Source organism: Lactuca virosa, chromosome 4, assembly GCF_052849685.1.
Source record: "Lactuca virosa cultivar CGN04683 chromosome 4, Lactuca_virosa_CGN04683_v6, whole genome shotgun sequence".
Lineage (NCBI taxonomy): Eukaryota > Viridiplantae > Streptophyta > Magnoliopsida > Asterales > Asteraceae > Lactuca > Lactuca virosa.
The window spans coordinates 207317299-207894014 of record NC_136429.1 but is presented as its reverse complement, the minus strand read 5'-3'; the positions used below and the strand labels follow the sequence as shown (position 1 = coordinate 207894014).

At 38.5% G+C, this 576716-nt stretch overlaps 2 protein-coding genes across 2 annotated transcripts; one reads left to right on the top strand and one right to left on the bottom strand.

The window, feature by feature from the left end:
* The first annotated feature begins 26115 nt into the window (after positions 1 to 26115).
* Positions 26116 to 30561, top strand: LOC145168706 (serine/threonine-protein kinase RIPK-like). Its single transcript, XM_079087437.1, has 4 exons — positions 26116 to 26634; positions 26732 to 26867; positions 29563 to 29699; positions 29787 to 30561. The coding sequence occupies exons 1-4, from the start codon at positions 26254 to 26256 to the stop codon at positions 30375 to 30377; spliced, it is 1245 nt and encodes a 414-aa protein (XP_078943563.1). The 5' UTR covers positions 26116 to 26253; the 3' UTR covers positions 30378 to 30561.
* A 493807-nt stretch (positions 30562 to 524368) lies between these two features.
* On the bottom strand, positions 524369 to 525364 carry LOC145105535 (uncharacterized). The gene has a single exon (XM_079042620.1). The coding sequence runs from the start codon at positions 525362 to 525364 to the stop codon at positions 524369 to 524371; it is 996 nt and encodes a 331-aa protein (XP_078898746.1).
* Positions 525365 to 576716: the final 51352 nt, after the last annotated feature.

Here is a 576716-nt window from a genome sequence, read left to right as displayed (position 1 = left end):
TTTCATTAACTTGCAAACTGATACATCCAATACAACTTGCAAACTGATATTCTCCGATACAACTAAAAGGTAAACGTATCTGATAACTTATCCTACACTTTGTACACTAGAATTGACACAAACAAAAACCAAGTAATAACTAGATACAACTTCAGTTTCAGATTTTGTTGTTCAAGCTTCATCCAAATGTTCATACAAGCACATTTATGATCCTCCACCACCCAACTAATGAACTTGCAACCACGAGCATGCAAATTAAGTATAGAAACATTAAACAATGCTAAAATTTATAGAAAATAGGATATTAGGTTATATTTATCAAGAAATCGAAATTAACAGGGTTAGAACAAGCATAGTAACGTTTTCCAGGGTTGTTCTTGCTTTATGAGGTACGAATCACAGCTACAGCTCCACAATTGCATCTAATGGCCATTTTTGTTGGTTGGAGAAGGCTAATCGAAGAACAAAAGGGGGAAAACATAATGGGGAAGTGTAACATCCAAAAATTTTACGCCAAATTTAAACTTTTTCAATCATAAATAAAACTCAATAGTATTGTTTACAAAAATGTTTTCAAATCATTATTCAATCAGAGTGTCCCAAAAGCCAGATCATAAGGATGAGGAGCGGTACGGTCACGCCTTCGCCTTGCCATGATCTCCTGAAGTACCTGAAACAATAAACTGAAAACTGTAAGCCCGAGGGCTTAGTGAGCTACCCCCAAAATACCAATACCACACAGATAATCCCATATCCGTAATAATCAATCAATCAACACGCATACTGGGCCATCGGCCTGACTGGACCGCCCTACAGGGCGTACAGTCTAACTGAATGTATACCGAGCCTTCGGCATGACTGGACCGCCACGTGGGCCTACAGTCTCCCCAGACCGCTCATAGGGTGTGTTGGCCTTCAGCACAAAGCAGGACCGCCTCAACCCAAGCAATAAGCAAATAACCATGTGCGCATAACTAACATATATTGGCATATACAAACATCAAACATATCTATCTCACTGATCACCAAACATAGCAATCTCTCATAACTAGAGCACTGACCTAACATGTCACTAACATATCAATCCCTACGGATCATAAGAGCATAACATACTGTCTATCCTGATTCCGATCTAACAGACCACGACCACATGTAGCATACCATACAATAACAACTAAAGGGCCGACCTTGGTGCCTTAGACCCTATCGATATAGTGAGGATAACTCACCTTGCAGATGTCGACTCGGTAGATAAACTTCAACCCTCGGATCACTGCCACAAATTCTACCACCTGTTACCATAGTATAAACATACCCATAAGTCCCCAACCTTTCAAGGTACCCCGTAAGACAACTAATCAAACTCTGGTTAAAGTCAAAGTTATCAGTCAAGGTCAACAATCCATGTTGACCTTGACTCGCCGAGTACCCTCGGCTACTCGCCGAGTTCCTTGAAGTACTAACCCACTCGCCGAGTCACCTGAGTGACTCGTCGAGTTCCTTCGGTTTACGATCGGGACCCTAAGGCCACTCGTCGAGTTTCCTTCTTGCAACTCGACGGTTTCACGCGCATACATAACTTGGGAAATCCTCATCCGACTCGCCGAGTTGTTCATACAACTCGTCGAGTCTATGGCAATCTCCAACGGCCTCGCCGAGTTGTTCTTCCAACTCGCCGAGTTCATGCCTATCTTCATATGACTCGCCGAGTCGACTATGCGACTCGCCGAGCCTCTTCAGCCCTTTTTCCATGCAGACACTTTCTAAGCCATGCCAAGGCCTCAAATTGTAGATCCAACTTCCTTAGGCATGCTTATCACGTAAAGTTGCAAACTTTACGTGCATGTAAGGCTTTAAGACCCTAAGATGGCACATCTAAGCTTGCAATGAAGTCGCATCCTTGAGAGAAGGCTCATACTAGACAAGGCTGATGGCTTTATGAATCTAGAAGCCAAGGAGAGTCCAGATCTGAGGTTACAACTTCAGATCTTGGCTTAGACACAAGAATCCTTTCCTAAACTTATGCACAAAAGGGTTTAGGAGAAAATTAGACAAGGGAGAAACGATTTAATACCTTCCAAAGAGCCCTTTCTGATGCAGAACTTGAAACCCACCAACTATTGCTTCAACTAGCTTGCTTCCCAAGAGATTCCCTCACCAACAATCTTCCTCCAAGCTAAAGATTTCCAAAGAAAACACACACACTCGAGTTAGGGTTCTTCTGGACTCTCAATGGAATGCAAAGAGGCCAAAGGAGGCTTATGCTTCTTTAAATAGGGTGCAAAAACCCGGGATTTAGGGTTTCATCTGCTAGCTCCTACTCGTCGAGTCCCTTCATGGACTCGGCGAGTACGCCACTAAATACGCGTCCCCAACCCGCTGCTACTCGACGAGTAGAACAACCAACTCGTCGAGTAGACCTCAAAATTAAAGAAATTCATAATTAAACAATACCTGAGAATCGGGGCGTTACAATTCTCCCCCACTTGAACTAGACTTCGCCCTCGAAGTCTGCTGGAATAAAAAACGTCGGGTAATGCTCCCGCATTTCCGCCTCCGGCTCCCACGTCCACTCGGATCCTCTCCGATGCTCCCACTACACTTTTACCAAAGGTATTTCTTTATTCCGCAAAATCTTCTTCTTCCTTTCCAAGATGGCTACAGGCCTCTCCACGTAATTCAGACGCTCATCGACCTGAATATCATCCAGCGATACTACTGCCTCCTGATCCATAATACACTTTTGCAATTGCGAAACATGGAACGTGCTATGAATTCGGCTGAGCTCCTCAGGTAGCTCTAGCCTATAAGCCACTCTGCCAACCTTGGCAATGATCCTGAATGGCCCAATATAGCGGGGACCCAATTTTCCCCTCTTCCTGAAGAGGATCACACCCTTCCAGGGCGAGACCTTCAGAAGTACCATGTCATCAACCTGAAACTCTAAATCCGATCGTCGTCTATCAGCGTAACTCTTTTGCCGACTCTGAGCGGTCTGCAGCCGCTGTCTGATCTGTTGGATCTTTTCGGTAGTCTGCAAGACTACCTCCGTCCGACCCATCACTCTGTGTCCAACCTCACCCCAACAGACCGGGGTTCTACATCTCCAACCATACAACAGCTCCAAAGGCGCGACGCCAATACTGGAATGATAGCTGTTATTGTAGGCGAACTCTGCAAGCGGTAGATGGGAATCCCAACTCCCACCAAAGTCAATGATGCACGCCCTCAACATATCTTCGAGGGTCTGAATGGTTCGCTCACTCTGTCCATCGGTCTGCGGATGGAACGTTGTACTAAAGTGCAGCCGCGTACCCAGTTCCTCATGGAACTTCTGCCAAAAACGGGAAGTAAACCTAACATCCCGATCGGAAACAATGGAGACTAGAACCCCATGGCGAGAGACAATCTCGCTGACGTACATATCGGCCAATCTCTCGGCCGACGAACTCTCCTGAATGGCCAAGAAATGGGCACTCTTGGTCAACCGATCCATGATGACCCATATAGCATCAAACCCCTTCGTCGTTCTCGGCAACTTGGTAATGAAGTCCATCGTGATCTATTCCCATTTCCACATGGGAATCTCCAGGGGCTGCAGCTTACCATGCGGCCTCTGGTGCTCGGCCTTGACCATCCTACAGGTCAAGCACCTCTCGACGTACCAAGCGATTTCTCGCTTCATGCACGGCCACCAGTAGCTCAAACTCAAATCCCGGTACATTTTGGTGGCCCTCGGGTGTATAGAAAAGTGAGACTTATGAGCCTCCTCCATCACTGTCTGCCGGACCCCTCCGGACATCGGAACCCAAACCCATCTGAGTCGGGTCAATAATCTGCGGCTATCCTGAACAAACTGGGCGCTCTCACCCTTAATCCGCTCTAACTTCCAGTTCTCTGGTCTCATGCCCTCAACCTGAGCATCCCTAATCAAACTCACAAGCGGGGAATCCACCGCTATCCTCATACACCTTGTTGGGGTAGTAGACCCAGCTGACTTGCGGCTCAAAGCGTCCGCAACCACATTCGCTTTACCAGGATGGTAAAGGATCTCGCAATCATAGTCCTTGACTACATCCAGCCACCTGCGCTGCCTCATATTCAGGTTCGGCTGATCCATGATGTGCCTCAAACTCTTGTGGTCCGTGTATATAGTACATCGGACCCCGTACAGATAATGCCTCCAAATCTTGAGAGCGAATACCACCGCTCCCAACTCAAGATCGTGCGTAGGGTATCTCGTCTTATGCGGCTTCAGCTGCCGCGATGCATAGGCTATCACCCATCCCCTCTGCATGAGGATCGTCCCTAGACCTGTGATGGACGCATCACAAAATACTACGAAATCCTCGACTCCCTCGGGGAGCGTCAACACTGGCGCCTCACATAAACATCGCCGGAGGGTCTCAAATGCCCTCTGATGCTCAGGGCCCCACCAGAAATCCACCCCCTTCCTCGTTAGACGAGTGAGGGGTACTGCAATCTTGGAAAAATCTCGAATGAATCTCCGGTAGTACCCTGCTAATCCCAAGAAACTCCTGATGTCTGAGGGAGATTTCGGAATCTCCCACTGCATAACCGCCTCGACTTTGGCCGGGTCGACCAAAATCCCCTCCTGGTTAACGAGATGTCCGAGAAACTGGACCTCTCGTAACCAAAACTCACACTTCGAGAACTTGGCATACAACCGTTCTCGTCGCAGAATCTCCAGCAGCTCCCTGAGGTGCTCCTCGTGCTGCTCTCGGGTCTTGGAATACACCAAGATATCATCTATGAACACAATGACCGAGCGATCGAGCATCGGTCTGCAGACCCGATTCAACAAATCCATGAACACTGCCGGCGCGTTGGTGAGCCCAAACGGCATCCCCACGAACTCGTAATGACCATAACGAGTCCGAAACGCGGTCTTCTCCACGTCTTCCTCCCTCACCCTGACCTGGTGATACCCGGATCTCAAGTCGATCTTGGAAAACCAAGATGCACCCTGCAGCTGATCGAAAAGATCATCTATCCTTGGGAATGGATAACGGTTCTTCACCGTTAGCTTGTTCAACTCCCTGTAGTCGATGCACATCATGTGCGAACCGTCCTTCTTCCCGATGAAGATGATCGGTGCTCCCCATGGGGAACTACTCGGACGAATAAACTGCTTACCCAGCAGCTCGAGCAACTGAGATGATAACTCCTGCATCTTTGGCGGTGCCAGTCGGTACGGCGCCATAGCGATAGGGGCCGCACCCAGCACCAGATCAATCCTAAACTCCACCTGCCTCTCCGGAGGCACTCCAGGTAACTCCTCTGGAAACACGTCAGCAAACTCTCTAACCACCGGGACCTCTGAAACTGAAGTCTGATCCCTGACCCGCGTGTCCACCACACACGCTAAATAACCTGTACATCCGTGATGAATATACTGCCGAGCCCTGGCGGCCGAACAAAACCCTGATCCTACTCTGGTGCCCTCACCATATACCACCAGTTATCCCCCACTTGGGGTTCGAACTACTACTATCTGCCCCTCACAGTCGATCATGACGCCAACCCGGCTGAGCCAGTCCATCCCTACGATCACACATACTTCCCCCATGGGAATAGGAATCAAATCTATCGGGAATGATACCTCGAAAATCTCCAGCTCGCATCCCCGGTAAACCGAAGAAGCAGAAATCCCGTGCTCGTTGGCGATCGAAACTCGCAATGGACACTCAGGCTCATCTACCGACACACTGAACTCTCTACTGAAAGTCTGAGATACAAACGACCGACTCGCCCCCGAGTCGAATAAAACCAGTGCACGCAAAGAGTTTACTAAAAACGTACCTAAACACAGGTACCAACGATAAGCACAACATAGATAAAATAACTGAAACAGAAAATAGAAACATACCAGCAACCACATCCGGTGCTGCCTTGGCCTCCTCGGCCGTGAGCTGGAAGGCGCGCCCCTGAGCCTTTGGAGGCTCCACCTTGACTGGCCTCTCATCCCCAATCCTCAAAGTAGCTGGTGCGGATCCCTGCGCCGGCTTGGCGGCGAGCTGCGGGCAGTTGGTCTTCACGTGACCAACCTGATGACAATGATAACAAATCCTCATATCTGCTGGAAGGGCGGACTGGCGACAGTCTTTGGCATAGTGCCCCTCCTTGCCACATTTGTGGCAACCACCTCCTGCTCGACAAATCCCAGAATGACCCCTGCCACACTTTCCACAAGTGCGGCTCTGTTGACCCCCGGTCCGAGTATCAGCGGTCTTGGACCGCTTAGGTGTCGGTTGAGACTGTGCCAGAACCTGACGCAGCTCCTTCAACTGCAGCTCTATCTCCAACTCGCGCCGCCTCGCGGCTTCCTGAAGATCCAAAAGAGTCTCACAACGTTGCGTAGCAACAAACTGTCGAATATCAGTCTTGAGCATACTCAGATAACGAGTCATCTAAGACTGCTCTGAAGCAAACTCCGGGCAGAACATAGCCCTCTCCGTGAACATACGAGTGATCTCCATCACTGACTCCCCACCCTGTCTCAATGTCAAAAACTCCTGAGCAAGCCGCTCCCGCTCAACGCGTGGAACGTAGCGGGTGCGGAACATATCCCCGAACTGCTCCCAAGTAACAGCAGCTCACTGATCATCAGTGTACGACCCTGTCGTCAAACTCCACCAGTCCTTTTCCCCAATCCTCAGTAGGTTCAGGGCACACCTGACCTTCTGGTCAGCAGGACATGAACACGTGAAGAAACATCCCTCCACGTCAGATAACCACCTCATAGCCCTGATCGCATCCTGTGTACCATCAAACGTCGGGGGCTTCGTGTTATCGAAGTCCCAGTACTGGAAAGCCCTGCCGGCTCCTCCTCCAACCCTACCGCGGTTACAGCCGATGTGGCTGCAGCGGCAACTGTCTCTGCTAGAGCTGCATATCGCTCATCAAAGTACTCAACCATCGCGGTCTTAATCGACCCAAACATCTCTAGCAGCTGCGCTCGGAACGCTGCAGCAATCTCATCGTGCAGAATCTCCTGGATCTTGGCATCCAACTCCTCTGTCCCTATCTGCACCACGGGCTCAGGTGCTACCGGCACCTCCGACCCTCCGTCTCCCGACCCTGCCCCTGATCCGGATCCGGATCTTGATCCGGATCCGGATCTTGATCCGGACCCAGCAGCAAAACGTCTCGTCACCACCATACTGAAAAATGTACTCAAGTCATCAGATAAATAACATAATATCGGGAGATCAAAACCCACAAACCCTAGGGGTTGTGACTTCCTTGCTATGCGTATGGGTCATGTGCTTTCAGTAGTACGGGCCCATACTACCTTCCACACCTACCCATATTTGTCTCAAGTATCACCACAACACCCTAACACTATCATCAACATAATATGCACTCAACCCTTACTCCTAGGGAACATCGCCTATCTCACAACTGATCTCACAGCTCCTCATAACCCACACATCCATGAAACTTTCATCAACCCCTGCAGTGCTAGTGCAGGCTAGTCGCACATAACACTGGACCCAATGGACTTTCGAATATCCAATCCTATCTGAAGACTGAATCAAACATTCTCAGGCTATAAGATCTTGATTACGCGCAACCGTGATGCCTATACTGACGACTACAGTAATGATGTCAATTCCATATACAAGAAACCCTAGGCTAGTAGGCATCATATAATCAGGCAAGTCTATCATGCGATTCCTGAAGATCCCTAGCCTAGCACAAGCATACTGTACTAACATATCATAATATCAATAACTGTATGGTATTTTGGGGTTTACTTACAGGCTCCGACTGATCGTACCCTCTGCATCCTCCATCCTTTATTTTTGAAAACCATTTTAGAATTTATTCCGAAAAGTTCCTTGATTTGAGACTGGGTTCACACGTGTGTTTCCCCCAATTCACTCAAACCAAGGCTCTGATACCAACTTGTAACATCCAAAAATTTTACGCCAAATTTGAACTTTTTCAATCATAAATAAAACCCAATAGTATTGTTTACAAAAATGTTTTCAAATCATTATTCAATCAGAGTGTCCCAAAAGCCAGATCATAAGGATGAGGAGCGGTACGGTCACGCCTTCGCCTTGCCATGATCTCCTGAAGTACCTGAAACAATAAACTGAAAACTGTAAGCCCGAGGGCTTAGTGAGCTGCCCCCAAAATACCAATACCACACAGATAATCCCATATCCGTAATAATCAATCAATCAACACGCATACTTGGCCATCGTCCTGACTGGACCGCCCTACAGGGCCTACAGTCTAACTGAATCTATACCGAGCCTTCGGCATGACTGGACCGCCATGTGGGCCTACAGTCTCCCCGGACCGCTCATAGGGTGTGTTGGCCTTCAGCACAAAGCAGGACCGCCTCAACCCAAGCGATAAGCAAATAACCATGTGCGCATAACTAACATATATTGGCATATACAAACATCAAACATATCTATCTCACTGATCACCAAACATAGCAATCTCTCATAACTAGAGCACTGACCTAACATGTCACTAACATATCAATCCCTACGGATCATAAGAGCATAACATACTGTCTATCCTGATTCCGATCTAACAGACCACGACCACATGTAGCATACCATACAATAACAACTAAAGGGTCGGCCTTGGTGCCTTAGACCCTATCGATATAGTGAGGATAACTCACCTTGCAGATGTCGACTCGGTAGATAAACTTCAACCCTCGGATCACTGCCACAAATTCCACCACCTGTTACCATAGTATAAACATACCCATAAGTCCCCAACCTTTCAAGGTACCCCGTAAGACAACTAATCAAACTCTGGTTAAAGTCAAAGTTATCAGTCAAGGTCAACAGTCCATGTTGACCTTGACTCGCCGAGTACCCTCGGCTACTCGCCGAGTTCCTTGAAGTACTAACCCACTCGCCGAGTCACCTGAGTGACTCGTCGAGTTCCTTCGGTTTACGATCGGGACCCTAAGGCCACTCGTCGAGTTTCCTTCTTACAACATTACGGTTACACGCCCATACGTAACTTGGGAAATCCTCATCCGACTCGCCGAGTTGTTCATACAACTCGTCGAGTCTATGGCAATCTCCAACGGCCTCGCCGAGTTGTTCTTCCAACTCGCCGAGTTCATGCCTATCTTCATATGACTCGCCGAGTCGACTATGCGACTCGCCGAGCCTCTTCAACCTTTTTTCCATGCAGACACTTTCTAAGCCATGCCAAGGCCCCAAATTGCAGATCCAACTTCCTTAGGCATGCTTATCATGTAAAGTTGCAAACTTTACGTGCATGTAAGGCTTTAAGACCCTAAGATGGCACATCTAAGCTTGCAATGAAGTCACATCCTTGAGAGAAGGCTCATACTAGACAAGGTTGATGGCTTTATGAATCTAGAAGCCAAGGAGAGTCCAGATCTGAGGTTACAACTTCAGATCTTGGCTTAGACACAAGAATCATGTCCTAAACTTATGCACAGAAGGGTTTAGGAGAAAATGAGCCAAGGGAGAAACGATTTAATACCTTCCAAAGAGCCCTTTCTGATGCAGAACTTGAAACCCACCAGCTATTGCTTCAACTAGCTTGATTCCCAAGAGATTCCCTCACCAACAATCTTCCTCCAAGCTAAAGATTTCCAAAGAAAACACACACACTCGAGTTAGGGTTCTTCTGGACTCTCAATGGACTGCAAAGAGGCCAAAGGAGGCTTATGCTTCTTTAAATAGGGTGCAAAACCCCGGGATTTAGGGTTTCATTTGCCAGCTCCTACTCATCGAGTCCCTTCATGGACTCGGCGAGTAGGCCACTAAATACGCGTCCCCAACCCGCTGCTACTCGGCGAGTAGAACAACCAACTCGTCGAGTAGACCTCAAAGTTAAAGAAATTCATAATTAAACAATACCTGAGAATCAGGGCGTTACAGGAAGAAGAACAACGAAGATAAATGAAAGCATGGGAGGGGAAACGACTCTAATAGGGGCACACGACATGAAATGACAAAAATACCCCGGCGTGGAAGGCACGTGGGGCACCCAAACAGAGAAAACTAACATTTAACGACAATAGAGACTGGGCGGGGGTAATAAGAAGAAGGGGCACCTCCAAGGGTAATAAAGGAAAGCAATTAAATAAAAAGTGGACATGGCAATTGGATTCGAACATGGATCTGGGCGGATAATATTTAAATACATGAGAGACTGTTCGAGTTAATTTTTAAAAATAGGGACTGAACGTGCAATTTGACACGTGGACCAGCGACCATTCATGCAATTTACTCAAAGTATCCAAGGGTAATAAAGGAAAGGAATCTTTATATATATATATATATATATATATATATATATATATATATATATATATTAAAACAGAAACCTGATGATGTCACCTTCAACAATCAGGACCATTTATTGGGTTTCCTTGATTGATTTCAACCCTTGGATCGTTCTCCATATTTCTGATGATGTCATCATAACAAAACAATTCACTATTGATTGAACGTATTACAAATTCGATTGATTACAAAACGTTCGTCTGTAATGAACACTTTCCATGCTGAAAGTGATAAATCAGCCACCTAATTAGCGTTTTTTGATAAGTCGATGATGATGATTGCAATATATTTGATTGAAATCCTTTCTGAATCGCTTCCTCAAGGTCAGCTATTACGCCCTTACATTGTCTGTTGATTAGGGTTCTATATTGTTAATCATCTTTTCATTCTGATTGAATTTCACCATGATTAATCTTAACCAACAGAGTTATCGGTTGATTCTAATAATGTTCTCTCTCAAACACGGGAACTTAATAAGCATTTGTTATATGTAGGTGCTTGAAGACGATTACGAAGATAGAGTTCTGATTACTTATTCATCGATTCAGTCGGTACTGTAAGAATGTTATTACAGGTAATATATTTTCAAAATTCAAAATCCTTCCCAAATTTGAATTCACTGATTTTTATCTTTGCTGCTATTGGATTCGATGAAGATGGTGTGTGCTTTCTCTTTTTTTCGCTCTCTACTACATACACACTCATCTTTAAAACATGTTCTTACTTAAAGATTATGCTGGTAATTGAAAGCTTTTGAGAAAGAATGGAATATCAATTATTGAATGCCATAAATGTGTTTGATGTAATGTCTACATCAGGTTCTACCTATGATTGTATTATGTTTCGGTCGCCATGTGATTGGTTATTATTCATGACTATTAGCAATCCAGAAAGTGCCAAAATAATGTAAAATTTTGCATCATATTTATTACAGTTGAAACCGCTAATGAGACGCTGAAAGATACAAGTGTTATGTACCTCATATTTCCGGACCCTTTCTATCGAGGTAAAATTTAAATCGTAATTCTAATTTCATAAATGCGATTGATACATATTCATGGATATTCATTCTTTTTTCTTATAAAAGATGATAACATCGGTTTGATATCTGAAGTTCTATATCATCCAGAATCCAACCAAAATATGATATTTCCTAATATGCCCTTCCTTCTCTGCTTGGTATCTTTAATGTCATTTACTAACTTTTGAAGGTGTGTTTGGGTTTCGTTCCTAGAATCTTTGTTGGCTTATTACAAAAACCTAAGATTTGGTGATGGAAAACTTGAATTTGATGTTGCACTCTATGTATTTGATAAAATGCCCATGAGAAGCTCTTTTTCATATCAAACACTGTTACACAATATTTTTTACTTGCTTTGCTCCTTCATAACTTATTCCAAAAAAATCAATGAGTTAGTATTTCTTTGTCTATTAATCTTGAATGTAAGTGACTAATATCCAAAATTCAAATGTAGAGAAAATAACTCAGTAATTATCATTGTAGGTAGACAGTGAAGACATTAGGATGTTGGAAGATTGAAGAGTTTGAACACCATGTCAAAGTTCTAGGCATGGATGTTTAAAGAGTATTAATTGCTTCCTTAGAGCTTTGTGTTTGTAAGTTTAAACTCTCTAATCAAAAGGCGACATTTTTTAAGTAATTTTGACTATTTGATCACTCAATTATATCTCAACTCTTAAAAATATTATTATTTTTATTTAATTTTAAGGGTGTTTTTCTCAAAATCATGCCATTTTCTCTATTTATATATAAACTGAATCTAACATCAATGAACGAGTACAAATTCCTTAATCAAAGTGGGTGCATGATTTTGATGATGCTATTTTTTTTAAATGATGGTAAATTTTAATATTATTATGTAGTGCACACTAAATTTATTCATTTTTAACAAGGATTTATTATATGTTGGCCTTTATGTTCCTAATTATATGTTATGGGGTTTAATACATGTATTGGTTTTTCTTGGAATGCTATATTTCTACTTCAAATGGTTAAAATAGTTCAATATATTATTTCAAATAGTTTTTGCCCAATATTTAAGTGTTATATCAATCTTCAAATCAAGTGGTTATAAGTTATAATGAATCTTTTTGTTGTTTTTTATTTAAATTAATATGTTTGATACTCTGCATATAACCATGTGATTGAGGTTTAACTCGAATTCAAGTTAGATCCAAGTTTGTATACGTGTGAATTTTGATATGTTCAAGATTTTATTTGAAATACTTAAGTTGATTCTGAGCTATAATCCCCCAGACAGTTCATTGTTAAATGAGGTTAAAGCTGCAATCCCAATGAGTTTACCTTTTTGCATATCACCATTATTATAAAGTAAATTTCAATTCTTTATAAATTAAAGAATATAATGTAAGCAATTTTGTCTGGTTAATATTTTGTAACCAAACATATGAGGAGTAGAAAAGTCTTAATTGCCCTTTTCTTAGATTTGAATATAGGATGTTATTTCTTTCATTTAGCATTTTTTAAATGAATGAAAGTTGTCTCTCTATGTTCTATATTCAATTAATTTCCTGTTTTGATCATTCCAACATTTCTGTATTTTCATGTTTGTAATTGATAGGATAGTACACAATTTATAAAACAAAGTAATAAGGTTTATAAAATGATGGGGGAAGAAACAGACTTTGCAAAGACAAAGGTAAATTATTAATTTATGCCTGTTTTTATACATATTATTTTGGCTAGGAATTATTAGATAGATAAAAGGGTACTTTTAAATAAAACAATGTTATCTTCATGATTGGTTGTCTATGTTTTTTTTAGTTTTTTAAATGTTATCTTTCGTTGTACAACATGATCATTTTTTGATTAATCTAGACATCAAGAGATGTTGTCACGTGAAACATAGAAAATCAAATAGAAAGGAAAAGAGATCACTTTCATAAGTATGCCCCTAGCAAATCGACGCCTTCATTAAGACTTTCAACTTAAATGTTTTTAGTATTAATGTAAGATTACTTGTGCTTTGCAAGATTTTTGTTTTTTATGCAACCTTAACTATTAAAAGTTGCACTTTGGGATATCATATATTCAATAATAGAGGGATGTGAAACTTTAGTGACTTTTGGTATTGTTGTGAATTTAGTGACCCCTTTGACTGGAACTATACATTTTGGAGGTTTTATTGTTGAAACTTTTCTTGGTCGGTAATTACTTAAGCAAATTAAGCTGCTGACTTCTTAAATAAAAGTTAGTTTAAATGTAATTTGTCATATTTTATATTATCGATGTTTTTACAGGTACCTCATCATTGTCATATTGTTGCAGTTCAAGGGTGTGATATTCTTAACCATCTCAACGGCCATCCCTAGGCTAATAACAACGAAAACTATGTTAAGGCTAGGTATGTCTTTCTACCTTGCACTCTAGCTAACTGCTCAGGCCTATGGAACTGGTGGACTCAAATCCACTATTTTAGGTTTGGGTCAGACAAATTTGATGAGCCTTACATAGAGGAAAATACCAAATCAATCATTTTCTTAATAAAAATAAATAAAGGGACAAGATGGTCATTTGCAAATAAAAAAATGGTTTTATTTTGTAAAATATGTCCTTTTTTAAAAGAGCCTTAATTTGTTTTATAATATTGATTTTGTGTTAGTTTAATAGCTATTTAGTCTACTTATTTCCATTTATTGTAAAATATATTAAAAGAAACAATTGGAAGTAGAATGCTAATATTAAGCAAGTAAATGGAACACATAAGTATGAATGTAAACTACAATTAAAGAGAATTAGTTTAACAAAATATATCATGTAGTCTGTTTTAAGGGTTAACTCTTCATTCATGAACATGTGTATGGATATCATTCTAATCATTTTTGAGCTCATATTAATGTGATTTTTTTATTTTTAAAAGTACATGTATGATGAAATTAATCATATGCTACCATATGTGAAACAAAAAAATGCATTTCGATCGTTATGACAATCTGATCATTTAAGTCTATTTTTGTCATTTTTGTCACAATGACGATTTTGATCATTTCTATCAGTTTCAATAGAAAAAACAATGTGATTTGGTCATTTTAAACATGGCATTACGAATACAAAAAAACATAATGTAACCGTTTTGATCATTTTGACCATTTAAGTCTATTTTTGACATTTTGGTCATTTGTCTCATTTCAATCAGGTAAAAGATAAAGAAATTAATATTTTGGTCATTTTAAATTTGGAATTGCAGGTATAAAAGAACAGTTGATCCTTTTTCAAATTGAACATTTAAGGTTATTTTTATCATTTTCGTCAAAATTCCCATTTTGCTCATTTCAATCGGTCAAAAAGGTTAAAATTAGTATTTTGGTTATTTTAAACTTTACATTATACGAACAAAAACAACACATTTAGATTGTTATGCTCATTTTGACTACTTAAGTCTATTTTTGTCATTTTGGTCAAATTTACCAATTTAGTCATTTCGGTCCTTTCAATCGGGTTAAAAAGAAGATAAGTCGTATTTTGGTCATTTTAAATGTCGATTACAGGTACAAAAGAATGCATTTTGGACCATTTTGTATATTTTAACCAAGTAAGTCTATTTTTGTCAAAATGACCATTTGGGTCATTTTGCTCATTTCAACCATGAAAAACATATATTCTGGTCATTTTAAACTCATCTTCACCATACGAAATAATGTATTTGGACCGTTTTTGTCATTTTTACCATTCAAGTCAACTTTTGTCATTTTGGTCAAAATTATCATTTTGGTCATTTCATTCAGTCAAAACAGTTGGAGGTTAGAAAATATATTGCTATTTTTTTACATTTAGCCCAACTATGGGGTAGATAAAATAAATAAAACATACTTTATTATTTATTTATTAAACCATTGTACTTAAAAAAAACCGATATAAAAAGCCAGCCAAGGCACCAGAAGTGGCAGCATTCATATACAACCCAAAACGGTACCAAGGGCAGAAAGGTCAATGTTTGCCACCAGGCTTGAAAGCACCAGCAAAGCAATAACGGATATTGAAATATTTTATCGTATGCCATCTTTTTTAAATGCAATAAATAACAACTTACTTTCATGTATTTATTTATATATTATTCTACTTTCATTTCTTCCTGTGACAACAATTTTGTAACAGATATAAATGATTTGTTCAAGTAATATTTTAGAATATGATAAGTTTCTTTGTTTCTTTAAACAACTTTTCGGTTTTATTTTTTAAGGACGGCTCCAAAGCAATATGTTCGCCTTATATATTTCTCATTAACGCCTTCAGTACTATTTTGTTATTTAGTATGCTTTTAATAAAAAAAATTGCATTGCTAATATGTCTTCCTGTTATAAAGCAAAATGCAATTTTATTTTTCTTATTAAGATACCTACCAATATTCTTGACAATCGTGTCGTGTTCGGGTTGGCGTGTCGCGGGTTGGCGGGTCAAAATATGCCAACCCAAACACGACTCATTTAAATATACAAGTCACGGGTTGGCGGGTCACGGGTTAGCGGGTTTGAAACATAAACCCATATATGACTCGCCAACCCATTTATTTATAAGGGTTCACAGGTTGGCGGGTTCGTGGGTCAGAGTTGGGTTCGTGGGTCCGAATTTTAGACATTTAAGTCTTAAACATCCAAATGAAAATTAAAAACATTCATAGAAACATGTTACTGTTGGATTAGTGTCTAAGTTCATAACTATTTTGGTATGTACTTGACCCGATGGTGCATGGTCCTTTTGGGTTGCCTTCACCAAAGCAACTTGATAGGATGAATTATGGAGAGAGAGGATTAATTATGATTTATTAATATATTATATGAATAATATATTAAAGGAGAAATCATATTGTTTAATTAATATTGGTCAATAATTAATTAAGAATTAATTTTGTGGCTAAAAGATATTAATTAAACTTAGGGGACTAGAACTATCAATTGTGTGATAGTTGAATATTGGGCTAATAGACTTCTTATTAGAGGGGTGGACGAATTCTATGGGGAAACCCATTAGAAATCGTCCAAGGCCTCTAAAGGAGGAGTCCATGGGTTGCTTAGGGCCTAAGCAGTCAAATTAGGGTTTCCTTGTTAGATAACCCTAATAGCATCACTATTTAAGCACCCCTAGGGCACCAAAAACGTGGCCATCTGATTCCTTAGGGTTTCTAGACGTTTTTGAGTATCTCTCCTCTTCTCCTTCTTCATCCTCTTGCTCTTGGTGTTTGTGAGCCATTAGAGGAGTGACATTTGTGACTCTAAGCTTTTAGAAGCCAATTACTAGAAGGAATAGATTGTTATTACTACATAACAATCAAGGTATGATCTAAACCCTATTCTTATGTTAATATTGATTATCACATGCTAGATCTAGGGTTTATGGCTTTGGATGATTATTGCATGTTCATTAGACAAACTAGATCCAAAGCTTTAGGGTTTGCATGTACACCATAGGAATGTTGTAGTGCTCATAACCCAACACTGGTATCAGAGCCTAGGCTGTTTGTATGATGAATTGATGCTTAATTGTTCATTGCTTGCTTAAAAAATCGATTTTTCTGGGTTCTGACTGCCAGACTCGCCGAGTCCATGAATGGACTCGACGAGTAGGTCCTACTCGACGAGTTCCATTGTGGACTCGACGAGTCCAAGGGTCTGTCAGCTTAATTTCGCGATTTTCTTGCCTTTTTGGCTTGGGATAATTACCATAAACGTTTTTAATTAGTAAAATCCGTTTTTTATTGATTTTGGGTGAATATCCTTTCCAAAATAGTAGATAATTGCCAATTAATCAAATATTTGCTGCCTTATATGATAATGTATAATTATTTTAGTTATTTGGTGAATTGTCTTGCAAGTAATTGGAATAGGTCAAAATTAGATAACCAAATTAATTGTTAATTGCCTTATTTGAATTGTTGATCTAGAATGTTCTTGATAAAATTTGAAAAGTTTCAATTTTCTCCCTTTAGGTTTCATAGTTTTAAATTTCAACTTTAAAAGTTTTAGTTTTGAAATTTAAATAGTTAAACCCTAATATTTTGAAATGTTTCAAAACTTGCCCTCAAGTTTTGGAATTTAAATTTTGATTAAAAGTTTGATTTTAAAATGTTAAATTCTAAAACCCTAGTTTTGAAAAAGTTCAAATTACACCCTTATGGTTTTATTAAGTTAATTAAAGGTATAATTAAAAGAAAGTTAATAAATCCATTTTGACATGGTTTATGTTTAATTAAATTAAAAGGTATAATTTATTTAATTAACACATCTAGTATTTTAAAAAGTGTAAAATACACCCTATACTATATATAACATTAAAGGTCTAATATTATATATGTATAACTTAAACTGCTAGTCTTACCGTTAGTAGGCCTCATTCACGAAGCTGGTCTATAAGGGGTGTTTAAGGAAATTGCCTATAAAATGGCGATTGAATGGGTATCCACTCTTACCCACCGCGCTCTTGACTAGTGGAGGGTCGTTAGCCGAAAGGGTAGGATAGGGCGAACCCTCTCATCATTACAAGTATAATGAATAAAGTAACTAAATGTTTTATAAAATTCCCAAATCTTAGTTACTTTAGGAAAAAGTGAAATCGATGCAATTCCATGGAATTACACTTTATACCCTTGTCGAGACAATTAGTGGAGCGTGTGTGGTTAACCGGCACACTAAGTTGGGTTTGGCATTGGTAGCGAAGGATGACTCGATGTTTGTCATAGATCGATGGAGCGTGTGTGGTTAACCGGCACGTCGATTAGGTGACTGTAACATTGAGGGCACCACGTACATTCGCATGGTTATTCACACCTTATCGCATGGTTATTCACACCTTATTTGTGATCCTCGGCATCCTAGTCACAAATGAAGGGCATAATCGAGATTAAACATGACATTGAAAAGTTCAATGAATCTCAACAGATCTAGGAGTTTCAATTCATTTAAAACTTAACCTTCTTTTCGTTTTTCATGGTGAAAATTGGTAAATCGTCATTTACCTACCTTCAAATGTTCTGCAAGTTGGATTACGGCATCCCTCTTCCAACTTGTAGGATATTGTGTTGGGTCCTAGCCTTAATATCTCATTTGGGTGTTTTATTAAGGACTCAATCAACTAAACTTGAATTTTCTCCCGTTTCATAGATGTCAAAGTCTGACAACTATGGTCTTCCTAAATCCGTTGGAAAAAGTTTTCCACATGAAGATGATGTTCCACGATTGGATTGTGGAAAGAGAAATCATGCTTATCTTCCTCCACCTCCTCCAATAATTCTCCCTGACCCACGTGTTCGAAGACTTGAAAAGTTCAAGGTCACTCAAACCCTATTAGCAAAAGACATGAAAATGGAAAGTCTATATGTGCTCATGTCTTGAATAAAAGGTAACATATTGATAGTTTGGGAATGTTAGGTGTCAATGTCTCAAGGAAGTTGGTTGTTGACTTGGTTCTTCAGTCACTTCCTGAATCATATGTAAGTTCGTTAGAGAGTAGTATATGATGAACCACAACATGACCCTTATTGATTTGACTTATTTGCTTATTTGCTGCTAAATCAGGAATGATTTGGCGCACTGGTCGGCAAACTTGTCTGGTAAATCAATATCCCAACCCTCTATGGGAAATGGTAACATTGGAAGTCCAGAAAAGTTTTCTCTACGCAAGAGAAAGGTTGAATCTGAGATAGTCTCGTGTACCATTCCAAGAAGAATCCATATGTTTAAACTGCCAAAAGAGGGGGCATTGGCTATGAAGCTGCCCTGACTACCTGAGAGATCTAAGAGATGGGAGAGTCAAAATGTATGACTCTACATCAGGTAAAATCCACTATCTAACTCTATTAAGTTCTTTTTAGATTCTTAATACATGATGGATAAGATTACATTTGGTGTTTTGTAGAATCAAAGAAGAAGGAAGCTTAAAAGGAAAGAAGTGAGCTAAATCTGGTCATGAAGAAATGGATCTTAATCGCATGACTCAAAGATCGGATTGTTTGAGCTACTACTTTTGAGTTAGGATAGATTGCTAAGTAATATTTACATAGTTTTCATTTGTAATCGCATTGTAAGGACAATATTTTTCCGCAATAAAATAAATTTTGATTTATCTTGTTTATATTTCCTTGCGATGAATTTTATGAAAATTGGTATTTGAATAGTTCTATTGTTAGCAATATTGTGAATAGATTTGATTCTTAGTTACGTTATTTGTGGTAATGTCAGAAGTTTACCAAATGAGGAAAGTTTCTCATCACCCAAGTTTCAATTGGACAGAAACTTGGAATCATACAACTGGTATTGTGTGATGAATGAAAACCTTCGTATTTGGGAAATTGAAACTAATTCTTTGTTCACATAAGTATGTGAGTCAAGTGAAGGACTAGGAGATCTGGTACACAATGTTGTGCACTGGTCAAAGAACGATAAGTTTATTCGTCATGATTTACTAAAAGTCTAGTAAACGTGATTATGCTTACAAGATTAAGTGTAATTCTGAATCATTGAAAAGTTTCAATGAATAGCAGAACGAATAAGAAGAATCAATTAGGCAGAAAGATAAAAGTTTCTCCAATCTAAGAAGAAGGGAGAGTACTTTTGTATCGTGTTTTATGATCGTCTTGGTTATTGTAGGAACCATATTACAATCCATCCTCTAAGGATACCTTAGTGCACTAGTTTGGCTAAGAAGAGGAATGGTGAATTGTAGAAATGGTTAAGTCAATAAGGTGTATCGTACTTCGTTCCAATATCAAGTCTTAGAGTCATACTCCAAGACTGTGAATTGAGTAACATAATCTTAAGTAGGAATTTTCTACATTTGCACATTTTGGTAAGTTGTGATGTCTTGGATAAGACAAAGACCAGCTAATACCAAATTATGTGTAGGTTTGTCTTGATAAAGACATACACTGACTCTTGAATATTTGTTATGTCAAGAAATGTTTCTCGACAAGAGAATCTTATATGTCGAGAGGTCAGTGGGAGTCTAAAGATCTTGGAAAGTTTCAAGAACAAATCAAGAAGTAAACCTATTAAACACTAGCACACGACTTGAGGATTGTAACCTATCGTGTTGATAAATTTTTTTTATTTCTGTGCCAATCCAGTTGAGTGATTATGCATATGAGTTCTACGAGTTCTCAATTGAATGCATAAGGGCAAACACCTTGATCAATGAAAGTACATTGACTGGCATAGGTGAGCTGCTAAATAACTTGGAAGCAATGGTGGGACCCTTGATGGCAAGAAATTAAGAATGAACAAGTTCTGTCCATAAGAGGTTGAATTTGTCACAAACATTATCTTACGATTATGCTTATGACAAATTTGCATGGATAGGAACACATGCACCATAAAATATAAGTGTCATAAGGTTTCTCTCCTTCATGAAAATGATTGTGAGGAAACGCTTTCACTAAGAGAGATTTTAAGGAGATAGCGATTATGTAAATTGCATTCTCAAATTCGATTATGATTACGGCATCCCTTTTCATAGTTCGAATTGTGAGATTTGGCAATTAGTTTGAACAATCGAGACTTATTGCTATAAGTTCTGGAATTGGTTAGACACACATGTGAGTTGTCTAAAGTAAGGTGTATGAGTTTGAGATGCTTAGATAAAAGCTTATCAAAGCATAACTTATTGGAAATATGAACTTTGGAAAGTCGATAAGTATTGTCTTTTAGAAGTCCAACTGTTTTCTGAATACGTGTCAAAGCTAGTGGGAGTATAAATGTTATACTAGTATGGATATAATCATCATGTTAGTGGGAGCATGATTATTATTGCAAGATAGCAATATTAATTATAGAAAACAAAAGTTTCACTTTGCAAAGTTGCATAGGTTGAAAAGTTGTTTTGCTATAATTAAGGGAGATAATGTTATACTTCGTTTCAAATCTAAAGGTTTAGATCGAGAAATTTTAATCAAATTTAGTCAAAAAGATATATGAATGTTATGTTTAAAGGATTCAACGTTAGAGAATTCTATATATATATATATATATATATATATATATATATATATATATATATATGGAAATATTTGTTGCGTTCTCACACTCGATTATGATTACGGCATCCCTTTTCATAGTTCGAATCGTGAGAACATGGCAAATAAAAATATTATAGCAAAAGACTGGTAAAGTATCATGTCGTAGTAACATTCGACCGTTCTAAAATTTTCCAATTGCCTAGGGCATTAAGAAGGAAAGAGGACTAGAATCGGATTTGACTGAATTAGTTAAACAACTGTCAAGGATAATCTAAGGTTCGCCAAGGATTCGCTTGTGAAAAATTGGAAGTATAGTAATGGAAGGACCATATTGACATTATTATTATTAGATATGATTCTATTAATAATGAGTTGTCATATGGCAAATATGGAAATGTTTCCTTATTGGGAGTTGGACGTTAAGGATCTATGTCTAGATTAGAAACTTTTATGCAAGAAGGATATTCAAAGGAATGTACTTTCAATGTGAGACTTCATGACTATGGAATTGTCTTGCAACAATCTCCAATAGAAGACTTTGTAATTTCATTGGCCGAGTCTTGGTGATTTTTGTGCCATGACATTACGAAAGGACCATTGCATAAAGTGTTAGAATCTAACATATTCTATAAGTGGCAAGAATTTGGTATTCTTACACTTGCGGTTAGGATTGGGAATTGTAAAATAAGTGTGATTGAAAATGTTATTCAATTATACTATTTCACATAGTAAGGACCATAAGTAAACATAGTGTGCATGCTAAGAGCATGGGACAATTGTCGTTATAATTCAAGTAAGAAGTTGATTAACCGAAACAACAAATAACGAGTAATCAATATGGTGATTAAATAAAAGGTGTTTTATTTATACTCAAAGGTTTGGGCCATATAAGATTAGTATTATTCTTGTGTTTCAATTTGCATGTTTTGACTTCCTAAATAATTGAGTTATTTGAGAATAATCGAATTATTTGAATGTTCCACAGTCGCTCATACTTTAGGAGTAGGTATGAAAGAAGATTGTCATGAATTGGTGTGTAGACCGTCTAAAGTGTATTAGACATAGCAAAGGTTTGCTACAACGTTCATGAGTGCTTACGAATATGATTTGAGCATTGGATTAAACCCACGCTCACTTAGATCACTTCATGGATTTTATCACGAGTGATTGGTGAGACGATAATATCTTATATTCTTGAAACCAAGATGTGTGAGTTGTATCTTGCGAGTAGGTTATACATTGATAATATGTAAACGCACCAGTAACTTGGTGTTATAAAACGTATTGTTGTGTGTGATTCGGTGAGTAAGTACAAGCGAGCATTGAGTCGAAGTTTATCCATTCCTTTTACCCAATGTGGGATAAAAGCGGTATCTGTGGGCCCCTCTATGATTTAGTGATAACAAAGGAAAGTGCTCGGCCGGGCCAGGGCTTATTTGATTTGTTCAATTAGTCAGTCGTCGTAAATCAGAAATTGGGAAACAGCACATAGACTGAGAGAATGATTTCAATCCATGTCTCACGTCTATATGATATCTAGAACGGAGGAATATATGATTCCTTATCTAAAGGACGCGTATCTGATAAGATTAGAGTTGACAACGGCTTTTGAAAGCTACGATTGCGGATCAGGATCTGAAGTCATACGCAGAATAGTTATTAGACTTATCCAAGTGGGAGACTGTTGGATTAGTGTCTAAGTTCATAACTATTTTGGTATGTACTTGACCCAATGGTGCATGGTCCTTTTGGGTTGCCTTCACCAAAGCAACTTGATAGGATGAATTATGGAGAGAGAGGATTAATTATGATTTATTAATATATTATATGAATAATATATTAAAGGAGAAATCATATTGTTTAATTAATATTGGTCAATAATTAATTAAGAATTAATTTTGTGGCTAAAAGATATTAATTAAACTTAGGGGACTAGAACTATCAATTGTGTGATAGTTGAATATTGGGCTAATAGACTTCTTATTAGAGGGGTGGACGAATTCTATGGGGAAACCCATTAGAAATCGTCCAAGGCCTCTAAAGGAGGAGTCCATGGGTTGCTTAGGGCCTAAGCAGTCAAATTAGGGTTTCCTTGTTAGATAACCCTAATAGCCTCACTATTTAAGCACCCCTAGGGCACCAAAAACGTGGCCATCTGATTCCTTAGGGTTTCTAGACGTTTTTGAGTATCTCTCCTCTTCTCCTTCTTCATCCTCTTGCTCTTGGTGTTTGTGAGCCATTAGAGGAGTGACATTTGTGACTCTAAGCTTTTAGAAGCCAATTACTAGAAGGAATAGATTGTTATTACTACATAACAATCAAGGTATGATCTAAACCCTATTCTTATGTTAATATTGATTATCACATGCTAGATCTAGGGTTTATGGCTTTGGATGATTATTGCATGTTCATTAGACAAACTAGATCCAAAGCTTTAGGGTTTGCATGTACACCATAGGAATGTTGTAGTGCTCATAACCCAACAATTACAAACTTAGCCTTATAGGTTACAACTTACGACCTTAGACCATCCACCACGAATCAAAATGTCAAAATAGTCATATGGTCTATGAATCAATGGTATATATTATATAATACTTATTAAATATTAATACTTGATACATAAATACATTTAAAAATAAAATAATTTTTTTTATTAAGGATATAAACGGGTTGGCGGGTCAACCCATTTATTTTTTGAGAAACCCATATATGACCCGTTTAATAAACGGGTTGGCGGGTTAGCAGGTTGGCGGGTTGAAAAACTCAACCCAAACCCATTTATTTCGTGTCGTGTCGCGGGTCGTGTCGAGAATTGTCAGCCCTACCTACCAAGTACATTGAAATATCTTCATAGGATATATCTATTAATCACATTATGAATGGTAAACTTTTTAACTTGCTACATTAATACTGTCTTGATTGAGAAACTTAGAACTTGCTTGCAATGTAAGAAATAACAACGTATTTTAATTTTACATCATTATAATTTCACTATTTTCCTATTAAGGAATTATACTTTAACAAATATTCAATTTAAAAATTTACCTATATAAAAATTTCAAAGTATGTTGCTATTTTTGCATCCAATTCATAGTAAAAATGATAGGTGGTTTGAAATGTTGGTATTGCTTCTTGATTAGTTTAGCATAAGTCAACGCTTTGAGCTTCTTCCTTAATTGCTTCATACTTATATGAGAACAAATTAAAGAATGATGTTATAGAGAAAATAAAATCAATGTATTGTTTTTAGTTTAAGGCTTATTCGCAGTGGTGATTCTTCAACAAGATTACTTATATACCTTGCATGAAGTTAACTCCGCCTGATAAAATAATCCTCTTTTATTTTCAACAGAGGCAATCCTCATAGTTGTTTGTTTTGCTATGACCATTAACAAAAATCAAGAACAATCATTATCAAATGTTGGATTATACTTGCGTAGACCCATCTTCACTAATGGTCAATTATATGTCGCTATTTCTCGCATTATAAGTTATAAAGGCTTGAGGTACTCATATGTGATGAGGAAGACGACCCAACTAATAAAACAAAAAATGTAGTTTACAAAGAGGTCCATCAACAATTATAGATATTCAAGCATTCATTGTACTTTGTTAGATATTTCATTGTTACCAATAACGCAAAGTGTGTTTTCGTTACATTATCTTTTTTCTTTTATTGTTCCAATATTTTATACTTGTATATGTATTTTTTTATACGTTCCCTCGCATTTTACGCGTGTCATAATCTAGTAAAATAAAAAAGTGGACATGGCAACTAGATTCGAACATTGATCTGGTTGGGTTTTTATTTAAATACATAAGAGACGGTCCGAGTTAATTTTTTAAAATATGAACTGAACGTACAATTTGATATTTGGATTAGGGACGATTCATGTAATTTACTCAAAGTATTATAAGAAGAAGGGGCACCCCCAAGGATAATAAAGGAAAGCAATTAAATAAAAAGTTGACATTGAAACTATTTTCGAACACGGATTTGTCTAAATTAGATTGCTTGCCATCTGCTTGTTTTAACCAATCAACTACTGATTACTTTTATAAATCTCTTAACAAATCCTTTCTAATAAATGAAAATCATTTTGACACATGTCATTCTCCCATGCATCATGCCACATGTCATTTTATCATAATTTTGAGATATTTATTTTCCACTTGTCATTTACTTCATTTTTCTTTTTCCAATATATCATTAATTTATTTTTTATAAATTAAATATAGTAATTTCAAATTTCAAATTTCAAACTTCAATTTTAATTTTAAATAAATTTATAGTTTAAACTTTCGTATTTAAGATTTTGTTATAATTAACACGTTTAGTACACGGATCTGACAACTAAACAAATAACTTTAATCTATTTTTTTGCATGTTTTTTTTTAAATTTTTTTCTGATAATTTTACTTATTTCAATTTTCAAATTTATATAAGCTTTCCGTTTAATCATTCGTATTTAACTTAATCAACCCGTATAATATACGGGTCTAACAACTAGTATTATATATATTTAGATATCAAAATTAATTCTAGGACACCAAACCATATCGAGGCCCGCAGCCTAACTTGCCTCCTATATTGGGCCGGGCCTGTTTCTGATCATTATTTCAAACCTCAAACGTTGGAACTTATACGGCCCAAAGTTTAGGTCTCTGCAAGCAATTAAGACTTATACCTTATGCTTCAAAGGTTGGACGCTACACTGGATTTCGCTCTCATCTGTGAAGTAAAAGATCCTTGGACTTTTGTTCCAAGAATTTTCTAAGCCAAAACCCTGTCGCCACAAACCTCTGTCCTCCCTTTTTCAAATCATTTTATTTGTTCTGTTGACCTTCAAAATTGTCGAAATTAACCCCTAACATGAACTGGGTTCGCACCTACTTATACTCATACCCTTCAACCATCATTGCTACAACATTTTTCTTTCATGGCTCCAACAAAACTCATCTCATGGAAAACCGCTCTACTTGGTTGTTTCACAAGCCAAAAGGTTCTCTTAGACCCGCAGGCTCTTGTGTCAAAATCGCGTAAGTCACAGAGATTATGTATGTCTGATGTTAGCTCATCACTTTTCATCATCAATGGTGTTTCGAATTCTATGGCTGTGTGGGACCTTCACGAATTCGCTCTCGCGGAACTTACGATGATTACACATGATTTCGCATCTAGTAGTTATCTCGGTGAAGGTGGGTTCGGAACGGTTCACAAGGGTTTTGTAGATGATGAACTTAGACCGGGTTTAGAGGCTCAACCGGTTGCAGTCAAGCTCTTGGATTTAGATGGTGGTCAAGGTCACAAAGAATGGCTGGTATGCATGAATAAATAAAATAATAAATAAAACTATTTTCTTTCATATTTTATGGGAAGTTGTTACTGATTTTGGGGTTTTTGTAATAAATTTATAGACTGAAGTGACGTTGTTGGGGCAATTGAGGCATCCGCATCTTGTGAGGTTGATTGGTTATTGTTGTGAAGAGAAGAATAGGCTTCTCGTTTATGAATATATGCCAAGGGGCAATTTAGAGAGACAATTATTCACAAGTAATTTTCTTAGTCTCTTGAGAGTTTAATCTTTTCACATGAGAAAAAGACATAGACAGCGAAAACTCTTACTATTTTTCAAAAAAATAATTCAAAATTTGAAAAAAAAATGTTTATGGCAATATAGGCACTAGTTTTGGAGTATCCGTTGAAAAGTGCTCAAAACGAAATGGTTTTGAGGATATTTTGCAATTTGTTTTGAACATTTTGAGTGTCTTATCCGATTTTTAGTGAGTCTTGCTGTACGCTATCCCCGTCTTCTTTTATATTTTGACATTTAAATACCCCTAGAATGGAAACTTCGACCAATTAAGGGTAAGGCGCCCTAAACCACCAAATGAAAGTAACATTTTTTATGAGAATCGAATAAAAATACATCAACCTTGATAGGTGAAGTCAAATGTTGTTGTTTTAATTAAATAAATCCGTTGTCAAATATATCGTAAACCATATATGTACTTTTAAATATAAATATTTATTTTATATTTATTATTATGTATAATTTTATTTAAAACGTATTTTTACAAATAGATATGTAAATTTTTCTTAAAATAACATTTTTTACATTTAAATATATGGTTTTTTAGTATATATATATAAAAGACCATATGGGTCATAAAATACAGAGCCGACGTGGCATGGCCTCAACGACGTTAAAGGTCAACGAACACCGCCCTGCTTCTCAATGTATTAAGCCTGATTGCCTGCTCAACGTCATTTTCTTTTCTTATTCCACTTTTCTTTCCTTTGCTTTTCTTGCCTCAGAACAGCGTGCTCATGGGCGAATACAATCGCCACAACGGCGTTAGGGCTCGATCCCGATGTGGTAGGGTGGTTTCGGGGTACTTTACCCAACAACCATACATATAGGTTTATAGTACCTATTGGTACGTAGTTTTATGAACAAATGGTTATTATATATATATATATATATATATATATATATATATATATATATATATGGAAAAGTTCAATAAAGAACCATAATTATTGTTTCTTCAAGGAAACAAATCTTTTTTTTTCAATTTCTAGAGCTTATTCTTTATCGAAAAAAAAATCTAAAAATATCTAAATTCATATATTAACATTGTGAATGTGAAAAATATTTTTCGGATTCACCGTGTGAATCCGGATTCACATTGTGAATTTTCAAAGATTCACATTGTGAATTTGACGTAAAAAAAAATCGAATTTGATTTCATTGGAAAATGATAAAAAGTTATGAATTTCTGTATTTTTAGTTTTTTTTTTTTTTGATAAAAAATAAGTTCTAAAAGTTGAGAAAAAGATTGGTTCCTTGGTTTCTTGGTTAATTATGGTTCTCTATTGAACCTCACCCTATATATATATATATATATATATATATATATATATATATATATATATATATATATATATATATATATATATATATATATAAAGGTTAAGTAATTGTGAAAATTTAAACATTTTCGAGAACTCGTGAATTCTTAACATATTTCAAAACGAACACCACGAGTGGACTAGTAGAGCCATGTCTAAGCCAGATCTAAGCTAAAAAAAAAGATTTGAAGAACATATTTTTAAATGTGTGTTCATGCACATTTTCTATTTTCTTCAAAACTTTTCAAAACAACTAGAACAAAGAGATTCTAATATCATCGTTTAAGAAAATCGGAATTTGAAAACGTCAAATAAACACAAAAAATTATAAATGTGCATGCATGTATGTTCAAATGTTCTACATGCACATTTAAAAAAAAGTTCATCAAATCTTTTTTTTATAGTCTCAATCTGATTTAGATACAGATCTACGAATCCAATGGTGGTGTCGGTTTCAAAACATATTTGGCGTATTAAAATTTCTTTGAGTTTTTGTAAATTTTAAATTTAAAAAAGCTCTCCTTCTCTCTCTCTGTTACAGATCTACGAGTCCAATGGTGGTGTCGGTTTCAAAACACACACATATATATATATATATATATATATATATATATATATATATATATATTAAAATTCCATCGAGTTTAGAAAATAAATGCAAAATTACTATATTTATTTGTAAAAAGTTTATTTATTTTTGAAAAAATTTGTGTTATAATAATAATAAGATAATATATATTAAAATTCCACACATATGTGAAAATACATATAATATGCATCTCGTTTACAATATATTTAGAAAGGACGGAGTTATTAAAAAATACAATAATAGGCCTAGTGGTAATGATTTCAACTAGTATGGATGAATTTTTGGTTTGATTCTAGATAAGTCCGTTTTTTCATTTTCTCTCTTAATTTTCAACGTATATATCATAGAATATATTTCATTAGAAAGCTTCAAGTATAAAACTATTTTCTGGTTTAGCGACTATGGCGTTTTCTTGTAAATTAAGTTAAAGATTCTATTCCGAGATTAATATTAATATAATATACGTTGGTTTAGTAGCATCTATAGACTACATAGACACAAGACTAACCATCCAACCAAACATGAGATTAATTTTAATTCCCGGAAAAAAGAACACAACACATATTTAGTTCGCAGTCCCAATGTGAATTGTGAAATTGGCAAGGACTGCAAAAATGGTATATACGTCTTTTTCGTAGTTTTGAGTAATTTTTTTGGAAAGAGTTTAAGAGTTGAGGCTATATTTTTCTTTTTCTCTAATTTTGTAAAATATTAATCAAGACTTTCTTCTTTTTATAAATTCAGGGTATTCAAGTTCATTGTCATGGTTAATCAGGATTCAGATAGCACTTGGTACTGCAAAAGGTCTCGCCTTTCTTCATTGCCAGGACAGACCTGTCATTTATCGCGACTTCAAAACTTCGAATATTTTATTGGCATCGGTATTTCTCTTTGTTTCTCTATCTTTATAATTTTATTATATACATATACATATACATATATATAATAAAATTCTAATATGTTAACAGGATTATACTGCTAAACTATCGGATTTTGGGCTAGCGAAAGATGGGCCTGAAGGTGATGAGACGCATGTGAGTACACGTGTCATGGGGACACAAGGATATGCGGCGCCAGAGTATCTTATGACAGGCCATTTGACCACCATGAGTGATGTGTATAGTTTTGGGGTGGTTTTGTTAGAGCTGCTAACGGGCAAAAGATCGGTGGATAAAAAACGACCAAATCGTGAGCAGTGTTTGGTGGTATGGGGAAGGCCGCTTTTGAAAGATTCTAATAATCTTCATAGAATTATGGATTCTAAACTCGATGGTAATTTTCCAGTGGAAGGGGCAAAGAAGGCGGCAGCACTGGCTAGTCGATGTCTGAGCCACCGCCCAAAATGTCGTCCTACTATGACGGAAGTTGTCAAGACTTTGGAACATATATTGGAATTAGGCGATTTCCAAGTTGATTGGTTTGTGTATATTACTCATGAAGGAGAAAAAAGCGAACAAAGAGAGAAAAAGGAAGATAAGGGTGTTATTGGTAGCGGTAGTTCCGGTGATGAGGAGAAGGTGGTGGTGGTTGTTAAAAAGAAAGATGATGAATGTTACTAATTCAACCCCTAAATAGTTGTTTTATGTGTATTAGTAGGGCCATATGTGAGTGTAGTCCATACAAATAAATAACCACTCCCATACCCCCAACCCAAATAAAGCGTGGAATTGTTAAATTGTTAACTTTTTACTTTTAGGTAGTTTTTAAAGTCGTTATTTATTGTGTACCAATTAAAAAAAGTTAATTTGTTACTACTAAATTCGTATGATACGTAACAAACATAAAAATAATAATAAGACTGTAGGGAGTGGTAACAGTCAACCCATCAAAAAAATGTTGTTATCTCCGCGTCAGCTTCACCACCAACCTACTAGACATTGTAAATGATTATCACTACACAATATTCCTTTTTTTATAGCATTATATTAAATAAAAAATATAATTTATAACATAAATAAATTTTTTGAAAACACAAAAAAATAAAACCCCATTTCATTAATTAAAAACATGGAGTTTTAAAACCTAAATTACTAAAATAAATATAAAACATAACAAATAAAACATTACACTATTTAAAAAACATAAAAAATTAAAACATAAAAAAGCATAGCCATTTTTTTGTTGAATGTGTTTGTTTCTTTTGAAAGAGTTTTTGTGTTTGTTATGAAAAAAGTGTATAATATAATAATATATATATATATATATATATATATATATATATATATATATATATATATATATATATAGAGAGAGAGAGAGAGAGAGAGAAAAGAGAGAGAGAGAGTTAATTAAAGTAAATGATTTATTTATTTATAAATTTTCAATGGTCAAATGTGTCCACCTCCCAAAAACGGTCAAAAACAATTTCAACCAATCAAAGCTTCCGTCTCTTTCCGTCACCCCACCCACACCACAACCAGAGCACCAACCCTTAGGGCGGTGTTCACGCGTCTTAGGCTGTGCCACCTCAGCTTCACTTGTCTCCTCCTCCCCCTTCCCGGTCAGCCTAAGTGTCGTTTCCAAAAGCAATAACATGTTAGGTCAATTGATAACCTTTTTTTCCCTCTCATTGTCTAGTATTTGTATCAAAGGTTAGAGTCAAAGTTTGAGAACAAGTCTTTTTATATTTTTTTGGAAAAAGTTGAAATACTACAAGCAACTATTGCTCGCATTTGATCCCTCGCCTACCAAGAACCTTATCCTAATCCTCTTTCCTCTTGAACATGAGAGTTTGACATGCAGACGAGTCACGACAAGTGACATCCCTAACCTTTGGTGGTTCTCGTTGATCATAATGATCAATTCTTCCTTGAGCATTGCAATGACGCTCGATATTATATCGAATAAGACCTGCAAGACTTCTAAAGAAATCAACAAACACAAATCATCATCGCGACCGATCCATCTTGGCTACTAGAGTCGGACCGTGAATTGCTCTCTTCTTGCTTGGTTATCACTAACTGAAGACAAAAACAAGAAATGATTATAACCATGCACAATGTAACGTCCCCAAAATATCGACATAAAATTTCGTTTATTTATAGAAGAAGAATCATCAATTACTTGTTTAAATAAAACCGATACATTATAGTCAGAGTATAAATCCCAGAACAAGTCAAATGCGGAACATAAGGTGTGAGTGTCATGCAGTGTCTAAAATAAACTAGTGCTCGTGTCTAAAATATAAAAGCATTTTAGGCAACTTTCCTAAAATAAACTAGTGCTCGTGTCTAAAATATAACAGACACTATCTCAAAATCTTCACTTAGCATTCTAAGTTTAAGTCTAGAAATCCTACAAATTCCTAGTTCGCTTAAACTAATGCTCTGATACCAACTGTGACATCCCCAAAATCACGGCCAGAAAAGACCGTTTTAATTTATGCTTTTAAAATAATTTCAGAGTAAATCCATTGATTTAAAAGAGCTGCGGAATTTGTTCCAAAACAAAATATGATAAAATAAAGTTTATCAAAGCATTTCATCAAGAGATGCATTTTCTTATAACAATATTCGGGATGTCATGTTCCGATAAACAGACCAAAAGCATAAACAACAAAAGATAGACCATACAACAGTTACATATAACAACTGGTCTAATATCAAAAGATCTTGATAAGTCATCAAACTTATGCTCTCGCACCACTACCTGTAATACAACAAAACTGAGTGGGTCAGGCTTGGGAGCCTGGTGAGCATATAGAGTTTTCAACCCACAATAAATAATTATATTTAATTTCACCAACCAACAATAACCCGATTACCCATTCCCGTTATCCTCACTTTACGTCCCTAAAACAACATCTATCTCAAGGGACCTAATCTAGGAATTTCATCGGGATGGACTTTACCGCGAGGGGTTTCCTCAGCAATAAAAGTCCTAAGGCAACCATGAGGGGGACAGAGTACACCGGTGAACACATCGTTCACAACACCTACAGGTTATGAGCCTGCTAGCGTTCCACAGGACTGTCTAGAAAGTGTCCGTGGTCATTATCCATACTCCGCTGGATAACTAGATCAACAACAACAACATCGAGGCCTCTCATCTGTTTATCACACATCAACTATCTACCCATGTTCTACCCAACATATTAGTAGATAAAAATATATATTTTTATACATAGTTTAAAACCTGTATAACATTCTCATTCAATACATATTCCAAACAACAGATGAGACACATACACATAACACGTATTTCATAGAGAATAAATCATATCTATGAGATAGAAGAAAGTGAATATACATTCACACATATAAACATATACACATAACACGTATTTCGTATCAAATACTTCAAATTATGTGTTAGAAGAAAGTAACTACACACTCACTTGATCAGAAGATGATCGGACAGCACTACGGCTTGTAGAAGTAGTATTCTTCGGTAGATCTGGAAGATTTTCACAAAAATTAGCTTCTCGCTGGCAGAGCTTCGGCTCGGGAATTGCACTTCTCGGGATCTTCGGGGCTTCGGGACTTGCTTCGGGTCTCGGGATGATACCGGGGCTTCGGGGGGTTAAAATAGGGCTTAGAGAGAGTATCGGGAGTGAGAGAGAAGAGATAGAGCAACCAAAATCGGCTGACCCTTGATTTCTATTTATATGGCCATTTTTCAGCTCTCACGTCGTGAATTTTAAGTTCTCACGTCGTGAACTTAGTCGTCACTGCATGCGTCATCACAGGTTTCGTATGACAGGATCTGAAAGGTCAAATCACTGAGTTCACGTCGTGAACACTGTATTCACGTCGTGAACTCTGACACGGTATCGGGGTTCGCACCCCGAACTTCATAAATTCCTAATGTTCGCATACGAGCTCCGTTTTCGACGTTCTTTATATTGACGCGTAGGTGAGACTATGCTCTACAACTCTCGTTTAGACTCCGTCGGCTAATTTTGACTTTATTTTTATTATATTATTTTTAGTAGGCCGGGACAGGAAAACTCCGTTATAAATTCATAACTCCTTCATCCGAAGTCCGTTTTCGTCTGTCTTTTCACCGTTGGATTACTATCGATGAGATCTTCAATTCTCATTTAGAAAGTTTCGGCTAGAAACCACTCGATCTCAAATTCGAGTATTCAGACAGCATACCGCTAAGTCGAAACTTCGAAAAATCATAACTTCCTCATACGAAGTCAGATTTAGACGTTCTTTTTATGCACGCTCTCGGTTTAAGGAACTCTACGACTTTCGTTTAGATTACTAAGGCTAAATATTGCTTTATCTTAAATTCATATTTTACGTCATTCAACGTCGTGTCGGTTCTGTTGCGAAACTTCGACAGGTCATAACTTCTTCGTTATAACTCAGATTTCAGCATTCTTTATATAATCGGAAAACTCGTCACGACCACTACCACATCCTTCATATATATATCAGGTTTATCTAACATTTCATTTTGACGCTTATTCTTAACCTTAATTAAATTAAGACACACAATTAAGCACAAAACACACAATACTCAAATAATACACTTCTATTATTTCATAATGGGTTACAAAGGTTAACCTAGACTATTACATCAACATTAATGCCTAGCCCAGAAACACGGGCGTTACAATTCTCTCCACCTTAGAATGATTCCGTCCTCGGAATCACACATCAACAAACAAATACGGATAGCGACTCATCATGCCGCTCTCTGTCTTGCAGGTGAGATTTGGCCCATTCGTATGTTTCCAACGGACAAACACTAACTCGACCATCTTGCGTCGTAACTTCTTAGTCTTTCGGTCAACGATTGCCTCTGGTTCTTCAATTAACCTTTTGTTCTCATCAATTCTTAACTCAGAAATTGGAATTATATCGGGAACTTCCCCCATGAACTTCCTCAAATAACACACATGGAAAGTGTTATGAATTCCATTCAGTTCTTCTGGTAATTCCAGCTTGTAAGCTTGGTTCCCAATCCTCTGAAGAACTTTAAACGGTCCAATAAACCTTGGACTTAACTTTCCCCTTTTACCAAACCTTATAAGTCCCTTCCACGGTGAGACTTTAAGCAAAACCGAATCTCCAACTTCAAAAGTCATCGGTCTTCTTTTCTTGTCAGCATAGATTTTCTGACGATCCTGAGCTGCTAACATTCTTTCCCTGATTATTTTCAGCTTTTCAGCAGTTTGATGGACTATCTCCGGTCCCATAAACTGCTTTTCCCGAGCCTCAAGCCAACAAGATGGCGTACGACACTTCTGTCCGTACAAAGCTTGATAAGGTGCCATCTTTATGCTCAAGTGGAAACTATTATTGTAGGAAAATTCTACCAAAGGTAAGTGTTCGTCCCAGTTACCTTGGAATTCCAAGGTACATGCTCTCAGAATATCTTCAAGTGTTTGTATTGTTCGTTCACTCTGACCATCAGTCTGTGGATGGTAAGCTGTACTTAAACACAACTTGGTACCCAATTCCTCTTGTAGACTTTTCCAAAATCTTGAGGTGAAACGGCTGTCACGATCCGATACAATCGTTAACGGAACACCGTGAAGCCTCACTATTTCCTTCACGTAAGAATTCGCAAGCTTATCCATAGACCATTTCTCATTGGCTGCTATGAAGTGCGCACTCTTAGTGAAGCGATCAACGACCACCCAAATCATGTCGTGACCATTCTTCGTTCTGGGCAGTTTAGTGACAAAATCCATAGCAATGTCTTCCCATTTACCCATCGGCACAGGTAAAGGTTCTAAACTCCCGTATGGTTTCTGATGTTGCGCCTTGACTCTCGCACAGGTCACACACTCCGCCACATACTTCGCAATGTCGAGCTTCATCGTCGGCCACCAGTAATAGGGTTTCAGGTCCCTATACATTTTAGTGCTGCCAGGATGAATTGAGTACATGGTTTTGTGAGCTTCTTCCATCAGAAGATCTCTTATTCCTCCTGACTTAGGTACCCAAATACGATCTTGGAATACCTTCAGTCCATGACCGTTTGTACCAAACACTAACGTTTTGCCCAAACGTTCCTCCTTCCGGTCATTCTTCTCAGAAGCTTCCTCTTGAGCTTTCTTTATACTCTCCACAATTGTCGAGACAACTTCTATTCTCAACGCTCTTGGCCTTTTTCTCTCAAGATTGACTTTCCGACTGAGAGCATCAGCGACAACATTTGCTTTACCGGGGTGGTAAAGTATCTCACAGTCGTAGTCCTTAAGTAATTCTAGCCAGCGTCGCTGCCTCATATTCAATTCCTTCTGACTAAAGAGATATTGGAGACTCTTATGATCAGTGAAAAGTTTGCACTTCGTGCCATAGAGGTAATGCCTCCATATCTTTAGAGCAAAAACTACCGCTGCCAACTCCAAATCATGAGTGGGGTAGTTCTTTTCATGCTCTTTCAGCTGTCGAGACGCATATGCTATCACCTTTTCTCTTTGGGTCAAAACACAACCCAACCCAACACCAGACGCATCGCTATAGACAACGAAGTCTTCAACTCCATTGGGTAGAGATAAAATCGGTGCCTCACATAGCTTCTTCTTTAACAACTCGAATGCTTCTCTATGCTTATCACTCCAAGCATAAGCAGCTCCTTTGTGGGTCAAAGCTGTTAATGGACTAGCGATCGAAGAAAAGCCTTGGATAAACCTTCGGTAATATCCGGCTAATCCCAAAAAGCTTCGAATCTCCGTGGGACTTTTCGGTTGTTCCCACTTCATTACAACTTCAATCTTTGCTGGATCAACCATTATCCCTTCTTGGTTGACCACGTGACCCAAGAATTGGACTTCTCGAATCCAAAAATCACATTTGGAGAACTTAGCATACAACTTCTCCTTCTTAAAGACTTCTAACACTTCTAGCAAGTGTCTGCCATGCTCTTCTTGGCTTTTTGAATAAATCAGAATGTCATCTATGAACACTATCACAGATTTATCAAGGAACGGATTACAAACCCTGTTCATTAAATCCATGAATGCTGTTGGAGCATTGGTTAGTCCAAACGACATAACCAAAAACTCGTAGTGTCCATATCGTGTTCTGAATGCAGTCTTTTCTATATCCTGCTCTCTTACTTTCAGCTGATGATATCCTGACCTCAGGTCGATCTTTGAAAAATAACTTGAACCTTGTAGTTGATCGAACAGGTCGTCAATCCTCGGCAATGGATATCTATTCTTTATTGTTGCCTTGTTCAGCTCTCTATAATCGATGTACATTCTCATACTTCCATCTTTCTTCTTTACGAATAACACTGGAGCTCCACAGGGTGATGAACTAGGTCTAATGAAACCTTTGTCCAATAACTCCTGAAGTTGCATCATCAGCTCCTTCATCTCCGTCGGTGCTAGTCGGTAAGGTGCTTTTGCTATTGGCGTCGTCCTTGGTAACAAGTCTATTCTGAACTCCACTTGTCTATCAAGCGGTAATCCGGGAAGATCTTCGGGAAATACTTCCGGATAATCACACACGACAGGAATGCTCTGCATCTCCTTTTTCTCCTTCTTAGCATCGATCACGAATGCCAAATATGATGTACATCCTTTGGCCAAACACTTTCTGGCTTTCATTAGCGAAATGATTCCAGAATTTACTCTGCGTTTGTCCCCATACACCATAAATGACTCTTTCCCTGGCGGATTTACTTTTACTATCTTCTTCTTGCATAAAATCTCGGCATCGTTGGCGCTAAGCCAATCCATCCCCAACACGATGTCGAAACCGTTTAGCTCAATAGGCAATAATTCCTCGTGGAACTCATTCCCATTCAAATCAATTAAGATGTTTTTCATACGATGGCTAACAGGTACAAACTTGCCACTAGCAACTTCGACTAATAAAGCATTATCTAGTCTATCGACAGGCAAAGCTAGTTTTCTACCAAATTCATGCGAAATAAAGGAGTAGTTGGCTTCAGAATCAAATAAAATTTGGGCAGGCAATTCGTTTACGAGAAAGGTACCTGAAGCGACATCAACTTCTTCCTTGGCAGCTTCCAGTGTTATCTGAAAGGCTCCCGCTTTCAGCTTTGGAGGAATGTTGGGTCTTGCTGCCTCCTTCTTTTTCGGGCAGTCCCTAGACATGTGTCCCTCCTCACCACAACCATAGAAAACTTTCTTGGTGAGAGTGCATTCATTGGCATAGTGCCCTAGCTTTCCACATTTAAAACATGTGACCACTACCTCAAATTTTCCATGATGCTTCTTCTTACATTTGTCGCACCATTTCGCTTCGCCTCCTCCTCCTCTCGAACCAGATTTCGAGAATTTACTTTTCTTGTTGGACCCTGAAGGTCCATCGAACTTCCTTTTCTCACCAACCTCTATTCTTTCCAGACCCTTTTCCTTCTGCTGGGCCTCCACATTCTTAGCTGCTCGAACAACTATTTTCAGAGTGGCTGCCATCTTGACTGTCGGGCCAAAGTCGGCAGGCAGTCCATTAGCAAACCTCTCAATCTTGGAGAGTTCCGTTGGCACTAGGTACGGAAATAACTTCATTTTCTCAGTGAATGCAGTAGCATAGTCGTCTATGCTCATTCTCCCCTTCTTCAAGTTTTGGAACTCATTGTTCAGATCAATCAGATCTATCTCTGAACAATACTGCACCCTTAGCTGTTCCAAGAACTCCTCCCATGACATTTTCAGGGCTTCTCCTCGTGGCATAGTATCTTCCAACAACTTCCACCAACTCAAGACTCCGGTCTTCAGTTGTCTAACTGCAAAGACAGTCTTCTGTTTGTTGCTACAGTCGCAACTTTCAAATACCATCTCCATTTCGGAGATCCAATCCATAATTTCAATAGGCTTTGGGCTTCCAGAAAGACTTGGCGGCTTGGCGCCCAAGAAATTCTCTCACAATGCGACTATTGTTCCCTTCCTCTGATCGCTCGGGAATCAGTTCGGGTTCCTCAATGGGTATGATAGGTTCGTCCCTATTTCCATGCAACATCTGTCGCATTTCTTCCCTTTATTCGGCTAACATAGCCCGAATCATGGTTTGCACTCCAGCCATGGTGATTGGTTCTGGTGCAGCAGCTACAACAGGTGCTTGCTCAATCACTGGTGGTTGAGGCTGTTGATTCCTATTTTCGTTCGCTTTTCCAACTCCGCTTCTTGTTCTTGCCATACTTGATCTATACACCGAATAAGGTGAATTTAGATCCTCATCCATGATAGATAATTAAATCAGCATTATTACTCCGAAATGTTTACATGCTAGTTCTAATACCGTAGTCCTACGCTTAGAACCCAAAACACATAAAGTTTCCAGATCCGGTTGGCAACAAACCATAGATCCGAACAAATAATATCATATATGGCAAACATATAACATTTAGCATATAAAAGCATTTTAGGCAACTTTCCTAAAATAAACTAGTGCTCGTGTCTAAAATATAACAGACACTGTCTCAAAATCTTCACTTAGCATTCTAAGTTTAAGTCTAGAAATCCTACAAATTCCTAGTTCGCTTAAACTAATGCTCTGATACCAACTGTGACATCCCCAAAATCACGGCCAGAAAATACCGTTTTAATTTATGCTTTTAAAATAATTTCAAAGTAAATCCATTGATTTAAAAGAGCTGCGGAATTTGTTCCAAAACAAAATATGATAAAATAAAGTTTATCAAAGCATTTCATCAAGAGATGCATTTTCTTATAACAATATTCGGGATGTCATGTTCCGATAAACAGACCAAAAGCATAAACAACAAAAGATAGACCATACAACAGTTACATATAACAACTGGTCTAATATCAAAAGATCTTGATAAGTCATCAAACTTATGCTCTCGCGCCACTACCTGTAATACAACAAAACTGAGTGGGTCAGGCTTGGGAGCCTGGTGAGCATATAGGGTTTTCAACCCATAATAAATAATTATATTTAATTTCACCAACCAACAATAACCCGATTACCCATTCCCGTTATCCTCACTTTACGTCCCTAAAACAACATCTATCTCAAGGGACCTAATCTAGGAATTTCATCGGGATGGACTTTACCGCGAGGGGTTTCCTCAGTAATAAAAGTCCTAAGGCAACCATGAGGGGGACAGAGTACACCGGTGAACACATCGTTCACAACACCTACAGGTTATGAGCCTGCTAGCGTTCCACATGACTGTCTAGAAAGTGTTCGTGGTCATTATCCATACTCCGCTGGATAACTAGATCAACAACAACAACATCGAGGCCTCTCATCTGTTTATCACACATCAACTATCTACCAATGTTCTACCCAACATATTAGTAGATAAAAATATATATTTTTATACATAGTTTAAAACCTGTATAGCATTCTCATTCAATACATATTCCAAACAACAGATGAGACACATACACATAACACGTATTTCATAGAGAATAAATCATATCTATGAGATAGAAGAAAGTGAATATACATTCACACATATAAACATATACACATAACACGTATTTCGTATCAAATACTTCAAATTATGTGTTAGAAGAAAGTAACTACACACTCACTTGATCAGAAGATGATCGGACAGCACTACGGCTTGTAGAAGTAGTATTCTTCGGTAGATCTGGAAGATTTTCACAAAAATTAGCTTCTCGCTGGCAGAGCTTCGGCTCGGGAATTGCACTTCTCGGGATCTTCGGGGCTTCGGGACTTGCTTCGGGTCTCGGGATGATACCGGGGCTTCGGGGGGTTAAAATAGGGCTTAGAGAGAGTATCGGGAGTGAGAGAGAAGAGATAGAGCAACCAAAATCGGCTGACCCTTGATTTCTATTTATATGGCCATTTTTCAGCTCTCACGTCGTGAATTTTAAGTTCTCACGTCGTGAACTTAGTCGTCACTGCATGCGTCATCACAGGTTTCGTATGACAGGATCTGAAAGGTCAAATCACTGAGTTCACGTCGTGAACACTGTATTCACGTCGTGAACTCTGACACGGTATCGGGGTTCGCACCCCGAACTTCATAAATTCATAATGTTCGCATACGAGCTCCGTTTTCGACGTTCTTTATATCGACGCGTAGGTGAGACTATGCTCTACAACTCTCGTTTGGACTCCGTCGGCTAATTTTGACTTTATTTTTATTATATTATTATTATATTATTTTTAGTAGGCCGGGACAGGAAAACTCCATTATAAATTCATAACTCCTTCATCCGAAGTCCGTTTTCGTCTGTCTTTTCACCGTTGGACTACTATCGATGAGATCTTCAATTCTCATTTAGAAAGTTTCAGCTAGAAACCACTCGATCTCAAATTCGAGTATTCGGGCTGCATACCGCTAAGTCGAAACTTCGAAAAATTATAACTTCCTCATACGGAGTCAGATTTAGACGTTCTTTTTATGCACGCTCTCAGTTTAACGAACTCTACGACTTTCGTTTAGATTACTAAGGCTAAATATCACTTTATCTTAAATTCATATTTTACGTCATTCAGCGTCGTGCCGGTTCTGTCGCGAAACTTCGACAGGTCATAACTTCTTCGTTATAACTCAGATTTCAGCATTCTTTATATATTCGGAAAACTCGTCACGACTACTACCACATCCTTCATAGATATCAGGTTTATCTAACATTTCACTTTGACGCTTATTCTTAACCTTAATTAAATTAAGACACACAATTAAGCACAAAACACACAATACTCAAATAATACACTTCTATTATTTCATAATGGGTTATAAAGGTTAACCTAGAGTATTACATCAACATTAATGCCTAGCCCAGAAACACGGGCGTTACACGGGCCCCGCCCGACATCGAGCCTCGCTCGGATTACAGATATGTTATTCTCAGGCCTCGCGTGTCACCGGGCCTCGCCCACCAGACACATAAAAAATATCACATAATCATGCTAATGTTGGGTTTTATTTAAAAAAACTAGTTTCAAAAACTAAAAATAATGGCAAACGGAAGACTTGAGTTTTATAAAATAACATAAACATTTTATCACCCACCAAGGATCATCTTGCAAGTAAGGAAAAACTTTGAGTCCTGTAGGGGAGGCTTGGAAGTTGATGGAGTGAGGATGAATCCTTGAGACACCAACAATGTGCCAACTTGATATAATGCTAGTTACAACTTTTATGCTTTTAAGCCAAAACAAGATTATGACTTAAAGACAGAATGCAAGCAACAAAATCTTCAAAGTTCAAGACTTTAGAGAGAAGATGGAGAAGAAGAAGAAAGAGCTCTTGGCCAAGGAGAGAGGAGTGAAGAAAAATGAGAACACTCACCTCTTATTATAATGGAATTATGGTCCAAGAGTCATTAACCATTAAGTACTTTAGACAACTTTTTCCCCTATGTCATGAACATATCACCTTATATTTGATTCTTTTACATTATACCAATGCAAAGGTCTTTTCTCTTCATCTCATGTTTCCAAGAAGGAAAAGACAAGTCAAAAGTTTATATTTTATAAACTCAAAGTTTATAAGATATAAACTTTGTCTTTTGCTAAAAGACAAAAGGCTTATTAGGTCCAAAAAGATGTACATGACATATTATATTCATACCATATGAAATAATTTGTTACTTGTATTGTAAAATAATTATTTCCTTGAAATAAATATTTTCCCAATTATTATAAGAGTTTATGAATATTTATTAAAATCAATTTCTAATAAATAATCATTTGTATCAAGTTGTTGTTAGGGTGACCCTTAGGATCACATGTTTTGTAGCAATATCATTTTAATATGACTCTTGAACATACTAGATCTTTCAGCTAACACATAAAATGATCATAAACACTAGCATATGTTCCAGTCATTGGGCCTCGCCTGTCATCAACCCTCGCCCGATACACACATTACCATATAACCATATAATCATAAAGACATATATCCATACTAGCACATGCAATAATCACAAAGACTATAGCACACCATACAGTCATCAGGCCCCGCCCGACATCTGGCCTCGCACTGGTAAGCATAAATCAGATACTAATAACTAGCATACAATCTACTCATCAGGCCCCACCTAGTATCGGGCCTCGCCCGGTAAGCATATCATCATACAACACATGCAAGAGTCATGAAAACATCTTGCATCCTAACATATAAATCATGGGCCGGAATTAGTGCCTTCGACCCACTAAACCCAATGAGGAGACTCACCTCGCACTGCCGAATCACACAGACGATCCCTGGCTGCTGGCTGACAGATCCCCGAACTGTTGATTATCAAAACAATACCCAATTAACAATTGGGCTTCAAGGCATAACCATAAGTCCATACTTGGGGTAAAAAGACCATTTTACCCCTAACCTAGCTTGGTCCAAGGCCAAGGCCCAAACACACACTCTGAAGGCCCAAAAGCCAAATAATCAACCAAGGCACAATTAGGAAAATTGGGCCCAAACCCCTTACATGGGCCTTACCCTAAAGCCCATCCAAAAATCCTAGTCCATACACTTGTTCTCAGATGGCCCACAAGAATCCAAACACCTAAGCCCAAAAGAAAGGCCTAACTCAAAGCCTAAACATAATTAGGGGTTTCACATAAAATGACGATTAAGGTTAAGTAAAAACACTTAACCCATTAAGGACTTAATCCATCAAGTCCATCACTCTACTAGGCCAATCATACGATGTGGTTGGGCATAATTCATAACTCCAATCCAAAGGTTCCAAACGCGGTCCCGACAAGTCCCAACTAAAGTATCCAAGATTAGGGTTTTCTATGAATGATATGTATGGCTCCCGGTTATGTATGGCATGTATGGATCATTTGATATGTATGGTATGTGGTATTTGGGGAACTCACTAAGCTTTGTGCTTACGGTTTTCAGTTTATGTTTCAGGTACTCCGGTTTTCAAATGAAGAGCTCGGGACGATCGCAGTGTATACACCCGTGTTTTCTGCAATATGTGATATTTGGGATTGAACTCTGATAATTGTGTTAATTGAATACTTTTTAATGTTTAGAAAAAAAGCTACAATAGTGTTTTGATTATAATAAAAATGAAATTTTTAACCTTGATTTTTGGGATGTTACACCTAGTGAATGCATAATCGTACATAATCAAGGATAAAATAAACATTAGAATAAATGTCTCGACCCTAAGGTTTGTATCATACAAGAACATACAATAAGGCCGAATCAAGAATTATAAAGCTATCGAACCCTAGTTTCATACAACCATATAATATCCACCTAACAACCTATCAATATTAACATAGATTTTAAGTAGCGCAAAGAAAATAACACATTAGGCAAATAAGACATCTCTCATAATCAGATAATTTCAACATGCCATTTCTTGAAAAGATACTAGTCTACATACTAGCATGCATTTATATTTAACAGATATCTAATCATTATAATGCTTGCTACAACAATCTTATGTAAAATTTATACCATCTCATTAACATATTATCGACATCATATATTGATTTATAATAAAATACACATACACAAAATATAACTTGTAGAGAAGTGAGACTTATCTTTGTCGAACTTCAACTGACTATTCATCATGTATTTTCTCTTCTTTTAAAAATAAGTTAAGTTAAAGAACAATGTTCCAAATCCGACTACAACATCAGAAAAGAACATGGAGTGGGATGAAGTCCATGTTACTAATCCGAATACTTTTCTTTCAAAAATATTTTGAAAACCTAGAAAATTCTGAATAAGTTGAAGACTTTGAGAATTTTGAACACTTTGAAAATGTCAAAAACTTTGAGATTTTTCAACATTTTCAAAGTTTTGAACACTTTGAAAATTTTAAACATGGGTTTAAGTTCACACACACACACACAGATGTATGTCCAAATCCCTTAAACTAAGGCTCTGATACCAACTTGTAACACCCTGATTCTCTTCACAATAAAACTTAAAATATCTCATTTGGTCCCAATAAAGAGATAATTAAAAGCTAATAATAAACCATCATTCATAAATTCATAATTCTAGTGTTACATAAAACATTGTCATTGAGAGTAAATATCAGAATACTTATATTATCAAAGTAGTTTCAAAATTGCAATGTGGATGTTGCTACAATTAAGATGGGTTCTTCTTTTATAATCCTAAAAACATTAATAAAAAATGGGTAAGAAAAACGCTTAGTGAGCTCTACACAACATTCACCTAGTATATTAACCATATACTTCCAAATAGCTCATAGATTCACATAATTACACAACATATGGATCCTAATACATATTAGACACTTTAACACCCGTTTTAGGAATACTTCTTTTGACATTTGATAATTCCAGACTCTCAAAATGCAGGAATTTTTGGTGACCACGACGTGGGGGGAGGAGCACCATAGCATGGTCATAGTTGATGAGAAAATGCGCATCTTTGAGGTACCATAACGTGGCAAAGGCATGACCATGACTTGGAAAGCGCTGGAGTGTAAAAGCCTAATTTTTGAGCCTAGAGCCCTATTTAATGGATGTGATGGCTAGGGTTTGCTCACCCTATCCTCCACCACTCCCTTAAGCCTTTATTCAAACCCTAGCCTTCTTGTGTCCATCTTGAAGCTTATTATGGTGATTTGTGACCTTGAAGAAGGAAAAAAGGAGCTCCAAGTGTAAGGATTCATCAAGAAAAGTTCTTCACCACCTTATTATGCATAACTTGGACCTTTGTAAGTCCATAAGTTCTTATCTTTTTGTCTCAAGTCTTATAGATCTAGGTTTTAAGGCATATTCTTCATGTTTATGTTGATTTGAGTTGATGGATCCCATAAAGTTGGCAACTTTATGGATCCTTGAGATCTCTATATGGCTATATGTTCCAGATCTGAAATCCTATGAATTTTTGGTTCCATGCATGAGTTTTTGACCTATTTCTTCTTAGTTTGACCTAACTTGAGTATATGACATGCATTGAACATGCATGTCCGTAAAGCAACGGTTTTTATGATGGTTATGGGTGTAGAGAAGCCTTCTGGAAAGGATGGGCATGAGGCTTAATGGATTAAGGGCTTAATCCATTAAGAGGTACATAACACATTCGACGACATGGTGGTGTGCTCACCATGACATGGCGGAGAGGGTCTCCACTGTTGGGGGTTAGAAATGGCATCGACCAAGTCCTCGCACGATGGCCTGGAGTGCCGCAATCGAATGCCTGGTCCTGGAGGGCTGAATGCGCTATATGGGTAAGGTTGCGCCATTTCTAACACCAATTGGTTTTAGATCAACCGGTAGCGCTGATGCTCAACAAGTGGTATCAGAGCCAATAGTGAGGGTTCGATTCTCTCAGGGAGCAATTTCTGAGGGGGGGAGGGGGATTGTTGGGGGTCAGAAATGGCATCGACCAAGTCCTCGCACGATGGTCTGGAGTACCGCAATCGAATGCCTGGTCCTGGAGGGCTGAATGCGCTATATGGGTAAGGTTACGCCCTTTCTAACACCAATTGTTTTTAGATCAACCGGTAGCGCTGATGCTCAACATCCACAAATATTTTGTCGTGATAATACCACAACGTGGCCTATGCTTGGCCACGATGTGGTGGCCAGCTGAGTTGACTTTGACTTTGACTGTTGACCATTGACTTTTAACCCAGTTGAGTTTTTGGTCAAATTAAGGGTTTTAGGCTGTAGATTGAGGATTTGCCACTAATCGTTGTATAAGTCGGTTGTAGTACCAGTCTGAACTCTCGCGTGAGCTGTGTGTAACACCTGTTTTCTGTACTAGATCAGTTGAAGACTTAGAGGGATCAAATGTAAAGTTTTGGGGAAAAACTCTTATACCACAATGTGGTGTATAGAGTACCACAACGTGTCATCTCAATTACAAGGAACACATATCCTGATGGACACAATGATGTGCCCAGAGGGATGCCACGACGTGGCGACTGTTGTAGCCCAAGCCCAAAATTTTTAGGTTTCTCTATATTTAAGGGTTTAAACTCAAGGATCGATTAGGGTATCATCTTCAGTCTCTAACCCTTCAATATGAAACCCTAGCCTCCATGCATGATTGATAGCTTGTTTGCTTGATTTTGGACTTGTTCTTTAGAATTTGGTGAAGCTTAAGGACAGGGGGAATCCATTTTCAAGCAAGAAAACAAGGAACAAGTGTGGGTCCATCACCTCCTTCATATTTTTGAGCTATTTGAGGTATAAAATTCATTCATTGACATTACTTCTTCTAGATTCAAGTTTGGGATCATTTTGGGTGGTTTTGGTCCCTTTCATTGATCCTCTTGGAGTTTGAGGAACTCCAGAGATTGTTATGGTTATCTAATGGCCCTAAGCTTCTGATGATTGAGAAAAGAATCATATTTGGAGTCACCTTGTGTCCAAGCATAAGTTTTGGTCACATTAAGGACTTAATGAACTTAGGGTTGTTGATCTAGCCTTATGACGAAGGCCAAATGGATAATGTTGGAAACCTTATCCATTAAGTCATTCAAAAGGACCAGATTTGAAGTTATGGGTTTATATCTATAAGAATTAAGCACTTAATGAAGAATATGGCATTCTGCTTGGAACCACGACATGGCCAAGGGCTTGCCACGAGGTGGTAGTGTCCTTAATGTTGGCTATTTTGTCCTGACATGCCTACGAAGTGGCTAAGAGATCTCCACATCGTGGTGAGCGTTGACTTGATTAACTAGTTTGACTTTGGGTCAAACTTAAAGCACTTGGGTTATTGATTAAGGAGTTATCTTTGTTTGGTTCTAGTCGGTTTGCGGGAGTAATCAGTGCAGGGAGTGAGGGTGTTATTGTGATTCCTTGGATCTTCGATTCAGGCGAGTTTCCTCATCATACTATATGTTATAGTGTATATCCTTGTATGATAGGATATAGGAGTTGTGGTATGCTTGTAGAGTACCAATTGATTGGTAATCGTCTACGGGAGTACCCTAAGGGTTGTATGTAGTCATGTAGGATAGCTTGAGAACTCTTGATCTAGGCTTTCTTTCCTATTCCTTGTTTAGTTGTGGCTCTAGAGTGGGATCTGTTAGTACATGAAAGTGACCCTTAGTTAATCAAATATGATGTGTCTTTTCGAGATGTATGTGATTTCGAGATGAATGAGTTTACGAGATGACTAGATTTCTGAGATGTTTCACACATTGACATTCCGTCTGACTCTAGACGTCCGATAACCCCTCGCGACCACTCTTCCGAAGTACCCTTCGGAGTTTCAAAAACACAGGCACACACCCACGGGGAGTATCTGATGGCTTTTGAGTATAACAACATTCCTATGTGTTCATGCAAACCTAATTGCTGTGGATCTAAGTTTTTCTCTAGTTATACATACACATAGATCTTCCAAAGCAATAACCCTAATACTAGCATATAATTCCAAAAATCAATAAGAAGCTAGGGTTAGAATGTTATCTTTCTTGTTATCTCGTAATAAAAGGGATTCCATAGATGATCTTGACTCTTAAAAGCTTGAGTGCCCCAAGTGTTGCACCTCTAATGGAGTCACCAACACCAAAAGCAAAGGATGAGTGAGAGAGAGAGAGAGAGAGCAAACTTCGGCTAGGGTTTCTCTTGGAAGCAGGTGGCCAAAATTTGGAGGTTAGGGGGTCCTTAAATAGCTGTGGCTACTAGTGTTTTCAGGTGGAAACCCGAATCCTTGCTTAGGCTCCAAGCAGTCCTTGAACCCACCTTTTAGAAGGCCATGGACGAATTCTATAGGGCCTCCTATAGATTTCGTCCAACCCCTTCAAAAGGAGTCCATCAACCCAATACTGCAACTATCAATGATTTGCAATATCAGTCCCCACACTTTTAATCAGTTCCTTTAATCCCAAAATTAATATCAACTTAATTTCTGATTAAATATTAATTAAATAATATGATTTCTAATTAATATATTATTCTTATAATATATTAATAAATCATTAAATAACCCCTCTCTCCAAAAGTTATCTTGTCAAGTTGATATGGTGAAGGCAACCCAAAAGGACCATGCTACTATCTGATCAAGTACATATCAATTATAGTTATGGGCTTAGAAACCTAATCCAACAGTCTCCCACTTGGATAAGTCTAATAACTATAACTGCAAGTATGAGTTCAGAATCTGATTAACAATTGTAACTTTCAAAATCCGCTGTCGAACTCTAACCTAGTCAACGACGCGTTCTTTAGATAAAGGATCATATAATCCTCCATTCTTCAAGACATCGTGTGGACAAAGACATGGAACAAAATCATTCTCAATGTCCAACGGTTTGTTTCCTGATTTCCGATTTGTATGACATAGAACTTAATTGAACACATCAATTCAGTCCTGACGGGGCCCGACACATAAGTCAACACAAAATCATCAAGGGGCCCAAGATATCGTTTTTACCCCTAGGGATAAAAGGAACATATAAACTTTGACTTATATGCTTGTACTATTTACTCATCAAATCATACACAACAATACATTTTATAACACCAAGTTACTGATGCGTTTACGCATTATCAGTGCACAACCAACTCGTAAACCACAACTCATATATCTCGGTTTAAAGATTATACGATATTATCGTCTCACAATCACTCATGATGAATTCCATGAAGTGATTCAAATGAGAATGAGTTTAATCCAATACTGAAATCCTATTTCAGGAGTACTCATGAATGTTGCAACAAAACTTTGCTATGTCTAAGCACGTAGACAATCTACAAGCCAATTCATGACAACCTTACTTCATAACTTACTTCCAAAGTATGAACGACTGTGGATAATTTGAACAATCCAATTATTCAGGAAGTAAAACATGAAAAAGTGAAACACAAAATAAACAATTGACAAAAGATAGTAAACTTTACTCATAAATAAATCTTCCATTAATTAATCATCAAATGTCAATTGCATTCATATTGTTACAAGTTTCTAACTATCTATCTAATCGCTAAAACTAATATCGTCCTTCAGACCAATGCTCCTCGCATGCTGAATGTGCTTAATCCTACTCAGACCCTTCATAAGGGGATCTGCATGATTCTCTTCTGACGATACCCTCTTGACCACGAGGAGTCCTTCTTCTACACGATGTTTGATGAAATGATATTTTCTGTCGATATGTCGGGATTTGCCATGATCCCTTGGTTCCTTGGTTAAGGAAACCGCTCCTTCGTTATTATAGAAAATTTCCATAGGCTCCTTTATGGCTGTCACAACTCCAAGATCTCCAATGAAGTTCTTTAACCATATAGCCTCCTTTGATGCTTTGCTCGCAACTATGTACTCTGATTCGCACGTTGAATCAACCACGATCTCCTGCTTGGAACTCTTCCAAGTCACTGCTCCTCCATTTAGGATAAACACCCAACCTGACTGAGAATGGAAGTTGTCTCGGTCGGTCTGAAAGCTGGCGTCACTATACCCTGTCACTCTCAAGTTATCACTTCCACCAAGTACAAGGACCCATGTGACAACCCAAAATTTTCTATCTTGTAAGTCAATCAAATCAATCAAAAGTTCAGACTTGTTTCTGTTATCTTTTACTGAGTTAAGGGTTATACTATGAGTTCTAGGCCTAGTACACTTAAGGGATTGTGTATTAGGAAGTGTTAGCAAGAGATCAATGGACTGCATTCGAGTCGGAAACACCTTCAAAAGAGGTTCGTGGCCGCAAACTAGGTTCATGGTCGTGAACCCATCCTTGGGCCGTGAACTACCCTCCCCCTATATATGGGTGTTAGCCATTTTTCTCTTCATTCCTTATCTTCCAGCCGTGAACTCTTCCTTTCTCTCTCAAAATCATCCACAAAAGGGTCTCCTTTCATCTCAAAAACGTAAGTATCACACCCTTTCCTTTTTATTCCTTGGAAACCATTTGCTTTTGTGTAATGATCCTTCACTTTTCATCAAAGTCTTCAAGATCTTCAAAGTGTTCTGGCCGTGAACCCTTCATCTTGGCCGTGAACCCTTCAAAGATTCATCATTTGGGCCGTGAACACTTCAAGTGTTCTTGGCCGTGAACCCTTCAAAGGGCCGTGAACTCCTATTGTGTGGCCGTGATCATCTTTCAGCCCTTCTTTTTCGGTTCTAACACTTCATTGTAAGTGTTTCCTAGTTCCTAAGGTTGTTCCCTTTACATATTAGCTGTTATAGGCCCTAATTTCAGACATATATATGTTAATATATGCTAAATAGGATCCATTTGTACTCGGGACTTCACTTGGCATACCAAGTATCCTATATCGAACTTTCTTTCAAATCACTCACATCAGGTGAGTTCATACCCCTACAAATACACTTTTAAAATGCTTTTAAATGCTTTTAGGGGGAGAATACAAGTAAAACACAATACAAATGTGTTAACCATTTACGTGTGAAAACAGCAAACAAAAGGATTTCTTATACTAAAAAACTTGTTAAAACTCTTTTAAATTATTTTAGACTTCTTTTATATAAAAATCATATTCGTCTATTTATTTACGTATAAATATGCTTTAACGGACTTCGGACTACTGCTAAATACCTTGACTCCTGTTCCTTGTTTAGTTGTGGGCTTAGGGTAGGATCACTAGTTCGACTGTCGGGTAAATCATAGTTATGCTCATTAAAAACATATATGAATATTAAACCCATTTTTAAGGATCATACTTAACTTAGTTGCTTATGGTGAGTAATTGAGTCTTTTCTACAAATCAGAAACAGTCAAACAATCATGCTAGTAAACTATAATAGGTATAGTTTAGAGGATTCTACTCACTATTTCTAGATTAGTGAAACATACATGAGTCAGTTCATACATACTATAACTAGAACAGGAAGGAACATACATACTATAACTAGAACAGGAAGGAACATACATACTATAACAAGAACAGAAAAGAACATACATACTATAATAAGAACAGAACAACTAGAATGTGAAACACAATTTCATGGCATAGCAATATACTTGTTGTGTCACGTTTTGTAACCAGAGTCTCCTGGAGGGAGAACGTGAGTTTATGTATAGATCTATACGGGATTGACCATCATACACCTTGCTGCTAGCTACAGTGGGACCTGCAGGTCTACGGGTGACAAATGTCATACCATTTTTGACGTCTGAAGAACGTCGTGTTTTATGCTAGTCAATCAAGCATGGTTATATCCTAATCACATTTTTAACCTTAATTAACAATTTGGTTTTAAGGTAGTTAGTGCTTCAGTAGTGTATTTTTGCACCGCCCTACTGTACATCTTCATTTTCCATTCATTCAATAGTGATATCCTCATATTGAGAAACACAAACTATTTTTCTAGTAAAGATAGTCATAAACTTAGAAAAACATACATTTTACGAGAGAACAAGCATACAAAACAGTTGAGTCTTGGTAGAAGACTACTTTTCATTTAAGTAGAAAATATAGGATTTTCTAGAAAGATACAAACCTTTTTACTTACATATACAAACATTTTCATGAAACTAATGCTAAAATTTGTCACAAAAATACTTATGCACTCACTCAACTTTCATGTTGATACTCTCTTTCAAAATAACTTGTATTCTCAGGTCACCAGTAGACAGGTACAGATGACCAGGTTTTTGAAAAGACGGAGCATATTCAAGACTCGTCTTTATTTTGTTGATTACATATTTTTGGTGTCCTACAACTTTACACAGAACACACTTGTATTAACTACATTATTAATGTAGTGGATGATGTTGTTGCTTGTTTTACTATTGTGCATTGTTATGATACTGTACATGACGTCCTCCACCCCCGAACGTTTCCGCCGTTCTGGTTTGGGGGTGTGAAAACCCAGTCCTTAGTCCTTCGCAGATACTTAAGAATGTTCTTAACTGCTGTCCAGTGAGCTTTACCCGGGTTCCCTTGATATCGACTTACCATGCTCAACGCAAAAGCCACATCAGGGCGAGTACATGTCATAGCGTACATGATCGAGCCATCGGCGGAAGCATATGGCACTCGACTCATTTCTGCTATCTCAGCATCGGTACTTGGACTCTGAGTCTTACTCAGCTTGGTATTGCTCTGGATTGGTAACTCCCCTTTTTTGGAATTCTCCATGCTAAAAAGTTTTAGCACTTTGTCCAAGTAAGCACTTTGACTAAGTCCTATATGTCTTTTACTCAAATTTTTCAAGATCCTTATCCCTAGAATATAAGCATCTTCCCTAGATCCTTCATAGCGAAGCACTTTCCAAGCCACGACTTAACTTCCTGCAAGGTCGGAACGTCGTATCCTATGAGCAGTATGTCATCGACATATAAAACTAGAAATCTAACTATACTCCCACTAGCTTTGACATACACACAAGACTCATCCTCACTTCTAGAGAAACCAAACTCTTTGACTTTCTCATCGAAGCAAAGATTCCATCTGCGCGACGCTTGTTTCAATCCATAAATGGATTTCTCAAGCTTGCACACTCTATTGGGGTATTTATCATCCACAAAACCTTCTGGATGACACATGTAAACATCTTCAGCCAACTTCCCATTAAGGAAAGCGGTTGTGACATCCATCTGCTAGATTTCATAATCATGAAACGCAACGATTACCAACATAACCCTAATAGACTTGATCGTGGCCACTGGTGAGAAGGTCTCATCATAGTCAACCCCTGGGGTTTGAGTAAAGCCCTTTGCAACCAACCATTCCTTGAATGTATGCACCTTTCCATCCATGTCGGTCTTCTTCTTGATGATCCATTTGCACCCAACTGTCTTTCGACCTGGTACATTGTCAACCAAGTTCCAAACTTGATTGCCATACATGGACTGGATCTTGCTGTCCATTGCCTCTTTCTATTTAGCAGACTCAGGGCCCGTCATTGCTTCCTTGTAGTTAGTAGGCTCATCCAAATTTACCAGTGTACTATCATTGATAAACGTATCACCTTCTATAGTTATATGAAAACCATAAAACTCCGGTGCCATTCTAACTCGAGTGGAACATCTAAGAGGTAACTGATGGGTTTTGAGCATTCTAACACTCCTATGGTGTGCATGCAACCCTATGTGCCCTGGATCTATGTTTTCACTATTATACATGCAAATATACAAAATTCCAAAGCATCACCTAACTAGCATATTATGGAGCAACTATACTACAAGAGTCCAGTTAGATGACATACCTTTTGATGGAGCTTGAAGTCTTGAACCTTTAAAAGCTTAGACCCAATAGTGTGGAAGCCTCAAATGGAATCACAAATCACCAAAACAACTTGGAAAGCTTGAGAGAATAGTATACACTTGTTCAAAATCGGCTATGCCCTCTTTCTTCATACACTAATGCCAATTTCAAGTGCCAAGGACCTCTTTATATAGTATGGTGGATTAGGGTTACATCCATGTAAACCCTAATACCTATGACCTTTCATTTACATAGGATCCATGGGTTCAAAGCTCCATGGACTATCCACACAAGCTTAGCCCATCATAAATAATTATTGTCCCATTCTCTCTCTCTCTCTCTCTCTCTCTCTTTCTATATATATATATATATATATATATATATATATATATATATATATATATATATATATATATATATATATATATATATATATATATATATATATATATATATATATAAGAGTCCATATTTAATTAGTCTCCTTTTGATCATAGAATTAATTCCAAATTAGTTCTTGACCAATACTAATTAAATAATATGATTTCATATTAATATAGTATAACTTATAATATATTAATAAACCATAGACATACTATTCTTAAAAGACTATCCATACAAATTGTTCCGGTGAAGTACAACCCAAATGGACCATGCTACTCTCGGGTCGAGTACATACCAATAATAGTTATGGGCTTAGAAATCTAATCCAATAGTCTCCCACTTGGATAAGTCTAAAACTATTATTGTGTATGACTCCAAGATCCCGACTAGCAATCATAGCTCTTAAAGCCGCTGTCGAACTCTGACCTAGTCAAATGACATGTCCATTAGATAAGGGATCATATATTCCTCTATTCTAGATATCATATGGACCGAGACATGGATTATATTCATTCTCTCTCTCCATTTGTTGTTTCCCGATTTCCGATTTATGGCGACTGACTAATTGAACAAATTAAATCAGTCCAGGATTGACCAAACACTTAGGGGTGTCATCACTAAATCATCGAGAGGCCCACATATATCGCTTTTATCCCTCCAAGGGTAAAAGGAATGGATAAACTTTGACTCATATGCTTGTACTAACTACTTGTTGAATCATACACAAAGGCACGTTTTATAACACCAAGTTACTGATGTATTTTCGTATAATCAATGTATAACCAACTCATATCTCTAGGTTTGAAGAATATAAGATATTATCGTCTCATGATAACTCGTGATAAATCCATGAAGTGATTCAAATGAGTGTGGGTTTAATCCAATACTCGAATCTCATTTCAGGACCACTCATGAATGTTGCAGCAACTTTTGCTATGTCTAAACACTTTAGACATCTACAAGCCCAATTCATGACAGTCTTGATTCATACCTACTTCCAAAGTATGATTGATTGTGGAGAGTTTGAATAACCTAGTTATTTGGGAAGTCAAAACATGCAAAGTGAAACACAAGAACAATCGAATCCAATATGGTCTCAGCACTTATGAATATAAATAAAACACCTTTTATTTATCACCATATTGATTACACATTATTCATTGCATAATGTTTCAATTTATAAACTTAACACTTAAATTAAAAACAATGGTTGTCCCATGCTCCAAGCATGCACACTATGTTTTCTAAACAATAGTTATGCCATACTCCAAGTATGCACACTATGTTTGTCTATGATCCTTACTTTGTGAAATAGATCAATTGAACATGATTCCAATGATTCTCATTTCAGAATCCCAAATCCTTACCGTAAATGTAAGAATATCAAATTCTTGTCATTTATTGTAATCTGTTAGATTTTAAACTCATATGCATTGGTCCTCTTGTAATGACTATGCACAAAAGTCACTAAGACTTGGAAACAAACATTACAAAGTATTCCAATGGAGATCAATTCCATGGAAACGAAGTCTCATATTCAAAGTACATTCCTTTGAACATCCTTCTTGCATTAAGTTTTCTAATCTTACACAGATTGAATAACTTCCACCTATGGAGACATTTCCATAATCCCATTTTGAATATCACTTCTGAATAAGAGTTGCCTCTTTTCAGAATATGTCAATATGGTCCTTCCAAAAATTTACACATACTTCCAATTGTCCATGAGCAACCAATCTTTGGTAATCCCCAGATTGTCCTCGACAATTGCTTAATCATTTCAGTCATATCCGGTTCTCTTCCTTTTTCCCTCTTAATGCCCTAGGCATTTGGAAAATTTAGAACAGATAAGTATTACAGCACATGTAATCGATCCTATATCCGAAGCATACAAGAAACGATTCATGATGTCTCACATAAAGACATGATACTTGACTAGTCTTTTGCTACAATATTTCTTATAATTTGCCATGTTCTCATAATTCGAATTATGAAAAGGGATGCCGTAATCATAATCGAATTTTAGAACGCAAATAATGTAGTCATGAATAAATTTGATTAAAATCTCACAATCTAAGCTTTTAGATTTGAAATGAAGTATGAATTCCTCTCCCTTAGTTATAGCAAAACAACTTTTCAACCCCCGCAACTTCACGAATTGAAACCCTTTTGTTTTCTATAATTAACATTGCTAACTTAAACATAATAATCATGCTCCCACTAACATGATAATTATTATTAGCATAACACTTATGCTCCCACTAGCTTTGACATGTATTCAGAAATCAGCTGGACTTCTAGAAATCAATACTTTATTGACTTTCTTACCAAAGTTCAGATTTCTGATACGAGATGCTTTGATAAGACTTTATCAAAATCATACATCTTTTCTTAGATATCTCACATGTGTGTCTAACAAATTTTAGAACTATGAAAAAAGATGCCGTAATCATAGTCTCAATTGTTTAGACCTTTGACATTTCTCACAAGTCCATGTTAGTGTGCCGGTTAACCACACACGCTCCACTAACGACTTTGAGAATGCAAATATCAGAATTACTATCTACTTAAAATCTATTTAGCGAACGCGTTTCCTCACCATCATTTTCATGAATCGGAGAGAAACCTTATGACACTTAGATTTTATGGTGTATGTGTTCCTATCCATGTGAATATGTCAAAACCATAATCACAAGACAAGGTTAGTGACAAATTCAAACTCATATGGACTGAACTTGTTCAATCTTAATTTCTGGCCACGTGGCAGCACAAGGGCCTACCATGTCTTCCAAGTTGTTATGCAAGCAACCGAGAACTCATAGAACTCACATGTTAGTCAACTTTAACCGAAATGGGCATAGAAACAAGAATTATGTCAGTACGATAGGTTATAAACCTCAAGTCGTGTGCTAGTGATAAACTACAGGTTTTATTCTTGATTAGTTCTTGAAACTCTTTCAGGATCTTTAAGACTCCTACTGTCCTCTTGAAATATAAGACTCTCTTGCCAAGAACCATTCCTTGACAAACACATATTCAAGAGATAGTGCATATTCTTATCAAGACAAACACTTCACACAATTGGCCTTAGTTGGTCTTTGTTTTATCCAAAACATCACAACTTACCAATTTCAAATGTACAAGAGTAGAAAACATTTTACTCTACATTTGACAAGTGTTATAAACCTTCTTTAAGATATGTCACTTAAGTTACAATCTTTGAGTATGACTCTAAGAATTTTTGTGGAACGAAGTATGAATCATCTTCTTGATTTAACCATTTCAACAATTCATGATTCCTGTTCTTAGCCATAGGAATTCACTAAGATGTCCTTAGAGGATCAATTGTGATATGGTTTCTTAATCATTAAGATGATCATAAAACATGATGCTAAAGTACTCTCCCATCTTTTCAGATTTGATAAACTTTTATCTTTCTGCCTAATTTGATTCTTCTCATTCGTTCTGCCATACATTGAAACTTTTCCAATGTTTCAGAATTATACTTAAACTTGTAAGTATAACCATATTTACTAAAATCTAGTAAATCATGACGAATAGTCTTATCGATCTTTGTGGTGGACTTGACCAGTGCACAAGAATGTGTACTCGATTCCTTAGTCCTTCACTTGACTCACATTTACATGTGAACAAGGAATTAGTCTTAATTTTCCAAAGATGAAAATTCTCATTCATCATATAATACAACTTGCATGATTCCAAGTTTCGGTCCAATTGAAACTTGGGTGATGAGAATCTTTCCTTATTTGGTAAATTTAAACACTACCACAAATGAAAGAATCAAATTCATATTTCCAATATTGCTAGAAACATACAAACATCAATTTTTTCATAAATGCCATTGCAAGGAGATATAAAACAAAACAAAATTTTATTTATTTATAAAATGCAGAAAAAACTTTTCCTTACAATGCAATTACAAGTAAAAAACTATGCTATTACATATTTCCTAGCAATCTATCATAACTCTAAGCAGCAGCTCAAAAATCCAATCTTCGAACCATGTGATTGAAATCCATCTTCGCAATCAGAGTCAACATACTCTTCCTTTAAGCTTCCTTCCCTTTGCATGATCCTACAAAACATCAAAATGCAACCCTGTCACATCATGTATTAAGAATCAACAATCAGGAACTTAATAGAGTTAGACAATAGACTTACCTGAAGCAGAACCATACAATCTGATTAAACTTCTCAGGTAGTCTGGGCAGCTTCGATTCCAATGTCCCTGTCTTTAGCAATCAAAACACATAGGCTCACATGGAGCAGTCTCAGATTTGGCCTTTCTCTTGTGATCAAAACTTTTGACCATGCCCAATTCCTTTCCTTTAAGAGAAGGAATCTTTTCTGGGATGTCCATGTCACCTTGGGATGTAGACCTTCCAATCAGATTTGCTTAACCATTGCGCCAAATCATTGCTGATTCGGCAACAATTAGCAAATAGGTAAGATCAATTAGGGTCATGTCGCGATCTGTCATGTAGTAGTCTTTAACGAACTAAATATATGACTCAGGAAGTGACTGAAGGACCTAGTCAATAGCCAACTTCCTTGGGAAGACGACACCCAACATCCTTAGCCTGTCAATATGCAACTTTATGTCCAAGACATGAGCACATATAGGCTTTCCATCTTTGTGTGTACTATCCAATAGGGATTGAGTGATCCTGAACTTTTCAAGTCTTCGAGCTTGTGGGTGAGGGAGAATTATTGGAGGAGGTGGAGGAAGAGAAGTATGATGTCCATGATCCAATCACGGGACATCATCTTCATTAGGAAAGCTTTTTCCAGGGGATTTGAGAAGACCATAGTTGTCTGATCTAGACATCTACAATGGGAGAAATTCAAGTTAGTTGATTTAAGTCCTTAATATAACACCAATCTGAAACATGAAGGCTAGGACCCAACACAATATTTTATAACTTGGAAGAGGGATGCCTAATCCAAGCTATACAATATTTAAAGGTAGACGAATGACGGTTCACCAATTTTCACCATGAAAAACGAAATAGGTATTAGGTCTTAATTGGATTGAAACTCCTAGATCTTTTGAGATTCATTGAACTTTTCAATTGCATGTTTAAATCTCGATTGTGCCCTCTCAAATTTTGTGACTAGGATGCCGAGGATCACAAACAAGGTGTGAATAACCATGCAAATTAACTTGGTACCCTTAGTCTTTATCACCTAATCAATGTGCCGGTTACCTACACGCGCTCCACCAATCTATGATAAACATTAAGTCACCCTTTGCCACTCTTACTAGTCCATGTTAGTGTGACGGTTACCCACACACGCTCCACCAATTACTTGGTAAGGTACAAAGTGTAATTTCATGGGTTAGCACCAATTTCACATTTTCCTAAAGTAACTAAGATTGGGAATTTATAAAAGGTTTAGTTACTTTATATTCATCATTATACTTTTAATGACAATTATAGTCCTTGTCCTACCCGTTCGGCTAACGACCCTCCACCAGTCAAGGAAGCGGTGGGTGAGAGTGGACACCTATTAAGCTGCCATTTTATAGGCAACAACCTTATACCCCCCTTATAGACCAACTTCGTGAATGAGGCCTACTAACGGTAAGATTGACTTTTACTCTTATACATATATATATATATATATATATATATATATATATATATGAAAACTATAATATTATAATAGTATAAGGGTTGAATTTTAAACTATTTAAAATCTAGGGTATGGAAATAAAGTATTCAAAAATGTAACTTTACAAATTCCAAAACTTGAGGGCAAGTTTTGAAAAATTAAAAAAAAAACTTTGGAATCTATAACATATGAGTTTAATATGGCTTTTAATGGCAAGACTCTTGGAAATCCATAACTTGAGGACAAGTTATGGAAGTCATAAAACAATTTATGGGAAAAAACTCTTCAAAACCATAACTCATGACTTTTAAAGACTCATTAACAAGAAAGAATTTTGGTTTCCATAAATTGAGGACAAGTTATGGAATCCATTAAAGGCCATTTAGATCATCTAATAAACAAACACACATGTCAAGAAAAACTATGATCTAGATTAAACTCATATGAACAAGACAATTCAAATCAAACAATTTTCATGCAATTAGCCTAACCATTAAACTAATACAAAACATGAAACTATTGACAATTATCTTTTGAATTGGATTAGAATGATCATCACCACATTAAAAACAGGTTTATAAGTTCAAAAACAGCTTAGGGCAATGATTCTAGTCCAATTCCAGCCTTAAAAGTTGAAAATCTACACTCTGGGCCTCCTAGTCGTCGAGTGTATGAACCTACTAGACGAGTAGGATGAATTTCCTCTTGGACTCGGCGAGTCCCCCAGTGGACTCGGTGAGTCCACTGTCCAGAAGGCCAGATTTTCGATTTTTTCAGCAATTGCATCAAGTATAACTGAAAACCAAGCCTAGGCTCTGATACCACAAACAACTCGTCAATCGGTTCAACAGGAATATATTCCTCAAGTTGAGCGCTATTGTTAGAGGTTCCTTCATCGCTTGACTCTTGAAGCTCTTCAAGATCAATTTGCCTCCCATTGTCCTCTTGGAATATGAGTTCTCTCTCGCGGAAAATCCCTCTCCTTGCTATGAAGACCACGTTATCACTAGGTCTGTAGAAAAGATATCCAAATGATTTCTGTGGGTAGCCGATGAAAATACACCACTCGCTTCGAGGTTCAAGCTTGTCATGAGTGTCTCGTATTACGAAAGCTTCACAACCCCAAAACTTGATATGTGCCAATGAGGGAACTTTCCCTGTCCATATTTCGTGAGGTGTTTTGGCAACCTTCTTTGTCGGGACTAGATTAAGGATATGGGCGGCAGTCTCTATGGTATACCCCCATAATGATATCGGAAGCGAAGCTCGACTCATCATGGAACTAACCATGTCCAACAAGGTTTTATTGCGCCTCTCAGCCACACCATTCAGCTGCGGTGTCCTAGGAGTTGTCAATTGTGAAACAATTCCACATTCCTTAAGATAGTCTTGGAACTCGATACTAAGATACTCACCACCCCTATCGGATCTGAACATCTTGATCTTCCTGCCCAATTGATTCTCCACTTCTTACTTAAACTCTTTGAACTTTTCAAAAGTTTCTGACTTATGCTTGATTAAGTAGATATATCCATATCTGCTATAATCATCGGGAAAAGTCACATAGAAGCGGTTTGCATCCCTTGTGGTGGATCTGAAGGGCCCACACACATCTGTGTGTATGAGATCCAACAATCCCTCACTTCTTTCACAAGTACCAGTGAAAGGTGATTTAGTCATCTTTCCAAGTAAACAAGATTCGCACGTGTCATCCGACTTTAGGTCAAATGACTCCAACACTCCATCCTTTTGGAGTTAGGCTATGCGCTTCTTGTTGACATGTCCAAGACGACAATGCCACAAGCATGCCTTGTCTAGACCATTAGACGAGTCAATATGCAACACATTATTTCCTAAGTTATCTACAACCATCACAGTTTCATATACACCATTACAAGGCAATGCTTCAAAATAAAATAAACCATTATAATAAGCATTAATAGAACCAATATAATTATTAAATGAAAATCTAAAACCTTGTCTGTACAAACCATGAAAAGAAATAATATTCCTCGTCATGTCTGACGAGTAGCAACAATCATTCAAATCTAATCCTAACCCACTACTAAGCACTAAAGAATAAACTCCAATCTTGGTGACAGGCGATGATTTCCTATTCCCCATTATCAGGTTCATCTTCCCATGCTCCACATCCCTACTTCTTCTTAGTCCCTGCAAATCAGAACAAATGTGAAAACCACACCCTGTATCAAGGTCCCAAGAACTAGCATGTGATGAGTTTTTAGATACAATAGTATAAATACCTACGAAGGTGGGCTTTATCTTCCCATTCTTGATGTCTTGCAAGTACTTCGGGCAACTTCTCTTTCAATGCCCCTTGCCTTAGCAATAGAAACACGTTGCTTCCTGCGGATCGGAAGAGGGAGGAGCAGAACCAAACTTTGCTTTGGATCCACTAGAGGATCCTTCATGCGACTTCCCCTTCCTGCTTGATTTAGAGGGAGCTTTCCTCTTCTTCCCCTTTCCTTGGGTAATGGCCAAGACATGAGTGGCAACAGTAGGAGTGGGAACGACATTTTTCCCTTTCAGACCACTTTCAGCAGCTCTCAGCAGACCTTGAAGTTTGCTCAAAGTGACTTCGTCCTTTCTCAAATGATAAGTCATCTTGAACTGATCATAGTAGGGAGGCAAAGAGTGTAGTATTATGTCAATATCCAACTCTTCATCAAAGTTCACGTTCAGCTTGAGCAGATGTTCCACATACCTCTGGATACGTTGCAGGTGGGTCATGATGGACTCTCCATCCTTCATCTTGGTTGTGATGAATTGTGTGACTATCTCGTACCTCTATTGACACGCTCTTTGATGGTACTTTTCCATCAAGTGCTGGCACATCTCGTAAGGCCAATAGTCTTCATAAAACCGCTGCAATTTGGGAGTCATAGTGGCAACCATGATGCACGACACCTTTGTCGCATCTTTGACATGTGCCTTATACTCAACGATTTCTTTGGGAGTTGACTTGGACCCATCAATCTTGTTCAGCTACTTACCGAGGACATACTCTTTGTCTTCGAATCGCAAAGGCCATTCGAATGTTGCAGATCAAATCATTGAAATTGGACCCATCGAATGTCACATTCGCACAAATGATTAAGAGCGAGAATGAGTTGGAGGAGTTGTTGTTTGAGGAGCCGGAAACGTTGTTTGAAGAAGACATCTGCAAAAGAAGAAGGACAAGTTTTTGATTAGATAAGGAAATCCTCAATATAACACCCAAATGGAATATCAAGGCAAGGACCCAACACAATAATTCATTATTCGGAAGAGGGATGCTGTAATCCAATTGTAAATTATTTGAAGGTAGGTAAATGACGATTTACCAATTCCACCTTGAAAACGAAATTTAAACAAATTAGGTTTTATTAAATGAAATTCCCAGATCTTTTGAGATTCATTGAACTTTTCAATGGCAAATTTAATCTCGATTATGCCCTTCAAGTTTGTGACTGGGATACCGACAAGGTTGCAGAACTCGCTACTCGGTACCCGCTCGGCCAACTACCGAGTAGCGAGTACTCGGGAGTACTCGGATTCGGTAATTCGTATAGAAATATTTTTAAGAAAATTTTATATGTCAAAATCATAAATTAAAATCATAATTTGATTGAAATATATAACAAAATTAGATACATGTGAATACATAAAACCTGAAATACACACAATTGTCTCAATTCGTGAATAATTACTGAAAATTTAAGATATATATATATATATATATATATATATATATATATATATATATATATATATAGTAATAATCACATGTGTGTGTTAAATAATAAATCATTAAGTGTATTATACATATTAATCTTGAAATTCTTGATTTTTTTTTCTCTTTTCATGACAATTTTGACCCTTTGATCAAGTTTGACCGAGTTGGCCGAGTTTGACCGAGTAGGTCCGAGTTAAAGAGATATTGACCGAGTTTTGACCGAGGTTGACCGATTTTTGACCGAGTTTGAATTAATCCGAGTTTTTTTTCCGAGTTCACAAAACTCACCTCGGTGGAGGGCCGATTCCGAGTACTCGGCCGAGTAAACCGATTTTTACAACACTGGATACCGAGCATCACAAACAAGGTGTGAATAACCATGCAAATTAGCTTGGTACTCTTATTGTTATTTACCACCTAATCAATGTGTCGGTTAACCACACACGCTCCATTGATCAATGATAATTTACGAGCTACCCATTACCACGATTTGCTAGTCCAAGTTAGTGTGCCGGTTAACCACACACGCTCCACTAACGACTTGACAAATTGCAATGTGCAATTTCATGGATTAGCATCAAATTCACATTTTCCTAAAGTAACTAAGATTGAGAATTTATAAAAACATTTAGTTACTTTATATTTATCATTATACTTATTAATGAGAGAATTAATGTCCTATCCTACCCGTTCGGCTAACGTCCCTCCAATAGTCAAGAGTGCGGTGGGTAAGAGTGGATACCCAATGTCGGTCATTTTATAGGCCGCTTCCTTAAATACCCCTTATAGACCAGCTTCGTGAATGAGACATACTAATGGTAATACTGACTTATCTTATATATATATATATATATATATATATATATATATATATATATATAATTTAAACTTTTAATATTATAATAGTATAATGGTGTATTTTAGACTTTTAAAATACTAGGGTTTTATAATTTCATATTTCAAAATTAAACTTTTAATTAAAATTTAAATTCCAAAATTTAAAGGGTGCAATTTGAAACTTTTCAAAATTACTAGTTCAAATTTTAAATAATTAATTAATCATATAATTAGACATTATCTTAAAATTTGACCTAATCCATCTATTTTGATAAGGAAATCAGATTACCATTCAATAAAATCAATTTATGGTAATTATCCTAATCCAAAATAGATCAAAAATTCGGAGAATCAGCCAATACACGAGTCAACTCGTCGAGTCAGGGCATGGACTCGTCGAGTTCATCCAACTCGTCGAGTTCATCAGGAAGATTGCGATTCTGCTTGATTTTTCGATTTGGACAGATCACTATTGCATCAAATATAACAGAAAAACATCCTAGACTTTGATACCACTGATGGGTTTTGAGCATAACAACATTCCTATGTGTTCATGTAACCCTAATTGCTTTGGATCTAAGTTTTTATCAAGTTATACATACAAATAGATCTTCCAAAGCAATAACCCTAATACTAGCATATAATTCCAAAAATCAATAAGAAACTAGGGCTAGAATGTTACCTTTCTTGTTATCTCGTAATAACAAGGATTCCACGGATGATCTTGACTCTTGAAAGCTTGAGTGCCCCAAGTGTTGCACCTCTAACGGATTCACAAACACCAAAAGCAAAGGATGAGTGAGAGAGAGAGAGAGAGAGCAAAATTTCGGCTAGGGTTTATCTTGGAAGCAGGTGGCCGAAATTTGGAGGTCAGGGGGTCCTTAAATAGCTGTGGCTGCTAGGGTTTTCAGGTGGAAACCCTAATCCTTGCTTAGGCTCCAAGCAGTCCATGAACCCACCTTCTATAAGGCCATGGAAGAATTCTATAGGGCCTCCTATAGATTTCGTCCAACCCTTCAAAGGGAGTCCATCAGCCCAATACTGTAACTATCAATGGTTTGCAATATCGGTCCCTGCACTTTTAATCAGTTCCTTTAATCCCAAAACTAATACCAAAATAATTTTTGATTAAATACTAATTAAATAATATGATTTCTAATTAATATATTATTCTTATAATATATTAATAAATCATTAAATAGCCTCTCTCTCCAAAAGTCATCCTGTCAAGTTGCTATGGTGAAGGTAACCCAAAAGGATCATGCTACTATCAGATCAAGTATATATCAATTATAGTTATGGGTTTAGACACCTAATCCAACTGTCTCCACATAATCCACCACCATCTTCCCAAAAAGATGGTGCAGGTGTTGAACAAAGTTCCTTGAAGCCCCCTAGAACAAACCCATGTGTCTCTTCGTAAAACCCTATTCCTTCTACATACGCACAATCTGGGGCCCCAGCCTCAGATTCTAAGCTTTCGGAAGCTGGAGTTGACCCTCCGACTTTAAGAGCCCTAACTGGTCTGATACCTGGTTCAGGTAAAGGACGACCAGGTACTACTGACGATAAATGGAATGATTTTGTTGACATAGCACATACTAGTCATCCGGAGCTGACAAGAGCTCAAGTGGAGTCCACTCTTCTATCCATGCGTCGAAGGGCCATTTAGAGCAACCTTCTATTCACTGCTCCCACTAATGAAGAAACAAACCAAGAGTTCTCCTCTTCGGATCTAGCCCAGACCACTAGAGAAGCTCATGATACAAAAATCATCTCGGATGATCCTCCACAGTCTCCACTTGGTGAAGCTTTCCAGCCACCCTCGGATGAAGAACACTCCACATAATTCATGTTCGATGATGATAATGATTATGTTGGTGCTCTTCCACTATTCTCAACTTTCAAGTCTCTGCAAAAACCATCCTCTTCAAAACCAGTTTACGACTTCGGACTTTTGTCATCCTCCGCGAAACATATAGACAAAGAAATTCAGATTGATGACAAAGTCCAAGCAACTCAAGGAAATGAAACAGAAACAAACCCCCCTCAAGGTAATCAAACCGAGACTATTCCCTCTCTTTCCGAACCACATGAAGACAAAGGTGGTGATAACAATGATGATAAGTCTGAGAGTTCCACCTCAGACACCGGCTCCTCGGATGAGAACATCGCCAATCCATTTGCCCTCCTGGAACTCCGAGATAATATGGCAACTGTTGTCTCCAAGGTTGACTCTCTCGACAAAATCATGGCTCAAACAGACTCATAGATTGATTAGAAAGTCTCCAGCCTCGACTCCAAACTTGATATCATTCTTCAATATCTTTCCGAGATTAAACAAGCTGGCCCCTCAGAATTCGAAAGAGTAAATCAACTGGATCAGCTTATCTCTCTCAGATTCAAGCACACCTTGGAGGAAGTAGAACATAAGTATAATGACAGCCTTGATCACCATATCTCCACCACCATTATCATGCTAAAGATCCACGACGATATGATCAAAGCAACCAACGAGTTGATTCATCAAACTCATGTGCGTCGTGAAAAACAGATCCGATGGTTGGAGAAGGAGATAAAGAAGAAGGATGAACTCAACTTAATCATGCAACAGGTCCTGATCAAATTGCTCCGAGCTTGCTGGAATATTGTACTGTCGATGTTTCGAACAACAAGTCCGATGAAATGATTTCAATTTTTGGTACTCTCTTTGATCACCTCAAAGCCCAAGCCCCCACTGATAAAGCATACGATGCTCTCTCTAAACAAATCAACATGAGTTTTCAGAGAGTATTCGAAAGATTATCTGAAGTTCAAGCAACTGCTCGACTTGGCTCGGATGTTGGGCCTTCCGATGCAAGAGGGGAGAAGGACCTAGTTGTAGGGCTCGAACAATTCAATGGAAACCTGCCTCAGAATTTACTCTCCGAGATGAATCCGATGATGAAGACTTGATCCAGGTTGAATCCATGGACCCTCCTGCTGATGATGAAGAAGAAGAAGAAAATGATGACCAAATCAAGAACGTTGTTGTAGGACGTCAAGCTCCTAGGAAATATCCGGAAAAGGTTCTTTTGGAAGAAGAAAGAAGGATATGGTCTGCTGTTACGTGGTCATCATCCTTGGCAGATGTGCTCCAAAGAAGCCGTGACATGGCTAAAATCAAGATGAAGCTCACTGTTGATACCTCCCGAGCTACACAATCAATGTTGCCTCCAATCCCATCTTTGAGAATCATCCCAATTGTTGAAGGTTCTCCTACTCGGAAACCAGATGATATCCCAGAAGAGCCCCTGATCACTCCTCCTCTAGAGTTCCTTATTTCAGAAACGACACAACAAATCATCTCTGACTTAAACAAACCTCCACAAGACAAAGTAAAGAAAATTGCCTCGGAACCAAGCAGCCCTAATAGGACCTTCAGAAAGTCCGAAGGCTGGTCTCAAGAGCAGATAGATCAAGCAATTGAAGAAAGCATCCGGATTTAAGCGTTGAAAGATAATCCGAATCCGATGCTTGGCATATCCCCACTCTTCCGAGAAGGGTTCATTCATGATCAAGATATGGTGCTCTTCAAGTACTTCGATCTTCCCACTCAAGACTCTGACAAGATCAATCTTCCAATCTCTCCATTCGGAAAATACTACATCAAGTTTGCTCATCTTCATCCAAATGATGATCCACTGACTATCAAGAAAGGTTGAAAATATTTTATTCCATTAATGCACGTCCTCAGAAAGAAGTGTGGTCTCGGAAGCGGATCACAAAGATTACTGGTTTTGAAAACAAGGTTCAAAGAAAATTCGACCTAAATTGCATGTTTTACAAATATCACATCTCTCGGAACAAAGAAGCCACTATCACTATCATGGACACATATTTTCCATCTATCAACCCTAATGATATTCTCACAATCACTGCTCATTTCCGAAATTGTTAAACCTATCAATTGAGCATCAGAGCATATAGTGCTACAATTAACTTCTTGAAGGACTATGTAGCTGAATTCTGCAGATCCGACATCGAGTTTGCAAACCTGTTCAGAACAGAAAAAGTGTTGGCAAAGATAAATTATGAACTGCCTGAAGCTCAAATCTTGGCAGAAGGTCCGGTTAAAGAACATGGGCACAGATACATCTATCTAAGAAAGAAGACCAATAGAAAAGAATTTTTCCGAGTCCTTGATAAGAATCTCGTTCCTTCAACCATTCTACAAAAGTTCATCGCCAATGCTACTAAGAGTGATGCTCCTGAGCATGTGAAGAATAAGTTCATCAATCATCTCAAATAGTATTTAGAAGTCCGAAGCTGGCTCTATAGTACTTACCTTTTCATATCTGAAGATGCCAACTAAGTTGAGTGATTGCTAAGTTCACTTAGGGGGAGATTGTTAATGCATAAGAAGTGAACCTCTAGCAATCCGAACCAATCAAGATCTGAAGTCAACTTGTGTCCGAGATGTGAAGAGTTCCGAAGCTAGATTGAATCCAAGATGAAGATATTCAGAAGTCAGAGTCTGTACAAAGCATTTAATGCTTTTTGTCTTTTTGTTGATGTAACAGTTCGTATGACAAAATCGTGTGAATCTTTTAAGTATCAGATTGTCAAACAGTTAGTTGTAACCAATCCTTAGAATGTATTATCGTTTTGTACTATGTCTCTCCTTCCCTATATAATGAGTAGATGTTTCATGAGTCATGTACCAAGAATAGTAAGAAATAAATCTGTTCTCTTCACATCAATATCTCTTACAAGTCAAACTTATTTCATTTACATTCTACTTAGTTTAAATTGTCTTTGCATTGATTATACTTAATCTTACTTTGTTTATTACTTGAATACTTTGTTGATTATTAATCTCCAAGTCTTCACTGGTTTACAAGACTTGACTGGACCATCTAATTAGAAGAAGACATTGATTTTAAAGATTAACTCAAGGTTTGAGTTTTCAAACCTTTTCCTCGCATTGATTCTTGTTCTCACACATTTCTGATTAATAAAATCATTAACACGAATCCGATAATTAAGGCTTCCTTTATTGTACAGATATATATTCCAACAATATAATTTCCGATAATAATACCTATATACTTTTGAAATTTATATTCAGATTTAAATGAAACATAAAAATCATTAATTTTATTCCTATATTTAAGGCATTTTAATTAATACAGTCCAATAATTACTTTGTAAAACAAGAACATGTCTACAGTGATTCCATAACCAGTCAATTTTCTTAAAATCAGAAGATAATTTATTCGGATGTCATATTTTCAAATATTAATATACTACTATTAGTATTTAGTATTTTTATAATAAATCTCAACCGAATGTCATCTTTTATGTTTTACTGCTTATAAATAACATCATTATATAAAAAATAAATAAATAAATAAATAAAATTCTCGCCTTTACCCGAATTCCAACTGTCACGTTTCTAGAGAATATCTAATCACAATTCTGCAGAACACAACGTCGATACATCATATTAGACTCTTAACTTCTTCAATGTTATTCTTTTCATTCTCCATTTTCTTAAATTTTATGACTTTTTTGGTGTTATGAGTAAAAAGTATGTAAACTAATGCTTAATTGCTATTTGTGTATGATGTGATTTACATGTTTGTATGATCGATGTGTGTATATGTTTTTAATTTTTGTTCCCGTTTACTTCAAAATACACAAAATACATTGGTTTTTTGAGTGCTAAATTCCAGAAATACCAATATACTTTGTATATACCAATGTACTTTTGTATAAATCATAAGTTATATTTGAGACTTTTTGTGTGGCTTATGAATTTTTTTTTCTGGTTTTTGTCCCTTTACTATATATATATATATATATATATATATATATATATATATATATATATATATATATATATATATAGTCGAATAAAATACAACTATTGAGGTTTCTTCTGATTGGTCACTAATCAAACATATGATAAAATTCACTATTTTTCCTAGCAATGAAATATTTTATTGCACACATTCAATAACAACATAACACAATAATCTCTATGTTGATGGTTACACTTAAATAAGTGCCTCTATGTTAAGTATATGTTTTTTTTCTTACTTATTAAATACTTAATAAAATTTTTAAAAATATACATTTATACCATTCATGATGTATTTGAAAGTTATGATATTTTTTATTGGACAAACAAAATTATGTTTATATTTTTCAAAATCTATATATTTTTACTTTACCAGCCATTGTTTTCAGGGGTTTAAACTCATGTTATCTTAACAAGAGGACAAAAAGTAAGGTGCAAAAATTGCATGGGAAATCATAGAAAAAACAAAGTGAAACTTTTGCTATGACGATTACTTCTGATCAATTTTTATTTACACTCTTATAATTTTTTTATTAATAATTTTATTTAAAAAATAATATTGTTTCCGTTAAACAAGATTTTTTTTTCTTCACATAGTGGATGCATAAACTTTTAGCGACCAAAATGAGAAAAAGGGAAATAAAAATGATCACTTACCCAATCTTGGGTTTAACTCTAATTTCAACTTATTTTCTATAATGGGAATCCAAGAAGTCAGTTCAATTTGAAAGCAGTATGGTTTGAAATAAAATTTACATATATTAAGTAAGACCAATAATATTTTACTATGAGAAATTAAATATCCTCCTACATTTTATTTCTACCCATCCTCCTACAATATCAAATGTTGACATGTGTCATATTTAATGACACATTTAATGAAATTAATACTAATTTAATCCACTTGTCATCATTTGATATATCATTTCATATGGTAGGAGGATGAGTAGTAATAAAATATAGAGTAAATTACATGAATGATCCCTAGGGTTTGGGATAATTTGCGCGTTTGGTCCCTAACTTATTTTTTTTAACCCGGAAGGTCCTTGATGTTTGTTTTTGTTATGCTTTTGGCCCCTACTGTTTGTTTTTATTATGCGTTTGATCCCTGTCTTACCTAAAAAGATTATTATTTAAATAGGGAAAAACTGTGTGGTAGGTAAAGTAAGGTTAGGGCAGGTGGGGTTGGGGTGTGTTTATTTAAATAAACTAAAAAATCAAGGGAAAAATAGTATTTTTAGGTAAGACAGGGACCAAGCGCCTTCCGAGTTAAAAAAATAAGTTAGGGACCAAACGTGCAAATTACCGTAAACCATAGGGACCATTCGTGTAATTTACTCTAAAATATAGAAGGATATTTAATTTCTCTTTTACTATTTAGTGAGTATTTCCATTAATTATGATCTATATAATATTACCTCAGTACAGAATTTAATGGTGGGTGGTAGAAACTTAGGCATTGGAATCATGGCATTGAATTCTTCTAATTATAAAAAAAATATTACCAACAAACTTACTTACATTAATATTGAAGTCACTTTTCCAAAAAAACACCTAAAGATGCGCATGACAAAAGTCAACAATGAAATGTCAACCTGAGGTCTGAACTGGAAGTTGTAAAAGGTTTTCTTAAAATACTATGATGACTTTAACAAAAAGAATTATAATAACACATTCCTCATATACATGTAGTTACAAATAAATTAGATAATTGATACGAGAAAAAATGAAGTATGATGTAATAATTATATGTAGAAAAGAATTAAATAAGTGTTTATTAAAATAAAATGGCATATAAAGATTCCTAAGAAATGAGAATGTAAGATAATCACATTTTAACAACTCCAGTTGAAAGTGGTGAGAAGTTTTAGTTTAATAGATAGACAAACTACATATTTTTTATAACTTTTGGAATATACATAACCACCGGGCTTGCTGAAGAAGTCCTCAATCCTCATCAGTTCATTCACTTGAAGAATGAAAAGGAACCAAAATGGAAGGGGTATTATTGAGTATCCAAATTTTCACAAATATCATAGAATAATAAGGTTTTTCGGAAAAAAAAAGGTCTTCTGTGAAATTACTTTACTCAATGAAATACTGTCCACCACAAACACGTTTCATTTTTTTTTTCTGTGTAAAAATCTCGAGTGCAAACTTCATTTGGTGGCGCGCCACTATTGTGGCAATGAACCATACTTTTTTAATAAAAACTGACTTTTGACTTAGATGTGGCACTGAATGGACTGTGATAAAAATGACATATTTCTTCCTACCTAAAAAAATAACTTGAGAACCTTCAATTATGCGATAGCTAAATACCTTCCGTTGGCACCGCCTTGAGCCCATTAGTCAGCCGCTCTATACATCCTTCATCCTTAGGGCTTAGGCTTGGTAATTGGCATGTTTTTGGCCCACAACCCATTATAATTTTCATATATAATATTGTATAACGAAAAAGAAGGAATCAATGAAAATATTTGTTATCTAATACATGTCTCACAAACAAAATAAATAGTTGTCATAATATTTAATACAATGGACAAAAAATGTTTTTCCACCACAACCCAACCGACTTGTTTTGGCGTATATTAAAAGAAGTGTCGGTCTTAGAAATTAAATATTTTTAAAAGCTTCCAACTAAAAAAATTATAAATTTTTACTTTTAAATAAAAAAATATATATAATATATAATAATAAAAAAAAATTAGACCATATCACCTGCCTAATTTCCCCCTCAACACCCATGATTAAAAGTTTCCATTTACCATAAATCTTGACATCTTGACTTAATCCATTTTGCCCCATGGTAGGATATTATACTGTGATTAGTTAGCCCTTACGAATTTGCCTCGACTTTTAAGTTGTTTTTTTTTCTTTAGTTTAATTTAATTTTATTTGTATGTTAGTTTGACTATGAGTAAATTATACGAATGGTCCTTATGGTTTCGGATAATTTGCGTGTTTGGTCCCTAATTTATTTTTTTAACTCAAAAGGTCCTTACTATTTGTTTTTGTTGCGCACCTAGTCCCTGTCTTATCTAAAAAGACTATTTTTCCTTTGATTTTTTAATTTATTTAAATAAACACACCCTCAATCTCATCCCCTCACATTACCTTACCTACCCCATCATTTTTCCCTATTTAAATAATAGTCCTTTTAGGTAACATAGAGATCAAACGCTTAACAAAAACAAACAGAAGAGACCAAGCGCGTAACAAAAACAAATAGTAGGGACCTTCCGAGTTAAAAAAATAAGTTAGAGACCAAACACGCAAATTATGCCAAACCGGTCATTCGTGTAATTTACTCTTAGACTATAGAGCGTGGTTAACTATTTAGGTTTTACTTATTACTTCGTATTGATATTGATACCTGGATCTGTTACCTACAATGTCACAACTCTTATGCTATGGTCATTTAGAGCCGATCCAAGTTGACAACTGATCTTCAAATCTAGTTTTAAATGATTTTCTACGACTTCGTTGTCAAAAGCTTTTTGCAAATTCATTTGTACAAGTTTTTAGATAGCTTTTTTTCAACTTCATTTTTAATTACATGCTTATTAGAATGAACAAAGTCACAAGTTTGGGTGGTGGTTTATGGGTGGTATCGCGGATGTATTCGCTTCAAGCAAGACGTTGTACCGCCGAAGTGTATGGTCACTAGTTTCATAACTCGTTAAGACTTTCTTTACTAAAATATTTGTATTGTATGCATAAAAACTTGTATTAAAATTGTTATGTATGTTTTTTAATTAGTTCGTATATTAGTTTTGTATGTTGTTAATATCATGTGAATTGATTTTAATTAAATTGTATTTACTTTAAATAAAATATGTGAATGGGTTAGAAAAAAAATATATAAGTTTTCATGTGTTTAAGAAGAGAGATGTGTGTAAGATGAGAGGGATAGAAAAAAAAAAGATTTTGACAAAACGGATATGCTAGTCTAATAAAACAATACATTTTTGCCACGTGACATTCATTGAGCATCCCCCTTTGATTATTCCCCCTCAAATCACTACGTCAAATCCCGGAATTGCCCCTCACGACTCAGCTCCATTAAACTGCAGGTCAGAAAATTCCGGAACTGTTATCTCTGCATTTGAAAACCATTGCATGTTTGAAAACCAAAAAATCAGAGTCATTAAATCAAGATTGTGTTATCCTTTGACTACCTTTTCAAATTCTTGAAAATTAGGAATTTAAAAAAGACACCTTATAATATCCGGTCCATTCTATATTTGAATTGCAGTAATATATGACAAAAAATCAGGTTTAGTATCTTATCTTAATATTTATTCACAACGTCGACCCAATTTGAATGTTTTATATACAACCACTATTCCTTTGGTTTATCATTGTTCAAGGATTGGTATAGTAGCAGAAACAGAAGTTCTCTCTTTGATTCCATTTTCTTCAGCGAAATTTGTCTTAATTTCATCCATCAAGTAATTTCTAAACATCGTATTTCAGACCTTGCATCAAAATCAAAAACCTACTCTTTGTTTATGTCTTTCTCTTTCTCTCACATTTCAATTTTACAATCAATTTTACAGTCACCATCTGTTGTGGATCATAAACTTTGTGGTTAACCCACAAAGTTCATTGTTGGTGGTGAATAATGTTGTTTTCTGAGATCTTTTGTTCAATCTCTTCATATTTTTTGTTCTATCAATAACGAATCAACAACCTACTATCTCTTTCTCGCTTTCTCTTTCTCTCAGATTGCAATTTTATAGTCACTGCCCTCTGTTTGAAAACTTATGAAAACGAAAATAAACATCTTAAAAATATAAATCAATTCCGGAGTAAATCAGGTACTCATGTCTTCAAATTACATATTTGCCAATATTACAAGGGCAAAATGGTCATATTTATGTAATTTTCTTATTTAAGCCATACTTTTGATAGAAAATTTTCTGTTTTACTAATTTATTTCTTATTTTAACATTGTACTTTCAAAGTACAATGATATAATTCATAAAAAACATATGCATATGTATGTGTGCATGTCTGTATGTGTGTGTATTTGTATCTGTATGTGTTTGTATGTGTTTACTTTCTGAATTTTCGAAATTGCCCTTACATTCCTTACTACCATTTGTTTATATAAAGTATACATTAAGGACAACTGTTGTGTTTTAATTCTAATTAATTTTAATGTTTTATATGTTATTTTAATTATGTTAAATATATATTATAAAATTACTTTAAAATAAGATAAAATAAGTCATCTAATAATGTAACATCCCAATTTTCAAGACCAAAATTTTTGTTTTAATTAAGTAACTTATAAAACAGTTTACTGAAAAACATCTTAGATTCATATCATTTCATAAAACATAGCCACGTGTCTCAAACCATATCATAAAATAGTAAGAATGTCAGAGTACAATCCCAAGAATCTCAAAGGCGGAAATCCTGTGTGTGTGAGTGATGCGCTGCTACCGTGCCGACTCCTTCGCATTCGATGAAGAGGTTCCTGAAACAAAACTGAAAACTGTAAGCACGAAGCTTAGTGAGTTCCCCCATCATACCACATACCATACAACATACATACTGTTGGGCAATTCTAGGGTGCCCGACCTACCAATGTCAAGCAGTTCTGGGGTGCTTGACCTACCCTGCCAGGCAATTCTGGGGTGCCCGAGCTACCCTCAGGTCCTTACGACCGTGTCACGGGGACTATTCCACCTACATCTACTATCACATATCATCATATCATGCTAGCACATAAAACATATCAGGTAGTAGCAACCTAGATAATTATCACAAATACAATCATCTAACATACAACTCCTACTAGTGGACCGACATTGTGGCCGTAGACCCACCGCTACTGGAAGGTAACGCACCTTAATGTCGTGAAGTGTCTGAACTTCCCTCGACACCGGGATCAACTCCTCTCAACTCCTCAACTCCTACACATAACAACCTTCCTTAATTACCATTGCATACTCCTAACCCTAATCAAGGGTCAACTCAGGTCAATGGTCAAGGTCAAGGTCAACATCATGGTCAAAGTCAACTTCTGGTTGACTCAACTCGCCGAGTTGGTCCACCAACTCGTCGAGTTCCATAACTCAGAGAATCTCAGCTTCGCGATCTAACTCGTCGAGTTTCTCCTTATGACAGAATCGAGACTTTCCATTTGAACTCGTCGAGTCCTTCCTTGGACTCGTCGAGTTCATCTTCATATCAATCGAGACATTGCCTTGAACTCGCCGAGTTCATCGTTGAACTCGTCGATTCCTTTGATCTTCAAGTCCATATTCACATTCATCTTGTTGAGTCCTCTTCTAGACTCAACCAGATTCCTCAGAAATAGAAAGGTTGGGGAACCATTTCCCGACTCGCCGAGCTCTAAGAACAAATCAACGAGTCCCCCAAAGTCCATGTCCATACAATCGATTTCAGTTGAGCTCATTGCATCCAAAGTGTAGATCTGACCTCCTAGGGTTGATATAACACGTAAAGTCACAAACTTTATGTCCATGCATGGGTCTTCAAGCTCAAAAGGCCCAAAAATGAAGTCTACAAGATGCATGGGGCTCTCATGGCCATAAAGTTGGCACCTTTATGCCATGAGGACCCTCCAAGGTTCAAGATCTGAAGTCATCACTCTATTATACACTCTACACCCGAAAGTGACTTAGAAATGCCCCAAAAATGACAAGATTCAAGCCCTAAAGAAGATCTAACAAATGGGAAGTCAAGGTTGAAGCTTTTTACCTCAAACAAGCTGGAAATGCAACCAAGACTCTGGATCTACCATCTTCTTCTTGAACTTCCAAGCCTTTCCTTCCTTCTCCAAGCTTCAAATCACAAAAATGGCACCAAAATAGCTCAAGAACACTCACAACTGATTAGGGTTTTGAGAATGGGGTCTGAGGGTGATGGAGGCTGGAGTGGAGGCCACTTAATGTGTTTAAATAGGGTGCAAACCCTCAAATTTAGGGTTTCATCCAGACAGGTCTACTCGTCGAGTCGGGGCTTCCGACTCGGCGAGTAGACTCTTCCACCCGTGTCCCAAAACTCACATCTACTTGACGAGTTGGGCCTCCAACTCATCGAGTCCCAGAGTAAAATGCAAAAAATTAAATTAAAATACGTACCGGGAACTGGGCATTACAAATAAGCTAATTTTTATTCCATTTAACGAAGCATATAAATGTTTGATGGTTAAATTCAAAACCAATAAAATATTTTATCTTCTTTATTTGAAATTTCTATTTTTTTTAATATGACTTACCTTTATGAATAATGATTTATTCATGTATGAACATGGGGAATTTAGACATACCATTTCTTTCTTTTATCATTCTTAAAATCTGCTTTCAATCGTTTGCAGGAAATGAATATAGGTAATAAAGTATACCTCAAAAACATTGAACATATTGATGATGATTCCCATATCAAAATGCGGGTGGTAAAGATGTGGAACTTTATAAAGAATAATGTGGTTTTAGCAATTGAAATGATTCTAATTGATGAGGAGGTTTGTTGTACTATTTTTTTAATATCCCACTCAATATTACATATGTTTGAAGCAATAAAATAATTGTTATTTATTTGATTTAATAGGGTTCAAAATACCATTCTCGTGTTTTCAATCAATTTTTTTTCTAGATTTGGTGATCTTTTAAAGGAAGGTCAAACTTATATCATTATAAAACCCAACATGGCAGCTGTGAACAATGGTTTTAGTGCTACGGGTCACAAAAAAACCATAACTTTGAATTGGAGAAGTATTCTAAAAAAATGTGAGGATTTTTCATCCTCTACAGAAATTTCACTCATGTCACTTTCATCAAATTCAGAAACGTTTTCGGAATCAAAAGTATTTTCTGACTTTAATTTCTTACATAACGAGTCATATTTTTGAATAGTACTGAATTTGATTTGTTCTTTATCTTTTTCATTTAGCATTTCTTTCAACTTATTTTTATGGTCTTTGGACTGTATGTATTCCTCGATTTCCTCAAGTCCAACCCTGCATGAACCAGAAACGTCATCTGATGAAACAATAGATCCACATTTATAGCAATCAACATCGATTTCATTCTCTTTCAATTCAAGAAAGGGCAAAATCATTTTATGCAGACCTTTCCCTATTTCATAATCCAAATGCAATTGAGTAATATTGAAATATAAACGCTTAGCAATTAAATAAAACATATTCCACTGTTTCAAAAGTGCAAGACTGTCTCTTTTAAGATAAATAACATCATCACGTGATCTAATAAGCTCTAATTCCAAAGCCTCTATTCTTAATCTTCTCTCTTCACTTTTAAATGTTACCCTGTTAAGTTGATCAGTTGGATTAGAATTACTGAGACGAGTTCGTTTTAAACTATCACAAAAATTAGAAATAGTATATTTTAAATCGTCTAGTTTATAATCATAACGAGAGACAGGAATGTTAAGAGATTTGAGTATAGAATGTACCTTATCGACCGCCTTCTCGCATTCTTTCACTTGCTCCGAAACTGTCTTCACAACAGAAAAACTTTCGGAAGCTTGACCACGGTCAGTAGCATACCCTCTTTGTTCCAAAGCTCCATTCTGAACCATTAAACACCTGCCTTCATAACCCAACATTTCTGACTTTACCACAAAGCACCTGCCATGTGTGGGTTTCCTGACCTCATCATCCTCCGAGTCTGTAGACCACACCTCGACTCGTCCATCATCATCACTTCCTTCCTGTATGCTCTACGCCGACTTTGCACTTGATGCATTCTTTTTGCTAAGATCCTCTATCTTCTGAACATAATAGGCTTCATATTTTTCTTTTTCACTCTTCTCATTTTGCTTCCTTAACATACACTCCATCACAAAGTGATTATTTCCATGACAGTAATTACAATCATAAACTGAATCACCCAACAACTTCCTTTCCTTCTTCTCGTCATCGTTCCCAAAGTTCTTAAAAATCTCATCACTAGGGTTTTCTGAACTAGAATTACCCTGCCTGAACTTGTTTCTGTAAAGGGAAAAATTCTTCTTATAGAACTTCTTTGGATTGGACACCAGAAGAGCCTTGTCTTTTTTTTTTTTTTGAGATTTCGCTTGCCGAAAGGTCTGATTCAGAATCTTCTTCTGCTGACTTCTTTCCTTTCGCAACCAATGCTAAGGACCCAACGCTGGAAACAAGCTTCACTTCCCTAGAGACTTCTTCTTCGTGAGATCTCAAAATGCCTACGAGTTTGGCCAAAGAATAGCTTTTAAATTGTTCATGTGCCTTCACATTTGACACAATAGCTTTACATTCTGACCTAAGTCCATTCATAAACGTGACTTTTTATTCAGTTACTTCATGCTTAAGATTGTTCTTGAGCATCATGCTTAACAAATGATTGAAGCGATTGAACGTCTGATCTAGCTTCTCATCAGGATTTTGTACAAACGCTCCAAACTCTGATTAGAGAAATGTTTGCATGGAATGTTCCAAATCAACATCACTTGAATATAACTCCTTTAACCTATCCTAAATACCTCTAGCAGTATCACATGAACTCACAAGATGAAAAGCGTCTGGAGGAAGAGCAAATCAAATGATTCTCATTGCTTTTATATTATTCATCAGTTTATTCTTCTCATCTTGTGGAACGGTGTGTTCAACAATAAGTGTATTGTAGTCAGCAAGAGTTTTGATTTCCTTTTTGGTATCCGTATGAGTGTACGTCTCTTGAGTAATCGCATGCCATATAGTGGAACCATGTTCTCCTATTCCGAGAACATAATCTTCAAAGTGGAGTGCCTAACCTTTATAATCGTTTGGAAAGAGAATTGGAATCCTTGTCGTGGATCCAATACTGCTTGGGAGATTGAACAAAAGAGAGTGAGGATCTTCGTTAGCCATATTATCAAGTATTCACTAAAACAAATATATAGAACCAGATGTGTAGTACGTGAATCGAGTTCAAGGGTAAAACTTGAGATCTAGATATGGAATCTACAATCAATTGAGACGATTGAGACAACAAGAACAGATCTAAGTAAAACGTAAAACCCTAGCAAAACTCGACAGAAGAATAGCGCTGCATCCCGCTTTGATACCAATTGTGAGTAGGGATGAAAGTGGGTCCAAAACCGGACCAGATGGACCCGGACCCGGACCCGAAAAACCCGGAACCGGTTAACGAGATTTTGTAGAACCGGAAACCGGACCGGTATATAGGAACCGGTTCCGGTTCGGTTCCGGGTATGGTTCCGGGTAAAGTGGGTCTAGAACCGAAAAACCCGGAAACATCAAAGTGGGTAGGTTGGAACCGGATAAAATGGGTTTAGAACCGGAAAAACCGGAATTTTTTGGTAATTACTTACTACTTAGTGAGTTGAACTTTGAAAATTTTCATACTGATATCCCGACTTTGGGGGACTATAACTCATTGAATATAAAACCAAAATTAACAAAATTATAGTCTAAAATCATGTACAAGCTCTAAAATACACTCTGGAAAAAACCGCATGTCAATTCGACTTTAAACGAATGAGATATGCATGTGTTAACATTTTCACATAATACACAGTACAAAAACAAATAGCTGAAAAGTTGAAAATTTTCAGTTTTGATATCCCGACTTTGTAGGACTGTAAATCATTGAATGTTAAACCAAAAATGACAAAATTATAGTCTAAACTCATGTACAAACTGTAAACTACATATTAGAAAAAACCACATGTCAATCCGACTTCAAATGAATTAGATATGCATGTTTTAAAACTTTCACCGAATACAAAAAAACTGAAACACTAAAAATTTCCAGCTTTGATATCTCGACTTTCGGGGATTGTAAATCAATGAATATAAAACTAAAAATAGCAAATTTATAGTCTAAAATCATGTACAAACTCTAAACTACATGTTGGAAAAAGCCGCATGTCAATCGGAGTTGAAACGAATGAAATATACATCTTTTAAACGTTTCACAAAAACCGGTTCCGGTCTTAAAAGTGGTTCCGGTTCCAAACACCGGTTTCGGTTTTTAGACCCGGTTTACCCGGATCCGATGGACCCAAACCCGGATTACCCGGAACCCAGATGAAACCATTTTTTAAACCCGGAACCGGAACCGGTTCTATATATTCCGGTTCCGGTCCGGTTTTCCGGTTCTAAATCTCATCCCTAATTGTGAGAACAATAATTAAGATCGATAGATTCTATAATGAAGAACATGAAATAAATGACAAGAAAACAAAGATCAAAAGTGTGACGAATACTTTGATTACAATAGCTCTAGAATAGTCCACAATGAAAGAACTTCTCTGTGAAAGCTAGGTAGGGCGACTAAAAACTTTAACCCTAATGATACATGCATGCAATATATATAGGTTGGACTAGAAGCTAATCCATGAATGGACAGGCCCAAACCAAAATAAAATAAACTATTATATGCATATATTTGACACAATACTATTAAACCCAACAAGCAAGAATACGAAAAATGCGATCCCAGAATGGGAAAATGCGCTCGCATTTTGCCTCAATTTTCCCGAATTGCCGTTTAATGAAGTACGATGCTATTTCTAGCTTATTTTGAACCTCGACACAAAATACTATCATTTCTATGATCGCAATTTTCAAAAAAATTCCTAGATCATATTTTTCGACGCAAACAATCTTCGACCACTTTAGACAATCCCAGAAGTCAAAAATACGATCGCATTTTTGGATTTTCGACATGTTTTGGTCACGATTCTTGAGTTTAAGTAAAAACGAAAGTCATCTGAAATTGTGTCTAGTTTCCATAACGTTATTAATCTCTTCAATCGGAATTACGAGTCATGAGATATGGTCAAAATACTGACAAGGGATCAAAGCTACCAGCAACATCCTTTAGGCTTTAGAATGTAGCAATCTATATTCATAGGATTAATTCGATCGAATTTTTCCTGACCAAAAAAACTTCCAAGTATTCATCAGAATCCTTCATAAGTTCCATGCTCCAATTAACTCCAATTCTTCATTAAATGCATCCAAAGCTGCTCCAAAAGTACTGCTCCACTCAAATTATTTGAAAATGACATAAAAACGCTAGCAGTATAAGAATTCTAACGAATGACATGAGCTTAACATTATTTAAACTAATGAAATGCAAATGTGTAAAATATGATGATAAATGCTAATAAAAAGTACCCTAAAGCATGCATAAAATGCCATCTATCATGCCCCACATGGAGTTACAGATTCGTTTATGTAATACCAATGCACAACATACTTGCAAACTATAACTTATGTATCTCCATTTGAAGAATATAAGATATTATCGTCTTAGAATTACTCGTGATTGAATCCATGAAGTAATCTCTATTCACCCGGATGCGATAAAGATGTACAGGGATCTGAGACTTGATTACTGGTGGCATTTCATGAAGGGAGATGTGGCTTGATACGTGGAGAGGTTCTTGACCTGTTGGAAGGTCAAGGCCGACGATCAAAGGCCTTATGTCATGTTGTAGATGTTAGATATTCCCATGTGGAAATGGGATTAGATTACCATGGATGTCATCCCCAAGCTATCGAGGGCAACGCATGCGGTTGACTCGATTTGGGTGATTGGTAACAGGTTGACCAAGAGCGCTCATTCCATTCCCATTCAGGAGAGTTCTTCCATCAAGAAGCTAGCAAATATTTACATCATAGAAGTGGTTGCATGGCATGGGGTTCCAGTTTATATGGTTACCGATCATGACGTTCGTTTCACTTCCATATTTTGGAAGAAGTTTCATGAGGAGTTAGGTACTAAGTTGCATTTCGGTACTGCTTACCATGCTCAGGCTGACAAACAAAGTGAGCGTACCATTTAAATGCTTGAGAATATGCTTAGAGCATGTGTGTTGGATTTTGGTGGGAGTTGGGATACCTACCGTCCTTTGGTTGAGTCCTCCTACAACAACAACTATCATGCCAACATTGATAGACCTCCATTTGAGATGCTCTATGGGTGGAAGTGTTGGATGCCAATTTGTTGGGGTGAGGTTGGTCAACGAGTCATGGGGAGCACTAAGGTCTTCCTAAAGACCACCGAGTCGATATAACAGGTGTGTGGGAGGCTACAACCCACACAAAACCATTCGAAAATTTATGTCAATCACCATCATTCTGATCTTGAGTTTTAGGTGGGAGACTACATGCTACTGAAGGTGTCACCCTGTAAAGGTATCATCTGGTGCAGGAAGCGGGGTAAATTAGGCCCCATATACATCGGGCCATTCAGAGTTATTTCTTGGGTGGGCAAGGGTGCTTATTGGTTGGATCTTCCTGCAGAGCTTAGCTAAATCCACAATAAATTCACTTTTCCTAGTTGTGGAAGTGCCTAGCTGATGATTTTACAGTGTTACCTTCGAAGGAAATTCAGATTGATTAGCTTCTAAATTATATGGAAAGACCAGTTTCTATCCTAGACTGGAAGACGAAGGCCTCGCATAACAAGTTGGTAGATTTGGTGAAGGTGCAATGGTAGCACCGCAAGGGTTTCGAATGGACTTGGGAACCCAAGGAGTAGATGAGGGAACATTACCCCAAGTTATTTACGACAACAAATTTCGAGGACCAAATCTGATTCAAGTGGGGGAGAGTTATAACATTTGTATTTTAGGTACTATATTCTATGTTTATTAAATTAAAGTGGGTGAGTATTTTTCCCTACCATGCCATAGAGTACTTTTTACCACGTCGTGGTGCTGCTGTGTACACAAAACCCTAAGATTTGGGTTTTGAGCCGTATATAAGGAATATATGGGCTAGATTTTCTACCACCTTTAACCTCCATCACCTACATAAGTTAATCTCTCAAACCCTATCCTCTCCTCTTGTCTTTTGAGCTCTTTGTTGGTGTTTTGGTCATTTGAAGGTTGAAGGAAGTCCTTGTTGAGAAAAGGATTAGCTAGCAAACATATCTCCATCTCTTGGTGCAGCTTCTGGACTTTTGTAAGTCTCAAAGTTCTCACCTTTATGGTTCACCCATTATAGATATAGGTTTTGATCTCATTTTCTTCATGTCATGTTAATATGAATGGTTGGTTTTGATAAAGTTATCACTCCTTGAGGTCCCTAGGTCATCATATGTTTAAGATCTAGACTTTCGTGTTGATTAAGTGCCATGCGTGGAGTTTTGACTCCATTTCTTACCATTTTGAACTAATTTTGGGTGAGATATGCATTGGACACGCATGTCCGTAAAGTTAGGATTTTTATGGTTCATTTAGAGGAAAGGAAACCACAACATAGACAAGGCCTTATCACGGCATGGCAGGCTTTTCCATTGTGTTTTTCTGATGAAGAAGACAACAACGTGGCAATGGTCTTGCCACGACATGGTGTTGAGTTGATTTTGATTCTTGACTGTTGACTTTGAATTTTTGACCTAGTTGACTTTTTTTAAAATTTTTAATGTTACTTAGTAGACTAAGGTTGGTTCTTCGCAAATACTTTAGAATGTTCTTAACTGCTGTCCAATCGACTCTGTCTGGATTATCCTAAATACAACTTACCATGCTGAAAGAAAAATACACATCAGGACGAGTACAAGTCATAACATACATGATCAATCTTATAGATGAAGCATATGAGACTCGACTCATATCATCTATTTCTTTATCACTACTGGTACATTGAGCCTTACTCAATTTAACAAAATGATGAATGGGAAAATCCCATTTCTTGGGATATTCCATACTAAAGCATTTCAATATTTTATCCGATTATGCACTTTGACTAAGTCTAATTAGACGTTTCTTTATCTCCTTTTAAATCCTTATTGCTCGAATATATGTTGCCTCTCCTAGATCCTTCATAGGAGAACATTTGCTTAGCCAAGACTTAGCCTGTTGCAAAGTTGGAATATCGATTCCTATAAGGAGTATGTCATCAACATACAAGACTAGGAAGGTTACAACACTCCCACTAGCTTTGACAAACATGCAAGACTCATCTTCAATTCTACAAATTCCAAACTCTTTGACCTTATCATGGAAGCAAAGATTCCAACTATGAGATGATTGTTTCAGTCCATAGATGGACTTATAAAGCTTGTACACCATATTAGGATATTTGGCAAGTTCAAAACCTTATGGATGAGACATGTAAACTTCCCCAGTAAATTTTCTATCTATGAAAGTGGTTGTAACATCCATATTCCATATCTCATAATTATAGAAGGCATATGGCAAGCATTATCCAAATTAACTTGATCTTAGCTACTGGTGAGAAGGTCTCATCATAGTCAACCCCTTGGGTTTGAGTAAATCCCTTCACAATCAACCTAGCTTTAAACATGTGTACATTCCCATCCATGTCGCTCTTCTTCTTGAAGATCCATTTGCAACCCACCGTATTTCGACCGGGTACAGGATCAACCAAGTTCCACACTTTCTTATCATAGATGGACTGAATCTTGCTGTCCATTGCCTCTTTCCATTTTGGAGCCTCAGGGCCTGCCATTACTTCCTGGTTTCTACCTAGTTCATCCAAATTTACTAGTGTTCTATCGCTAATAAACGTGTCGTCATCCACAATTATATAAAATCCATAAAAGTCGAGTGACGCGCTAACACTCCTGGATCGACGAAAATGTAACAAATTGTTAATTGGCATTTGGCACAACATGTATGTAACGCCCGCATCTTCGGGATAGACAAAATAAACAATAATAATAACTTAAATCCTCAATTAGGAATCTCATTAGTCATATGCGTTGCAGACTACGCATTATAAAGACATTTTAGTGATTTATCGATAAACTATGAAATGGAAATCATGATAGAAGATTATTTAGGATGAAGAATCTTTACGGAAAATGTTTGAGGTGTGATATGAATCCTGTACAAACACACTCAAATCCGAATTCGTATGAAGAAGTCATGGACTTTCGAAGTTTCATGATCAATTAGTGTATCGTAAATAGTGAATCAGAGATAGGTTTCTTATTAGCCTAAGTAACCTAAACAAATGTTATAGTAGTCATTAAACTGAGAGGGTGCATATAGAGAACGTTCAAATGGGACTTCGTAAGAGGAAATTATGATTCTTCTAAGTTCTAGTGTAACAATGTGCAACACTGGTATCGATTTTTAGATCGGTTGATTTTTAGCTGAAACAATGTAAACGAGAATCGAAGATATCGTGAATAGAAACGCGAAAATATATAGACAGTTGACAACGGACGTTGGACGAGAGAGTTATAAACTTGTAATATACATTAACAGTCTAAGCCTACTAAAAATATAACTTTAAAAATAAAGGAAAAATTAGCCGAGGGACTGTAAATGAAAGTTATAGATCTCGTCGATAACTATGCGTGAATATAAAACCCGGTGAAAACAGAGCTCGTATGAAGAAGATATGAATTTTCTTAGAATCAGAAATTCTTCGCATGCGCTCGCATGTAACAACAGAGTGTCTCGCACTCACCGCCACACCACCTAGAATGCGACACACGACACCATGCAGATAGCGACACTCACTACTTATGCGCGATACACACTCCAATTTAGCCTATATAAACCTTCAAAAATGAATTCTTTCCTCACACCATTCTTCCAGATTCCTTCTAGAACACCTTCCACCCTTATTCCATTTTGATCCCAAGTTTAAGGAACCTTTAGTGAAGCCCTGTGGTGTCAGGTAGCCGGTGAATAGAAGCTCCCTGGTCAAAGTTCTTCCTGTGTAATTCCCGGTTTTCGCTAGATTACTCTGTAAGTTAAGCTACCCTTATTATATTTAAGTGTAAGTTTTAGTTATATTTATAAGTCATTACTATGAACCTATAATTAAGATTTGTTAGTAATTCCAAGTCATTATACTTATTGATCAACTTATGGGAGTGATGTCTAGGTTGGATTTAGTGAGGTGTTTAATGTGGGATTACCAAATAGTATACTTTGTATACCAAATGGACCCTACCTCCGATATGATGGTACCTAGTTATTTCTTACTTGATAGATCTTGATTTAGACATTGGGGTTATTGAGGAATCTAGATTATCATTAAATAGTCGTTAGGATTATGAAACTCTACGACTTAGTGCTTCATACATCTAAGTCTCTTTGGAAGTACAAAGTGAAGCGCTGCAGAAATCGTCAGTCACCCATTTTTTCAAATGAGTGCATAGTCCCTTTCATGAAAATGATTCAATACAAGTCTTAATTAAAGTATTAAATACTTGTTAGAAGTCATTTGTGAACTATATTCTTATTGCCTGGATTATATGATAAGATATATGTGTGTGTGCATGAGTGTGTGTGTGTGTGTGTATATATATATATATATATATATATATATATATATATATATATATATATATATATATACCGTGCTATGTGTGAACTGGATATCGTTCTATTTTATATTAGGATAAATAGATAATACTATATAATAATATTAGAAGTGACATTGTTGAGAAGACAAACGAATAATAATACCTAACACTGTGTATGGAATATATATATATATATATATATATATATATATATATATATATATATATATATATATATATATATATATATATATATATATATATATATGCACTAAAGATAGGTTAGTGTCACCCAATAATAGAGTTGGTTCACTAAAGATAGGTTAGTGTCACCCAAGAATAGAGTTGGTTTTAGAAGTGGGTTACAGGCATCATAATCTAGTTTAGGGATACACTTATACTTATGGAAGATACCTAGTTCACTTAAGTTTGATATTGAGTAGTTTCATTAGTAGAATGTGTGTAAGATTGGAATAGAGAGTGAAGTTTTGTTCCGTGAGACTTTAAGGTATCGTTGTATAGTAGCTCTGTACTGGAGTATATTGTAGTATTCCCCTTGGATAACCATAAATGGTAGCTCCTATTCAGACAACTATAGTGGTATGTCTAGTCACCTCCAAGAGTAGGTGACAACACTTGATCATTCTAGATAGTCTTGTAAGTTATGTTGGTGGTGTGAGCTCATTACTCACAAACGTAGATGCAATAGGATACCATATTCGTCAAATAGCATTATGAACTATATGCCTTTATGAATGCATCGACCAAGGATATGTCACACCCCAAACCAGAAAGGCGGAACGTTCGGGGGCGGAGGACGTCATGTACATTATAATAACAATGCACAATAGTAAAAGAAGCAACAACATCCATTGCATTAATAGAATAGTTAATACATGTGTGTTCTGTGTATAGTTGTAAGACACCAAAAATATAATATCAAAATAAAAGACGAGTCTTGAACATGCTCCGTCTTCTCAAAACCTTTCCAGTGCACCTGACTACTGGTTCCCTGAGAATACAAGTTCTTTTGAAAGAGAGTATCAACATTTTAGTTGGTGAATTCATAAGTGTTTTAGTGTCAAATGTTTGTAGTTGTTTCATGAAATTGTTTGTATTTGTATAGTGAAATGTTTGTATACTTCCCAGAAAATCCTATATTTTTTTCTAAAAATGAAATGTAGTCTTCTACCCAAGACCTGACTGTTTTGTATGTTTGTTCTCTTGTAATAGTGTAAAATGTATGTTTGTACTTGAAATAGTATAAAATGTATGTTTTCCATATTTGTAAACCATTTTTACTTGAAAAATAGTATGCATTTTTCATGAGAGAAAAATCACTGTATAAATGTAATGGAAAATGAAGGTTTACAGTAGTATTGTATGAAATACACTACTGATGCATTAACTACCTTGTAACCAAACTGGTTAAATTAAGGTTAAAATGTGATAAGGTTATAACCATGCTTGATTGACTAGTATGAAACACGATGTTCTTCAGGCGTCGAAAAAGTTATGATATTTGTCACCCGTAGACCTGCAGGTCCCACTGTAGCTAGCAGCGAGGTGTAGGATTGTCAATCCAGTATAGATCTATACACAAACTCACGCTCTCCCTCTAGGAGACTCTGGTTATAAAAATGTGACATAGCAAGAATATTGCCATGTCCTGAAAAATTATCATCACATTTTAGTTATCTTGTTCATGAATAGTATGAAAGTTCTTTTCTGTTCTTGTAAAAGAATAGTATACTTTGTATGAATAGAAATAATATGTATGTATTGTTTCATGTATTGTTCCTCTGTTCTAGAAAATAGTATGTATTGATCCTCTAAACTATACCTATTATAGTTTACCAGTATATTTGTTTGAACTGTATCTGATTTGGAGAAAAGACTCATTTGCCCAATGTATGCAACTGAGTTAAGTAAGTACTTTAAAATTGGAGTTTAATATTCATGTATATATATATATATATATATATATATATATATATATATATATATATAGAGGCAGAGTTTGCGGTCCAAGAGGGTTCACGGCCGAAGGCTCGTTTGCGGTCCGAGGGAGGTTCACGGCCGAAGGCTCGTTTGGGGTCCGAACTGTTTGCGGCTGCGAGGGTTTGCGGCTCATGCGAAGGTCATGGGTCCTAATTGCTTCCCTCATTTAACATACAACACCTTTGAATATATGGTCTATACACTTATAACTCATTTAACTAACCTTAATAGGATAATTAAAGAAATAAGTTTGACTTTCGTTTGATATGTTTGACTTTAGTTGACCAAATTTGACTTTTACAAGATAGAAATTACGGGTTGTCACATCATCCCTCCGTTAAAGGGATTTTCGTCCCGAAATTAAGACTAAGTAATACACATGGACTAAGGGAAAAGATGAGATTACTTATGTTTCATTTGATCCTCCCGCTCCCAGGTGAATTTAGGTCCCCGTTTTTCATTCCAGCGAACCTTCACTATTGGGATACGACTTTGTTTCGTTTGCTTGACCTCCCTATCCGTGATTTCTACTGGTTCTTCCACGAAGTTGAGGCTCTCATTGATCTCGATTTCATCGAGTGGGATAACAAGAGTCTCATCGGATAGACACTTCTTTAGGTTCGATACGTGGAAGGTAGGGTGTACGTTACTAAGTTCTTGAGGTAGTCTGTCATACCCATAAAATTCGAGCCAATTTAAAACTTTTTAAATCATTTGAAACCATTCAGTTATTACAATTTGTTTTCAAAATAGTTTATACATCAGAGTTCCCAGAAATCATAATCATTAATCGACGAAGTGTACGGTCACGCCTTCGCCTCCCCACGACCATCCGCTGAACCTGAAACAATAAATTGAAACAGTAAGCCCAAAAGCTTAGTGAGTTGCCCCCAAAATACCAACCTCATATAACCATAATCATATCATATCAACGAATACAGAACAACATGCATACTGAACCCTCAACTTGACTGGACTGCCTTGCAAGGCCTACAGTCTATCTGGACCGCTCGTCGAGTATGTTGGCCTCAACCGCACGAAGCAGGACCCCGCCTCAACCTACCCATCAACAATAACCATGTGCACATAAATAACATATATTGGCATATATATAACAGTCATACCAATCTAACAGATCATCAATCATAGCAACATCCTATAACCAGGATACCGACCTAACCAGGTCACTAACATAGCATCATACTATATACCAGGATACCAATCTAACAGATCATAATAGCATAGCAACATCCTAAACAGGATACTGACCTAACCGGTCACTAACATAGCATCATCCTATATACTAGGATAGCAATCTAACAGATCATAATAGCATAGCAACATCCTAAACAGGATACTGACCTAACCGGTCACTAACATAACATCATCCTATATACCAGGATACCAATCTAACAGACCAATAACTATATCATGCGAATACCCAAATACAAATCCGATAAAGGGTCGGCCTTGGTGCCGTAGACCCTGTTGATATAGTGAGGATAACTCACCTTGCAACTGCCGAACCGAAACACGAAAACACTGGCCCGAAGCACTGCTCCAAACTCTAACACCTGATGCCATCAATGAACCATGACATAAATATCCAAAATACCATAACACCCCTGAAGGTCAAACAGGTCAAAGTCAAAGTCTTAGCCAAAGTCAACCTTCCTGATTGACTCTACTCGCCGAGTCAACCCGTCGACTCGCCGAGTTCCCAACTTCAGAAAACTCTTATATCACAACTCGACTCACCGAGTCACTCCATGACTCGTCGAGTTTAACGATCTCTGAGTCCTATCATGTCCAACTCACTGAGTCACCACTCAACTCACTGATTTGAGTCTTAACCAGAAGCGGTTGGGGTTTTGCGTTCTGACTCGCCGAGTCCAAGAACAGACTCGTCGAGTCCACGACAATCTTCAACAGACTCGCCGAGTTGTTCCTCCAACTCGTCGAGTTCATGCCTATCTTCAACAGACTCGCCGAGTCTCTTCAGTCCTTTATACATGCAGAGGCTTTTCGAGTCTTGCAGGGGCTCCAAACTGTAGATCCACTCTTCTAGGGCATGACTCTCACGTAAAGTTGCAAGCTTTACGTGGAAACAAGGAGTTATAATCCCAAATCACTCTAGGGCTAAGGTTTAAGACAATGATGCTTCACCAACAAGCCAAGGGCTGATACTTTGTGAGGTTCTGGACCAAGACAAGTCTAGATCTGAAGTAGCAACCTCAGATCTAGACCCCTAACCCGAATTAGATCCTTAACATGCCAAAATGGCCCCAAATATCATTCTAGAATAGATATAAATGCAATAGAGTCAAGGTAACAGCTTGTTACCTCTAAAATATGCCCAAGCTGAAGTAGATTCTAGATCTACACAAATCCGTTGATGCTCTACACTTTGATTTACAAGCCTTCTTTGCTAGAATATCCTTCCAAAGCTTCCAAGTTCACTCCATAGGCTCACACACGATTCTAGGGTTTTCTGACTCTCAAGGGGTGACAAAGAGGCTGAGGTGAGGACTTAAGGTCCTTTAAATAGGGTGCAAGCCATGAGATTAGCGTTTTCTCTTCCCAGCACCAACTCGTCGAGTCCAGCTTCAGACTCGGCGAGTTGGTCACTTAATTCGCGACCAAATCCCGATCCGACTCGACGAGTACTCGCACCTACTCGTCGAGTAGCTTCCTCAATGTACACTTTAAGCCCTTATATCATATTTATGAAATTTGGGATGTTACAACTCTCCCCCACTTACATTAGGCTTCGTCCCCGAAGCCTACTGCAGTATACGCTTCCGAACAACTTACTCGCACTACAGACTCCGATTTCCCAATTATCTCAGGTCCTCCCAGACCCGACCACTACACCCCCTTTAACGTATATCCTACTCGCGAGGCACCCTTGCCAACACTCCAAGCCGACCATCGGCCTTTTCTTCTTGCGGACAACACATAATAGCCAAGTATCACCTGATGATACTATTCCTTCCTGTCAGGAACACACTTCCGTGACTTGCAACTACTAGGTACCACCATGACCCACTGGGTCCTCCCACAGTGTCAAACTACCCTTCCCTTTCCAAACTAGAGATAGCCTGAGTAACTCACAATGTTGGCACCCAATCCATCCTCTTCTTGAATCCATTCTCTCTCGTGCTGACAGGATACTGAATCCTTCAGCTTCTAGAAATTCCCATGAATTAACCAGCTATATCTCATAACCACTCGCACCTGACCCAATCAGCCTCGGGCTGGAATACCAGGCACACCTATAACGGGTCCAGTCATCCCTAGGGTGGAATACTCACTCATTCCCATGCATGTTTGGCCCAATCAACCCTCGGGTTGGAATACCAAACGCGCCGGGTCCAATCAATCATAGGGTCCGGTCATCCTCATGATGGAATACCCTATATTGGAATACCAATACTCACATAATCCATGCCTACAACCATACTTGAAGCCCAAGGATCCCAACCTTGCAGCTCCCTCTATCTACTCTGACTTGACACAACCGAGTACAACTTACCCAAATCTGAACAATACGCTTACCTCAAACTTGCTACAGCAGGGAATATAACTATCACGATCTCTACGCCCACGACCTATGACTGGAATACCCTTACGTGGTCCTTAGCATAAGTCTGGATTGCTTTTGAGCCCACATCACGAGTCTGGTATGCCCTCCCCGGCCCTCAGCTCATGACTGGAATGCTCCCGATGACCGATCGACACTACTGTCGTCACTTTCCTTTCCTAACACTTCGACCCTACAGATATCCACTTTCCTCCGCCACTCGAAGGGCCTAAACGACGCTCCTCACATCAACGCACAACATACGATGCGAAAATTACTACCACACATGAATCACAATGGCTCAAATCAACAACAACACACCTACCACTACCGGCCAACCAGCACGGCGCTCATACCTAACCCATACCGCTTCCTTCGGGTTAGCATACCAACATGCCTAATCATTCCAACTATCGAGTCGAAAACTCTCAGGGTTTGCTGGCCTACCGCCTCAACCCTACTGCTTCCTTCGAGCCTCCGTGCCTACGACTTACAGTCGGCCCGCACCGTGTATCTTGGCCTACTGCGTAGAGCAGGACCGCCTCAACCCTATCCAAATGCCATAGACAATCATGAGAAAGATCTAACCCGGTTCCCAGAACCGGAATGACTAGATATTCTAATTCCAAACCTTCCCAAAACTGACGAATACCCATTCAGATCCACTCTCCGTCTCCAACTGGAGTATCACCCGATCCAAGATGATGAAACCTCGGAGACACTCCGAACTGATGAGATCACCAAGATCCTTTAAACTCCGTCTGACCACTAATAACACTTCCGATCAACCAAAACACACCGGAATCCTCAGCCTACTCCAACCGCAGGTTCAAAATTTGGAACAAACCCATTGATTGCTATAGCATAGCAGCCTACTCAATACCCGAACATAGATCTACTAACATATACAGAGTCTTCAGCATGACTGGACCGCCCTACCAGGCCTTCAGTCTATCTGGACCACTCTCAGAACCTTCAGCATGTCTGGACCGCCTCTCTGGGCCTTCAGCGTGTCTGGACCGTTCTCCGAGCCTTCGGTCTGACTGGTACGCTCCATTGGCCTTCAGTCTATTTGGACCGCTCTAAACTGTTGAGCATCTCCCTAGACCACCCCTCTTGATGCTCTTTCTCATGCATGCTGTTCTCACCCACTTGGGGCTTCGAACTTCTGATCTACCCTGTGGACTATATCCCCAGCCCAACCCTAGGCCTCATGTCGATTGTCCACCCTCTCGGAAATCCGTGGTCTGTTCCCTAACCCGCGTGTCTACTACACACGCTAAATAACCCGCACTCCTGTGATGAGTGTATTGTCGAGCCCTGGCAGCTAACAAAACCCTCAATCTATCAATCCAAAAACCCTCAGAGTCGAGTACACCCTCGACCGAATACTCGAACTGAACTCAAACCATGATCAAAACTCCAACCTGATTTCCACGAATTCTATTATCTATCACCGAGAAGACGTGATACACATGCTGGGGAGTTTTACCAGACTCCCAACTCATACATTCCTCCAACCAAACAACCACTTGGTTTGTCTTCCTTCCTGCCAACGATACGAGACTTATCCCATTTTCAACACTGCTCTTGCTTCTGTATCCCGGGACGATTCTCCCCCACTTAGATTCGACTAAGTCTTCACAATACATGGACATTGGGGAAATTCCCAACCCTTCTCACTTTCCCACAATTGATCCGATGACGACCAACTCTTTCCCAATTTATCACACACTTCTAATAACCAGATGGACACTTACTGCATCCCAGTGCAACCGACAGTCACTAATGCTTGAATGGCCCCACCCTCATGTCCTGGAGACCAAAAGATAAATTCTGCCAATAATACCCCAGCCACGAACCACTTCCCTTGTCGCTTTCCTCCGCCAATCAATAATGCTTACTAAAACCACTGAATCCTGACAATGATGAATAACCATCTTGTGGGACCCTGTCCACAGACCTCCCACATAATACCCTTCTTCCCAAAGCATTCCAACAATCCTCCCGCTTTCGACTCTAGAACTCATCATTCGGGGCCTCACACCCTGACTCACTCACCAGCTCAATCATCCACCGCTGAACTGCAGTAGCTGAAACAACCTTTGCCCTAAACCAGGCTACAATCACTTCCAAGACGTAGTCTACAATCCCGAAAGTGCAATAGATCGCACCAACAATCCTTAGCGTCTGATACAAGAGATCCAAGGCGAAATGGACCTCCAAAAATACTTATGCTACATCGACCCACCTGCGCTTACCAGGGCTTAACCATTGTCACCAATCCCGGCGACCAACTAACCCCGAGTTAGAATACAACCTGATCTTGGGGTCACAAGCCTGCTTAATTCTTCGAGCTCGTAAACTGAAAGGGCACAATCCTTGCCCTAGAAAATAAACCATTTTAATTCCAGTTGCATAACTCCAGCTGAACATAATCATTACTCCTTTCCGGAGTCCCCGCGACTCACATTCCGGCCTCGAACAAAACCCTCGAAGCCTCAATCAAGAATCGCATGTTCTAGACTCTCCCGCTTAACCCACAGACTGTAACAAGTACACAACACCTCACTGATCCCAAGTAGCTGCAACCCTCTGCTCCTCAGAATACGTCCCAATAACAAGTCCCCACCAATTCTTCGCCCCGGACCTTAGCAGGTTCCGAGCGTGCCTGACCTTCTGGTCAGTAGAACATGAATATGTGAAGCAACATCCCTTCACGTCATATGGTACCTCATGGCTATGACCGGGTCCCGAACCCTATCAAAAGTCGGGGCTTCGCATCATCGAAGTCCTGATACTAGAAAGCCTAACTGGCTCCTCCCCCTGCCGTTGTTACAGCTGCTATAGCTGCCACGACAATCGTCTCGACACTAGCTGCATAGCGCTCGTCGAAATACTCGACCATAACGGTCTTGATAGACCCAAACATCTCCGCCAACTGTCCCCGAACAATCTCAATCACCTCCTCCCGGATGATCTCACTGACACGATCCTCTAACAATGAAGGCCTATCCTAGCTGCCAACTCCTGACCCTAACCTGGGTCCGGTCTCAAGACGTCTCGTAACCACCATTCTGGTAAGACACCAGAAAGATCTCTGATAATGCATAATATAACAGGGGACCAACTCCTTACCCAACCCTAGGGGTTGTGACTTCCTTGCTACGCGTATGGGTCCTGTGCTTTCAGTAGTACGAGCCCATACTACCTTCCACACCTACCCATATTTGTCTCAAGTATCACCACAACAACCTACTAATACAGATAGAAAGTGCTCAATCCTCACCCCTAGAGGAATGCTAAATATCTCATAACTGGCCTCCTGGCCTCACACAACCCATCCATCCATGAAACTTCCACTAACCCCTGCAGCACTAGTGTATGCTAGCCATACATAACGCTAGACCCTATAGACTTTCGAATATCCAATCCTACCCTATACCCTAATCAATAAGAACAGAACATAAGGCCAGGTCAAACATTCTCAGGCTATAAGATCTTAATTATATACAGCTGTGATGCATACACAAGACAACTACAGTAATGATGTCAATTTCACATAAGGGAAACCCTAGGCTAGCAGGCATCATGTAATCAGGAAATTCTATCATGCAATTCCTGAAGATCCCTAGCCTAGTACTAGCATGCTGTTCTAACATATCACAATATCAAATAACTGTATAGTATTTTGGGGTCTACTTACTGGCTCCGGCTGATCGTACACTTTACATCCTCCTTTACTTATTTTGAAAACCATTTTAAAAATCATTTAAAAATCATTTCCTTGATTTGAGACTGGATTCACACGAGTGTTCCTCCAATTCACTCAAACCAAGGCTCTGATACCAACTTGTCACACCCATAACATTCGAGCCAATTTAAAACTTTTTAAATCATTTGAAACCATTCAGTTATTACAATTTGTTTTCAAAATAGTTTATACATCAGAGTTCCCAGAAATCATAATCATTAATCGAGGAAGTGTACGGTCACGCCTTCGCCTCCCCGCGACCATCCGCTGAACCTGAAACAATAAACTGAAACTGTAAGCCCAAAAGCTTAGTGAGTTGCCCCCAAAATACCAACCTCATATAACCATAATCATATCATATCAATGAATACAAAACAACATGCATACTGAACCCTCAGCTTGACTGGACCTCCTTGCAAGGCCAACAGTCTACCTGGATCTATCTCGAGCCTTCGGTATGACTGGACCGTCATGCAGGTTCACAGTCTATCCAGACCGCTCGTCGAGTATGTTGGCCTCAACCGCACGAAGCAGGACCCCGCCTCAACCCACCCATCAACAATAACCATGTGCACATAAATAACATATACTGGCATATATATAACAGTCATACCGATCTAACAGATCATCAATCATAGCAACATCCTATAACCAGGATACCGACCTAACCAGGTCACTAACATAGCATCATACTATATACCAGGATACCAATCTAACAGATCATAATAGCATAGCAACATCCTGAACAGGATACTGACCTAACCGGTCACTAACATAGCATCATCCTATATACCAGGATACCAATCTAACAGATCATAATAGCATAGCAACATCCTAAACAGGATACTGACCTAACCGGTCACTAACATAACATCATCCTATATACCAGGATACCAATCTAACAGACCAATAAGTATATCGTGCGAATACCCGAATACAAATCCGATAAAGGGCCGGCCTTGGTGCCGTAGACCCTGTTGATATAGTGAGGATAACTCACCTTGCAACTGCCGAACCGAAACACGAAAACACTGGCCCGAAGCACTGCTCCAAACTCCAACACCTGATGCCATCAATGAACCATGACATAAATATCCAAAATACCATAACACCCCTGAAGGTCAAACTGGTCAAAGTCAAAGTCTTAGCCAAAGTCAACCTTCCTGATTGACTCTACTCGCCGAGTCAACCCGTCGACTCGCCGAGTTCCCAACTTCAGAAAACTCTTATATCACAACTCGACTCACCAAGTCACTTCATGACTCGTCGAGTTTAACGATCTCTGAGTCCTATCATGTCCAACTCACTGAGTCACCACTCAACTCACTGATTTGAGTCTTAAACATAAGCGGTTGGGGTTTTGCGTTCTGACTCGTCGAGTCCAAGAACAGACTCGCCGAGTCCACGACAATCTTCAACAGACTCGCCGAGTTGTTCCTCCAACTCGTCGAGTTCATGCCTATCTTCAACAGACTCGCCGAGTCCAAGAACAGACTCGCCGAGTCTCTTCAGTCCTTTATACATGCAGAGGCTTTTCGAGTCTTGCAGGGGCTCCAAACTGTAGATCCACTCTTCTAGGGCATGACTCTCACGTAAAGTTGCAAGCTTTTCGTGGAAACAAGGAGTTATAAGCCCAAATCACTCTAGGGCTAAGGTTTAAGACAATGATGCTTCACCAACAAGCCAAGGGCTGATACTTTGTGAGGTTCTGGACCAAAACAAGTCTAGATCTGAAGTAGCAACCTCAGATCTAGACCCCTAACCCGAATTAGATCCTTAACATGCCAAAATGGCCCCAAATATCATTCTAGAATAGATATAAATGCAATAGAGTCAAGGTAACAGCTTGTTACCTCTAAAATATGCCCAAGCTGAAGTAGATTCTGGATCTACACAAATCCGTTGATGCTCTACACTTTGATTTACAAGCCTTCTTTGCTAGAATCTCCTTCCAAAGCTTCCAAGTTCACTCCATAGGCTCACACACGATTCTAGGATTTTCTGACTCTCAAGGGGTGACAAAGAGGCTGAGGTGACGACTTAAGGTCCTTTAAATAGGGTGCAAGCCCTGAGATTAGGGTTTTCTCTTCCCAGCACCAACTCGTCGAGTACAGATTCCGACTCGGTGAGTTGGTCACTTAATTCGCGACCAAATCCCGATCCGACTCGACGAGTACTCGCACCTACTCGTCGAGTAGCTTCCTCAATGTACACTTTAAGCCCTTATATCATATTTCTGAAATTTGGGATGTTACATAGTCGGAGTTTGTAAGCTACAGGGCCGATTCTAGCGAGAATCTCGAAAGGCCCAATGTACCTTGGATTGAGCTTACCACGCTTTCCGAAGCATATCAAGCCCTTCCAGGGTGAGAGCTTCAATAGAACGAGGTCACCAACCTGAAATTACAAAGGTTTTCGTCTTTTGTCAGTGTAGGTTTTCTATCGGTCTCTAGAGGCTTTTAACCATTCACGAATCTGAACAATCTTCTCTGTCATTTCCCGAATGATTTCCGGACCAGTGAGAGTGTTGTCAAGAACCTGGCCTTTAGGTAGTTGCGTGTCACCCACCTCAGCCCAGCACAGAGGGGATCTGCACTTCTGGCTATAGAGGGCTTCAAATGGAGCAACTTCGATACTAGAATGGTAGCTGTTGTTGTATGAAAACTCAACCAATGGCAAATTGATATCCCATGCTTTACCAAAGTCGATCACACAAGCTCTCAGCATGTCTTCCAACATTTGTATCATCCTCTCACTCTGTCCATCAGTTTGTGGGTGGTAGGCTGTACTCATATCCAGCCTAGTTCCGAGGGACTTTTGTAGAGACTGCCAGAATCTTGAAGTGAATCTACTGTCTCTATCATAGATGATAGATATGGGAACAACATGCAGTCGTACAATCTCCCTAATTTATGTTCTTGTCAGTTTATCCATCTTGTCGGTTTCTTTGATTGGTAGGAAGTGTGCGGACGTGGTTAATCTATCGACGATCACCCAAATGGTATCAAGTCCACCCGTTGTCTTGGGTAACTTGGTTATGAAGTCCATTGTAATCCACTCCCACTTCCACTCAGGTATCTCTGGTTGTTGTAGTAAACATGAGGGCTTTTGATATTCTACTTTAACTTTGGCGCTAGTTAGACACTTGCATACAAAGGTAGCAATATCAGCTTTCATGTTAGGCCACCAATATAACTTTTTGAGATCCAGATACATCTTATCAGAACCTGGATGAACGGAGTATCGAGTATTGTGTGCTTTGTTCATGACAACGTCTTTGAAGCCACCAAAATTCGATGTGCAGATCCGATTCATGAGGTATAAGACTCCGTCACCCTTGACTTCTAAGTTCTTATCCATCCCTCTTAGGGTTTCACCTGCCATATTTCCAGGTTTCAAGGCTTCCTGTTGAGCCTCCTTAATTTTTGTGGACAGTTGTGAATGGATTGTCATAGTCAATGCCTTGACTCTACGACCTGAGTATTCTTTCTGACTTAGGGCGTCAGCTGCTACGTTGGCTTTACCGGGATGATAACGAATTTCACATTCATAGTCATTGAGTAGCTCGACCCACCGTCGTTGTCTCATGTTGAGCTCCTTCTGGTCGAATATATGTTGGAGGCTTTTGTGGTCTGTAAAGATAGTGCTTTTCGTACCATACAGGTAGTGTCTCCAGATCTTCAGAGTAAATAACATGGCTCCTAACTCAAGATTATGTGTAGTGTAGTTGACCTCGTGTGTCTTAAGCTGTCTTGAGGCATAGGCGATGATCTTTCCTCGTTGTATAAGAACACAACCAAGCCCTTGGTTGGATGCATCACAGTAAACCACGAAATCTTCTATCCCTGCTGGGAGGGATAATATCGGCGCTGCATAAGGCTTGCTTAAGCGTTTGGAACACCTTTTCTTGTTTCTCTTCCCAGTCAAAGGCTACGCCTTTCTGGGTCAATGTGGTAAGGGGTTTAGCAATCTTTGAAAAGTTCTGAATGAACCTTTGATAGTAGCCAGCGAGGCCTAGAAATTGACGAATTTCTGTAGACGTCTTTGGTGCTGACCAGTTCTCAATGGCCTTGATTTTGGAAGGGTCCACGTGCATTCCCTCTTCGCTAACCACGTGACCCAAAAATTTGACTCTTCGAATCCAAAATCCGCATTTAGAGAACTTCGCATAAAGCTTCTCTGCTCGTAGTGTTTCTAAGATCTGTCGTAGGTGTCGACTATGTTCCTCCTTACTGCGTGAGTAGACGAGTATGTCGTCAATGAATACGATCACAAACTTATCTAAGTAAGGACGACACACCCGATTCATTAAGTCCATGAACACCACGGCGCATTGGTTATTCCGAAAGGCATCACTACAAACTCGTAGTGACCATAACGAGTTCGGAAGGCTGTTTTTGGAACATCTTCCTCTAAAACTCGTAACTGGTGATACCCAGATCTTAAGTCAATCTTTGAAAAGTAGCTCCCTCCTTGAAGTTGGTCGAACAAGTCGTCTATCCGAGGTAGAGGGTATCAGTTCTTAACGGTAAGTTTTTTTAGCTCGTGATAATCGATACACATACGTAACGATCCATCCTTCTTCTTCACGAACAAGACCGGTGCTCCCCAGGGTGAGAAGCTTGGTTTAATGAATCCCTTGTTTATCAGTTCGTTCAGTTGACTGGATAGTTCCTGCATCTCAGCTGGTGCTAGTCGATAAGGCGATTTGGCTATAGGAGTGGCTCCTGGAATTAAGTCGATTCTGAACTCGACTTGACGTTGTGGTGGTAACCCTGGAAGTTCTTCAGGAAAAATGTCGGGAAAGTCGCGTACTTCTGGGATGTTCTTTATGTCTTTCACCTCTTGGTTCATATCAACCACGTGAGCAAGGAATGCATGATATTCCTTCCGTAAGTACTTCTGGGCTTGTATACTAGAGATGATTTGAAGGCTCGTGCCTGGTTGGTCACCATAGATAACTAGGGCTTCGCTATTCGGTAGATTATGACGAATGGCTTTCTCAAAACACATGATGTCAACACGATGAAGACTTAACCAATCCATGCCAATAATGACGTCGAAACTTTTAATTGAGACAGACATGAGGTCGATTTGAAATGAATAGTTATCTAAAGAGAGGGTGCATCCTACGTATATATCGTTAGTGCTCTCAGTATTCCCGTTAGCCATTTCTACAATGAACGTTTCTTTTAGTGCTCGTAGTTGTTGTTTAAGTAAGTGTGCAAATTTTTGGTTCACGAAACTCCTCTCCGCTCCACTATCAAATAGTATGCATGCATAAGAGTTATCGAGGAGAAACATACCTGTGACCACCGTAGGGTCTGCCACAGCTTCCTCATGGCCTAGCGCCAACACTCTCCCTACTCCACCCATATTCCTTGCTTTCGGGCAGTTCATTTTGTAGTGACCAACCTCACCACACCCGTAGCATGCCTGGCTTACTCCAATGCCTGGGACCTGGGTGATTGGTCTTGTCGGAGCTTTGCAGAGATGGGCAGTATGCCATTTCCTGTTGCAGTTAGCACACTGCATCTCCCGTCAGGGTCCGATGTGGAGGAAGTTGCACTTGTTGCACTTCGGCAAGCTCCCACCGTATTGTTTCGCTGGTGCAGGGACAACAAGAGTTGTTGCTGCATGAACAACCACAATCTGCTGTTTCTTGGCAGATTTCTGCGCCGATTTGTTCCTGTTTCTGTCCCAAGACTTCCTCTTGTTGTCGGTCGTTTTGGCTGGCTCTGAGACAGGGGTTGTTACCGGCGCACGGATTCCATGGTCAATGAGTTGCTGTGCCAATCTTTTGGCACTGTCGAATGTAGCGGGGTTTGAAGATAAAACGTTTCCCTGATATGGAGGTACCAGTCCCCATATGTACCTCTCAATCTTCTTGCCCTCAATAGGGACCATCCCTGGACATAAAGCCACTAGATCACTAAACCTAGTTGTGTAGGCTACTATGTCAGAGCCTTTCATGGTCAGGCTCCAAAGTTCCTGTTCGAGCTTCTGAACTTCTCACCGCGGGCAGTATTCTCCTACCATTAGGTCCTTCGGTGTATCCCAGCCCATCGAGTTAGCCAGTATCAGAGTAAGTGACTTAACATGGCCATTCCACCATGTGAGGGCTCTGTCTGAGAAGGTGCAGGCAGTAAATATTACCTTGATTCCTTTCGGGCAGGAGCAAATCTCGAAGATAGACTCCGTTTTCTCAAACCATTGCGACAGAGCAATGATTCCCCGAGTACCATTAAAGGATTTGGGTTTGCAGTTGGTGAAGTCTTTGTATGAACACTCCCTAGGGTGCCTGTGACTATCACCTTGGGTAAAGTTAACACCAGTTCCACCTCCGCTAGTACCGCTAGCGTTAATCTGAGTTATGGCTGCCGTCACAGCCGCGGTCACTGCAGCTTGAAAAACTACAGGATCAAATTGAGGAGGAGGTGGTGGTTGATTTGGAGTTATTGGTGGATTGCGTCTGCCTGATCTACGAGGAGGCATCTTCCAACTATAAGTTTACAAAGATGAAGACAATCGTAAGTATTCAATAGAGAGAATAACGAGAGTGTTCCTTGAACTAACACACCATAGTTCAACGTGTAATTGGAGAAGTGTTTGCAATTAAGTTCTATCAAATTGAAAGATGAAAGGATTTGGATAAGGATTGGATGCCTGTCAATATCATTGGTATTATAGATGTATAGAGTTCATGAAAATCTGACCTTGTAATAGGTCTACAAATACCAAAACAGAGAAAACTTGACAGCATAACGACCTAACGAACTGAAAGTTCAAGGTCTAGGTACTTACAGGAAAATAATACTAGAGTCTAAAAGTAGACCTAATCTATATCCAAAAGAGTGAGTAGAGTAAGCTCTACTTGCGAGGAGTGTTGTTCTGGTTGGTACTAGATTCTGCCCTGGACTCGGCCATCTGGTGTTCTGTTTCCCACACACTCCTTTCCAATGCCACTTGACTCTGTTGAAGTTCCCTAACTTCGGATCGAGTGGCATTCAGTTCTATCTATAGTGCGTCATTGTGAGTCCTGGTTAACTCCTGGTCATCGGTCAAATGGCAGAGACGAACTGTGTTGACTCCTGAGTTAGCCCTGATCTCCATGACTTGGTCGATGGTTGCTCTTCCTTGTTCATCATTGCGAGCAACACGACGAACCAAAATAGGAAGGACTCTGTCTGCTGAGCGTCCCTCATTCAAGTTGTAGAAGCTTCGGTCTCCATGTTAAGGAGGTGGTTGTCCCTGTTCATGGCTCCACTTTCCCAAGTTCACTGCCCAAAGAGGCGCCGGGCCTTGAAAATCCTGATGAGGGTTAGGATTTTGAGCAACTTGAGGTGGATTATAGACCTCGAGTTTTGAGTCAGAGTCTTCCTGCTCATCCTCTTCGTTCTCTTCCTCAGAACTCTCCTCGGGGTCTTCTTCTACTGGGACCACTGGGTTTTCTTCTTCGGGTTCAATTTCAAGCCATCCACTGTTCCCTTGATCGGGAAAGTACGGGTCACCAGGTAGATGGAATCCAACCATGTTATCTAAGTGAGAAAAGGGGTGTAAGAGACATATAATAGATGTATCACTATAGATAATTTTAGGATGATCCTTACTAGTTACTTCAATACTTGCGTAGTGCATACCAGTTATATATAACCAAGATAGAATAGACCTTCGAATAAGTGACCCAACTCTAAGACCACAACCAAACAAGGAACATGAAGTAAAGCGAAGATCACAGATTCTAAGTCTATAACATCTTAGTCACATATAACCTTAGCATATCCACTCAGCAACTATTGACATACTAGTAAAGAACTTTTTAGTTTTCACATAAGTAATTATAGTACAACAAATAATCCTATAGTATTTTAAGTTTATGTTCTGTTCTAGGGTTTCATTGTAGTAGAGTTGGTAAGTTTTAGACTTGTTGCAATACCACAACCATTCCCAGGTACATGCTAATCACTTCTCGGATAGATATAGTTGATCAGGCTATATCAATCCCATACTTGATTATATGTCCCCAAGCCTACTTGTGCTGTTCAACAATCGCGATACTTTTGTTCTGTTCTAGTATGACACTGATCTTAGTATGAATGCATGTATGTATAGTTTAGTAAAATATTTTATTATTTAAAAGTATCAACTCTTGGTCAGAGTGTTTTAATCCCGATGTGTTTATATGTATATATATTTTATGAGCTGATATACCCAGTTCATTATCAACAAAGCTCTGATACCAATCTATCACACCCCCAAACCAGAACGGCGGAAATGTTCGGGGATGGAGGACGTCATGTACAGTATCATAACAATGCACAATAGTAAAACAAGCAACAACATCCATTGCATTAATAGAATAGTTAATACATGTGTGTTCTGTGTATAGTTGTAAGACACCAAAAATATAATATCAAAATAAAAGACAAGTCTAGAACATGCTCCGTATTCTCAAAACCTTTCCTGTGCACCTGACTACTGGTTCCCTGAGAATACAAGTTCTTTTGAAAGAGAGTATCAACATTTTAGTTGGTGAATTCATAAGTGTTTTAGTGTCAAATGTTTGTAGTTGTTTCATGAAAATGTTTGTATTTGTATAGTGAATTTTTGTATGCTTCCCAGAAAATCCTATATTTTCTTCTAAAGATGAAATGTAGTCTTCTACCCAAGACCCGACTGTTTTGTATGTTTGTTCTCTTGTAATAGTGTAAAATGTATGTTTGTACTTGAAATAGTATAAAATGTATGTTTTCCATATTTGTAAACCATTTAGACTAGAAAAATAGTATGCATTTCTCATGAGAGAAAAATCAATGTATGAATGTAATGGAAAATGAAGGTTTACAGTAGTATTGTATGAAATACACTACTGATGCATTAACTACCTTGTAACCAAACTGGTTAAATTAAGGTTAAAATGTGATAAGGTTATAACCATGCTTGATTGACTAGTGTGAAACACGACGTTCTTCAGGCGTCGAAAAAGTTATGACATTTGTCACCCGTAGACCTGTAGGTCCCACTGTAGCTAGCAGCGAGGTGTAGGATTGTCAATCTAGTATAGATCTATACACAACTCACGCTCTCCCTCCAGGAGACTCTGGTTATAAAAATGTGACATAGCAAGAATAGTGCTATGTCCTAAAAAAGTATCATCACATTTTAGTTATCTTGTTCATGAATAGTATGAAAGTTCTTTTCTGTTCTTGTAAAAGAATAGTATACTTTGTATGAATAGAAATAATATGTATGTATTGTTTCATGTATTGTTCCTCTGTTCTAGAAAATAGTATGTGTTGATCCTCTAAACTATACCTATTATAGTTTACCAGTATGTTTGTTTGAACTGTATCTGATTTGGAGAAAAGACTCATTTGCCCAATGTATGCAACTGAGTTAAGTAAGTACTTTAAAATTGGAGTTTAATATTCATGTATATATTTAGCAAGTATAACTATGATTTAGCCGACAGTCGGACTAGTGATCCAACCCTAAGCCCACAACCAAACAAGGAACAGGAGTCAATGTATTTAGCAATAGTCCTAAGTCCGTTAAAGCATACTTATATATAAATATATAAAAGAATACGATTTTGATAATAACAGCAGTCTAAAATAGTTTAAAATAGTTTTTGAAATGATTTTAACAACTTATAAAAGCATAAGAAATCCTTTGTTTGTTTGTTTTCACATGTAAATGTTAACTCAATTCTATTGTGTTCTACTTGTATCCCCCCTAAAAGCATTTAAAAAGGTAAATTGTAGGGGCATGAACTCACCTTGTGGGAGTGATTCGATTGGAGGTTCGATTTAGGATCATTGTTTCCACAAGTTAGATCCCGAGACAAAACAAGTCCTATAATGCATTTCACGCGATATATAGGCATGAAATTAGTGAGTATAACCTCAAAGGTGTAAAGGAAACAACCTACGATGTAAGGAACACTTACCAAAGAAGTGTTAGAACTGAAATCAAGCACCTGCTTGGAGTTGACGGCTGGCTTCGGTGTTCACGGCCAACCTTCGGTGTTCACGGCCGCAAAGGGTTTTCAGCCCTTGAAGATTCAAGTGTTTTCGGCTGGAACTCATTGTGTGTTCTTGGTGTTTCTTGGTGAAATGAAGGAGATGTAGGTGTTTATGGCCGTAAACTCAAGAATGAAAGATGATTGATTTCGAAGAGAAGAACACTAGATGTTCTTAAATGAGATCCGGAGGTGGATTAGATGATCTTCAGATGCTAGATGAGAGAAAACTTGAGTTTTCGGTTGAAGACTTTGAGAGAAAATGACTTGAGTTTGCGGCTAGAGGTGAGGATAAAATCAGTCAAACTCATATATATATATATATATATATATATATATATATATATATATATATATATATATATATATATATATATATATATATATATATATATATATAGGTAGAGTTTTCGGTCCGAGAGGGTTCACGACAGAAGGCTCGTTTTGCGTTCCGAGGGAGGTTCACGGCCGAAGGCTCGTTTGCGGTCCGAACTGTTTGCGGCTGCAAGGGTTTGCGGATCATGCGAAGGTCCTCGGTCCTAATTGCTTCCCTCATTTAACACACAATACCTTTGAATATATGGTCTATACACCTATAACTCATTAAACTTACTTTAATAGTATAATTAAAGAAATAAGATTGACTTTCTTTTGATATGTTTGACATTAGTTGACCAAATTTGACTTTTAGAAGATAGAAATTACGGGTTGTCACAGGATACCCCTAGCTAAGTAGTCAAGCTTTTTAACTGTTCATCAGGAGAGATAATTTATCCTTGATAATCTGTGAGGATCAATAGGAATGGATATGTGGGAATTTAAGCCTATATGGATATTGTATGGTAACAGTTGATTTTGCAAGTCTGGTAATTAACGAATATTATCATAAAAATATTATGGGATTGAAATCCCTGTGCTTCTCATGAGGTTTCCCAACTTGACCCAATCAGTTTACAAGCATTATAGGTATCAAGACTTAAGCTACTGGAACTTCATTAGGATGCTAAGTGATTAAGAGACAGCCTACAATAGAGTTCAGGACCATTAGGTCTTTACGTTGTAACTTATATTTCTATATCAATTATGACATCATTAGGGTTTTATTAAATTAAGACGATCACTTGTACTCAAAAGGTTTTAAAAGTACTGGGAAATTCCGCATCAATGATAATATAAGTGTGAGGAAAAGTTTTAATTGGTTCTGAAAATTAGAGGATGTCACATTTGGTATCAGAGAATTAGTTTAAGCGAACTAGGAATAAGAATTTATTTCTAGACTTAAACTTAAAATGATAAGAGATGATGGTGAGATTGGTGTCTAGAACATCTTAGGTTATATATCTATATAGACACAAGCACTAGAATATTTTAGGGTAGATGCCTTAAATAATATTAGGTGTTAAATAAGAAATTATATATTGCATAATTTAAGTTGAATACCTTACTTGCTATAATATGCCCTAGCATACTTTAGGAAGTAATGCCTTATATGCTAACTGGTATGTAACAGAGCATGACTTAGGTGCTTACCTAGATTGCTATTAACATAAATTTAAGGTGTATTGCTGACCATGAAGGCAAGAAAGGAAATTTTATGTGTTCAGGCTTCTAAACAATACTTACTATATTAGAACTAGCATGTAACGTTTCGGTGAAATAAGGAGAATCTACACGTCTAAAAAATTATAAAATCCTCTCCATCATAATAAAATCGCCTCTCAGTAAACTGAACACCTGTTTTGGTGTACAGAACGTCATGGTAAGAACACATAGCGGATTGGACAATGATAATTGAAACCAACAGATTGAACCTCGTGTGATCGAGTGGGCACCTACAGTCGTGCCAATAGTTGAATCCGTCATAATGGCAGGATTTTAAGCAATGATTCGGAAAATACTAGTAGAAGGAACCAGGCAGCTGCTCCAAGGAGATAAGAGAGATATCACTGCACCGGTTATTAAACCCATGATAAATGGAGATCAGGCCGAAAAAGGGTTTGACAAAAATGGATGCAGTTATGAGGAATTCATAGCATCCTGACCCCCAGGTATTTCTGGAGAACCAATGCGAGTGATAATTATGGAATGGATCCATGAATAGGAAAAGGTGCTTGAGAGTTGCGGTTGTAGCAACAAACGAAAAATGATCAACGCAACCAGACAACTAAAAACCAGAGTGTTAAGATGGTGGAAACGAATGGCCAGTACCATGAGAAAAGGTGAAGTAGGAAGGATGTCATGGGAAGACTTCCTTGTGCAGTTGAAAAATGAATACTACTTGGAAGAGCCCTTCTGGAAATAAGTAATGAATTCTAAAACCTGAAGAAAGGAGAAATGAGCGTCAACCACCACATGACAGTCTTTCTGGAAAAGATGGAGCTAGTTCCTTACCTAACTCCTACTAAACTCTCTAAGGTAGAGAAATTTGCTAATGGACTACCAGCGGGTTTCGGTCCAATGATAAAACTTACAACTACCTTAGAAACAACCATCTGAGTTCCCAAATCCTCGGAAGAAACAACTAAGGGGATGACCACCAACAACACATATGTTGGAAGAAAGAGGAAGAATAAAGAATCATCGAAATCCAATAAAAAGAATAGGTTGGTAAAACATTGCTCCAACAGCAAGAAGCATGGGAAAATAATAAGGTGAAATGGTGTAAAGAATGCAGGAAGAAGCATTTCGAACAATGCAAGGAAAAAGTTACATGATACAAGTGTGGAAGAAATGGTCACTGTTCCAACAACTGTATGTACAACAATATGATATGTTACGCATGTAGAGGTAATGGGCATATTTCAGAGGATTTACCACAAAAGAAAGATACCACACAAGCATTGTAGATGAATCTTAGGACAGTAAAGGAGGAAGCAGACATCGCTTTGGGGATTCAATATAAGGAAGCTGCTTATCCAGAAAGTTGGAGACATAGAGTGGTCCTTCCACTTAGATAATATTGTAGTATCTAGAGTATAATAAACTTAGAATATGAATGTAATCATTCCGTAAGTTATAAAAATTTCTAATTATGTTATATACTTAATGTTTTAAATTGCTATGTGATTTCGTGCTTGTATGGTGACTTGGAAAACTATGAGACAACACTTGGGACGAGTATGAGTAGGTGTAAAAGGTAGTAAAGGCCTATAGTACCTGAAACATAGGACTCACACTTGGATCAAGAAAAGTCGCAAGGTTACTTGTAACATCCCACAAATCACAAATAAATTTTTCATTTTTAATTAGAGAAAAATTATTGTTTCCAATAAAAACCCAAGTCATAAGAAACCAATATCAAGTACAAACACTCCAAAATGAAAGTATCATAGCAACTCCCAAACATGTCACCAAAGGATGTGTACACTCATGTCTTCGCCTTGCCCCGATAATCAGAACTACCTGAAAAATAACACTTAAATTGTAAGCCAATGCTTAGTGAGTTCCCCTAAAATACCACCACACAAATATATAATAACATGCATACTGTGTTCACAACCATCGGGCTGGATTACCCCTAAGCCTACAACATGTGTCTGGCTTGCCTTTCTGTCCCATAGCTCATGCCTGGATTGCTCCCGAGCCCATATCATAAGTCTGGCTTCCCTTTCTGGCCCACAACTTATGTATGGCTGGCTTCTGGGTTTGTTGGCTTCTGCATATAGTAGTATTGCCTCAATGCAACCGCACTATGTCGATATATGCAACAGATAAACATATAATGTCAAATAGATAAACATGCATATCTTAACAGATCACTACATCATAACAACATCGTAATCTAGGATACATAATCTATTTGGCTGGCATTGGTGCCTTCGACCGACAAGTAAAGTGGGGAAACTCAACTCATAATCTGAAATGTAGCTGAACATATCATAGCTCCAACTACTGACTCTACAGGTCAACTATACAACAAACATTGTCCTAACCTCAAACTACTGATCAAAATACCCCTAAGTCATACTTGGTAAAAGATTCCATCTAGACTGAGTACACCTTGCATACTCCCCTATACGCCCAATGTAGAGGGTGCCTCTCAACTAACGACTTCTAAACCTGGTACGCGCAGCATACCTCCAGGTAGGCCCAGCGTACCAGACCCATATCTCCAATTCATCATTAAGTCCTTAATTTGTTAAGCCAAATCACCAAACTCTAGATCTATGTAAAAAGGTATGAATTAATGGATAAAGTCTCCGACTTTATCCACTTGCATGCATACATGAGGGTAAAAACTCAAACCCTTGGTCCAGATGTCATCCAAAGTACCAAAACTCTTGCATGGATTATTGTGAATGTCAAAGCTCTCATTTTTATGAAGCCCATGAGCTCAAAACTACAGAAAATTTCACTTCAAGAACATGGAGTAGCTCATACTCCACTAGACCAAACTATAGGACAAAAAGTGTAAACAAACTCTAGACAAGCATGATCTAAGAAAATAACCCATCAAAATCCAAACTTTATACGTCCAAATGATGTTTGAGGTTGAGATACTTTTCAATCTAGGTGGTCTTAAGCCTCCAAGATGATTCCATAATCTTATCCTTCCTTCAATAACAGAAAAATACACACTCTCAAGCTCAAAATGCTCATACAATGGATTAGGGTTTGCAAGGGGCGATTTGGGAGATGAAGGCTGATGGGGGAAAGGGTTTTGGAGGGTTAAGGATGTTAAATAGTGCTCAAACCCTAAAAATTATGGTTTTCTCACTGGCTATGTACGCCCAGCATACTCGTGTGTACGCCCAACGTACTCACATGCTTGCGCGATCTGAGGAAATGGACTATGCCATGCGTACGCCCCAAGTATGCATGGTGTAAGGACTTATCTCACAATAATTTATTCACATAAGATCAAAATGGAAGTTTACCTGAACCGATGTTTTATAATTCTCCCTCACTTGAATCAGACTTTGTCCTCGAAGTCTGACTGCAAATAACTCAGGTTAATGCTCTCGCATCTTTGCCTTGGGTTCCCAAGTCCACTTGGAACCCTTCTGATGCTGCCACTGAACATTGACCAATGGAACCACCTTGTTGCGCAAGGCCTTTGTTTTCTTATCCAAAATCGCTACTGACCTCTCATCGTAGTTCAAGCGATCATCAACCTGGATATAATCCAAATGGACCACTTTTGAATCATCAGCTACACACTTCCGTAGCTGAGAAACATGAAAGGTGATGTAAATACGGTGAAGCTCCACAAGTAGATCCAATCGATAGTCTATTTTGCCTAGCTTGGGGATCAGTCGGAACGGTGGAATAAATTGGGGTCCCAATTTTCCCTTCTTCCTGAAGCGTATTACACCCTTCCAGGGTGATACCTTTATCAAAACCATGTCGCCGACCTAAAACTGCAACTTGGATGGACGTCTGTCAGCATAACTCCTCTTCTAACTCTAACTTGTCTGCAACCTTTTCCTGATCTGCTAAATAAGATCTATCATCTGAAGAACTACCTCGGACTTTCCCATGACCCTATGGCCAACCACCCCCAAAAGACTGGGGTACGACACTTCCTCCCATAAAGAAGCTCAAATGGCGGCTCACCGATACTGGAGTGGTAGTTGTTGTAAGAAAACTAAGCCAGAGGTTGTGACAACCCGAAATTTTTTGCCTTGTAAGTTCATCAATTCAACTTAACTGAGTGTCAGACTCGTTTCTGCTACCTTCTAGCATCGTTTAGAGTCAATCTGAGTGTTCCAAGCCTAGTATCTTCAAAGTTAGGGTTTAGAATTGGGTTCCATAAGTTCAACACTTCCCAAAATGGCCAAACACTCCAACATGAGGAGTGTACGGCCGCACTCCCCTTCCTGGCAGCACACTCTCCCCTATAAATGAAAGTCTTAGCCTTCATTTAGCTCTTTTCACCCTCCTTAGCCAATAACTCATTCTCTCTCAACTATCATCCGATTTTTCATCCTAGATCTTCAAGATTGTAAGTGTTCTTCCCTTGATTTGTTGATTCCTTTCACTATCTAGTAAAGGTCATTGATTTCATCCATGAAATCACTTCATTTTAGTAGATCTTCAAGTGTTCTTCAGTTTCACCAAGAACACCAATAAAACACACTTGTTCTTGGTGATTATGATCCTTCTTGAGCCTCCAGATCGTAAGTACTCCTTCCCTACTCTTAGTACTTGATAGGAACACTAGTTTAACACCTTAAAAATGTCTAGAACTCAAGAACATAAGGTGTGTGCGGCCGCACACCCAGGTGTGGCCGTACACCCCTCAAAACACCCCTAAAGGACCTTCAAAGTGCAAAACCTAGCTTCAACACTTGATGAGCAATTGTCCCACAAGCTTCCCTATCATTCAAGCAAACTTTTGTGCACTTTTTACCATGAGTGTGCAGCCGCACACTCCATGGTCGTACACCCATGGCCGTACACTCCTCAAAGTGGCCATACACTCCCCTTAGATGAATCACATGTGATTCTAACACTTAGTCCAAGTGTTTCCTAGTCCCGGAGGGTGTTTTCTTGCATGTAGTTGCTTCTAAACCTTATATTCATGTCAATATATGCCATTATATGTCATTTAGGATTCGTTTGTGTCTCGGGACTTCATTCGTGGAACTTCTCATCCTTACGTGAAGCTGCAAGTGAATCACCCACATAAGGTGAGTTCATACCCCTATAATCAATCTTTCAACTGTTTTAAATACTTTTAAGGGGGGGGGGGAATACAAGTTGAACACAATGATAATTGTGTAAATGTTTTGTGATAAACATCATTTTAAGGATTGCTTATGTATTATTAAGCGATCACTTCATTGCAAAAACTGTTTTAAAAGTTATGTTACCTTATGGTTTATAAAACTTCATTTTAAAGTGAAATCATAACTTAGTAGATAAATGAGTCTTTATTTCAAAGTAGTAACAATTCAAACAAACATACTAGTAAACTATAATAGGTATAGTTTAGGGGTTCAGTTCATACTATAACTAGTGCAGAGAAGAACATACTATAACTAGTACCGGGAAGAACATACTCTAACTATAACAGAAGAGCAAATCATGAATTACACACTTATACTAGGAAGAGATTGTATCTTTAACTCATTACTTTTAACAAATTAAGGTAATACATCACGCCGGGTTTGTACTAAGATAGGTACAAATACAACATACTAGGGTTAGCAAACACGATGCCGGGTTTGTACTAACAAAGGTACAAATACAACGTACCAGGGTTAGCAAACACGAGGTAATACATCATACCAGGTTTACACTAACAAAGGTACAAATACAACGTACCAGGGTTAGCAAACACGAAGTATGATACAAAAAATACATAAATACAAAATACACCATATCGGGTTTGTACTAACAAAGGTATAAATACAACGTACCAGGGTTAGCAAACACGAGTATGATACTGGATTTATTTATAAAGGGTACATCTACAAAGTATCGGACAATAATAAATAAATCACATAAATATATACTAAACTCATAGCAGTATCGACTGAGGCGTTAAGAGTACATAATTTCATTACTTCTAGTAATTTTCCAAATATTAGAACAACGCCACATAACTGATGGGTTTTGCGCATTCTAACACTCCTAAGTGTACATGCAACCCTAAATACCTTGGATCTATGTTTTTCTCTATTATACATACAATTATGAACATCCAAGGTATTATCCTAATCTAGCATACAAAATAATAAATATAACAAGATAGAATACATACCTCTTTGATGTAGAATGTCTTCATGAAGCTTGAGTGCCTCGTGCCCCAAGTGTGACACCTCAAATGGTTCACACAACACCAAATACACTTGGAATAACTTGAGAGAAACTTGAACACTCCTTAATTATCGTCTAGCCCTCACACTCACACATTAGTGCACGATTTCTTGAGCCATGGGATTCTTTTATATGGTGGCTATTAGGGTTACACCATGTAACTCATAACTTTACCCATTCCTTATGCTCCATGGATTTTAACCTCCATGGAGTATTTATGGGTCACCCCATGGACTTAGCAACATAAGAAATCTTGGATCACAAGCCCACATATATAAGAATGAATGATTTACACAATCAACCCATATATTTAATTAGTCTCCTTTTGATCACTTAATTAATTCCAAATTAATTCTTGATCAATACTAATTAAATAACCTTATTAATATATTAGAACTTATAATATATTAACCAACCTTAAGTGTTATTTCTCTCATTATAGTCTATCCAAATGCATGATGCCATGCAACCCAAATGGACCATGTCGGGTCGGGTCAAGTCTTACCAATTATAGTTATGGACTTAGACATTAATCCAACAGTCTCCCACTTGGAATAGTCTAAAACTATTATTGCGTATGACTTCAGGAACCGATCAGCAATCGTAGCTCTCAAAAGCTTCTGTCGAACTCTGACCTTGTCGATGAACTCTGACCTTTGTCAATGACTTGTCCATTAGATAAGGGATCATATATTCCTCCATTCTAGATATCATATGGACTGAGACATGGATTATCAATCATTCTCTCTGTCCATTTGTTGTTTCCCGATTTCCGATTCATGATGACTGACTGATTGAACAAATCAAATCAGTCCTGGCTTGGCCAAGCACTCACATGTATCATCTTTAAATCATCGAGGGGCCCACAAATATCGCTTTTATCCCGAAGGTAAAAGGAATGGATAAACTTCGACTCATATGGCTTGTTCTACTACTTGTTGAATCATACACAAAGGCACGTTTTATAACATCGAGTTACCAAATGCGTTTTCGTGCATTCAATGTACAACCAACTCATAGTAACAACTCATATCTCTAGGTTTGAAGAATATAAGATATTATCGTCTCATGATCACTCGTGATAAAATCCATGAAGTGATTCAAATGAGCGCGGGTTGAATCCAATACTCAGAACTTATGAGCACTCATGAGTGTTGTAGCACCACTTTGTCCACCAACTTGGACCTCTACAAACCAACCCATGACAGTCTTGATTCATATCTACTTCCAACATATGACCGACTGTAGATGGTTTGAATAACTTAATCATTCAGGAAGAGCGACTTAGTTATTCTGGAAGTCAAAACATGCAAAGTGAAACACAAGAATAAATAAATCAAATATGGTATCAAACCCTCTGAATATAAATAAACACTTTTATTTATCACCATACTGATTACTCATTATTCATTGTTTCGGTTTTATCAACTTTATACTTGAATTTAAAACAATAGTTGTCCCATGCTCCAAGCATGTACACTATGTTTTCTAAACACTAGTCATGCCTTACACCAATTGATCAATTGAACATCACTCCAATGATCCTATTTTCACAGTCCCAAATCCTTACTACAAATGCAAGAATTCCAAATTCATGCCATTTACTGAAATCTGTTAGATTCTAAACTTATATGCATTGATCCTCTTAATGATTATGCACGAAGTCAGAAAGACTTGACAACAATCATTACAGAGCATTCCAAAGGAGATCAGCTCCTTGGAAACATCCTTCTTTCATTATGTTTCCTAATCTTACACAGATTGAATAATTTCTAACTTTGAAACATTTCCATATTCCATTTTGACTATCACTTCTGAACAAGAGTTGCCTCCTTAGAGATTATGTCAATATGGTCCTTCCAGAATTAACATTATACTTCCAACTGTACTTGAGCAACCAATCTTTGGTAAACCTTAGATTGTCCTCGACAATTGCTTAATCATTTTAGTCATATCCAATTCTAGACCTTTTCCCTTCATAATGCCCCAGGCATTTGGAAAATTTTAGAAAGGATGAATATAGCACATGTAATCGATCCTATATCCGAAGCATATGGGACACGATTCATGATGTCTCACATAAAGACTAAACCAGTCTTTTGCTATAATATTTCCATTTCAATTTGCCAAGTTCTCAAAATTCAGATTATGAAAAGGGATGCCGTAATCATAATCGAATTTTAGAACGCAAATAATGGACCCATATATAGAATTTCCTTATGTTGAGCCATTCCAACATGAAATTCATATATATATCCTTGATTAAATACGATTAAAATCTCAATCTAAGCTTTTATAATTGAAATGAAGTATAATTTCCTCTCCCTTAATTATAGCAAAACAACTTTTTCAACCCCTGCAACCTCACGAATTGAAACTTTTGTTTTCTATAATTAACATTGCTAACTTGCAACCTTTGTCATAATTATCATGCTCCCACTAACATGATGATTATTAGCATAACACTTATGCTCCCACTAGCTTTGACATGTACTCAGAAATCAGCTGACTTTCTTACCAAAGTTCAGATTTCTGATACTAGATTGTTTTGATAAAACTTTATCAAAATCATACACCTCTCTTAGATAGCTCACATGTGTGTCTAAACAATTTTAGAACTATGAAAAGGGATGCCGTAATCATAGTCTCAATTGTTTAGACCTTTGCCACTTCTCACAAGTCCATGTTAGTGTGCCGGTAAACCACACACGCTCCACTAACGACTTTGAGAATGCAAATATCACAATTGCTATCTAGCTAAAATCTACTTAGTGAAAGTGTTTCCTCACCATCATTTTCATGAATCGGAGAGAAACCTTATGACACTTAGATTTAATAGTGTATGTGTTCTTATCCATGTGAATTTGTCAAAACCATAATCACAAGACAAGGTTAGTGACAAATCCAAACTCATATTGATTAAACTTGTGCAATCTTAAATTCTTGCCATTTAGCAGCTCAGGTGCCTGCCATTGCTTCCAAGTAGTTGTGCAACCAATTGAGAACTCTCAGAACTCCTATGCAAAGCCAACTTGAATAGGCACAAAAATTTCAACACGATAGGTTATAAACCTCAAGTCGTGTGCTAGTGAAGGACTTTAGGTTTTATTCTTGATTAAGTCTTGAAACTTTCAAGAGCTTTAAGACTCCCACTGTCCTCTTGACATATAAGACTCCCTTGTCAAATATTCAAGAGAGAGTGCGGATTCTTTATCAAGACTAACACTTTACACAATTGGCCTAAGTTGGTCTCTGTTTTATCCAAAACATCACAACTTACCAATTTCAAATGTACAAGAGTAGATAACCTTTTACTCTTACATTTGACTAGTGTTAACAAACCCTCTTTAAGATATGTCACTCAAGTTACAATCTTGGAGTATGACTCTAAGAATTGTTTTGGAACGAAGTATGACTCATCTTCCTGATCTAACCATTTCAACAATTCATGACTCCTATTCTTAGTCATAAGAATGCACTAAGATGACCTTTAGAGGACTAATTGTGATATGATTTCTAAATCATTAAGATGATCACAAACATGATACTAAAGTACTCTCCCATCTTTTCAGATTTGAGAAACTTTTATCTTTCTGCCTAATTTGATTCTTCCCATTCGTTCTGCCATACATTGAGACTTTTCCAATGTTTCAGAATTATACTTAAACTTGTAAGTATAACCATATTTACTAAACTTTAGTAAATCAAATAGTCTTAACGAGCTTTGTGGTGGACATGACCAGTGCACAAGAATGTGTACTCGATCCCTTTAGTCCTTCACTTGACTCACACATCCATGTGAACAAGTAATTAGTCTTGATTTTCCAATGCTTGAAAGTTCTCATTCATCATACTATTCAACTTGCATGATTCCAAGTTTCGGTCCAATTGAAACTTGGATGATGAGGAACTTTCATGATTTGGTAAATTTAGACACTACCACAAATGAAAGAATCAAATCCATTTTCCAATATTGCTGTCAGTGGAATCATATAAGCAACAATTTTCCACAAATGCCATTGTAAGGATACTTCAAATAAATAAAATTAAACAATTTTCTTTTATTTTAAAACTTTGCGGAAAAACTTATCGTTACAATCCACATGGAAAATTGTTGTTATCTATTCCTTAGCAATATATCATAACTTCTTAAGCAACTACTCAAAATTCTGATGCGATCGAAATCCACCTTCGTTATCAGAATCAGCATATACTTCCTTTAAGATTTCTCTCTATTCTTTGATTCTTAAAACATCAACATGTGACCCAGTCACATCATGTAATGAGGATCTCAGAATAGAACTTAATAGAGTTAGATAATGGGCTCTACCTGATGTAGAGTCAAACTTATTGACTTTAACATCCTTAGGTAAATTTGGCAGCTTTGCAATCAACGCCCCTTCCTTTGGAAAAATAAACATATGGACCCTTTGGTAATGGGACTATCTCAGACTTAGCCTTTCTCTTTACCATTTGGTCAACCGGGTTGACTATGGCCAATCCCTTTCCATTGGGAAGAGAATGCTTTTTCTGGATTTCCAGTGTCACCATTGTCACTGTCCATAAATTTTTTTGGAAGTTGATCTTCTAATCAAATTTGCTTTACTATCGTTCCAAATCATTGCTGATTCAGCAGCACCAAGCAAATAGATATGATCATTAAGGTTCATGTCATAGTCTGTTTCATAGTAGTCCCAAAGGAACTCACTATGTGACTTAGAAAGTGATTGAACATCCAACTTTCTCAAGACTTTGACACCCAACTCTCCCGTCTTGTCAATATGTGACTTCATCTCTAAGATGTGATCACACATAGACCTTACTTGCCATTAGGGCTTGAGTGACCTTGAACTTGTGGGTTAGGGAGAATAATTGGAGGAGGTGGAGGAAGAGAAGTATGACTTCCATGAGCCAAACTCGGGAAGTCATATTCATTAGGAAATCTTGGTTTGGGAAGATCATTGTTGTCTAAACCATACATCAACAATGGGAGAAATTCACGTAAAGTTGATTTAAGTCCTTAATATAACACCCAATATGATATATTAAGGCTAGGACCCAACAAACTATTTTATAACTTGGAAGAGGGATGCCGTAATCCAAGCTATAAAATATTTGAAGGTAGGCGAATGACGATTCACCAATTTCCACCAAGATAAACGAAATGTATTATTAGGTTTTAATTGGTTTTGAAACTCCTAGATTCTTTTGAGATTCATTGAACTTTTCAATGGCATGTTTCAATCTCGAGTGTGCCCTTCAGGTTTTGTGACTGGGATGCCGAGGATCACAAAACAAGGTGTGAAGTAACCATGCAAATATACTTGGTACCCTTAATATTTACCCCGCAATCGATGTGCCGGTTGACCACACACGCTCCAACGATACTATGATAAACATTAAGTTACCCTTTGCCTACCTTGTTAAGTCCAGGTTAGTGTGCCGGTTAACCACACACGCTCCACTAACAGCTTAAACAAAGTGCAAAGTGTAATTTCATGGATTAGCACCTTATTCACATTTTCCTAAGTAACTAAGATTGAGAATTTATAAAAAGTTTAGTTACTTAGTATTTATCATTAATACTTTTAATGAAGGGAGAATTATAGTCCTTGTCCTACCCGTTCGGCTAACGACCCTCCACCAGTCAAGGAAGCGGTGGGTGAGAGTGGACACCCATTAAACTGCCATTTTATAGGCAGTAACCTTATACCCCCCTTTTAGACCGGCTTCGTGAATGAGGCCTACTAACGGTAAGACTGTCTTGCTCTTATACATATATTTATTATTAACTTATAATACTATAAAGTATAAGGGTTGAATTTTAACTTTTAAAATTCTAAGGGCTAACTTGGAATTAAAGTATTCATGGGGAAAACTTTACAAATTCCAAAACTTGAGGGCAAGTTTTGAAAATATTTAAAACTAATTAATTCCATAACTTATGTGTTTAAAGTAGTTTTAATTAAAAAAAAAAAAACTCTTCAAGTTCCATAACTTGAGGACAAGTTATGGAAGACTTTAAACTAATAAAAGAATGTAACTTTTCTTTATTTTTGTAACTTATGGAACTAATTAAGGTTACACATTTTATCATTTAATGAAGTGACTCTTGAACCTCCATAACTTGAGGACAAGTTATGGAGTCATAAAACCATTTAATGAGGACAAGACTCTTCATTTTTGTAACCATTGCCAACTTTTTATGAGTTTTATGAAACTTAAATGTGACTTTTCATATAACTTGAGGACAAGTTACAAAAACACATTTTAGAATCAACTCTTAGATTAAAATGGATTGAAAACACATAATCAATTAACTTTTCTATTAATATAATAAACTCATATGAACAAAGATAATTCACATCAAATTTTTTTCAAGTAATTAGCATAACTTTTAAACTAATACAATTCGATTTTTCAGCTAATTTTGCAAGTATAACAAGAAGACAAGCCTTGGCTCTGACACCACTGATGGCTTTTGCGCATTCTAACACTCCTAAGTGTACATGCAACCCTAAATACCTTGGATCTATGTTTTCTCTATTATACATACAATTATGAACATCCAAGGTATTATCCTAATCTAGCATACAAAATAATAAATATAACAAGATAGAATACATACCTCTTTGATGTAGAATGTCTTCATGAAGCTTGAGTGCCTAATGCCCCAAGTGTGACACCTCAAATGGTTCACACAACACCAAATACACTTGGAATAACTTGAGAGAAACTTGAACACTCCTTAATTATCGTCTAGCCCTCACACTCACACATTAGTGCACGATTTCTTGAGCCATGAGATTCTTTTATATGGTGGCTATTAGGGTTACACCATGTAACTCATAACTTTACCCATTCCTTATGCTCCATGGATTTTAACCTCCATGGAGTATCCATGGGTCACCCCATGGACTTAGTCCAACATAAGAAATCTTGGATCACAAGCCCACATATATAAGAATGAATGATTTACACAATCAACCCATATATTTAATTAGTCTCCTTTTGATCACTTAATTAATTCCAAATTAATTCTTGATCAATACTAATTAAATAACCTTATTAATATATTAGAACTTATAATATATTAACCAACCTTAAGTGTTATTTCTCTCATTATAGTATATCCAAATGCATGATGCCATGCAACCCAAATGGACCATGCCGGGTCGGGTCAAGTCTTACCAAGTATAGTTATGGACTTAGACATTAATCCAACAATAACTTACTCGTAACATGAATATTCAGTTAGAAGGGGGCCTATAATGCTAACTTTATGATTCCTCGGTAGATACATCAGGGATATATATTAATCGAGTCCAGCAGATAGTAGGATGTGTGCCTTCCGCTTCATTTCCTGTTCCTTGTTTGGTTGTGGGCTTAGAGCAGATGCACCCAATCTACTATCTATTCGATCTTAACTATATATATATATATATATATATATATATATATATATATATATATATATATATATATTTCGTATACACCAAGTAATCATAAGGAGTACCAAGTATAGTTCAGGTCATAATATACAAAATTCAATACATCGTTTTCTAGTATAAAAACATCCTTTCAATTAGAACATTGAGTAAACAAAACTAGAAACATACTAGTGAAAGGTTTAATCCACTTTTATTAAACCAATACAACTTAAAGGACCTTAAGTGGTTAATTCTATAAAACCTTAGTTTATACATCAAGGTTATATATAACTAATATCCGATAGGTAGTTAGGTGTGTGATTTCCGCTTTACTTCCTGTTCCTTGTTTGGTTGTGGGCTTAGGGCAGATTCACACAATTAACTATCCATTTGATATTAGATTATATATAGCTTGTATAAACTAAGTGATTATAGAAGGAACTACTATAGTTATCATTTTTACTAAAAGAAATAAGAGTTAATCTTAAAGAATGTTTTCTTCAAATATAAAGGAACTATTACAGTTAACTCCGTGAGTACCAAATGAATACACCAGGGTTATATACAGTAAAGATCTAACAAACAATGGGATGTGTGACTTCCGCCTCGTTCCATGTTCCTTGTTTGGTTGTGGGCTTAAGGCAGATTCACACAATTGATTGTTTGTTTGATCTGAACTCTATATAATTTGTATCCATTTAGCATTCATAGAAATAATGGTAGAGTCATTTATACTTATCTTTTATCAAATCAGAAGGTATAGGATCTTCTGAGGAACAGACGAACTTTTCTAAAAGAGCTTTCAACTTACTAATACATCACTTAAATAATTATGAACTCACCAGCTTAAATGCTGATCTACTCTTTCAAAATAACTTGTATTCTCAGGTAACTAGTAGACAGGTACACGTGCCGAGATTCAGAAGATGGAGCATAGTAGCTTCATGTCTTGTTTTGTCATTTACTTGTGTAATCTATCTTATGTGAAACACATACTTTGTAAACACTTTCTTCTAATGAAATGCTTGTTTATTACTTTGATTACTATGATGCATGTCTTGTGATACTAAAGATGACGTCCTCCGCCCCCGAACGTTTCCGCCGTTCCGGTTTGGGGGTGTGACAGATTGGTATCAGAGCATTGTTTATAGTGAACTAAGTATATCAACCTATAAAAGATATACAACTATAAATACAATGGGGCCGAAGTGCTCTGGATAATAATATATTTTAAAGGTATAACAATACCTTATAAAAGTATACATACATGCTTATACATACTAGAACAAGTATCACAAGAAGAACAGAATAGAAGTATTTAAAGGTTGAACACTAAGGTCAAACCTGGACAGTTATGTAATCTCATCTGGAATCAATATATCCTGATCAACTATATTCATTTGAGATGTGACCGACATGTGTTTGGGAGTGATGTGGTGTTGCAACAGCCTTAAAACTTACCTAACTCTATTCAAGGGATTTCTAGACCAGTACACAAAGTTAGAATACTATGGGAGAATTTTATACTATAAGGCAACAACAAATTTAAAACATACCAAGTTCAATACATTAAAATACTATAGGAATATTTTAGGCACTACAAATAACTTATGTGAGAACTTAAATGACCCTTCTGGTAGGTCTATGATTCCGGAGTGTATACTTCCAAGGTTTTATATAATTGAGATTTTATAGACTTAGAATTTGTGATCTATGCTTCACTACCTGTTCCTTGTTTGGTTGTGGTTTTGAAGAAGGATCACTTATTCGAAGGTCTGTTTAATCTTAAATTATATACAACCTGTATACATTGTGCAATTATAGGAGAACCTGGAAAGGATCACCCCATAATGTACACCTAAACTCATAAGTTCTTTAGACATTTCCATTCTCGCACGATAAACCCAGATGGATGTAACCACTTCCTCATAGCGGTCAGTAGAAGAGTCAAGGAGGAACAAGAAACATATTTATGAGAAGTTTTCAGAGAAGGATCATCCAGAGAAACTAAAACATCCTATGTGTCACACTAATAAATAATAACTTTAATTGACTTAGTGAGTTAGTGAATACACTACTCACACTATGTGTTAAGATTATTACTTTTCTTACAGCCAGTAACAGATATTTAGTTTACAGAAATTCATTCGAGGATAACCACTTCTGATTCATAAAGTTTATTTATGTATATATTCTCTTTATGAATCAATTTCTAGAACTCTATGAAGGTCAGAAACATATACACTAGGAAACAAGGATAACTTAGTTCAAATATCACTCGTACAATACCCACTTCTACTTACTATCATGGACATATCTCAGAAATGTTGACAGAAACATTGAGAGTAGTACAGCAAAGCATGAAATTGTTTAGTACATTTAAGTTGATGGAATACGACTAGTGATAACCATCATTACTCACGAGATCATTCTTCGCCATGCAACAGAATCATGTCTTCACAAGGAGGAAACCAACCAACAGGCGAGGCACCAATTCTGCAGATAGACTTTGCTACTTTTCAGGCTGCGGTCATAGCTGCTGTGACAGCCTTCATGGCATATTTTGATGCTATTAACGTCAGCGAAAGTGGAAGTGGTGCCAGCTATGCTAATCGTGGTAACAATCAAGGGAAACAACGAGTGTCGGTTGACAAGGACACTCCAGACCATAAACCTAAGAACAAGAAATGAAAGAAAAAGGGGAAAAAGTCGGTTCAAGGTTCTAACAATATACGACAGCCTCTGACTACCCCTGCGGTCACAGTAAAAGTCACAACATCTGGCACTTCATCTGCCACTACAACCCCCGCAAACGATATGCTGGAAACCTCCCAAAGTGCAACAAATGCAACTACCACCACAACAGAGCTTGCTGAGAAATGCAATGTACCAATTACAGCAGGAAGGGGCACACTGCCCGTTTCTGCAGAGCGTCGACAAAACCAATCTCCCAAGTAAAACAGGTTTGTTTCAAGTGCGGCGAATCTGGACACTTCAAGAAAGACTGCCCAACGGAAAGAAATGGCTAAGGAGTTCGCTTATGCAGAACTCCGACTCAACATATCACTTCAACCACCGATGCTAGTATAGTTCAGGTATTCCATGCATGTGGTGAAATGGGACATGCCAAGAAAGACTTCCCAACAGAGAAAGGTGACGGAGGAGAAGGAGGAATCTAACGACTTGACTTAAAGGATTATCGAAGGACCCCTCTTTTGAAATTTTGGTACGTCTCCTAAATAGAATTACTTTAAAAATTTCATCTATATTTATATAAGATTAAAACTAGGGGAAAACATTTAAAAGTAGTTATAATAACTCGCTCGTCTGAACAAGTCACAACATTCACAAAAGAACTAAAGATCCGTTCAGGGAAGCTATGATGGCTTAGTATATACATTAGGGTTGTGCATAACTAATATTTTGTAGACTTAGAGTGAGTAATTCCGCCTTAATTCCTGTTCCTTGTCTGGTTGTGGATTTAGGGCAAAGTTACTCAGTCGACAGTCTTATTCATCTTAATTATTCATAACTTGTATATGCCAGGCGATCATAGTGGTACCGAGGAGAATCATAGTATAAAGTATCGACATTAGTTATCAAAACACTTGCACTATTAGTACCCGCTCATCGCGGTACAATTTGTGGCAGTGATAATATCAAGGAGAAAACAGAAAGCACTAGAACGTTTACACAGAGTACCTTGTCGAACACACTCGGGATACACCATTGAATAACAAATGTTTCTTTCAAATCGGCTTAACATTTATTCAGTAAAGAGTCCGTTACTATCATTCGTCATGAATTGGAGTGGTCCTCACCATGCTAAGTTCATAAGTTTCCATCGCCTTGATCGTCAAATTCATGAAACCTTCGTCATTCGTAACGACAGTCCGATCCAGACCTCAGAATCGTCTACCTCGTATTCTAAAACCCGAAGTACTCATGCAAAAAGTACTTTGCCCTCCGAAACCTTGCCCCGTACGTTTAACAGACTTTCCTAAAATACCACTCGTTCAACAGATCAAGTTCAAGCATAGATGCTAAGGACGAATACAACCCACCTATCACTAATAAGTGTATATGCGAGGGTGGTATATAATTAAGATTATGCAGACTTAGTATGTGTATTTCCACCCTATCTCCTGTTCCTTGTCTGGTTATGGACCTGGCGCAAAGTCGCACATCCGACCGTCTAACTAATCTGAATTATATACGACTTGTATACACGAGGTAATGATAGATGGATCAGGTATGAATCCTATCATTGACATTAGGGCAAAGTTTCCCAGGTCTACGAGTGAGTATTCTACCAATAAGAGAAGCACAACCCCAGTAGTGCTGCTAAGAATGCTAATTTCAGGACGAAATTCCATTTTACGGGGGGATAATGCGACAACCCGAAATTTTTTGCCTTGTAAGTTCAGCAATTCAACTTAACTGAGTATCAGACTCATTTTTGCTACCTTCTAACATCGTTTAGAGTCAATTTGAGTGTTCCAAGCCTAGTATCTTCAAAGTTAGGGTTTAGAATTGGGTTCCATAAGTTTAACACTTCCCAAAATGGCCAAACACTCCAACATGAGGAGTGTACGCCGTACACTTGGGTGTGCGGCCGCACACCCCTTCCTGGCAGCACACTCTCCCCTATAAATGAAAGTCTTAGCCTTCATTTAGCTCTTTTCACCCTCCCAAGCCAATAACTCATTCTCTCTCAACTATCATCCGATTTTTCATCCTATATCTTCAAGATTGTAAGTGTTCTTCCCTTGATTTGTTGATTCCTTTCACTATCTAGTAAAGGTCATTGATTTCATCCATGAAATCACTTCATTTTAGTAGATCTTCAAGTGTTCTTCAGTTTCACCAAGAACACCAACACCAATAACGAAGTCTCAAATCCCGATACATCTTGGTGGCTCAACAGTGTATCGAAAGTCTAGATTTATGTGCCTCCTCCAACACAGTCTGCCTGATCCCACCAAAATTTGGCACCCAAACCCAACCGCACTGGGTCAACAATCCATGGCTATCGGTAGAAAACCTGACATGCTCACCCCTAATTCGCTCATGCTTCCAATTTCCTTCTTGACTCCCTTGGCCTGAGCCTCCCTAATCAAATCTAGAAGCGACGAGTCTTACATAAGTTCCCAATAGAAGAATTAACCGACTTACGACTCAAAACATCAGCGACTAAATTCGCTTTCCCCAGGTAATTAAGAATCTTGCATTCATAATCCTTGACAACATCAAGCCATCTACGCTATGTCATATTCAGATTCGGATGATCCATGAGATACCTAAAACTCTTGTGATCCATGTAGATTGTACACACGGACCTACATATATAATGTTGCCAAATCTTTAGGGTAAACACTACTGCCACCAGCTCCAGATCATGCGTCACATACCGAACCTCATGCGGTTTTAGCTGCCTAGAAGCATATGCAATAACCCTCCCACATTGCATAAGTACTGTCCCCCAAACCGGTGACAAAAGCATCACAATAAACGACAAAATCTTCCACACCCTTCGGAAGGGTCAAGACCGGCGCCTCACATAATTTTTGTCTCAATGTATTAAATGCAGCCTGCTGCTTAGGCCCCCAACGAAAATCCACGCCCTTCCTCATCAGACAAGTGAGGGTACAACAACCTTGGAGAAATCCTGAATGAACCTCCGATAATACCCTGCTAATCCTAAGAAACTCCTGATCTTTGAAGGAGACTTTGGGACCTCCCATTGCATGACTGTTTCAATCTTGGTCGAGTCAACCAAAATCCTGTTCTGGTTAATGAGGTGTCCCAAGAATTGGACCCCCCATAATAAAAACTCACACTTCAAGAACTTGGCATAAAGCCTCACACGCCTCAAAACTCTCAGAAGCTCTCGAAGGTGGTCCACTTGCTGCTCCCTATTCCAAGAATAAACTAGGATATCATCGATAAAAACAATGACCAAACAATCAAGCATCGACCTGCACACTCGATTCATCAAATCCATAAATGCCACCGGTGCATACCCCAAATGGCATCACTACGAACTTGTAATGACCATAACGAGTTCGAAATGTTGTCTTCTCCACGTCCTCCTCTCTAACCCTCATCTGGTGATACCCTGACCTCAATTCGATCTTGGAGAACCAAGATGCACCATGCAGCTGATCAAAAAGATCATCAATAAGTGGAAGTGGGTAACGGTTCTTTACTGTCAACTTGTTCAACTCCTGGTAATCGATGCACATCCAGTGACACCCATCCTTCTTCTTCACAAACAAGATCGATGCTCCCCAAAGAGAACTGCTCGGTCTGATAAACGACTTGCCCAACAGTTCCTGAAACTGAGAGGATAACTCCTTCATCTCTAGTTGTGCTAATCGGTACGACGCCTTGGCAGTTGTCGCTGCACCATGGATCAGATCGATCCTAAACTCCACATGCCTCAAGGGAGGCACACTGGGTAATTCCTCCGGAAATACATCAGGGAATTGTCTGACTATGGGCACATCCAAAGTTGAAACACGCTTACCTATCTAATTGTCAATCGCATTAACAAGGTAACCCATACACCCATGCTGCATATACTGCCTAGCACTGGCAACAGAACAAAAGGTTGATCCAACCTTGGTACCTTCTCCATAAATGATTAGTTCTCCTCCACTTGGAGTTCGAACTACAACTCGCTGCCCCTCACAATCTGTCATGGCAGCAAATCTACTCATCCAGTCCATTCCCCATATCACACATAAATGCCTCATATGGGTAGGGATCAAATCGATCGGGTAAGACACCCTGAAATTCTTAAAAACACAATCCCAAAAAACTCTCGAAGTAGAAACCCCATGCTCATTGGGGATGGAAACTAGCAATGGCCACTCTAACTCTCCAAGAGACATATAAAAACTCCTACTGAAGGACTGAGACACAGGATTGAATGACTTACCATAAGCGTGGCCCTTCTAACCTCCTGATCATGAATCGGTGGGCTTGAACCACTTTCCTACAGGCTGGGACAGAACCGAAGCATGACGTTGCTCCCTCGTCTGGGTCTTTATCTCAATCTCTCTCCCGTCGCGACATCCTAAAGCTTAATGAAGGTACTGTAACGTTGGTTAGATACAAACTGCCGAGTATCAATCTTAAGCATGCTCAAGTATCACATAATCTGGCCTGAACCGTAGCAGCATACTCAAGAAAGTAAACAGCCCTATCAATAAACATCTTAGTGATCTTTGTCACTGTCTCTGTCGTCTGCCTCAAATACAAATACTCCTAAGCCAAACTCTCACTCTCTACCAAGGGAACATACCTCGTACAAAACATCTCTAAGAACTGCTCCCATGTAACATTTGTCCTCTTCTTAGGAGTTTAGGAACCGGTCACCAGGTTCCACCAGTCCTTCGTGCCTAATCGAAGATGGCTCATGGAGCACTTGACCTCCGAGTCCTATCGACAGGAACAGGTGAAGAAGCAACCCTCCACATAAGAAATCCATCTCATAGCCGTAATCGGGTCTTTGACCCTGTCAAACTCTGGGGGATTTGTGTTACTGAAGTCCCGATACTAGAATGATCCTCCCCCCAGCCTCCCGTAATAGCGACGGTTATGTGGCTACATCAGTAGCAATATCAGTGCGAGAAGACTAGCGATCATCAAACAACTCAATCAGCACGGTCTTGATCGAACCAACCAGCTCCGAAATAGAACCCCGGACAACAGTAGCCACCTCAGCAGTAGCTATCTCCCAAATCTATTCATAAGTCATCCCTGGCCTATCCTCGCCACCATCTATAGAACCAGATCCTATCGTGAACACCATACCGAAAATAAACCAAAATATATCAAAAATTCCATAATTAATACTATTACAACCATCACATAGGGACAAAACCCTCAGGATTTATGAATTCATTGCTACGCGTATGGGTACTGTGCTTTCAGAATTACAAGCCCATACTACCTTCCAAACCTTCCCATATTTGTCTTAATGGATCATCATAAACTACCCGAAAACAATCCCACCAACTAGGATAAGCATACATCCAGTCCTCGCTCTATCGAGGGTGGCTAAACATTCTTTAGTTGGCCTACTACACACATTCACTCATAAAACTTCCACCACCCCGTAGCCGCTCGGGTATGATATCATACATAGCGCTAGATCCCATAGACAGTCGAATACTTGATTCTACCCTAAGCCCACAACCGCACAAAGAACAGGAAATAAGGCTAAATCAAACATTCTCAAGCTACTGAATCTTATTTATGCACGACTATGATTCACACACTAAGCAACTACAATAATGATGTCAATTCGATCTAGCATACAAGAGATTCTCCTAGCCTATCAGGCATCGTAACTCAGACAAATCTAACATGTAATTCCTAAAGATCCTTAGCCTATAAAACTAGCATAGAGTTCTATCAAAATTGTCATAAGCAAATAATAGCATGGGTATCTTAGGGTATACTTTGTTACTCTGGATGATCGTACACATCTCATCCTTCTCGGTCATCCTTGAAAATAATTTGGAAAACAATCTTAAAATAAATTTTGAAAACAATTTTTGAAATTATTTTGGAAATTTTTTTTGCAGATGCATATTTTAAGTCTGGATTCATACGAATGCTCATCCAATTCACTCAATCCATGACTCTAATACCAACTTGTAACATCCTAAAAATCAAAAATAAAATTTTCATTTTTAATTAGAGAAAAATCATTGTTTCCAATCAAAATACAAGTCATAAGAAACCAATATCAAGTACAAATTCTCCAAAATCAATGTATCATAGCAACTCGAAAACATATCACTAAAGTATGTGTACGATCACGCCTTCGCGTTGCCCTGAACATCAAAACTACCTAAAACATAACACTTAAACTGTAAACCAAAGCTTAGTGAGTTCCCCCATAATACCACCACACAAACATATAATAACATGCATAATGGGTCCACAACCATCGGCCTAGACTACCCTTGAGCCCACAACATAAGTCTGACTTGCCTTTCTGCCCCACAACTCATGTATGGATTGCTCCAGAGCCCACAACATAAGTCTGGTTTCCCTTTATGGCCCACAACTTATCTCTGGCTTGTTCCCGGGTTTGTTGGCTTCCGCACAGAGCAATATTGCCTTAACCCAACCTCACTATGTCGACATATGCAGCAGATAAACATATAACATCAAACAGATAAACATGCGGATCTTAACATATCACTATATCATAGCAACATCCTAATACATGATATATAATCTACTGGGCCAACATTGGTTCCATCGACCCAAAAGTAAAGTGAGGAAACTCACGTCACAATTTAAAATGTAGTTGAATAGATCACAACTCCAATTACAAAAAAACAGTAACCTAACCTTAAACTACCGCTCAAAATACCTAAATAACCCCTAGGTCAAACTTGGTAAACATTTTGGTCAAGCATTCCATCTAGCCTGAGTATGCCCTACGTACTCCCCTCCACGCCCAATGTAGAGGGTGCTTCGCAAGTCTCAGGTTTCAAACCTGGTATGAATAGTGTACTTCTAGGTATGCCTAGCGTACATCCAGGTACGCCGAACGTGCGGGGAGCTAAATCTCCAATTAACCATTAAGTCCTTATTTCATTAAGCCAAAGCACCAAACTTCAGATCAAGGTAAAAAGGGACGTCCTAATGGATAACGTCATTGACTTTATCCATTTTCATGCATACAAGAGGGTAAAAACTCAAACCCTTAGTTTAAAAGTCATTCAAAGTCCCAAAACTCATGCATGGCTAAATGAGAATGTCAAAGCTATCACATTTATGAATCCATGAGCTCAAAACTATAGAAAACTACAATTTAATGAGCTGGAGTAGCTCATACTCCACTAGACCAAACTATGGGACCAAAAGTGTACACAAACTCTATACTAGCAAGTTCTAAGCAAATAACTAATCAAGATTTTAACTTTATAAATCCAAATGATGCTTGAGGGTGAGGTACTTTTGGATCTAGGTGGTCTTGAGCTTCCAAGATGATTCCACAATCTTCTCCTTCCTTCAATAACACCAAAATACACACTCTCAAGCTCAAAATGCTCACATAATGGATTAGGGTTTGCAAGGGGCGATTTGTGTTGGGTACAAAGTTATCCATGTATGACTTTGTAAATGGGTTGACTTTTGTAGACCCACTTGCATGTGGTGCATTAGCCTTGTGACATGAGAGATAGAGAGTAAGAGAGAGACATGTAAACACCTCTATATAAGGTGGGTTTATTCCACATGTAGAGGTGTGCTTGAGAGATCTAAAATTGAGTGTGTAAGTGTGTGTTATTTATGTAGATTTAGATCTAGATCCCTTTTTGTAACACCAATACATAATCGAATGCATCTCTTAAACACCGAAATCACCATGTTCATTGTGTGTTCTTTAATTCCGCAAGCCAAACCAAAGCTCATAATTCTCATCAATTGGTATCAGTGCGGGTCTTCGAAGATCAACATGATTTTTTGAAGAAACGATTCTCGGTTTGGCTAAATTTGTCACAATTGGAGCATTTATGGTGAGTCTCTCTCTATGATCTCTCTTAATCTCATTGAATTCGTGCATTGCGTTCTTGATTGTTTGATCGTTTTGTCTCAATGGATCAAAATTCGTTTTCACCCCATTGATTGATCCATTTATTGTTGCTTAGATCAAAAGTTCATAAATAAAATAAAATTCCAAAATTTTTCGAAGTTACTGTTCATCAGATTGAATTTCAAGCCCAAAGACAAATTCAAAAACGAATCCATTTTGTTTATTCAAAGATCCAATCCAATTACTTGAGTTTGTTACTGTTCATCGATGGAGCCCAAAGTTTGTTTTAATCTGATATCGTTAATTGAGCCCATTGATTCTTCAAAATCAATTTGATATATCTGCTTGCGTTAATTTTTTTTTCGTAAGCTTTGATCGGTTGTACATCTGTTCAACATACGGAGTATCCAAGTTCATGTGTATCGATTTATTCTTGTCATCCTTGCAAATCGATTAATTTTGTTTGTGATTCTAAACTTGTGAATCAGTTTTATTTTATGTGATTCAAAACCGATAATGATCAAGACATGACTAAGAAATCGATTTTGTTCAAACCGTGTCTGGAAGTCGACAACTGAGTCTTTGACTTTGAAGAAATTGATCAAGAAATCTCAAATTCTTGTCAAGAACATGTGTAGAACAGGTCTTTGAACACGTTTTGATATGGAATTTGGTGGAGAAATCCTCGATTTCGTGTTTATTAATCCATGATTTCGAAAAGTCAATCACAGAAAAGGTCAAACACGATTTCTATGGGTTGATTCATTGAATTGAAAGTTGAAATCGTTTGTTTGAGTTGAATACTAGATATGAATGTCGAAATCTTGATTGATTTTGGGTTCAATTTCGAATATTGTTGGGTATATGTTTCTGATGCCGAAAATATGAGGCTGAGAACGAAGAACCAAATGAAAAGTTTTGGAATCGAATTTGGAGTCAAATGTGTGTATGACTGTTTGCATAAGGGACAAACACGTTTGATTGGGAAGTTTGATCAAATTTCGAAGAATTGGGTTTATATTGGTTCTTGGATTAGTCAACGTTGATGATTTACGAAGCACTGTAGTCGATGTTTTGGATATCGATTTGGTTTCAATCAAAAAGCGAAGGCTTGGAGTTACGATTTTGATTTTGAAGAAATCGATTTTGGTATCGTGAATGGATTTGATGTCGATGACTGAAAAATCAATTTTGACGGGTCAATTTTGCTAGAGCAGCGAAGTGGTGAAATCGAGTGTTTTGATTTCGAAGCCTATATGCAAGATTGATTTGGAGTCGATTGTTTTTAATGTCGATGGATGTTGGATTCGCTTTCAAAGGTCCTTGTGTTGATAGCGAAGGTTCTTGGACCTGTTGATATCGATGATTTTGGGAAGGCCTGTATTAGCGAAATGTCGATTCAGTGAGTAAATGTAAATCGTTCAGATGAGATTCAGAGGCTTCGCATGCCTTCGTTTTCGTTAAAATGATGCTGAAAAACTTTCGTTAAAATGGTACAGTGAAATTTTTTTCGTTAAAACGGTACAGAGAAAATTTTTCGTTAATATGGTGATGTTTCGCTATCTGAGTATTTTCGTTAGATTTGGGGAAGAAGAAACCAAAAGTTTCGAAAATGGTCCCTGCATTTTAACGAAGTGGCACATTTTAATCAATTTCGACATTTGGAGTTACTTTCGATAGTTTGGAAGAAAGGACGAAGAATTTTCGAAAACAGTCCCTGAAATTTCGACAGTTTGGCACAACATAACCAACTTCGACATTTAGGTTAATTTTCGACATTTTGGACAAAAGGCTGAAATTTCGAAATCAGTCCCTGGAGTTTCGAAAATTTGGCTGTTAATACCCAATTTCGAAATTGGACTGATTTTGCTGAGAAATTGAAGAATATGCATTTCACGCCCTTGCAGTTAATTCGAATTGTCACTTTCTACCCAGTTTTGAAAAAGGGGGAGAGCTTCGCATTTTTGGCTGGTTTGGGCGCACCGGTCACTGCAGAATTTTGAAATTGACAATTTCTACCCGTTTTTGAGAAATTTTGTCAAAGGCGGTCCGTGAACGAAGCTAAAAATTGAAGATTTTTCGGATTTTCCGGATTGAAGCACAAATTTTATGCCACATGTTAATGGGGAGTTTTGACACGAAAAATTCCAAATAGAGCACATTCTCTTTCCTTGATGGTTTTATAATCAAATTTCGATTATAAAAAGGGGGAGAAATTTATATGGAAATTCGAAGTTGAATTTTTCATATTACGCGAACTTGAAGACCGAAGTGACCTTGAATTTTTGAAGTTTATGAAAAGATGCGATTGGAGATTCGGAAGTGATTTCGGTTTGAGATGGGTTTGGAATTATTGAAGATTTTTTGGGGTGTGTTTTATGCTCAAATTTTGGGTGATTATTTGGAGTTTGAGAAGCTCTTGATCATTCGTTGATTCTCGGTTCGTATGGTCTCACATCCTAGAACCCAAATTGAAGAATCATGGAAGAATTGAAGATTTGAAGTTCATCTCAACATGTGTCACGCTTGAGGCTCGGATCGCGTAGTTGTTCGCTTTTGGAAGTTTTGAAGTGGGTCATCCATTCCTAACGTTGAGGGGGAGAATGTTGGGTACAAAGTTATCCATGTATGACTTTGTAAATAGGTTGACTTTTATAGACCCACTTGCATGTGGTGCATTAGCCTTGTGACATGAGAGATAGAGAGTGAGAGAGAGAGAGACATGTAAACAGCTCTATATAAGGTGGGTTTATTCCACATGTAGAGGTGTGCTTGAGAGATGTAAATTTGAGTGTGTAAGTGTGTGTTATTTATGTAGATTTAGATCTAGATCCCTTTTTGTAACACCATACATAATCGAATGCATCTCTTAAACACCAAAATCACCATGTTCATTGTGTGTTCTTTAATTCCGCAAGCCAAACCAAAGCTCATAATTCTCATCAATTTGGGAGATGGAGGTTGATAGGGGAATGGGTTTTGGATAGTTAAGAATGTTTAATTAGTGCTCAAACCCTAAAAATTAGGGTTTTCTCACTGGACACGTATGCCCATCGTACTGTGAGTATGCCCAACGTACTACCATGCTTGCATGATCTCATTAAACGGACTACGCCATGCGTACGTGTAACAACCCGTTATTTCAAGTCAATAAAAGTCTAACTCTTAATCATGTATAGGTGAAACCACATTGAAAACAATACTTATATAAGTTATAGTTACTTATATTGAAAACCATGCAAATATATGCTTATATACGATGTTATGAGTCAACATAAGTCAAAAAGAGAAGTTAAAATCCAAATTTTACACCTTATATATGACATTTCGGTCATGGGAATTATAAGACAATTGTGATTTCGGTCATAAAGTTCTAGAAACAAAGGGTTCATGGTTTGGAGCATCTTTGAAATAACTTTATGATTTCGGTTTTGGTTTTCTCTCTATGACCGAAATCAACTTTTAAGGGTGTACATAAGATGATTTCGGTCATGCTTAGACCGAAATCATACTCTTTATGACCGAAAACCTCTTAAATATCTAAATATCTTATCTTAATTAACCTCCCAAGATGATATGATATAGTTACCCACGAAAACCTCACCTCAACCTCTTGACTTTCCTTCATGTTTAAGATACAAAATGGGATCATATTCACAATTGATTTACAGTTAATAAACTTTCGAACTCTCACCATTCTCTCTCAAATATCAAACATATTCTTTTCATCCTTAAAGATCAACATCTCCTGGAGTTTTTCTTCAAGTCATTTCCATTTGGAAATCATAGTAAGTTCTTATAATTTAATAATATGCAAACATGATTATGATTAGTTCATATTATTCACACATTATTATGTGTTTAAAGCAATTAGGACACGATTAGCTTCCCGTATACTAGCTCGAAGTCACCGTTTTAGCTCGATCATCTAAACCGCGACCATACATAAGGTGAGTTCATACCCCTACGTTTTCATGATTTTTAAATTGTTTTAGGGGGGGGGGGAATACAAGCAAAACACAAGAAATATTGTGTTTAAAAATATAAATTTCTTATTATGTTTTATTACCGTTAATAAGAAATTAAACGTGAAATTTACTAAATACGCAAAATAACGTTACTATTAAATTTACAAATGATTTACAAAACATGTTAAGACACAACGGTTTTCACACCAACACGGAAACAAACATACAAACTATGATAGGTATGGTTTATGGAACAAATGAACTATTTTACAAAGTACAGGCTAACATATAAACAAAAAGGGTTTTCAGTTATTACTCGTAAAAACATTGAAGCAATTTGTGAGACGTCTTCGTGTACTTATCTAAGTACGGGTAAAAGTCCCGCCTTATAACCAGAATCTCTTGTAGAGAGAGCGATGTATTTGTGTATAGATCTATTTAGGACTGACAATCCCACATCCCGACTGTTAGCTATAGTCAGGTCGGCAGGCCTGGGGTGACAAACGTCGTTAACATTCCGATGCCTAAAAAACGTCGCGATCAGGCCGACTGGGTTAGTATGTTTATAAGAACTCACAAGGAGAAAACAACGACATATTTACAGATAATATATTATCAAATAATCTTATTTTATTATTAACCTTACATTCGGATTTCAGGGCAAATATACTTTCAAGGGTTTTATTTAAATAATAAAACTATATTACATTATTTGTAAGTACTAAATTTCTAGATTTACACACAGTTACACGAAAAGTAAAACGTTATATTATTTACTAATATGGTACAAACAGAAGTTCAGAAAACATATATCGAGTATTCTTTTTACTAAAGTCTATGATTACTTATTTTATACGTTAGGATTATATATAATAAAGATCCGATAGGCAGTGGAATGTGTGATTTCCGCCTTTCTTCCTGTTCCTTGTTTGGATGTGGGCTTAGGGCAGAATCACCCAATTGACTGTCTGTTCGATTTTGATTATATACAATTTGTATACACTAAGTAATCATAGGACGTAACAGTACGGGTCATACCAATTACATGAATCAGAACCTCGAATCACAGGTTCTAAACATAAGAAACTTATACTTTTTAGTCTCAAAATACTAAGACTACGATTTATTTACTAAGAAAATATTGGATTTTCTGGAAGAACACATTAACGTTTTCAATAACAAAGAACATATCTTTTCCACTTGTATTCTCAGGAAAGTTAGGAGACAGGTACCCTCTCAGGCGTTACGAAGACGGAGCATAGTAGCATTACGTCTTATCTTTTGCTATAGTTTAATGTTAAACAAGTAATGTTTTGAACCAAATGTAAATACTATGTTATTAATACAATGGTTGTTGTTGCCTTGTGTTGGGTCTAAAATTATGGTTTATAATTTGCTTTTCTAGGCAATTGTATTTTTCTGTAATGTTTTATGAGTTTACGGCTGTGTTTACGGCCGTGAACAGGTTTACAGCCGTGAACCTGTTCACGGCCCATGTCTCATATATATATATATATATATATATATATATATATATATATATATATATATATATATATATATATATACATATATATATGGTGAGGAGTGCATGTGGGTGAATAGTTGAGAGGAGCTTAAGTGTGTGTATTCTAAGGTGTGAGAGAATATAGAGAGAAGAGCTAGTGTGTGAACTATGTGTATGGAGCATCATTCTATTCATTGAATAAATCATAGATTCATCATCTTCTTCTCCTCCTCCTTCTTCTTTTGATCTGGCATCATCCGTTTGATTGGGATTCCGCACCATCAAATGGATCTGATTGATACACAAGGAGATCAGGGACTTACAAGTGGTATCAGAGCTTGGTTGTATCAATCGATTTTTTTCAGAGATGGAGCTTAATTGATCTTATTTTTGAAGAATTCCTGCGTTTTTGGATAGATCTTGGCAAAATAAGGGGGGTTTGTTCTTCGTGTTTTGATAAAAACAAGTTTTTGAATGAGTTTTGGAGCAAAAATGGTGAAAAACGTCGTTTTTTCCGCGATCTGAAGCAGTGTTTACGGTCTTCGGAGTTTACAACCAGAATTTACGGTCGCCGGTTTACGACGGCGGTTGCGGCTCGGAAGTTTACGGTCGGCGGTTTGTGGCCGGAGTTTACGGCCGGCGGTTGCGACTCGGACGTTTACGGCTCAGCAGTTTGCGGCTCGGTCTCGCACGTGTAGGTTCAGCGTTTGCGGCCTAGCACCTCGCTCGTTCAACAGTCTCGTTCGGCAAGCTTCGCAGCAGTCTTCGCAAGCAGCATCCTCGCACAGCAGCGTCACATATAAAAAATTGGAAACAGACTTGGGGGTGCCGGGGATCGAACCTTGATCTCCTCCCAACTCACCCAGCGCCTTAACCAACTCCTCTAGCTAGCTGGATGATAAATTCCTTCGTTTCTTAATTCAAATATCGTATGTGCGCACCTAATTTCGCCAATTTGACATTTTTAGCCCAAAATCAAATTTCTTTTAATTTTAAATTACATTTTCAACCCAAAATTTTAGATTTTAATTTTTGACTTTTAATTTTGACTTTTTACTTAAATCTTGACTTTGACTTTTAAAGTTTGAACTTTGACTTTAAACTTTGACTTTTTCGTGTAACCTTTAAATTTTCAAATTTAGCTTTTCGGTTTGACTTTTAAGTTTGACTTTTTTAATTTTGACTTTTAACTTTGACTTTTTAAAATTTGAATTTTAAGGTTGACTTTTGAGTTTTTAGTCAAAGGACATATTTTTAGAACAAATGAGTTCTTCAAACACCAAAGTCAATGAAATTTGTTGTTCTCAAACATGCATTGATAATGTCAAAAATTTATTTAAGCATATAGAATTATTACGTAGAGAAGTCGAGGACCTAAAATACGAAGGATATCAACTTAGGAAAGGACAGAAATCCCTGAAGGCTGAACTAGAAGCAAAAACCAAAGACTTTAGAAAACTTCAGGAGGAGTATAGTATTAAAAGTACACATTATAGATATGTAACTGTACAACTCGCTGAGGTAACTGCTGAGCTTGACACATTGAAAAACAAATTTGAAAATGCAGATTTTACTTTTAGAAAATTTGATGTGTCAAGTGAAGTAGTTGCATCAATGATAGAAACCAATTTGAAATTCAAAGAGAATCAGTCAAAGAGTTTAGGGTATGATAAAGTGCCTCCTCCTTATAATCATAATTATCACTTTAAGCTATTGTCTAAAGAAGAGATTGACAGAGAACCATTTCTTAAATATGGATTTGTGTCAGGAGGTAGTATTAATGTTGAAAATACTAATGTTTCTACTTCCCATGCAGATCAATCTTTAAGTCAATCAAAGCAAGCAGCTGAAGAAAGTGTGCCTGATAATAAAATTGTGTCAAAGTCTGAAGACTTAACTTTTTTCGATATATTTGATGATATCTTTGATAATTCTGCTGTGGATGTGCCAGAAAGTGTTGAGCTGAACGATTCTAATGCTTCTACTTCTTGTGCAGGTAAAGTAACGGAAGATGAGAACAAGGAGAAAATTGTTGAACAAACCAATGTCTCCTTGAACTCTGAATCAGTTGCTTCGAACTCAGTTGCTTCTGATCAACCTGTTGTTGAGAAGTACAGGCCACCAAATCAAGTTAAACAGAATGCCTGCTGCAGCTGTGCTTGTGGGAACAATAAGAGACAAGGCGTGGACACGCCACCAGGGGTAGGAAGAAACAACACATGCGTGAAGAAAAAGACTTGCTTTCACTGTGGAACACGTGGACACATTGCCAGAAATTGTCCAAATCGCGCATACGTTCCCTACTACGCACAAGGGTGGCAGAACGTGCCAAGAGGGAGATTTCCAAAAGAAACCCCTTAAGGTCACGTTCAGACAATGGTGACTGGAACGCGCAGAAGGCCAAGAATCAAAATCCCAAAGTCAAGAAGGGTATGCCGACCAAGAAGCAGAATCCAAGAGATGCTCAAATGAAGCCAAGACCGGTTATGTCAAAGCCATCTAGGCAGCCGGTTTCAAGTTCAAAAGCAAGTGTCGAGGCACCCATCGGATCGAAAAAGAAATGGGTTAAACCCAACTACAGATGGGTACCAAAGGTTCAATCTCCCAAATCACTCAATGACTCTAATATTTCTTCATCTTCTGTTTGTGATAAACAGGATATGTCATGGAAGAGAGTACCGTGCAAGGATGAAAAAGGTCAACCCAGTTTCAAAATGGACTGGGTTCAAAAGACCAACTGATCCCGCTCTGTGTCGGAGCAGCTATGGAGGCATATCATCAGACTTTAGTTTGTTGATAGTGGCTGTTCCAGACACATGATAGGAGGCATCTCTCAACTGTACAACACTCAGAACATTGTTTGAAAGTGTGTTTCCTTTGCGGGAAAGAAAGAAAGGAGGGGATCACACATGGGTTTTGTGCTTAATGACTTGAAGAATTTTCGGATCTGTTATGAGATTATGCGTGCTGTTCTCAGACCTTCTGGATGCAAATTCAATCGGTGACTTACAATTTGAGTTTTCTTCTCTATATTCCTGAGCTTATCTTACATTGTTTCATTTCAAATACATATTTCTTTATTTTCCGTATATGTCTTTCTTTAGTAGGTTGTTTTGGGAAGTGATATGAAGTATAGTGCTAAAGGGCATTTTATGATGCGTGTAATGCACTAAAGCCGAATTGTCTAGACTCTGTATTCAATGTGCTGGTAGGCACAAAGGATTCAAAAGGACTAGACATTGATTGACCATGAAAGGACTAGAAAATATAGACTTAGATAGTTTCATTTGGACTCACCATACGACGCTCGGGTAGATTGAGCAGTGAGATAAACACGGGAACCCACGAGATAAACAAAATTAATATGCATCTAGAACTGTGGATTAACTCTTCCTTGATGTACAGATTTATGTCCTTAATTCTGGTTATGATAGGGCAACTGGGGGGTTCTGATAAAGTAGGTCTGTAGGAAATTATCTTGCTTTCTATCTGTCAGTCATATGTTGTTTGCTTTGCGTGATTGGAACATATCCGACCTGGATTGCAACATATGCAACTCTAATTCTACGCACCTCCTTATCTATGAAATTCTTTCTATCTGTTAGCCATATGCTGTCCCCTCTGCGTGATCGGAAGATCCAACCTGGGACACACCATATGCAACATTCTACCTCTCAATCCCTCTATCTATGTTAGTCATATGTTGTTCCCTCTGTGTGATTGGAAGATATCCGACCTGGGATACAACATATGCACTTCTATATCTGACTTCTTTCTTAATGATTGAATACTCACCTAAAGTAAGGAGTTCTTTGGAAGTTCTCGATTACCGAGGTATATCAGGAAGTGGGAAACACGGTCTAGTACATCTAAAAATTGAACCATTTAATAGGTTGTTTGTAGATCTTGCTGCTTAATTTAAGTGGACAACAATATCCTTGGTCGTCGTCAGCTAAATGTCCATTTAGGAATATATATATCACAATGACTTGTCACCTATAATCTGTCCAAATTGTCAAAATCCTTTGTGTTTAAGTGGACCACAATACCGGTGATTGACCAGATCTAGACATGCAGGCGTGTGCTGATAAACGATATTGGATTGCTTGACAACTTTGATCCCAAATATTTTTGTTTTTGTTAAATTTGTTCATAGTTTTCCTCTATGCACAAATTTAGGGGGAGAATTAAAAATATAAAAAATCAAACAAAAATCAGAAAATTCAAAAATCAAACAAAAATCAGAAAATTAAAAATCCAAAAATATTTTTGTTTCTGTTTTATTTCTTTTTCAGAAAAACCAAAAAATCAAAAAATATTTTCTTTTAGTTTTATTGTCTTGAAAAGTGAATTCAGTTGTAGATGAGACTCATGGAGACTGAATCGAAAATTTCCAAGCCAAGACTTCATCCGTGAGTCTCGAAGAATTTTCATTCAAAGGAGCAAGAAATGAAGATTATTCTTTCAACATTCAATCCTTCAACCCCAGATGCAAGGTCAAGCTGTAATTGAAGATTATGTGACAGATTGCATTGAAGCCTCCTCAATCAATTTGCTGCTATCTTGTACCTACTGAAGTTATCCAGAAGATTAGTTCTCTCTGATAGTCTCTCTGAAGATTCTCATGCTGAAAGCGTTATCTTTCAAGAATCTTTTCAAAAAGCCTCCTCACCCACCGTGCGTTCAAAGCCAAATTCTGAAGAAATGCCCAACTGCTCAAGATGAAGTCATTCATAGAAGATTCATATGTTCATCTTGATGCTGTGAAGAAAATTGAAGATTAATGCTGAAGCCAAGCTCCCGATAAAGATTGAAAAGAAAAGCCAACTACTTTTTAGGGGGAGTTTGTTGGGTCAATTAGAAAAGAAAGCTATAAACCAAGGGGGAGATTGTTGGGTCTAAAATTATGGTTTATACTTTGCTTTTCTAGGCAATTGTATTATTATGTAATGTTTTAAGTGTTTACGGTTGTGTTTACGGCCGTGAACCTGTTCACGGCCCATGTCTCATATATATATGGTGAGTAGTGCATGTGGGTAAAAGGTTGAGAGGAGCTTAACTGTGTGTATTCTAAGGTGTCAGAGAATATAGAGAGAAGAGCTAGTGTGTGAACTATGTGTATGGAACATCATTCTATTCATTGAATACATCATAGATTCATCATCTTCTTCTCCTGCTTCTTCTTCTTTTGATCTGGCATCATCCGTTTGATTGGGATTCCGCACCATCAAACGGATCTGATTGATACACAAGTAGATCAGGGACTTACAATTAAAAATATCAAAAATCAAACAAAAATCAGAAAATTCAAAAAATTAAACGAAAATCAGAAAATTGAAAAATGAAACAAAAATCAGAAAATTAAAAATCCAAAAATAGTTTTTTTTTTGTTTTTTTTCTTGTTCAGAAAAATCAAAAATCCAAAAATATTTTTGTTTCCGTTTTGTGTGCTAAGTTTTCTTTTAGTTTTGTTTTGTGTTGAAAAGTGAATTCAGATGTAGATGAGACTCATGGAGACTGAATTGAAAATTTCTAAGCCAAGGCTTCATCTGTGAGCATCGAAGAATTCTCATTCAAAGGAGCAAGAAATGAAGATTATTCTTTCAACACTCAATTCTTCAACCCCAGATGCAAGGTTAAGCTGTAATTGAAGATTATGTGACAGATTGCATTGAAGCCTCCTCAATCAATTTGCTGCTATCTTGTACCTGCTGAAGTGATCCAGAAGATTAGTTCTCTTTGATAGTCTCTCTGAAGATTCTCAAGCTAAAAGCGCTATCTTTCAAGAATCTTTTCAAAAAGCCTCCTCACCCACCGTGCGTTCAAAGCCAAATTCTGAAGAAAAACCCAACTGCTCAAGATGAAGTCATTCATAGAAGATTCATATGTTCATCTTGATGTTGTGAAGAATATTAAAGATTAATGCTGAAGCCAAGCTCCCGATGAAGATTGAAAAGAAAAGCCAGCTACTTTTTACGGGGAGTTTGTTGGGTCAATTAGAAAAGAAAGCTATAAACCAAGGGGGAGATTGTTGGGTCTAAAATTATGGTTTATACTTTGCTTTTCTAGGCAATTTTATTTTTCTGTAATGTTTTATGAGTTTACAGCTGTGTTTACGGCCGTGAACCTGTTTACGGCCCATGTCTCATATATATATATATATATATATATATATATATATATATATATATATATATATATATATATATATATATATATGGTGAGGAGTGCATGTGGGTGAATAGTTGAGAGGAGCTTAAGTGTGTGTATTCTAAGGTGTGAGGGAATATAGAGAGAAGAGCTAGTGTGTGAACTATGTGTATGGAGCATCATTCTATTCATTTAATACATCATAGATTTATCTTCTTCTTCTCCTTCTTCTTCTTTTGATCTGGAATCATCCTTTTGATTGGGATTCCGCACCATCAAACGGATCTGATTGATACACAAGCAGATCAGGGACTTACAAGCGGTATCAGAGCTTGGTTGTATCAATCGATTTTTTCAGATCTGGAGCTTAATTGATCGAATTTTTGAAGAATTCCTGCGTTTTTGGATAGATCTTGGCAAAATAAGGGGGGTTTGTTCTTCGTGTTTTTGATAAAAACGAGTTTTTGATCGAGTTTTGGAGCAAAAATGGTGAAAAACTTCGTTTTTTTCGCGATCTGAAGCAGTGTTTATGGTCGTCGATGTTTACAGCCGGAGTTTATGGTCGCCGGTTGAGGTTCGGAAGTTTACGGTCGGCGGTTTGCGGCCGGAGTTTACGGCCGGCGGTTTACGGCGGCGGTTGCGGCTCGGACGTTTGCGGCCGGCGGTTTGCGGCCGGAGTTTACGGCTCAGCAGTTTGCGGCTCGGTCTCGCACGTGTAGGGTCAGAGTTTGCGGTCTCGCACCTCGGTCGTTCAGCAGTCTCGTTCGGCAAGCTTCGCAGCAGTCTTCGCAAGCAGCATCCTCGCAGAGCAGCGTCACATATAAAAAATTGGATAGATCTTGGCAAAATAAGGGGGGGTTTGTTCTTCGTGTTTTTGATAAAAAGGAGTTTTTGATCGAGTTTTGGAGCAAAAATGGTGAAAAACGTCGTTTTTTTCGCGATCTGAAGCAGTGTTTACGGTCGTCGATGTTTACAGCCGGAGTTTACGGTCGCCGGTTTACGGCGGCGGTTGCGGCTCGGAAGTTTATGGTCGGCGGTTTGCGGCCGGAGTTTACGGCCGACGGTTTACGGCGGCGGTTACGGCTCGGACATTTGCGGCCGACGGTTTGCGGCCGGAGTTTACGGCTCAGCAGTTTGCAGCTCGGTCTCGCACGTGTAGGGTCAGAGTTTGCGGCCTCTCACCTCGATCGTTCAGCAGTCTCGTTCGGCAAGCTTCGCAGCAGTCTTCGCAAGCAGCATCCTAGCACAGCAGCGTCACATATAAAAAATTGGAAACGGACTTGGGGGTGTCGGGGATCGAACCTTGATCTCCTCCCAACTCACCCAGCGCCTTAACCAACTTCTATAGCTAGCTGGATGATAAATTTCTTCGCTTCTTTATTCAAATATCGTATCTGCGCACCTAATTTCGCCAATTTGACATTTTTAGCCTAAAATCAATTATCTTTTAATTTTAAATTACATTTTCAACCCAAAATTTTAGATTTTAATTTTGACTTTTTACTTAAAATTTTGACTTTGACTTTTAAAGTTTGACCTTTGACTTTAAACTTTGACTTTTTCGTTTAACCTTGAATTTTTCAAATTTAGCTTTTCGGTTTGACTTTTAAGTTTGACTTTTTAAATTAGACTTTTAAGGTTGACTTTTGAGTTTTTAGTCAAAGGACATATTTTTAGAACAATGAGTTCTTCAAACACCAAAGTCAATGAAATTTGTTGTTCTCAAGCATGCATTGATAATGTCAAAAATTTACTTGAGCATATAGAATTATTACGTGGAGAAGTCAAGGACCTAAAATACGAAGGATATCAACTTAGGCAAGGACAGAAACCCCTGAAGGCTGAATTAGAAGCAAAAACCAAAGACTTTAGAAAACTTTAGGAGGAGTATAGTATTAAGAGTACATATTATAGATATGTAACTGAACAACTCGCTGAGGTAACTGCTGAGCTTGACACATTGGAAAACAAATTTGAAAATACAAATTTTACTTTTAGAAAATTTGATGTGTCAAGTGAAGTAGTTGCATCAATGATAGAAACCAATTTGAAATTCAAAGAGAATCAGTCAAAGGGTTTAGGGTATGATAAAGTGCCTCCTCCTTATAATCATAATTATCAGTTTAAGCCATTGTCTAAAGAAGAGATTGACAGAGAACCATTTCTTAAATATGGATTTGTGTCAGGAGGTAGTATTAATGTTGAAAATACTAATGTTTCTACTTCCCATGCAGATCAATCTTTAAGTCAATCAAAGCAAGAAACTGAAGAAAGTGTGTCTGATAATAAAATTGTGTCAAAGTCTGAAGGCTTAAATTTTTTCGATATATATGATGATATCTTTGATAATTCTGCTGTGGATGTGCCAGAAAGTGTTGAGCTGAACGATTCTAATGCTTCTACTTCTTGTGCAGGTAAAGTAACGGAAGATGAGAACAAGGAGAAAATTGTTGAACAAACCAATGTCTCCTTGAACTCTGAATCTGTTGCTTCGAACTCAGTTGCTTCTGATCAACCTGTTGTTGAGAAGTACAGGCCACCAAATCAAGTTAAACAGAATGCCTGCTGCAGCTGTGCTTGTGGGAACAATAAGAGACAAGGCATGGACACGCCACCAGGGGCAAGAAGAAACAACACTCGCGTGAAGAAAAAGACTTGCTTTCACTGTGGAACACCTGGACACATTGCCAGAAATTGTCCAAATCGCGCATACGTTCCCTACTACGCACAAGGGTGGCAGAACGTGCCAAGAGGGAGATTTTCCAAAAGAAACCCCTCAAGGTCACGTTCAGACAATGGTGACTGGAACGCGCAGAAGGCCAAGAATCAAAATCCCAAAGTCAAGAAGGGTACGCCGACCAAGAAGCAGAATCCAAGAGATGCTCAAATGAAGCCAAGACCGGTTATGTCAAAGCCATCTAGGCAGTCGGTTTCAAGTTCAAAAGCAAGTGTCGAGGCACCCATCGGATCGAAAAAGAAATGGGTTAAACCCAACTACAGATGGGTACCAAAGGTTCAATCTCCCAAATCACCCAATGACTCTAATATTTCTTCATCTTCTGTTTGTGATAAACAGAATATGTCATGGGAGAGAGTACCGTGCAAGGATGAAAAAGGTCAACCCAGTTTCAAAATGGACTGGGTTCCAAAGACCAACTGATCCCGCTCTGTGTCGGAGCAGCTATGGAGGCATATCATCAGACTTCAGTTTGTTGATAGTGGCTGTTCCAGACACATGATAGGAGGCATCTCTCAACTGTACAACACTCAGAACATTGTTTGAGAGTATGTTTCCTTTGCGGGAAAGAAAGAAAGGAGGGGATCACACATGGGTTTTGTGCTTAATGACTTGAAGAATTTTCGGATCTGTTCTGAGATTATGCGTGCTGTTCTCAGACCTTCTGGATGAAAATTCAATCGGTGACTTACGGTTTGAGTTTTCTTCTCTATACTCCTGAGCTTATCTTACATTGTTTCATTTCAAAGACATGTTTCTTTAATTTCCGTATATGTCTTTCTTTAGTAGGTTGTTTTGGGAAGTGATATGAAGTATAGTGCTAATGGGCATTTTATGATGCGTGTAATGCACTAAAGCCGGATTGTCTAGACTCTGTATTCAGTGTGCTGGTAGGCACAAAGGATTCAAAAGGACTAGACATTGATTGACCATGAAAGGAATAGACAATATAGGCTTAGATAGTTTCATTTGGACTCACCATACGACGCTCGGGTAGATTGACCAGTGAGATAAACATGGGAACCCACGAGATAAACTAAATTAATATGCAATTAGAACCGTGGCTTAACTCTTCCTTGATGTACAGACTTATGTCCTTAATTCTGGTTCTGATAGGGCAACTGGGGGGTTCTGATAAAGTAGGTCTGTAGGAAATTATTTTCTTGCTTTCTATCTGTCAGTCATATGTTGCTTCCGTTGCGTGATTGGAACATATCCGACCTGGATTGCAACGTATGCAACTCTAATTCTACGCACCTCCTTATCTATGAAATTCTTTCTATCTGTTAGCCATATGCTGTCCCCTCTGCGTGATCGGAAGATCCAACCTGGGACACACCATATGCAACATTCTACCTCTCAATCCCTCTATCTATGTTAGTCATATGTTGTTCCCTCTGTGTGATTGGAAGATATCCGACCTGGGATACAACATATGCACTTCTATATCTGACTTCTTTCTTAATGATTGAATACTCACCTAAAGTAAGGAGTTCTTTGGAAGTTCTCGATTACCGGGGTATATCAGGAAGTGGGAAACACGGTCTAGTACATCTAAAAATTGAACCATTTAATAGGTTGTCTGTAGATCTTGCTGCTTAATTTAAGTGGACAACAATATCCTTGGTCGTTGTCAGCTAAATGTCCATTTAGGAATATATATCACAATGACTTGTCACCTATAATCTGTCCAAATTGTCAAAATCCTTTGTGTTTAAGTGGACCACAATACCGGTGATTGACCAGATCTAGACATGCAGGCGTGTGCTGATAAACGATATTGGATTGCTTGACAACTTTGATCCCAAATATTTTTGTTTTTGTTAAATTTGTTCATAGTTTTCCTCTATGCACAAATTTAGGGGGATAATTAAAAATATAAAAAATCAAACAAAAATCAGAAAATTCAAAAATCAAACAAAAATCAGAAAATTAAAAATCCAAAAATAGTTTTGTTTCTGTTTTATTTCTTGTTCAGAAAAATCAAAAAATCAAAAAATATTTTCTTTTAGTTTTGTTGTCTTGAAAAGTGAATTCAGTTGTAGATGAGACTCATGGAGACTGAATCGAAAATTTCAAAGCCAAGACTGCATCCGTGAGTGTCGTAGAATTTTCATTCAAAGGAGCAAGAAATGAAGATTATTCTTTCAACATTCAATCCTTCAACCCCAGATGCAAGGTCAAGCTGTAATTGAAGATTATGTGACAGATTGCATTGAAACCTCCTCAATCAATTTGCTGCTATCTTGTACCTGCTGAAGTGATCCAGAAGATTAGTTCTCTCTGATAGTCTCTCTGAAGATTCTCAAGCTGAAAGCGTTATCTTTCAAGAATCTTTTCAAAAAGCCTCCTCACCCACCGTGCGTTCAAAGCCAAATTCTGAAGAAATGCCCAACTGCTGAAGATGAAGTCATTCATAGAAGATTCATATGTTCATCTTGATGCTGTGAAGAAAATTGAAGATTAATGCTGAAGCCAAGCTCCCGATGAAGATTGAAAAGAAAAGCCAACTACTTTTTAGGGGGAGTTTGTTGGGTCAATTAGAAAAGAAAGCTATAAACCAAGGGGGGGATTTTTGGGTCTAAAATTATGGTTTATACTTTGCTTTTTCTAGGCAATTGTATTATTATGTAATGTTTTAAGTGTTTACGGTTGTGTTTACGGCTGTGAACCTGTTCACGGCCCATGTCTCATATATATATATGGTGAGGAGTGCATGTGGCTAAAAGGTTGAGAGGCGCTTAAGTGTGTGTGATCTAAGGTGTCAGAGAATATAGAGAGAAGAGCTAGTGTGTGAACTATGTGTATGGAGCATCATTCTATTCATTGAATACATCATAGATTCATCATCTTCTTCTCCTTCTTCTTCTTCTTTTGATCTGGCATCATCCGTTTGATTGGGATTCCGCACCATCAAACGGATCTGATTGATACACAAGTAGATCAGGGACTTACAATTAAAAATATCAAAAATCAAACAAAAATCAAAAAATTCAAAAAATAAAAAAAAATCAGAAAATTCAAAAATGAAACAAAAATCAGAAAATTAAAAATCCAAAAATAGTTTTTTTTTGTTTTATTTCTTGTTCAGAAAAATCAAAAATCCAAAAATATTTTTGTTTCCGTTTTGTGTGCTAAGTTTTCTTTAAGTTTTGTTTTGTCTGGAAAAGTGAATTCAGATGTAGATGAGACTCATGGAGACTGAATTGAAAATTTCTGAGCCAAGGCTTCATCTGTGAGCATCGAAGAATTCTCATTTAAAGAAGCAAGGAATGAAGATTATTCTTTCAACATTCAATCCTTCAACCGCAGATGCAAGGTCAAGCTGTAATTGAAGATTATGTGACAGATTGCATTGAAGCCTCCTCAATCAGTTTGTTGCTATCTTGTACCTGCTGAAGTGATCCAGAAGATTAGTTCTCTCTGATAGTCTCTCTATAGATTCTCAAGCTGAAAGCGCTATCTTTCAAGAATCTTTTCAAAAAGCCTCCTCACCCACCGTGCGTTCAAAGCAAATTCTGAAGAAAAGCCCAACTGCTCAAGATGAAGTCATTCATAGAAGATTCATATGTTCATATTGATGCTGTGAAGAAAATTGAAGATTAATGTTGAAGCCAAGCTCCCGATGAAGATTGAAAAGAAAAGCCAGCTACTTTTTAGGGGGAGTTTGTTGGGTCGATTAGAAAAGAAAGCTATAAACCAAGGGGAGATTGTTGGGTCTAAAATTATGGTTTATAATTTGCTTTTCTAGGCAATTGTATTTTTCTGTAATGTTTTATGAGTTTACGGCTGTGTTTACGGCCGTGAACCTGTTCACGGCCCATGTCTCATATATATATGGTGAGGAGTGCATGTGGGTGAATAGTTGAGAGGAGCTTAAGGGTGTGTATTCTAAGGTGTGAGAGAATATAGAGAGAAGAGCTAGTGTGTGAACTATGTGTATGGAGCATCATTCTATTCATTGACTACATCATAGATTCATCATCTTCTTCTCCTCCTTCTTCTTTTGATCTGGCATCATCCGTTTGATTGGGATTCCGCACCATCAAATGGATCTGATTGATACACAAGCAGATCAGGGACTTACACCTTGATTAGTATTATGCGATTGTTGTCATACTATACATGACGTCCTCCGCCCCCGAACATTTCCGCCGTTCCGGTTTAGGGGTGTGAGAGTACGCCCCAAGTACGCATGGCGTAAGGACTTATCTTGAACTAATTTATTCATTTAAGCTTGAAAAGGAAGTTTACCTGAACCGGGGTGTTACATTACTAAGAAACTGGTATCTGATTCAATTTTTGTTTATTTCTATCATTACCTTCGTTTCGGTAATGACTGAGAAGAAAATGTCATTCCGACCCTAGTAGTCTTTACAAATCGTGCCTGGTTAAGGGTGAATATGAGAAATATGTTACTCGGTTTTGAGAACCTTGTTCGACGTAGTGTCCGCCTTTAGTTGTAAGATTGAAGAAGAAAGGATCGAGACAATCGACAGATATATTGCAGCCGTCATTAAAACTAAGTTCCTAGTAGCTAGAAATGTTACTTGTTATAATGTGGTTGCACCACATAAGAACATGGAGGAAGTTATCCATAGTATTAGGAAGTTGACTCTAAGAGGCATGAGTCCAATCCAACATGTATCAATTGCACCATGTAATAGAAGGTCATTAGAATGTGACCGTTCTGTATATTACTATAGCTGGAGTAAAGACCTCATCTTAGGATGAGTCTGTAGAAAAATTCAAGAGGGATCAAGAGCCTCCAATAAAGATTAAATTTTTGACACGAAGATTTGGACTGAAGGTCAAATAGAAAAATTAATATAAGAACGCAAGCTAAGCACCGCCTGTAAAAGTCCAAGAGTTTGATACTCGTCGGGCAAGTTACAAAGGTTATGAATATTGTAGAAGGGCTACGGATAAGGATGGTAGTAGTACATTGGTAAGCCATTATCTTAATTATGATTAGGAAGAGTAAGACAAGGTTAATCATCTTAGAAAAGAGGAAGAGAAAATATTGAGTTCAACAACTGTAGTTGCTACTAATATTGTGACCCTCATCTGTCATCAGGTCTATGAGTATGTTGGTAGAACGATTTAAGCTCTTTTCATGATCTTGACCGGATTGCATTGTATCTTACAAGAAGATCACTTGTAGTAAGCACAAGTAGCAATACTATATCAAAAGTGTTAAAGTCATCATGACAATCAGGTGTTTCTTTCAAGAAGAAAGAAAACTACGAATCGTAGAGACAAAGCCAGCTTAGGCTTGGATTGGTTGATTTTAACGAGAAAGAGAGGGTTCAAACCCAAGTGGGGGAAACCAAAATTTTGAAAGGCAACTCGATTTCAGATTCCATGTCAAGATCCGAGGAAGTTGCAACACTAGAAGCTAAGAAAAAGAGTTATTCGCTTCAATACCTGTTTGAATTGACATTTTGGTTGGAAATGAAACAACATCATGAGGGAACCTGAAACCTTTATCTACGCCTATAGGTAAATGGAAAAATCTAACCTTAGATCTTAATACCAAGTGTCCATGGTTGTGTAGAATCACGATATAATGTAGTTCAGAATCGATCGAGCGAAAAAAGATACCTTCCTAGGTATCGTATATGTAAGGAATTGGTCCAAGAAGGACATTTTGATAGACTCGTTATCAAAGAATAACTTGAGGTATTTGGATATGAGACCATTCGCAGATCTCCCTAATAGTTATGTTAATGACAACGTAAGAACCGTCGAAATCCGCCAAAGGTTGAACCCTAAAATGTAACATCCTCTTTTGAGAAATTTCTTATTTTGGGATTGTGGAAATTAAATGGATCATTTAAAGGCCTTGGGCATTGAAGGAATAGGGCTGAGACCCTATTGGATGATGATAATTGTTAGGGTGTTTGATGTATTATGTCAATATTGTTTTGTACTATAATAGTCCATAATGTAATGGACTGGCCCTGTCCACCCGAGTATTAACGTTTTTAGGGTTATCAATTGTATTGCCCTACATCACCTTTACAGAGAAGTTCACACATAACTCTTCTAAGGCTTTGATAATAGAATCATTCGACTTGTTTTAATAAATTGTTCTTCTTGTTTTGATTCACCTTTTTGTTAAAGAATTTATCAATCTTAAGTTTATTGTCTTCAATAATTGATATCAGAGCAGGAGATTGTGTAATTCATAAGCATATCTTCTGTCTAGCTTATAAGGGTTTTAAGTTTCTATAAGATCTATACTTGTCGTCTTCATCGTTCTCATCGATTGTAGATGATAGATCTGGTTTCTTTTTGAGCCCTAAACTCGATTATTATATTACACATCTGATTCTTAACATGTTTTTGTGAATCAACATCATGCAACTAGAAGATCCACACACTATTTCCTTCAATCTATCCAGCAACATCGAATCTACAACCAAAATTCCTATTCTTTTTCCACAAGATTACGAAGTATGGGCATTGCACTTCAAAGACTACGTGCTTGGTCTTAAAGATCATGGTTCCTTGATCTGGGAGTCAATAAACCAATAGACGTTTTCTCACACTGCTACAAGGAAAGTCATCAAAACTCAAGCCGAATACAACGCTCTTCTCGTTGAAAAACGAACATTCCACAAGATGAAAAAGAGAAGTTAATGAGTAACGTCAAGGCAGTGAGGATAATCAGGTTCACTCTTCCTACAAAAACGTTTCGTTTGGTGAGTTCTTGTGAAACAGCAAAGGAGATATGGGATAGGTTGAAAGAAATCTATTCAAGCGATGCATATCTTGACCATTCAGTTCAAACACTACTTCTTTCGGTGTTTGGTGCTTTTTCTCAAAAGCCAGATGAGAAACTTGATCAAACATTTAATCTTAATCATCTTTTAAGCAGGATGTTAAAACATAAAATCAGGTGTGAACCGATAGAGTAAAATGTGACGTTCATGAACGGTTTGAGATCAAAATGGAAAGCAGTAGTGTCAACTGTAAAAGCTCATGAACAGTTTAAGAGCTATACTTTGTCGAATCTGGTGGGAATTATTAGATCCCACGAAGATGAAGTGACGAAATATGTTACGCTTGTTTCCAGTATGGGTTCGTTAGCCCTAGTTGCGAAGGGCAAAAAGGTAGCAGAAGAAAATTCGGAGTCTGATCTCTCTGATTGTGAGCTTAAAAAAAGAATACGCTCTGATGGTGTCAAATCCCAGAAAAGTTTGCTAAAAAGAAGTTTGGATGCCTCAAAAACAGGAACTGGCAAGGGAACTACAATTCTAACAAAGCAAAGGATGAGAGCCTTAACAACTCGCAAAAGGATGAGGTGAAGAAAGAAAGAAGCTGATGGGAGATTCTAGATATGATTGCAACTATCGTCATGGCAAGAATCATTTAGCCAAGGAGTGTATGTTAAGAAAAATGAGCAAGAAGAAGGATGAAGAAGATGATGAAGCTTACTATCTTAGAAAGATAGAAGAGATTAGAAAGAAAAAGAGTGCTGATAGTCCTAATCCTACTTTGATTGTGCAGGAGGATGATGATGAGTTTGGATGTGTTGAAGTCTGGCCAATAGATTCGGAAGACGAGGATGTTCGGAAGCCCTTGCATGGTGGATGCTTCGTAGTGAAGTATGGAGTCCCTGAGTACGAGGGAAGATGCTTGATGGTCCGTGGTATGTTTCGGAGTAGAGAGGATACACCACTGACAATGCGCATGTATCTGATAGTTGTATTGCCACAAGACCTGTTTCGGAACAGGTCAGTGAATGTGAGAGAGTCATCAGTAAGCTACAATCTGTTCTCCAGTCTCTTTATATTCCGGTCACTCGTTACGAATCTGAATTAGATGATTTGAATTTTACTGTCTCTAGTTTTAGTGATAGGTTAAAAAGAACACATCTAAGCAATTCTAACCTAACTGATCAAATCACCAGGATAATAAACAATAGTGAAGAGAGACGGATGTGGATATAGAAGTTGGAGTTAGAGCTGAATAGGTCTAGGGATGATGTTATTTATTTGAAAAGAGACAATTTATCGCTTTTAAAACAAAGAAATATTTTATGTTTGAGTGCTAAGAGGTTATATTTTAACATTACCCAACTGCATCTTGACTGTGAAATAGGGAAAAAGGTACACAAAATGATTTTACCCTTTCTTCAATTGAAAGAGGATGAAATCGATGCAGAGTCATATAAGTGCGAATCCATTGTGTCCTTGGATGATGTATCTGAATCTTACAAAATTGGACTTGATAAAATTGAAGCTTATATCCAGTCCAAAGAACATAAGAGCATGTTAAAACAAATGTTGGATGAAAATGATAAAGAGCAAACTAAATCTGATACTGTGCAAAAATTTGACTCTTTATGCACAAAATTGAGTTCGCAAAATACTTTCGATGCTGAAAATGTTTCTGAATTTGATGAAAGTGACATGAGTGATATTTTTGTAGAGGATCACATCGATTGTTCAGCTTTTGTACAAAATCAGGATGTCCCAAAAAAGAAGTTGATTTCCGAAAACTCAGTTGAATATGTTCGTATTGTTGAAAATAAGGGTTTGGAGGTTTTAAAAGCAAAAACTACAATGTTTCCTAAAGTTCAAACCATCACTAATCAAGTTTTTGTAAAAACCAGACTGGACAAAAATCAAACTTCCGAACTAACGTCCTTAGTAGATGATGATAATGCAGATGGCTGCGATGAATTCTTTTGGCTAGGACCAATTGATAACTTTGATGAAACCAAAGGTCTTTCCGAAATGACCTCTTAGAAAACCAAAGGGAGATATGTCACAGAACCATTGTACTGTGTTAACTCTTGTTTTGATAAAGCTGGTCCGAGTGGCACTAAAGATGTCCCAAATGAAACATCTTCCGAACAGACTGACTTGCCTGTTAGAAAATAGAAACCTAGAGCCAAAATTTATAAGTCAGCTGAGGAACATATTGCCAAGAAGAGACAACTAAATGCTAGATATCAGAAAAATCTAAAAGAAAGAAAGCGATTCTAGAAATCTAAAAACTCCAATTCTGTTAATCCAGAAAGCTCCGGAAATCAAAATGCGAAATTCTCTCCAAATCCGAAACCTAATTCGTCTTCAAAGGCACAATCTTCAACTCCGTAGGTTTCAAAAACAAAAGTTTTTCCGAAATCATCATTTTCAAAACAAACGAAACCTTTGGAAAAGACAAAACCTTATTTTTCTCCAAAAACAAATGTTTCAAAAATAGTCAACACATCGAAAGATGTTAAGGGCAAAGGAAAAGTTGTTTCGGAACCTGAAATTTCACTTAAGGAATCCGAAGCAAACTTGCAAAAGGAGGAAAAGAAGTTTATGAAGAAGGTAGATAGGCAACAAATTGAAGCTAAACGAAAACAAAATTCTTTTAAAGAAAAGAATTCCAAAGATAATAGAATTGTTGTTTTCAAAATCACAAAAGGAGAGAATTCCACTTTGATAAAAAGATCTTATTTGGTTGATGTAGATATAACCTTTCATGTTCTTAAGAAAACCTTACGAGGACCCAAAGAACTTTGGGGTCCTAAATCTCTCTGAATTTTGTAGGTGATTCATGACAAACAGTACGACCCATAATGGTATATTGACAGTGGTTGTTCATGTCACATGACTAGAAGGAGAGAAGAGCTGAGGGAATTCCGATCACTGAAGGACGGAGGCAAAGTGAAGTATGGAAGTAATGCCACGGGAGAAATCAAAGCATATGGCATAATCACAAGTGGCGAATCCTCCATTTGCAAGTGTAACATACACGTTCGGTTATCGTGTTATGTAATTTTAAAAGTGAATAATATTATGAAATATTATATAATTATGAGTATTGAGTTCTAACATATAGTTTTTACTAGAAATGAAGTAAATCTATGTTTAGAATCAACCGGAAAATGTTGGAAGTTTTATGAGATTTCAATCAAAAGACAAATATCGAAATTTAACGAAAATATAAAATTTGGAATAAGTAAAATTTTATTACTGAAAGCTGTAAAGAATCTCGTTAGAAACATTTAGGCGAAAACCTCATCGAAATCCGTGTTATAACGAAGAAGTTATGACCAATAGAAGATCCGCGACAAAACCGACACGACACCGAATGACGTAAAAAGTGAGTTTTTGATAAACTACTTTTCAGCCTTGATGATCTAAACTAAAGTCGTAGTATTTGTCAAACCGAGAATTTTGATAAAAAGAACGCCCAAATCTGACTTCGTTTGAGGAAGTTATGATTTTTCTAAGTTTCAGCTTAGCAGTAGACAGCTAAAAACTCGAATTTTAGATCGAGTAATTTTTAGCCAACACAACCTAAATGAGAATCGAAGTTCTCATCATTAGCAGTACAACGGAAAAAAGACTGACGAAAACGGACGTCGGATGAAGAAGTTATGAATTTTTAACGGATTTTCCTGTCCCGGTCAGTTAAAAATAATAATATTAAAAATAATTCAAAATTAGCCAACAGAGTTTAAACGAAAGTTGTAGAGCATAATTTTACCTACGCGTGCATATAAAGAACGTCAAAAACGGAGCTCGTATACGAAGTTTATGAATTTCGGAAGTTTTTGGCACAAAAACCGAAAAATCTCGCATGGATAAGGTCAGATTTCGGACACGTCACCCGGATTCTCGCAGCTTGCCCCGTGTCCGATCCGCGTGTCGCGTTCTTCTCGAGTCCGAGGTTAGTTCCAATCAGATGTTGACGCGTGTGGCCTTGGTGGCGAGCCCTCACATCCGAAGTGTGGCCCAATCCGAGACCGACGCGTGTCTCTGTCCGAAGCGCGCCAGCTGCCTCCCCTCCGGATCCGAGCTTCGCATCTGCTTCCGCGTGGAGCTTTCTCAGCCATCGATCTTCGGTCTCGCACCCTATAAAAGGGGGGGGTTGCGAGATCTCCCGGCTAGATTTAGAAATTTGGCATTTTTCACCCCTAAACTCACATTTTCACTATTTCGACTTCCCCCGAAGCCCCGAGATCATTTCCAACACCCGAAACACGCCCCGAAGTGCCCGAGAAGCCCGAGAAATTTATATTTTCGGTTTGAAGCCCAACCCTCGCAAGGCCTGGTTATCAAGAAAACTCCCGGTTTTCAACGAAGAAAGCTAATTATAGTAACGAAGTGCTGCCCAAATTACTATTTTAACCCCTGGTTATTTCACAATGAGTTCAATATATAGGAACAATTGTATGTTATGTGTTATATGTGCTATGTGCTTTTCAGTGTTATTATGCTGGGTTATTTTCCCGTGTTATTTTTATTTCTGTTGTTTATGATAGTAAAGCTATACCTTTGACCATGTGATCAGTGAAAGGACTTAGATTCACGGTGATACTGGTACGTAGCCTCTGGCCATGTAGAGCATGTCTCCGTAAGAGAATGACTTCTATTCTATGACATTGGCAGATGGTTAGACAGGGCTATAAGCCTGAAATCTACCGAAATGTTTAAATCATAAAGTGTATGTCTTCCGTGCCATTTGGGCCGAAGCTTTATTCATCGTATATCTTCGTATCAAATCATTGATTGATATGGAAAGTTTTTCACATGATTCACATATGCCTTTGTTGTTTCTTGTTCCTCTTTGCTTCTGCCATATTGAAGTATATATATATATATATATATATATATATATATATATATATATATATATGGCATAACGTTATATTGTATCTATTGTTGAACTCACTAAGTGTCACCGCTTACCCCTCTCAGTGTTTAACAATTGCAGGTAATAAGAATCCAGTATAGTCATATACTGTTGGAAGATTTAGAATAGTTTATACTATTACTTTTGTACTTGGGTTTACGTATGTACAAAAGCTTAAATATCATGGGTAGTTATGTAATATACTAAAACTTAGTCGGTTTGTATCCAGTATTTTGTAATCAAATTATCAATGTAAAAATATTGTTTTTATGAATATGCATGTAACATGTTTTGAAGTAACAATTGTCAAGTATGAAAGTTTGGGTCTTTCAGAAATATGAAAGTTTAGAAAGGGGTTCTTTCAATCATGGTATTAGAGCACTACTTTAAGCGAACTAAATATCACGGATTGGTATTTAGACTTAAACTGTGTAACGTTCAATATATGAACATAGTCATTTGTAAGTATATGGATACAAACCATAGGAAAGACTTAAGTGGGGTATTGGGTAGTGATAAACCCTAGTATTCTAAAATATTAAGTTACTTTAAAATTTTTCAGAGAATTAGTTTAAGTGAACTAGGAATTTTGAGAATTTCCAGACTTAAACATAGATTGTTAAGGGACGATGATATGATGTGTATCTAGTATACTTTAGGTTGAATACCTAAATGGACAAGAACTAGAATATTAGAGGAGAAATGCCTTATATTCTAATATGTGCTAAATAATAAATGGATATAGCATGCCTTAGGTTGCTTACTTATATTGCTATTACATGAGAAAGTTTAAGGTCTGTTGCTGACCTTGGTCTGGAAGTGAAATTCCTTTCGAATTAGGAGAAATATTAGGATATGCTAGATCAAGCTTATACATAAAACAATTCTAGAAGATGAATTTAGGAAATCCAATATATGTTTGATAAGAAACGCAAAATCCCCAGTTGAGTCTAGGAGAAATTCTCGTATGTACTTGTTTGAACACATTCATGTGTGATAAGTTCCTTTGTAAAAATTCTTGATATGGTGACTTGGGAACTGCGAGACAATACTTGGGACGAGTATGAGTAGGTGTGAATGGTAGTAGAGGCCTATACTACCGGAAGCACATGACTCACACTTGGATCAGGGAAACTCACAAGGTTACCAAGAAACTAGAAATTGATTCCGTTTTTGTTCGAGTATGTCATTACCTTCGTTTCGGTGATGACTAAGAAGATGATTTTCGTTCAGACCTTAATGGTCGTAAAGAATCGAGTCCGACTAAAATAGATCTGCGAAGTGAGGTGATCGGTTCAGAGATCCATGTCTCGTGTAGTGACGAAATTTCAGTCAGAGAATTGAAGATGGAAATGGTCAGACGGAGAGAACAACACAAACAGTAGAAAATATGCTTTGTGCATATGTCTTGGAGTTGGTGCGCGTCAAGTGGAAACACCATCGAGAACCAAATTATAAAATTAGGGAAAATAAGAATGAGATAAGAGCGAAATATTCCCAGTCATTTATATCGTTATGATTTCGGGGACGAAATCCTCAAAAGGAGGAGGTATTTGTAACATACACGTTCGGTTATCGTGTTATGTAATTTTAAAAGTGAATAATATTATGAAATATTATATAATTACGAGTATTGAGTTCTAACAGATAGTTTTTACTAGAAATGAAGTAAATCTATGTTTAGAATCAATCGGAAAATATTGGAAGTCTTATGAGATTCCAATCAAAAGACAAATATCAAAATTTAACGAAAATATAAAATTTGGAATAAGTAAAATTTTATTACTGAAAGTTGTAAAGAATCTCGTTAGAAACATTTAGGCGAAAACCTCATCGAAATCCGTGTTATAACGAAGAAGTTATGACCAATAGAAGATCCGCGACAAAACCGACACGGCACCGAATGACGTAAAAAGTGAGTTTTTGATAAACTACTTTTTAGGCTTGGTGATCTAAACAAAAGTCGTAGTATTTTTCAAACCGAGAATTTTGATAAAAAGAACGCCCAAATCCGACTTCGTATGAGGAAGTTATGATTTTTCTAAGTTTCAGCTTAGCAGTAGACAGCTAAAAACTCGAATTTTAGATCGAGTGATTTTTAGCCAACACAACCTAAACGAGAATCGAAGGTCTTGTCATTAGCAGTACAACGGTAAACGACTGACGAAAACGGACGTCGGATGAAGAAGTTATGAATTTTTAACGGATTTTCCTGTCCTGGTCTGTTAAAAATAATAATATTAAAAATAAATTCAAAATTAACCGACGGAGTCTAAACGAAAGTTGTAGAGCATAATTTTACCTACGCGTGCATATAAAGAACGTCAAAAACGGAGCTCATATACGAAAGTTATGAATTTCGGAAGTTTTTGGCACAAAAACCGAGAAATCTCGCATGGATAAGGTCAGATTTCAGACACGTCACCCGGATTCTCGCAGCTTGCCCCGTGTCCGACCCGCGTGTCGCGTTCTTCTCGAGTCCGAGGTTCGGTCCAATCAGATGTTGACGCGTGTGGCCTCGGTGGCGAGCCCTCGCATCCGAAGCGTGGCCCAATCCGAGACCGACGCGTGTCTCTGTCCGAAGCACGCCAGCTGCCTCCCCTCCGGATTCGAGCTTCGCATCTGCTGCCGCGTGGAGCTTTCTCAGCCATCGATCTTCGGTCTCGCACCCTATAAAAGGGGGGGGGGGGGTTGCGAGATCTCCCGACTAGATTTAGAAATTTGGCATTTTTCACCCCTAAACTCATATTTTCACTATTTCGACTTCCCCCGAAGCCCCGAGATCATTTCCAACACCCGAAACACGCCCCGAAGTGCCCGAGAAGCCCCAAAAATTTATCTTTACAGTTTGAATCCCAACCCTCGCAAGGCCCGGTTATCAAGAAAACTCCCGGTTTTCAACGAAGAAAGCTAATTATAGTAACGAAGTGCTGCCCAAATTACTATTTTAACCCCCGGTTATTTCACAGTGAGTTCAATATATCGGAAAAATTGTATGTTATGTGTTATATGTGCTATGTGCTTTTCAGTGTTATTATTCCGGGTTATTTTCCCGTGTTATTTTTATTTCTGTTGTTTATGATAGCAAAGCTATACCTTTGACCATGTGATCAGTGAAAGGACTTAGATTCATGGTGGTACTGGTACGTAGCCTCTGGCCATGTAGAGCATGTCTCCGTAAGAGAATGACTTCTATTCTATGGCATTGGCAGATGGTTAGACAGGGCTATAAGCTTGAAATCTACCGAAATGTTTAAATCAGAAAGTGTATGTCTTCCGTGCCATTTGGGCCGAAGCTTTATTGATCGTATATCTTCGTATCAAATCATTGATTGATATGGAAAGTTTGTCACATGATTCACATATGCCTTTGTTGTTTCTTGTTCCTCTTTGCTTCTGCCATATTGAAGTATATATATATATATATATATATATATATATATATATATATATGTCATAACGTTATATTGTATCTATTGTTGAACTCAATAAGCGTCACCGCTTACCCCTCTCAGTGTTTAACAATTGCAGGTAATAAGAATCCAGTATAGTCATATACTGTTGGAAGATTTAGAATAGTTTATACTATTACTTTTGTACTTGGGTTTACGAATGTATAAAAGCTTAAATATCCTGGGTAGTTATGTAATATACTAAAACTTAGTCGGTTTGTATCCAGTCTTTTGTAATCAAATTATCAATGTAAAAATATTGTTTTTATGAATATGCATGTAGCATGTTTTGAAGTAACATTTGTCAAGTATGAAAGTTTGGGTCTTTCAGAAATATGAAAGTTTAGAAAGGGGTTCTTTCAGCAAGGTAGCATATGTGGAAGGCCTGCAACATAACCTGATAAGTGTTTCTCAATTGGTTGTAGGTACAGGGCTGAAAGTATCATTCGATGATGAGGGATCTGAAATTATAAAGAAGAAAACAAAGGTAGTACTTCTGAAATCCAAAAGAAAGGGAGAGATGTTTCCGTTGGATATAAAGCCGATCACCTGAAAGCCTTCAATATGCCTTCTTACGAAAGCATCTTTGGATGATAGTTGGTTATGGCACCGAAGGCTCTTGCATCTCAAATTGAAGGACATCAACAAACTCGTACTTGGTGATCATGTGAGAGGACTTCCTATTCTGAAGTTTAAGAAGGAACATCTCTATGCTGCTTGCGAGCTGGGAAAGCAAAGTCGGAAGAGTCATTCGACCATCATCAACACTAAAGTGATCGAGCCACTTGAACTATTACATATAAATCTTTGCGGTCCTTCTTCCATTGAGAGTATTGGTGGTAACAAATACATTCTAGTCATTGTTGATGACTTCTACAAATTTACTTGGGTTTATTTTCTTAAACATAAATCAGAAGCGTCTTCCAAGCTTAAGGACTTTATCAAGCAGATCGAGCTTCAATTGCGAAAGCTAGTTCGGAACATTCGCAGATCGAGCTTCAAGTGTTTGAAGAATTTCTGACTAAAAAAGGAATTGCTCAAAACTTCTCTGCTCCTTACACTCCTCAGCAGAATGGAGTTGTTGAAAGACAAAACCGGTCTCTGTGTGAAGCTGCGAGGACTATGTTACATTTTGCGAACTTGCCACTCTACTTCTGGGCTGAGGCTATCGGAACTGCTTGTTTCAATCATAATCGATCTCTCATCAATAAAGGATTTTCAATCACTCCTTCTGAGATTCTAAATAAACGAAAACCTAATGTCAAGTTCTTTCATGTCTTTGGTTCTAGGTGTTTTATCTTAAATTCTAAAGAGCAATGGAATAAGTTCAATGTGAAAGAAGACGAAGGGATCTTTTTGAGGTACTGTAACACTACTAAAATATGGTCCCAAAAATTTTGTTTTTAAATATTAAATAAAAATCATTTGTCGACACATCCAATCATAAACACGAGTTACTGTATCCATATCAACAAAATCAGAGTAAAATCATCCCAGCCGAAAACATAATGGTGTGTGCAATGCAGTCATTTCGAACTCTTCCCTTTGCTACCAGAAGTACCTGAAAGCAAAACTGAAAACCGTAAGCACGGAGCTTAGTGAATTTACCCCAAGCTACCTCATACCACACATATCATGCAAATAGGAGATACATGCCCCACCCACACTCGGATAACGGGCCCCACCCAATGAGATACGGGCCCCGCCCACACTTGGTGAGATACGAGCCCCGCCCCCACTCAACTAATTATGAGATATGGGCCCCGCCATACTCAAATAACAAACAAGCACATACAAGTATCACACATACAACAAGTATAACCAAACATATAATAATCATCGAGTATCGCCCGACATCGCACATAACATATACATGGGCCGGCATTGGTGCCTTCGACCCGTTCAATCCCGGAGGGAAACTCACCTCGCAGAGCTGAATGATACGGATAATCCCCGACTGCTGGTCCTATGATTCCCCGAGCTATCAATTATCAAATAAAAGCTAATTAAGTTCGAGATCTAAATCACTTAACCACCAGTTCTCACTGGGGTAAAAGATCCTTTTACCCCTAACATACCCTTGTCCAAAATGATACTCTAGATCATAACCAATGACCCAAAAGAGATAATTAATCCCACAAGGCCCAGCATATGGCCCAATTTCCAATTGGGCGCAATCCCTTCACATGGCCCTAAGCCAAGGCCTAAATGCGTTTTCCTAACCCAAAAAGTTGATTCCAGATGGCCCACTGAGGCCCAATGCACAATTCTAAGGAAACAGCCCAAACCAAGGCCCAAAAGACGCCAGCCCAAATCCAGTGAGTACGCGGGGCGTACTCAGCTGTATGCTTAGTGTGCAGGCTGCATGGCGTGTACACTGCGCGTACGGGCTTGTACGCCCAGTGTACTCTCCTGTTAAGCCATAATCTCAAAAAGAGCTTAATCCATTAAGATCTGAAGCTCCAAACACAGATCTGAGTGCATTGAAGGGTCTTAAACCATAAATTCGATTACTTGGCGGCTTGCATGCCCCCAAATGGACCCAAACTAGAAATATAACAACCTACTTCCTTAAAAATGAACAAAACTCATGCATGGATGCAAAAAGACTTCTAAGATGGCAACTTTCTGACTTAGGGACTCTCATAACACCAAGGGTGGCAACCATAAGCTTAGGAAACGACTTTAAACAATAAAGCTTCATTCTTTGGACCAATAAGGTCCAAAAGCTCAACTCAAGAGAACTAAGCATTTGTAAGGCAAGTTCAAGACTTTATACCTTGAAAAGGTCTGAAATGAAGCAACAATCCCAGATCTACACCTTCTCCTTTGAACCACCACCTTGCTTCAACCTTCACTTCCTTGGAGAATGGATCAAAACACCCAGAATGCTCTCAAGAGGCCTTCCAAACAAAAGAACACACAATATATAAATTAGGGTTTCATGGGAGTTGCTTAAGGGTGAGAGGGAGGATGGTCCTAAAGATATAATGTTCTTTATATAGAGCTTAACCCTAAAATTTAGGGTTTTGAGGACTGCACACGTACGCTGTGCGTATTCTTTAGTATGCAGCGCGTACGTGCATGGCATGCACGATAATATTTTACTAGTACGTTGCGCGTACATAGGGTGGTACGCCCCGCATACGGCACCCTTAAGACCAATTAATAGGGATCCAATGGATCCAAGCCCAAATCAATACAAATAATTAACATGAAAAAATAAATAATACCTTGGAAAAAATATCGAGCGTTACAGGTACTCTATTACTTCGAAGGCATATAAGATTCTGAATAAAAAGTCCAAAAAGATAGAAGAAACCTATTATATCACGTTTGATGATAACTATATGAAAAGTATCGGAAAACTGATTATCAATCTGAGGAGATTTTTCCATCGACAAATCCGATGACGATTCCTCTTTCAAGTCTCTACGAGGAATTCATGAATCTGTTTGATGAGACAGAAAATGCGATTTCTTCTCAATCAAAAGCAATGGATAATAAGGAAGATTAACTAAAGAAGATCATTGATGATGCTGCCAAAGAACCTGAAAAAGAACCTCAAATTCCGAAGACCTCTGAGATTCCACCTTCACCACGAGCTACAAATGCACCTGTTTAGGGGGAGGGTTCTAGTTCAACCTTAACATCTGATTCACCTGTTCAGGGGGAGAATGCAAATCCCAAAGTCAACCTTGACACTCCAATCCAGGGGGAGAACTTGATTTCGAATATTGAGCCAAATGCACCATTCCACGGGGAGAATGAAGGTGAAAATAATGACTAAGATGCTCAGTCGGAATTCAAAGATGTAAATGCCGAATTGGATCCATCCTATCATCCGAACTACCCTCTTTTGGCAAAGTGGACCAAATATTATCCTAAATCGCAAGTGATTGGTTTAACTTCTTCCGGTGTTCTCACTAGAGCTCAGCAAAAAGCGAATCAAACTGCATTATTTTCCAAAATGGAATTTTGCATGTTTAATTCGTTCATTTCCAAGATTGAGCCAAAAACCGTTAAGATTGCTCTCCATCATTCTGATTGGGTGTAAGTAATGCAGGAAGAGATCAATGAGTTTGAGTGCAATAATGTTTGGAGGTCGATTCCAACTCCGAAGGATGCATTAGTTGTAGGTTTGAAATATGTATTTCGCAATAAGCTTGACAAAGAAGGCAACATAATTAGAAAAAAAGCACAATTAGTTGTGAAAGGATACTGTCAAGAGGAAGGCATAGATTATGAAGAAACTTTCGCACCAGTAGCAATGCTAGAATCTGTTCGGAGTTCCCTTGCCTACGCGGCTCACAAGAATTTCGTAGTCTATCAAATGGACGTGAAGTGTGCGTTTCTTAATGGTGAATTAGAAGAAAATGTCTACGTGGAGCAGCCACCGGGTTTCGTAAATGAGAAGTATCAAAATCACTACTATATTTTGGATAAGACTGTGTACGGTTTTTAACAAGCACCACGAGCATGGTATGAAACCCTTACCCGTTTCTTAAAGAAATCTAAGTTTAAACAAGGCTCGGTCGACTCAACCTTCATTCGTAAGAAAGATGGTGACCATCTAATGATTGTCCAAATTTATGTTGACGATATCATTTTCGGATCTACTAATCCTAGATTAACTGTTGAATTCCGAAAATTGATGGAAACTAAATTTAAGATGAGCTCAATGGGTCCAATAAACTTTTTCCTTGGTTTAAATATTAGACAGAGTCAAGAGGTATACATATCAACCAGGAGGCTTACACAAAGTCCTTACTCGCGAAATTCAGAATGGTGAGGGATTCAAAGGTTAAAGTTCCTATAGCATTCAAAACAAATCTTACACCTTCCTTGGACAAGCCAGCAGCTGGCATGACTCTCTATCGACAAATGATAGGTTCTTTAATGTATCTAACAGCCAGTTGTCCGAACATTATGTTTTATGTTTGCTATTGTGCCAGGTTTCAGGAAAATCCTCGCGAACCCCATATTATTGCAGCAAAGAACATCTTCCGATACTTAAAAAGAAAAACTTCTCTCGGAATTTGGTACCCTTCAAACTCAGGTTTCTTTGTTCAAGCGTTCTCTGATGCTGATCTTGGCGGTTGCGGTCTTGATCACAAAAGTACAACTAGAGGATGTCAATTTCTAGACGGAAAACTCGTAAGTTGGCAATCAAAAAAGCAAACATACGTCTCCTTATACCGTGATTCCGAAAGTGCAATTCGCATTTGCCACAACCCAGTGCAACATTCCAAGACTAAGCATATAACACTGAGGTATCATTTCATAAAAGATCACGTGGAGGATGGCAATGTTGAAATACACTTTGTAAGATCTGTTGATCAACTGACTGATATCTTTATGAAACCCTTAGCTGAACTATCCTTTAATCGAATCTAGAAGGCTTAGGAATGATAGAAGCAGATTTTGTTCTGAAATCAGCATTATAAGTAAAGCAGTTTTCTTTCTCTGAACCGCTCCGAGCCCTCAAAACAATTCAGAATCTTTACTTCATGTTCTGAATGGTTGTGAGCCCTCAGAACGCCTCGTAGTCCACTGTTCATTTGAAGGTTCGAAAATTTTGTACCCTTTGTATATTAAGTCTCTTCCGACTAAATCGAAACTTACTGTACATTTCTGTTTTTAAGTTTATTTTTTTTTTCAGAAAACTCCAAAATTACAAAAATATTTTCTTTATTTCTGTTTTATCTTTGTCAGAAAAACCCAAAATTACCAAAAATATTTTTCTTTATTTTGTGTGTTATTTTCAAAATGTCTTTTAGAAGCAGGTACGTTTTCATCATGTTCTCAATTCCAAACGATGGGGAAGGTTTTCAACTCTGAATCTTTGTACTAGTTAATTGTCCCTAGAAGCATGCTGTTGCATGTCGACTGAAGCCTTTGAGATTCTATGTTTGAAGCCTTAATGATTCGATATTACCAATCGTTTCTTCCCAAATAGGATATGCATTCACATAAGTCATTGAGCTACCTTACTCTTCTCACAATGAGTTAAGAGTTCACTGCTTGGTTAGTATTATATAGCAGAGGTACATTCTATCTTCAGAACCACCTCCAACATTTCTCCATCATTTTCTCTTCCACAAATGTTGTTGGATTAGTGTCTAAGTCCATAACTATATTTGGTATGTACTTGACCCAGTTGTAGCATGGTCCTTTTGGGTTGCCTTCACTAGAGCAACTTGAGTGGATGCTAAATGGAGAAAGAGATTATTATGATTTATTAATATATTATATGAATAATATGTTAAAGGAGAAATCATATTTGTTTAGTTAATATTGGTCAAGAATTAATTAAGAATTAATTTTGTGAACAAAAGAGCTTAATCAAACTTTGGGGACTGAAGTTGTAATTATTGGATAGTTTCAAAGTAGGTTGAGAAACCCTAGGGATAGGGTGGACGAAATCCTTATGGATAGCCCATAAGATTTCGTCCAAGGTAGGGATCCAGAAGATTCTTATGGGCTGCTTGGTGGCTAAGTAACCGGATAAGGACTCTAACTGAAACCCTAATCTCACACCTATATAAAGGACCCCCTATGCTTCATATTTCGGCTACCACCTGAACCCTAGAGATCCAAGAGTCGATTTTGAGCCTTTCCCCTCTCTGCAAGATCTTCCAACTTGATTTGGTGTTTTTGATTCATTAGAGGCATCACATTTGAGGTGCTAGGTTCTCATAAGCTAAAGATCTTCAAGAAACAATCAAAGGTAACATTCTTACTAGTTTATTTATGTTGATTTAAAGTTTTGCTGTATGCTAGACTAGGGTTTGCAAGTCTTGGACAATATTGCATGTACAAATAGAAAAACTACATCCAAGCAATTAGGGTTTGCATGAACACCATACGAATGTTGTTTTGCTCATAACCAATAAGTGGTATCAGAGCCTAGATCGTTTCTCTTTTGTATTTGATGCATAGATAACTTGTTCAAGCTCAAAAATCGAAAAATTATGCTTCTAACTGAGGGACTCGTCGAGTCACCTGGTGAACTCGACGAGTCAGGGCTACTCGACGAGTCCAATTCTGTGACTCGGCGAGTCGGCTCGTCTAGTGGCTGATTTTTCGGGATTTTGACTAAAATTGAGTTGGGATAATTACCAAAAACGATTTTAACTGATAAAAGTCAATTTTTTCAATATGGTATTGATTATCCAAATTCAATTGAAGGATCAATGTCAAAAATAAGATAATTACTTGTTTTATAAGATAAATATGATTATTTGTATTTTTTGATTTGAATTATCTTGTTAAGGAAAAGATTAGGTCAAATTATGTGATAAATATTAATAATAAGATTAATTAATAATTTTCAAATTTGATCTAAAAGATGTTTTGAAAAGTTTCAAAACTTGCCCTCAAGTTTTGGAATTTAAATTTTTAATTAAAAGGTTTAATTTTGAAATATTTAAATTCTAAACCCTAGAATTTTACAAGTTTAAAATTCAACCTTATACTATTATAATATTATCAGATAATATATATATATATATATATATATATATATATATATATATATATATATATATATATATATATATGTATAAGACTAAGCTAGTCTTACCGTTAGTAGGCCTCATTCACGAAGCCGATCCATAAGGGAGGTATAAGGTTGATGCCTATAAAATGACAGTTTAATGGGTGTCCACTCTCACTCACCGCTTCCTTGATTGGCGGAGGGTCGTTAGCCGAACGGGTAGCATAGGGAAACTAATTCCTCATTAAAAGTATAATGATTATATAAAGTAACTAAATGCTTCTTTTATAAAATTCCCATTCTTAGTTAGTTTAGGAAAAATGTGAAATGATGCTATTCCATGAAATTACACTTTGTACCCTTGCCAAGTCGTTAGTGGAGCGTGCGTGGATAACCGGCACACTAATATGGAGTAGCAATGGTGGCAAAGGGTGACTCGATGTTTATCATAGATCAATGGAGCATGTGTGGTTAACCGGCACATTGATTAGGTGATTTGTAACATCGAGAGTGCCAAGTAATTTGCATGGTTATTCACACCTTGTTTGTGATCCTCGGTATCCCAGTCATAAACTGGAAGGGCATATAGAGATTTAAACATGCCATTGAAAAGTTCAATGAATCTCAAAAGATCTAGGAGTTTCAATACATTTAAAACTTAATTTCTTTTTCATTTTTCATGGTGGAAATTAGTGAATCGTCATTCACTTACCTTCAAATTATTTACTATTTAGATTACAACATCCCTCTTTTAAATTGTGAATAATGTTGTTGGATCCTAGCCCTAATTTCTCATTTGGGTGTTTAATTGGGGACTCTTATCTAATCAAACTTTGTCTCTTTTCTATTTCAGATGTCTGCTTCAAACAACAACAACGCTTCAGGCTCGACCTCTTCCGACTCATTCTCACTCATGAATTTGTGTGGGAGGGTGATTTTTGAAGGGACCAACTTCAATGATTGGATCCACAATATCCAAATGGTCACCCTTTACGAGGACAAGGAGTATGTTCTCGACAAGGAGCTGAAAGAAGTCAACGTCAACACTGCTACTCCCGAGCATATCGCTGCTCACGAGGCTCACGAGCGAGATGCTACGAAGGTTCATTGCATCATGCTCGCGACTATCATTGCCGAACTCCAAAAGTCCTACGAGGACTACTATCCCTATGAGATGCATCAAGATTTGATGGATAGGTACCATCAAAGCGCGAGGCAGGAGAGGTATGAGATCATCGCTTCGATGTGATGGGTTTTGTACATAACAAACAATCATATGTGTGCATGCAACCCTAAGGTGAGGATCTATGTTTTCACTATTAGACATACAAGCATTGAACACGAAAACTAGAAACCCTAGGAGGCACATGTAATTTTCGAAATTAACATATAATTAGGGTTAGGATACATACCTTGATTGTTATATTGTAATAACAATCAAATCCTTGAAGATCTTGAACTTTGGTAGCAAGCGCCACAAGTGTCGCGCCTCTAATGGCTCACAAACAAACCTAGCAACGAAGGATTACTATGGAGAGAGAGAAGTAGAGTAGAATTTCAGCCCTTAGCCTTTCTTGGAGTGCCTTCGACGAAATCCAATCCTATAGGGGTTTATATAGGTGATAAGGAAGGTTTAGGATAAGGCAGGTGTATCTTAGATAACCTTAATCCCTTAACTTCCTCCCTAAGGCTTCCAAGGTACCCTTAGAGCCCAAGGAAACCCTAGGACACTCTAGATTTCGTTCCCCACCTCTAAGGGAGGTTCTAGAATGCTCAATGCACAACTTTTGAACATTGTCACCTTTAGTCCCTGCAGTTTCAATTAATTCCTTTAATCCCAAAATTAATTCCAAATTAATTTCTGATTAAATATTAATTAAACAATATGATTTCTAATTAATATATTATATCCATAATACATTAATGAATCATTTATCTTGATTATTAATTTATTAACCAAGCAATAAATTAATAAATCATTCTTCTCTCTCCAACAATTATCCTATTCAATTGCCAGGTTTGAAGGTAACCCACAAGGACATTGCTAGTATCAATTCAAGTACATAACAATTATAGTTATGGGCTTAGACACCTAATCCAACAGTCTCCCACTTGGATAAGTCTAATAACTATAATTGCAAGTATCACTTCAAAAATTGACTAGCAAATTTTAGCTACCAAAAGCCGTTGTCAAACTCTGACCTAGTCAGTGACGTGTCATTAGATAAGGGATCATATATTCCTCCATTATAGATATCGTATAGACACGAGACATGGATTTTAATCATTCTCTCTGTCTATGTTCTGTTTCCCGATTTCCGATTTATGACGACTGACTAATTGAACAAATCAAATCAGTCCCTGCTTGGCCAAGCACTTTATGGTGTCATCACTAAATCATCGAGGGGCCCACATATATCGCTTTTATCCAACTTTGGGTAAAAGGAATGGATAAACATCGACTCATATGCTTGCTCTATTTACTCATCAAATCACACACAACAGTACGTTTTATATCACCAAGTTACTGGTGCGTTTACGTATTATCAATGTGCAACCGATTTGCAAACTGTAACTCATATCTCTTTGTTTCAAGAATATAAGATATTATCGTCTCACAATCACTCGTGATAAAATCCATGAAATGATTCAAGTGGGCGTGGGTTTAATCCAATACTCTAATCGTATTAAAGCACTCATGAACTCTGCAACAAACTTTTGCTATGTCTAAACACTTTAGACAATGTACAGACGGACTCATGACAGTCTTGCTTCATACCTACTCCCAATGTATGAGCGACTGTGGATGTTTGAATAACCTAGTTATTCTGGAAGTCAAAACATGCAAAGTGAAACACAATAATAACACTTAATCCTGGAAGTCAAAACATGCAAAGTGAAACACAATAATAACACTTAATCCTATATGACCCCAAAACTTTTGAGTATAAATAAAACACCTTTTATTTAGTCACCATATTGATTACTCATTATTCATTGTATACTGTTTCAGATAATCAACTTAACACTTGAATTATAACAACAGTTGTCCCATGCACCTAGCATGCACACTATGTTTACCTATCATCCTTTCTTTGTGAAATAGAGCAATTGGAAAACATTTCCAATGAAACTCATTTCACAATCCCCAAAACTCATTGTTAGTGTAAGAATATAAAATTCTTGCCACTCTTAGAATATGTTAGATTCTAACATTTTATGCAACGATCCTTTCGTAATGTCACTGCACAAAAGTCACCAAGACTCAGCCAATGAAATTACAAACTTCTCTATCAGAGATTGTTTCAAGACAATTCCATAGACGTGAAGTCTCACATTCAAAGTACATTCCTTTGAACATCCTTCTTGCATAAAAGTTCCTAATCTCGACATAGATTCTTAATATCCAACTCCCATTTATGGAAACATTCCATATTTGCCATATGACAACTCATGCTAAATAGAATCTTATCTATTCATAATAATGTCGATATGGTCCATCCAATACTATACTTCCAACTACTCACAAGCGACAAATTCTTAGGAAATCTTAGATCATCCTTTGACAGTTGTTTAATCATTTTAGTCAAATCCGGTGCTAGTCGCTTTTCCGTCTTAATGCTCTAGGCATTTGGAAAATTTTAGAACGGTCAAATATTATAGCATATGCAATCGATCCTATACCCGAAGCGTATGGGACACGATTCATAATGTCTCACATAAAGACGTGATACTAGACTAGTCCTCTGCTATAATATTTCTAATTGCCATGTTCTCAAATTTTTGATTATGAAAAGGGATGCCGTAATCATAACCAAATTTTGAGAATACAATTATCCTTTCCATATAGAGAATTTCCTTATGTTGAACCATTCCAACATAATATTCATATATATTTGACTAAATTTGACTAAAAACTCACAATTTAAGCTTTTAGATTTGAAATGAAGTATAATATTCTCTTCCTTAATTATAGCAAAACAACTCTTCATCCCTTGCAACTTTGCAAATTGAAATTCTTGTTTTCTATAATTATTATTGTTAACTCGCAAATCATAATAATCATGCTCCCACTAACATGATAATTATCTTCTTACCAGCATAACACTTATGCTCCCACTAGCTTTGACATGTATTCATAAATCAGTTGGACTTCTAGAAATCAATACTTATTGACTTTCTTACCGAAGTTCATATTTCTGATACGAGATGCTTCGATAAGCTTGTATCTAAGCTCATACACCTTTTAGAAAGCTGACATGTGTGTCTAAACTAATTCAGAACTTATATTACTAAGTCCCAAATGTTCAGACTAATTTCCAAATCTCACAATTCGAACTATGAAGAGGGATGCCGTAATCATAATCGAATTTGAGAATGCAATTTACATAATCGCCATCTCCTTAAAATCTCTCTTAGTGAAAGCGTTTCCTCACAATCATTTTCATGAAGGAGAGAAACCTTATGACACTTAGATTTTATGGTGCATGTGTTCTATCCATGTGATTTTGTCATAACCACAATCATAAGATAATGTTTGTGACAAATCCAAACTCTTATGGATAGAACTTGTTCATTATTAATTTCTTGCCATCAAGGGTCCCACCATTACTTCCCAGTTATTTAGCAGCTCACCTATGCCAGTCAATGTACTTTCATTGATCAAGGTGTTTGCCCTTATGCATTCAATTGAGAACTCGTAGAACTCATATGCATAATCACTCAACTGGATTGGCACATAAATACAATTTTGTCAACACGATAAGTTATAATCCTCAAGTCGTGTGCTAGCGTTTAATAGGTTTATTTCTTGATTTGTTCTTGAAACTATTCAGGATCTTTAGACTCCCACTGAGCTCTTGACATATTAGATTCTCTTATCAAGAAACATTTCTTGACAAAACAAATATCCAAGAGTTAGTGTGTGTCTATATCAAGACAAAACTACGCGCAATTTGGTACTAGTTGGTCTATGTCTTATTCAAGACATCACAACTTACCAAAATGTGCAAATGTAAGAACATTCCTACTTAAGATTATGTCACTCAAGTCATAATCTTGGAGTTTGACTCTAAGACTTGATTTTGGAACGAAGTACGATTCATCCTATTGTCTTAACCATTTTGACAATTCTCGACTCCTCTTCTTAGCCATACTAGTGCACTAAGGTGTCCTTAGAGGATGAATTGTAATATGGTTCTTAAGACGAACATAAACACGATACAAAAGTACTCTCCCTTCTTCTTAGATTGGAGAAACTTTTATTTTTCTTGCCTAATTGGTTCTTCTATTTCGTTCTGCCATTCATTGAAACCTTTCAATGATTCAGAATCATACTTAATCTTTTAAGTATAATCATATTTACTAATCTTTTAGCAAATCATGACGAACATTTTATCGATCTTTGTGGTGGACTTGACTAGCGCACAACATTGTGTACCAGATCTCATTATCCTTCACTTGACTCACATACTTATGTGAACAAGGAATTAGTCTCAATTTCCATATACGAAGGTTCTCATTCGTCACACAATACCAGTTGCATGATTCCAAGTTTCTGTCCAATTGAAACTTGGGCGATGAGAATCTTTCCTCATTTGGTAAATTTCTGACATTTCCACAAATAACATAACTAAGAATCGAATCCATTCACAATATTGCTAACAATAGAACCATTCAAACACCAATTTTCATAAAATCCATCGCAAGGAAACATAAATAAGATAAATCAAAATTTATTTTATTGCGGAAAAATATTGTCCTTACAATGCGATTACTAATGAAAACTATGTAAATATTACTTAGCAATCTATCCTAACTCTAAAGTAGTAGCTTAAATATCTGATCCTTGAATCATGCGATCGAAATCCATTTCTTCGCAATCAGACTCAGCTTGCTCCTTCCTTTAAGCTTCATTTCCTTTCTTCGATTCTTCAAAACATCGAAATGTAATCTTATTACATCATGTATTAAGAATCTCCAAATAGGAACTTAATAAAGTTAGATAGTGGATTTTTACCTGAAGCAAAGTCATACATCTTGACTCTCCCATCTCTTAGATCTCTCAGGTAGTCAGGGCAGCTTCGTAACCAATGCCCTTTCTTTTTGGCAGTAGAACTTATGGACTATCTGGAATGACACACGAGACTATCTCAGACTCAGCCTTTCTCTTGCATAGAGAAAACTTTTCTGGACTTCCAATGTTACCATTGCCCATAGAGGGTTGGGATATTGATTTACTAGACAAATTTGCTAACCAGTGCGCCAAATCATTTCTGATTCAGCGGCAATAAGCAAATAAGTCAAATCAATAAGGGTCATGTCGTGGTCCATCATATAGTACTCTCTAACGAACTTACCATATGATTCGGGAAGTGACTGAAGAACCAAGTCAACAGCCAACTTTCTTTAAACATCGACACCCAACAATCCTAATTTATCAATATGTAACCTTTTATCCAAGATATGAGCACATATAGACTTTCCATTTTCGTGTCTTTTGCCAATAGGGCTTGAGTGACCTTGAACTTTTCAAGTCTTCGAACATGTGGGTCAGGGAGAATTACTGGAGGAGGTGGAGGAAATGAAGCATGATTTCTATTTCCACAATACAATCGTGGAACATCATCTTCACGTGGAAAACTTTTTCCAACGGATTTAGGAAGACCATAGTTGTCAGACTTTGACATCTATAAAACGGGAGAAAATTCAAGTTAGTTGATTGAGTCCTTAATAAAACACCCAAATGAGATATTAAGGCTAGTATCCAACACAATATTCTACAATTTGGAAGAGGGATGCCGTAATCCAACTTGCAGAACATTTGAAGGTAAGTGAATGACGATTCACTAATTTTCCACCATGAAAAACGAAAAGGAGATTAAGTTTTAAATGTATTGAAAACTCCTAGATCTTTTGAGATTCATTGAACTTTTCAATGGCATGTTTAAATCTCGATATGCCCCTCGATTTGTTACTGGGATGCCGAGGATCACAAAACAGGGTGTGAATAACCATGCAAACTTACATGGTGCCCCGAATGTTACAGTCACCTATTCGATGTGCCGGTTAACCACACACGCTCCATCGAACTATGAAAAACACCGAGTCACCCTTCGCTACCTTTGCTTAGAACCCATTTAGTGTGCCGGTTAACCACACACGCTCCACTAACGTCTCAACAAGGGTACAAAGTGTAATTCCATGGAATTGCATCGATTTCACTTTTTCCTAAAGTAACTAAGATTGGGAATTTGGTAAAAACATTTAGTTACTTTATTCATTATACTTTTAATGAGGAGAGGGTTTGCCCTATCCTACCCGTTCGGCTAACAACCTTCCACCAATCAAGGAAGCGGTGGATGAGAGTGGACACCCATTAAACGACCATTTTATAGGCCATAACCTTATACCCCCCTTATAGATTGACTTCGTGAATGAGGCCTACTAACGGTAAGACTAGCAGTTTAAGTTATACATATATAATATTAGACTTTTAATTATATATATATATATATATATATATATATATATATATATATATATATAAGGGTGTATTTTACACTTTTAAAATACTAGGTGGTTTTATTAATTTTCTCTTTTAATTAAACTTTTAATTAACTTAATAAAACCATAAGGGTGTAATTTGAACTATTTTAATAATTATTCAAAAATTAAACAATTAATTAAATTATTAAATCAAATAAGGATTACCAATTTAAATTAAATATATTAACTTAATTTAATCCTATATCCATGGATTTCGAAATTTAGGCAGGGATATCTTTAATCATCCAATTAAACAATTAAAAGGATAATTACCAAAAATAACAACCTACTAACAGATTCCTTAGATTTCGAAATCTTCTGCTTGGAGTGAAAGGCAAGGCTTTCAAACTTGCCTAAAAAACAAAAACCCTAGGGTTAGGAAACCCTCGATTTCGACTCCAAGGTGGCCAAAGGAAAGGGTTTGAAAACCCTTAGGGATTTTCGAAAAATAGGGTTCTTAAACCCTAATTTGCGAAAATTTAAAGGCCTTAGGGTTTAATAGCCATAAACCCTAATTTTGTCTAGTTCAATCAATTGTACCAAATCTAATTGAAAACAAAAACCATATGCTCTGATACCACTGATGGGTTTTGTACATAACAATAATCCTATGTGTGTATGCAACCCTAAGGTGAGGATCTATGTTTTCACTATTAGACATACAAGCATTGAACACAAAAGCTAGAAACCCTAGGAGGCACATGTAATTTTCGAAATTAACATATAATTAGGGTTAGGATACATACCTTGATTGTTATATTGTAATAACAATCAAATCCTTGAAGATCTTGAACTTTGGTAGCAAGCGCCACAAGTGTCGCGCCTCTAATGGCTCACAAACAAACCTAGCAACCAAGATTACTATGGAGAGAGAGAAGTAGAGTAGAATTTCGGCCCTTAGCCTTTCTTGGAGTGCCTTCGACGAAATCCAACCCTATAGGGGTTTATATAGGTGATAAGGAAGGTTTAGGATAAGGCAGGTGTATCTTAGATAACCTTAGTCCCTTAACTTCCTCCCTAAGGCTTCCAAGGTACCCTTAGAGCTCAAGGAAACCCTAGGACACTCTAGATTTCGTTCCCCCACCTCTAAGGGAGGTTCTAGAATGCTCAATGCATAACTTTTGAACATTGTCACCTTTAGTCCCTGCAGTTTCAATTAATTCCTTTAATCCCAAAATTAATTCCAAATTAATTTCTGATTAAATATTAATTAAACAATATGATTTCTAATTAATATATTATATCCATAATACATTAATAAATCATTTATCTTGATTATTAATTTATTAACCAAGCAATAAATTAATAAATCATTCTTCTCTCTCCAACAATTAGCCTATTCAATTGCCAGGTTTGAAGGCAACTCAAAAGGATATTGCTACTATCAATTCAAGCACATAACAATTATAGTTATGGGCTTAGACACCTAATCCAACACGATGATCACTACCAAAATGAAGGACGGAGAGTCTGTCACGGCCCACCTGCAGAAAATGCAGAGGTATGTGGACCGCTTGCTGAAGTTAAATGTTATTCGATGAAGAGCTGGGCATAGATATCATTCTAGACTCCTTACCTCCTTGCTACGACCAGTTTCGTATGACCTACCACATGAACAAGGAGGAGGTCACTCAAAGCAAGCTTCAAGGCCTGATAAGGACTGCTGAGAGTAGTCTGAAGTGAAAATCCGTTGCATCAACTCCTACTGCTGCCCCCGTCATGGCTATTGTGCAAGGGAAGGGTAACAAGAGGAAGGCTCCTTCTAAGAGCCACCATAAGGGAAAGTCCCAAGATGACACCTCTTCTAGTGGAACCAAGGCTGGTCACGCTGCACCCTCCTCGAACCCGAAGGATGCTAATTGCTTCAACTGCCACGACAAAGGGCATTGGAAACAAAGCTGCCCGAAGTACTTGCAAGATATCAAGGATGGAAAGATCAAACCGTCCTTCGCAGGTATTTATACTATTTATTCAAATAACTCATCACATGATATGTCTTGGGTCCTCGATACAGGATGTTGTTTTCACATTTGTTCTGATTTGCAGGGTCTAAGAAGAAGTAGGGATGTGGAGCATGGGAAGATAAACTTGATCATGGGGAATTGGAAAGCGTCGCCTGTCACCAAGATTGGAGTTTACTCTTTAGTGCTTAGTAGTGGGTTAGGTTTAGTTTTGAATAATTGTTGTTATTCGTCATAAATGACACGAAACATTATTTTTTTTCATGGTTTGTATTAACAAGGTTTTAGATTTTCGTTTGATAATGAAAAGGGTTATATTAATGCTTTCTTTAATGATACTTTATATTTTGAAAAATTGCCTTGTAATAGAATATATGAAACTGTGATGGTTGTAGACAACTTAGGAAATGATGTATTGTATATCGATTCTTCCAATGATCTGGATAAAGCATGCTTGTGGCATTGTCGTCTTGGACATGTCAACAAGAAACGCATAGCCCAACTCCAAAAGGATGGAGTGTTGGAGTCATTCGACGTTAGGGACGATGATGTGTGCGTGTCGTGTTTACTTGGAAAGATGACCAAGTCACCCTTCACTGGTACTTGTGAAAGGGGTGAGGGTTTATTGGATCTCATACACACCGATGTTTGTGGGCCCTTTAGATCCAACACAAGGGATACGAGCCGCTTCTATGTGACTTTCACCGATGATTATAGAAGATATGGATATGTCTACTTAATCAAACACAAGTCAGAAACCTTTGAAAAGTTCAAAGAGTTAAAGCAGGAAGTGGAGAATCAGCTAGGCAGGAAAATTAAGATGCTCTGATCCGATCGAGGTGGTGAGTACCTTAGTCTTGAATTCCACGACTATCTCAAGAAATGCGGAATTGTTTCACAATTGACGCCACCTAGGACACCGCAACTGAATGGTGTGGCTGAGAGGCGTAATCGAACCTTATTGGACATGGTTCGTTCCATGATGAGTCGTGCTTCATTACCTATCTCATTTTAGGGGTATGCCTTAGAGACTGCCGCCCATATCCTTAACTTAGTCCCTACAAAGAAGGTTGCCAAAACACCTCACAAGATGTGGACCGGAAAAGCTCCCTCGTTGGCACATATCAAGGTTTGGGGTTGCGAGGCTTTCGTAAGACGAGAGACTCACGGCAAGCTCGAACCTTGTAGTGAGCGGTGTATTTTCATCGACTCTCCACAGAAATCCTTTGGATATCTCTGATGGGTTTTGAGCATTCTAACACTCCTATGGTGTACATGCAACCCTATAAACCTTGGATCTATGTTTTCTCTATTATACATGCAAATATTCAATTTTCCAAGGTTTCATCCTAACTAGCATAATATGAAGCAACTATACTACAAAAGCCTAGTTAGATGACATACCTTTTGATGTAGCTTGAAGTCCTGAACCTTTAAGATCTTAGCCCCAATAGCGTGAAGCCTCAAGTGGAATCACAAATCACCAAAACACCTTGGAAAACTTGAGAGAATAGTAAGCACACTAGAAATTGGCCCACTCTTGTATCCTCACACCCTAGTCCATTTCATGTGCCAAAGACCTCTTTATATAGTATAGAGGATTAGGGTTTCATCCATGTAAACCCTAATACCCATGACCGTTCATTTCCATAGGATCCATGGGTTAAAAACTCAATGGACTATCCATGCAAGCTTAGCCCAACCTAAATGAACTTAGCCCATACTATATATAAGAGTCCATATTTAATTAGTTCCTTTTGATCACTAAATTAATTCTTGATCAATACTAATTAAATAATATGATTCCATATAAATATATTAGAACTTATAATATATTAATATAAATCATAAACATACTATTCTCAAAAGACTATCCATATAAATTGTTTCGGTGAAGTGCAACCCAAATGGACCATGCCAAATCGGGTCAAGTACATACCAATTGTAGTTATGGACTTAGACACTAATCCAACAGTCTCCCACTTGGATAAGCCTAAAACTATTATCCCGTATGACTCTGCAACTCGACAATCAACCATAGCTCTTAAAAGCCGCTGTCGAACTCTGAACAAATCAATGACACGTCCATTAGATAAGGGATCATATATTCCTCCATTCTAGATATCATATGGACCGAGACATGGATTATAATCATTCTCTCTGTCCATTTGTTGTTTCCTGATTTCTGATTTATGACGACCGACTAATTGAACAAATCAAATCAGTCCAGGCTTGGCCAAGCACTTCGAGGTGTCATCACTAAATCATCGAGGGGCCCACAGATATCGCTTTTACCCCTTTAAGGGTAAAAGGAATGGATAAACTTCGACTCATATGCTTGTTCTACTACTTGTTGAATCATAAACAAAGGCACGTTTTATAACATCGATTGAACATAATTCCAATGATTCTCATTTCACAATCCCATATCCTTACCGCAAATGCAAGAATTCCAAATTCCTGCCATTTACCGAAATCTTGTTAGATTTTAAACATATATGCATTGATCCTCTTGTAATGATTATGCACAAAGTCACAAAGACTTGTCAACAGTCATTACAGAGTATTCCAATGGAGATCATTCCATGGAAACGAAGTCTCAAATTCAAAGTACATTTCTTTGAACATCCTTCTTGCATTAAGTTTCCTAATCTTACACTGATTTAATGAATAACTTGCACCTATGGGAATATTTCCATATTCTCATTTTGACTATCACTTCTGAACAAGAGTTGCCTCTTTTTAGAATATGTCAATATGCTCCTCTCCAAAAATTCACACCATACTTCCAACTGTCCATGAGCAACCAATCTTTGGTAAACCTTAGATTGTCCTCGACAATTGCTTAATCAAATTAGTCATATCTAGTTCTAGTACTTTTTCCCTATTAATGCTCTAGGCATTTGGAAAAATTTAGAACAAATGAATATTATAGCACATGCAATCGACCCTATATCCGAGGCATATGGGACATGATTCATGATGTCTCACATAAAGACATGATACTAGACCAGTCTTTTGCTATAATATTTCTATTTCTATTTGCCATATTCTCATGATTCTGATTATGAAAAGGGATGCCGTAATCATAATCGAATTTTTGAACGCAAATAATGTTCCCATATATAGAATTTCCTTATGTTGAACCATTCCAACATAAAATTAATATATACACTTGACTAAATTTGATTAAAATCTCACGATCTAAGCTTTTAGAATTAAAATGAAGTATAATTTCCTCTCCTTTAATTATAGCAAAACAACTTTTTCCCAATTGAAACTTTTTGTTTTCTATAATTAACATTTCTAACTCGCAACACTTATTATAATTATCATGCTCCCACTAACATGATGATTATTAACATAATACTTATGCTCCCACTAGCTTTGACATGTACTCAGAAATCAGCTGGACTTCTAGAAATCAATACTTTATTGACTTTCTTACAAAAGTTCAAATTTCTGATACGAGATGCTTTGATAAAACTTTATCAAAGTCATACACCTTTCCTTAGATAGCACACATGTGTGTCTAAACAATTTCAGAACTATGAAAAGGGATGCCGTAATCATAGTCTCAATTGTTTAGACCTTTGCCATTCCTTACAAGTCCATGTTAGTGTGCCGGTTAACCACACACGCTCCACTAACGACTTTGAGAATGAAAATATCACAATTGCTATCTACTTAAAACCACTTAGTGAAAGCGTTTCCTCACCATCATTTTCATGAATCGGAGAGAAACCTTATGACACTTAGATTTTATGGTGTATGTGTTCCTATCAATGTGAATTTGTCAAAACCATAATCACAAGACAAGGTTAGTGACAAATCCAAGCTCATATGGACTGAACTTGGGCAACCTTAACTTCTTTCCACCTGGCAGCACAAGGGCCTGCCATTACTTCCAAGTTGTTATGCAACCAATTGAGAACTCTCAGTTTTCATATGAAAAGCCAAATTTAACTAGAATGCGCACAGAAATAGGAATATGTCAACACGATAGGTTATAAACCTCAAGTCGTGTGCTAGTGATAAACTACAAGTTTTATTCTTGATTAGACTCTTTCAATATCTTTTAGACTCCCACTGTCCTCTTGACATATAAGACTCTCTTTCCAAGACCTATTCCTTGACAAAAAAATATTCAAGAGATAGTGCAGATTCTTTTCAAGACAAACACTTCACACAATTGGCCTAGTTGGTCTCTGTTTTATCCAAAACATCACAACTTACCAATTTCAAATGTACAAGAGTAGGACACATTTTACTCTTACATTTGACAAGTGTTAATAATCCTTCTTTAGGATGTGTCACTCAAATTACAATCTTGGAGTATGACTCTAAGACTTGTTTTGGACCCAAGTATGTATCACCTTCTTGATTTAACCATTTCAATAATTCATGACTCCTCTTCTTAGCCATAAGAATGCACTAAGATGTCCCTAGAGGATGAATTGTGATATGGTCTCACAATCATTAAGATGATCATAAAACATGATACTAAAGTACTCTCCCATCTTTCCAGATTTGAGAAACTTTTATCTTTCTGCCTAATTTGATTCTTCTCATTCGTTCTGCCATACATCGAAACTTTCCCAATGTTTCAGAATTATACTTAAACTTGTAAGTATAACCATATTTACTAAACTTTAGTAAATCATGACAAATAGTCTTATCGATCTTTTGTGGTGGACTTGACCAGTGCACAAGAATGTGTACTCGATCCCTTAGTCCTTCACTTGACTCACATATACATGTGAATAAGGAATTAGTCTTAATTTTCCAAAGATGAAAATTCTCATTCATCATACTATACAACTTGCATGATTCCAAGTTTCGGTCCAATTGAAACTTGGGTGATGAGAATCTTTCCTTATTTGGTAAATTTAGACACTACCACAAATGAAAGAATCAAATTCACATTTCCACTATTGCTAGAAACATACAAACATCAATTTTACATAAATGTCATTGCAAGGAGATATAAAATAAAACAAAATTTTATTTATTTATTAAAAATGCGGAAAAAACTTTTTCCTTACAATGCAAATTTAAATGAAAACTATGCTATTACATATTTTTTAGCAATCTATCATAACTCCTAAGTAGTAGCTCAAGAATCCGATCTTCGAGCCATGCGATTGCAATCCATCTTCGTAATCAGATTCAACATACTCTTTCTTTAAGTTTCATTTCCTTCGCTTGATCCTGCCAAACATCAAAATGTAACCGAGTCACATTTTGTATTAAGAATCATCAATAAGGAACTTAACAAAGTTATATAGTGGACTTACCCGAAGCAGAGTCAATCTTTTTGACTTGACCTTCTCTCAGATCTTTCAGGTAGTTAGGGAAGCTTCGTAACCAATGCCCCTTCCTTTGGCAATAGAACCATATGGACTCTTTGGTAATGGTACATGGGACTATCTCAGACTTAGCCTTTCTCTTTACCATTTGGTCAACCGAGTTGACTATGGCCGGTCCCTTTCCATTGGGAAGAGAAGGCTTTTATGGATATCCAATGTTACCATTGTCAATGTCCATGGAGGTTTGGGAAGTTGATATTCTAATCAAATTTGCTTTACCAGTCCTCCAAATCATTGCTGATTCAGCAGCACCAGGCAAATAGATAAGATCATTAAGGGTCATGTCATAGTCTGTTTCATAGTAGTCCCAAAGGAAACTCACTATGTGACTTATAAAGTGATTGAACAACCAAATTTCTCAAGACTTTGACACCCAACTCTCCCGGCATGTAAATATGTGACTTCATCTCCAAGATGTGAGCACACATAGACCTTGCTTGCCAATAGGGCTTGAGTGACCTTGAACTATTCAAGAACTTGTGGGTTAGGGAGAATAATTGGAGGATGTGGAGGAAGTGAAGTATGATTTCCATGCTTCAATCGCGTGACATCATCTTCATTAGGAAAACTTGTTCCAAGAGATTTGGGAAGATCATAATTGTCTGAACCAGACATCTACAATGGGAGAAATTCAAGTTAGTTGATTTAAGTCCTTAATATAACACCCAATATGAAATAGTAGGGTTAGGACCCAACACAATATTTTATAACTTGGAAGAGGGATGTCGTAATCCAAGTTACAAAATATTTGAAGGTAGGCGAATGACGATTCACCAATTTCCACCATGAAAAACGAAATAATTTATTAGGTTTTAATTGGATTTGAAATTCCTAGATCTTTTGATATTCATTGAACTTTTCAATGGCATGTTTCAATCTCGATTGTGCCCTCTCAAGTTTTATGACTGGGATGCCGAGGATCACAAAACAAGGTGTGAATAACCATGCAAATATACTTGGTACCCTTAATATTTATCACTTAATTGATGTGCCGATTAACCGCACGCGCTCCACCGATCCTATGATAAATATTAAGTTACCCTTTTCCTACCTTGTTAAATCCAGGTTAGTGTTCCGGTTAACTACACACGCTCCACTAACGACTTAAGCAAAGTGCAAAGTGTAATTTCATGGGTTAGCACCAAATTCACATTTTCCTAAAGTAACTAAGATTGGGAATTTATAAAAGGTTTAGTTACTTTATATTTATCATTATACTTATAATGAAAAATTATAGTCCTTGTCTTACCCGTTTGGCTAACGACCCTCCACCAGTCAAGGAAGTGGTGGGTGAGAGTGGACACCCATTAAACTGCCATTTTATAGGCGGTAACCTTATACCCCCCCCCCCCTTATGGACCGACGTCATGAATGAGGCCTACTAACGGTAAGACTGACTTTGTTATTATACATACATAAATTATTAACATATAATACTATAAAGTATAAGGGTTGAATTTTAACTTTTAAAACACTAGGGTTTGGAATTAAAGTGTGTGTGAGACTTTACAAATTCCAAAACTTGAGGGAAAGTTTTGAACTATTCAAAAACTTTTGGATTTTCATAACTTATGAGTTTAATTAAGGTTTTAAAAACTTTAATGAAGAGACTCTTCAACATCCATAACTTGAGGACAAGTTATGGAGTTCTTAAGACAAAAAGACTCTTCAATTGTGTAACCTATGCATTTTAATGAATCTTTAAAAGAAATGACTTTTGGTAATCCATGAGGACAAATTATGGACTCCATTAAAATACATTTAGATCAAGAATTAACTAACAAACAATTTTGCAAATAATTCCTATGATTTACCAAAACTCATAGGTGTATGAACAATCATATCAACAATTTCAAGAATTACATAAACACACATAAAACTTGAAATTTTGATAACAACTTTGAAATTGGTTTACCATAATCATTACCACATCAAAAACAGGTTTTATAGGTCCAAAATAGTTTAAGGTAATGATTCTAGACCAATTCCAGCCTTAAAACTCGAAAATCTGCAAACTGGAAGACCAACTCGTCGAGTTCTATAAGGAACTCGTCGAGTTCATGCCTTAACTCATGAACTCGTCGAGTTTTTGGCCAGAAATCGTAGAGTTTTTAGTCTGGACAGTTTCTTGATTTTGAAAAATAAGTTGCATCAAGTATAATTGAAAACAAGCCTAGTCTCTGATACCACTGATGGGTTTTGAGCATTCTAACACTCCTATGGTGTACATGAAACCCTATAAACGTTGGATCTATGTTTTCTCTATTATACATGCAAATATTCAATATTCCAAGGTTTCATCCTAACTAGCATAATATGAAGCAACTATACTACAAAAGCCTAGTTAGATGACATACCTTTTGATGTAGCTTGAAGTCTTGAACCTTTAAGAGCTTAGCCCCAATAGTCTGGAAGCCTCAAGTGGAATCACAAATCACCAAAACACCTTGGAAAACTTGAGAGAATAGTAAGCACACTAGAAATTAGCCCACTCTTGTATCCTCACACCCTAGTCCATTTCATGTGCCAAAGACGTCTTAATATAGTATGGAGGATTAGGGTTTCATCCATGTAAACCCTAATACCCATGACCTTTCATTTCCATAGGATCCGTGGGTTAAAAACTCCATGGACTATCCATGCAACCTTAGCCCAACCTAAATGAACTTGGCCCATACTATATATAAGAGTCCATATTTAATTAGTTCCTTTTGATCACTATTTAATTCTAAATTAATTCTTGATCAATACAAATTAAATAATATGATTCCATATTAATATATTAGAACTTATAATATATTAATATAAATCATAAACATACTATTCTAAAAAGACTATCCATATAAATTGTTCCGGTGAAGTGCAACCCAAATGGACCATGCCAAATCGGGTCAAGTACATATCAATTATAGTTATGGACTTAGACACTAATCCAACAATCTCTTATATAGACCGAGTGACAATGTTGTCATCGTTGCGAGGAGAGAGGTTTTCTGAGAGTGAGAACTCATAAGCCAAGGTGATAGTGGGAGGCAAATTGATCTTGAAGAGCTTCAAGAATCATGATGAAGGAACTTCTAACACTAGCACTCAACCCGAGGAGGAAACTCCTATTTAACCGATTGACGAGTCCTTACCTCTTAGATATTCCAGTAGAGTTAGTGTTCCACCTGTGTTATATGGTTTTCATATAACAAGTGAGGGTGATACGTTTATTAGTGATAGTACACTAGTAAATTTGGATGAACCTTACAGCTAAAAGGAAGCCATAGCAGGCCTGGAATCTGCGAAGTGGAAAAAGGCTATGGACAACGAGCTTCAGTCCATGTATGACAATCAAGTTTGGAACTTGGTTGACAATGTACGGGGTCGTAAGACGATCGGGTGCAAATTGATCTTCAAGAAGAAGACCGACATGGATGGGAAAGTACACGCTTATAAAGCGCGATTGGTTGCAACATTTGTTTTTGTGTTTTCTTGAAAGCAAATAGAAACAATGTTAAATCAGACAGGTCAGAAATTAAGTCATTGAAAGAATTCCAAGATCTATAATCAATTTTTTAGAGTCTTCTAGTCCAATACCTTGGTGAAAATGTTAGCTAACTAATCAGTGGAAGGAATGTAGAACAACTCCACTTTTCCTTTTTTGAACGAAGTCCCTAATGAAGTGTTGACAGATATCAATGTGCTTGGACTTTGAATGTTGTACTAGATATTTTATCACCTGAATGGAACCGGTGTTGAAACAACAGATGGGAGTCTTTGAGAAGTTTAGGCCATAATCTAAGAGCTGATTATGAATCCATAGAATCTGAGCACAACATCTTCCAGCAACTACGTATTCAGCTTCAGCGGTAGAAGAAGTGACTGATGTTTTTTTCTTACGAGACCAACTTATAAGTCTATCTCCAATCATTTGAGCTCCTCCTGAAGTACTTTTACAATCGATGCCACATCCACCATGATCGGAGACAGTGTATCCCACCAGCTTGAACTCAAAATCACGAGGATACTATAACCTAAGATGGGTGTATGCTTTAAGTAGCGAAAAATCCTTTTTACAGCTAGAAGATGAGATTCCATAGGACTGGCTTGATAACGAGCACATAATATAGTATCAAACATAATATCCGGGCAACTGGCAGTAAGATAGAGCAGAGAGCCAATCAATCCTTGATAGAGAGTTGTATTCACATCAGCGCCATTTGGACCAACTCCAATATACACTAATGAGGACATTGGAGTCTTGGTCGGCTTGCAATAAGAGAATCCAAATTTCTTCAACATATCTTTAATGTATTTAGCTTGACAAATAAAAATGCCATTAGTTAGTTGTTTAACTTGCAGACCTAAAAAGAAAGTTAATTCACCCATCATGCTCATCTGAAACTTCTTAGACATGATTTCAGCAAATTCTAAACATAGATTCTTATCTATGGATCCAAAGATGATGTCATCAACATACACTAAAGGAAGAATGATATGAGATTCTAAGTGTTTGATTAACAAAGTATTGTCAATATTTCCTCTTTTGTATATACTTTCAAGAAGATAGCTCGCCAATGTGTCTTACCATGCTCCAGGTGCCTGTTTAAACCATATACAAGTTTATCAAGACGATAATCATGATTTGGAAACTCCTCATTTTCAAACCGTGGAGGTTTCTTTAGAAAAACATTTTCTTGAAGATCTCCATGTAAGAAGGTAGTCTGGACATCCATTTGATAAACTTTGAATTTGTTGAATGAAGAAAAGGAAAGAAACATTTGAATTGCTTCAAGTCTAGCAAAAGGAGAAAATGTTTCATCATAAACTAACCCTTCCAGTTGACAAAAACCTTGAGCGACAAGCCTTGATTTGTTTCTAATGATGATCCCATCTTCATCCATCTTGTTTCTGAAAACCCAACGAGTGCCAATAATAGTTTTTTCTTGAGGTTTGGGAAAAAGAGTCCATACACGATGACGTTCAAATTCATTCAGCTCACCCTACGTAGCCTTGATCCAATCAACTTATTTGAGGGCGTCAGCGACATTCTTTGGTTCAATCATTGAGACAAAATTCACAAACATGCAGAAGTTGTTTCTAACTCTACTACGAGTGATAATCCCAGAATTTACATCCCCAAAGATTTGGGATTCAGGATGATCTCGAAGAATACTTGGATAAGAACTTTGATTGGTATTACTTTGAGAAGAATCTTCCTGATTAGATTGCTCAACTTCTTCAGAGAGGACATGATGGTCTTCAGAGATAGGTTGTGAGCTAAAGATTTGACCAACATTGGGAACAACAGGCTCAATGTCATTTGGCAAGAAATCAGGAACATGGTCTAAAGGACAGAAGATAAGTTCATTTAGAATTGATGAGGGATGATCAGTCTGATCATGAATGAACGAGTCTTCATCGAAAGTGACATGAGTTGTTTCCTCAATAGTTTTCTGTGAAAGAATTAATACCCTAAAAGCCTTGGATACACTAGAATAACCTAGAAACACTCCTTCGTCAGCTTTAGCTTCAAACTTCGAGTGCTGATCTTTTTGATTCAGGATGTAACAAACACACCCAAAACATGAAAATAAGAGATGTCTGGTTTCTTTCCCTTAAGTATCTCATAGGTAGTTTCCCCATGACGCATTACAATGGTTGACCGGTTTGGGTATAACACGCTGTGTTGATAGCTTTAGCCCAAAAAGCCAGAGGAAGACCAGCTTCAACTACCATAGCTCTTCCAGCTTCGATGAGTGTTCTTTTCCTTCTTTTAGCAATTCCATTCTGTTGATGGGTTCTAACAACATAGAAATTTTGAGAAATTCCAGAGTTTGAGCAGAAGTTTTCCAGAGAGGAGTTTCTAATTTAGTTCCATGATCACTACGTAACTGCCTAACTTTGTTATCATAGAGAACTTCCCATTGCTTGATAAGAGAAATGATTTCATCAGCGACATAACTCTTCTTTCTTAAAAAGACTACCTAGAAAAATCTTGAAAATTCATCCATAATAACGAGAGTATACTTCTTCCCAACTCTTGACTTAACCTGGACTGGTCCAAAAAAGATCCATGTGGAGAAGATGAAGAGGTTTGATAATGGAAGAGCATAACTTTGGCTTGAAGGAAGACTTGGTTTTCTTTCCCTTTTCACATGCCGAGCACATCTTTTTTTTGACTAACTGCATCTTAGGAATTCCTCTTACAAGTTGATTACTTGAGATCTTTGAAATGTTCTTGAAATTTAAGTGAGATAACCTCTTGTGCCACAACCAATTTAGATGAGACTGAGCACGAGAGAAGAAACAGCGACAAAGAGAGTTTTCAGCAGAAAACATGTCCAAAACATAAATGCCATTCTATCGATTTGCAGTGAGAACAGTTGCATTCATTTGATCAACCACCTTTCATTCTCTTTTATTGAAGATAACTTCATACCCATAGTCACACAGTTTGCTAATTGAAATGAGATTATGCTGAAGACCCTTCACATAAGAAACGTTCTTGAACATAACTGAGTTGCACTTGATGGATCCATATCCCATTATAGCCCCCTTTCCATTATCTCCATATGTAACAGTAGGACCATCCTTCTTCATGAAATCTTCTAGAAGAAACTTGAATCCAATCATATGTCTTGAGCAACTGCTATCTAAATACAAAATATGTTTTTACCCTGAAACTAAAATATATAGTTAATATACACTGACAAATCTTGCAATATGTCACTTAAGAAAAGATATAATAACAATCATCAGGGAAACAGTGCCATGAGTTTCCCTTTTTGATCGATTTATCATTACAAATTATGATATTATCAGTGTGAATGGAGTTCTTTTCCAAAGTACACTCATTGACTTTGTGAGAAGCATCACCACATCAATAACATACTTTGATTCCAGAATTCGTTCCTTTAACATTAGATTTTGACTTGTTTTCAACTGCAGTGTCCAAAGAACTTTGACTCCTTAATTTAAGAGTTCTTGTTTTAGTTCTGGAAAAAGGAATGTCATTGATGGTGTGCTCAGATGATACCTTGTCATGTGACTTGTGATACATTGAAGAGTCAACTAAAGCAGAAGATATTAACTGATCTTCAGAACCAAAGTTGCTAATAGAGCACTGAGAAAAGATGCTAAGAATTTCGTTTATAGAATGTACTTTACCATTTCATATAGGAAATTATAGCAAAATCTTAATGGAGGGAAAAACATACTCACGATGAGAAGGTTGGTGGGAAGGATCAAGAACAGGTAATTAGGTAACACATTTGGTAATGCCTTTAGAATAAGTTGAACAATGAGTGTTAATTAAAGTTTGATTTATAAAATATAAACTCACAAATCTATTCTTAAAGTCTTTTCCTAAACAGTTAGCTTTATAGAAGATTTGTTTAGACTCAACAGTTTTGATTAAAGAAATAGCACCTTCTATATCTCCTCGAAGAATTTTCTCACACTGATATTGAATCTGGGCATTAATAATTTTTGTGAAATTAATGTGAGAAGAAGCCCAATTTTTTAAAAATAAGTTGAATGCGACTAGCATGATCAACAACCTTTTGCTTTTCAGAGTGAAGAAAATTATTGGTCAGTGAGATACAATATTTTCCTTTTCAAAAGAAGATGATAGTATGATCATCATCTCTTAAGCAGTTGAGCATTTTTGAACTAAACGAAAGACAGAGTATGTGAGAGAGTCTCCAATCGCAACTATCGCCTTTACATCGATATTCAACACTCTTTTCTCTTCCTTGTTATATCCAGGAATAGATTTTCCTTTCAGCTTACTATCAGATGCACCAATATTAGATGTTTGATGCATAATAGCTACAGGACCTTTGTTGCTGATGTTAAGCATGTCAAAGTCCATAAACTCGAGTGCTTCCATGTCCTTCGATTTCCAGCTAGAGAAGTTGAGTTCATCAAACAGAGGGATCTTGTTCCAAGCGATTGATTTTGGATTGTAAGAAGTCGACATGATTACTTCAATGTTTCAAAAACCTACTTTGATACCAATTGAAGGTTTTTATCAATCGGATACACTTCAAGTATAAATAACAAAATTAAACTAATTTAAACAAATAAAGAGTAGAAAGTAAAGAACACAAGATATTCTTTAATTATCTTTCACCAAGAAAGAGTTTGTTTTCACCAAGAAAACCAGTTTGTCACAAGGACAGTCACAAAGACGATCAACGATGCCAAACCGTTCATGGGACACACACATTAGGGTTTCACCTTAATGTTGAATATATACTAATCTATAAAAGTATATCCCTTGATTGAAGGTATTGTATCTTATCTATACTAAGAACCGATCCTTATCATAAGGTAATCAGATCTGCTCTCTATTCCATACTTATCTATATCATTTCCAAATATACAAAAGATTACGTAGAATAAATTATCTGCACACTGACGCTGATAGACTTTATGCACTGGTGTTGATGGTGAGATGTATACGTTGATGCTGACAGATAGCATGTAGAGTTTGACACATCAGATCATAAGGTGTGACCTTACTGGTGGTGAGACTATAGGAGGTCTATAATAATCATCAAATTGAGAAAGGTTTTAGGCCGACTTGGGGTCAGGGGTGATGTAGACTATGGTTGGGCAAGTATCATTCATCTAGTGTGAAGTGGACTAGCTAATGTTCATGTGATGGCGGGTGATGTCGTCCTAGGTTCAATCAGGAGGGCATTTGGAGCCGTGATGGCAAGCAAGTGAGGATAGCCTTGGTCAGTTAGAATCTTAGTGGAAGTCATGGTGCGGATGTGTGTGAGGATATCAGCTTCCCCAACCAGTCAGAAATTCGGTACATCAGTTGATTGGTAGGTCAGTTGAAACCACAAAGGTCTCGGTTACATCAAAAATGCAAATTTTTGGTCAACAGGATGTGATGTATATGTTAGTTTGACATCACTGGTTGGTACTTGTGGCAGAAGTCACCTTGTGTTAAGGTTCAAAACTATTGGCATCAGTGAATGGTTAGAATATATGTGGTCCAGTTACCTGTATGGTAATTTAGGGTTGGAGGAACTCATTCGGTTTGGATAGAAGAGTGGAGTTTTATGGAAGTAATATGAGATGGTTTTGGTCATTTGGAGGCCAGAAATGGTTTTAGGGTTTTCAGTTTTTCGGGTAGAAGGGTTGGATTTTCCTTGGTTGGTAGAGGGCAGAGAATTAAGGTTCGATTTCTCACCATGATTTGTGATATCTGCTAATTTTAAGGCTTGGATAGCATTGTTACAAGGAAATCTTCGGTATGAGGGGTACTTCTCAGTTCTAACTGGTACTCAGGAAGTTTGGCAGGGTCATCGGTATGGCAGAGTAAGTTGTAAGAAACGATTTCGAGGACAAAATCTAATTTAAGTGGGGGAGAGTTGTAACATCCTTTTTCGAGAAGCTTCTTATTTTGGGATTGTGGATATTAAATGAATCAATTAAAGGCCTTCGGCAGCAAGGGAATAGGTTTTAGACCCTATTGGATGATGATAATATTCGTTATGTTATCTAAGCCATTGGGTTGTGCTTTGGAGCCAAAGGATAAAATGGGAAAAGTGATATGTTAGGCTTCTTTCATGGATATTGGCTTTTATTTAGACATGTGTTAATCCAAAATTAACTCGATATAAGTGTGGGGCTCACCAATATCTTTCTGTGGATATAAAGATCACTGAAAATGGAGTTGAAATGAAAAAGTTATGACTGTTTGAAGTTAGAGTGAAATTGGATGAAAGTCTATCCTCATGGGGTTAGAGATATGTGTCACGACGTGAGAGGAGCCTATTCTCATGAGGTGAGAATATATTTTCACGACGTGAGAACTGTGCAGCCCAAAGCTTATAAATTTTTTAGGGTTTTAAAGGTAAGGATTCATGTTTTAGGGTATTTTCTTTGCCTCCATCATATCTAGAACCTCTTAGGAGAAACCCTAGCCTACATTTTCAAGATTTAAGTCGCCCCTCTCCTCTCTCATCCATTTTTTGGTGGTTCTGGAACAATGTTTTCATGCAAGATTGATCCTTGAAGCTTAGGAATTGAAGATCTCAACTTTCATCTACCTTCTAGATCTTTGTAAGTTATAAAGTTCCAAGCTTTATTGCATTTCATTTTTGGATCTAAGTGTATTTGGTGTTTTGGTCCATTTTAATGAGTTTTGAGTGAGAGTTGGGAATAAAGTTTGCAACTTTATTAGTCTCCTTGGTCTCAAGAATATTCTATGTGATCTATACTCAAACACCGTTTGATTAGAATGTTTTCTTGGACCTCATGGACTAGGAAAGTTTTGATATTTTGCCTTCCCTTTCAGCCATGCAAGTTATTTAAGTCATTTTGGATATTTTGGTGTATTAAAGTTTAGAGCTTGAAAGCTTGAGACATTCTTAGGGATATATTTGGAAACTTTATCCATCTAAACATCATTTTGTTTCAGATATGAAGGTTGGAGACTTGGACTTAATGGATTTAGCTGAGAAATATGCATTCTTGGTCCCTTTGAGACTTAAAGACTACTTCTTGGTTGTTTGGACTATCCTAATGGATAAATTTGGAAACTTTATCCATTGTGAAGTTATTTAGGAACCGGATTTGAGGTTATGGGACATGTTCTATAGAGATTAAGAACTTTATAAATATTTTGGCCTTCTGACCAGAAGTCACGACGTGACATAGGATGTGTTACGATGTAATGGTGTCCATAATCGCGATTGTTTTGTTATTGCATTCTCACGACGTGACGTTGAATTTGACTAAGTTGATCATTGAATTTCTGACCAGTTTGACTCTTGGTCAAACTTGGGTAGAATTGAGTATTGGACTTAGGATTGGCCCCAGTTTGGTTTTAGGAAGTTTGGGTTGGCTGTTCTATTGTTGAGGTAGTTGTTGGGCTTCTGTTGAGTACTTAAGGTGAGTCTCTTCATTGTACTCATGGGTCGAAGGCACCAATGCCGACCCACTAGATTATGTTGAAGGTTAGTAGTTGTCTTTGAGACACTTTTTGATATGATTGTATGTTTATGTATGTGGGGTTGATACGGACCTGAGTGTTAATACGAACCGGACACAACTATGTGTTGTTATATAGAGTTATTATGGAATCGATGTTGATATAGACTCGTGGGTTGTTATGGACTCGACATAGCTATGTGTTGTCGTATATTTGTATGGTATGTGTTATGTTAGGAAACTCACTAAGCTTTGTGTTTATGGTTTTGTGTTTAAATGTTTTCATGTACTTTTGGTTCAAAACAGAAGGGCCCGACTTGATTGCACTGCATCCCCTGAATATTTATTTTGCAATGGTTGTCTATGATTTACTCTGATGTTTTGAGAAGACTTTTACTCTGATCGTCTTTTGGGATAATGGATTAATGGTTTTGACTTATTTAAAATGAAAAATTTTACTCACTATTTTTGGGACGTTACATTAAAGATACATAGAATGGTTAAGTTCATGAACCCTTTTATCCTTGGAGAAGGAATAATAGTTATGAGAAGTTACTTAAGTAAAGGTGTTAAGGGAATTAGGTTGACAGGCTGATGAGTGGTAATGAAAAGAACCTAACGCGTCATTTCACGTTTAAATACGAAAATCAGCTCTTTCCTCACACCATTCTCCTAGATTCTCTCTTGAACACCTTACATCCATAGTCACTTTGAGTCCCAAGTTTCCAGCCCCTTTGGCGAAGCCCTACACTGTCAGATAGCTGGCGAATACAAGCTCCCAGGTCAGAGTTCTGCCCGTGTAATTCCCAATTTTCACTAGATTACTCTATAAGTTAAGCCACGCTTGTTATATTTTACTGTTACTTTTAATTATAGTTATATGTCAATATTATGAACCGATAATTAATATATTTTAATGATTCCAAGTTATTATACTAATTGATTTACTTAGGGGAGTGATGTCTAGGTTGGATTCATCGAGATGTTTAAAGGTATATTTCCAAACAGAATACTTTGTGTACCAAACGAACCCTACTTCCGATATGATCCTACCTGGTTATTCCTAACTCAATAGATCTTCATGTAGATATCGAGATTATTGAGGAATGTAGAGTATAAGTAAATAGTCATAAGGATTATGAAACTAGACTAAGGCTTCATACTTTATACATCTAGGTGTTTTCAGAAGTGCGAAGCGAAGCACTGCCGAAATCATCACTTACCCATTTTATCAAGTGAGTGCATAGTCCCTTTCATGAACATGATGTAATACAAGTATTAATTAAAGTATTAAATATTTGTTGGAAGTCGTATGTGAACTATATGCTTATTGCCTGGATTATATATTAAGACATGTGTGTGTATATATGTATATATATATATATATATATATATATATATACACACACACACACACCGTGCTATATATGAATTGGATATGGTTCCATTTTATATTCGGATAAATAGATAATACTATATAATAATATTAGAAGTATTAGTAGTAAGAAGACAGATGAATAATAATACCTAACACTTTTTATGGAAAATATATGCACTAAAGAAAGGTTAGTGTCACCCAAGAATAGATTTGGTATTAGAAGTGGGTTACATGCATTGTAATCCAGTCCAGGGATAAAATTAGACTTACGGAAGATACCTAGTTCATTTAGGTTTAATATTGGGTAGTTTCATTAGGAGAATGTGTGTATGCTAGGAACGGGGAGTAATGTTCTGTTCCATGACACTCTCAGGTGTCGATGTACGATACCTCTGTACTAGAGTACATTGTAGTATTCCCCTTGGATAACCAGAAATGGTAGGTCCTATTCAAAAAGTTGTAGTGGTATGTTGTCTCACGTCCAAGATTAGGTGACAACACTTGATCATTCTAGATATTCTTGTGATTTTTGTTGGTGGTGTGAGCTCCTTACTCACAGACGTAGATGAATTGGGATACAATATTCATCAAATACTCTAATGACCCATATGTCTTTATGACTACACCGGCCAAGGAATCCCATAGATGAGTATTCAAGCTTTTTAAATGTTCACCAGGAGAGATAATTTATCCTTGATAATCTTTGAGGATAGATAGGAATGGATATGTGGGAATGTAAGCCTATATGGATATTGTATGGTAACAATTGATTTTTTTGGTATGATAATCAACGAATATTATCATAACAATATTGTGGGATTCAAATACCAATACATCTCACCAGGTTTCCCAACCTGACCCGCTCAGTTTACATGCATCACATGTTTCAAGACTTACGCAACTAGAACTTGATTCGGATGCTGAGTGATTAAGAGACAGCCTACAATAGAGTTTAGGACCATTAGGTCTTTATACTGTAACTTTCATTTCTGTATCGATTATGACATCCTTAGGGTATTATTAAATAGAGAGAATTACTTGTACTCCAAAATTTTCAAATGTATTGGGAATTCCACATCAATGATAATGTAAGCGTAAATAAAAATTTTAATTGGTTATGAAAATTAGAGGATGTCACAATATATTTAATGCCCAGGTTGAGCGTTAGTGTCAACTAAAGTCTTCTCATTTGTTGACTTTTTAATTTCATCAAGATCAATTGCATTCCCACTGTCCTCTTTGAATACGAGCTCTATTTCAAGAAAGACTCCCCTTCGATCTACAAAAACCATGTTCTCATTTGGTTTGTCGAACAAGTATACATAGGAATTTTGTGGATAACCAATGAATATACACTTCTCGGCTATGGTTTCCAGTTTATCTTGGGTCTCGCGCAAAGCGAGAACCACACAACCCCAGACCTTGATATGTATGAGTGAGGGAGGTTTCCCACTCCACATCTCATGAGTTTTCTTGGATACTTTCTTGGTTTGAACAAGATTTAGGATATGGGCGGTTGTCACTAAGGCATACCCCTAAAATCATATTCTAAGCAACACTAGATTCATCATGGAACAAACCATATCTAACAAGGTTCAATTTATCCTCTTAGCTACAACATTGAGTTGTTGTGTCCTTGAAGGGGTTAATTATGAAACTTATCCATATTCCATGATGTAGTAATTGAACTTGATACTAAGTGTAACGTCCCAAACATATCAAGTAAAAAAAACTTCTAATTTTAACCACCAAAACCATAAAATCATTTGTTCAAACCAACCAATGTATATAAAAAGTCTCAAAACATCAAAGTATATCAAACATATAATATACAAATAAACTTCAGGGGATGCAGTGCGTTCAAGCTGGGCCCTTCACTTTCGAACCAAAAGTACCTGAAATATTTAAAAACCAAAATCGTAAGCGCAAATCTTACTGAGTTTCCCAAAATACCACATACCATACATAACATTGGACCTTGCCCATATAACAGGACCCACCCAACATATCAGGTCCCATCCATGTAATGGTCCCCGCCAAGCATAATAGGCCCCGCCCAACATAATGGGCCCCACACAACACACATGCAAGAGTCACAAAGACAATCTAGCACCCTACATAGTTTAGTGTGAAAAAACTCACCTCACACTCGAACTAAATCAACTATAGCTCGAAATAACATGAAACTGGTGCTACAACCCACCTATTAAAATATTCAAGATTAGACCTTCGTCTACCCTATAAACTACCCATTTGACCAAAAGTCAACCAGGTCAAATTTCAATGGTCAAAGTCACCCAAGGCGATTTCCACATCATGGCCACCTATTGGACACGTCATGGCGGCCTTGCGACAAAATTGTCGCGACCAAGCTAGCCACCACGTCGAGGAAAGCTTGTTACCATGTCGTGGAAACTAAACAGAAACAACTTAATGGATTACGATATTATCCCCTTACCCTAAAGGGATCCAAAGCTCAGATATGAATCTCCCTAAGGTCTTAATGGATAAAGTTTCCAAATTTATCCATTAAGAAATTCCAGTAAGTCAAGATCTCAAATCCTAAGTTCTTAATCGTTATACAAAATGAATGGAAACTAAACTAAGTCATGCAAAACCACTTTCCAACCAACACCGTGGTTTAGCAGCTGGATAATGTACTCAAAGCCTCTGGAGTTCACTCAAACTCCAAAGATAAGAAGATTGGCACTAAAAACTCATAAAATGACCTCAAACAATATCTAAAGATACAATTAGCAATGTCGATACTTTATACCTCCACAAGGCCAGGAATGAGATGAAGATGCTAGATCCAAGCCAAAACCATGATCACAAACCACAAGATAAACTCCTTCTTTTAAGCTTCAAAAAAATCACTTCACACTCTCAAAACAGACAGAAAGAATAGGGTTTGGGTGGGGATCATTGTCAGAGGATGGAGGTTGCCAAATGAGGCAGCCCTAGGAGTAAATGCCTTTAAATAGAACACTAATATTGGAATTCGGGGTTTTCAACTCTAGCCGCCGCCACATCGTGGTGGTTCACGGATGCACGTTTCCTGAAGTAGGTTTCCACGTCGTGATCATTCCATCACCACATTGTGGCCTAGTCAAAATCCCAAAACTTAATTAATGAAATTAAATTCAGAAGAACCATACCAGGAAACACGTGTTACAACTTTCCCACACTTGAATAAGATTTATTCCTCGAAATCCGCTACTGCAAATAACTCTGGATAATGCTCCCTCATCTCATCTTTGGGTTCCCAACTCCATTTGGAACCCTTCCGGTGCTGCCATTGCACCTTCACCAAACCCACATCCTTGTTGTGCAAGGTATTCATCTTCTGGTCAATAACCGCAACAGGTCTCTCCACATAATTCAAGCATTCATCGATCTCAATGTCATTAAAAGGAACCATTGTGCAATTATCGCCTAAACACTTCCACAGCTGAGAGACATGAAAAGTATTATGGATCTGGCTAAGCTCAGTGGGTAGATCCAAACGATACACAACCTTGCCCACCCGGGCGACAACCCTAAAAGGTCCAATGAATCTGAGGCCCAAGTTTCCCTACTTCCGAAATCAGATGACACCTTTCCAATATGAAACGTTCAATAGCACATTATCCCCCACCTAAAACTCAAGGTCAGAACAACATCGATCGACATAACTCTTCTGTCGAATCTATGTGGTCCAAAGCCTACCACTTACATACTGAATCAGCTTCATAGTATTGAACACTACCTCAGTTCTCCCCATCACTCGCTGGCCAACTTCACCCCCAACAAATTTGGGTCCGAAATCTCCTCCTATACAGTAGTTCAAAGGGAGGCATACCATTGCTAGCGTGATAAATATTGTTGTAGGAGCATTCAACTAAAAAAGGATAAGTATCCTAGCTCCTATCAAAGTCTGATACACATACACACAACATATCCCTTAGTGTCTATATGGTCTGTTAACACTGACCATCGGTCTTTTGTGGTTAGAGGTACTGAAAAGCAATCGAGTACCCAGCCCCTCATGAAACTTCCTTAAAAACGTAGAAGTGAAAAGAACGTGTCACACCCTCAAACCGGAACGGCGGAAACGTTCGGGGGCGGATGACTTCATGCGTAGTATCACAATAATTGTATCATATCAAGCATAGTAAACACAACCAGACATTGAATACATATATGAAAAAGGTTTACATTGTTTAATACATTGTTTTGTTCATATCAAAAGTATAATGGAAAGACGTGACTATAATGCTCCGACTTCTGCCAACTCCTAGAAGTACCCGGCTACTAATTCCCTGAGAATACAAGCAGTTTTGAAAGAGTATCAGCATAAAGCTGGTGAGTTCATAAGCATTTAGTTTTGGTGGAAAAATGTTCTTTGATTCTTTTGAAAAGTGTTCCTCAAGAAAATCATATATTTTCTTATGAAAAGCATGTTTGAAAACCCATTCTTTCCATGACTTCCCGGTTCGTACCAAGTACGCACAATCCAAGGAGTCATGGAATGAATACGAACATTCATTAGTAGAAAATAAACCATCAGTTTTAGAAATGCAGTGTTATCCTGGGAAAATCCTATATTTTCCCTAAAAATAGGTTGTCCGTCCTAGAGGTAGTGATGCAAGTTTAGCAATCCATGATTACTATCAGCATATATAAAAATAGTTTTATTACTCAAAATAAAACAAATGAAGAATAGAGTCCGTAAACCAAAGTTTGTTTATACTTATTTGCGAGTCATATAACCATACTTGATATGACCTAGAGACCTTTATAACGTTCTTCAGACGTTAAGCTAAATGACATTTGTTCAGCTCAGGCATGCCTGCGTAACTGTAGCTAGCAGTTCAGGTGTGGGATTGTCAGTCCCGAATAGATCTATTCACAAATCTCACGCTCTCCCTCCAGGAGACTCTGGTTATACTAAAAGGATTTATCCCTGTACACCTAAGGGTACAGTATTGAAGTAGAGCCTTACAATTCTGTATAATCTAGTTTACGCGCTAGAAACAGTATAAAACAATAAAATAATTGTATTTTATACTCCTGAGAAAATATATAACATAAACTAAATCTATCATAGTTTATATATATTCATTCATGAAATCTGATTTGGTAAAAACTACCTAGAGGGTTATCCCAAACTATACCCATTATAGTTTATTAGAGTTGATATGGAAAAATGTTTTGTAAAAACCTTTCTGAAATCATGAAGTTAGATTTCCAAAATAAAAGCTTCCCTTATGCTCAACTTAATACAAAAGGGGTAAAATATCAGAATATTTTATTGAACGTGGAAATCATTGAACTGTATTAATAAGTTTACAACTTAATAAAACACATTGAGTTTGGCTTGTATTCCCCCCTGAAAACATTAAAAACACGGAAAATGTAGGGGTGTGAACTCACCTCAGGCAAGTGGTTGAATGAGGGATCGATACGGAATTCTGGATGTTCAAGTGAGGCGTTGAACACGATTTGATCCTGATTAACACGTAATAACACATAAAGGAGTCAAATGAAGGTATTTCACCATTAAATGTGATGAAGAACCACTCTAGGGACTTGGAACTACTTGCACTAAGTGTTAGAACCTTAAAGGATTGCATGAGGGAGGTGTATGGCCACCTTTAAGGTGTGTACGGCCATGGGTGTGCGGCCCAATGGGTGTGCAGCCGTACACTCATGTTGTCAAGTGTCTTTGAGATGTTTTCAAGGTCCATACTTGCATCCATGAAGTGTTCTAGGTCCATACTTGGTTGTAGTACCAGTTTAGGGTCTTAGAAATGGGTTTGTGGTCTTAGAATGTGTGTGTGTGGTCGCACACGGGAGTGTGCTGCCGCACACAGGAGTGTGTGGTCGTACACCCTTCAAGTTTTGTGTCCAAAATGCTATTTCCAAGGTGTAGCAAGGCTATGGTCATGTCTAACTCGAAGATGGAAGCCAAACTCTCACTTTGGAGGGTCTTTTAGGAGTGTGAGGCCACCTTATGTGGGTGTGCGGCCGCACTCCTTCAAGGAGATGAAGAACATGACGGGACATGATGAATCAAGGCTTAGATCAAGAGGTTCTTTAAGCACAACAAGCTAAAGGATGGATTACTCACGTTTTGAAGCTTTGGAGGGTTCGCGGTTGAAGAAGCTTGAGAGGAATGGTGTGGTGTGCTGCCAAGGAGTGAAAGGAATGAAAGGAAAGGGGTCTACCCTTTATATAAGGGTGGGTGTGCTGCCATAAGGGGGGGTGTACGGCCGCATACCCATGTGTACAGCCATAGACTCCTCCTAAAGGTGTGTATTGCCCGGTTTTGTAACTATATGACTTGTCGACTCATTCCTAACCTCACTCTCGGCTGTACTCAAGCTTGGAACGCTTAAATGAACCCTTAAATAGTGTTAGAAGACAACGGATATGGGTTTAACATTGGTTGAGTTGACTGGGTATACAAGGTGGCAGTTCCGGGTTGTCACATCATCCTTCCATTAGAGGGAATTTCGTCCCGAAATTCAAGAATAAAGATACAACTCGAGAACTTGGAAATATGGGGTACTTCTGTTTTCCTTGGATTCTCGTGCTCCTAAGTGAATTCGAGTTCTCGCTTGATATACCAACGAACCTCTACTATCGGGGTGTGACGTTATTTCGTTCGGTTTGACTTTTCGATCCGTGAGTTCAAATGATTCCTACACAAAGTGTAGAATCTCGTTTAACTCGATATTGTCGAGGGGAATCACAAGTGTCTCGTCGGACAGACACTTATTTAGGTTCGACACGTGGAAGACGGGATGGACGTTGCTAAGTTCTCGGGGTAACTGGAGTTTGTACGCAACGGGACCGATCCTAGCAAGGATCTCGGACGGTCCCACGTATCTTGGATTCATCTTTCTACGATATCTGAAGCGTATCAGGCCTTTCCAAGGTGAGACATGCAAGAAGGACACGTTCACCAATCTGGAATTCGAATGGTTTTTGTCTCTCATTGGCGTAGCCCCTTCGTTCGATCTTTTTAGTCGTTTCTCAGATACTTTCAGGACTCGTGAGAGTGCTGTCGGGGACTTGACTCTGAACTAGTTGCGTGTCGCCCACCTCAGCCCAGCACAGAGGGGGTCTGTACTTACGGCCGTAGAGGGCTTCGAACGACGCGGCCTTGACGCTGGTAAGGTCACCGTTGTTATAAGAAAGTTCAACTAAGGGTAGATGAGTGTCCCACGACGTATCTACAATTGTCCGGATTATTCTCTTACTTTGTCCATCTCTTTGTGGATAAAACTCTTCTTATGAATACTTTCAAGTTTCGAAGAGAGATGAATTTTCAAAGTTTGCATCTAGTTTCTCGTTACGAGCGACGAGAGTTTTGCGATCGATCGATTGAAGACAAAAGGGTTTGGTATAACATAGACTCAGTCGGACTAAACAGGATGACGTCGTAGAATTGCGCGCTAAGTTCGTCCGGAAGGATCGTTTTGCTCGAACATTGGTGCCCGAGATGAATGTCTCTGGTGTTTTCTGTGTTTGATTCGAAATTGGTGGGTACTACTAACACGAGGGTCCTGACGTTTTGAAACTACGAGCTTTTTATGAAATGGTTCTTACTAGATCTTCCTATGATTGCTTGGTGTATACAAGCCATGTATAACTACGACTGACTCTAACGTATCCACTAAGCTGTCATAATTTACTCATTGGGGCTTTAAGTCTTATAAGAACGTCGCAATTTAATTTGGACGAGGAAGTAATCACGATTATGAGTAATTATTGGAGTTTTTGAAAACGTACCAAAACATAGCAGGGTTCTTTGATGCTTCCTCATTCCCTGAGGTCAGACTCCTCCTGTTTCCTCATTGCTTTTCTCTGTTGGGCAGTCTCTTTTGAAATGTCCCATTTCGCCACATGCACAACACACTTGAAATATGCTAGCATCGGTGGTGGAAGTGATGTGTTGAGTCGGGGTCTTTGCGAAGCGAGCTTCCTTGTCATCCTTAGTCCTTGGACAATTTCTTTTGAAATGTCCGGGTTTGCCACAACTGTAGCAAATCTGACCCATCTTTACACCAGTAATCGAGGTATTTGGCTGTGCCGGTGCCCTCTAGTAACGGGTGGTGTGTCCTTGCCTGTTGTAGTTCTTACATCGAATTTCGTGGCATTATCCTACATGGTGGAAATTGCATTTCTCGCCATTTGGAAGTTTTCCAGCATATCGCCGCACAGGCGTTGGCACTGGTTTGGCGGATGTTGTGGCTGTAGGAGTTATCACGGGTTGTTGTCTCTTGGCAAGTTTCTGAGACAACTTGCACTCCTTCTTGTTCTAGAATTTTCGTTTGGCGCTCTTAGGTTTGGGAGTTGGAGTGTCCTCCTGGATCAGCCCTTGTTGGTTTCCTAGTGTGTTGCTACGGTTTGAGGTGTTGAAATTGTTCCCATTCCCATTCAGGTTGTGGAATTGTGCCATGACAGAGCTCACGGCAACGGTGACTGTGGCCTGGAATGTAGCGTAGTCCATCTGTAAGAATAGTGTCTCGCTAGTCGGTTGGTTATCTCCTTGTGAAGACATGGTTCTGCTATATGTCCAGAAAAGAAGCTTGTGAGCAACGATGGTTGCCTCTGGATGTATCCTAAATGTTTATCTATGCATTAAGATTTCCCGTTTTGGCTATTCGACTTTCATTGATTCGACCCACATACCCATGATGTGGTCCTAGCAAGAATAGAAAAGATTGGAACACAATAAAGTTCACTTATATTAAACTTACGAACTCCTTGCTTCTCAGCTCATTGAGCTGGCTGGATAACCCTCATATTCTCGCCGGCTCTAGTCGACATGGAGATTTAGCTATAAGGGTAGCTCCGGGGATCAAGTCGATACAGGATTCAACTTGGCGCTCGGGAGGAATCCCTGGAATGTCTTTGGGGAAGACATTAGGAAAGTTGCAGACTTCGGAGATGCTCTCGAGGTCCTTGACTTTTTACGTCTCATTGACAACATGAGCCAGGAATGCATGGCATCCTTTTCGCAGATGCTTCAGGGCTTCGAACAAATTTTATCACTGTAACCAGTGAGGACTTCGTCAGAGGGAAGATTGAGACGAATCGCTTTCTCGAAGCAAAGAACATCAGGACGATCTGGGGCTCAACCATCTCATGCCGATTATGACATCAAAACTTTGTATGGAGACTGATATAAGATCGATGGGGAAAAAGGAATGATCGTCTAAGGTAAGAGTACATCCTAGGATACATGTTTTAAAAACAAAACAGTGGTAAGACTTTGATAAAGTTGCTTAGTTTGCATGCTACCGGTCTAAGGTATTCTTTTGACAAAGATCACTCTTCAACTGAAATAGGATTGTTGTCACTATTGTTGGTATTGAGATTGCACAGTGTTCGGAAAATTTGACCTAAGAGTAGGTCTACAACATACCAACAGAGGTACAATTTGAAAACATAACGAACTAGTGAATCTGTACTTGCAAGACAAGAATGTCTACAGGGGAAAGAGCTACTTAGAACATAAATATGAAAGCTATTCTTTAGACCAAAAGGAAGGATGAGTAGAACATTTCCTACTGGTGACGGGCACTCCTTGGACGGATCCTTAAGTTAGCCAGCTGGCGCTCCATGTCAAGCAGGCGGCTCTCGTACACTGATTGGCGTGCTCAGAGCTCTATGACCTCATCTCGAGTTGCAGCTAGCTCTCGCTGATGGGCTTCATTGTCTCTCGTAGTTCTCCCAAGAGCAACTTCGAGGTTGCGAATGCGGTTTGTGTTGGTATCTGAGTCTGCCTCAAGTTCCACGGTTCGCTGAATGGCCGCCACGTTTAGTTCAACATTGCGGGCCACTCGGCGGACTATGATTGGAAGGGCTCTATCTGCGGAGCCTCCTTCGTCCACATTGTAGAAGCAGCGATCCCCATCGTACGGGCGGGGTTGGCCTTGTTCGTGACTCCACCTATCCAGGCTTCTGACCCACATAGGCGTTGGGCCTTCGAGTACAAGCTGGGGGTTGGGATTTGGTATTGGGGCCACTTGAGGTAGGTTCTCGGCTTCGGGTTCCGAGTCAGTCTCTTCAGGAATTGGTTCGGAAAAGTCATCGTCCAAAGGAATTTCATGGTTTCCTTCTGGCTCTTGCTCGATACATCCACCATCTCCTTGGTTGGGAAAGTACGGGTCGCCAGGAAGATGGAATCAATCCATGCTATCTACACGAGGTGATGGAAAAGGGATAGTTAATAGACATGGAATCTAATAATACTTCCAATGTATTATAGTTTCATGATTGACTCTTGAAGAATGGATCTTTGGGTAGGTTTCTGGTTCGGTCGTTATAGCACCCTAAAATACTGCTATAGTATTTTAATCCTTATGTTCGGTTCTAGAACTCTTCTGGTATCTAGGTAAGTTTTAGGCTTGCTGCAACACCGCAGTCACTCCCAAGCACATGTTGGTCATGTCTCGAATGAATATAGTTGATCAAGCTATATTGATCCTAGACATGATTACATAACTGCCCAAGTTTAACCGCGATGTCCAACATCCAAATAATTTTGTTTTGTTCTACTTATGACGCAGATTCTGATGCTCGGGTATACTTATATACTTTATTATAAAAATACTCATATTTTTGAAAGTATAGTTTTAGTTTAGAGCACTTAGGCCCCTTAGTATTTATAGTTGTATACCATGTAAGGTTCGGTATACTTAGTTCGCTATAAACAAGGGCTCTAATACCAATCTGTCACACCCCCAAACCGGAACGGCGGAAACGTTCGGGGCGGATGACTTCATGCGTAGTATCACAACAGTTGTATCATATCAAGCATATAAACACAACCAGACATTGAATACATATATGAAAAAGGTTTACATTGTTTAATACATTGTTTTGTTCATATCAAAAGTAAAATGGACAGACGTGACTATAATGCTCCGACTTCTGCCAACTCCTGGAAGTACCTGCCTACTAATTCCCTTAGAATACAAGCAGTTTTGAAAGAGTATCAGCATAAAGCTGGTGAGTTCATAAGCATTTAGTTTTGGTGGAAAAATGTTCTTTGATTCTTTTCAAAAGTGTTCCTCAAGAAAATCCTATATTTTCTTATGAAAAGCTTGTTTGAAAACCCGTTCTTTCCATGACTTCCCAGTTCGTACCAAGTACGCACAATCCAATGAGTCATGGAATGAATACGAACATTCATTAGTAGAAAATAAACAATCAGTTTTAGAAATGCCAGTGTTATCCTGGGAAAATCCTATATTTTCCCTAAAAACAAGTTGTCCGTCCTAGAGGTAGTGATGCCAGTTTAGAAATCCCTGATTACTATCAGCATATATAAAAATAGTTTTATTACTCAAAATAAAACAAATGAGGAATAGAGTCCGTAAAACAAAGTTTGTTTATACTTATTTGCGAGTCGTATAACCATACTTGATATGACCGAGAGACCTTTATAACGTTCTTCGGGCGTTAAGCTAAATGACATTTGTTCACCTCAGGCATGCCTGCCTAACTGTAGCTAGCAGTTCAGGTGTGGGATTGTCAGTCCCGAATAGATATATTCACAAATCTCACGCTCTCCCTCCAGGAGACTCTGGTTATACTAAAAGGATTTATCCCTGTACACCTAAGGGTACAGTATTGAAGTAGAGCCTTACAATTCTGTATAATCTAGTTTACGCGCTAGAAACAGTATAAAACAATAAAATAATTGTATTTTATACTCCTGAGAAAATATATAACATAAACTAAATCTATCATAGTTTATATATATTCATTCATGAAATCTGATTTGGTAAAAACTGCCTAGAGGGTTATCCCAAACTATACCCATTATAGTTTATTAGAGTTGATATGGAAAAATGTTTTGTAAAAACCTTTCTGAAATCATGAAGTTAGATTTCCAAAATAAAAGCTTCCCTTATGCTCAACTTAATACAAAAGGGGTAAAATATCAGAATATTTTATTGAACGTGGAAATCATTGAACTGTATTAATAAGTTTAAAACTTAATAAAACACATTGAGTTTGGCTTGTATTCCCCCCTGAAAACATTAAAAACACGGAAAATGTAGGGGTGTGAACTCACCTCAGGCAAGTGGTTGAATGAGGGATCGATACGGAATTCTGGATGTTCAAGTGAGGCCTTGAACACGATTTGATCCTAATTAACACGTAATAACACATAAAGGAGTCAAATGAAGGTATTTCACCACTAAATGTGATGAAGAACCACTCTAGGGACTTGGAACTACTTGCACTAAGTGTTAGAACCTTAAAGGATTGCATGAGGGAGGTGTATGGCCACCTTAAAGGTGTGTACGGCCATGGGTGTGCGGCCCAATGGGTGTGCAGCCGTACACTCATGTTGTCAAGTGCCTTTGAGATTTTTTCAAGGTCCATACTTGCATCCATGAAGTGTTCTAGGTCCATACTTGGTTGTAGTACCAGTTTAGGGTCTTAGAAATGGGTTTGTGGTCTTAGAATGTGTGTGTGTGGTCGCACACGGGAGTGTGCTGCCGCACACAGGAGTGTGTGGTCGTACACCCTTCAAGTTTTGTGTCCAAAATGTTATTTCCAAGGTGTAGCAAGGCTATGGTCATGTCTAACTCGAAGATGGAAGCCAAACTCTCACTTTGGAGGGTCTTTTAGGAGTGTGAGGCCACCTTATGTGGGTGTGCGGCCGCACTCCTTCAAGGAGATGAAGAACATGACGGGACATGATGAATCAAGGCTTAGATCAAGAGGTTCTTCAAGCACAACAAGCTAAAGGATGGATTACTCACGTTTTCGAAGCTTTGGAGGGTTCGCGGTTGAAGAAGCTTGAGAGGAATCATGTGGTGTGTTGCCAAGGAGTGAAATGAATGAAAGGAAAGGGGTCTACCCTTTATATAAGGGTGGTTGTGTTGCCATAAGGGAGGGTGTGCGGCCGCACACCCATCTAAAGGTGTGTATGGCCCGGTTTTGTCACTATATGACTTGTCGACTCATTCCTAACCTCACTCTCGGCTGTACACAAGCTTAGAACGCTTAAATGAACCCTTAAACAGTGTTAGAAGACAACGGATACGGGTTTAACATTGGTTGAGTTGACTAGGTATACAAGGTGGCAGTTCCGGGTTGTCATAGAACGTCACAATCAGAGTCGATTGAAACCGACACTCAATGTTATGCAACCACCTCCTTGATGTAGATATCGGCTAACTTCTCTACAGAAGAACTCTCCTAAATCGAGATGAAGTGGGCACTTTTGGTTAACCTAACGATAATGACGCAGATAGTATCAACCCCATGTGCCATTCTTGGAAACTTTATGATAAAATCCATGGTGATCTCTTCCCATTTCCACATGGGAATATGCAATAGATGAATCTTGTCATGGGGTCTCTGATGTTCGGCCTTGAGTTTATACAAGGCCACAAATAGCTAAGTCTCAGGTCTAAGGTCCAGCAATAGTTGCGTACCAAGCTTTTTCCCTCTTCATATAGGGCCACCAATAGTTAAGTCTAAGGTCTCTAAACATCTTCATGGTACCTGGATGGATCAAAAAATTTGACTTGTGTGCTTCTTCCAACAAGGTCTGCGTAACTCCAACAGAAGAAAGAACCCATACCCAGCTGCACCGAGTCAACAAGCCCCGACTATCTCTGACAAATAAAAGAACCTGACCCCTCATCTTCTCTCTTTTCCAATTCTCTTCCTTTAACCCCTCAGTATGTGCCTCCCTAATCAAATCTAACAGTGGTGAAGTGATAACCATCCTCAAGAATAGGTATCAGATAGGAGTACTCATTTCCTAACAAATCAAGGCATCATCCACTCCATCGGCCTTTCTAGGATGATAGAAAATCTCGCAGTTATAATGCTTCACCATGTACATCCATCTGCTTTGCCTCATATTCAGGTTCGGTTGATCCATAAAATATCTCAAACTCTTGTGATCCGTGTACATGGTACACCAGATCCCATAGAAATAAAGCCGCCAAATCATGAGGGTGAAAATCACAACCCCCAGCTCCAGATCATGAGTAGGTTAATTCGCCTCATGATGCTTCAACTACCTCGAAGTGTAATCAATCATCTGACCCCTTCGCATAAGCAGTGTACCCAATCCCATAATCGATGCAACACAATAAACCACAAAAACATCCACACCCTTGAGAAGGGTTAGTATCAGAGCCACACACAATATCTGCCTCAAAGTCTCAAATGTTGCCTGCTGCTTAGGCGCCCAAAATAAAGTAGCATTCTTCTTCGTCAAACGGGTCAAAGGAATAGCAATCTTAGAGAAATCTTGGATGAACCTCCGATAATAACCTACTAACCCAAGGAAACTCTGAATCTCAGATTGAGACCTTAGAATCTCCCACCGCATCACTTCCTCGGTCTTGGCCAGAACGACCAATATACCATCTTGGTTGACGATGTAACCCAAGAACTGCACCTTACGCAACCAGAACTTGCACTTAGAGAATTTTAGATAAATCCAATCCCTCGTCAAAGTATGCAGAACCTCACGCAAGTGCTCCTCATGTTGTCCCTTGGTTTTAGAAAAGAACAAGATATCATCAATAAATAGAATCATATATCGATCCAACATAGTCCTATACACTTGGTTCATGAGATCCATGAATGTTTCCGGTGTGTTGGTGAGCCCGAATGCCATCAACACAAACTTTTAATGACCATCACGAGTTCTAAAGGTCGTCTTCTGCACATCCTCATCCATGAACCTCATTTGATGATAACCCAATCTGAAATCAATCTTAGAGAACCAAGATGCACCCTGAAGTTGATCAATCAAATCATCAATCCTTGGAAGTGGATAATAGTTCTTAACCGTAAACTTGTTCAACTATATATAATTAATACACATACTATGTGAACCATCACTCTTTCTCAAAAATAGCATTGGTGCTCCCCATGTATCATCCCAAAAACCATGCCAAAATTTTTCATTTTTATTAAAATCATTTTCATAAAACCACAAGACAATAAATCATTGTAGTCAAATCAAATTGATAGAGTCAGAGTATCAAATAATCTCTCAAGTATAAATAAGGTGTAGGATGTGTATGATCATGCCTTCACCTTCCCTTAATTACCTTACGGTACCCGAAAACAATTACAAACAACTGGGTAAGAACGAAGCGTAGTGAGTTCCACCACAATACCCCACACAAAAATTCATAAACAATACATGCATATTGGCCCCACAGTATAAGACTGGAATGCCCTCGTGGCCTCAGCTTATGAATAGATCACCCCTAGACCCACATTCTCCGGGATTGCCCCCGACCCCACAGCATAAGAATGGAATGCCCTCCCGGCCCTCAGATTATGACTGGAATGCTCCCAATCCCACATCATAAAATGGGAATGCCCTCCCGACCCTTAACTTATGAGTAGATTGCTTTCGGGTTTGTTGGCATACAACAAAAAGTAGTATCGCCTTAACACAAAACACTATGTCAACATATACAAACAGATAAACAATAAACAGCAATACATGTAATCATACAGATATACCAATCTAACAGACCACCATAACATAGCAAGATCCTATACCCAAGGATACATAAAATAAGCTGATGGGTCAACGTTGGTGCCTTTGACCCACGAGTATAGTGAGAAACTCACCTCAATCCTGAAGACAAGATAAACCATCCACGCGAGTTGACGATATCAAGCCTCCTCTTGCTAAACATATCCATAATAAAACCCTAATTAACAACGAAGGAAATGACTGGACCATGAAAGGAATAGACTCACAATTAAGCCTCCTTTGTACAAAAGACCATTTTGCCTTTCCAATACTAAGTCTAAAAGTCAAACAGGCCAAAAATTAAATGGTCAACCCTCAGTTGACTTACGCCTTACTTAACTAATCTACAACTTGCATAGAGCTACATCGTGCGTACCTAGATTACGCCTTATGTAGCGCCCCTGGTCCCAAAAACTTCTATTAAGCTCTTAATATAGCAAGCCAAACTCACAAACTCCCAGCTTGGATCTAAATGAATGTCTTAATGGATAAAGTCTCAACTTTATCCATTTGGATGGTCACAAAGAGCACAAAACCAAAACCTAAGTCCATAAACTTATCTATTTCTCAAGAACTCATGCATGGATGGATGAGAATGTCCAAGCTCTTATTTATATGACTCTATACCCTCAAAAATATCAAAAGAAGGCATTCAAATGGTTTGGAATAACCCATACGCACAAGGACCAAGATTAGGGGACGAAAAGAATAAAACCCATGAGGTAATTAGATCTAACAAAAAGGAACATCATTATGCAAGCTTTATACCTTCTGGAGATAGGTGATGGAGTGAAAAATATGGATCTACAAAGCTTAGAGCTCACACTTGATTCTCCAAAGGACTCCTTCCTCAAGAATGCAGACAAAAATCAGACTCATGCTTCCAAAACTCACAATCTATGGCTAGGGTTTCAAAGGAATAATATGAGGTGATGGAGGTTGGCAATAGGAAGGGTTCCAAGAAGTTAGAGCCCTTAAATAGGGCTCAAAGCCTTAGGATTAGGTTTTTGGTTATCAACAGCTACGCCATGCATAGCATAATTTATGCCATATGTAGGTCCTTAGAAATGCTCTCCTCCTTCAGCATCTACGCCCTGTTTAGTGCAAAACCCCCATCTTCCAAATCAACTTCAAACAACCATAACTTCCTTGTTTTAACTCCGTTTTCGTCGTTCTTTATATGCACGGAAAAGTATTGACGATCCCCACAATATTATATAGTTACTTTTGACTAAAACATATTGAACTAAAATCCTTAATTCATGCAAGGAAACTTGAGATATCACATTTCCAATTTTACCCTTTGCTTCAAGGCATAAATCGACGACTTTAATCATTTAATCCAACATTACCAACATTTGAATGGGCCTAAACCCTATTCATTTGAAGCCCAACACCATCACTTGATCAAATTTTGGCATGACGTCACGAAATTAGGACACCACTAAAACCAGGTGTTATAATTCTCTCCCACATAAATTGGATTTTGTCCTCGAAATGTGACTTCGTTAGAATTCCTAAAACTATACTAACACTATTCCACATGGCCCCTCCCATCACCTCATAACATTAACACATCCAAACTGAAAACTCGAGAGACCATGCAGAACCCAACTGATACCAGCAACAATCCAAACACTTGAAAACATTTAATTGCAACAACTATCTCACTCTCCCCCAACGGTACGACCCTAACTACTTAAACTAGGAAAGTCTCAATGTTATGACTGAATTGACTTATACTTTACAGAATCGGGAGTCCATCAACCTAAAATTTCTAGGGACACACATATTGGCCGATGATCATCCACTCATCATACTTATCCCAAGTCTCTGATCAGGAACACCACCAAACCGAGTATAGCAATATTCAAAATATTTCGATCAAGAATTTTAACCCAACCTAAGCTCAGAAACTGCCTAAAAGTTCTAAGATACATACTTGACTTCCTGCTAAGTCGTCACCATCTCACCGCTCCCATTAGCATATCAGTGGTCAATCTGGAAGAATATCTTAGGCATCATACATATTCCCATGCGCTCAAGGGTACAATTTAACTAACAATTCATCCATGATCCCTAGAACGAACTCTACCACTGGCAACTTAACTCAACCAAAACCGATCATGCAACAATGAATAAAAATCCACTAAGGAACTCCACGAGGACATGCCGATAAACAACTGTGACTTTTCCAACTAGTCAAAATCCTAGCATAACCTGAACCATACCCGTCGACTACTAAGCCATCAATAGTATTCAGATACTACTCAAAATAGCCAAGTATGCCAAAGACCAAAATGAATTACACTGTGTGGATCTCCACGACATAACTACCACCCCAACACATAAATGAAATCCATGAGGGTCCACGACATTCCGTGACACCATCCAACCATTCAAATGAGAAGCTCATGGTTCCTCACCGTTCTTTACATCACCCAATCTCAGCCATGAAGATTCCCGACCAGTACCCAATGGGCCTATAAACATATGGCCACCATCCCACCGACCTGCAGACACCAAGTCAACATCTTAATTAACACTTATCAAAACCATAGGAGCAACACCATATTATAATAAACAACCCTTCCACAATCTCACAACCATTCTTGGAATGAACTAACTCATCCTATAGAAGGATACGAGCCAAGTCAAAGACTTACCACACTTCCACAACCATATACCAACCTAGTGAATGCTACGACTACCCCACAGTCTTTCAACATTTCCACGAATGCCATGGGCCCAACCCATGGTCTTGCCAACTACCCTGAAGAATACCTAACCAAAGATAAATGTGTAACATTCAAGTTGGGTAAGTTCCTCTTTTAGTCCCTTATATTCAATTGATTTCAATCTAGTCCTTTGCTAGTACGTGGGGCGTACTCTAGGAGTACGCTTAGCGTACTAGCCTCCTAGTGATTGCAGATTCCATCCACGTACGCCCAGTACGCATTGCATATGCAGGCCTGGGACAAACTCTAATTTTTAGGGTTTGTGCCCTATTTAACCATCCTAAACTCACTTCCTGGACATTATAGACCTGCCTCTAAATCTTATAAACCCTAATTTTTCCCCTAGCCTTTTTTGGTGCTTTTAAGCTCTTGTGAAGAATTTTGGTGTGTTCTTGTGCATTTTGAAGTGGTAGAAGGAGCTTGAAGACTCATTTCTTGGAGTAAAGCTTAGAGATCCAGAGTTAACATCATTATTTCGAGCCATTTGAGGTATAAATCTCTTAGCTTGTCAACTCCTTTTATAGATCTAGTTTGGGTTTTGTTTATGGCTTATTCTAGTCCCTTTTTGTTGGTCCATGTGAGTAAAGGTTGTTTCAGAAGCTTAGCCCTTAGATCTGGACGTTTTAGGGGTCCTTTATGGATAAAAATGCAAACTTTATGGTGTTTCGTGACCCATGCATGTATTAGGATCATTGTTAAGCTCTTTTTGAGGTCATGAGCCCCACTATGCATGTAAAGTTGCCAACTTTACGTGATAAGTCATCTTTAGGGTGAAGATTTGAGAGTTTGGAGTAACGACTTAACTGATTAAGTGCTTAATGATGTAGGGTGGCACACTAGGGAGAACGCTGGGCGTACCCAACTGCTATGTTGCATGTACTAGCCCAAGAAGAGTATGTTAAGCGTACGATCTGAGTACGCCCCGCGTACTCAGTAGATAGGCCTTGTGTTTGACATTCTTGATATTGCGCCAATGTTTGGACTCCCATTGTTTGGCCCTTGTTGGGCCGTTAGACCTTTGTTTTGCAAGCAGTTCCATGACGAGTTGGGTACTCGTCTGCATTTCTGCACGACCTTTCATCTGCAGACGGACGGTCAGAGTGAGTGGACCACTCAGACTTTAGAGGATATGTTGAGGGCGTGTGTTTTGGATTTTGGTAGGAGTTGGGATACATATCTTCCAATAGCAGAATTTCCGTATAACAACAACTATCACGTTAGCATTGATCGACGTCCTTTTAAGATGCTTTATGGGAGGAAATGCAAGACCCCGATAGGTTGGGGTGAGGTCGGTCAACGGTTCATGGGGAGTAATGAAGTGGTACTCAAGACTACTAGGTGTATACAACAGGTTCCGAGTAGACTCCAGACAGCTCGGTGTCGGTAGAAGACTTATACCGATAGATGCTGATCGGATCTAGAGTTCTATGTGGGGGATATGTTTCTCCTGAAGGTATCACCTTGGAAAGGTGTCATTCGATTCAGAAAGAGGGGCAAGACGGGCCCCAAGTACATCGGCCGTTTCTGGGTTTTGGCTCGGGTAGGATGGGTTGCATATCACTTGGATCTTCTAGAGGAGATCAGTCAGATCCATAGCATGTTCCATGTCTCTCAGTTACATAAGTGTTTAGTGGATGATTATGCGGTGGTTCCATTGGAGGATATTTAGGTGGATGACCACTTGAAATTTATTGAGAGACCGGTGGCGATCCTTGACCGGAAGACGAAAACCTTGCGAAACAAGGTAGTTGAGTTGGTGAAAGCCCGGTGGCAATATTGCAGGGGTTCTGAATGGAAGTGGGAGCCAGATGATGAGATGAGGTAGCACTTCCCGGATTTATTTGGAGCAACGGACTCCGAGGATGAATTTTGATTCAAGTGGGGGAGAATTGTAACATTTAAGTTTGGGTAAGTTCCTCTTTTATTCCCTTATGCTATGTTATTATCAATATGGTCCTTTGTTAGTACGCATGGCATAGTCTATGAGTACGCTTTGCGTACTAGCCTCCTGATGACCACGAATTCCATCCACGTACGTTGGGCATACGTGGAGTACGCATGACGTATGTAGGCCTATGACAAACCCTAATTTTTATGGTTTGTGCCCTATTTAATCATCTTAAACTCACCTCCTGGACATTTTAGACCAGACTCCATATCTTCAAAATCCTAATTTCACCCCTAGCCTTTGTTTTGCTGCTTTTGAGTTCTTATGAAGAATTTTAGTTTGTTCTTGTGCATTTAAAGTGGTAGAAGGAGCTTGAAGACTTATTCCTTGGAGTACAGCTTAGATATGAAGAGTAACCATCATCATTTCGAGCTATTTGAGGTATAAAGCTCTTAGATAGTCATCTGCTTGTGTAGATCTAGTTTGCGTTTGTTTATGGCTTATTTGGGTCCCTTTTGTTTGGTCCTTGTGAGTAAAGGTTGCTTCAGATGCTTATCCCTTAGATCTGGACGTTTTAGGGGTCCCTTATGCATACAAATTCAAGCTTTATGTGTATCTTGACCCATAGATGTATTAGGACCTTTGTTAAGCTCTTTTTGAGCTCTTGAGACCCATTAAGCCATGCACGCACGTAAAGTTGCCAACTTTACATTATAAGTCATCTTTAGGGTCAAGCTTCAAGAGTTTGGAGTAAGTGCTTAACTGAGTAAGTGCTTAATTAAGTAGGGTGGCACACTAGGGAGTACGTTGGGCGAACCCAGCTGGTACGTTGCACATGCTAGCTCGAGGAGAAGTACTAAGCGTACAAGATGTGTACGCCTCGCGTACTCAGCAGATGGGCCTTGGGTTTGACGTTCTCGGTATTGGTAAAATGTTTGGACTCCTATTGTTTGGGCCTTTTTGGGACATTAGACCTCTATTTTGGGCTTTGGGCTAGCATGTTGGGCTTCCTTGGATTTCAGGCCCATGATGGGTTCGGGCCCAATTTGGAAGATTAGGCCATATATATATATATATATATATATATATATATATATATATACACACGCACACTTTAGGATTTGGGCCTATGTATGGTTGAGTGGGGCCTTGGTTTTGGGCCAAGTTAGATAAAGGGTAAATTGGTATTTTACCCTGGTTATGGCCCAAAAAGCTTAGAGTTTTGGTTATGATTCAGAATCCAATTAATAATTAGATGTTACAAATTTTGATAGTGCGGGGATTGTTAGGGCCAACACTCAAAGATTCATTCGGGTGATTCAGCAGCTTGAGGTGAGTTTCCTCACTGTGTTTAGCGGGCCAAAGGCACCAATTTCGTTCCATGGTTTATTATGTTAGGATGGTAGATGTTTGCTTGACTCTTGCATGTGTTATGTATTGGTATGCTTACCGGGCAAGGCCAGATGCCTGGCGAGGCCCGATGGCTGTATTGTATGCTATTGTCTTTGTGATTATCGCATGTGTTCATATGATTATATGTTCATATGTTTATATGTGTACCATGCGAGGTCCAATGCCAGACGAGTCCTGATGTCTGACAGATCTATATACTGTGTGAGGCCCGATGTCGGGCGAGACCTGATGAAGGGTGGGGGACTAGTATATGTTTATTAAGTATGGTATGTGGTAATTTGGGGAACTCGCTAAGATTTGTGCTTAGGGTTTTCATTTTATGTTATAGGTGCTTCGGATTCAAAAGGGAAGGGATCAGGATGATTGCAGAGCACATACTACATTATTTCGCAATTTGTGATATACTCTGATATTTTTTGTTGTACTGATACACTTTGTTCCACCTTGGTTTCATGATGATGTTTTGGATTACAGTTTTATTAATTTAAAAATGAAATTTTTGGTCTTAATTTTTGTGACGTTACAAGTTGGTATCAGAGCCTTTGTTTGAGGGATTCAGACATACTCTCGGGTGTGTCTGAACTGAAACAGAGGATTTGGTAAAATGTTTCAAAGAGGAATGTTTATAAAAGGGTTTTCTAATAAAAGAAAAGGGTGTGGTGCATGCAATCGACCGAGCTCAAGTAAGTTTTCCCAAAATACCTACACATGATTTATGATATGCTTTGATTTATGAATCTGTGAATCGCTTGTTAGTTAGGGCTAAGGATTTGCTAAGGATTTGCATCATAGATTGCTAGGAGAGATGCCTTTGTATTCCTTATGTATGAGCTTGTAGACTTACATGCTAATACTAATCAATGAGTGATAGGATAGCCTGATTAGGTTATGCTTGGTTCTGATTACTCAATGCTCAAATGCTGCCTGCTTTGTGATTTTTAGTAGTTCCCACTAGCATTAGCTAACTAGTAATAAAATACTTTAAGTTACATATTATGGAAGGTAAATAATTTTAGAAGGACAGGTTTTAACTCTATTGCGCAGCTCTTGTCTGAGTCCAACCGTTGTAGTGTGAGAACTTTCATTCAAATAATTATATGGTGTCAGTGATATGTAATTATATTTGTGAGCTAGTTAGCAGGTGCTAGTAGGAGTTCCTTCTACAGCTGATGGCGAAGAGTGGTGTGGTGGTTTCCTTAGGAGAACTTAGGAAGAGATTTAGTGATGGGAGCCTTTTCTTGTAAGATTATTGTATGGGTAAGGAGTAAAATGGAGGAATCAAAGCGATTCTTGAGGAAACTATGGATAGATGTGGAAGGTAGTATGGGCCCATAGTACTGGAAGCAGAGGATCCGTACTCTAGTCAAGGAGAGCTGTAATGAAACAAGGAAGCTTGTAGAGTATGGGATTCCTTGATATATATTTTGATGTGTATTCTGATGGTTTATATCGTCTATTTTCAGTATGGCGACTCTTCAAGGTGGACTGGTTAGTAGTTCTGGTGCTGGTGAGGGCTCGGACTCAGGGGTGAGGGCTCGTACTCAGGTTCTGGAGCGGGGAACTTGTCAGACACGGGAGTTCATTTTATCTGAGATTACATGCTGCATACTTGAGCAAACTCTTGTGGTCTTCGGTACAATCAAAGAGGGTATTAAGGAGCTGTTGGAGGAGCCTTTGGACTCTTTCCATTCTAAGATGGTAGCCATGTTGGGGGCACGTTCATTGACCTTTCGTGAGTTCAGGGCATGTGGAGCCCCAATGTTCTTTAGGAAGAATGACCCGATTGCGAGCAGACGATGGTTAGCAGATGTTGCTAGCGCTTTCCGTAGCAGCAGTTGTCCCAAAGTGGCAAAGGTCAGACTTACATCCTGTCTTATGAAGGACAGAGCCCGTGACCGGTGGGAGGAGGTAGGGCATGCCATGGGAGGCGAGGCGATTGAGTCCATGACATCAAGTGATTTTGTGACTAGGTTCAGGGCTGAGTTTGCACCAGTGATTGAGGTGCAACGGTTGGTGTGAGAGTTTAAGGATCTCCACCAAACTACTGAGACGGTAGCTGAGATCATCGCCATGTTCTGGGAGAGAGCATTGTTGGTTCCGTAGTATGTTGAGGGGTGATATCCGATAGTTTGTGAGCCGATCCAGTTGCAAGACACTGGATGATATGATTACGATAGTCAGGGAGAGGGAGATAGATCTATATATGGAGAAAAAGAGGAAGCAATATTATGTGTAGAGTGTAGAGGGTTCGGGCAAGAGGCCCAAGGTTGTTGATTCTAGATCGAGAGGCCAGCAGGGCCGGAGCTACTGTAGTAAGTGCGGCAATACGCACAAGGGAGCGTGCAAACTGGGTGGTTCTGGTTGCTTTAAGTGTGGCTAGACAGGTCATTTTAGCAGGGATTGTACCACTGCTACCACCACCACCCCAGGATATGATTTTATTTGCTTTCATTACAATCAGAGGGGTCACAAGAAGGCCCAATGTCCGAGTTTGATTACAGCAAGACTGGTGGCACCCGATCCTACGACTCTACGAATCAATGACGGCTGCCAGGGCAAGGCGAATGCACCTGTGGTGTAGAGAATGGCTTTTCAGTCGACGGTGATGGGTATGTATCATCTCCTTATCTCTTTATTATCTTGATTTCCATACTTATATTTATATGTTTATTTTTAGGATCGCTCCTCGTAAATGGTACTTCTACTTTGGTATTGATTGATTCGGGGGCTACCAAATCATTTCTATTGCTTGCGCTTAGCAAGTGGTTTGTTAGAGTTCCGGGGGAGCGGGATTGTCCTTTATATGTCAAGATTGTAGATGATTGATCTGTACGGGTAGCGAGGGTTCATGGGGATTGTATTCTTTACATGTTCAACGAGCAATATCCGATTGATTTGGTTCCCATTCCTTTGAGCGGAAACAAGGCTATCGTGGATGTGGACTGTTTGAGCCCCAATGAGGTGGTAATCGATTCTGAGCATCAGTTAGTCTGTATTGGATCCCCAAGTGGAGGAGAGTTATCGGTTTAAGGAGAGGGAGCTCAGCATGGGCTGATTATGTTTTCAGCAGTGAGGACCAGACGCTATATTTAGCAGGGTTTTTCTGGATTTGTCGCCTATGTTATGGTACTCAAAATAAGGGTGAGGTGACTGTTGGCAATGTGTCGATTGTACGAGAGTACCCAAATGTGTTTTCGGAAGATTTGCATGGGGTGCCTACGGAGAGGGAAATTGAGTTTAGGATTGATCTGGTTCCATATGTGGCTCCAATAAGCAAAGCACCGTATCGGTTGGCTCCTCCCAAGATGCAGGAGTTATCTACACAGCTGCAGAAGCTGTTAGACAATGGGTTCATTCGACCGATCATTCGCAATGGGTAGCACCGATATTGTTTGAGAAGAAGAAGGATAGGTCTCATAGTATGTACATTGACTACCGGGAGCTGAATAAGTTAACGGTGAAGAACCGTTATCCACCCTCGAGGATTGATGATCTGTTCGACCAGCTTCATGGTGCATCTTGGTTTTCCAAGATTGATTTGCGTTCGGGTTATCATTAGATGAGGGTTAGGGATGAGGATGTACAGAAGACTGCCTTCCAGACTCACTATGGTTATTACGACTTCGTGGTCATGCCTTTTGGGCTTACCAATGCTTCAGCCGTATTCATGGACATCAAGAACCGCGTATGCAGACCGATGTTGGATCGGTCTATAATTGTGTATATTGATGACATCCTGGTCTATTCCAAGACCCAGGAGCAGCATGAGGAGCACCTAAGAGAGGTATTGGAGACAATGAGGAGTGAGAGACTTTATGCGAAGTTCTCCATGTGCGAGTATTGGTTGTGCGAGGTGCGATTTCTAGGGCACCATGTCAGCCAAAACGGTATTTTGGTCGATCCGGCCAAGGTCGAGGCCGTGATGAGGTGGGTGGTTCCAAGGTCTCCATCTAAGGTTTGGATTTTCCTTGGTTAAGAAGGAAACTATCAGAGATTCATCCAGGATTTCTCCAAGATAGCGGTTTCGTTCACTCGATTGACGAAGAAGGCGGTCACTTTTCGCTAGGGGCTTGAGCAGCAGGCAACTTTTGATACCTTGAGGCAGAGACTGTGTGAGGCGCTGATTTTGATCTTGCCATAGGGTGTAAAGGATTTTGTGGTTTATTGTGATGCGTCGATCATGGGTTTGGGTGCAGTTCTGATGCACATGGGTCGCATGATCGCTTACGCCTCGAGGCAGCTTAAGCCTCATGAGGCGAACTATCTAATGCATGATTTCTAATTGGGGGCTGTGGTTTTCGACCTCAAGATTTGGTGACATTACCTCTATGGGGTCCGTTGTACCACTTACACAGACCACAAGAGTCTGAGGTATCTGATGGATTACCATCCGAGGAAGACCAATTTGATATTCGTGAGACTCAGATCGAGGCTATGATGGATGAGAACCAGAAGAGCGAGTGTATTGTGAGTCAGGTGGCTTCCTTTGATTAAGATAGTCGGGGGTTGCTGACTCTGCATTGGAGGGTATGGGTTCCGTATTGGGGCAGTGTGCATCTAGTTCTAATGGTGGAGGCGCACAAATCGAGGTTCTCCATTCATCCCGGGGCGATGAAGATGTATCGAGATCTTTGACCTGATTATTGGTGGCCCTGCATTAAGAGGGATGTGACATTGTATGTGGAGTAGTGCAGCCATTGGATGTTTTCGTTTGGAAATAGGAGGAGATTACCATAGATTGGATTACAAAGTTGCCTTGAGCTGCATGCAGAGTGGATTAGATTTGAGTCATCGTAGATCGGTTCACCAAGAGTGCACATTTCATCCCGATTCAAGAGAGTATTTATGCAGAGAAGTTGGTTGAAGTATACATCAGGGAGGTTGTAGCACGGCACGGGGTGCTGGTTTTGGTGGTTTCAGATAGGGATTTCCGGTTTACTTCCAAATTTTGGAAGTGGTTCCACGATGAGTTGGGTACACGTCTGCATTTCAGAAAGGCCTTTCATCCGTAGATAGAAGGTCAGATCGAGTGGACCATTTAGACTATAGAGGATATGTTGAGGGTATGTCTTTTCAATTTTCGTGGGAGTTGGGATACGTATCTTCCGTTAGTAGAATTTCCGTATAACAACAGCTATCACGCCAGCATTGATCGACCTCTTTTTAAGATGCTTTATGGGAAGAAATTCAGGACACCAGTATGTTGGGGTTAGTTCGGTCAGCGGTTCATGGGGAGTACTGAGGTGGTACTCAAGACTACTAGGTTGATACAACAGGTTCCGAGTAGACTCCGGACAGCTTAGAGTCGGTACAAGATTTATGCTGATAGACGCCGATCGGATCTAGAGTTCCAGGTGGGGGATATGGTTCTCCTGAAAGTATCACCTCGGAAAGGTGTCATCCGATTTAGAAAACAGGCAACATGGGCCCCAGGTACATCGGCCCTTTCAGGTTTTTGTCCCGGGTAGGCCGGGTTGCATATCGCTTGGATCTGCTACAGGAGCTCAGCCATATCCATAGCATGTTCCATGTCTCTCAGTTATAGAAGTGTTTAGTGGATGATTTCGTGGTGGTATCATTGGAGGATATTCAGGTGGACGACCGCTTGATTTATATTGAGAGACCGGTGACGATGCTTGACCGGAAGATGAAAACCTTGAGGAACAAGGTGGTTGAGTTGGTGAAAGTCCAGTGGCAACATCACAGGGGTTCTGAATAGAAATGGGAGCCAGAGGATGAGATGAGCGAGCATTACCCAGAGTTATTTGGAGCAGCGGACTTCGAGGACGAAGTTCGATTCAAGTGAGGGAGAATTGTAACATTTAAGTTTGGGTAAGTTGCTCTTTTAGTCCCTTATGTTAAATTGTTTTCAATATGGTCCTTTGCTTGTACGCAGGGCACACTCTATGAGTAAGCTTAGCGTACACACCTCCTGATGATCGTGGATTCCATCCACGTACGTTGGGCGTACGTGGAGTACACACGACGTACGTAGGTCTAGGACAACCCCTAAATTTTATGGTTTGTGCCGTATTTAATCATCTTAAACTCACCTCCTGGACATTTTAGACTAGACTCCATATCTTCTAAATCCTAATTTCTCCCCTAGCCTTCGTTTTGGTGCTTTTGAGTTCTTGTGAAGAATTTTCGTGTGTTCTTGTGCATTTTGAAGTGGTAGAAGGAGCTTGGACTCATTCCTTGGAGTAGAGCTTAGAGATCTAGAGTAAGCATCACCATTTCGAGCCATTTGAGGTATAAAGCTCTTATCTTGTCATCTCCTTATGTAGATCTAGTTTGGGTTTGTTTATGGCTTATTTTGGTCCCTTTTGTTTGGTCCTTGTGAGTAAAGGTTGCTTCAGAAGCTTGGCCCTTAGATCTAGACGTTTTAGGGGTCCCTTATGCATAAAAATGCAAACTTTATGGTGTATCTTGACCCATGCATGTATTAGGACCTTTGTTATGCTCTTTTTGAGCTCTTGAGCACCATTAAGCCGTGCGTGCACGTCAAGTTGCCAACTTTACGTGATAAGTAGGCTTTAGGGTCAAGATTTGAGAGTTTAGAGTAAGGGATTAACTGATTAAGTGCTTAATGAAGTAGGGTGGCACACTGGGGAGTACGATGGGCGTACCCAGCTGGTACACTGCGCATACTAGCCCAGGAGGAATACACTAAGCATACGTGATGTGTACGCCCCGCATGCTCAGCAGATCGGCCTTGGGTTTGACCTTCTCAGTATTGGGCCAATAATTTGACTCCCATTGTTTGGGCCTTGTTGGCCATTAGACCTTTGTTTTGGGCTTTGGGCTAGCATGTTTGGATTCCATGGATTTTAGTCTCATGATGGGTTTGGGCCCAATTTGGAAGATTGGGCAATATATATATATATATATATATATATATATATATATATATATATATATATATATATATATATATACTAGCAGGATACCCGCGCGATGCTGCGGCACCAAATAATTTCTTTCGACAAATAGTTCTCAATCGGAGATTAGTTTTTTTTTTCGTGTCAGATGGTTTTCACTCCTCCCCAACCCCAACCCCCAACCCCACCCTATCATATGTATCTAATTATTGGAAAACGAATGATGAATTTGTTTTCACCCGACTATTTTGTGTTAGAAATAAAATTATGTTGTTTTTTGGGTTGAAAATAAAAGTATTATACTACTTTCTTGTGAATGATGAAAATGCATTTTCATGATTATTTGCATTTTCATTTCCATGATAAGGTTCCGGCGTAAATGGATGTTTTAATGATTATGTTTATTTCCATGCACATAAATTACCTAATTCGATCGTGGATGAACAAAAGTTAAACTTGAGTAAAATCTATTTAACAAACATGTTTGAGGCGTCAAAATTGAACATTCGACCACCTATGTTATTTAATGAATGTTATTATCATAAATAAAATGAATAATTTTAAACAATTAGATTTATGGCATCCAAGTCAGTTATATTAATAGAGAAAATGATCAAAATAGATTTTCTTATAAACTATGAGAACTTTTCCCTACGTGTTTTCACACATACACAGGTCACAGGCACATAGTGAGCGACAACCACAGCCCCACACACATAACGTAAATTATTCTAACTAATAACAAAAATAATTAGTAAAACTTTATACTGAATTTAATTTGCATGTGCCTATTTTTATTTTGAAATAGTACTAATCAAAATTTTAAGATATCATTATTTTAATTACAAATTTAAATCAGTTTAATAGAAGAGAAATTAAATATCCTCTTCTAATTTATATAAAATTGTTCTTCAACAAAAAAACTTGTTCAAATCTTCTATATACTTTATTATTATTTTATTTTATTAATAAATATAAACCATACTTATCTATTCTCTAACAAAAAACTTATTCATTCAAATCTTCCATACACTTTATTTACTTAGCATTTTAAATTGTTAAAATGATTATTTAAAAAATAATGTAGTTTTGAATATTGAAATGTGACGTATTTTACTTGATGCAATTAACTATTGTACAAACGCCAACTCTCTTGGACAATCTATATTAAATTGTTCTTAAATTCTCTACAATTTCTTTTTAAAGATAAAAAGATTTTTTAACCACCAGAATTTTTTTAACAATGAAAATATAAAGAAACAATAAAATCTTTATCGTTATATTTTATCAAAATTTTTACAACTCCACCACTTCAATGCTTTAACTTTTGACATACACTCCATATTTATAATAATACAAAATGCATATTTTTTTTTTGGAATTAACATGGTATTCTAATAATAATCTATGTTCAATAAACCATAAAGCTTCGTGTATTTCTCAGTTGCAGCCACAAGAATCTATTCCTCTTTTAGTTCTCTTTTCTTCTTCTCTTCTTGCTCCTGGTAAAAATGATCGTCTGCTATGATGACAATGAGGTGGCTACGGAATCGGTGGTTTAAGGTCAGGAAGGGTTGTTTACAGTGGATGTGGGTACGATTCTCGGTAGAAAGAGGAAATGGAGATCCGATTAAAACCAAACACATTAAACACATAAAATTTAAAGAAAAGCTTATCTACATACATATCTAGATTCAAACCTATGAAAATCAAAAGAGATGAATATTTAGTGCGACTGTTGTGGTGGCGATTTCACATCTACGGTTTGAGGTGGCGGAGTTTGTGATGCACTGACGTTGGTGGCGTTGCTGTCGACGGCTGGAGCGACGGAGAGGAGTGGCTGGCAGTGTCGTAGGGGTGCATCGGAGGAGTACTAGTGGTGGGTGTTTCTGGTTTCAAAGAAAAGAAAAGCTTTGTAAATGTCTTTTGGTAAATTTAGGTAACTGGTGTCCTTCTTTTATATTTAGTGAAAATTGGTATTTGCTTTGAAACTTATTTTTGATTGGTTATTTTCAGCTCACAAGGATGGTTATTATATACCATTAGATGAATTAGATATAAAATTAGAAGGTAAAGATTGAAGCTCCTTGTTTTAAGACTTTAGTCTTAAAACTTTTAAACTTCCAATAATATATACATTATAAAGTAGTAAGATATATATATATATATATATATATATATATATATATATATATATATATATATATATATATATATAGGGCTTTAGGATTTGGGCCTTTGTATGGTTAGGTGGGGACTTGGTTTTGGGCCAAGTTAGAAAAAAGGTTAATTAGTATTTTACCCTGGTTATGGGCCCAATAGCTTAGACTTTTGGTTATGAGTTGGACTCGAATTAATAATTGGATGTTATTGATTTTGATAGCGCGAGGATTTTCCGGGCCAGCAGTCAGAGATTCATTTAGGTGATTCAGAAGCTTGATGTGAGTTTCCTCGTTGTGTTAAGCGGGTCGAAGGCACCAATGTTGTACCATGGGTTATTATCTTAGGATGCTAGATGTCTTCATGAATGTTGCATGTGTCATGTGTTGGTATGCTTACCAGGTAAGTCCCTATGCTGGGCGAGGCCTGATGACTTTATTGTAGGCTATTGTCTTTGTGATTATCATATGTGTTCGTATGATTATACATTTATCTGTTTACCGGGCGGGGCTCGATGCCAGGCGGGGCCTGATGACTAATAGATCAGTACACCGAGCAGGGCTCAATGCCGTCGGGGACCGATGTCGGGCGGGACCCGATGCCAGGCGAGGCCCAATGAAGGGTGGGGGTCGAGTATGTGTTTATTATGTATGGTATGTGGTATTTTGGAAGCTTTGTGCTTATGATTTCTAGTTTATGTTTCAGGTACTTTTGATTCAAAAGGGAAGGGATCGGGATGATTGTAGAGCACACACCACTCTATTCCGCATTTTGTGATATACTCTAATATTTTATGATATATTGATGCAATTTGTTCCACTGTGGTTTCATGATGACGTTTTGGATTATAGTTTTATTAATTTAAAAATGAAATCTTTGGTATTAATTTTTGGGACGTTAAAAAATATGAGTCGAACCCCTAGCCTATTGGACCTTATCTGGCGTTCGGGTCATGCTTAGAACCTCGTAGCCTTCATCAGAAAAGAACATGTAGTGAGGTCCTAATACAACCCTAAACCAAAACCTATCTAGGGATCCAAAAAAATTCATGTACCTCTGCTTCATGTCCCCGAATGAGAGATTATGAATCCTTACTCTTTGATTCCCTTACTACAACAGACCAATGGACACTATTCCTTGTGTAATCCTTGACTTATACCATAACCAAAAACCATCTATCCACTTGTCCTTAGTTACAAAACTCGAAGTTGATCCACACTTGAAAATATTTCAGTTACTCCCAGCCACTCCCTATTAACTTTAAATAATTCCACTATATGTCCACAATCCATAGCGCCCAAACGCTAAGATTTCCAGCTTGTGATCACAATCCATATCAATAAGCGTTCCCACCATAAAACCTTCCCAATGTAATATAGTGATCTTAAATAATTGAACAGATCCTACAATTTCTTAACATATTGAACCAAACTTCCTATTTCAAGGAAAACTCCATAATCTACCAGAGTGCTATCGGAACTGAGATCGGATTGGCTCATTTCCATCCCTACTAGCGCGACCCAATGAAATACGGTTCCGCATAGATCCAAGGCCCTTCTAGAAAACTGATTAACATTGCTCCGACACCCTTACCAGGGGTCTAAAATATCCATTTCTCTACACCTGAAAAAAGATCGATGCACCCACAACACTGTTAACTGATACAACTCAACAATTCTCAAACTTTCTCAGCCACTTAAGAAAACCCATGCGAAAGTGCATCCACGACATCTTGAAGTAAGTTGATAAATAAACAATAGCTCTACCCTTACTAATGATAGAGATCGGTTCAACGAGCTAACTAACCCTTCAACTGACATTTAATATGCGCGTCACATGCCCCTCTTAACACTATTTGATTACAGTCGGCTACAACAAGATCTTTTTCTAGAAGTTTCGGATGCAAGGACCACACTCGCAACCCTAAAAGCATGAATTTGACAGTCGGCACAGTCCCCCTCCTCTCAGGCTTACTTCCTCATTTTCCGATGTCTTCCACATTGAAGCCTAACACGGGATCATTCATATACACTCTAAATACGGCTCTTGGTATGTAAAGTTGCATTTGACAATTATTTGAATAATAATAACAAGGCAATCATTATGAAACTCTGATTCTTATGTGGAGATCATATAAATCGAACATAACGTGTCATACACACAATCACATAATCACAAGCATAAATAATAAGATCATGAAGGATTCAGATACGATACATACTGGCGAGGTCTTGAGGTCCTTACTCCACTTCCTAGAAAACTACGAATGATGGAGTATGAGCCACCTTGGTCGTAAAACGTGGGTAATTTTCCCTAATGTGACCAGGCTGATGACAATGATGACATAATTATACCTCCAGGGTGAAATCTTGGCGAATGTGGACCTTCCGTCTACACCTGCCACATTTGAACTTGCAGTGCACAAGCTCATGGGTCCTTCCATCATTAATGTGCATGACGTGGTCCCTATGGACTCCATTACCTAGGTTAGCAACATCGAACTCTTCTCCCATCACTAGAAATGTTGAATCATGTGCCTGCTTTCCCTTCCCTTGACATGCTACCACATCAAGATCTTTCCCCTTAGACACCTCAACAGTCTCCTCCATGGTCTGAATGGCTGTAGTTTGCTCCTCGATCTTGATAATTACTCTGTCAGTTATTCAAAAAATGATACTAGGAAACTCTTTTAGTAATATCTATGAAGCCTAAGTGGTAATCAAATTACGTAGTCTGGTATTGTTCGCATCAATCTCGGAGGACTCTACTCCCTGTCTAGGAACCGACATCCTATTAAATAAGAATCTCATAACCCAAGTGTCGTCATTAGTCCATTACACTTTACCTTCTATTTAGAAACCCACACATCAATCCCATACCAGCTGCTTAGATTCCCCATGATTTTCCTTGATTTAAGTATGGATTCTGTGCATTCAATAGTATAGGCCCAATACTGACTTCCACACCTGTCCATACTTTTGTCAAGAATCATCCTGAGTCTTCTAACCCACCTATTCATAATATTATTCCCAATACCCACTAAACAGTGTACCGCCCGCACTAAAGCACTTCCTAGGCTCTCCTAGGATCCCAACCTCACCATGTCATCAGTTGCTAAAGGACCTATACCAATGTCAGTTAATTGCTTCATGAATACAATTACATGCAATTCAGCTTAAATAATCCTTCAACTAAAAGACTCCACCCTACAATGGTTAGACTCAAATGAGAGTTGGGCAATAGGGCCAAATCAATCACTCTAACATTATTTAACCCTTTCAACATATACCTTAACATATTCATTTAATAGTTAACTCACATCAATATAAGTCCTACAAAGCACAAAGCAAGCAGCTTTCCAGCAGTGGAACTCTAAAGGCAAAAAGGCATCAAAAGGCATCTTCCCTGATATGCATCTCTCTTAATAGGCATTCTAGCATGGATTTCTAACATATAAGCAATATACATAAAACAAGTGTGGGTATATTGAGGAATAACTTTCTTTGAGCTCTGGCTGATTATACACATCGCATCCTCTCTTTTAGTTCTTTTAAAGTTAAGTATGAAAAATATTTTGTAGATCCATAGTTTGAGTCTGGAATCACACAAGTGTTCATTTAATTCTCTCAAACCAGGGCTGTGATACCAACTTGTAACATGCCAAAAACCATGATTTTTTTTTCATTTTTATTAAAAAACATTCTCATAAAGACAAGAATAATTAATCATTGTTTTCAAATCAAATCCATAGATTCATATTATCAAATAATCTCTCAAGTATAATGACTAGGAGGATGTGTATGATCACACATTCGCCTTTCCTAAAAAACCAATGTCATCTTAAAACAATTACAAATAAGTGGGTAAGCATGGAGCTTAATGAGTTCTCCCAAAATACCCTCACACAACAACACATAAACAATGCATGCATATCGGGCCCACAATATAAGACTGGAATGCCCTCGCGACCCTCAACTTATGACTGGATTACATTGGGCCCACATTCTCCCAAGTAGATTGCCCCTGGCCCATAACATCCTGAATCGATTTCCCACAAACCCTCAACATGATAATGGAGTGCCCTCCCGCCCCTCAGTTTACGACTAGATTGCTCCCGATCCTACATCATAAGATGAGAATGCCCTCCCAGACCTCATCCTATGACTAGATTGCTTCCGGGTTTGTTGGCGTATAACACAAAGTAGTACCGCCTCAACCCAACCACATTATGTCAACGTATGTAAACAGATAAACAATAAACATCAATACATGTAATCATAAAGATCTACTGATCTAACAAACCACTATAGCATAGCAACATCTTATACCCGAGGATACATAGCATAACCTGGCGGGTCGGCATTTGTGCCTTCGACCCACAAGTATAGTGAGGAACTCACCTCAATCCATGAGACAAGATAAACCACCCACTCGAGCTGATGTTATCAAGCCTCCTATTGCTAAACATATCCACAATAAAACCCTAATTAACAATCAAGGAAATATTTGGCTCACGAAAGGTCTAGGCTCAAAATTAAACCTCCTTTGGGAAAAAGACCATTTTACCCTTACAATACTAAGTCCAAAAATCAAATTGGCCAAAAAGTCAATGGTTAACCCTTAGTTGACTTATGCCATGCATAACTAATCTACACCCTACGTAGAGATACACCATGCGTACCTAGATTACACCCTATATAGGGCCCCTGATTCCAAAAAATTCGATTAAGCTCTTAATATGGAAAATCAAACTCTCAAACTCCCAGATCTGATCTAAATGAATGTCATAATGGATAAAGTCTCTAATTTTATCCATTTTCATGGTCACAAAGAGCACAAAACCAAAACTAAGGTCCATAAAGTCATCTATTTCTCAAATACTCATGCATGGATGGATGAGAGTGTCCAAGATCTCATTTTTATGACTCTATACCCTAAAAAACATCAAAAGGAGGCGTTCAAATGGTCTGGAGTAACCCATACTCACAAGGACCAAGATTATGGGACAAAAATTTTAAAACCCTTGAACTAATTAGATATCACAAAAGGAACATCAATATGCAAGATTTATATCTTATGTAGATAGGTGATGAAGTGTAAAGTTTGGATCTACAAAGCTTGGAGCTCACACTTGCTTCTCTAATGGACTCCTTCTTCAAGAATGCACATAAACATCACACTAATGCTTCCAAAACTCACAATTGGAGGCTAAAGTTTCAAAGGATCAATATGAGGTGATGGAGGCTGGCAATAGGAAGGGTTCCAAGAAGTTAGAGCCCTTAAATAGGACCTAAAATCTTAGGATTAGGGTTTTGGTTAGCAGAAGCAATGCTATGCAAAGCTCCTTAAAACGCCCTCCTCCTTCAACATATACAACTTGCATAGTTTAAAACCCCCATCTTCCAAACCAACTTCAAACATAAATAACTTCCTTGTTTTAAATATGTTTTCGACATTCTTTATATGTACAGAAAGGTAGTGACGAGCCCCACAATCTTATCTAGTTACTTTTAGCTAAAAACATATCGAGCTAAAATCCTTAATTCATGCAAGATACCTGAGATATCACATTTCCAATTTTACCCTTCGCTTCAAGGCACAAATTTAGATCTTTAATAAGTTAATCCAACATTAACAACATCCCAAAAGGGCCTAAACCATATCACTTTGAACCCTAACACCATCACATGATCAAATTTCGGCCCGACGTCTCGAAATTAGGACACCACTAAAACCAGGTGTGACACCCCATAGTAAACTGCTCGACCTGATGAATCCCTTGTCTAACAGCTCCTGCAGTTGTGTAGAGAACTTCTATATCTCCGGTGATGCTAGGCGATATGGTGCCTTGGCCATCGGAGCCATATCCGGAATCAAATCAATCTGGAACTCTACCTGTATCATAAGAGGCACTCCCGATAAATCCTCAGGCAATACTTAAGGGAAATGTCAAACGATAGGGACATCATCCATGGTCTTATTTTCCACCACTCGAGTATCCATAACATATGTCAAAAATCTAGTGCGTCCCTGCTAAAGATAACTTTTAGCCCTCGCAGTAGAGCAAGTAGTCGTTCCATACTAACGCCTCGTTCCCGAGTTTAACAAAAGAAAAGAAGAGAAAACAAAAGAAAGTTATGAGAGAAAAGAAGAGAAAGGAAAGGAAAACAAAATTTTCTTTTGTGTTCCCGAGTTGGAGAGAAGTGGAAGGAAAATGAATTATTTAGTTCTTTCTTTCCAAATCCTCCCAAATCGGAAGGAAAGTTAGGAGGGAAAGTGATCCTCCCATTTCTCTCCACTTCCTTCCACTTCCCTCTTTAATGAAACTCGGGAACACCAATTTCTTTTATTTTCTTCTCATTTCCACTCATTTCTTTTCCTTTCTCTCGTTAAGTTCAACTCGGGAACGGGGTGTAAGTACCCTTAGTATCAATAACTAGTATACCCCCACTTGGGGTTCGAACCCTTACTAACTGATGCACGTAATCAATAATAGCCCCATACTGCCTCAACCAATTCATGCCCATAATAACATGCATAGTCACAACATTTACTAAAACATTCCTAATCAAAAGCAGATGAAACATAAGCATAAATAACGAAGATAAGAAAAGATATCAAAGGGATACATACTAGTGAAAACGTCTTAGGCTACCCGGGCCTCCTTAACCATCAATTAAAAAGCTTTGCTCTTCACTACAGGTGCCTCTGCGTTGCCCTTACTGATGGCTTTTATAGTTTATAATTAAAACATGTGACGGAAAAACTTAACCCTTAAGTTTACATGCAACCTATTTGGATCTAAGTTTTCTCTATTGACAGTTATAATCTATGAACATCAAAGAACCCTAGCAAAACCCTATTATTATCAAAATTCACAAGGGATTAGGGTTTACATACCTCTTGATTATTGTTGTAAATAGTCAATAAAATCATTCTTGAACAAAATCTAGAAAGCAAGCACCAGAAATTTTGTGCCTCTGATGGATCACACCCAAAACCCTAGAATGATGAGAAAAGAGAGGCAGGAGAAGAAAATTTTGTTCCTAATACTCTTAGAACACCATAAACAAAAAATGATGGCCTTGGGGTCCTATTATAGTTTAGGTAACTTGCAGCCAAAGCAAGATTTGAATTGATTAAATAATAGATTTAATCATAATTCAAATCCTTTCCTTTTGTGCAACCAGGAGGCTTCTAGAAACCTGTAACGCCTGTGTTTCTAGGCTAGGCATTAATATTTATTTGATAGTCTAGGTTAACCTTTGTAACTCATTTTGAAGAAATGAAAAGGAATTATGTGAATATTATGTGAATTATGTGTTTTATGCTTAATTACTAGGATTTAATTAATTAAGAATAAAAAATGAGCGTCGAAAATAAATATTAGATAAAGCCGATATCTATTAAGAAAGTTGTAGTGGTCGCGACAAGGATTACAGACATATAAAGAATACCGAAATCCGAGTTATAACGAAGAAGTTATGACCTGTCGAAGTTTCGCGACAAAACCGGCACGGTGCCGAATGACGTAAAAAGTGAGTTTTTGATAAACTACTTTTTAGCCCTAGTGATCTAAACGAAAGTCTTAGTGTTCGTTAAACCGAGAGTATGTATAAAAAGAACGCTCAAATCTGACTTCGTATGAGAAAGTTATGATTTTTCTAAATTTCAGCTTAGCAGTAGACAACTAAAAACTCGAATTTTAGATCGAGTGATTTTTAGCCAACGCAACCTAAACGAGAATCGAAGGTCTCATCAATAGTAGTACAACGGTAAAAAGACAGACGAAAACGGACGTCGGATGAAGAAGTTATGAATTTTTAACGGATTTCCTGTCCCGGTCTGTTAAAAATAATAATATAAAAATTAAAGTCAAAATTAGCCGACGAAGTCTAAACGAAAGTTGTAGAGCATAATTTTACCTACGTGTGCATATAAAGAACGTCAAAAACGGAGCCAATATGCGAAAGTTATGGATTTTAGAAGTTTTGGCACAAAATCGAGAAAAAGATGCCAAATCCGATAAATTTTTTGTGGTGGACTTCGGCCACGTCACCCTCGCTCATAACGCGCTACGTGTCCGAAAATGCAGGGTCACCGAAGCCAGCTGGCTAGGCGTGTCGCATGCCCTCGCATCCGAAGTGTGGTCCAGTAGGAGTTCGACGCGTGCCTTCTCCTGACGTATCTGAACTTCGCACATAGCGCCACGAACCCAACCCTCGGACCTAGACCTCGATCCAATCAGAAGCCCCCACCTGGACCCTCGCATGTGCGAGCCATGTGTCTCCTCTTCGGAACTGTTGCTGTGTGGAATCTTCTCAGCCCTTGGATTAGAAGACCCTCGCATGTGCGAGCCATGTGCCTCCTCTTCGGATCTGTTGCTGCGTGGAATCTTCTCAGCCCTTGGATCAGAAGTCTCGGCCCTATATAAGGGAAGCTGCGAGACCTCCCGGGTAACTTTGGAAATTTGCCATCTTTCACCCTTAATATCATATTTTTGCTATTTTCACTTCCCCCAAAGCCCCGGTATCATACCAAACACCCGAAACACGTCCCGAAGTGCCCGAGAAGCCCGAGAAGCCCGAGAAATTTATCTTTTCGGTTTTGAAGCCCAACCCCCGCAGAGCCCAGTTTCTGAATAAAACTCCCGATTTTATTAGAAACGATCGTTTTAGGAAACGAAGTGCTGCCCGATTATCAGTAAAACATGTGAGTGTGTAGTCACTTTCACCTTACACATAGATATGAAGTATTTACCTTAAAATACGTGCTATGTGTAAATATATTAATTGTTTATTTGAGGTGACTGTTGAATAGATGTTTTATACAAGTTTTAAACTGTATATGTATTTTATCTACAAATATGTTGGGTAAAACATGGGTAGACAAAATAGTCGATGGGTGTTAAAATGATGAGAGGCCTCGATGTTGTTGTTGTTGTTGTTGTCGTCTAGCGGAGTATAGATGACGACCACATACCTTTCTAGACAGTCCAGTCGAACACTAGCAGGTTCGCAACTTGTAGGTGTTGGTGAACTATATGTTCATTGGCTTACTCCATCCCCCTCATGGTTGCCTTTAGGACATGTATGGCTGAGGAGTCCCCTTAGCAGTAGTGTCCATCCCGATGATATTCCTTAGGCTAGGTCCCTTGTGATAGGTGTTTAGGGACGTAAAGTGAGGATAACGAGAATGAGTAATCAGGGTTATTGTTGATTGGTGAACTTAATAAGTATATTATTATTGTGGGTTGAAAACCCTATATGCTCACCAGGCTCCCAAGCCTTAGCCACTCAGCTTTTTATTATTATAGGTAGTGGACCCCGAGCATAGTCGGAGGATGATGAGAGATTTTTGGATTATAGGCCAGTAGTTGTAAGGCTTATAATGTCTTGATTATGCTTTTGATCTGTATCGGAACATGATATCCCGAGGTTTTGATATGAAATGAAATTATGTATTTCTTAAAGAAAGGTTTTGATAAAATTTTATCATGTTTTGTTTTGGGGACCAATTCCGCAACATCTTTTAAAAGGATTTCTCTGACTTTATTTTAAAAAGCATAAATTAAATCGGTCTTTTCTGGCCGAGAAATTAGGGGATGTCACAGTTGGTATCAAAGCAATAGTTTAAGTGAACTAGGAATTTGTAGGATTTCTAGACTTAAACTTAGAATGCTAAGTGATGATTGTGAGATGAGTGTCTACCATATTTTAGACACGAGCACTAGTTTATTTTAGGAAAGATGCCCAAAATGATTTTATGTGCTAAATGCTATATGTTTGCCATATATGCCATTAATTGTTTGGATCTATGGTCTGTTTCCGACCGGATCTGGAAACCTTATGTGTGTAGGATTCTAAGCGTACGATTACGATATTAGAACTAGCATGTAAACGTTTCGGAGTGATAAGGGAATTGAAATATCTATCAAGGATAAAGACCTAAATTCGCCTTATTCGGTATATAGATTATAATGGCAAGAACTCGAAGTGGAGTCGGAAATGCAAACAGAAACCAACAACCTCAACCCCAAGTGGTGGAACAGGTGCCTATAGTAGGAGATGTACCAGAACCCATCACCATGGCTGGAGTACGAGCTATGATTCAGACCATGATGGTTGAACAAAGGGAGGAATTGAGGCAAATGTTGCTGAACAACAGGGATGAACCTTCAGTTCCTGTTGAACAACCTGAATTAAATGACGATCGATCTGAAGAAGGAAACAACAGTAGATCTATTGGTCATAGTGAACCGCTTGTGGTTGGGAGAAATAACCACGAGGATAGAGTGGAGAGAAATGGGTGCAAGTATAAAGACTTTATGACTTGCAAGCCATCGACCTTCACCGGAAAAGAAGATCCCGTCGGAGTAATGGATTGGATCTCGGAAATGGAATTGGCCTTCATGACTTGTGGTTGCGGAGGCAAGTTACAAACCACATTTGCAGTGCGTCAGTTCAGGGGTAGTGCTGCTCGTTGGTGGAACACTCTGGGGAAAACCCTAAGCCCTAATGAGCCACTGCAACTGACTTAGGCAGAGTTCTTGGTGCACTTCAAGCGCAAGTACTGCTCGGCCTAAAATGTGCTTGAGCTAGAAAACTAATTTCTAATGTTGAAGAAGGGGAGTATGACCGTTGATGAATACACAAATAGCTTCACAGACAAAATGGAGTTTGCTTTGCGTATTGTCCCAGATGAGCTGATAAAAATTGACAGATACGCAAAGGGACTTCCATGGGAGTATGCGGTGCCAGTACGTCAGGCACTTACACTAGAGGCAGCTGTCTAAGCTGCCAAGTCTGTTGAAGATATGATTAAGGGGAGAGCCTCCAGAAAGGTTGAAGTTGGCGAAAAGAGAAAGTTTGAAGGAACTTCAGGTTCCAATAAAAAGAACAAGTTCTCGAAGACTGGTTCGAGAAAATTCGGAGGAGGATCCGAAGCCAAGTGGTGTAACAAGTGTAAGAAGAAACATGTTGGGAAATGCAGCGTGGAAGTCACTTGTTACAAATGTGGAAAGCCTGGGCATTATGCCAATGAATGCACCTTCAATAAGAACGTCTGTTTTGGGTGCAATGAAGAAGGGCATATTTTGAGGGATTGCCCGAAGAAGAAGGATGCAGCAAAACCCAATCTTCCACCAAAGCCGAAGGCGAGAGCCTTTCAGATGACACTTGAAGATGCGAAAGAAGAAGCCGATGTCGCTTCAGGTACCTTTCTCGTAAAAAAATTGCCTGCCCAAATTTTGTTTGATTCTGGAGCCAATTACTCCTTTATTTCGCATGAATTTGGTAGAAAACTAGCTTTGCCTGTTGATAGACTAGTTAATGCTTTAATAGTCGAGATTGCTAGTGGCAAGTTTATACCAGTTAGCCATCGTATGAAAAACATCCTCATTGACTTGAATGGGAATAAGTTCCACGAGGAATTATTGCCTATCGAGTTAAATGGTTTCGACATAGTTCTAGGAATGGATTGTCTTAGCGCCAATGATGCCAAAATATTGTGTAGGAAGAAGATAGTAAAAATAAACCCGCCAGGGAAAGAGTCGTTTATGGTGTATGGAGACAAACACAGAGTAAATTCTGGAATCATTTCCCTAATGAAAGACAGAAAATGTTTGGCCAAGGGATGTACATCATATCTAGTGTTCGTTATCGATGCTAAGAAGGAAAAGAAGGAGGTGCAGAATATTCCGGTGGTGTGTGACTATCCGGAAGTCTTTCCCGAAGATCTTCTTGGATTGCCCTCTGATCGACAAGTAGAATTTCGTATCGACTTGTTACCAGGAACGACGCCAATAGCAAAAGCACCGTATCGACTAGCACCAACAGAGATGAAAGAACTTATGACACAACTTCAGGAGCTATTGGACAAAGGTTTTATTCGACCTAGTTCATCACCCTGGAGAGCCCCGGTGTTATTTGTAAAGAAAAAGGACGGGAGCATGAGAATGTGCATCGATTACAGAGAGCTGAATAAAGCAACAATAAAGAACAAGTACCCGTTGCCAAGGATTGATGACCTGTTCGATCAGTTGCAAGGTTCGAGCTATTTCTCGAAGATTGATCTTAGGTCAGGATATCATCAGCTAAAGGTAAGAGAGCAGGATATTGAGAAGACTGTGTTCAGAACAAGATATGGACACTATGAGTTCTTGGTTATGTATTTTGGACTAACCAATGCTCCAGAAGCTTTCATGGATTTAATGAATAGGGTTTGTAAACCGTTCCTAGATAAATCCGTGATAGTGTTCATAGATGACATTCTGATTTACTCGAAAAGCCAGGAGGAACATGGCAGACACTTGCGAGAAGTGTTAGAGGTATTAAAGAAGGAGAAGCTGTATGCAAAGTTCTCCAAATGTGAATTTTGGATTCAAGAAGTCCAATTTTTGGGTCATATGGTTAACCAAGAAGGGATAATGGTTGACCCAGCAAAGATTGAAGCTGTGATGAAATGGGAACAACCAAAAAGTGCTACGGAGATTCGAAGCTTTTTAGGATTAGCTGGATATTATCGAAGATTTATCCAAGGCTTTTCTTCGATTGCGACTCCATTAATAGCTTTGACCCACAAAGGAGCTACTTATACTTGGAATGAGAAGCATAAGGAAGCTTTTGAAAAGTTAAAGAAGAAATTGTGTGAAGCACCAATTCTTTCTTTACCTGAAGGAGTTGATGACTTTGCAGTTTATAGCGATGCATCTGGAGTTGGGTTAGGTTGTGTTCTGACCCAAAGGGATAAAGTGATAGCATATGCATCAAGGCAATTAAAAGAGCATGAAAAGAACTACCCCACTTATGATCTGGAGTTGGCAGCGGTAGTATTCGCCTTAAAGATATGGAGGCACTATCTTTATGGTACTAAATGCAAACTTTTCACTGATCATAAGAGTCTTCAATATCTCTTTAATCAGAAGGAATTGAACATGAGGCAACGACGCTGGCTAGAGTTACTCAAGGACTACGACTGTGAGATACTTTACCACCCTGGTAAAGCAAATGTTGTTGCTGATGCTCTCAGTCGGAAGGTAAACCTTGAAAAGAAAAGGCCAAGAGCGTTGAGAATTGAAGTTGTCTCGAAAATTGTGGAAAGTATAAAGAAAGCTCAAGAGGAAGCTTTAGAGAAAAATGACTGAAAGGAAGAACGTTTGGGAAAATTGTTGTTTGATACAAACGGTCAAGGATTGAAGGTATTCCAAGATAGGATTTGGGTACCTAAGACGGGAGGAGTAAGAGATCTTCTGATGGAAGAGGCTCACAAGACCATGTACTCGATTCGTCCCGGTAGTACAAAAATGTATAGGGATCTAAAACCCTACTACTGGTGGCCGACGATGAAGCTCGATGTTGCTAAGTATGTGGCCGAGTGTGTAACATGTGCTATGGTTAAGGCACAACATCAGAAACCGTATGGGATTTTAGAACCTTTACCTGTACCCATGGGTAAATGGGAAGACATCACCATGGATTTTGTGACTAAACAGCCCAGAACAAGGAACGGTCACGACATGATTTGGGTGGTCGTTGATCGCTTCACTAAGAGTGCGCATTTCATAGCAGCCAACGAGAAATGGTCTATGGATAAACTTGCGAATTCTTACGTGAAGGAAATTGTGAGGCTACACGGTGTTCCGTTAACGATTGTATCAGATTGTGACAACCGTTTTACCTCAAGGTTTTGGAGGAGTCTACAAGAGGAATTGGGTACCAAGTTGTGTTTGAGTACAACTTACCATCCACAAACCGATGGTCAGAGCGAACATACAATTCAAACGTTGGAGGATATGCTGAGAGCATGTACCCTAGAATTCCAAGGTAACTGGGATGAACACTTACCTCTAGTAGAATTTTCCTATAATAATAGTTTCCACTCAAGCATCAAGATGGCACCTTATCACGCTTTGTATGGAGAAAAGTGTCGAACGCCGTCATGTTGGCTGGAAGCTGGGAAAAAGCAGTTTATGGGACCTGAAATAGTCCATCAGACTGCTGAAAAGTTGAAAGTGATTAGGGAAAGGATGTTAGCTGCTGAAGATCGTCAAAAGAGCTATGCTGACAAGAAAAGACAACTGATATCATTCGAAGTTGGAGATTCGGTTTTACTTAAAGTCTCGCCGTGGAAGGGACTTATAAGATTTGGTAAGAGGGGAAAATTGAGTCCAAGGTTTATTGGACCGTTTAAAGTTCTTCAGAGGATTGGGAATCAAGCTTACAAGCTAGAATTACAGAAGAACTAGAGGGTATTCATAATACCTTTCACGTGTGTTATTTGAGAAAGTTCACGGGAGATGTGCCCGACATAATTCCAATTTCTGAATTAAGGTTGGATGAAAACAAGAAGTTAATTGAGGAACCTGAGGCAATCGTTGACCGTAAGACTAAGAAGATGCGACGCAAGATGGTCGATTTAGTGCTTGTGCATTGGAAACATACGAATGGGCCAAATCTCACCTGGGAAACGGAGAGTGACATGATGAGTCGCTACCTGCATTTGTTTGCTGATGTGTAATTTATTGGACCGTTTAAAGTTCTTCAGAGGATTGGGAATCAAGCTTACAAGCTAGAATTACAGAAGAACTAGAGGGTATTCATAATACCTTTCACGTGTGTTATTTGAGAAAGTTCACGGGAGATGTGCCCGACATAATTCCAATTTCTGAATTAAGGTTGGATGAAAACAAGAAGTTAATTGAGGAACCTAAGGCAATCGTTGACCGTAAGACTAAGAAGATGCGACACAAGATGGTCGATTTAGTGCTTGTGCATTGGAAACATACGAATGGGCCAAATCTCACCTGGGAAACGGAGAGTGACATGATGAGTCGCTACCTGCATTTGTTTGCTGATGTGTGATTCCGGGGACGGAATCATCCTAAGGGGGAGAGAATTGTAACGCCCGTGTTTCTAGGCTAGACATTAATATTGATGTGATAGTCTAGGTTAAAATTTGTAACTCATTTTGAAGAAATGAAAAGGAATTATGTGAATATTATGTGAATTATGTGTTTTATGCCTAATTACTACGATTTAATTAATTAAGAATAAAAAATGAGCGTCAACAATAAATATTAGATAAAGCCGATATCTATTAAGAAAGTTGTATTGGTCGTGACAAGGATTACAGACATATAAAGAATACCGAAATCCGAGTTATAACGAAGAAGTTATGACCTGTCGAAGTTTCGCGACAAAACTGGCACGGTGTCGAATGACGTAAAAAGTGAGTTTTTGATAAACTACTTTTTAGCCCTAGTGATCTAAACGAAAGTCTTAGTGTTCGTTAAACCGAGAGTATGTATAAAAAGAACGCCCAAATCTGACTTCGTATGAGAAAGTTACGATTTTTCTAAGTTTCAGCTTAGCAGTAGACAACTAAAAACTCGTATTTTAGATCGAGTGATTTTTAGCCGACGTAACCTAAACGAGAATCGAAGGTCACGTCAATATTAGTACAACGGTAAAAAGACAGATGAAAACGGACGTCGGATGAAGAAGTTATGAATTTTTAACGGATTTCCTGTCACAGTCTATTAAAAATAATAATATAAAAATTAAATTCAAAATTAGCCGATGAAGTCTAAACGAAAGTTGTAGAGCGTAATTTTACCTACGCGTGCATATAAAGAACGTCAAAAACGGAGCCCATTTGCGAAAGTTATGGATTTTAGAAGTTTTGGCACAAAAATCGAGAAAAAAAATGCCAAATCCGAGAAATTTCGCATGGTGGACTTCGGCCACGTCACCCTCGCTCATAACGCGCCACGTGTCCGAAAATGCTGAGTCACCGAAGCCAGCTGGCGAGGCGTGTCGCATGCCCTCGCATCCGAAGTGTGGTCCAGTAGGAGTCCGACGCCTGCCTTCTCCTGACGTATCCGAACTTCGCACATAGCGCCACGAACCCAACCCTCGGACCTAGACCTCGGTCCAATCAGAAGCCCCCACCTGGACCCTCGCACGTGCGAGCCATGTGCCTCCTCTTTGGATCTGCTGTCGCGTGGAGTCTTCTCAGCCCTTGGATCAGAAGTCTCGGCCCTATATAAAGGAGGCTGCGAGACCTCCCAGGTAACTTTGGAAATTTTCCATCTTTCACCCTTAATTTCATATTTTTGCTATTTTCACTTCCCCTAAAGCCCCGGTATCATACAAAACACCCGAAACACGTCCCGAACTGCCCGAGAAATTTATCTTTTCGGTTTTGAAGCCCAACCCCCGCAAAGCCCAGTTTCTCAATAAAAACTCCCGGTTTTATCAGAAACGATCGTTTTAGGAAACAAAGTGCTGCCCGATTATCAGTAAAACATGTGAGTGTGTAGTCACTTTCACCTTACACATAGATATGAAGTATTTACCTTAAAATACGTGCTATGTGTAAATATATTAATTGTTTATTTGAGGTGACTGTTGAATAGATGTTTTATACAAGTTTTAAACTGTATATGTATTTTATCTACAAATATGTTGGGTAAAACTGTTGGGTTATGGTATAATACAACATCCTATGGTGCACATACAACCCTAAATACCTTGGATCTATGTTTTCACTAATTATACATGCAAATGATTTCCAAGGTATTGAACCTATAGCTAGCATGCAATTATCATACAAACTACATAAAATACTAGATAGTGTAACATACCTTTTTGTGTGGCTGGAAGTCTTGATGTATTTGGCCTTAAGAACTTAGCCCCAATAGTGTGGAAGCCTCAAATGAAGTCACAACACATCAAGGACAAAGGCAGGACTTGAGAGAGAATCTCCATACACTCTAAAACTTTCATGAACTCCTAGAACATGCACACACACACTAAGGGTTGGCGATTTTAGGTCATAACATATGTATTTATATGTGTTGAATTCTAAGAGTCATGGGTATAAACCAAACCCATATCCATGGATCTTATGATCCATGGTTCATGTGGCCCAACTCTTTATGTATCCATACATAAACTTGGTCCAACATGGATCATAAGCCCAACACATATAAATATAACTAATTACCATAATTAGTCCCCATAGTTTTAATTAGTCTCTTTTGATCACTAAATTAATTCCAAATTAATTCTTGATCAATACTATTTAAAACATATGACTTCATATTAATATATTAGAACTTATAATATATTAATAATCATATATAACCTCTTCTCTCAAAAGTCCATCCTAACAAATTGTCCTGATGATATGCAACCCAAATGGACCATGCTACTCTCGGGTCGAATACATACCAATAATAGTTATGGGCTTAGACACCTAATCCAATAGTCTCCCACTTGGATAAGTCTAAAACTATTATTGCGTATGACTCCAAGACCCGACTAGCAATCGTAGCTCTTAAAGCCGCTGTCGAACTCTGAACAAATCAATGACACGTCCATTAGATAAGGGATCATATATTCCTCCATTCTAGATATCATATGGACTGAGACATGGATTATAATCATTCTCTCTGTCCATTTGTTGTTTCCCGATTTCCGATTTATGACGACTGACTACTTGAACAAATCAAATCAGTCCAGGCCCGACCGAGCACTTACGTTTGTCATCACCAAATTATCGAGGGGCCCACAGATATCGCTTTTATCCCTCCAAGGGTAAAAGGAATGGATAAACTTCGACTCATATGCTTGTTCTACTACTTTTTGAATCATACATAAAGGCACGTTTTATAACATCGAGTTACCAAATGCGTTTACGTGCAATCAATGTATGATCAACTCATAGGCAACAAGTCATATCTCTAGGTTTGAAAAATATAAGATATTATCGTCTCATGATCACTCGTGATAAAATCCATGAAGTGATTCAAATGAGCGTAGGTTGAATCCAATACTCGAATCCTTATTCCAGGAGTACTCATGAATGTTGTAGTAACTCTTACTATGTCCACTACCTTGGACATCTACAAACCCGATTCACGACAGTCTTGCCTTAATACCTACTTCCAACGTATTATCGACTGTTGATGGTTTGAATAATTTAGTCATTCGGGAAGAATAACCTAGCTATTCTGGAAGTCAAAACATGCAAAGTGAAACACAAGAATAATACTAATCACTCTATGGTCCCAAGCACCTTTGAGAGTAAATAGAACACCTTTTATTTAAACACCATATTGATTACTCATTATTCATTGTATAATGTTTCAAATAATCCACTTTATACTTGAATTAAAACAATAGTTGTCCCATGCTCCAAGCATGTAGACTATGTTTTCTAAACACTAGTCATGCCATACACCAAGTATGCACACTATGTTTATCTATGATCTTTACTTTGTGAAGTAGATCAATTGAACATGATTCCAATGATGCTCATTTCACAATGCCAAATCTTTATCGTAAATGTAAGAATTCCAAATTCCTACCATTTAACGAAATCTGTTAGATTCTAAACTTATATGCATTGATCCTCTCGTAATGACTATGCACAAAGTCACAAAGACTTGTCAACAGACATTACAGAGTATTCCAATGGAGATCAATTCCATGGAAACGAAGTCTCACATTCAAAGTACATTCCTTTGAACATCCTTCTTGCATTAAGTTTTCTAATCTTACAAAGATTTAAAGAACAACTTCCACCTATGGAAACCTTTCCAGATTCCCATTTTGACTATCACTTCTGAACAATAGTTGCCTCTTTTCAGAATATGTTAATATGGTCCTACCAAAATTAACAATATACTTCCAATTGTCCGTGAGCAACCAATCTTTGGAAAACCTTAGATTGTCCTCGACAATAGGTTAATCAGTTTAGTCATATCCAATTCTAGACTTTTCCCTTCTTAATGCCCTGAGCATTTGGAAAATTTAGAAAGGATAAATATTATAGCACACGTAATCAATCCTATATCCGAAGCATATGGGACACGATTCATGATGTCTCACATAAAGACGCGATCATAGACCACTCTTTTGCTACAATATTTTTATTTGCCATGTTTTCAAAATTTCACTATGAAGAGGGATGCCGTAATCATAATCGAAGTTTGAGAACGCAATATATATAGAGTTTCCTTATGTTTGGCCATTCCAAAATGAAATTCATATATATATCCTTGACTCAAGATGATCAAAATCTCAATCTAAGCTTTTAGAATTGAAATGAAGTATAATTTCCTCTCCCTTAACTATAGCGAGACAACCTTTCCTAATTGAAACCTTTTGTTTTCTATAATTAACACTTAATATAATGATCATGCTCCCACTTACATGATAATTATTAGCATAACACTTATGCTCCCACTAGCTTTGACATGTATCCAGAAATCAGTTGGACTTCTAGAAATCAATACTTTATTGACTTTCTTACCAAAGATCAGACTTCTGATACGAGATGCTTTGATAAAACTTTATCAAAATCATACACCTTTCCTTAGATAACTCATATGAGTGTCTAAACAATTTTTATAACTATGAAAAAGGATGCCGTAATCATAGTCATAATTGTTTAGACCATTGCCATTTCTTACAAGTCCATGTTAGTGTGCCGGTTAACCACACACGCTCCACTAACGACTTTGAGAATGCAAATAACACAATTGCTATCTACTTAAAATCTACTTAGTGAAAGCGTTTCCTCACCATCATTTTCATGAATCGGAGAGAAACCTTATGACACTTAGATTTTATGGTGAATGAGTCCCTATCCATGTGAATTTCTCAAAACCATAATCACAAGACAAGGTTAGTGACAAATCCAACCTCATATGGATTGAACTTGTGCAATCTTAACTTCTTGCCAACTGGCAGCACAAGGGCCTGCCATTTCTTCCAAGTTGTTATGCAATCAATTGAGAACTCTCAGAACTCCTATGCAAAGCCAACTTTAACTGGAATAGGCACAGAAATGTCAACAGGATAGGTTATAAACCTCAAGTCGTGTGCTAGTGAAGAAACTTCAGGTTTTTATTCTTGATTAGTTCTTGGAACTTTCAAGAGCTTTAAGACTTCCACTGTTCTCTTGACATATAAGAATCTCTTGTCAAGAACCATTTCTTATCAAGGGTCAGTGCGGATTCTTATCAAGACTAACACTTCACATAATTGGCCTTAGTTGGTCTCTGTTTAACCCAAAACATCACAACTTACCAATTTCAAATGTACAAGAGTAGAGACACATTTTACTCTTACACTTGACAAGTGTTACAAACCTTCCTTAAGATATGTCACACAAGTTACAATCTTGGAGTATGACTCTAAGACTTGTTTAGAAACGAAGTATGACTCATCTTCTTGATTTAGCCATTCCTACAATTCAAGATTCCTCTTCTTAGTCATAAGAATGCACTAAGATGTCCTTAGAGGACTAATTGTGATATGGTTTCATAATCACTAAGATAACCATAAAACAAGATACTCAAGTACTCTCCCATCTTTTCAGATTGGAGAAACTTTTATCTTCCTGCCTTATTTGATTCTTCTTATTCGTTTTGCCTAACATTGATACTTTTCCAATGTTTCAGAATTATACTTAAACTTGTAAGTATAACCATATTTACTAAGCTTTAGTAAATCATGACGAATAGTCTTATCGATCTTTGTGGTGGGCTTGACCAGTGCACACTCAAGTGTACCTGATCCCCTGATCCTTTCACTTGACTCACATATACATGTGAACAATGAATTAGTCTTAATTTACCAAAGATGAAAATTCTCATTCATCATACAACTTGCATGATTCCAAGTTTCTACCAAACTGAAACTTGGGTGATGAGGATCTTTCCTTATTTGGTAAATTATGACACTACCACAGTCAAAAGAATCAAATCCATTTTCCAATATTGCTATCAGTGGAAACATATAAACAACAATTTCTCACAAATGCCACTGTAAGGATATTTTAAAATAAAATAAAAACTTTTCTTTTATTTTAGAACTTTGCGGAAAAACTTATCCTTACAATGCAAATGCATGTGAAAAACTATGTTGTTATGTATTCCTAAGCAATCTATCACAACTCTTTAAGTAACAGCTCAAAATTCTTCCTTTAAGCTTCCTCTTCACTTTGATTCTTAAAACATCAAAATGTGATCTAGTCACACCATGTAATAAGAATCTCCAAATAGGAAGTTAAATAGAGTTAGATAGTGGACTTTACCTGAAGTAGAGTCAAAACTTTTGACTTTACCATCCTTACAGACTATCAGGTAAATGTGGCCAGCTTCGCAACCAATGCCCCTTCCTTTGGCAATAGAAGGTTTGGGAAGTCGATCTTCCAATCAAATTTTTTTTTACCAGTGCTCAAAATCATTGCTGATTCAGCAGCATCAAGCAAATGGGTAAGATCATTAAGGGTCATGTCATGGTCTGTCATATAGTAGCCCTAAAGGAACTCACTATGTGACGTAGAAAGTGATTGAAGAAACAAGTTAACAATCAACTTCCTCAGGACCTTGACAACCAACTCTCCCGGCTTGTAAATATGTGACTTCTTCTCCAAGATGTGAGCACACATAGACTTTCCTTGCCAATAGGGCTTGAGTGACCTTGAACTTGTGGGTTAGGGAGAATAATTGGAGGAGGTGGAGGAAACAGAATTGGGAAGATCATAGTTGTCTGAACCAGACATCTAAAATGGGAGATATTCAAGTTAGTTGATTTAAGTCCTTAATATAACACCCAATATGAAATATTAAGGCTAGGACCCAACACAATATTTTACAACTTGGAAGAGGGATGCCGTAATCCAAGCTATAAAATATTTGAAGGTAGGCGAATGACGATTCACCAATTTCCACCATGAAAAACGAAATAATTTATTAGGTTTTATTTGGTTTTGAAACTCCTAGATCTTTTGAGATTCATTGAACTTTTCAATGGCATGTTTCAATCTCGATTGTGCCCTCTCAAATTTTGTGACTAGGATGCCGAGGATCACAAAACAAGGTGTGAATAACCATGCAAATTCACTTGGTACCCTTAATATTATCACCTAATCAATGTGCCGGTTAACCACACATGCTCCACCGATCTATGATAAACATTAAGTTACCCTTCGCCACTCTTACTAGTCCATGTTAGTGTGCCGGTTAACCACACACGCTCCACTAACGACTTGGTAAGGTACAAAGTGTAAATTTCATGGGTTAGCACCAAATTCACATTTTCCTAAGTAACTAAGATTGGGAATTTATAAGTGTTTAGTTACTTAGTATTTATCATTAATACTTTTAATGAAGGGAGAATTATAGTATTGTCAAACCCGTTCGGCTAACGACCCTCCACCAGTCAAGGAAGCGGTGGGTGAGAGTGGACACCCATTAAACCGCCATTTTATAGGCAGTAGTAACCTTATACCCCCCTTATAGACCGGCTTCGTGAATGAGGCCTACTAACGGTAAGACTGACTTTTACTCTTATACATATATATAAATATTAAACCTATAATATTATAATAGTATAAGGGTTGAATTTTAAACTATTAAAATTCTAAGGGTTTAACTTGGAAGTAAAGTATTCATGGGGGGAAACTTTACAAATTCCAAAACTTGAGGGCAAGTTTTGAACAATTCAAAAACCTTTCAATTCCATAACTTATGAATTTAAAGTAGTTTTAATAAAAACTCTTCAAGTTCCATAACTTGAGGACAAGTTATGGAAGACTTTAAAATCATTCAAGAAAATAAGACTCTTCATTTTTCCTAACTTATGGAAATATTATGAGTTTTAAAGAATCATAAATGTGACTTTTCCTATAACTTGAGGACTAGTTACAAAAAAACATTTTATGAGCAACTTTAAGATTAATATGGATTGAAAACAAATTATCACATAACTTTTCTATTAATCTAGACTAACTCATAAGAACAAGATAATTCAAGTCAAACAATTTTCATGAAATTTTCCTAACCATTAAACTAATACAAAACATGAATCTATTGACAATTATCTTTGAAATTGGTTTAGCATGAACATTACCACATCAAAAACAGGTTTACAAGACCAAAACAGCTTAGGGTAATGTTTTTAGTCCAATTCCAGCCTTAAAAGTCGAAAATATGCTGTCAGGGGGTCCTACTCGTCGAGTGCACGAACCAACTCGACGAGTTGGATGAATTTCTTCATGGACTCGGCGAGTCCATCAGTGGACTCGGCGAGTCCAGCACTCAGACAGCCAAAATTTTCGATTTTTCAGCCATTTCAGCAAGTATAACATGAAAACAGCCCTAGGCTCTGATACCACTGTTGGGTTATGGTATAATACAACATCCTATGGTGCACATACAACCCTAAATACCTTGGATCTATGTTTTCACTAATTATAAATGCAAATGATTTCCAAGGTATTGAACCTATAGCTAGCATGCAATTGTCATACAAACTACATAAAATACTAGATAGTGTAACATACCTTTTTGTGTGGCTGGAAGTCTTGATGTATTTGGCCTTAAGAACTTAGCCCCAATAGTGTGGAAGCCTCAAATGAAGTCACAACACATCAAGGACAAAGGTAGGACTTGAGAGAGAGAATCTCCATGCACTCTAAAACCTTCATGAACTCCTAGAACATGCACACACACACTAAGGGTTGAATTCTAAGAGTCATGGGTATAAACCAAACCCATATCCATGGATCAAATGATCCATGGTTCATGTGGCCCAACTCTTTATGTATCCATACATAAACTTGGTCCAACATGGATCATAAGCCCAACACATATAAATATAACTAATTACCATAATTAGTCCCCATAGTTTTAATTAGTCTCTTTTGATCACTAAATTAATTCCAAATTAATTCTTGATCAATACTATTTAAAACATATGACTTCATATTAATATATTAGAACTTATAATATATTAATAATCATATATAACCTCTTCTCTCAAAAGTCCATCCTAACAAATTGTCCTGATGATATGCAACCCAAATGGACCATGCTACTCTCGGGTCGAATACATACCAATAATAGTTATGGGCTTAGACACCTAATCCAACAAAAACATGGGTAGACAAAATAGTCGATGGGTGTTAAAATGATGAGAGGCCTCGATGTTGTTGTTGTTGTCGTCTAGCGGAGTATAGATGACGACCACGGACCTTTCTAGACAGTCCAGTGGAACACTAGCAGGTTCGCAACTTGTAGGTGTTGGTGAACTATATGTTCATTGGCGTACTCCATCCCCTTCATGGTTGCCTTTAGGACATGTATTGCTGAGGATTCCCCTTAGCAATAGTGTCCATCCCAATGATATTCCTTAGGCTAGGTCCCTTGTGATAGGTGTTTAGGGATGTAAAGTGAGGATAACGGGAATGGGTAATCAGGGTTATTGTTGATTGGTGAAATTAATAAGTTTATTATTATTGTGGGTTGAAAACCCTATATGCTCACCAGGCTCCCAAGCCTGACCCACTCAGCTTTTTATTATTACAGGTAGTGGACCCCGAACATAGTCGGAGGATGATGAGAGATTTTTGGATTATAGGCCAGTAGTTGTAAATAACTGTTGTAAGGCTTATAATGTCTTGATTATGCTTTTGATCTGTATCGGAACATGACATCCCGAGGTTTTGACATGAAATGAAATTATGTATTTCTTAAAGAAAGGTTTTGATAAACTTTTATCATGTTTTGTTTTGGGGACCAATTCCGCAACATCTTTTAAAAGGATTTATCTGACTTTATTTTAAAAAGCATAAATTAAATCGGTCTTTTCTGGCCGAGAAATTAGGGGATGTCACAAAACCCTAGAAAGTCTCCCAATTTCGTTCACCCCTTGGATGATTCTAGAATTTCTTATTTTGTTCAACTATTGAACAATTACAATTCACCCTTGCAACTTTAATTAATTCCAATTAATCCCAGAATAATTTTGGATTAATTCTGATTAATAATTAATTAATTCAAATTGATTTCTTATTAATTTATTAACCATATAAATTAACAAATCAATTATTTAACTATTGATCTCATGCTAATTTATTAATCACATAACAAATTAACATATTAATTATGTACTCCCAATTAATATATGTATATATATATATATATATATATATATATATATATATATATATATATATATATATATATATATATATATATATATATTAACAAAACATTTCTCTCTATCTCTATCTCTCTCTCTCTCACTCTCTCTCTCTCCTAATTTCATTTTTAGTTATTCATGGTTATGAGGGAAACCCAAAAGGACTTTGCTGTTTAATGCAAGTATATACCAATTTAGTTATTGGCTTAGACACCTTAATCCAACAGTCTCCCACTTGAATAAGTCTATAACTACAATTGCAAGTATAACTTCTAAATTAAAGAGAAAAGAGTGATTTCCAAAGAAATTTTCGAACTCTAATTTAATTAGACATTGGCCCTAAGATAAGTGATCAAATTGTTGGGTTGAATAAGTGTTGCGTCATGGGCTCGGTCCTTAGCCCAGTTTTGCTATCAGGTTGGGCCTGTCCAACCATGATTGTTTTGTTTAGGGTTTAGTATTGAAGGTGCATGCATGCAGCCTTTATCGGGAGCGCTTTGATAATTATTATTTTGGTTCTTTTACTAAAAACCCTAGCTCACCTCTACAGTGGAAGTTCTTTGTCGAGCTCTGCTGAGGCGTGACTATATTTGAATCATTAAGCATCAGTTGATTCTACATTGTGTTCTTTGTGTTTATTTGATTTTATTGTTTAACCTGTTGAAGATCTAATCGATCTAAGAGTTTTTCAACTCTTCAATTGGTATCAGAGCAGGAGACTGTGTAATTCATACACATCTCTTCTGTTGAAGAAGATTTTAGGGTTTTCCGCTTAGATTGATATTACTAGAGCCGTCATCTGCTATTGACCTGGTTCTTTAAATATACGATCTTACCCTAACGTTATTTACAAGTCTGATCTTAAGCAGGTTTTTAAAACAAACATCGACACATCCATGGACGATTCCCAGTCAAATCCAATCAACATCTCAAACAGCATAGGATCGACGACAAGGATTCCTATTTTATACACTCAAGATTATGAGGTTTGGGCGCATCACTTTGAAGACTACGTGATTGGCTCAGAAGATAATGGATACTTAATCTGGGAGGCGATCACTGTCGGTCCATTCGTTCATGCAAGTACATCAAGAGTTGTTAAAACTCAAAAGGAATATAATCAACTCATTAGTGACGTGAAAGATATTCCTCAAGATGAGAAGGAAAAGTTTCAGTGCAATATCAAAGCTTTAAGGATGATTAGGTTTGCGTTACAGTCAGACACGTTTCGGTTGGTAAGCTTTAAGGATGATTAGGTTTGCGTTACAGGAAGAAGAAGATTTAGATCTCTCTGAATATGATCTAACAAGCGAAGACTATGCTCTGATGGTGTCAAATCCCAAGAAGTTCATCAAGAGAAGGTTCTCAACAAACAAGAACTGATACTGGCAAGGCAGTTACAACGCAGAAAAAGCAAAGGATGAACTGAAAAGTGTTTCTCAGACGGAAGAACCAAAGAAGGAACCGAAACTTGGAGGTGACTCAGGCTTTACCTGTCACTACTGTGGAGGTAAAAATCACTTCGCCAAAGACTGCATGCTAAGAAAGATGTCTGAGAAGAACGAAGATGAGGACGAGGAAGCGAACCTCACAAGGCGTTTGGAGGAAATCAGGAAGAAGAAAGCAGGATCTAACAACACTATGAATGCTCTCATTGTGCAGGGAAATGTTGCTGATGATGAATTTGGAGGTGTTGAAGTTTGGTCAACTGATTCAGAGGATGAAGAAGTAAGGAAGCCGACTCATGGCAGGGCTCTGTTGGTGAAGGAAGAGGATACTGCAGGAAGGTGTTTGATGGTGACTTCTGGGGTGTCACACATGCGAGGCTATACCACTGACGGGGGACATGATGAAGATAAGGAGAAAGAAGACCGCTGTTTTGTAGCGAAACCTGTCAATTAGCAGATCAACGAATGCGACGAGTTGATCCAGAAGGTACAATCTATTCTTATCTCTCTGAATAATCCCATCACCAACTATGAAAAGGAACTCAATGGATTAAAATCTAAATTTTCTAGTTTAAGTGGAAGTTTAACTCAAAATCGCGTCACAAACTCTAACGTAACTGATCAAATCAGCAGGGTGTCATCGAAGAGTGAGGAGAGGCGAATGTGGATTGAGCAGAAGGAGAAGGAGTTGATTAGGTCTAGGGACGAAACAATTTATTTGCAAAGAGATAATTTGAAGCTTTTAAAACAACGAAATGTTTTTTGTTTAATTGCTAAGCGGTTATATACCAATATTACTCAATTGCATCTTCATTGTGAAATAGGGAAGAAGATACATCGTATGATTTTACCCTTTCTTGAGTTAAAGGAGGATGAAATCGACGCTGATGCATATAACTGTGAAAACGTTGTTTCTTCTGAGGATATTTCTCCTGCTTACAGAATTGGTCTTGACAAAATAGAGTCCTTCATAAAGTCCAAAGACCATAAGGACATGCTCAAAATGTTGGATGAAAATGACAAATTGAAAATCCAAACCGAAACTGTACAGAAATTTGACTCGTTGAATGCTAAGTTGAGTTCAGAAAATAAAATTGATGTTGAAAATACTTCTGAATTTGATGAGGATGATGATATGAGTGTCATTTCTGTGGAAGATGAGGTTGATTGTTCAGAATTTGTCAAAAGCGAACCCGAAACTAACAAAAATCTTATTTCTAAAAATTCGGTTGAGTTCGCTCGTTTGTCCAAAGACAAGACCAAAGTCCTTAAAGAAAAGGCCGTTGTGTATCAAAAGGTCCAAACGACTCCAAATCAGGTGTACAAAGTTAATGGAGTTACTCAGCAACAAACAGCCGAACTAACCACAATAGTAGCAGAAGATAATGTTGAAGGCTGTGATGAATATTTCTGGTCAGCATCTATTGATAATGCCGATGAAACAGTAGGTCTGTCACAGAAAACATCATGGAGAGTAAAAGGAAGGTATGTGGAAGAACCACTTAATGATCCTTCTCGTTTTGATGAGCCTAGCACAAGTGGTACCAAAATGCCTTCAGACGTCGTAGTGTCTAGCGAAACCTCTTCACTTAAGAGCGAAGCTTATGTTAAAAAATCTGAGAAAAAGGCTAACATCCACAGAAATCCAAAACAGGTGAAAGAACGAAAGCATCAAAGGAATGTGAGGTACAAGAAGGAAGGAAAAGAAAACTCCAGCATTCACACTCAGCATGGCGAAAATAACCGAAAACAGAGTTTCGGTCCTCAAGATCAACCTAACCGAAAGAAGAGTTTCGGTCCTCAGAACCATCCCGACCGAAAAAAGTATATCCATCCTCATCATCAATCCAACCGAAAACATAGTTTCGGTCCACCAAAGAAAATCAACCGAACACCAGGTTTCGGTTCTCGAGATGAGAAAAACTAAAAGGGTGGTTTCGGTTCTAGACTAATCAGTGAGAAGAACCGAAGGGAAAGTAATTTTGGATCTCAACCACAAAAGAGCTATATCCGAAAAGCTAACTCCGCTTCCAAATCACATTTCCCTAGTTCTAACCTTCACTCACAGAATAATCAAAAGGGAAAAGAAAAACTTTGTCCAGAAAATGCAAAGAATTCGTCAATTAAGCCTGATGTTGATCGAAAGTATGCTAACGTAAAATACACATATTCGGCAACTCCACCTAAAGTGCTTAAATGAGATAAAATCAAAGTTTTCACCTTAAAAAGAAAAGATGAAACAACGTTAACAAAAAGAACCTTTTTAGTTGATATTTCACTTACAATTCCCTGTTCTGTAAAAGGCTCACGAGGACACAAGAAACTTTGGGTTCCTAAATCTGCTTAATTTTTGCAGGTTATATGTGACGAGTAGTTTGACGATGAATGGTACATAGACAGTGGCTGCTCGCGTCACATGACAGGAAGAAGGGAAGAACTGAGGGAGTTTCGATGCCTTACAAATGGTGGAAGTGTCAAGTATGGTAACAACTCTTATGGCACGATCAAAGGTTATGGTATGATTACCAATGGCAAGTTCTCGATAAGAAAAGTGGCGTATGTTGAGGGTTTGCAACACAACCTTATCAGTGTTTCTCAACTGGTGGTTGGTACTGGGCTAAAGGTGTCATTCGACGACGAAGGATCAGAGATTATTGAAAAGAAGTCAAACAATATTCTGCTGAAATCAAAAAGAAAAGGAGAGATGTACCCTCTGAATCTCAATCCCATACGGGGAAAACCAGCAATCTGCTTGCTATCAAAGGCTCAATCAAACTAAAGCTGGCTTTGGCACCGAAGACTCTCCCATCTGAATTTTAAAGACATCAACAAAATGGTGCTTGGGGATCATGTTCGAGGTCTTCCTGTTCTGAAATTCGATAAAGAACACTTGTGTGCTGCATGTGAAATGGGAAAGCAAAGTCGACAGAGTCATCCTTCTCGCATCAACACAAAAATTATTGAACCACTTGAATTACTTCATGTTGATCTATGTGGTCCTTCTTCAATCGAAAGTGTTGGTGGCAACAAGTATATACTTGTCATAGTGGATGACTTCTCTCGATTTACCTGGGTATTCTTTTTGAAGCATAAATCGGAGGCCACTCCTCAACTTAAACTCTTTATCAAGCAGATTGAAGTCTAGCTGAGAAAGGTTGTTCGTAACATAAGAAGTGACAACGGATTGGAGTTTAAGAACAAAGACTTTGAAGAGTTTCTTGCAGAGAAAGGAACTACTCACAACTTCTCGGCTCCGTACACTCCACAACAGAATGGTATTGTCGAAAGGCGAAACCGATCTCTGTGTGAAGCAGCCCGAACTATGCTTCGCTTCGCTTCATTACCTCTGTATTTCTGGGCTGATGTCATTGCTGCTGCATGCTTTATGCAGAACATATCTTATCTCAACTAACGCTTTTCGATCACTCCATATGAGATCTTAAACAACCGAAAGGCAAATGTTAAGTTTTTTCATGTGTTCGGTTCAAGGTGCTTCATCTTTAATTCAAAGGAGCACCGAAATAAATTTGATGTGAAAGCAGATGAAGGAATCTTTATGGGTTATTCCTTAACATCAAAGGCATATAGGGTTCTCAACAAACGTTCAAAGAAAATCGAGGAGACCTATTATGTTACCTTCGACGATAACTACGTCAAGAGACTCAAAACCACCAAAGGTTCCGTGGGGGATATATTTCCAATTTCTGGTCAAGTTACTATACCAATTTCAAACCTTTTTGAACAATACATGCTGCTGTTTGATGAGCCCGAAAAGGCTATTCACTCTGAATCCGAAGCTGCAGACAACAAGGTAGATAACTTGAAGAAGATAATCGATGAAGCTGCAGAGAATATAGAAAAAGAACAACCAGTGGAAACCAACAAGCCAGACACGAGTGAACATCAAAAAGATTGCTCTCATGCTCAGGGCGAGGGTTCGTCTGATCTTCCCAACCAAAATCCAACATTCCAGGGGGAGAGCTCTACAATCGAAAGCCAAGTCCAAGGGGAAAATTCTGAGCCTGAAACTGAGGAAGTATCATCGTTCGAAGTGAAAGATTCTAATCCTGCAACAGAGGAAGTATCATCGCCCGAGAGGGAGAACGCGAACATAAACGATGATGATACTCAGTCGGAGTTTGAAGTAGAAGTGAACGCTGAACTGGATCCTTCATTCGATCCTAATTATCCTCCACGCATCAAATGGACCAAAGATCATCCCCAATCACAAGTTATTGGTGATTCCACAGAAAAAGTTCTCATAAGATCTCAACTAAAAGCGAAACGAACAGCACTTTTTTCTAATGTAGAATTTTGCATGTTTAATTCTTTCGTCTCAAAAGTCGAACCGAAGACAGTCAAGACTGCACTTGATCATTCTGATTGGGTACAGGCAATGCAGGATGAACTCAATGAGTTTGAACAAAATAAAGTGTGGAGACTGATTCCGACACCAAAGGATGCTTCTGTGGTTGGATTAAAATGGGTGTTCAGGAATAAGATGGATAAGGAAGGGAATGTGGTTTGCAACAAGGCGAGGTTGGTTGTGAAAGGCTACTGTCAAGAAGAGGGCATAGACTATGAAGAGACCTTCGCTCCAGTAGTAAGGCTAGAATCGGTTCGTATTTTTCTCGCGCTATGCTGCACACAAAAACTTTGAAGTCTTCCAAATGGATGTAAAGTGCGCCTTCTTAAACGGAGAACTGGAAGAAACTGTGTATGTAGAGCAACCACCGGGCTTTGTGAACGAAAAATATCCAGATCACTGCTACATCCTAGCCAAGCGGTCTATGGTCTCAAACAAGCTCCACAGGCCTGGTATGAAACTCTAACTAGATTTTTGAAAATGTCTAAATTTAAACAAGGTTCGGTTGACCCAACCTTCTTTCGCAAGAAAGAGGGCGACCACCTTATGATCGTTCAAATTTACGTTGATGACATTATCTTCGGCTCCACAAATCCCAGCTTAACTGCTGAATTCAGGAAGCTAATGAAAACTAAATTTGAAATGAGCTCAATGGGTCCTATTAACTTTTTCCTTGGTCTACATATAAGACAGGGACCCGAAGGCATTTTCATTAATCAAGAGGCCTACACGAAGACATTGCTTGCCAAGTTTGGAATGTTGGGAGATTCAAAAGTAAAGGTTCCTATGGCGTTTGACACAAAGCTAACACCTTCTCTGGACAAACCGGCTGTTGACGTGACTCTTTATCGTCAGATGATAGGGTCTCTAATGTATCTCACTGCTAGTCGGCCAGATATAATGTTCTCTGTTTGTTATTGTGCTAGGTTTCAAGCGAATCCACGCGAACCTCATCTGTTGGCAGTAAAGAACATCTTTCAGTATTTAAAGAGAACTACTTCTCTCGGGTTGTGGTACCCAGCCAAATCAGGGTTCTTTATCCAAGCATTCTCAGATGCTGATCTTGGGGGATGTGGACTAGACCGGAAAAGTACCACTGGAGGATGCCAATTTCTGGACGGCAAACTCGTAAGCTGGCAATCTAAGAAACAAACATGTGTATCTCTTTTCACTGCCGAAGCAGAATACATTGCCGCAACATCATGCACATCTCAGGTCATCTGGATACAAAGTCAACTTCGTGACTTTGGCCTGAATATGAAGAAAATCCCACTATATTGTGATTCCGAGAGCGCAATTAGGATTTGTCACAACCCAGTGCAACACTCAAAGACGAAAGACATAGCACTGAGGTATCATTTTATCAAAGATCATGTGGAAGATGGTAACGTTGAAATTCATTTCGTAAGAACCACTGATCAATTGGCTGAAATCTTCACTAAGGCCTTGCCTGAAGCAAGTTTTAATAAAATCCTGCATGGCTTAGGAATGATGGAAGCTGAATCTGTACCGAAATCTCCTATGTTTCCATAAAAGTTAGAAGCGAAATAGAGCGAACGCTCGGTCCATTTCGGGTTCGGTTGTTCTGGGAACCGAAATGCACCGAACGCTCGGTCCATTGCGGGTTCGGTTTCATCGGGCTCGCTTCGCCTCTAATTTCTATCTTATGGTTTCAGTTGTATCGTATGTATACTCTTTTCTTTTAACACTCTTTACACATTTCTTTAATATTTCTTAAAATCCAAAAATATTTTTCTTTCTGTTTTAATTTTTTTTCAGAATATTTCATAAAATCCAAAAATATTTTTCTTTTCATTTTCGTTTCTTGCTTACTTTCTGTTCAAGACTTTCTCTCACTGTTGGAGCTGGGCAGGTATCAATCTCAATCTATGTACTAGCTAAGTGTCCCTAGAAGCATGCTGCTGTATGTTGACTAAAGCCTAGAACGATTTTGAGTAAAGCCTTAATGACTTGATATATACAAATCTTGTCTCCCCAATCAGGCTGTCATATTTACTTTAATCATGAGCTGCCTTACTCTTCTCACACTAAGTTAAGAGTTTTTCTGCTTTGTCAATTCTTTATGACAGAGGCACATTCGGTTCTCTTAACCACCTTATTTTTCTCCATCTCGGTTCAATTCACATTTTGTAACCCTTGAGACTCTCAGCAATAACCACTGAGGTTTATGGTTACACAATTTCTATGTTAATGATCTTATTTTCGTCCACCACGAATAAAGTGAAACCCAAAATCCAACTCCCATAATGAATTGATGGTGAACTCTTCAAAGTTCTAGCTATTATTTGTCACCTTATGAAATCTCCAATTTTCTTTTTGCGAGATCCTTATGAAATTGTTTTTCACCAAGACTTTTTCTTCCAAAAAGGATCCAGTTTTTTTTTTAATTTTTTTTGAGATTTCCTGTTCACTTTTATCAACAAGTCACTGAATATGTTTCCTACCTACTTGTTTAACAGGCCACATTGGTCTCACAAGTACTTCGTTCTGTTTCGTTCTTACATCAAGTATCGAAATCAAGAATTGAAGTGAAAGCGACCCTTAAAAGCCTCAATTAAAAAGATGCCTTTCAATGCTTCTTAACAACTACTTGATCGTAATTCAACGGGAATCCAAACAAGCACTTTGAAGTTTCTCTTGACTTTGAAGGAAGAGATCCGTGCCCGAGATCAACTGCTTCATGTCTTAATAGACATCACAAATTCCCACAAAAAGTTTGCTTTATTTCTTTATTTTTTACACTCTTACGCACACACATTCTATATTCACAAAGAGGTCTTGTTCCGTTCTTAGCGAATTAATGCAAATGGTTTCAAAATTAAAAGAGATGGGTTGGTGTAACGTCTTTGGGTTATCATGGTAATAGCAATTTTATTGGAGATTCACCCGCTAACTCAGCAGGAAGTTTAAACGTGTGATTTGATTTATGGATAAGGTTGGAAGGCACCGGAATTTGAATCGGTTATAATCATGCGTCATCTCTACTTTATCGGGGTTGCAACATGTCACATCACGCCTTTTCAGGAGTTGTTTCCAAGATTTAAGCAATCATCACTTATGATTTTTCTCTCTCCAAGATCGTATATAAGGGCTGATTTTAGTGCGACTATTCCTTACGACAATTCAATTCTCTAGAGCAAAAGCAGGCGATCTATTTTTCACTGCTCATCTTCTTCTTCAACAAGCTTCATCAATGGCAGAATCATCCTCAGTTCAAGAAACTACTGCACGCTCCACTCTTCTTGCAATCAAGCCCAATCAGAACTTGTTGATCGATCTCTCACCTTTTCTTTACGATACCTACATGTATCAAGTGGCGGAATGCCTGAAATATTCCCCACTCGTCAAAGCCCTAACCACAGTTGAAGTTGTTCCGATGTCTTGTCTCTCTCAAATCTATTCCTCTGCAACGTATGACAAAGGGGCAGACGAAATTTTCTTCGACATTCTTAACCAGAAAGCCTCGATCTCCAGGAATCGTTTCTGCTCTCTTCTAGGGATTGCGTATGAAGAATCCATGGTTAATCCCGATTCCATTGCCACAGGTCATCTCTTCTCAATGTTCTACAACATGGGGTATACTGAAACCCTAACCACTGTGACAAAGTTCAAAAAGTCCTGCCTTCCTCCTCAATGGAATGGCCTCTTCACTCTACTCTTCAAAGGGCTTTCTGAACGGAGTGCCGGATCTGATGGTGCGAGCAAGTCCTTTATGACTCTGCTTTATGGTGTGTACCACGGTCTTAATCTGGATTATGGAATGGTTTTATGGCTTCATCTGATTCATAGTTTATCATCTTCATCTCGCCACACCGAAATCTCTTGTGCTCGCTTCTGGACTATCATCACTCAGTGGATAATGGATCGTTTCCATGTCCCTATCATGGCGGACTCAATGCTTTCTTCCATTGCTACCTTTCATACTACCAACATTATTGTTACTCATCCTTCAAAGTTTCCTTTTGTTGGGTCCATTCCTGAGTCGATGTATGCTTCTGTGTCTCCTTCAAGCAAGCTTATTCAGGAATACAAGAAGCTTCCCTCTTCAGGTCCAAGGGAACTCACTGCTGACATGGTGAAATCAATCGATGATGCAGACAAACCTGCAAAGAGAGGCAAGAAAGCAGAAGTGAAAAAGGGGGATAAGGGGGGTCAAGTCTCAAAAGTTCAAACCCCTAGGAACCGAAAGTCTGAGAAGGCAGCACCATCTCAACCTAAGCTGAAGAAAGGCAAGAAGCCTGCTCGCCGGCTAATTCTTCAATCCTCAAGTGATTCTGACTCAGAATACGTGCCTCCTAATCATCCCACAACTCCTCCCAGTGAGTCTGATAGCGAAAGCTCAGAGGATGAAGGTTCGGTTCGTGGTGATACACCACCTCACTCGCCTACACCCGAGGTACCTGTTCGTTCCAAAGCACCTTCTCATCCACCTGTTTCTGTTCCTGTCTCCATCCCTCCTATTTTTCCTATCATCACATCTCAACCATCCTCTACTATTCCCATTTCCTCACCTATCTTCACTGAGGCTACTACTACCACCACTTCTGGAGTTCGAACCAACGTATCTGATACAGGGGCTCGTTCTTCAGCTCCAGAAACCCCAGTTACTACCAAACCACCATCACCTACTCCATCCAATGAAACCAACACCGTTCTTGGCGGTGAGGACTTGGAGTTCGACTCCACTTACTTCAGTCCCTACCGTGTCCAAAGTAACGATGATGACGATGCTCCTATCACCAAGCGCCATCTCAAGACGGTTACTGATAAGCTTGATCAGCTACTCTCTTCCTCCTCCACTGGTGCTTACTCCGAAGCTGCTCTCAAGGCCTTGTTTTCTTCGGTTGTTCAAGAACATGATGCCTCTCTCACTGCCGCAGCAAAGGCTATTGACGCTTCAACATCTCAATGTAAGAAGGCCTCGCTTGTTGTTGAGGCCTCCACAAAAGAATGCAAAGATGCGACCGCAAAAGTCGAAAAACTAATTTCTGAGGTTCAGCTATTCCTAGATTCTTTGCAAGCTGCTGCTCAGAAGAACTCCCAGACTGTAAATGCTTCGGTTGAAACTCTCACGCGTTCTCTCGAAGCTGAAAGGACTAATCTTGAAGTCGCTCGTCGGGCCATTGAAGCTGCCAACAAAAACCTTCATACTAGTGTCAATGACCGCTTGACCCAGCTGGAAGCCGAACTTGCAGTTGAAATTCGGATTATGGATGAGCTAGACAAACGTACTTCTCAGCTAAAAATTCAAAACATCAAGCTGTGCTCTGCCACAAAAGAGCTTGATGATTTAAAGTCTGAAAGAGAAGTTATTCGAAGCTCCGTGGGTGACGTTCACTCTATTTTGTTACACCTTCTCGACGCCCACGACTCTATTCTGACTATATCCATTAGACGCCATTTAGCCGAAAAACTCAGACCTGCGTTGGATATCTTGAGTCGCATAGAGGGTGTTCCGATGACTTCTGTCAAGCCGAAACAAGGGGGAGAAAAGGTTACTCAAGCTGGCAAGGATGATACTCTACCTCCTCCCGAACCCAAATCAACAGCTGCACCGAAGGATAATGTAGCTTCGGTCAGCAAAAGGGATAAGAAGAAGAAGAAGATTGGAGAAGATGATGTGGATGATGATGATGATTTTGAAGATATCTTGGGTGAAAATCCCTCTAAGCCTTTTCAGAAAACTAAGCCCACTGTTAAGGAGCTTGAGGAAAAGATTGAGAAGGAAACGGTTGAGTTAGAGAAGAAGCTCAAAGAAAAGGAGCTCTTGGAGAAAAAGAAGTCCATATTTCCAGAATGGACCATTGAATCGCTCCAGAGAGAAGCTATAGATGAACCGAGTACTCATTGGCTCGAACCTGTTATGTCGTTCGGCCTTAAGAACTCGAAGGACGCTCAATTTGATATGCCTATCACACGAAAGGCATTTATCTTTCATTGCTTCAACTCAACTGCTGTCATTCCCTCTCCAGACCCGAAGGTAGATCGGGATCTATTGGAATTTTATCTGGAGTTTGCTCAGCCGCAGTACTTAACCTGGAACTCATAGAAGATTACTACGGTTAAGGTACTGAAGCCTTATTCAACTGGAAAATTTGTTAACGTCAAGTTTAAAGTGACCCGAGGCTCTGATAGCTCGGTTCATAATTTTTCCCTGGCTGATCTACCGAACCTTAACCCTCACGACTGGATACTCCTCAACAATATTTTGTTGTCCAATCCTCAGGAGTATCAGCCGATCATTGACCACATCAAGCGAATGCTTGTTTGCTACATTCATGAAGTAGCAAAGATGGATCAAGAAATCGCATCTGTCATTCACAAGCGACCAACGATCAAACCTATTGGAAGAACTGGCAATGTGAATGCGATGGTCAAGGGTAAAATCGACCCAAAATTTCACACGGTGATGTTCGTTAGGGGCGAAAGTCAAAAATCTCTCTTTGCTCTCATTGATAAGCACCTGTTCTCAACAGCTTGCTTGGAGCATATTTTGGAGATCATTCACCGTTGTGATCAGAATTCTGCAGCTGACAAGAAGTTGTTTACTGATATGCTACGATGGTACATCTAATTTTGGCAGACGCTTCTTGCTATCATTCCTCGGCTGTTCAAGGTTGTGAAGAAAGTGAAGGCTACACAACAGAAATAATCTCTCGCCTCATTTGACGCAAAGGGGGAGATTGTTGGGTTGAATAAGTGTTGCGTCATGGGCTCGGTCCTTAGCCCAGTTTTGCTATCAGGTTGGGCCTGTCCAACCGTGATTGTTTTGTTTAGGGTTTAGTATTTAAGGTGCATGCATGCAGCCTTTATGGGGAGTGCTTTGATAATTATTATTTTGGTTCTTGTACTACAAACCCTAGCTCGCCTCTACAGTGGAAGTTCTTTGTCGAGCTCTGCTGAGGCGTGACTATATTTGAATCATTAAGCATCAGTTGATTCTACATTGTGTTCTTTGTGTTTATTTGATTTTATTGTTTAACCTGTTGAAGATCTAATCGATCTAAGAGTTTTTCAACTCTTCACAAATGTTCCTTCGTTCTACGAGATATCATATATACATAAGACATGGATTAGAATCAATCTCATAGTCCAAGATTCTGTTTCTGAATTTGATGATTTATTACGACTGAATTCAGACTACTAATTGACCACATCAATTTAGTTCGGGCTCAGCTAAGTACTTCAGATGTCGACAACAAATCATCAAAGGGCCCAAAGATGTCGCTTTTCTCATTAGGGCAAAAGGAATGAATAAACTTCGACTTATATTCTTGCATCTTTAACTCATCAAATCATGCACGATGCTACGTTTTATAACATCACATTATCGATGCGTTTTCGTAATACCAATGCAGAACCAACATGTAAATTACAACTCATATATCTCCTTTTCAAGAATATAAGATATTATCATCTCACAATTTTCTAAGTACTCGTGCTTATTGTAGCAAACATTGTAATGTCTAATCTCCATATACAATCTAAAACTCAATTCATGATAGTCTTAATTCACTACTTACTTCCAAAAGTATAAGCGAGCGTGGAATTTCGAATAATCAAATCATTTAGGAAGTAAAACATGAAAAGTGAAACACAAAAATAACCTAATTAAATATGGTCTCAAAACTATTGAATACAAATAATCTATATTATTTAATCACCATAATAATTACGACTTTATTCATTGTATAATATTTCGAGTAATCAACTAATCACTTGAATTAAACATCAACCATGCCATGTTATGAACATGCATACTATGCCTCTCTATGGTCCTTCCTTTGTACATAGATCAACTGGACATTACTATAATGATGCTCATTTCATAATTCCAAATTCTTATCACTATCCAAGATGTGATGAAATTCCAATTTAACATGCATTAATCTCCTGTGATATCAAGATTCCAAAGTATCAAAGACCGAGCCTTTGATATTATAGAATATCCTATTAGAAATTTGTTACTAGAAAAAATTCCATGGTAACGAAGGTTCTAATATCCCATTAGAACAGATCAACTAGATACTATTCCAATGATACTCATTTTACAACTCCAAATTCTTACCACTATCCAAGATGTGAGTCTTCAATATTAGAGAGTATTCTACTGGAACTTTGTTACTAGAAATAATTCCTTGTAATGAAGTCTCAAATTCAAGGTACACACCTTAAACACTTCTATTGCATTAAAGGTTTCAACTCACATGTAGACTTTTTGTGAGAACAAGATCGATGTGCAGGGACAAGGTTCAAAAACTCAAACCTTGAGTGAATGCTTGAGATCAATGTCTGCTTGCTAATGGATGTTCAAGTTGAGACTGGAAAGACCAGTCAAGTCTTAGATAATATGTTCAACAAATGATCAAGACATTAATTGAAGACAAGAGTAAATGATCAAGGTAAAGTTAATAAATGAAGAACAAGAAGAATGTTTCCAATATGATAAGAGTAAATGCCAAAAAGTGAGTGAAAGATCCGTAGTTTACTTGTATTGAATGCTCCTTTATATAGGAGAGAATTTTACAGCGAATTAACCAAGTAGCTTACATAGGACCGGACAATAGAACTATTTCTGACATTCTGATTGTCTAATACAACAAAAAGCGAAGTCCTATGAAAGGTTACATCAATACAAGGAATGTGTTCATCTTCTTAATACTCCTCTTCTTCCGAACGTGAGAGTCACTCCGGAATGTGTTCATCTTCTTAATACTCCTCTTCTTCTCTTCAGCTCCGGACAGGTTCCGGAGCACTTTTTCCTTCGGAACCAACACACTTCGGAATATGTTCTTAGGATTGCTAGAGGTTCACTTTCAGGTTCCAACACTTTTCAAGTATCTCCCATTATGTAAACAGTTCCATATTTCCATATGACTATCAATTCTAATCTAGGACCATCTCAATCTAGAATCATGTCATTATGGTCCGTCCAAATTAATATCATACTTCTAATTGTCCACAAGCAACCAATCTTTTGGCATAACCTTAGAATGTTATTGAAAGTTGTTTAACAACTTTAGTCACACAAAATTCTAGTCTTTTTTCTCATAATGCTCTAACTGTTTGAAAAATTAGAATAAGTGAATATTATAGCATATATAATTGATCCTATATTTGAAGCATATGGGAATCGAATCATTATATCCTCTATAAGGATATGATATTTGTTCAATTTCCTGTTATAATATTGCCATATATTGAATTTCCTATGTTGAACCAGTTTAACATGATATTCATATATTTATATGACTAAGTTCTATTAAACTATACAATCTAAACCTTTAGATTTGAAAAGAAGTATGAGTGCCCTCTCCTTTAAGTCTACTATAGCAAAAGAATTCTCAAACTTTGAAATTTGAAAATTTGAAACATTGTTCCCTATGAGTAGTATTGTCAACATGCAATACTAGCAGAACATCTATGCTCCCACTAGCTTTGACATGTACCTTCAAATCAGTTGGACTTCTAGAAATCAATACTCTTGACTTTCTTACCGAAGTACAGATTTCTATTATGCGATGCTTCAATAAGTCTTCAAGTTAATTTCCAATTTGAAACTTAGTGATGAAAATTCTTTTCGCATAGTCAATTATAACAATACCACAAGCAATATCATAAGAATCAAATCTATAATTAATATTGCTATATTATAAATTTAATCAACACTTTCATAAATGTCGTTGCAAGGAAATATAAAATAAGGCAACCAGATAAACCAAAATTTCACTTTTATTTAAAATAAATGAAAATTTGGAACTTGTCCTTACAACGCATAAAATGAAAAATATATTTCTAGACATCTCCCAAGAGTAATAGCAACCTATTAAATTATCCTAACTCCTTAAAAGTAGCTCCAAACTCCGATCTTCGAACCATGTGACTAAAGTCCATTTCGCACGATCAGATTTTGCGAACCTTGCTCAAGCTTCATTATTTCTCTTAGCTCCTTTAATACCATAAAAATGTTTATTATCACATCATCTATTAAGAATCTATGAATAGGAACTTATAAAACAATGGAGTCAGATAATGGATCTATCTTAAGTATAGTTACACAACTTGACTTTACTATCTCTAAGATCTTTTAGTATTTTGGGTAACTTTGTTTCTGATGTCCCTTCAATTGGCGGTAGAAAGATATGGACTCTTTGGGGTCAACACATGGAACAATCCCAGAATTAGCCTTTTTCTTTACCATACGATCAAACAGTTTGATCTTGGACAACCCATTTCCGTTGGGAAGAGAAATCTTTTATGGACCACCATTTTTACCACTGTCAATGTCCATGGAAACCTTGGAATTAGACCCAATAAGCATCTCTTCTTTAGATGTTCACTTAAGCATTTTTGCTTCAGAAACAATCAATATTTGGGTCAGATCAATTAGGTTCATGTTGATATTCCTCATATAAAAGTTCTCAATAAACTAATCATATGACTTTGGAAGCGAAAGAAGAACCAAATCAATGGCTTTCTCCCTTGGGAAAATGACACCCATTCTATCAACTTGTCAATGTACGATTTCATTTGTGGAACATGCACATACATATAATTTCCATTTACTTGCCAATAGGGCTTGAGTTTTCTCATATCTTTCAACTTCAGGAAAACGAGACATTGGGAGAGTCACCGGAGCAGGAGGTGGAAGAGTTAAAGAAGCATGATGTGCAGTTCCACCAATTCCCGAAGAAGGGAAAACACTTTCACCTTCATCAGAATGTGGAAGATCATCTTCATATGGAAGAGGAAAACCATTTCCAAAGGAACGAGGAAGACCATTTCTATCTTCATAATACATTTAAAAATAGGAGAAAAAAGAATTCAATGTAGCTTATTTTAATCCTTAATTATTAACCCAAAATTTAAATTAAGGCTAGGATCCATATTTTCGATTCGAACTTTGAAGAGGGATGCCATAATCAAGTTCGAATCAATTTTAGGTAGGTAAGGCTTTTACCAATTCCAGTCTTATGAAACTCCTAGATATTTTGAGATTCATTCAATCTTATTAATGACATGTTGAATCTCAGATTATGCTCTCACTTTTGTGACTGGGATTCTGAGGATCACAAACGAGATTTGAATAGCCATGCAAACCCGCTTAGCAACCTTGATGTCATTTATCATCTCACATTAATGTGTCGGTTAACCATACATGCTCAAGCAACAATGATAATTTTTGAGATGCCTGTCATATCTCTTTATAGTCCCTATTAGTGTGCCTATTAACCACACATGCTCCACTAACGACATGCAAAGCATGATATGCGTTTTCATGGATTCACATACTTTTCACATTTTCCTAAAGTAACTAGAGTGAGATTTTTTTTAAAAAAAAGGTTATCGTACTTTTATATCATTATACTTTTAATGAGATTATGTCTTATCAAATTTGTTCGGCTAACAACCCTCCACCATACAAGGGAGCAGTGGGTGAGAGTGGACACCTATTAGCGATCATTTTATAGGCCACTTCCTTATACCTCCCTTACAGCATGGCTTCATGAATGAGGCGTATTACTGCTTTGATTGACTTGTCTTATACATATAATATATTAAAGTTTTAATAGTATATATATAAAGTGTATTCTAAAAAATTTCAAAATACAAGGTTTAAATATTAATTACCTAAATTAAACTTTTAATTTAATTAAATCTAAACCCATTATTGTTTACAACTTTTAATTAACCTTTAATAAAATTAATTTAAGTCATTTATGGATTAAATAATTATTTACTATTAAACAATTAATTAAATAATTCAAATTTAATCCTTGTCTAGAACCGTATATAGTTTTCAAAAAGGGTTTAGGGTTATCCAATTCTAATTATTCTATTTTAAGGCTATTAAAACAATAATTAAGGAAACTAAAAACCCCTAAGGAAACCCTAGCATTTTCGAAATTTAAGGGGTCGAGACTAGCGTTTCAAGAACCCTAGCCATTTGTGAAAAATCAAGCCCATTAGGGTTTAATTTCTATAAACCCTAGATTTGATCTATTCACTATTATGCACAATAAACTAGTAAACTATGGCTATGATACCACTGCTAGGTTTTGTAGGTTATAATTAAAATATGTGGTGGAAAAAATTAACCCTTAAGTTTACATGCAACGTATTTGGATCTAAGTTCACTCTGTTGACAACTATAATCTATGAACATCAAAGAAACCTAGGGAAACACTATTATTATCGAAATTCACAAGCGATTAGGGTCTACATACCTTTTGATTATTGTTGTAAATAATCAATAAAATCATTCTTGAACAAGCTCTAGAAAGCAAGCACCGGAAATCTCATGCCTCTGATGGCTCACACCCAAAACCCTAGAATCCCTAGAATGATGAGGAAAGTGAGGGAGGAGATGGAAATTTCTTTCTTAATACTCTTAGGATTGTCAAGAACAAAAATTGATGGCATTGGGGTCCTATTTTTAGTTTAGGTAACTTACAGGCAAAACAATATTTGAATTGATTAAATAATAGATTTAATCATAATTCAAATCTTTTCCTTTTAAGCAACAAGGAGGCTTCTGGAAACCCTAGAAAGGCTCCCAATTTCGTTCACCCCTTGGATGATTCTAGAATTGCTTATTTTGTTCAACTATTGAACAATTACAATTCATCCCATGCACCTTTAATTAATTCCAATTAATCCCAAGTTAACTCTAGATTAATTTTGATAAATAATTAATTAATTCTAATTGATTTCTTATGAATTTATTAACCATATAAATTAACAAATTAATTATTTAACTATTTATCTCATGTTAATTTATTAATCACATAACAAATTAACATACCATTTATCTATTCCCAACTAATATATATTAACAAAACGTTTCTCTCTCTCTCTCTCTCTCTCTCTCTCTCTCTCTCTTTTAATATCATTTCTAGCTATTACTGGTTATGAGGGCAACCCAAAATGACTTTTGCTTTTTAATTCATGTACATATTAATTTAGTTATTGGATTAGACACCTTAATCCAACACTTACAACCATCAATAATCCTCAATGTGGCTTGAGCGGGTGCCCTCGCCCCCGCCTGAGAATCTCGGGCAATCGGCCTTCTTCTCGCTCGACTAATTGTTGTGGAAAAAGAACAACACTCCCCGCATGAAATCTCTGCTTTAGTTCCCAGTCTGTCTGCAATTGAAGTAGCTCCCGCCCTTCTTAAGACAACTCCGCTCATGCTCCCTTCCACACTTGCCACATCAGCTACGAATATGTAGACCTCTAGATCAAGAGTCAAAAGTCTTAGGTCTCTTCGATGAAATCTCAGTCTTCTAAACTTTAGTTGGCTTGCGCTTCGTTCGAAGTTCCAACTCAATCTCCTACTCCAAAGATCTTGCAATCATGTCCTCCAGGGTCCTGCATCCCAAAATGATAACAAACACTCTGATATCATCCCTCAACATGGCATGGTACATCATATTTTTCATCTCCTCATCCTCAACATACTATGGAACCATCAAAAACCCTCTCCCTTGAACATAGCAATGATCTCTGCCGTAGTCTCCATCGCATGGATAAGATCCTGGAACTCCCTTACTAACTGTTGCACCATAATGGTAGGTGAAAATTCCTATCTGAATCTGGTATCAAAATCATTCTAGGTCATGGCCTCCACTGCCTCTGCTCCCAAGGAATGGTCAACCTCCTCCCACCAATCGCGAGCCTTATCCATTAGAATACATGCTGTAAATCTCACCCTCGATCCCTTAGCGCAGAACCTAGTTCACTGAGCACTCTCCATGTTTGTAATCCATCGTCTGCTGGCAATAGTGTCCTTCTTCACATTGAACTCTGGGGCTCCACAATCCTTCGACTCTCAGAAAGTAAGAGTTTGTGTCCTAAACTAGCCAGCTGCATTCCTTGCACGAATATCCCTTAGGTGCTCATCTAGTAAGTCCATGATCCTGCCCTTGATCGTACAAAACATTACAGTTGTAGCATCCAGGATACCGTGTGTGATCTCCGATGTGATAAGGTTGCATATCCTCTCATTAATTGATTCAACACCAGAGCCTGAACTACAACCAGAACCTCCTCGAGTAATCACCACCATACTGAAATGTAGAAAAACAAAGGATCAACACATACTCAAAGAATCTCTCACTCCAAAAGCTTCTTACAATCTTCATGACTTTCCTTAATTCAAGTATGGATCATGTGCTTTTAATAGTACGGGCTCAATACTAACTTCCACACCTATCCGTACTTTCCTCAAAAATCATCATAAATCCTCTAAGTCGCCCTCCTATGACTACTCTCATAGATTCTCAGGCTAAACAACATACACAGTGCACTACGGTACTTCCTAGGCTCTCCCATGAGATTTTCTTTCACACGAACCCAAAAGGTTCCTACCGATGTAGAATACCACTCCATGAATGCAATTCATACATAATAGAAATAAAATAGATGTTCTAATATATGTCTCTACCATAAGGACTTCATCAGAAAAAAAAAGCAGTAGGGCCGAATCAAACATTCTCAGGCTATTTAGTCTTATGTAACGACCGAAATTTTCAAAAGAAATTTTTCATTTTTAATTAATCAAACACATTTCCATAAACCATGAAATCCCAAAACAATTGTTTTCAAATCCACATTCATTACAACTTTATTTAAAAACATCATAGTGTCCCATAAAATGTCAGTGAGAGAGTGCACGCCGCACAATCAAGCCTTGCCCTTGCCCTTGCCCTTGGGCTCAGATGTACCTGAAACAAATCCACAAATTGTAAGCTAATGCTTAGTGAGTTCCCCAAAGCATACCACACATACAATCCACATATCACATATTATATTAGCCATAAAGCTACATATACCCCATCAGTCATGCATACAACATATATGGATGCCCTGGAAACCCTCCAGGGTCCTACTCCGGGTGCCTCGGGAACCCCTCGAGGTCTTAGCCCAAGGATGCCCTGGAAACCCTCTAGGGTCTTACTCTGGGTGCCTCAGGAACCCCCCGAGGTCTTAGCCCACGTGCCTCGGGAACCCCCCGATGTCTTTACCGAGGATGCCTCGTAAACCCTCCAAGGTTTTACACCTAGGTGCCTCGGGAACCTCCGAGGTCTTTCATGCAAGTGTCACAAATAACTAGCATATCACATATTTCATAACCCACTAGCACATCACATAACAATTAATGGGCCGGCCTTGGTGCCTTAGACCCATTGGTATGGTGAGGAGACTCACCTCTGTCTGTAGAATCTGAGGGCTGCTCTCTTAACAGTCGGTAGACACCCATGCTGAACAATAATAATATTACTCAATGTTACGATCAAACACCATCTAAGTGGAGAACCCAAATCTCCAAGTCCTTTCACAATGGCCCAAAAAGTCTTCCTTAGCTGATGGGCCCAAAGTCCATATCTAAAACCATTAATGGGCCTCATGGCCCAATAAGGCCCAATCATAACATCCATGGTCCAAAACAGATAAACTGGTCCACTAACCAAAAAACATGACTAGGCCCAATGACTATTTGAGGCCCAAAATCTCAAAGGCCCAAAACAAGTCCAAGTCCATATGTTGTGAGTATGCTTAGCGTACCACCCTGGTACGCGAAACGTACTGAGTCCCTGGGTCGTACGTGTTGCGTACGCTAAGTTACGCCTAACCTACTAACAGATTAAGCACTTTCTTCCATTAAGTTCTTAATACTCGATTTTCTCACGTCCAATAGTCAGATCTAAGCTCATTAAGACTACCTAGGGCATAAAGTTGGTAACTTTATGCCTTTGCATGTCTCATATGTTCCCAACAACCCATTAAGACCTTTCCAAGGGTCTTAATCCATGCATGAGGTCAAAACACCCATCAAGACTTCATTTTTATGCTATGAATGGATCAAAGGACCTCAGATCTAACCTTTCCATCCTCTGGAGTTGCTCAACTCACAAGAGGAGATCCAAAATCACCAAAAGGGACCAAACTAGAAAACCCTAGCTAGATCTAATGAATAAGATGGAAAGATCTAAGCTTCATACCTCCAGAATGTGAACTAGATGCAAATTCTTGAAGCCCAATGCCACTCAAAGCTTGCTTGACAACTTCTCCTTCTTGAGTGGACACTAAAATGGCCACAAATGTACTCCTTAAGCTCAAAACACACTCTCAAATGGTATGAGGGTTTTCAGAGACGTTTGAAGGTGAAAGAGGTTGATTAGGGTGAGGCTCAAATAAGATAAGGGTGCTTATATAGGTCTCATGTCCGGAAATTAGGGTTTGGACATCCGTCACGTACGCCCAGCATACTTTTAGTACGCCCAGCGTACGTGTTGTCCCTCCGCAATCAATCATACATAGTATGTTGAGCGTACCCATGAGTACGCCCAGCGTACCTAAGGGACTTATTATGAAAATTTTAAAATCTTCAAGGGCTTTAAGGTAATACCTGGTTTGGAGTGTTACAACTCTCCCCCACTTGAACTATACTTTGTCCTCGAAGTCCCTAGATGCAAATAGATTGGGGTAATGTTCCCGCATCTCCTCTTCCGGCTCCCATGTTCATTCGTAGCCCCTTTGGTGCTGCCATTGCACCTTTACCAGCTTCACTTCCTTGTTCCGAACACCCTTAGTCTTCCTATCCAAAATCGCAACGGGCCTCTCAATGTAGTTTAGAACCTCGTCTACCCGAATGTCGTCCAGAGAAACGACCGTGGACTCGTCAGTGACACACTTCCGAAGCTCTGACACATGGAAAGTGTTATGAATATGGTTAAGCTCATCCGGAAGCTCCAAGCGATATGCCACCTTGCCCACTCTGGTCATAATCCTAATCGGGCCTATATATCGAGGCCCTAGCTTGCCCCTCTTCCGAAACCTGATGACCCCCTTCCAGGGCGACACTTTCAGTAACACAAAGTCCCCCATCTGGAACTCAAGATCCGATTGCCACCGGTCAGCATAACTTTTCTGACGGCTCTGCGCGTCCCGCAGCTGGTCAAGCACCTGCTGAATCAACCCGGTGGTCTTGAGCACTACCTCAGTGCTCCTAATTACCCGATGTCCAACCTCACCCCAACAAACCGGTGTCCTGCATCTCCTACCATACAACATCTCGAATGGAGGTCGGTCGATACTGGCATGGTAGGTGTTATTGTACGATAACTCTGCTAGTGGGAGGTACGTATCCCAACTCCCTCCAAAATCCAACACACATGCTCGCAGCATATCCTCAAGTGTCTGGATCGTCCTCTCACTCTGTCCATCTGTCTAGGGGTGGTACGCTGTACTAAAATGTAGCTGAGTGCCCAGTTCCTCGTGGAACTTCTTCCAGAAACCTGGATGTAAACGGAACATGCCTGTTAGAGAGTATCGATACTGGCACCCCGTGCCTCGCCACCACCTCCCGTACATGAATATCCGCCAACTTCTCAGCGGATATACTCTCAAAAATCGGAATAAAGTGGCACTCTTCGTCAACCTGTCCACGATCACTCATATGGCCTCCACACCCCTCGCCGTCCTTGGTAACTTCGTGATGAAGGCCATAGTGATCTCTTCCAATTTCCACATGGGAATGAGTAGCAGCTCAACCTTGCCATGAGGCCGCAGATGCTCGGCCTTGACCTTCCTGCAGTTCAGCGCCGCTCCACAAACCAGGCGATCTCCTGCTACATGCAGGGCCACCAATAACTCAAACTCAAGTCTCTATACATTTTCGTTGCCCCAGGATGTATAGAGAACTTGGACTTGTGTGCCTCCTCTAATATCTTATGTCTCACTCCTCCAGTCACCAGTATCCACACTCGGCCAAAATGTGTCAATAGGCCGTGGCTATCCTTGACAAATAAAGGATATTATCCTCGAATCTGCTCTATCTTCCAGTTCTCCTTCTTCACCTCCTCGACCTGAGCCTCCTTGATCATATACAACACTGGAGAGATCACGGTCATCCTTAAACAAACGTTCCTAATCGAGGAACCTGCCGCCTTACGGCTCAAAGCATCGGTTACCACGTTGGCCTTCCCCGGATGGTATAAAATCTCACAATCATAGTCCTTCAGTACATCCAACCACCTCCTCTGTCGCATGTTGAGGTTCTGTTGATCCATCAAATACTTCAAACTCTTGTGATCAGTATAGATGGTGCATCTCACTCCATACAATTAATGCCTCCAAATCTTGAGGGCGAACACTACAACCCCCAATTCCAGGTCGTGAGTGGGGTAATTCGCCTCATGAGGCTTCAAATGCCTTGAGCCGTAAGCTATCAGTACCGCACCTAACCCTGAAATCGATGCGTCACAGTATACCACCAAATCATCTAACCCCTAGGGTAGTACTAAAATCCGAGCCTCGCATAACCTCCGTTTGAGCGTCTCAAAAGCGAACTGTTGATCCGTGCCCCACCGAAATGTCACATTCTGTTTGGTCAAGCGGGTCAATGGCACAACAATCTTGGAGAAATCCTAGATAAATCTCCGATAATAGCCTGCTAAACCCAAGAAGATACGGATTTCAGATGCATTCTTTGGTACTTCCCACCGCATCACTGCCTCAACCTTGTTTGGATCAACCGAAATGCCCTCCTGGTTGATGATGTGCCCCAAAAATTGTACCTCTCGCAGCCAAAAATCACACTTGGAGAACTTGGAATACAGTCTCTCCGCCCTCAGGGTCTCCAATACCTCCCTCATATTCTGATCATGTTGCTCCCTGGTCTTAGAATATACCATGATATCATTAATAAAAACGATCACCGACCGATCCAACATCGGTCTACACACCCTGTTCATGAGATCCATGAACGCTGCTGGGGCATTGTTGAGCCCAAACGGCATCACCACAAACTCGTAATTCCCATACCGAGTCCTGAAAGCTATCTTCGGTATGTCCTCATCCCGAATCCTCATCTGATGGTACCCGGACCAAAGATCAATCCTGGAAAACCAAGACGCATCCTGCAGCTGATCGAACAAATCATCGATCCTCGTCAACGGATAACGGTACTTCACCGTTAGTTTGTTCAGCTCTCAGTAGTCATTGCACATCCTGTGTGATCCATCCTTCTTTTTCACAAGCAAGATCGGTGCTCCCCACTGGGAACTGCTCGGATGGATGAACCCTCGGTCTAGCAGCTCCTGAAGCTGCATAGATAACTCCTGCATCTCGGGCGGTGCCAACCGGTATGGTGCCTTCGCTATTGGAGCGGCAACCGGCACCAAATCTATGCGAAACTCAACCTACCTCTCCAGAGGCACCCCTGGTAGCTCTTCGGGAAAGACATCCCGAATTTCCTATACAACTCGCACACTGCCCACATCCGTTGTGGTCTCAAACCTCGTATCTGAGATATAAGCCAAAAATCATGTACATCCCTGCTGTAGAAATCTCCTATCCCTTACAACCGAACAAAGAGTTGGCCCCTGCAAGGCCCTCTCACCATATATAACCAGTTCTCCCCCACTTGGGGTTTGAACCCTCACCAACTGGTGCTCGCAATCAATCATGGACCCATTGGCCCCCAACCAGTCCATCCCGAAAATCACCTTCAACCCTCGCAATGGTATCGGGACTAGATCAACGCTGAACCTCTCACCAAGCACATTCAGGACACAGTCCCGATACACCCTCACATAACTCACAGTGCGGTCATCTGCAATCTCTACCTCGAGCGGGCAATCCAAAGTTCCCGGCGCATCCCGGAACTTCTTGCTAAGCGTAAGAGACACGAACGATCGGGTAGCTCCCGAATCGAAGAAAACGTGAGTAGACATACCATTGACCAAAAAGGTCCCTATACATAAGCATGATATACACATAAGAAATGCGAATAAATAAATAAAGAGCAGCTAAATAAGTACATACCAGCCACGACGTCTGGCTCTGCCCGAGCCTCTTCGATGGTCAACTTAAACGCACGGCTCTTCACTGTCGGAGCATCCGCCTTAGCAGGGTGGCCATCAGAAATCCTCGGTGTGGTAGCCGCATGCGCCACCACTGCTCCTCCCCCTCCCTGCAACCTCAGACAATCGGCCTTTTTATGGCCAGTCTGGTTGCAGTGGAAACATATCAAGCCCTTCTTGGGGCAGTCTCTGCTCACATGGCCCTGCTGATTACATGTATAACATGTCAGACCCGTCCCCCGACAAACTCTACCATGAGATCTCCCACACCTGGCACACCGGCTACGGCCCTGCTGGTACTTACTCGAAGAATCCGAGGTCTTAGGCTTTTTAGCCTGACCCACTGCTGTCTGAACCTGCTCAGGCTTCCGCTTGTTGCGGAATTCTAACTCCATCTCCTGCTCACGGGCCTTCTCCACCATCTCATTCAGGTTTTTACACCATGTGAAACTCACAAACTCCCGGACATCATCCCTCATCATGGAATGATACCTCGTCCTCCTCATGTCCTCACTGGTGGCATACTATGGAATCAATAATGCTCATTCCCGAAAATTGGCGGTGATCTCCGCCACAGTCTCGGTGGTCTGCTGAAGGTCATGAAACTCCCTCACAATCCGTTACACCTCAATCGGTGGTGCAAACTCCAAATCAAACCGCCTAACAAACTCGGCCCACGTCATCTCATCCACACTGGCTGCTCCCACCTGGCTAGTAACCTCGCCACACAAATCTCGGGCTCTATCTTTCATCATACAAGAAGCAAAACCCACCTTTGCCGCATCCGGGCAATAACTCATGCGCTGGGCGTTCTCGATATCCGCCACCCAGCGTCGGCTAATAATGGGGTCCCTAACCCCGAAAAACTCTGGCGCTCCGCACGCCTTGAACTTCGGGAACGAGGGAGTTTGGGCCCCGACCTGGCCCGCAGCAATCTCGGCTCTGAATTCCCTGAGCCGCTCCTCCATAATCTCCATCATACCCTCCTTGACCGTCCCAAAGATAACTGAGGTAGCGTCAAGGATGCCCCTCGTAACCTCGGCGGCAGTGAGCTTACGCAACCTCTCATCGATGGGCTCGGTACCATCGCCCGACCCAGATCCAGATCCCGATCCTGATCCACCAGCTCCATGTCGTGTCACCCCCATACTGAACTGCAATACCATAAAACATAATGATCAGGATGTCCATAACAGGGATCTTCCCACACCGGTCCTCCTTAGAGCTCCCAGGTCTAACATTGGATCAGGTATAGGTCATGTGCTTTCAGTAGTACGGGCCCAATACTACCTTCCACACCTACCTGTACCTTTCCCCAAGGCTCTACCTGATAACTCCAATTTGTCCAAAAATAAACCATATCCCACAGACTATCACATATCTCAAATCCTAGGCTGTCCTAAGATTTCCTTACTCACATCAATCATACCGATCATAACAGGTTGCCTTCATGCATGCAAATTATACACAGAAAAAGGTACAAATAGACTTTCAAATAATAGATTCTACCCTAGGACCACAACCAAACAAGGAACCGGAAATAAGGCCAAATCAATCATTCTAAGGCTATAAGCTCCCGACCATATAAAATTTTAAAAGCATACACATAGCAAGTTCCATACAATCATCAAAGCTAAAATATCAGTATTAGATGGCTAACATATTGGGGAACTACTTACTTGGCTTGGCTGATCACACGCGTTGCACTCGCATGTTCTCCTTTCTTTAAAAACTTTTTATTTTATCTTTGAAAACAATTTTACCATTTCCTTAGTTTGAGTCCTGACACACCCGAGAGTATGCCCAAATCCCTCAAACCAAGGCTCTGATACCAACTTGTAACGACCAAAATTTTCAAAAGAAAATTTTCATTTTTAATTAATCAAACACATTTCCATAAACCATGAAATCCCAAAACAATTGTTTTCAAATCCACATTCATTACAACTTTATTTAAAAACATCAGAGTGTCCCATAAAATGTCGGAGAGAGAGTGCACTCTACGCCATCAAGCCTTTCCCTTTCCCTTGGGCTCAGATGTACCTAAAACAAATCCACAAACTGTAAGCTAATTCTTAGTGAGTTCCCCAGAGCATACCGCACACACAATCCACATATCACATATCATATTAGCCATAAAGCTACATATACCACATAAGACATGCATACAACATATATGGATGTCCTGGAAACCCTCCAGGGTCTTACTCTGGGTGCCTCGGGAACCCCCCGAGGTCTTAGCCCAAGGAAGCCTTGGAAACCGTCTAGGGTCTTACTCCGGGTGCCTCGGGAACCCCTCGAGGTCTTATCCCACGTGCCTCGAGAACCCCCCGAGGAACCGAGGATGCCTCAGAAACCCTCCAAGGTCTTACACCTAGGTGCCTCGGGAACCCCTAGAGGTCTTTCATGCAAGCGTCACAAATAAAAATCATATCACATATTCCATAACCTACTAGCACATCACAACAATTATTGGGTCCCTGGGTCGTATGCGTTGCGTACGCTAAGTTACGCCCAACGTACTAACAAATTAAGCACTTTATTCCATTAAGTGCTTAATACTTGATTTTCTCACGTCCAATAGTTAGATCTAAGCTTATTGAGACTACCTAGGCCATAAAGTTGGCAACTTTATGCCTTTGCATGTCTCATATGTTCCCAACAACCCATTAAGACCTTTCCAAGGGTCTTAATCCATGCATGAGGTCAAAACACCCATCAAAACTTCATTTTTATGGTATGAATGGACCAAAGGACCTCAAATCTAACATTTCCAGCCTCTGGAGTTGCTCAACTCACAAGAGGAGATGCAAAACCAAAAAAAGGGACAAAACTAGAAAACCCTAGCTAGATCGAATGAATAATACGGAAAGATCTAACCTTAATACCTCCAGAAGCTCCTCAAGGTGAACTAGATGCAGATTCTTGAAGCCCAATGCCACTCCAAGCTTGCTTGACAACTTCTCCTTCTTGAATGGACACTAAAATGGACATAAATTTACTCCTTAAGCTCAAAACACACTCTCAAATGGTATTAGGGTTTTCAGAGACGTTTGAAGGGGAAAGAGGCTGATTAGGGTGAGGCTCAAATAAGATAAGGGAGCTTATATAAGTCTCAAGTCCGGATATTAGAGTTTGTACATCCGTCACGTAAGCCCAGCGTACTTTTGGTATGCCCAGCGTACGTGTTGTCCCTCCGCGATCTATCATACATAGTATGTTGAGCGTACCCATTAGTACGCCCAGTGTACCTAAGGGACTTATTATGAAAATTTTAAAATCTTCAAGGGCTTTAAGGTAATACCTGGTTTGGAGTGTTACATCTTAACAATGTACTACTCCAATGCATTCATCAAATAATTCTCAATATCAACAAAAAAACCTAAGCACCTAGGCAGTCCACACATAGTAGGTCTATAAAGGCATATATCCTAATAGGCACATTCATCATGCAAATCCTTAGCCCTATCCTAGCATGCATTCACATAATAGCATATTACAACATAACATTCACGTATGAGTATTTTGGGAATCACTTACATGCACTCGGCTAACTGCATGCATTGCACCCCCTTTTCTTTACAAAAATATTTTCTTTTTATATTTCCATCAGTTTGAGTTCAGACTCACCTAAAAGTTTGTCTAAATCCCTCAAACCAAGGCTCAGATACAAACTTTTGATGTCCCAAAAATATCAAGTAAAAGTTTTTTATTTTTAATCACCAACCCCATACAATAATTTGTTCAAACCAACAATGTATATAAAAGTCTCAAAACATCGAAGTAAATTAAATAGATAATACAGAAATAAACTCTGGGGGATGCAGTGCGATCAAGTCCGCCCTTCCCTTTTGAAAGAGAAGTACCTGAAATATTTAAACACTAACACGATAAGCACAAAGCTTAGTGATTTCCCCAAAATACCACATACCAAACACAACATCGGGGGCGCACCCATATAATGGGTCCTACCCAAAACACATGCAAGAGTTACAAAGACATTCTAACACACCTATCAAAATATTCAATATTAGACCTTAGTCTACCCTAAAGAAGTGATTTGACCTAAAGTCAACCAGGTAAAAAGTCAATGGTTAAAGTCACCCCAGACGAGCTCCACATCGTGGCCACCCATTAGACGCGTCGTGGCATCCTTGCGACAAAGCAATCACGACCAATCCAACCACCATGTTGTGGCAAACTGACCACCATGTCGTGGCAACTAAACAAAAAACACTTAATGGATTAAACTATTATCCCTTTACCCCAAGAGCTCTAAATCTCATATTTGAATCTCCCTAAGGTCCTGATGGATAAAGTTTCCAACTTTATCTGTTAAGACATTCCAGTAAGTCAAGATCCCAAATCCTAAGCTCGTAATGATTGTACCAAATGCATAGACACCAAAAGAAGTCAAGAAAAATCGCTTTCCAACCAATACCATGGTCTAGAATATAGATAATGCACTTAAAGGCTCTTGAGTTCACTCCAACTCCAAAGATAAGAATATTGGGACTAAAAAGATTATAAAATAACCTAGAACAGAATCTAAAGATATAATGAGCAAGGTTGAGACTCCTTCTTCCTTCAAGCTTCACAAAAATGGTTTCACACTCTCAAAACACGCACAAAGAGTCTAGGGTTTGGGTGGGGATCGTTTCCAGAGGATGGAGACTACCAAATAAGGCAACCCTAGGAGTTAGTGCCTTTAAATAGGTCACTAATCCTATAATCTAAGGTTTTGAACCCTAGTTGTTGTCACGTCGTGGCCAAGTGTAAAAACCCGGCTAAAAATAGAGTACAATTTTTGTTTATATATGTACTTCATAAAAGCCATCAAACAAGTGGTTATCGTTTAAAACAAAAGATAATTATACAGGATCGGTTTCGAGTCGAGTTTACAACTTTACAAAACATTCTAAAGTCTAGTTAACAAAAGAAAAATATTATGGCTACTCCATTAGACTCTTTCCCTTATCCATGATGCTTGTACCTGCAATCATTAAAAATATTATAAAATTAAGTTCAAAGTTTAATGAGTAACTTTTTCATATATCTATATGATATTATAATCATCAGATCATCTTTTATATCAAAACAACCATATAACCCTCATTGGTATAATACATATTTCTCGTGTATTCTTAATCAAAACCATTTAGCAATACAATATCATATCAAAATTTGATTATCTCATTTAATCTCATCTTCATTATCATCAACATTTCATCAAATCATCTCAATTAACTTCTTATACATGACACCAGACAATCACCTATCATGGGTTACTAGCATCAAATTCCATCCTCTATCAATCACTCTCTTTCAAAATCACATATATTCTTAACATGAGAATACAATTATAAGTTTAGGTAATTTAATTAAGTATACTATTAATCACAAAATCAATATATGAGGAAATCAAAGTTTACTCACCTTATTCTTTATGGTTTATTTGGATGATATCCCACCCTTGGAACTTCCTTGCTCGGCCCTTCTTCTCGATTTCCTAATCACAATTATCTCATATATGTTATTAACAAAATTCATTACATATTTCAACTAATAAACATCAATTCTCAATTGTGAAACTATATAATTTATTCATCATGAATAGAATCTATAAGCATATAAAACACAATCATTAGAAGACGTAATTCATCAATTCGTCTTTCTTCACTCATGAACCCTAATCCTCATAAATCAAAATTGGCATACAAGGTTCAATAACATGGTATTAAGCTAAAATATAGTTATAATATGACATATAACATCCTAATTTCATCAATTAAACTCAAACTTTTTGTCTAGGGTTTCAACCATAACCTTGTAACTTTGCCCTAATTTCAAAACAATTATGGTATAGATGATTTTTCTTACCTTGATTCAACAAATTGGAGTTCTATGCCTTTAATCTCTTCAAAATCGGACTTAGGACGGTTTACTAGGTGATAATCGCACCTTATTATGTGTTTTAGAGAGATGCCAGCGAATTACCCTGTTTAAGGAAGAAACTCATTTTAACCTCTTATGCGTCGTCACGTCATGAACTTCATTATTCACGACATGAGCTTATTATTCATATCGTGAGATTTATTCGTGACATTTATTTAATACAACAAAATAGAATCCGTCACTAATAATATAAGGTAATATACTTTCACATGCCTTGATTTATCTTCCCTCACATCGTGACATTCCAAAGTAGAATACGGTCACTGTTCATTTTCATATCTCGTTTTACTGTTCTTGCTCACATCATGAGCATCATTTCTTACTTCGTGAGAATCGTTCATTGAGTTTTTCTCATTAAAATGTGTTACACAACTTCCATATAATTTGAATACAATAAAGTCTAAACTTTCATACATTAATACTAAATTTCAAGTAATTTAAACATAACATACCTCTACTTAAGCATAACATCGATTAAGTTAAAATACACAAAAACAACTATACATGTTATCCCTTCCTTCAAAAGATTTCGTCCCAGAAATCTATTATTGGTTAATCAAAAAGATAAGGGTATTTTTCTCTAAACTCCACCTTGTTTTCCCAAGTTACACCAGAACCTCTGTGGTGATGTCATTGTACCTTCACTAATACAATTTCTTTATTTCTTAATTTCTTTATTTTCTGATCTAAAATTTTGTCGCGTTGCTCGGGATACCTCAATTTCTCGTCCACTTCAATCTCCATCATTGGTACCATTTGTGCTTTATCAAACAAGCTTTTTCTTAAATAAGAGATATGAAAGACATTATGTATACCTTTTAATTCTTGTGGTAAATCTAATCGATACACAAATTTTCCAACACTCTGTATAATCTTGAAAGGTCCAATATATCAAGGATTCAATTTCCCTCGTTTACCAAAACTAATCATACATTTCCATGGTGAAACTTTTAAGATCACCATATCACTAACTTTAAATTCTAACAACTTTCATCTCTTGTTTGCGTACTGTTGTTGGTGAAGTTGAGCAACTCTCATATTTTCCTTAATCTCCTTGATCTTAGTTTTAGTATCTTCTACAATCTCTAGTTTTGCTAGTGGTCTTTCTCCACCCTCCATCCAACATGTGGGAGTCCTACACGTCGTTCTGTACGGTGCTTAAAAAGGTGCCATTTGAACACTATAATGATAAATATTATTATATGCAAATTCTACCAATGGTAAGTGATCATCCCAGTTACCACCAAAATCAATTATACAAGCTCGTAGCATGTCTTCAAGTGTCTGAATTGTTCTTTCACTTTTCCCATCAGTCTGAGGGTGATATGTCGTGCTCATCGGTATCTTAGAACCCATCTATTTTTGGAAACTCTGCCAAAATCGAGATGCAAATCAACTATCTCGATCTGATATGATAGAATTCGGTATACCATGAAACGTGACTACTTCTTTGATGCTGATCGATCAACAGAGAATTTTTCCTTTATGGGTATGAATCGATCAGATTTGGTGAAGCAATCGACAACAGCCCAAATGGAGTCATGTCCTCTTGATGTTCGTGGTAATTTTTTAACAAAATCCATAGTGATCTCGTCCACTTTCTCACAGGAATAGGTAACGATTGGACCTCTCCTCCAGGTTTTTGGTGATTTGTTTGCACTTGTAAACAAGTTAGAAAATTTTCGACGTATTTTCCAACTTCTCTTTTCTTCCCGAGCCACCAATACATCTTCTTCAAATTCCAGTACATTTTTGTACTATCGGGATGTACTGTATAACGCATGAGCATCATCAAGTACTAACTTTCACGCTTTGCCATATTTTGGAATCCAAATACGCTTCATAAATGTCTTTACACCTTGTGACTTCTCAGTTAATTGGTTAATATAATTAACCATATCTTCTTGTGTCAAATTCTATCCTCTTTCAGCTACTTTTTGATATCTTCTAATCAAATCTAGTAGCTGCTAGCAAATCCCATTTATGCCGAGGTAATTTGGATCGGTTTATCTTTTCGCGTTAATGCATTGACCACCACATTAGCTTTTCCATGATGATAATGAATCTCACATTCATAATCCTTAAGTAACTCAATCCATCTTCGTTGTCACATATTCATCTCATTTTGATCGCATAAATATTTCAAACTCTTATGATCGGTACAAATATGGAACTTCACTCTGTAAAGGTAGTGTCGCCAAATTTTCAAAGCAAACACAACCGCAGAAAGTTATAAATCATGAACATGGTATAATTGTCCTGTTGGTTTTAATTGCCTCGAAGCATAGGCAATTACTCGACCTTTCTGCATTAGAATGCATCTAAGGCCAATTCGAGAAGCATCAATATAAACAAAAAATATCTTCTTCACCTCGTGGTGATGCTAATATCGGAGCTTGACACAATGTTTCCTTTAATCGCTGGAATGCTTGTTGTTGCACATATGTCCAATTAAACTTCTCATATTTTCTCGTTAGCTTTGTCAATAGGGCTGAAGTTGAAGAGAAATTCTCCACGAATCTTCAGTAATAACCGCCTAATTTGAGGAAGCTACGAATTTCAGACGGAGTCTTTAGAGGATCCCACTTCATTACCACTTCAATCTTGGTAGGGTCTATCTTGCTTTTATTTTTATTTGACTCTTCCCAAGCATCTAGAAGAGTAGACAGTACATCTCGTAGAGCTTTACTTACTTCTTTAGTGATTATTGTTCTAAGTTTTGGGGGTTGTTTGGGTGGCCTATCATGTCCACCTTGGCGTACCGAGCCTTGTGATCTTTCTTGTCCACAATAAGAACCGTGTCGACCGTGTAACCCACCTCTGTTACGGGTATCTCTAAATATAACTCATTACAAGCACACAGATAATATGAAGTAGCCATCTTTAACTCACTAACTTTGGTTTAAGTTTTACGTATAGACGCATTTAAAAAAACTCACCTAAACCTCGGCTCTGATACCAACTTACAACACCCGGCCAAAAATAAAGTACACAAATTTATATATATATATATATATATATATATATATATATATATATATATATATATATATATATATATATATATATATATATATATATATATATATATATATATATATATATATATATATATATATATATGTATACTTCATAAAAGCCATCATACAAGTCGTTATCTTCTAAACAAAATATAATTATACAAGATCGGGTTCGAGTCTGGTTTACAACTTTACAAAACATTCTAAAGTTTAGTCATCAAAAGATACACACTATGGCCACTCCATTAGACTCTTTCCCTTATTCATGATGCTTATACCTGCAATCATTAAGAAGTTTATAAAATTATGTTCAAAGATTAATAAGTAACTTTTTCTTATATATATATATATATATATATATATATATATATATATATATATATATATATATATATATATATATATATATATATATATATATATATATATATATATATATATATGATATTATAATCATAAGATCATCTTTTATATCAAAACAATCATATACCCCTCGTGGGTATAATACATATTTCTCGTGTATTCTTAATCAACTCCATTTAGCAATACAATCTAATATCAACAATTGATTATCTCGTTCAATCTCATCTCGATTATCATAAAGATTTCATTAAATCATCTCAATTAACTTCTCATACATGATATCACCTAATAAACTCTCATGGTTTACTAGCATCAAATTTCATCCTCTATCAATCACTCTCTTTCAAAATCACATATATTCTTAACATGAGAATACAATTATAAGTTCATGGAATATAGTTAAGTATACTATTAATAACAAAATCAATATGCGAGGAAATTAAAGTTTACTCACCTTATTCTTTATGGTTTATTTGGATGATATCCTGACCTTGGAACTTCCTTTCTCATCCCTTCTTCTCGATTTCCTAATCATAATTATCTCATATATGTTATTAACAAAATTCATTACACATTTCAACTAATAAACAGCAATTGTCAATTGTGAAACTATATCATTTATTCATCATGAATAGAATCTATAAGCATACAAATCAATAGATATTCATATCAGGTTTAATTTACCTTTTATATCATTACATACATAAAACTCCAATCATTGGAAGACTTATTTCATTAATTCATATTTCTTCACCCATGAACCTTAATCCTCATGAATCAAAATTGACATACAAGGTTCACTAACATAGTGCTAAAATGAAATCCACTTATAATATGTCATATAACATCCTAATTTCATTAATTGAACTAAAACGTTTCATCTAGGGTTTTAACAATAACCTTCTGACTTTGCCCTAATTTCAAAACAAAGATGTTATGGATGATTTTTCTTACCTTGATTCAACTACTTGGAGTTATATGCCTTCAATCTATTCAAAAACGGACTTAGGAGGGTTTACTAGTTTATAATTGCACCTTAGTATGTGTTTTTAGAGAGATACAATCGAATTACCCTGTTTAAGGACGAAACTCATTTTAAACTCTGACACATTGTGACGTCGTGCACTTTGATGTTCATTTTGTGAGCTTATTATTCATGTCGTGGGCTTCACCAATCACCTCGTGAGATTTATTCGTGATACTTCTTTAATACAACAAAATTGGATCCGTCACTAACAATATAAGGTAATATACTTTCCCACGTCGTGACATTCCAAGTAGAATACTCTCACTATTCATTTTCATATCTCATTTTACCGTTCTTACTCAGGTCGTGAGCTTTATTTTTCACGTCGTGACATTGAGTTTTTCTCATTCAAATATGTTATTGTAATGCCCGGTTCCTGGTATGTATTTTAAATCAAAAGTTTATTCACTTTTGTATAAAAACTCGACGAGTTGGAGGCCCCAAACTTGTCGAGTAGGAATGGAATTTGGACGCGGGATGTAAAATCTACTCGACGATTTGAGAGCCTCAACTCGACGAGTAGGACTGGCAGAGTGAAACCCTAATTTTCAGGGTTTTGCACCCTATTTGAACACCTTAACGTCCAAAGGCTGGCCTCATTTACAGCCTCCAAGTACCAAACCCTAAATCTCGAAACCCTAATGCCTTGTGTGAGCTTGTGAGTCATTTTTGAGAGAAAACTTGTGCATTTGAAGCTTGTGGAAGAAGAAGAAGCTTGAGGACTCAAGAAGAAGTGAGTAGATCTAGAAACTTCACTCCATTTGCAGCATTTTCTGGTAAGCAAGTCTCACACTTGCTTAATGATTACTTAGATCTCTTCATCTTCACTTTTATTGGGTTTTTGGTCCAATTATCTTGATCCTTGGGAAATGGACGTCCCAAGTGAGTATACTTCCACATCTAGGACCTTGAAGGGCTTTCATGGCATACAGGTGCAAACTTTATGGCCATTGAAGCCCCATGCAAGCTTTAAGATGTCATTTTGGCCTTTTAAGCTCCAAAAGGCCATGCATGGAATGAAAGTCAGAGCCTTTATGTGTTCATGTAGTGTCTAGGGTCTAGATCTTAGTTTGTATGCCTTAGCTTGAAGTATTAATGGCTTTTGGATCAAGATCTAGGTCTTAAAGAGTTGGATCGCGATTTCAGGGTTTATGATTCATGGAACTCGACGAGTTGATGGACTAAATCGGCGAGTTGAGTCAACCCAGAATGTTGACTTTGACCAGAATGCTGACTTTAACCAGGGTGTTGACTTTGACTTTGACTTTGACCAAAGTTGACCCTTCAGGGTTTATGAGTATGAAAGGGTAATTAAAGGAGATCTTTTATGTGTAGGAGTTTGCGTGGAATTGATTTCAGAGCCGAGGATAGTTCAGCTACTTCACGACATTTAAGGTGAGTTACCTTCTAGTAGAAGTGGGCTAAAGGCACCAATGTCGGCCCACTAGTAGTTGATTATAGTTGAGATGATTGTCTTTGTGATAATTGTCTGGTATGCCACTATCTGTTATGCTTTATGTGCTGGTATGCTATGATATTATGTGATAGTGATCAGAGGGGTGGAATAGACCCCGTTACCAGTGGAAAGTGTTGGATTAGGTGTCTAAGCCCATAACTATAATTGGTATGTACTTGAACCGAGAGTAGCATGGTCTATATCGGGTTGCATTGACCAGAACAATTTGATAGGATGGATATTTGAGAAAGAAGTTATTTGTGATTAATTAATATATTACAGGTATAATATATTAATTGAGAAATCATATAATTTAATTAGTATTGATCAAGAATTAATTTGGAATTAATTTAATGATCAAAAGAGACTAATTAAATAAACAAGGGCTGATTATGTAAATTAGTGATACACATAGTCTGGGCCAATGATCCATGATTGATTAGTGATGGACTAAGTTTATGTGAGAGTCCATGAACTGTTAGTCCATAAGGCTAATGAGTTGATGGACTAAAGGCCCAAGTGAATTAGGGTTTACAAGTTGAAACCCTAGGAATTCCAAACTATATATTGAACCCCTAAGCTAACAAAATCGGCCCCAAGCCTCCTAAGGTGTAAGCCTAGCCCATTTGGGCTTCGTAACTTTTCTCTCATATTCATCCTTTGTTCATGGTGTCTTGTGAACCGTCTGAGGCATCACAGTTGAGGTGCTAAGCTCTTGCAAGTCCAAGAACTACAAGCTACAAATAAGTGGTAATCTTCTAACTAGTTTTTTATGATTCAAATATCACCTTTGAAAGCTAGTTAGGCTTCATGCTTTGGAAAATGAATATTGCATGTATAATTAGAGAAAACTTAGATCCAAAGCATTAGGGTTGTATGTGCACCATAGGGATGTTAGAGTACATAAACCTCAACAATGGTATCAGAGCAATGTGTGTTTTCTATTATATTGATGCACTGGTATTAGTTTCAAAGCTAGAAAATCTGTCAATTTCGATTATGCATGATCACCACGACGTGACAATGCTTGCCACGACGTGGTGATGCATCTGATGGCAGATTTCGGATTTCATGGCTTAATTTGGATTTGGATAATTACTATAAATTGTTTTGTTGATAAAAAAAATTCAATTTTTATGTTATGAAAATAATTATTCTCATCTTAATTAAAAGATAATTGTCAAAATTTTAAGATAATTGATAGTTTATATGAAAAACTAACTATTTCTAAATTTTGAAATTATCTTATTACACAAGTATTAGGTCAAATTGGTAAATGATAAATTATATGATAATTGAATTAGTTAAAATTTGATCTAAATGTTTCTTGAATAGTTTCATAACTTGTCCTCAAGTTATGGAACTTGAAAAGTCTCATTCATGAAACAAATTAACTCTTTAAGTTATGAAATTCAAGAGTTTTGAAAGGTTACAAAACTTATCATCAAGTTTTGGAATCGAAAAGGTTTTGAAGAGTTACAAAACTTGCCCTCAAGTTTTGGAATTTAAAATTTGATTAAAAAAGTTTAATTGTGAAATATTAAATACTAAACATTCTGACATCATAACCTAAGTTTAGAATTAAAAGTTTTTTAATTATGGTTTTGTTGATAATTAATTAAAAGATTAATTAAAAGAGTATTAATAAATCCATAATTATATTGTTTGAGTTTAATTAAATTAAAAGTCTAGTTTAATTAATAGATTAAACCACCTAGTATTTTAAATGTTTAAAATACACCCTTATACCATATAAAATTAAAAGTTTAATATATTATATATATATAAGTAAAAAAGTCAGTCTTACCGTTAGTAGGCATCATTCATGAAGCTGGTCTATAAGAGGTGTTTAAGGAAGCGGCCTATAAAATGACCGTCATTGGGTATCCACTCTTACCCACCGCACCCTTGACCAGTGGACGGTCGTTAACGGAACGGGTTTGATAGGACACTTAAATCCCCGTTAAAAGTATAAGGAAACACAAAGTAACTAAACACTATATAAACTCCCAATCTTAGTTACTTTAGAAAAAATGTGAATTTGATGCTAACCCATGAAATTACACATTGCACCTTATTGGTCAGTTAGTGGAGCGTGTGTGGTTAACCGGCACACTAATGTCGACTAATGAAGGATGACAATGGATTTCTCGTAAATTACCATTGATCAATGGAGCATGTGTGGTTAACCGGCACATTCATTAGGTGATTAATGACATCGAGAGTACCAAGCTAATTTGCATGGTTGTTCACACCTTGTTTGTGATCCTCGGTATCCCAGTCACAAACTTGAAGGGCATAATCGAGATTAAACATGCCATTGAAAAGTTCAATGAATCTCAAAAGAATCTAGGAATTTCAATTCATATAAAACCTAATATTCATTTTCGTTTTTCATGGTGGAAATGGGTAAATCGTCACTTAACTACCTTCAAATATTTTGCAATTGGATTACGGCATCCCTCTTCCGAATTGTAGAATATTGTTTTGGGTCCTTGCCTTAATATTTCATTTGGGTGTTATATTAAGGACATAAAAACACTAAACTTGAATTTCTTCCTTGTAGGTGTCTAGTTCTGACAACTATGGTCTTCCCGAATCCTTTGAAAAATAGATTCACTCACGAAGATGATGTTCCACGTTTCGATCGTGGAAATGGAAATCATGCTTCACTTCCTCCACCTCCTCAAATTATTCTCCCTGACCCACATGTTCGTCGACTTGAAAAATTCAAGATAACTCAAGCCCTATTGGCAAGCAAACATAAAGATGGAAATTTTATATGTGCTCACGTCTTGGACATGTAGCTACATATTGATAGGCTGGGAATGTTGGGTGTCGTCTTCCCAAGGAAGCTGGCTGTTGACTGGGTTCTTTAGTCACTCCCGAGTTGTATAGCCTGTTTTTTAAAGACTAATATATGACAGATCACGACGTGAACCTTATTGAACTTACTTATTTTCTAATTGCTTCTGAATCAGCTAAGATTTGGTGCACTGGTAAAGCAAATTTGATTGGAAGATCTACTTCCCAAACTTCCATGGACATTGACAATGGAAGCATTGGAAGTCCAGAAATGTCTTCTCTTCCCAATGGAAAGGGACTGGCCAAGGTCAAACAATTTTATCAAATGGTAAAGAGAAAGGCTAAGTCTGAGATTGTCCCGTGTGCCATTCCAAAAGAATTTGTTTGCTTCTATTGCCAAGAGAAGGGGCATTGGTTGCAAAGCTGCCTTATCTACTTGAAGGATTATAAGGATGGTAAAGTCAGAGTGTATGACTCTGCTTCAAGTAAGTCCACTATCTAACTTTATTAAGTTCCTATTTGAAGATTCTTAATACATGATGTGATAAGATCACATTTTGATGTTTTGTAGGATCGAAGAAGGAAGCTTAAAGAAAGAGCAGGCTGAGTCTGATCGTGAAGAGATGGATTTCGATCGCATGATTCGATGATCAGAGTTTTGAGCTGCTGCTTAGGAATTATGATAGATTGCTTAGGAATATTTTGAAACATAGTTTTCATTTGTAATTGCATTGTAAGCACAAGATTTTCCGCAATTTTATAAATAAAGAAAATTTTGATTTTATCTTATTTTATATTTCCTTGCAATGGCATCTATGAAAATTTATGTTTGTATGTTTCTATTTTTAGCAATATGGATTTGATTCTTTCGTTTGTGGTAGTGTCTAAATTTACCAAATAAGGAAAGATTCTCATCACCAAGTTCCAATTGGACAGAAACTTGGAATCATGCAACTTGTATTGTATGATGAATGAGAACCTTCATCTTTGGGAAATTAAGACTAATTCCTTGTTCACATATAGGTGTGAGTCAAGTGAAGGAATAGGGGATCTAGTACACATTGTTGTGCACTGATCAGGTCCACCACAAAGAACGATAAGACTATTCATCAATATTTAATAAAAGTTTAGTAAATATGATTATGCTTGCAAGATTAAGTATAATTCAGAATCATTGAAAAGTTTCAATGTATAGCAGAACGAATAAGAAGAATCAATTAGGCAAAAAGATAAAAGTTTCTCCAATCTGAAAGGAAAGGAAAATACTTTAGTATCGTGTTTTATGATCATCTTAATGATTATGAAACCCATATCACAGTTGATACTCTAAGGACACCTTAGTGCACTTGTATGGCTAAGAAGAGGAATCGGGAATTTTTTAAATGGTTAAATCAAAAAGGTGAATGATACTTCGTTCCAAAATCATGTCTTAGAGTCATAGTCCAAGATTGTTCCTTGAGTGACATATCTTAAGTAGGTTTATAACACATTTAGAATTGGTAGTTGTGATGTATTTAAGACAAAGACCAACTAAGACCAATTGTATGAAGTGTTTTTCCTTGATAAGAATCTGCACTAACTCTTGAATATTTATTTGTCAAGGAGTGTTTCTTGACAAGAGAATCATATATGTCAAGAAGTTAGTGGGATTTTTGAAGATCTTGAAAAGTTTCAGGAACTAATCAAGAATAAACCTATTGTGTATCACTAGCTCACGACTTGAAGTTTATAACCTATCGTGTTGACATATTCTTGTTTATGTGACTATTCCAGTTAAAAGTTGACTATACATGTGAGTTCTATGAGTTCTCAATTGTTTGCATAAGGCGAAGGACCTTGTGAAGGGTTTTGAGCATTCTAACACTCCTAAGGTGTACATGCAACCCTAGAAACCTTGGATCTATGTTTTACTAAGATACATGCAAATTTGATTTTCCAAGGTTCTTAACCTAACTAGCATGGCATGGGGAACTTTGAAACATAAAAGCTAGTAAAACATACCTTTCTTCTTGCTTGGATTCCTTAAGAACCTTGTGAGCCTAGCACCTCAAGTGTGATGCCTCAAATGTTTCACACAACAACACAACTCTTGGAATAACTTTGAGAGAAGTCCACACACACTCAAAATCGGCTAGCCCTCTTGTTCTTTCCTTAGTGGCCGATTTTGCTAGCCATGGAGCTTCTTATATAGTGTGCCACATGTAGGGTTATTCCATGTAAACCCTAATGTGCATGGCTTTTCATATTCCATGATCCATGGGTTTATAACCTCCATGGACTATCCATGGAGCACCTTATGGGTTTTAGCCCAACTTAATAAACCATGGATCATTAGCCCACTATATAAGAATGAATTATTTACACAATCAACCCCATATATTTAATTAGTCTCCTTTTCATCACCAAATTAATTCTAAATTAATTCTTGATCAATACTAATTAAATAATATTATTAATATATTAGAACTTATAATATATTAATAAACCATAAGTGTCATTTCTTTCATTTAGTCTATCCAAGTGTTGCAATGCCATGCAACCCAAATGGACCATGCCAACCGAGTCAAGTACATTCCAGAAATAGTTATAAACTTAGACACCAAATCCAACAGTCTCCCACTTGGATAAATCTAATAACTATAACTGCAAGAATGACTTCAGGAACCGATCAACAATCGTAGCTCTTTCAAAGTCTCGCGGAACTGAGATGATGATGATACGCCATTTAAGATAAGTGATCATATAATTCTCTGTTGTAGATATCAGCCGGACAAATACATGGAACATTGTCGTACTTATTGTCCAGCAGTTTGTTTCCCGATTTCCGATTTGTTTTACATAGAACTTAACCGAAGAAATCAATTTAGTTCTGACCAGGCCCGCTACATAGGTCACAACAAAATCATCAAGGGGCCCAGATATCTCTTCTAATCCAAGAAGGAACAGATAAACTTCGACTCATATGCTTGTTCTACTACTTGTTGAATTATACTCAAAGGCACGTTTTATAACATCGAGTTATCAATGCGTTTTCGTACAATCAATGTATAACCAAATCATAGTCAACAACGCATATCTCTAGGTTTGAAGACTTATATGATATTACCTTCTCACGATCACTCGAGATAAAATCCATGATGTGATACAAGTGAGCGTGGGTTGAATCTAATACTCAGAACTTATGAGCACTCATGAATGTTGTAGCAACTCTTGATATGTCCAACACTTTAGACATCTACAAGCCAGCTTCATGACAGTCTTGATTCATATCTACTTCCAACATATGATCGACTGTGGAGAATTTGAATAATATAATATGTCATAACATAATTATTCTGGAAGTCAAAACATGCAAAATAAAATGATAGTAAACGATTCACAGAAGATAGCAACACTTTACTTATAAATAAACAACAACTTTTATTTGTCATCAAATGTCAATTACACTTTACAAATTTCAAGGCTGTCTAATTTCTAAAACTAATATCATCCTTTAGCCATATGCGCCTCGCATGCTGAAGATGCTTAACCCTACCCAGTCCCTTCGTGAGGGGATCTGCTGGGTTCTCATCCGATGATACCCTCTTTGCCACGAGGAGTCCTTCTTCTATTCGATGTCTGATGAAATGGTATTTTCTGTCGATGTGTCTGGATCTTCCGTGATCCCTTGGTTCCTTGGCTAAGGCAACTGCACTTTCACTATCACAGAAAATCTCCATAGGCTCCTTTATAGCTGGTACAACTCCAAGGTCTCCAATGAAGTTCTTCAGCCATATCGCCTCCTTTGCTGCCTCGCTTGCTGCTATGTACTCTGATTCGTAAGTTGAATCAGCCACTGTCTCCTGCTTGGAACTTTTCCAAGTAATTGCTCCTCCGTTTAAGGTAAAGACCCAGCCTGACTGAGAGCTGAAATTATCCCTATCAGTCTGGAAGCTAGCATCACTATATCCCACTACTCTTAAGTCATCACTCCCACCGAGGGTAAGGACCCAGTCCTTAGTCCTCCGCAGGTACTTGACAATGTTCTTTGCCGCAGTCCAGTGAGCCTTGCCAGGGTTCCCCTGATATCTGCTGACCATGCTCAAAGCGAAGGCCACATCAGGACGAGTACAAGTCATAGCATACATGATCGAGCCTACAACGGAAGCATACAGTACTCGACTCATCTCAGCTATCTCAGCCTCTGTACTCGGGCTCTGAGTCTTAATCAATTTGGCGTTACTCTGGATCGGTAACTCTCCTTTCTTGGAATTCTGCATGCTGAACCTATTTAGCATTTTATCCAAGTAGGTACTTTGAATAAGTCCAATTAGTCTCTTACTCCTGTCTCTCAAAACCCTTATCCCTAGGATATAAGCAGCTTCTCCAAGGTCCTTCATAGCGAAACACTTCCCAAGCCACGACTTCACTTCCTGCAGAGTTGGGATGTCATTTCCTATGAGTAGTATGTCATCCACTTACAATACCAAAAATCTAACTATACTCCCACTAGCCTTGACATATACACAAGATTCATCTTCGCTCCTCGAAAAGCCAAACTCTTTGACTTTCTCATCGAAACAAAGATTCCATCTGCGAGGTGCTTGTTTCAATCCATAGATGGATTTCTCAAGCTTACACACTCTATTAGGGTAATCTTTACTGACAAAACCCTCTGGATGATTCATGTAAACATCCTCAGCCGACTTTCCATTAAGGAAAGCGGTTTTGACATCCATTTGCCATATTTCATAATCATGAAATGCAGCAATGGCTAACATAACCCTAATAGACTTAATCTTTGCTACTGGTGAAAAGGTCTCATCATAATCAACTCCTGCAGTTTGAGAAAAACCCTTTGTAACCAGTCGCACCTTATAGGTGTGTACATTACCATCCATGCCGGTCTTCTTCTTGAAGATCCGTTTGCACCTGACTGTCTTACGACCCGGTACATTGTCAACCAAGTTCCAAACTTGATTGTCATACATGGACTGTATCTCGATGTCCATAGCCTCTTGCCATTTAGCAGCCTCAAGGCCTGCCATGGCTTCCGTGTAACTGTTAGGTTCATCCAGACTTACCAGTGTGTTATCACTGATAAGTGTATCACCTTCCGCAGTAATATGGAAACCATAGTAATGCTCAGGTGCATTCCTAACTCTCGTGGAACGCCTCAGAGGTACAGACTCGTCAGTCGGATCAACATGAGTTTCCTCCTCAGGTTGATTGCTACGGTTTGAGGTTCCTTCACCACTTGACTTAAATTTCTTCAAGGTCAATTTTCCTCCCACTGTTTCCTTGGCTTATAAAGTCTCTCTCGCGAAAGACTCCTCTCCTTGCTACAAAGACCACATTATCATTGGGTCTGTAGAAGAGGTAACCAAAGGATTTATGTGGGTAGCCGATGAAAATACACCTCTCACTTCGAGGTTCGAGCTTATCGTGAGTCTCGCGCCTCACGAAAGCCTCGTAACCCCAAATCTTGATGTGATCTAGATTGGGAATGTTTCCGGTCCACATCTCGTGAGGTGTTTTGGCAGCCTTCTTTGTTGGGACTAGATTAAGGATATGGGCGGCAGTCTCTAAGGCATACCCCCAAAATGAGATTGGTAGCGAAGCTCGACTCATTATGGAATGAACCATGTCCAACAAGGTCCGGTTACGCCTCTCAGCCACACCATTCAACTGCGGTGTCCTGGGAGGTGTCAATTGTGAGACAATCTCACATTCCTTAAGATAGTCAAGGAACTTTGTACTAAGATACTCACCACCTCGATCCGATCGAAACATCTTAATGTTCCTGCCCAACTGATTCTCCACTTCCTGTTTAAACTCTTTGAACTTTTCAAAGGTTTCTGACTTATGCTTGATTAAGTAGACATATCCATATCTACTATAATCATCAGTAAAAGTCACATAGAAGCGGTTAGCATCCCTTGTGGCGGTTCCGAAAGGTCCACACACATCAGTATGTATGAGATCCAACAAACCCTCACCCCTAGCAAAAGTACCAGTGAAGGGTGGCTTTGTCATTTCCCAAGCAAACAAGATTCACAACTATCATCCGACTTTAGGTCAAATGACTCCAAGACTCCATCCTTTTGGAGTTGGCCTATGTGTTTCTTGCTTACATGTCCAAGACGATAATGCCATAATGATGCTTTATCCAAGCTAGTGGAAGAATCAATACACAACACATTATTTCCTAGGTTATCTACAACCGACACAGTTTTATATACACCATCACAAGGTAATGCTTTAAAATAAAGAACATTATTAAAGAAAGCATTAATACCACATTCATTATCAAACGAAAAGGTAAAACCTTGTTTGTACAAACCATGAAAGGAAATAATATTTCTCGCCATTTCAGACGAGTAACAATATTTATTCAAATCTAATGTTAACCCACGACCTAGCAACAAAGAATAAACTCCAATCTTGGTGACAGGTGAAGCTTTCATATTCCCCATGATTAAGTCTATCTTTCCATGCTCTACATTCTCACTTTTTCTTAGTCCTTGCAAATCAGAACATATGTGAATACCACAACCTGTATCAAGGACCCAAGAATTAGAATAGGGTGAGTTATTAGACAATATAGTGTAAATACCAGCATGGTTGGGATTCACTTTCCCATCCTTAACATCTTGAAGGTACTTTGGGCAGTTTCGCTTCCAATGCGACTTTTCATGGCAATAGAAGCATTCAGCCTCTTTACGGTTGGCAGAAGGAGTGACAGAACCTCTTTTGGTTCCACTCGAAGAGGATCCATCAAGGGACTTTCCCTTGGTACCCTTCGAAGGGCTCTTCCTCTTCTTCCCTTTACCTTGCCCGATTGCCAAGAAAGGGGCCGCGGTAGGAGTAGGAGTAGTAACAACCGACTTACCTTTAAGACCACTTTCCGCGGTCTTCAAAAGTCCTTGAAGTTTGCTGAGTGTAACTTCCTCCTTGTTCATGTGATATGCAATCCGAAATTGATCATAACACGAAGGTAAGGAGTGCACAATGATGTCAATTGCCAACTCCTCGGGGAAGTTCACATTCAATTTCAGCAAATGGTCCACATACATTTTCATTTTCTGCATGTGGCCCGTGATGGGTTCACCATCCTTCATCCGGGTTGTTATCATAGACGAGATGATGTCATACCTCTCTTGACGAGCACTTTGATGGTAGCGGTCCATCAAGTCCTGGTGCATCTCAAAAGGGTAATAGTCCTCATAGGACTTTTGGAGCTCGGTTGTCATCATGGCCAACATGATACATGCCACTTTGGTGGCATCTCTCTCATGAGTCCGGTATTCAGTGATCTCCTCAGGAGTAGCAGACGACTCATCAAGTTCCTTAAGCTCCTTGTCGAGGACATATTCCTTGTCCTCGTAACGAGTGACCATCCTGATGTTCCAGATCCAATCTATAAAGTTGGAACCATCGAAGATGACTCTCCCACAAAGGTTCATGAGAGAGAAGGAGTCGGTAGGCTTTGAGCCAGAAGCAGCATTGTTGGAAGACATCTGAAAAGAAAGAAGGACAAGTTTAGATTAGATATAAAGATAGTCCTTAATAAGACACCCAAATGTAATATTAAGGCTAGGACCCAACACAATATTTTATAACTTAGAAGAGAGATGTTGTAATCCAAGCTATAAAATACTTAAAGGTAGATGAATGACGATTCACCAATTTCCACCATGAAAAACGAAATAAATTATTAGGTTTTAATTGGTTTTGAAACTCCTAGATTCTTTTGAGATACATTGAACTTTTCAATGGCATGTTTCAATCTGGAATGTGCCCTTCAAGTTTTGTGACTGGGATGTCGAGGATCACTGAACAAGGTGTGAATTAACCATGCAAATTACTTGGTACTCTTAATGTTTATCACCTAATCGATGTGCCGGTTAACCACACGCGCTCCACCAATCTATGATAAACCTTAAGCCACCCTTTTCCTACCTTGTTAAGTCCAGTTTAGTGTGTCGGTTAACCACACACGCTCCATTAACAACTTAAGCAAAGTGCAAAGTATAATTTCATGGGTTAGCACCATATTCACATTTTCCTAAAGTAACTAAGATTGGGAATTATAACCATCATACTTTTAATGAGGATTAATGTCATTGTCCTACCCATTCAGCTAACGACCCTCCACCAGTCAAGGAAGCGGTGGGTGAGAGTGGACACCCATTAAGCTGCCATTTTATAGGCAACAACCTTATACCCCCACTTATAGACCGGCTTCGTGAATGAGGCCTACTAACGGTAAAACAACTTGTTCTTATATATATATATATATATATATATATATATATATATATATATATATATATATGTATATATATATATATACATATATATATATATATATATATATATATATATATATATATATATATGTATATGTATATATATATATATATATATTATTAACATACAATATTATAAAGTATAAGGGTTGAATTTTAACTTTTAAAATTCTAGGGGTTTGAACTAAAGTTTTCTAAAGTGAATTTACATGTTCCAAAACTTGAGGGCATGTTTTGTAACTTTCAAAACTTTTCAACTTCATAACTTATGAGTTATTAGTTTATTAAAATGAAGACTCTTCGTTTTCATGTAACTTATGTGTTCTTTAATGGACTTTAAAAGGAGTGACTTTTGGTAATCCATAACTTGAGGAAAAATTATGGATTCCATCAAAACACATAATGATCAAGAATTAACTAACAAACAATTTGCAAATAATTCCTATGATCTACTAGAACTCATAAGTTTACGAACATTCATATCAACCATTTCAAGAATCATATAAACACATATAAAACTTGAAATTTTGATAATAGCCCTTGTAAATGGATTAGCATAACCATTACACCATCTAAAACAAGTTTTATAAGACCAAAACAGTTTAGGGTAATGTTTCTAGTCCATTTCCAGCAGCAAAACTCGAAAATATGCATTCAGGGCCTCCTACTCATCGAGTGCAAGAACCTACTCGACGAGTAGGATGAAATAACACATGGACTCGTCGAGTACCCCCATGGACTCGGCGAGTTCACTCAGCAGAATGCAAAAATCTTGAGTTTTTTCAACAATTTGCATCAAGTATCAAGAAAACAAGCCTAGGCTTTCATACCACTGAAGGGTTTTGAGCACTCTAACACTCCTAAGGTGTACATGCAACCCTAGAAACCTTGGATCTATGTTTTACTAAGATACATGAAAATTTGATTTTCCAAGGTTCTTAACCTAACTAGCATGGCGTGGGGAACTTTGAAACATAAAAGCTAGTAGGAGAACATGTTGGATATAGTGTCTAAGTCCATAACTATATTTGGTATGTACTTGACCCGACCCGACATGGTCCATTTGGGTTGCACTTCACCCGAACAATTTATGGATAATCGTTTGAGAATAGTATAAGTTATGATTTATTAATATATTATAAGTCCTAATATATTAATATAAAATCATATTATTTAATTAGTATTGATCTATAATTAATCTAGAATTAATTTAGAGATCAAAAGTATGACTAATTAAATATGGGCTCTTGTATTTATATAGTGTGGGCTAATGCTTATTTGGAATGGGCTAGGCTTGCATGGAAAGTCCATGGATACTCCATGGAGCTTTAACCCATGGATCTCATGGAAATGAAAAGACATGGGTATTAGGGTTTACATGAATGTAACCCTAATCCACCACACTATATAAAGGAGGCTTTGGTTCTTGAAATCACATGAGTTGTGGTGAGTAAAGTAAGAGGGCCGATTTCAAGAAGGTGATTACTATTCTCTCAAAGTTCCAAGTTTGTAGTGATTTGTGATTTCCATTTGAGGCATCCACACTATTGGTGCTAGGCTCTAAAACTCCAAGCAATCAACTACAACTACAAGGTAAGTAATTCTACTAGCTTTATTTGATTCAAGTTCCCCACGCCATGCTAGATAGGATAAGAACCTTGGAAAAATAATTATTTTCATGTATCATAGTCAAACATAGATCCAAGGTTTCTAGGGTTGCATGTACACCATAGGAGTGTTAGAATGCTCTGAAAATCCATCAGTGGTATCAGAGTCAGGTTTGTTTATTTGATACTTGATGCAAAAAAAAAACTTGAAAATCGAAGTTTTGTTCAAAAGCTCGTATCAAAATTTCAAGTTTTGTATATGTACTTACGATTCTTGAAATTTTTGATATGAACATTCATAAACATATGAGTTTAGAAGATCATAGAAATTATGTGCTAATAATTGATTAGATTAACTCTTGATCTTTATGTGTTTTAATGGAGACCATAACTAGTTCTTAAGTTATGGATAATCAAAAGTCACATTTATAAATAACCATTAAAAGAACACATAGGTTACAAAAAATGAAGAGTCTTCATTTTTAATAACCATTAACTCATAAGTTATGAGAAATGAAAAGTTTTGAAAGTTTACAAAACTTGCCCTCAAGTTTTGGAACATGTAAAGTCATATTAAAAACTTTAGTTCCAACCCCTAGAATTTTAAAAGTTAAAATTCAACCCTTATACTTTATAATATTATAAGTTTAATAATATTTATATATGTATAAGATCAAGTCGTCTTACCGCTAGTACGCCTCATTCACGAAGCCGGTCTATAAGGGGGGTATAAGGTTGTTGCCTATAAAATGGCAACTTAATGGGTGTCCACTCTCACCCACCGCTTCCTTGATCGGTGGAGGGTCGTTAGCCGAACGGGTAGGACAAGGACTTATAAATTCTCATTAAAAGTATAATGATAATACTAAAGTAACTAAACTTTATTGAATTCCCAATCTTAGTTATTTTAGGAAAATGTGAATAAGGTGCTAATCCATGAAATTACACTTTACACTTTGTTTAAGTCGTTAGTGGAGCGTGTGTGGTTAACCGGCACACTAACTTGAACTTAACAAGGTAGGTAAAGGGTGACTTAATGTTTATCATAGTATCGATGGAGCGTGTGTGGTTAACCGGCACATCGATTGAGGGGTAATACATTAAGGGTACCAAGTAATTTGCATGGTTACTTCACACCTTGTTTTGTGATCCTCGGCATCCCATTCACAAAACTTGAAGGGCACACTCGAGATTGAAACATGCCATTGAAGAAAGTTCAATGAATCTCAAAGAATCTAGGAGGTTCTAAACCAATTAAAACATAATTAAATATTTCGTTTTTCATAGTGGAAATTGGTGAATCGTCATTCACCTACCTTCAAATATCTTATAGCTTAGATTACGGCATCCCTCTTCTAAGTTATAAAATATTGTGTTGGGTCCTAGCCTTAATATTACATTTGGGTGTTTTGTTAAGGACTATCTCTATATCTAATCTAATCTATTCCCTCTTCTTTGAGGGAGAGTCATCTTTGATGGGTCAAACTTTACAGATTGGATCAGAAACATCAGGATGGTCACTCGGTATGAGAACAAAGAATATGTTCTCGACAAGGAGCTGAAGGTACCCGAGCCAACTGCTACTCCTGAAGAGCTTGCTGAATATGAGGTACATGAAAGAGATGCTACAAAAGTGGCATGCATCATGATGGCCACCATGACAGCCGAGCTCCAAAAGTCCTATGAGGACTATTATCCTTTTGAGATGCACCAGGACTTGATGGACCGCTACCATCAAAGTGCTCGTCAAGAGCGATATGAAATAATCTCCTCCATGATAACAACCCGAATGAAGGATGGTGAACCCATCACGGGCCACATGAAGAAAATGCAAAGGTATGTGTACCGTTTACTGATGCTGAATGTGAACTTCCCTGAGGAGTTAGCAATAGACATCATTTTGCACTCCTTGCCATCGTGTTATGATCAATTCCACATGACATATCACATGAACAAGGAAGAAGTCACCCTCAGCAAACTTCAAGGACTCTTGAAGACCGTCAAAAGTGGTCTAAAGGGTAAGTCGGTTGTTACTACTCCTACTCCTACTCCAACTGCGGCCAATGTCTTGGCAATCGGGCATGGTAAAGGGAAGAAGAGAAAGAACCCTTCTAAGGGTACCAAGGGTAAGACCCTTGAAGGCTCCTCTTCAAGAAAAACCAAGAAAGGTTTTGTCACTCCTTCTGCTAACCCTAATGAGGCTGAATGCTTCTATTGCCATGAAAAGTCGCACTGGAAGCGAAACTGCCCAAAGTACCAGCAAGATTTGAAGGATGGGAAAGTAAAACCCAACCATGCAGGTATATACACTATATTGTCTAATAACTCACCTCATTCTAAGTCTTGGGTCCTTGATACAGGTTGTGGTATTCACATATGTTGTGATTTGCAGGGACTAAAAAGAAGTGAGAATGTGGAGCAGGGAAAGATAAACTTGATCATGGGAAACAGGAAAGCTTCACCTGTCACCAAGATAGGAGTTTATTCCTTAGTGCTAAATAGTGGGTTTACATTAGATTTGAATAAATGTTATTGTTCGCCAGAAATGGCAAGAAATGTTATTTCCTTTCATGCATTGTATAAACAAGGTTTTACCTTTTATTTTGATAATAATAATGGTAGTATTGATGTTTCTTTAATAATGTTCTTTATTTTAAAGCATTACCTTGTGATGGCGTGTATGAAACTGTATCTGTTGTAGATAATCTAGGAAATAATGTATTGTGTATTAACTCTTCCACTAGCTTAGATAAAACATCCTTATGGCATTGTCGTCTTGGACATGTAAGCAAGAAACGCATAGGCCAACTCCAAAAGGATGGAGTCTTGGAGTCATTTGACCTAAAGTCTGATGATAGTTGTGAATCTTGTTTGCTTGGTAAAATGACAAAGTCACCTTTTACTGGCACTTGTGCTAGGGGTGAAGGTTTGTCGGACCTCATACACACGGATGTGTGTGGACCCTTCAGAACCGCCACAAGAGATGCTAATCGGTTCTATGTGACTTTTACTGATGATTTTAGTAGATATGGATATGTCTACCTAATCAAGCATAAGTCAGAAACCTTTGAGAAATTCAAAGAGTTTAAGCAAGAAGCGGAGAATCAGTTGGGCAGGAATATTAAGATGCTTGGATCCGATCGTGGTGGTGAGTATCTTAGTACTGAGTTCCTTGACTATCTTAAGGAATGTGGGATTGTCTCACAATTGACAACTCCTAGGACACCACAGTTGAATGGTGTAGCTGAGAGGCGCAATCGGACCTTGTTGGACATGGTTCGTTCCATGATGACTCGAGCTTCGCTACCAATCTCATTTTGGGGGTATGCCTTAGAGACTGCCGCCCATATCCTTAATCTAGTCCCTACAAAGAAGGTTGCCAAAACACCTCACGAGGTGTGGACTGGAAAAGTTCCCAATCTAGACCACATCAAGATTTGGGGTTGCGAGGCTTTCGTGAGACACGAGACTCACGATAAGCTCGAACCCCGAAGCGAAAGGTGTATTTTCATCGGCTACCCACAGAAATCCATTGGTTACATCTTCTACAGACCCAGTGATAATGTGGTCTTTGTAGCAAGAAGTGGATTCTTTCGAGAGAGAGAATTCATGAGCCAAGGAGACAGTGGGAGGAAAATTGACCTTGAGGAAATTCAAGAGTCAAGTGGTGAAGGAACCTCAAACCCTAGCCCTCAACCTGAGGAGGAAACTCCTGTTGAGCCGACTGAAGAATCTATACCTCTGAAGCGTTCCACCAGAGTTAGGAATGCACCTGAGCATTATTATGGTTTTCATATTACTGTAGAAGGTGAGACACTTATCAGTGATAACACACTGGTAAATCTGGATGAGCCTAACAGCTACACGGAAGCCATGGCAGGCCCTGAGGCTGCTAAATGGAAAGAGGCTATGGATAGCGAGATACAGTCCATGTATGACAATCAAGTTTGGAACTTGGTTGACAATGTACCTGATCGTAAGATAGTTGGGTGCAAATGGATCTTCAAGAAGAAGACCGACATGGATGGTAATGTACACACTTATAAGGCACGACTGGTTGCAAAGGGTTATTCTCAAACTCCGGGAGTTGATTATGATGAGACCTTTTCACCAGTGGCCAAGATTAAGTCTATTAGGGTTCTGTTAGCCATTCCTGCATTTCATGATTATGAAATATGGCAAATGGATGTCAAAACCGCTTTCCTTAATGGAAAGTTAGCTGAAGATGTTTACATGGTTCAGCCAGAGGGTTTTGTCAGTACAAAGTACCCCAGTAGAGTGTGTAAGCTCGAGAAATCCATTTATGGATTAAAACAGGCACCTCGCAGATGGAATCTTACTTTGATGAGAAAATCAAAGAATTTGGCTTTTCAAGGAGTGAAGATGAATCTTGTGTCTATATCAAGGCTAGTGGGAGTATAGTCAGCTTTTTGGTACTGTATGTGGATGACATACTACTCATAGGAAATGACATCCCAACCCTATCGGAAGTAAAGTCCTGGCTTGGGAAGTGTTTCACTATGAAGGACCTTGGAGAAGCTGCCTATATCCTAGGGATAAGGATTATGAGAAACAGGAGTAAAAGACTTATTAGAGCTTACCCATCCAGAGTAATGCCAGATTGAGTAAGACACAAAGCCCTAGTACTGAGGCTGAGATAGCAGAAATGAGTCGAATACCTTATGCTTCAGCTGTAGGATCGATCATGTATGCTATGACGTGTACACGACCTGATGTAGCCTTTGCTTTGAGCATGGTTAGCAGGTAACAGGGGAACCCTGGCAAGGCACACTAGACTGCGGTAAAGAATATCCTCAAGTACCTACGGAGGACTAAGGACTGGGTCCTTACCCTCGGTGGCAGTAAGGACTTGAGAGTTGTAGGGTACAGTGATGCTAGCTTTCAGACTGATAGGGATAATTTCCGCTCTCAGTCGGGCTGGGTCTTTACTCTAAACGGAGGGGCAATTATTTGGAAAAGTTCCAAGCAGGAGACAACGGCTGATTCCACTTGTGAATCAGAGTATATAGCAGCAAGCGAGGCAGCAAAGGAGGCTATATGGCTAAAGAACTTCATCGGAGACCTTGGAGTTGTACCAGCTATAAAGGAGCCAATGGAGATTTTCTGTGACAGCAATAGTGCGGTTGCCTTAGCCAAGGAACCAAGAGATCATGGGAGATCCAGACACATTGACAGAAAATATCACTTCATTAGACATCGAATAGAAGAAGGAATCCTCGTGGCAAAGAGGGTATCATCGGATGAGAACCCAACAGATCCCCTCACGAAGGGACTGACTCGGGCTAAGCATCTCCAGCATGCTCGGAGCATAGGGCTAAAGGATGATATTAGTTTTAGTAGTTAGATAATCTTGAAATTTGTAAAATGTAATTGACATTTGATGATAAATAAAAGCTGTTATTTATGAGTAAAGTGTTGCTATCTCTTGTCAATCGTTTACTATTATTTCTTTTTGCATGTTTTGACTTTCAGAATAATTATGTCATGGTTTATATCATATTATTCAAACTCTCCACAGTCGGTCATATGTTGGAAGTAGATATGAATCAAGACTATCATGGGTTGGCTTGTAGAGGTCTAAGATGTTAGACAAAGCGGGGCTACAACACTCATGAGTGCTCATAAGTTCTGAGTATTGGATTCAACCCACGCTCACTTGTATCACTTCATGGAATTTATCTCGAGTGATCGTGAGACGGTAATATCATATAAGTCTTCAAACCTAGAGATATGATTTGTTGCCTATAAGTTGGTTATGCATTGATTGCACGAAAACGCATTGGTAACTCGATGTTATAAACCGTGCTTTTGTGTGTAATTCAACAAGTAGTAGAGCAAACATATGAGTCGAAGTTTATCTGTTCCTTCTAGGATTAGAAGCGATATCTAGGCCCCTCGATGATTTTGTTTTGACCTATGTACCGGGCCCGGTCAGAACTAAATTGATGTGTTCAGTTAAGTTCTATGTCAAACAAATCGGAAATCGGGAAACAAATGTTGGACAATAAGCAAGACCATGTTCCATGTATTTATCCGGCTGATATCTAGAACAGAGGATTATATGATCACTTATCTAAAATGGCGCTTCATAGTTCAACAGAGTTTAAAGAGCTACGATTGCAGATCGGTTCCTGAAGTCATACTTGCAACTATAGTTATTAGACTTATCCAAGTGGGAGACTGTTGGATATAGTGTCTAAGTCCATAACTATATTTGGTATGTACTTGACCCGACCCGGCATGGTCCATTTGGGTTGCACTTCACCCGGACAATTTATGGATAATCGTTTGAGAATAGTATAAGTTATGATTTATTAATATATTATAAGTCCTAATATATTAATATAAAATCATATTATTTAATTAGTATTGATTTATAATTAATCTAGAATTAATTTAGAGATCAAAAGTATGACTAATTAAATATGGGCTCTTGTATTTATATAGTGTAGGTTAATGCTTATTTGGAATGGGCTAGGCTTGCATGGAAAGTCCATGGATACTCCATGGAGCTTTAACCCATGGATGTCATGGAAATGAAAAGACATGGGTATTAGGGTTTACATGAATGTAACCTTAATCCACCACACTATATAAAGGAGGCTTTGGTTCTTGAAATCACATGAGTTGTGGTGAGTAAAGTAAGAGGGCCGATTTCAAGAAGGTGATTACTATTCTCTCAAAGTTCCAAGTTTATGGTGATTTGTGATTTCCATTTGAGGCGTCCACACTATTGGTGCTAGGCTCTAAAACTCCAAGCAATCAACTACAACTACAAGGTAAGTAATTCTACTAGCTTTATTTGATTCAAGTTCCCCATGCCATGCTAGATAGTATAAGAACCTTGGAAAAATAATTATTTTCATGTATCATAGTCAAACATAGATCCAAGGTTTCTAGGGTTGCATGTACACCATAGGAGTGTTAGAATGCTCTGAAAACCCATCAGAACATACCTTTCTTGTAGCTTGGATTCCTTGAGAACCTTGTGAGCCTAGCACCTCAAGTGTGATGCCTCAAATGTTTCACACAACACCACAACTCTTGGAATAACTTTGAGAGAGGTCCACACACACTCAAAATCGGCTAGCCCTCTTGTTATTTCCTTAGTGGCCGATTTTGCTAGCCATGGAGCTTCTTATATAGTGTGCCACATGTAGGGTTACTCCATGTAAACCCTAATGCGCATGGCTTTTCATATTCCATGATCCATGGGTTTATAACCTCAATGGACTATCCATGGAGCACCTTATGGGTTTTAGCCCAACTTAATAAACCATGGATCATTAGCCCACTATATAAGAATGAATGATTTACACAATCAACCCCATATATTTAATTAGTCTCCTTTTGATCACCAAATTAATTATAAATTAATTCTTGATCAATACTAATTAAATAATATTATTAATATATTAGAACTTATAATATATTAATAAACCAGAAGTTTCCTTTCTCTCATTTAGTCTATCCAAGTGTTGCAATGCCATGCAACCCAAATGGACCATGCCAACCGGGTCAAGTACATTCCAGAAATAGTTATGAACTTAGACACCTAATCCAACAGTCTCCCACTTGGATAAATCTAATAACTATAACTGCAAGAATGACTTCGGGAACCGATCAGCAATCATAGCTCTTTCAAAGTCTCGCGGAACTGAGATGATGACGGTACGCCATTTAAGATAAGTGATCATATAATCCTCTGTTCTAGATATCAGCCGGACAAATACATGGAACAATGTCGTACTTATTGTCCATCAGTTTTTTTCCTGATTTCCGATTTGTTTGACATACAAGGATATGCAAAGGAATATACTTTGAATTTGAGACTTCGCTTCCTTGGAATTGGTTTGTTATCAATCTCCAGTGGAAAGTTTTGTAATATCGTTGGCAAAGTCTATGTGATTTTGGTACCATGACATTACAAAATGAATCGTTGCATGATAGTTTAGAATCTTACACTTATGATAAAGATTTGGAATTGTGAAATGAGTTTGTGTTTATTTCACAAAGAAAGGACCATATGCAAACATAGTGTGCATGCTTGGAGCATGGGATACCTATTTTTTTAACTCAAGTATTAAGTTGATTAATCGAAACATTATACAATGAATAATGTGTAATCAATATGGTGATTAAATAAAAGGTGTTTTATTTATATTCAAAAGTTTTGAGACCATATTCAATTCGATTATTCTTGTGTTTAACTTTTCATGTTTTGAATTCCCGAATAATAAGATTATTCAAATTATCCACAGTCGATCATACTTTGGAAGTAGGTATTAAGGTAAAACTATCATGAATCCGTTTGTAGATTGTCTAGAGTGTTTAGACATAACACAAGTTTGCTACAGTATTCATGAGTACTCCTGTAATAAGATTTGAGTATTGGATTAAACCCACGCTCATCTGAATCACTTCATGGATTTCATCACGAGTGATTGTGAGATGATAACATCTTATATTTTTGAAACAGAGACATATAGTTGCAGTTTACAAGTCGGTTGCACATTGATGATATGTAAACACACCGGTAACTTGGTGTTATAAAACATATTGTTGTGTGTGATTTGATGAGTAAATAGAGAAAGCATATGAGTCGAAGTTTATCCATTCCTTTTACCCCAAGAGGGATAAAAGCGATATTTGTGGGCCCCTCGATGATTTAGTGATGACACCCTAAGCGCTTGTCCGTGTCTGGACTGATTTTATTTGTTCAATTAGTCGGTCGTCATAAATCGGAAATCGGGAAACAACACATGAACAGAGAGAATGATTCTAATCCATGCCTCAGTTCATACGATATCTAGAATGGAGGAATATATGATCCCTTATCTAATGGACGCGCCAGAATTCGACAGCGACTTTTGAGAGTTATGATTGCTAGTTGGTTTTTCAAGTCGTACCTGCAGTTATAGTTATTAGACTTATCCAATTGGGAGACTGTTGGATTAGGTGTCTAAGCCCATAACTATAGTTGGTATGTACTTGACCCGCGAGTAGCATGGTCCATTTCGGGTTGCATTCACCAGAACAATTTGATAGGATGGATATTTGAGAAAGAAGTTATTTGTGATTTATTAATATATTACAAGTATAATATATTAATTGAGAAATCATATAATTTAATTAGTATTGATCAAGAATTAATTTGGAATTAATTTAGTGATCAAAAGAGACTAATTAAATTAACGAGGACTGATTATGTAAATCAGTGATACATATAGTTTGGGCCAATGATCCATGATTGATTAGTGATGGAATAAGTTTTTGTGATAGTCCATGAAGTGTTAGTCCATAAGGCTAATGAGTTGATGGATTAAAGGCCCAAGTGAATTAGGGTTTACAAGTTGAAACCCTAGAAATTCCAAACTATATATTGAACCCCTAAGCTTTCAAAATCGGCCCCAAGCCTCCTAAGGTGTTAGCCTAGCCGATTTGAGCTTCATAACTTTTCTATCATATTTATCCTTTGTTCATAGTGTCTTGTGAACCGTCTGAGGCATCACACTTGAGGTGCTAAACTCTTGAAAGGCCAAGAAATACAAGCTACAATAAGAGGTAATCTTCTAACTAGTTTTTTATGATTCAAATATCACCTTTGCAAGCTAGTTAGGCTTCATGCTTTGGAAAATGAATATTGCATGCATAATTAGAGAAATTTTAGATCCAAAGCATTACGGTTGTATAGGGATGTTAGAGTACATAAAACCCAACAGAAAAGACCGAAGGGTTAGGACAACACCTAGATATGCTATACAGTATGTGATTTATGTATATTTGTTAGGATACTATGTGGTAGTGGTAGGGGTGAAATAGTCCCCAATTACCGGTTGAAAGAGACCGAAAGGGGTAGGCCAACACCCATATATGCTAGGTAGCTACCAGTTGAAAGAGACCGAAGAGGTAGGCCAACACCCAGATATGCTAGGCAGTTACCGGTTAAAAGAGACCGAAGGGGTAGGCCAACACCTGGATATGCTAGGTAGTATGTTATTATATGGTGTGTGGTATGATGGGGGAACTCACTAAGCTTTGTCGTTACGGTTTACAGTTTTGGTTTCAGGTACTTCCTCTTCGAAGGGAAAGGAGTCGGCATGATTGCAGCGCATCACACCATGATTTCCGCACATGAGATCTTTGGGATTTACACTCTGATGTTATTTTATCATGACATGTTTTGACTATTGATACTTTGATTTTGATACAAGTTGATACTATAGTTGTTTTCAGACAAATGGTTTTATAATTAGTATATTAAAAATGGAATTTTTGGTTGTAAATTTTGGGATGTTAAAGTTACACAACTTCCATATACTCTTAATACCATAATGTCTAGACTTTCATACATTAATACTCAATTTCAAGTAATTTAAACATAACATACCTCTACTTAAGAATAACATAGATTAAGTTAAAATGCACGAAACCAGGTATTACACCAAGACCTTGCCACATCGTAGTGGTTCACGGATACACATTTATTGAATCGGCCTGCCACGCCATGGTCATTCCGTCACCACGTCGTGGCCTAGTCGAAATCCCAAAACTTAATTAATGAATTCAAATTCAGAAGAACCATACCAGGAAACAAGTGTTATACTAAGATACTCTCCACCCATATCGAAGCGAACCATATTTATCTTCCTACGCAGTTGATTCTTTACTATGTGCTTAAACTCTTTGAACTTTTCAAAACTTTCCGATTTATTTTTTCTTAAGTAAATATAACTATATCTATCATAATCATCAGTAAATGTCACGTAATAACGACTAACACTTCTTGTGGCATGTCTGAAGGACCCACACACATCAATGTGAATGAGATACAACAAACATTTACCTCTTTCATAAGCTCTAGTGAAAGGTGACTTAGTCATCTTGCTTAACAAAAAGATTCGCATTCATCATTTGTTCTAAGGTCAGATGCCAAGACTACATCATTTTGGAGTTGGGCGATACATTTCTTGTTTATATTGACAAGACAACAATGACATAAGCATGCATTTCTTATTTTATGGGTTTCTTCCATTTTTTATTATAAGACAAATTACAAAAATGGTCATGTGATTTACCAAATGTCACGAATTCAGTCCATGTTATTCCTGAAAATACCAAAACACCCTCACATGTTTAGCACGTGATATGCCCTAACGGCTGAAAATGGACATCGTGAGTAAAAAGGACCTTTTGTATAAGTTTTGCAAACCACAAGGACCATTTACATCAAAAAAATAGCAATGACTGAGTTTATGACTTTTGATAAACCATCTTCTATTAATGAAATGTTTAATACGTGGATAATGTGGCATTAGTGATTGAGATGGAAAAAGGTTTGGAGGTTTTTCTCATGACTACTATTTAGGTATTATGTAAGTGTTATAATGCATCATTTTTTGTTAGCAATATATTCCGAAAAAAAGTAATATCTTCAAAAATATTGTACTTCGTTCCTATGATTCATAGTAAGACTAGGAAAATCAGACTTGTAATTGTAATTGGATTGAGATTAACTATTAACATGTATGTACATAGGGATAAATATATATAATAAGCATAGTTACACTCTAAACCCTATACTAATATTAGTTGTCTAATATTCCCCCACAAGCTAAGCGCTGTTAAGGACCTGTAGCTTCTCCCGTAATCCCTCAAATCTTTGTGAAGATAGCGGCTTAGTGAATATATCAGCAATATGGTCGTCTATAGAGATAAACTGAACTAAGAGCCGCTTTGCAATGACCTTCTATCTGAAAAAGTGAAAATCAACCTCAAAATGATTTGTGAGATCACGAAACACTAGATTAGCAGACAGATAGGTGGCACTAAGATTCTCACGCCACAAGAATGTCATTGTAATGATTGGAATGCATAGCTCTCGTAATAAGGTTTCAAGCCAGGTCACCTCAACAACAATACTAGCTACGGCCTTGTATTCAGCTTCGGTGGATGAGTGAGAGACAGTCTTCTGTTTCCTTGCTGACCATGATACTAGATTCGAACCAAGATATATAGCATATCCCCCAGTGGATCAACGGTCATCTAGACACCCATCCCAATCAGCGTCAGAATAAGCAGTAACCAAAGGAGATTTCGCATCACCATAAGCATGAATAATGGTGTCTCGCGATGGTGTGAGGCGTAGAACATACATGCTGGTAGCTTTAACATATCGAAGAATCTGTTTAACGGCATACCGATGATTGTTAGTCGGAGAATGCATGAACTGACAGACTTTGTTGACTGTGTAGGTGATATCTGGTTTGGATAATGTGACATATTGTAAGGCACCAACTACTTGACGGTATTGAATAGGATTTTCAAATAGAGGGTTATCACCAAGAGATAAATAGGCACCAGTGGGAAGAGGTGTGCCAACTGGCTTGGCTTCAGTAAGGCCAGCATGCTGTGAAATATCTAACACCTATCGTTGTTGTGATAAAAAAGAGATCAGTACCATGGTATGAAATCGAAACGCCAAGGAAGTATGAAAGAGCCCCCATATATTGAATAGTGAAGGTCTAACCAAGACATCAAACAATTTAATTAATAGCCCCGAGGTTGTTTCCTGTAACAATGATATCAACAACATAAACTAACATATAAACCTGCGTACCCTTAGTCGATAGTATGAACAAAGAGGGATCGGTGTGAGAGCCTTGAAAGCCGAGAGTGTGAATGGCTTGAGACAACAGGTGAAACGAGGCGTGTGGGGCTTGTTTCAGCCCGTATAAGGACTTATGAAGTAAGCATACATGGTTAGGTTTGTGAGGATCAACAAAGCTAGGAGGCTGGCACAGGTACACCGTCTCGTTGAGATCACCATGAAGAAAGGCATTTTAACATCCAATTGTCAAAGAGGCCATTTGTTGGACACTGTAAGAGAGAACGACCCGTACTATAGTAAACATAACAACCGAGCTAAAGGGATCATGATAGTCAATCCCGGGTTGCTCATGAAAGCCTTTAACTACAAGGCGAGCCTTATACCGTGAAATGGAGCCTGTATGATCACGTTTAATTTTGTAGACCCACTTGCAGTCGACAATGTTTATATTAGTTGTGGGAGGTATGAATTTCCATGTATGATTTTGTATTAACGCATCATATTCATCATCCATAACTTGCTTCCAATGTGGGTGTTTAACAGCAGCCGAGAAGGTTGTTGATTCCTATTCATGGTTGGTGGAAGTATGAAAAGCCGTTGGATCAAAAAGAACTTTTCTTTGGGTTTTAGCAAAGTGTAGGGGGCGTAGCCGGCAATAGAAACCGTAGGAGGAGCCTCGGTTGTGGCCTCAATTGAAATAGGAGTCGTATTCGTAACAAGTTCCGGTATGCGTCGGTTTTGATGAGCATAGGTGAAGAGGGTGAGGGGGCGGCAGTTGTCGGTTCCATCAATGGATTCAGAAGGGATAAGGAGGTAGGTGGCGGGAGGGTTGTGAGGATGGATGAGTTGGTTGTGTACTGGCAGGTGATGAGGTTTTAGGGATAATAGGTAATTGGTAGATCGAGACATATGGGTCGGAAGGAGAGGGTGAAGTTGGCATAGATACATGAGCCAGAAAAGGAAAGTATTGTTTGTGAAAACGAACAAGATGGGAGATATACAACCTACCAGTAGTGGAGTCAAGGCGCCGATACCCATGGTGTGAGGAGTTGTACCCGAGGAAGACAGGTGTAGTAGACCTGAAATACATTTTGTGGTGATTGTAAGGTCAGAGATGAGGAAAACATTGGCACCCAAAGACCTTTAGAAAGGATAAATCAGGTCAGCGCTTAAATATGGACTCAAAGGGTGAGATACGAGATGTGATCTGGGATGGCATGTGGTTTATGAGATAAACCGCGGTGTTAAAGGCAAAATGCCAATAGGTGTTTAGAACACCCAATTGAGCAAGAATAGTCAAACCGTTTTCAACGACATGGTGGTAGTGCCTCTCAACCAAGCCACTTTGTTCACTTGTATGAGGGCAAAAGAGATGATGAATGATGCCAAGTGAGGTGAAGAATTGATTGGGTTTGTAAAACTCACCCCCCCAGTCAATTTGAATAGATTTAAGTATGGTAGAGAACTGGCGTTCAACAATGGTAACAAATTGTTTGAACACATCATAAACATAAGATTTACATTTAAAAGGGAAAATCCACATAAAGCAAGAGAAATCATCAACACATAACAAAAAATAATTATGGCCATCAGACGAGGTCACAGGTGTCGGACCCCAAACATCACACACAACAAGATCTAAAAAATGTTTACTATTAAAAGTGGAAGGTGACAAATGAAGTTTAGATGATTTTCCAGCATGAAATGAATTACAAAAAGAATCTGAATCTTTACTAGAAACAGGAAGACAATACTTAGAAAAAATAAAATCTAAAAGTTGTGGGTGAGGATGTCCTAGCCGTTGATGCCAAATGTCAGAGGATGCTCCAAGAGTAGTGAAAGAAACTTTGGGAAAATGCTGAATGGATAGTAGACGAATGGAGTAGAGACCATTGTTACTTAGACTCGTGAGGAGGGTAGTTTTGGTAGTATTGACCTTCACAACAAAAAAAGACGAGTGAAATTCAAAGAAAATGTCTAGGCAAATTTTTGAACAGGTAATCATGTATGAAGAATAGGTAATCCTGTATCGTTGCCAACATGAAGAGCATCCTCACCAAATTAAGGTGTGTAACTATCAAGAGAGGAAAAATCATGAGATACGTGGTTGTTTGAACCTGTATCGGTGAGCCAGGTGGTTGTCTGTGAGCGATTTTCTACAAAATTAGCAGAAGGTTGTTGGCATGGGTAGATGGTGTTAGGATCACAGTTAGGACACTGAGAAGGAATATGGCCAATATCGCATCTGTTACAGGTGCCATAAACGGTGTTTTGAGTGGATGCATAGGAAATAGGCTTCAATTACCGCATGTTTGTTGGTTGTAGTTGTTGGATAAGGTGTCTAAGTCCATAACTATATTTGGTATGTACTTAACCCGATTTGGCATGGTCCATTTGGGTTGCATGGCATCGGAACAATTTGGATAGACTTTTGTGAGAAGAGGATATTTATGGATTATTAATATATTATAAGTTCTAATATATTAATACGAATTATTTAATTAGTATTGATCAAAAATTAGTTTGGAATTAATTTTGTGATCAAAAGAGGCTAATTAAATAAATGGGGATTGATTTGGTAAATCATTCATTATTATATAGTGGGCTAATGATCCATAGTTATTCATGTTGGGCTAAACCCATGTGGTTACCCATGGATGCTCCATGCAGGTTAAAACCCATGGATCATGAGGAATGTGGAAAGACATGAGTTACATGGTGTAACCCTAATGTGCACACTATGTAAAGAAGCCTCATCCTTGTAAAATCGGCACTTAAGAGATACTAGTGAGGGCTAGCCGATTTGGTGCATATCCATCTTCTCTCAAGTTATTCCAAATTGTTGGTGGTGTTGTGTGAAGCATTTGAGGCATCAAATTTAGGGTGCTAGGCTCACAAGGTCTTAAGGAATCCAACCAACAAGAAAGGTATGTCATTCTACTAGTTTTATATTACATATACCCCAATCATATGCTAATTAGGATGAAACCTTGGAAAAATCAAAGTTTGCATGTATAATAGAGAAAACATAGATCCAAGGTTTCTAGGGTTGCATGTACACCATAGGAGTGTTAGAATGCTAAAAACCCAATAGTGGTATCAGAGCCTAGGCTTGTTTTCAATTACACTTGATGCAAATTGCTAAAAAAAATCGATTTTTCTTCTCACTATTTAGTGAACTCGCCGAGTCCATGGGGGGACTCGACGAGTCGATGTGAAAACTCATCCTACTCGTCGAGTAGGTTCTTGCACTCAGCGAGTAGAAGGCCCAGAGTGCAAAATTTCGAGTTTTGTTGCTGGAATTGGACTAGGATCATTGCCCTAAACTGTTTTTTAGATTGTTAAACCTGTTTTTAATGTATTAATGCTTGTGCTTATCTAATTTCAATGATAATTGTCAAAGTTTCAAGTTTTATATTAAGTTCATATAATTCTTGAAAATTGTTGATATGAATTATGCATGCTTATGAGTTATGTTAGATCATAGAAAATATTTGACATGCTTGTTAGCTTAATTGTTGATCTAAATGCTTCTTAATGGACTCCATAACTTGTACTCAAGTTATGGAATTTCAAGAGTCGTTTCCATTAAAATCATTAAAACTCATAAGTTATTGAAATGAAAGGTTTTGAATAGTTTCAAAACATGCCCTCAAGTTTTGGAATTTGTAAAGTCACTTTAGAAAACTTTAATTCCAAACCCTAGAATTTTAATTGGATTACGACATCCCTCTTCCAAGTTATAAAATATTGTGTTGGTTCTAGCCTTAATATTTCATTTGGGTGTCTTATTAAGGACTATTTATCTAATATAAACTTGTCTTTCTTCCTTTTCAGATGTCTTCTAACAATGCTTCTGGCTCAAACCCTTCTGGCTCCTTCTCTCTCATGAACCTTTGTGGGAGAGTCATCTTTGATGGTTCCAACTTCAATGATTGGATTAGGAACATCAGGATGGTCACTCGTTATGAGGACAAGGAATATGTCCTAGACAAGGAGCTGAAGGAAATCGATGAGTCGTATGCTACTCCAGAGGATATTGTTGAGTACATTAGCCATGATAAGGATGCCACTAAGGTGTCTTGTATCATGTTGGCTACCATGACAGCATAACTCTAGAAATCCTATGAAGATTACTACCCTTTTGAGATGCAACAGGACCTGATGGAAAGATACCATCAGAGTGCTCGTCAAGAGAGGTATGAAATCATCTCGTCCATGAAAACAACCAGGATGAAGGATGGTGAACCCATCACGGGCCACTTGCAGGAGATGCAAAGGTTTGTGGACCGGTTGCTTAAGTTGAATGTGAACTTCCCTGAGGATCTGGCTATTGATATCATACTGCACTCCTTACCTCCATGTTATGATCAGTTCCGTATGACCTATCATATGAACAAGGAGGAGGTCACACTTAGCAAACTTCAAGGAATTTTGAGGACATCCGACACTGGTCTCAAAGGTAAAGTCGTTGTTACTACTCCTACCACCACCCCTGCTCTGGCAATCGGGTAAGGTAAAGGAAAAAAGAGGAAGACCCATTCGAAGGGTACCAAGGGAAAGTCTCTTGCTGGCTCCTCTTCGAGTGGAACCAAAGGTGATTCTTCCACTCCCTCTTCCAGCCCGAAGGATGCACAATGCTTCTACTGTCACAAAAAGGGGCACTGGAAGCGAAGCTGACCCAAGTACTTGCAGGATGTTAAGGATGGGAAAGTGAAACCCACCCATGTAGGTATTTACACTATATTGTCTAATAACTCACCACATACTTAATTCTTGGGTCCTTGATATAGGGTGTGGAATTCACATTTGTTCTGATTTGCAGGGCCTAAAAAGAAGTGAGGATGTGGAGCACGGGAACATAAACTTGATCATGGGGAATAGGAAAGCTTCACTTGTCACCAAGATTAGAGTTTATTCTTTATTGCTTAGTAGTGGGTTAATATTAAATTTGAATAAATGTTGTTACTCGTCTGAAATGGCGAGAAGTATTATTTCCTTTCATGGTTTATACAAACAAGGATTTACTTTTTCATTTGATAATGAATGTGGTGGTATTAATGCTTTTTATAATGGTGTTTTTTATTTTAAAGCATTACCTTGTGATGGTGTATATGAAACTGTGTCGGTTGTAGACAACTTAGGAAATAATGTTTTGCATATTGATTCTTCCACTAGTTTGGATAAGGCATCCTTATGGCATTGTCGTCTTGGACATGTCAACAAGAAGCGTATAGGCCAACTCCAAAAGGCTGGAGTCTTGGAGTCATTTGACTTATGGTCAGATGATAGCTGCGAATATTGTTTACTTGGAAAAATGACTAAGTAACCCTTCACTGGTACTTGTGCTAGGGGTGAGGGTTTGTTGGATCTCATACACACCGATGTGTGTGGGCCCTTCAGAACCGCCACAAGGGATGCTAACTGCTTCTATGTGACTTTTACTGATGATTACAGCAGGTATGGCTATATCTACTTAATCAAGCATAAGTCAGAAACCTTTGAGAAATTCAGAGAGTTTAAACAGGAAATGGAGAATCAGTTGGGCAGGAAGATAAAGATGCTCCGATCCGATCAGGGTGGTGAGTATCTTAGTATCGAGTTCCTTGACTATCTTAAGGAATGTGGAATTGTTTTACAATTGACACCTCCTAGGACACCACAGCTGAATCGTATGGTTGAGAGGCGCAATCGAACCTTGTTGGACATGGTTCGTTCAATGATGAGTCGAGATTCGTTACCAATCTCATTTTGGGGGTATGCCTTAGAGACTGCTGCCCATATCCTTAATCTATTCCCTACTAAGAAGGTTGCAAAAACACCTCACGAGATGTGGACAGGGAAAGTTCCGACTTTAAACCACATCAAGATTTGGGGTTGCAAGGTTTTCGTGAGGCGCGAGACTCACGAAAAGCTCGAACCTCGAAGTGAGCGGTGTATTTTCATCGGCTACCCACAAAAATCCTTTGGTTATCTCTTCTACCGACCGAGTGACAATATTGTCTTCGTGGCGAGGAGAGGAGTCTTTCGTGAGAGAGAATTCATAAGTCAAGGAAACAGTGGGAGGCAAATTGACCTTGAAGAACTTCAAGAGTCAAGCGGTGAAGGAACCTCAAACACTAGCAATCAACCTGAGGAGGAAACTCATGTTGAGCCGATTGATGACTCCGTACCTCTGAGGCGTTCCACGAGAGTTAGGAGCACACCTGAATTTTATTATGGTTTCCATATTACTACAAAAGGTGATGCATTTATCAGTGATAGTACACTGATAAATTTGGATGAACCTAACAAGTTCAAGGAAGCCATGGTAGGCCCTGAGTATGCCAAATGGAAGGAGGCTATGGACAACGAGATTCAGTCCATATATGACAAACAAGTTTGGAACTTGGTTGACAATGTATTGGGTCGTAAGACAGTCGGGTGCAAATAGATCTTCAAGAAAAAGACCAACATGGATGGGAAGGTACACACTTATAAGGCGCGACTGGTTGCGAAGGGCTTTACTCAAACTCTAGGAGTTGACTATGATGAGACCTTCTCACCAGTAGCGAAGATTAAGTCTATTAGGGTTATGCTAGCCATTGTTGCATTTCATGATTATGAAATATGGCATATGGATGTCAAAACCGCTTTCCTTAATGGAAAGTCGGCTGAGGATGTTTACATGAATCAACCAGAGGGTTTTGTCAGTACAGAGTACCCTAATAGAGTGTTTAATCTTGAGAAATCCATCTATGGATTGAAACAAGCACCTCGCAGATGGAATCTTTTGTTTCGATGAGAAAGTCAAAGAGTTTGGCTTTTCTGTAATGCCCCGATTCCAGGTATGGATTTAAATAAAAGGTTATTTGGTTTTAAGTCCTACTCGACGAGTTGGTTGCCCTACTCATCGAGTAGCAGCGGGTTTGATACGCGTGTTTAGTGACTTACTCGCCGAGTCCATTAAAGGACTCGACGAGTAGGAGCTGGCAGATGAAACCCTAAATCTCGGGGTTTTGCACCCTATTTAAAGAATCATAGGCCTCCTTTGGCCTCTTTGCAGTCCATTGAGAGTCCAGAAGAACCCTAACTTGAGTGTGTGTGTATTCTTTGGAAGTTTAAGCTTGGAGGAAGATCTTTAGTGAGGGAATCTCTTGGGAAGCAAGCTAGTTGAAGCAAGAGTTTATGTGTTTCAAGTTCTGCATCATAAAGGGCTCTCTTGAAGGTATTAAATCGTTTTTCCCTTGGCTCATTCTCTTCTAAACCCTTTTGTGCATAAGTTTAGAAAAGGATTCTTGTGTTTAAGCCAATATCTGAAGTTGTAACTTCAAATTTGGACTCGCCTTGGCTTCTGGATTCATAAAGCCATCAGCCTTGTCTAGTATGAGCCTTCTCTCAAGTATGTGACTTCATTGCAAGCTTAGTTGTGTCATTTTAGGGTCTTAAAGCCTTGCATGCACGTAAAGTTTGCAACTTTACGTGATAAGCATGCCTAAGGAAGTTGGATCTGCAATTTGGGGCCTTAGAATGGCTTAGAAAGTGTCTGCATGGATAAAGGGCTGAAGAGACTCGGCGAGTCGCATAGTCGACTCGGCGAGTCGTATGAAGATAGGCATTGAACTCGACGAGTTGGATGAACAACTCGGCGAGTCTGATGAAGATCGTCGTAGACTCGACGAGTTGGATGAACAACTCGCCGAGTCGGATGAGTTTCTCCAGGATATGTATGCGTGTGTAGCCGTCGAGTTGCAAGAAGGACACTCGACGGGTGACCTTAAAGTTTGATAGAGAATCGGAGGAACACGACGAGTCACCTCGATGACTCAGCGAGTTGGAAAGTGTTTCAAGGAACTCGGCGAGTAGCCGAGGGTACTCAGCGAGTTAAGGTCAACATGGACTGTTGACCTTGACTGAGGACTTTGACTTTGACCAGGAGTTGACTAGTGGGTTATGGAGTACCTTATAAGGTTAAGGACTTATGAGTATATTGTGTTATGGTAATAGGTGGTGGAGCCTCTGTCAAGTGATTCGAGAGTTGGGTCTTATCTACCGAGTCGACATCTGCAAGGTGAGTTATCCTCACTATATCGATAGGGTCTAAGGCACCAAGGCCGACCCTTTTTAGTTGTTATCGTGATGGTATGCTACATGTGGATATGATCTGTTAGATCAGAATCAGGATGGACAGTATGTTATGCTTCTATGATCCGTAGGGATAAATATGTTAGTGACCTACTAGGTCAGTGCTATAGTTATGAGTGATTGCTATGATTGGTGATCAGTGAGATAGATATGTTTGATGATTGTATATGCCAGTATATGTTAGTTATACGCACATAATTATTTGCTTGTTGCTTGGGTTGAGGCGGTCCTGCTTTGTGCTGAAGGCCAACAAACCCTATGAGCGGTCCGGGGAGACTGTAGGCCCACGTGGCGGTCCAGTCATGCCGAAGGCTCGGTATAGTTTCAGTTGGACTGTAGGCCCGGTAGGGCGGTCCAGTCAGGCCGATGGCCCAGTATGCATGTGGATTGATTGGTTATTATGGATATGGTATTATCAGTGTGGTATTGGTATTTTGGGGGTAGCTCACTAAGCCCTCGGGCTTACAGTTTTTCAGTTTATTGTTTCAGGTACTTCAGGAGTTCATGGCAAGGCGAAGGCGTGACCGTACCGCTCCTCATCCTTATGATCTGGCTTTTGGGACACTCTGATTGAATAATGAATTGAAAACACTTTTGTAAACAAATACTTTTTGGTTTTATTTATGTTTGAAAAGTTTAAATTTGGCGTAAAATTTATGGATGTTACATTTTCGAGGAGCAAGGATAAGTCATGTGTATATGTTAAGGCTAGTGGGAGTATAGTTAGCTTTTTGGTATTGAATGTGGATGACATACTACTAATAGGAAATGACATTCCAACCTTGCAGGAGGTTAAGTCCTGGCTTGGGAAGTGTGTTAGGATTAAAACCCTAATTGAGATTTGATGAACAAGATGCGGAAAATAAGAACAAACACAAATATGAAGATTAGGTCGAATGATCACTCGATTTATTGAATTATGAGGAACAAATTACACTTAAGAAATAAGAATCTAACTCTACAAGAAACCTCACAACGTGGCGGCTACATTTTGCCTCACTCTTAACCCTAATTGTGAATAATACATGACTATTTATAGGGAAAAGACAAGTCTTGGGCCTTTAACCTACACTTCATCAAGGGGCCCATTGACATCATCCATGGAGTGCTTTGAAACCCTACAATCTCCTCCTCAAAGTATGGAATGGATGACAATGCTTTAACTTCCAAAACAAGCATCTAGCAAATAAAAAGATCTTGCAACGAGGAATAGATGAAGGAATCCACGAATCTTGATTCTTCAATAGTCTTCAAACACGGGCTCTAGGATATATAAATCAAGCACTGAAGTAATGTCTTTAAACTTCATTTTCGAATGTAATCCCAAAAAAAACTTCATGAAAACCAAACCCGCCATAAAAACCCATTTCAGAACAAAGAAACCGAATCACTTCTTGTCTTTGAAGAGCTCCCCCTCCAAGTCACAATGATCTTCAAATAAGCTAATGATATAAGCCATCAAAAATTATCATGTAACAACCCAAACTTTAAGATTCGTAATGCCACTTGATCGAGAAAATACTAGAAGTCGGAGATATAACAAGTCCTTAGATGAGCTCGATGAAGAACTTCTACTGTAAAGGATACTTCTGTGTAAAAGCTTTAGCAGAGCTCGATGAAGAACTTCTACTGTAAAAGCTACCTTCATAATTCTACCACAAGCTTTATCAAAAATCTTCAACTTTGAAAAGTCACAAATCCAATTTCGAATGGCCATACCAAATTCTCCCCCGATTTATAATCAAAAACATGATTATAAAGCCTTCAAATGGTCATGAGAATGATCTTGAATGGATAAAATTTATCGTGCTCCCCCGTGACAAAATGATATACACAATGAATTATAAAATCCGAAAAACTCGTGAAAATTTGACATTATCACGAAAAACGACTTTCCGAACCGCCAAGACTTGATGGAATCTTTATTTTTCTGTTCACGAAAAAATATGTGCGTTAAAAAATCCAAAACTATTCACCAGCCCATAAATTTGCAAACTTTTCTGAATATTGGGCAGAAACTATCACTTGCTGATAGACAAGGGATGAAATGGTAATTCTGCATCAATATACCCCTTTATTTGTAACAAAAACTGGAAATGGTCCAAAAAAGCCAAACTGTGAAAACAACAGGGACCAAAAGTGCCAATTCGCTGGAGTTGTAGGGACCAAAAATGTAACATTAGTCATCTTCCCCATTTAGATGAGATTGAATGAACACTGCATAATACTCCAGCTGATCTTTCAACGATGACTCAAACTAGACGCGAAACCTAGAAATTGGCACATATAAACATCGACTGCAATAGGTTCGCTCCGAGTACAAGCAACCGAAACCAAGTTCGGTCCAAGATCGTTGATACAAAGAGAAACCATGTTCGGTCCGAGCATCACGATGCGAACAAAAGAGAAACCTTAGCCAAACTGAATCACATGTTCGCTTTCCCTTCTTTCGTTCCAATTACTTTCGTTCCAAGTGCTAACAAACGAACCCAAGTTCGTTTCAATTTCGTCGATTATACCACAAAGAGAAGCACAGTAAACTAACGTTCACAGGTAAGAGTTCTTTCTTTCGTTCCCAATGGAGTACATTCCGAATCCGATAATGTTCACAGGAGAGGCATTCGTTCCAAAGTTCACAATCAATTTTGACTTTTCATTTAGATCATTATGCATACCAACTGAGATTCGATTCGTTCGCAGGAAGGACATTCAAGCCGATTTCGTTTGTGCATAGTGAGATCGTACCATGAGATACCCAATTTTGATTTTGACCATTTGCTTGACTGGCAATTAATTACAATCAAGATTCAATCTTCTTCGTTCCGATCATCATTCTACTCACTGCGAATACAGATTCATCTATTTTGATTATTTTAAGCCCCGATTTTGACTTTTTAGATTGACTCTCCAAATCGACATACACCACTGTTAATTCGTTCATCATCAGACTTCAAGATTGTAATCAATCAAACACCCAATCTATACTCCAAAGATCGATTTCCAGATCAAACACCCATCAAATGTTCTTCGGTTTCTTCTTTCAGCTCCTCAATCCAAGATAACTTGATTTCAAGTCAGTTAAAAAAAATATGATATCGGAGAAATTGACTTGATAAGATGAAGAATATGAACTCGTTCTTGGATTAGAACTAGAAGCAAAATCTTGAAATCGAATGGATAATCGTGAATCAAGAATACAACGTGAAGGACTAACACGATTCGCACATAAGATTAATCAAGAAAAAAAATCGATTCACTGAAAATATAATCAATGAAAAAGATAGAAACAAATTGATAATCCACATCGATGCAACATACACTCAATTTCGGGAAAATCAAATTAGATCGATTTGTGATTACAAACAAGATTTCAACTGGAATTGATATCAACGACAAAGTAAACAACGGAAACTAGGATATGTCAATATCGAGATTTTAGGTTAGAAATTGAAACAAATCAGAACCTGGGCTTTAATAATCCCATGAAAGTGAACGAAAACTATGGCCCAAATCAAAAGAAATTGATTTACGAGGCAATTGACTGATTCAGTAAAAAAAATCCAATGGAGAATATGAACAAAATACGATTTGGATTGAAATAATACCTAGATGAACAGTAGCATGATTCATAAATCTCCATGAACAGCAGCTTGAACAAAAATCGTGATTCCATTCCGCCAAAACACCAATAATCTTCAATATATGTGCCGAAAATCATCAAATCAAGAACCGATACTTCAAAAATCAATAGATCTTCAAAGACCCGCTCTGATACCACTTGTTAGGATTAAAACCCTAATTGAGATTTGATGAACAAGATGCGGAAAATAAGAACAAACACAAATATGAAGATTAGGTCGAATGATCATCCGATTTATTGAATTATGAGGAACAAATTACACTTAAGAAATAAGAATCTAACTCTACAAGAAACCTCACAACGTGGCGGCTACATTTTGCCTCACTCTTAACCCTAATTGTGAATAATACATGACTATTTATAGGGAAAAGACAAGTCTTGGGCTTTTAACCTACACTTCATCAAGGGGCCCATTGCCATCATCCATGGAGTGCTTTGAAACCCTACAAAGTGTTTCGCTATGAAGGACCTTGGAGAAGCTGCATATATCCTAGGGATAAGGATATTGAGAGACAGGAGTAAGAGACTAATTAGACTTAGTCAAAGTACCTACTTGGATAAGGTGCTGAAAAGATTCAGCATGCAGGATTCCAAGAAAGGTGACTTACCGATCCCGAGTAACGCCAAACTGAGTAAGAATCAGAGCCCGATTACAGAGGTTGGGATAGCTGAGATGAGTCGAGTACCATATGCTTCCGATGTAGGCTCGATCATGTATGCTATGACTTGTACTCGCCCTGATGTGGCCTTTGCTTTGAGCATGGTTAGCAGATATCAGGGGAATCCTATCAAGGCTCACTGGAGTACGGTGAAGAACATTCTCAAGTACCTGCGGAGGACTAAGGACTGGGTCCTTACTGTAAGGTCCTTGAAAGAAGGATCTTCACCAGTGATCAATCAAGCATAAGAAATAAAGAAGAAATGGAGTAGAAGATGGAATGAAACTTGAGCTTGCATACAATTCACACAAGGAAATGTCTGATACAACTCAAGCACCGAAAACTGCAAAATGAACAACTCTTAGATCTGACAGCCTGACATCCTATATATACCCACAAGGACCGAAAACAGTTTTCTGTCAGCAGACCGAAAACTGGTTTTCTGTCACACCTTAACCGAAAGCTTCCTAGACCGAAAACATCAAACATAAACAAAAGACTCCAAAATACAAAGACAAGTGCCCTAACTCATCGATACATTTGATGCCTAGCCCAAACCATATATATTGGCCCTTCAATCTCCCCCTTGGTTTGGGGCTAGCATGATTCAGTCTTTGTCAACCACCAGCACATCTGACTTTCCCATAGCTCCATTCCACATCTCCTTTTAAATGATATCAGCAACCATGGCAATGTACTCCTTAGCAGCAGATTCAAAAAGGTCTTCAGCCACCTTGATCTGATGATGAGAAAGCTGATGTATATCCCACCTTCCAAATTGTAGCAGATCCCTCTTGTAATACAAGCGTATACATCCATTTTCAAGTTTGATGACAGCGGAAGCTGTAGTTTCATCAAACACCCAGTATTGCATGGATTTTAGAGATCCATCTGGATGGTTCTGAAGGATATGTATCTGCTTTACTTGAGCAGTAGCGGGCCACATCACTGACCGAAGAGGCTGATTGGTTTTGGGATCATTGACACTTGGGTAAATCTTGATGATAGACTCTGCAGTCTTCATTGAGGGAAAGCCCTTAGCCACTTGATCTTCCAAAAATGACTTGAACTGTGTCGCCTTGGGTTCATGAGATGGATTTGCAAAAGGAGCCTTAGACAACTCCGTAAGATCAACCCTGGTCCAGGAGTGGAAGTCGTGAGCATCTTTGTACAATTCAGTATTTCCACTCTTCCTTCTCACGATCCACATGTTCAGCGTGGCGTGGAATCCCCATGAGATGATCCCGGACCTATCACCATATACGTCCCTGAAGCGCTGTTCTCCAAGATCCATAACGGTGATGTTTGGTTGATCCCCGGGAGCATTCTGATCCGAGCTCCTCTTGAATAAGAATTGACCCTTTTCAGCAAACTTGGCTTGTTTAGCACGTTTTAAAGCCACGACGTTTGGAGCCTGCGCTGGTTCTTTGTCAAATCGATCGACAATGGTAGTTGTTCTTGTATGATGTGGAAACACGGGAGCGTCTTGATTGGGAAGATAGACTCTTGGCTCATCAACAGATGACTTGAATTTATCGCGAAGTTCTTCTTCCAGCTTCTTCTTCAATCATAATAGCTGGCGGTCAACAAACCAAAATGCGTCTGAAGATCGGTGATCTGTTTTGTCTTCAGAGCTTTATCTGCTTCGAGATCATCGGTGCGAGTGATAAGCTGAGCACTGGTGGCCTCAAGATCAGCAATACGAGACTCGTGCTGACTGATCATGAGGTCTTTCTCAATGAGTTTCCGGTTCAACACACCAATCTCCTTTCTCAGCTCGGGCACTGAGACATCATAATCTCCAGATATACTCTCCTCAAATGATATTCCTTTTCCGTGGGAGGAGTGAGTTGGACTTAAATTTTGGGCCAGATGCATGGCTAACCTCTCAGAGGCAGCATCATGATAAGGCCTTGGAGGAGACAAACTCAGGTCAATAGATGAACCACCAGGTTCATTAGTAGAACTGCGGCCTTCTTGAATGGGCACAGATGAGGAAGGGGCAACAGTTGTAGATGGAGGAGTCTTTGTGGTTTGAGTTGGGTCAAGAAAAATTACTCCCACCGTTGGATCAATTCTGCGTATTTTCATCGGGGGCTGGGAGGTCAGGACTATCTGGGTATCACTTGTAATTGGCTCGGATGTAGGAACCACATTATCAAGGGGAGGAATCCCTGATGATGTGTCCTTTTGAGTTGAAGAATCAGCCGCTTGAACGATAACCGGAGGCTCAACTTCTCGATCGTCAGCTTTCTCCCTTATCTCCGGTGTTTGATTGGCACCATCATCGATATCGTTGAGGAAGTCATCGAGGTTTTCATTTGACAAAGGGTGCTCAAGTCTAGTAAACTGCATCGAAACATCATCTCCGTCGTAACCGGACAAATCAAGATCTTCATATTCATCCTCTCCTCCTTCACTGAAATCAATTTGAACTATCACATCTTCAAGATCATGATCTTCAGCAACAATGGTGGATGGAGTAACAGTTTCTTCCTCATGGTCTGATGTATCGATAACATCGTCATTCACATTTGCATGTGCCGACGATGTTTGATCAGTTGACATTTGATCAGACGACCCATGGGATTCTGAAGATTCTGACAGCTCAGCAAACTTTCCAAATTTTACAAGAGGGTACTTTCCGTGAAACATTATTTTCCCCTTACGGTTCTGCTTGATGAGGCTCACAGTGTTTGGTCCGAAGGCTTTCAAGTCAAGTGTTTCTCCTGTCTTGACCAGATCGGGAAATAGGCTGTTGATGAAGATTTGAATAAATCTTAGATAGAGCAGGAATTGATCCTTCGACTTCTTGTTAGCATTAGAAATCATCTCCTCCAAGATAAACCTTGAGAAGTTGAAGTCAATCCCGGCAGCCAATGCAACGATCGCCTGAGTATTTCTCGAGGATATTTCGTCTGAACCACCCTTTCTCCCAGATACACAGTTGAAAAAAATGTAGGCTAGAAACCTCTAGTAAGGAGGTAACAGCTTCTTCAGGATAGGTGGAAAGACTCCTTCGTATCCCATCTTCTCAAGATACTCATCAACCAGTCTCAGATCTATATCAGTCGGGAAGGTAGCTTTGTCATCAATCTTCAAGATATCTCTGATGACTTGCTCAGAGATAACAACTTTGCATCCTCTGACAGAAGCTTCAATTGTCGTTGAACCATTTTCTCCATTCTTCACGCTTGCAGATCTCCAAAATTCGTTGATCAGATTCAGATAAATGACTGGATTCTAGGTTAGTGCAGTGAAGATGCAGCATTCCCTTAGCCCGTGCATCATTGATTTGAATTCGTTGTGTGCTACTGGAGGATCATCAAGAAGAATGGACACGTTGTGACTTTCTGCAACTTTGAGACTTGCCATTTTATCTGCACAAAACAAGCCAGGTGATAAAACATTTGATTATAACAAATTAAAATTATTTTCTCAATTATGTCAATTAATTTTGGCCATTTTAATTTAATTTTATTAGTCAAACATGGGTTTTCGGTCAAGACAGTTAGACCGAAAACTCATGGACCGAACACTGTGAAGACCGAAAGCCACATTGGACCGAAAACAGCTTCGACCGAAAGCCGTCCAAGCCGGCTTGACCGAAAACGGCTCGGCTCGACCGAAAGCCGGTTTTTGGCCGAAAGCTTGGACCGAAAGTTCGCCGACAGTTCTTGTTTTCGCGATATAGCCACGATTTCACGGTCGATTCTTAATAAAACTACATGGCTGGGGTCGGAATCTTCATACCTTCAAGAAAATCAAGTTAATTCGAGAAAATAACACAAAAAAATTTCGAGAATTTAGAGAGGAATTAGAGGGTTTTCGGTTTGCAGAGGAAAGTGAGGGAAGGAACTGATTTTCGGGGTCCCTTTTCCTTTATATACCTGATTTGAATTCAGTGGGCTGCACCCGAAAATGTGTGAGGCCCAATACTTAAAACAATTTAAAAACAAAACTCTTGGAGGATTAAAATAAAATAGAATAAAATAAAAAATAAAAACTTTCTAAATTTTACCAATCCTAAAAGATAAAAATAAAAATAAAAATAAAAATAAAAATAAAAACATTTTCTAAAATTTATCAATCCTAAAAATGAAAATAAAATTAAAAATACTAAAATTTTGATTCAACCTAAATTTAATCCTCTATCTTAAAATTGATTAACCTTTTGTGATATGGGATCAAAGTTATTAGAAAATCATTTTCCATTTATCAGTACCTCTTCTTTCATGAATAGATCTGGTCGATCGCCGGTATTGTGGTCCACTTAAGCACGTAAAATTGTGACAAATTTTTGGAATGCTATTAGTGACAGGACAGGTTGATCCTAAGTTCCTAGATAAAAATACCTAAGGACCATTTATCTGACGACGACCAAGGATATTGTTGTCCACCTATATTGAGCAGCGAAATCTACAGACAATCTAGAATTGTTCAATTTTATGTGTACTAGAACATGTTTCCCGCTTCCTGACATACCCCAATAATCAAGAACTTCCGAGATACTCCTTACTTTAGGTGAGTAGACTATTATTAATAGGGAGGATAGATTTAGAATGCATATGCTGTACACTCAGATCGGATCTTTCAATCACGCAGAGAGTGAAACATATGACTGACTAGAATTTCAGAGGGATTGAGAAGTAGAAGGTTGCATATGCTGTGTCCCAGGTCGGATTGTTAATCACGCAAAGGACACAGCATATGGCTAACAGATAGGAAGAATTGCATAGATAGAAGATGCAGAGAAAGAGAGTTGCATATGCTGCAGTCCAGGTCGGATCTTTCGATCACACAGAGGAGGAAACATATGACTAAGAGAAGGAGAGAAAGAAAATAATTTCCTACAGACCTACTTTATCGGAATTCCCCAGTCGCCCCGTCAATACCGGAATTAAGGACAGAATCCATACATCGAGGAAAAGTTAAACCACAGTTCTAGATACGGGTTCTTTAATGTGACTGGTGGATTCTCATGTATATCTCCCTGCTCAACCTATCCGAGCGTCGTATTGTTAGGCTAAATGGAACTATCTAGGTCAGATTTATCAAGTCTCTAGATTCCTTAAATTCATCTGCACCTAGTCAAGTCCATTAAATTTTCCGTGCCTACCAGCGCATCGAACACAGAGCCTAGACAATTCAGCTTTGGTACTTTACAGAGACTTAGATTGTCTGTTATCACAAGCTGATATCACTTCCCATCACATCACTTCACAATAATATTTTTGATTTTTCTGTTTTTCTAATGTTTTTGGATTTTCTGATTTTCTTATTGTTTTTGCATTTTCTGATATTCTATTGTTTTTGGATTTTCTGATTTTCTAATTTTTGTTTGGTTTTTGTTTATTTCTCCCCCTAAATTTGTGCATGGGTGAGAATGAAATTGAAATGCGCAAATTTAAACTATCCTAAACAAAAATTAATCCTCAAAGCGAATCATTTTCAAAAAGTTTACCAGCACATCGAATCGAGCTTTGTTAAACGGCTTGGTGAACAGATCCGCCACATTATTAGTAGTGGGAACCTGTTCTAGCCAAATGAGCGAGCGCTCATAACAATCTCTGATAAAATGAACTTTGATGTCGATGTGGTTGGCTTTTGAGTGATGAACCGGATTTTTAGCATTTTGGATCGCAGCCTCATTGTCACAAAAAATAGAGGTTTCCTGAAAGTTCAAACTGTAATCCAACAGCTGATGTTGGATCCATATGACTTGAGAACAATAGGCAGACGCAGCTATGTATTCTTCTTCTGCTGTTGAGGTCGAGATAGTATGATGCTTCTTGCACTGCCAAGAAACCAGCCTATCTCCGAGAAATTGACATCCGCCTGAAGTCGATTTCCTGTCAAGCTCGCAGCCGCCATAATTGTTGTCTGCAAAAGCATAAAGATCAAATTCGGAATTTTTCGGATACCAAAGACCCAGTTTTGGGCTGCCTTTGAGGTACCGAAAAATTCTTTTAACAACAATAAAATGAGACAGTTTAGGATTAGCCTGGTAGCGCGCGCATTGACAGACCGCAAACATAATGTCTGGGCGACTGGCAGTCAGATACATCAGCGATCCGATCATCGATCTGTAGTACGTTTGATCTACGGATTCGCCTTCAAGATCAGGAGTCAGTAGTGGTCTCTCCGCCATGGGCGTCAAAGCAGGTTTGGCGTCTCTGAACCCGAACTTCTCGAGCATATCATCCACATATTTGTCTTGATGAATCAGGATTCCGGCTGAAGATTGTTTGACCTGAAGCCCCAAAAACGTGGTCATTTCCCCCAAAGAACTAATCTCGAACCGCTTTTTCATAACGTCCTCGAACTCCGTGCATATATGAGAACTCGTCGACCCGAAAATGATGTTGTCCACATAGATTTGAACAAGAATTTGATCTGGACCGACATGCTTGATGAATAGGGTCTGATCAATAGTGTCGCGTGAGTAGCCATGATTGAGCAAGTGCTGTGTTAGGGTAGCATACCAGGCTCTAGGAGCTTGGTGCAGCCCATACAAAGCCTTGTCTAACTTGTAGACATGGTTGGGAAGTTTTGAGTAAACAAACCCAGGAGGTTGGTCAACATAAATCTCCTCCTTCACTTTTCCGTACAAGAAAGTCGTATTGACGTCCATTTGATAGACAGTAAAGTTCATGTAGGAAGCATAGGCGAGGAAGATACGAATAGCCTCCAAGCGCGCCACCGGAGCATATACTTCTGTATAATCAAGACCCTCAATTTGCCTGAACCCACAGACTACCAATCTCGCCTTATTACGGACAATGACACCTGAATCGTCTTGCATGTTCCAAAACACCCACTTGGTGTCGAGAGATTTCTTGCCTTTAGGCAGCTCCACCAACTTCCAAACCTCGAGCTTTTCGAATTGATTGAGCTCATCATGCATGGCATCTACCCAGCTGGGCTCATTCAAAGCCATTTCGACGTTCTTGGGCTCTATTTGAGAAATGAAGCAAGAATAGAGACATGTGTTGACGTCTCCACTCTGACTGCTCGTTTGAACTCCATCGCCCAGCTGGCCAATGACGTTCTCTATCGGATGATCGCGCTGTATGCGAGATGGGATTTCGTGACTAATGTCATTGACTGAAACGGGAAGATTATGGATATTAATAGCTCCTTCATTTGCTGAAGAATCCACGGTAAATGTACCAGCTTCGTTTGGTGAATTTGCTACAAACTCATCAGCGATTTGTTCGGGAAAGAGAAGTTCCATCAGATTTTGAGTGACAGCGGAAGCATCTTGGTTCATGAACTCTCTTTCAACTCGAGTTAAAGGAGTAGCATCAACATATGGAGCAGATTGTTGTGTTGATGACTCAGGAGAAACGATTGGAATAGTAGACTCCACCGGAGGATCAGTAGCAGAAACCAATGGTGGTCTGTAGACAACCTCTTCATCTTCGTCTTCAATGATAGTCTTCGAGCCAGAGGTAGACCCAGCTTGGTTATTAGACAACACACTAAAATATTTGAATAGTGATGTGTAGTCAAATAGCCAATCAAGACCCACCCTAGTGTCCGTCTCATTTTCTTCAAGCCAGCGAACATCGAAAGATTCCATAATTTGTTTTGTCTTCTTGTTGTATACCCGATAAGCAGTACGAGCAGCGTATCCGACAAAGTAGCAATCATCAGGTTTTGGATTAAACTTTGGGTTGGATTCCAAGTGAAGAAGGGTGCAAGGGTAGCCAAATAATCGGAAATGGCTGACAGATGGCTTGTGTCCATAGAGAATCTCATACGGGGTTTTCATCTGGGCTTTGTTGATCAGGACACGATTTTGAACGTAGCACACAGTGTTGATCGCCTCCGCCCAAAAGAAAACTGGAAGTTTAGAATCACAAAGCATCGTCCTTGCAGCGTCTTGTAACGTCTGATTCCTCCGCTTAGCAACACCATTTTGTTGTGGTGTCCGAACAGAACTATACTCATGCACAATACCCTTCTCAGCGCAAAAATGATCAAGAACAGCATTCTTGAACTCTGTTCCATTATCTGTGCGTAGCGCTTTCACTTGGTGGTTGGTTTGGTTCTCGATCATTACAATGAACTTCTTGATGAGGTCAGCGATCCCAGCTTTGTTGGACAGAAAGAAGACCCACGTGAAACGAGAGAAATCGTCTATCACAACGAGACAATATGAATTTCGGTTGATACTGAGGACGTTGACCGGACCAAACAAGTCCATGTGCAACAACTGGAGCACCTGATTAATGGAGTTGACCTGCTTTGGCAGATGTGGTTTCTGATGGTGTTTGCCTTGAGCGCAGGAAACACATTTTTCAAAAGTAATAAAATCTCTGACAGGCAGACCGCGGACCATTTCGTTCTTTGCAAGCCGGTTCAGGTTCTTTGCATTTGCATGGCCAAGTCGACGATGCCACAACATTGCGTTTTGTTCTGAGACTCTGGAAAAGAGACAAGTGACTTCATCGGGTACATTACTGTTCATGTCGATAATATAGGCATTCCCATCCCGCTTAGATTTGACTAGAATCCACTCCTCCGGAATGACAATGCCTGGCTTTAAGATTAGACATTCTTTATCGGTGAAGTGTGTTGAGAAACCCTTGTCACAGATTTGAGAAACGCTCAACAGACTGTGCTTCAGCTCAGGAGCATAGTTGACATTCTTAAAACTGAGCACTCCGTTCGTCACCGTTCCCTTTTGCGTTATCTTTCCGCCTTCTCCGCCCGCGAAGGAGACATATCCCCCATTAAATGTATGAATGTCATGCAGTTGGGAGATATCTCCAGTCATGTGCCGGGAGCAGCCGCTGTCGACATACCATGGTCTGACGACATTCCTCCGCAACTGTCCCTGCACGATGAGCGGAATTATTTAGATTTGGGGACCCAGGTCATTACAGTCCTGGGTTGACCCTTAACTTTCACAGATTCATCTTTTAATTTCTCTTTTGATTTCTTTTTCAACAGGTACTAAGGATGATGATGACTGATCAGATTTTAATTTTGGCATCCATTGATATTTAGGTTTTGAAACAACTTTCTTTTCAGTTTGTTTCGAGCGGGTTGATTTTCTACTCGAAGAGTTTGAAGATCCAGACCTACTCTCTAACGAAATCGACTTTGGCTTAGCTTGGGTCGATTTTGGCAAACTGTTTGTGAATTTATTGAAAACCTGTTTGTTCTTTTGAAAACCTGCCATTTTCTTGTTTTGATTTGCTTTCCAGTCATCATCTCGAGAGCGAGTTCTGGAGGATTTTCTAATTAAAGATCGTCCTCTAGACTCATTCTCTCCTCTTTTAGACATGTGATGCACAAACATTCGATTTAAACAATTTCTGGCAATATGACCAGCAGTACCATAATTGAAGCAAATTTGTTTATTATTATTGGATTGGGTACTGCTCTTGTCAGATTTCTGGTTTTTATTTTCTTTTCTAGCATTTTCACATTTGCAAGAACAAGCACAAGCACTAGATTGTGAAGCAAACGTGGAAGATGTAGAAGCATTCAAATTAGATTTAGCAACTTTATCAGAAACAACCCCATTGTTTTCAAAATTATCAGTCTGAAACAACACACCACCAGAAACAAAAACATTAGTGTTTGCATTTAACACAGAATCATCACAAAATTCAACACCAAATTTAGACACAGAGTTATTCGACTCAGACTTTTCAGCTTCTGGCTCCCCCTGAACTACTGACATATCTGCACTTGAGATAGAAATGTTAGTATCCAAAATTTTATCATTTGAGCATGTTGCTTGTTCAAAAGCAGGCTTTCCATAAACTAACAAAAGGTTCTCTATCAATCTCATCTTGAGATAGAGGAATGACATTATAGGTATGATTGAATGGAGGAGGGACACTCTCAAAACCTAATCCTACTTTCTTTTGGTTTCCACATGTAATGTCCTTCTACTGCATCTGTCCCTCTATCATTTTTGCAACTACTTCACTTGACCCATCGAATTTATTAAAAATAAATTCAGTATTTTCAAGACGATTTTTCAATGAATCAAGTTCAGTGGTCACAGCAGTAAATTTTCTTTTGAGATGATCATAGTTCTCGCATTTGTTGCTGTAATCCTCTTGTAATTTCTTAAAGTCCTTTGTTTTATTCTCTAATTGTGTTTTTAAAGGCTTTTGATTTTTCCTAAGTGTGTAACCCTCATACTTAAGGTCCTCGTTCTCTCTCTTGATTAATTCAATTTGGTCACGTAAGAATTTAACAGTCTTAATGCAAGATTGAGAGCAACCAAGTTCACTGACCTCGGGTTTGGCTGGCTCAGGAGTAGTTTGCACCATGAACGCGAACTAAAGATTCATCATCTCTTCTTCTGGGTCTCTCTCTGCTTCTTCCTCCACACTATCCTTGATCTGGGCAAGATGTGCATCTTCAGGTCCTGAAATATTCAGAGCCTGAATTTGATCTTCCCAATCAAAGGATTGGGCCACCATTGCCAAGTTAGCAGTCTGATTGCTTGAAGAAGATCCCTTGTTGACATAGGTCACCGACACCATGGTTCGATCAGAATTCTCTCTTCGGTCTGGCTTTGGACACTCCCTTGCAAAATGCCCAGGCTCATGACAATTGTAGCATCGCAGCTTCCCTTTGTTGAACCCCACTTTCTTGTCAGAGTTCACACTCCAATTGTTCTTTCCGGTTTTCTTGGAAAACTGCTTTGCCCTAAAAACAGCCATGGCCATTTGCAAGGTGATGTCCATCTCCTCTACATCCTCTGGATGGATCTGGTCTAGGTCAGCAAAAGATAGTTGTGGGGAAAGCTCTCCGGCCACAAAATCGATGTAACAATTCACCAGACCAGTGGCGAGGGCCAGATTCTCTTCCTTCTCTTTCAATGATGAAGCTTGAGAACTGAATCCATGAGATTGAACGGGTGCAGCTGTGGATGAACCAACACTAGAACCAACTTGTTGAGATAAAGTTTGAGGTTGAGGGACTTGAATGTGTTGCATTTGAGGGATCACGTATGAGGTAGGCTGATGAGTCACATAGGGTTGAACTTGTGGAACATGAGAAACTGAAGGAGCTTGAGGGGTTGAAAAGCTTGAGAAAGTTGTGTTGTTGGTGGTTTGAATCCCAAGATTTGCTGTGGAGTATGAATTAACATGGTTAATCTCCCTCTGCATGTCATCGAGATCGCAAGACTTAATGATTGCCATTGTTTCTGCCAAGCTCAAACGGTTCAAATCTTTGGTCTTTTTAATCACTGAGACATTCATATCCCAAGATTTTGGCAGAGAGTTTAACAGCTTCTTTTTGATCTTAGATCTTGTAACCATAACACCAGCAGAGCTCATTTCTGTGGTAAGTGTAATAAACCTTTGCAACTGATTCTCAAGTGTTTCTCCCAAGTCATGGTTAGACATATTAAACTTTTGTCGCAGCATGTCTTGACGACTCTGTTTCATGTCTTCATTGCCTTCATAGACTTCAATCAGTGCTTCCCATAAGGCCTTTGCTGAAGTGTACTCACGGAAACCTTGATCAATTTCCGGAGATAATGTCATGGTAAGTGTAGCAAGAGCCTTTTCCTGTTCCTCGACTCTTTCAAAATCATCGTCAGTGTAGTTCTCAACTTGCTTATCCATTACTGTGCCATCCTCCAATGTTGTTGTGATGCGTATTGGACCTCTCAGAATGCTTCGCCAAATCTTGAAATCTTTCATTTTTATGTACTTTTCAATCCGATATTTCCATTCTGGAAATCCTTCCGCGGATAACAGTCGGGGAATTCGAGAAGTGGTTCCCATAATTGCATCCAATTCATGGTGAGCTGACATGCTTTGAGATTCCATTTTTTAATTTTTGTTGTTTTTGTTTTTGTTGTTTTTTTTTAATTTTTATAATAAAAATTAACTTGAAAAACACATCAAAAGATCAAATAGAATGGGTTTTCGGTTGAGGAGTGTGACCGAAAATCAAAGAATTCGGTATGATGAAAGGATAAGGTTTTTGGTTGAGAGATGATGACTGAAAACAATGAATTCGGTTGAAAGAGGGTTTTCGGTTTAGGGTGATAAAAGGGGTTTTCGGTTTATAAAGATTAAGAGATTTCGGTTTATGAGTGGTGTTCGGTTTCTGAAGGTTGAGAGGTTTTCGGTTGAAGAACAGTTTTCAATTGATGAAGATGCAAAGGTTTTCGGTTGAAGAACAGTTTTCGGTTGATGAAGATTCAAAGGTTTTCAGTTGAAGAACAGTTTTCGGTTTCTGAAGATTTAAACCGAAAACTAACAGATTTCAATGAAAAACTTGGTTTTCTGATTCGATTCTGATTTCCACGCAATGAGAATACCAAATGAAGCTTCAAAACACACTGGATCTGACAGAAATTGGTTGAATATATGTTTTCGGTTTATGAAGATCCAACCGAAAACAGTGAGAATTCAATGAAAAACTGATTTCCAAGCAGATTTCAATTCCACACGATGCAGTTTCTGATCTGATCTTCAAAACACTAGCAAACAGTAAGTTTCTAGACACCGAGAACGTGAAGAACAAAGCTGTGAAAAACCGAAAAGCTGAAGAACACACTTGATTGACACCAGATTAGCTCTGATACCAATTGTAAGGTCCTTGAAAGAAGGATCTTCACCAGTCATCAATCAAGCATAAGAAATAAAGAAGAAATGGAGTAGAAGATCGAATGAAACTTGAGCTTGCATACAATTCACACAAGGAAATGTCTGATACAACCCAAGGACCGAAAACTGCAAAATGAACAACTCTTAGATCTGACAGCCTGACATCCTATATATACGCACAAGGACCGAAAACAGTTTTCTGTCAGCAGACCGAAAACAGTTTTCTGTCAGCAGACCGAAAACTGGTTTTCGGTCACACCTTAACCGAAAGCTTCCTAGACCGAAAACATCAAACATAAACAAAAGACTCCAAAATACAAAGACAAGTGCCCTAACTCATCTATACATTTGATGCCTAGCCCAAACCATATATATTGGCCCTTCACTTACCCTTGGTGGGAGCGATGACTTGAGAGTAGTGGGGTATAGTGATGCTAGCTTTCAGAATGATAAGGATAATTTTCGCTCTCAGTCGGGACGGGTCTTTACCCTTAATGGAGGAGCAATTACTTGGAAAAGTTCCAAGCAGGAGACAGTAGCTAATTCAACTTGCGAATCAGAGTACATAGCAGCAAGCGAGGGGGCGAAGGAGGCAATATGGCTGAAGAACTTCATTAGAGACCTTGGAGTTGTACCAGCTATAAAGGAGCCTATGGAGATTTTATGTGATAATTGTTGGATATAGTGTCTAAGTCCATAACTTTATTTGGTATGTACTTGACCCGACCCGGCATGGTCCATTTGGGTTGCATGGCATTGCAATACTTGGATAGACTAGATGAGAGAATAAGGCACTTATGATTATTAATATATTATAAGTTCTAATATATTAATAATAGTATTATTTAATTAGTATTGATCAAGTATTAATCTAGTATTAATTTGGTGATCAAAGTGAGACTAATTAAATATATAGGGTTGATTATGACAATCATCAATTCTTTTATGGTGGATTAATGATCCATGGTTTATGGGTTTGGTTATAACCATATGGAGCTCCATGGATAGTCCATGGGAGTTACAAACCCATGGGTCATGAGAAATCAAGAGTCATGACAATTAAGGGCATTCATGTGTAAACCCTAATTGTGACAACACTACAAAAGGAACCCTATGGCTAGCAAAATCGTGACCTAGTGTTTCTAGTGAGGGCATAACCGATTTTCAAGTGTAAGAAGTGTTCTCTCAAGTTATTCCAAGTCTTGTGGTGTTGTGTGAAGTATTTGAGGCACAACATTTGGGGTGCTAGGCTCACAAAGTCTTGAAGGAATCCAAGCAACAACAAGGTATGTATTTCTACTAGTTTTATGTTCTATGTAATCCCCATGCCATGCTAGTTAGGAAATAACCTTGAAAAGAAATTTTCATGTATATAGAGAAAACATAGATTCAAGGTTATTAGGGTTGCATGTACACTTAGGAAGTGTTAGAATGCTCCAAAACCCTTCAGTGGTATCAGAGCCTAGGATTGTTTTCTGTATACTTGATGCAAAACTGCTTAAAAATCGAAAATTTTGCACTCTGACGACTGGACTCGCCGAGTCCATGGGGAGGACTCGCCGAGTCCATGAACAAATTTCATCCTACTCGACGAGTAGAATAATGCACTCGACGAGTAGGAGCGTGCTGGGCAGTTTTTTCGAGTTTTGTTGCTGGAAATGGATTAAGATCATTATCCCAATCTGTTTTGGACTTGTAAATTTTTTTTTTCAAAATGATAATGATTATGTTAACCCATTTTACATGACTTTTATCAATTTTCAAGTATTGTATATGTTTATATGATTTTCTTGAAATTGCTTGACATGAATTTGTGTTCATATGAGTTTAGAAGATCATAGGAATTATGTGTAACCTCCATGTGTGTTTAATTCATGATCTTAATGGCTATGATGGTGTCCATAACTTGTCCTCAAGTTATGGATAACCAAAAGTCACTTCTTTTAATTATGATTAAAGAACTAAAGAGGTTTCATAAAATGAAGAGTCTTCATTTTTATGAACCATTAAAACTCATAAGTTACAAATTGAAGAGACTTGGAATAGTTTCAAATCTTGCCCTCAAGTTTTGGAATTTGAAAAGTCTTACACTTTAATACTTTAATTCCAAATTAAACCTTAGATTTTAAAAAAAAAAGTTTAAAAATCAACACTTATACTATTATTATAATTTTATTATATAGATATGTATAAGAATATGTCATTCTTACCGTTAGTAGGCCTCATTCACGAAGCCGGTCTATAAAGGGGGTATAAGGTTGTTGCCTATAAAATGGTGACTTAATAGGTGTCCACTCTCACCCACCGCTTCCTTGATCGGTGGAGGGTCGTTAGCCGAACGGGTAGGATACGACTTTAAATACTCGTTAAAAGTATAATGAATTATAAAGTAACTATACATTATAAATTCCCAATCTTAGTTACTTTAGGAAAATGTGAAATTGGTGCTAGCCCATAAAATTACACTTTGTACCTTACCAAGTCGTTAGTGGAGCGTGTGTGGTTAACCGGCACACAAACATGGACTAGTAAGAGTGGCAAAGGGTAACTTGACTTTATTATAGATCGGTGGAGCGTGTGTGGTTAACCGGCACATCGATTAGGTAATATTGTTGAGGGTACCAAGTCAATTTGTATGGTTATTCACACCTTGTTTGTGATCCTCGGCATCCCAGTCACAAACTTGAGAGGGCACAATCGAGATTCAAACATGCCATTGAAAAGTTCAATGTATCTCAAAAGATCTAGGAGTTTCAAAACCAATAAAACCTAATAATAAAATATTTCGTTCTTATGGTGGAAATTGGTAAATCGTCATTTACCTACCTTCAAATATTTTATAGTATGGATTACGGCATCCCTCTTCCAACTATAAATAATTTGTTGGATCCTAGCCTTAATATTTCATTTGGGTGAATTATTAAGGATTCCTAATCTAATGAAACTTGTCTTTCTTTCCTTTCAGATGTCTTCCAACAATGTTTCTGGCTCAAACCTAACAGGCTCCTTTTCCCTTATAAACTTGTGTGGTAAGGTCATCTTTGATGGATCCAATTTCAATGAGTGGATCAGAAACATCAGAATGATTACCCGCTATGAGGACAAAGAATATGTCCTCGATAGGGAGCTTAAGGTTGTGAATGAAGCCACTGCTACTCCTGAAGAGTTTGCGGAGTTTGTTGCACATGAAAAGGATGCTACTAAAGTAGCATGCATCATGATGGCCACCATGACTCCTGAACTTCAAAAATCCTATGAAGATTTCTACCCCTATGAGATGCACCTGGATCTGATGGAAAGGTACCATCAGAGCGCGCGTTAGGAGAGGTATGAAATCATCTCCTCCATGATAACCGCAAGGATGAAGGATGGTGAACCCATCACCGGTCACTTGCAGAAGATGCAAAGGTTCGTTGACCGGTTGCTGAAGCTAAATGTTGACTTTCCTGAGGAAATGGCGATTGACATCATTCTCCATTCCTTACCTCCAAGTTATGATCAGTTTCGTATGACTTATCATATGAACAAGGAGGAAGTCACACTTAGCAAACTTCAAGGACTCTTAAGGACAGCTGAAAATGGCCTTAAGGGTAAAGCGGTTGCTACTTCTACTCCTTCAACAGCCCCTGTTCTGGCTATTGGGCAGGGAAAAGGTAAGAAGAGGAAAAGCCCTTCGAAGGGTACCAAGGGTAAGACTCTTGATGGTTCCTCTTCAAGTGGGACAAAGAAAGGTCCCATTACTCCTTCTTCAAACCCAAAGGAAGCACAGTGCTTCTATTGCCAAGATAAGGGACACTTCAAGCTAAGCTGCCCTAAATATCTGCAAGATGTAAAGGATGGGAAGGTTAAACCCACCTATGCAGGTATTTACACAATATTGTCTAATAACTCATCTAATGCTAATTCTTGGGTGCTTGATACAGGTTGTGGTATTCACATTTGTACTGATTTGCAGGTACTAAGAAGAAGTGAGCAAGTGGAGCACGGGAAGATAAACTTAGTCATGGGCAACAGGAAAGCATCACCTGTTACCAAGATAGGAGTTTATTCTTTATTGCTTAATAATGGGTTAATGTTAGATTTGAATAAGTGTTGTTAATCGCCCGAAATGGCGAGAAATATTATTTCTTTTCATGGCTTGTACAAACAAGGTTTTTCATTTTCATTTGATAATAAAAATGGTGCTATTAATGTTTATTACAATGATGTATTTTACTTTAAAGCATTACCTTGTGATGGTGTATATGAAGCCGTGAATGTTGTAGACAATCTAGGAAATAATGTGTTGTATATTGATTCTTCAGATAGCTTGGATAAAGCATCATTGTGGCATTGTCGTCTTGGACATGTTAACAAGAAGCGCATAGGCCAACTCCAAAAGGCTGGAGTCTTGGAATCATTTGACCTCAAGTCAGATGATAGTTGTGAGTCTTGTTTACTTGGAAAAATGACAAAGTCACCCTTCACAGGTACTTGTGATAGGGGTGAAGGTTTGTTGGACCTTGTACACACGGATGTGTGTGGGCCCTTCAGAGTTGCTACAAGGGATGCTAATCGCTATTATGTGACTTTTACTGATGATTACAGTAGATATGGATATATTTACTTAATCAAGCATAAGTCAGAAACCTTTGAAAAGTTCAAAGAGTTTAAGCAGGAAGTGGAGAATCAATTGGGCAGGAACATCAAGATGCTCCGATCCGATCAGGGAGGAGAGTATCTTAGCATTGAGTTCCTTGACTATCTTAAGGAATGTGGGATTGTCTCACAATTGACACCTCCCAGAACACCACAGTTGAATGGTGTAGCTGAGAGGCGCAATCGAACCTTGCTGGATATGGTTCGTTCCATGATGAGTCGAGCTTCGTTACCAATCTCTTTCTGGGGGTATGCCTTAGAGACTGCCGCCCATATCCTTAATCTAGTCCCTACTAAAAAGGTTGCCAAAACACCTCACGAGATGTGGACTGGGAAAGTTCCCAATTTGGACCACATCAAGATTTGGGGTTGTGAAGCTTTCGTGAGGCGTGAGACTCATGATAAGCTTGAACCTCGAAGTGAGAGGTGTATTTTCATCGGCTACCCACAGAGATCCTTTGGTTACCTCTTCTACAGACCCAGTGATAATGTGGTTTTTGTAGCAAGAAGAGGAGTCTTTCGTGAGAGAGAATTCATAAGCCAAGGGGACAGTGGGAGGCAAATTGACCTTGAAGAGCTTCAAGAGTCAAGTGGTGAAGGAACCTCAAATGCTATCGACCAACCTGAGGAGGAAACTCCTGTTGATCCGATAGATGAGTCTGTACCTCCAAGACGTTCCACTAGGGTGAGGAACACACCTGATTTTTATTATGGTTATCACATCACCGCTAAAGGTGATACATTTATTAGTGATAGTACACTAATAGATTTGGATGAACCTAATAATTACAGGGAAGCCATGGCAGGCCCTGAGTCTGCTAAATGGAAGGAGGCTATGGACAGCGAGATTCAGTCCATGTATGACAATCAAGTTTGGAACTTGGTTGACAATGTACCAGGTCGTAAGACAGTTGGGTGCAAATGGATCTTCAAGAAGAAGACCGACATGGATGGGAAGATACATACTTACAAAGCACGACTGGTTACGAAGGGCTTTACTCAAACTCCGGGAGTTGACTATGATGAGACCTTCTCACCAGTAGCTAAGATTAAGTCTATTAGAGTATTTTTAGCCATAGCTGCATTTCATGATTATGAAATATGGCAAATGGATGTCAAAACCGCTTTCCTTAATGGAAAGTTGGCTGAGGATGTTTACATGTCTCAACCAGAGGGTTTTGTCGATACAAGATACCCTAATAGAGTGTGTAAGCTTGATAAATCCATTTATGGATTGAAACAAGCATCTCGCAGATGGAATCTTTGCTTTGATGAGAAAGTCAAAGAGTTTGGCTTTTCTAGGAGTGAGGATGAGTCTTGTGTGTATGTCAGGGCTAGTGGGAGCATAGTTAGCTTCTTGGTGTTGTATGTGGATGACATACTTCTCATAGGAAACGACGTCCCAACCTTGCAGGAGGTTAAGTCCTGGCTTGGGAAGTGTTTCGCTATGAAGGACCTTGGGGAAGCTGCCTATATCCTAGGGATAAGGATATTAAGAGATAGGAGTAAGAGACTAATTGGACTTAGTCAAAGTACTTACTTGGATAAGGTGCTGAAGAGGTTCAGCATGCAAGAATCCAAGAAAGGGGAATTACCCGTCCAGAGTAATGCCAAGCTGAGTAAGACTCAGAGTCCGAGTACAGAGGATGAGATAGCTGAGATGAGTCATATACCATATGCTTCCGTTGTGGGCTCGATCATGTATGCTATGACTTGTACTCGCCCTGATGTGGCCTTTGCTTTGAGCATGGTCAGTAGATATCAAGGGAACCCTGGCAAGGCACACTGGACAGCGGTAAAGAACATTCTCAAGTATCTGCGGAGGACTAAGGATTGGGTCCTTACCCTCGGAGGCAGTGATGACTTGAGAGTGGAAGGATATAGCGATGCTAGCTTCCAGACTGATAGGGATAATTTCCGCTCTCAGTCAGGCTGGGTCTTTATCCTAAATGGAGGGGCAATTACTTGGAAAAGTTCCAAGCAGGAGACAGTAGCTGATTCTACTTGTGAATCAGAGTACATAGCAGCAAGTGAAGCAGCTAAGGAGGCGATATGGCTAAAGAACTTCATCGGAGACCTTGGAGTTGTACCAGCTATAAAGGAGCCAATGGAAATTTTCTGTGACAGCGAAAGTGCGGTTGCTTTGGCTAAGGAACCGAGAGATCACGGGAGATCTAGGCACATTGGCAGAAAATACCATTTCATCAGACATCGAATAGAAGAAGGACTCCTCGTGGCTAAGAGGGTATCATCAGATGAGAACCCGGCAGATCCCCTCACGAAGGGACTGAGCAGGGTTAACCATTTACAGCATGCGAGGCGCATTGGGCTGAAGGATGATATTAGTTTCAATAATTAGATTCCTGAAACTTGTAAAATGTAATTGACATTTGATGATAAATAAAAATTGTTATTTATTTATGAGTAAGGTGTTACTATCTTGTGTTGATTGTTTACTATGTTTCAATTTTGCATGTTTTTACTTCCAGAATAATTATGTTATTATTCAAACCATCCACAGTCAGTCAAACTTTGGAAGTAAGTATTGATTTAAAACTGTCATGAATTTGGCTTGTATGATTTGTCTAAAAGTGCTTTGGACAATGCAATGGTTGCTACAACATTCATGAGTACTCATAAGGGCTGAGTATTGGATCCAACCCACGCTCACTTGCATCACTACATGGAATTTATCTCGAGTGATCGTGAGACGGTAATATCATATAAATCTTCAAACCTAGAGATATGAGTTGTTGACTATGAGTTGGTTATTCATTGATTGCACGAAAACGCATTGGTAACTCGATGTCATAAAACGTGCCTTTGTGAATAATTCAACAAGTAGTTAGTACAAGCATATCAGTCGAAGTTTATCTGTTCCTTCTAGAAATAGAAGCGATATCTGGGCCCCTCGATGATTTGGTTTTGACCTATGTACCGGGCCCGGTCAGAACCTAATTGATGTGTTCAATTTAGTTCTATGTCAAAACAAATCAGAGATCGAGAAACAAATGTTGGACAATAAGTAAGATCATGTTCCATGTGTTTGTCTGGCTGATATCATGAGAACAGAGGATTATATGATCACTTATCTTAAATGGCGTATCATCATCATCTCAGTTCCGAGAGACTTTGAAAGAGCTACGATTGCTAGTCGGATTTTGAAGTCATATTTGCAAATATAGTTATTAGACTTATCCAAGTGGGAGACTGTTGGATATAGTGTATAAGTCCATAACTTTATTTGGTATGTACTTGACCCGACCCGGCATGGTCCATTTGGGTTGCATGGCATTGCAATACTTGGATAGACTAGATGAGAGAATAAGGCACTTATGATTATTAATATATTATAAGTTCTAATATATTAATAATAGTATTATTTAATTAGTATTGATCAAGTATTAATCTAGTATTAATTTGGTGATCAAAGTGAGACTAATTAAATATATAGGGTTGATTATGACAATCATCAATTCTTTTATGGTGGATTAATGATCCATGGTTTATGGGTTTGGTTATAACCATATGGAGCTCCATGGATAGTCCATGGGAGTTACAAACTCATGGGTCATGAGAAATCAAGAGTCATGACAATTAAGGGCATTCATGTGTAAACCCTAATTGTGACAACACTATAAAAGGAACCCTATGGCTAGCAAAATCGTGACCTAGTGTTTCTAGTGAGGGCATAACCGATTTTCAAGTGTAAGAAGTATTCTCTCAAGTTATTCCAAGTCTTGTGGTGTTGTGTGAAGCATTTGAGGCACAAAATTTGGGGTGCCAGGCTCACAAAGTCTTGAAGGAATCCAAGCAACAACAAGGTATGTATTTCTACTAGTTTTATGTTCTATGTAATCCCCATGCCATGCTAGTTAGGAAATAACCTTGAAAAGAAATTTGCATGTATATAGAGAAAACATAGATTCAAGGTTATTAGGGTTACATGTACACTTAGGAAGTGTTAGAATGCTCCAAAACCCTTCAATAATGAGAGTGCAGTTTCCTTAGCCAAGGAACCAAGGGATCACGGCAGATCTAGGCATCTCGACAGAAAATAACACTTCATTAGACATCGAATAGAAGAATGACTCCTCGTGGCAAAGAGGGTATCATCGAATGAGAACCCAACTGATCCCCTCACGAAGGAATTGTATAGGGTTAAGCATTTACAGCATGCGGGGCATATTGGGCTGAAGGATGATATTAGTTTTAGTAATTAGATAGCTTTCGAAACTTGTAATAGTTGAAATGTAATTGACATTTGATGTTTAAATAAAAGGTGTTTTTATTTACTAGTATGCTACTGTCTTGTGTCAATAATTTACTATTGTTTCATTTTGCATGTTTTGACTTCCAGAATAATTATGTTATGGTCTATCATATTATTCAAACTATCCACAGTCGGTCATACTTTGGAAGTAGGTATTGAAATAAGACTGTCATGAAATGGGTTTGTAGATTTGTCTGAATTGTATTAGACATAGCAATTGTTGCTACAACATTCATGAGTGCTCATAAGTTCTGAGTATTGGATTCAACCCACTCTCACTTGTATCACTTCATGGAATTTATCCCGAGTGATCGTGAGATGGTAATATCATATAAGTCTTCAAACCAAGAGATATGAGTTGTAGACTATGAGTTGGTTGTACATTGATAGTACGAAACATGCATCAGTAACTTGATGTTATAAAACGTGATGTTGTCTATAATTTGATCATTCGTTAGTACAAGAATATGAGTTGAAGTTTATCTGTTCCTTTTAGTCCTTGGAGGATTAAAAGCGATATCTTGGGCCCCTCGATGATTTTGTTTTGACTTATGTGTCGGGCCCGATCAGAACTGAATTGATGTATTCGATTAAGTTCTATGTCAAACAAATCGGAAATCGGGAAACAAACTGTTGGACAATAAGTGTGACGTTGTTCCACGTATTTGTCCGGCTGATATCTTGAACAGAGGATTATATGATCAATTATCTAAAATGGCACAACTTAGTTCCGTGAGACTTTGAAACAGCTACGATTGCTGGTCGGATCCTGAAGTCATATTTGCAGCTATAGTTATTAGACTTATCCAACTGGGAGACTGTTGGATAAGGTGTCTAAGTCCATAACTATATTTGGTATGTACTTGACCCGATTTGTCATGGTCCATTTGGGTTGCATGGCATCAGAACAATTTGGATAGACTTTTGTGAGAAGAGAATATTTATGGATTACTAATATATTATAAGTTCTAATATATTAATATGAATTATTTAATTTGGATTGATCAAGAATTAGTTTGGAATTAATTTTGTGAACAAAAGAGGCTAATTAAATAAATGGGGATTGATTTGGTAAATCAATCATTCTTATATAGTGGGCTAATGATCCATAGTTCTTCATGTTGGGCTAAACCCATGTGGTTACCCATGGATGCTTCATGGAGGTTAAAACCCATGGATCATGAGGAATGTGGAAAGGCATGAGTTGCATGGTGTAACCCTAATGTGCACATTATATAAAGAAGCCTCATCCTTGTAAAATCGGCACTTAAGAGATACTAGTGAGGGCTAGCCGATTTTGGTGCATATCAATCTTCTCTCAAGTTATTCCAAGTCGTTGGTGGTGTTGTGTGAAGCACTTAAGGCATCACATTTGGGGTGCTAGGCTCACAAGGTCTTAAGGAATCCAAGCAACAAGAAAGGTATGTCATTCTACTAGTTTTATATTACATATACCCCAATCATATGCTAGTTAGGATGAAACCTTGGAAAAATCAAAGTTTGCATGTATAATAGAGAAAACATAGATCCAAGGTTTATAGGGTTACATGTACACCATAGGAGTGCTAGAATGCTCAAAACCCATCAGTAGTTTCCTCGGCCACAATGGTTGTTGGACCCGCGACCCCGAGAGGAAGGAGGCCAGTTAGTATAAAAGGGCTGAGAGGATAATGGGGGAGCCGGGTTAAGTTGAAGACCCATATGAGAAGCAATTTGTTGTAGAGCTTGTATGGGACCAATACGTGATGTAGCGGTGATAGAGGTGGAGTGACTGGCAGTGGTGGCAGAAAACGCTTGAGCAGGTGCAACATTGGGTGGGTTTTTCTTGACCATAAAGTGATGGTCAACAAAAATTCCGTGAAGTTCTTGAAAGGAGGTAAGAGCTAGCAAGCTAGGAGTGTGGATTTTAGGCCATTGTATTCCTCACGAAGACCAGAGATAACTAACATAACAAGGTATTTTTCATTGACTGGTTCGCCAATTTTTGCTAGAACATCTGAATATTCTTGAGCATGCAGGAGGTCAACAGAGGCGGTTTCATCAAATTTCATCTAAAGCTTGAGGAGTTGGGTTTTAAGGGTGTATTCTGTAGAAGGCGATTGAGGGGCATAATCTCTCTATAGCCGGAGCCAAAGGTCGTTTGAGGTTGTGCCTTGGGCATGGGGGTAAGATGCTTCGAAGATGCTAGATAAAAGGAGCATGTGAGCATCGGCATCATTAGCTATCCAGGCTGTGTAGGAAGGGTTCGATTGAGGTTCTACTGTGGTGGCTTTCTCTGTTGGTGGTATAGTAGGGTTGGGACATGGAATGGTTCCATCAATATAGCCGAAAATATTATTGGTAACAAGAAAAGGTTCGATCATTATTTTCCAAAAAACCATAATTAGTATAAGAGAGAGTAAAGGGAAACTTATAAGATATGTGTGATGTTTTCTCAGTTGTGGAGAAGACGGTGATGGTGGCCATTGAGATCAATTTCTTGCTGAGGATTGATTTGATGTCAGTGATGATCGATTTCTGTCAGTCTGTAACTGCGATGAACAATCGGCAAGAGTAGGGTTGTAACCCTAGAGGAGTCATATGTTTCTCCTGCTCTAATACGAGATCAGATTTGTAATTGTAATTGTATTGTGATTAATTATTAACGTGTGTGTGTGTGTATATATATATATATATATATATATATAGAAAGAGAGAGAGTGAGTGAGAGAGAGAGAGAGCTAGGCTCAAGTATTCTAACTAATTATTGTGTGGATGTAGGAATGATTGTGGGCCAATCAAAATTAAATAAAAAACTAAATAATTAAATAAATTAATAAGTGTTATTTAGTAATTTGGTAAATAAATTCCATAAATACTCCCTATAATCATGCTAGCATTGACTTTTAACCTAATTTATCCCCTAATTTATCCCCTGTTTGTTTACAGGCTGTTCCTATAACATCACCACCCGTTTCGCCTAATACCACCGACTTGTTCATTGTTTTCTTTTAGCGGCCAAGATAGAAACCCAAAATGGATTGTGCCCTATCTCGTGTGGTCTATCAGTGTGTTTTCTGCCGAAAAGAAGCAAAAACCTAGCCTCCTACTTCCTCTTCTTCTTTCTTGAAACTCGATTCTGAAGTAAAAAACGGAACAGGAGGGTAGTGCTTAAAGGTGGTCGACGCAGGTGGTTCGAAGATAGGCTAATTTCGGCTGGAGATCAAGGTGAAACTGATAGGTGATGTGTCGTGGTGGTGTAGTCGGTACATTGGGGCGAAGGAGGCAAGTGGATTTCCCCTTATCATTTAAGGTTTGAATTTATTATTTATGCGATTATTAGGTTCTAGATATATCATCCAGGCTAGCTATTCGTATACGAATTATGTTTTGATTTTGATTTGTGTACAATCAAATCACATTAACATCGATGAGCACATGTAATTTTTTTTGTCGATTAAGGAAGCTTATATATTCAAGTGGGCAATCAAATAGATGCTCCAAGCAACAAAGGTCTTCCATCCAGCTTTCCCTATCCCAGTTATTCATGATGTCGATCTCAAAACTCTTTTCTCTTGCTGGCGTCATAGCATCCTCGCTGTTGTAGAAAGGCAGCGGCAGACCTCATCCTCTACTCCTTAGCACTAAGCAGCACCAGCGATGGTAAGTTTTGATTTTTTATCAATTATTGTTGGGTAATCTAGGTGTTCAACTTTCAGTGTGTGCAATTCTATCTTCTGCCCCATCCCGTGTCTGGTAGCATGAATTTTTTTAAAACCACCTTATATATAGTTATCAAATATCTATAAATTTTCGAGTGCTTTAGTTTCCAAATGTTTATTGGAAATATATTCTCATCAAGTGGAAAGCATCATATGGAGCGTGATTTTGTTGATATATTCAACAGGTTCTTGTTCTATTTTGTTACAGTATATTTTATCTCAAGCAATGTGATAGTGAGACGATGATGAAGAGGTCATTATTTGTTTGTATCCTAGTGACATATATAACAGTGATAATAAAATTTTGCTTGTTTTAATTTACTATTATATATCACCCCTAATTAAGTAGTTTTTTGATTAATTCTTTATGGTATGATGATTACTTGTTGTAGAAGATGATAATTTTTGTGATTTGTTTCTTTTTGCACGAAATATATACCAGAATTGATAATTTTTGTGATTTATTTCTTCTTTTATGGAGTTTGGATTTTGATTTAACGAATTCTTCATTTTGATTTTATGAAGTCTTGAACCTCTGGTAGGTGGATTGGTGGTCTTAATCATTGTATTCATGCACGAGGTGTTTTTTTGTTCATTTTATGTCATTGGGAAAGGTGGATATTTTTCCAACAGAATGCATACAGTAATTGAATCTTGAATTTCAATTATGTTGGAATGGAATCACGAATTTCAATTTTGTTGGAATGTAATATGGATATTTGTTAAATGTGACTCGAGCATTTGGATCATGTTCATGAAGCATTTGGAGCACTTGGAACTCAATGGAGCACTTGGGGTTCATGGAGCATGTGACAAAGGAACATATCTTCAAAGAGAGGAAAGGATCATCAGACAAAGGATCTGATCAAGTGCCAAAGGAATGGATCGTGTACAAGGGGGTTTGGAGCACTTGGAAGGGATATGGAGCAACAAGGGGTCCTTGTTGTGCCAAATGATGAAGAGATGGGTCAAGAGGGATGCTCTTGCACCATTTTGTTCTCCTCTTGAGCCATCTTGTTTTCTTGTTGATCCATGCATGGCCTTGTTGAGCCATGCATCTGCCTGTTGCTCATGGTGATGTTGTTGCTCCAAGATTGATGTTGTGCGCCATACTTGATGCTCTTGTGCCATTTAGATCCCTGTTGTGCCAACTAGGGTTGTTGTTGCGCCATGAAGAAGCTATTGCGCCATCATGGACCATCTTGGTACATGATGCGCCATATTGATTCCTTTGTTGTGCCATGTTGATCCAAGTATGCCTAGAAGATGGTAATGCTCAATAATGTTCCAGAAGATGTTGTATGGCGGATTGTAATTGGTTGACACCCTTCATCGACCTATGGGCCAATGGGCTTGGCCCATTAGGTTTTTAGGTATGGTCTTTCAAGTATATATAGGGATGCATGCTAGGTCATTTTGTATCTTGAATTCTAGAGTGATAGGCGAATATCTGTCTAATTGTACTCGTAACCTCTATGTTGAGAGCTCTGAAATAAAGAATACTTCCCTTCTGCCCGTGGACGTAGGTCTCCTTGACCGAACCACGTAAATACTGTGTATCTTGTGCTTTTGGTTTTGCTAGTTATCCGCTTTACTTCCTAACAAGTGGTATCAGAGCTGTGGTTTGTATTCATGTGATTGAAGATGTCTACTCACAAGTTCGATTTGGAGAAGTTCAATGGCTCAAATGACTTCACTTTGTGGAAGGTGAAGATGAGGGCTCTTCTGGTTCAACAAGGATGTGCAGTAGCACTGGAAGGATAGGCAAAACTGCCAAAGGACATGGTGGCTGATAAGAAGGTGGATATTCTGACAAAGGCACATATTGCCATTCTATTGAGCTTGATAGATGAAGTACTAAGGGATGTTGTGGATCAAACAACTGCTTTTGGGCTCTGGGATAAACATTGTGATAAGTACCAGATCAACCCACTGACGAACAGGATATATCAGAAGCAAAGGTTGTACACTCTCAGAATGTCTGAAAGTACCCAAGTGAAAGATCATTTGAATAACTTCAATCGTATCATATTGGATCTACAAGGTGTTGATGTGAACATTGAAGATGAAGATCAGGCGCTCATTCTCTTATGTTCGCTTCCTAACTCATATGAGAATTTCATTGATACCATACTTTACGGTAGGACAACGATCACTGTGAATGATGTGAAGGACTCTCTGATGTCCAAGGAACTGAAAAGAAAAGTTTCAGATGGAGAGGAGTGTCCATTTCTCGTTTGTTTGCATGGAGAGGGAGGATAGAAGAGAGGAAAGGGGGAAACAGAGGGAGATCACGTTCAAAATCAAAGTCTAAAGGTTCATCAAACATGAAATGTTATAACTGTAAGGAGAAGGGGCACTTCAAGCGAAATTGTCCACAATTGAGGAATGGGAAGTCCAAGAGTGAATCAAGCAGAAATAACATTGTTGTTGTGGTTCATGAAAGTTCTGATGAAGGGGACGATGGTGATGCACTGATTGTGTGTACATCAAGTTCTGTTGATGCTTGGGTCTTGGATTCTGGAGCATCCTATCACATGACGTATAATCGTAACTAGTTCGACTCCTTCAAAGAGTGGGATGGCACAGTCAAGATGCGTGATGATTGGGTGAGCAGTATCAAAGGTAGTGGCACAGTGCAGATCAAGATGTATAATGGCATGGTCAGGAAGTTCGATTGTTGGTACGTTCTAGAACTTCGGAAGTATCTAATTTCTCTTGGCACATTGGCTAAGAATGGGATGAGGTACGCTGGTGAAGGCGACTGGGTCAAAGTGACCAAAGGCTCTCTGGTTATAATGAAATGGAAGATGAATTGTGGAGGGATCTATATCCTAGAAGTCAGTACGGTTATGGGAACGGTGGCTATCTCCCAATCCTTGAATGAAGATGATGACAGGATCGAGTTGTGGCATCATAGGTTGGGGCACATGAGTGAGAAGGGCATGTCAGTTCTAAGTAAACAAGGACTGCTTGGTGGAGAGGCTATCAGTACCGATCAACACACAAGCAAGGAAATCCTGGAGTATGTTCACTCTAATATGTGGGGTCGTGCACCAGTGAAGTCTCAAGTAGGATGCTCATACTTCGTGACGTTCATTGATGACTATTCTAGGAAGGTTTGGTTGTACTTTCTAAAGACGAAGGATGAGGTGTTTGGGAAGTTCAAGGAGTAGAAGACCATGGTTGCGAAAAGGACTGGAAAACAGGTTAAGACTCTGAGGACAGACAATGGGTTGGAGTTCTGCAATGCTCCATTTGATAATTTATGCAAGGCAGAAGGTATAGTGAGGCAACGCATTGTCCGGCACATACCACAGCAAAATGGAGTGGCAGAACGTATGAACCAAACACTTATGCAGAGTGCAAGGTGCATGCGGGTATTTGCTAACTTATCCAAGCAATTCTGGACGGAAGCAGTTAACACTGCATGCTATCTGGTGAACAGATCACCATCAACTGCAATATACTTGAAGACTCCTCGAGAGGTATGGTCTGGGAAACCCTCTGACTATTCTGGTTTACGTATATTTGGATGCCCCGCATATGCTCATGTGAAGGACGATAAACTTGATCCAAGGGTAATGAAGTGCATATTTCTAGGATATGTGACAGGAGTAATAGGTTATCGAATGTGGTGTACAAAAGAAGGAAGAATTCCTAAATTTATCTTGAGCAGAGTTGTGACCTTTGATGAATCTGCCATGGGTAACCAGGGAGGAGCTGAAACAAGTCAAGCAGGGCACAAAGATTAGGGTGCAAGCCAGAAGGTGTAGTTTCCATCTCAAACTCGAGACATAGTTGTGATAAGTGACAAAGATCAAGGCGGTAGTGAACAGCCTGGACAAGATGAAACCCAAGAGCAACACATGGGATCTTCGTCCAGTGGTGCTAATATCGGGAAATATGATGGGTCGGAATCCATATCAAAGAGAAGATCGAAGAGGGTTATTCGACAACCTGACAGATATGTGGGTTGTGTGAATTCAGGTGAACTTGACTCCATTGCTTTTTCTTTAGCAACTAGAGAAGACATTGACACCGAGGAGCCTAATTCGTATAAAGAGGTTGTGGCGAGTAAAGAAGAAAATGATTGGTTGATGGCCATGAATGAAGAAATACAATCTTTAGAAAAGAATGAAACATGGGATCTTGTTCCATTACCAAAGGGAGCAATGCCAGTGGGATGCAAGTGGATCTTTAAGAAGAAAGAAGGAATACCAGGAGTTGAACCTGTTAGGTTCAAGGCAAGGTTGGTGGGAAAAGGGTTCTCTCAGAAAGAAGGAATTGATTATCACGAGGTGTTCTCACCGGTCGTGAAGCACAGGACAATTCGGGTTCTTTTGGCCATGGTGAGTGTATTTGATATGGAGCTTGAACATATTGATGTGAAAACTGCATTTCTTCATGGAAATTTAGAAGAGAAGATTTATATGTCCCAACCAGAAGGGTTCCTTGATGCTAAGAAGGACCATGTATGTTTTCTAAAGAAATCCCTGTATGGTTTGAAGCAGTCTCCACGACAATGGTACAAGAGATTTGATTCATTCATGATCTTGAATGGCCACACTCGGAACCAATTTGACAATTGTGTTTACTCAAAGGAATTGTCACCAGATTCATATATATATATATATATATATATATATATATATATATATATATATATATATATCTATTGGTGTATGTTGATGATATAGTCATCGCAACAAAGACATGGCTGGAATAAATGACTTGAAGGCAACCCTGAAGAATGAGTTTGAGATGAAGGATTTGGGAGCAACAAAGAAGATACTAGGGATGGAGATACAAAGGGATTGAAAAGCAGGGAGGTTGTGTATTTCTCAACAGAAGTACATTGAGAATGTTATGCAATCCTTCAACTGTGATCAGTCCAATCCAGTTAGAACTCCTTTGGCGGCTCACTTTAAACTTGGTCCAAGCACTATACCCACTACTAATTTAGAAAGGAAGTACATGAGCAGGGTTCCATACTCTAGTGCTGTTGGAAGTCTCATGTATGCTATGTTCTGTACCAGACCTTATTTGGCTCATGCAGTTAGTGTGGTTAGCAGGTTTATGAGTAATCTAGGGAAGACTCATTGGGAAGCTGTAAAGTGGATCTTGCGATACTTGAAGAGAACGACGGATGTTTTCCTGGTGTATGGAGAAAATACGAAGAGTGACTTGGTGGGATATGTTGACTCTGATTATGGTGGTGACTTGTTGAAGCGTAGGTCGTGGATGTGATACATATTCACTTTATTCGGATATGCCATCAGTTGAAAGTCAATGTTACAAGATACCGTTGCTTTGTCTATAACTGAATCCGAGTACATGCCCATGACAGAAGGAATAAAGGAGAGATATGGTTGCAAGGGCTTATTCAGAGTCTTGGTCTGAAGGTGGAGAAACTTGTCATGTATTGTGACAGTTAAAATTCTTTGAGTCTTGCAAAGAATCCTGTGTATCATGAGAAGACGAAGCATATTGATGTTAGGCTGAATTTTATTCGGGATATTATGGAAGGAGACAAGTTTTCAATACTAAAGATTGTTACCAAGGTCAAGCCAGCAGATATGTTGACAAAGTCATTGCCCACGGATAAGTTCAAGCTTTGCTTGGACTTGGTTGATGTTCACAGGAGGTAGGTCCCTTCGGGGACGAATGGAAGGAAGGGAGAGGAAGTTCTTGTTCGAGGTGGAGTTCAGAGGACGCTCAAGTCAAGGTGGATATTGTTAAATGTGACTCGAGCATTTGGAGCATTTGGATCATGTTCATGAAGCATTTGGAGCACTTGGACCTCAATGGAGCACTTGGGGTTCATGGAGCATGTGACAAAGGAACGGATCTTCTAAGAGAGGAATGGATCATCAAACAAAGGAACTGATCAAGTGCTAAAGGAACGGATCGTGTACAAGGGGGTTTGGAGCACTTAGAAAGAGGTTTGGAGCACTTGGAAGGGATATGGAGCAATAAGGGGTCCTTGTTGTGCCACATGATGAAGAGATAGGTCAAGAGGGATTCTCTTGCGCCATCTTGTTCTCCTCTTGATCCATCTTGTTTTTTTGTTGAGCCATGCATCTGCCTGTTGCTCATGGTGATGTCGTTGCTCCAAGATTGATGTTGTGCGCCATACTTGATGCTCTTGCACCATTTAGATCCATGTTGCGCCAACTAGGCTTGCTGTTTCGCCATGAAGAAGCTATTGTGCCATCATGAACCATCTTGGTACATGATGCACCATATTGATTCCTTTGATGTGCCATGTTGATCCAAGTATGCCTACAAGATGATGATGCTCAAGAATGTTCCAGAAGATGCTGCATGGCGGATTGTGATTGGTTAACACCCTTCATGGGCCAATGGGCTTGGCCCAATAGGGTTTTAGATATGATCCCTCAAGTACAAATAGGGATGCATGCTAGGTCATTTTGTATCTTGAATTCTAGAGTGATAGACGAATCTATGTGTAATTGTACTTGTAACCTCTGTGTTGAGAGCTCTGAAATAAAGAATACTCCCCTCCTACTCGTGGACGTAGGTCTCCTTGACCGAACCACGTAAATATTATGTCTTATGTGCTTTTGGTTTTACTAGTTATCCGCTTTACTTCCTAACAATATTTTCTCACTGATTTATGTATGTTCTACAATTCTTGGTTATTGGTTTTGGTGCAATTCACAAGTCCGCATATTTTTCCAAAGGAAAATTTAGTTTTTTATTTTTCATTTGCTAATGCATTATTGGATTCTAAACTACAGTAGGATTTGTTTTCACAAAAGTTGATGCTTGAAGAACGATGCACAAAATTGAAAGTGATTTTTAGCAACATTATTCTTTTAGAATGTATTAGTGTCTTTTGTTAGATTTTGATGTTTTTTTCCTGATTTGAAAGTGTTTTTAGTTTTATTCTTTAACAATAAATGTAATTTTTAGCAATTGTTACCCGTATTCTATAAGAATTAATGTACTTTTTTGTTTTTATTCTTCAATTGATGGTTCAAGAATTTGTTATTCTACAAGAAGTTTTTTAAAGTCACGATCAAGAAATAGGTTCAATAATATTTTTATTATTTTATGGTTCAAGAATATTTTTATTTTTCAATATACTCATAAACATATTCTGTCAGAATATGCGAATTAAAAGAATTATAATTCTTAAAATCGGATTTTTTAAATTAATAGAATCTATGATCCCTTAAAATATGCAATTTTCCTTTTTTAAATCTATATTAATTGACTAAAATACCATTGTAATTATATAAATGGTAATTTTCAATTATATTTAATTCAATAATATTTATTAATCATTTTCTTAAAATAACTAAAATGATTGGTCGACAATCATTTCTACATCCACATAATAATTAGTTACAATACAATAACCTAAGTCTCTCTCTCTCTCTCTCTCTCTCTCTCTCTCTCTCTCTCTCTCTCTCTCTCTCTCTCTCTCTCTCTATATATATATATATATATATATATATATATATATATATATATATATATATATATATATAATAAGCAGAGTTACACTCTAAACCCTATACTAATATTAACTGTCTAATAAGGAACAGGAAAAATAATGTAATTTGGACTTTGTGGTTGCATATTTCGTTATGATTTATTTTTTATAAGTTGTCTTTTTATGTTTGTTACTTGCTAGCTTTTTAATTCAATAAAGTTGTTAAAAGAAAATGGCTGCTACAATAAACAAAAAACAAGACCACATTTTTGCTATCAAAACCAATGTTTACATGAATCAGCTTTGCAGTCATTTTATCATTAATCCAAATGATAGGGATGCTTATAGAAAATCAAATATACAAAAATGGTGATAGAAATAGCATATGACTTTTTGTCAATGTTCAGCTTGTGAATATTCATGTACGCACGTGTTAGGGGAGGATACTAAAGTCTAAAGGATTTGATGACCTAGTTAAAGGTTTTATGCAACAATTAATATATAAAATGTCGTACAAATGTAATCACAATTCAAATACGGCTAAAAACATTGTTGACTATATTAAAAACACATTTCGTTACCTCCTACCAATTTCCTTACCCTCAAAAAACCAATTTTTCATTCCAAATGACTTTTATAACGTACTAGAAATAATATAAGGCTCTCTGTTATACAAGTCATGAGATCCTCTTATGGCCATGTGTCGGGATGGCCACGGTCGTTAACATCATCCCCAATGTCATGGTTGTGTCGTTTCGTGGTATGTGACATGGGGCGTAGCAAGCCAATCGTCTTTTCTCTTATCTCTTCATCTCTCTTTTCATCCCTTCTTCTTGGAAGTACACACTTGACCACAATGGTGGGTTGTGGCTATGTTCCACACTCATTGACGTGGAGAGTATATCCTTCCGCCTAACAAATAAACCTTTATATTACCCATCATTCTACGAAGAAGATTATTTTTTAGACTTGTAAAGCAACTATTTAGATTCACATTTTTTTATGGTTTTTGTTCCGGTTGAATATATTATTTCATTGGTAAAAGATTCAAAGTTGGGTGGGAGGATTTTGGCACCATGTTCCATCCAATAGACATAATGAAAATGACATAAAAATCATGTGAGGTATATTCATGCATGCTGTCGTCATTGAGTGGAGACGTAAACGATTCTTAAAAGAAGAAAAAAAACACGGAATAGTATTTGCGTACACCTTTCATTCTCTCCATTTCTCATTAGGCATATGCACATTTCGTGACCAAACTACACGTATATTTCATACTCGTATTTTCTTGCCTAAACATAGCTTTAGTTCGTTAGTTTTGTTCATCCACAAATAGATATTCGATCAATTGTGATTATGTTACTTTTGATTAATATTTATTCTCATTACTTAATGTTTGTCATGTCATGCTTCCATCTTATAAAGTGCAACTAATGAGACATGACAAAAGAACAATTTACTACAAATGTTTCTGAAAGAAAAACAGTTTTAGAACAATGTTAAAATACTTATAAACTAGTTTATATTATCTTAGACTTCAAAATTTTAAACCATTATACTATTCTGTAAAATATTTCTACAATTTCTTCAGTTACGTGCCAAATAGAATGTTTATGTTTTTATTCAATGTCATCGGTATCTTGTGTATATTTCATTAAGTTGTATAAATGTCCTTTTTATATGGATCAGAAAAATTACCATCGAATTCTACCACCAACCAAACATATATGTCAACCTTCACCGTCAAATATGAAGCTTGGTGGCATCATTTGATTACCATCCACTCGTGATTTGAAAAATGACGGAAGAAATACACTCCACAAGTTTTGTAACTTTTTAAATTAAAGCATTCATAATGGATTTTTCAGGAGTTTTTTAAGTGGGATTTTTAATCAAAAGATCTTGGAGATGAAGTTTTGTAACTTTTTATATCAGAGGTTATAATAGAATAATTTTTTAAGTGAACACTATAAAATAAAAAGTCTCTATTTATTAGTTTCATAATCGATTTAAAGGTTATATTTTTTTTTATTTAATTAAGTCCTAAAAACCGGTGATTATATTCAATTTGACATTTTTAACCTGTTATCAAGTCATTCAATTTTCAAAAATTATATTTTTGACACAAATTTCAAATTTTGTTTCGAATATGTTTTTTCTTTATAAAGTCTTATTTATACAAAAAAAATATATTTTCACATAAAAAAATCTTATATTTTCTACATAAAAACTTTTTAAATTTTATTATGTATGCGAAATACCTATTTATAAAAATAGGTATTTATTAAGTACATAAATATATACAAATCTATTTTTATAAAAAAAATGTATATAAGCAGGTATTTTTATAAAAATATATTCAAACACTTATTATAAAAACATACATACAAACATGTTTTTATAAAAAAAATATATACAAACACGTATTTTATAAAAAATATATTCTAACATGTTTTTATAAAAAAAATATATACAAACACATATTTTGTATACATTTTCTTTATAAAAACGGATTTTTATATATTTATGTACTTAATAAATACCTATTTTTATAAATAGGTATTTTGTGTACAAAAAAATTTAAAAAGTTTTTATATAGAAAATATATGATTTTTTATGTAAAAATATGTTTCTTTTTGTATAAATCTAATTTTATAAACGGAAAATGTATTCGAAACAAATTTTTGAAAAGAAAATTTGTAAAAAAACTATAGGTGTGATGAATTCATAACAAAATTTTAAAATCCGAGCCCGAAGGGTAAATTTTGGACCAAATCTGTAATAAAATTTGAAATCTGGGTAAACTTTGGACCAAATCTGTAATAAAATTTGAAATCTGGGTCAAAATGCATCTTTTGAAAGTTAGATGACCTGTTGACCGGGTAAAACTGTCAAATTGAATACAATTACCAGTTTTTGAGGACTTAATTGAATAAACAAAAATAATATAGATAAATCCATTATGAGACCAATATGTTATGACTTTTTTTTTATAGTTTTTCTATGTTTTAACCAAAAAGTCTTGAAAATCAAAATGGATATTGGAGATTTTTTTAAATCAAATATTAAAAAAAAAAAAAAAAAAAAAAAAAAAAAAACTTGTTATATCTTAAGTTTTTTCTAGTATTTGTGGTAGGTTGTATGTATTTACATCAAGAACATCCCTAATAATAGACTTTTTGATGAAGTTTTTCTTTAAATTATAATATAACAATCTATTTTATTTATGACAATATTTCTAGTTTGTTTATTTAACGAGGTATGGTGGCAAATCAGATCATCGTGTCGTGTTTTTGTCTAACACTACACGACACGATAATGTTTTATGTAATACGAACACGACACGACACGATGTCATGTTTTTCTAACTAACACGAAAACGAACAATTAAAAAACAACAAACATGACACGACACCAAAAAGATAACATAATATAACAATTAGCTTATTTAAGTAATATTTAATCGCTCATAACACAAAAAACATGAAAAATAAATGTTAAATCGTGTCAATTTCGTGTGGAATTTTGAACACGGCACGACATCGTGTTTTTTACACTTGACACAAACATGAATTTGAATTTCATTTTCCTCCTAATTTCATTTCGTGTTGTGTATTTTTGTTGTGTCGTGTCAACAATTGTCACCTCTATGTGTGAGGGAGTGATATAAGGCGGAGTGGGCATGATATGGTTGTGGCATGGATAATATGGTTGTTGCGTCATCCCTAGTGGAGTTGTAGGAGCCAAACGTGGCCTCCCAAGCCACGCTTCTATAACAAGCCAAAAGCAATGATAAAAAATTTTGTTTTAAAAATCATTAATTCCATACATTAGATGTCTCAAAGTCAGATTTTATACAACATATACAAGTCATCAGAATAAAAATAATCATAAGTGTGGAATTATGAGGGGGATGTTATGCCATCACGACGGACCCTTCCCTTTCGAACCGGAATTACCTGAAACCATACACATAAACTGTAAGCACAAAGCTTAGTGAGTTCCCCAAAGTACCACATACCATACATATAGTTGGGGCCAATTATAGGGTATATTCCCACCCAATATACAATAATGGGCCCAGCCCTGGGGTGTATTTCAACCCGATCATACTAACATGTAAGAGTCACAAAGACAGCTAGCATCCTACATACACAATCCAGTGGGCCGACATTGGTGCCTTCAACCCACGAGTAAAGTGAGATTACTCACCTCAATCTGAAGATAATCGTATCACACACGTGTTTGCTGCAACAAAGGCTCCTAAGTTTAGGGGTGAGCAAAACCGAACCCGGAAACCGAAAAACTTGCAAAAACCGACAAAACCGAAACCAATAAACCGAAACCAAAGCGAAAACCGACGGTTTGGGTTTAGATTTTTCAAAAACTGAAAATTTCGATTTGGGTTCAGTTTTTGGGTTTTCTAAAACCGAAAGAAACCGAACATAATCGAATATTAAAAAATATATGTATTCCAAGAAATATCTATGTATATATGTGTTTCATGAGTAATAAGCATAAATAAAAACTTGGTCTGGTGATTAGTGGTTAGGTAGCTCGTTATTATACTAGAGGTCTCTATTACAATTCTCTTATTACTCCTTTTATTTTTTACCATCTAGTTCGAAATATATCTATATATATTTTTTCTGTGACTAAAGAACATATATAAGTTGTAGGTTCGATGCTTAAGTGTTTTGAGAATGAAAGGTAATTGTTTTTCTGTAGGACTTGAGTTCAAATCCTATCCCTTATTCATTTATTATTTGATTTTAATTTTTAAGACTTAGGCTTGCATCCATCCCACATTGCCCCTATATACAAACTACAAATATTAACCAACTTCTCTTATTCTCAATTGTGCCACATCATATAGAACAAGAAAGTTAGTTCGTATCCATCTATTATATAAGAGACACGAGCTTATCATATATCACAAGTTAAAATTACAAATGGGTTTGGGTTTAAACCCGAAATCAACCCATTGAAAACCAAAAACCGAGAAACCGAACCCATCGGTTTTGGGTTGGGTTGGGTTCTAGTTTTCTAAAAACCGATTAATCGGTTTTGGGTTCGGGTTTAGGCTAAAACCGACCCAACCCGGCCCAAGCTCACCCCTACTCCTAACATTAAACACATCCAAAACCCACCCTAATTAATAATTCGGGTAATAACCCACAATCAAGGTCCAAAACATAATCTCTTACTAAGGGTAAAAGACTATTCTACCCCTTCCAAACTACACCCAACTAAACATGGCCCAAGGCCCAAAATGGCCCAAAATACACTTCTTGGAGTACGCCATGTGTACTCCTCCATTACGCCTTGTGTATTGGGTTACCATAGAAAAGGAAACGGGTAAAACCTACTGCGCCTTGTGTACCCTAGGGTTACCCCATTCGTAACCCCGCTGATGCCAAAATCCACTTTTAAACTCTTAATACCTAAAGACTAAAGTCCAACTCACAAATCTCAATCTTGGGAAGGTATTAACTGATAAAGTCGTCAACTTTAAGCTTTTGCATGGCTTAATAGAGCCCCAAACCAAACCCTAATTCCATAACACTCTTTAATAGCCTCAAACTCTTGCATGAGTGAGAAATAGCAACAAAGAATTCATTTTTATGACACAAAATGTCTAATAACAACATAAAGTGACAAACTTAAGCTCTGGAGTAGCTTTTACTCACATGAACCAAACCATGGGACCAAAATTTATGCAAAATTAAACCCTATCCTAGATCTAAACCATAGAACCATAAAGGTGTGAGATTTATACGTCAAGGAATTGGCAAATGAAAAGGAAGCTCTAAATCTACAAGCTCGAACCAAACAATCCTTAATGGTGAACTTCTTCTTCTTCCACAATGCACCAAGAACACTCTACAGATCCAAAACAAGCTTTCAAGGGTTAGGGTTTTGAAAAGAGAGAATGAGGTAGTGGAGGCTGAAGGGAATAGCGATCTCAAGGACTTAAGATCCTTTACATAGGGTCCAAACCCTAAAAATTAGGGTTTGGGATCAGCCTGAGTACGCCCAACGTACTCAAAAGAAGCCCACCACCTTTAAATGAATTACGCTCAGTGTACCCATGGGATACCCCCCCCCCCCCCGCGTAAGGACCAAATTTGCACGCATTTTATATTTTAATCCAAAATTGAAAATACCTGGGAACACGGGTGTTACAACTCTCCACCAATTGAATCAGACTTCATCCTAGAAGTCGCTGCTACAAACAACTATGGGTAATGCTCCATCATCCTGTCCTCAGGCTCCCGTGTCCACTCAGAGCCCTTTTCGGTGTTGCCATTACACCTTAACCAGGTTCACCACTTTGTTGTATAGAGTATTTGTCTTTCTGCCGAGAATCGTAGTCGGTCTCTTTACATAGTTCAGGCACTCATCGACCTGAATATCATCCAAAGCAAGCACCGCAAAATCATCACCCAAACACTTTCATAACTGATATACATGGAAAGTGTTGTGGATCTGACTAAACTCATCAAGCAAATACAGCCAGTATGCAACCTTGCCCACCCAGGCGATAATCCTGAAGCGACCGATAAATCGGGGGCCTATCTTTACCCGCTTCCGAAACCGGATGACACATTTCCAAGGTAACACCTTCAGAAGCACAAAATCCCCCACCTGGAACTCAAAGTCCGATCGAAGATGGTGTACATAAATCTTCTGTCGAATTTGTGCGATTCGCAACCTGTTACGTACCTGTTGTATCAACATACTAGTATTGAGCACTACTTTAGTACTCCCCATGACCTGATACCTGAACTCTCCCCAACAAACTGGGGTCCTACACCTCCTTCCATACATCATCTTGAAAGATGGCCGATCAATACTGACATGATAACTATTGTTGTAGGAGAACTCGGACAGTGGAAGATAAGTATCCTAACTCCCGCCAAAATCTAACACACACGCCCTGAGTATATATTTAAGCCTCTGAATTGTCTGCTCATTCTGTCAATCCGTATGGGGGTGGTGTGATGTACTTAAATGCAGCTAAGTACCCAACTCCTCATCAAACTTCCTCTAAAATCTGGAGGTGAAACGAACGTCTCGAACCGAAACCACCGAAACTGGCACCCCGTGCCAAACCACCACCTCCTGAATGTAATTGTCATCCAGCTTCTCAGCAGATATACTCTCAGCAGTCGGTATAAAATGAGCACTCTTGGTCAACCTATCCATAATCACCCAAATAGAATCAACTCCACATGCCGTCGTGGGCAATTTTGTGATGAAATCCATGGTGATCTCTTCCCAATTCCACATGGGAATGGGCAATGGCTGCATCTTATTGTGCGGTATCTGATGTTCTGCATTGAATTTCCGGAAAGTGAAGAATCGTTCCACAAACCATGTTATCTCCCTCTTCATACAGGGCCACCAATAATTCAACTTTAAATCCATATACATATTTGTGGCCCTAGGTGGATCCAAAACTTTGACTTATGAGCCTCTTCTAGCAATGTCTGCCTAACCCCACCAATATTCGGGACCCAAACCAGACCACACTTCATCATCAAACCCCGAACATTTCGGATGAACAATGGAATTTGACCCCTAATTTGCTCGTGTCTAAAAGAGGAGAAACAATAACCATCCTCAGACATATCTCTTTAATAGGTGCGCTTACTGCCTTGCGACTCAGGGAGTCAGCCACAACATTGGCCTTTTCAGGATGCTACAGGATCTCATAATCATAATCCTTCACCATATCCAACCATCTTCGTTGCCTCATGTTCAAATTTTTCTTATCCATCAGGTATCTCAGGCTCTTATGGTCAGCGTAGATAGTACAACTAACCCCATTCAAATAGTACCTCCAAATCTTTAGGGCAGAAACCACAACCCCCAACTCTAGATCGTGCATAGGGTAATTCACCTCATGAGGCTTCAGTTGCCTCGAAGTGTAAGCAATCAAATTTCCTCTCTGCATGAGGACAACTCCCAAACCCGAGATAGATCTATCACAATAAACTACAAAATCATCCATGCCTTCAGGAAGACTGAGAATCGGGGTTTCGTGTAATCTCTATCTCAACGTCTCAAAAGTTGACTGTTGATCGGGCTCCCACTCAAAAGTAACATTCTTCTTTGTTAAACGGGTCAATGGTACAGTAATCTTGGAGAAATCCCGGATAAACATCCAATAATAACCCGCCAGAATTAGGAAACTCCGAATCTCTGATGGTGTCATCGGGACCTCCCACCGCATCACGGCCTAAATCTTGGATGGATCGACCAACATACCCATTTGGTTGACGATGTTCCCCAAAAATTACGCATCACACAACCAAAACACACATTTACAGAATTCCTCATACAACCTCCCAAAAATGCTCCTTGTGTTGATCATTGGTCTTGGAGTATACCAGGATATCATCAATAAACACGATCGCTGACCGATCTATCATCGGTCTGCATACTCGGTTCATGAGATCCATGAAAAATACCGGTGCATTAGTGAGCCCGAATGGAATCACCACAAACTCGTAATGACCATAACAAGTCCTGAAGGCCATCTTTTGCACATCCTCATCTCTGAATCTCATCTTATGGTAACCTGATCGCAAATCAATCTTGGAAAACCAAGATACACCCTAAAGTTGTTCATATAAATTGTCAATCCTCAGAAGTGGATAACAGTTCTTCACCGTTAACTTATTCAACTCTTGGTAGTCAATTCACATATTGTGAAAACGTCCTTCTTTTTCACAAACAGGATCGATGCTCCCCATGATGAACTACTAGGTCTAATAAACCGCTTGCCCAACAGCTCTTGCAATTACATAGATAACTCCTGCATCTCCAGAGGTGTTAAACAATTTGGTGCCTTAGCTATAGGAGTCGCACCGGGTACTAGATTAATCTGGAACTCAACCTGCCTCTCATGAGGAACTTCTGGTAAATCCTCAGGAAACACATCGGGGAAATCCTAAATAATGGGCACCTCATTCAACGTCGTCACGCACCCATCCCGAGTATCCTCTACATAAGAAAAATACCCAGAATATCCATGCTGAAGATTTCTCCTGGACCTCATATCTGAACTAAGGACCGGTCCACGTGGAGTTCCCCGACTTAGGGTTCGAACTCTCATTAGCTGTTACTCACAGTCAATCATGGTTGCATTAGGACCCAACCAATCTATCCCTATGATAACCTTTGACCCTCGCAGAGGAATCGGAACCAAGTTAATATAATATCTCTCAATGAACAGATTCAGAATACACTCATGAAGAACCCTCAAAGCACTCAGAAAACAATCATCAGCAACCTCTACCTCCAACAGATAATCCAGAACCATGGGAGCATCACTAAACTTCTTGATAAGTGCAAGAGATACAAAGGATCGGGTATCACCCGAATCGAACAGGACATGAGCAGTCATACCATTGACCAAGAAGATCCCTATACATAACCAGATTTAACATAAGCATAAATAAGGACAACAAAATAGAATAAATAAGGAAAACATTCCAGTGACCACCTCAGGTGCTGAACGAGCTTATTTTTACACAAAAAACGGAAACGAAAGTTTTTTAAAAATAAGCTTGTTTTTCACAAAAACTGGCAATGGAAGTCTTTAAAAATAACAAGTTTATTTTTAGTTTATAACAAAACCAAACCATCAAGGATCCATTTATAGAGGTTTGAATGAAATAAACCAACCAAATAGTTTTTAGAATAAGAACCTTTAAAGTCTTTGAACCCACTTGGTTTTGGCGTGTTGATGAAGATAGAAAAAAAATCAAAGAATATGATTTATCTATGTGTATCCACCATCAAGATTAAGACACTTGGAATGCTAGTTCCTTCTTGTATTCTTCAGTGTCTTAAGCCTTTAAGTGCTTAACTCAAATAAGCACTAAAGGAGACAACTCAAGGAAGCTTTAAACCACCAAACTAACTTCAAAAGAGAGAGAGGAGGAAGATCTGGAGAAATTTCAGCCATAAGATTTAATAGAAGGATTAAGACCAAAATTAGCCAAAAAAAACATGCAAGAAACATCATTTATATACTCGATGCAAAGTAAGAACCTTATAATAAAATACTCTAAAGTATTTGTAGCCTTTAGAAGCATGGGGAGACAAAGCATGAAGGTTGACAAACAACCCCCATATTACTTTATTAATTTTGGCCATAACTCTAAAAAGAGGATGGATTCTTTAATTTTTATAAACTCTAAGTTAATAAAATATAAACTTTTCCTTTGGGTAAAATACAAAAGAATCCAACTAGTCTAAAAGGTTGTGCATGAGTTATTAGTTCATATCATATGAAATAATAACTAGTTATACTCTCTTATAATTATTATTTTCATAAAACAATAATTATTCCCTAATTAAATTACAATAGTTGATATTATTTATTAATAATCATATTAATAATAAATATACAAAATGTGCCAACTTGATAAATGTGTGACCCTATAGGATCATATATTATTAGCAATATCACTCCATAATTATTCTTTGGCATATTGATTCAACAATGTACCACTTGCACAAGATTTATTATTAACTGACATAAACGTTAGCTGACGTCTAGCAACGGGCTACTGCCCCTAACAACATATGAAGGGTGTCATCTCATCAACATCCAATTCTAGGAGCTCTAAGCTACAATTGTTACTAAAGTTATGGTATCGATTATTATTTTATATTAGACATCATGTTGAATATGAGATATGGATCGCGATCAATCTCATTTAGTATCCAACTTTAAGTAAGGCCTTAGATGTCTTACTCTCGATGAATAAGAGAAACAAACCCCATTTTGACTACATAGGCCTATAAATATAGTTCATGTCATACCGAACAATGTCCCTTATGATTGCCTTTTATGGAACAACGTTAAACCATATAAAAGCACAACAATTCTTACACTTCAAGTCCCAAATATGTATCTCAGGTCTAAGAATACAAAGATACAACCTTGATCAAAACATCACTCTTGACTACGATCCATAAATGATTTTGATGCGGGTCAGGTCCAGTACTTATTCTCCTAATCAAGTACCTACGAAGTTGGTAGCAGCTCTTGCTATTTTCATCTCCATAAAAATCAACCAAACCACTCATATTAGTCTTACCTCATAGATTTTCCCACAACTATGAATGACTATGGACATTAAGAATAACGTAGTTATTCAAGGATTTAAACATGATAATAAAGAACACAACAATATTTAATGGACTCATATCCAATATATCATCTCATTACAATATATGTTGCTTTTATTGTTCCATTATCCAAATACTAAATTTCAATCAAATACATCTACTTATTTCAACAAGGACCTATAGAAACAACTTGACTTTCATGCTTTAGCTAATGAAGGACCTTTGTTAAGTAGATTTTACAAAATTCATTTGTATAAACTTTGAGAATACAAAAATTTTCAGTTTTATATAACTCACATATAAAGAAAAATATTGAGAATGTATTAGATGCTTAAATATGACTTAGATACAAATACTAGCGTAATAGGATTATTCATAGTCATAATGAACTATACTTTAAGCATCTTAGTATGTTGTCACACCCCAAAACCGGAACGGCGGAATCGTGCGGGGGTGGAGGACGTCATGTACAATATCACAACAATGTAAAGTAGTAAACAAGCAACAACATCATCCATTGCATTAATAATATAATTTAATACAAGTGTGTTCTGTCAAGTTATATAGACACCAAAAATATGAATCAAAATAAAAGATGAGTCTTGAACGAGCTCCATCTTCTCAAAACCTGGCACCGGTACCTATCTACTGGTTACCTGAGAATACAAGTTATTTTGAAAGAGTTTATCACCTTTAAAGCTGGTGAGATCATACGTATATTAGCATCTGTGTTTGTATGAAAGTATTTGTAAGTATGTAATGTATAAGTTTCAAAATGTTTGTAGGTGTTTGAATTCTCCTAGAAAACCCTATGCTTCCTACTAAAAGTAGCCTTCTACCAAGGCATCTAGTGGTCGTGTGTGTGTCTCTTGTAAGAGTATGTATTTTCCCAAATCTGACTATCATTAACCAAAAGTATAGTTTTTACATTACTGTTTATTGTGTGAAGATCACAAAGTGAATGTAATGGGAAAATGAAATAGTACTGTAGTGTTGTATTAAGTAACTACTACTGTACTAACTACCTTAAACCAATTGTTATTTAAAGTACCATGTGATCGGCCTGTACCATACTACCGACTATAAACACGACGATGTAAGACGTCGGAAGAAATGACGTTTGGCACCCGTAGACTCGCAAGTCCCACTGTAGCGAGCAGCAAGGTGTAGGATAGTCAATCCAGTATAGATCTATACACAAACTCAACGCTCTCCATTTAAGGAGATTCTGGATACAAAACAGGCCATGACAGGTGATGCCATGCCCCGTTACGTGGCTCACATAACTGTATTAGTGCACCTGTATATGTATTGAATGTACTAGTTGTATTGTATGTTCTCTCTCTGTCTAGTATGTATGTATGTTCTCTCTGTATGGTATTGTTTGTTTCTCATCATAGTATTCTCTATCTGTATGTTATGTTCTCTCTGTATGGTATTGACTCATGTATGAACTGACTCTTTGTATGTTTCACTATTCTAGTAATAGTATTAGTATCTTCCTAAACTATACCTATTATAGCTTACTAGTAATGTTGTTTGAATGTATGAACATGTGTGTTTACCTTTGCTACCCAAAGGTATTGAATAGAAAGAAGTAACCTTTTATATCTATACACATATACATGATATATGACTAGGATTCAAACAACCTTCGGACAAACAACCGATACCCTAACTCCACAACCAAACAAGGAACAGGAGGTAAGGTGAGATATCAGTCCTAAGTCCTTTAAATCCTACTTATATAACGATATCTATATAGATACACATTTAGCAGAAATATAAGTTTAAAAGAGCTTAATAAAAGTATTTGATATGTAAAAGAGTTTAATAAAACAGTTTGAAGTAGTTTGTTTGATAACACAGTTTGAAAAGTAAAAAATCCACTTGTTTGGTAGTTATTAATCACATGTGATTGATATAATAACTATAATAGTTCAACTTGTATTCCCCCCCCCCCATAAAAGCATTAAAAATCATTTAAAAAGGTTGATTAAGGGGTATGAACTCACCTGTAGTGAGTGGTTTGGATGAACGGATGGTATAGGATGCTAAGTGTCAAGTGAAGACTTGAACACACACAAGGATCCTAGTTAACCTATAATAACACATATATGTATCCAATTAGTCATTTAACAACTAATTAATCAAGTTAAGACACCCTAGGACATGAAAAACACCTTGATTCAAGTGTTATAAGTACTAAGGATTGCATCTAAGGGTTGTAGGGCCTTGCATTTGAGTTTAGGGTCCAAAGGTAAACTCTTTTGGACTTTACGGTTTTGGGACCAACTCCCTTGGAGTTTACGGTCGTAAACCCATGAGTTTACGGCCGTAAACTCATGGTAACTCCACCATTTTGTGTTTTGAAGCTTTATAAGTCATAAAGAAGCATCCTACTTCAAGTCTAAGCCTTAGGAAGTGATTGTGGCATCATTTCACCCCTTTGTAGAGTTTACGGCCCATGGACCATTTCTCCATGAGTTTACGGCCGTAAACTCTAATGGTCCTTGATGTTTTTGATGTTTAAGGTCCTAAGAACTTTAAGGATATGATCTAGACTAGTATCCAAGGCTTGGTAAGGGACTAGGGCACACAATGGCCCCTTCATTAGGGTTTTACGGTCCAAGAACATGTTTGGACCGTAAACACCTTTGATCTTGTGATTCTTTGTGTTTTATAGATGATTAAGAAGTGTAACAAGCCTTATAACAAGCCAAGGTAAGAGTACTTACTATGTAGAAGCTTGAAAGGGTGTTACAACTCCAAGAACACTAGTGTGTGTTCTTGGTGTTCTTGGTGAAACTAAGAACACTTGAAGATCTACACCAATGGAATGATTTCACGGATGGAATCATGTAAGATCACTACATTAAGTAAAATATCAACTAATTAGGGCAAGAAACACTTACAAAGTTGAAGATCAAGAAGGAAAGTCGGATGATACTTAAGAGGATTTGAGTTCTAGTTCTTGAAAATGGTAAAAAAGTGTATAAAATGACTATGTGTCATATTTATACTCCTTAGAGTTTACGGCCGAAAACACCATGTTTAGGCCGTAAACTCCAAACTCTTGGAGTTTTGGGACTTTATTGGTGCACAATAAACCCTAGGGTATCCTCTCTCCTGTTATCTCTTGAAGTACTAACTTTAAAACACTCAAACTGACACCAAAAAGCTTGAAAGTTAGCAGAAACAGTTCTGACTTCTATTGAAGTGAATGGTTGTACAGAATAGAAATTTCGGATTGTCACATATGTGGTTCTCCAAACCAAAATGTACTCTAACTATGATGTGTAACTGTAATTAAAATCTACATGGAACCACTATCCATGTAACTTTCTCTTCATTTATAATGAGGACACGCCCGATTGTGACCATAAGTCATCTCAATCTATTTGAAAATTTAGCACATGTGTAACACCTTTAAACATAACTTTCTTTCAAATACTCCGTAGATTAGGAATATTTCTCTAGTTCTTGCAATTACTTTAGAATGTTCCTATAGGTCACATGATGACTTGTTCTCATATTATACGGGTATTATTCGACATGCCCTAAGCATACAATTTAGTTGGCCTTCATGCATAATGATGATATATATGATTAATCCAATTACAACAACATATGGAATACAATCATATTATCTAGTTCAACAATATTTGCACTAGGATTTTGCTCAAAATCATGTCATGTGGTATTTGATAAGGTAAACTCTCTTAGAGTCTTCTATCTTAAGCTCTTTAAGATCCCTAAGAATTAATGCAATTTTACTTAATCCTTTAAATTTCCATGATCTATCTATATGGATCTTTATTTCCGGTATTAGTATGTCGACTACATATAAGACTAGGAATGTTATTGTGCTCCCAATAGCTTTGTAGAAAACATTAGAGTCATCTTTATTTATAATCAAATCACACTATGTAATTATCTTATAAGAAAGAAGATTATTACTTTAAGATGTTAGCTTAAATCTGGAAGGATTTTCATTCATGTATGTTTTCTCCTTTGAAAACTCAATAAATCTTTATATTCATAATATATCAAGGAAGATCAATCAAACCCATACTTGATAATCATACATGAATGTATCTCTATGTGTTTTATTAGTTTCTGATCAACTATTGAGCAGATTCAACAACAGTTGAAAACTTGCAAGTTCCAAACTATGATGCATTAATCTTATGGATCTTTTGCTCTTAAGGTTCTAAATTGCTCCCACTTAGAAAAAGAACTTTCTAAGCACTTGCCTTCTGGAATGACAATTAGTGGGATTAGTGGAGACTTCATCTTAAACAATCATTTTGGATAGTCTACGTCAATGAAATTAGTGGATGCTAGAGTGGTTAAGCTCATTATCTAACATAAGCTCCATAACTCGATGCCTTTTAGATAAGGATAAACCATTACATCCTTACTCTAATCATAGTATTTAATCTACTTGTTTGTTTGGAAAAATATATACATTCAATATATATTTGTTGTAGTGGGCATAATTCCAAATTTTTATAATGTAAATAGTTTTTTTAAAACATCATATAATAGACTGAAAGGTCTGTTTTTTTATCCTATTCAAAAACTTGTACTATTGACATTCAACTAGTGGCTAGGTGACCTTATCCCACTAGAGAATACGAAGGCTACCTCGAACAACAAAAGATAGATCCACGTGACCAGGTGATCCTATGTAAAAAGAAACATACTAATGAGAAGTGAGTGTTTTTTTACGGAATGAGTTGTGAATCAATTCCACAACTCCTTAGATATTCTAAGAAGACTTGGTTTACAAAAACTCATTTTCTTTATCACAACAAATGGTTAACGATGATCTCATTAAGTGGTATTTCAATCTTCACTATGAAACAATTTAACCAAATCAAAAGTTTCAACAATAATAATAAAAAATTGTCAGTGAAATTGACTAAGCATCTACCACCAAATTTATTCATGTATTGAAAAGATTACATACATCACTTATGTATAATTCGTTGTCAATCCTTTGTTCTTTAACTACTAATACGTAAAGACACTTGCGAATCATCTTCCCATATAAATAGGATTCACATATATCAAATGAATTAAACTCATTTGCCTTAAAAATTCCATCATTTTGAACTTGGTATATGTGTTTCATATTTATAGAGTCATGATGATTATGACATGGATAAGTTTGAATCAAATATCATTTGATTATTTAGGTGTTATGATTAGAACCAATAATTTAATGAAAGCTTATAGATTTACTTCATAGTTAACATTATGAGAAAATATTCTTTAACATATAATACATCTTTTCAAAACCTGAATATGAACATTCATTAAACGATAAATCGAGATTTATTCATAAATTTACAACTTTTACATGTCCCTATCAAATAGGTACAAAACATCAATTGTTTAAATAAAAGACTATAACAACACTTGTTATATCTTCAACACGAAATGCTATTCGTTTGTAATCAGTTGATTATTTCTTCCAATCATCATAACATAATATCAATTATTAGTGTCACTTTAAGTATAAATACTCAAGTAAATAATGAAAAAATAAATAGTTCTATCATATAGATTGTGACATCCCCTAATTTCTCGGCCAGAAATGACCGATTTCGTTTATGCTTTTTCAAATAAAAATCAGAGTAATCCTTTTAAAAGGGTGTTGCGGAATTTGCTCCCATAAAAACATGATAATTATATTATCAAATCATTTTTGAAGAAATGTATTTTATTCACTTAAACCATTGGGATGTCATCGTCAATACAGAAACATAAGCATAAACAGAACTTACACTCACTTACACTAGTGATCTACATCTCTTTTAATCTCTCAGTGTAAAGTAACTTCGTATCGATACCTGTGATACAAACAAACTGAGTGGGTCAGGCTTGGGAGCCTGGTGAGCATATAGGGTTTTCAACCCACAATAAATAATAAAATCTTTAAGTTTATCAATCAACAAATAATTTATTAATTTCATCAACCAAAAACAACCCTATTACCCAATCCCCATTATCTTATTTATTTCTTAAGGATTTACCCTAAGAATCAAATCTCACTTATTCCTGAGGATTCATCCTAAGGAATAGGCACGAAGTCCATCGCTGCCCAAGGTTTATACTACAAGCACTAACAAACGTCGATCAAGAATCGACTATCCTTCATCCAATCATTCCTCAGGATTGACCTAAGGAATTTATCCAAAGTCCATTGCTACCAAGGTTCATACAACAGGCACTACGTCACATAGTCGCCAGGGTTTATACAATAGGCACTACGTCTCATAGTCGCCAAGGTTTATACAATATGCACTACGTCTCATATTCGCCAAGGTTTATACAATAGGCACTACGTCTCATAGTCGCCGGGGTTTATCTAATAGGCACTACGTCTCATAGTCGCCAGGGTTTATCTAATAGGCACTATGTCTCATAGTCGCCAGGGTTTATACAATAGGCACTACGTCTCATAGTCGCCAGGGTTTATCTAATAGGCACTACGTCTCATAGTCGCCAGGGTTTATCTAATAGGCACGAAGTCACATCGTCGCCATGGTTTATACAACAGGCACTAAGTCCATAGCTGCCAAGATACTAAATCCGTAGCTACCAACGTACATCTATACTGTACTAAATTCATAGCTACCAACGTACATCTATACTGTACTTCTATCCCTCATACTTTATCTACCTATGTTTTACCCAACATATTTGAAGATAAAATATATATATACATTTTAAATCATTTTAAACATATATAAAACATTCATTCAACATCCATCTCAAATAAACAAACAACATATATACACATATCATGTATTTTATATAAAATACTTCATATCTATGTGTAAGATGAAAGTGACTACACACTCACCTGATTTAATGAAAAGCGGGCAGCAATTCGTTTCTTAAAACGATTGTTTCTAATAAAATCGGGAGTTTTATTGTGAAACCAGGCTCTGCGAAGGGTCGGGCTTCGAAACCGAAAAGATAAATTTTCCCGGTCTTCGGGCACTTCGGGGCGTATTCCGAGGGTTATAATCGATACCGGGGCTTCAGGGGACGTGAAGATAGCCAAAATATTGAAAAAGGGGCCAAAATTGCCAATTTCTAAATTCTAGCCGGGAGGGTTCGCACACTCCTATTTATAGCATGCGAGCTGCTGATCGGACGGCCAGGAGAGAAGTCACGCGGCAGCAGATCCGAAGGAGGCAGCACCTGCTCGCATGTGGGTTGCGCATGCGAGGGCCTCGCTGGAGGGCTCTGATTGGACCGAAGTCCGGGTCCGAGGTGGGGGGGCTCGTGGCTCATGCGAGGCTCGGATGGATCAGAAGCGACACGGGGCGCGCATGCAAGCTTACAACGCATCGGACACATCATCGATTCGGACACCTGTGCGACACGTGTCGCTTCTCGGACGCGCCACACAGCAGCTTCGGACACGTGGCCAACTCAGAGCGAGGGTGACGTGGCAGCACTATTCATGCGAAATTTCTCGAAAAATGTGCCCAATCTTGTAAAATCCATAACTTTCTCATACGGGCTCCGTTTTTGACGTTCTTTATATGCACGCGTAGAGAAAATTATTCTCTACAACTTTCGTTTAGACTTTGTCGGAAAATTTTGATTTTATTTTTATATTATTATTTTTAACAGACCGGGACTGGTAAATCCGTTAAAAATTCATAACTTCTTCATCCGACGTCCGTTTTCGTCAGACTTTTTGCCGTTGTACTGCTAATGACGAGACCTTCGATTCTCGTTTAGGTCGTGTCGGCTAAAAATCAATCGATCTAAAATTCGAGTTTTTAGCTGTCTACTGCTAAGCCGAAACTTCGAAAAATCATAACTTCCTCATACGACGACAGATTTGGGCGTTCTTTTTATACCTACTCTCGGTTTAACGAACACTAAAAGTTTTGTTTAGATCACTAAGGCTAAAAAGTAGTTTATCAAAAACTCACTTTTTACGACATTCGGCACCGTGCCGGTTTGTCGCGAAACTTCGACAGGTCATAACATCTTCGTTATAACTCGGATTTCGGCATTCTTTATATATCCGGAAACCTTGAGACATATACTACAACTTGGTTAAGATTAATCCTTCTAAATAATCTTCCATCAAAAAGTCGTTTTTTATGTTTATCGTCTCTAATTTGACTAGCCCGGATCTACGGGCGTTACAATTATCTCCCCCTTAGGATGATTACGTCCCGAAATCATCAACGAAAATAGGACTTGTATAATGATTCCATACGTTATCTTTCCATCCTAAGTAATAACCATAATGCTCAATCTTACACCTGCTCTTCGTACTAGCTTGGACTTTCAATCGTAACCTACAAGTTACAAAATAAATCCTTACTGAGGACTCCTTCTTCTTCTTAGGATAAGTACTTCCCCTTATCTATTGTAACAGATCGACGGGTCATGTTCTAATGACCTTCATCGGATGATGCAACGTCTAGACTCAAGTCCCTTTGAGTCAAATTCCAGAATGGAATATACCTTCGTTCGTATCTTAATGTGATATAATCACATTTTAGCATATAGCATTCCCAGCTACAACCTTCATTAACAACGAGCTTGATGCTATCGATCACATTAATTTCAACCTTCTGACTTTAGTCAGATGCTACATCGAACTTGGTCCTCCGAACCATGTAACAAACTCATCGTAGTCGGACTCTATTTGATATGACCACTAGGGTCGGAATAACAACCAACTTACTAGTCATTACCGAAACAAGGGTAATGACATATCCGAATAAAATGGAATCAATCACTAGTTTCTTGGTAACCTTGTGACTTTCCCTGATCCAAGCGTGACTCCTGTGCTTCCAGTAGTATAGATCTCTACTACTATTCACACCTACTCATACTCGTCTCAAGTACTGTCTCGCAGTCCCCAAGTCCTAAAATCACAAAACAATTTAACACATACGAATGTGTCCCTTTAATCATAGAATTTTCCTAGACTCTACTAGGACTTCTTCCACGCGTATCTTCAATCATCAATTCTACTTCAACTTGGTTGGTGATGGAAATTCCAGACGATGGGACAACTTCAAGAATTACACCAATCATTCCATCATCCTGCCAATCGAAGGTGTACTTCAGACGTACCGTACCCCTCTAAACGTTCCATTATTTTATTAGACATATTCTAAAGACAAGATACCACTCTTACGATATCTTCTGATAGGTATCATTCACTATCATAAACTTTTCATTTCCTCCATCTACTCAATTCTCTACGAGTCTTCACCATAATATTTTGTACACCCAAACAAACGTTTGGTATACCGGGCGAGAATTTAAGATAGGAAAGTTTTATTTACGATAGACGTATAAATCTCCTTATCACTTCGAAACATTTACATGTTAGTTCTAATCTCGTAATCATACGCTTAGAATCCTACACACATAAGGTTTCCAGATCCGGTCGGCAACAGACCATAGATCCGAACAAATAATAGCATCATTATAGCTATAACACAAAACATTTAGCACATAAAAGCATTTTAGGCATCCTTCCTAAAATAAACTAGTGCTCGTGTCTAAAATATGGTAGACACTCATCTCACAATCATCGCTTAGCATTCTAAGTTTAAGTCTAGAAATCCTACAAATTCCTAGTTCGCTTAAACTAATGCTCTGATACCAACTGTGACATCCCCTAATTTCTCGGCCAGAAAAGACCGATTTCGTTTATGCTTTTTAAAATAAAAATCAGAGTAATCCTTTTAAAAGGGTGTTGCAGAATTTGCTCCCATAAAAACATGATAATTATATTACCAAATCATTTCTGAAGAAATGTATTTTATTCACTTAAACCATTGGGATGTCATCGTCAATACAGAAACATAAGCATAAACAGAACTTACACTCACTTACACTAGTGATCTACATCTCTTTTAATCTCTCAGTGTAAAGTAACTTCGTATCGATACCTGTGATACAAACAAACTGAGTGGGTCAGGCTTGGGAGCCTGGTGAGCATATAGGGTTTTCAACCCACAATAAATAATAAACTCTTTAAGTTTATCAATCAACAAATAATTTATTAATTTCATCAACCAAAAACAACCCTATTACCCAATCCCCATTATCTTATTTATTTCTTAAGGATTTACCCTAAGAATCAAATCTCACTTATTCCTGAGGATTCATCCTAAGGAATAGGCACGAAGTCCATCGCTGCCCAAGGTTTATACTACAAGCACTAACAAACGTTGATCAAGAATCAACTATCCTTCATCCAATCATTCCTCAGGATTGACCTAAGGAATTTATCCAAAGTCCATTGCTACCTGTTGGATTAATGTCTAAGTCCATAACTATATTTGGTATGTACTTGACCCGACCCGGCATGGTCCATTTGGGTTGCACTTCACCGGCACAATTTATATGGATAGTCTTTTGAGAATAATATATTTATGATTTATATTAATATATTATAAGTTCTAATATATTAATATGGAATCATATTATTTAATTAGTATTGATCAAGAATTAATTTAGAATTAATTAAGTGATCAAAAGGAACTAATTAAATATGGACTCTTAGATATATATGTGTAGTGGGCCAAGTTCATTTAGGTTGGGCTAAGTCTTCATGGATAGTCCATGGAGCTTTAACCCATGGATCCTAGGAAATGAAAGGTCATGGGTATTAGGGTTTAACCCTAATCCTCCACACTATATAAAGGGTCTTATCGTTCATGAAATTGGGGGCTAGTGGCTAGTGTGCATACACTAAGGAGGGCAATAACCAATTTCATAAGTGTGAGCCAAGTATCCATATTCTCTAAAGGTTTTCCAAGGTGTTTTGGTGATTTGTGATTCCACTTGAGGCTTCCACACTATTGGGGCTAAGCTCTTAAAGCTTGAAGACATCAAGCTACATCAAAAGGTATGTCATCTAACTAGAACTTTGTAGTATAGGTGCTTCATAATATGCTAGTTAGGATGAAACCTTGGAATATTTAATATTTGCATGTATAATAGAGAAAACATAGATCCAAGGTTTATAGGGTTGCATGTACACCAAAGGAGTGTTAGAATGCTCAAAACCCAACAGTGGTATCAGAGACTAGGCTTGTTTTCTTGTTATACTTGCAAAATCTGCTTAAAAATCGAAGTCTTTTGCTGTCTGAACAGCAGACTCGCCGAGTCCATAAAGGCACTCGACGAGTCCAAGGCAAAAAGCATCCAACTCGTCGAGTTTGTTCATGCACTCGACGAGTTGGACCCCCTGACAGCATATCTTCGAGTTTTGGTGCTGGAATTGGTCTAGAATCATTATCTTAAACTGTTTTGGACTTATAAAAACTAGTTTTTGATATGGTAATGATTATGGTAAACCAATTTCAGAGTTGTTATCAACATTTCAAGTTTTATACGGTTAATTTTATGATTCTTGAAATTGTTGATATGCATGTTCTTGAACTTATGAGCTTAGATGATCATAGGAATTATGTGTAACCTTCTTGGTAGTTTAATTCTAGATCATTATGTGTTTTAATGGAGTCCATAACTTGTCCTCAAGTTATGGATAACCAAAAGTCACAAGTCATTAAATCCATTAAAAGAACACAATGGTTACATAAGATGAAAAGTCACTCATTTTAATAAGCCATTAACTCATAAGTTATGAGAAATGAAAAGTTTTGAAAGTTTACAAAACTTGCCCTCAAGTTTTGGAACATGTAAAGTCATAATTAAAACTTTAGTTCCAATCCCTAGAATTTTAAAAGTTAAAATTCAACCCTTATACTTTATAATATTATAAGTTTAATAATATTTATATATGTATAAGAACAAAAGTCGTCTTACCATTAGTAGGCCTCATTCACGAAGCCAGTCTATAAGGGGGTTATAAGGTTACTGCCTATAAAATGGCAGTTTAATGGGTGTCCACTCTCACCCACCGATTCCTTGACCGGTGGAGGGTCGTTAGCCGAACGGGTAGGACAAGGACTATAATTCTCCCTTCATTAAAAGTATTAATGATAAATACTAAGTAACTAAACATTTATAAATTCCCAATCTTAGTTACTTAGGAAAATGTGAATAAGGTGTTAATCCATGAAATTACACTTTGCACTTTGTTTAAGCCGTTAGTGGAGCGTGTGTGGTTAACCGGCACACTAACCTGGATTTAACAAGGTAGGCAAAGGGTAACTTAATATTTATCATAGTATCGGTGGAGCGTGTGTGGTTAACCAGCACATCGATTGAGGGGTAAATATTAAGGGTACCAAGTATATTTGCATGGTTACTTCACACCTTGTTTTGTGATCCTCGGCATCCCAGTCACAAAACCTGAAGGGCATACTCAAGATTGAAACATGCCATTGAAAAGTTCAATGAATCTCAAAAGAATCTAGGAGTTTCAAAACCAATTAAAACCTAATAATACATTTCGTTTATCTTGGTGGAAATTGGTGAATCGTCATTCACCTACCTTCAAATATTTTATAGCTTCGATTACGGCATCCCTCTTCCAAGTTATAAAATAGTTTGTTGGGTCCTAGCCTTAATATTTCATATTGGGTGTTATATTAAGGACTTAAATCAACTTTACTTGAATTTCTCCCATTGTGATGTCTAGTTTAGACAACAATGATCTTCTCAAATCAAGCTTTCCTAATAAACATGACTTCCCGAGTTTGTCTCATGGAAGTCATACTTCTCTTCCTCCACCTCCTCCAATCATTCTCCCTGACCCACAAGTTTAAAGACTTGAAAAGTTCAAGATCACTCAATCCTTACTCACAATAAAACATAAATTTGGAAGTCCTGTGTGCATTCGTGTCTTAGGACCGAAGTCACAGATAGACAGGTTGAGAATGTTGGGTGTCATTGTCCTAAGGAAGTTGGCTATTGACTGGGTCTTTCAGTCACTTCCTGAGTCATATAGAAAGACTACTATGTGACATGTCACGACATGACCCTAATGGATCTTTCTTATTTGCTTATTGCTGCTGAATCAGAAATGATTTGGTACAATAGTCAAGCAAATATGGATGGAAAGTCTATTTCTCAAACTTCCATGGACATGGACAATGGTAACATTGGTAGTCCAGGGAAACTTTCTCTTCCCAATGGAAAGGGATCGGCCTTAGTCAACTCGGTTGACCGGAAGGTAAAGAGAAAGTCTAAGACTGGAATAGCCTTTTGTACCATTCCCAAAGAGTCTATATGTTTTCATTGTGAAGAAAAAGGGGCATTGGAATCGAAGCTGCCCTCCCTACCTGAAAGGAAGAAGAATACAAAATTTGACTCTACTTCAGGAAAGTCCACTATCTAACTCTATTAAGCTCCCAGTTGATGATTCTTAATACAAAATGTGACTCGGTTGCATTTTGATATTTAGTAGGATCAAGCAAAGGGAAGGAAACTTAAAGAAAGAGTATGTTGAATCTGATCACGAAGATAGATTTCTATCGCTTGGTTGAAGATCGGATTCTTGAGCTACTTCTTAGGAGTTATGATAGATTGCTAGGAAACATGTAACATGATAGTTTTCATTTCAAGTTACATTGTAAGGAAAAGGTTTTTCCGTAATTTTGAAAAATAAATAAAAGGTTGTTTTACTTTATTTTATATCTCCTTACAGTGGCATTCATGAAAACTTGATGTTTGTATGTTTCTAGCAATATTGGAAATATGAGTTTGATTCTTTCGTTTGTGGTAGTGTCTAAATTTACCAAATAAGGAAAGATTCTCATCACCCAAGTCCCAAGTGGACCGAAACTTGGAATCATGCAAGTTGTTTAGTATGATGAATGAGAATTTTCATTTTTCGAAAATTAAGACTAGTTCTTTGTTCACATGTATATGTGACTCAAGTAAAGGACTAAGGGATCAAGTACACATTCTTGTGCACTAGCCAAAGTCCACCACAAAAGATGGATAAAACTATTCGTCATGATTTACTAAGGTTTAGTAAATATGATTATACTTACAAGCCTAAGTATAATTCTGAGACATTGGAAAAGTTCCAAATGTATGGCAGAGCGAATAAGAAGAATCAAATTAGGCAGAAGGATAAAAGTTTCTCAAATCTGAAAAGATGGGAGAGTACTTTAGTTACATGTATATATGATCATCTTAATGATTAAGAGACCTTATCACAATTCATCCTCTAAGTGCATTCTGATAGCTAAGAAGAGGAATCATGAATTGTTGAAGTGGTTAAATCAATAAGATGAGTCATACTTAGTTCCAAAACAATTCTTAGAGTTATACTCCAAGATTGTAACTTGAGTGACACATCTTAAAGGAGGTTTAAAACACTTGTCAAATGTAAGAGTAAAAGTTTTCTACTCTTGTACATTTGAAATTGGTAATTTGTGATGTTTTGGATAAAACAAAGACCAACTAAGGCCAATTGTGTTAAGTGTCTGTCTTGATTAGAATCCACACTATCTCTTGAATATTTGACAAGAAACTCTTATAGGTCAAGAAGATAGTGGGAGTCTAAAAGATCCTGATAGAGTTTCAAGAACTAATCAAGAATAAAACCTGTATTTCATCACTAGCACACAACTAGAGGTTTATAACCTATTGTGTTGACATTTATGTGCCCATTCCACTTAAGTTGGCTAGAACATTTGAGTTCTACATGTTCTCAATTGTTTACATAACTACTTGGAAGCAATGGAAGGCCCTTGTGCTGCCAGGTGGCAAGAAGTTAAGATTGCATAAGTTCGATCCATATGAGTTAGGATTTGTCACTAATCTAGTCTTGTGATTATGGTTTTGACAAATTCACGTGGATAAGAACACATACACCATAAAAATCTAAAGGACCATAAGGTTTCTCTCCGATTCATGAAAAATGATGGTGAGGAAACACTTCCACCAAGTAGATTTTAAGTAGATAGCAATATTTGCATTCTCAAAGTCGTTAGTAGAGCACACTAACATGGACTTATGAGAAATAGCAAAGGTCTAAACAATTAAGAATATGATTACGACATCCCTTTTCATAGTTCTGAAATTGTTTAGACACACATGTGAGCTATCTAGGATAAGGTGTATGTTTTTTGATAAAGTCTTATCAAAGCAATCTAGTATCAGAAATCTGAACTTTGGTAAGAATGTCAATAAAGTATTGACTTCTAGAGGTCCAGCTGTTTTCTGGATACATGTCAAAGCTAGTGGGAGCATAAGTGTTATGCTAATAATCATCATGTTAGTGGGAGCATGATAATTATGATAAGTATTGCAAGTTAGCAGTGTTAATTATAGAAAACAAAAGGTTTTAATTCGTGAAGTTGCAGGGGTTGAAAAAGTTGTTTTGCTATAATTAAGCGAGAGGAAATTATACTTCATTTCAATTCTAAAAAGCTTAGATTGAGTTTATAATCATTCTAAAGAGCTTATATTGAGATTTTAATCACCTTTAGTCAAGAATATATATATATATATATATATATATATATATATATATATATATATATATATATATATATATATATATATGAATTTCATGTTAGATTGGTTGAACTTAAGAAAATTCTATATATATTGCGTTCTCAAAATTCGACTATGATTAAGGCATCCCTTTTCATAGTCAAATTTTGAGAATATGGCAAACAAAAACTATTATGGCAAAAGACTGGTCTATAACCATGTCTTTATGTGAAACATCATGAATCGTGTCCCATTTGCTTTGGGTACAAGATCGCTTACATGTGCTATAATATTTATCCTTTCTAAATTTTCCAAATTCCTTGGGGCATTAAGGAGGAAAATGTCTAGAATTGGATATGACTAAAGTGATTATGCAATTGTCGAGGACAATCTAAGGTTCTACTAAAGTGTTTACTCTGGGAGGACTATATTGACATAGTCTGAAAAGAGGCAACTCTTGTTCAGAAGTAGTAGTCAAAATGGGAATATGGAGTTGTCTTCATAGGTGGAAGCAATCTGTGTAAGGTTAAAGAAACTTAATGCAAGAAGCATGTTCAAAGCAATGCGCTTTGAATTTGAGACATCGTTTCCATGGAATTGCTCTCCATTGGAATACTCTGTAATGATTGTTGCCAAGTCTTTGTGGCTTTGTGCATAATCATTACAAGAGGAACAGTGCATATAAGTTTAAAATCTAAACAGATTTCGATAAATGATAGCAATTTGGAATTCTTACATTTAAGACAAGGATTTGGGAGTGTGAAAAGAGAATCATTGAAATTATGTTCAATTGATCTAGTTCACAAAGAAAAGGATCATAGACAAACATAGAGTGCATACTTGGTGTATGGCAAACCTATTGTTTAGAAAAACATAGTGTACATGCTTGGAGCATGGGACAACTAGTGTTTTTAATTCAAGTATAAAGTTGATAAAACCGAAACAATGAATAATGAGTAATCAGTATGGTGATAAATAAAAGTGTTTATTTATATTCATAGGGTTTGATACCATATTTGATTCATTTATTCTTGTGTTTCACTTTGCATGTTTTGACTTCCATAATAACTAGGTTATTCTTCCGGAATGACTAAGTTATTCAAACCATCCATAGTCGGTCATATGTTGGAAGTAGATATGAATCAAGACTGTCATGGGTTGGCTTGTAGAGGTCCAAGTTAGTAGACAAAGTTGTGCTACAACACTCATGAGTGCTCATAAGTTCTGAGTATTGGATTCAACCCGCGCTCATTTGAATCACTTCATGGATTTTATCACGAGTGATCATGAGACGATAATATCTTATATTCTTCAAACCTAGAGATATGAGTTGTTACTATGAGTTGACAGTACATTGATTGCACGAAAACGCATTGGTAACTCGATGTTATAAAACGTGCCTTTGTGTATAATTCAACAAGTAGCAGAACAAGCCATATGAGTTGAAGTTTATCCATTCCTTTTACCTTCGGGATAAAAGCGATATATGTGGGCCCCTCGATGATTTAGTGATGACACATGTGAGTGCTTGGCCAAGCCAAGACTGATTTGATTTGTTCAATCAGTCAGTCATCATAAATCAGAAATCGGGAAACAACTAATGGACAGAGAGAATGATTATAATCCATGTCTCAGTCCATATGATATCTAGAATGGAGGAATATATGATCCCTTATCTAATGGACAAGTCATTGACAAATGTCAGAGTTCGTGGACAAGATCAGAGTTCGACAGCGGCTTTAAGAGCTACGATTGCCAGTTAGGTTTTGAAGTCATACTCAATAATAGTTTTAGACTTATCCAAGTGGGAGACTGTTGGATTAATGTCTAAGTCCATAACTATATTTGGTATGTACTTGACCCCACCCGGCATGGACCATTTGGGTTGCACTTCACCGGCACAATTTATATGGATAGTCTTTTGAGAATAGTATATTTATGATTTATATTAATATATTATAAGTTCTAATATATTAATATGGAATCATATTATTTAATTAGTATTGATCAAGAATTAATTTAGAATTAATTAAGTGATCAAAAGGCACTAATTAAATATGGACTCTTAGATATATATGTGTAGTGGGCCAAGTTCATTTAGGTTGGGCTAAGTCTTCATGGATAGTCCATGGAGCTTTAACCCATGGATCCTAGGAAATGAAAGGTCATGGGTATTAGGGTTTAACCCTAATCCTCCACACTATATAAAGGGTCTTATGGTTCATGAAATTGGGGGCTAGTGGCTAGTGTGCATACATTAAGGAGGGCAATAACCAATTTCATAAGTGTGAGCCAAGTATCCATATTCTCTAAAGGTTTTCCAAGGTGTTTTGGTGATTTGTGATTCCACTTGAGGCTTCCACACTATTGGGGCTAAGCTCTTAAAGCGTGAAGACATCAAGCTACATCAAAAGGTATGTCATCTAACTAGAACTTTGTAGTATAGGTGCTTCATAATATGCTAGTTAGGATGAAACCTTGGAATATTTAATATTTGCATGTATAATAGAGAAAACATAGATCCAAGGTTTATAAGGTTGCATGTACACCATAGGAGTGTTAGAATGCTCAAAACCCAACACTACCAAGGTTCATACAACAGGCACTACGTCACATAGTCGCCAGGGTTTATACAATAGGCACTACGTCTCATAGTCGCCAAGGTTTATACAATAGGCACTACGTCTCATAGTCACAAGGGTTTATCTAATAGGCACTACGTCTCATTGTCGCCAGGGTTTATCTAATAGGCACTACGTCTCATAGTCGCCAGGGTTTATACAATAGGCACTACGTCTCATAGTCGCCAGGGTTTATACAATAGGCACTACGTCTCATAGTCGCCAGGGTTTATCTAATAGGCACTATGTCTCATAGTCGCCAGGGTTTATCTAATAGGAACTACGTCTCATAGTCACCAGGGTTTATCTAATAGGCACGAAGTCACATCGTCGCCATGGTTTATCTAATAGGCACGAAGTCACATCGTCGCCAAGGTTTATACAACAGGCACTAAGTCCATAGCTGCCAACATACTAAATCCGTAGCTACCAACGTACATCTATATTGTACTAAATTCATAGCTACCAACGTACATCTATACTGTACTTCTATCCCTCATACTTTATCTACCCATGTTTTACCCAACATATTTGAAGATAAAATATATATATACATTTTAAATCATTTTAAACATGTATAAAACATTCATTCAACATCCATCTCAAATAAACAAACAACATATATACACATATCATGTATTTTATATAAAATACTTCATATCTATGTGTAAGATGAAAGTGACTACACACTCACCTGATTTAATGAAAATCGGGAAGCAATTCGTTTCCTAAAACGATCGTTTCTAATAAAACCGGGAGTTTTATTGAGAAACCGGGCTCTGCGAATGGTCGGGCTTCGAAACCGAAAAGATAAATTTTCCGGGTCTTCTGGCACTTCGGGGCGTATTCCGGGGGTTATAATCGATACCGGGGCTTCGGGGGACGTGAAAATAGCCAAAATATTTAAAAAGAGGCCAAAATTGCCAATTTCTAAATTCTAGCCGGGAGGGTTCGCACCCTCCTATTTATAGCATGCGAGCTGCTGATCGGACGGCCAGGAGAGAAGCCACGCGGCAGCAGATCCGAAGGAGGCAGCACCTGCTCGCACGTGGGTTGCGCATGCGAGGGCCTTGCTGGAGGGCTCTGATTGGACCGAAGTCCGGGTCCGAGGTGGGGGGGCTCGTGGCTCATGCGAGGCTCGGATGGATCAGAAGCGACACGGGGCGCGCATGCAAGCTTCCAACGCATCGGACACATCATCGATTCGGACACCTGTGCGACACACGTCGCTTCTCGGACACGCCACGCAGCAGCTTCGGACACGTGGCCAACTCAGAGCGAGGGTGACGTGGCAGCACTATTCATGCGAAATTTCTCGAAAAATGTGCCCAATCTTGTAAAATCAATAACTTTCTCATACGGGCTCCGTTTTTGACGTTCTTTATATGCACGCGTAGAGAAAATTATGCTCTACAACTTTCGTTTAGACTTCGTCGGAAAATTTTGACTTTATTTTTATATTGTTATTTTTAACAGACCGGGACTGGTAAATCCGTTAAAAATTCATAACTTCTTCATCCGACGTCCATTTTCGTCATACTTTTTGCCGTTGTACTGCTAATGATGAGACCTTCGATTCTCGTTTAGGTCGTGTCGGCTAAAAATCACTCGATCTAAATTCGAGTTTTTAGCTGTCTACTGCTAAGCCGAAACTTCGAAAAATCATAACTTCCTCATACGAAGTCAGATTTGGGCGTTCTTTTTATACCTACTCTCGGTTTAACGAACACTACAAGTTTCGTTTAGATCAATAAGGCTAAAAAGTAGTTTATCAAAAACTCACTTTTTACGACATTCGGCACCGTGCCGGTTTGTCGCGAAACTTCGACAAGTCATAACTTCTTCGTTATAACTCGGATTTCGGCATTCTTTATATATCCGGAAACCTTGAGACATATACTACAACCTGGTTAAGATTAATCCTTCTAAATAATCTTCCATAAAAAAGTCGTTTTTGATGCTTATCGTCTCTAAATTAACTAGCCCGGATCTACGGGCGTTACATAGATATTTGAAGTCTTGTCCAAGTCAGACTTCTTCAGCTCGATGAGATTATAGAAGCAATTTCTCTTTCAATGTACAGTTTCTTCCACAATAGAAACAACATCAATCATTTAGATCCTTTCTTGATTTCTGGGTTCATGTTGTATATCCCTTAACTGAACTATAAGTCTATGCGAGTACAAAATCTCTTAAACTTCCTTTACTCAATGCTTGAACAGACTTGAAGTGCTTTTTAGTGTCCTGATTGAATATCGGCTTTACTTTATTAGACATCTGATATGTTTCATAATTATCCAAGACTCTCTTCAAGTCAAGGCTAATTACTCCAGTATAATCTGAGACACATCAATATCATCACAATAATACTTTCATCAAAGTATCATGATCAGACTGACTGGCTTGCAGAAGTTATTCAGGTATGAGATCTTTCAGTATATATAATTTCTATTTATCCTTAAGGTAGAACCTCAAGATATTATACCAGTTATATAAATTATAATAATCAAATGTTACTATCTCTTGAAAATCAACAAGAGAGGGATTTTGCAAGGCGTAAAATTATTAACAGTTATCAACAGAATTTAACAAAGTTTCATTTAGTATTTTCAGTATATAGTCTTCAAAAATTAATACCTTTTATTGTTTCTTAAAACATTGATTTATTAAAGTCTAGGATCCAAGTAACGACACAAGTAAATGGTTAGGTGATCTTTATCCCATTAACTTAATCAAACTTGATAGGTAGCGATTACCAATTGCATACAATATGTAACTCCTAGGTTATGTGATCCTAAACAACTATTTTTTTAACTTGGCGTGTTTATCCCATCTATGCATCGGACCTCTCATGCTTAGGTGACATTTATCACACAAGATTCCGATCAAGTTATCCTACTTGAAACAACTTGTAATATTGTAACTAACTAGTGACAAGGTGACCCTTTAGAAACCAGAAACTACAAAACTACCCTGAACATCATAAGACAATCCTAATTACTAGGTAACTCTGTGACACTAAGACCATACAAATAATAACGAGTGTTCTCCAATAGGACGGCAATGACTTGCATTTTTAGAAAAAGTTTTATATATGTTTTACAATTATAGTTTATAAAAACATGTTCTCATGAATATTGCATGCATCCAACAATTCATGTACCTTTTTGTAAAATTCATATCACTTGTTATGAGGTTCTTTAGGTTCCAAATAAAACTTCATTTTATTTGCCATTAGCCACAATCAATTATAAACTAAAATCCTGTATTTTAAAGTTTAGTCGTAGATCGATTTTAAGAACCGGTAATAGATTTAATAATACTTCATTTTATACTTAAGACTTGGAGTTTTGGAAGAGTTCTAAAATCACAATTTTAAATCTCCTTTTAATAATCAAAAACTTATAACTTCATGAATTTATAGAATAAAGTTATTTTATTTTATAAACTCAATTTTATGCATCTTATGTTAAAAGTCATATTTTGATAAACAAAAACTTGGATGATGATATTTATGTTTTAAATCTCATTTGGCGTGCATAAAACATAATATAAATATGTTGCGTTATGTTTAAAACACCAATATCATATATAAAGTTTTGACGCAAAAAATAATCACTACTTTATTATTTGCCGTTATAACGCTATAAACCGATTTTAGTATTTTTAATAAAACTCTTATTTATTATAAAGACATGGAGTTTATATAATGTTTAAACATCTGTCAAACCATTTCAAATATTTTAAAGTTGGTTATTTGTAAGTTTTACAATAAAACAATTTTCAACGAAAATCGATTTTTAACCGGTAAAAACGTTTTTACAAATATCTGTATATAAACATCTTATATTATCTTTTATATATTTTTTACTCAAACTTCAAGTGATATTATCTTATGTTAAAATGTTGTTTGACATGTAAAACTCATTTTCATACACAAAACATAACATACAATAACTTAAAAATAAGCATCACATGCTTGCAAAAGGCTTTCAAATCTTCGTGTTGTGAAAGTTAAAACACTTAAACCATTAAGACTATAATTAAGCCCAAAACCAAAATTAGAACCTTATAGTTGGGATTATGGTCTTAAATGGTTAAGTCATCTTCATGGAGGTCATTTCTTCATCTTGTTACAAATAAAAAGAAATACAAGTAGTCTAACTAATTTAATACAACAAATCAACAAACGAAAAATTACTTATTTATCTATTACATCTTATGAATAAATAAATATCAACCAAACACAATACAAAGGTCCAAATGGCTCGTTTATACACAACAACATATCAAATATTATAACAAACAATTCTTTGTTTTTTCTAAGGCAACTTTTATATAACCAAAATGAATGAAAAATGGATATATATATATATATATATATATATATATATATATATATATATATATATATATATATATATATATATATAACAACTTTAACCAAGAAGCTACCAAAGAAAACAAATATGGATTTTTCTTAACCAAAATTAATTCATTGTTAGAAATTTGGGTATAGAAAGGCTTGGAAATTCTATGAATTGTTATTATCACTTTCAAATCGAATTATTTGAGTGGTACTCCCAAATCCTCAATTGGATAAGACTCAGAGAGACAAGAACAAAGAATGTTTGATGATATTTTCGTATGTACCAGAAATAAGACCAAAACCAACTTTTAGGATCTTTGTCTGAAAACTGTCATAAAACTATAAAAGCTGTCATAAAAACGGATATATGGATAACGGTCAATTTTGGACCCCAGCCAGGGGCTCTGCCCCTTGGACCCCGCCAGGGGCTGCCGCCCCTTGGACCCCGCACCGAGGGGCACTGCCCCCGGACCCCCGTTCGTTGAGGGGCTTCGCCCCTAAATGATAGTGTACTTTGAAACTTAATCAAACTTCAACAAGTGTGTACTCCACACCTTCCTTACTTGTTTAATATTTATGTAGATCACTTTTGGTCAACAAAGTAATCCAATTACACTTAAATAACATTGATGATAACAAATCACCAACATTCATGTTTGTTTTCCAAAAACCAAAGATTATCAAACATTAAAAATCATTCTAACATATAAAAAATGGCTTTGATACCACTGCTGGTTTTAATACAAAATATAAGTTTATTTTTCACAAAAACCGGCAACGAAAGTCTTTAAAAATAGCAAGTTTATTTTTAGTTTATAACAAAACCAAACCATCAAGGATCCATTTATAGAGGTTTGAATAAAATGAAAACAACCAAAGAGTTTTTAGAATGAGAACATTTGAAGCCTTTGAACCCACTTGATTTTTGGGTGTTGATGAAGATAGCAAAAATCAAAGAACATGATTTATCTATGTGTATCCACCATTAAGAGTAAGACACTTGGAATACTAGTTCCTTCTTGTATTCTTGAGAGTCTTAAGCCTTTAAGTGCTTAACTCAAATAAACACTAAAGGAGACAACTCAAGGAAGCTTTAAACCACCAAACTAACTTCAAAGAAAAAGAGGATGAAGATCTAGAGAAATATTGGCCATAAGCTTTAAGAGAAGGATTACTGTTGAATCATATAAGCGACCCTCTTAAACTTGGTCTACCGTAGCCTTCCAAGATCCGCAGTCAACTCTGTTCAGCAACCTCATCCGAAGTCATCAACATCCGCAATTCACTATCTAGCTTTCTTAGTTTAGCTCTTTATCCGCTTTTCTTAGAATACTCTCTTTTGTCCAGTATGCCTTGCATGGCTACGCTTAGATAGTTGAACAAGTGTAATATTAGAGTCTCTATATATAGAGCTCAATCCTTCTCATTGAAATACACATCTGATAACACTTCGCATCTTAAATCTCATATCTTGTGTTATTACTCTCATCACCTTCTTACTCTCAAAGTTCACTTAAATATAACTGATTATTATCTCCCTTCGGAGCAAGTCATTCTTGACTTAATCACTAAGTTTGATCTCACCTACTAACTTGGTCTGAATGCATTCCTTGTTAAGAATCAACTTATGTGTATACTTGATATAATACATGCTGTCATTTATATTTCCTTACATTTCCGCACCTAACTCTCTAATTATCTAACTCTAACTTATTATTATTGTTGAGCTTTTAGATCCTTTGAGATAAACTATTCAGCAACTATACTTGTTCTAACGTTTGTTCAAGTGTGTCTCGAGTTTTTCTCTCAACAATTGGTATCAGAGCCAAAGTGGTTGCCTTTTGAAGCAAAACTCTGATTTTGAAAAAGCCTTCTATACCACTGAAGCTCATTTCTTCAAAATAAACAAAAAAAAACTTTTCAAAACAAGGAAATATGGCACATGCATTATCTCTTAATGTATCAAACAGTGTTGGTGGTTCGAATAGAGCACCGATACTTGTGGCGAATGAGTATCATCACTGGTCTTAGAGAACGGAAAGATATTTAAGGAGACTTGGAAGAGACGTATGGAGATCTGTTGAAGAAGGACCTCATGTTCCTGTTCTTACTCCAATACAAACCGATGGAGCCACAACCAGACTAGGAGGAGGTCAACCAGCGATGAATCGTCCAACCAAAGACGATCTTGACAAAATGGAAAATGACGCTATTGCCTTTTTTGAGATTTCGTGTGGAGTTGCTCCTGACAACTTCGACATAATCATAAATTGCAAGTCCGCAAAGGAGATCTGGGATGTTCTTAAAAACCTGTATGAAGCAACTGAACAAGCTCAAGAAAAAAAGCTTACTACTGCACTCAATGAATTTAATAACTTTAAAGCTCATGCGAGTGAAAGTTTGGAAGATTCCTTTAAGAGGTTTAATCTGATAGTCACAAAGCTATCCAATGCTGGCACGGTCCGAAGCAACCATGAAACAAATCTTCAGTTTCTAAACGGATTAGGAAGACATTGGACGACTGCTAAAATGATTGTTCAAGGGGATAGAAAAATTCATTATCTGTCTCTTTATAAGCTCTATGGTGAACTGCAAGCTCAAGAGTCTACGGTACTCAAAGACTGTGCAGACTTCAGTGGTCCACTTGCTCTCATAGCACAATCTCCTCACTCTCAATCATACTCTACCTCATATGACAACCCTCCGCAGTCATATGAAGCAGACTCAGAGTATGACGACGAAGAAGAATTTCAGAATGCAATCGCTCTTGTCAGCCAACAATTCAATTGATTACCACCTTCGTTCCGAAAGAATCAATAGTATAACAAGCCACCATTCAACCGCAATCTTAACTCTCAAAACAATCACTCTCGTTTCACTAAAAAAACCACACCCACCACCGCAGTCTCAAAATACTCAACCCAAGGAGGCACCGCAGTCCATTCAAACCACAGACTCCGGTACTCCCTCAGAAGACAAAAATGATGTTGTGATATGTCACAAGTGCAACAAAGAGAATCATTTTGTCAAAGACTGCAAGGCAAATGTAGTAAATGGTAGAGCATTCTATCTCAGAATGGCTCAAGAAATGGAGGAAAAAGAAAAAGGAAGGGCGTATGTTGCTCAAGTAAAAAGAGACCATCAAGTTTGGTCCTCTGGGGATGAAGATGAGGACATCAACAGCATCAAAGGAAAGGGAAAGATCTGTATGATAGCGACTGCTGATGAGGATGGCTCTACAAAAATGGAGAACAATTATTGCTATATGGAGAAAGATGGTACACTCAGCATTGTCGAACAGGTAAAACTTATGATTCAAACTCTAAATTATAGCATGCATGATTGTCAGCCCGTCATAGACAATCTTATTGACACATGTGATGACGTCCTTACAGACTATAACAAAGCATTAGATGAGAAGAACATTGCATCCCAAGAGATGTTTCACGTAAGAGGACGATTGGACAACAAAAGACTCAAAATGGCTATGTTAGAAAAGGACTTAATGTTAGAGAAAGATGCAAGAATGTTGAGTGAAACACAGTTAGAAATAGCTTTGAACCAGAGAGATTTAGCTCAGAGTGAAATTGTAAACTTAAATCTATTAATAGAGGAACTGTTTAATGAAAGTGAAGCCATCGAGAATCTTGTTAACAATGGGACTACTGACAATACTTACAATTGGGTTTGGTATAATGGGTACTCTACCGCAACGGACTCATCACCCTGATTCAATAAGGACCGTCCCTACGTCCCTCCGGATCGTCAATTTTTGTTTCCGGTCAATAAAAAAACATTTCCTGAAGAAATCAAAGCTCACTTCGGTAGACTTCACGATCTTAGTAACAATTGTGTTAGACTTCACGATCTTAGTAACAATTGTGTTATCGAGGAAATTCTCCCTGAATTTTTAATCCTGTAGATAGCACAACTCTTCCCAGTTCTCAGACTTCATCAATTGCTGATGAGGAAATTGTCTTGGAAGGTCCTGAAGTCTCAATGGACTTCCCCCCTCTGCCTTCAGACTGCAGTATCTCTTACTGTAGTCATGACCCGCAGTCTTTCCATCTACCTTCCATCAACTGTCCCACTAATGTATCCACTCAGACTTATTCCGCGGTTGTTCAAAGCTCCCAACCGCAGACCGTAGTCAAAAGTATCGTGACCATCCAACCAATTCATCATGAATTACCAATCGAAAACTTTGAAGTTGGTCAATGTTCCCTGAATCCTGAACTCTCCAGTTCGGATGAATCAAGTCCTCGTTTTTCAAAATTACCAAATGTTTCAAGGAAACCGCAACTGAATGTCACTGACTGCGGTTCTCCTAAAACCGAGGCAAAAAAGGCTTTCAAATAAGAAATTCGATCCCGTGGCAAAAAGCGGGAAAATCTTTCAAAACAAAGGAAATTTGTCAAAATTCCTAAGTCTAGGAGTCCAGAAAAACTTGTTTTCTCAAATTATTTGTCCAAAAACTCTACAGTCAAGAAAACAAAGGAAAATGAATGTACAGTTTCTAAATCCATCCCAAATTCATCTGACACAACCCAAAAGAAAGTAAAGTCTTTTCGTAACAATGGTTTTCAAATCTATTCCTCAGATGATCCAAAATGGAAGGGTATCTTACCCACTCCAACACTTTTAAAATCACATCAAAATTTTAACAAGTGGAAGGGTATTTTACCAAACCCAACAAAAAGGTCCAAAAGATCTACACGTGCTAAATCTTCCTCAAAACAAACTTTTTCAAATTCCAACAGCACCAATGTCAGATCTCACCACTCTCAGACTGGTCACAATCCTACCTCGTCATTTAGACCGCTGACCAAGCAAAATGTCAGGATAAAGGATAAAACTTATGTATGTCAGTGTACTCGTCAAAAAGGCCCATCACATGTCAAATCTGGTTTTTATCAAAAACCTGGTAACTTTTCTAAATCTCGCAACACTCCAAAAATTCACAAACACCCAGGACTAGGCTTAAAAGTTGACATAAAACCTGTCCCTGCAACCTCGGTTCATGCATCAATCAGAAACTCATCTTTTACCCCAGGCTCCAAACTAGTTTGGATGCCTAAACTAACCGTGTAATTCTCAGGCTTTGTGCAAGGAGGACCATGAAGAAGAATGGTTAATCGACAGTGCCTGCTCCTTGCACATGACCAGAAGGTTGGAGTACCTTTGGGATTTCAGGCCAGTTTGCAACGGGGGTAACGTCATTCGGCAACAACGCGAATGGGATCATCCGAGGTTATGGTGTTCTTACTACTGGAAACTTTTCTATCCAAAAGGTCGCCTATGTGGAAGGTCTTAAACATAATCTCATTAGTGTTGGCCAACTATGTAAGGCAGGCCATCGGGTTGAATTTGATGACCAATTCTGCTACATAATGACAAGCGATAGGAGCACTTGCCTGATCAAATCCAGATCCAAAGGTACTATGTATCCTCTGGATGTCTCTCTGATCATCGGCAAACCGCAGCTATGTTTCCTATCAAAAGCCATATCTGAAGTTAGCTGGCTCTGGCACCGCAAGCTTTCTCATCTCAACTTCCGGTATATCAACAACCTGGTCTCAGGGGAACTTGTCCGAGGTCTCCCTATTCTTCAGTATCACAATGACACTCTCTGCCCTGCATGTGAGTGTGGCAAACAGGCCAAAGTAAGTCATCCTATGGTGATCGACTCCTCAATCTCAGAACCATTAGAACTTCTCCATATTGATCTCTGCGGTTCATCCACCGTAGCCAATATTCACCACAAGAAATACATATTGGTTATAGTAGATGACTTCACACGTTTCACATGGGTTTTCTTTCTTAGACTCAAGTCAGAAACACCGCAGGCACTCATCAATTTTATCAAGGGGATAGAGCTTCAAATCAAACTACCAGTGCGTCGCATCCGCAGTGACAATGGAACTGAGTTCACTAATCATCATCTAAATAATTTCTTGGTTTCCAAGGGCATAAGTTACAATTTCTCAGCTCCATACACACCGCAGCAGAATGGAGTAGTAGAGCGAAGGAACCGCACTCTGGTAGAAGCAGCCAGATCTATGCTCAATTTTGTCAACCTTCCTCTCTACTTCTGGGCCGAAGAAGTGGCCACAACATTCTTTGTGCAGAACCGAAGCATTGTGTGCAAAAGTCTCAGCAAAACACCATATGAGGGCCTTAACAACAGAAAGCCTAATGTCCGATTCTTCCATATATTTGGGTGGAGATGTTTTGTGATCAACAACAAGGATCATCTCAACAAGTTTGCCCCAAAATCTGATGAAGGCATCTTCCTTGGTTACTCAACGAATAAGGTAGCCTATAGGGTTCTCATAAGACGTACGAGGCTAATAGTCGAAAGCTTTGATGTAAAGTTCGATGATTATTACATCCGCAACACTGATCCCTCCACCGAAACCAAAGCAATCCTGGAATGTGATGTTCCTGACTCTTTGGGTCCATTAAACATAGTTGAAGTTAACTATGATGATCTCTTCGACCTAATAGAAACTACTAAACTTTCTGAGGTTCTTGTGTCTCCTGAAGCCCAAATTCAACATGCTGAAGTATCTGGTCCCACGTTATCTGATGATATGTCACTGGATACTTCCACCTCGCCGGTTGAGGGGGAAAACTCAACTTCGGATCATACGAAAACCATCGAGGTTCCAGTACTAGAAGAAACAGCTCCAGTTCCTCTCTGCAGAGGATTTCAACCATCAAACGTTTCTTCGGATTCAGATGATGAAAACATGGAGAATATCGACACCAAGACTGACCCAAGTGTTCTCACAATTCCAATAATCCAGGGGAACCCTCTCAAGCTCAAGAGGAACTTCCATCAGCAATCCAGGGGGAACCTCTTCCAATTGCTCAAGACGATGTTAATCTCGCTCCAACAGTCCAAGATGATTATGCAGGCTGTTCTCAAGTCCAGGGGGAACTGCCGTCTCTAACCGCAAAGTCTTCCGATATTGAAGACATTCACTCTACCGCAGCTGCTGATCATCTACAACCCCGTCTACACGTATGGACGAAGGACCACCCACCGGGTCAAATCATCGGCAACCCATCCGCAGGTATCCAGACTCGATCTTCCCAGGATTTATCTGATCACTGTCACTACGCAGCATTTATGTCCTCGGTCGAGCCCCGAACGATCAAAGAAGCATTACTAGAACCAGACTGGATATCCGCAATGCAAGAAGAACAAGAAGAATTCAAAAGAAACAAAGTGTGGCAACTCGTTCCGAAGCCGCAAGGTCTCACAATTGTTGGTACTAGATGGGTGTACAAGAACAAGTTGGATGAATCCGGTGCGGTCGTCAGAAACAAGGCAAGGCTAGTTGCCAAGGGATATAGTCAACTTGAAGGTATTGACTATGATGAAACGTACGCTCCGGTGGCACGAATGGAAGCCATTCAAATCTTCTTAGCATACGCAGCTCACAAGAACATCAAAGTACATCAAATGGATGTGAAAAGTGCTTTTCTCAACGGTGAATTAAAAGAGGAGGTTTATCTTCAGCAACCTCCGGGCTTCGAAAGTCTTGAATTCCCAGACTACTGCTACAAGCTTGAAAAAGCAGTCTACGGTCTAAAGCAAGCCCCAAAAGCGTGGTACGAGACTCTCTCTGAATTTCTTGTCTCATCCGGATACAAAATAGGAGTGATTGATCCCACTTTATTTAGAAAAGCAAACGGTAATCACCTTATGCTTGTACAAATATATGTGGATGATATCATCTTGGGATCAACTAATCAGGGAATGGTGGATGAATTTGCTAAGCTCATGACCAACAAGTTCCAAGAGCATGAATAGAGAGATTAACTTCTTTCTAGGACTTCAAGTGAAACAAGTCCCTCAAGGGATATTCATCCATCAGGAGAAATACACCACTGAACTACTAAAGAAATACTCAATGGACAACTGTTCTTCGGCCAAGGTCCCCATGGCCTTCGGATATAAGATATATGTTGATCCTTCTGGCGAATCAGTGGATCACAAGACTTATAGAGGTATCATTGGCTCATTGATGTACCTCACCGCAAGCCGACCAGACATTGTCTTTGCAACGGGTGTATGCGCAAGGTACCAGGCTGATCCAAAAATGTCACAGATGACCGCAGCCAAGCAGATTCTAAGATACTTAAAGGGCAGGAAGACTCTTGGTTTATAGTACCCCGCAGGAAATGACTTCAGCCTACAAGCATTCACTGATGTGGATCATGTCGGATGCAGACTAGATCGAAAAAGCACCTCCGGTGGATGTCAATTTCTGGGTGGAAGACTCGTCAGCTGGTCATCAAGAAAACAAAGTTGTGTATCACTGTCTACCGCAGAAGCTGAATATGTGGCCGCAGCCAGCTGTTGTTCACAAGTCTTGTGGATGAAAACACAACTTATGAACTACGGATACAGAATGTTGCGGATACCAATTTATTGTGACTCTGAGAGTGCTATAGCGATTTCTCACAATCCTATTCATCACTCTAAGACAAAGCATATTGAATTACGGTATCACTTCATCAAAGACCACATCCTGAAAGGTAACATTGAACTAATTTTTGTCCATACTCATGAAGAGATTGCTGATGTATTCACAAAGGCACTTGACTCTACAAACTCAACAGTTTCTTACAAATGTTAGGAATGATGAATCTGGACCCACAATTCTTTTTGAATTAATAGGTACTGCAGACCATCCTTGGTCTCTGTTGCGGTCCTACTTGAATCTATTTATGATAGATAGTTCTGGTATATTCTATGTACCGCAGTATATTCTATGTACCGCAGTGTATCTCATGTACCGCAACTATATATCATATCTATCTTTCAATGGTCCTTATTGTTTGTTGTTACTAATTTTTTGTTCAAGTGCTCTCCTCAGCTCTTCTACTGTAGTCATCTAACCATCCATCCGCAACGATAAAAGATCCATCCGCAATGAAGTCTCAATCCGCAATCATTAAATTCTCAACTACTTCATAAATTCTTGAAACGTTGTGTGCTATTTAATGATCCTTCATTAAATAAGAAAATCATTCTAAAAAAACATTCTTTGTGTAGCAAATCACTGTCTCAGTTCTACTTTTCAAATAAACTTTGTGTCAGACCTATTTTGGGTATGATGACAAAAAGAACAGTTTTCCATAAAAAAATATTTTTTAAGAAATCTTTTTCATTAAACTATCTCTTCATATTACCCCAAAATGTCAAATCTGTTACATCTTCCTCCTTTGTACAACGGATTAACCCCTCACCACACGTTCTTCAGACGTGAGGTTATAGGCACTAACATTTCATTAAATGCAACCGCTTTTGGAAAATTCAAAAAATAGAGTAAATCTTTTAATCAAATTATCTGTGGCTGGGATTGATTCTCCTAATAAAAAACCCAAACGTTTTTTTATCTGATTCTACTTAGGGTAAAATCAATAAAAGTTTTAAATCCGCCACTATAAAACCTTTTTTCTTCCCCAAGAAAGCTTTACGCTTTCTGAAAACTCTCAAGACAAACTTCATCTCCTTCATCTTCTTGCACTCTGTTTTTCTGCAAGTTCTTCAAACCTTTTTCAAAATGGTGAAATCGGGTATCTCAAAGAAACATTCCAAGGCATCTGACTCTGTTAACCCAACTGGTTCAGACTCTGCTTCAAGAAACCAAATGCCAACGATTGCTTCAAGCAATTTTAGGGCAGTGTTCGATGAGCATTCTTCTTACAATGCTCCAATCAAGTTGATGATCAAGTTCCTGTCAAATCATCCATTGTTTGGTCCATTTGATTCATTCACAAATGTAGTACCGCTATCAACCCTCTTCAAATATGCCTTCTCTGCATATCGCCCTCTCAACAACCTTCAAGAAGTGCATCTGAATCTGGTGAATGATTCCTTGGTTATTCTGACCAAAGAGAAATTTCTCAACGCCATCAATCTGTTAGTTCATCCTTCAACAAAGTTTTTCACCCCAAGCATGGTCGACATTCAATCTGCACTTTATCAGATGGGTTACCAAAAGAAGCTGAAAGGCATAGGCGAATTCAAGAAGAATCAGTTGCCTGCGGTATGGCAATTCGTTTGCCATTTCGTGATCCGCAGTTTGTCTGGAAGGACCGGAGGCACTGATAACATGGGCCTCAAGCTGTTAGAGTTAGTATGGAGTATTTTTACTGGCCACGATGTCAACTACGGTCAGATCCTGTGGGATGACTTCTTGCAGTACATCCCCAAGGAGAGTCCAAAAGAAAATCCTACCGAGCTCACCTTTGCAAGATTCTGGTCTCTATGCATCTCAGACCTTCATGTTGATGCAGGACTGAGTATGGGCAACGATCTCAACCTCTTCATCACCAGAGATCTAAAAAGGTACAAACCTTCTAAAGATCAATCTATTTTCGGACCCATTAGACGGCTACCAGTCCACATATTGTCTACACTTGGACTTGAAACAATTGATGTCACAGATCACATAGAGGCTACGGAAGGTATTGAGCCATATGTAACGCCCCATTTCTGGTATGTGATTTAAATAAAGTAATTTTCATTTTCTTAAGAGATACTCGACGATTCTGTAGCCCAAATCGTCGAGTAGAGACGGGATGATCACGCATTTTAAGTTGGCTACTCGGCGACTCCATATGAAGGGACTCGGCGAGTCTGCCTGTCTGGATGAAGCCCTAATTTCAAGGGTTTGTACCCTATATAAACGTCATTATAGCCTCCCACCCCAGCCTCCAGCACCTTTAGAGCATTTCCCCTGTAAACCCTAGCCCCCATTGTTAAGCTTGAGTGTGTTTGTGCTAGTCTGGAGGTTTTGGAAGAGAAAGAAAGAATGAAGGATCCAAAAGAGAAGAAGAAGATCCAGAGTCTCTTGATCATCAGCCCCACATTCTGCTACTAAAGCTTGTACCTTGCTTGTTATTTCCATTTGATAGTCTTGTATGCTTAGATGTGCTTCTTTTTGGGACTTTTTGGATCCAAACTCGAGATTAGGACTCCTATAAGGAAATGGATCTTAGATCTGAGTATATTTGAGCTGTAGGAGCTCAAAGTAGCTGCCTTTATGCACCCAAGGTCGAGTTCCAAACCCTAAGACCCCATTGTTAGCTTATTTTCACGTTCTAGCCTCATTTCTTCATGCATGCACGTAAAGTTGGAAACTTTACGTGTAAAACCAACCCTAAGAGCCTAGATCTATGATTTGGAAGCACTGAAATCGATTAGAATCGACTGTATAGTAATAGCATGCTTGGGACTCGGCGAGTTGTTCTTCAGGCTCGACGAGTTGTTCTTACGACTCGGCAAGTCGCAGACTGGACGTGTTCATATGATGAAGGAGAACTCGACGAGTTGTTCATACAACTCGGCGAGTCGGATGAAGTTAGACTCGATCTATGTATCGAAGAAGAACTCGTCGAGTCTTCGCCAAACTCGACGAGTAGAAGCGAGTAGAGGACTAGAACGGATGAAAGGGACTCGGCGAGTCCGGTCAACTGGATGTTGACTTTGACCAGGAAGTTGACTTTTACCGGGGGTAAAATAGTCATTTCACCCTCAGTTTAGTTATCAGTATTTGATTGAGTATATTTATGGGAATTATAGCCGGGGAGATACCGGAGCAGCAGCAGACAGTTCCCGAGTAGCTTTTTCAGCATCCAGCTTACGAGGTGAGTTTCCTTCCAGTAGGAACGGGTCTACGGCCATAATGCCGGCCCGTTTAGTTAGAAGTAGTTCCGGACTTCGGTCCGATGCAGTAGTCCAGTGTGCTTGATGTCTTTGTGATTCAAGCATGTCTTTATGTTATGTGTTCCGGACTTCGGTCCGATGCAGTATGCAGTATATGTGCTATGTTAGTAGTTATGATTATGCTATGCTATGTTCAGTCAGTTTCCGGACTTCGGTCCGATGCAGAGGGCAAGGCCCTGGTTAGTTCCGGACTTCGGTCCGATGCAGAGGGCAAGGCCCTGGTTAGTTCCGGACTTCGGTCCGATGCAGTTTCCGGACTTCGGTCCGATGCAGAGGGCAAGGCCCTGGTTAGTTCCGGACTTCGGTCCGATGCAGTTTCCGGACTTCGGTCCGATGCAGAGGGCAAGGCCCTGGTTAGTTCCGGACTTCGGTCCGATGCAGTTTCCGGACTTCGGTCCGATGCAGAGGGCAAGGCCCTGGTTAGTTCCGGAGTTTGGTCCGATGCAGTTTCCGGATTTTGGTCCGATACAGTGGGCAAGGCCCAGTAGTTGTTTTATATGTTATTGTATGGTATGTGGTAGATTGGGGGAACTCACTAAGCTTTGTGCTTACAGTTTCAGTTTTTGGTTTCAGGTACTTCCGCAAGTAAAGGGAAGAGCTCGGGATGATGGCATGGCACACACCACAGTTTCAGTTTTATCCTGGGAGTTTTATTCAGATATTTTGATATGATTGATACAGTATTTGTTTTGACACAGTTACTTGACTTTTGAGTTACTCACTCTATGGTTCTTAGTATGTATGACATTCGATGATGTGATTTTAGTAATATTAAAACAAAAATTTTTGGGTCGTATTTTGGGATGTTTCAAGTTGGTATCAGAGCCTTGGTTTGAGGGATTCAGGCACACTTTCGGGTATGACTGGACTCAAACTAAGGAAACGGTAAAAGATTTTTCAAAAGAAAAATGTTTTCGAAAGAAATTTTTGAAAAAGAAACTTAAAAAGAAAAGAGTTTTGAGAAAAGGAAAAGGGTGTGGTGCATGCGATCGGCCGAGCTCAAGTAAGTACTCCCAAATTACCCATACAAGTTTATGTTATGATCATCAGTTTCAGTTTCAGTAGAACATCATGCTAGAATAGGACTAAGGATCTAAGAGGATGCCTTATGTGCCTGCTATATGTGTTTCAACTATATGAGAATTGCATGCTAGTATTGAGTAGACAGTAGTAGGATAGCCTGTTTAGGTTATGCCTGATAGTATGAGCTTAGCATTGTATGCTAGTACAGTTTCTTGTTATGAGGACAGAATTGCTTGAGTAGTCTCCTGTGTCTGAATGTTGCTTGCTTCGTGCTTTGTGGGACTCAGAGTGATGGGAATTAGCCATTAGGTGAATACGTCACGTCACATGTGAACAGGGTTGAATAATCTCAGAGTGCTAGATTTGGCCCTATTGCGCAGCTCTTGTTTGAGTCTAACCGTTGTAGGAACGAGTCTTTTACTCGAGGTATTATCTGAGCCTCGCCACATGTGATGGTATTCAGGTAATGGCTAATTGGCATTACAAGGAGGCCTTCAGCAGCTGAGGACTGGATTGGGTGGAGTCAGAGATTTCCCTAGGGCAAGCCTAGGATGAGAGTAGCAGAGATCAGTAGCAGTAGAAGTGACTTGGTGGAGTCGAGGCAGTACTTGAGGAAAGTACGGATAGATGTGGAAGGTAGTATGGGCCCGTACTACTGAAAGCAGAGGATCCGTACTTGAACCAAGGAAAGCTGAGATGAGACCAGGAAACAGGTAGTAGTAGCGATCCCTTGATATATATTACTGTTTCTGACGTTTGTCATGATGTGTTTTCAGAATGGTGGTTTTACGCCCTAGACCAGCAGTCGGCAGTTCAGGTGCCGGAGAGGGATCAGGATCAGGCCCGGAGGTCGGGCAGTTGGACGAGCAGACTAGGGAGTTTCTCTCTTCAGAGATTACTCGCACTATACTTGAGCAGACTCCTGTGATCTTCGGTTCGATCAAGGAGAGTATTTTAGAGCTGATGGACAAGAGGTTGAGCACCTTCCGTGCTGAGGTGGCGGCTATGATGGGGTCGCGCACACTCACCTTCAGGGAGTTTCGAGCTTGTGGAGCTCCAGACTACCATGGGGCACGGGATCCCATTGCGAGTACCAGGTGGTTGGCGGATGTCGCCAATGCGTTCCGCACCAGCAGATGTCCCGAGGGGGACAAGGTCATACTAGCATCCTGTCTTCTGAAGGACAGGGCACGAGAATGGTGGGAGGAGGTCGAGCATGTCATCGGGGATGACGCAGCACTTGATGCCATGACTTGGGCTGATTTTACTACCAGGTTCAGAGCCGAGTTTGCACCAGTTTTTGAGGTGCATCAGTTAGCCAGGGAGTTCCAGGATCTCACCCAGACTACAGAGACAGTGGCGGAGATTACCGCCAAGTTCAGGGAGAGGGCTCTTCTTGTTCCTCAGTACGCAGCTGACGAGGAAATGAAGAAGGCCCGTTATCATGAGATGTTGCGGAGTGATATCCGCCAGTTTGTGAGCCAGTCCAGCTGTAAAACGCTGGATGATATGATTGTGAGGGCTCGGGAGAGGGAGATAGATCTGAAGATGGAGAGGAAGAGGAAGCCAGAGGTGGCTTCTAGTACAGGGAGTTCGGCCAAAAAGCCCAAGGTGTCAGATCACAGACCCAGGGGACAGCAGAGCCATAGTCGGTGTGGCAAGTGTGGGAGATTGCACGATGGGGAGTGCAAGGCAGGTAGTGCCGGTTGCTATAAGTGCGGCCGGACCGGGCATATGAGTAGAGATTGTACAGCTACTACTACCGCCACAGCAGCAGCTGATCTGATTTGCTTCCATTGCAATCAGAGGGGACATAAAAAGTCCCAATGCCCGAGTTTAGCAGCAGCAGGGAAGGTGGCAGCACCTGCCCCTGCTACCTTGAGGATTACAGACGGCCGTCAGGGCCGGGGTGAGACACCAGTGGCGAAGAGTAGAGCTTTCCAGATGACAGCAGAGGAGGCACGAGCGACTCCTGATGTGGTGACAGGTATATATTTTCCTTTTATCTCCTTATTGATATTGATCGTTTCTCATGGTTATATGTTTTCGTATAGGGTAGTTCTTAGTGAACGGCATTTCAGCTATAGTATTGTTCGACTCGGGGGCTACCCGATCATTTGTGTGTCTTGCGCTTAGCAAGAGGTTTAACAGAGCTCTGGGGGAGCTGGATTGCCCCTAGAGGTTGAGATAGCTGATGACAGGACTGTCAGGGTCGCGAGAGTTCATAGGGCGTGTTCGCTGCAGTTATTCGATGAGTAGTTTTCAGTGGACTTGGTTCCCATTCCCCTGCGAGGGAATAAGGTTATAGTGGGTATGGATTGGCTGAGCCCCAATGGGGCAGTGATTGATTGTGAGCTGCAGTTAGTAAGGGTTCGCACTCCCAGTGGGGGAGAGTTAGTGATTCAAGGCGAGAGGCGACAGCGCAGACCGATACTGTGTTCAGCAGCGAGAGCGAGGCGCTACGTTCAACAGGGTTGCGTAGGGTACGTCGCCTATGTCATAGATGCCCGGGAGAAGGGTAAGGCGACGGTTGACGATGTGCCAGTAGTACGAGAGTACCCGGACGTATTCCCAGAGGATTTGCCTGGAATACCTCTGGAGAGACAGGTCGAGTTTCGGATTGACCTGGTTCCGGGTGCGGCTCCGATAGCCAAAGCACCGTATCGGTTGGCTCCTCCAGAGATGCAGGAGTTGTCTACGCAGCTGCAGGAGCTGCTAGACAAGGGTTGCATCAGGCCGAGTAGTTCACCATGGGGAGCCCCGATCCTTTTCGTGAGGAAGAAGGATGGTCGCACCGTATGTGCATAGATTACCGGGAGTTGAACAAGGTAACGGTGAAGAACCGTTACCCACTTCCGAGGATAGACGACTTGTTTGACCAGCTTCAGGGAGCATCTTGGTTCTCCAAGATTGATCTCCGGTCAGGATATCACCAGATGCGGGTCAGGGATGAGGATGTGCAGAAGACCGCTTTTATGACCCGCTATGGTCATTATGAGTTTGTGGTGATGCCGTTCGGGCTCACCAACGCTCCAGCCGCGTTCATGGATCTCATGAACCGCGTATGCAGATCGATGCTGGATCGGTCTGTGATAGTGTTCATTGATGACATCTTGGTTTATTCCAAGACTCAGGAGCAGCATGAGGAGCACCTGAGAGAGGTGCTAGAGACGCTGAGGAGGGAGAGACTTTTCGCGAAGTTCTCCAAGTGCGAGTTCTGGTTGCGTGAGGTGCAGTTCCTTGGATACCTCGTCAACCAGAAGGGTATACTAGTGGATCCGGCCAAGATAGAGGTCGTGATGCAGTGGGAGGTCCCGAGATCTCCAACTGAGATTCGGAGTTTCCTAGGATTAGCAGGGTACTACAGGAGATTCATTCAGGATTTCTCCAAGATAGCAGTTCCGCTCACCCGACTGACCAAGAAGTCGGTGGTGTTTCGCTGGGGGCCTGAGCAGCAGGCAGCATTTGAGACCCACAGGCAGAGATTGTGCGAGGCGCCGATTCTCACCCTTCCAGAAGGAGTAGAGGATTTTGTAGTCTACTGTGATGCTTCGATCACAGGTATGGGAGCAGTGTTGATGCAGCGAGGGCATGTGATAGCTTACGCCTCTAGACAGTTGAAGCCTCACGAGGCTAACTATCCGACGCATGACTTAGAGTTGGGGCAGTAGTGTTTGCCCTCAAGATATCGATACATTACCTCTATGGGGTCCGCTGTATCATTTACATGGATCATAAGAGTTTGAGGTACCTCATGGATCAGCCGAATCTGAACATGAGGCAGCGCCGATGGTTAGATGTGGTAAAGGACTACGATTGTGAGATCCTTTATCATCCGGGCAAGGCCAACGTAGTGGCCGACGCCCTGAGCCGCAAGGCGGTAGCCACCCCGATCAGGGATATTTGTCTGAGGATGATGGTGATTACTCCATTGTTAGAGCAGATCAGAGAGGCACAGGTTGAGGGCCTGAAGGAGGAGAGACAGAAGTGTGAGAGGATTGTGGGCCGAGTAGCTTCCTTTGACTATGACAGTCGAGGATTGTTGACCCTTCATGGGAGAGTTTGGGTACCGTACTGGGGAGGAGTACGGCAGGTACTGATGGACGAGGCCCACAAGTCTCGGTTCTCCATCCACCCAGGGGCGACGAAGATGTACAGAGATCTTCGACCCGACTATTGGTGGCCCTGCATGAAGCGGGACGTAGCTTGGTACGTGGAGAGATGCCTAACCTGCAGGAAGGTCAAGGCGGAGCATCAGAGACCCCACGGCAAGATGCAGCCATTAGACATTCCCGTATGGAAATGGGAGGATATCACCATGGATTTCATCACTAAGCTTCCCAGGACCGCACGTGGAGTTGATTCGATTTGGGTCATAGTGGATTGGCTGACCAAGAGCGCGCATTTCATACCGATTCAGGAGAGTATATCGGCCGAGAAGCTAGCTGATATTTATGTGCGCGAGGTAGTGGCACGGCATGGAGTGCCTGTCTCGGTGGTGTCAGACCGAGATGTCCGATTTACTTCCAGGTTTTGGAAGCGGTTTCATGACGAGATGGGGACTCGTCTTCACTTCAGCACCGCTTTCCACCCTGAGACGGATGGATAAAGCGAGAGGACGATTCAGACCCTCGAGGACATGCTTCGGGAATGTGTACTAGATTTCGGTGGCAGTTGGGATACGTATCTTCCGTTAGCGGAGTTTTCGTATAACAACAGCTACCACTCCAGTATAGACCGACCTCCCTTCGAGATGCTCTATGGGAGGAAGTGCAGGACCCCAATCTGTTGGGGTGAGGTCAGTCAGCGAGTCATGGGGAGTACAGACGTGGTACTCAAGACCACATAGTTGATCCAGCAGGTCCGTAGCATACTGCAGACTGCACAGAGTCGGCAGAAGAGTTACGCCGACAGGAGGCGTTCGGATTTGGAGTTTCAGGTGGGCGATATGGTCCTCCTGAAGGTATCACCCTGGAAGGGTGTTATCAGGTTCTGAAAGAGGGGCAAGCTGGGCCCCAGGTTCATTGGTCCTTTTAGGGTTTTGGCCCGAGTAGGTCAGGTCGCCTATCGGTTGGATCTTCCAGCAGAGCTTAGCCAGATCCACAACATTTTCCATGTTTCTCAGTTGAGGAAGTGTTTGGTGGACGAGTCAGTGGTTGTACCCTTGGAGGATATTCAGGTTGATAACAGCCTGAATTATATCGAGAGACCAGTTGCGATCTTGGATCGGAAAACGAAGACTCTGAGGAACAAGGTAGTCCAGCTAGTGAAGGTGCAGTGGCAGCACCGAAAGGGTTCAAAATGGACGTGGGAGGCCGAGGAGGAAATGAGGGAGCATTATCCAGAGTTGTTTATAGATTCAGCAGCAACGGACTTCGAGGACGAAGTCTAAGATAAGTAGGGGAGAGTTGTAACGCCCCATTTCTGGTATGTGATTTAAATAAAGTAATTTTCATTTTCTTAAGGGATACTCGACGAGTCTGTAGCCCAACTCGTCGAGTAGAGACGGGATGATCACACATTTTAAGTTGGCTACTCGGCGAGTCCATATGAAGGGACTCGGCGAGTCTGCCTGTCTGGATGAAGCCCTAATATCAAGGGTTTGTACCCTATATAAACGTCATTATAGCCTCCCACCCTAGCTCCAACACCTTTAGAGCATTTCCCCTGTAAACCCTAGCCCCCATTGTTGAGCTTGAGTGTGTTTGTGCTAGTTTGGAGGTTTTGGAAGAGAAAGAGAGAAGGAAGGATCCAAAGGAGAAGAAGAAGATCCAGAGTCTCTTGATCATTAGCCCCACATTCTGGTACTAAAGCTTGTACCTTGCTTGTTATTTCCATTTGATAGTCTTGTATGCTTAGATGTGCTTCTTTTTGAAACTTTTTGGATCCAAACTCGAGATTGGGACTCCTATAAGGAAATTGATCTTAGATCTGAGTATATTTGAGCTGTAGGAGCTCAAAGTAGTTGCCTTTATGCACCCAAGGTCGAGTTCCAAACCCTAAGACCCCATTGTTAGCTTATTTTGACATTCTAGCCTCATTTCTTCATGCATGCACGTACAGTTAGAAACTTTACGTGTAAAACCAACCCTAAGAGCCTAGATATATGATTTGGAAGCACTGAAATCGATTAGAATCGACTATATAGTAATAGCATGCTTGGGACTCGGCGAGTTGTTCTTCAACTCGGCGAGTTGTTCTTCAGGCTCGACGAGTTGTTCTTACGACTCGGCGAGTCGCAGACTGGACGTGTTCATATGATGAAGGAGAACTCGACGAGTTGTTCATACAACTCGGCGAGTCGGATGAAGTTAGACTCGATCTATGTATCGAAGAAGAACTCGTCCAGTCTTCGCCAAACTCGACAAGTAGAAGCGAGTAGAGGACTAGAACGGATGAAAGGGACTCGGCGAGTTGGCGGCCCAACTCGGCGAGTCCGGTCAACTGGATGTTGACTTTGACCAGGAAGTTGACTTTGACCGGGGGTAAAATAGTCATTTCACCCTCAGTTTAGTTATCAGTATTTGATTGAGTATATTTATGGGAATTGTAGCCGGGGAGATACCGGAACAGCAACAGGCAGTTCCCGATTAGCTTTTTCATCATCCAGCTTACGAGGTGAGTTTCCTTCCAGTAGGAACGGGTCTACGGCCACAATGCCGGCCCGTTTAGTTAGCAGTAGTTCCGGACTTCGGTCCGATGCAGTAGTCCAGTGTGCTTGATGTCTTTGTGATTCAAGCATGTCTTTATGTTATGTGTTCTGGACTTCGGTCCGATGCAGTATGCAGTATATGTGCTATGTTAGTAGTTATGATTATGCTATGCTATGTTCAGTCGGTTTCCGGACTTCGGTCCGATGCAGAGGGCAAGGCCCTGGTTAGTTCCGGACTTCGGTCCGATGCAGTTTCCGGACTTCGGTCCGATGCAGAGGGCAAGGCCCTGGTTAGTTCCGGACTTCGGTCTGATGCAGTTTCCGGACTTCGGTCCGATGCAGAGGGCAAGGCCCTGGTTAGTTCCGGACTTCGGTCCGATGTACTTTCCGGACTTCGGTCCGATGCAGAGGGCAAGGCCCTAGTTAGTTCCGGACTTCGGTCCGATGCAGTTTCCGGACTTCGGTCTGATGCAGAGGGCATGGCCCTGGTTAGTTCCAGACTTCGGTCCGATGCAGTTTCCGGATTTTGGTTCGATACAGTGGGCAAGGCCCAGTAGTTGTTTTATATGTTATTGTATGGTATGTGGTAGATTGGGGGAACTCACTAAGCTTTGTGCTTACAGTTTCAGTTTTTGGTTTCAGGTACTTCCGCAAGTAAAGGGAAGAGCTCGGGATGATGGCATGGCACATACCACAGTTTCAGTTTTATCCTGGGAGTTTTATTCAGATATTTCGATATGACTGATACAGTATTTGTTTTGACACAGTTACTTGACTTTTGAGTTACTCACTCTATGGTTCTTAGTATGTATGACATTCGATGATGTGATTTTAGTAATATTAAAACAAAAATTTTTGGGTCGTATTTTGGGATGTTTCACCATACCTTCCTACCCCGCCTCTACCTAGTCAGAACCAACAAGCCTCGCACCCATCAATCCTGGTAGTATCGCAGCTCCATCTTCCACCACTCTATCCAACTTACCTTTATCAAAAAGGGTCAAGAAGGTAGCCTCATCCAACCAAGGCCCCCGCAACATCACTAAGAAACATGGAACCCCAAAGAAGAAAGATGCTCCCAAGAACACTGAACCATCCAAGAAAAGGAAACTCAAACAAATTGTGCTCTCAGATGACGAATCAGATGACAATCAATCTCACTCTCCCTCCATGGAACTTATGAGTGATTCTGATGATGATGATGCACAACCCATTGCTATCCTCAAGAAAAGAAAAACTGAATCCACTGACCAAATGCGTGACCGGACGGATGTCGCAACCTCTCAAAAGGCTCTGGTAGTCCTTGGGGTGGCCGCAGACCCATTCAATACAACCATCCAATTCTACTCAGACACAGAAAGTGTGTCTGTTTCAGCTAATCATGGAGACTCACCCCCAGCTCACTCCCAAGGGGATGGAACTGGTTCTCGCCCTAAGGTCTCTAGGGCTTCCCATCTACATTTCTTTTCACCTGAGGAATTGAACTCCATCCTTTTGTCAGTAATCCAAACACTTCAAACACCATCCCAACTACAGGGAAATTCTTCAGCCCTTGCCAGAACTGAGCCGAGCCCAGACTTGACCACGGGTCAAGGAGACCAAGGAAGCTCAGGAAATCCTACTCTGCTTACATCTTTTCCAGGTGGTTTAGGCACAGTGAGCACAAATGTGCAAGGATCTGTGGACCCGAGGGACAGCTCAGTGCGTTTTCAAGGATTTGACGGTGATAAATCAAATGATTCTTGGCAACATTACACTCCGGTCTCAGAATCCGATATCAAGAAATATGCCACTTTCCGTAGGGCATTTCAAGCAAGAAAGGATCAACAAACCAAGCAACTTCAATAGAAACAGCAGGAGATTGAAACCGTAGCCAAGTATTGGGCCAACGCCATCAACAACGCCAATACGGTCGCCACAATTCAAAAGGTCCAGGAGTGGATGTCCACAATGGCTGAGATGGTCCGCAACGCTCAGACCACTCTTGGTGGTGAAGGTCCATCAAAACTCCATCCAACTCCAACTGTTAGAGATTCTCAAGATGATGGAACCGCAATAGAAGTTAGCTCTGCACCTACATTTTGGAACGATGACTTTGATATCAATGAGGTAATTCAGCCTACCCATTCTAATGACGACTTAATGATTTTTGATGAAGAAGAAGCTTCGAGTGGATCTCAACACTCAACCTCCAAGCCTAAAGAAAAAAAGAAGAAAAGGAAGATTGTTGTTTCCAGAAAAGAATTTCTGAGTCTACAAGCCAAAGTAGATCAAATTCTTGCTGCGGTTAAGCCCACTCAACCGCAACCTGAAGACATACCAGGACCGCAGTCCCTTATTGAAAGGATCGAACGTCTTGAAACTCGTGAACGACTAGCTGCTGAGCAAATTTCTCTGAAAGTTGAAATGGGAATTCGTTCCTTGGATACAAGTCGAAAGGCTGACCATCAGCAGTTTATGGATACTGCGGAGCGCCTCATCTCTAAGGTATCCGCAATCAAGAAAGATCTTCAAACAGCCATTGCGGATCAGTCAACTCATTCAAAGAAGCTGATAGATGAAAATCATACTGCCTATGAGTCCACCATCTCCGTCCTACAATCTACAATCAACAGACTTCGACACTCTCTATCTTCCAATTTTCATGGTCCTGAGATTCTTCAACTTACCAAGGAGATTCATCGACTACTCTTCAACACCGCCATCCCAAACAATCAGCAACTGGCTGATGCACTCAAAGCTCAATTCCAGGATGTGTGTGCTAAAGTCGATGATCTTAATCAATGGCTTGAGGAATCCCCACCTCTGCATTCCTCAAGAGGGGGAAGTGATGAAGACCATCATTCAAATGAAGCTCATCATTCAGACGACATCTCTCACCAACATAGGAACTCCCCTGTCATAAACGAAAAATTTTCTTCACCGCAACCATCTCCTCACAAGAATCCAAGCCATCAGACACCACCGCAACATCAGTCTCCACCGCAGCAGAAAATCATTCAAGAATCTAATCCTTCTCCTAAGCGACCAGAGACTCCTCCCCACTTCAAAAACTTAGCATCCAACATGTCATCCGAACATTCCAACGACTCTCCCGCAACGAAACAGAAGAAAGCCGATTGGAAAGCAGCCAAATTTGTTGAGCTAATCTGGAGAGAAAACGGATTCGACATCACCATGGATGAACCCTTAGTCAACTCTTGGATCAATCCCCACCGAAGATTGCTGGATGATGACTATAAACCCTACCTTACTTTTGCTGAACCCCCATCTGATGGTTACTGGGATGTTCCAATCTCTCCCAATGCCAAATACTTCACTGTATTTGAGCAGTTTGACCGCAGTCTACCTGATCACAAGAGACTGCCCATGGAATTCGAAAGACTCAATCTATTCCATGCTAAACATGCTTCTTCAATAGAGAAAATCTGGTCTAATGATAGACCATCCGTAGTCAAGAACTTTAAGCCCCGGAAATTCATGAAAGCTGGCTTTATCCAGTATACTCTTACAAGAAGGAATCAGGACTATGTCCGCACCCAAGCTGACTTCCCATGCATGAATCCAGAAGAAGTCTTCCTGATAGCAAAGGTTTTCCAAAACAAAACTGAAAAGTATCCGAAGATGAAGATAGCATTTGAAAGGGCAAGCACATTTCTAAGGGAAACTGTCTGTGACTTCGCAAAGATTGATGCAGACATTCACCCTGCCCTTGCCAAAAAGTTCGATCTGCCACCACTTGACCCCGTACCGATGATTACTGAAGGTTTTCAAGAAAGATCTCTGGGTGCAACAAACTTCCCAGATCTTGGAGTCATCTTTAAACAAAAGGTCGATGAAACCAAATATTTCATTCCTATGACTGCCATGAATCGTCTCACAAGGAAGCAAATTGAAATTTGTCGAACCGCAGTTTAAAAGTCAAAACACACAACTGTCGAAGTCAAGTTCGAAATTTTAAGGAGAATCACCTGGTAAGAGAATATCAGAAAGTTTTGGTGGATTCTCATCAAGTTCCTCAAACTCGATAACTGAAGAGAACTTAAAGAGGTCACTTAGGGGGAAATTGTTGAATCATATAAGTGACCCTCTTAACCTTGGTCTACCGCAGCCTTCCAAGATCCGCAGTCAACTTTGTTCAGCAACCTCATCCGAAGTCATCAACATCTGCAGTTCACTATCTAGCTTTCTTAGTTTAGCTCTTTATCCGCTTTTCTTAGAATACTCTCTTTTGTCCAGTATGCCTTGCATGGCTACGCTTAGATAGTTGAACAAGTGTAATATTAGAGTCTCTATATATAGAGCTCAATCCTTCTCATTGAAATACACATCTGATAACACTTCGCATCTTGAATCTCATATATTGTGTTATTACTCTCATCACCTTCTTACTCTCAAAGTTCACTTAAATATAACTGATTATTATCTCCCTTCGGAGCAAGTCATTCTTGACTTAATCACTAAGTTTTATCTCGCCTACTAACTTGGTCTGAATGCATTCCTTGTTAAGAATCAACTTATGTGTATACTTGATATAATACTTGCTGTCATTTATATTTCCTTACATTTCCACACCTAACTCTCTAATTATCTAACTCTAACTTATTATTATTGTTGAGCTTTTAGATCCTTTAAGATAAACTATTCCGCAACTATACTTGTTCTAACGTTTATTCAAGTGTGTCTCGAGTTTTTCTCTCAACAATTACGACCAAAACTAGCCAAAAAACATGCAAGAGACATCATTTATGTACCCCATGCAAAGTAAGGGCCTAATATACACTAAAGTATTTGTAGCCTTTAAAAGCATGGGGAGACAAATCATGGAGGTTGACAAGAAACCTCCATATTTGGCCATACATTTCAAAAGAGGATGGATTCTTTAATCTTTATAAACTTTAAGTTTATAAACTATAAACTTTCTCTTTAGGTAAAAGACAAAAGAATCCAACTAGTTCAAAAGGTTGTGCAGATCTTATTAATTCATATTATATGAAATAATAAGTAGTTATATTCTCTTATAATTATTGTTTTTATAAAACAATAATTATTCCCTAATTAAATTACAAGAATTGATATTATTTATTAATAACCATATTAATCATAAATATATCAAATGTGCCAACTTGATAAAGGTGTGATCCTATAGGATCATATATTGTTAACAATATCACTCCATAATGATTCTTGGGCATATAGATTCATGAAAGTCTAAACGTCCAACTCACAGATCTCAATCTTGGGAAGGTCTTAATTGATAAAATCGTCAACTTTAAGCTTTTGAATGACTTTATAGATCCCAAAACCAAACCCTAAGTCCACAACACTCTTTAATAGCCTCAAACTCTTGCATGAGTGAGAAATAGCAACAAAGACTTCATTTTTATGACACAAAATCTCTAATAACAACATAAAGCGACAAACTTGAGCTTTGGAGTAGTTTTTACTCACAAGAACCAAACCATGAGACCAAAAGTTATGCAAAACTATATCCTAGCCTAGATCTAATCCATAGAACCATAAAGGTGTGAGCCTTATACCTCCAGAAGTTGGCAAATGAAAAGGAAGCTCTGGATCTACAAGCTCCTAGCCCAACAATCCACTATAGTGAACTTCTTCTTCTTCCACAATGCACCAAGAACACTCTAAAGGTCCAAAACAAGCTTTCAAGGGCTAGGGTTTCGAAATGACAGAATAAGGGAGTGGAGGCTGAAGGTAAGGGATGTATCAAGGACTTAAGGTCCTTTAAACATGGCTTTAAACCGTAAAAATTAGGGTTTGAGATCAACCTGAGTACGCCCTACGTACTTCTCATGTACGCCTAACGTACTCAAAAGATCCCCGCCATCTTTTAATGAATTACGCTCAACGTACCAATAGGGTCCGCCCCGCGTAAAGACCAAAATTGCAAACATTTTATATTTTAAGCCAAAACTACAAACACCTGGGAATACCGGTGTTACAACCTCTCTCTCTCTCTCTCTCTCTCTCTCTCTCTCTCTCTCTCTCTCTCTCTCTCTCTCGTTTAGCAAATATGGTGGCAAAGTGAGGTGGACAACATTTTGGCTGAAAAGGTCCGTTGTGAACTCTACTCCATTTCCACTAGCCTTATATTTGTCACACTGTTATTTCTGTCACCTAAATTAATGCTAGGTTAGCTATGCCATAAAAATATGATTTTTTTTTGCCATTTAAAGGGAATGATTTTCCATTTCGCTACACTTTTCTCCTTTTAGATTAATTTACTTTAACAAGTAAATTTAGATAAATATTATAACTTTCATTAAAATTTAATTAAAATAAGTACATAACAAATAATTAAAACGTTCTTGAATTAAAAACTTAAAACATGCAACAAAGGAAAACTACATAGTTTTCATTTAAAAATTGGCCCGTCCAAATTTTCTAAGAGTACCAAGTTCAAGTCAATGTTATCAAAAATGCAAATGTGTTATATCATGTCGTTACAAAGATTATGATAGACTTCAACATTAGATATTTCAGCTGATCTAGCCATGTATTTCCCCCACCAATCTCAAATAGTTGTCTTTGGACCAATTTTGTTTTCAACTTACTCACATAACGTTGAGTATTTATCATTATATTATGTAAATATATAATATGATGCATGTATACATAATCTCTTTAAGTTTGTTCTCATCAACAAAAAGGGTTAGGATTTTTAGAATTTGTCAATGTTTTTTGTGGGCTCTAAAAGCTCGTTGTATATCCTTCTTCACTCTTCCCTGAGCTTTCTTAATTTTTTTTCCTTTATTATCAATAGGGCACAATAATTCTTTTAAAAATACAGAACATTTTGGTTAGATCTTAATATCTTATCGACAAGATAAGACTCATAGACATCGAATGAAAAATCTAGTGTAGTTATATCGTATTTGCCGATGGATATCGGTGATATGTCGTTGAGCGAAGTGGGAGTACTAAAGCAGGCAAGTCATATCCACAAATTTTGTTACGTCACTATTTCAAGTAAGACCGTTGGGTAACCATAATTTCCTCGTATGTATTGACCGTTGTCTGCATTTGAACTATTTCTCTATTCCCAGTGAAGGCAATCCAAACTTCCTAATATTACTTTTAGATTAATTTACTTTAACAAGTAAATTTAGATAAATATTATAACTTTCATTAAAATTTAATTAAAATAAGTACATAACAAATAATTAAAACGTTCTTGAATTAAAAACTTAAAACATGCAACAAAGGAAAACTACATAGTTTTCATTTAAAAATTGGCCCGTCCAAATTTTCTAAGAGTACCAAGTTCAAGTCAATGTTATCAAAAATGCAAATGTGTTATATCATGTCGTTACAAAGATTATGATAGACTTCAACATTAGATATTTCAGCTGATCTAGCCATGTATTTCCCCCACCAATCTCAAATAGTTGACTTTGGACCAATTTTGTTTTCAACTTACTCACATAACGTTGAGTATTTATCATTATATTATGTAAATATATAATATGATGCATGTATACATAATCTCTTTAAGTTTGTTCTCATCAACAAAAAGGGTTAGGATTTTTAGAATTTGTCAATGTTTTTTGTGGGCTCTAAAAGCTCGTTGTATATCCTTCTTCACTCTTTCCTGAGCTTTCTTAATTTTTTTTCCTTTATTATCAATAGGGCACAATAATTCTTTTAAAAATACAGAACATTTTGGTTAGATCTTAATATCTTATCGACAAGATAAGACTCATAGACATCGAATGAAAAATCTAGTGTAGTTATATCGTATTTGCCGATGGATATCGGTGATATGTCGTTGAGCGAAGTGGGAGCACTAAAGCAGGCAAGTCATATCCACAAATTTTGTTACGTCACTATTTCAAGTAAGACCGTTGGGTAACCATAATTTCCTCGTATGTATTGACCGTTGTCTGCATTTGAACTATTTCTCTATTCCCAGTGAAGGCAATCCAAACTTCCTAATATTATTTTTAGGAAAGTCATGTACGCTAACATGACGAGCATTTAATTATCAGTTGTCATTGCAAGTGTATTTATGTAAATATCGTGCACCTAACAACCTAAGGACACATTTGCAAAATTTGTGAAAACTTTCTCTAGAGTACGTGAAGACATCTAAGATTCTCATCTAACTTATTATCTAACTTATTGGATAGGATGGCGTACGCTAATATACGAAATGTGACTGCATTTTTGTAAAGGACTAAAGCCTATCATACCCTTGGATCGTAACATTTCTTAAAATATGGATATGCTCTTGTCAAGTCTTCGACGATACGTTGAAATAATGTTTTGTGCATTTGGAATCTCCATCGAAAATAATACCCTTGGAAAAACACATGTTCATCAAAGTAATCATAAACGAGACGGTAATTTTTTTCTTTTTTGTGATTAACCATTCAACTTTAAAAATTATAAACACTAATTTATCTTTAACTAGAAAATAATCTTTGGATCGTTTTCCGTAATCCATTGTTTTTTTTTTAAATGCACTTCGTAGTTAAACAAAAAGAGAATTCTTTCAACATTTAAGGAAAAAAAAAACAAACTTACAGTCGTTTTATGAAATTTAGTTAATACATATATTCTTGACAGTTTGTCTTTTTATTGCGGTTGCAAGTCCGTATCCAAAATTATACAAAAATACCGACTACTCCAAGTCCAAGAAGGTAGCGTGGCGTTACGTCTGACCACGTGTCAGTGTCTTCCCATCGCTTACAAGACACGCGTCTTCATGCACCTTAACAGGGTCAGATGCGTGTGCTACAGGGCCATGCATTCTCCACCGTTTGATCTCAAGAGTTCGTGAGTCATGACACGTGGTCATGTCCAAGTTAGAAAGCTTCACACAATGTTAGCGCAGGGTAGCACTCCTCGTCTCGATCGTTTACGAGACAATTGACCAATAGAAATTGTGGAATTAAAACGTCGACCAGAATCTAAAGTCCCTTAAAAAAGATTTATTTTTTAATACTTTTAGTTTAAATGGTTTCATAAACAACTAGTAGTATGTTTTGTACTTTTGCTTTTTTTACAATAATTAGTTAAAATCAATTTTGGCGGTGGTTCTGTTCATTGTTTTTCTTTAGAGTTTTGTCTTTTGTGTTTCATGTTTTTATGTATTTTCTTTTTCTTATTAAAATGCATCTTAGGTATCTAATTAATCACCGAACATTTTGTTTTATTGTTCTTCAGGAAATGCTAACCATCTCGATTCCAATAAGAGTTGGTTAAAAGACACTATAGATACCATGTCAGTAATTTAATTATTTCTATTGATTGAAATTCTACTGTTTTTCAAAAAAATTAATTATAGTATTTAATTATTAATTGATTTTTTATAAAAAGTGTTTATAGAATGTCTATTTAGTAACACCTCTCCAATAAATGTGACTGGCTGGGTCTATTTATTGTTACTGTGATATGTGTTACTGTGTGTGTTGAGTTCTATCAGTCGTCGGGTAGTCTTTAAGGTTACTGAGAACTCATAGTTGTTTATTTTGTGTTGTGTTGTATGTTGTATTTTGGGGAACTCACTAATCTTCGTGCTTACGGTTGTTGATTAGATGTGTTTCAGGTACTTCTAATGATCTAGGGAAGGCGACGGTGAAACATCCCAAAAATCATGACCAAAAATTCCGTTTTAAATCATTAAATAAAACCTTAGTTATCAAAACACTTCATAGAAAACATAAGTCACACCATCTCAAAAACATTATTATCATAGTTTCCAAATTAAAACATCAGAGTAATCATCCCAGGCTAAACATAATGGTGTATGCACTGCAGTCATCCCGAGCTCTTCCCTTTGCTACCAAAAGTACCTGAAACCAAAACTAAAAACTATAAGCACGAAGCATAGTGAGTCTCCCCAAACTACCACATACCATACACATAAACACATAATCACATATAACATATCATGGGCCCCACCCCGCATCGGACAATGTCCGGCATCGGGCCCCGCCCAGCATCGGGCCCCGCCCAGCATCGGACATAGTCCGGCATCGGGCCCCGCTCGGCGTCGAGCAAAGCTCAGTATACATATAAACATATCAACAAATACACATAAATAATCACATAACATAAACATATAAACATTCTTCGGGACCCGCCCGACACCGGACAATGTCCGGAAGCATACTAACATTCCTCGGGCATTGCCCGATATCGGACCGAAATTTGGAAACATACAAATACAGACACAAGCAAGAATCACGAAGACATCAAGCATACAAACATTCCTCGGGCATCACCCGACATCGGACCGAAATCCGGAAAGTATATAAACATTCATCGGTAACCACCCGACATCAGACCTTAGTCCGGAACATACTAACATACATAAATGGGTCGACATTGGTGCCTTCGACCCGTTCCTACAGGAGGAAACTCACCTCGCAAAGCTGAATGCAAAATCTCACGGTAAGGAATCTCTAATGGTTGCTCCGACGACTCACCGAGCTATCATTACCACAACAACACTTAGTCAAAAACTAATAATCCTTCTTAGGGTAAAATGACCATTTTACCCCTGATCTAATTTGGTCCATGTCTAAGGCCCAAAACCATAACTTGAAAGGCCCAAATCTAGATAGCCTTTCCAAGCCCAATGGTGGCCCACCAATGGCCTACTTTTCTAAATTGGGCCCAACTCCTCAAAATGGGCCTTCTCTTAAGCCCAACATATTCTTAGCCCAAACTAATTGATCTCTGATGACCCACTATGGCCCAAAATAGCAAAGTCCATGAAATGACCCAACACAAGGTCCAAATGACGAAAACCCAAATCCAGTGAGTACGCGGGGCGTACTCCTCTGTACGCTAAGCGTACAGGCTGCATGGCTTGTACGCTGCGCGTACGGGCTTGTACGCCCAACATACTACCCTGGTATTCCATAATCTCCAAAAAGGCTTAATCCCTTAAGACCTTAAACTCCAAACACATATCTGAGTCCAATAAATTGTCTTAACCAATAAAATCAATTACTTGGTGGCTTGCAAACCCCCAAATGGACCCAAACTTGAAATATGGCAACCTCCTTTCATAGAAATGACTAATACTCATGCATGGCCACATTAAGACCTTCAAGATGATAACTTTTCTGTCTTTGGGACTCAAATAGCACTAAGGGTGGCAACCCTAAGCCTAAAAACGGATTTGGAGTCATAAAGTTCCATTCTTGGGACCAAAAGGGTCCAAAACCCCATTACAAGAGATCAAAGAATTCATGAGGCAAGTTTTGACCTTTTTACCTCAAATGAGTGCTAAATGATGATGATGTCTCAGATCTTTAAGCTCAAGCTACCCAAGTTCTTCTTCACCAACTTCTTCTTTCTCCTTCCAAGCTCCAAGCCACTAAAATGGTCTTCACAAGATCAAGATCACACAAAAATGAAGAAGGTTAGGTTTCTAGGGTTTCTGAGTCAAGGAGGCTGGGGTTTGGGACATAAAGATGTATTTATATGGCCTAAACCCTAAAAATTAGGGTTTTTAGTCAGCTCACGTATGTTGCGCGTACCTCTTGGCACGTTGCGTGTACATGCTTCAACCCCCTGCATCCAATGTTGCCACTACGCCTCGCGTACGCCAAGCTTATGCCCAACGTACGTCTTCAGTCAGCCCAAACAACGGCCCACTCAATAAAGGCCCAACTCAATAATCCAACATTAATCTCATAGTCCAACAATTGATTACAAAGATTAAATAATTAGCATTACCTCAAGTTACGGGTGTTATAATTCTACCCCACTTGAATCAGACTTCGTCCTCGAAGTCCGCTGCCCTGAACAACTCTGGATAGTGCTCCCTCATCTCCTCTTCGGGCTCCCAAGTCCACTCAGACCCCTTTCGGTGCAGCCACTGCACCTTTACCAGCTTTACCCTCTTGTTCCTCAGCTCCTTCGCCTTCCTGTCAAGAATGGATATTGGTCTCTCGATGTAGTTCACGATGTCATCCACCTGAATATCCTCTAAAGGCACAACTACGGAGTCATCCACTAAGCACTTCCGCAGCTGGGAGATATGAAAAGTGATGTGGATCTGACTAAGCTCGGCTGGCAGATCCAGTCGATACGCAACCCGACCCACTCGAGCCAAAACCTTGAACGGACCGATGTACCTGGGGCCCAACTTACCCCGCTTCCTGAACCGGATGACACCTTTCCAAGGTGACACCTTCAGGAGGACCATATCCCCTACCTGAAACTCTAGGTCTGAACGGCGCTTGTCGGCATAGCTTTTCTACCGACTCTTAGCAGTCTGGAGCCTGCTCCGGACCTGCTGGAGCTTCTCCGTGGTCTTGAGTACCACCTCAGTACTCCTCATGACTCTCTGGCCGACCTCGCCCAATAGATTGGGGTCCTACATTTCCTCTCGTAGAGCATCTCGAAGGGAGGTCGATCTATGCTAGCGTGGTAACTGTTGTTATACGAAAATTCCGCTAACGGAAGATATGTATCCCAACTCCCTCCAAAATCTAATACGCACGCACGCAACATATCCTCTTGAGTCTGAATCTTACTCTCACTATGCCCATCCGTCTGAGGGTGAAAAGCGGTACTGAAGTGAAGATGAGTACCCATCTCGTCATGAAACCGCTTCCAAAATCTGGAAGTGAAACGAACGTCTCGGTCTGACACAACCAAAACCAGCACTCCATGATGTGCCACTACCTCGCGTACGTAGATCTCGGTTAGTTTCTCAACCGATCTACTCTCCTGGATCGGGATTAAATGAGCACTCTTGGTCAACCGATCCACGATTATCCAAATCGAATCCACTCCACGTGCAGTCCTGGGAAGCTTCGTGCTAAAATCCATAGTGATGTCTTCCCATTTCTACACGGGAATCTCCAACGGTTGCATCTTGACGTGAGGTCGCTGGTGCTCAGCCTTGACTTTCCTGCAAGTCAAGCACCGCTCCACATACCAAGCTATGTCCCGCTTCATGAAGGGCCACCAATAATCTGGGTGAAGATCCCGATACATCTTCGTCGCCGGGGGATGAATGGATAATCTCGACTTGTGAGCGACATCCATCAGAACTTGGCGTACACCACCCCAGTAAGGAACCCAGACCCTCCGGTGTAGGGTCAACAACCCACGACTGTCATAATCAAATGATGCCACCTGACCTATGATCCGCTCACACTTCCGATGCTCTTCCTCCATACCCTCGACCTGAGCCTCCAGAATCTTTTCCAACAACGGAATAATCACTGTCATCCTCAAGCATATATCCCGAATCGGAGCAACTACTACCTTACAGCTGAGAGCATCGGCCACCACATTGGCCTTCCCCGGGTGATAAAGGATTTCACAGTCATAATCCTTCACTACATCCAACCAACGGCATTGCGTCATGTTCAGATTCGGCTGGTCCATCAGATACATCAAGCTCTTGTGGTCTGTGTAAATGGTACAACGAATCCAATAGAGGTAGTGTCGCCTAATCTTGAGGGCGAAAACCACAGCCCCCAGCTCCAGATCATGCGTCAGATAGTTCGCATCATGAGGCTTCAGCTGCCTCGACGCATACGCAATCACGCGACCCCGCTGCATCAACACTTACCCTTGCATGTGATCGAAGCGTCACAGTAAACCACAAAATCGTCGACGCCCTCCGGGAAAGTCAAAATTGGTCGCACAACCGCTGTCTGAGAGTATCAAAAGTTGCCTGCTGCTCAGGCCCCCAATGGAATGTCACCGACTTCTTGGTCAGTCGGGTCAATGGAACATCAATCTTGGAGAAATCGTGGATGAATCTCCGATAGTAACCCGCCAGACCAAGAAAACTCCGAATCTTGGATGGAGACCTCGGAAACTCTCACTGCATCACAGCCTCTACCTTGGTCGGAACGACGAGAATACCCTTCTGGTTGACAAGGTTCCCTAGAAACTGCACCTTGCGCAACCAAAACTCGCACTTGGAAAACTTTGCGAAAAGTCTCTCCCTCCTCAGTGTCTCTAGCACCTCCCTCGACTTCTCCTCGTGCTGCTCCTGAGTCTTAGAGTAAGCCAAGATATCATCGATGAAGACTATCACAGACCGGTCTAGCATCGGTCTGTACACATGGTTCATGGGATCTATGAACGTGTAAGGAGCATTGGTGAGCCCAAACGGCTTCACCATGAACTCATAGTGACCATAGCGAGTCCGAAAGGCTGTATTCTACACATCGTCGTCCCTGACTCGCATATGGTGATAACCCGATCGCAGATAAATCTTGGATAACCAAGATGCACCCTGAAGATGATCAAATAAATCATCAATCCTCGGGAGGGGATAACGGTTCTTCACCGTTACCTTATTTAGCTCTCGGTAATCTGTAGACATCCGATGTGACCCGTCCTTTTTCTTTACAAACAAGATCGGGGCTCCCCATGGCGAACTGCTCGGCCTGATAAATCCCTTTTCTAACAGATCATACAGCTTTGTAGACAACTCCTACATCTCGGAGGAGCCAACCGATATGGTGCCTCGACTATCGGAGCCACACCAGGATCTAGGTCAATCCTTAACTCTACCTGCCTTTCCGGAGGTACCCCATGCAAATCCTCTGGGAACACGTCCGGGTACACCCGTACGATCGATACATCATCCACAGTCGACTTACCCTTATCCAAGGTATCCATGACATAGACAACATAACATGCGCAACCCTGCAGTAGGTAGCGTCTCGCCCTCGCGGCTGAACACAAAGTCGGTCCACACTGCGGCCTCTCGCCCTGAATCACCAAACCTCCCCCGCTTGGGATCTGAACTCATACAAGTTGTTGCTCGCAATCGATCACTGACCCATTGGGGCTCAACCAGTCCATACCCACGATACCCTTATTCCCTCGTAGGGGAATGGGGACTAAATCCACGGAAAACTGCTCATCAAACAACTGCAGTGTACATCCCCGATGAACCCTTGCAACCCGAACAGTCCTATCATCTGCTATCTCTACATCAAGTGGACAATCCAACTCTCCTGGAGCTCCCACAAATCGCTTGTTGAGCGTGAGCGACACAAAACACCGGGTAGCCCCTGAATCAAATAATACCAGAACAGATATATCGTTCACAAGGAACGATCTCGCCACAACATCGGGAGCTGCACGTGTCTCCTCTGCTGTCAGCTGGAAGGCTCTGCTCTTAGCCGCAGGTGCCTCTGTCCGGCCCTGAAGGCCATCGCTAATCCTCAACGTAGCAGGAGCGGGTGCCGCCACTTGTCCAACTGCTGTTAAACTCGGAAACTGGGACCTCTTGTGGCCCCTCTGATTGTACTGAAAGAAAATCAGATCAGATACTGTCGTGGTGGTGGTGATAGGAGTACAGTCCGTGCTGACATGACCAGTTCAGCCACACTTAAAGCAGCCTGAACTACCCGCTTTGCACGCCTCCTTGTGCATCTTCCCGCACTTTCCACAGCGGTTGTGGCCCTGCTGGTTCCTCGATCTGTGATCCGATAACTTGGGCCTTTTGCCCGAACACCCTGCCTGAACTCCCTCTAGTTTCCTCTTCTTCTCCATCTCCAAATCCATCTCCCTTTCCCGAGCCCTCGCTATCATATCCTCCCGCGTCTTGAAGTTGGATCGGCTCACAAACTGGCGGATATCACTCCTCAGCATCTCATGGTATCAGGCCTTTTTCATCTCCTCGTCCACCACGTACTGCAGAACAAGAAGGGCCCTCTCTCTGAACATGGCGGTGATCTCAATCACCGTCTCAGTAGTCTGCTGGAGATCCTGGAACTCCCTCGCAAGCTGTTGCACCTCGATCATAGGTGAAAAATCGACCCTGAACCTGGCCGAGAAATCACTCCAGGTCATCGCATCAAGAGCGGCATCATCTCCAATGGCATGTCCAACCTCCTCCCACCAATCACATGCACTGTCCTTTAGAAGGCAGGAAGCAAGTCGGACCTTGTCCCCCTCGGGGCAATGGCTGGTGCGAAAGGCATTGGCGATATCAGCCAACCACCTGCTGCTATAAATGGGGTCCCAAGCCCCATGATAGTCTGGAGCTCCACAAGCTCGGAACTCCCTAAATGTCATCGTGCATGCCCCTATCATGGCCGCCATCTCGGTGTGGAATGCACCCAACCTCTCGTCAAGAATCTCCAAAATTCCCTCCTTGACCGTACCGAAGATCATAGGAGTCTGGTCCAATATACTGCGCGTGATCTCAGATGAAATGAACTCCCTCATCTGATCATCGAGCTGCCCGGCTCCAGAGCCCGAGCCTGATCCCTCACCGGCGCCAGAGCTGTCAACTGGTCTAGTGCGTAGCATCACCCTACTGAAAATACACCATAACAGAGATCAGAATACTCGTCATAACTCGAGGGATCACACACACTACAAGTTCCCTGGATGCATCTCAGCTCTCCTTGACTCGAGTACGGATCTTCTGCTTTCAGTACTATGGGCCATACTACCTTCCATATCTATCCGTACTTTCCTCAAGAATTACCTCAACTCCACCAAGTCCCTTCTAATACTACTGCTCTTCACGCTAATCTTATCCTAGGCTTGCCCTAGGGTAACCTCTGACCCACTCTACGCCATCAGCTGCTTAAGAAGTCCCTGCTATCTCTCCTTAACTAGCTCGCAAATACCATTACGTATCACTAACACCAGATAATTCTTCGAATGAGAGGTCCTACCCTACAATGGTTAGACTCAAACGAGAGCTTTGAAATAGAGCTAAACCTAACCTTCTAAAATTATTTAGTTCTCGTAATATGTAACTTAACATATCCGTTTACTAGTTAGTTAAAGATAACTAGAACTTCTAAAACACGAAGCAAGCAACATTCGAGCATTGAGTAATCAAAACCAAGCATATCCTAATCAGGCCATCATATTACTGACTAATCAGTACTAACATGCAGTTCATTAAGCTCATACATCAGGCATACAAGGCAACCTTCCTAGATCCTTAACCTTAATCTAGCATGCAGTTCTCATACACATATAGCAGGCATACAAGACATCCTTCCTAGATCCTTAGCCCTAATCTAGCATGCAGTTCTCATAATCATATCATATCATAACAAACATGTATGGGTAATTTGGGAGAACTTACTTGAGCTCGGCTGATTGCATGCACCACACCCCTTTTCTCTTTTCAAAATCCTTTTTATGAAAATGGTTTTCTTTTAAAAATTTTATACCAAGTCCTCAGTTTGAGTTCAGACACACCCGAGAGTGTGCCCGAATCCCTCAAACCAAGGCTCTGATACCAACTTGAAACATCCCAAAAATCATGACCAAAAATTTCGTTTTAAATCATTAAATAAAACCATAGTTAACAAAACACTTCCTAGAAAACATAAGTCAAGCCATCTCAAAAACATTATTATCAGAGTTTCCAAATCAAAACATCAGAGTAATCATCCAAGGCTAAACATAATGGTGTGTGCACTGCAGTAATCCCGAGCTCTTCCCTTTGCTACCTGAAACCAAAACTGAAAATTGTAAGCACGAAGCTTAGTGAGTCTCCCCAAACTACCAAATACCATAAACATAAGCACATAATCACATATAACATATCATGGGCCCCGCCCCTTCATCGGGCCCCTCCCGGCATCGGACAATGTCCAACATCGGGGCCCGCCCCACATCGTACATAGTCCGATATCGGGCCCCGCCCGGCATCGAGCAAAGCTCGGTATATATAAACATATCAACAAACACACATAAATAATCACATAACATAAACCTATAAACATTCCTCGGGCCCCGCCCAACATCAGACAATGTCCGAAAGCATACTAACATTCCTCGGGCATTGCCCGGCATCGGACCGAAATCCAGAAACATACAAATACAGACACAAGTAAGAATCACAAAGACATCAAGCATACAAACATTCCTCGGGCATCACCCGACATCGAACCGAAATCCAGAAAGCATATAAACATTCATCAGGCACCGCCCGTCGTCGGACCGTAGTCCGGAATATACTAACATACATAAACAGGCCGACATTGGTGCCTTCGACACGTTCCTATGGGAGGAAACTCACCTCGCAAAGCTGAATGAAGAATCTCACGGTAAGGAATCTCTAACGGCTGCTCCGACGACTCCTCGAGCGATCATTACCACAACAACCCTTAGTTGAAAACTAATAATTCTTCTTTGGGTAAAATAACCATTTTACCCCTGATCTAATTTGGTCCATGTATAAGGCCAAAACCATAACTTCAAAGGCCCAAAGCTAGATAGCCTTTCGAAGCCCACTAGTGGTCCACCAATGGCACAATTTTCTAAATTAGGACCAACTCCTCAAATGGGCCTTCTCTTAAGCCCAACATACTCTTAGCCCAAACTAACTGATCTTTGATGGCCCACTATGGCCCAAAATAACAAAGTCCATGAAATGGCCAACCCGAGGCCCAAATGACGAAAACCCAAATCTAGTGAGTACAGCGGGCGTACTCCTCTCTTCGCTAAGCGTACAGACTGCATGGCTCGTACGGGCTTGTACGCCCAACATATTACCCTGTTAAGCCATAATCTACAAAAAGGCTTAATCCCTTAATACCTGAAATTCCAAACACAGATCTGAGTCCAATAAAGTGTCTTAACCAATAAAATCGATTACTTGGTGGCTTGCAAACCCCCAAATGGACCCAAACTTGAAATATGGCAACCTCCTTCCATAGAAATGACTAATACTCATGCATGGCCACATTAAGACCTTCAAGGTGGTAACTTTTATGTCTTTGGGTTTTAAATAGCACTAAGGGTGGCAACCCTAAACCTAAAAACGAATTTGGAGTCATAAAGTTCCATTCTTGGGACCAAAAAGGTCCAAAACCCCATTACAAGAGATCTAAGCATTCATGAGGCAAGTTTTGAGCTTTTTTACCTCAAATGAGTGCTAAATGATGATGATGTCTCAGATCTTTAAGCTCAAGCTACACAAGTTCTTCTTCACCAACTTCTTCTTTCTCCTTCCAAGCTCCAAGCCAGTAAAATGGACTTTACAAGATCAGGATCACACAAAAATGAAGAAGGTTGGGTTTCTAGGGTTTTTGAGTCAAGGAGGCTAGGGTTTGGGACATAAAGATGTATTTATATGGCCTAAACCCAAAAAATTAGGGTTTTGAGTGAGCTCGCGTACGCTGCGCGTCAGTGTTTCAACCCCCCGCATCCAATGTTGCCATTACACCCCACGTAGGCCAAGCTTACGCCCATCGTACGTCTTCAGTCAGCCTAAACAACGACTCACTCAATAAAGGCCCAACTCAATAATCCAACCTTAATCTCATAGTCCAACAATTAATTTCAAAGATTAAATAATTAGCATTACCTCAAGTCACGGGTGTTACAAACGGCTTGATTGTACACATTCGCTTGTAGTTTCTAATTCTGGATATTTTGGGACACTCTGATATTATTATGATGATTTCTATTTGATACTTGTAATTTTGTAGAAATGGGTTTTTATGAACAATGTTTTTATTTAATTAAAATTGAAAATTTTAGTTTGAAAATTTGGATGTTACAAATTTTAAAAACCTTTTTAGAAAATCATTTTATTTTAGAAAATTTTACCAATTCTGTAGTTTAAGTCCAAGTATGCTTGAGAGTATGCCTGAATCCCTCAAACCAAGGCTCTGATAACAACTTGTAATAACCCAGATTTCAACCCAATATTTTCGGATTAAAAATTTAAGTGTTTATTCAAATCACAACTAAAATATCTTAAATATGACCACTAAATCTTAAAACATTTATCAGAGTATCGTCATACGTTATCACGAGCACAAGTCCCACATGGATTGCGATGCAATCGAGTCGTGCCCCTCCTTTATTATAAGAAAACCTGAAAACATTTAAACCACAAATCGCAAGCACAAATCTTAGTGAGTTCCCCAAAATATCACACATGGCACATCACAAATAAATAGCAATGGGTTATCGACAACCCTAGAGACTACCCAAAATCTCAGTGGGAAAAAAGCACGCATGTAGGTTATCAGCAACCCCGGAGACTACCCGAAGTCTCAGTGGGAAAACAGCATACCCTGTGGGTTATCAGCAACCCTAGAGACTACTCAAGATCTCAACATACACAATATCACATATAATAATAACAACAAATAGGACACAACTGGTCAAGACATATATACATAGACGATCATGCAAGAGTCACAAAGACAACAAGTATCCTACATAAACAAGTAAGTGGGCCAACATTGGTGCCTTCAACCCACAAGCACAATGAGAAAACTCACTTGAATCGAAGAACTCTGAAAGACTACAATACAATCCCTTTTCTGCACTTTTTGCACCCGCGAATCCACTAACACCAGATCCAAATAAAATCTTAATTAATAACCCAAAATCCTCAAGTTTGACCCACGGTCAAACTTGGTCTAAAGTCAACGGTCATCGAAAGTCAAACTTTAGGCTGAGTACGCCCAACGTACTCAGGTCGTACACATGGCGTACTCCCCATCCAGAAGTGGGACCCCATACGAGTACGCATAGCGTACTCAAACGTACGCCCAACGTACTCGGTCAGATGGCACTTTCCATTAAGTGCTTATTCTCTAAAGTCCTTTCATCTAACACTCAGATCTAGTCCCACAAGATCATTCTAAGTCATAATGTTTCCACCTTTATGACTTTCCATGTCTAGAAAAGGTCCAAAAGCAAAACATTAACTTATTAATCTATTAAGACATGATGACACTTGCATGGAAGGAATAGAAGGACGAAGATCCCATTTTTATGGATTCTAATAGCTTCATAATGGATAAAGTTTGCAACTTTATCCATTAGAATGGTCCAAACCACCAAGATCTAGTTTTTAAGTCTCAAAGGGACCAAAAGAGCATCTCTTTCAACTTAATCCATTAAGTCCAAGTCTCCAACCTTTAGATCAAAATCCATATGATGTCTAGATGGATAAAGTTTCCAACTTTATCCGTAACAAGGTCACAAACTTTCAAGATATAAACTTTATGCACTAAAGTGACCAAAAACTCATAACACCCAAGACTAGCTAGATCTATTAAATGCATCATCAAGATTCAAACTTTATACCTCTAAAAGAAAGATCAAGGTGAAAAAAATTGGATATACAAGCTCCAAAGCAACCAAAACTTCTCCAAAAAGCTTCATATTCTCCAAGATGAACTAAGAACACTCCAAAGCACTCAAGGTCACCTTATTTTGCTAAAAACGCTCAAACTAAGGTTACGGCTTTCATAGGAGGGTGTTGGAGAGGTGGAGGCTGAGAATGGAATGGGTCTGGGGAAGTTAAGGAGCTTAAATAGGGCGCCAACCACGAAAATACGGTTTGGGCACCGATCGTGTACGCCCAGCGTACTCAAGGATGCCCTAGTACACCCAACGTACTTCCCAGTACGCCCAAGATACACGGCTTAACCCAAAAATTGTCCTAACTTCAAACGGTCATTACTTCTTTGTTTCAACTCCGATTTCGACGATCTTTATATCCAAAGGAAAGGTATTGAAGAGCTCTACAATATTATCTAAATATCTTGGACTAAAAGCTTCTCGAACAAAAATCCATATTTCATGCAAGAACTCGGCCTCTGACTTTTCTTGCTCTACCCTTTGGCCCAAAACACAATTCAAAGGTTTAGATCTCATAAACATCATTGCCTCCTTCCAAAAGCTCTAAACATTGCCTACTTAAGGCCCAAAGCCTTTACACAATTGACTTCCAGCCCACGGCCCTGAATCATAGAATGTTCCCGAACAGGGTGTTACAACTCTCCCCAACTTAAATTAGATTTTGTCCTCAAAATCATCCCTTACTATCTCCTTTACCGAACTAAACGATCCTGACTAAACTCCCAGAATCCCTAAAATGACTGGGGAAGTCACCTCGCTCTGATGACCGCCCACCCTTGTTGTTGTCGAACCCAAATTAGCAGATATCACAAGCCCTAAAGAAGAAGGAACCTGAACTTTTTCCCTAAGCCAACGAGTATCCAACCGTTATACATGAAATTGAAAAGCTTGAATAGTGTCTAACTCCCAGGCAAACAGAACAAATCAAAATTGTTCCCACAAAGACTCAACTTCGCAACCCACATCGAACAAACCTATATGTCTTGAACAAATTTACAGATACCCGAAAACATATACACCCCGACCACCTACCAGTACCAAAAAATATTGATCGAAAACAATATCAGCTCCAGACTTAAAAAGTGAACAGGTACGGGTGGTCCTAGTCTATCTGCCAACACGACTCAATCAGTCATTCACTCCCGATGAGGGGCAACTCAACCAACCAATGCACGAACGATCATCAAGTCCACTTTACCCTAGTAATGGCTACAAACCGAACCGAGTTCTCACATCACATTCGACCCAAACCCAACCTCCAATTTACCCAAGCATTACAAATGTTGAGGCCCACTCACAATCTTTCACCCAAACCTACGATGATCTAAATTATCCTAGATAATGTTACAAGCCAAGTCATAGACTTCCATCACTGTCACAACCGTCCACCCACTTAGTGAATATTACAGCTGCTACGCATTCCAACAACACTCCCACAATCTGCATACTAACCTAGTGAATGCTACGGCTGCCCTGCAGTCTTACATCAGTCCCACCACCGCATACTAACCTAGTGAATGCTAGGGCTACTCTGCGGTCTTACATCACTCCTACAACCGCATACTAACCTAGTGAATGCTATGGCTGCTCCGAAATATTACATCACTCCTACAACCACAAACTAACCTGGGGAATGCTACAGTTACTCTGCAGTCTTACATCACTCCCACAACCACACACTAACATGGGGAATGTTACGGCTGCTCCGTAGTCTTACATCACTCCCACAACTGCACACTATCTGAAAACACTGCGATTCAAAACCCCATCCTACTGGAATCTATCAGGTGTTTGGATCGTGCTTCAGTCCCTCAAGCGTTCATCAGACAAGAACAGGCAAAGAGGTCCTAACGGAACTCTCAACCTAAACCTAGAAATGAATCCATATCATTTTCTATGATGCTCATCACCGACCAAAGAACACTATTCCTTGCTTAACCCTGAACCCTCTCGCAACCAGAACTGGCTCTCTAGTTGAAATAGGATGATACCATGTTGACTGACCTTCCCAGTTAATCCTTAATCAAACAATATCTTATCCGCACCACCCGATTAGCGTTCAAGTCCCCACCGGCCAAATAGTAGTCTGCTCCACACTCACAATCCTGAACTATCTTAGGTCTTACCAACCTTAAGGAACCCTGGCGCTCCCTCTAGATTTACTGATCCAAAACCCTGACATGGGTACAAAATCTAAACTGGATCGCACTTGGATCTATCCCCGGTGGTCTCAAGTGACCATCCCTCACTTGGATTCATCTACATTCTGATAACCTTATAATCACTAGATACCTAGCCTCCCACAATCTTCCTACCCAATCACCATCACACTAAGCTTACTGGACCAATATCCCATGATCAAACGATATGAGGTGCTCATACCCCAAAACAGATGAAGCACTTTACTACTCTCGACAAATATTTTTGTATCCAAAGTACCTTCTCTTGATACAATTCCACATCCTTTTGCAATCCCAACTGATGAAAAGGAACCCAAAAGACCCACAATTTGAAACAATGGATACTCACTTCATTTCTCTACTTACTACCAAATCAAACCCGAGTCTTCTATAGACAATAATTCCACAATCCATCAAATTAAGGAAAACGTACCCAGAAGCCATGATATACCATAAATAGAACATGACGATAGGTTGTCACGTACAGTGACCTCCAACTTATACAACTCGACACCTTCGAAGCATCCCAACTATTAACAACGAACGAGAACAACAAACGCTTGAGAATATACTGACAACAACCCGATAATACAATGTTTTCCACTAAACTAAAACCATGCGGAACTACATATACCCAAACCTGAAGTTGATTGACAGATCAACCACTACTTATCTTGGACTATATGTTGCAATTTATACCTCGAGCTGACAAATCCTTCAACAATTGATGCTCGACCCGAGCGACCTAACCACCTATTGAATAGTTCATCGGATTTCCTAAAAGGGACCATTGGCTACAATAATCCCCTTGACCAACAACTTCCTATCGCAAAGACAACTCATGTATTTTCGAGCACATATATCTGATGGTAACTTGCTTTGAACACTCGTCTCGAACCAGAGTCTTGCATACCCAAGCCGCTGATCTGTGAAACCCATTCTTCTAGAACCATGAACTCGAATAGATCGTTGATCTTCCAAGTAGCATACCTAGTTCTTCCCCACTTGGGTTAGAACTATCAATAAATGACGTTGCAGACAACTACACTTCAACCCGGCTCAGCCAGATACATACCATCCCCGACTCTTGGAATGTATAACACAACAGAAGATGATCTTCCAAATAAAGACACAGGAACTCAAAGACATTCTGAATCTCAGATGGAGACCTCAAAAACTTCCCAGTTATACCCGCCTCTATTATCAAGAATCCCATGAAAATGCACAAGCAATAACTCTGATAGCCCATTCATAGCATTGATTCTCCATCTAAGAACAATTGGACCACCACACACTTCGCCTCTCAATCCCTGACCTTCACTCCATCGTGGGACTCAATCATAGAAACATGAGGCATCATCCTCATAGTCGAGATACAACATAGAAAACGAAAGTTGTCATTCCCGATTCACTTCTCCTGATCACCTAGAACAACCTGCCAGAACACGCTCTAACTGAACTCAAGGAAGGTATACCCTTGGTCCTCATCTTGTACAGTCTCCACATAATTGACTCTCTTTCCACATATGGAATTTTCTCCAGGTGATGAAACCACAAGAATCCTCTCGTAGTCTCGTGCATTTCCACCTTTATCGTGGACACCGCAACCATCCAGTTTCACTTACTGGGTTGTCCTCCGATCTCTGCAGTTATATGCTCTCTCTCTCTCTCTCTCTCTCTCTCTCTCTCCCAACATTGAAAACTGGAAGAATAGAATCCTCATCATAGATAATGTGTCACACCCCCGAACCAGACGGCGGAAACGTCTGAGGGCTCGTGTGACTTAAATTGAAATATCATCACAATGAATATACATGAAACATAACATAAACATCACCATGCATTAATACATTACAACCGTCATTGTTCACATCAAGTACATTGTTTACATTACATAATCCAACACATAAATTGTTTATCGATTGACATCACACAAAAGATGTTCAGAAACACGCTTGGTAATTCTTCATTCTAACGATTACCTGAGAACACAAGTCATTTTGAAAACGGTCAACATATATAATGTTGGTGAGTTCATAAGCAGGTTTGATGTGAAAATGTTTTGTATCGTTTGTAAAACCCAGAAAATCCGATATTTTCTTAAACAAAAACTGTTTACGAAAAAGGTGTGATGATCCATAAGTATACGTGTGCATGATTTCAAAACATGTAAAAGTGATATGCCTTTCATACTAGTTTCTTGTATTGTAGTTGTTGTAAGTAGAAGTGAATAATGTTGTTCTCCCGGAAAACCCGATGTTTTCCGATATAAAGAGTTTGATAGTCTTGTATTATTGTATCGTCACAGCGTATGAATATGATTTCCCATGATTACTTAGGTGGTAATGGATCTCTATGTGAGTCGTTATAACCATGCATAATAATGACTATTTCGCCTGTCTTGGCATTTTATCAAATGCCGGTTTTGAATTAAGATTTTGTCACCCTAGACTGGCCGAGTCTAACTGTCGCGAACAGCTCAGGTGTGGGGGAGTCACCCCCGTATAGATCTATACACAAATTCTCGCTCTCCCTCCAGGAGACTTTGATTATAACTACAGGCTACGACCGAACACTCGTTGGTGCCGACCGGTATTTCGCACTAAATCCCAATTATTACCCCATGAATATGTATAATGTTACGTGTATTTTGAATTTCTAAACCGTTTGATGAATCCATGAATACGAATGAATAAAGCCCAACGAACACGAAAAAAGACAACTGTGGCCCATTAATCATGTAAGTTATTTCCAGGCTGCCGGGTATGTGACGGAAGCCCAATAAAAACATGATAATTTATTTGGATCGTATTAGCAATACAAATGGGCCACTAAGGCCCAATAGCATGTAAAAGCTATTAAGGGTCCATTAGGCATGTATTTGGGTCACCGGAAGCCCAATAAACATGTGTTGATTATATTGGGCCCAATAATCATGAAATTGGGTCACAAAGGCCCAATAAGCACGATAGGAAATGTTGGGCCCAATCATTGTATCGTTTAGCTGTTTATCGATGTAAGTTTGTAGTATAAGAGTTGTTGTGTACCAAGTGTTTACTTACCACGTTAAAATGTTGGACGATTGATTTATAACTACACTTTGGTTGTATATATATATATATATATATATATATATATATATATATATATATATATATATATATATATATATATATATATATATATATATATATATATATATATATATATATAGGGTGTGGTTCAATAGAGAACCATAATTAACCAAGGAACCAATCTTTTTTTCAACTTTTACAACTTATTTTTTATCAAAAAAAAAACTAAAAATACAGAAATTCATAACTTTTTATCCTTTTTCCAATGATATCAAATTCAAAAATTTTTTGTACGTCAAATTCACAATGCGAATCTTTGAAAATTCACAACGTGAATCCGGATTCACACGGTGAATCCGAAAAATATTTTTCACATTCACAATGTTAATATATGAATTTAGATTTTTTTAGATTTTTTTTTTCGGTAAAAAATAAGCTCTAGAAATTGAAAAAAGATTTGGTTCCTTGAAGAACCAATAATTATGGTTCTCGATTGAACTTTTCCCTATATATATATATATATATATATATATATATATATATATATATATATATATATATATATAAACTACAGGTTATAGATTTAATATCTTTGGCCCAATTGTTTCAACATTTTCCTATTTGACCCAAAATATTGAATTGACCGTTTCAGCCCCTTTTTCACATAAAGTTACAATTTCAGCCATTTCTTAGTAAAAATGACATTTTTAGTCCCTTTTGGTGAAAATTGACAATTTTGGTCCTTAAATCATTTTTCTTGACATTTTCGGCCCAAACATAATTTATTTTACAATTTCATCCCCAAATTACAATGTTTGACATTTTCAGCCCTTATTTGTAAAAAGTTTACACTTTTGGCCCAAATTCCGTAAGTTTTACAATTTTGGCCCAAAATCCAAAAAGTTTGCATTTTTAGTCCAATTTTGCACTAAAGTCGTTTTCAGCCCCTGAAATAGTTTATTTATGTTTTAGACTCATATTTTGATGAATTTACAACTTCAGCCCTCAAAAATCTTTATTTTTCACAACTTTGGGCCCAAAAACCGTGAGGCCCAAATCTTAAGCCCAATAAGCGTAAATTTATGTTTTTAGCCCCTTGAGAAGTATTATTTCCATAAAAATCAGATTTTATATAAATAAATACCATTTTGTCCTTATAAAACCAAAAAACATCATCTTTTAACCAAATCTTTGTTATTTTGCAAAAATGACACATATAGAAATCTTTGCCTTTGTTTTTCACTTTTTAAACATAAAGACTCTTGGATCTTTGAAGTATGTTGTTTATTATGTTTTTGCTTGTGAATCTTTCACACTTTTAGCTATAAATCTCGAGATCTAACAATTATTATCACATTTTAGCAACACAAACCAAAGGAATCACATATAACATGCATACACACATAGATCAACACATAACACTTATATTCTCCCCCCAAAAACAAGTAAAAACCGAAAACAAGGGGGTATGAACTCACCTTGGGTTTGTTGTTTCGGTTTTTGTGAAGAAAAGATGGAGGTTTCGGCCTTGATCATTTCTTGAAGAGAGTTTTAAATCCAAGATGATCTTCTAGAAGCTTAAATCACGAATGAGAGTGGTTTAAAGAGAGATTTCTAGACTATACTTGAATCAAAAGTATTGGAGTTACACAATAACTTACCAAAGATTGGAAATACTTGATGAAGATCCTTAGTACTCTAGCAAAATTTCGAGATCTTGGAAGAAGAAGAAGATGATCTTTGAGAGTGTTTGGAGAGGATTTGGAAGAGTGTGTGTGTGTGTGTTTGGTTCTCGGCCGAGAAGAAAAAGAAGGGAGGGGAGAGAACAGATAAGTTGCATGGGAAAATGAGATGTCTTAGATGTATGTGATGTATTAAGCCTTGATACCCTTTGAGTAATAATGATGTGTCAAGGTTTAATAATTCTAATTAATCTCTTTTTTTTTGTGTTGGGCCGAGAACTTGGGCTAGGAGAAAGGATGAAGTAGCTTGGTCCAAATCCTTTCCTTGGTTCGAATTTATGAGGCCCAATAATTATTTTTCGACCCATTGGGACTTTTGGGAAACTCACGGCCCAATTTTGTATAAAAGAATGGATTCATGGCCCATTAGGGCTAATTAGATTTGTTATGGCCCAACAAGTCCCATTAAAGATAAACTAATTCATTTTAGGCCCATTATGGCCCAAAATGTTATGTTTCATTAAAGTGGGTCCAATTAGAGCCCATTTGAGAGTTCTAAGCCCAAAGTAGTCAAATTGGAAGCTTATTGGTCCATTAGGCCCAATAAGAAAAATCCTAGTCCATAATGGACTTAAATCGGGATTTGTAGGATTTCCAATCTTTGCTTGACTATTTGAAGTGTTTGAATAGAGTTTTTGATGGAAATTTTGTTGTCATTGAATAATCATCATGCATGTTTTCCAAATTTGTTTACAAGTGTTATCATCATCGTTGTTAAAAAAGTATAGAATTTCCTAGTTGTGACATCATCCCCCCCGTTAGAGGGAATTTCGTCCCGAAATTCTTTTTGAAACTAGATTTGACAAGGCGAGAATAAGTGAGGGTACTTTTGTTTCATTTGGTCTTCGCGTTCCCATGTGAATTCCGGTCCACGCTTTGCGTTCCATCGAACTTTCACAATTGGAATGCAACTTTGCTTAGTACGCTTCACTTCCTTGTCCATGATTTCAACTGGTTCCTCGATGAACAGGAGATTCTCGTTGATTTTGATTTCTTCCAATGGGATGACAAGATTTTCTTCGTACAAGCACTTTTTCAGATTGGAAACATGGAACACGGGGTGTACACTGCTGAGCTCAACAGGTAGCTGCAGTTTATAGGCCACTGGACCGATTCGGGCAAGAATCCTGAATGGCCCAATGTATCGTGGGTTTAGTTTCCCCGGTTTCCCAAAACGAATCACCTCTTTCCAGGGAGAGACTTTTAATAACACCCGATCCCCAACTTGGAATTCCAAGGGCTTTCGCCGTTTATCAGCATAGCTCTTCCGTCGGTCCTGTGATGCTTGAAGTCGAGCCTTGATTTGAATTATCTTTTTAGTTGTTTCACGAATGATCTCTGGTCCGGTTCAAGCAGTGCTCGATGCTTGCCCTTTTGCTAGCTGAGTGTCACCCACCTCAGCCCAGCATAGAGGTGACCTGTATTTGCGACTGTATAACGCTTCGAATGGAGCAACCTTGATGCTCGTATGATAACTGTTGTTGTAAGAGAATTCAATCAAAGGCAAGTGGGCGTCCCAAGACTTGCTGAAGTCGATCACACAGGCTCTAAGCATGTCCTCAAGCGTCTGTATGGTGCGCTCGCTTTGTCCGTCCGTTTGAGGGTGGTAGGCAGTGCTCATGTCTAAATGTGTCCCCATTGCCTTCTGCAACGACTGCCAAAATCGTGAAGTAAATCTACTGTCTCGGTCTGAGATGATAGATATTGGCACCCCATGGAGTCTCACGATCTCCTTGATGTAGGTTCGGGTTAATTTTTCCATCTTGTAAGATTCCTTTATTGGCAGGAAATGGGCGGATTTGGTCAATCTATCGACGATTACCCATATAGCATCCAGCCCGTCTGCTGTCTTGGGTAATTTATTCACGAAATCCATGGTAATCATTTCCCATTTCCACTCGGGTATTTCAGGCTGTTGTAATAGTCCCGAGGGCTTTTGGTATTCTACCTTTACTTTAGCGCAAGTGAGTCACTTACCAACGTAAGTGGCAATTTCTGCCTTCATGTTACGCCACCAATAATATTGTTTGATATCCAAGTACATTTTATCTGAACCCGGATGGATGGAGTATCGTATCCTATGAGCCTCATTCATGACTACCTCTATGAATCCCCCAAGTTTAGGGACCCAAATTCGGTTCATGAAATAATATGTCCCATTCTCCTTGACTTCGAAATTCTTTTCCATTCCACGTAACGCTTTGCTTGTTATGTTTTCTATCTTCATGGCATCAAACTGAGCTTCTTTGATTTGCGAGAATAGGTGGGATTGAATGGTTATAGAAAGAGTTTTCACACGACGATTCGAGTATTCTTTTCAACTCAAGGCGTCAGCTACCACGTTAGCCTTGCCTAGGTGGTACTTGATATTACACTCATAATCGTTTAGCAGCTCAACCCATCTTCGCTGCCTCATGTTTAACTCCTTTTGATTCAATATGTGTTGGAGGCTTTTGTGGTCAGTGAAAATGGTGCACCTTGTACCGTAGAGGTAGTGCCTCCAAATCTTCAAAGCAAAGACCACAACTCCTAATTCGAGATCATGGGTGGTATAATTCACCTCATGTGTCTTTAGTTGTCGGGATGCATAAGCTATCACCTTCCCACGCTGCATGAGTACACAGCCTAAAGCCTGATTCGAAGCATCGCAGTAAACTACGAAGTCCTCAGTTCCTCTGGTAATGATAGTACTGGAGTACTACAGAGAGCTCGTTTCAGAGTTCGGAAGGCAACCTCCTTCTTTTCTGTCCATTTGAATGGTACGCCCTTTTGTGAAAGCATGGTAAGAGGCTTGGATGTTCTGGAGAAGTTCTGGATGAATCTTCTGTAATAGCCTGCGAGTCCCATAAATTGGCGAATTTCTGTGGGTGTCGTCTGGACGGCCCATCCTTCAATGGCTTTAACCTTGGAAGGGTCCACATGTATCCCTTCTTGGCTGACAACATGACCTAAAAAGTTCACGCTATGGAGCCAGAACTCACACTTAGAGAGTTTTGCGTACAACTTTTCGGTTCGCAGGGTTTCCAAGATTTGTCGGAGATGCCGTCTGTGTTCCTCTTCGCTTCGAGAATAGACCAGGATGTCGTCGATGAAAACGATTAAAAAGTTGTCAAGGAATGGTCGGCAAACCTGATTCATCAGGTTCATAAATGCGGCAGGGGCATTGGTTAGACCGAAGGGCATTACAACAAATTCATAATGTCCATAACGAGTTCGGAAAGCGGTCTTGGAGATATCCTCCTCCCGTACCTTGAGTTAATGATAGCCGGATCGTAGATCTATCTTAGAGAAGTAATTTGCTCCTTGAAGCTAGTCGAATAGATCGTCGATTCGTGGAAGTGGGTAGCGATTCTTGATAGTGAGCTTATTCAGCTCTCCATAATCGATGCACATCCTAAAGGATCTGTCCTTCTTCTTAACAAAAAGGACCGGAGCTCCCCAAGGTGAGAAGCTGGGTCGGATGAATCCTTTGTTCAAGAGTTCACTGAGTTGGCTTGACAATTCTTGCATCTCCGCAGGAGCCAACCTATAGGGCGATTTGGCGATGGGTGTAGCTCCTTGCACAAGGTCGATTCGGAACTCGACTTGTCTTTCTGGGGGTATCCCCGAAAGATCTTCAGGAAAGATGTCCAGGAAGTCGCAAGCCACTGGGATGTTTCGAATATTAATTTCTTCCTTAGATTTATCCACAACGTGAGCCAAAAACGCAAAGTCTCTCTCCTTTGTAGACACTTTTGTGCCTTAATACATGAGATAAGACGGAGGTTCGCACTGGGTTTGTCTCCGTATATGAGTAGGGTTTCGCGGTTAGGGAGATGAAGGCGAACGACCTTCTCGCGACACATAATTTCAGCATGATGGGGGCTCAACCAATCCATGCCGATAATCACATCAAAACTCCTAATAGTTACAGGCATCAAGTTTATTTGAAATGCGTGGTGATTTAAAGTTAGGGTACATCCTACGTAGATTTCCCTAGTTGATTCTGTTTTCCCATTAGCCATTTCCACCGTAAAGGTTTCATTAAGCTTGTGGGGTTGTTGTTTTAGCAAATGTTTGAATTTATTACTAACAAAACTCCGCTCTGCCCCGATATCAAATAGGATGCATGCATATGTGTTGTTAAGGAGAAACGTACCAGTGACAACAGCGGGATCCCGAACCGCTTCCCCTTGACCCATGGTCAGCACTCTCCCTGCTCCTCCATTCCCTTGGTTGTTGACATTGGGGCAGTTTCAACGGAAATGCCCAGTCCTTCCACATCCATAACAGGTATGGCTGGCCCCAACGTTGTTGCCGTTGTTGTTGTTGGTGTTGTTGTTGTTGTTGTTGTTGTTGCGGTTGTTGTTGTTGTTTCATTGTTGCTGGTTCTGGGGAGGATAGGTCCTACAGTATCTTGCCGTATGACCCCTTTCGGTTGCAACTGGTACAATGCATCTCCCTGCATCCACCATTGTGATGGAAATTGCACTTGTTGCACTTTGGGAGATGTCCGGAATACTGCTTAGCGGCACTTGGGGTGGATGAGGCTGGAGCATGCGGGGTGGAGGGGACTTGGGTGATTGCAGCATGAAATGCTACTGTTTGTTGTTTCTTTGACGACTTTGAGCCTTGCCGTCCCTTCCTCTTGTTATTCTTTCCCTTCTTATTATAACTCTCCTTCTTGCTTTCAGTTTCCCCTGCTTTCTCACCCTTCTTGTTGTTGTGGTCGTACAACTTTTTGGCTAACCTCTTGGCGCTGTCAAAGGTTTCGAGATTTACGACTATCACGTTTCCTTGAATCGGGGAGGTTAATCCCCAGATGAATCGTTAGATCTTCTTTCCTTCCGAAGTAATCATGCCAGGGCACAACAGAGATAGTTCACTAAACCTTGATATGTAAGCATCGATGTCGGAGTTTCGGACGGTGAGATTCCATAACTCTTGCTCCATTTTCTGAATCTCGCCACGCAGGCAGTATTCAGCCATTAGCATTTCCTTCAATTCCATCCATGGCATGGCATTAGCCACCGGAAGAGTCATAGCCTCCACATGTCCATTCCACCAGGTGAGAGCTTGATCAACAAATGTACATACTGCAAACATCACCTTGACTTCTTCAGGGCATCCGCATATCTCGAACATTGATTCCACCTTTTCAATCCATCTCTTCAGGGTTATCACTTCCCCTGTGCCATTAAAGGTTCGTGGTTTGGCGTTGGTGAAATCTTTGTAAGAGCATGTCTTGGTAGGTCCTTGGTTCATCCCGTTGTTTGAACTTCCGGCTCCTTGTCCGTTGCCTCCACCATTGTTCCCATTGTGGATCTGCGCCAGTGCTGCTGTGACTGCAGCAGATACAGCTACTTGAAATGCAACTGAGTTGATTTCTGGTGGCGGCGGTGGTTGATTGTTTCCGCGAGTGGGTCTTTGAGGCATCTTACTGTCATATATTTGCACCAAATAAGAAGAATATAAAACACATAGCAGATAACAACATCACGATAAAACACATAACATTTTTCACTAATAATATCCGCGCTTTGATACATGAAAATTTGCCCGAAAGGGCATACATAAGGGTACAAAGTTCGGCAGCATAACGACTCTATGAGTAGTGTAATCACTTAAACATGGAGTCGGTAGTACATAACATGGTGCACATAAAAGAAACATAACACTAGCAGGGAGGTCTACTGATCCGGAGTGCTCCGGGATGTGTCGGGTGGTGGGGCTGATGACGTGGATGCACCCTGAAGACACGCCACCTGTCGTTCTGTGGCTCGTAGTCGATCCTCCCAAATTGCTTGACGTACATGAAAGTTATGGATTACTTCCTGAGTTTCTCGTTCCGCTATTGCCACTGCGGCTCACATCTGATTCAGTTGCTCGGCTGTGTCCAGGGCTAGGTCGCCAGTGTTCCGTAACCGCCTCACCATGACAGGAAGTGCTCGGTCAGCCGGTCCTCCATCCCTCAAGTCATAGAACTCACGTGCCATGCAAAATGGGGGTCACTGTCCCTGTTGTCTGCTCCATCTCCAAATGTCGATACCCCAGGGAGGGGTACGGCCGTTAGGGCCCATTGGGTGAGCTGGCACCCTAACTGGGTATGGGGGGTTGATGACTACAGACTCAGTGTCCGAATCATCATCGTCGTCGTCACCAGACTCTTCTTCTTCAATGTCTGCCACAGGTTCTGCAGGCCCCTCTTCGATTTCCTCTTCCGGTTCTTCTTCTTCCACGGGGTCCTCTTCAGGTTCCTCGTCGGATTCCTCTAGCCATCCGTTATTCCCCTGATTGGGGAAATACGGATCTCCAGGAAGATGGAAGCCAGCCATACTGTCTGCAAGGGGGGGGGGGGTATATGATTAAACCATTTTAGTTGCTCTCTTCTTGGTTAACAAAAGGGTATGTCTTAGGTTTACTGACCATCGCGATCGCTCCAGCGCATGTGATAGTTGTATTCTGAAGGAAATCTAGTTGATCAGTCTACATTCATCCCTAATACAACTGTGAATAGTCATGGCTTAACCGAGATGTCAGGATTTTTCCCAATGTCTTATTTGAATTGTTATTATGTTTATTTTTCTAAGTCACACAAGTAAGAGTGTTTATTATTATTATATTTTATTTGTTTTGTTCAGAGTTATTTAGTCCCTCTTTGGATTTATAGTTACATATCAATGTGCGGTTAGATATGTCAGTTCACTATAAACAGAGCTCTGATACCAACCTGTCACACCCCCGAACCAGACGACGGAAACGTCTGAGGGCTCGTGTGACTTAAATTGAAATATCATCACAATGAATATACATGAAACATAACATAAACATCACCATGCATTAATACATTACAACCGTCATTGTTCACATCAAGTACATTGTTTACATTACATAATCCAAAACATGAATTGTTTATCGATTGACATCACACAAAAGACGTTCAGAAACACGCTTGGTAATTCTTCATTCTAACGATTACCTGAGAACACAAGTCATTTTGAAAACGGTCAACATATATAATGTTGGTGAGTTCATAAGCAGGTTTGATGTGAAAATGTTTTGTATCGTTTGTAAAACCCAGAAAATCTGATATTTTCTGAAACAAAAATTGTTTACGAAAAAGGTGTGATGATTCATAAGTATACGTGTGCATGATTTCAAAACATGTAAAAGTGATATGCCTTTCATACTAGTTTCTTGTATTATAGTTGTTGTAAGTAGAAGTGAATAATGTTGTTCTCCCGGAGAACCCGATGTTTTCCGATATAAAGAGTTTGATAGTCTTGTATTATTGTATCGTCACATCGTATGAATATGATTTCCCATGATTACTTAGGTGGTAATGGATCTCTATGTGAGTCGTTATAACCATGCATAATAATGAATATTTCGCCTGTCTTGGCATTTTATCAAATGCCGGTTTTGAATTAAAATTTTGTCACCCTAGACTGGCCGAGTCTAACTGTAGCGAACAACTCAGGTGTGGGGGAGTCACCCCCGTATAGATCTATACACAAACTCTCGATCTCCCTCCAGGAGACTTTGATCATAACTACAGGCTACGACCGAACACTCGTTGGTGCCGACCGGTATTTCTCACTAAATCCCAATTATTACCCCATGAATATGTAAAACGTTACGTGTATTTTGAATTTCTAAACCGTTTGATGAATCCATGAATACGAATGAATAAAGCCCAACAAACACGAAAAAAAAGACAACTGGGGCCCATTAATCATGTAAGTTATTTCCAGGCTGTCGGGTATGCGACGGACACGTTATAGTCCATCAAGCACATGATAATTTATTTGGATCGTATTAGCAATGCAAATGGGCCACTAAGGCCCAATAACATGTAAAAGCTATTAAGGGTCCATTAGGCATGTATTTGGGTCACCAGAAGCCCAATAAACATGTGTTGATTATATTGGGCCCAATAATCATGAAATTGGGTCACAAAGCCCCAATAAGCACGATAGGAAATGTTGGGCCCAATCATTGTATCGTTTAGCTGTTTATCGATGTAAGTTTGTAGTATAAGAGTTGTTGTGTACCTAGTGTTTACTTACCACGTTAAAATGTTGGACGAATGATTTATAACGACACTTTGGTTGTGTATATATATATATATATATATATATATATATATATATATATATATATATCACGTTATAGATTTAATATCTTTGGCCTAATTGTTTAAACATTATCATATTTGACCCAAAATATTGATTTGACCATTTCAGCCCCTTTTTCACATAAAGTTACAATTTCAGCCATTTCTTAGTAAAAATGACATTTTTAGTCATTTTTGGTGAAAATTGACATTTTTGGTCCTTAAATCATTTTTCTTGACATTTTCGGCTCAAACATAATTTATTTTACAATTTCAGCCCCAAATTACAATGTTTGACATTTTCAGCCCTTATTTGTAAAACGTTTACACTTTTGGCCCAAATTCCGTAAGTTTTACAATTTTGGCCCAATATCCAAAAAGTTTGCATTTTTAGTCCAATTTTGCACTAAAGTCGTTTTCAGCCCCTGAGATAGTTTATTTATGTTTTAGACTCATATTTTGATGAATTTAGAACTTCAGCCCCCAAAAATCTTTATTTTTCACAACTTTGGGCCCAAAAACCGTAAGGCCCAAATCTTAAGCCCAATAAGCATAAATTTATGTTTTTAGCCCCTTGAGAAGTATTATTTCCATAAAAATCAGATTTTATATAAATAAATACCATTTTGTCCTTATAAAACCAAAAAACATCATCTTTTAACCAAATCTTTGTTATTTTGCAAAAATGACACATATAGAAATCGTTGGCTTTGTTTTTCATTTCTTAAACATAAAGACTCTTGGATCTTTGAAGTATGTTGTTTATTATGTTTTTGTTTATGAATTTTTCACACTTTTAGCTATAAATTTCGAGATCTAACAATTATTATCACATTTTAGCAACACAAACCAAAGGAATCACATATAACATGCATACACACATAGATCAACACATAGCACTTGTATTCTCCCCCCAAAAACAAGTAAAAACCAAAAACAAGGGGGTATGAACTCACCTTGGGTTTGTTGTTTCGGTTTTTGTGAAGAAAAGATGGAGGTTTCGGCCTTGATCACTTCTTGAAGAGAGTTTCAAATCCAAGATGATCTTTTAGAAGCTTAAATAACGAATGAGAGTGGTTTAAAGAGAGATTTCTAGACTATACTTGAATCAAAAGTATTGGAGTTACACAATAACTTACCAAAGATTGGAAATACTTTATGAAGATCCTTAGTACTCTAGCAAAATTTCGAGATCTTGGAAGAAGAAGAAGATGATCTTTGAGAGTGTTTGGAGAGGATTTGGAATAGTGTGTGTGTGTTTGGTTCTCGGCCGAGAAGAAAAAGAAGGGAGGGGAGAGAACAGATAAGTTGCATGGGAAAATGAGATGTCTTAGATGTATGTGATGTATTAAGCCTTGATACCCTTTGAGTAATAATGATGTGTCAAGGTTTAATACTTCTAATTAATCTCTTCTTTTTTTTGTGTTGGGCCGAGAACTTGGGCTAGGAGAAAGGATGAAGTAGCTTGGTCCAAATCTTTTCCTTGGTGTAACGCCCGTGTTTCTAGGCTAGGCATTAATATTGACATAATGGTCTAGGTTAACCTTTGTAACTCATTTAGAAGAAATGAAAAGGAATTATGTGAATTATGTGTTTTATGCTTAATTATTAGGGTTTAATTAATTAAGAATAAAAATGAGCGTCAAAAATTAAATTTTAGATAAAGCCGATATCTATTAAGAAACTTGTAGTGGGCGTGACAAGGATTACAGATATATAAAGAATGCCAAAATCCGAGTTATAACGAAGAAGTTATGACCTGTCGAAGTTTCACGATAAACCGGCACGATGCCGAATGTCGTAAAAAGTGAGTTGTTGATAAACTACTTTTTAGCCTCAGTGATCTAAACGAAACTCGTAGTGTTCGTTAAACCGAGAGTAGGTATAAAAAGAACACCCAAATCTGACTTCGTATGGGGAAGTTATGATTTTTCGAAATTTCAGCTTAGCAGTAGACAGCTAAAAACTCGAATTTTAGATCGAGTGATTTTTAGCCGACATGACCTAAACCGAGAGAAGGTCTCGTCATTTATAGCACAACGGTAAAAAGTCTGACGAAAACGGACGTCGGATGAAGAAGTTATGAATTTTTAACGGATTTCCTGTCCCGGTCTGTTAAAAATAATAATATAAAAGTTAAAGTCAAAATTAGCCGACGAAGTCTAAACGAAGTTGTAGAGCGTAATTTTACCTACGCGTGCATATAAAGAACGTCAAAAACGGAGCTCGTATGCGAAAGTTATGGATTTTAGAAGTTTTGGCGCGAAAACCGAGAAATTTCGCATAGATAAGCTTCACCCGGAAATGCCACGTCACCCTCGCTGCATGCTTGCCACGTGTCCGAACTGCTGAGTCACTGGAGGCCAGCTGGCGAGGCGTGTCATGTTCTTTGCGAGTCCGAGGTTCGGTCCAATAGGAGGTTGCCCCGTGTCCGATCTCGGTGTATCATCAGCAACGTGTCCGAACCCAGGTGCTGTCCGAAGCGGTCCAATCAGAAGCCTCCAGCGAGGCCCTCGCATGCGCAGCCATGTGCGAGCCCACGTGCGAGCCTTCCCTGCGAACCCTCGTATCTACGACGCGTGGCTTCTTCTCATCCGTCCGATCAGCAGCTTCGGACCCTATAAATAGGAGGGTGCGAACCCTCCCGGCTAAAGTTAGAAAATTGGCAATTTTGGCCCCTTTTTCAATATTTTTGCCATTTTGACCTCCCCCGATGCCCCGAGATCATTTCCAACGCCCGGAACACGTCCCGGAGTGCCCGAGAAGCCCGGAAAATTTATCTTTTCGGTTTCGAAGCCCAACCCTCGCAGAGCCCGGTTTCTCAATAAAACTCCCGGTTTTATTAGAAACGATCGTTTTAGGAAACGAATTGCTGCCCGATTTTCATTAAATCAGGTGAGTGTATAGTCACTTTCACCTTACACGTAGATATGAAGTATTTACCTTAAAATACGTGCTATGTGTAAATATATTAATTGTTTATTTGAGGTGACTGTTGAATTGATGTTTTATACAAGTTTTAAACTATATATATATATATATATATATATATATATATATATATATATATTTTTATCTACAAATATGTTGGGTAAAACATGGGTAGATTAATTAGATGATGTGTGATGAAATAAAAGTGATGAGAGGTATCGATGTTTAAGATGATCTAGTCATCTAGCAGAGTATAGACAACGGCCACAGACTATTTTAGATAGCCCAGTGGAACGTTAGTAGACTTGTAATCGGTATGTATGTTTGAACTATATGTTCATTAGGTATTTTTGAACTATGTGTTCATCCATTAGTTCTTCCTTTCGACACTATTACGTGTCGGGGTACGGGAGCGTACGGGAGTACTTTATCAGTATTTTCCCTATACTTTTATTTGGAAGAGCTTTGGAGTCTTTGTTCTTTTATGAAGTGATCGGACGAGCTTCATGAGTTAGTGATATAGATCATGAGTTAAATAGTGGGTGTGTGATGAAAAGTGAGTTGGATAGATGAGATGATCAGTGATATAGATCATGAGTTGAAAGTGAGTGGTGAAATATGGGAAAAGCTTTTACCCAAATGTTGGCGTGAGTGGTGCAATATGAGAAAAGCCCTTACCCAACGTTGACCCCCGTCATTCAGCAGAGTATGGATGACAACCATGGACTGTTTTGATGGTCTGTGGAACACCACCAGGCTCACAACCTGTAGGTGTTAATGGACTTGAGTGTTCATTCGTTGTACTCTAAAACCCCCGTCATTCAGCAGAGTATGGATGACAACCATGGACTGTTTTGACGGTCTGTGGAACACTAGCAGGCTAGTAACCTGTAGGTGTTAATGGACTTAAGTGTTCATTTGCTGTACTCTATTCCCCTCATGAGTGCCTTTAGGGCATGTAAGGCTGGGGAAACCCCTTAAGTATGTTCATCAGCTGTATGGAAAAGCCATTGACATGTATTGCAGGGGGGGGGGGGGATTCCCGTGGGAAATACCGTCGATGAATAAGAGCTATGGACTAGCACATGGCGACGATGTGACTTCGTGCCTATTTGACATAAATTGCTGAAGGAAAGCAATGTTGTCAACTTGTTGGTTGTTTTATGTTAGGATGTCTTGTTTGACATAACTTGCTGAGGGAAAGCAATGTTGTCACCCCGATGTTTGTTTTATTTGACATAACTTGCTGAGGAACCCCCAAAGCAATGTTGTCACCCTTAGTGATAATCCTTAGGCTAGGTCCCTTGTGATAGTTGTTTTAGGGACGTAAAGTGAGGATAATGGGAATGGGTAATTAGGGTTATTTTTGGTTGATGAAATTAATAAATTTATTATTGACTGAGAACTTAATAAGTTTATTATTTATTGTGGGTTGAAAACCCTATATGCTCACCAGGCTCCCAAGCCTGACCCACTCAGTTTATTTGTATCACAGGTATCGATACGAAGTTGCTTTACACTGAGAGATTAAAAGAGAAGTAGATCACTAGTGTAAATGAATGTAAGTTTTGTTTATGCTTATGTTTTTGTATTGACAATGACATCCCAATGGTTTAAGTGAATAAAATTCATTTCTTCGGAAATGATTTGATAACATAGTTATCATGTTTATCTGGGAACAAATTCCGCAACACTTTTAATCAAATGATTACTCTGAAATTATTTTAAAAGCATAAATTAAATCGGTCTTTTCTGGCCGTCAAATTGGGGATGTCACAGTTGGTATCAGAGCATTAGTTTATGCAAACTAAGAAATTGTAGGATTTCTAGACTTAAACTTAGAATGCTAAGTGATGATTGTGAGATGAGTGTCTACCATAATTTAGGCACGAGCATAAGTTTATTTTAGGAAAGATGCCTAAAATGTTTTATGTGTTAAATATTTTATGTATAGCTATAAGGGTGCCTTATATGCTATTATTTGTTCGGATCTATGGTCTGTTGCCGACCGGATCTGGAAACCTTATGTGTGTAGGATTCTAAGCGTATGATTACGAAATTAGAACTAACATGTAAACGTTTCGAAGTGATAAGGAGATTTATATGTCTATCGTAAATAAAGCTTTCCTATCTTAAATTCTCGCCCGGTACACCGAACGCCTGCTTGGGTGTACAAAACATTATGGTGAAGACTCGTAGAGAATTGAGTAGATGGAGGAAATGAAAAAAAAAACTTATGATAGTGAATGATACCTATCAGAAGATATCGTAAGAGTGGTATCTCGTCTTAGAATTGTTGAATTAATGTCTAAGTCCATAACTATATTTGGTATGTACTTGACCCGACCCGACATGGTCCATTTGGGTTGCACTTCACCGGCACAATTTATATGGATAGTCTTTTGAGAATAGTATATTTATGATTTATATTAATATATTATAAGTTCTAATATATTAATATGGAATCATATTATTTAATTAGTATTGATCAAGAATTAATTTAGAATTAATTAAGTGATCAAAAAGAACTAATTAAATATGGACTCTTATATATATGGAATGGGCCAAGTTCATTTAGGTTGGGCTAAGCTTTCATGGATGGTCCATGGAGCTTTTAACCCATGGATCCTATGTAAATGAAAGGTCATGGGTATTAGGGTTTTCATGGATGTAACCCTAATCCTCCATAATATATAAAGGGGTCCTTGGCTCACAAAATTAGCACAAGTGTGTGAAAATAAGAGTGGGCCGATTTTAGTGTGAATACATATTCTCTCAAGTTCTTCCAAGGTGTTTTGGTGATTTGTGATTCCATTTGAGGCTTCCACACTATTGGGGCTAAGCTCTTAAAGCTTGAAGACATCAAGCTACATCAAAAGGTATGTCATCTAACTAGAACTTTTAGTATAGGTGCTTCATAATATGCTAGTTAGGATGAAACCTTGGAATAGGTAATATTTGCATGTATAATAGAGAAAACATAGATCCAAGGTTTATAGGGTTGCATGTACACCATATGAGTGTTAGAATGCTCAAAACCCAACAGTGGTATCAGAGCCAGGTTGTTTTCTATTATATTGATGCAAATGTTTTATTTTCAAGTTGGAAAAAAAAGGAAAAAAAAACATGACGTTTGTCAAATTTTAAGATAATTACTTGTTTTGTGAAAAACGAATTATTTGTAAAATTTGAATCATTTGTTATATGAGTTGAATTATGTCAAATTTAATAAAAGATAAAATGATATGATTATTTTATTAGTTTTAAAAGTTTGATCTAAATGTTTTAAGGAGTTACATATTTTGTCATAAAATTTTGGAGCTCAAAAGTTTTTTTTAAAGTTGTGATCTTAAGGGTTTTTGAAACTTCCATAAGTTACGGATATGAAAGTTTTTTTTTTAAAAAAAAAATTTTGATTTAAAGTTTTTATGGAGTTACAAAATTTGGTGTTAATGTTTTAAAGAATTCCATAACTTGTTCTTAAGTTATGGAACATGGAAAGTTTCATCGTAAAACACCATTAATTCCATAAGTTATGGAATCCAAAGGTTTTCAAGAATTACAAAACTTGCCCTCAAGTTTTGGAATTTGAGAAAAGTTTTTTATGAAAAAAAGAATTGAATTCTAAAACTCTTGGGTTCATAACTTAAACAATTAATTAAATGGTTTTAATTTTGAGTTTAATAATTGGAATTATGATGTTTTGTTGAATAGTTCAAATTAACTCTTATGAACTTTATTAATAGTTAATTAAAGCGTTTAATTAAAAGAGTATTATTAATCCATAAATATATGGTTTGAGTTTAATTAAATTAAAAGTCTAGTTTAATTAATAGATTAAACCACCAAGTATTTTAAATGTCTAAAATACACCCTTATACTATTATAATATTAAAAGTTTAATATATTATATGTATAAGAGCAAGTCGTCTTACCATTAGTAGGCCTCATTCACGAAGCCGGTCTATAAGGGGGGTATAAGGTTACTACCTATAAAATGGCAGTTTAATGGGTGTCCACTCTCACTCACCGCTTCCTTGACCAGTGGAGGGTCGTTAGGCGAACAGGTAGGACAAGGACTATAATTCTCCCTTCATTATAAGTATAATGATAAATACTAAGTAACTAAACACTTATAAATTCCTAATCTTAGTTACTTAGGAAAATGTGAATAAGGTGCTAATCCATGAAATTACACTTTGCACTTTGTTTAAGCTGTTAGTGGAGCGTGTGTGGTTAACCGGCACACTAACCTGGACTTAACAAGGTAGGCAAAGGGTAACTTAATGTTTATCATAGTATCGTCGGAGCGTGTGTGGTTAACCGGCACATCGATTGAGGGGTAAATATTAAGGGTACCAAGTATATTTGCATGGTTACTTCACACCTTGTTTTGTGATCCTCGGCATCCCAGTCACAAAACCTGAAGGGCACACTCGAGATTGAAACATGCCATTGAAAAGTTCAATGAATCTCAAAATAATCTAGGAGTTTCAAAACCAATTAAAACCTAATAATACATTTCGTTTATCTTGGTGGAAATTGGTGAATCGTCATTCACCTACCTTCAAATATTTTATAGCTTGGATTACGGCATCCCTCTTCCAAGTTATAAAATAGTTTGTTGGGTCCTAGCCTTAATATATCATATTGGGTGTTATATTAAGGACTTAAATCAACTTTACGTGAATTTCTCCCATTGTTGATGTCTGGTTTAGACAACAATGATCTTCCCAAACCAAGCTTTCCTAATGAATATGACTTCCCGAGTTTGGCTCATGGAAGTCATACTTCTCTTCCTCCACCTCCTCCAATTATTCTCCCTAACCCACAAGTTAAAGGTCACTCAAGCCCTAATGGCAAGCAAGGTCTATGTGTGATCACATCTTAGAGATGAAGTCACATATTGACAAGCCGGGAGAGTTGCGTGTCAAAGTCTTGAGAAAGTTGGATGTTCAATCACTTTCTAAGTCACATAGTGAGTTCCTTTGGGACTACTATGAAACAGACTATGACATGAACCTTAATGATCGTATCTATTTGCTTGGTGCTGCTGAATCAGCAATGATTTGGAACGATAGTAAAGCAAATTTGATTAGAAGATCAACTTCCCAAAAACTTTATGGACAGTGACAATGGTGACACTGGAAATCCAGAAAAAGCATTCTCTTCCCAATGGAAAGGGATTGGCCATAGTCAACCCGGTTGACCAAATGGTAAAGAGAAAGGCTAAGTCTGAGATAGTCCCATTACCAAAGGGTCCATATGTTTATTTTGCCAAAGGAAGGGGCGTTGATTGCAAAGCTGCCAAATTTACCTAAGGATGTTAAAGTCAATAAGTTTGACTGTACATCAAGTAGAGCCCATTATCTAACTCTGTTAAGTTCTATTCTGAGATCCTCATTACATGATGTGACTGGGTCACATGTTGATGTTTTAAGAATCAAAGAATAGAGAGAAATATTAAAGGAAGTATATGCTGATTCTTATCATAGTATCGTTGGCCGTGAAATTGGGGATGTCACACTTGGTTCGAATTTATGAGGCCCAATAATTATTTTTCGGCCCATTGGGACTTTTGGGAAACTCACGGCCCAATTTTGTATAAAAGAATGGATTCATGGCCCATTAGGGCTAATTAGATTTGTTATGGCCCAACAAGGCCCATTAAAGATAAACTAATTCATTTTAGGCCCATTATGGCCCAAAATGTTATGTTTCATTAAAGTGGGTCCAATTAGAGCCCATTTGAGAGTTTTAAGCCCAAAGTAGTCAAATTGGAAGCTTATTGGTCCATTAGGTCCAATAAGAAAAATCCTAGTCCATAATAGACTTAAATCTGGATTTGTAGGATTTCCAATCTTTGCTTGACTATTTGAAGTGTTTGCATAGAGTTTTTGATGGAAATTTTGTTGTCATTGAATAATCATCATGCATGTTTTCCAAATTTGTTTACAAGTGTTATCATCATTGTTGTTACAAAAGCATAGAATTTCCTAGATGTGACATAATGTCATCATAAGCCATCAACCGATCACTCAACCTCAAGACCGTAATCCTCAAGCCTCTCATCCCAACCGCTCCCTCCTTTAGTCCTACGACTCAGACTAACACTACCTTAAGTAGGGCCCCCAAGACCTCGAAATCAACTACTCATCTAGGTATGCACCATTCAACCCCAAATGACATGGCCACTGTGGCCTAAACAATCACCAGAACCGTCTTCTTCCCGGACATTCATAACTGAAAAGTTGATAATACCCAAAATGCCGCAACGGATTCATGGTGCCAAACCATGTTCCGACCTTCATCCAGATCCTTAGAATTTTCGAGATTTTCCTTGATTCGAGTACAGATCATGTGCTTCCATAAGTAGGATCCCAATATGACCTTCCACACCTATCCGTACTTTCCTCAGAATCACCCCGATTCCTCTAAGTCACTTCCTCATAATGACACCCTTCAAAATCCGCTAAACATCGCACCACTTGCACTAAAGCGCTTCCTAGGCTCTCTTAGGATTACCACCTCACCCTGCCATCCGCTGCTGAATGACCTATATGAATGTCAGTTAACTACTTCATGAATACAGTTACATGCAACGAATCTTAGATAATCCTTCGAATAAAAGACCCAACCCTACAACAGTTAGACTCAAAAGAGAGCTACGCAATAAGGTCAAGTCAACCACTCTAAGATTATTTAACCCTCACTGCATGTAACTTAACATATTCATGCGATAGCTAACTTACATCAATATGAGTCCTACAAAGCACAAAGTAAGCAACATTCGAGCATCTAGAGCCAAAAGCATTACATAAACAGGCAGTCCTACCTCAGAAGCTCGTAAAAATCTCTAGTCACTAGCATGCATCACTACCAACTCACACAATGAGCATAAGGCATGTTTCCTAATCAAACATCCTACCATGCAACACTGAGCAGATCCTTATCCCTAATCTAGCAAGTAATTCTCATATACTCATATCAAACATTAATCATAAAACATGTATGGGTACTTTGGAAAATACTTACTTGAGCTCGGCTGATTGCATGCATCGCACCCCCTTTTACTTTAAAAACCTTTTTAGAAAATCATTCTCTATTAGAAATTTTTACCAATTCCTCAGTTTGAGTTCAGGAATGCTCGAGAGTATGCCTCAATCCCTTAAACCAAGGCTCTGATACCAACTTCTAACACCCCAAATTTCAATCCAAATTTTTCGGAATAAAAATTTAAGTGTTTATTCAAATCACAACTACAAATCTTCAATAGGACCATTTAATATTAAAATATTTATCCGAGTATCGTCAAAAGTTATCACGTGCACAAGTCTCCCATGGATTCGATGCAATCGAGTCGTGCCCCTCCTTTATTATTAGAAAACCTGAAAACATTTAAACCACAAATCGTAAGCACAATGCTTAATGAGTTCCCTAAAATACCACACACAACACATCATATATAAACAATTATGGGTTATCAGCAACCCTGGAGACTACCCGAAGTCTTAGTGGGCAAACAACGCGCCCCGTGAGTTATCAATAACCCTGGTGACTACCTGAAGTCTCAGTGAGAAAACAGCATGCCATGTGGGTTATCAGCAACCCTAGAGACTACTCAAGGTCTCAACATACACAATATCACATATAATAATAACATCAAATAAGACACAATTGGTCAAGACGTATATACATAGACAATCATGCAAGAGTCACAAAGACAGCAAGTATCCTACATAAACCAGTTAGTGGGCCAACATTGGTGCCTTCCACCTACAAGCACAATGAGAAAACTCACCTGAATCGAAGTATTATGAAACACTCCGATACGATCCCTTTTCTGCACTTTTTGCACCCACGAATCCACTAACACTAGATCCAGATAAAATCTTAATTAATAGCCCAAAATCCTCAAGTTTAACCCACGGTCAAACTTTGTCAAAATTCAATGGTCAACGAAAGTCAAACTTCAGGCTGAGCTCGTACGCATGGCTTACTCTCCATCTAGAATTGGGACCACATACGAGTACGCGCAACGTACTCAGAGGTACGCCTAGAATACTTGGTCAGATGTCACTTTTCCATTAATTGCTTTTTTTCTTAAGTCCTTTCATCCAACACTCAGATCTAGTCCCACAACATCATTCTAAGTCATAAAGTTTCCACCTTTATGACTTTCCATGTCTAGAAAAGGTCCTAAAGCCAAAACATTGACTTATTAATCCATTAAGAATTCATGACACTTTCATGGAAGGAATAGAAGGACCAAGATCACATTTTTGTGGATCCTAATAGCTCCATAATTGATAAAGTTTCCAACTGTATCCATTAGAATGTTCCAAACCACCAAGATCTAGTTTTTAAGTCTCAAAGGGACCAAAATAGCATCTCTTTCAACTTAATCCATTAAGTCCAAGTCTCCAACCTTTAGATCTAAATCAATATGATGTTTAGATGGATAAAGTTTCCAAATTTATCCATAACAAGGTCACAAACTTTCAAAATCTAAACTTTTATGCACTAAAGTGAACAAAAGCTCCTAACACCCAATACTAGCTAGATCTATTAAATGCATCATCAAAATTCAAACTTTATACCTCTAGAAGATAGATTAAGGTGAACTACGTCTGGATCTACAAGCTCCAATGCAACCAACACTTCTCCAAAGAGCTCCTTATTGTCAAAGATTCACTAAGAACACTCTAAGGCACTCAAGGTCACCTTCATTTGCTCAAAAGGCTCAACCTAGGGTTAGGGATTTCATGGGAGTGTGTTGGAGAGCTTGAGGCTGAAATTTGAATGGGTTTGGGGAAGTTAAGGAGATTAAATAGGTCTGAAACCATGAAAATAGGGTTGGGGAATTGATCGCGTACGCCCAACGTACTCAAGGTACGCCCAGCATACTCAGGGATGCCCTAGTACGCCCAATGTACTTCCCCATACGCCCAACGTACACGACTTAAACCAAAACATTCCTATCTTCAAACGGTCATAACTTTTTCATTTCAACTCCAATTTCGACGATATTTATATCAATGGAAAGGTTGAAGAGTTCTACAATATTATCTAAATATATTGGACTAAAAACGTCTTGAACAAAAGTCCATATTTCATGCAAGAACCTGACCTATGACTTTTCCCGTTTTCCTTTCGGTCTAAAACAAAATTCAAAGGTTTAGATCTCATTGATGGGTTTTATACAAAAGAACATCCTATGTGATCATACAAACCCTAATGCTTGGATCTAGGTTTCTCTAATTGTACATGAAATTCATCCAAGGCTCAAGAACCCTAATATATCATATGTAATTCGAAATTATCAAATAAGAATAGATCTAGATGATTACCTCTTCTTGAATGGCTTGAATCTTCTTGTCTTGGAGCTTAGAGTCACAAATGTCACTCCTTTAATGGCTTACAAACACCACAAGCAAGAGAATTAAGTATGAGAGAGAGGGAAGAGAGGCAAAATCAGCTCTAGGGTTCCTTAGGATCAAGTGTAGCCGATACCCCTTGCCCTAGGGGTCCTTATATACTTGTGCTGCTAGGGTTTTTAGTCCAACACCCTAATGGATAGCTTAGGCCTTAAGCAGTCCAAGGAACCTTCTGGAATAAGGCCCCTTTGGACGAAAATGGATGCCTAAGCCTCCAAGATTTCGTCCACCCTTATTCCTTAGGGTTTCCCAGCCCAAATTCAACTATCATACAATTGACAGTTTTAGTCCCCTTTGTTTAATTAATTTCTTTTAGTCACAAAATCAATTCTTTATTAATTCTTGACTAATATTAATTAAACAATATGATTTCTCCTTTAATATATTATTCTCATAATATATTATTAAATCATAATTAATCCTCTTTTTTCATAAATCATCCTATCAAGTTGCTTTGGTGAAGGCAACCCAAAAGGACCATGCACAATCGAGTCAAGTACATACCAAATATAGTTATGGGCTTAGACACTAATCCAACAGTCTCCCACTTGGATAAGTCTAATAGCTAAATTTACAAGTATGACTTCGGAATCCGATTAGCAATCGTAGCTCTCGAAGACGCTGTTCAACTCTGATCTTATCAGCAACTTGTCCTTTAGATAAGGGATCATATATTCCTCCATTCTAGATATCGTATGAACTAAGACATGGATTTTAATCATACTCTATGTTCATGTGTTGTTTCCCGATTTCTGATTTATGACAACTGACAACAGACTATAATTGAACACATCAACTTAGTCCCGGCTTGGCCAAGCGCTTAGGGTGTCATCACTAAATCATCGAGGTCCCACATATATCGCTTTTATCCCACTTTGGGTAAAAGGAACGGATAAACTTTGACTCAATGCTCGCTTGTACTCACTCACCAAATCACACACAACAATATGTTTTATAACACCAAGTTATTGGTGCGTTTACATATTATCAATGTGCAACCGACTCGCAAGATACAACTCACACATCTCGGTTTTAAGAATATAAAATATTATCGTCTCACCAATCACTCGTGATAAAATCCATGAAGCGATCCAAGTGAGCATGGGTTTAATCCAATACTCTAATCTTATAGCAGCACTCATGAACTCTGCAGCAAACTTGTGCTATGTCTAAACACTTTAGACAATCTACAAACGGATTCATGACAGTCTTCTTTCATACCTACTTACAAAGTATGAGCGACTGTGGAGGGTTTGAATAATCGTATTATTCGGGAAGTCAAAACATGCAAAGTGAAACACAATAATAATGGAATCCAATATGGCCCCAAACTTTTGAGTATAAATAAAACTCCTTTTATTTAGTCACCATATTGATTACACATTATTCATTGTATAATGTTTCGGGTAATCAACTTATTACTTGAATTACAATAACAGTTGTCCCATGCTCTCATCATGCACACTATGTTTACCTATGGTCCTTACTTTGTGAAATACTATAATTGAACTCATTTCACAATTCCCAGTCTTTACCACAAGTGTAAGAATACCAAATTCTAGCCACTTATAGAATATGTTAGATTCTAACATTTTATGCAATAATCCTTTCGTAATGTCACAACACCAAAGTTACAAAGACTATTGCTAATGAAATTACAAGGTCCTTTATTGGAGATTGTTGCAAGACAATTCCATAGACATGAAGTCTCACATTCAAAGTACATTCCTTTGAACATCCTTCTTGCATAGAAGTTTCTAATCTAGACATAGATTCTTAACGTCCAGCTCCCACATATGGCAACATTTCCATATTTAACATATGACAACTCATTCTAAATAGAATCTTATCTATTCATAATAATGCCATTATGGTCCTTTCATTACTATACTTCCAACTGCCCACAAGCGACCAATCCTTAGCGAACCTTAGATTGTCCTTGACAGTTGTTTAATTATTTTAGTCAAATCTGGTTCTAGTCTTTTTCCCTCTTAATGCCCTAGGCATTTGGAAAATTTTAGAACGGTCAAATATTACAACATATGCAATCGATCAATTGATCCTATACCCAAAGCGTATGGGATTCGATTCATAATGAGAAAAGCGATACTTTACCAGTTTCTTGCTATAATATTGCCATAGTATTTCTATTTTTCGTGTTCTCAAAATTCAAACTATGAAGAGGGATGCCGTAATCATAATCGAAATTTGAGAATTAATTAATAAATATATCCTTGACTAAATACAATTAAAATTTCTCGATCTAAGCTTTTAGATTGGCAACGAAGTATAACATTCTCTCCCTTAATTATAGCAAAAAAAACCTTTTCAACCCCTGCAACTTTGTAAAGTGAAACTTTTGTTTTTCTATAATTAATATTGCCAACTTGCATCACTTCAAATAATAATCATGCTCCCACTAACATGATGATTATATCCATTCCAGCATAACATTTATGTTCCCACTAGCTTTGACATGTATCAGAGAACAGTTGGACTTCTAGAAGACAATACTTATTGACTTCCAAAGTTCATATTTCTAATACGATATGCTTCGATAAGCCTTTATCTAAGCTTCTCAAACTCATACACCTTTCAATAGATAACCCATATGTGTGTTTAAACAATTCTATAACTTATAACAATAAGTCTACAATGTTCAGACCTATTTTCCATTTCCCACAATTCGAACTATGAAGAGGGATGCCGTAATCATAATCGAATTTGAGAAATGCAAATTACATAATGCTATCTTCAAAATCTCTCTTAGTGAAAGCGTTTCCTCACAATCATTTTCATGAAGGAGAGAAACCTTATGACACTTAGATTTTGTGGTGTATGCGTTCCTATCCATGTGAATTTGTCATAACCACGATCACAAGATAATGTTTGTGACAAATCCAACTCATATGGACTTAACTCATTTGATTTTTGATTTCTTGCCATTAAGGATCCCACCTATGCTTCCGGGTTATTCAACAGCTCACCACTACAAATTAATGTACTTTCCATTGATTAAGGTGCTTTACCTTTGTGCATTAATATGAGAACTCATAGAACTCACATGCACATGTGGCTTTTAGACTGGAACGGCACAGAAACAAAATTATGTTAACACGATAGGTTGCAAACCTCAAGTCGTGTGCTAGTGATTATCGATTAGGTTTATTCTTGATTTGTTCTTGAAACTTTTCAAGATCATTCAGACTCCCACTAACCTCTTGACATATACGATTCTCTTACCAAGAAACATTTCTTAACAAATGAATATTCAAGAGTTAGAGTGAAATCTTATCAAGACTAACACTTTACTTGTTCTGTTCTAGTTGGTCTTTCTCTTCTTCAAGACATCACAACTTACTGATTTCAAACGTGTAGAAATAAGAAGACTTTCTCTATTCCTCATTTGATAAGTGTTACTAACCTATGAAAGACGTGTCACTCAATGTCACAGTCTTGATTCTTCGGAACGAAGTATGATCGGAATTTTGATTTAAACCATTTCCACAATTTCCAATTCCTCTTATTAGTCTTATAAAAGCACTAAGGTGTCATAGAGGATCAATTTAGATATGGTCCTATAATCACTAAGATGATCAAAAAACACGATACAAAAGTACTCTCCCTTCTTCTTAGATTGGAGAAACTTTTAATCTTCCTGCCTTCATTGATTCTTCTTATTCGTTCTATCATTCATCAAACTTTTCAATGATTTAGAATCACGCTTAATCTTGTAAGCATGATCACATCTTCTAGACTTCTAGTAAATCATGACGAATAATTTTATTGTCATTTATGGTGGACTTGATTAGTGCACAACATTGTGAACTTGATCTCCTAGTCCTTCATTTGTCTTACATTCTTATGTGAACAAAGAATTATCTAGGTACCAAGATTTCCATACATCACATGATTCAAATCATATGATTCCAAGCTTCTGTCCAATGGAAATTTGGGCGATGGGAATCTTTTCTTACTTAGAGAATTTCAATACTTCCATAAATAATATAACTAAGAATCACATCCATTCATTGTAGAAATACACAAACATCAATTTTTCATAACGATTTCATTGCAAGGATATAAATAAGTCAAACCAAAATTTATTTTATTCATAAAAGCAGCGGAAAAACATGTCCTTACAATGCAAAACCAATTGAAAAACTATGTAATCAAAATATTCCTAACAAATCTATCATAACTTCCTAAGCTCAAAATCTGATCTTCGAATCCATGCGATCATAATCCATTTCTTCATGATCAGACTCGTCTTGCTCTTCCATCAAGCTTCCTTTCCTTTATCCGAACCTGCAAAACATCCAAATGTAATCTTATCACATCATGTATTAAGAACCAATGAATAGGAACTCAACAGATTTAGATAATGGATTTTACCTAAAGTAGAGCCATACTCCTTGACTCTCCCATCTCTTGAATTCTTCAGGTCCTCTGGGCAGCTTCGTAGCCAACTCCCCTTCTCTTGGCAGCAGAAACATGTGGCTTCCTCTACAGTGTCCACAGAAGCATGGTTGATTGATTTACTAGACAAATATGCCCCATTGCTTTGCCAAATCATTTTTGATTCAGCAGCAATGAGCATGTAAGTTAGGTCAATGAGGGTTGCGTCAAGATCCATCATATAATACTCTCTTTTAAACTTATTATATGATTCAGGGAGTGACTGAAGAACCCAGTCCACAGCCAACTTCTTTGGAAAAGTCACACCCAACATTATCAACCTGTCGATGTGTGATTTCATCCCTAGGATGTGAGCATACACGGGTTTTCCATCATCATGTTTCATCGCCAATAGGGTTTTAGTGATTTTGAACCTTTCAATTCTTCGATCTTGTGGGTTTGGGAGAACAACGGGAGGAGGTGTAGGAAGTGAAATCAATCTAGTCCACAAGGCAGGGATTGATCTTTCACCTTCATTGTGGAACAAACTTTCACTTTGAGCAGGAATACCTTTTCCATGGGCTTCGGGAAGACCACGGTTAGAATCAGACATCTACAAAACGGGAGAAAACTCAAGTTAGTTGATTGAATCCTTAATAAAAACACCCAAATGAGATATTAAGGCTAGGATCCAACACAATATCCTATAAATTGGAAGAGGGATGCCGTAATCCAACTTGCAGAACATTTGAAGGTAGGTAAATGACGATTTACCAATTTCCACCATGAAAAACGAAAATAAAAAGGTTAAGTTTTAAATATATTAGAAACTCCTAGATCCTTTGAGATTCATTGAACTATTCAATGGCATGTTTAAATCTCGATATGCCCCTCGATTTGTGACTGGGATGCCGAGGATCACAAAACAGGATGTGAATAACCATGCAAATATACATGGTGCCCCCAATGTTACAGTCACATATTCGATGTGTCGGTTAACCACACACGCTCCATCCAACTATGACAAACATCGAGTCACCCTTTGTCAGCTTTGCTTAGAACTCAATTAGTGTGTCGGTTAACCACACACGCTCCACTAACGTCTTAGCAAGGGTATAAAGTGTAAGTTCATGGAATTGCATCAATTCACTTTTGCCTAAAGTAACTAAGATTGGGAATTTTGTAAAACATTTAGTTACTTTATTATTCATTATACTTTTAATGAGGAGATGACTTGCCCTATCCTACTTGTTCGGCTAACGACCCTCCACCAATTAAGGAAGCGGTGGGTGAGAGTGGACACCCATTAAACGGCCATTTTATAGGCCATAACCTTATACCCCCCCCCCCTTATAGATCGGCTTCGTGAATGAGGCCTACTAACGGTAAGACTAGCAGTTTAAGTTATACGTACATAATATTAGACCTTTAATGTTATATATAGTATAGGGTGTATTTTTCACTTTTAAAATACTACTTGGTTTAATTTCTAAAAATTACACTTTTAATTTAAAATATAAACCATATCATTATGGATTTATTAATTCTCTTTTAATTACACTTTTAATTAACTTAATAAAACCATAAGGGTGTAATTTGAACCTTTTCAAAACTAGGGTTTTAGAATTTAAGATTTCAAAATTAAACCTTTAATCAAAATTTAAATTCCAAAACTTGAGGGCGAGTTTTGAAACTTTTCAAAACTATCTAGATCAAAATACAAATAAGGCAATTAAACAATTAATTGGGGATTATCTAGTTTTGACCTAATCCAATTTCATGCAAGATAATTGACCAAATAATTCAAATAATTTAACATTTATCAAATAAGGTAACTATTATCTAATTAGATGACAAAAATCTTTTATTTTGACAAAGATAATCATAAGGAATCAATAAAATTCGTATTTTATTAATTTGAAACAAATATGGCAATTATCCTAAGTCAAAATAGGCATAAATCCTGAAAATCCGTCTGTCTGACACCCAAACTCACCAAGTCACCATATGGACTCGCCGAGTTCATCCTACTCGACGAGTCCACATTGGGACTCGACGAGTTTGTCAGGCAGATGGCCAAAAACTCGACTTTGCAATCAAGGATGAAACACTAAGCATCAATACAATAGAAATCAATCAAGTCTCTGATACCACTGATGGGTTTTATACAAAAGAACATCCTATGTGCTCATACAAACCCTAATGCTTCGATCTAGGTTTCTCTAATTGTACATGGAATTCATCTATGGCTCAAGAACCCTAATCTATCATATATAATTCGAAATTATCAAGTAAGAATAGATCTAGATGATTACCTCTTCTTGAATGGCTTGAATCTTCTTGTCTTGGAGCTTAGAGTCACAAATGTCACTCCTCTAATGGCTTACAAACACCACAAGCAATAGAATGAAGTATGAGAGAGAGGTAAGAGAGGCAAAATCGGCTCTAGGATTCCTTAGGATCAAGTGTAGCCGATTTCCCTTGCCCTAGGGGTCCTTATATACTTGTGCTGCTAGGGTTTTTAGTCCAAAACCCTACTGGATAGCTTAGGCCTTAAGCAGTCCAAGGAACCTTCTGGAATAAGGCCCCTTTGGACGAAATTGGATGCCTAAGCCTCCAAGATTTCGTCCACCCTTATTCCTTAGGGTTTCCCAGCCCAAATTCAACTATCATACAATTGACAGTTTTAGTCCCCTTTATTTAATTAATTTCTTTTAGTCACAAAATCAATTCTTTATTAATTCTTGACTAATATTAATTAAACAATATGATTTCTCCTTTAATATATTATTCTCATAATATATTATTAAATCATAATTAATCCTCTTTCTTCATAAATCATCCTATCAAGTTGCTTTGGTGAAGGCAACCCAAAAGGACCATGCACAATCGGGTCAAGTACATACCAAATATAGTTATGGGCTTAGACACTAATCCAACACTCATAACCATCATTGCCTTCTTCCAAAAGGTCTAAACATCGCCTCCTTAAGGACCAAAGCCTTTATTCAATCGATTTCCAACCCACGACCCTGAATCTCAGAATGATCCCGAAGGGTATCACCACGAACTTGTAATAAACATAACGAGTCTGGAAGCCCGTGTTCTGCACATCCTCCTCTCTGACCCTCATATGATGGTAACCCGAACGCAGATCAATATTGGAAAACCAAGATACACCATGAAGTTGTTCAAATAAATCTTCAACCCTTGGGAGTGGAAAACGGTTCTTCACCGTTAGCTTATTCAACTCCCGGTAATCAATACAAATCCGATGAGACCCATCCTTCTTCTTCACAAAAATGATCGATGCTCCCCATGGCAAATTGCTCGGTCGAATGAACCCCTTGTCTAACAGCTCCGACAGTTGTGTAGAAAACTCCTGCATCTCTGGAGGAGCTAAATCATATGGTGCATTGGCTATCGGAGCCGCACCAGGAACCATGTCAATCCTAAAGTCCACCTGCCTCTCCGGAGGCACCCAAGGCAAATCCTCCGGAAACACATCAAGATACTCCCAAACAATCGTCACATCATCCATGGTAGCCTTACCCTTATCCCGAGTATCTGTAACATAGGCTAAAAATCCGGAACAACCCTGATGTATATGGCGTCTGCCCCAAGCTGTTGAACATAAAATCAGCCCACGTTGAGCTCTTTCTCCCTGAACCACCAACTCTCCCCCACTTGAGGTCCGAATATGCACTAACTGATGTTCACAATCTATTACCGCCCATTGGGGCTCAACCAGTCTATCACTAAGATAATCTTGTTCCCACGCAGAAGAATGTGAACCAAATCAATTGGATGTTGCTCGCTGAACATCTGACACACACAACCCTGATGAACCCACGATACATGGACAAATTGATCACCTGTAATCCCGATGTCTAAAGAACAATCCAGCTCCCCCGGCATTCCAGCAAACCTCTTGCTAAGAGCAAGCGATACAAAAGATCAAGTATCCCCCGAATCAAACAATATCAAGGCAGAAATACCATTCACGAGGAACGATCCTAAAATAATACACATAAATATAATCAGAAAATTAAATATAAATAAAGAAATAAAGAGAAGATACATACATGTCACCACATCAGGTGTTGCGCGAGCGTCCTTGGCCGTCAGCTGAAAAGCCCTGCTCTTCACTACAGGCGCATCCGCCTTGCCCTGGCGGCCATAAGTGATCCTCAGCGTCGATAGAGCAGGTGTCATCACTGGTCTCGCTGCTGCCAAACTTGGATAATGGGCCTTCTTGTGGCCCCTCTAATTGCAATGGAAGCAAATCAAATCAGATATTTGGGTGCTGGTGGTGGTAGTAGCAGTGCAATCCATGCTAATATGACCCGTCCGGCCGTACTTGAAGCAGCCAGAACCACCCACCCTGAACGCCCCATCATGCGTCTTACCTCACTTGCCACAACAGCTCCGGCACTGCTGGCCTCTCGACCTGGAATCAAATACTTTGGGCCTCTTACTCGAACCCCCTGAAATCTAAGCTTGATCAAGATTCCTCTTCCTCTCCATCTTAAGATCAATCTCCCTCTCTCTGGCTCTCGCAATCATATCCTCCAATGTCCTACAATTAGACCAGCTCACAAACTGCCAAATATCACTCCTCAGCATCTCATGGTATCTCGCCTTCGTCATCTCCTCATCTGCCACATACTGCGGAACCAACAACGCTCTCTCACAAAACATCGTGGTGATCTCAGCCACCGTCTCAGTAGTCTGGAGAAGGTCTGGGTACTCCTTCGTCAGCTGCTACGCCTCAATCACTGGTGCGAACTCAGCTCGAAATCTAATCGTAAAATCATCCCATGTCATCGAATCAAAAACCTCATCACCAACGGAGCGCCCAAACTCCTCCCACCAGTCTCGAGCTCTATCTTTCAAAAGACAGGAAGTAAGTCTGACCTTTGTCCCATCTGGATAACTGCTAATACGGAAGGCGTTAGCGACATCTGCTAACCAGCGCCTGCTCGCGATCGGGTCCTTCTCCCCGTAGTAGTTTGATGCTCCACATAAATGAAACTCCCTGAAGGTCAGTGAACATGTCCCAATCAAAGCCACCATCTCAGAACGGAAAGAGCCTAAGCGCTCCTCCAACACCTCCATGATACCCTCCTTGATCGTACCAAAGATCATAAGAGTCTGCTCAAGAATGTTGCGAGTAATCTCAGACGAAATGAACTCCCACGTCTGATCATCCAACTACCTGGCTCCAGAACCCGAGCCGGAACCCTCACCAGCACCAGAACCACTAACCGGTCTGCCTCAAAGAGTCACCGTACTGAAAATAGGGCATATAAACCATTAGAATACGCATCAATTTATATATATATATATATATATATATATATATATATATATATATATATATATATATATATATATATATATATATATATATCGAGGAGTCTCATACTCTATAAGCTTCCTGGTTTCATCGCAGTTCTCCTTGACTCGAGTATGGATCATCTGCTTCCAATAGTACGGGCCCATACTACCTTCCACATTTATTTGTACTTTCCTCAAGGGTTGCTTTGATTCCTCCAATTCACTCCCTATCCACACAAATAATCCTCCACTAGACAAGGCTCCCAGCACTAAATATCTTCCAAGGTTTTCCCATGGAAATCACCACGCCACTCTCCGCCATCAGCTACAGAAGGAACTCCTATCAGCACCCTCGAACTAGCTTACGAATATAATTGCATATCATTAACACTAGATAATTCTTCGGGTGAAAGGTCTCATACTACAATGGTTGGACTCAGACAAGAGCTGCGCAATAGAGTTAAAACCTAACCTTCTAAAATTATTTAGTTTCCATAATATGTAACTTAGCATATCCGCTTACAAATTAGCTAAAGTTTGTGAGAACTCCTAAATAGCACAAAGCAAGCAGCATTCGAGCATTGAGTAATCGGAACTAGGCATAACTAATCAGGCCATCCTATCACTGACTGATCAATACTAGCATGTGAGCCTACAAGCTTATATAGTAGGCATATAAAGACATCTCTCCAAGCATTCTATCATGCAAATCCTAAGCAGATCCTGAGCCCTAACTAGCATGTGATTCACGGATTCATAAATCAAAGCATATCATAAATCATGTATGGGTATTTTAGGAAAACTTACTTTAGCTCGGTCGATTGCTTGCACTACACCTTTTTCTTTTATTAGAAATCTTTTTTATAAAACATTTCCTTTTGAAAAATTCTACCAAACCCTCAGTTTGAGTCCAGACACACCCGAGCGGATGTCTGAATCCCTCAAACCAAGGCTCTGATACCAACTTGTAATGTCCCAAAATTAAAACCAAAAAATATTGTATTCAAATTAATAAAACTATTATCCATACATCATCATAAAACCATGTGTAACGCCCGCAGATCTGGGCTAGTCAATTTAGAGACGATGAGCATCAAAAATGAGTTTTTGATGGAAGATTATTTAGAAGGATTAATCTTAACCATGTTGTAGTATATGTTACAAGGGTTCCGTACATATAAAGAACGCCGAAATCCGAGTTATAACGAAAAAGTTATGGTCCGTCGAAGTTTTACGGCAAAACTGGCACGACACCGGGAGACGTAAATAGTGAATTTTTGATAAAGGACTTTTTAGCCTTAGAAATCTAAACAAAAGTTGTAGTATACGTTAAACCGAGAACATACAAAAAAAGAACGCCCAAATCTGACTTCGTATGAGGAAGTTATGAATTTTCTAAGATTTGGCATAGCAGTGCACGATCCGAAACTCGAATTTTAGATCGAGCGGTTTTTAGCCTATGCGACCTAAATGAGAATTGAAGATCTCATTAATAGGAACTCAACGGTAAAAAGACAGACGAAAACGGAGTCCGTATGTAGAAGTTATGAATTTTACGCGGACATTTAACAGTATAATCTCCTCGTACTGTTAAATTTAAGATCGGCCGAGAGTTAGCCGACAGAGTCAAAATGAAAGTTGTAGATCTTATTTTTACCTACGCGTGGATATAAAGAAGGTTGAAAACGGAGCTCGTATGCGAAAGTTACGGGGTTTAGAAGTCGGCAGGGTGCTGCTGCAAAAGGGGTGACGTGGCACAATCTTGGCCATTGCTTTCTCCCCAAGGCTTGCCACTAGATGGTGACATGTGGCACTAATTTCAGCCATATTTCACCCTATAAATACAACCCCTTCCACCCTCATTTCTTCATACCTCCACCCATCTCTCTCTACTCTCTCTCTAAACCTCCCAAAACTCCCCTAGCGCTAGAAGAAAGCCCCGGAGCGCTCGACGGCTTCGAGAAGAAGAGCTTTCGGCACGGAAGTTCTGCCCCTGCAGAGCGCGACTTCTAGCCAAACCCCCTCGTAGGTAAGATACGCCTACCTAATTTTTAATATAGCTTTTATTTAAATATAGTAACGTTATTAGGACCTTATAATAATTATTTGAGCTATTATTACGGGTTATATAAGTGTCGTTATAATATATTTTTAACCACTTGCGGTACGGGGAATCCGGTTTGAAGGGCCGCCTGGGTTGTTGGATTTCAGAAGTGCTATATGCCAAAATGATCCTGCCCTCGGGTGTTTCATGTCTGGCCCCTGTCTGTACATAGTGGGTGAAGAGTATTGTTTAACGCTTATATAATAGTAATAATAGTTAGACTATTAATTAGTCTCGTTGAACATTAGACTAAACTCTAGTGGAAATGATACTAGGTTTTGTCCAAGGGAAATTGTTTTAACAGAAACGAATCGCTGTCCGAGTGCCGAGTCACCACCTTTTCAAGTGAGTGCATAGTTACTTTCATCTTACACATAAATATGAAGTATTTTATATAAATTACGTGCTATGTGTGTATACTGTCTGAATACTTGCTGTCTATGCTGGATGAAACGTTTTATACATGTTTTAAATTATCTAAACTGTATATGTATTTTTATATCTACAAAATGTGTTGGGTAAAACATGGGTAGATTAGAGGTGAGATGAATGATGAGCGCTGAAAGATGAGATAAATGATGAGCGATGAAAGATGAGATGAATGATGAGCGATGATATATGAGTGATAAAATATGGTGCAAAGCGATGAGCCAAACCGATGAGCCAAAACGATGAGCCAAACGATGACCCAAGCGATGACCCCGTCATCTAGCAGAGTATGGATGACAACCACGGACTATTCTAGACAGTCTAGTGGAACACTAGCAGGCTCGCAACCTGTAGGTGTTGTGAACGATGTGTTCACCCGGTGTACTCTAAAAACCCATTTACAGGTATTACGAGTGGACTCTCGAAAACGATACTGTCAATAAACGAGATAAACTCTGGCGACTATGCAGACTTAGTGTCGATTCCTTAGGATACTCCTTAGGAATGAACGAACGAGGAATAGCTGAATCTTAGGGTAGATCCTTAAGAGTAAAAAAGATAATGGGGATGGGTAATTCGGTTGATTGCTTGATGTTTAACATAATAGTTATATTATTGTGGGTTGAAAACCCTATGTACTCACCAGGTTTCCCAACCTGACCCACTCAGTTTATTTATATCACAGGTGTTGATATGAAGTCACATTACACTGAGAGATTAAGGAGATATAAATCACTAGTGATAATGAATGTAAGTTCTGTTTATGCTTATGTTTCTGTATTGACGATGACATCCCAAATGTTTTAAAATGAATAAAAATATTTTCTTTGGAAATACTTTGATAACGTATTTATCATATTTTACTGGGAACAAATTGTCACACCCCGCTAAAGCGGAAACACAGGGCGTGGCAGTACAAAGGGTTTCATCGCAAAAGTTAAAAGACAACACCAACCATAGTATTAAAAATCATTACAAATTCACAATGGGTTTGAACAACTTTTAAAAGAAATTACAATGTAAATTGAAATACAACACATGCGAATGCTCCTAAATGTGAAGTGTCCCTAAGTGCCACTTACTCGATGATTCCTGAAAAAACATGTAAAACGAGCGTCAACTATAAAAATAGTTGGTGAGTACTCACAGATAAACAAAATAATACTGGTTCCATGAATTGAAATCAAAGTTTTGATAAAAGTTTCCAATAATAAAAGTATATTGTTAAAATGAGTAAATAAGTTTGTAAAAACAAAGTTCTTTGTCATCATGAGAGATAAAGTATGTTGCCCGAATAAGATGCAACATTCATATTCTCATGGAAGATAAAGTTCGTTACTCAAACGAGTAAACAAGTTTCATTGCTAAAATGAGCAATCAATTTTGTTGCTACAAGGAGCAAACAGTTTCATTGCTGAAACATATATATAAGTTTTCAGTAATAAAAGTTCGTTGTTGTAATGAGAAACAAAGTTCATTGCTATAATTAATAAACAAGTTTATTGCTATAATAAGTAACGAGTTTGTATGTGTATGAGCAAACAATGAGTCTCAACCAAACCTATGACTGAAGCCCTGTCAAGATCTATGCTTATCGTTCCATAGATGAATATGGTATCATGCACTCCAGCAATAGGGCGAGTGAGGAGTTGTCAATTCCTAATAGCGCTATCCATAATGACCATTGGCTCAAAGAGTTAATGGTTAGAGATAAGGGAAGGGCCTTAATACGATAAGTTCTCATGTTCCGTGTTGCATAGACATACATAGAGAGATATAGCAATAAAATAGCAATCATGTTTGATACAAATCAATTTAAATACAACATTCAAATAATAGTTTTTCGAGACATGCTTTCCCACCCCAAAACATAAAAACTGAAAATAGGGGAGTGCGTGAATACTCACTATATATAAAATATAGTAACCAAGTTTATACGAGTCAAATAAATACAACGAATATAAATAGTTTAGGACATGCTTTTCCACCCCAAAACATTTAAAAACCGAAAATAGGGGAGTGATGAATACTCACAATGCATTTAGATGATGCAAATGGTGCCTTGAACTACGTTCCACGTGTACCACTACCGATTCCTACAATAATGGTATTCGCTAGTGAGTCTCTAATCGAAATCTAACACTAGTATACTTACTACTACAATAGAATTATGCCAATAATGTGTCAAAATTTAATATTGATAAGTTACAAACATTTTTCTGTGGAAATTAAGTTTCAAAGAATCAATTGTTATATAACAATTTAAGTGGAAAATTTACATTATTGAAATGTTAATATTTAACATTTTAGAGGTGTTCCAATGATTAAATATTCAAAACTAAATCAATTTAGTTCTAAACTTTCCCAAACTTTGCATTTAAGTTTTAATTGAAGTCAAAGACCTTAAGATAAATTTTCTTGAATTTTTGATTTGTCTGACTATTTTCACGATTTTAGTTTCTTGAAAAACCATAAAATCATGAAAAATACTAAAGAGTTAATAAAAATTACCAAACTTTAGATTTTGGTTCTAAATGTACTAAAAGACTTCTAGATAAATTTTCATGGATTATGAATATGTATAACCATTTTTCACATATTTAATTCTCTAAATAGATACATATTCATGAAAAATAGAAATCAGTTATGAAAATACCCCAAACTTTTTATAACAATGTCATTACACATACTTAAGCTGAGAAAAATATAAAAAGGGGTTTGTAAACTGTTTAACCCAATTTTATGATTTTTATGCATTTATTCTAATAAAAATGGGGATAAATAGAAAACAGTTTCCAAAATTACCCAAACTTTTTGTGATATTGTTATTAAACATTCTTAAGTTGGGAAAAATATAAAAATTGATTTCTAAATTGTTTAACCAAATTTTATGATTTTTGAGCATTTATTCTAATAAAAATTGAAATAAATAGAAAACAGTTTCCAAAATTGCCCAAAATTTTTGTAACACTTGTATTATACATGTAGAAGCTGTGAAAAATATAAAATATATATTTTTCAATTAGTCTTTCTATTTTTCTTTGTTTTATCCTCTTAAATAATCATTAATTGGAGAATAATTACTAAACAGTTAAAGTAAATTACCAAAATTTTTGTTCATTTCATTTACAGAGTAAATAATCTGGGAAAAATACCAAATGTGGTTTTTATATACTGAAATCCGATTTTGTGTATTTAAGTGTATTTAATCTTAGAAAATAGGAGAAAAATAGTATACAGAAGAGAAAAATCATCACAATTTTTATGTAGTCTCCTAATGTACTACAAAGTGTTCTGGTAAATTTTCATGAATTGTGGGTGAGCAGAACTATTTTTCCTGTTTTTAGTCCATTATAAATACAAAAATCGGAGAAAAATAGGAATGCATTATGAAAAATTCTGAAAATATTTTTCTAAGTCTTCCACAGAGAGTATAAGCTGCGAAAATTATTATATACCCTTTTCAAATTATCTAAAGCCGTTTTATGATTTATTGGGGCTAAACAAAAGAAAATTCAAAACCATATTAAACAGTAACAAAAATTGATGAAACTTAATGAGGGATCATTATTTAGCATAGGGGTCGTCCACGAATTTAACTAGGATTTATAGACCCCAGAAAGTATTTTATATGATTTATTGCCCTATTTTCTTGCATTAATTATAATAATTCTAGAAAAATGAATTATTTTCTGGAAATTTACAGATCATCTTATTTTGTTGATGGGAATCTAGGAAAAATTGGATTTGGTCAGAAAAGGAGTTTTAGATATTTATTTGGAAATAAATCCTTCATGAACATATTTGAAAGCTTTTAACAACATACTTTGATGATCTAGCATCTAAGCTTGAAGATCATCACATGCATGTTTGTTTGAAGACCATTCATGAGTTTGAAATGTTCAAAAATCGTTTTTAAAAGAAAACTTAGAGTGCATGTGGTGATTTTCCACCAAAACTTGTAGAAAAGTGCATTTTCATGATCTTGACTTAGGTTTAGGTCCTTGGATTTCATCATTTACAACATGCATGTTGTTTTTGGGTGAAATCCTACCACCATCATCATCAAAACTGAAGTGAATGAACATGCACACATATTTTCTAATAGAAAGGTGTAGAAGAAGAAGGAAATGCAAGAAAAATCTTAAAAACTTGAAGGAAAATGAAAGGAAATCGTGTTCTACCTTAATGAACACCACTACATGATGAAGATTTTGTGTTTGAGGTGTGTTCTTGGACATGTTTTCTGGACAATTTCGTGGTTAAGGGAGAGAGGAAGAGAGAGTAGAGAGAAAATGAAGTGAGGGAGTGTGAGAGAGAAAGAGATGGAGTGGGTGTGTTGGGAAAGTGATTGAGTGTGTTGGGAAGAGGAGAGAGAGAGAGGGAAAGAGAAATCCGACTTTTGATGTTATAATATCCCTCTCCCTTTCATTTGTCTTTATAAATTTTAAATATTTTATAAAAATATCAATTATTTATAAAAGATGCAACTTAACCAAGTTTGTATGCATAAAAGTGTTGATTTTTGGTTTATAAATTAAGGGTAAATGTTAATGAGTTAAATTTCATTTTCCTTGAATGCATTTTCATAATTTTAATTGTTATAAGATCATATTATAAGGTTCATGATTATTTTTATAGAATTTTTAAGGTTAAAGTTTATAAATGTGAGTTTTTAGGGCATTTAGGGTTTTTGAGAGTTTGTAAATCTTTGGATATCAAAATTACTTGAATTTTGAGACTTCAAACTATTTTAGAGTTTCATAACTCTTATTCAAATTAGAAATATTGTTTGTAATTTATTTTTAGCGGTTTATTGGCATTCTATGTAGTGATTCCGAGATTCAAACGAAATTGGGGAATCAAGTATACTAGTCCTACTCTTCAACTTTGACTTAAGTTTCTTTGAGACTTTGACCTAATTTCTACTTCTAGGTTAAGTGCATGATGTGTGTATATGATTCATGAAATGTTGTTCGAGTCAAAGAGTGACCCAAATATGGATAGTCACTACAGCTCAGTAGATGTAGAATTCACATATCAATGTGAAATCTAAGTACACTATCCATTGATTCTAATTGTTTCCAAGTTTCTAGTAGGTTATAACTTAGCTTCTAATTACTAAGTCTAATATGTGTTGTGCCTATATGTGCAACTAAGTCTAGTCAAATCTAGAACCAACTCGAATTTTGACGGTTGTCACAGTCTCCCCCGGTTTAAAGAATTTTGTCCCGAAATTCAATTCGTGACGTATTCTATTAGAACTCAGCCGAATACAATTGTATATTTGGAGAGGTGGTGACTTGAAGAGCTCTTTGATTATTTTGGGTTAATTCCTCAAGGGAAGAGCCCAACTCTTTAGCTATAATCAAATTAATGTTTCCCTAATTCGAGTTCTACAGTCTAGATTGCGAGAAATTAGGATCATGGAAATCATGATCCAACCATGGCGACCTAGTCCAAAAAGATCATCTAGTTAGATATTATCTGAATTAAGAGAGCGGTAGAAGTTTATCATATTTTAAATCACATTGTGTAGATAGCATTTTAAGTGTTTAGAAGTGATAGAAATCTCACTGTTATCAAAATGTGTGTTTAGAAATGATAACTAATCTCATTATTATCAAAATATGTAATAATTCTAAGATAATGAAGATATATGTGTGGTGATCAAACGAAGTAGTAAAAAAAATGATAATTTAAAGTTAAATGTTTAAGTCGTCATTAAAGGGAATTTTTTTTATAGAAATATTAATATTAGGCTTTTTGTAAAATTGACTAATTGTCTAAGTCAAGACAAATACAAGTTTAAGAGGAGTCAGAATATTTATGAAAACAAGTTTGAGAGTTTAGGAATTTATTGAAATAGCAAAGTAGAATGCTATTTTTAAGAAATGAATAAAAATACCGATCATTGAAAATAGTGCATTCTTAGTTTAGTGTTTCTACAAAAACAATCATTTAGAAAATAGATAATCGTAAAATTCAAAACTTTTGATGTATTTAGAGAAAAGGAGAAACATAAGGATACATATCCTTCACATATATTTTTCGGATATAGAAAAATTATAAGCATAAGGGTATTCATCTTTGTATTACTTATAAGGAAAAATACAATGAAACTTGCATTTTAAATCAAGTTTCCGAATTTAGAACGAAAGGGCAAATGTAAATAAGGAATACTTGTTTATTGTAGATTTCAAAATAAAAACAAGATGTATATGGTAAAAGGCGTAATTGAATATATCAAAGTTGACTAAATCAAAATTATGTCTCACGACTATACACGTATAAATCGCTCAAAACGAAAAGGGTAGACTTCTAGTCTGTATGTGTACGAACATGATACTAGGAGAAGCAAAATAGAAAGAAACAAAATTAGAAAATGTATTATGTTACGATTATGGGCGTGCGAGATCTAAAATCATAAGGAGAGCAAGAAATCAAGTGCGGGGGAAAGAAAAAGGAAGGTAGCGGCAACAATGAATGTTATTGTTAAAATTATAAGAACAATACCTATAGGTAGATTAAAACCAGGTTGAGATATATTTCAAACTTCAATATTTGATGTATATTGATGATTAAATAGACATGTGGGAGTTTTAAAGTGTTTGCTAAGGATAGCTAAAAATTCATAAGTTATCTATTAAGTTAAACTCCATTTGTGGGAAAAAAAAGAAGCCCTACAAATGGCAATTGAAAATCTGACAATTTTGACTTTTTAGACTGAAGTCCAACAATGATTAAAATGGATAAGGTAAAGACTCAATATATTTAGAAGAATAATTATTCATTGTTGAGAGTGTATCACTGGAAATTTAAAAGTGAACACTAAGTTTTGCAATGCTTTATATTTTAGAATCTTTATAGATTATAAAACAATATTGAAGCAAAGTACACAAATAAGGTATGTTTTGAATTACAAGCGTTAGATATGTCTTATAAACATGTTTGAAGTAGACATTTGCATAAATATCATGTTGTGTTTTCGAGAAAACACATTAAAGTAAATTACAATTCCTAAATGAGAAAGCGGTTAAATGTGTCAAAGCAAAAGTGGTTTGGAAAATCCGAGGACGCTTTTACATATAATAGGACTTCAATGTTATATGTTTAAGTTTTATAGAATAGAGTTTAAACACTTTTATAAAAGAAAATGTTTCTAAGTTTTTCGAAAACGTGTCAAAATAGTAAGCAAGGTTTAAAATGGTTTATATGCCCTTAAAAACACATATATCCATTGAAATGGATTTGAAATGGATTTGAAATAAAATTGAAATAGCAAGGTTAAAACCAATAATGGTTAAATTGAGTTTTGAAGAAAAGTGTTAAGTTAAAGCAAGTTGTCAAAAGATTTTTAGCGAGAATATTGCTTACATTGTTAAGAAATGTCTACTAAGTTGATTGAAGTGGTTATAAAATATTTTATTGATGATAAATAAAACCGATGAAGCGAAATAATTTTTCGATGGAAGATTAAGAAGTAAGGAATAAGTATATTAGTGTAGCTGATCGTACCTAAATACTAAGGCGAGTACAAGGCGAGTATAAGACGAGTACCGATGTCTTTTTCCCTAAGATAAAGGGCAAGAAAATTGTTTGAAAAACGTTTTATGGTGTCAATGCAGTTTACGACCTTTTATAGAGGTCAAAGGGACATCCTATGTTAAGTTTTAAGCTCAAGGTGGAAACAACGTAGAGCTAAATCGTAGCGTAGTAATAAGGTCTCACGTATGCGTTAAACCTCCGTGTCTCATTGTGAGTCGAATCCGGAATGCCCACCAATGGTATCCAAGTGATTACTTAGAAACGACTCATCTACCTCCTTACGCGATGCTCCAATTTTCATCCGTGTTAGTATCGGAACGCTTTCCTAGTTGTAACTCTAGTACGAAGACGATGAAGAGGTATTTAGGAATAATTGGTATAGGTTTCGACTTAAGATTATTGCTAGTGTATATCTAGCTACTAACCTTACATCTAAAGTCAATAGCTACCAAGGAATACTCATTCTCAGTACTAAGTGCATTGCTCCTAGAGTGGCTAGTGATATAACTTAAGTGTTTAACCTAGCACTTGATAAGGGACAAGAATATTTCTAAATAAAGGCATTGTTATAAAAGTGCACTTAGTTTCTAAGTGTATCTAGATGAATGCCTATAATATGCAATGCCCGTACGCACACCGAAAAATTTTGTTTTTCAAAAGTTTAAGTTGAAAATTGTTTTGAACATAATTCTACTATAACCGTTTCCAGCCTCACATTAACTTTCCTTAATTAAGCATAGTTGGCCAGGCTATATTTAATTAAAGTCCAATAATGCATACTCGAATTAGTTATACCAGTAGTATGTTCTATATTTTAAAAACGTTTAGAAAATTTTTGGCTATAGTTGTGGTTTTCCAAAGGAAAACCGGTATTCTCTATAACCTTCGGCTCCGATACCATTTCCTGTCACACCCCGCTAAAGCGGAAACACAGGGCGTGGCAGTACAAAGGGTTTCATCGCAAAAGTTAAAAGACAACACCAACCATAGTATTAAAAATCATTACAAATTCACAATGGGTTTGAACAACTTTTAAAAGAAATTACAATGTAAATTGAAATACAACACATGCGAATGCTCCTAAATGTGAAGTGTCCCTAAGTGCCACTTACTCGATGATTCCTGAAAAAACATGTAAAACGAGCGTCAACTATAAAAATAGTTGGTGAGTACTCACAGATAAACAAAATAATACTGGTTCCATGAATTGAAATCAAAGTTTTGATAAAAGTTTCCAATAATAAAAGTATATTGTTAAAATGAGTAAATAAGTTTGTAAAAACAAAGTTCTTTGTCATCATGAGAGATAAAGTATGTTGCCCGAATAAGATGCAACATTCATATTCTCATGGAAGATAAAGTTCGTTACTCAAACGAGTAAACAAGTTTCATTGCTAAAATGAGCAATCAATTTTATTGCTACAAGGAGCAAACAATTTCATTGCTGAAACATGTATATAAGTTTTCAGTAATAAAAGGTCGTTGTTGTAATGAGAAACAAAGTTCATTGCTATAATTAATAAACAAGTTTATTGCTATAATAAGTAACGAGTTTGTATGTGTATGAGCAAACAATGAGTCTCAACCAAACCTATGACTGAAGCCCTATCAAGATCTATGCTTATCGTTCCATAGATGAATATGGTATCATGCACTCCAGCAATAGGGCGAGTGAGGAGTTGTCAATTCCTAATAGCGCTATCCATAATGACCATTGGCTCAAAGAGTTAATGGTTAGAGATAAGGGAAGGGCCTTAATACGATAAGTTCTCATGTTCCGTGTTGCATAGACATACATAGAGAGATATAGCAATAAAATAGCAATCATGTTTGATACAAATCAATTTAAATACAACATTCAAATAATAGTTTTTCGGGACATGCTTTCCCACCCCAAAACATAAAAACTGAAAATAGGGGAGTGCGTGAATACTCACTATATATAAAATATAGTAACCAAGTTTATACGAGTCAAATAAATACAACGAATATAAATAGTTTAGGACATGCTTTTCCACCCCAAAACATTTAAAAACCGAAAATAGGGGAGTGATGAATACTCACAATGCATTTAGATGATGCAAATGGTGCCTTGAACTACGCTCCACGTGTACCACTACCGATTCCTACAATAATGGTATTCGCTAGTGAGTCTCTAATCGAAATCTAACACTAGTATACTTACTACTACAATAGAATTATGCCAATAATGTGTCAAAATTTAATATTGATAAGTTACAAACATTTTTCTGTGGAAATTAAGTTTCAAAGAATCAATTGTTATATAACAATTTAAGTGGAAAATTTCCATTATTGAAATGTTAATATTTAACATTTTAAAGGTGTTCCAATGATTAAATATTCAAAACTAAATCAATTTAGTTCTAAACTTTCCCAAACTTTGCATTTAAGTTTCAATTGAAGTCAAAGACCTTAAGATAAATTTTCTTGAATTTTTGATTTGTCTGACTATTTTCACGATTTTAGTTTCTTGAATAACCATAAAATCATGAAAAATACTAAACAGTTAATAAAAATTACCAAACTTCAGATTTTGGTTCTAAATGTACTAAAAGACTTCTAGATAAATTTTCATGGATTATGAATATGTATAACCATTTTTCACATATTTAATTCTCTAAATATATACAAATTCATGAAAAATAGAAATCAGTTATGAAAATACCCCAAACTTTTTATAACAATGTCATTACACATACTTAAGCTGGGAAAAATATAAAAAGGGGTTTATAAACTGTTTAACCCAATTTTATGATTTTTATGCATTTATTCTAATAAAAATGGGGATAAATAGAAAACAGTTTCCAAAATTACCCAAACTTTTTGTGATATTGTTATTAAACATTCTTAAGTTGGGAAAAATATAAAAATTGATTTCTAAACTGTTTAACCAAATTTTATGATTTTTGAGCATTTATTCTAATAAAAATTGAAATAAATAGAAAACAGTTTCCAAAATTGCCCAAAATTTTTGTAACACTTTTATTATAAATATAGAAGCTGTGAAAAATATAAAATATATATTTTTCAATTAGTCTTTCTATTTTTCTTTGTTTTATCCTCCTAAATAATCATTAATTGAAGAATAATTATTAAACAGTTAAAGTAAATTACCAAAATTTTTGTACATTTCATTTACAGAGTAAATAATCTGGGAAAAATACCAAATGTGGTTTTTATATACTGAAATCCGATTTTGTGTATTTAAGTGTATTTAATCTTAGAAAATAGGAGAAAAATAGTATACAGAAGAGAAAAATCATCACAATTTTTATGTAGTCTCCTAATGTACTACAAAGTGTTCTGGTAAATTTTCAAGAATTGTGGGTGAGCAGAACTATTTTTCCTGTTTTTAGTCCATTATAAATACAAAAATTGGAGAAAAATAGGAATGCATTATGAAAAATTCTGAAAATATTTTTCTAAGTCTTCCACAGAGAGTATAAGCTGCGAAAATTATTATATACCCTTTTCAAATTATCTAAAGCCGTTTTATGATTTATTGGGGCTAAACAAAAGAAAATTCAAAACCATATTAAACAGTAACAAAAATTGATGAAACTTAATGAGGGATCATTATTTAGCATAGGGGTCGTCCACGAATTTAACTAGGATTTATAGACCCCAGAAAATATTTTATATGATTTATTGCCCTATTTCCTTGCATTAATTATAATAATTCTAGAAAAATGAATTATTTTCTGGAAATTTACAGATCGTCTTATTTTGTTGATGGGAATCTAGGAAAAATTGGATTTTGTCAGAAAAGGAGTTTTAGATATTTATTTGGAAATAAATCCTTCATGAACATATTTGAAAGCTTTTAACAACATACTTTGATGATCTAGCATCTAAGCTTGAAGATCATCACATGCATGTTTGTTTGAAGACCATTCATGAGTTTGAAATGTTCAAAAATCGTTTTTAAAAGAAAACTTAGAGTGCATGTGGTGATTTTCCACCAAAACTTGTAGAAAAGTGCATTTTCATGATCTTGACTTAGGTTTAGGTCCTTGGATTTCATCATTTACAACATGCATGTTGTTTTTGGGTGAAATCCTACCACCATCATCATCAAAACTGAAGTGAATGAACATGCACACATATTTTCTAATAGAAAGGTGTAGAAGAAGAAGGAAATGCAAGAAAAATCTTAAAAACTTGAAGGAAAATGAAAGGAAATCGTGTTCTACCTTAATGAACATCACTACATGATGAAGATTTTGTGTTTGAGGTGTGTTCTTGGACATGTTTTCTGGACAATTTCGTGGTTAAGGGAGAGAGGAAGAGAGAGTAGAGAGAAAATGAAGTGAGGGAGTGTGAGAGAGAAAGAGATGGAGTGGGTGTGTTGGGAAAGTGATTGAGTGTGTTGGGAAGAGGAGAGAGAGAGAGGGAAAGAGAAATCCGACTTTTGATGTTATAATATCCCTCTCCCTTTCATTTGTCTTTATAAATTTTAAATATTTTATAAAAATATCAATTATTTATAAAAGATGCAACTTAACCAAGTTTGTATGCATAAAAGTGTTGATTTTTGGTTTATAAATTAAGGGTAAATGTTAATGAGTTAAATTTCATTTTCCTTGAATGCATTTTCATAATTTTAATTGTTATAAGATCATATTATAAGGTTCATGATTATTTTTATAGAATTTTTAAGGTTAAAGTTTATAAATGTGAGTTTTTAGGGCATTTAGGGTTTTTGAGAGTTTGTAAATCTTTGGATATCAAAATTACTTGAATTTTGAGACTTCAAACTATTTTAGAGTTTCATAACTCTTATTCAAATTAGAAATATTGTTTGTAATTTATTTTTAGCGGTTTATTGGCATTCTATGTAGTGATTCCGAGATTCAAACGAAATTGAGGAATCAAGTATACTAGTCCTACTCTTCAACTTTGACTTAAGTTTCTATGAGACTTTGACCTAATTTCTACTTCTAGGTCAAGTGCATGATGTGTCTATATGATTCATGAAATGTTGTTCGAGTCAAAGAGTGACCCAAATATGGATAGTCACTACAGCTCAGTAGATGTAGAATTCACATATCAATGTGAAATCTAAGTACACTATCCATTGATTCTAATTGTTTCCAAGTTTCTAGTAGGTTATAACTTAGCTTCTAATTACTAAGTCTAATATGTGTTGTGCCTATATGTGCAACTAAGTCTAGTCAAATCTAGAACCGACTCGAATTTTGACGGTTGTCACACAAATTCCGCAACATTTTTATTAAAAGAGGTACTCTGATTTTTATAAAGCATAAACAAAATCGGTCTTTTCTGGCCGTGAAAATAGGGATGTCACACCATGGTAGAACCAAATATACCAAATACATCATAAAACATCAGAGTAATTACAAATTGAAGAATGAGGTGGTGTGTGCATTGCAATCATCCCGGGCTCTTCCCCTTCGAACCAGAAGTACATGAAAACATAAACTGAAAACTATAAGCACAAAGCTTAGTGAATTCCCCAAAATACCATGTACCATACATAATAAACACATAATGAGCCCCTCCCGTCATCAGGCCCCGCCCGACATTGAGCCATGCTCGGTATGTAGATCTTTCAGTCATCGAGTCCCGCCCGGTATACATATAATCACATAATAGATAAACACATAACACATGCAATAATCGCAAAGATAAATAGCATACAGAATGGTCATCGGGCCCCACCCGACATCGGGCCTGCCCCATAAGCATACAAGCACATAACACATGCAAGAGTCACGCAGACATCTAGCATCCTAACATAAAAAACCATGGGCCGGAATTGGTGCCTTAAACCCGCTAAACACAATGAAGAAACTCACTGCAAGATGCTGAATCACTCAAGTGAATCTCTGTCCGAGGGTCCGGAAAATGCCTGCACTATCATCATCAAAATAATATCCAATTATTAATTGGATCTCAACCCATAACCAAGAGTCTAAACTACTTAGCCCATAACCAGGGTAAAAGACCATTTTACCCTTTGTCTAACTTGGCCCAAAGCCAAGGCCCAACTCATCTACTAAAAAGGCCCAAATCCTACCTGGCAACCCAAAGCCCAAATATGGCCTAATATTCCAAATTGGGCCCAAAACCATCATGGGCCTAAATCCAAAGGAGCCCAATATACTTGACAATAGCCCAAATCAGAAGTATAATGGCCCAACAAGGCCTAAACTATGGCCCAATATCGATATTGTCTAAGTCCAACGTCCATCCGCTAAGTACGTTGGGCATACTCAGCTCGTACACCCAACATACGCCTCAGGCTCCCAATTCACTTCACTAAGCACTTAAACAGTTAAGACTTTTCTCCAAACTCTCAGATCTGGTCCCTAAGGGTGACTTATCATGTAAAGTTAGCAATTTTACACTCATGCATGGCTTAATGGGACTGAAAGCTCAAAAAGGAGCTTAATAAAGGTATTAATTCTTGCATGGAACAACAACTTCCATAAAGTTGACATTTTTATTAACATGGGGGACTAAATGGAGCTAAGATCTAGCATCCATTTCTTCTAGAGTAGATCAAAAGCTCACCTTTAACTCAAAAGTCTCAAAAGTGCACAAATTACACCATAAGCTAGATCTAACACGAAAGAGCATCAATGTGAGAGCTTTTTACCTCAAAAGGCTTGCAAATGTGTAGAATATCCTGGATCGACTTGCTCAAGCTATCCCCTCAAGTGTTCTTCTTCTTCTTCTCCTTTACAAACCACCAACAAACACTCTTTCAAGCTCAAAGCTCACCAAATGCTAGAGGATTTCAATTCCAGGGTAAAGGGAGATGGAGGCTAGCCTAAAAATATCCAAGAGCTGATATAATGATGCTTAAATAGGGTGTAAACCCTAAAAATTAGGATTTTCTCAAACCATACGTATGTACAGCATACGTAGGTGATGCCCGCGACCAACGTATAGCTAGTACGCCCCGCGTACTAACCAGGGGATCAAAATGAAAAGAATTTGAATTAAAGTGGGTAAAAAGAAACTTACCAAAAACTTGAGTGTTACAATTCTCCCCCACTTGAATTAGACTTCGTCCGTGAAGTCCACTACCTCAAATAACCTTGGGTAGTGCTCCCTCATCTCGTCCTTCACCCCCCCCCCCCAAATTCACTCTAAACCCTTGAAATATTGCCACTGGACTTTTACCAACTCAACAACCTTGTTCCTCAAGGTTTTGGTATTCCGGTAAAGAATAGCTACCGGTATCTTGATGTAATTTAGGCGATCATCCACCTGAATATCTTCCAATGGAACCACCGTATAATCATCCATTAAACATTACCGCAACTGAGAGACGTGGAAAGTGTTATGGATCTGACTGAGCTCCTCGGGAAGATCCAAGCAATAAGCAACCTGGCTCACCCGGTCCAAAACCCTGAAAGCAACGATATACCTAGGGCCCAATTTGCCCCTCTTCCTGAATCGGATGATACCTTTCCAAGGTGACACCTTTATGATAATCATGTCCCCAACTTGGAACTCTAGATCTGATCAGCGCTTGTCGGCATAACTCTTCTGCCGACTCTGAGTTGTATAGAGTCTACTTCGAACCTACTGTATCAACTCAGTAGTCTTAAGTACCACCTCGGTACTCCCTATGACTCGTTGACCGACCTCTCCCCAATACAGTACCCATACTCTCCGATGAAGAGTCAATAACCCTCGGCTATCATAATCAAAGGAAGCCACCTGACCCACTATGCGCTCATACTTTCGGTGCTCTTCCTTCATAGCATCGATCTGAGCCTCATGAATCCGCTCCAAAAGAGGAGTAATCATGGTCATCCTCAAACAAATATCCCTGATCGGAGCTACGACTGCTTTGCGACTGAGAGCATCGGCCACCACATTGGCTTTCCCCGGATGGTAAAGGATCTCACAATCATAATCCTTCACCACATCCAACCATCGGCGCTGCCTCATATTCAGATTTGGCCGATACATCAGATACCTTAGGCTCTTGTGATTTGTGTAAATAGCACAGCTGACCCCATAGAGGTAATGTCGCTAAATCTAGAGGGCGAAAATCACAGCCCCAACTCCAAATCATGCGTCGGATAGTTCGCCTCATGAGGCTTCAGCTGCCTTGAAGCGTAAGTGATCATCCGACCCCTCTACATCAGAACTGCCCCCAAACCCGTGATCGAAGCATCACAATAAACCACAAAGTCCTCAACACCCTCTAGTAGGGTCAAAATCGGTGCCTAAAACAATCTCTGCCTCAGGGTCTCAAAAGTTGCCTGCTGCTTAGGCCCCCAACGAAAAGTGACGGTCTTCTTCGTTAACCGAGTCGGAGGAACCGCTATCTTGGAGAAATCCTGAACGAATCTCTGATAGTAAATTCTAACCCAAGGAAACTCCGAATATTAGATTGATACCTTAGAACCTCCCATCTCATCATGGCCCCGACCTTGGCCGGATCGACCAGAATATCGTTCTGGTTGACAAGGTGCCGCAGAAACTGCACCTCGCGCCACCAGAACTCACACTTGGAGAATTTCACAAAAAGTCTCCCCCTGCTAAGAGTCCCCAAAACCTCTCTCAAGTGCTCCTCATGTAGCTCCTGGGTCTTGGAATAGACTAGGATATCATCAATGAATACAATCACAGACCGATCCAGCATTTGCCCGCATACGCGGTTCATGAGGTCCATGAACGCGGATGGAGCATTGGTGAGCCCTAAGGGCATCACCAAGAACTCGTAATGACCATAATAGGTGCGGAAGGCCATCTTCTACACATCCTTCTCTCTGATACTCATCTGATGGTAACCCGAATGCAGATAAATCTTGTAAAACCAAGATGCACCCTGAAGCTAGTCAAACAACTCATCAATCCTCAGGAGTGGATAATGGTTCTTCACCGTTAGCTTATTCAACTCCTGATAATCAATACACATCCGATGAGACCCATACTTCTTCTTCACAAAGAGGATCGATGCTCCCCATGGCGAACTGATCGGTCGAATGAACCCCTTGTCTAACAGCTCCTGCAGCTATGTAGCCAACTCTTACATCTATGGAGGAGCTAAACTATATGGTGCATTGGCTATCGGAGCCGCAAGAAGAACCAGGTCAATCCTAAACTCCACCTGCCTCTCTGGAGGCACCCCAGGCAAATCCTCTAGAAACACATATGGGTACTCCCGAACTATTGGCACATCATCCACGATCGCCTTACCCTTATCCCGAGTATCCATAACATAGGCGAAAAATCCGAACAAACCTAATGAAGATAGCGTCTGACCCTAGCCGCTAAATATAAAATCGACCCACGCTGAGTTCTCTCTCCCTGAAACACCAACTATCCCTCACTTAGGGTCCAGATACGCACCAACTAATTCTCATAATAGATCATCGCCCCATTGGGGTTCAAACAGTCCATCCCTACGATAACCTTGCTCCCACACAGAGGCATGGGAACCAAATCAATCGGATACTGCTTGGTGAACATCTAAAGGACACAACCCTGATGAACCCTCGATACACGGGCAGATCAATCATCTGCAATCCCGATGTTTAAAGGACAATCCAGCTCCCCCGGAGCTCCAGTAAACCTCTTGCTAAGAGCAAGCGATACAAAAGATCGGTTAGCCCCCGAATCAAACAATACCAAGGCGGAAATATCGTTCACGAGGAACGATCCTAAAATAAAACACATAAATATAAGCATGCAATTCAATATAAATAAAGAGATAAGGAGAAGATACATACCCGTCACCACATCAGGTGTTGCGCGAGCCTCCTCGGCTATCAGCTGAAAAACCCTGCTCTTCACCACAAGCATATCTGCTTTGTCCTGACGAACATCAGTGATCCTCAGCTTCGATGGAGCAGGTGCTATCATTAGTCCCGCTGCTGCCAAACTCGAACAATGGGCCTTCTTATGGCCCCTCTAAATGTAATGGAAGCAAATTAGATAAAATATTAGGGGTGGTGATGGTAGTAGTAGCAGTGCAATCCCTACTAATATGACCCATCTGGTCGCACATGAAGCAGCCAGAACCACCCACCATGCATTCCTATTGTGCGTCTTGCTGCACTTGCCACAGCGGCTCCGACCCTACTGGCCTCTCAACCTGGAATCAAATACCTTGGGCCTCTTGCCCGACCCCCTGAAACTTGAGCCTGATCTGGCTTCCTCTTCCTCTCCATCCTAAGATCAATTTCCCTCTCTCTGGCTCTCACAATCATATCTTACAGTGTCCTACAAGTGGATTGGCTCACAAACTGCCAAATACCACTCCTCAACATCTCATGGTATCTCACCTTCTTCATCTCCTCATCCGCCACATACTGCGGAACCAGTAACGCCCTCTCACGTAACATCATGGTGAGATCAGCCACCATCTCAGTAGTCTAGCGAAGGTCCTGGAACTCCCTCCCCAGTTGTTGCACCTCAATCACTGGTGTGAACTCAGCTAGGAATTTGGTCGTTAAATCATCACATGTCATCGAATCAACAACCTCATCACCAACGGAGTGCCCAACCTCCTCCCACCAGTCCCAAGCTCTATCTTTCAAAAGATTGGAAGCAAGTCTGACCTCTGCCCCATCCGAAAAACTGCTAGTACAGAAGGCGTTAGCAACATCCGTTAACCAACGCCTACTCGTGATGGGGTCCTTCTCCCCGTAGTAATCCGGAGACCGACATTCCCGGAACTCCCTGAAGGTCAGTTAATATGCCCCAGTCAAAGCCACCATCTTAGAACGGAAAGTGCCCAAGCGCTCCTCCAACACGTCCATGATACCCTACTTGATCGTACCAAAGATCACAAGAGTCTGCTCAAATATGTTGTGGGTAATCTCAGGCAAAATGAACTCCCGCGTCTGATTATCAAACTGCCCGGCTCCAAAACCCGAGCCTGAACCATCACCAGCACCAGAACCACAAACCGGTCAACCACGAAGAGTCTCCATACTGAAAATAGACCATATAAACCATCAGAATACGCATATATATATATATATATATATATATATATATATATATATATATATATATATATATATATCAAGGAGTCTCATACTTTATAAGCTTCCTCGTTTCGTCACAGTTCTCCTTAACTCGATACGGATCCTCTGCTTTCAGTAGTACAGGCCCATACTACCTTCCATATCTATCCGTACTTTCCTCAAGAGTCGCTTTGAATCCTCCAAGTCACTCTTTATCCACACAAATAATCCTCCACTAGAAAAGGCTCCTAGCACTAAATCACTTCCTAAATTTTCCTTGGGAAATCACCACACCACTCTACGCCATCAGCTGCAGAAGGATCTCCTACCAGCACCCTCTAACTAGCTTACGAATACAATTACATATCACTGCCACTAGATAATTCTTTGAATGAAAGGTCTCACACTACAACGGTTGGACTCAGATAAGAGCTACGCAATTGAGTTAAAACCTAACCTCCTAAAATTATTTAATTTTCACGATATGTAACTTAGCATATCTGCTTACTAGTTACCTGAAGTTAGTGAGAACTCCTAAAAACAAAAAGCAAGGAGCATAACATAATCAGGTCATCCTATCACTGACTGATCAGTACCATCATGTGAGTCTACAAGCTCAAAAGTAGACATATAAAGGCATATCTCCTAGCATTCTATCATGCAAATCCTGAGCAGATCCTAATCCATATATAGCATGCGGTTCAAAGATTCATAAATCAAAGCATATCATAAATCATGTATGGGTATTTTGGGAAAACTTACTTGAGCTCGGTCAATTCCATGCACCACACCCTTTTTTATTAGAAATCCTTTTTATAAAACATTTCTTTTTGAAAAATTCTACCAAACCCTCAGTTTGAGTCCAGACACACCCAAGAGTATCTGCGAATCCCTCAAACCAAGGCTTTGATACCAACTGGTAATGTCCTAAAAATAAGACAAAAAATTTCGTATTCAAATTAATAAAACTATTATCCAAACATCATCATAAAACCATGGTAGAACCAAGTATATCAAATACATCATCAAACACCAGAGTAATCACAAAATGCAGAATGAGGTGGTGTGTGTACTACAATCATCCCAGGCTCTTCCCGTTCGAACCAGAAGTACCTAAAAACATAAACTGAAAACTATAAGCACAAAGGTTAGTAAGTTACCCAAAATACCACATACCACACATAATAAACACATAATCGACCATGCCCTGCATCGAGCCCCGCTCGGTATACAGATCTGTCAGTCATCGGGCCCTGCCCGGTATACATATAATCACATAAAAAATAAACACAAAACACTTGCACTAATCACAAAGATAAATAGCATACATAATGGTAATCTTGCCCCGCCCGACATCGGGCCCTGCCCGTGTGCATACAAGCACATAACACATGCAAGAGTGACGCGAACATATAGCATCCTAACATAACAAACCATGGGCCGACATTGGTGCCTTCAACCCGCTAAAAACAGTGAGGAAACTCACCTCTACCTGTTGAATCACTCAAGTGAATCTCTGTCTACTGCTCCGAAAAATCCCTGCGTTATCATCATCAAAATAACATCGAATTATTAGTTGGATTTCGACCCATAATCAACATTCTACACCACTTAGCCCATAACCAGGGTAAAAGACCATTTTACCCTTTTTCTAACTTGGCCCAAAGCCAAGGCCCAACTCATCTACTAAAAAGGCTCAAATCCTACTTGGTAACCCAAAGTCCAAATATAACTCAATCTTCCAAATTGGGCCCAAAGCCCATCATGAGCCTAAATCCAAAGGAGCCCAATATACTATACAATAGCCCAAAATAGAAGTCTAATGTCCCAACAAGGCCCAAACTATGAAAGCCCAATACCGAGATTAGCCAAGTCTAACGTCCATCTGCTGAGTACGCGGAGCGTACTTAGCTCGTACGCCCAGCATACGCCTCAGGCTCCTAATTCACTTCACTAAGCACTTAAACAGTTAAGACTTTTCTCTAAACTCTCAGAAATGGTCCCTAAGGGTGACTTATCACGTAAAGTTAGAAACTTTACACTCATGCATGGATTAATGGGACTCAAAGCTCAAAAAGGAGCTTAATAAAGGTCTTAATGCTTGCATGGAACAACAACTTCCATAAAGTTGACATTTTTATGAACATGGGGACCAAATGGAGCTAAGATATAGCATCCATTGCTTCTGGAGTAGATCAAAATCTCACATTTAACTCAAAAGTCTCAAAAGTGTACAAATTACACCATAAGCTAGATCTAACACGAAAGAGAATCAAGGTGATAGCTTTTTACCTCAAAAGGCTTGCAAATGAGTAGCAAATCTTGGATCTACAAGATCAAGCTATCCCCGCAAGTGTTCCTCTTCTTCTTCTCCTTCACAAACCACCAAAAAACACTCTTTCAAGCTCAAAACTCACGAAATGCTCTAGGTTTTCGATTTAGGGTAAAGGAAGTTAGAGGCTGGTCTAAAAAATTTCCAAGAGGTGATATAGTGATGCTTAAATTGCATGAAAACCCTAAAAATTAGGGTTTTCCCAAACCATGCGTAGGCCCAGCGTACTCCCACATGCGCCCAACATACGTGGGTGATGCCCGTGACCAACTTATAGCTAGTACGCTAAGCGTACTCATAGAGTACGCCTAGCGTACTAACCAGAGGACCAAAATGAAAAGAATTTGAATTAAAGGGGGGGGGGGGGGTAAAAGTAAACTTACCAAAAACTTGAGTGTTATACATACGCGAAGCAAATGGTGAGGATAGCGGAGGTCTTTGCGAGGCAGGGCAGTGTCTGGGGAGTAGTCTGGGATGAGTGCCTAGGTGCTTAGTAGTGGTTCTGAGGAACTTGCAGGTGTGGGTGTATATATACCATTGAGGAATAGAGTTCTCGTTACTTAGAGTCTTGGGAGGACGACTTGAGACAAATATGGATTAGTGTGGAAGGTAGTATTGAGTCTGTAGTACTGAAAGCGCCGGATCCGTATGCGACTCAAGAAGAAATCTTGGGACACTAATGAACTTGCAGGAGTGTGTAAGTGTTTCTGTATATGATATAGCCTTGTTTTGATCATTTTCTTGTGTGTTTCAATATGGTGGTTACCTGAGGTTCAGGCTCCAGCGACCCCAAGAGGCCGAGTTCTAGTGATGATGAGATCCATAAAATCATTGCCGTCGAGGTGGCAGCTGATATTAGAGAGGTCATACTAGAGATGTCTGGGTATATTAAGACCATGTTGATTTAGAATTTTGACGAGCACTATGTTGTCGTCGCTGAGGATGCTGTTGCTGCAGCCATTGCTGCTACGAGACCATATGGGGTGATTTATTGTGGTATTGGGAGTTCACAACACAAAGCCACCAGACTTTGATGGGACCAAGGACTTGATTGCTACGATGAGATGGATTTTTGATGTTGAGGGTTTCTTCTACACTTGCTCGTATTTGGAGAATCTGAAGGTTCGCTTTCCCCTGAAACTACTTCGCTTAGGAGCGAAGGATTGGTGGAAGTTTGTTACAGTTGACTATTCTCCTATGGAGCATTCTGTAGTGACTTGGGAGAAATTTATTGAGATGTTTAAAGATGAGTTTGTGCCATTGGTTAAGACAAAGCAGTTGGCCCAAGAGTTCCTGCCATTCAATCATAAGACAGAGACAGTGACTGAGATCACCAGGATGTTCCATGAGAGGGCCTTGTTTAGCCCTAAATATGTGTCATCAGAGCAGGAACATGTGAGTCAGTATTTGAGCATCCTGAGGAATGATACCCTTGATTTCATGGCGAACACCTCATACCGGACACTGGCTGAGCTGCAGACCAATGCCAGGTGGAGGGAGATCAAGCTGGAGACCTAGGTGAGAGAGGAGAAGGAGGCTCATGGTAGAGATCGGAAGCCAGTGCAGTCGCAGCCGACGACCAAGCGGTTCAAGCCCGTTGATTCGAGAGCTGGGGGGCCAAAAGGGACGCAATTACAGCAAGTATGGCAAGGGTCATGAGGGACCCTGTCGGTCAGGGACTATTTGCTACATGTATGGCAAGGAGGGGCACGGGATTTCGAGTTTGCTTCAATTGCAAAAAGATGGGTCATATGAGGTCTGAGTGTCCTCATCTTGCATCAAGGACAGTTTAGGCTCCTGCTCCCATGACCTTGCATATTACTGATGGCCGGCAGGGGAAGGCCGAGGCTCCGAGGGCCCGAGGGAGAGCATTCCAACTGACAGTGGAGGAGGATATATCAACACCGAATGTCGTGGTTGGTATGTGTTTCTTTATTATTCTTGTTGATTTGATTTGTTTTTACTTATGATATTGCTCCTGTTAGGTACTTTTCTTGTGAATTTTGGACATGCTCTAGTGTTGTTTGACTCGGGTGCGAGTCAGTCTTTTGTGTTATTATCATTTTGTTGTGGTTTTAGCATCACGTATGAGGCCTTGAGTAGACCATTGAGTATTTCTATAGCTGATGAGCATGTAGTCTATGCTACTGACATTTTTTGGGGTTGTGTATTGGAGATTTTTGGTGTTGGGTATCCGATCGACCTTATTCTTATTGCGATCAGAGACGTATAAGTTATTATGGGTATAGATTGGTTGAGCTGGTTTGAGGCTCTGATTAACTATGAGCGGCTGTTGGTGACGTTTTGAGACCCAAGTGGGGGAGTGCTCACCATCTACGGTGAGGGTACTAGGGATGGATCGACATTCTATTCTGCCGCCAAGGCGAGGCAATGTCTATAGCATGGGTGTACGGGTTATCTGGTGTATTGGTGGATACTCGGGTTGACGAGAAGAGATTGATTTCCATCTCTAATGCTCCTATTGTGCGTGATTTTCCTGATGTTTTACTAGAGGAGTTGTCGGGTGTGTCTCCCAAGAGGCAGGTGGAATTCCGGATCGACCTGATCTCTTATGCAGCAGCGATCGAAAAGGGAACATATCGCCTTATGCCACCCGAGATGCAGGAGTTTTCCTCTCAACTTCAGGAGTTGTTAGGAAAGGATATTATTCGGCTGAGTAGTTCGTAGTGAGGAGCACCGATCCTTTTTGTCAAGAAGAAGAATGGTTCACACCGGATGTGTATTGACTATCAGGAGTTGAACAAGCTGACGGTGAAGAACCGTTATCTGTTGTAGAGGATTAATGATCTATTCGATTAGCTATAGGGAGCATCTTGGTTTTCCAAGACCGATCTAAGGTCTACTTACCATCAAATTAGGGTACGAGAGGAGGTTATTCAGAAGACGGATTTTCAAACTCATTATAGGCATTACAAGTTCGTGGTGATGCCTTTTGGGCTCACCAATGCACCGAAAATGTTAATGGATCTCATGAACCGAGTATGTAGACTTATGTTGAGCCGGTCAATGATTGTCTTCATCGATGATATCTAGGTCCATTCGAAGACCAGAGAACAACACGAGGAGCATCTACATGAGATTCTTGGGGTTTTGCGGATGGAGAGGTTATATGCCAAGTTCTCCACATGTGAGTTCTGGTTGCACGAGGTTTAGTTTTTGGGACACCTCGTCAATCAGAACGTATCTTGGTTGAACCAGCCAAAATTGAGGCGGTTATACGGTGGGAGGTTCCAAAGTCTCCATCTGAGATTCGAAGTTTCCCCAGTTTGGTGGGATATTATCGAAGATTCATTCGAGACTTCTCAAAGATTTCAGTTCCTCTTACTAAGTTCATGATAAAGGATGTTGTGTTTAGTTATGGACCTAAGAAGCAGACATCGTTTGAGACACTTCGACAGAGACTTTGTGAGGCGCTTATACTTTCCCTCCCTAAGGTAGTTGAGGATTTTGTGGTCTATTGTGATGCATCCATCTCAGTATTGGGTGTTGTTTTAATGTAGAGAGGACATGTGATTGCATATGCTTTGAGGTAGTTGAAGCCTCACAAGGCGAAGTATCCCACTCATGATCTTGAGTTAGGACGGTGGTTTTCTCCCTCAAGATTTGGCGCCATTATCTTTATGGGGTTTAGTGTACTATCTACACATACCTTAAGTGTCTGCGATAGCTTATTGATCAATCTAATTTGAACATGAGATACAGAAGGTGGCTCAATGTAGTAAAAGATTATGATTACGAGATTTTGTACCACTCGAGCAAGGCCAATGTGGTGGCCGATGCCCTGAGGTAGAGGACAGTCAATACCCCAATTTGGGATGTATGTTTGTGGATAACCGTGGTGACTCCAGTCTTGGAGATGATTAGGGTTGCACAATCATAGGATATCAAGGAGGAGAATCGGAAGAGTGAGCGGGTGATTGGTCAGGTTTCAGCCTCCAATATTGATAGCAGGGGGTTATTGATACTGTATGGTCGGCTTTCGGTTCCCTATGCTAGTGGGGCTCGGCAGGTGTTAATGGATAAGGCTCACAAACAAAGATTTTCCATTCATCCGGGGCTACAAATATATATCATGACCTAAGACATGGCTACTGGTGGGTGTGTATGAAGACAGTTATGACATGGTTCGTGGAGCGGTGTTTGATCTGCCAGAAGGTCAAGGCCGAACAGCAGCGCCCTAACGATATGTTGCAGCCCTTGGAGGTACCAATGTGGAAGTGGGAGCAGATTATGATGAATTTTATACGAAGTTGCCGAAGACTTCGAGGTTTTGATGCTATCTGAGTGATAGTTGATCGTTTGACGAAGAGTGATCATATTCTATCCATATGTAAGAGCTATTTTGCCAAGAAATTGTCGAGATTTATGTTCGAAAGGTAGTGGCTCGCCATGGGGTGCCGACTTCCATTGTGTTAGACAGGGATGTTCGCTTCACTTCCAGATTTTCGAAGAGGTTTCATGAGGAGTTGGGTACTCCATTGCATTTTAGTACTGCCTACCATACACAGACAGATGAGTAGAGCGAGCGAATTATTCAGATGCTCGAAGATACGTTGAGAGACTACATCATTGATTTTGGTGGGAGTTGGGACTCTTACCTTCCGTAGGCCGAGTTTTCTAACCATAATGGTCATCATGCCAGTATTGGCATGCCTCCCTTTGAGCTCCTGTATGGGAGGAAGTGTCAGACTCCTATTTGTTAGGGAGAGGTCGGACAGAGAGTCATAGGGAGCACCGAGATAGTGCTCAAGACTACATAGCTTATCCAGCAGGTCAGACAGAGGTTGCTGATGGCCTAGAGCTGCCAAAAGAGTTATTCAGATCGGCGACGCTCTGAGTTGGGGTTTTAGGTTGGAGATTTGGTGCTCCTGAAGGTGTCACCTTGGAAAGGTGTTATCCAAATTTAGGAAATGAGGCAATATGGGCCCCAGGTTTATTGGCCCTTTCAGAGTGTTAGCCCGAGTGGGCAAGGTAGCATACATGTTAGAGTTGCTAGAGGAGTTGAGTCAGATTCAAGACACCTTCCATGTTTCCTAGTTGAGGAAGTGTGTGGCCGATGAGACAATCGTGGTTCCTTTGGAGGCATTCAGGTTGATGGTCGTCTGAATTATATCCAGAGGTCGATGGTGATTCTAGATAGGAATATTAAGACCTTGAGGAACAAGATGGTGAAGTTGGTCAAAGTTCAGTGGCAACATCGGAAAGGCTCTAAGTGGACTTGGGAGCCCGAGGCTGAGATGTGTGAGCATTACCTTGATCTTTTTGCAGCAATTAACTTCAAGGATGAAGTCTGATTCAATTGTGGGAAAATTGTAACACCCATTTCCAGGTATTTCCATTTTCAACCATAAAATGTTAATTAATTGCAAAGTAAGTCCTTACACTGGGCGTACATGGATTGTACGTCGGGAGTAAGTCAGTATTTGGGTCGTGATTTGATTGAGTATGCTGGACATACTCGTACTATTTCTTAACCCTAAATTTTTAGGGTTGTGTCCCCTATTTAAGCATCTAATTCCCCCTTGGACCTTCTTATGACCATCCTCCATCCCTTTTAGCCCTAATATCGAAACCCTAGCCCTTGGGTGTAAATTTTGACGCCTTTCGGTGATTTTTGAGTGTTCTTGGTGGTGAAGGAAGATCATTGAAGAAGTGGTGGTGCACTCAAGCTCTTGGATCCAGAATCTACACCTGATTGTTCATCTACAGAAGGTATAAAGTTTATACCTTGAGGCTTTATTTGCTAGTCTTGTTTAAGCTTAACTTTATGTTCATTTTGTCCCAAAACCTTAGTATTTATGAGTATGGACTACTCCAGACCATTTGACCTGTCCTTTCAGACGTTTTTGAGTGAATGGTGTCATAAAAATGCAAGTTTGGTCCTTTCATTTCATCCATGCAAGAGTTATGGAGTTTTTGGAGATGTTAGAAGTTAGGGTTTTCAGATTGAGCTCACTTTAGCCATGAAAAGGCATAAAGTTGGAGAATTTATGGATTAGAATGTGTGTTAGGATTAGATCTGAGGTTGGGTAAAGTATCTTATTGATTAAGAGCTTAAAGCTTAGGATTTGAGTTTTGGTCATGTACATTGAGTGTAAATCTGGCTACACCCAACGTAGCCAGCTGAGAACCCGTTTCCAGCTTTTGTGCTTTATGCCCAACATAGGGCCTGGGTACGCCGCACGTAATGGTCAACTGTGTTGACCTGTGATGTTTTGACCAAGTGCGACTTTTGGTCAATTTTGAGGGTTTTGGTTTTGGAAGCGGTAAAATGATATGTTGCCCAAATTGTGGATTAGACTTGTATTGGGACTAGTTGAGTATGGAAAATTACCTTAATTGTTAATTAGTGTTATTTGGTGCAATTAATAGGCGGATTCTAGTTCCGGCAGGTAGGGTGTGAGTGTTATTAGTCTTTTGTGCGAGGTGAGTATCCTCACTATTCTTACTTGTGTGGTAGAATGTATGTGTGACCAGCTGGGTCTATTTATTGTCACTGTGATATATGTTACTGTGTATACTGAGACTTCGAGTAGTCTCCAAGGTTGCTGATTACCCAATGTTGTTTATTTTGTGTTATGTTGTATGTTGTACTTTGGGGAACTGACTAAGATTCGTGCTTACAGTTTTTGATTACATGTGTTTCAAAGACTCCTGATAATCGCAGGAAGGCGAAGGCTGGATTGTACACATTCACCTACAGTTTTCGAATCTAGATATTTAGGGACACTCTGATATTATTATGATAATTTGTATTTGATACTTGCGATTTTCTTGAGATGATTTTTATGAACAATGTTTTTAGTTAATTAAAAATGAAAATTTTGGTTTGAAATTTGGATGTTACATAAATACCTCATTGCATAATAAGTAATGGCATAGTAATGTGCGACATTCTACAGCCGTCAACACATCGATCCACCAACCGAAACATGACAACCAGAAAAACGCCGCCCATGTCGAGCTAGGTTGCAACCTAGCCATTATTCTTCGACCCAATTCACGTTTGCACATTGTAGTGACAACCGTGTCATATATATTGGCATGCTGAAAATTTGTTTTTTTTTCTACTATCCATCAACACTTATGTTTATCAAAATGGTGAATGAATGTTCTTGATTAGTTTAAGTGTACTGATTTAGTTGTAAGTGTTTCTTGATGCAAATTTTTTGGGTATTTTTATCGGTATCAGATAGAAGCTCTGGAATAAGCATTGAAGTGTTTTTACATCATCGAGACTGGATCAAATCCAGGCAAAACATTAATCGTCATTATGTTGTTACGACACTATGCTTATCTGTCGACAAAACCACCACAATTTTTATTAGAGTTTTTTTGGTATCCAATGTTGTATGTGTCTTGTAATATATTTACTAAATTTTCACCCAATATGCTTTTTATATACACAATCATGAAGTTTTTTTTCTCATTGATGAGTAATATAATTTTTAAAAGAGCAATGATGATACAGTTCTTAATGGATATAGAAGCATGATGGTCTGTTTTATTTTGTTTTATTACCTTTTTCTTATGATTTTACCTTCTTAAATTAAATTAATGGCAACAATGTTTTTAGCTTTTGCAGGATGAGTATTGTTTTTTCATTGGTATTCTAATTTTTCTTTACAATTGTTCTCTAATGTAAAGGAAGCAATGTATGACTTTAAAAGATGATGTTCTATGATGATTATCTTTTCATGTAATTGATTAATCTATAATTTGGGGCTCTAAGACTTCAATAATTATCTTTTCATGTAATTGATTAATTTAATTCTGCTTCGTTGCAGCCTTGAGGGGTTTTTTTTCATCAAAAGTGATGCTAAAGATGTCTTTTCTAGATAGGTGAAAAGGGAAATCAATAGGAATCCAGAAACCATGTAATGCTACACCTTTGAGAAATCCTTTTAAGGTAATATTCATTAATAAAGTTACTACGACTCTTATAGATCTTACATTTATGTTAACTTTTCGTGAAGTGATAGATTTTTTATATGGATTGATGGTATTCCGGCCGCTAGGTTCCAAAGGGTGATCATGGAATCGATTTGTGCTACTCTCATTTGGGTCTTATGGACGTATCAGAACAATCTTGTTTTTGGCAACAACAAGAAGTACAAGAAAGAGTTTATATTTGATTCTATCGTTTGTTTTTCTTATAATTGGTATTGTAATAGGAATCGTAAAGTTAGGAAAAATTGGAATGAGTGGATGCTTAATTCTCTCATGAACTAATTTGTTCTTGTTTGCTAGCTCTTTGCTAGCCTTTTTATTTCATTCAACCGTTCAAAAAAAATAATGTCTCGTGCCTTTCTATGGTCGCGACGAATGTCTCGGTCAAATTACACCATGTTACGGATGTGTTTAAACATTCAATTAATGAGTTATCGGATGAGGATGTAGTCCGTGTATGTCTTGTATACCTGTTAGAGAAGGGTTTAATGGATGGTTGGCTAAACAACCTGTTACAGAAGAGTATTTCATTTTGCTATCCAACCTAGATGAATTCAACGGGTATAATGTCGTCTATTTTATAATTATTGATTATAATTACTTATCGTTACTAATATTTTTTAGAAATTTAATTTTTTTCACTAATTTTTTATGTGGAAGATATCCATGTGGGACGATAATTTAGGATCAATTGTACAAACAGATTTTACTGTATTCAGTAAGGCTGACAAGCTTATACATCCAGACGAACCGTAAGAGATCGAACATCAAAAATTGACCTACACCCTACGGGGGTTATTATACGCTTTTAAGGTAAGTATATAATGAAACACCTATTTTTTTTGCTAATATTATAACTATTTTTATTTATTTGTTTACTAACATTCAGATATGGATTCTTGAGACTTTTCCGGTGAGCAGTTTGTTTGGTACCCAACAACAGAATGTGATCATTCGGGCTGTTGCATGGTCAAAACTGAGGCCGTTACAAAAGACTCACTGTAAGTGGTTTTTACAAATCCACGACGTATGATTACTTTATTATTAAATATTTATTTATTTTATAATTTATGTTTATTTATAATTTTATAATTTTGTTAACAAGGTAATAGACTTGTACCAACGTTGGAGCTGCCGGAAGATGAGATGCGCGCTGAATGGTGAATTGTTAGCTCGACGTAGATTAATAGCCCTGATTTTCCCGACACTGAAGTTCACAGGGCACATTCCCTAACACCATCACCCAAAAACTCCCCTACCCATGAGCCTCGACAAAAAAAGGCACAGATAGACTATCCACTCACCTGCCACCACCACCGCAGTCGGCCGCTGACCCATCAACTGAAAATGACCAAATTATTAGTAACTTCAAGAACGAGGCCAGTCAATTGAAAAATGAGGTCTAAGAATGTCGCGAGCAGTTGCCGTCTTAGGAGGAGCGTTTAGTAGAGCATGAGACTACTTTAGCTACGGTTCTAAAACTTACAATAAGACTCCCGGAGACGATGTTGGTACCTCGAAGGGGATGGAAGTACATCTAGTCTTAAGTATACTCCCGGAGATGATGTTTATGCTCGTTATGTTTTTGCATTGTTTACAAGTATACATTATTGAACCGTACAAGGATACTACAATGACAATGAGTTATGGGAGCATGATTATGTCTTAAGTGTAACACTCGTGTTTCTAGCCTAGGCATTAATATTAAGGTGATAGTCTAGGTTAACCTTTGTAACTCATTTTGAAGAAATGAAAAAGGAATTATGTGAATTCTATGTGTTTTATGTATTTTATGCTTATTTACTAGGAGTTAATTAATTAAGAATAAAAATGAGCGTCAAAAATAAATTTTAGATAAAGCCGATATCTATTAAGAAAGTTGTAGTGGTCGTGACAAGGATTACATATATATAAAGAATGCCGAAATCCGAGTTATAACGAAGAAGTTATGACATGTCGAAGTTTCACGACAAAACCGGCTCGGTGCTGAATGTCGTAAAAAGTGAGTTTTTGATAAACTACTTTTTAACCTTAGTGATCTAAACAAAACTCGTAGTGCTCGTTAAACCGAGAGTAGGTATAAAAAGAACACCCAAATCTGACTTCGTATGTGAAAGTTATGATTTTTCGAAGTTTCAGCTTAGCAGTAGACAGCTAAAAACTCGAATTTTAGATCGAGTGATTTTTAGCCGACACGACCTAAATGAGAATCGAAGGTCTCGTAATAGTAGCACAACGATAAAAATTCTGACGGAAACGGACGTCAGATGAAGAAGTTATGAATTTTTAACGGATTTCCTGTCCCGGACTGTTAAAAATAATAATATAAAAATTAAACTCAAACTTAGCCGACGAAGTCTAAATGGAAGTTGTAGAGCGTAATTTTACCTACGCGTGCATATAAAGAACGTCAAACACATAGCTCGTTTGCGAAAGTTATGGATTTTAGAAGTTTTTGCACAAAAACTGAGAAAATTCGCATAGTCACGATTTGCCACGTCACCCTCGCTTAGAACGTGCCACATGTCCGAAATAGGTGAGTCAGGCGAGCCAGGTGTCCGAGCTGCTGAGTCATCCGAGCACCTGATCTGATCCGAAGTGGTCCAATAGCGGTGCGACACATACTCTCTTGCATGAGACCGAACCCTCGCAGCATGCCACGGATTCCCCCTACTTCGGACTAGACCTCGGTCCAATCAGGAGAGGACAGCGAGGCCTTCGCACGTGCAGCCACCTGCGCACCCTCGCCTGCGGACCCCACCACCAGAACCGACTTCGGACCCCTATAAATAGAAGGGTCCTGCGAGCCTTCTCGGGTACTTTTGGGATTTCACCATCTTTCACCCCTTTCTTCATATTTTCTTCATCTTAACATTCCCCGAAGCCCCGGTATCGATTATAACCCCCGGAATACGCCACGAAGTGCCCATGAAGCCCGTAAAATTTATCTTTTCGGTTTCGAAGCCCGACCTTTGCAGAGCCCGGTTTCTCAATAAAACTCCCGGTTTTATTAGAAACGAACGTTTTAGGAAATGAATTGCTGCCCGATTATCATCGAATCATGTGAGTGTGTAGTTACTTTCAATTTACACATAGATATGAAGTATTTACTATAAAATACGTGTTATGTGTAAATATGTTAATTGTTTATTTGAGGTGATTGTTGAATTGATGTTTTATACAAGTTTTAAACTGTATATGTATTTTATCTACAAATATGTTGGGTAGAACATGGGTAGACAAAATAGTCGGTGGGTGTTAAAATGAAGAGAGGCCTCGCTGTCGGTGTTGTTGTTGGTGTTGTTGTAGTCGTCTAGCGGAGTATAGATGACGATCACGGACCTTTCTAGACAGTCCAGTGGTACACTAGCAAGTTCGCAACTTGTAGGTGTTGATGAACTAAATGTTCATTGGTGTACTCCAATCCCCCTCATGGTTGCCTTTAGGACATGTATGGATGAGGAGTCCCCTTAGCAGTAGTGTCCAACCCGATGATATTCCTTAGGATAAGTCCCTTGTGTTAGGTGTTTAGGGACGTAAAGTGAGGACAACGGGAATGGGTAATCAGGGTTATTGTTGATTGGTGAACTTAATAAGTTATTATTATTGTGGGTTGAAAACCCTATATGCTCACCAGGCTCCCAAGCCTGACCCACTCAGCTTTTTATTATTACAGGTAGTGGACCCCGAGCATAGTCGGAGGACGATGAGAGATTTTTGGATTATAGGCCAGTAGTTGTAAATAACTGTTGAAAGGCTTATAATGTCTTGTTTATGCTTTTGATCTGTATCGGAACATGACATCCCGAGGTTTTGATATATATATGGGAAATATATACCTTCTTAAAGAAGGGTTTTGATAAACATTATCATGTTTTATATTGGGGACCTATTCCGCAATATCTTTTGAAAAGATTTCTCTGATTTTATTTTAAAAAGCATAAATTAAATCGGTCTTTTCTGGCCGAGAAATTAGGGGATGTCATAGTTGGTATCAGAGCATTAGTTTAAGCGAACTAAGAAAATGTAGGATTTCTAGACTTAAACTTAGAATGCTAAGTGATGATTGTGAGGTGAGTGTCTACCATATTTTAGACATGAGCACTAGTTTATTTTAGGAAAGGTGCCTAAAATGCCTTTATGTGCTAAATGCTATATGTTGCCATATATGCCATTATTTGTTCGGATCTATGGTCTGTTGCCGACCGGATCTGGAAACCTTATGTGTATAGGATTCTAAGCGTATGATTACGAGATTAGAACTAACATGTAAACGTTTCGGAGTGATGAGGGAATTGACATGTCTAACAAGGATAAAGACCTAAATTCGCCTTATTCGGTATATAGATTTTAATGGCAAGAACTCGAAGTGGAGCGGGAAATGCAAACAGAAACCAACAACCTCAACCCCAAGTGGTGGAACAGGTGCCTATAGTAGGAGCTGCACCAGAACCCATCATCATGGCTGGAGTACGAGCTGTGATTCAGACCATGATGGATAAACAGAGGGAGGAGTTGAGGCAAATGTTGCTGAACAACAGGGATGAACCTTCAGTTCCTGTTGAACAACATGAACTAAATGATGATCGATCTGAAGAAGGGAACAACAGCAGATCGGTTGGTCATAGTGAATCGCTTGTGGTTGGGAGGAATAACCACGAGGGTAGAGTGGAGAGAAATGGGTGCAAGTATAAGGACTTTATGACTTGCAAGCCCTCGACCTTCACTGGAAAAGAAGATCCTGTCGGAGTTATGGACTGGATCTCGGAAATGGAGTTGGCTTTCATGACTTGTGATTGCCAAGGCAAGTTACAAACCACCTTTGCAGTGCATCACTTCAGGGGTAGTGCTGCTCGTTGGTGGAACACATTGGGGAAAACCTTAAGCCCTAATGAGCCATTGCAAATGACTTGGGCAGAGTTCTTGGTGCACTTTAAGCGCAAGTACTGCTCGGCCCAAAACGTACTTGAGTTAGAAAACCAATTTCTAACGTTGCAGAAGGGGAGTATGACCGTTGACGAGTATACGAATAACTTCACAGACAAAATGGAGTTTGCTTTGTGTATTGTCCCAGATGAGCTGGCGAAAATTGACAGGTACGCAAAGGGACTTCCATGGGAGTATGCGGTGCCAGTACGTCAGGCACTTACTTTGGAGGCAGCTATCTGGGCTGCCAAGTCTGTTGAAGATATGATCAAGGGGAGAGCCGCCAGCAAGGTTGAAGTTGGCGAAAAGAGAAAGTTTGAAGGAACGTCAGGTTCCAACAAAAAGAACAAATTCTCGAAGTCTGGTTCGAGAAAATTCGGAGGAGGAACCGAAGTCAAGTGGTGTGACAAGTGTAAGAAGAAACATGCTGGGAAATGCAGCGTGGGAGTCACTTGTTACAAGTGTGGAAATCCAGGGCATTATGCCAATGAATGCACCTTCACTAATAACGTCTGTCATGGGTGCCATGAAGAAGGGCATATTTTGAGGGATTGCCCGAAGAAGAAGGACGCAGCGAAACCCAATCTGCCACCAAAGCCGAAGGCGAGAGCCTTTCAGATGACACTCGAAGCTGCGAAAGAAGAAGCCGATGTCGCTTTAGGTACCTTTCTCGTAAACGAATTGCCTGCCCAAATTTTGTTTGATTTTGGAGCCAATTTCTCCTTTATATCGCATGAATTTGGTAGAAAACTAGCTTTGCCTATTGATAGACTAGTTAATGCTTTATTAGTCGAAATTGCTAGTGGCAAGTTTGTACTTGTTAGCCATCGTATGAAAAACATCATCATTGACTTGGATGGGAATAAGTTCCACGAGGAATTATTGCCTATCGAGTTAAATGGTTTCGACATAGTTTTAGGAATGGATTGGCTTAGCGCCAAGGATGCCGAAATAATGTGTAGGAAGAAGATAGTTAAAGTAAACCCGCCAGGGAAACAGTCGTTTATGGTGTATGGAGACAAACACAGAGTAAATTCTGGAATCATTTCCCTAATGAAAGCCAGAAAGTGTTTGGCCAAGGGGTGTACATCATATCTAGCGTTCGTGATCGATGCTCAGAAGGAAAAGAAGGAGGTGCAGGATATTCCGGTGGTGTGTGATTATCCGGAAGTCTTTCCCGAAGATCTTCCCGGATTGCCCCCTGATCGACAAGTAGAATTTCGTATCGACTTGTTACCAGGAACGATGTCGATAGCAAAAGCACCATATCGATTAGCACCAACAGAGATGAAAGAACTTATGATACAACTTCAGGAGTTATTGGACAAAGGTTTCATTCGACCTAGTTCATCACCCTGGGGAGCCCCTGTGTTATTTGTAAAGAAGAAAGACGGGAGCATGAGAATGTGCATCGATTACAGAGAGCTGAATAAAGCGACGATAAAGAACAAGTAACCGTTGCCAAGGATCGATGACTTGTTCGATCAGTTGCAACGATCGAGCTATTTTTCGAAGATCAATCTTAGGTCGGGGTACCATCAACTAAAGGTGAGGGAGCAGGATATCGAGAAGACTGCGTTCAGAACAAGATATGGACACTATGAATTTTTGGTTATGTCGTTCGGATTAACCAATGCCCCAGCAGCTTTCATGGATTTGATGAACAGGGCTTGTAAACCATACCTTGATAAATCCGTGATAGTATTCATAGACGATATCTTGATCTATTCGAAAAGCAATCAGGAGCATGAAAAGAATCTGCGTGAAGTGCTAGAAGTTCTGAAAGAGGAGAAGTTGTATGCAAAGTTCTCCAAATGTGAATTTTGGATTCAAGAAGTCCAATTTTTGGGTCATGTGGTTAACCAAGAAGGGATAATGGTTGACCCAGCAAAGATTGAAGCTGTGATGAAGTGGGAACAACCAAAAAGTACCACAGAGATTCGAAGCTTTTTAGGATTAGCCGGATATTATCGCCGATTTATCCAAGGCTTTTCTTCGATCGCTATTCCATTAACAGCTTTGAGCCACAAAGGAGCTACTTATGCTTAGAATGAGAAGCATAAGGAAGCCTTTGAAAAGTTGAAGAAGAGATTGTGTGAAGCACCGATTCTTTCGTTACCTGAAGGAGTTGATGACTTCGCAGTCTAAAGTGATGCCTCTGGAGTTGGATTAGGATGTGTCCTGACCCAAAGGGATAAAGTGATAGCGTATGCATCGAGGCAGTTGAAAGAACATGAAAAGAACTACCCAACTCATGATCTGGAGTTGGCAGCGGTAGTATTCGCCTTAAAGATATGGAGACATTATCTTTATGGTACTAAGTGTAAACTTTTCACTGATCATAAGAGTCTTCAATATCTCTTTAATCAGAAGGAATTGAACATGAGGCAGCGGCGCTGGCTAGAACTACTCAAGGACTACGACTGTGAGATATTTTACCACCCTGGTAAAGCAAATGATGTTGCTAATGCTCTCAGTCGAAAGGTGAATCTTGAAAAGAAAAGGCCAAGAGCGTTGAGAATTGAAGTTGTCTTTACAATTATGGGAAGTATAAAAGAAAGCTCAAGAGGAAGCTTTAGAAAAGAATGACCGAAAGGAGGAACGTTTGGGAAAAACGTTGGTGTTTGATACAAACGGTCAAGGATTGAAGGTATTAAAATATAGGATTTGGGTACCTAAGACGGGAGGAGTAAGAGGTCTTCTGATGGAAGAAGCTCACAAAACCATGTACTCGATTCATCCCGGCAGTGCGAAAATGTATAGGGATCTAAAACCCTATTACTGGTGGCCGATGGTGAAGCTTGATGTTGCTAAGTATGTGGCTGAGTGTGTAACTTGTGCTAGGGTTAAGGCACAACATCAGAAACCATATGGGAGTTTAGATCCTTTACCTGTACCCATGGTAAATGGGAAGGTATCACTATGGATTTTGTGACTAAACTGCCCAGAACAAGGAACGGTCACGACATAATTTGGGTGGTTGTTGATCGCTTCACTAAGAGTGCGCATTTCATAGCAGCCAACGAGAAATGGTCTATGGATAAACTTGTGAATTCTTACGTGAAGGAAAGTGTGAGGCTTCACGGTGTTCAGTTAACTATTGTATTTGATCGTGATAGTCGTTTTACCTCAAGGTTTTGGAGGAGTTTATAAGAGGAATTGGGTACCAAGTTGTGTTTGAATACAGCTTACCATCCTCAAACCGATGGTTAGAGCAAATAAACAATTCAAACGTTGGAGGATATGTTGAGGGCAAGTACCCTGGAATTCCAAGGTAACTGGGGTAAACACTTACCTCTAGTAGAATTTTCCTATAGTAATAGTTTCCACTCAGGCATCAAGATGGCACCTTATCATGCTTTGTATGGGGAAAAGTGTCGAATGCTGTCATGTTTGGCTGGAAGCTGAGGAAAAGCAGTTTATGGGACTTGAAATAGTCCATCAGACTGCTGAAAAGTTGAAAGTGATTAGGGAAAGGAGGTTAGCTGCTCAAAAGAGCTATGCTGACAAGAAAAAACAACCAATATCATTCGAAGTTGGAGATTCGGTTTTACTTAAAGTCTCGCCGTGGAAGGGACTTATAAGATTTGGTAGAAGGGGAAAATTGAGTCCAAGATTTATTGGACCATTTAAAGTTCTTCGGAGGATCGGGAATCAAGCTTACAAGCTAGAATTACTGGAAGAACTGGAGGGTATTCATAATACCTTTTATGTGTGTTACTTATGCTTGGAATGAGAAGCAAAAGGAAGCCTTTGAAAAGTTGAAGAAGAGATTGTGTGAAGCACCGATTCTTTCGTTACCTGAAGGAGTTGATGACTTCGCAGTCTATAGTGATGCCTCTGGAGTTGGATTAGGATGTGTCCTGACCTAAAGGGATAAAGTGATAGCGTATGCATCAAGGCAGTTGAAAGAACATGAAAAGAACTACCCAACTCATGATTTGGAGTTGGCAGCGGTAGTATTCGCCTTAAAGATATGGAGACATTATCTTTATGGTACTAAGTGTAAACTTTTCACTGATCATAAGAGTCTTCAATATCTCTTTAATCAGAAGGAATTGAACATGAGGCAGCGGCGCTGGCTAGAACTACTCAAGGACTACGACTGTGAGATACTTTACCACCCTGGTAAAGCAAATGTTGTTGCTGATGCTCTCAGTCGGAAGGTAAATCTTGAAAAGAGAAGGCCAAGAGCGCTGAAAATTGAAGTCGTCTCGACCATTATGGAAAGTATAAGGAAAGCTCAGGAGGAAACTTTGGAGAAAAATGACCGGAAGGAGGAACGTTTGGGTAAAGCGTTGGTGTTTGATACAAACGGTCAAGGATTGAAGGTATTCAAAGATAGGATTTGGGTACCTAAGATGGGAGGAATAAGAGGTCTTCTGATGGAAGAAGCTCACAAAACCATGTACTCAATTCATCCCGGCAGTACGAAAATGTATAGGGATCTAAAACCCTATTACTGGTGGCCGACGATGAAGCTCGACGTTGCTAAGTATGTGGCTGAGTGTGTAACTTGTGCTAGGGTTAAAGCACAACATCAGAAACCGTATGGGAGTTTAGAACCTTTACCTGTACCCATGGGTAAATGGGAGGATATTACCATGGATTTTGTGACTAAACTACCCAGAACAAGGAACGGTCACGACATGATTTGGGTGGTCGTTGATCGCTTCGCTAAGAGTGCGCATTTCATAGCCGCTAACGAGAAATGGTCTATGGATAAACTTGTGAATTCTTATGTGAAGGAAATTGTGAGGCTACACGGTGTTCCGTTAACGATTGTATCCGATCGTGACAGCCGTTTTACCTCAAGGTTTTGGAGGAGTCTACAAGAGGATTTGGGTACCAAGTTGTGTTTGAGTACAGCTTACCATCCGCAAACTGATGGTCAGAGCGAACGAACGATTCAAACATTGGAGGATATGCTGAGAGCATGTACCCTAGAATTCCAAGGTAACTGGGATGAACACTTACCTCTAGTAGAATTATCCTATAATAATAGTTTCCACTCAAGCATTAAGATGGCACGTTATCACGCTTTGTATGGGGAAAAGTGTCGAACGCCATCATGTTGGCTGGAAGCTGGGGAAAAGCAGTTTATGGGACCTGAGATAGTCCATCAAACTGCTGAAAAGTTGAAGGTGATAAGAGAAAGGATGTTAGCAGCTCAAGATAGACAAAAGAGCTATGCTGACAAGAAAAGACAACCGATATCCTTCGAAGTTGGAGATTCGGTTTTACTTAAAGTCTCGCCGTGGAAGGGACTTATAAGATTTGGTAAAAGGGGAAAATTGAGTCCAAGGTTTATTGGACCATTTAAAGTTCTTCAGAGGATCGGGAATCAAGCTTACAAGCTAGAATTACCGAAAGAACTGGAGGGTATTCATAACACATTTCATGTGTGTTATTTGAGGAAGTTCACGGGAGATGTGCCCGACATAATTCCGATTTCTGAGTTAAAGGTGGATGAAACCAAGAGGTTGATTGAAGAACCTGAGGCGATCGTTGACCGTAAGACTATGAAGTTGCGACGCAAGATGGTTGATTTAGTGCTTGTGCGCTGGAAACATACGAATGGGCCAAATCTCACCTGGGAAACGGAGAGTGACATGATGAGTCGCTACCCGCAGTTGTTTGTTGGTGTGTGATTCCGGGGACGGAATCATCCTAAGGGGGAGAGAATTGTAACACTCGTGTTTCTAGCCTAGGCATTAATATTAAGGTGATATTCTAGGTTAACCTTTGTAACTCATTTTGAAGAAATGAAAAAGGAATTATGTGAATTCTATGTGTTTTATGTGTTTTATGCTTATTTACTAGGAGTTAATTAATTAAGAATAAAAATGAGCGTCGAAAATAAATTTTAGATAAAGCCGATATCTATTAAGAAAGTTGTAGTGGTCGTGACAAGGATTACGGATATATAAAGAATGCTGAAATCCGAGTTATAACGAAGAAGTTATGACATGTCGAAGTTTCACGACAAAACCGGCTCGGTGCTGAATGTCGTAAAAAGTGAGTTTTTGATAAACTACTTTTTAACCTTAGTGATCTAAACAAAACTCGTAGTGCTCGTTAAACCGAGAGTAGGTATAAAAAGAACACCCAAATCTGACTTCGTATGTGAAAGTTATGATTTTTCGAAGTTTCAGCTTAGCAGTAGACAGCTAAAAACTCGAATTTTAGATCGAGTGATTTTTAGCCGACACGACCTAAATGAGAATCGAAGGTCTCGTAAATAGTAGCACAACGGTAAAAATTCTGACGAAAACGGACGTCGGATGAAGAAGTTATGAATTTTTAACGGATTTCCTGTCCCGGTCTGTTAAAAATAATAATATAAAAATTAAACTCAAAATTAGCCGACGAAGTCTAAACGGAAGTTGTAGAACGTAATTTTACCTACGTGTGCATATAAAGAACGTCAAAAACGGAGCTCGTATGCGAAAGTTATGGATTTTAGAAGTTTTTGCACAAAAACCGAGAAAATTCGCATAGTCACGATTTGCCACGTCACCCTCGCTTAGAACGTGCCACGTGTCCGAAATGGGTGAGTCAGGCGAGCCACGTGTCCGAGCTGCTGAGTCATCCGAGCACCTGATCTGATCTGAAGTGGTCCAATAGCGGTGCGACACATACTCTCTTGCACGAGACCGAACCCTCGCAGCATGCCACAGATTCCCCCCTACTTCGGACTAGACCTCGGTCCAATCAGGAGAGGACAGCGAGGCCTTCGCACGTGCAGCCACCTGCGCACCCTCACCTGCGGACCCCACCACCAGAACCGACTTCGGACCCCTATAAATAGAAGGGTCCTGCGAGCTTTCTCGGGTACTTTTGGGATTTCACCATCTTTCACCCCTTTCTTCATATTTTCTTCATCTTAACATTCCCCGAAGCCCCGGTATCGATTATAACCCCCGGAATACGCCACGAAGTGCCCGTGAAGCCCGGAAAATTTATCTTTTCGGTTTCGAAGCCCGACCTTTGCAGAGCCCGGTTTCTCAATAAAACTCCCGGTTTTATTAGAAACGAACATTTTAGGAAACGAATTGCTGCCCGATTATCATCGAATCATGTGAGTGTGTAGTTACTTTCAATTTACACATAGATATGAAGTATTTACTATAAAATATGTGTTATGTGTAAATATGTTAATTGTTTATTTGAGGTGACTGTTGAATTGATGTTTTATACAAGTTTTAAACTGTATATGTATTTTATCTACAAATATGTTGGGTAGAACATGGGTAGACAAAATAGTCGGTGGGTGTTAAAATGAAGAGAGGCCTCGCTGTCGGTGTTGTTGTTGGTGTTGTTGTAGTCGTCTAGCGGAGTATAGATGACGATCACGGACCTTTCTAGACAGTCCAGTGATACACTAGCAAGTTCGCAACTTGTAGGTGTTGATGAACTAAATGTTCATTGGTGTACTCCAATCCTCCTCATGGTTGCCTTTAGGACATGTATGGCTGAGGAGTCCCCTTAGCAGTAGTGTCCAACCCGATGATATTCCTTAGGATAAGTCCCTTGTGTTAGGTGTTTAGGGACGTAAAGTGAGGACAACAGGAATGGGTAATCAGGGTTATTATTGATTGGTGAACTTAATAAGTTATTATTATTGTGGGTTGAAAACCCTATATGCTCACCAGGCTCCCAAGCCTGACCCACTCAGCTTTTTATTATTACAGGTAGTGGACCCCGAGCATAGTCGGAGGACGATGAGAGATTTTTGGATTATAGGCCAGTAGTTGTAAATAACTGTTGAAAGGCTTATAATGTCTTGTTTATGCTTTTGATCTGTATCGGAACATGACATCTCGAGGTTTTGATATATATATGGGAAATATATACCTTCCTAAAAAAAGGGTTTTGATAAACATTATCATGTTTTATATTGGGGACCTATTCCGCAATATCATTTGAAAAGATTTCTCTGATTTTATTTTAAAAAGCATAAATTAAGTCGGTCTTTTCTGGCCGAGAAATTAGGGGATGTCACATTAAGCACCCCCGAAAAGTCGTTGAATGACGGCCCTGAATAGCCGCTGAATGTCGGAGCTGAGCAGTCGTCTCCAGTTATTCACTCATCGGATGTAAAAGAGATTTTGCGGGATGAATACAAAACACCGTCACCAGCACCTCTTAGGCGGTCTAAACGCCAAAAAGTTATGTCCATATGGTATAAGTAGCCATGGATACAAATAAAAATGAAAGGTGTTACACAGCAACAACCAGCACTATTGGAAAATCTTTTAGATCCTACCATACACAGTGTAGATAATGAACGAGATGGTTCGTTGTTGCTTGGTTACAATTATTTGACCGGTTTTGCTACGCTTAAGTTTTAGACATGATTATATGCGGATAGTCATGGAGGATGGTTGTCACGTGATGTAAGTAATATAATTATTTCCTTATTACATACTACGTTTCTAATAATAACACTTACTTTACTACAAAAAAAAAAATTGGCAGCACATCATGATGTGGATCTCATTGCTAGTAGAGCATAGAGCGGATGATGCTCGGTGGACGGTTGTGCCGTCAACTTTCAACACTGATACATATGACTGGAGTGACATGGCTGACGGATCCGTTTACCCAGCTTGTACAAAGTGTGATACAATATAATTTTGTTTGGATTACATTATCCGAGTACTTATATACTAATTAATTATTTCTACCCTTTTTGTAGCTTTACATTCCAATCAATATGGCACATGCTCGTTGGTTTTTGGGTGCTTTGTATTTGAAGACATTCCAAATGATTGTATATGATAGTCATTGGAAGGGAGACTGTTGTTCGAAAAATGAGGATTGGTTTATAGGTATGAGAGCCCGCATCCACAAACTGCTAGTGGGAGTCAACTACTGGGGTACCAAACAAATTGATTCAATCCCACTCGAGAGCTTCAAGATGACTCTTGAAAAGGCCCCAGATGTAACAAAATAGATTGGCAGCAGATGGGATTGTGGGGGGTTTAGTGTTGGTTATTGGAGGAGTTGTTCACCGGGAAATCGATTTCTATAGATGGTAAAACCACCGGTCCATGGGCTATGGGTCATAGAAAATGACTAGCAGAAATATTTTGGGGTACAAGGACAAGATAATTTGAATTTTGTATTTGTAATATGACCTACAGACACATGATTTATTTTGTTTATGTATTTGTTAGTTGTTTGTTCATTTTAATTGGATTTTATATTTCATAAAACCAAAAATTATACATTTTATGAAAACAAAACTTATACATTATACTCTGGAACCATGTATTACAAATGTATTCCGGAACCATGTATTACATTTTATGAAAGCAAAACTTACAAGCAAAAAACGTCAAATCTATTCCGAAACCATGGTCCGGAATCGTACTTCGGAATTCCGGAGACCTCTCCGGAACAATGTGGTCCGGAGAATGTGGTTACTTTAACAAAAAAAATTATTTCATTTTTGTAAAAAAAAAATCGTTTATAAAAGTTGGATTACTCAGTTTCCCAAAAGAAAAATGTCAAAATCTTATTGTTCATGAAAAAAGATGCACATGTGAGAGAGAGTAGCATCTACAGTTTACTACCGAATGGGGTTTGGATAAATAATTACAAGATAGAACTAATTAGTTTTTTACTTTTCAGTTATTAAGTTATTAGTGTTTACCCAACAATTTCTTTTTACTATTTTATTGTCTCTTAAATATTTAGCTCTTACGACTCATATATTGGAACAAAAACATCAATTTTCTTTAAGTATTTTTAAAAATAAAAATAATTAAACAAAACAAAACAAAAATAAATAATAATATCGTTTAAGAAACTAAATAATTTACCTAAGAAAAATAGAAAAAATAAATAAATTTATCATTATTAAGTTTGTAAACTAAGATGAGTAGGATCTTTATTTGTTAAAGTTTGTAAACTAAGATTTTTTTTTTCTTAATTTGTAAACTAAGATCTTCGTTTAATATTTTAAATACAATAATGATATATGTTAATTTTCATTTATTTTATTCAATTATCTTATGTTAAGTTATTATTTTTAACATAATTGCTATTCTTTTATTTGACTTTTTTTTATCTATTGCTATTCTTTTATGCATTCATATATAATGTAATTGGATAGATATGATTTGTCGTTATACATTGCTAATATGGGAAGAAATAAAAGAATGATGTTATAGAAGAAAATAAAAAGTAATCTATTGTTTTTATATGGTTTGGTTTGGTTTTAAACCAAAAAAATAATAATAAAATCATTTTTTCCATAAAAACATGAAATCCACCTAATTATAGCAATGTACTCTTCTTGGTTTGTTTTAATGTTGATTTTAAATCATAACAAAGGCCAACTAATGTACTAACCTATCAACCCACATGGGGTTTGCAACCAATGTTTCTTTTGTTGTCCCTACATGTTACGATCAATGTAGTAAATAGTAATCACTTAATCTTGATAACTCGAGGCATTTTATTTTTTTACTCAATAAACTTAATGTATTAAACCCTTAATTTGTACATTTATATATGGTTGATTCTTTTTCATTTAATGTCGATAGTCTCGATTAATGTGTTACACCAAAAAAAACCTAGGTTATAAATCTGATATATGTATTCTGATTTTCATCCTTTTATAACTGAACAATGTTATTTGTTTTTTTTTTTCTGTTTTTTTTTTTAATTTGTTGGTGTAATTTAGCTAAATAAATTGGGCCAATAAGAAGATTAGAAATGAAGGGTATTATGTCTTAATTTTTCTGGTTATTTTCATCTAACATATGCCTAAGAATAATTTGTTGTTTCTTGTATATAACTCTTGAACAAAGGGAAATTTGGTGTAAAAATAAGAATAAAAGAAATTATTGTCCTCTATTGGTTATTGTCAATTATGTTAGGATTTCTAATCATTTACGATGTCATGAGAATAAGAGACAATTTTTTCTACTATGTTAGACATAGGCAAAGCAAGTGGATTGAGGGGTATTGTTGTCTTTTTTTTATTTAGCAATTTTATTATTGGTTTAATATAAATATACATATATGATAAAGTGGATCGAGGGGTATTGTTATTTTTTTTTAACCCATGACGTCTCATTTGAGAATATCATTCCTTACCGTAAGACCAAAAACCTTTTAATTGATTCTAGGTTGTTTCACTAGCTTTTCGCTAGTTCTTTTAAAAAGTAGCTTCTTTAAAAACAACAAAAATATTTTTTGTGATTAATAGACGAAGATTGTCATACTTTTTCTTCCCCCTAATTGCTCGTAATGGTAGTACTAGTGTTTTTTTAATTAATGTTATCTTTGATCGTCATCATTATTAGATATTAAAGAACATCATGAAATACAAAAAGTCATATTCCACATTATCTCTTTCATTAAGGAATATTTTAAATTAGGTTGCCTCCAATCCAATAAGTAAAATAAGGTTACTATTTTCTAAAAATATATTAATTATATCTATATCTTTGAAGTTGTCATTCTACTTACCTAGTCTTGTTTTCATTATTTTAATCAATAAAATGTTAACATAGTGATATTGTACATATATAGGACCATTGTTAAACTATTTGTTATTTCTACCATATGATCCGTCTTTGTATTTTATGCATTTGCTAATTATCAATGAATAGGATACAATAATTAATTCTAATTAGATGGTATGGAGCATTCGTTGACCTCATTTCTTTCCTCTTTCATCACCTTCCCCACCCCTTCTTCATATCCCTCTACTCAGGAAATCACAAACATCAAAATCTTCATCCTTTTCACCTTGAATCTTGAACTTAACCATATCTTGGTTTATCTCATATCGGAACGACACATACCTGCTATTGTTTTCATCATTAGTCCGACATGGTCTTATAAGTATCTACATATATTGAAGTCTCACATTTCTTCATAATGACTCTTTTAGGGAGTAAACGAAAGACTTCACAAATATTTTATATGATATCAGAGTTGGCGTCCTATACCTCGTCACTTAACATTTTTGTATATCCTTATCGAGCCTCCATCTCTTAGAGGAGTGCTAGTGTATCATATATATATATATATATATATATATATATATATATATATATATATATATATATATATATATATATATTGGAGTCTCCATATCTCCACAATCAACACGGTTCTTTTGAAAAGTAAAAAAAGTAAAACCAACGACTCCTTATATATCTTACACTCTAATGTGTGACATCAACTATTCAAGACTCACTGCACTCAAGATAATAGAAAACACAAGTAATCAAACTAACTCTTTGATTAATAGGAAAATCACTCAAAACCCAGTGGCGTAGCCAGAATTTTCTTTTAGGGTAGGCCAAACAAATTATAAAATATAAACGAGTAGTAAAATACTTCAAACGATAACAAAATGTAACAATATATGCATTTTAAAAGAAAATTTTTCGCAATTTTCGCGTCTTAGTAATACATTACTAGTGAAAATGAACCTAATCTTTTTTGGTTTGTTCCCATTCGTAACGAAATTCACTAATGACAAAAAAATTCAGTTATAAACATAATTTTATATTCTTATAGAAAACAAACTTATATGTAATACAATAAAAAACATAAGATAATCATTCAAATACTTAATTAATAGCAACAATTAACCACATAATTTATAAAATACATACCAACATATGATAAAAATATAAAATCAACATAAATCTCAATGTTAAATTGATAAGAACTATGTCAATTAAAAATTATATAAGAAATACATAAAATAGATAACTCTTTAATTAACTAACAAAAAAAAATATGAACCTGAAGAAATTAAAGTGTCAAAGGAACAATGTTGGTTTCTTCTCCAAAATTATAGTATCAATCGATGATATTATCGGCAAAAGAATTCGTGCTTTGAGTATTTTTGAGGAGGTGGGCATGCCTAAATTTTGCTTCTATTTCACTGAAATATGTATATTATATTCATATTTAATATTATATATATATATATATATATATATATATATATATATATATATATATATATATATATATATATATATATATATATATGTAATCTCTATAGGGTGGGTCAAGGCCCACTCATGCCTCTACATGCCTACGCCCCTGTCAAAACCTATATTGTTTTCTGCATAATATCATGCCTCGATATATATATATATATATATATATATATATATATATATATATATATATATATATATATATATATATATATATATATATATATCTAAACTACCGACTTGTAGAATTAAACAAGAAAACTTAAACCAACTTGCTTAAGCTCCAAGATTCTTGGATTCCAAGCCCTACACGACTTAGGATTCCAACAATCACCCCCGAATCTCTAAGTCCTTCTAGAGAATTCTTCAACCCCGATCAAGCTCCGCATTTCCTTGAACTTGGTTCGAGCTAGTGGTTTCGTAAGAATGTCCGCCTTTTGTTCTTCACCGGGAATGTACTCCACCTCCACTTGTTCGTTTTCAACACAATTACGAATAAAGTGAAACCTCGTGTGAATGTGTTTACTCCTTCCATGAAAAACATGATTCTTCGTTAGTTCGATAGCTGACTTGTTATCAAATCTAAGAACCACTTTCTCTTGCGCTTTGTTCATGATTTCTCCGAGCAAATCTTGAAGCCATATTGCTTGACATGCGGTCACCGTGGCTGCCATGAACTCTGCCTCGCAAGATGATAAAGCAACGGTATCTTGCTTTTGTGAACACCATGTAATTGGAGATGACCCGTAGTAGAAAATGTGACCGGTTGTGCTTCTTCCGTCATCCGGGTCAACATTGTGACTACTATCACTATAACCAATAAGTCACCTTTGTCCCATCCTCTCGTACTTGATTCTGTATCCCGTTGTTCCTCGTAAGTACCTTAGAATGTGTTTAATTGCACCACCATGTGATTCTCTTGGACTTTGCATGTATCGGCTAACAACTCCAACCGCATATGCCATATCGGGTCTTGTTTGCAAGAGATATCTAAGACATCCTATCACCTTTCGATATTGTGTCGGGTCGATTTCGGGTTCATCTTCGGCCTTTGACAACTTAATTCCCGGTTCCATTGGAATGTGAGTCAGATTGTAATCATGTAAACCGACTTCTTTTAGAATGTGTTGAGCATATGCTTCTTGGTTTATAGTAATCCCCGATTCCTCTTGGTTAACTTCAATGCCAAGGTAATAAGTCAATCTTCCAAGATCCGACATCTCAAAGTTCTTGGACATCTCTAATTTGAACCTCTTGATCATGTTCAAATTTGTACCTGTGACAAATAGATCATCAACATAAATTGCTAAAATTAGCAAGTTAGATCCTTCACTTTTTCTGTACACCGATGGTTCTTTCATGCACTTTTGAAATTTCATACTCTTCAAAATCCCATCAAGCTTCGTGTTCCATGCTCGAGGTGCTTGTCTTAGACCATATAGTGCTTTCGTAAGGCGATATACTTTATGCTTGTTGCCTTTCTTTATATAGCCTTCCGGTTGCGATACGTAAACGGTTTCCTTCAATTCTCCATGTAAGAATGTCATTTTAACATCTAAGTGGTGAAGCTCCCACCCATGAGTAGCGGCCAAGGCTATAAGAAACCGAGTGGTTTCGATTCGAGCTACCGGGACAAATACTTCTTGAAAATCAATACCGGGTTGTTGCACGTAACCTTTAGCAACCAACCTTGCCTTGTATTTATTAATTGTGCTATCTGCATTTTTCTTCAATTTGAACACCCACTTGAGTCCAATCAGCTTCACCCCCATAGGCTTGTTTACAGGAGTCCAAGTATTATTTTTGTTTATCGAATTGATTTCCGCATCCATGGCCTTGACCCACTCTAGTTCTTTCTTTGCTTCTTCAACAGATACCGGCTCGTCATTAGTTGTAAGAAGAAGTTCTTCGAGATTATCAAGATCAAGCTCATAATCTTGCAATCGTCTTGGAGGTAATATTGCTCTTGAGGGTCTTTGACTTGCAGCTCCTTGTTGAACTATTATTTATCGGACTTGGTTGTTCATTATCTTGTACTTCCGCTCCATCTCCCATCTCATGATCTGATTCAATCAGTTCAATTGGATCATTGTTTACATCGTTTCCTTGGTTGTTGTTCGCCTCGTCTCTCGGATAGTCCCATGGTATTATGAATGAGCCAAGTTCTTCATTGTTGGTTCCTGCTTCTTTAATCCAATCCTACCCTTTGGTTTCATCAAAAATAACGTCTCGACTCATGATTATTTTTTGTGTCACCGGGTTAAATAACCGATAAGCTTTCGTACCCGGTTCGGAACCAACATGCACTAGTGGTCTTGATCTTGCATCCAACTTCTTTAGATTAACCGGTTCAACTTTTGCATGTGCTAGACACCCAAATATACAAACATTTTCTAAATTCGGTTTTCTTTGATACAACCTTTCGTATGGAGTTGTATCACCAAGGACTCTTGTGTAAACGCGATTGATTAGATTTGTAGAGTGATTTACCGCTTCTCCCCATAAGTAGTTTGGAACATGCATTGCCTTCATTATACTTCACGTCATGTCCAAAAGTGTTCGGTTTCTTCGTTCCACAATTCCGTTTTATTGTGGAGAGTATGGGGCGGTAAGATGACGTTTGACTCCATTTTGTTCACAAAAGGAATTAAACTCGAGAGAAGTAAACTCACCTCCTCGATCACTTCTAAACACTTTCAAAGGCTTTCCAATTTCATTCTCCACCAATGCTTTGAATTTTTTGAAGTGTGTAAACGCCTCACTCTTTTCTTTCATAAGATAAATCCACATAAATCGTGAAAAGTCATCGATAAGTGTAAAAATATACTGATTTTGACCCTTGCTTGCCGGCGTGATCGGACCGCATAAATTACCGTGAACTAGCTCCAATGGTTGTTTTGCTCTGTATGTCGTCATAGTCGGGAATGACTTTCTTGTTTGCTTGCCCACTAAGCACGATTCACATAATTGATTCTCATGGTCAAATTGAGGTAACCCTTTAACTAAACCCTTCTTGGACATCTTTTTCATTGACTCGAAATTGATGTGCCCAAGTCTTGCATGCCATCACCACGCATCTTCACTTAGTCTCGAATGAAGGCAAATAGGAACTCCAATTTGTAATTTTATTTTATAAAGGCGGTTTGGAGTTCTTTGTACTTTCATTAATAAGCGATTATCGGCCTCGTGCATGGTCAAATAGTTATCTTTCATTCGAATATCACACTCGACTTCGGTTGCTTGTCCGAGACTTATAATACTGTTCTTGAGATCCGGTATGTAGTAAATATCCGTCATCAGCCTTTGTCGACCTTTCTTGCCTTGGAAAAGTATAGCACCTTTTCCCTTGATTTTTACACACGAATTATCTCCAAATTTAACCCTCCCGGTTATGCCTTCATCAAGTTCGGAGAAAAATGACTGATTTCCTGTCATGTGATTGCTTGCCCCGTTATCCAAGTACCACATCGTTGTCTTGTGAGTCGTATCGGGATGGTATCACCTTTTCTTCGTTTAAAAATACGGTCTCGTGTAAAAATACGGTCTCGTCGGTATCGTCATATTCGGCAATGTTACTTTCTTGTAATTTTTTAATTCGGTCCGGGCATTGAGACACAAAGTGGCCCGAATTATCGCACCGGTAACAAATAATTTTGGATCGATCCTTTTTTGTTTTATTCTTATTTGGGTTATTATTGGAATTGGGCTGATCAAAATTGGACTTGTTTCCATGATTGGGCTTGCCACCTTGCGAGGCCCGATTAACATATTTGGATCCACTTGATGCATTCGGTCCATTTGACCCTCCTACCTCGTTTAATCCCTTCGTCCCTTTTCCTTGTGTTCTGCGATTACTCGAACCACCGCTACTAGAAGACTTCGTAAACAGCGCCTTCACCTGATCTTCTCCGCCATCGTCTTCCTCCCTAATTTTTTCTTCATATGCTTTTAACCGCCCTACTACATCTTCAAAGCCAACGGTTTTCAAATCCAACACCTGTTCCAAAGAGGCGACAATATGGATGAATTTTGCCCTTGGTAGCGATTTCAAGAATTTCTTCACCATTCTTGGTTCATCGATCGATTCACCGAGTGCGGCTGCCTTGGATGCGATTCCTGATAATTTTCCCGTGAAAGAGTCGATCGGCTTCAACTCAGTCATCTTCAATCGATCAAAATCAGACATTACAGTCTGCAATCGTGCCTCCTTCACACGGTCAACCCCCATATGTCTTGATTTGATTGCTTCCCAAAGTCCCTTGGAAGATTCTTGTTCACCGATTTGGATTATGAGGTCTTCAGGTATCGATTGGTAAATTAAACCTATTGTTAAATCATCTTTGTCTTGATTTTTTGTAGTTCCTGGTTCAGTTATCTCCCAAGCCTTATGGATCTTTAATACCACTTTCATTCTCATTGACCACACGGTGATGTGAGCACATGACATTGCACTGAAGTCGCTCCAGTCTCCTTCTCCCTCCCTGGAGCACCGCCTGAAGTCCCTTCATCTCCTGCCATGTCGACCACTTTCTTCAACATGTTAGGAAATCGATCTCAAAGCCTTCTGTTCTTGGCTCTGATACCAATTCAAGATAATAGAGAACACAAGTAATCAAACTAACTCTTTGATTAATAGGAAAATCACACAAAACCTATATTGTTTTCTGCATAATATCATGCCTCGATATATATATATATATATATATATATATATATATATATATATATATATATATATATATATATATATATATCTAAACTACCGACTTGTAGAATTAAACAAGGAAACTTAAACCAACTTGCTTAAGCTCCAAGATTCTTGGATTCCAAGTCCTACACGACTTAGGATTCCAACATGCACGAGTTTTGGAGTCCTTGACCATCTTGACGGCTCCTCTAAACCAAATAGGCCAAAAATCATGAATAGAACAAGCTTGGCTCTCGAATCAAGCTCTTAATCTATAATATTGCTCCAAAACTTTGTTTCCAATGATCCTAAAGAAAGGCGTCTTGGCAGATTTTGTTTGAGGCATCTTCAAAAACATGAAATTGCATGAGCGATACAATATTTGGGCAACGAACTTTGCAATATGGTTCTCGATATCAATGTATAGATATTATACATATATAGGCCCATTGTTAATTTGCTTAATATTTTGAGATTTGGTCCATCCATACACATATTTATCCTATAATTATCAATAACAAAGGATATGGAAACTCATTCCAGTTAGACCTGTCAATGGGGCGGGTTTTGACCCTGATTCGCTCCAAACCCATAATAATTTTACGGGTTTGGATTGTAATTTTCGATTCGTTTACCCGTTTACGATCCATACCCGTTTACCCTTTTAATAAATGGGTCGGGTATGGATCATTGTCGATCCACTCCACTTATAACCCGCCCCATTATATATATATATATATATATATATATATATATATATATATATATATATATATATATATATGACAACAAAATATACAACTCGATGTCTTGTTTAAGTAAAATATGATTTTTATTGTATTGGACTTAGAGTATTAATTAATGTACATCTTGTTTAAGTAGACATTTTATCTTTTTGAGAAATATTACTTTGTGGAACACATAAAAATTATGAAAATTTAATATTATAAAAGGGTTGGGTATTCGTTGATTCGGTGGATACGGGTATGGATTCGACTATTCAAGACCCTGAGGGTTATTGGAGCGGGGCGGGTCATGTTTTTATTTTTTTAAACGGGTTTGGATCAAGGGTGATTCGCTCCAAACCCGCCCCATTGACAGGTCTAATTCCAGTTACATAAAATACATATGTTGTTTAGTATATGACAATTATTTTCATAAATATTTACGAGGGTTCTATGGAATTCATATTCAGATAGTTACAATTATCAAAACTTATTTACTAAACAATGTTCAATAACACGATCATAATTATAGGTACTTTTTTAGTAGCAAGGTACTATTCCGATTAAAACTGACGTATTCAAGTGATATTTTATGAAATATTTTGAACTTTAAATAATTCTCTTGCTTTGACTATTCATCGTATGGATGAAGAAAACCCTCCATTTTGTGGTTTTTTCGTAGCGAGGAAAGTTTTTATTTTTTTTTAAATGGTAAAATTTTATTAAAAAGACTAGCAACGAGCAAACAAAGCAAACATTACAAAATAGAAATAACTGTCAAAGATGATGTTATGCAACCATAAAGTAGTTTAAATTACATTTACAATTTTTATTCGAGATCCATAAAAACGTTTGGGAAATTAAACTGTCAAAGATATCCATTTTTATTGGCTTTACCGTCCCAAATAGTGTTTTATTACGAATATACCAAAACACCAAATAGTGTTTTATTACGAATATACCAAAACATCCAAATGGTAGTAAAGATGACATGATCAAACCTCTCATTTGTTTTGGGTTAAGAAAAGCTTTATCCGACCAAGTAACAAAATATGCAACTATATTGAAAGAAATGTTGTATATTCCCCACCATCTTCCGATTAAACCCCAAGTAGTCATCATAATTGTCACTACTATGGACACACCAATCTACACCATCATTATAGATCTTTAGGTTTATATTTTAGGTTATTATTACTGTATCATTAGCATATAATTATTATTTTGACTAATTTTTTTTATCATTACTCCTTATATCATACTCAATAAAACTTTATTATATAATAATTACATTTTATTATTAACTTTTTTAATATTAATAATTTTAAATTTATTTTTTATTAAAATAAAAAAAACGATAGTATTGTTTTTATAATATATAAAAAAATATTAAAAAAAAATAAAATTCCAAATGAATCCATTTAAAAATAGTTGTGATTTTATTTTTATTAATTTTATTGTTTAATAATTATATTTTGATTATCAATTAATTAATTATATTTACTTTTTTCTATTTAAATATTTTATTTGAAATTTAGTTTTTCAGAAAGTTAAAAAGAACAAATATATAAAATTATTATATTTTACAAACTATATATAGGTCATTAAATCATTAAATGCGTCATATAGTAAATAATAGTTATTTCTTTTTATTTATGGAAAAATATTCAAAAAATTTATCGGTTTATTTTACGATTTTGTAATTTATATATAATTAAAAACCGACTAAAAAATTAATTAAAAATAAAAATATTAAAAAATTGATTAAATATTTCGTCGATGATAATGCCGAAATAGGAGGCATCCAGTAAATCAAATAATTATTCATATAAAAATTAAATATCAGAAATTATACGCTGTCGTCGCTTTGCCGGACCACCGAAACCACCAAGTCGTTGCCGTCGAACCATAGACTCGCCGGACCACCAGGCGTTATGCCGACACCATCGTCGAACCATAATAGACGATTAAACAAAATGATATGATATTTTTCAAAATTTTCAAAAAGGATATTCCGTAAAAAAGACCAAAAAAGAAATAAAACAAAATTTACTCTTCTTTAAATAATCATTATTTTTCTTGAAATAATCATTATTTTACCCAAAGATATCATGTTTTGCAAAATCTAATAGATTTTGTAATATATCGTGAGATGTGAGTTTTATTAAAATTTTATTTATTATATTTAACATTTTTAATAATAAGCGTAATCTAAACAATATGTAAGTCATGACAGCCTTATTGCGAAATTTATAATATTTAGCTTTTAATATGTTGAATATAGCATACCATATTAGTCTACATATATACTTTTTCTGATTACTCTTAATTTTAAACCTAAATTTATTAAAAAAGAAGATGAGAAGTTAAAAATTGCATTTTGATTGTGCTCCTAAAAATGGAAAATATAGCATAAAAATTGCATTTTGATTGCGCTCCTAAAAATGAAAAATATAGAAAAGATAAAAAGATATTGTTAAGGAAAAAATACTTTAAAATAACTTTTAATTATAAAGGGATAATGACTTAAAAGGTAATATATATTTTTTGATTTGTACACATTTAGTCACTTTTTTTCGTCTATATTTACCCCTTCAACTTGTTAAACTGTACATATTTAGTCCTTATGACCGGCTACTACAGGTTAGCCGGTAAAAATGACTTAATAGGGTAATATATTTCTCATTTTGTACACATTTAGTCCTTAATATATATATATATATATATATATATATATATATATATATATATATATATATATATAATGTAAAATAAGTCATTTTTGTTTTTGTACTCATTTAATACTTATGAATGATTTCTTTAGGTTTTTCTCACGAACTGTTACGTGAGATAGCCATATGGTGGTGGGATAGGTTGAGGTGGTCCTGCTATATGTTGTAGGTTAAGATATCTGGTGCGTGTCGGCTGTAAGCCGTAGGCATGAAGGCTCGAGAAAAGCGGTTAGGTTAAGGCGGCATGCCAACAAACCTTGGGTATTCTAGTCCGATGACTGATTGGACTTGTTGCATATTGGCATTCCAGTCTGATAACTGATTAGGCCAACGTATTCCAATCTGATGAGTGTGGGCCCATTATGCATGATAATGCATTTGTTGTATCGGATATTTTGGGGGAAACTCACTAAACTTTGTGCTTACCCAGTTGTTTATGTTTTTAGGTTTTATCGTTGATCGTGGTAAAGCGAATGCATGACTGTACACACTCATCAACAGTATTGAGGATTTCGCGTTTCTTATATTACTCTGATTTTCGATAAATGTATTTTGGAATAAACGTTTTTTCTTAATAACGAGTCAACCAAGGATTTCACGACTTCTCAAGTTCAGGAAGGACTCGACGAGTCGGTGAACTACACTCGACGAGTCGGGTCAACATAGACAGTTGACTTTGACTGTGGACTTTGACTTTGACCAAGGGTTGACTAGTTGACCTCTGGGGGCATTATGGTAATTTAGAAATTTATGGAAAAAGGGTTTTATGGTAACTATAGGTGGTGGAGTTTGTGTTGGTGATTCGAGAGTTGAGTCTATCATTTTTAGTGCGACATTGTGAGGTGAGTTTTCCTCACTATACTTAAGGGTCTAAGGCACCAAGGCCGGCCCTTTGGATTGTTATCTGGTTATGTTATGCAAGTATGATCTATTAGATCGGTATCCTAGAGGGTAGGATAATATTATATGATATGTGGTATGATCTGTTAGATCAGCATCCTGGTAGATAAGATGGTGTTATGTGCTATGTGGTATGATCCGTTAGATCAGGTATTGTCTATAGACTGTTATGTGATTATCTGTTATATGTGCACATGTTTGTTTAGCGGTTGAGGCTTATCTGCTCTGTGCGGAGGCCAAAAGACCTGGGCATTCCAACCTGTAGGTTATGGGTCGTGAGTATTCCATCCCGAGGATGATTGGACTCGTAGTCTGTGGGCATTCCAACCTGTTGGTTGTGGGCCTGGGGTTTTCCATCCCGAGGATGATTGGACCCATATTATGTTGGCATTCCAACCGGATGGTTGAGGGCCTGGGGTATTCCAACCCGATGGTTGACTGGACCCATAGTATGTTGTTTATGATTATATGTGTATTGTTGCGGGTATGGGTATTTTAGGGGAACTCACTAAGCTTTCGGGCTTACAGTTTCAGTTTATTGTTTCAGGTACATCAGGGGATCGCGGCAAGGCGAATGCATGATCGTACAGCTCCTCATGTTTTGTTTATGTTTCTGGGAAATCTATGATATTATACATTTTGAAAACAAAGATGTAATGATTTTTAATGGGTTGAAATGTTTTTAAAAGTTTTAAATTGGCTTGATTTTATGGGTGTTACAATACAAAAGCACATATGTGTTGAAATCATTCTGATGAGAGGATATTTGAATGTAGGCCAATAAGTTATTGTACTATTTGTAAGGCCTATAATCTTTCATTTATGCTTATGTACTATATTAACGATGACATCTCAATGTCTTTAGTACAAATAAAGAACATTTCTTCAAAAATGATTAGATAATATTATTATCATGTTTTTGGGAATAAAATCCGCATTATAAATCTTTGAAAAAAATATTATGATTTTTAATAAGCATAAATAAATCAGTCTTTTTTGGCCATAAAATTTGGGGATGTCACACCAAACGTGCAAGTTACCCCAAACCACAAAGACCATTCGTGTAATTTACTCTTATTTTTTTCTCTTCGGAAAATTATGGTTAGTTATTTATGGTGCATTTAGTTACGCAGAAATAAGTTGTTTTCGGAAAAAATTTCCAAGAAAAATGAGAATTTTGAAAATGCGTTTAGTTCAATAATTTTTCTAAAATTTTCACGGAAAATAAAAATTTTCAGTTTTTCGAAATTACAAAGAACTTAAAAAATTTAGAAAACAAATAATCATTGTTTTTCATATTTTTCTAATCACAAAAAAATCTAAAATATAAACACACGCCCACCCGACCTCACCCACATCTACCTACCCCCACTTTAACACCCCCAACTCACACACCCCTACCCAACCACACCACCCACTCCCAAGCCCCCCACCCACACCCTCACCCTACTTCACCCCCACATACACACACACCTACCCACTACCACTACTACCAAATCACCGACCTACCTTCACCACCCCGCCGTCACCACCATCACAATTGTCACCCCACCCCATCTCACCGACCTACCATCGTCACCCCGTCGTCACCAATACCACTCACCACCACCACAATTGTCACCATCGCCGCCGCCACCGCTGCCACCATTGCCATTACCCCCACCATCGTAATGACAACCACCACTGCCACCGTCACCCCGTTGTCGCCACCACCACACAATCACCATCATCCACACCACCACTGCCACCCCCACCACCGCCACCACCCCACCCTACCACCACTAATGTTTTCTAAAAAATAAAAATCGATAGCAAAATACACATCTAAACACGTTTTCTAATTTTCTAAAACAGGAAAAAAAAAATTAACTAAACGTATTTTCTAAATTTTCCAATGAAAACTGAAAATGAAAAACAAAAATTGAAAACATAAACGAAAAACATAAAGTAAAAGTTGTTTTTCCGTAATTTCTCATTTTTTTTCAATAGTTTCTAAGTTATTTAATTTTAATATTAAAAGAATACTAGAAAGGTTACCCCCGCTACGCGGGGGCCAGAAGCTTTCAATGTTGTTTCCGAATTGATAAATATGACAGACATAGAAAGTGCAAGGATCCGGACAAAAAATGTAAAAGTTTTGACTGCAAGGACCAGAAGTGTGAAAATGGGTAAAGAATTAAAGGGGTAGGAATTAGCAACTTTTTAGAAAAGGGATCAAAGTTGTCAAACCGTTAAAGTTTTGTGGCCAAACTTTAAATATTAAAAGGTTCCAAAAAAGTGTATAAATATTGATTGCAAAGACCAAAAGTGTGAAAATGGGTAAAGAATAATGACCAAAGTTGCCAAAAAACATCCAAATTTAGTATTCCTAACTTCCAACAATAATACAGGGACCAATTCTGCCAAAAAATGGGAAGTTGAATGGAACACAAACAAAAGGACATGAATAAATTAATTAAAGAAGTATAGGGACCGGATATGTAAATCAAGGGACCAAACCTGGACAAAGTATCCCAACTTTACTATTCCTTTCTTCCACAACTTTAATATATATATAATAATGAATTTATAATCAGAGACTTTTGCCTTATTTAAAAATGAAAATTTTTGGTTGTGAAATGTGACAACCGTCAATTTTTGGCCAAGTCAAAGTCAACTAAAGTCAAAAAGTCAAACCGGTCAACTCATCTAACCCTTGTATATTAGGAGTTGATCGGGCATGGAACAAATCACAAGATTACATTCGAGTCATTTCTACTAAATTCATAAGTTTACTTATATAAACCTCTGCTATGAATTGTTGCCACATTCGAAAAATCAGGAAATACTATACTTGAAAACTAATAATCTAGTTTTACGACGCCCGACTAATAACCATTACTAAAAGACTTATACTCATTTCGTATTTGAATTTCTATAACAGAAAGATGTCGCCTCGTAGGTCTGCTAGACGCACTAGCGGAACACAAACAAATCCACCACCGCCACCTCCCCAATATGATCCTGTTATGTTCCAGACTGCGGTCACGGCCGCGGTGGCAGCTGCTATGTCCCAAATCAGCACTGATGGTATAGGGCGGACAGGGAGCGGTACTAATAACTCCACTCAAGGAGATAGCCAAGGGCGTTCTAGAGAATGCTCCTTTAAGGACTTCACCAATGGTAAACCCGATTCGTTCAATGGTAGCGGGGGAGTCATCGATTTGATGCAGTGGTTCGAGAAGACTGAATCTGTCTTCGAGATCTGTGCGTTCCCCGAAGCGAACAAGGTCAAATTCGCAGCTCGCATTTTCTCCGGCCGGGCCCTTACTTGGTGGAACGGCCACGTTAAGTCACTAACGCTTACAGTGGCTAACTCGATGAGTTGGGAGGACTTGAAGGCAAAGATGCTGAAAGAGTATTGCCCAAGGGGCGACGTGCAAAAGCTAGAGCAAGAACTATGGAACCTCAAAATGACATGCTCTAACCTTGCAACCTATACCGTCCGATTCTGTGATCTAGCACTCCTTTGTCCCGCTATGGTCACCCCGAAAGACAAAAAGTTGGAGCGATACCTCTGGGGATTGTCCCCCCAAATTCAAGATAGCGTGTTGGCCTCAAGACCAACTACCTTTGACAGTGCCAAGGAATTGGCACAACAACTCATCGACCATTGTGCCAGCCATGACACTACGACAACCACCCCTGATCAAGCAAGAGGAGGAAACAACAAAAGGAAGTTCTGGGACAACAAGAAGGACCAACCAGCCCAGGACTTCACTAAGAAGCAACATATCGTTGCTGTTCATGCTGCCACAACCCACGCCACGCCAGCACCCATAAATCGATACGCTGGAACCCTTCCGAAATGCAACAAGTGTAACTTCCATCACACTGGGGTTTGCCGGGAAATGCATTGCAAAAATTGCAACAGGAAGGGGCACACTGCCCGTTTCTATAAGGCATCGGCACAACCCATCAACCAGGTCCCTGGCACTGGAGTAAGCCCAACTTGTTATGAGTGCGGCGAAGCAGGATACTTTAAAAGGGATTGCCCAAGAGCAAGGAATGCCGGTGATGGTGGAAGGGTGCTTGCGATCACTGCAGGAGAGACCACCCCGGAACCACCCGTAAATATCAGTACGTGTTTCTAACATCGACGTTTAAATTTTTAAAATTTCTTTTTACTACTAAATCTAGCATCGATTAAAGTATGTCAACCATAAATCTCGAGAACACGGCGAAACCCGAATAAGTCTTATCTCCTATATAAAAACGCAGGGTTTTTGCTAGTGAATCTATGATGGCTAGTGTAAACATTATGGTCATGTATCATTAAGATTCTATGGACTTAGAATGTGTGATTCCGCCTCATTTCCTGTTCCTTGTTTGGTTGTGGGCTTAAGGCAGGGTCACCCATCCGAATGCCCTTGAAATCTTAATGATATACGACTAGTTTACAGCAAGCGATTATTAAAAAAAATCTGGTAGGACTTATAATGCAAATTTCATCACAAATTGTTGAAGCACTCGTAATACTAGTACTCGCTAATTACCTTATAAAATATTCGGAGTAGTAATACCAAGAATAAAGCAGGGAGCATAAAGGCACACATAGAATACACTATCATTCCAAAACAATAACTCCTTTTAAAAATCGACTCAGCTCCAGTTAAAATAAGAAATTCCAAGGTCGCCATTTAACATCAGGCGGATTGGTCCCCGCCATATCAATTTCTTGTAGTACGAAAAGTACCCACATCTTTCCCCAACTCTCGAAGTCCCGGTCAAAGTGCTAATTTCGGGACAAAATTCTTTCTAACGGGGGGGATGATGTGACAACCGTCAATTTTTGGCCAAGTCAAAGTCAACAAGTCAAACCGGTCAACTCATCTAACCCTTGTATATTAGGGTTTCCATTATGTTTCTTATTGTACAACTCACAATCTTAATATAAAGTATCACTTAGAGTTTTCACGTGTTTGGAAAATCTAAACCCTAATCAGGGCAAGTGATGAAACTACTCGATAAAACATTATTCCATACCCCTCGAGGGCATATAACATTCATAACGAGGCTTAACGGGATTTACGAAGCTTACTTTATGAAGCCAAACACTCAAAAAGGTCGCAAACGAAATCTCTCTCTCAACCTCTTTCACTCTATCTCTCTCTCTATGTGAAATCTCTCCCAAATTTCTCTAAGTGTGAGAAATCTCTCCAAGTATGAGAAATCTCTCCCAAATCTCTTTCAAAATCTCTTTTAACTTTTTATAATCTTTCGGGTCATCCCGACCCTTAATCGGGTCAAAAACCGCTTGAAACGGGGTAAAAACGGGTAAAATAGCCTTAAGGACCCGAAACCCACTCTTTAGGGGCGAACCCTCTCAGGGCCGAAGTTCCCCTATTGGGACCGAACCTGCTGAGAACCGAAGCCTCAGGACCGAACCCGAAGCCCCATTGAACCAAACCCGAAGCTGCCAATGAACCAAACCCGAACCTTCTCCCTTCGGACCGAACCTCCTTTCGCCTTCGGTCCATTTCGCCTCCATGCACACAACCGAAGTTCGGTCCCACCCTCTAAGGACCGAACCCTCGCACCTTCGGTCCCCCATGCGAGAAGCCTCGCAGATTCAGCCTTTCTTCCCGGTTTTCGACTACGACTTCATTTTAGGCCCGTTTTCCATGATTTTTGCGTGGGATTTTCACCCAAAATCATATTTTAACATATAAGACCCCATACTTCATGAATAATCACGTTTTTTAGTGCAATCATTGTCCAAGATTAGTGGGTGAGATACTTAAGGTGGAGTGTTGACTTTGCTTTAGTGTATGACACAAGCAACCACCCCATGCCCACTCCATGAACCACCCTTGTCCTTCCACCATACCTAGTCATTCCATAGTACTTTTCCCACCATTTTCCAGCCACACACTTGGTCAAGGGCTGGAAAACCCTCATCTCTCCTCACATTTCTCTCATTCCCCTCATTTTCCACCAAAGAACAAACTTCATTTTCTCTCACTTTCTCTCTCTAAATTTCGAGATTCAAGGCTATTCTCCAAGCTTTTCTTCTACTTTTGGTAAGTATTAACATCCTCCATATGATTATTTCACTTCTTTCTACTCAAATCATGGATATCTTACACAAACATCATCACATTCATGTTAGATCTTCGAATCTTCAAAGCATCTTCTAAGTGTTCTTGAGTTGAACACCTCTTTTCTTCAACATCCATCCACTAAGAACACACAAGGTGAGTTCACACCCCTAAATTTTCATGTTTTCTTCAGTTTTCAGGGGGGAATATGTCACACCCCCAAACCAGAACGGCGGAAACGTTCGGGGGCGGAGGTCGTCATGCTCAGTATCATAACCATAGTGAAGAAAGTAAAACACAACCATCATAGATATAATTTAAAAGGTTACATTGTTTCAAAATAACACATGTTTTCCAAATAAATTACACATGATGATAAAATGTAGCAAAATGTAGTAATTTTAAAGGTATAAACCTGAACTACTTGCATATTATACAGTTATGAAAAATATTAAGTTTAAGTTGGGTAAAACAGTTCGTGAACAGGTCACAACTTTTCTGTTGTAAGCTGTCAAGTTAAGTTTTGAATATGTTTTGGTGTTTTAACTTGTATTCCCCCCCTGAAAACTGAAGAAAACTAGAAAATGTAGGGGTATGAACTCACCTTGATTGATGACTTGAAGAACGGAAGGTTGAAGTTAAGGAATATCAAGTCAAGAGCATTTGGTGAACACGTGAAGACTTGGATGATCCTAAGAACGATTTTTGGCGTTAAGATATGAGTCAATGATCCAAGAGTGTTATGAAATTATGGAATAACACTTGAGTTTAGATGGAATACTTACCAAAAAGTGCAGTAGGAACTCAAGAACACTTGCACAAGGTGGTGCGAAGTAGAGAGAAAGAAGCTTTCTTAAGGTGGTATGAGAGGTGTGTGCATGATTGAAATGAGCAAGTAATCAAGAAATCCTCCAGGGATTTCTTTATATAGAAGGTTCCTGGAGCAACTTGTGAGTTTGAAGTGATGTGTGTCTTGGTTTGTGTGATGTGGATAAGGTGGCAAATGAGAGGGTGACACATGGAGGGCAAGTGGGCACACTTGACCCACTTGATAATCTAAGCCATTTTAAATTAATAAATCCTTGAAAACTAATTAAAATAAGAGTCCTGCGGGTTAAAAATGGTAAAATATGGATTTTGGTGAAAATCCCACGTTAAAATCATGAAAACGGGTTTAAAACGAAGTCGTGGTCGAAAACCGGGTGAAAGAGGCGAAGCTGCGAGGCTTCTCGGATTGGGGGCCGAAGTTTGGGTTCGGTCTGCTGAGCTTCGGTCCGAGACGCTTCTGACAAGGCTCGCTTCTGACAAGGTTCGCTTCTGACAGGAGGGTTCGGCTCTGAGAGGGTTCGGCTCTGAGAGGGTTCGGTCCAATTAAGATTAAATACCGGGTCCAACCAACAATCACTTGATGTATAATACTTACATGTAATTAAGATTAAATAAACTTTCGAATCTAATGGGTCTGCCCTGGGCCCACAACCAAACAAGGAACAGGATCCAAGGCGGAACCACCATTTCTAGGTCGACATGGTCTCAATTACATATAACTTTGATTTATACCTCGGGCGATCATAGGTTGGTCACCAATAAATTTTTATCTAAAAATAGTTCATGTTATGAATTTGATGTAGTGTTCCCAATAAAACAATTAGCGTGTCAATATCATTGATATAACTTAGTATACAATACTTGGGAAAATTTGACCCTACCAGGGGTCTATGCTACATCAATGTACGGAAAATTTTGACCGCCTAACTGATCCTGGAAGTGAAAACACTTAAATCGCGAGATCGGACATAGAATACTAGAAAATGATAGCAATATTTATCCGCAAACTAGGTTAAACTAAAGCGAGCAGTGAAAACACTACTTCCGGTGGTTGAAGCTCTGAGGATCACGAAGTGTAGACACGAAGTTCCTCATTTCAGCTCGGGATTCAGCCGCTTGGCGCTCTGCTTCGGCTAGGCGTCCTTCAAAAGTGGCTTGGTGTTCTCGGAGTTCTTGCACTTCAGCTTGGGTCGCGGCCATTTCCCGTCGAAGAAGCTCGGTGCGGTCTCGAGTTCGATCGTGTTCATCGTCCAAACGGCGAATGCGAACGGAGTTGACTTGGCTGGTGGCACCAACTTCCATGAGGTGTCGGGTGTTGACTCTTGTTTGCTCTTCGTGGCGTGTGACACGGTGAACTATGACAGGGAGGGCTCGGTCGGCTGACCCTCCTCTGCTGAGATCGTAGAAACCTCGTTGCAAGCTATAGGGAGGTCGTTGACCTTGCTCTCGGCTCCATCGATGTATAGTTTCAGCCCATTGGGGCGTCGGGCCCTGGAAGTGTTGCGGAAGAACAGGGGCAGGGTGTGGATTGTAAACTTTGGGTTCGGAGTCGGTTCCATCTGAGTCTTCTTCCTCTTCACCGTCTACGGATTCTTCCTCTTCCATGGGTTCCTCATCCTCCATGGGTTCTTCTTCGGGTTCTTCCTCTGGATCTTCCTCAATCCAACCGGCATTCCCTTGGTTGGGAAAGTAGGGATCACCCGGAAAATAAAATCCTGCCATCGTACCTGTGCGAGAATAGGGATAAGGAGGAATGTCGCGAGAAACTTTGGGAACAAGAAGTTAGTTGTCGAAGTTGTGATTACGACTTTTTGTGTTAAAATACTCCTATAGTATTTTTAATTTTGATTCTTGAAATCTTTGGTAAGTTGCAGACTTGTTGCTGACCATGATCCTTCTTCGGCATACATTGGTCCTACCTTGGCTAAATATAGTTGATCAGGCTATATTCATCCAAGATCTGACTACATACCCCGAAGCTGGACCATGGTGTCCAACTTGTCTTGATACTTTTATGATACTGAATTGATGAGTGCGGTTGTATGTGTACTTTTTATAAAAATACAAAATTTTATTTTTAAAAGTACTTTTGAAAAGCTACGTCAGAGAATTTGTCCCGTTGTGTTTATAGTTTGTATATCTTATGCGGTTCGATATACTTAGTTCACTATAAACAAAGCTCTGATACAAATCTATCACACCCCCAAACCAGAATGGCGGAAACGTTCAGGGGCGGAGGTCGTCATGCTCAGTATCATAACCATAGTGAAGAAAGTAAAACACAACCATCATAGATATAATTTAAAAGGTTACATTGTTTCAAAATAACACATGTTTTCCAAATAAATTACACATGATGATAAAATGTAGCAAAAGAATCCACGCCTTAGCGTCTTGACTTCATAAATCTTGTTGTTACCTGTATTACTGATTACCTGAGAATACAAGTTGTTTTGAAAGAGTATCAGCATAAAGCTGGTGAGTTCATAAGTATTTTATGAAAAATGAATGTTGTTTCCTTAACTTTTGTTACAAGTTTGTTTCCAGAAAATCCAATATTTCTAAAAGATTTGTTGTAGACTAAATTGAAACAAGGCTTAGTATGTGTAAGTAAATCGTCATACTTATGTGTGTGTTTTATATTTAAATAAAACTCCTTTGCGTAAAGCCTTAGAATTTCCGTGAAATGTATGTTTTGTTAATATTCCATGCGAGATGTTATAATCATACTAAAGACTAGATGGCCTTGTATGCGACGTTCTTCAGGCGTCGGAAAGTTATGACACTTGTCACCCCAGACCTGCCGGTCTAGCTGTTGCAAGCAGCTCAGGTGCGGGTTTGTCGGACCTAGTATAGATCTATACACAACTATCACGTTCTCACTCCAGGAGATTCTGATTATAACTAAAGGACTTTTCTGTGGTACTTGGAGTACCCCGAAGGAGCATGTCTCACAAATATCCATTAACGAGTTCACGTGGTGTGCAGTGAAAGTTTGTTTTGTAAATCGATAATGTTATTGTTTTCCTTGTTAAATGAAGTGTTCAAAACTATACCTATTATAGTTTATCAAAAGTGTCGTATGATGGTATGAAACCTTGTTACGCATGTATATGTATTTCAAATAAAGGACATTGGAAATACTAAGTGTAAATCTTACACACCTTGCTCAACATGTTACAAGGTGTGAATAACTCTTAAATATGTATTTGACAATTTTACCCTTAACTGTCACTGTTTTTGAGTTATTATAGAAAAATTATCGTAAGTCGAAAACTGAATCCTCAAACTCTGAGTATTTGGAAAAAGTGTCTACAGTGTTCATAAATTTTCCCATAATTTTTGGTGGTCTCAAACTAGTGTGAAAATGTTCATTTTCACAACCTGGTCTGATTTTGTTGCTGCAGTGATAGGCAGTTTTGTAAAAATCACCATAAATTGTAGAAAAATCGTATGGAGATTTGCAAGTAGTAATTTTAAAGGTATAAACCTGAACTATGTGCATATTATACAGTTATGAAAAATATTAAGTTTAAGTTGGGTAAAACAGTTCGTGAACAGGTCACAACTTTTCTGTTGTAAGCTGTCAAGTTAAGTTTTGAATATGTTTTGGTGTTTTAACTTGTATTCCCCCCCTGAAAACTGAAGAAAACTAGAAATGTTGGGGTATGAACTCACCTTGAGTGATGACTTGAAGATCGGAAGGTTGAAGTTAAGGAATATCAAGTCAAGAGCATTTGGTGAACACGTGAAGACTTGGATGATCCTAAGAACGATTTTTGGCGTTAAGATATGAGTCAATGATCCAAGAGTGTTATGAAATTATGGAATAACACTTGAGTTTAGATGGAATACTTACCAAAAAGTGCAGTAGCAACTCAAGAACACTTTCACAAGGTGGTGGGAAGTAGAGAGAAAGAAGCTTTCTTAAGGTGGTATGAGAGGTGTGTGTATGATTGAAATGAGCAAGTAATCAAGAAATCCTCCACGGATTTCTTTATATAGAAGGTTGCTGGAGCAACTTGTGAGTTTGAAGTGACGTGTGTCTTGGTTTGTGTGATGTGGATAAGGTGGCAAATGAGAGGGTGACACATGGAGGGCAAGTGGGCACACTTGACCCACTTGATAATCTAAGCCATTTTAAATTAATAAATCCTTGAAAAATAATTAAAATAAGAGTCCTGCGGGTTAAAAATGGTAAAATATGGATTTTGGTGAAAATCCCACGTTAAAATCATGAAAACGGGCTTAAAACGAAGTCGTGGTCGAAAACCGGGTGAAAGAGGCGAAGCTGCGAGGCTTCTCGGATTGGGGGCCGAAGTTCGGGTTCGGTCTGCTGAGCTTCGGTCCCAGAGGCTTCTGACAAGGTTCGCTTCTGACAGGTGGGTTCGGCTCCGAGAGGGTTTGGCTCCAAGAGGGTTCGGTCCAATTAGAAGGGTTCGGCCCTAAGAGGTTCGGTTCCTAAGAGGTTCGGTTCCTAAGAGGGGTTTCGGCCCTATTTAGCTGTTTTTCGATATAACTCCCCGTTTCGAGCGGTTTTTGGCCATGTTAAGGGTCGGGATGACTATAAAAAGTTGAGAGAGATTTTGAGAGAGATTTGGGAGAGATTTCTCATACCTGGAGAGATTTCACATACTTAGAGAGATTTGGGAGAGATTTCACATACTTGGAGAGATTTCACATATTTAGAGAGATTTTGGAGAGATTTCACATACTTGGAGAGATTTCACATACTTAGAGAGATTTGGGAGAGATTTCACATACTTGGAGAGATTTCACATATTAGAGAGATTTGGGAGAGATGTCACATACTTGGAGAGATTTGGGAGAGATTTAATCTTAGCCATTATTATCATATAATCTCGTAATGCAAGGCTCGTGAACCCCGTTATGTTTTTGTTTATGATTGTTTTAAGTCCCCGAAAGGGTCCTTAGTCGTGTTTTGATGCGTTTAACTCCGTTTTTAGGGTTTTTACATTGTTAACACATAGATTCATCGAGACACTTGAATTTTTGACATACAAATACACATTTTTATACATGGAATAACTTTTAACATACAAGCACTAATTAAATTCGACTGTTTGACTTGTTTGACTTTGACTTGAATTTGACGGTTGTCACATTATCCCCCCGTTAGAAGGAATTTCGTCCCGAAATTTTGCATTTTGAGTGGGAGTTCAAGGGTGGGGGAATAGATGTGGGTATTTTTGCTTCATTTGTTCCTCACGTTCCAGAGTAAACTCGGGTCCTCGCTTGGCGTTCCACCGGACCTTTACGATGGGAATGCGGCTTTGTTTCGTCGATTTGACCTCTCGGTCCATGATTTCAACAGGTTCCTCTGCGAAGTGGAGGTTCTCATTGATCTCAATTTCTTCCAAAGGAATGACAAGGGTCTCATCAGACAAACATTTCTTTAGGTTTGACACATGGAATGTAGGATGAACGTGCTTGAGTTCCTGTGGTAATCGTAGCTTGTATGCCACCGGGCCAATCCTAGCGAGGATTTCGAATGGCCCGATATACCTTGGATTTAATTTCCCCTATTTTCTGAAGCGTATTAAACCCTTCCAAGGTGATACTTTTTGAAGCACTCGATCCCAACTTGGAACTCCAAAGGTTTTCGTCTCTTATCCGCGTAGCTCTTTTGTTGGTCTTGCGAAGCCTTCATTCGCTCTCGAATTTGAACGATCTTTTCGGTTGTTTCCCTTATGATCTCCGGGCCAGTGAGTGCACTGTTAGGGACTTGCCCTTTTGCTTGTTGCGTATCACCCACCTCGGCCCAGCACAGGGGTGATCTGCACTTACGGCTGTAGAGGGCTTTGAACGGAGCAACTTTGATGCTAGTATGATAACTATTATTGTAGGAAAACTCAATAAGAGGTAAATGAGTATCCCAAGCTTTACCAAAGTCTATCACACAAGCCCTTAGCATGTCCTCTAACATCTGAATGGTTCTTTCACTCTGACCGTCAGTCTGTGGGTGGTAGGCTGTACTCATGTCCAGCCTAGTTCCCATAGCTTTTTGTAGTGACTGCCAGAATCGTGATGTGAACCTACTATCTCTGTCGGAGATAATGGATATCGGTACTCCGTGAAGGCGTACTATTTCTCTAATGTAGATCCTTGTCAGCTTCTCCATTTTGTATGTTTCCTTTATTGGTAGGAAGTGTGCGGATTTGGTCAATCTGTCGACGATTACCCAAATGGTGTCAAGTCCACCCGCGGTCTTAGGTAATTTGGTAATGAAATCCATCGCAATCCGCTCCCACTTCCACTCGTGTATCTCTGGTTGTTGGAGTAGTCCCGAGGGCTTTTGATATTCTACCTTAACTTTGGCGCAAGTCAGGCACTTGCCCACAAAGGTAGCTATTTCAGCTTTCATGTTCGGCCACCAATACATCTTTTTGAGGTCTAAGTACATCTTGTCTGAGCCGGGATGCACGGAGTAGCGAGTTTTATGAGCTTCGTTCATGACAACGTCCCTGAATCCACCAAATTTTGGTGTCCAGATCCGGTTCATGAGACAACGAACTCCGTCATCCCTGACTTCAAGATTTTTATCCATTCCTCTCAATGCTTCACCTGTCACCTTCTCTGGCTTCAAGGCTTCTTCCTGAGATTCCTTGATTTGTGCGGACAGTTGTGAGTGGATGGTCATGGTTAATGCCTTTACTCGGCGGCCCAAGTACTCCTTTCTGCTTAAAGCGTCTGCAACCACGGTGGCCTTTCCGGGGTGATAACGAATCTCGCATTCGTAATCGTTTAGTAATTCCACCCATCGCCTTTGTCTCATGTTGAGTTCCTTTTGATTGAGGATATGCTGGAGGCTTTTGTGATCGGTGAAGAGGGTGCACTTGGTGCCGTAAAGGTAATGCCTCCAGATTTTTAGGGCGAAAACTACTGCTCCTAATTCAAGGTCGTGCGTCGTGTAGTTTACCTCATGCGTCTTCAGTTGTCTTGAGGCGTAGGCAATGACTTTTCCTAGTTGCATTAACACACACCCTAGACCTTGGTTTGATGCATCGCAGTAAACCACAAAGTCTTCGGTTCCATCTGGTAGGGACAAGATCAGAACACTGCATAGAGTTCGTTTTAGTGTGTGGAATGCAGCCTCTTGCTTATCTCCCCAGACGAATGTCACCCCTTTTTGAGTCAGGATGGTGAGTGGTTTTGCGATTTTGGAGAAGTTTTGAATGAATCTCCGATAGTAACCGACGATCCCTAAAAAATGTTGGATCTCCGTGGGAGTTCTTGGTGCTGCCCAACTTTCAATCTCCTTGATCTTTGAAGGGTCCACATGGATTCCTTCCTTGCTGACTACATGCCCGAGGAAATTCACCTCTCCAATCCAGAACTCACACTTTGAAAACTTTGCGTACAATTTCTCCGCCCTCAGCGTCTCCAGGATTCGACGTAAATGTTGGCTGTGTTCTTCCTTACTTCGGGAGTAGACTAGTATATCATCGATGAAAACAATTACGAACTTGTCTAAGTAAGGGCGACACACCCGATTCATCAGGTCCATAAACGCTGCGGGTGTATTTGTTAAGCCGAAAGGCATCACTACAAATTCGTAGTGACCATAGCGCGTTCTGAACGCTATCTTGGGAATATCCTCCTCTTGAACTCGTATTTGATGGTACCTAGATCTAAGGTCAATCTTCGAGAAGAAACTCGCTCCTTGTAGCTGGTCGACGAGGTCATCGATTCGAGGCAAAGGGTATCGGTTTTTGATGGTGAGTTTGTTTAATTCGCGGTAGTCAATGCACATACGGAATGATCCGTCCTTCTTCTTAACGAACAAAACCGGTGCTCCCCAAGGCGAGAAGCTTGGTCTAATGAAGCCTTTGCTTAGTAGTTCGTTCAGTTGACTGGACAGTTCCTGCATCTCGGCTGGAGCTAGACGGTATGGCGATTTGGCTACGGGGGTAGCTCCGGGAATTAAGTCGATTCGGAATTCGACTTGTCGAGGAGGGGGCACTCCTGGAAGGTCTTCCAGGAATACATCGGGGAAATTGCAGACCTCCGGAATGTCCTTGATGTCTTTCATTCCTTGACCATTATCTACGACGTGGGCTAGGAAGGCGTGGTACTCCTTGCGGAGATACTTTTGAGCCTTGATACAAGAGATGATCTGAAAGTTTGAGCTAGGTTTGTCGCCATAAACGACGAGAGCTTCGCCACTTGGAAGATTAAGGCGAACGGCCTTTTCGTGACATAGGATTTCGGCATGGTGAGGGCATAACCAATCCATGCCAATGATAACGTCAAAAGTTTTTATGGTGACCGACATAAGGTCGATTTGGAAAGAGTGATTATTTAAGGTGAGGGTACACCCGGTGTAAATATCGTTAGTGTTCTCTGTTTTTCTGTTAGCCATTTCTACGGTGAATGTGTCTTTTAGTGTTTGTGGCGTTTGATTAAGCAAGCATTTAAATTGGTGGCTCACGAAGCTTTTCTCCGCGCCACTATCGAAAAGAATGCATGCGTAGGTATTGTTGAGGGGAAACGTACCGGTAACCACAGTTGGATCTGTGACAGCTTCCTCATGACCTATCGCCAGAACTCTACCCACTTCGCCGGTGTTGGGGTTTCTTGCCTTCGGGCAGTTACGTCTGAGGTGTCCTGCTTCTCCACATCCATAGCAGGTTTGGGTTGCTCCGGCGTTGGCAGCTAGTGCGTTCGGTTGGGCTGGAGTTCTACAGGATCGGGCGGTGTGCCCCTTTTTGTTACAGTTGGTGCAATGCATTTCACGACATGCACCGTTGTGGTGGTAGCTGCATTTGTTGCACTTGGGCAGGTTCCTGGCGTATTGCCTTATCGGATTGGGGTTGGCAGTGGTTGTGGCGGCGTGCACTGCAACCACTTGTTGTTTCTTGGTAGGGTCTTGAGTAGGCTAGCCCTTCTTCTTATTCCAGAATTTTCTTTTGTTGTTTCCCCCTTTTGCTTGCTCGGAGGTGGTCGTTACAGTGCCATGGCTGGCGTTATGGTCGATGAGTTGCTGTGCCAGTTCCTTGGCACTGTCGAAGGTAGTTGGCCTTGAGGCCAATACGTGTCTTTGGAGTTGTTGAGATAATCCCCATACGTATCTTTCCACCTTCTTGCTTTCAGTAGGAACCATCCCGGGACACAACATGGCTAGATTGCTGAACCTTGAGGTGTACGACAGGATGTCAGAGCCTGTCATTTTTAGACCCCAAAATTCTTCTTCCAGCTTCTGTATATCACCCCTGGGGCAGTACTCCTTCATTAACATGGTTTTCAGATCTTCCCATGTTATCGCATTAGCCACCGGGAGCGTTAGTGCCTTGACGTGACCCTTCCACCAGGTGAGGGCTCTTTCGGAGAATGTGCATGAAGAAAATTTGACCTTGCTTGCTTTAAGGCATGCGCATATTTCGAAAATGGTCTCGGTTTTCTTGAACCATTGTAGCAACGCTATGACACCTCCACTTCCGTTGAAGGTTTTGGGCTTGGCGTTAGTAAAGTCTTTGTAGGTACACTCTCTCGAGCGTCCCTGGCCGTCCCCGTTATTAGAATTCGAGGCACCACTGCCTGCACCTCCTGAATTACTGGGGTTGATTTGGGCTATCACGGCTGCCACTGCGGCCGCCACCACAGCCTGGAACATGGTTGGGTCGAACTGAGGAGGTGGTGGTGGGGGTGGTACAGTTGCAGCTGCGTCGCCGCGTTTAGGATTTCTACGAGGTGGCATTTTCTGCCATAATCAAGAATGAAAAGACAATAAGTCTTTGATACAAGTCGAGTGTTAAACTAAACATTATTAGTTCTTTATATGCATCATGATTCCGACTTGTAAAAATGTTGTAAGAATTCATTCATACTAGAAGTCTATAAACAATGAAATATAGACTTTATGAATTTCGATAGTATTGATTCTCATGAAATGTCTCCATACCGGGTCCAACCAACAATCACTTGATGTATAATATTTACATGTAAATAAGATTAAATAAACTTTCGAATCTAATGGGTCTGCCCTGGGCCCACAACCAAACAAGGAACAGGATCCAAGGCGGAACCACCATTTCTAGGTCGACATGGTCTCAATTACATATAACTTTGATTTATACCTCGGGCGATCATAGGTTGGTCACCAATAAATTTTTATCTAAAAATAGTTCATGTTATGAATTTGATGTAGTGTTCCCAATAAAACAATTAGCGTGTCAATATCATTGATATAACTTAGTATACAATACTTGGGAAAATTTGACCCTACCAGGGGTCTATGCTACATCAATGTACGGAAAATTTTGACCGCCTAACTGATCCTGGAAGTGAAAACACTTAAATCGCGAGATCGGACATAGAATACTAGAAAATGATAGCAATATTTATCCGCAAACTAGGTTAAACTAAAGCGAGCAGTGAAAACACTACTTCCGGTGGTTGAAGCTCTGAGGATCACGAAGTGTAGACACGAAGTTCCTCATTTCAGCTCGGGATTCCGCCGCTTGGCGCTCTGCTTCGGCCAGACGTCCTTCAAAAGTGGCTCGGTGTTCTCGGAGTTCTTGCACTTCGGCTTGGGTCGCGGCCATTTCCCGTCGAAGAAGCTCGGTGCGGTCTCGAGTTCGATCGTGTTCATCGTCCAAACGGCGAATGCGAACGGAGTTGACTTGGCTGGTGGCACCTACTTCCATGAGGTGTCGGGTGTTGACTCTTGTTTGCTCTTCGTGGCGTGTGACACGGTGAACTATGACAGGGAGGACTCGGTCGGCTGACCCTCCTTTGCTGAGATCGTAGAAACCTCATTGCATGCCATAGGGAGGTCGTTGACCTTGCTCTCGGCTCCATCGATGTATAGTTTCAGCCCATTGGGGCGTTGGGCCCTGGAAGTGTTGCGGAGGAACAGGGGCAGGGTGTGGATTGTAAACTTTGGGTTCGGAGTCGGTTCCATCTAAGTCTTCTTCCTCTTCACCGTCTACAGATTCTTCCTCTTCCATGGGTTCCTCATCCTCCATGGGTTCTTCTTCGGGTTCTTCCTTTGGATCTTTCTCAATCCAACCGACATTCCCTTGGTTGGGAAAGTAGGGATCACCCGGCAAATAAAATCCTGCCATCGTACCTGTGCGAGAATAGGGATAAGGAGGAATGTCGCGAGAAACTTTGGGAACAAGAAGTTAGTTGTCGAAGTTGTGATTACGGCTTTTTGTGTTAAAATACTCCTATAGTATTTTTAATTTTGATTCTTGAAATCTTTGGTAAGTTGCAGACTTGTTGCTGACCCTGATCCTTCTTCGGCATACATTGGTCCTACCTTGGCTAAATATAGTTGATCAGGCTATATTCATCCAAGATCTGACTACATACCCCGAAGCTGGACCATGGTGTCCAACTTGTCTTGATACTTTTATGATACTGAATTGATGAGTGCGGTTTTATGTGTACTTTTTATAAAAATACAAATTTTTATTTTTAAAAGTACTTTTGAAAAGCTACGTCAGAGAATTTGTCCCGTTGTGTTTATAGTTTGTATATCTTATGCGGTTCGATATACTTAGTTCACTATAAACAAAGCTCTGATACAAATCTATCACACCCCCAAACCAGAACGGCGGAAACGTTCGGGGGCGGAGGTCGTCATGCTCAGTATCTTAACCATAGTGAAGAAAGTAAAACACAACCATCATAGATATAATTTAAAAGGTTACATTGTTTCAAAATAACACATGTTTTCCAAATAAATTACACATGATGATAAAATGTAGCAAAAGAATCCACGCCTTAGCGTCTTGACTTCATAAATCTTGTTGTTACCTGTATTACTGATTACCTGAGAATACAAGTTGTTTTGAAAGAGTATCAGCATAAAGCTGGTGAGTTCATAAGTATTTTATGAAAAATGAATGTTGTTTCCTTAACGTTTGTTACAAGTTTGTTTCCAGAAAATCCAATATTTCTAAAAGATTTGTTGTAGACTAAAATGAAACAAGGCTTAGTATGTGTAAGTAAATCGTCATACTTATGTGTGTGTTTTATATTTAAATAAAACTCCTTTGCGTAAAGCCTTAGAATTTCCGTGAAATGTATGTTTTGTTAATATTCCATGCGAGATGTTATAATCATACTAAAGACTAGATGGCCTTGTATGCGACGTTCTTCAGGCGTCGAAAAGTTATGACACTTGTCAACCCAGACCTGCCGGTCTAGTTGTTGCAAGCAGCTCAGGTGCGGGTTTGTCGGACCCAGTATAGATCTATACACAACTATCACGTTCTCACTCCAGGAGATTCTGATTATAACTAAATGACTTTTCTGTGGTACTTGGAGTACCCCGAAGGAGAATGTCTCACAAATATCCATTAACGAGTTCACGTGGTGTGTAGTGAAAGTTTGTTTTGTATATCGATAATGTTATTGTTTTCCTTGTTAAATGAAGTGTTCAAAACTATACCTATTATAGTTTATCAAAAGCGTCGTATGATGGTATGAAACCTTGTTACGCATGTATATGTATTTCAAATAAAGGACATTAGAAATACTAAGTGTAAATCTTACACACCTTGCTCAACATGTTACAAGGTGTGAATAACTCTTAAATATGTATTTGACAATTTTACCCTTAACTGTCACTGTTTTTGAGTAATTATAGAAAAATTATCGTAAGTTGAAAACTGAATCCTCAAACTCTGAGTATTTGGAAAACGTGTCTACAGTGTTCATAAATTTTCCCATAATTTTTGGTGGTCTCAAACTAGTGTGAAAATGTTCATTTTCACAACCTGGTCTGATTTTGTTGCTGCAGTGATAGGCAGTTTTGTAAAAATCACCATAAATTGTAGAAAAATCGTATGGAGATGTGCAAGTAGTCATTTTAATGGTATAAACCTGAACTACTTGCATATTATACAGGTTTGAAAAATATTAAGTTTAAGTTGGGTAAAACAGTTCGTGAACAGGTCACAACGTTTCTATTGTAAGCTGTTAAGTTAAGTTTTGAATATGTTTTGGTGTTTTAACTTGTATTCCCCCCCTGAAAACTGATGAAAACTAGAAAATGTAGGGGTATGAACTCACCTTGAGTGATGACTTGAAGAGCGGAAGGTTGAAGTTAAGGAATATCAAGTCAAGAGCATTTGGTGAACACGTGAAGACTTGGATGATCCTAAGAACGATTTTTGGCGTTAAGATATGAGTCAATGATCGAAGAGTGTTATGAAATTATGGAATAACACTTGAGTTTAGATGAAATACTTACCAAAAAGTGCAGTAGCAACTCAAGAACACTTTCACAAGGTGGTGGGAAGTAGAGAGAAAGAAGCTTTCTTAAAGTGGTATGAGAGGTGTGTGTATGATTGAAATGAGCAAGTAATCAAGAAATCCTCCACGGATTTCTTTATATAGAAGGTTGCTGGAGCAACTTGTGAGTTTGAAGTGACATGTGTCTTGGTTTGTGTGATGTGGATAAGGTGGCAAATGAGAGGGTGACACATGGAGGGCAAGTGGGCACACTTGACCCACTTGATAACTAAGCCATTTTAAATTAATAAATCCTTGAAAAATAATTAAAATAAGAGTCCTGTGGGTTTAAAATGGTAAAATATGGATGTTGGTGAAAATCCCACGTTAAAATCATGAAAAACGGGCTTAAAACGAAGTCGTGGTCGAAAACCGGGTGAAAGAGGTGAAGCTGCGAGGCTTCTCGGATTGGGGGCCGAAGTTCGGGTTCGGTCTGCTGAGCTTCGGTCTGAGAGGCTTCTGACAAGGTTCGCTTCTGACAGGAGGGTTCGGCTCCGAGAGGGTTTGGCTCCGAGAGGGTTCGGTCCAATTAGAAGGGTTCGGCCCTAAGAGGTTCGGTTCCTAAGAGGGGTTTCGGCCCTATTTAGCTGTTTTTCGATATAACTCCCCGTTTCGAGCGGTTTTTGGCCAAGTTAAGGGTCGGGATGACTATAAAAAGTTGAGAGAGATTTTGAGAGAGATTTGGGAGAGATTTCTCATACCTGGAGAGATTTCACATACTTAGAGAGATTTGGGAGAGATTTCACATACTTGGAGAGATTTCACATATTTAGAGAGATTTTGGAGAGATTTCACATACTTAGAGAGATTTGGGAGAGATTTCACATACTTGGAGAGATTTCACATACTTAGAGAGATTTGGGAGAGATTTCACATACTTGGAGAGATTTAATCTTAGCCATTATTATCGTATAATCTCGTAATGTAAGGCTCGTGAACCCCGTTATGTTTTCGTTTATGATTGTTTTAAGTCCCCGAAAGGGTCCTTAGTCGTGTTTTGATGCGTTTAACTCGCTTTTTAGGGTTTTTACATTGTTAACACATATATTCATCGAGACACTTGAATTTTTGACATACAAATACACATTTTTATACATAGAATAGCTTTTAACATACAAGCACTAATTAAATTCGACCGTTTGACTTGTTTGACTTTGACTTGAATTTGACGGTTGTCACATTGTCTTGATACTTTTATGATACTGAATTGATGAGTGCGGTTGTATGTGTACTTTTTATAAAAATACAAATTTTTATTTTTAAAAGTACTTTTGAAAAGCTACGTCAGAGAATTTGTCCCGTTGTGTTTATAGTTTGTATATCTTATGCGGTTCGATATACTTAGTTCACTATAAACAAAGCTCTGATACAAATCTGTCACACCCCCAAACCAGAACGGCGGAAACGGTCGGGGGCGGAGGACGTCATGCTCAGTATCATAACCATAGTGAAGAAAGTAAAACACAACCATCATAGATATAATTTAGAAGGTTACATTGTTTCAAAATAATACATGTTTTCCAAATAAATTACACATGATGATAAAATGTAGCAAAAGAATCCACGCCTTAGCGTCTTGACTTCAGAAATATTGTTGTTACCTGTATTACTGATTACCTGAGAATACAAGTTGTTTTGAAAGAGTATCAGCATAAAGCTGGTGAGTTCATAAGTATTTTATGAAAAATGAATGTTGTTTCCTTAACGTTTGTTACAAGTTTGTTTCCAGAAAATCCAATATTTCTAAAAGATTTGTTGTAGACTAAGTTAAAACAAGGCTTAGTATGTGTAAGTAAATCGTCATACTTATGTGTGTGTTTTATATTTAAATAAAACTCCTTTGTGTAAAGCCTTAGAATTTCCGTGAACTGTATGTTTTGTTAATATTCCATGCGAGATGTTATAATCATACTAAAGACTAGATGGCCTTGTATGCGACGTTCTTCAGGTGTGGGAAAGTTATGACACTTGTCAACCCAGACCTGCCGGTCTAGCTGTTGCAAGCAACTCAGGTGCGGGTTTGTCGGACCCAGTATAGATCTATACACAACTATCACGTTCTCACTCTAGGAGATTCTGATTATAACTAAATGACTTTTCTGTGGTACTTGGAGTACCCCGAAGGAGAATGTCTCACAAATATCCATTAACGAGTTCACGTGGTGTGTAGTGAAAGTTTGTTTTGTAAATCGATAATGTTATTGTTTTCCTTGTTAAATGAAGTGTTCAAAACTATACCTATTTGAAGGGTCGAGTTAATGGTTTGGTCTAGGCTTTCATTGTAGTAGTTCATTATGAGTCTTTAGTGTGTTTTTGGTGATTGTTTTGCTGTTTACGGCCCAAGTGTGAGTTTACGGCCGTAAGCCTGTTTACGACCGTAAACCCAGTTTCTGGCCCAAGTCTAGTATAAATAGAGGAGTTGTAGGTCTTTGTAAGGTTGTTGATGCCATAGAGTTCACGGTCTATTCTGTCGAGTTGTACCAGACGTTTTATGCAATAAACGTGTGCAAGCTTGATTTCTTTACTTCTTCTACTTCTATTGTGATTGCTATTGATTGTTTGTTGCTTGATCATTGGTAAAGATCCGTTTCAGGACCTTACAATTGGTATCAGAGCAAAACCGGTGTCAAGCTTCATTTAATCGAATTTACGGCTGTTTTAGTCTAACATTCTTTACTGATTCGAGATTGGTTTGGTGCTATCGTCGTTAAGAAGATTGAAACTACTCCAAAAACGCATTTGCTGGGAGTTTACTACCTAGAGATTACGGCCGTAAACCCAGATTACGACCGTAAACTGAAGACCGTTCTTCAACTGTAAAATGTGTTCTTGGACCGTAAACGTGATATCTTTATTAACCGTAAACTAATCTTATTAAACCGTAAACAGTTGGACCGTAATCACCCCGGCCGTAAACACCCGACCGTAAACTCAGTTTACGGCCGTAAACACAGAACCGTAAACACTGAACCGTAAACACCTAGCCGTAAACACATCAACCGTAAACTCCTTTCTAATTTTAATTTGCTTTAATTTCTGATGGAATCTCAAAGTCAAATTCATTTTTACGAACTTGATACTGTCATGGGCACTACTACGCGTATTCCAAGATTAATGTCTGCAGATGGTTTTCCTGAGTGGAAGTACAGGATTGAAAAATACATTAAAATAAAGGACTTTAAAGTTTGGAGAAGCATCATCAAGGGTCCTGTCCGAATTACTATGACGGTTGGAGGACAGGTGATTGACAAAGCTGTTGAAAACTACACAGATGAAGAGTTTGAGAAAGTTGAAGAGCAGGAAAGGGCTTTAGCCACTTTGACCATGGCATTATCTCCTGATATTGCTCAAGGTTTCCGAGAGTATACTTCAGCTAAAGATTTGTGGGAAGCCCTAATTGAGGTATATGAAGGCAATGAAGATATGAAGGAGAGTCGCCAGGATATGTTGCTACAAAAGTTCAATATGTTCAACTACATTCCCGGAGAGACTCTTGAGGCACAACTGCAGCGGTTAACAACTCTCACCACTGACATGAATATATCTGGGATTTTCTTGACCAAGTCAGAGATTAACAAGAAGCTTTTGAATGCTCTTCCAAGATCATGGGACATGAATGTTGCTGTGATTAAGAAGACCAAGGATCTGAATCGCCTCACTCTTGCTGAAACTATGGCGATCATCAAAGCTTGTGATATTGATGACAAACAGAGAGAGATTAACCATGTGAACTCGTACTCAACTCTAAATCTTGGAATCTCCTCTAACAATGCTCTCTCTTCAGTCATATCTTCCTCAGGTCAAGTATTTGCTGCTCAACAACCTCAGTTTCAGACCTTTGCTGCTGCTCCATCCATTCCTCATTCTCAAAGCCAGCCATTTGTCACTCCACAAGCTTTTCCCCCTCCAAATGTGCCAGTTGTAGCCTCTTCCTCAAACACGAAAGACATTGATGAAAATCTGGCTCTAGCCACTGGGCTTGTTAACTGCTATAATGCTTTTGTAGCTGGAGAGCTTCCACCTCAGCTGTCATTTGCTGACCTGGACCAGATTCATCCAGAAGACGTGGAAGAGATGAACATTACATGGGAAATTGCTATGGCTGTTTTCAGGGCCAAGCAGTTTGCTAAAAAGACAGGGAAGAACAACTGGGGTATGAATGCTGACAAGAAGGTGGGGTTCAACAAGGGCATGCTGCGATGTTTCAACTGCCACGAGCCGGGTCACTTTGCTCGTGAGTGTCCAAAACCAGATCGTAGGACGAACAATAACAGGACAATGGTTGCAGTGGGAAACAATCGTGCAGGTGCTGCGGTTAATGGTGAGACTGCTATGGTCGCTCAGCCCTTTGACTGGGAGGACCAGATTCAGGCTTTGAATATTTTAGGGCCAGAAAACGCTCACCTAGCTCAAATTGATGATGCTCCCCTGAAGAATGATGCAGCTGATCCTGAAGCAGAAATGATGGAGCTGCAGTTTGCTCTGACGGTGTCTTCTACTTCCGAGCCCAGGAAGAGTGAGGTAAATCTACCTTCTTGCTCTCAGGCATGTAATGAATATGTTAAACTTCTTCATGATGAAATTCAATTATTACGTAGAGAAGTAGAGGACCTTAGATATGAGGGCTATCAACTCAGGAAAGGACAAAAACCCCTTAAGGCCCAGTTAGAAACAAAAATAAAGGATTTTAAGAGAATTCAGACAGAATATAGTGAAAAATGTGAACTTTATGATTATGTTAAGAGACAAAATGATGAATTAATTACTGAGCTTGGTACATTAAAGAGACAATTTGAAACTGCAAATTTTGATTTTAGAAAATTTGATGGATCAAGCGAGGTAGTTGCTAACATGATTGATCACTGCATGCAGTTCAAACGAAACCAACAAAAGGGTTTAGGATACGATAGTGTACCTCCTCCTTATAACCATACATATCAGTATCAACCCCTATCAAGGGATGAGATTGCCAACGAACCATTCATGGTTTATGGCAAGCCATCTGGTTTCGTTTCAGGAGGATTTATTAATGTTGAAAGTACTAACGTTTCTACTTCCCCTGCAGATCAATCCTTAGATCAGGCAAAGCATGAAGTTGGAGAGTCTATTTCTGTTTCTGTTTCCGATTCTGATAATTTTGTTTCAAATGAAAAAGTTTTTGTTTCTGATATTAGAACTGAGAATGTTTCTTGTGATGTTTCCACATCTGCTACAGTTGAATTTAATTTCTTTGATATGTTTGATGATCTGTTTGGTAATTCTGATGCTTGCGATTCTCCTGAAAAACCATCAATTCCACAAGTCACACCATCTAAGGCACCCTCACTTATCTCACCATCTATTTCTCATGCATGTTCTTCTGAGAAGAGTAAGAGTGTCTGTCAAGAAAATAAATCTGAGAAATGCAGTACAATTTCAAATAATAAACATATTTGTTTTAATTGTGGTGTTGGTGGTCATATAGCTAGGAATTGTCAAAATAGGATCTTTGTAAACTATATGTCACCAAGAGGAGAGAATGAATCTAGAGGAAGGTCTTTAATTAGAAAGTCCTCAAGAACTCATTCTCGAAATGATGATTGGAAAAATGATCAAAGCAGAAAAAGGGCCGTTTTTCAAAAGGATAAAACGGTTTTTAAGAACAAAGTCCCAAACAGTTTGCCAAATCCGAACAAGGCTCCGCCAAGATCGGTTTCGTCAAAGAGTACTTCTGGATCTTCTATCTCTTCTGATAAAACATCCAGATGCTCAGTGCAAACTGATAAGAAACGCATTTCACCAGTGACTGTTAGAAAACCAAATTACCAATGGATGCCCAAATCAACTTCCAATCAATCATCAACATCCTCTGAAATGATTAAATATGAGGATCCTAATTTGAGAACTTTAAAAGATAAATCAGAGAAAGCGAAAAGGAAACCCAAGACAGTGATGACCTGGGTTTCTAAATCTAAATAATCCCGCTCATTTTGCAGGGACAGTTGCGGAGGAATGTCGTCAGACCTTGGTACGTCGACAACGGCTGCTCCCGGCATATGACAGGAGACATCTCCCAATTGAGCGACATTCAATCTTTTAATGGGGGGTATGTTTCCTTCGCGGGCGGAGATGGTGGCAAGATCACTCAGAGAGGAATCGTTACAAATGGAGTGCTAAGCTTTGAAACTGTCAACTTTGCTCCCGAGTTAAAGCATAGCTTGTTGAGTGTTTCCCAAATTTGCGACAAAGGCTATTCTACCCACTTTACCGATAAAGAGTGCATGATTCTCAAGCTAGGCATTGTCATCCCGGAATAGTGGATTCTCGTCAAATCTAAGCGGGATGGGAATGCTTACATTATTGACATGAACAGTAACATACCTGAACAAGTCACTTGCCTATTTTCAAAAGTCTCCGAACAAAACGCCATGCTGTGGCACCGACGACTCGGTCATGCGAACGCAAAAAACCTAAATCGCCTTGCTAAGAATGAGAGGGTCTGATGCTTACCTGTCAGAGATTTTATTACATTTGAGAAGTGTGTGTCCTGTGCCCAAGGAAAACATCATAGAAAACCACACCTGCCAAAGCAAGTCAACTCAATCAGTCAGGTACTCCAATTATTGCATATGGACTTATTTGGTCCGGTCAACGTCCTGAGCATCAACAGAAGTTCGTACTGTCTAGTTGTGATCAATGATTTCTCTCGTTTTACGTGGGTCTTCTTCTTATCCAACAAAGCTGGGGTTGCTGATCTGATAAAGAAGTTCATTGTGATGATTGAGAATCAAACCAACAACCAGGTGAAGGCGCTTCGTACTGACAATGGAACTGAGTCCAAGAATGCGGTTCTTGACGATTTTTGCGCAGAAAAGGGGATTGTGCGTCAATACAGCTCTGCTCACACACCTCAACAAAACGGTGTTGCTGAAAGGAAAAATAGAACTTTAAAAGACGCTGCAAGGACAATGCTTTGTGATTCTAAATTACCTGTTTTCTTTTGGGCCGAGGCGATTAACACGACTTGCTACGTGCAGAATCGCGTTTTAATCAACAAAGATCAGATGAAGACACCCTACGAGATTCTATACAGTCACAAGCCTTCATTCAGTCATTTCCGTGTATTTGGCTGCCCTTGCACCCTTCTTCACCTGGAATCCAACCCCAAGTTCAATGCCAAAGCCGATGATTGTTATTTCATAGGATATGCTGCACGCACCGCATATAGGGTTTACAACAAGAAGACTAAGCAGATTGTCGAATCCTATGATGTGCGCTGGTTGGAGGAGAATGGAACGAACGCTCGAGTGGGTCCCGACTGGCTATTTGACTACACATCGCTTTTCAAATCCCTAAATGTGTCTTCAAATGGTTCATGTGGGTCCTCCTCTGATTCGAAGATTGTTTCTGAAGACGAAGACGAAGAAGTTGTTTACATACCTCCAACAGTACCGCTTGAGGGGGAGTCCTCTACTTCATCTGAGGGGGAGTCCTCTGCTCCACCTGAGGGGGAGTCATCTGTTCGACTTGATAGTCCAGAGTCTAAAGTTCAAAAGGAAACTCCTGATGCTGACGCTACGCCTCTTACCCCTATTGAAAGAGAGTTCATGTCTAGAGATGCTTCTGCTGTCACTCCAACTTTTATGGAACTACTCTTTCCTGAAGCAATTGCTAATGAGTTTGTAGCAGATTCATCCGATTCATCAGATTCATCTCATTTGGATCAATCAGCAAATGATGGAGGTTTCAAAATTCATGCTCTTCCCGTTTCATTCAATGATATCGACCAAGAGATACCTTCGAGAATTCAACGCGATCATCCTATCGAAAACGTCATTAGTCAGCTGGGTGATGGAGTTAAAACCAGAAGTCAGAGTGGAGATGTCAATGCATGTCTCTATTCTTGCTTTATATCTCAAATAGAGCCCAAGAACGTAGAAATGGCTTTGAATGAGCCCAGCTGGGTAGATGCTATGCATGAAGAGCTAAATCAATTCGAAAAGCTCAGGGTTTGGAAATTGGTTGAGTTACCAAAGGGCAAAAGGTCTCTTGACACGCGTTGGGTCTATCGTAACAAGCAGGACGATTCTGGTGTAATAGTGCGCAATAAAGCAAGGTTGGTGGTTCGCGGGTTTCGACAAGTTGAGGGTCTTGATTATACTGAGGTTTATGCACCAGTTGCTCGGTTGGAGGCTATTCGTATCTTTCTCTCATATGCTTCCTACATGAACTTCACGGTCTACCAAATGGATGTCAAGACAACCTTCTTGTATGGCAAGGTGAAGGAAGAAATCTACGTTGATCAACCCCCTGGGTTCGTCAACTCAAAGTTTCCTAATCCTGTCTACAAGTTGGACAAGGCGTTGTATGGGTTGCATCAAGCTCCTCGAGCATGGTATGCGACACTAACAAAGCACTTGCTTGAGCATGGATACTCTCGCGACACCATTGATCAAACCTTATTCATCAAGCACGTTGGTAATAATCAGATTCTAGTACAGATCTACGTTGACGACATTATCTTCGGGTCTACCAGTCCACAGCTATGCAGAGAGTTTGAAGGCGTGATGAAAAAGCGGTTTGAGATGAGTTCACTGGGCGAAATGACCATGTTTCTGGGGCTTCAGGTCAAACAAAATTCAACCGGAATTCTGCTACATCAAGCTAACTATGTGGAGGATATTCTTGAGAAGTTCGGGTTTCAAGACACAAAACCTGCTTCAACACCAATGGCCGAAAGACCTCTTCTGAATCCATATACTGATGGCGAGTCCGTAGATCAGACACACTACAGATCGATGATCGGATCGTTGATGTATCTCACTGCAAGCCATCCAGACATCATGTTTGCAGTGTGTCAATGCGCACGATATCAGGCTAATCCTAAACTTTCACATCTTATTGCTGTCAAAAGGATTTTTTGGTATATCAAAGGCAGCCCAAAACTAGGTCTTTGGTATCCGAAGAATTCTGAATTTGATTTATATGCTTTTGCTGAGAGTAATTATGGAGGCTGTGAGCTTGACAGGAAATCCACATCAGGAGGGTGCCAATTTCTTGGCGATAGGCTGGTGTCATGGCAGTGCTAGAAACAACATACAGTCTCTACCTCAACAGCAGAAGCAGAATACGTTGTTGCATCTGCTTGCTGTTCTCAAGTTATCTGGATCCAACATCAGCTGTTGGACTACGGTTTGAACTATCTAGAAACCCCAATCTTCTGTGATAATGAGGCGGCCATTCAAATTGCTAAAAATCCTGTCCAACATTCCAAAACCAAGCACATTGACATCAAAACACTTTATCAGAGATTGTTATGAGCGCTCGCTCATCCGGCTGGAACAGGTTCCCACTGCTAATAATGTGGCGGATCTGTTCACCAAGCCTTTTAACAAAGCTCGATTCGATGTGCTTGTGGGATTTTTGAAAATGATTCGTTTTGAGGATTAAATTTTTTTTGTTGTTAGATTAGTTTTAAATTTGCGCATTTTAGTGAATTCATTCTCACCCATGCACAAATTTAGGGGGAGAAATAAACAAAAAAAAAACAAACAAACAAAAAAAAATTGAAAAATTACAAAAATCCAAAAATATTGTGCTTCTGTTTTTTTTTTCAGAAAACATTAAAAAATCCAAAAACATTATAAAACAAATAAAAAATCAAAAATATGTTAGTGTCAGTCTTGTTTGTGGATGTTGTACAGGGAAGTGATATTATCAAGTGATAACGGGCAATCTGAGTCTGCGTAAAGTACCAAAAATTAATTGTTTATGCTCTGGGTTTGATGCGCTGGTAGACACGAAAGAAACTAGATGGACTTGACTAGGGAGATCTGAACTTAAGGAATTCATAGAGTTGACAAATCTTAACCTAGTTAAATCCGTTTAGCCTGACAATACGACGCTCGGATAGGTTGAGCAGGGAGATAAACACGGGAATCTACTGGTTACACTAAAGAACTCGTATCTGGAACTATGGATTAACTTTTCCTCGATGTGCGGATTATGTCCTTAATCCCGGTATTGATGGGGTGACTGGTGAATTCCGATAAGTTAGGTCTGTAGAAGGTTATATTCTTTCTTTCTATCTGTTAGTCATATGTTGCCTCCTCTGCGTGATCGAAAGATCCGACCTGGAATATAGCATATGCCACTCTATCTCTCTGCATGACTTGCAATCCGACCTGGTACACAGTATATGCATCATTCTCTTCTCAATCCCTCTAAAACTTCAGTTAGTCATATGTTTCACCCTCTGCGTGATTGGAAAAGATCCGACCTGGGTGTATAGCATATGCATTCTAAATCTATCTTCTTTCTTTATAATTGTCTACTCACCCGATGTAAGGAGTATTCTGGAAGTCCTTGATTACTGGAGCATATCAGGAAGCGGGAAACATATTCTGGTACAACTAAAATTGAACACTTACAGATTGTCTGTAGATCTCGCTGCTCAATTTAGGTGGACAACAATATCCCTGGTCGTCGTTAGCTAAATGGTCCCTAGGAAATTTTATTAAGAATTAAGGATGAAAATGTCTTGTCCTATTTAGACTGTCCAAATTCATTATAAAACTTTCGTGTTTAAATGGACCACAATACCGGCGATCGACCAGACAAAGACATGAAGATAAAGGTACTGAGAAGTGGATTAAGGCTGTCTAACAACTTAGATCCCTGTGTCACAAAAATTATACTTCCGGATTGGTGAGATAAATTTTAGTCTGCGTTTATGTTATCTCAATTTTATTTTTAATTTTTAATTTAATTTAATTTAATTTTATTTTATTTTTAATAATTGTCAAAATTTAAATTTTTCTTTCTTAAATTTAAGAAATTATTTTTATTTTTAATTTTATTTTTTAAATCCTCAAAATGTTTTATTTTTGATAAATCATATGGAATTTGGACTGAGCCTTATACTGTGTGAGATAAAGGTATTTTTCGAAAAGGGGGTATATAAAGGAGGTTACAGCCGGAAACTCCTTCATTTCCTTCTTCATCCGGCCATAAACCTCTCAAACCCTCTCTCATCTCGAAAACTTTTGTGTGTTTTTGCGAAATTACTCCGTTCATCCTCAAGGTATGATGAAACCGACCGTGGGAATGCAGTTTGTTAGTCCATTCGACTGATTTTGGGGGATTAATCGATGTTTTTCTGAAATCGGCGTTTACGGCCCAAGCTTACGGCCAGGAGTTTATGACCGTAAACTCCGTTTACGGCCAGGAGCTTACGGCCATGGGTTTACGGCCGTAAACCCAATTTTGACCGTAAAACCCCTTTTGACCAATGTTAACCGTAAACTCCCAATCTTGACCGTAAACACACTTTGACCATCTTTGACCGTAAACTCCAAACTTTGACCGTAAACTCCAATTTTTTGTCAAAGTTAATTGCTAAAAGGGGTCAAAATTGAACTGATAAATTGAGAAAACTTAAAACATTAATTGCTTAAATATTTCTGTTTTCTTACTTGGTGTGTTTGAGTACAGACAAATGGCAAGTTAGAAGTTTGCTGATATGCACAACTTGGCCATCATCCTGGCAGATCCTCCGGCAGCTCATGGAGAGTTCAGATCAATGATGCACAGACTGCGAGAATGTTGCCTCGCTTCTGCTCTAACGATGAACCCAGTGGTCTACCAAAGAATAATCAGGGAGTTCTGGCAGACAGCTAAAATGACTAGAGACGACGATGGTGCAGTTACTGTCACTGCTACTGTGAAGGGCTGCCAGATCGTAATCACTGAGCAATTTGTCAGAGAAGCGCTTTTAATTGATGATCAACCTGACTTTCCCACTGATATCGGGATTGAGGATGTGTAGAAGATTTTGAAGAAAATGGGGTATGAAGGCATCTTTCCCCTACTGTGAAGAAGCTTCTGCCTCCATACTTGAGATTCCTAGCTCATGTCTTTGTGAGCTGTATCTCAGGCAGAAGGTCAGGTGCTGATGACATATCTCTGAGGAACACTGGGGCATTTGTTTCTCTAGCTGCTAGGATCCAATTCAATTTCTCAAAGTTCATACTGGATGAATTTGTAGTCAACATTAATGCAGTCCACCGGGATACCTTCTTGATGTATCCCAGGTTCATCCAACTCTTCATCGATATTCAGTTCCCAGATATGGTCAAAGAGGGAGAGACCCTCGATATGAAATCGTTAGGTCCCCACACAGTTGGTCTCATTAAGCATAATCGCAAGGGTAAGTCGTCTTCCAAGAATTGCATCCTCTAGTGAAATTCAGAAAATTTGCTGAGATAAATGAATCTTCCGAATCTCATGGAACGTCAGATAAAGTGTCATCTGAGCCCACTTCATCTGAGCGAGTAATTTCAGAAGGTGATGATATTACAGTGTCAGATCGTGCTGAAGAAGAAGAAACTCCTGCTACTCGTGCACAAGTAGCTGAGGAACATGAGCTGACATCTGTTCACATTCAAAGTAATTATAATGAGGAGTCTTCAAAGGGCGGAACAGAGTCTGAGATGTATGAAGACCTCGATCTTACCGGTTTCGATAATGATGAGATTCCTCTCAACTTTGGTAGTAACGAAGACTTCATAACCGGTGAAACCCTCAACATGATACTTGACAATATCGATGAAGTTGCTCATCCAGCAACGGAGATAAGGGAAAATAAAGACGTTCACGAAGCCACGCCTCCTCCTACCAATCCAATGGCGAAAATAGCAACTCCTATGGTGACAGTGTCAGGGACTCCTCCCCTTGATGTTGTTCTACCTACATCTGAGCCATTGGAAAGTCATCACACAACCACGCAGGCCTCTCAACCTCTAACAAAGAGATGAAGACTAGACCCAAGACAGGGAATTCCTGATTCGGGTGTATTTCAAAGCTTTACAACTCAACCAACAACTACTCCCGCTATTATTTTAACTGAACCTGTCAGTGAAGGTCCTAGCACTTTTTATGAAGCTGGTGGCTCTTCCTTCCCCACAGGTTTCTCTCCTCCCAGGCCAGACCATGATGCTGCTTCTATAAGGCTAGCCAGGCATTTGGCCGAAGAACAATTCACAACGCCTCCCTCACGTAGCAAAGGAATTTCTATTGGGGATGGCAGCTCAGGAGAAGAGAATCCTTCAATACTTGGACTTCAGAAGGAGATCGATGCACTGAATCAGGAAAATATTGATTTAGATCAGAAAAATATTGAGCTGGATATCAAGGTTGCAGATCTTCAGACTGAAAATGCCAAGCTCAATATTCAAGTTGCCAAACTTCTTGAAGATAAAGCTCTGAAGGCGAAGCAAATTACTGATCTTCAGACGCATTTTGGCCTATTGACTGCCAGCTATTATGACTTAAAGAAGAAGCTGGAAGAAGAACTTGGCGATAGATTCAAGTCATCAGTCGATGAGCCAAGGGTCTATCTTCCCAATCAAGATGCTCCTGTAGTTCCTCCTCCTACAAGAACAACCAGGATTGTTGATCGGTTCGACAAAGAACGTGCGCAGGCTCCGAATGTAGTGGCTTTAAAACGTGCAAAACAAGCCAAGTCTGCTGAGAAGGGTCAATTTTTATTCACGAGGAGCTCGGATCAGAACGCTCCCGGGGATCAACCAAATATCACCTTTACGGATCTGGGAGAAAATCATTTTAGAGACGTTTATGGTGATAGGTCAGGGATCATTTCGTGGGGATTCCATGATACTATGAACATGTGGACCGTGAGAAGAAAGAGTGGCAATACTGAACTGTACAAAGATGCTCACGATTTTCACTCCTTCACTAGGGTTGATCTTACGGAGTTGTCTAAGGCTCCTTTCTCAAATCCATCAAATAAACCCAAAGTGACTCAGTTCAAGAAATTTTTGGAAGATCAAGTGGCTAAGGGCTTTCCCTCAATGAAGACTGCAGAGTCTATCATCAAGATTTACCTAAGTGTCATTGATCCCAAAACAAATCAGCCTCTTCGGTCAGTGATATGGCCCGCTACTGCTCAAGTAAAGCAGATTCCCATCCTTCAGAATCATCCAGATGGATCTCTCAAATCCATGCAATACTGGGTGTTTGATGAAACAACAGCTTCTGCTGTCATCAAACTTGAACATGGATGTATCCGGTTATATGACAAGAGGGATCTGCTTCAGTTTGGTAGGTGGGATATACATCAGCTCTCTTATCATCAGATCAAGGTGGCTGAAGATCTTTATGAGTCTGTTGCTAAGGAGTATACTGTAATGGTTGCTGAAATCATTCAAAATGAGATGTGGAATGGAGCTATGGGAAAATCTGATGTGCTGGTGATTGATAAAAACTGAGTCCAAGCTAGCACCAAACCAAGGGGGAGATTGAAGGGTCCAGTTAATGGTTTGGTCTAGGCTTTCATTGTAGTAGTTCATTATGAGTCTTTAGTGTGTTTTTGGTGACTGTTTAGCTATTTACGGCCCAAGTGTGAGTTTACGGCCGTAAGCTTGTTTACGGCCGTAAACCCAGTTTCCGACCCAAGTCTAGTATAAATAGAGGAGTTGTAGGTCTTTGTAAGGTTGTTGATGCCATAGAGTTCACGGTCTATTCTGTCGAGTTGTACCAGACGTTTTATGCAATAAACGTGTGCAAGCTTGATTTCTTTACTTCTTCTACTTCTATTGTGATTGCTATTGATTGTTTGTTGCTTGATCGTTGGTAAAGATCCGTTTCAGGACCTTACACTATTATAGTTTATCAAAAGTGTCATATGATGGTATGAAACCTTGTTACGCATGTATATGTATTTCAAATAAAGGACATTGGAATACTAAGTGTAAATCTTACACACCTTGCTCAACATGTTACAAGGTGCGAATAACTCTTAAATATGTATTTGACAATTTTACCCTTAACTGTCACTGTTTTTGAGTAATTATAGAAAAATTATCATAAGTCGAAAATTGAATCCGCAAACTCTGAGTATTTTGAAAAAGTGTCTACAGTGTTCATAAATTTTCCCATAATTTTTGGTGGTCTCAAACTAGTGTGAAAATGTTCATTTTCACAACCTGGTCTGATTTTGTTGCTGCAGTGATAGGCAGTTTTATAAAAATCACCATAAATTGTAGAAAAATCGTATGGAGATGTGCAAGTAGTAATTTTAAAGGTATAAACCTGAACTACTTGCAGATTATACAGTTATGGAAAATATTAAGTTTAAGTTGGGTAAAACAGTTCGTGAACAGGTGACAACTTTTCTGTTGTAAGCTGTCAAGTTAAGTTTTGAATATGTTTTGGTGTTTTAACTTGTATTCCCCCCCTGAAAACTGAAGAAAACTAGAAAATGTAGGGGTACGAACTCACCTTGAGTGATGACTTGAAGATCGGAAGGTTGAAGTTAAGGAATATCAAGTCAAGAGCATTTGGTGAACACGTGAAGACTTGGATGATCCTAAGAACGATTTTTGGCGTTAAGATATGAGTCAATGATCCAAGAGTGTTATGAAATTATGGAATAACACTTGAGTTTAGATGGAATACTTACCAAAAAGTGCAGTAGCAACTCAAGAACACTTTCACAAGGTGGTGGGAAGTAGAGAGAAAGAAGCTTTCTTAAGGTGGTATGAGAGGTGTGTGTATGATTGAAATGAGCAAGTAATCAAGAAATCCTCTAGGGATTTCTTTATATAGAAGGTTGCTGGAGCAACTTGTAAGTTTGAAGTGATGTGTGTCTTGGTTTGTGTGATGTGGATAAGGTGGCAAATGAGAGGGTGACACATGGAGGGCAAGTGGGCACACTTGACCCACTTGATAATCTAAGCCATTTTAAATTAATAAATCCTTGAAAAATAATTAAAATAAGAGTCTTGGGGGTTAAAAATGGTAAAATATGGATTTTGGTGAAAATCCCACATTAAAATCATGAAAAACGGGCTTAAAACGAAGTCGTGGTCGAAAACCGGGTGAAAGAGGCGAAGCTGCGAGGCTTCTCGGATTGGGGGCCGAAGTTTGGGTTCGGTCTGCTGAGCTTCGGCCCGAGAGGCTTCTGACAAGGTTCGCTTCTGACAGGAGGGTTCGGCTCCGAGAGGGTTCGGATCTGAGAGGGTTCGGTCCAATTAGAAGGGTTCGGCCCTAAGAGGTTCGGTTCCTAAGAGGTTCGGTTCCTAATAGGGGTTTCGACCCTATTTAGCTGTTTTTCGATATAACTCCCGTTTTCGAGCGGTTTTTGGCCAAGTTAAGGGTCGGGATGACTATAAAAAGTTGAGAGAGATTTTAAGAGAGATTTGGGAGAGATTTCTCATACCTGGAGAGATTTCACATACTTAGAGAGATTTGGGAGAGATTTCACATACTTGGAGAGATTTCACATATTTAGAGAGATTTGGGAGAGATTTCACATACTTGGAGAGATTTTACATACTTAGAGAGATTTGGGAGAGATTTCACATACTTGGAGAGATTTCACATACTTACAGAGATTTGGGAGAGATTTCACATACTTGGAGAGATTTGGGAGAGATTTAATCTTAGCCATTATTATCGTATAATCTCGTAATGCAAGGTTCGTGAACCCCGTTATGTTTTCGTTTCTGATTGTTTTAAGTCCCCGAAAGGGTCCTTAGTCGTGTTTTGATGCGTTTAACTCCCTTTTTAGGGTTTTTACATTGTTAACACATAGATTCATCGAGACACTTGAATTTTTGACATACAAATGCACATTTTTATACATAAAATAACTTTTAACATACAAGCACTAATTAAATTCGACTGTTTTGACTTGTTTGAATTTGACTTGAATTTGACGGTTGTCACAAAATACAAGTTAAAATACCAAAAACTTAACTAAACTGAAACAACAGCTTTCATCAGAAAAGTTGAGTCCTATTCACGGACTGTTTTGACTATCTTACACTTAATATCTTTCAAAACTGTATAATATGCAAATAGTTCAGGTTCATACCTTTAAAATGACTACTTTCACATCTCTATACGATTTTTCTACGATGTATGGTGATTTTTACAAAACTGCCTATCATTTCAGAAACAAACTCGGACCAGTCTGTGAATATGAATATTTTAACACAAGTTAAAGACTTCTAAAAATCATAATAAAAATTATGAATAAACTAGATACTTTTTATGAACTCTTGGAATTTACGGATTCAGTTTTCGACTTCGTATGATTTTTCTATGAGTTTTCTAAAACAGTGCTGAAAGGTTGAAAACTAGTTAACAGCTTACAACTTTCATAACACTTTGTAGTATGTTGAGCAAAGTGTATAACAATATGTTCTAAATATTGAATGTATTTTCTTGTTAGTTTATCATCATAAACTGAAATTTAGTCATTCATAATAAGGATTCTTCATTCATTTCGAACACATATAATAAACCACATTAAGCATGGTTTATGGATTTTTACTACATGAAAAAGGTTTTACTCTCAAAACAAATGGGTTTTCACATAGTACTTGATAAACTATAATAGTAATAGTTTTTGGATTCATATCTTGAATTTATTACATAAAAAGGTGATTTCACTTCCACCACGGAAGAGGTTTTATTTTCAAACTATGTGTAAACTAGTTAACGTAAGTTGTGAGGCAATTCTCTATCCGTACGTTCGAGTACGGGATCCCAATTCCTGTAAGTTATAACCAGAGTCTCTTGTAGGGAGAGCGTGATAATTGTGTATAGATCTATATTGGGATTGACACCCCACACCTCGCTGCTAGCTACAGCCGGACCGGCAGGTCTGCGGGTGACAAGAGTCATAGGATCTTAACGTCTGAAAAACGTTGTTGCAGGTTATTTCTCGTCATAGTATGGTTATAGCAACTCACATAGGGAGTTAACAATCTTTCAAGTTTACAGGAAAATTCTACTTTGAAAAGGGGTTTTATCTATTTAAAACTACAAATACATTATAAGTATAAAACACACTCATACTCTCGGTCTTGGGATTTAAGACTACATAACTTTTATAAGGAAAATTGGATTTTCTTTGGAAACACATTACCACTATGAACATTATAAGTATAAAACACACTCATACTCTCGGTCTTGGGATTTAAGACTACACAACTTTTATAAGAAAATATTGGATTTTCTTTGGAAACACATTTCTATTAAAACTACATTTCATCTAGAATTGTTAGACTTCAGCTATAATTGCTAAGTGTATATGCTAGAGTTATATAAGAATCTAGTCACAATCGACTTAGAATTGGTGGGCCCGCCTTACTTCCTGTTCCTTGTTTGGTTGTGGACCTAGGGCAGACCCATTATATTCGACGGTTTATTTAACTTAAATTTTATATAACTTATATACACTGGGTGATTATAGAAGGAATCTACGGGTCTTTCTAGGGTTCATTATCGCATAACGTAGGAGCATTCATTTCACACTTAACAAAGAAAATATTGAATTTTCTGGAATCATACTCTATCGCTTTTACAAGGAAAACGACTATTTCCTCAAACAAAACTCTTATGAACTCACCAACTTAATTGTTGACACTTTTCAAAACTACTTGTATTCTCAGGAAATTAGTGAAACAGGAAACCAACAGCATTTTGAGGATGGGACGTTAAATCGTCAAACAGTTCATTTTGTCATCATAATGTAATTGATTTTGAAACATGTAAACATATACTATGGTGTAACCTTTTCAATTATATTTATGATGGTTGTATTTACTTTAAGCACTATTATACTCGTTGTTGTGATACTATACATGAAGTCCTCCACCCCCAGATGTTTCCGCCATCCTTGGTTTGGGGGTGTGACATGAAATAAGAAGTTACACATAAACCTCAACAGCCCCACACACTTTATCAATGATTGTCACACGTAAGATGTCGTGAGAAGAAACTAAAGAAATCATTCATAGGTACTGAATGAGTACAAAAACAAAAATGACTTATTTTGAAACAAAAAGTATTAAGGACTAAATGTGTACAAAAATATTAAGGACTAAATGTGTACAAAATGAGAAATATATTACCATACTAAGTCATTTTTCCCGGCTAACCTGAAGTAACCGGTCATAAGGACTGAATGTGTACAATTTAACAAATTGAAGGGGTAAATGTGGACGAAAAAAAACTCAGTGACCAAATGTGTACAAATTGAAAAATATATTACCCTTTTAAATCATTATCCCTGATTATTATTAAAGAAGAATGGATTGGATAGAGCGTGACTACTCCTCTCCCCATTGGGCGACCAATTTTATCTTTATTCACTCCAACCTTTTTTTTTCTTTTTTTTATTTCCTTCAAAAAAAAGAAAAAATACTTGACACCTTCTTGAAACTTTAGATTTGATTACAAGGGGAAATTGGTAAATAAAGAGAAGTCATAGGTCAACATAGTATTAGAGTGGTGTGTAGTAGGGATAGAGTAGGACGATGCGTAAAAGAAAATTTCATTTCCTTTATCTGTTGTGTAGGAATCAGGTTCAAACACAATCTCCAAAAAAAAAACATGTTAACATTAAATGTGAAAATTTTAATGTAGGGTTAGGTTATCCATACGCTTTTATTATCTGATCATACCGCTAATAATTATAACAATTATCTGATAATCTTAACTTTTTGCATATAATTATTAAGCAATATTATATAAGTAATTTTTTTTGGAAACAACGATTTTATAAAAAAGCAGGCCTGCCTAAAAGAAAAAAGGCAGGGGAAACACAACAACAAATTGCAAATTTTTGAAATGGCAGTAGACCCAATCAGTCAAAGAACAAATATTTAAATCTAAATTACCCCTACACTTTAACCAACCGAACACCGTTGTGATAATGCAATCCGTCGTTTTAGTATGCGAGAAATGCCGCTTGTTGAAGACCTCATTACACACCTTCCAAACGCACCAAAAGAGCCTATAGAGGATGGATATTAGAATCTCCCTCTTTTTAGGACATCTACCCCAATTACTCGCGAAATCAAAGACCTCAATGAAGTGGGTGAAACGTTAAATAGTGATGTCGCACCATTTGAAAATCCAAACCATTACCTCTTTAACGAAAGAGCAGCCGATGAGGATGTGGTCCGTGTCGTCGATACCATTAGAGCATATTTTTTTGGATTAGGTGTCTAAGCTCATAACTATAATTGGTATATACATGACCCGAGAGTAGCATGGTCCATTTCGGGTTGCATTCACCAGGGCAATTTGATAGGATGAATATTTGAGAAAGAGGTTATTTGTGAAAGAGGTTATTTGTGATTTATTAATGTATTATAAGTATAATATATTAAATTGAGAAATCATATTATTTAATTAGTATTGATCAAGAATTAATTTTGAATTGATTTAGTGATCAAAAGAGACTAATTAAATTAACGGGGACTAATTATGTAAATCAGTGATACATATGGTTTGGGTTATTGATCCATGATGGACTAAGTTTATGTAAGTTTCCATGAAGAGTTAGTCCATATGAGTTATTGGATCATAAGCCTAAGTGTAAGAATTAGGGTTTTCATATGACTCTTGGAATTCTACACTATATATGTATTTCCCTAAGCCTAAAATCGGCCCTATGAGTTCAAAGGAAGACCTATCCGATTTTGTGTCTCCAAACCTCTCTGTCATATTCATCCAATTGTTCATGGTGTGTTGTGAACCGTTTGAGGCATCACACTTGAGGTGCTAAGCTCTTGAAAGGACAAATTCAACAAGCTACAACAAGAGGTAATATTCTAAGTAGTTTTATGGTTCATATATCAATTGTATGCTAGTTGTAGGCTTCATGCTTTGGATAATTTTTATTGCATGTATAACTAGAGAAAACTTAGATCCAAAGCATTAGGGTTGTATGTGCACTATAGGAGTGTTATAGTACATAAAACCCAACAGTGGTATTAGAGACATGGGTGTTTTGTATTACATAGATACATTGCTTAATTGTTCAAATCTGGAAAAAGTCGAAAAACTGCACTCTAAAAGAGGGATTCGACGAGTCCATACATGAACTCGACGAGTCCATAATCTGACTTGACAAGTCGGATAGTCTGTTTGCAGTTTTTTGGGGTTTTTTGGCCAGAATTGGATTTAGATCATTACCTTAAACTGTTTTGTATCATAAAATCTATTTTTTCTGATATGGTAATGACCATCCTCATCCAATTAAAAGATAGTTGTCAATTTTTTAAGATAATTGTTAGTTTGAAACTATCTTGCTATAAGAGTTTCATTAGGTCAAATTGTTAAAAGATAAATGGTTATTTTATAAGTTTAAAATTTGATCTAAATGTTTTTGAAGAGTTACAAAACTTGTCTTTAAGTTTTGGAATTCTAAAAGGTTTTAAGGAGTTCCAAAATTAAGTCCATAAGTTATGGAATCCAAAAGTTTTCAAGAGTCTCATAACTTGCCCTCAAGTTATAGAATATGAAAAGTCTCATTCATGAAAATATTAACTCTTGTAATTGAAAGGTTTCATACTTGAACCTCTAAATCCACTTGAAGAGGAGGCTCATGCTGATACTTCTAAGAGATCCCACCCTAGCCCGCCTTTATCTTTGTCAGCTAAAACCTCCCACTTGACCTAATTGATTTTATATTTCTCTTCGTTCCCCCCTCCCCTTCGATAAGAACCCGTGTCTGAGCTTTTCAAGATGATCGAGAATAAAGATAGGGGACCTGCCTAAAACAGATTTGACCACTGACAAACGACCACCGAACGATAGGGACTTAGACTTCCAATCTGAAAGCTTGCTTCTAACATGTTTAATAACGAGGTTCCAATTTCTCTTGAGCCCTACATTAGATCCGACAGGGGCCCCTAAGCAACAAAAGGGGAAAGAGGATGTGTCACAAACCAAAATAGACGCACAACTAGCCACGTATGAAAATTCACCTTTAAGCCCGAAGCGGTATGAAAGCAGTGGAGGATCCTCGCAAGATTAACGAAGTTGGAGTTTGACCATTTACCAACAAAGGTGGAATCATCTGCCTAGAATAGGTGATACACGGAGGGGCAATTATTTGGGATATTGAGATCTTGGAGAAGGAATGCTTGCCAGGTAGATTTCAGGGTGGCATGGAGTCCTTCTATAACGACGACGAACAGGAATAGGGTCAATGGGTCCCCTTGGCAGACACCTTTGGTTATGCGAAATTCATTAGCCGGGAACCCATTGATTAAAATTAAAGCCCTCGATACCCTAAGGAATCCCCTTATCCAGCAATTCCATCGATTCCGAAAGCCCATATGCATTAGAAAGGTGTCCAAGTAGTGTCAATTAATCAAGTTAAATGCCTTGTCAAAATCAACTTTAAAGCGAAAAGCCTTCTGTCGATCCTCTTTAGCCTAAGAAAGAATCTCATTACAAATGAAGTGGGTCATCAAGAATGTTACGCCCCTTGATGAAACCAGTTTGAATCTCATCCATAATCGATGCAATCACCATTTTGATTTGGTTATCAATGGCTTTAGCTATTATCTTATAGATGCTTCCGACAAGGCTTATAGTTCTATGTCATTGAGGGTGAGGGGGTCTTTAGATTTTGGCACGAGGGTGATGAAGGAAGAACTGCAGCCCCTGGCGATAGACCCACTAGCGTCAAAGAATTTAATAAAATGCATTATGTCTTCCTGCATGAAATCCTAATATCTCTTGTAGAATTTAAATGAGAATCCGTCCACACCCGGAGCTTTGTCCTCTTACAGTTCCAAATTGAATGTTTAATTTCCTCACAAGAAAAATCACACTCTGAGAGAGCATTGTCATCAGGTGAAAGCTGTTTGAGGTTTTGATTGGAGATAAGTGGGCGGACAGTGTGAGTTTCTATGAATTTCTCCTCAAAAAAAATGTTGGGCTTCCCTCTTTAGATCTTCATCTTTCGTGATCCAGACACCGTTCACCCTCAACCCATGGATGATGTTCTTCTTGTTCTTTATTTTAATGAAGTTGTGATAGAAATGCGTGTTTTCATCTCCTTCAGTAATCCATTTGACTTTAGATTTTTGTTGCAAGTGTAGGCGATTAAGGTTTTCAAGATCAATAATTTTTTGGTTGCCATTTCTCAACGTAGTCCGTTCATCCATAGTTAGAGTTCTCTCCTCAGAATCTCCATCCAACATATTTATAGTGGCTCTAATGTTGATAAGTTCTTTGTGATCTTTTCCAAACTCGGTCTGCCTCCAATCAATGATAGCGAGTTTAACTTCCTTGAGCTTTCAATAAAGGAATCTATCGGCCTCTTCTCTACCCTAGTGTAACACCCATTTCAGGTATGAGCTAATATGTTATATGTTAAGTTTTCATTTTGGGTGTCCACAACTTGGTGGAGCCTCACCACAACGTGGCGATAATTTTAGGACCAAGAGATTAAATAACCTGCCACCGTGTGGCCATAAGTGCCACGACGTGGTAGATGATTTTGGTGAAACCCTAAATTATTGGGTTGGACCCCTATTTAAAGGAAGTGATGGCTAGAGTTTCCTCGACCCTCAGCCTTCATCACCTCCAAAAAGCATCCTTGTGAAACGCTAGCCTTCTTTGTTGAGCGTTGAGATGTTTGTGCTACTTTGTTGCATTTTGAAGGATAAAGAAGAAGGTGTTAGTTAAAGGATCAATCAACAATTCCTCTCCATCTTTGGAATCATTATCTGGACTATTTGTAAGTCCTCAAGTTTCTATCTTGATGACCCTTTGGGTGTAGATCTAGTTTCATAGCATAATTTGGTCCATATTGTTTTGGTCAAAAAATGAACAATCAATAATCAACCAAATTGTATGAGAGGATATGATATTCAAGGTAAAACATGTATGAAATGGTGACACAATGGTTTATAAGGAAAGCCCTTGATCCTTGCTAGGATCTCCAACACAAAACCTTGGGAGGTGATAATGACCACCTGCCTTGATGATTTTATTGATTAAAAATGTTGATTACAGAGATGAATGTGTAAATGTAAGTACAAGTATCGTGGATGAGATAATTGTGTTTTTTTTGTATGTGTAATATAAGTGTTATTTATAGTCTAATGTTAAAAACAAGTAGTTTGATAATTCCGGGATCCACCGAGAATCAGCATATGAACATTGTTTGACTTGGTATTCCAGGTCTTTTGCCTGGTTGAGGCGATTCTCTGTTGAAAATAAGTCTTTTGTTGACTAATTCTGCACATGTGTCAATAAGAAATGAGATTATAACCGTTATAGGTGTTAGTAAATAATGATAATAATAATAGTCCGGGATCCTTAGAGGATTGAGGATCCCGCCCCTAACAATTGCCCCCAAATTATTCCTGTGGAATATTAACATTAGTTTGTCCAATGTATAAAGGAATAATTTAAATAATAAATAAATGAGTTAAGAGAATTGAATTTCAAACCCTAATCGGATAGGATATATTCGATCGATCAATAGTAATCATCACGCAGTCAAATCATATCATCTTTCTTCTGTTACTACATTAAATATGGGTAAATAGCTGATTTTCTTTACTTTCCCCAAAATTTCTTCCAATCTTTTCCGGTCATCTCCAAAGATAATTTCTTTTTCCCTCTTTCTTTAGTTTTTCTTTTCCGATCATGGGTAAGAAGGCGACTCGTTCTCGTGTCAGCATTACCGCTCCTAATGAGGATGACTTTGTCGACCAGGGGATCCTAACCTATGATGAGGTCTGTTCCTTTGATGATGAAGACATGCAGTTCCTTAGAACTGGCGGATCTTTTCCTTCTGAAGTTTCTTTTAGATCCTTTGAAGCTTCTATTCAGCCTGATTTTGTTTTGTCTTCTTGGGTATGTTTCCCTGAATATCCCTTTTCTTTGGGTTTGAAATATCCTTTCTCGGGCGTTGTATCTGAGATTTTTCTAGCCACTCAACTCTCATACATTCAAGTTATGCCCACTGTCTGGAGGATATTTTCTTGGATCGATCGAGTGATTCATACCCATAATCAAGAAATAGGTCTTCCTGAGTTGGCTTTTGTTTATGAACTTTCTAGTTTTGGAAATTCTCATTTCTTGCTTAAGTTCAAATCCAATCAGTTTCCTCTTATCTTGAAATTGAAACACAATGATGGAGCCTGGAAGGAAAAGTACTTCTTCGTGAGGCGTGATTCTATCGTTGGCGGAGATTTTTTTCCCAAAGCTTGGGTCTGAAAGGGTAGGATCTATTTGTTGATTTCGAGGATCCAAGAATTTACTTTTCTTATTTTGTTTGTTCTAATGCAGGTTTCAAGTTTGGAGAAGCTTTTTCCGTTGCTGAAGATACTGAGAATAAGGTCTTGAGTTTCCTTGCTTTACCTGCTGACGTTCGATCGTTCAAGTTAGAGTGCCCTATGCTCCAAGAAGGTTCATCTACTACAGCTTCAATGGCCACTGTTAAGGATCATTTCTAGCTTATCTATTTGTTTTAGGATATTGAGCTTATAAGGATCCTTCATAATTTGTAGGATCTAAGGCTACTCACTCCAGTGCTCGATTTGGTTTGGCTGATCTTGAGGATGATATGTCTAATGGCTTTCTTTTTGTGAAGAAGGAAAAGATCCCTCCGTCTCTCCCTCCTAAGATGACTCAATTTGATCTTGCTATGAAAACCTCTGCATCTCGCAAGAGGAAACCCTCTGATGCCTGGGATCTTGAGAATCTTGGAACGTATGAGGCATTAAGGAAGCTGATCTCTTTCTCTCATTCTGTAAGTGCTTTGATTTTACTTTTTACTTTTTAATTATCATCGTTTTCCTCAGGTTGCTGACCATGTCTCCCGTTCTACTGAGGATCTCAAATTCAAGCATGCTCAAACCGAGCATGTTTTGAAAAAGCAGGAGGAGATCAACAAGGAGCTCTTGGAAAGGGTGGAGAAGTTGTCCAAAGAAAAAGCTGAGAAGGAGGAGGAACATGTGGCTGAGAAGGATGAGGTCATAGCTGAGGTGAAGGCCGATGGGTTTTGTATACTACAACATCCTATGGTGCACATACAACCCTAAATGCTTTGGATCTATGTTTTCTCTAATTATACTTGCAATATAGTTTCCAAAGCATTAAGCCTACAACTAGCATACAATTGACATAAACGACATAGAAATGAGTTATAGAATTACCGCTTTGTTTTAGCTTGTAGTTTTGGCCTTTAAGAACTTAGTGCCCCGAATGTTGCAACTCAAATGGTTCACAACACACCTTGGGCAAAGGATGACTTTTGAGAGAGTATTATTGCACTAGAAATCGTCTCTATGAACTCATAGAACATTAGGTTGGCAATTTTAGCTATGGGGTGCTCTATATATATGTTAGGAATCCAAGAGTCATGGGTAAACCCTAATCCATACTCTTGGGCTTATTATCCATAATCCATGATTCAAGTGGGCTAACTCTTTATGGATTCTTTCATAAACTTAGTCCATCATGTATCCTAAGCCCAAAACATATATATATATATATATATATATATATATATATATATATATATATATATATATAACTAATTTACACAATTAGTCCCCATTAATTTAATTAGTCTCTTTTGATCACTAAATAAATTCCAAATTAATTCTAGATCAATACTAATTAAATCATATGATTTCATATTAGTATATTAGAACTTATAATATATTAATAAATCATAAATGACCTCTTCTCAAAAGTCCATCCTATCAAATTGTCGTGGTGATATGCAACCCAAATGGACCATGCTACT

What these genes read in the sequence shown, in the direction of transcription:
- LOC145168706 (XM_079087437.1), top strand. Translation starts at nt 26,254, where the DNA reads ATGGCTCCAACAAAACTCATCTCATGGAAAACCGCTCTACTTGGTTGT. An exon ending in AAGGTCACAAAGAATGGCTG is followed by an intron (nt 26,635 to 26,731) that starts GTATGCATGAAT and finishes ATAAATTTATAG; the next exon opens with ACTGAAGTGACGTTGTTGGG. An exon ending in CGAATATTTTATTGGCATCG is followed by an intron (nt 29,700 to 29,786) that starts GTATTTCTCTTT and finishes ATATGTTAACAG; the next exon opens with GATTATACTGCTAAACTATC.
- LOC145105535 (XM_079042620.1), bottom strand. Translation starts at nt 525,364, where the DNA reads ATGTCATGTGCTCACATCACCGTGTGGTCAATGAGAATGAAAGTGGTA.